We start from the raw sequence: 454,467 nt of genomic DNA, 5'->3' as shown, positions 1-454,467 counted from the left end.
CAGTACACACACCATCAGATTATTTGACTTGTCGCTCTAACGAAGTAGGCGAGTGGCAGCAATATGTCTCGTGGTCTTATCGTGGCGCGTTTATCTTCTGCCGTTAGGTCAGACGATAGAAATGCCACTTGCACGCTTAGAGTAGCAGATTGACGGTGACCAACTTTAAACAGAACTTGATTAATTTTCATACACCTTTATTAAAATAAGAAAAAGCATAAAAATAACTTAACTTGGTTCTTGATGCTATTTACAATTGACAATCTGAAGTTCCTTTGGTCTTGGTACGTTAATCTTATTCTCATATATCTCTGATACTTGACAAAGTGTCTATACATTTATCTTCATGGCTATGTACAGGAATATGATAATCTTATTAGGCGCAGACTGAAACTTGACTATAGTCTGGTACAGACTAATGCAGACTGACTAATCGGAGGTCTGTACACTCGTTATAATACTCCTCGTCCAAGTTCCAGTTATCCGCTTCAGCCAATTACATCCTGTCGATCTGCCGCACAGAGTTCCACTCGGAAATCTGTGAGCTCCTCGGAGAAACTCTCGGAAGCGGAAACTGCTCGTGTCGGGAGCACAATCGCGGCTCGTGACGGGTGGCGACAGCTTGAAGACTGTAAATATGGCTCTGTGTGAGAAGGCCTCTGGCGAACAGAATGAGTCCGAGAGGAACCATATTCTGTCCCACAAGAACATCCGAGGACAGCAGACAACCACCTTTTTCTGTTTCCAGGGTAAACACGACACCGTGACGAATACGGTGCGCTGGTAAACTGTGTGACACGGGTAGCCGGTGTCAGATTCGGACAGCCGTGTGCCGAGTGCTCACACAAAATACCGTGTCCGGCAGAAAGTGGCAGCTCACCCACTCCCGAAGTTATGCAGATCCCGTAAAGGAGGAGAACCCTTAGGGACTTGGGGAGAGGGGGGAAGAAAATACTATTGTCTCATCTGTTTTAACACAGCTTCTGTTTGCCTCTGTCAGTAGCTCAATTTCTAGCTTAATCTGTAAATAATGAATTGTATTTACAGTACATCATACTTGTCAGGTAGCTTTATAACAAACACTGCTACTTGCGGAGTGGCTAGCTTAACCTTTCAATACCTCAATATAAGGGCCCCCGGGCATAATTACATCTACAGTAGATATTATTACAGGTTTTGAAGTCACAATATATGAAATATCTTAAGCACTCAATGTCCGAGGTGCTCGTATTGCTAACTTTCAGCATTTACACATTCCTGTTGCGGGGTTTGTACACTCGAGCACATTTTCACACAGAGTTATTTACAATTAAGAACGTCTCTGTACATAGTAACCAAAACCAACTGCAGGAACGCCTTGGGCTGCGGATTGGAGCCGCCAGGCGGGGAAGCTGCCGGCGGTGGAGCACGCACCACCGGGTAAACACAAGGACGAGTCGGACGACAGACCAACGACAACTGACAACCACCGACCACGACCGACACAACAAGATAAACAACAGAGGCTTGTGGAAACCAAAACACCAAACACCAACAGTAAATCCATTCGGAACCAGAGCCAGAGAATTGTCAACAATGAGAAACGACCAGAATGCAGTACCGCCGAGATAGAAACGAAATCCAGAGCGAGTACCAGACTGACTGGACTAGGGCAGAGCAGGTCCCTATATACGAAACCAGAGGGAGCGGCTATTGGCCACTGTCTGCACGTGGCTTAGCGGTGGCGCCCTCGCTGCGCGAGAGCCGCTGCGCGGAATAGCCACCGTGGAGGCGGAGCCCTCTATGGGCTGATCACGTCCATTTGTTCTGACGCGTGTTCGACTTCTGTGGAGAAAGGTACTAGAGTCTCGACACAATTTTGTTACAAACTGACACTTGTCGTCAACAGTGTGCGGTTTCCTTGCGAAGACTTTACCTCCGATAACGCTCCAAAAGAAAAAGTCGATCAGAGTAAGATCTGGCGATCATGGTGGCCATTTGATTGGCCACCATTTGGCTATCCACCTATCAGGTAATCTGTTGTCGAGAAACCCACACACTGTTGAAGAATAGTGGTGAGACACTCCATCTCGCTGGAAGTAGAACTTCTCATTATCTCGATGTAGATGTCATTGTGGGATACCGGTATACTGCAGCATGTTAAGATAAGGTACCGTAGGTAACAGTTATACGGAAAAATAAACGCGAATGACGATCCCTCGATGTGAAAGGCACGCCTGGATTGTAACCCCAGGTCGACGCAGTTGCTTTTCAATTACAGCATGGGGATTTAGTACACACAGGTGTGCCTATTAGAAGCACCTGACAGCTTAAAATCCAGTTCATCGAACTGATAATTTTTTTTAAATTGTGCCATCAATTCACATTTGTACATTCGAAAGAATCTCGCGAAATTCTAAATGGTGACCTAGATCGTCCTCTAGTAACCCGTGAAGTAATCTTGGCTGATGCACTTGCAAACTTAAATACTGCATTAGAAGACTCGATCTACGGCAAATGGCCAACTCGCCACAGACTCTCCGTTCGAGTTTCTTTGGGCTTCGGCCTGTGCAACTAACATTTTATTTTCACTGCTAGTACTACTCACAGGTCGACCAATCTTCAGCACATTACAAGTAGACCCAGTGCTATCAAATTCGATGGCAACTGATAGCCTATTCCATGGAGGCGTACTAGATACTCCCATCTGTTTCTGTCGAGCCTTTTCGGCACATTCTGTCCTCCAGTACTGTTTTGTTATCCACTTCTGTTGGTCGTTGCTTAAATTACCAGCCACAATTATCAGAAAATCTGGAAAAAATAGAAAAAAATGGTCTTAGAACAGTTAAAAATACTGTATTATACCTACTGCACAGTTGCTTATGCATTCCCCTATATATATTCAGGTAACCTGAAGGTGGGTAATGAGATACATTTTCAATTTTTATTTTTATTTTTTTATAGGTGTTTTCAGTTCCTTGCTTTATGTTCAATGGCACCAGAGTAGATTACTCCATCTTGAACCATGCACAAGGAGACAAAGTCTATACGAAAATTATTTTAGTGTCTCGTATTGTGACTCCTTACATCACAGCTCAGCTGAAACTGATTTTTATCATAAGCAACTAAGACAATTAAGGAGAAAATGTGTTGGGAAGCGAGGGTAAAACTTCCAAGATATTAAAAAGGCTTCTCAACAAGTTACATTCATCTAGTTAGCACAATATTCTTACTGTTCATTTCTTCTTTATAAACATGTTACTTACTTTAGGTGCATGCCTAAGAAGGTGATTCCATATGAGAACAGGCAATAAAAATGAGTTAACACTCTTGTCTTCAGCTCACTATAATGAGAGTTGCTTCTGAGAGTGTAAAACACTGAACTGAGCTTCTCAATTAGTTTTTCAGCTCGAAAATTCCCGGCAGATTAAAACTGTGTGCAGTACTGAGAATCGAACTAAGGACCTTCAGTAACATCCCTGTGAGTGAGCCACATCTCGGCAATAACCTTTCTTCCAGGAGTGCCAGTATCACAATTTTTGTAGGAGAGCTTCTGTGAAAATTGGAAGGTAGGAGACGGGGTACTGACTGAAGTACAGCTGTGAGAATGAGTCTTGAGTTGAGCTAGGGTAACTCAGATGGTAGAGCACTCCCCCAGCTGATGGCAGAAGTCCCGAGTTTGTCCCAGTCCGGCCCACAGTTTTAATCTGTCTGCAAGTTTCGTGTTGGTGCACAATCTGCTGCAGAGGGAAAATTTCATCCCTTTCAACTTGTTATCTAATCAGGTGCACCATTCAGTATATGACCATTAACGTCTACTTCTGCTGCTAATATTTCATTATTGTTGACCTGAAATTGCAGAATACGAGTGTTTGTGACATTAAGACTTAACTTGATTGCTGTGAAACAACTGTAACCTCTTTGAGTATTCAGCACTGTGGGAATGATGTGAGACTCACACGTTTACCTTCTTTTACTCACACAATGCCACTGTGAAGAGTGTCTCGAGGGGCACAGAATGAGTCAGATTATAAGTTAACTGACAGATGCAGCAACTGGTGTGGCACTGGTGATTGTAATTTCACTGTTTATTCTAAATTTACTATTATTATTTTAAATGATCCAGATGTGGGTTCTTGGTAAAACACTGTACAGAGACAGAAAATAGCAACCATAAATTTAAAATTACTGACACATTCATCCAAGCTTCCTGTCAACATTCTATAGCCTACAAACATGCAGCATTCCATCACATGATCCACCAACTTCTTTGTATTCCCAAGTCCCAATAACACTATGACCAGGAACTCAATACAATAAAAACAATAGCCACACATAATAAATTTGATTCCAACATTATACACAAAATTCTCAATAAAAAATTCAAGAAGCAAGCCAGGTCCCGACTGCATCAATGAACAACATAGATAGACTGGAAAGGAAATGGTGCAGCTTACTGCAAATAGGACAAGGGGTTACTCTGTGCTTTCCGACATCCCACAGGCAGTTCGTAGAAGTCTCTTCACTCTAAAGATAAACCATCAGACATTATGAAAAGCTGGGCTTATGATCTCACCTGCCGAGAGTGTCAGTTTTACCATACTGGGCAGACTGGGAGGTCAATCCGCTCTAGACTCAGAAAATACTATAGAAATTGTAGATTACAGAAGCCACATTCATCCTTTGCTGAACAGTGTGTAAATGAAAATCACAGGTACATAATAGGTATATAAGTTCTACACGTAAAAGGAAAGGATGCACAGCCTACTCGGTTAGAAATTAAGAAACAGATGTGTGCATCCCTACATTTATTACTGAATGAACACATTCAGTTATTCAGCCCTTTTAGACAATATTGCAACCTCTACACAGAGAAAGAACCTTGGTCCCTTCATTCGCATAACAAAAAATTCCGTAATTTGACGCATTCCTGAGCACAACCCTATTCCAGTATACTTTAGTCACAGTTATTGTAAATGCTGTCCTAATGGATTTTGTAAATCCATATGTAATTTGTCAAAATTGTTAACAGAAATAATTTTTACAACTTAAGCCGAGAATTGAAAGGTTCAGAATTGGCATGTTTATATGTTCATTTTATTTATTTATTTATTTAGCAGCTTATGATGTACATCTATGAAGGAATTCGAGTGGAGCGACTCAACTCGAAGACTTGAATTGTTGTTCATATCGTCACAGAGCAACAATGGGGACCAGACTTTTATGTAAAACATTCGGATTTATTTGACAATGCTCTATACATTGAGGACGTCTGTGATGTAATTTTCATTGCACTTGCAGAGCTTCCAGCAGTCTTAAATACTTTGGATATTGTGGAAACACTTTTACATATTAAGAATGGCCCTGAAATCATTTGTTGGATAGTTGCAAATTCACCAGACTGCTTCAGAGAAGCTTGCGCAAGTCTCATAGCAAATGGTGAATGTCAAGAAGAAGACAATGTCGGCAGCAGAACAAGAATACAAGCACTTAGCATGCTTTGTCAGATGAATCCCTCCCAAGCCCTTGCCATCAGAGCTAAATGTGTGGAGCTGTGTCGACTTCCAGGCCTCACCATCACGCCAAGTCTAGAGTATGCTGGCCGTACGGTAGGAGCAGATGCTGAGGGAGACATGGTTGCCTTTGTATCAGGATTACAAACTCACAGCTGGTTTGCGCTGTTTGTTCGTAATGGACAAAAGCGTAAATGGGAATCGCATACAGCATTGCAGTTGCTTCGTAATGAATTGCTTCATCGTCTTCAGACCATTGTGCTGTTTCTTTAGACAGTCAGCTGCCAGACTCGTGTGTTGTACAGGCATCAGCTCTACTAAATTTATACTGTGCATTGCGTGGCATTGCTGCTATAAAGTTCCAGGAAGAGGAAGTGTCACTAATAGTAGAGCTTTTGACATCTCATCTCCCACCATCTCCTGCTGGAGTCTGATTTGTGTCACTGGGTCTTTGCATGCTCATTGCTTGTCCCTCTCTCATCAGTCAACAAGAACATGAAAAGCGAAGCATAGAGTGGGTTCAGTGGCTTGTTAGGGAAGAGGCATATTTTGAAAGCTCAAGTGGAGTGACAGCATCATTTGGAGAAATGCTGTTGCTTATGGCAATCCATTTCCACAGCAATCAGTTAAGTGGTATCTGTGAACTAGTATGTTCCACCCTTGGAATGAAAGTACAGATACGTTCAAACAACATGACACGAATGAAACAAATTTTCACACAGGAGATTTTTACAGAGCAGGTTGTGACATCACATGCTGTGAAAGTGCCAGTTACAGACAATCTCAATGCTGACATTCCAGGATTCCTGCCAATCCACTGCATTCACCAGCTGCTGAAGAGCAGAGCATTCACAATACACAGGGTGCCCGTCAAGGACTGGATTTACAAGCAGATATGCAGCAGTGTCTCGCCCCTTCATCCCCTATTACCAGCTTTAGTGGAGGTTTATGTCAATTCTATATTGGTACCAAGCTCTAAAGCACACAACTTGGAACATACAAACCAACCCCTTGATGAAGAAGAAATCCAGAGGGTCTTTCAGAATTCAGTTCCGAATACACAGTCTGTTGTTGGTAAGAGTGCTGGCAGCCAAAATGCCGAAGCAGCACCATCCCTAACATCACAGTTGTTGCTGCTGTATGAAGATGTCAGACTGGCCAACATTCATAACCACGCAGCTGCCGGTCGCAAAGTGAAGAGTTACTCGGCTGAATTTCTCGCTGAGCTGCCTATCAAATATTTCCTGGAGCAGGCACAGAAAGATCAACAAAGCTATGCAGGCCTATTTTCTCCCTTGTTGAGATTACTTGCAACACACTTTCCTCACTTGTCTCTTGTTGATGACTGGCTTGATGAAGAACCAAGGGGGCATGTTACTGAGAGCCATGACCAGGCACCAGTGACAGTAGCTGCCATAGAAGAAGGCAGCATTCAGCCATATTTCCACATGTCCATCAAGAACTGCTCAATCGTTAAGACAGCTGTTAAATATGCCAGCAACTAGTGTATGGCCTTTTGCTGAAACCATCATATGTTATTTAAAAAAAAAAAATTAAAATAAAATAAATAACATAAAACAAAATAAAAATAAAAAAAACCTCCGCCACACACAGTTAGGTGGCTTGCGGAGTATGGATGTAGTTGTAGAAGTCCAAGTACATATTTGCTTTGTCAGTTTTCCAATAAAATCCATTACTTTTACTGATTCTAACTATAATTTTGCTAAGATAACAAATAATTTTTTGCCACAAAACTTCTGAAAATTAACATCATTGTTACAACATTTTAGATACTGTAAACTAAACGGATTTTATGAGGCATACTTAATCTATGTACCTAAATTACAGAACATTTAATTGCAATAGTTCTATGGTACGGGTCGATCATTTTATATATACGATATAATACAGTCACATAGCACATACATATTCTAGATCCTGTTTTGTTTACATTTATAAAAAAAAAAAAAAAAAAATTAACAGCTATAATACTGTAGAAAAACAAATCATTAGATAAAATAATGCTGTTAAGAAGTTAACACATTTTACTTTTTCTTTTTCTCTATACCTGTGTACATTTTTCTTTTAGTGTACTATACCTGTTTGCTTCAGTTATTTTCATTTGAAAGAAATTCTCTGACTGAATATAAAGGGGTTTCTAATAGCAGTTGTTTGATTGACTGTTTAAAATTATCCATTTAGCATTAGTGATGTGTGGTGCTAAAGAGTTGTAACCCCTGCTTCTCTCATATAGAATTATGTTATGCTGTAGGATTCCTAATTTCTTGGTGTTTCTGGTGTAGTGGTGGTGTACATCTTCATTTTTGTTGAGAACAGAGAACACTAGGTCTTACACCACTGCTTTCTAATGTTTTGATGTGTCGCTATTAATGTATTGACTGAGGTATTTATTCCTCCTGCACTTAACTTTTTGTCCTTTTTATGGCACCCATCAGAAAAAAATCACTTAAGTGAGCTGGAGTTAATCACTTGCTCAGTTCTCATCTTTGCAATCATGTATGTACAAGAAAATTGGCTTCTAGCCTGAAACCTAGGCTGTACAGTAAAAATAAAGTTTACGAACTGAGCTAAAAAAGTGTTTCTTTTAGTTAATACAATCACTCTTATTATTAGCCACAAATGCTGTGAGAGAATAATGTACTGCCATGTAAGTGTCTCAATCCATATGTCCCTGAAAGTTTCTGCAAAATGTTCAGTTGTGAACTTTATCTTTTATTTTTAATGCATGCTCTAGAATAAAAAACATTTTTACTTAGCTGCAGTGGCCCAGAAGATTATACCACAGGGCACAGCTTTGTGAGAAGATGCTAAGTATACTAACAGTTCCATCCATGGATCAACACAGTAAAATAGAAATCTAAGCGCAAAGGAAGCAGAACTGGGATTTTTCTTGAAATTATCCACTTGGTGCTCATTATTTTGTTATTAAAAAATTTCACACACACGACTTAATTTTGCGCCTGTTCATTGATTGCCGATTTCAGTAACAATGCAAGGCATACAATAATAAACTGAACTGCTGTTGGAAATTAATTAATTTGGCTGGCTATGTTAGTAATTACTCATCATTAGCCTGATGTTTTATTAGTGTTCATACATGCTATAAACAAACATTATAAATCAGTTTCTTCGGTGTGGGCACCACAGTCTCCACAAATTTGAAGAGAGATATTCATTTCCAACAGGCTGTACTTTAAAATTATAGTTTATCAAGCACTGCTAGCTTTGAGCACAGCCCATTCTGCTCACCAAACAAAACTCGTGTGCTGTGCATTTGACCGATGTGCTATACACATGGCACACAATTTGTGTTTTACAAGCATGATGTGTCCATGTCTGTTATAGATCAGTGACATTCAAAATTAGTTGTGTTTAATAAAGTACAATTTTAAAATACACGTTGGTGAACTGTCGTCTCTCTACAAACATTAACAATTACCACGAAAATGTCTGCTTTAAAAGAAAGCTGCTTTTTTATGCTAAACAGCATTTCTTCTTTGATTGTCTTCTCAATGCTCTCCATAATTTGCTCTCCCTTTCTACTTATCCCTCCACACAGTTCTAGTATAACGCATTTTATTTCACACTAATAACATACCCAGCACTTTCTTGTTCTCTTCAATCTGGATCCAGAAGCTCAGAATTCTTCTTTCTATCTGTTCAACTTCTCAACATATTTTCAGTAAGATATAGGAATAATCATTACTGTGAAGAAACAATAACCTGATTACGCCATGTTATCATTAAAAATTCAAGCATTCATTCCAAGGAATTTTGATTGTGAGCCAACTACTCTAATTCTTCAGATATGTAGCAATCACATGATTTATTTAGTTTTTAATTTTTACAACTCAAAAAATTAACCTTAATTGTTCAGGCCAAGTGATGCTTTAAATTTGTATCCTACCAATGTTTTCATGCAGTGAGAGCCCAAGTATTAACAGGCAGACTGTGTGAAATAAACTGCAGATCCTATTACGGAATGTCCCTATAGAGCATACTGGAATACATACAGACCTGCTGAAATATGTGAATGTGCTGTTTAATTAAAATAATATTGGCAGTTTACAGTCAATATGGCTGCATGACAATCGTCACTTGATGTATAAACTATGGTCATGATATTTGGGAGCAGTTTGCAAATTATGTGGCAACGATTTAACAATCTTCCACCATGAACATATTTCATAAAAAAAATTCCAAGTAATGTAAGGATTGCAAAGCAGGAAGAGTGAATTTAATTCCATGTGGATGTGGTCCACACACTGATATGGACACACTGATCAAGTTTTCATACAGTTATGACAATTAAATACTACAATGGTTCTTTCAGAAAGACAAGGCCAACCATTCCACTGTTCCTCTCAGAGCTGACATTGCATTGACCTCAAGTAATCTGCTAGGGCTAAAATGCACGAGAGTTTTTGAAACAAGTTGGCCCTGTCTTCCATGTTTAAGAGACAGTGGAAATGTCGGGCCAAACGAAAAAAAATCCTTTATGAAGAAAGATGGAAACAAGAATAAAGCAAGTCTCACTCTGATCCAGAAGCATTGTCAACAGCTTCTCATAAAATTACCATTGTTTTCTCAGAAAGCAACATAAAACTGAAATAAAAGCTATGTTAAACAGAAACTAAATTTTTGAGCTTCTGAAGCATTTTAAACGCTGACTCCAATATACAGAAAAGATATATACAAATCTCTTATATCAATGTTTTTCTAAAAGCTTTCTGTTACTTTCAGCTGGATAACAAGATATCAGCGTGTTTACTTACTAGCAAAAAGTTACAAATAGTTCCAGACCTACACCGTCACTAATCATTTACATGCTGTAACGACGGCGGCAAATTACAGTATTCACAAAACGTATGGACCGACGATTGTCATACAGAGTGAAGAGTCTGCCTCAAACATTTGTAAGTTAAATGCGAATAGTTTTAGGTTGCAGAACTTGATTCTAAACGTTAGGGTTTAAACTAGGTTCCTACGAAGCACTAAATTTTGGCTTTTATAATTTGGCCTACTGCACATATTACTCAGGTGCAAAATATCACTTACACTGTTACGTCGTTACACAATTTGATATAGACGCGGTATTTATTACTAATGAACCCTTCGGTATTAAAAAAGTACGACCCAATACGGTCGCATCCAAATTGAAAAATATTAAATTTAAATAAATATGCAAGTGACTTGATGCATTTATAACTGTCTAAAACGGGATCTTCAGATTTTTACAATTCTTGTGTAATGCACTTCCTTTGGAATTCGCAATATTCGATATAAATATGTAGTTTACCCACGGCAACATGTTGGAAATACTATACCATGTTCAGGAAAATATATAAGGCAGGTGATCTGTTACCGAGCACTAAATGGAAAATTTATAACAGACTGCGCTGATGATCCACAACTTATATCCTCCCTGGTAATATGTCCGCTGCAGAAAGTGGGAGATGGTATTTTCATGCGAAAGTAAGAGCTGTATGTACTATGTGGATGTGGAGCGAACGAGCGTTTGGCGGAGTTCAGGGACACACATCATTACGTCAAATGTTTATTTTGTAAGAGGCTTTTAATTGCTGCGAACGGCCGATAAATACTGTTTTAGGCTACGAATATTTCAGACAGGAGTTAAGTTCCAGATACCTCGTTTCTCCGCGTCCTCGTCATTTTGCTATTAGATTTCGGGACTTGTGTTATACTACATGCGCAGTGTTGCTTTTGGCATCAGTCATTTGTGCCTGCGAACTTGATCTAATTCTGTTCAGTGGAGGTCTTCTGATTGATTCAGGACAAGTGCAGAAGAGTTAACTTTTACGTACAGTGGTACGACATCAAATGCTTTACTAAGATAAGTTATATCAATTTAATATGCAACCTTAATTATGTTTTAATATCTTATATAGTATACGCAAATTTGTCCATATGGCAATACTTTACAAAATGCAAATGGACAAGTTATTACGACTATCGACTGGTATAAAATCGATTTCATTGCAATTTGATGTTAATCGACCTTGCCGTTGGTTTTCGACTATCCTTGGCAACAGTTCTATAAAGACCAAATTCCAAGGTTTAAGGAAGCACGATACGCTGCCGTATCGGCGGAGGCAGTCTGTTATAGGTACGCAGAGCGGTCAGCACATACGTTCACATTTAGAAATGCCGAAGCAAAAGAAAGTTTGTATCATTGGCTCCGGTAACTGGTGAGTCGCGTTTCTGCATGATCTGTGTTTTCTTTGTGCTTCACAACACACCGTGTCACCATCTAAAAATTCAGCATGTTACGAACGATGCAGCTGTGTTTGCGCGACGATCGTTCACGTACTATAATGTAGTAGAACAGGAGAAAGGCTTGCTGTTTTTCTGTTGCGTGTCACCGTCTTAGAATGAGATAGTATGTTCACTTTTGTTTTGTTTTTAGTTGCGATATACGCATGTCTAACCAACTGTGTAGATAATTGTGGAAACTTTCATTACGCACTACACGTATGTGTTAGAACAGTGCATGTTGAATACACCTTACGAATTCCCACTAGTAATTAAAACCTCTAGTTGCACTATCGTTTTTAAACAAGTCTTGAATTTATTCAATTTGAAATTAGATCCCAGTCCTGACGCGGAGTTAGAAAAACTGGAAAATGCGTCCGTAAAAAGTACTGACCTTCAGCCTCGTGAGAATATCAGAACAATGACACTTCACTCAAACAACAAACACTTCGTCACCGGCATAATTACAAGGGGAGACGTCTGTGTAATAGTTTAACATGACGCGTCTGTTAGTCGCCCTTGAGACTCGGATGTTTGCGAAAATTCTTACCTCGTGATCCGCGATAAGAGGTACTCTCAGCGTATTAACATTATGAATACATAAAACGTGCAAAACACTCGGAAGTACCCGACGCAGTACACGGTATTGTGCTGCAGCTGTGCTAATTATTACTGAGAGTTGGAAAGCTTGTGTACTGGATTTCTGGGATTGCTTATGCGTGTTACAAATGTGAAAGCAGATGCTGAAGAGCGTATAAAAGATAAAACATAAGCGTTCCCTTCCCCTCTCTCAACTCCTCCCCAATACACGCACTCAGAAAGACATAAAATATCGTTGGCATTATTGGATATTGCCCTCTCTGGAAGCCACATAAAAAACGAATTGTAAATGGTATAAAATTGGAAAAAAATGTTTAAATTTTTATTCGTACTCTTGTCTAACATTGTCACAGTAGGAAGTAATTATTGCTTTGCAATGCAATAAATTTCATCTTAAAGAGTTATTAAATAATTTGTTAGTAGTTAACATGATGAGGTAACAGCCAGTAACACAAAATTAAACCATCTATTCAAAGTGACAATTCTGAACCGTTCCACCAACTGATAGACTAGAAATACCTGTGTGCTTACTTTAAAAAAAAATATTTGCTCTGTTGTTCATAAAGATAAGAAGAAAATATAGAGAAGGTAAACTGTATGTTCACATAAAGGATTGAAACTCCATACGAAAAGGACTGTAGAAGGGGCAGCTGCAGATAAAGAAGTGGAAGTAGCCATGTCAGTTGAAGTTGTGTAGAGAAAGACAAAGCCTGTTTGGAACTATAGACCCGTACAGAATGTGGACAACAAACAATTCAGAAAAGATGACGATAAAAGCTTTTCAAATGTGTCGCTACAGAAAATTCTGTAGACTAAATGGGTAGATCGAGTAACTAGTGAGGAAGTACTCGATCGAAATGGAATGAAAAGAAATTTATGGCACAGCTTGACTAAAAGGACCCAGCTGACAGGACACTTCCTGAAGTATCAAGGAATTGTGTGTGTGGTAATGGAAAGAAAGAAGTAGAGGGATGTTTAAAGTTGAGGGAGATCAAGGCTTCTCTGCAGTAAGTAGTTGCAGACAGGTGTAGCTTACAGTAGTACAGAGACAAAGAGCTTAGCATAAGGTCACAACATATGGGGTGCCCAAAATGAGTGGTGACTTATACGTAGAGGCAGAGGCCGTGGCAGTGGAAGACTGGGTGCAGCCAGTGTCCTCGTGCAGTCGACCGTACTTAGTGCGTCGGTACTAGCTGCTGCTGCTCTACCTTTGCAAGGGTTAGCTGGGGCGAAGGCTGGCTCGAGTGTGGCAGGTACATTGTGACGGAAGAGCCATTGATAACACTGAATGTTTTGTCACGGCATGACAGTACTGGGTCCGGATCACTGTATGGCGCGTTTTGAGTGGCCTCGTGTCAGGTGAATACCTGTCTGACTAAAAGTTGCAGAAAACGAATGGCCACTGGGTAGAATGTGCATTTGAATCACAGGACAGAGCTTAAGAGCCAGCCGCTATAGGGTTGACACTTTCTTGGAAAGCTGTCCGGAGGCTTAGTAGGACAGTAGGGAGCCCGTCACTCTGATGCTCTGTGGCACAGCATCTGAGTGAGGTCTCTGTCGGCGGAGCTGTTCTGCGAGGTCATTGACGGTGGGATGGCAGGCACAGTTTTGAATACAGTTCGTGCCGAGCAATGGCGAGAGTGCTTTAAGGGGATAAGACTCGAATTGTTTGTCAGTGGTGACGTGGAGAGGAACACCGTAGCACAGGATCCACTCGTGAAGGGAGATGACAGTCGTAGTAGCTGCCGTTGTGTCCTTTGTAGGATAGATTTCGGGCCAACAAAAGAAACAGTCAGTCACTGTCGGTAGCTATTGGTAATCTTCGGATGGTGGTAAAAGTCCACTGGCATCAATGTGGATGTGCTCAAAATGTTGATTTTGTGGGATGAAAGTACCAATTGGAGCTGTAATTGCAAAGTTATTTTGTGATCCTGTCACCAAATCTTGTGCATAAATACCATTTATGTGTCTGACACAACGTAAGCAGTTAATTACAATGGGTAATCATAAGATGCAAAGCATCCATATTTATAATTTTATTGTACTTCAGAGGCATCACGAAGAATCGGAGAGTTTACAGTGAACGCATGAAATGTAGCAAACAATTCACTGCCTGTAGACTAATATGAAGAGTTGCACCAAACCTGTCTTCAGACTGAAAACAAAAATGCATCGTAGCTGATGATGCGAAGCTGTCAAAGATGTCAATCGAGCCTAATGGAGCAATTTCACCACCTGAAAATGTAAACAATATTTTCTCAGAAATTAATAAATTGGTCTTCGCAAATGGATTGCCACTAAATGTAGGTAAAGCACAATGCCCGGCCATGCCATTAGAAATAATTCTTGAGTGTAAATTGACAAAGGAAAAAACATACTGTAAACACATAGGCATTTATATTGATAAGAAGTTGAACTGAGTCACATCTCGCACTTCTTCTCAAATGTCTAAGCTCGGCAACTTTTGCATTACAGATATTATCAGGTTTTGCAGATTAAAATGCCAAAAGATAGAGTTAAACAGTGGAAAATTCGGGATGGAATAGTAACAATATTATGAAAAGGAAATTTGCTACCCACTGTATAGCAGAGATGCTGAGTTGCATACTGGCACAACAACAACAAAAAAAAAGGCAAACAAAAGTTTTCAGCTGAACAGGCCATCATCAGAACAGACAAAATAAATTTATACTCACAGGCACAAATGCCATTTGCACAAACGACATCAATGAAGAAAAAATTATGCGAATTCTGTGTTGCACAGTGGGTGTCTTGTTGTCAGTTATTTAAACAGTGTCCTGACAACAGGTTCTCAGAAAATGTATTCCCTTATAAAGTCTGCTGTCAACAGTCACAGTTGTAAAACAACACTAAGATCCGTAACTGTAATACAAGAAGGGGAAGTGATTACTCGACCACAGTGTGGCACAGAAAGGAGTAAGTATTCATCGGCAAAATTTTGACTGCCTAAACTATGATATAAACAATTTAATGTGTAGTAAAATTAATAATAATAGTTATAAGAAATCTTAGTTCGCGTGTTGCCTTTTTTTTCCCCCGCTGAGATGATATACTATAATTGTAAAACTAACACATTCCTTGTTAAAGCAAGATTTCTCAGATATGATCCACAGAACATGCAAATAACTAACCAGCTTTGGCTATGACTTGCTTAGACCTCCTTATTCTGTCTTCTTAAAGCCATTTTCTCTGCCCCTTCATATACATACATCTGCCCCCTCCCAGGCACATCACCCCTCCCTGGCCTGGAACCTTCACACCCCTTCCTGTCGCGGCACAAAATCTTGTCCCCCCCCCAAAATAGGAAGCTAAATTCCTCTCTCACAGACACACAATTCACTTTCCCACATACAAATTTCCCCTATACACCACATTCCTTCACCCCTGCAGATGCAGTCCCCCCCCTCTCCCACATATGCACGTACACGTGCTTCTTTTTTTTTTTTTTTTTTTTCTCCCTTCCGCCATATTCTCCCTTTCCACACATACTGTCCCACACTAGTACAATTTTGCTCCCCATCACCACCATTTTGCCACCACCATAAGTTTGCCCTTTCGCTAATGCCACCACTGCCTTTCTGCCCTCCCCCTCCTCCCACAAGGATCCATCTTAGGGCCATTGATTTTTCCTGTGTACATTAATGATCTCTCATCCGTTACACTGTCAGAAGCAGAGTTCATTTTGTTTGCATATGACACAAGTATTGCAATAAATAGTATGTCGAGTGTAGTTCTAGAAAGATCTGCTAATGGTATTTTCATGGATATTAATAAATGGTTTAAAGCCAACTCACTGGCATTAAACTTCGAAAAGACTCACTATATGCAATTCAGAACCTGTAAGAGGTTTCCACCCAGCATGTGCATAAAGTATGAAGAAGAGCAGATAGAAGAGGTTGACAGTCTTAAAAGTCCTGGGATTACAACTTGATAATAAATTCAGTTTGGAGGAGCACACCACAGAACTGCAGAAATGCCTTAACAAATCTGTATTTGCAATTGGAGTGTTAGCAGACATAGGCGACATAAAAATGAAAAAGCTTGTATACTTTGCCTACTTTCATTGCATAATGTCATATGGTATAATATTTTGGGGTAACTCTTAAAGTCAAACAAAAGTTTTCAGAGTCCAAAAGTGTGTAATACGTATTATTTGTGGAGTAAATTCACGGACTTCCTGTAGAAACCTCTTCAAAGAACTGGGTGTACCAACTACTGCCTCTCAGTATATTTACTCCTTAATGAAATTTGTCCTAAATAACATATCTCTTTTTCCAACAAACAGCTCATTTCATACATACAATACCAGGAACAAATATAATCTGCACAAGAACTTAAAAGCATTTACTTTAGTTCAAAATGGGGTGCACTACTCATGAGCACTCGTCTTCAATAATTTGCCAGCAAACATAAAAAATTTAGTTACAAATAAAGATCAGTTTAAAAGGAGCCTGAAAGACTTACTAGTGGCCAACTCCTCCTACTCCATTGACGAATTTTTTAATAGAAACAAATGATGTATTGTATATATTCATACTATTAGTATTGTTATTTCAGCTTAAAAAAAAATTGACGTGTTCCACATCCACGAGGATCCCCTCAGCATGGATCTATGGAACGAAAAACTAATCTAATCTAATCCACAATCACCATTTTGCTCACCACCATTCCTTCTCCCCTCCCTGGCTGCTGCCACCACCACCACCATTTTGTCTCCTTCACTCCTCCCACCCCCATTCTCTCCACACACCATTCTCACATAATTTCCTGCTTCTGTTTGCTCACAGCCCCTCCACTTTTTGCCTCTGACATGTGTCTAATCCTCTTCATGGGCAACACACTGTTACTCCGCCCCTCACATTGCTGCAACTCCTGCCATCTTCCATCCACTGTTTACTCTTCTAACAGTTTACAATATATTTTTGTAACTAAAGTTCTCATGCATTTCAGTTTGTGATTTAGTAATACTTGTAATTTTGGTATGTGTGCTTATTAAACTCAAAAGAAAATTGTATTAGCATTAGAACCAGAATGTGTAGTGCTTAACACAGCAGTTGTAGGTGATGTAAACATAGATACTGCTTTTATTTGTATAAAAAAATGTTGGTTATAAATATATGTAACTTAATAATCCTCATATGTTGGCACGCTAATAAATAAACAGCTGCACATATTTATAAATGTTTATTTGTTGTTTTTAAAGTTCTTCATGTATTTTTGGAAGCACTCTCATATTATGTCTCAGTGGTCCTTTCTCTTCCTTTCTTTGCCACAACACTTTAATAACAAAGCGATGAAATCGTATGTCTGCCGCAGGAACAGTTTGCTACTAAGTACGTGCTGTAAAATTGTGCCCTCATTTCTCTCGGAGGCTGAGAACAGGTGTACGGGCTGAAGAGTATTAAAATTGATGCACAACTACTCTTTGAGAACAGAAATGAATTCATAAAGTGGTCTTACTGAACGAATTACAAGAATTTTAGTTTGTAATAAGCTTATTTGGTCAAACAGCAAGTATTTGTCAAGCGTTCTGCAAACTATAGAACCGCCAGAGCAAGTTTAAGTGGGCTTCAAAAGTGGTTTTGAACAAGAGTATCTTACTTGCGGTACTTTGCAAATTATAAAAATAAAAGCAGTCAAAGCAATAATGTGTCACCTTGCTTATGTGGATGACACCTTCCCGGTAAGAGGCAACAGACAAAATCTTAAAGCCACACTTAGTGTAGGCAGAACTGTTGCACTAAGAACGCAAATACCAAATGGTGAATGAAGATCAGAATACGACACCGTACGGTGCGATAGCTGTGGAAACAGAATAAACGCGAGACAGGCAGCCTATTTCACTAACTCTGCCAGAACACGAAAAAAATATCAGTTTTAATCACATTTTATGTAAGTCATAGTTATTTAACTGAAATAAGGAAAGTTGCTCTTCAGTTCAAAGTCAGTATTAAATTGTAGGGCCTCATGCATCTGGATGGATCAGTCAGTTCAGTTGTTGAAAAGCAAGGGCGTACTTCCTGCGATAGAACTGTGCCCGATGAAGCACAGCAGTCCTGAAACGACCCCCAGGTTGACCACGGCCTCTCCTTACCTTACAAGTCGTGTACAGCATGTGCCCACAATTGTTGAAAAGCAAGGGCGTACTTCCTGCGATAGAACTGTGCCCGATGAAGCACAGCAGTCCTGAAACGACCCCCAGGTTGACCACGGCCTCTCCTTACCTTACAAGTCGTGTACAGCATGTGCCCATAATTGCAGGGCCCAACTTCTGGTCAGGTTGCTGTGGACAGCAATTTCGGTATTTCGTGTCTCTGGCTTCGGCGCTATCCCGTACGGTACATCGGTGAGTTGCGCTCGTGGTGAGTGGCCTTTCCCTACAGGATGCTATGACTGCAGTGTATTTTTGCCATCAGTCCACAGCACAGCACTTTGGATAACTGCTTTCAGTTATCCAGTCAGTGCAGCAAACGAATACAGTATATACAGTTGTGTAGACTTCCATGGCCTGAGTCTGTACACACACAAGTTTTCAGAGTATCGTACCACATCATGTTGTTGTTGTTGTCTTCAGTCCTGAGACTGGTTTGATGCAGCTCTCCATGCTACTCTATCCTGTGCAAGTTTGTTCATCTCCCAGTACCTACTGCTGCCTACATCCTGAATCTGTTTAGTGTATTCATCTCTTGGTCTCCCTCTACGATTTTTACCCTCCACGCTGCCCTCCAACGCTAAATTTGTGATCCCTCGATGTCTCAGAACATGTCCTACCAACCGATCCATTCTTCTAGTCACGTTGTGCCACAAACTTCTCCCCAATCCTATTCAGTACCTCCTCATTAGTTATGCGATCTACCCATTTAATCTTCAGCATTCTTCTGTAGCACCACATTTCGAAAGCTTCTATACTCTTCTTGTTCAAACTATTTATCGTCCATGTTTCGCTTCCATACATGGCTACACTCCATACAAATACTTTCAGAAACGACTTCCTGACACTTGAATCTATACTCGATGTTAACAAATTTCTCTTCTTCAGAAACGCTTTCCTTGCCATTGCCAGTCTACATTTTATATCCTCTCTATTTCGACCATCATCAGTTTTTTGCTCCCCAAATAGCAAAACTCCTTTACTACTTTAAGTGTCTCATTTCCTAATCTAATTCCCTCAGCATCACCCGACTTAATTCCACTACATTCCCTTATCCTCGTTTTGCTTTTGTTGGTGTTCATCTTATATCCTCCCTTCAAGACACTGTCCATTCTGTTCAACTGCGCTTCCAAGTCCTTTGCTGTCTCTGACAGAATTACAATGTCATCGGCGAACCTCAAAGTTTTTATTTCTTCTCCATCATAAAAAATAATAACAAAAAAAAAAAAAAAAAAAAAAAAATACTGGAGAAATTAGCTTCTGAGCAGTCTCACAGTTGCGTTCCTCTGGGTCTACTGATGTGCTTTATCTGTGCGGAGTCAGTTGTATTTTGTCGTTCCTGCTCACTGAGAACAGTGTTACATCACAGTTTTAAAGTTGTCGCTATGATTGTCACTTGAGGTGGAAGAAGAGGTTGCTGCAGTGGAGGCAGTGGAAGGAATCTGCTGTTACCTATCACTTCTCGCATCGCTAGCTGCAGCCGGTGTTAATCGGTGAACGAGGCACCGGCTGTCGTTTTCCTCCTGCCGGACGCAGGCCCTATGGTGGCTGTTACCGGGCAGTAGTACTCACGTCACGTGTCAATCGGTGTGATCTGTCGGAGTCTGTGGGCTGGTGGCTGGGACAGGCCAAACCTGTATGTGTCCTCTCTGTTCACGTCATAAGGGCGTTTTATTATTTCTGTCGCTTCTCTGGTCTCGCGTTTTTTCAAAAGCCGGCTGCTTAGCCAGTACACAGGTTTTGTTATATTACATTTCCTCGCCACAGTCTCATTGTGCTGCCCCGGACGAATATAACTCTTTATATTATACTAAGATGGTATCTGTTCTTTCGGACATGTCCGAAAGAACAGATACCATCTTGGTATATATATATATATATAGGTAACGCTCACCAGCCACTTGACCATCTTCTTCTTCTGTGCAAATGCACAAACAGCGCCCAAACTCTTATGGAAATCGGCAACGTGCCTCGAGTAATGAGTATAATGGGCAATACGTTGAGAATGTCGGTTTTGCGGGAGGCGTGCCAGAGATAAATCCTTGCAGTTGCGCTATCCTCTGTGTCCTCGGTGGCTCAGATGGATAGAGCGTCTGCCATGTAAGCAGGCGATCCCGGGTTCGAGTCCCGGTCCGGGCACACATTTTCATCAGTCCCCACTGACATATGTCAACGCCTGTAAGCAGCTAAGGATGTTCATTTCATTGAATATAACTCTCACATTCTCGTACGCACGTCGCTATCGGCCCGACGGTTTCACTGACGTATACGTCTCCACAATGATATAGAGCTCTGTACGCACCTGCAGTGTGTAAAACACCTGTCTCGTCCTTCGCGGAGCCTCAAACTTCTGGGATCTTGTGGCTGCTGCGGTAGACACGCCGGACACTGACCCGTCAAAGGAGTTCGCCGATCCGATCGGTGACCTTTTTTACGTAACATAAGCTCACTGCCAGCCACAGTTTCTCAATTTCTCGCCCGTCTCGCATTCTCTGTCTGTTGCCCTTTTTGAACTCGTGTGTTATGTTTTGAGCATCACTTGGGTGCTGTGCACGGGTGGTCAAGAAACCGCTAACAGAGTCATTCTGCAATAGGAGGTGGTCAGATTGGATGTGCAAATACCTGTCCGTAGGTGTAGGCACCTGGTATACTCTGTGTCCTAGTGTCTATCGTCCAGTACACTCCGATGTTCGAGAGTGGAATTGTGCCGTTCTTCTCTACCCTGAGCACAAACTGTATCTTCTTGTGCATTTTATTCAAATATTTGTGAAACCTGTGCAGCCCTGTTTCACAGTGACACCATATAGCAGTGTCAAAATACGAGCAACTCCACACAGCTAAAGTGCACTGGTAGACCCAGAATAAGGTCGTGGTACCCGTGGCTGTAACTTTTGTTTCTCCGCTGTTCATTGTTACTTTATGATGCAGTGCAATACTCGGAAAACTTTTCTTGTGAAATTCAGAACAGTATTGTAAGAGGAAAACTCTATTGAGAAAACTGTAAAAGGAGACAGGATTGGTGTACAGTACTGCCGATGTATGCATAGAAGACTACACACCATCCTCACTTTCTGAAATCACAGTTTGGTACTTGGTGAGGGGTGAGCGATAGGTTGCAGAGGACTAAAAAGGAACGGCACATCAGTCGGATCCCTTGTCGAGGGGAAACGGATGGCTTTCGAAGTGTCGAAATAATTAGTAGAGGACTGAAATTTAAATACCTAGGGAATGGACAGCACCAACAGAGGTAGTAGTTGCTACATTACAGAAAAGAACAAGAAGCTGAAAATGGGGTACTACTGATGCTGAAATGTCCACAAACAAAAAAAAAAAAAATCAATTTCAGATTTAGGTACTACAAATTGGCTATCTCAGGAGAGAGTCTATATACAGTCGAATGTGTCCTGTAGAACAGAAAACATCTGCTATAGAACTTTAAGTAGAGGAGATGATAAATTCTATGGAAAATCTAAGGGCTCCAGGAAGATGGTCATGAATACAAATTGTGACAAAATAAGGAATATACGAAAGAAGCTGGAACATCATTCGTGAAGGAAGGCTGAATCTCTGTCTTCTTGTCAAAAGAATGACCGAGAGGTTACCAGAATACTTGGAATGCGGGAAGATACAGCATAACTGGTTGAAAGAATCAGAGGTGGATAAAGCGGAAATCAGTCATTCCAGAGGTAGTGAGAAATTAAATACTGTGTTGACAGCCAGAAAACCTTGGTTTTCAATGCTCTCCTTAGTGGAAATACAAGAAGGGGTGTGGGGTATTTGAGAAATTTCATTATTGGAGGGAGGGAAACACAAATGCTCATAAAGATATTTGAGCAAACAGTGGATAGTGCCAGAAGGCGAGATAGGCTGCAAATGGAAGAACAATACTGACTGGCATACTGAAGATATAGGAGACTGTCAAGTAGTGAGCAAGAAATGGCAGGTAAATGCTGGAAAGTGTGGAGAAGTGCAGAACGAGCCTGTGCTCAGCTGGGCAATGCGAGGAGCGAGTATATTTAACAAAAATAAAAAAAACACAAGAGATCATAATCCTTCGGGGGACTCGAACTGTTTTTCTCTCACATTTTAGCTACTTTTCATACGATTGTTTTAAGTAAAGCTGTTGTCAACCTGAAACTCAGCTTGAACATTATAGTGCTGTGCCAGGGAGAGTCATATTGGAGATAGTTGACTTTTGACTGCCTGTACTTACTTAGTTATAACGGGGGTTTAAAAGGTCACTGTATGACTCTGAATCTTCCTATGTGAAAATCTTTGTCAGAGGTGAAATGAGTGAATGGACAGAAAAATAGCTGCTAGGACAAGGTGAAATTGAAACATAAACTTTTGGGTTTTTGGTGCAACACTTATACTGTTAGCGATTGAAATGTATTCGAAATAGAATACAATAAAAATTGAAATTGAAAGATCTGTTCTGGTCTGCTACACGTACTAGTAAATGAGGCGTAATTGTCAAGTGGTACGTTCCTTCAGGAGGTGACGTGTCTAGTACCGCCGATATACGTGGGTAAGTCGTCACTTTGCCTCCTGAATGTAGAACTAAGTACTGGCCAGCATATATTAATTTTGACCGAGTTCTGTGCTGATCAAAAGAAAGGCACCACGAAAAATGTTGCCGTTTTACTTCCTGCTACTTATCTAATTTACCGTTGCAGAACCCACTTGTCCCGATTCCTTCTAAACTTTCAGTACCTGTCAATACATTAGCTTTTGCTTAAAGTGTTTAGAGTAATTTTCTACTGCATCACCTGCACGCCGGAATGGGCATAACTGACAACAGTTCATTTTTAGGGGCTCCGCAATTGCCAAAATCGTAGGAGCCAATGCGGAACGGCTGGACTATGTGGACAGCAGGGTCACGATGTACGTGTACGAAGAGATGGTGGAGGGACGCAAGCTGACGGAGATCATAAACGAGACCCACGAAAATGTGAAGTATCTGCCCGGGCACAAGCTGCCCCCTAACGTGGTGAGTGCCGGCTGCTATTTACTTACGTCCGATCGAGATTAGTCGTCAGTCGACACCCAGCATCCGATCGGAGGGCCCGACGTCACGTCACGGTTGACGGGCCGAGATGGACCGCGGGTTTGCTCGCGGCATTCCGATTCCATCCTGCGCCCGACGTAGTCTGTCGGCTGCTTGCTCTCCGTTCGACCGGGCTGTAATTTGTGTGCCGGCGACAGCTTTCGTGACACCGTTCGTGTGACCTATCGCAAATGGTGACTGACGAGTAATTTTGATCGGACTACAAATGAGGACAAATGATCCACATATTCTGTAGCAGAGTGAACAGCTCAGTCTTTTATTTTTGTGCAGTTGTTTTCTATGATTCAAGAGTTTCTCCCGGCATATTTGATAATCAAAATATCCACAGGTGTACTGCCGGTCTACAGTGTCCAACGGGCACAATATTTCGGCGATCATACGTGTCGCCGTCATCAGGTAAACTGACGGACTGAGCTCCTGTGAACATCATTTGTCGGAAAATCACACTACGGAGTATGAACGCACGAGGATTCTGGTACAGATGTCGAGATACTGGGACAGCGTCGTTAGAGAGGCCGTCACAATTCGCACCGATGATGACCTCATAAACCGTAACTGCGGATAAAATCTTAGCAAGGCTCGGGAACTGGCGATCGGGTTAATCCAGAGTAAATCGAGCAAACATACAGTTGTGACGACACCGGGGACAGAGCCGTCACACCGACGTCATCTCGGACGCTGTCGCAATCTGTTCCACCGGGCTCGGACGGCGGAAGGAACGCACTGCGGGCGGAGGGTATTTAAATCGGCCGCCACCGCGACCGAACGCAGTTCACCCTGAGCGGCCGTACCGTACGGATCTCCGTGTTGGCACATTCACAGTAGCTCAGTCCGTCAGTTCACCTGACGGTGGTGACACGTACGATCGCCGAAATACTGTACCCGTTGGACACTGTAGACTGGCAGTACACCTGTGGATATTTTGATTAGTTGTTTTCTAATTTGACTGTTGTACAAGTAAAAGCTGAGATCTTCTTCACTAATAATAATAGTGGTAGTAGTACGACCCACGGGCCCGGTGCGAGTATTTAAATTGGGCGCAGCTTCGGCAACTCGCGTGCCCTGGACTGATCCGGTGAGTAAGGCGTACCAGAATGGTCGTCTGGTCGAGTGCTCGCTGGGCCCGACATTGCTAAATTTAGGTGATTGGATGGCAATTCCTACACAGCAAGGCTGCTGGCAAGTCTTCAGAAAATGGACAACACTTTCTTCACACTCTCTAGCAAGGCCTTTATATTCCATTCTGTCTTATATTACTTAAACATGTTTGTTCTTAAATTATTAAATTATTAACCTGTAGTTTCTTTGGGGTTTAAACCATATGAATGTGCAATTTAGAATTGTCAAATATTTAATAAATATATCTAAAGACAAAGATGCTGTAACTTACCAAACGAAAGCGTCGGTATGTTGAAAGGAGACAGTGAAAAACCACAAACACACACACACAAATTTCGAGCTTCCGCAACCTAAGGTTACTTCATCAGGAAAGAGGGAAAGACGAAAGGACGTGGGTTTTAAGGGAGAGGGTAAGGAGTCATCCCAATCCCGGGAGTGTAAAGACTTACCTTGGGGGGGGGGGGGGGGGGGGGGGGGGGAGAAAGGACAGGTATACACTTGCCATCCAATCACCTAAGTTTAGCAATGTCGGGCCCAGCGAGTACTCGACCGGGACGACCATTCTGGTACGCCTTACTCACCAGATCAGTCCAAGGCACGCGAGTTGCCGAAGCTGTACCCAACTTAAAAACACACACACACACACACACACACACACACACACACACACACACACACACACACACACACACACACACACACACCCATCTGCACATATACAGACACAGGCAGACGTATTTGTCTCCTATCAACATACCAACGCTTTTGTTTGGTAAGATACAGCATCTTTCTTTTAGATATATTTTTCCCACGTGGAATGTTTCCCTCTATTATATTCAAATATTTAATAATAATGACACCATCAGGTGTAATAGTCTTAATTACCATGATGGAAACTGGTGTGTAGAATATTCACAATGATTGGGAAAACTGTTCACCTAATATTTTAAAGAGAGAGAGAGAGAGAGAGAGAGAAGAAGGTGGCAGCACAAAGTTTCTGTCCTACTAAACAGTTTTTTTCTCACACATGCTCTAACACTCCTGTCTGTTCCAGAATTTTGTCTCTGTCTGTGTCTGTTGCTGTGCCCTTTCTGTATCGGGACAGTGATTAAATATGCCGATAACTGCATCATTGTTACATTTTTATTAATGAAGTACACTAATATTTGTGTGTTCTGAATCACTCCAAAATTGGAGGATGTGTAGATCGGTGGAACCACGATAAGTGATAGAGACTGCAGTGAGAGGACACGCACATAGGCCCAGCAGAGCATTCCTCTGTGCGACTGGACGACTCGTAGATACACCGTGCTCGATCGTCGCAGAGTCTGTCGGACGGAGAGGAAACGTGTAAGCGAGTGTGAGTATGCCGCGTCTGCTGTAAAGTGCACAATAAATGCCTCTGTGCCTCTTACACCGAGACTGGTTCGTGTCTGGAACTGACGAATAGAAGAGGACTGTGCACTGTGACGAACAGTTACCGTACCGCCACGAGTCCCGGTAGCCGTGACTGACAGAACAAATTTGTCCACAGTCTCGGCCCTTACACTGTAGCAGTGCAACTGGTGTAGACATGTGCACTTTGACAGTCGGCACCGTCTGCTCGGGGCGATCGTCAGCTTCCGTCGACCGGTAATTGCCGAGACTTCGGTCGTGCGGTGAGCTCTCGGACGCAGTCCTCGGTGTGCCTGCCCGCGAAAGGTGGAGGTCCCGAGTTCGAATCTCGGTCTGGCACACAGTTTTAATGTGCCGGGAAGTTTCGTATCGGCGCACATTCTGCTGCAGAGTGAAAATCTAATTCGGGTATACACTGTGTCGCTGAAGCTCGAGCCGAGACAGTGGCAGCTCCACACACCCCGTTTCGTCGAGACAGTGCCGAGCCACACGCGGTGACAACCGTTCGAACCTTCTTCGGAATGTGGCAATTACCGCGACTTTCCCGATCTGCCCGTTCACCCTGCATTTCAATTGTCAGACACTTCGGGGACGTAACTGGTCTGCGACTTGTTAATCACCGTCCTCCCGCTCTACTGTAGACGCTTTGCCGGGTCGCCTACAAACTTGCGCGACCGCGTGTTCCCGAACGGCGTATTCGGATCTCTCCAATTCTGTGCCACGACATCTAGAGTGTTACATTGCAACACGTGGCAGCTTCACGCTGTGCCGAATTCTCTCGGCCAGAGCGCGAGTTCAGTTTTGTAACTCGTATACTGTCGTGTCTGTAATCTGTGGAATAAATTTCACTGCAATCTCACATCTCCTTTGCATTGCTGTTTTTACAAATGGTAATGAAGGTAGTACAACGATTTTGTGCCTATTTAAAAGTAAGAGCCTCTTCGAAATTCGAACCTGGATGCTTACCGTTTACAGATGAGCAATCTGGACACACTCTGTAACCCACACCGAAGCTGGAATCTGCGAGCACAGCTTCTACTATCCCAGCCTGCGAGAAGCTTTCCTCCGTACCTCTCTGCTCCGCAGGTCTAGCGGGCAATGGCGTGTGAGAATCTGACAGGCACCTGAGGGAGGTAACCTGGCAATGTATACGGGACAGTTACGTAAATGGGGGAGACTGAATCTGTGCGAGAGCTCCAGCTGGCCAGATCGTCTGTTAAGGAAGGAATTGTCCGAGCTGGAGGTCTGTCCCATTCTGGCTCACAGTTCTGGTCTGTCGAGGAATTTTGTTGAGGTCTGCACTTTGCTGTGGCGTGGGTGCATTCTGCAGTTTTAAACACACCTAACTACTTTTATTGTTATCTCTCTTTTGACTGATACATTTTATTTATACAATTCCAAAAAAATTCTTGAAGTTTTGGACTGAATTACACTGTTAAAGAAAGGAAAAAAAAGACCCAGACTTTATCTTCAACCTGTCAGAAAACTTAACCTAGTGTGAAATAGTAAACAAATGTTTTCATCGGTGATGTTTTACGGACTTCTGTCAGCAGATAAGAAGTGTGCTTTGGAGTCAGTGTATTAAAAGAAGTCGTGACGTGTGAGGAATTCCTATGTGTGTGGAAGTGTTGGCGGGTAGCTGCCTGCTCTGCTGAGTGGAGCTTACGTAATGGTGATAATGAACTGAGTAAACAACACAGAGGTCACTTGTGAGCATACTGACATTGATTAGTGATTACAGACACTAATCAGCAGTGTTCTGCAGCTGGCCACATTCCCTTGCTAATTTCCACACGTACCTCTACAGTGCACGTATTGAAGCAAATGTTTGAAGACTTTTCTCAACAGCAGTGCGTTAACAGAATTCGTAACACGTCCCGATTTACAAATAGTGTTGTGCGCCTCTGTACTGAATGCATCGTTTGCCCTGCTGATTATTGTACTGTAGATAAGAAAGCCAGTGATGACAGCCTCATTACTCGGCTTTCACTCGTAGAGCTGAACACAGATGAAAACAGTCCTATTTATTCAGCCTAGGCGTGATCTCTACATTTTTGTTCCTGTTGTTGACAGTCTTTCTTTCCCATAGTGTTTGTACATGTTTGTTGTAACTAATGTACATAAAATCCCACAATGTAATGGCATTGGATGTCGGTATAAATTATACTGTGATATTTTCACCAGTTTCAGTGGAACACTTGATGAAAGATCTGTACCCAGAGACTGGAAAGTTGCACAGGTCACACCAATTCAAGTAAAGTAGTAGGAGTAATCCACTAAATTACATGCCCTTATCATTAACGTCAATATCCAGCAGGATTTTGGAATATATACTGCATTCGAACATTATGAATTACCTCAAAAAAAAACGGTCTGTTGACCCACAGTCGACACGGATTTAGAAAACATTGTTCTTTCCTCGCACAAATTGTCGAGTGCTATTGACAAGGGATCTCAAATTAATTCTGTATTTCTGGGTGTCCGGAAGGCTTTTGACAGTGTGCCACATGAGTGGTTTGTAATGAAATTGCGCGCTTAAGGAATATCACCTCAGTTACGTGACTGTAGTTGTGATTTCATGTGAGAGAGGTCACAGTTCGTATTACTTGATGGAAAGTCATCGAGTAAAACAGAAGTGATTTTTTGGCATTCCCCAAAGTAGTGTTGTAGGACCTTCACTGTACCTTATCTATGTAAACTATTTGGGAGACAGTCTGAGCAGCCCTCTTAGGTTGTTTGCAGATAACACTGTCATTATATCGATTCCTAAAGTCATGAGAAGATCAACAGGAATTGCAAAATGTATTAGAAAAGATATCTGTATGGTGCAAAAATTGACAATTGACTCTAAATAATGAAAAGTGGGACGTCATCCACACGAGTGCTAAAGGAATCCGTTAAACTTGGGTTACACGACAAATCAATCACATCTGAAGGCTGTAAATTTAACTAAATGCCTAGGAATTACAATTATGAACAACTTAACATTGGAAGGAACACACAGAAAATGTTGTGGGGGAAGGTTAACCAAAGACTGCATTCTTTTGGCAAGGCACTGAGAAAATGTAATAGATCTACTGAAGAGACTGGCTACACTACACCTGTCTGACCTCTTTTAGAATACTGCTGTGTGATGTGGGACGTTTAAGATATAATATTGACGGAGTACATCAAAAAAGCTCAAAGAAGGGCAGCACGTTTTGTATTATCACGAAATAGGGAAGAGTGTGGAGTGGAAATCACTATAACAAAGACGTTTTTCATTGTGGCGGAGTCTTCTCACGAAATTTGAATTGGCAACTTTCTCCTCTGAATGCAAAAATATTTGGTCAACGCAGACCTACATAGGGGGAAATGATCGCTGTGATAAAATAAGGGAAATCAGAGCTTGCACAGAAAGATATAGGTGGTTGTTCTTCACACGCACTATACCAGACTGGAATGATGAGCATTGTGAAGGTGGTTTGATGAACACCCTGCCAGATACTTAAATGTGATTTGCAGAGTATCAGTGTAGGTAAGATGCGATCTAGTTCTCTGCTAGACAGTCGGCTTTCCTTTCTGCTCGTGACCGCTTAGGATACATCAGAGTGAGCATTGCTTCTCGTCAGTCCTTAAATATGACCCAGGGCATTATTTTCCACAGGGACTTCCTTCTTCAATCTAGATCGACATCTGCTATAACGTCTACATCTGTACTCTGCAAACAACTGTGAGGTGCATGGCAGTGGTACGTCCCACTGTACAAATTATTAGGATTTCTTCCTGTTCCATTCATGTATGGAGTGCAGGAAGAATGATTGTTTGAATGCGTGCAATAATTGTTCTAATCTTATCCTCAAGATTCCTGTGTGAGCAATATGTAGGGAGTTGTAGCACATTGCTAGAGTCATCATTTAAAGCTGGTTCTTGAAAGTCTGTTAACTGACTTTTTTGGAATACAAGTAGTTAATGTCTATCTGCAAGACATTTACAGATCAGTTCTAAAGTATCTCCGTGACACTCTGCCACGGATCACAAAACCTGTGACTGTCGTGCCCTTCTCTGTGCACATTAAATACCCCTGTTAGGTATGGGTCCCACACACTTGATCAGTATTTCAGAATGTGTCACACAAGTGATTTGTAAGGAATCTCCTTTGTAGATTGATGGCACTTCCACAGTATTTTACCAATAAACCGAAGTCTACCACCTGCTTTACTGTGTAATATTCCTACCAAGTGTTACGTCCAGATGTTTGTGTGAATTGGCAGATTCCAAATGTGAGTCATTGATATTATAGTCGTATGATACTACAGTTTCTCACCCTGTGACACGCACTATTTTAAATTTCTGAGCATTTAAAGCAAGTTGCCAGTCTTAGCACCAATTTGCAATCTAATCAAGATCTGATTAAATATTTATGCAAGTCCTTTCAGATAGTACTTTACTGTAGATAATTGCATCATTTGCTGGAAGTCTGAGAATACTATTAATATTTTCTGCAAAGTCATTAATATACATCATGAACAACAAGGCTCCTAACACACGTCCCTGGGAAACACCTGAAGTTACTTCTTCAACAGACAATGGCTCTCAAAGATAACATGCTGTGTCCTCCCTACCAAAAAGCCCTCAGTCCAGTCACAAATTTCACTTGACATGCTGTGTGATCATACTTTTGAAAATAATCAATGCTTTTTGGAAAACAAGAAATACTGCATCTACATGACTGTCTTGATCTGAAGCTATCTTTACGTCACTTGGGAAAAGAATGGGAACGGTTTCATGTGATCGACGGTTTCAGTATCCGTGCCGGTCGGCACGGACGTTAGGGATACCTCAGAATACGACAAATCGGTGCCGAGGATATTGGTCAGTAGTTTTGTAGGTCTCTTCTACAACCCTTCTTGTAGACGGATACGACCTAGTGCCAGATTCACTAACTATTGTGTGGAATGTAATCGACTCTGCTCCTCATCGGACAGCTGCAGTGTTCTCACATTGGATTCGGTAGCCGTCTCGAGCATATCTGTTCCCGTGCCAGTGAGTTCTCACTTACCTGTAGTGACTCTGAGTAGTTTACAAGTTCACGACCGGTATTGCCCTCACAGTCACTCTGTCTCGACTATCTGGGATTCCCTCCGTGCCCTTGAACAGTGCGGATGCTCGACGGTCTTTTCTAAATGCAGAGTCACATTAGTATCCCGGGGCTACTGGCGAGCCACGTCTCGAGATCTGTATTTGAAATCGGACTTCCGATTGGTATTATGCCATTGAGTTCTAAGGATTTGGAGTACGGAATGGCATACTACAGGCAATAGAGGAGACCACAAATTTGTAGAGGCCCTCGCGACCGTTCCGTCGTCCTTCACCGGCTCCGCATCGGCCGGTCGTCTCCTCCGTTTGGGGATCTGTCTCGCTGTCGTCGTGGTGCCCGTTTGACGGCGGTCCAGATTTTGCGGACTGTCGTAGCCCTGCCACTGTGCGGCAGACTCTTAATCTTCCCGACTCGCTATTCCCAGTGTCAGTGGACGGTGCCTTGGTGGCTGACCCGGTTTTACCGTTTATTCGTGAGGGGGGTTTTTGCCTCTCTAAAGGAGTGCATCTCAGCTCTGTTGTCCCACTGAGGGGTTAGCGGGATGCCCCGTCGCGGCCTCTGCCCCGAATTGGCGGTGGCCGTCCGAGCTCGGCGGTCTGCCCCGGCCCTCGCCCTACTCGTTGTTTAGCGTTTCTTCCCCCTTCTCACGTGTTCCGCTTTACTCGGTGTTCTTCGTCTGTTTTCTTGTGCTTCTCCCACCCTGTGCTTGTCACTAACCCTTTTTTTGGTAGTGTCAGGTGGAGTGCCTCTGGTAAGTGGGGAGGGGAGGGTGTACCACATCGCCTTTCTGCCTTTGGGGGCCTTAGGGTGCTGCCCGGATGGGGCGCCTCGCTTCCCCCCTGTTCTTCTTCCTCGTTTATTTCTCTAGGCTTTGTCGACTCATAGTAGTCGTGAGGGGTTCCCCCCCCCCCCCCCCCCCCCCCCTCCCCCTCGGGTTTCGTGCACTGGGACCTCGTTCGGGTTCACTGAATTGTCCGTACCGGGTAAGGCAGACTGACGACCTTGTAATTTGGTCCCTTTAATTGTTAAGCTGGCCGACTGCCATTTTGCCATTGCAGCTGGCACTCTTTGGCAGACTAATAAGGATGGTGGCTAAACTACATCCTGCAACATTTTTTTCACCAACATATGCTTGTACAGAAGGATGAATTTAGGGAAATAAGAGAACTGGCAAGGTGAGACTTGCAGTTTTCCAGTATGACATTCTGGAATAGCTGTAACAATATTTCTGCATCCTTACATAAGAACAGAATAAATTGTATTGCAGTACAAAATACTGCAGCCACTGGGAAATTCTGTCCAGACAGGAAAAATTAGATTTCACTATCAACACATTTTGCTATCTGGAGGCCAATATAGAAGCTGAGAGATGTGGTGGAATGTGTGAGGTTTGTGTTACGTACACATTGCCAGCTGAAATGACTTGTTATTTTATGTGTTACCTTGAATGTGTTTGTCCCGGCTAAGGCCATTGCTCACTGTTCACACGAGGTGAAAGGCGCTGTGACCTTCCGCACAGTCCCTTCCTGGTGCCACATCTGCAGGTTGCACTGTAATAGCTGTGCATCCGCATCTGTTGTAACACCAAATGACGGTGGTGTGTAGAGGTGCGACATTTGAGCCGACGGGAACTATTTCTTTAATTTAGCTGAAAGACACTGATGCAGGAGACACACATTTTCCAGTACCCATTTACGCACCGATTCAGATTTTTTGCGTGATAAGCAATTTCTTTTATTCTGACCATTTGTGCGAAATGGTTACAAAATATTTATTCTTTAATATTATTACCTCTTCTGCAGTACCCTTTCACTTACATTTGTTCCTTCCTCATTTCCTGTAATTACTGATAGCTCTGACATAATGGAATGAGTAAACACCAACACAGGAAGTATTGAACTATTGATAGGCACATAAATGAGGAACTGAATGTTGTAGCTCACTTTTACCATTTGCTTGCGCGCGCGTGCCCACACACACACACACACACACACACACACACACACACACACACACACACACACACACACCCCTTCTGGCACACAAAATTGTTCTCCTTTTAAGAATACCACAGAAACAGACCGTTCCAAATCATGATGTAATAATTTTTCGGAACTTTATAGTGAGTTGGATGTCCTGCAGCCTCTGTCCACTAATTGTGTTTCTGCCTTTCGTCTGGGGTGTTTTGCGTGGGCTTCTCTTTCACTATTTCTTCCGCCATCTCACTCCCTTCTCTATATATTCTAATGGACAGTTGCAAAAATCAGATGACGTACAAAAGAAATTGAAATAAAATTAGATCACAAATACTTTTATTTTCGCATAAATGTATGCTTCAGCTGTAATAAATAAATACGGTTTTACAAATTTCCAAGTGTAACATCAACAGTGGACCAAATGAAGATAGTCGGCCACAGTAGTTGTCGGCATCGAGCATATAAACGAGAAATGAAGTGCGTCGGCCGTGCTTATCGGCTCGGCTCCTCAGTCTTAGCACACTACTGTACGGTGCTGTGACCATTCAGCGCAGGCAGTGTAGTAAAGTGCGAGCTAGGCTATCGTCTTACATTATTTTCTTTTGTTGGTGTGCAGGGTGAGTTATCTTTACTCATTTAATTGTTTATGTTGTTAACAAAAGTGTCCAGTTGATCATTACTCTTAAAAATGTGTGTTTGTTTTCTGTAGTCTGGTGACTATTACTTATGTTTATTTCAGTGTCTATGCAACATTCTTCAGCTTACATGGTGTTATGAATAATCTTCATATTAAGGCTTATATTTTTTTATATGTTTATTTTGTGATCTCGATTCTGTTCATTTCTTGAGGTACTGTTTCAGTACCGTAAAGCTGGCCATTAAAGAGGATGTGTACGAAGTGCAGTTGGTTATCTGGAAACACCTTTGTGTACTGAGAGATAATCCTTATCTGTGGCTACTGACCCACTGCTTTGTAGGTCAGAATTTCTGAGTGGAATGCTTAAAGGGAGAGGGAAGGCAATCTTTATCCCTATTCTGCCAATGCTATTTCACCCTTTGATTAGGTACACTTTTCAAAAGAAAAAGTGTAAAAATATTGAAACTTTTACTGAATGTATATAATGTATATATGCCTGCATTTACAAGTAAAAAGAACAAAATACCTCATATGGATTTGAAGAATTTTTTAAAATTCTTTCAGTAGTAAAATTGCACTTCTTTCTTTCTTTCTTTCTTCTTCTTCTTTTTTTTATAAAAGTTTCTGTCGAGTTGGTGGTCTTCAATTTCTTTGTAATAACTTATCAGAATACTGAGTACAAATTGACCAAATTTCATATTTATAACCCAATTAGTTCAGAAAATAATGGTACCTAAAGTCAAAAGACATAATTTTGAGAAAAATAGATTTAAATTTAAGTATTGGAATTTTAGTATAATTATTAATGAGATTTACTTACCACTAATATTTTCCTGCACCGTACTGAGCATCATTGGAGTCTTCGCTTGGTCCATCTTCTTTTCTGTCTAGCTCCTTTGTGCAGTTTAAATTAGCAATTTATGCTTTGTGGATTCTCTTTTTTTATATATATTTGTACCAACGATTTTTTCAGTATTTCCACTAGATTTTATGCCCAATACTTCCATAACATCCAGTTTTCTTGTTAACTATCATTGAAGCATAAAATAGCATCATAAACACCAAATTTGAAGGCTGTAATCTGAACAAATACAGTTTTCGCTAAGTGGGTCCAGATGACAGAATTCACATACATTTAAATTTTGCATTTTCTGATGAAGACATTTCTTTAGCAAAGTACATATTTGAAGATCTCTAAATATAGATTTAATTTCATTCCTTACTGCTGTAAGTAAATGTTTTGTAAATTCCCAATATTTCTTCTTATGGCCAAGCCATAATAATTCTGTAGTCTATCTGTTTCAACATTTGTTAGGCAATCTTTACCAAATATCTTCTTAGCATCTTCCAGTACTTTTTTTAACTTTTTCTTTTAATAGTCTTCTCAACCTGGACCCTATTGTCTTCTGGACATGCCCATCATATTCTAATTTAGAAATAGAGGCAGGAAATAATGTACAAAGAATAAAAGAAACCTTTGCATTATTTCTGTGTGGTGGAAAACAGAAAGCGTGGGATTTAAATGGCAGGCTGCACAGTGTGTCAGGAAAACCATCGTAACTCGTGAAAAAATTGCTGTATTTATATGGAACAGAAACTGTTTTATATGTGAAATAGTAAGCATTTCAGGTACACAAAAATCTAGAAAAAGATTTTTTGAGCCTGTCTACCTTCTGTCTCCCCCTATTTCCCATTTTCTGCAGCCCACATTGTTATTTGCTCCTACCAGTGGCTCGGTACACTTGCGGTAAGTGGGTGTATTAATAGGTGCTGTATGTAGGTCGCCAAGTACTGCCAGATGTCGTCTGTAGAATGTTGGGCCAGTTCTCACCTTTAATGCTGGCCTTGATCCCCACCAGAATAACTTGGCACACAGCACAGGGCAGCCCGGCACACTTTGAGAATGGCAGCCATCATCTTTCTTATTTAAGTCATGGCTACTGGGTCAGGAGACATTGTTCTGCCTGTGGTACTGTTGCAAAACAGGTTAACGCCTGAACAAGCAGTTGGAATGATTTAACTCCCTCCCTCCCTCCCTCCCTCCCTCCCTCCCTTTAGTTTAGTTATAACCACCAGGTATATATGCGGTGTCTGTTCTTTTAGACGTGCTGAAAGAACAGACACCACGTATATATACAAGTTTTATTGCTGTTTTCTGAAACAACAATATTCTTTTTAAGCGGACATAAACTGCACAACCCCATAATTCAATCCCATAGGTAATAAAGGGATAAATTGCTCATAATATATTATTTTTAATGTTTGGCTAGGAGCTGGCTAAGCAGATAAAAGCTGCTACTAGCTTTTCCACATACAAAATTAATGTGGTTCGCCCACCAAAAGTTTTCTTTGGCGTACACACACAGAAATCTAGGGTTGCCACTTTCTGTTGCTGAGATGTCACGTGTATTGATTACATTGGTGTGGCAAGAACTGCCCATTTTAAATTCCGGTAATTGTGAGTTGTAGTGGTTAATAAAAAAGAAAAAGAGAAGAAAAGAAAAGGTTGAAAATGTGGGAAGAAACAGTGAATAAAAAGCAGGTTTTAAAATTGTTAATGACTGTGGAAAATGGAAAGAATGAAATGCAAATCGGACTTTGTATTACAGAAAAGCTATCGGACTTCGTGATTCGGAAAAGCTATTGTTGGGGTGGTCCTTGTGGCATTTTTGAGCAAAAGTCAAACCAATTTCCACTACAAAAATTATTTGAAAGAGAACAGAGAATAACAAAATGTGATTAACAGGGGAAATGGCGTAGATAAGAGTACATCTATTACCATGTTAATATGTCTTCTCTCGTGCGGCGTTCAGGTCTTGTTCTCCAACAGTCTCCTGCTTCATTTTTGCCTGAAAAAGTCGTAGCTGCTCCAAAGTCTTGCAGTAAATTTCATCGTCCAGGAATTACTAATGTCTACAAATTAAAACCACCTTGGTATTGAATGCATATGTATTTTATGGCTGCCTTCTACAATACAGTAATGTCTGCACATCAATAAGTTTCTACGTCTGAATCGTACCAAGACTAGCAAATAAGTGAAGTTAAGCTTTCGCTCTCAAGAGTCAATAGTGGGTAGATAAATATTTTCTCTGCCATTGAGCACTGATACAGCTGCGACAGTATAATTTATGTCTGAGGGAACGAGTGTAGCGAGGCGAAATTCAAAGTCCCGCTACAGAGTGGGTGACATTCGTGTCGACTCCTGAGGGGCCTCACCAGTCTTTGACGAGTACGTGCTCGGCCACCACGGGGCCCGAGCCTTTGCAGCACTACTTCCCTCGCTGCGCTGCGTGTCTACACTCCTGCTATTCTTTTCTCCTCTCTCGGGAATCGAGTCGTACACCTTCTTCGGGAAACTGAATTCTCGGTAAAACTGTACATGGATTCGTCCTGTCCACCTGTCTTTCATTCCCTGCCCTTCCTTTTCTTATGCTTCATCTGCTTCGGTATTTGAAGTCTCTCCTCCTTTTCTTCTTCTTCCCGGTGCATTCCCGAAGGCTGGCCCACATGTTCGACATGCCAGAGGCGATCGGGTAATGCGTAATTCCCGGCCCCAGGTCGACACAAGTAGGGCTCGTATGAACAACCCCCCCCCCCCCCCTTTTGTTACGGGCCCAAGCCAGAAGCTGGTGATTGCCTGAGCTGGTACCTTCGTCTGTGCCGATCTGTCCCTTTTTGTCAGAAGTCCGGGAGGTGTGACCCGATACGCAGACAGTTGACCGAGGCAAGGAAGGAGATCGCCGTCGGAGATGCCAGCAATCGCGGGGGATTTCTCTGAGACGATTTCCTCGTCTCGAAAATGTGAGTGATTCGATGTGAAAGAATAGATGCCTCTCCCGGCTGCACTCAGACACCTCTTGGTGTTGCACACGGGAGGTGGTTAAAATTTTAAGACAGTTAATCCGTTTCTTATTCGGAACGGTGTAGATGCCATTGTCAGCCCTGTGAAGTCATGTTGTCAGTCGCGTAGTGGAACCTGGCTTTTAGTGACGGATAGTGCTTTTCAAACACAGAAACTCTTAATGCGGCACTTCTCCACAGCTATTCCGTTAAAGTAGAGGCTCGCGGCACTCCGAACTCTTCCCGTGCTGCCGCGTACACTCGGCCGCTCGACAGCCCAATAGAGCCCAAAATAACGGCCCGTCTCACTGACCAGGGAGTGACTGCAGTTGGACACACCGTAAAAAGGGTCGATAAAGGATTAGCACCGACTCGCACCGTATTCCTCCCATTTGATCGTGTGGTGCTTCCACCAAAAATTGGGGCTGGCTACGAAGCTATTACTGTCAGACCGTACGTCCCAAATCCCAGGTGTCTCTATAAATGTCAGCACTACGGCCGCATCCGTGAACCTCGTGAAGGTGCAGCCAAAAGCGTAACCTGCGGCAGGGTCACTCGTGAGGGTGTGTGTCAACCTCCTTCCCCTCACTGTATCGACTGTGCTACTTCCTCTCGTGACTGTCCAATCTACCTCAGTTAGGGAGCTGTTCAGGAGATCTGGCTGAAGGAGAAAATTCCTACTCACGTTGCTCAAAAAATGTCGGGTGGCCACAAATTTTGTACATCACCCTCCCGCAGTCGTAGTACAGCTCTCGCTGCACCTGGAGGTACGGAGGACACGGCTGTGCGGACTTGTGATTTCCAGTTTAGTGTCATCTATAGCTGCACACGATACCAACAGAACTTCCACCTGCACTAGTGAAACTGCGTGCCCAGCAAACACGAGCACCGAAATCTAAAAGGAGTACTCTAGCGATGAATTTCTGTGCCCATCTAGACAGCCTACCTGTGGATTTGCACCTGACAGACACAGAGGTTCTGAGCAGTCGAACAGAGGCGGAAGATCTTTCCCTTCTCCACCTTGGCGTTCTTCGGCAGTGTCGCCACCTGGTATCCTCGCTCAGCTGACCTCCGTTTCGCCGGGCCGGGCCGCGCCGCCGCCGACCGGTTCGCCGGCCGACCGGAGACGAATACAGTCACATCTGTGAAATGGTGGACCGGTATTTTCTGGCCTCTGAACCTGATCGTTGTGTGTGTTCAAATTCTGACATTTGGCTGGCACTGTAGTGACTGGCCTCTTATATGACTCTTCTCCCATCTGTCGTCGGATATGATTATTCTCCGACGAAACGTTTGCGGTATCGGATCCGGTAGGGTCGAATTACAGCTCCTCTTGTGACTGTACCATCCAGTTGTTTACTGCCTCCGGCAAACAAAATTACACCCTCACGGTCGTTTTCACATCTTGTACTTCACTTCAGTCCGTTTTGATCTTCCCCCTGAGGTTGGGACTCCGGCTTGTGGAGAAGTCGTGTCGCTCATTTGAGAAGACACTTATAGTCGCACAGTTTCCTCACGTACCCAGCTTCGTGCTGTTGCCGTCCGATTTTATCTACCTGGTTACACCTTCTCTCTTTGCGACATCTACTTACCTTCGTCTTCTGCCATCACCTGGGGCAAACATTTTGCAGCCTATTGCTCGACTTCATCCTCCCTTCTCGCTGTCCGGCGAAATCGATGCCCGCCGTCCCCTTTGGGACTCTCCGCACCACTGTCGGAGAGGCTCTCTCCTAGTAGATATCTTCGACCGGTTCATTCTAATCTGTCGGGACACGAGTAGAAGCACATTTCTTTTCAATTCCACGCACTACGGACCTTTCGATCTGTACTGCTCGACTTGCTTTTCGTCTCAGGTGGTCTGTTCTTTCTGACACACACTAGAGTGTGTGTCATTCGTTTGCTAATGCCTATCCCAATTGTGCGTTCGACCGACTGGTAGCTCTACTGTTCGCTGGCCACTTTCGACGAACACAGTTTCCCCTGCATTGAGGATGAGACAGGACACCTCACTGACGCTATCCTTACTGCTGTACCTCACCGTGACGTGCCCCGATCTCCTGGTGGACCGAAGCGTGCCGTGACACTATTTGCACGTGGAGACGAGCTCTCCACATTGTTAAATGCCATCCCACGATGGTGGACTGTATCCGTTATAAAAGAACTGTGTGTGCAGTCTCGTTGTGTTTTTACAGATAACGGGAAAGCTAGTTGGCTTTCTTTTCAAAGCTCTTATCAGATTTACTCCCTCTTCTGTCGTTTGGGGGTGATCTCTGCTGCTCCTCCGAGGTTACTCGATTGGGTTTTTGCGTGTTCACCTCAGGTTTTTATTTAGTACTTATTTTTTCTTGTATTGTGATATGGGCACTTTGACCTTACCAGTTGTAATGGTACTTTGACTACCTCGCCTCCGCCAATACAAAGATATAATTTATGATCACGCATGCAGAAGAGCGCTGTGCCAGCGACCGATTTTTTTTTTATAAATAACTTCGATCTTTTTTTTTTTCCCCATAGGTGTTTGTTTTTAACAACTAATTAATGACTCTCTCTCTCTTGTCTTCATACGAAAGATGTGTATTTTTCGGCACTGTGTTGAATGTGCTTTTGGGTGGAAATTAAAATTATATTACAAAGCGAGGTTGTTTCAATAGTGATTCGAGGTGGTTATCGCCAAATTTGTAAATTGATCATGACGGTGACAACTTGAAGAAGTTTTCAACAGATGGAGAAAAGTGAAAGACGGGTCGTCCTACAAGAGAAATTAGGAGAACAGCCATGAAGACTATATTGTAATTAGTACTGTGTTTCTAACAAGATTATAAGGTAAATTTCAATTAGTTTCTGATGCTATTTCCAAACAGTCGCTTTTTGTAGTGTTGCTGACCCAGTCTGCCATGCACGGTCAAATTACAGCACGATCTCAATCAGTAATAGGAAGTCCGCCTTATCCGCAACTTATTCCATCAAAATTCAAAACCCAATCAGATTTTCTATTTTATATTTTTTCACGGCAGAACCCCGAGGAAAGGAAACACTACAGTTTTGCATCCTAAAGCACTGACCGACCACTATTTGCCTCCAGGTCCAGACCATTGAAGTATTTCATTAATTCTGTTAGACCATTGGTGGCAAAAGATTCTAGCTCATTACATTCTCTACCCCAAAGTAAGATTGAAATGACATCTGCAAAGCTCACTATATGGAAATTAATTGGCTATGCAATGTCATTAGTGTAGATGAGGGGGAGAAAGGAGTAAATGATTGAGACCTGACATAAACCGTGTATTACTTGTTGCTAATTGACTGAAACTTTACAATTTTTTCATCTAATTTGTATGTTAATTTAGCTGGTTGTCTGTCGATTTGGGGGAGGAACGAAACAGTGAGGTCGTCGGACCCGTCGGATTTGGGGAGGAAGAGGAAGAAATCGACCCTGTCCTTTCAGAGGAACCATCCCGGCATTTGCCTGAAGCGATTTAGGGAAATCGCGGAAAACCTAAATCGGGACGGCCGGACGTGGAATTGAGTCCTCCCGAATGTGAGTCTGGCGTGCCAACCATTGCCCCACCGCACTTGGTGTATGTCAATTTAGTGCAGTGTTTAGAAGTAACAGGTGTGTGGCTAGGAGATGCACAGATGCATCCCTGATACATTGTAACTTGAGTTTTTAGAAGTATTGTACAGTTTACTGTGCTGAAATATTTTGTCTGGTCTGAAAATACACCTGCTGTCTGCTTTCTCTGGTCCAGCTTACACCACACTTTGCAGAAGTAGTGTGTGATTGCTGTTGTTGTGCCTAGCTCTTGTCTAAAGCCACTCGTGTTTGGGGCACTGAGCAGGGACAGTATAATACTTTCAAATATCTTACAAAAGGCGGGAATTAACGATACTGGTGTATAGTTGGAAATATCTTAGTTACTTACCTTTTTATATACATTGGTTTCACAACAATCACTCTTAGAACAGTTGGGTACATGTCTTCCCTAATTCTGCATTTAATCAGGTAGGCAAGAGGTTTTGAGATTCCTTTTAAGTGCACCTTATTAATTGCACTAGATACACCATCCCATTTAGCTGAAATTCTATTGTTAGGCAGGGATACTGCTCCGTACTTGTCGTTCATTGAGTTATGCAGATTCAAACTCAGTTCATAGAGTGAAGTGACGTGAGGTCTCGACCTGTGCGTCTGTAATGTGGATTGGTCAATATGATAGTGAAACATTCTTTCTCCATTTTAGACTGTTGAGAAAATTACCATTTTTGCATACGTGGGTGGAAAAAATGCACAGTTCCGGGGAAAATATTCTCGGGGCAAATGGATGACGAACGTTAAAGGTTTAGTTTTCGAGTTGCTCCACCGTCTGAGCTACCAAACTGTCACTCGTTACAGTTGTGGACTCCAGAATGACCCACGATGTGGAACGTAACCATTTTTCTGTAAAATTACTGAGCCCTCCTTATTTGCTTCGTCAAACAGGTGGCGATACCTGACGTGGTGCAGGCGGCGGATGGAGCGGACGTGCTCATCTTCGTGGTGCCTCACCAGTTCATCCGCAACATCTGCGCGTCGCTCCTCGGTCGCATCAAGCCGGATGCTGTCGGTCTCTCCCTTATAAAGGTAAGTGTCTGCTCTGTAAGTGCACTGTTTGGAGTCGGGCCTTTAATTCCTCAATTTTGTTTTACTGCACTTTATTTGTGGCTTTAATGCACTTCGTAGTGGATTGCCGAGTGTATGTGTAGATGCAGATTCTGGGAGTCTGTGACCACTGCCAGGTTCTCGTAGGTATAATAATGAGTATTGCTGAGGGTGCCTAGAGTTTACCAGATCTGTGGGTCTTTTTTATTTAATTTGTCACCTTGAATTTAGTGTAAATTTTTATATCCAGTAAGTTTTACATTCCAGAATGAAATTTTCACTCTGCAGCAGTGTGTGTGTGCTGATATGAAACTTCGTGGCAGATAAAAACTGAGGCAGATGGATGTGTACACAGAGGAGCTCAGAAATAAGAGGTACTAGATGGAGATATTACCTGGAGTGATCAGAATAGAAGCGGCTTCTCTGGATTCAAAATGTTAGTTTATGAACATTGAGGAGTCAGATTTTAATAAGGGATGTTTCTTATTGTCAAAGAGAATAAACAGTATAGAACTGTCTATAAATCTAATGCCTGTCCGTTTAAAGAAAAAAATATAAGTCAGCTTGAGCAAAAATTTGAAAACCACAATCTGTAAGATAGGGCATCAGATAACCTCAACTCATTGTTGCCACAGGTGAGGGTAGATTCAGTGAGCTCAGAAATTGTACACACTCGAGGAAATGCACGGTGATTGTATGACGTGCCGGTCCCCACTTTTGTATTTCTCGAGCTTTCTTTTTCTCAATTGATGCTAAATGCCCTGTAAACATTTTCAATTCAACTGTTAACAACTGGGTGAACTCTGTGAAGTGTACGTGTGTAATGACAGCTGCACTTTTAACTCTTCCTTCAGTCTGACCACTTCTCTGTGTCTTGTTTACATTCTGTCATAAAACAGAATGTGTAATTTGATCTTTAATCACCACCTCGTTTATAATGGAAATAAGGTGAGAAGAGAGAAGCAAATAGTGACGAAAAAGTAACTTGTCCAATGTAGCTCAGAGCTCAGTAGTTTGACAGTTGTGAAAATCAAATAGTGTATCGGGGTACAAGTAATTATAAGAATACTGGTGTAAGATCTGAGAGTCCAACTTCACCCAAACACTTTGGATGTGGGAGACGAGATAGTGTAGGTGAGAATTTGCTACTGTATGAGAACTTTTGTGCCGAAAACACAGGGAATGCGTGAAACTTGCTACCAAATTAAAGCTGTGTGCCACACTGAGAACCTCACCTTTTGTGGTCAGTGCTCTGAGTCGTGATTTACTCTAGACACTTCGGTCCTGCCAGAATTGTGTAGCAAATTTGGTGGCATCTTTGGTTTCAGTATCCACTTAATTTCATAATTTACTGTATCTGTTAATTAGCCATCTTCGGAATCATTACTTTGCTTCGCTACACCCGTACTGTCACAACTCCTGTCCGGGCGTTTGTGGCAATGTAATTTGTACGTGGTTTGGCACTTTGTGCCAACTGTCTACAACAGGATTTTGTTGATTACTACTCTGCATCCATCTCATCCAAACTGAATCAAAAACAATTTTTTTTTGTCGTACGTGTTTTGCCTTTGTTATTTTTGAAGCACCTTCAGTGGTCAAAAATATATACATATTTATGTGTATACTATTTTGTTTTTCATATTCAGCATTATACATTGAGGTTGTGAAAAGTTGTGGTACTTTCTGGTTTCCTGTCATGTAAATTTGTAAGTGGAAATTTAAATTATTGTTACTCCATAGAAAAGCAGGAAATATTATGTTAAATATGTAAAAATAAAATTGTAATACACTTCAGGCTACTGAAGATACTTCTCAAATAATAAATGTGTGTGGCACAAAAAATTTGTTTGCTTCAGTTGTAGTACATGGACCCATAGAATAGGTATTAACAACATAGTATTACACCACACAACTAAAGAAAGTAGAAAGCTCCACTCTTTTTGCAAAATTTATTGTTCCTAGTCTTGTAACTGAGAAAAGTTGTCATCTTAGGGTGGTATCATCTAAAAGAGAAGAAATTCCACTCAAGTCATATGATACTTTGAGGGGGCAGGCTAGCAATTTTTTCTGTCAATATCATTGGGGTTTGCCTTAAAAGAATTGTTCATTAGATCTATTGAATTGAATAGGGTAGGGTTCCTATAATTTGTGTCTTACGATTACTAACTTCATTCTGAATTATCTTATTGGGAATGACTGGTGGGGAAATGCGATGCAGTATGTAGAGAATGAAACATGAGATGTGTTGTTAAGAAAATTGCTCTATTAACCACTTGAGCAAATGACCCTTAATTCTGTCAGTATTTGTAGTCTTATCGCTTCCCCTCCCCCCCTCCAGCTCTGTTCATCTGCGTGTCTGTGTGCACGTGTGGAAGAAGGCAATTTCCGTACACCTGTGGCCGTGCAAGTAATTACTGTAATGAAGTTTGTTGTTTACTCCTACAGCAGTTGTGTGATAACACGGTTTCTCAGTACTCTAGAGGCGAGGAGTATTTTCTCACCTATCTGTTTTCTAACCCACCTCTGACCAATAACACACAGAGATATTGAGCAAGGTTCGTATCACTGTGATAAGGGCTATCTTTTAGAGAGTTATTTCAGGTCAGAAGATGCACTGCTGTTATCTCTGTGACCGGAGGTCAAGGACTCGATATACGCGCCCTCTGCTCTCACACCCGGCTGTCACTAAACTGAGTTCGGTAGTGAAAAGTACACAGTAATAAATCACATTCGTAGGAAAATAAATGGAGGTGGGCTGGCAGTTTCCTGCACAGCACAAACGAATGCACAAAACGAGAGTTATCTTGTGGGTAATGCGACAGACTTATAGCTCAGTTCTGCGGATTAACGCTTTCTGCACACTTGCTGATGCCCCTTTGAATATCTTGGAATTCTTACTCGTTTCCCAGCCCACTTCATCCCAGAACAGTATTTGTATTTAATAATAATCAGTTTCAAATATGGTGGAAAGTCTTATTGATAATCTGTCGGATTTGTATTCGGTCTATGCAATCACAATAACTGGAAGACACACACAGTTGTTAATCCTTTCAGGGGCAAAATAAATAAAAAATTAATTTTTAATTTTTCCCTGTTTGTATTGTATTAATTTTCATACAGTGAGACAGAAAAATGTAAAAATTAAATGAATATCTAAAAACAAAGATGATGTGACTTACCAAATGAAAGTGCTGGCAGGTCAACAGACACACAAACATACACACAAAATTCAAGCTTTCGCAACAAACTGTTGCCTCATCAGGAAAGAGGGAAGGAGAGGGAAAGACGAAAGGATGTGTGGATGGATATGTGTGTGTGTGTGTGTGTGTGTGTGTGTGTGTGTGTGTGTGTGTGTGTGTATACCCGTCCTTTTTTTCCCCCTAAGGTAAGTCTTTCCGCTCCCGGGATTGGAATGACTCCTTACCCTCTCCCTTAAAACCCACATCCTTTCGTTTTTCCCTCTCCTTCCCTCTTTCCTGATGAGGCAACAGTTTGTTGCAAAAGCTTGAATTTTGTGTGTTTGTTTGTGTGTCTGTCGACCTGCCAGCACTTTCATTTGGTAAGTCACATCATCTTTGTTTTTAGATATATATTTCCTACGTGGAATGTTTCCCTCTATTATAACCATAAAAATTAAATGAAATATACATAAACTGACACACACATTGTGGTTTCAAATGGAGCCACTGCCCGCTAAATATCATCACTTTTGATGATACAGTAAAAAGCAATTCCTTTCTGGAGATAAGCTTAAGGCTACCTGGCAATGACTACATGTCCAGCTGCTTTTGTGGGGTTCTTCCTTTGTGCTGCAATGCAATGTTTTGCTTCCGATATACGTTTCTCATGGGGAACAACAGTTTTGAATTTTTTGCAGATGGTTCTGACGGTGTACTGGGATGGCCAGGACCATCTTTCAAGACATTACTGCCTACCAGGCCTGTGGCAACACGTCTTCGAAGATTCTTTAGCACTTGCTTCGCTGTTGGATTACATAATCGAAACAGAATAAATGCATTTCCAATAGAAATATCAACTATATACCAAAATAATCTTAGCCACCACCTTCATGATTTCCTGTCTATTGCATAAAAACTGTTCATCATATCTGCTTTATCGACACAACCCATATTTGTATTATGATTTCACTATTTTTGGGCAAGGTACCTTTGTGATTTTTCCATACTTTTCTTTACGGCTTACTTCTTCAGCATATACAGGCGAATCAATTGTAGACAGCAACATGATTACACGTTTGTCTTTCCATTTGATGCAGGCAATGCCATCAGAACGAACTAACCAGTCAAGCTCTCCTCTTTGCAACTCTTTTCTGTTTTTAGTGTAGGAAGTCCTTTTCTGTGTGATCTAATTGTTACACAGGTAAAAAGTCCATCATCTTTTAGCTTCTGTAAAAGTGAGACACTGGTAAAAAAAAAATTTTCAATGTATATGTGGTATCCCTTTCCTTCCAAGCCTTTACACACATCTCTCACAATTCTCTCTCCTAAGGATTTTTCCACTATGCCTTCAACGTTTCCAGTATATATCTGAAAATCACAAATATATCCAAGCTTATCAGCTCTGACCCAGATTTTGTATCCCCTCTTGATTGGCTTTTGGGGCGTATATTGTTTGAATGCGATTTGTCCTTTGAACTTCACCACGCATTCATCTATAGCTTGCTCCTTAGTAGGTGCATAGAATTCTTTGAAGTTTATCGGTATCTGATTGATTAGTGGACAGATTTTATATAATTTGTCATAATTTCTACTCTCCCTTGAAGGCATAACAGTGTTGTCATTGATGTGAATATGTGTCAAAATCCAGTTGAACCTTTTTACCGACATTAGTGAGTAAATGTACTCATCTCGAAATTCCTTATGGGGTGATGAGCAATTGCGATAATAACAAGGTTTCTCGGTTCCCATTAGAATGTTCATAGCCAAAAATACTTTTAGTTCTGCTTTAGAGAGAGGCCTGAAATTGCCACCTTTCTGTGTTGCGTACAGGTTAGACTGGAAGACTATGTGTTCTAACATAGTGTTACAAAACAGACAAAACAAATCTACTGGTTGCATACCTTCACTGTAATTCGTTAAGTTTTCCTCGTACACCAGCTTCCTTTGAAAAATTGCACTGACGTCCTTTCTCCATGAAAAATTTGCAATGGAACACAGTGGCAAATCGTCATTAGTGCTGAAACTATCATCACTGTCATTGTCAAAGTAGTCTTCACTCTCACTTTCCGAAATAATTTGAGATAAAACAGGTGTTTTCATTTGCAAATCCAGATCACTGCCTTCAGCTACCTCATCACTTCCACTGTCACTGCTAGTGTCAATGTGTGAGTCGGGATCTGAAAGAATATCTGCGAAAAGGCACTCCAGAATTTCCTCATCCTTTAGTCTGTGAGAATACATCATGTGAAACTGGGAAAAAAAAAAAAAAATTGTCACACCTACTAATACTGCCGTTACAGGAGCAGTGGTTTCAAATGGAACCACCACAACATTCGCGGAAACAAATGCATTATTTATTTATTATTGCAGTACATATAGTATTAATGTAAACAGAACAGTATTCTGCATTTAGTACATGCATAAAAGTTACCTAATCCAGAAGAATAGAGTCACAATTTGAGAACAAAGACATTCGCGCACAGTGTACAAAAATGGCTATCCAACTCGCCTCACTACATGCTAATATTTACAGATTTTTTTGCGGTTCCAGTGACAGCCGCTAGCGGGCAGCACCAACTAGGCTGCTGAATGATGTCCCCAAATGTAGCCACTGCCCTTTTGCCACAGAATGAGGAAATTGTAGGTGGTTTCAAACGGAACCACTTCCCCGGAAAGGGTTAATGCCTTAAAGTCTGCATCCTTCTCTGAGGTTCAGATTGTAGTTGAATGTTGTGGCGCAAAAGACTTCAATAATTTTCCACCGGACATAAAATGTGAAACTGGGAATCTGAGAAACTCTGGAAATTGAAACTTCCTCACTTTGCTTACGTGCCATTGTGTTAATAGTTTGGAAGGCAAATTCAATTCGGAAGGGTATAGAGTCTGGGAAGATACAGGAGGGCCGGCAAGTACCTACCTCCAGGGTGGAAGCTTGGAGTACTGTGACACAATCTTTCTAAAACACGTACGGTATACACAGTAACTTAACACGGCTGTGTCATTTCTGCACCAGAGCTCGAAATCGGAAAGATGGTGCAGAAATTAATAAAATAAGAAATCAACAGATGTACCAGGTGATCAAAAAGTCAGTATAAATTTGAAAACTGAATAAATCACGGAATAATATAGATAGAGAGGTACAAATTGACACACATGCTTGGAATGACATGGGGTTTTATTAGAACCAAAAAAATACAAAAGTTCAAAAAATGCCTGACAGATAGCATTTCATCTGATCAGAATAGCAATAATTAGCATAACAAAGTAAGACAAAGCAAAGATAATGTTATTTACAGGAAATGCTCAATATGTCCACCATCATTCCTCAACAATAGCTGTAGTCGAGGAATAGTGTTGTGAACAGCACTGTAAAGCATGTTCGGAGTTATGGTGAGGCATTGGCTTCGGATGTTGTCTTTCAGCATCCCTAGAGATGTCGGTCGATCACGATACACTTGCGACTTCAGGTAACCCCAAAGCCAATAATCGCACAGACTGTGGTCTGGGGACCTGGGAGGCCAAGCACGACAAAAGTGGTGACTGAGCACACGATCATCACCAAACGATGCGCGCAAGAGATCTGTCGGACATTTTGTGAATTTTTTCCCTAATCAAACCCCATGTCATTCCAAGCATGTGTGTCAATTTTTACTTCTCTATCTACGTTGTTCCGTGGTTTATTAAGTTTTCAAATTTATACTGACTTTTTGATCACCCAGTAGATGAAGTTAACGTGTGTTCTGAAGATGTGCGTAGGCATAGTATGAGCCCCTTCAACAAATGTAATAAAGGAGTCCTTTAGTTCGGGTATTTTCCAAAGTACTGAGCTGTGCCAATGCTAAAGACAGTTAATGTGGAGAGTGTTGAAAACTATAGGCCAACTTCACTAATGTCTGCAATCACAGCAATAATTGAATCAGTTGTGTAAGACAGACTAAAGAGTTACACAAATAAGCACAACCTTTTTAACAAAGCGCAGTTTGGTTTATGACGTAGGGGATCTACACTGTCAGCCATTACAGAGTTAAAAAAAGTGGTACTTGAAGCTCTTGACAAGGATGACTCTGTTACAGACCCATTCTGAGACTTGTCCAAGGTTTTTGACACTAAAATTAGAAGTAAAAGCTTCAAAACAGACAAGGTCGCTACGGTGCAACATTCATTTCGATTACCTGTTTCGGCAAGCTATTTACCGTCTTCAGATCTGTAAAGCATTGGATGAAAATTGTTAACACAGTGGTTTCAGAAATAGTGGGATGTCACACATTTTTACATAATATGTAATAACTACATGCCTTATGCACTACCTTTCAATGAGCATAGACTATATACACAATGTAATGTGTCACATTATAAAAAGACATCTCAGGAACACGTGAAGTGTAGTGTATCCTTGTTACCTACAATTGAGTGAACTTCTGCGAGTTAGTTGTTGATATATTTTCTACAGGAACTGTAACTTCCTTGACCACGTGTGTATTAAGTGATATAATGAACACACAACACTTTGTTATACTGTTACAAGATTTTATAAACAATATTTTTAAAAGTTTAATTTTTCAACAAAATCAGCTTACAATGTGCCGATTTGGTCTACTTCTCATTATATGTACAGACAAATTGTATAATTGTGTTTTATGATTCTAGGATGTTACTGTGCTCCTACGCTTCATATTACCTGAGGTATTTCTGTCTGTTACTAGTACAGTGCCACCTGGTGGTTGATCGTGACATCTCTATTGTTTACTTTAGAATCTGTCTTCATTCAGCTATTGTATGGACATGAGCATGTATATTTGGTGCAGTAAGCAGGGCATTTCATGTAATGATTACTTTATACTTGACATGCCAAAATACTAAAATTTCCATGTTCTTAAAATGTTATTTTGATGTGACACTGTATAGCATGTGTCTAGTCAAAGTTCGTTGAAATGTATTGCATAATATATATGTGGAATGTATGTTGTTGTTGTTGTTGTTGTTGTTGTTGTTTTGGTGGTGGTGGTGGTGGTGGTGGTGGTGGTGGTGGTGGTCTTCAGTCCAGAGACTGGTTTGATGCAGCTCTCCATGCTACTCTATCCTGTGCAAGCTCCTTCATCTCCCAGTACCTACTGCAACCTACATCCTTCTGAATCTGCTTAGTGTGTTCATGTCTTGGTCTCCCTCTACGATTTTTACCCTCCACACTGCCGTCCAATGCTAAATTTGTGATCCCTTGATACCTCAGAATATGCCCTACCAACCGATCCCTTCTTCTAGTCAAGTTGTGCTACAAATTTCTCATCTCTCCTATTCAATACCTCCTCATTAGTTATGTGATCTACCCATCTAATCTTCAGCATTCTTCTGTAGCACCACATTTTGAAAGCTTCTATTATCTTCTTGTCTTAACTATTTATTGTCCATGTTTCACTTCCATACGTGGCTACACTCCATACAAATAATTTCAGAAACAACTGCCTGGCACTTAAATCTATACTCGATGTTAACAAATTTCTCTTCTTCAGAAACGCTTTCCTTGCCATTGCCAGTCTACATTTTATATCCTCTGTACTTCAGCCATCATCAGTTATTTTGCTCTCCAAGTAGCAAAACTCCTTTACTACTTTAAGCGTCTCATTTCCTAATCTCATTCCCTCAGCATCGCCCGACTTAATACGACTACATTCCATTATCCTCGTTTTACTTTTGTTGATGTTGATCTTATATCCTGCTTTCAAGACACTGTCCATTCCATTCAACTGCTCTTCCATGTCCTTTGCTGTCTCTGACAGAATTACAGTGTCATCGACGAACCTCAAAGTTTTTATTTCTACTCCGAATTTTTTAAGTCAGTTACTCTCAATAAATATTCAGAGCTATTTTATCTAAATAACTAGACACTTCTTCTCCTAAGAAATTTTCTACATTTGTCAGAGTATGTGAACGTATATCTGCATAAAACATATTACACGTGATAATTTGATCAACCCCACCAGAACTGTAGCCCACACAGGTACAACATGAACGATCCGACAAACGAACCACTTTGCCACCATGATGAAGCTGCTGTGGCCTCGAGATCTGTCGCTGCCAGCTACCTACGGATCAGCAGCTGATCCTTTCTTCCCAGTGTTGTAGTCTTTTGTGTACTGAATGTAAGTTCTGCACTGATGTTAGTCTCACTGTTTCTGTGTTTCTGTTTTAGTCGTCTGTCCTAAATACAGTGTTTCTAATTAGTAGTAGTTTCGAGAGATTGAGAACTGCTGCTTGCACTTTTAAAGGTTCTGCCATGCAATATTTATCAGCAAAAAACTGACTTTTACGCTTTACAAATGACATAAACCCAACTCGTATCCACACCCTCCTGTGCTTTATATTCGGTGAGGGCTTTTTATAAAAATAGTCTCGGACATCAGTGCTTTCCATTTTTCAGGGTTTTGACCACGTCGAAGGTGGAGCCATCGACTTGATCTCGAATACGATCAGCCGCTTACTGAAGATCCAAGTTTGCGTCCTCATGGGAGCCAACCTGGCCAGCGAGGTGGCTGCCGGCATGTTCTGTGAAACCACCATCGGTGAGTTGACGGGAGGTGTGGAGCGGTGAGTATGACTCGATCGGCCGGCAGAATGCAGAGTACAGGCGTGCCCGGTGACCGAACTTCTCCTGTCCCTCAAACGGGAGAGACAGATAAGCTGAAGAAGAAAATCGGAACATGTAATGGGTACTAACTAGTAGCGAGTTTTTTCAAGAAATGTGCTGTGAAATCTCAAAATATGTTTGTCATTCACCACTGCAGGCCATTAACAGAGGTTGGAGTGCACAGATTGAGCTATCAAGTATGTGAGTGGCTCAAATACTTGACCTAACAGAACTGACCCTTTCGTCTCCGAAGGTGAGGGTTTGGGAGACAGAAAGGTACTGTCGGCACTCCCCCCCCCTGTGTGTGTGTGTGTGTGTGTGTGTGTGTGTGTGTGTGTGTGTGTGTTACTCTTAAGCATATAAAAATATAAGTTAATGCATACGAGTAGGATAAAGATTCCAGAATGAGATTTTCACTCTGCAGCAGAGTGTGCGCCGATAAGAAACTTCCTGTCAGATTAAAACTGTGTTCCGGACCGAGGCTCGAGCTCGGGACCTTTGCCTTCCGCGGGCAAGTGCTCTACCATCTGAGCTACCCAAGCACGACTCACACTCCTTCCTCACAGCTTTACTTCCGCCAGTACCTCGTCTCCTACCTTCCAATCTTTACAGAAGCTCTCCTGCCAGGAAGTTTCATATCAGCACACACTCCGCTGCAGAGTGAGAATCTCATTCTGGAAACATCCCCCAGGCTGTGGCTAAGCCATGTCTCTGCAATATTCTTTCAGGAGTGCTAGTTCTGCATGGTTCGCAGGAGAGCTTCTGTAAAGTTTGGATGGTAGGAGACGAGGTACTGGCAGAAGTAAAGCTGAGGACAGGGCACGAGTCGTCCTTGGATAGCTCAGATGGTAGAGCACTTGCTCGCGAAAGGCAAAGGTCCCGGGTTAGAGTCTCGGTCTGGCACACAGTTTTAATCTGCCAGGAAGTTTCAGGATAAAGATTACTGTAATGTCCAAATACAGTGACAGTCATGTTTTTTTAGACTCGGTTGTTTAGACTAAATATCTGGACACAGTATTGCAGAGTGATAAGAGAGGGAACGAGCACGTAAGGTCAGTTGTAGGAAGAGGGATCGGTCGACTTTGTTTGTCAGGAGAATTCTAGGAAAGTGTAGTTCGTCCATAAAGGAGGCCTCGTGTTCGAGATCCCGGCCGGATCGGACCGAAGGGAGACGTCGACAGTGTGCTGCTAGATCTGTTAGTGGTAGCTTTGGTCGTCACGTGACTGTTATGGAAACCCTCTCGTGAAACTGAATGGGGATCAGGAGGAGGAAGGTATTCTTTTTCTGAAACACTAAAGAGAAAGTTTAGAGAACTGACCTTTGCGACACACTGCAGAACAGTCACACTGCCACGGACAGCATCTTGTGTGAGAACCGCGGAGTCGAGACGAGTGTAGCAGGGGATCGTGTGGAGGCGTGTAGGCGGTCTGTTGCCCTCACTCCATTTGTGAGTGGAACGGGAAAGGAAACTGCAGGTAGCGGTATGACGTATTCTCCGGTGTGCACCGTACGGTGGGTTGTGGAGTACGGGTGCAGATGTAGATAGGAGTGAACCCCATATATGTTCTTTGTGTAAAGGGGAGAAAAACGTCGCAGGTTTTCGGTGTTTGCAGAATGTTAGCTTCTATTTGTTTTCCGCTGTACTTCTTATGGGTCAAAGATTACACTCACAAGGGAACCTCCCCATCGCAGTCCCCTCAGATTTAGTTATAAGTTGGCACAGAGGATAGGCCTTGAAAAACTGAACACAGGTCAATCGAGAAAAGAGGAAGAAGTTGTGTGAAACTATGAAAAAATAAGCAAAATATACAAACTGAGTAGTCCATGTGGAAGATAAGCCACATTAAGGATAGTGTGAGCTCAGAAGCGTTGTGGTCCCGTGGTTAGCGTGAGCAGCTGCAGAATGAGAGGTCCTTGGTTCAAGTCTTCCCTTGAGTGAAAAGTTTCGTTTCTTTATTTTTGCAAAGTTATGATCTGTCCATTTGTTCATTGACGTCTCTGTTCACTGTAATAAGTTTAGTGTCTGTGTTTTGCGACCGCACCGCAAAACGGTGCGATTAGTAGACGAAAGGACGTGCCTCTCCAATGGGAACCGAAAACATTTTATTGCAAGGTCATAGGCCAACCGATTCCTCCACAGGAAAATATTCATTGACCTTGTTATTGAAGTCGTGAGCTATATTTGCTGGATTCATATTGCCCACGGAATACATCTCACGTATTTAATGCACTCTCGTCCAAAGTAGCGAACAGTCAACTGCCAGCCATGGAGCCTCGTTAGCAGGAATACTCTTTCCGTGCGCTGTAGTCGACTGACGGCGTGTGTTTCAATGTTTGTTTAGGTGTAGCGTCCCCATACTACAGCGCAGTTACCTTGCATCGGGTGGACGGACAGATAATAATTGCTGAAAATAAAAAATTAAACTATTCACTCGAGGGAATACTTGAACCAAGGGCCTCTCGGTCCACAGCTGCTCGCACTAACCACGGGACCACAGCGCTTCTGAGGTCATAGTATAGTATCCTTTATCTTGCATATCTTGTGCATGGACTACTCAATTTGTATATTTTGCTTATTTTTTTCATAGTTCCACACAAATTCTTCTTGTTTTCTCGATCGATCTGTGTTCAGTTTTTCAAGGCCTATCCACTGTGCCAACTTATAACTAAATCTGAGGGGGGTGCGATGGGGAGGTTCCCTTGTCAGTACAATACCTTGGAGCTGTTGCTTTTAAAACAAATTGCATGGCGAAAATGTTGTCACAGAAATTTTGCCTTTTCTATTCATAAACATATTTTAGAGTATACTCGAAGAGATCAATGTGTAACTCGCAAGTTCAATATTCTTGTCAATTATGTGAACTGAAATATAGCCCAGTATGTATTGACTCACTATCTCCTTATATTAGACACTATATAATTGATATGGTTATAATAGAGGGAAACATTCCACGTAGGAAATATATATCTAAAAACAAAGATGATGTGACTTACCAAATGAAAGTGCTGGCAGGTCGACAGACACACAAACAAACACAAACATACACACAAAATTCAAGCTTTCGCAACAAACTGTTGCCTCATCAGGAAAGAGGGAAGGAGAGGGGAAGACGAAAGGAAGTGGGTTTTAAAGGAGAGGGTAAGGAGTCATTCCAATCCCGGGAGCGGAAAGACTTACCTTAGGGGGAAAAAGGACAGGTATACACTCGCACACACGCACATATCCATCCACACATACAGACACAAGCAGACATATTTAAATATGTCTGCTTGTGTCTGTATGTGTGGATGGATATGTGCGTGTGTGCGAGTGTATACCTGTCCTTTTTCCCCCTAAGGTAAGTCTTTCCGCTCCCGGGATTGGAATGACTCCTTACCCTCTCCTTTAAAACCCACTTCCTTTCGTCTTCCCCTCTCCTTCCCTCTTTCCTGATGAGGCAACAGTTTGTTGCGAAAGCTTGAATTTTGTGTGTATGTTTGTGTTTGTTTGTGTGTCTGTCGACCTGCCAGCACTTTCATTTGGTAAGTCACATCATCTTTGTTTTTAGATATACACTATATAATTGTCTTCATAGTCTCTATTGGAAATTAATTTGGCTCATCCTGTCAGGTAAGTGGCGTGTGATTTGCCCAGAATGTGGTGTAATGACTGTGCGCAGTGGTAAGAATTTCTGCATTGTGAAAGCATCTCGTACAGAAAATTAAATTGTTACTGTATTGTGGAAAATGTGAGGCCATAAAATAAGCACATAATTTCCTATTATCCTGCCGAGCAAAAGCAGAGAAAACAGATGGAAGTGAAGTTACAATATTCAATATCTAGGAAAATGTGGGGTGTGGTGTGACATTTTAAAAGTAGTCATCAACTCAGGGTTCCAGGCATTTACACACGATTACAGTTGTAGTTACAAGGGCCATTTTCAGAACACTGTGTCGAACATTAGTGTTGCACAAAACCTAGAAAAATTACCTCGTGCTACTAGGCACGGGGTATTTGCGAGGGTAGAAAGTTCTGCTGTAGATTTCCAACTGGTTCTCAATTTTTAGAGACTGTATTCTGTTATCTTAGCTCGGTGAAACGAACACATGTTCGAACCGTCTGCCTTCCACCTCCTGCAGGTACCTCGTGAAACTGGCCTCGCCGTGCAGTGGGAGGCGGTGAGAAGTCGATAGGGGTGCCCTCCTGGTGCACGGAGTTCTGCCACTTCTCATTTCGTGCCGTAGGTACACTCGGGTCTCCTGCACACACTTCAGGTTCTACCGGATCTTCCTGTGTCATTGGCATTGTCGTTGGTGCCGTGATGCACCGTTATACCAAGTGGAAGGCGCGTCGATCTTAGAGCATGAGATATGGTAACCTTAAGTCATTGACAACACACAGCGGTTATGGTAGCACCTGATTCCAGAATAGCTGCAGTAGTTAGGATCTACGAACTACCCCCTCTTGACCAGGTCCCCAAAACTTAACTCGTAACGAGATCCCTTCGAAGCAAATTGTCATAACGAACGTCTATAAAGGCTTCGTACAACGATTAGAAATGTTACAGTTTATGGAATAATAACAGATACGACCAAACTGTCTTGTTTCTTCTGTTTTATTTAACATAACCTTGTTCACAGTTTTATTTCTCATTCACACTCTACTGTGGAGTATATGCGAGTGCCTGAACCATAACTCCCGAGTTCCATCGAAACCCTTTGATGAACAGTTTTGGTTGCTCGACAGCAACGTTTCATATATTGGAGCCCGCTCTCCGCAATATAATTAAAAAAACGGTCTCAATACTGCGTCCCTCGTGGGATGCGTATAGATTTATCCCGGAATTGACCGCCCTGTAGGTGTACTCAATTTAATGACCACACTTCGCTATCCGCGATTTCGTGTAACTAAATGTCCTTTTGTTACTCAGATTGTATACCGTAATTATTTAAAACTCGCCCCGATATTTTTTCACTACGCACAATTATCACTTCTTTACTTTTTTATTTCTAAGAGTAAATGGAAAAAAATGAATCCGTATCATCGGCTTCGTCGATATAAAGCAAAACACCTCAGTATGCCCAATTTTACCTCTTCTTATAGGATCGACTACCTTACTCATTAATTTACTACATATTATTTCCAATAACACTAAACAGGTATCGCTGTTATATTTTAATTGTATTGAAAAGCATGTTATTATTTCCGACCAAATCGTAACAAATCGCGCAACATGCGTTTTTAACGATAGCTTTACACTCACCCAGCCTTTATTCAGGCAATATTATATATAAATATACAGACAGGACCGAAAGACCGATCTCTCTCCTGTAACCAATAGAGGCAAATATGCTATTCAAGTTCCGTTACATCTATCTTGACTCGTATTGTTAAAAGGTGTAACAACCAATCAGCGCACGTGCCGGGTCCTTTCTGGCTGCCGTGTCGTAACTGTCATTCCAACACTCTCTCGAACGTGTGTTAATAATTTCCGCATGTCGAGTGGCACACTTTGTGAAAATTAATTGTCAATTTACTGTCGCCAATTTACTCCCTTTAGTGTTTCTAATTCTACTTACGGAATTCATAATTTGCCTTCTGCAAGAGATAATTTAACTTACGCACCTGCAGATAAAGGCGGCGAGTGTTCTATTCGGAGAAATTGCATACTGTCACAAACGGCGTGACGTACTGCCCGTCCTGAGAGATGCCGGAAAGAGATTTGAGACTCGACCCGGGATGCCGAACGGCCGGTTACCGTAGACGGCCACTACTTTCGCGTCGTTGGCCAAACACCGTCTGTGTAGTGTCAACAAATTTTTGCTTATTGGTGGCCTCAGCTTCAGATTAACCAAGCAGTATAATAATGCTTCGTGTACTGAGGGGTGTGTCGAGTTGGTGGAATACACTACATCTACATCTACATCTACACCTACATCTACATCCGTACTCCGTAAGCCACCTGATGGTGTGTGGCGGAGGGTAACTTGAGTACCTCTATCGGTTCTCCCTTCTATTCCAATCTCGTATTGTTCGTGGAAAGGAAGATTGTCGGTATGCATCTGTGTGGGCTCTAATCTCTCTGATTTTATCCTCACAGTCTCTTCGCGATATATACGTAGGAGGGAGCAATATACTGCTTGACTCCTCAATGAAGGTATGTTCTTGAAACTTCAACAAAAGCCTGTACCGAGCTACTGAGCGTCTCTCCTGCGGAGTCTTCCACTGGAGTTTGTCTATCATCTCCGTAACGCTTTCGCGATTACTAAATGATCCTGTAACGAAGCGCGTAGCTCTCCGTTGGATCTTCTCTATCTCTTCTATCGACCCTATCTGGTACGGATCCCACACTGCTGAGCAGTATTCAAGCAGTGGGCGAACAAGTGTACTGTAACCTACTTCCTTTGTTTTCAGATTGCATTTCCTTAGGATTCTTCCAATGAATCTGTCTGGCATATGCTTTACAGACGATCAACTTTATATGATCATTCCATTTTAAATCACTCCTAATGTGTACTCCCAGATAATTTATGGAATTAACTGCTTCCAGTTGCTGACCTGCTGTATGGTAGCTAAATGATAAGGGATCTTTCTTTCTATGTATTCGCAGCACATTACACTTGTCTACATTGAGATTCAATTGTGATTCCCTGCACCATGTGTCAATTCACTGCAGATCCTCCTGCATTTCAGTACATTACACTGCCTCACAAAATAGCGAAGCATTCAGAAGTCAAGGTTGCGTGTCGACGTAATTTGGTACACGCACACTGCATTGACACTTTTCTTCACGTGGAGAAAGAGGAGGATTGCTATCGTCCACCTAATGTTTGCCATCAGCGGAGTAACTCTGTCGTCTTTTTCTTGCAGGTTGCAGAGACAAGCGCGTGGCTCCACTCTTGAGAGACCTGATTCAGACAGAGAATTTCAGAGTTGTCGTCGTGGACGACGTGAACGCTGTCGAGGCCTGCGGAGCCCTCAAGGTAAGCTCAAATCGTGGTGAGAAATCGTAACTGCCTCACGAACACTACGTGCACAAGATTCTGACGACTACACTGCAGTGTTCCTGCTGTCAATGTTTGTGAAGGTGTGGAGAATTTAACTATAATTGAATTTTACTCAAAATTGACGAATTTATTGCAATGGATTTAAAATTATCTTCAAGCAGAAAATGAAACTTTAGCTGTATTTACCTTTAATCATTGCTCTCTATTGTAGGCACTCCATTATTTTCAGAAAAGTACAGGATTTTTTTGTAACAATTTTGTGTAACAATTTTTTTTTTTTTTAAGTTAAATATTCTGTCAGTTATTCTTTTGTTTATTTACATCCTTTTGAACATGTAACGTTTTAACTGACTTTTCCATTCTGCTCATGTAGCCACAACTCCACACACTGGTAGTTACAGTATGTCTACCCAGTGAAATACAACTCAGTGCCAGCCGTGCTCGAACTGCATTTCGTCAACATATCCCAGCAAAACTCTCAGCACGTAGTAAAAATTGAAATATGTTACGTACAAAAAAATACAAACATTTAATGTGGTGTGTAAATTTGTGGCAGGAAATGAATTTTGAGTAGAAGGTGGGTGTGTGTGTGGGGTGGGGGGGGGGGGGGGCAAGAGAGGGGTCACTGATGTGAGGAGGGGGATAGATTTAACTTCTGGGACGGACCTACGGACTTCGTCAGTGCTCGGAAGCTACGCTGGGCTTCTGGGATGGTATCAGTGTGACAGGGCTTTTTTTGTGTTGTGACGACCCGTCCCAGATGGCTCCCTGTTCGTCGAATCGATTCGGAAAAGTATCCCTCTCCGTAACTAAAACCTAGTCCTGCATCCTTTTCCCTAAGTGTTCCTAAACCACAGAACACCCCGAGCATCCTAACTGTAAAAATACCCTTTTCTGCATCCCACCCTCCTTTCACTGTGACCTTCGACAACCTGAAACTGGAAAAACAAATCTCCATTGCCAAGTATCCCTGAACCATCATACCTCCCGAGGAGATCACGAAAGTAAAATTAGAGAGATTTGAGCGTGCACGGACGCTTTCCGGTAGTCATTCTTCCCGGGAACCATTCGCGAGTGGAACAGGAAAGAGAGGTAATGACAGTGGCACGTAAAGTGCCCTCCGCCACACACCGTTGGGTGGCTTGTGGAGTATAAATGTAGATGTAGATGTCTCTGCACATGAAACTGCTACTGTGCTGTCGTCCCAACTGCCTAGACTGTCTCTCCCAAATTGAAAACATTGCCTTCAAACACCTGGAAGAGCACTCCAGACACAGGCACCACCTCCATAAATTATCCACAGTGTCGAGATCCTGCTGTCACCTACGACTGCCACCTGTCGAAACCTGTCTTTTCCCCACCCTGCCCCCTCCCGAGTTGATCATTCGTAGCACCCGAACCCTGCCTAGCTGAACTTCATCTGTCACATACCCCTAAATTCTCTCCCAGCATACCATTAAACCCAGAATGTAAACAAACCCAGAATGCTGTTGTCAATCTATCCACCAAAAATCTTAAGTCTACAGAAATCAAACAATGGAAAATCCGGGATGGAATGTTAACAATATTATGAAAAGGAAAGTTGCCACTCACCATATAGCGGAGATGCTGAGTCACAGATTGACACAACAAAAAGACTGTCACAAATAAAGCTTTCAGCCTGTAAGGCCTTTGTCAAAAAAGACAACACAGAGAGAGAGAGAGAGAGAGAGAGAGAGAGAGAGAGAGAGAGAGAGAGAGTGTGTGTGTGTGTGTGTGTGTGTGTGTGTGTGTGTGTGTGTGTGTGTGTGTGTGTGTGTGTGTGTGTGTGTGTGTGTGTGTGTTTTTTGTCATTTTTTTTTGACAAATGCCATACGGGCTGAAAGCTTTATTTGTGACAGTCTTTTTGTTGTGTCTATCTGCGACTCAGCATCTCCGTATAAGGTGAGTGGCAGCTTTCCTTTCCATAATATTGTTAATTCTACAGAAATTTCAGTCTGTCCAAAGGCCTCACCTCCAGTCCCACACTTGTGTTCTTCCAGCTGGACTCGTCAAAGACCTATTCTCCTTCTCCTGATCTCTACAGTGAAAAAAACTTCATGCTGTCAATCCCTCCACCCAAAGCCAACCTAATCCCGACACTGAACCTTGCCTCTCCCAGTTCATATCATCATCCAACCATCATCCTCCCCTGCTCCCACGTATGACCCTTGTGGTCGCCTTCCAACTTCACCCCACCATCCTTCCCCAGATCTGTTTCCAAGAAAACAAACCTCCCAACAATCGAAAGCACAGCCATTCCCGACATCAAAACAAAAACAAACATTGACCTAATCAGCCTCCCTGCAGAGAATAGCTCCACCGGTGATTTGATGAATCACAGTGACTGCCTCACAGAAAATTTGAGTGTGCTCCACCTATGACCTTTGTCGTAGTGACGGCATCCCGGAAGTCCAGTGTAACCTCCAATTTCTACTGAAATTTTTACGCCCATCCCAGAATGTTCTCCCCCCCCCCCCTCCCCCCCTCATGAGTCAATCTCCTTCCGCATCCCAATGACCTCTCCACATGCATCTTCTATGTGCTTCCCAAAATATACAAACCTGTGAAGCCTGGACTCTCTGTTGTAGCTAGTTACTGTGTTCCCACACATCAAAAAGAGTATTGCATTGCCCCAGTTCCCAGAACTCCTGAAGATAGACGTTGACTGTGGATATTAATCACAGACACAGTCCCTTTGACTGTTCAGAGATGTCACTAAACCCACCCAAAGATGTAAACAACCGTGCATGAGCAGCGCCTATTATACGGAGGGGGTCCGACAGTCGATCAGTTCCAGTCATTCCACCAGGAAGGAGGTACACGACTCGTATTGTCTGTAGTTCAGTCGTGCCTAGACGGTCAACACCGCGATTCGATCGCGTCCGTAGTGTTGCTTTGTGCCAGGAAGGGCACCCGACAAGGGAAGTGTCCAGGCATCTCGGGGTGAACCAAAGTGATGTTGTTCGGACCCGGAGGAGATACAGAGAGACACGAACTGATGATGACGTGCCTCACTCCGGCCGCCCGAGGGGTACTACTGCAGTGGGTGACCTCTACCTATGGGTTATGGCTTGGAGAAACCCTGACAGCAACGCCACCATGTTCAATAATGCTTTTCTTGCAGCAATATGACGTCATGGCAAGACTAAACTGTGCGCGATAGGCTGCATGATGCACAATTCCACTCCCAATGTCCCTGGCGAGATCCATTTTTGTAACCCTGACACCATGCAGCGCAGTACAGATGTGCCCAACAACTTGCCGAATGGACCGCTCAGGATTAGCATCGCATTCTCTTCACCGACGAGTGTCGCATATGCCTGCAACCAGACAGTCATTGGAGAGGTGTTAGGAGGCAACCCGGTCAGGCTGAATGCCTTAGACACACTGTCCAGTGTGTGCAGCAAGGTGGAGGATCCCTGCTGTTTTGGGTTCTAACAGTTATGCAGAAATTTTTGAAACACTACAGGGATGGCATTATGCGAGGCCGACATAGCCGGCCGGGGTGGCCGAGCAGTTCTAGGCGCTACAGTCTGGAACCGCGCGACCGCTACGGTTGCAGGTTCGAATCCTGCCTCAGGCATGGATGTGTGTGATGTCCTCTGATGACCTCAGAAGTTAAGTCCCATAGTGCTCAGAACCATTTTTGAGGCCAACGTACACTGCTGGTGATCACGGAAGGCTCCGTAACGGCTGTATGATATGTGATACTGGAACTGTATCGGCAGCATGTTGGTGAGGCATTTGTCTTTACTGATGACAGTTCGCACCCGCATCGTGCACATCTTGTGAATGACTTCCTTCAGGATAACGACATCGCTTGACTAGAGTGGCCAGCATGTTCTCCAGACATGAACCCTGTCAAACGTGCCTGGGACAGATTGGAAAGCACTGTTTATGGATGATGTGACCCACCAACCACTCTGAGGGATCTATGCCGAATCGCCGTTGAGGAGTGGGACAAGCTGGACCAACAGTGCCTTGATGAACTTGTGGACAGTATGCCATAATGAATACAGGCATGCATCAATGCAAGAGGACGTGCTACTGGGTATTGAGGTACCGGTGTGTACAGCGCTCTGGATTGTCACCTCTGAAGGTCTCACGGTATGGTGGTACAACATGCAATGTGTGGTTTTCATGAGCAATGAAAAGGATGGAAATGTTTATGTTGATCTCTATTCCAGTTTTCTGTACAGGTTCCGGAAGTCTCGGAATGGAGGTGATGCAAAACTTTTTTTTTTATGTGTGTAGAAAATTTGCTAATAGTTGATACTTATTTATTTTTACATGGCCAGGTGATACACTTAACTGTTGGTTACATAATGTCCATTCCATAAGTAAATCTATAATGATTTTGTCTGAATTTTGCATATAAAAATGATAAATTTAATATGTTGATACCACAACATGATGTAAAATGGAGAGACCAATACGCAATAAAACAAACTCACATACTTTAAACAAATTTCAACACACAGTTTTACATAATGTTGCTGTTGCTTCCTAATTATGATTTATCTGTATATTGTCTTACGGCATCATATCAAATTTTAGTTTCTGGCAATTTTTACACCTCTCGTATGTTTAAATCATTTTTGTACGTATCTTTCAGTGTCATTACTGTAGGAAATTATTGCTACACTGAGTTTGGTTGCGTGTGTTTACACTTTCCTTGTCCTTCCTCACTCGAGAGTATCTGTCTTTATTTGTGGCCAAAATGAGAGTGCTAGAGTGTTTTCCCCTGATCTGTACTGCTTCTGAAATGCGACGTTTCTTTTCCCTACAGAACATCATTGCAGTTGGCGTGGGGTTTGTGGATGGGCTGGGTTACGGCGACAACACCAAAGCGGCCGTCATCAGGCTGGGACTCATGGAGATGATAAAGTTTGTCGACGTTTTCTTCCCCGGTTCCCGGCTGTCCACCTTCTTCGAAAGCTGCGGTGTGGCTGACCTCATCACGACCTGTTTCGGCGGCAGGAACAGGCGCGTCGGTGAAGCATTTATCAAGACTGGAAAGGTAAGCGGCATGCTGTGGCTGTGTTTGTTTAATCCTTTGGAGTGCTTAGCATCAGACCAGTAAGATCAATAAACAGGGCACTGCAGTAGTGGGGTATAAGAATTTTGAAAATTATGTAACTGTTGTTGGTTAATATTTAGAATGTAAACATATCAAAGCAATTTGCTGGTTGGGAGTGGGGCTGAGTAACTGATATACGCCAATACTTTCTAGACTGCATACGAGGAATTGCGGTCGTTCTGGTGTTGCACTCGTGTGAGTTACTAATGTGGCGGATAAGAGTGTCTTGCTCGAATAGTTGATCTCCAGTTGTGTTCTGGACTCATACTACTACAAGTATTGGTGACGCAAATGTTTTGGCGATGCGACTGTTTGGAAAGTGTACCACAGTGTAATGCAGTGAATGTGGTTGGTATTCTGGCAAGGCACTTTGGAACTGTGAACTTCTATCGTATCTTCCTTCGTCGTCGGCGTTGTCGTTGTTGCTGTGAGGCACCATTATACAAAGAGGAAAGGCGCGTCGATCTTAGAGCATGAGATATGGTAACCTTAAGCCATTGACAACACACAACGGTCACGGTAGCACCTGATTCCAGAATAGCTGCAGTAGTTAGGATCTACGAACTACCCCCTCTTGTCCAGGTCCCCAAAACTTAACTCGTAACGAGATACCTTCGAAGCAAATTGTCATAACAATCGTCTATAAAGGCTTTGTACAACGATAAGAAATGTTACAGTTTCTGGAATAATAACAGGTACGACCAAACTGTCTTGTTTCTTCTGTTTTATTTAACATAACTTTGTTCACAGTTTTATTTCGCAGTCACCACTCATTCAACTAAACCCTTTGATGAACAGTTTTGGTTGCTTGACACCAACAGTCAATGGTAATGATACAGTTTTTCTCCTTTTCATAAATTGAAGACCGCTCTCCACGATATTAAAAAAAAAAAAAAAAAAAAAAAAAACACACACACACACACACACACACACACACACACACACACAGTCTCAATACTGCGTCCCTCATGAGATGCGTATAGATTTATCCCGGAATTGACTGCCCTGTAGGTGTACTCAATTTAATGACCACACTTCGCTATCCACGATTTTGTGTAACTAAATGTCCATTTGTTAGTCTGATTGTATACTGTAGTTATTTAAATCTCGCCCCTATATTTTTTCACTACGCGCAATTAGCACTTCTTTACTTGTTCATTTCTAAGAGTAAATGGAAAAAAAGTGACGCCGTATCATCGGCTTCGTCGATATAAAGCAAAACACCTTAATATGCCCAATTTTACCTCTTCTTATAGGATCGGCTACCTCACTCATTAATTTACTACATATTATTTCCAATAACACTAAACAGGTATTGCCGTTATATTTTAATTGTATTCAAAAGCATGTTGTTATTATTATTATTATTATTATTATTATTATTATTATTATTATGACTGACCAAATCGTAACAAATCGCATGGCGTGCATTTTTAACAATAGCCTTACACTCGCCCAGCCTTTATTCAGGCAATATTATATATAAATATACAGACAGGAGTGGAATGACGATCTCTCTACCGTAAACAATAGAGGCAAATACGCTATTAAAGTTCCGTTACATCTATCTTGACTTGTAATGTTACAAACTAGTGTGTGGGGTCCCCACTGTTCGCCATTTTTCTTTATCAAAATATATTTAATTTCGATCTTTTTTTCGTACTGATATTGGTGTAAGAGTTTTGAGTGCCAAACTTAGGTGTAAGCCATTGTTTGTCCTTGTACTTGTCAGTTTGTCACATCGTCTTTTCAGTTTTTGGAAACTGACATCAGGAATTGTATATGACTATCATTAATATTTATTCTTTGGTAAGATTTATCTAACTGGTTTACTGACACATACATACAGACTGCACAATCTTGTGCAGTCATTAACAACTGCTAACTTTTATTAAATGAACACAAGAGATTCAGTATTGTTAACAGATAGTGAGATCACGCGAATATTCTTTAAAACTCAATCAGTCACTTGCACTTGGGTTCAGTCAGGCAAATTTTGTTGCCGTGTTGCACCACTGAAAATGAAAACTTGACTACTGTCAACTTCTGACGGTAAAGACTTGTGGGGTCCAGGAGAGCAGCTGGGCTGACTGCTTTATAAAGTCAGTGCTGGGGCTTTGTACACTTGCCTTCAAATAATATCAGCTTGTTCGTTCGAGAACTATCGAGCAGCTGGTGAGAATAGACTAGTCACATATACCCTGTAGGTTGCTTGACAATGACTAAAAAGTTGAGATTGGCTAATAACAAATAAATATGAAAATTGTATAGCCCATAACAGACAATGTTATCATTTGACAAATGGATTTTTTTGAAGGGGGGGGGGAGAGAGAGAGAGAGAGAGAGAGAGAGAGAGAGAGAGAGAGAGAGAGAGAGAGAGAGAATGTATGTGTGTGTATTTTACACTCTTTGACAATGTTGTTGTGTGTGTCAAATAATTGCAGCTGTATCGATGAATGTTTCAGTCGATTGAAGAGCTGGAGAAAGAGCTACTGAATGGACAGAAACTACAGGGACCCATCACAGCGGCAGAGGTGAACTTCATGCTCAAGAGCAAAGGCATGGAGGCGAGGTAGGTTCCAGTCTGGAACAGTCAATAGATTAACAGTCCAAATGAATACCTTCAGTTACAATGTGACTTTTTTTAAACGTTACCTCTTCACTATTATGGATCCTACAGATGTATTTTCAGGTGTTCCTTTTCTTACAGTTTCAATACGCATTTTTGAATGCTTTCTTGGCTTTGGTGTTAATAAAATTGATGCAGTTGTATGTGTAAAGAACGTTTAGAGAGCAATAGATTATTGTTACGGGTAGAACCATTTCCTTACAGTAAAGCAGCCCAAACTTGGGTGAGAAATACGTAAAATTGTGCATTATAGTATGGTGACATTCTCGAAGGGAAAAAAATTCTCGAACGGCTATCTGCAGGATAGTTTTTGAGCTTTTATCTCGATATGTGCTGTTTGGATTACCTAAACATTTTGTCGTCATTTCTGAAACGCAAAAGACATTGTCGACAGGAATGTACAAAATGACTGTCGTTAAAGGTACACTTTCTGACACTCGGCTGTCAGTGCGTAAAAATGGACTCGACAGTTCTGTCTGACGTGAGAAAGTGTACCTTCGGTGTCACACTGACGACACCTTAAAAGATCAGATCTTGAGCAGTGCTAAAACATAATTTCTTTTAATGGTGCGACACTATAAGCCTTTACATTTGGCACTAGATTGTCAATATGACAGCTTCTCCCTCAGCTAACTGCTCAGTTGTCTTCACAGGTGGAACAGGTACTATTAGTCATCTCTCCGAGCAGAAATCTCCATTTCTCGGAATCGGACCTGCCGCTCGTGCTGCGAAAAAAGCTCCTTTTTAGTGACAAAATATACAGGGATCAAAATGAATGTTGTTTATTGTTTTATTGTCATTACTGGATGTAACAGGAAAGAAAACGGATTTTGTTCTGCCAGGTACGGTCATAAGAAAGCAAAAATAAAGAAGGTGAATAAATTTCCACTCGATAAACACAAACAAAAAAACCAAATTGAAACCTTGCAAAAGATTCCACTGCGAACACTTTAGTGGCTTCTCACTGTCACCTTGCGTAACCCATTCTTTATAAACCAATAGGCCCTCCTCATAATTCGGATTGTTGTCAGGCATACTCCTCGTAAAGTTGTTCAGATAAGCCCGTGATAAGCCTCCACAGTGGCTCCTTTGAGCCCTGTGAGGTCTCTGCCGGAACAGGAGGATCACGAGCTGCTCCTTTTGGCACGGCATGCGCGCTTCGTATGTATTCGCCACTGGCTGCCCGTCACGATACTTCCCGACCTCAGCTCTCTCCCAAAGGAGGTTACCCCAGCTTCAGTATACCGCTCGCGGTTTGTCGAACTTCATTCGAAGTTCATTAATACGATCTTCATTTATACAGATGGCTCTATGACCAATGACGGGGTCTGGTGTTCTTTTATTGTCAGGGCACACAGTTTCAAATACCGGCTCCGTGGCCATTGTTCGGTCTTCACAGCCGAGCTATTTGCCCTCTACCAGGCTGTTCTTTACATCCGCCGCCACTGACATTCTGCTTATGTCATCTGCTCCGATTCCCTGAGCGCCATCCAGAGCCTCAGTGATCCGTATGCAGTTCACCCTTTCGTGAACCTGATCCGACGCTCTCTTCACCAGCTGGTGGACGACGGTTCTCCGGTTACCTTTATGTGGGTTCCTGGCCGTGTTGGTATCCCTGGGAACGAAGCTGCAGATGCCGCGGCCAAGGCTGCGGTCCTCCAGCTTCGGACAGCTTCTCGTTTTGTGCCTTCATCTGATTTTAGCAGGGTCATTTGTCAGTGCATTTTATAGCTGTGGTGTGCCGATCGGTCTACACTTACTGAAAACGAGCTTCGGGCCTCGAAACCTCTCCCCGCGGCTCGGACGACCTCTTCGCGCCCTTCTCGGTGGGAGGAGGTAGTCTTGGCCCGGTTACGGATCAGACACTGCCGGTTCAGCCACCGCCACCTGCTGATGGCTGCACTGGCGCCGTTCTGCCCGTGTGGGCAATTGCTGACGGTACGCCACATGTCCGAATTTTAATACACTGTGCATTGATCTTGGCCTGCCGTGTACTCTGGATACCATTTTAGCGGATGACCCAGGAGCAGCTGCCCGCATTCTTCGTTTCATCCACTTGACAAACCTGTCTGACATTTGATTATGCTGTCTTCTTTTAATCCCTGTTAATGTGCCTTTTATAGTGTTGTCCTTTTTAGTTGCTGTTTTAACATTTTACCTTGCAGTGCATTCGTAATTTAGTCTGGGCGCTAAAGAACACTGTAGTTGTGTGCCCTAAAACCACAAAAAAAAAAAAGATCTGAACTGGTACTTCCTTACCCAATTACCAAATCATTTATGCGTGAAATATGCAAGGTAGCACCCAATTTTAAGCGTGTGTTATTCCAGTTGTTATCTGGAGAGGTGAGCTTCACGGCAGTTATCAGAGAAGTACTCGTACTACAGTCGGGTAATGCGTGGTGATATTGCTCCGGTTATGTAGTTGTAACTTTGAAGCTGTAAATTTCGGTGAGAGGTCTTGTCACAAAAGTGAATGTTCCTTCTCTCATTTTCAGATTCCCTCTGATGACAGCCGTGCATAAAATCTGCACCGGCCAGATGAAGGCTGCGGACCTGCTAGAGAATGTCCGGAATCACCCGGAACACATGTAAGTTCCTCGCTCACTCGCTTCCCTCGCTGGTGGTGGGCGACGGGCGGGCTCTTTCTCTGCCACTGGTCACCACCCTCTTCCTTTATTTTCCCACACGGGTGACAGTTAACCCCTCGCACTGTGTACGCTTGATGGCAGGTGTCAATAATTTGCAAAATTTGTACCTTTGCTGGCCCTCGCACATTTGTGATGTGTAAATGTAATCACTCTCTGTACTTCTTGTTTGTGAGTGTCACACGTGGTAGTGGAAGACATTTGAGGCAGGGAAAGATAGGTTTCTGCTTACCCTAAAGATGACATTTTAAGTTGCAGAGAGACACAGTTGAGACAATTATTCTTAATTTTGCTTGTCTGCAACTTAACGTGTCATCTGTATGGTAAGCAGAAATCTATCTTTTCCTACACCGTTGGCTTTCCGAGCTGGAGTTTCCGTCGCTCGAGATACTGTAGTGAGAGTTATCGGTGACAGAAGTTTTGAAAGGTGGCACGAAGATCCGCACGTAGTACTGAAAGTGTGAAGGTTAATATGTAACGGGAGGATTGGAAAATGGAACGGACACAATCCTCTCATTATTGACCTCTGATCTGAGTCTTACGAAGTGCAACAACTCGACCTGAAGATGTTAACGTGGAAGAGAAATTTGTGCACCGCATAAAAGAAACGAGAAAGCCCGATGAAAGCAGCTGAAGGGTGACTTTGTTGCCAAATTGTAATCTTCTGTTTCATAGCTGCATACATTTTGCTCTCCAGACTTGTTTTCATTACAAGCGTACATCGAATGCACAGTGAGTCCGTCATTACGAATGACAGCAATGTGTACCATTATAATGCAGGTGGCTGTGGCGACGGCTGCAGATATTGCTACATCTGTACACATTGCAGAAGAGCCTTGATAAATTTGTAAGACTTGGAGATATGCCTTCCATTGACATTTGAGGCATGGCTGGGCAGAATTGTCAGAGAGAGCAAGAAAAAAGCATGTGTGTCATAAGTTAACACAAACATTTGGCCCCTGACATATATTCATTGTTGTTGTTATGGTCTTCAGTCCAGAGACTGGTTTGAGGCAGCTCTCAAATTCATTACACGTGTCAAATTCAACACTATTTGTGTCAATACCTGTGATCATTTTTGGTAAGACATTATGAAAGATAAACACTTGTGAAACTGAAGTAACTGCAAGAGGGAAAGACACACAATCGTAAATCCGCCTGAGAAAAAGGACGTTACAAATTTACTGTTGCAGATATGTGTTTGAAACAACTGTTCTAGAGAAGAGTACATTTTGAAATATTGGTACATTACTGAGAATCGTGTCAAACCTGTCAGAATTTTACTAGGCTGACACGAGTGTTATGCAAAGCTGAGACGTAAGCTAAAGAAAAGGATTCGGAGCCAATGGAAATGGCAGATACTGTGTGTGTTTGGGGCCATTGTTAATTCTGAGAAGGCTTTTGAGATGGAGATGTAGTACGAGTTTAGTCATCTGGTTTTGCTAGAAATGTAATAGAAACAGAACAGTAATAACGCTATCTTTAGTAAAATATTACATTGGTGATAAATGAATGTATCTGCCACTTACACGTGGTGTGTAATGCCTGTTTGTCATTATTTGTATATTTTCACTTTTTCAACAGTGAGAAATCCAGGGCAGAAGAATAAGAACACAGATAGGATAGACTGCTACTGACCACATAGAGGAGGCACTGCACCACAGACAGGCACAGTGAAAAAGAATGCTGTAAACACTCAGCTTTTGGACAAAGCCCCTTGCCAGACGTGCAAAACTTACATTCGTTCACATGAACACAACTCTCCCACACATGTGGCCAGGCACTGTGACTGTGGGAGTTTTTTCTACGTCCGATGAAGAGCTTAGTTTGAAAGCTGAATGTTTCTGTTATTATTTTTATTGCACCTGCCTGAACTCCTCTTGTCTATTGATATATTCTAATAAACAGTCATCTTTGCAATTGTAGCACATTCCAAGCAGGTCCCGCACCAAGCAGGTCCCGCACCAAGCAAATGATCTGGCAAAGTGAAAAGTAATAAGCAGAGTATTTCATAAAACGAAGATAGCTGTTACTCTATTCTTTTTATTTTTGATCATCTGTGAAGCCCATTACTATAAATTGGATTGTTCCTGTCTTTATACTTTTTCTTCGTTGGAATCTTTGCTCACGGTGTTTGTGTCTTGGAGCCCTTTGGGAGTTTCAAAGTTCCTCCATTATAAATTCTTATTCCTTGTGCTCTAATATTTCTACCATACCCTGGACATCTTGTGTACTCGTAATGTGTTAATTTCTCCTCACGTATTCTATCAGTGTGTTCAAAGACGATAGCTGTTCTTTTCAACAGTTTGGCATCCTCCCCATTTGAGTCTACAGCAGTTGGTTCTCATTCCTTTTATGTGAACTGTTGTCTCCTCCCCCTCCCCTCCCCCATCTTCCCCCTCCCCCATCTTCCCCCTCCCCCATCTTCCCCCTCCCCCATCTTCCCCCTCCCCCATCTTCCCCCTCCCCCATCTTCCCCCTCCCCCATCTTCCCCCTCCCCCATCTTCCCCCTCCCCCATCGTCACTCCAGTTTTTTATCACCTAAGGATTCGTCAAATGTTGCAGCATAGAGATTTGTCACTCACTTCTACTGATATCTATGGGGCTCTGTATTCTGCAGTATTCATTCTGAAGGCGACTCCAGTGTACTGTCAAAACTGAAGACTAAAAGTTGTGATCTGGATAAATTAAAGAAATAAGAATGATTTCTCTACTTACAGCAGTCTCTGAAACAACAATCGTGTCACATTTTACAATTTATTAGACGTCCACACAAAGGAGAGAGAATAGTTTATATTGCAATTTAGGGAAGCTGCACCCCCCCTCACACAATTATCCTTTTTGAATCGTTTAGTTGAAGTTGCAATATACATTACTTAATACTTGTTTTGGGAGTTATTGACTGCCATCATCGTCTCAGTTCCATTCACACTGTGTGTGAGGGGAAATAAAGATTGCGTTTGCATTGTAACAGTGGAAAAAATGTGGACGGTACCAGACTTCTGCCACACCACAGCGAGGGAAGAGAGACTAAATGCTACGACTATTAGACAGTGCTCTCGTAGAGGCAGCAACTTAATCTCTGCCAAGTAGTGTAGTGTATCGTAGTGTAGATGACAGAACTGTATTGTAGTTCTTTGTACTGTGTAGCATTGTGCCAAGAATCTGTGTTCTTACAAAACTGCAGTTAAAAAAACCAAAGAGAATGACTGTTATGCATCTTGTGAACTGATACTTGCTTATTTTTCTTTTTTTGAATTGTTACCATTTTAATGTAGTTTTTAGTTGTGCACGAGTGCCCGTAGAACAGAAATACTGACAACGAGTTGATGCTCGGAAAATGTTTGTAATTCCTACTATTGTAATTTTGTGTTTTATATGTATTTGGGAATATGACTGTAATTTGTACCTGAATTATTTTTGTACAAAGTTATTGTATACTTTTACATGTTGGAAATTGACCCGGTATTTCGGGAACCGGTTCTAAAAGAAATTGCAGAGCCCGTAAGTATTTGTACGACAATAAGGCAGGGTTAAATGTCGAGTGTGTCTCTTGAAAGACGGTAATTGGGGTTTTCTTCTTCTGTTTCATTTTCTGGCAACAAGGGTACCCCCGCAAGTTTGTCGCTGTGTGAAAAATAAAAAAAGAGCAGTTGAAGAAACTTTGTAAAACTGGGTAATTTTCTTTTCTGCACGGGGCGATTCTAGACTGGCATTCGTAAAAGCTCTGTTTGTAAAGGTGCAGGCTGCCTCCAAAAAATTGTCAGTAGTCTTACCTACCACAAAAATACAAATCTGTCTGAATGATGTTGTAGATTCTGTGAACTTGTGTTACCCTTAACATTGGTGTCACCCTTGCAAAGTTGTATCCTCTCTCTTTTCAGGCAAGAACTTTGCAATACAGGACTGTAACCATCTTTTAAATGGTGTAAGAAATTATTTTTTGAAAGTTGTTGTGAATTGGCAGCTAAATTTACTTTGTACAGTGATTCTTCTTGTGTACTGAAAGGAATAAAAATAAAATAATTTTAGTTAAATAACTTTTTTATATGTTTTAATACAAACTGTTCACTCGAGACTAATGATGTGGTGGTGTGCTCTTTATCTTATTTCTTCTGCATCTTTGTGCTTTGCTTGAAGTAAACCAATTGTGGTGAAGGTTTCTTTAAACTGTAGCTGGTTTATAACTGTAATTTACGAGGTGTACAGTATTTTGACCTTAGAGAATACACAAATATAACATTCTAGGAAAGTTCCTGTTAGAATAGAAATACTTGTGAAGTGAAGATCACTCGCCGAAAGGCAGAGGCGTCGATTCGTTAAGGAGCACCGGTGAAAGAAAGAAAACTTGCTAGCTTCGGAGTGATCATTTTTTTTTGAGCTAAGGTAAAAGACAGGCAAGTACGTGTACACTTTGTGTGTGGGGGGGGGGGGGGGGTATTCCGTCTCATAGCTTCCCCTTCTTCTGTCCTGTCACCCCCTCCCAGTTCCCGTTCCCGAGTCACCTACAGTGTGGCTCTGAAACCCGTACTTCGTGCACCTACTACTGCTCCCTCCCACATCCCCAGCTGGTGAGCCAGCTGCTTCCTGGCACCTGCTCTCCCTGCCCCCCCCCCCCCCCCCCCACCGGCCCCCCACCCTGCTCTGCCTTCCTCACTCGACACTATGCTTATGATGATGATCTAGTCCACCTTTCGAAATGCTGTGCCGGCACGCTTCGCACGGCAAGCGGCAGGGTTTGAGGGCACAGTTTGTGTGTGTTTGTTTCGCTCTAGCTCAAAAAAAGGATCACTCCGAAAGCTAGCAAGTTTTGTTTCTTTTTGTGTTCCTTTTGCTGACTCGGTGCCCCTGCCTTTCGGTGAGTGGTCTCCTGTACTCCTAAAGGATTCGTGAAAAGTCGTGTTATTTAGTTGAGCAGTGTGTGAAGATCAAAATGTTGGAAACGTACTCTAGTGCAGCACAAAATTTAGAACCCAGAAGGAGAGAACGGATTCTCGAGACGAATATGTCTTGTAGATTTCTGTCACAGATTGGAAAATATTGTTTCTGGTAAGAGTAAATCTTGTTCGGACCATTTATATTATTGAATAAATAGCCTACGAGCTTAGATCTGATAAGTCATTGACGCTTCAAGTTTTCTGCTGGAGAAATGATTTGTAAAATTTGTGTTATTGCATTAAGATTTGAGTGGTCAGTGTGAGGTTAGTAATCTCCTACAAACAGTTGTATAGTGCCTCGAGTGAAGCCGCAGGAAGTTGCCGAGTTGATGTCCCTCGTAATTGTGGCAAAGAAACACTAGAGGTAGGTCTTTCCAGAACTGTATTTGGAAAATTTGAAGCGTATTTCGAGAGAAATCTCGCACTATTAAGAGACTGTGCACACTACTACAGCCTAAAGCTAAAACGATATGTTTGGTTCTTTCTTTAATTTGTTTTTTTATTTTTTTCTCTCCATTGTTACTGGAAGTTGAAGTACAAGCAACAAAGATTAGTACAGACACAATTCTTCTGCACCACGATAATGCACCTACTCCCACGTCGGGGGGAAAAGTGGCAAACTTGCACGGTATAGAATTCAGAATAGTACTCTGCCTTCACCATTCCCCATATCCGGCTCGTGTGACTTCTTCTCCCCCTTCTTCTTCCTAATATCAAAAAATTGCACAGAATAAAATTTTTTATCAAATGAAGAGGTTGTATTTGCTGTAAACAAGTGTTATACGCACTTAGAATTATTACAAAAAAACTCTCTGAGAGACAAGATTTGAACAGCTCAGGATGTGCTGGAAGACTAGATACCTTGTAAAAAAAATTGACCAGTTCTTTAGTACTGTTGTATATTCTGTGCCAGTCATATGTTTATACATAAACGATATGCTGGATAATGTCGGAACCTGCATGAGGCTGTCTCTGCAGATCGAGCTCTTCTGTATAGAAAACTTGCAATACCGGGAAACTGTAATGAAATGCATGATTGTCAGTCAGCGCGCGGACTGTCAGTTGTCCTTCGACGTGAACGGATGTCGTGTTCGGACACAGATAGGAGGCAGATCCAGTAATGGTCGGATTACGCTATCGGCAATAAGTCAGTAGCGACAGTCGTCTTTTTCTTCTTGTACAGTTCCCACCCTCGAAAGGCTCTGTGCAGGACACACCTGTGGTCCAGTTGTCTCTTCCCTTGTGTATACTTTCGTTCTCTCCTCTTAGTCTTCCAGCTTCATCTCGTGCGACCGCATCTCGTCCTTTCCCTTCTCGTGCCCCTACCGTATTAATTCTTTTTCCTCTGCCTTCTCTTGTTGTCTGCCTAACACTTTCAATTCTCATCTTTTTCGGTTTTGTAACACTTGTCCAGCTCTTCAGAAACACCGTATCACTTGCTTTCGTACTTTACAGTTTCCCCCTTGCCTTTGTAACCCAGGTTTCTGCAGCATATGACGGGGATTGGTAAATCGTATATCTGAGATATTGACTTCTTAGTTTTCTGGGGTCTTGTTGTTCCATATTGCTCCTCTCGTAAAGCTGTCAGCTTGCCTCATCTGTTCACTTGCCGGATGGCAATTTCTTCCCTCCTTGGATATTTGAAACATTTCAGTTTTCAGCAGTTGCCCGCCTCATTGTCACATGTACTGTACTATAAGTCTAACCAAACAGTGGAAGGTCCAGGATGGAATAAAAACAATGTTACAAAAAGGATAAATTGCTACTCACCGTAGAGAGGATACGTCAAATCGCGGAAGTACACGACGAAAGTGTAGTTCGTCCATAAAGGAGGCCTCGTGTTCGAGATCCCGGCCGGATCAGACCGAAGGGAGACGTCGACAGTGTCCTGCTAGATCTGTTAGTGGTAGCTTCGGTCATCACGTGACTGTTACGGAAACCCTCTCATGAAATTGAATGGGTATCAGGAGGAGGAAGGTATTCTTTTTCTGAAACACTAAAGAGAAAGTTTGGAGAACTGACCTTGGTGACACACTGCAGAACAGTCACTCTGCCACGGACAGCATCTCGTGTGAGAACCGCGGAGTCGAGACGAGTGTAGCTGGGGATCGTGTGGAGGCGTGTAGGCGGTCTGTTGCCCTCACTCCATTTGTGAGTGGAACGGGAAAGGAAACTGCAGGTAGCGGTATGACGTATTCTCCGGTGTGCACCGTACGGTGGGTTGTGGAGTACGGGTGCAGATGTAGATAGGAGTGAACCCCATATATGTTCTTTGTGTAAAGGGGAGAAAAACATCGCAGGTTTTCGGTGTTTGCAGAATGTTAGCTTCTATTTGTTTTCCGGTGTACTTCTTACGGGTGAAAGATTACACTCAGTACAATACCTTGGAGCTGTTGCGTGTAAAACAAATTGCATTGCGAAAATGTTGTCACAGAAATTTTTGCCTTTTCTATTCGTAAACATATTTTAGAGTATACTCGAAGAGATTAATGTGTAACTCGCAATTTCAATATTCTTGTCAAATTTGTGAGTTTACTGAAAAAATTCTGAAAGTGTACATTCTACTGTGACTCTGGCAGTGTATTCTTTGTTCTGTGAGTGTTTCTCACGTGACAGCCTTAAATGTAAGCTCGTACAAGTCTTACCCGCGAGATCGTAGTGGCGTAGGGTGCGATACTTCTGCAAACGCGGATAGAACGGAACACTTACGATATTTGTTTTGCTTCTGCATTACTTTCTGGAATGTAGTCTGTGATGACTGTAGCCCAACATTTTGATTCGGTTAGAAGATAAGTTTGGTTGCAAATTGGCAAAGCCGACAAATGTAATGTCGTGAGAATAACAATACTTCTTGTTACCTACATAAGTAATCTGCTGAGCACTTTATGGGGTATAGTGGAGGTTATCTTATACCACTACTACTTATTCCCTTTCCTCTTCCACCCACAAATAGAGTGAAGGGGAGACTACTGTCTGTAAGCCTCGGTATGACCCCCGATTTCTCTGACTGTATCTCTGTGGTCCTCGTGCGATATGTACATCGGCAACAGTAGTATTCGTTCTACAGTCGGCCTCTAATGCCGGTTCCCTAAATTTCCGCAATAGTGCCTTGGGGAAGGAGGGTAGTCTTCCCTCTGGGGATTCCCTTCCGAATTCACGAAGTATCACAGTAACACTCGTGTGCCGATCAGAATTGTCAGTAGCAAATCTAGCAGCACGCCAGTGAATTTGCTTCTATGTCTTCCTTTACTTCAACTTGATGGGGAGCCCAAATACTAGAGCAGTATTCGGGACTGGGTGCACTAGTGTTTTGTGCGCTGTCTCCTTTACAGATGAGCTAACTTTCCCAAAACTCTCCCAATAGAACAGTCGAGCATTTGCCTTCCCTACTACCGACACGACGTACTTGTACCGATTCACGTCGCTTTGCGATATTACACCTAGATATTTAATTGATGTGGCTATTGAGCAGCGCACTACTAATGCTGTATTCAGATATTATAGGTTTGTTTTCCCTACTGTTCTGCATCAACTTAAATTTTTCTACATTTAGGGCAAGCTGCCATTTGTCACACCAATTACAAATTTTATCCAAGACCTCTCGTATCTTCCTACAGTAACTGGACAATAGCATCTTCCCTAGCACCATTATCAAACGGTTGTAAATTGCTGCTCACCTCATCCGTCAGATCGTGTACGTATGCAGAGAAGAGGAGCTGTCAGATTGCACCCCCCCATCCTCCCCCCTTCCGAGCTTTCATGACAATATGCTCATCATCTCTGACGAACACTCGCCACCGAGGATGACGTACCGGGTTCTCAAATGAAATTTTTTTTTTTTTTTTTTTTTTCCCCCCTCTAGTGTTTGATCTCAACATAAAATCCTTCAATGATGATCAGTTTCAGTCAGTAACCACCATCTTCACATGGTGTAGAACAGATCTGAAAATGGTCATTACTGACTGAAACCGGTCATCGTCAAAGGACTTTGTATTGTGGTCAAAAACTGGAATTAAAAAAATTACAGCACCAGGATCACTGTTTCTATTCGCGATTATGTCGTAGCTGGCTTCTCTTACCCGAGAAGTCTTAGAGCGACTCGTATATCTAGGTACCTAATGTGTGCACTCAGACCTTAGTCTGCAGTGGGGCACTGTGTCAAATTTACAGCATGATCAAAAAGTCAGTATAAATTTGAAAACTTAATAAGCCATGGAATAATGTAGATAGAGAGGTAAAAATTGACACACATCCTTGGAATGACCTGGGGTTTTATTAGAACCGAAAACAAAACAAAGTTCACAAAATGTCAGGCAGATGGTGCTGGACAGCAAAACGTCAGTGACTGTGCATGACAGTCGTGTATAAAAGGAGCTGTAATGAGAGAGAGAATCAGATGCGCCAGCAGTTGCAGCATGTTGATGTTACCTAAAAAGGCGCTTTTAGTGAAGCTGTATTATCAGAATGGGGAATGTGCTAGTTCAGCGTTACGATCCTATCGCCATAGGATGGGGATTCAAACGGGTAAAGGTCCGTTGACAAATGCAGCTGTGGCGAGAATGATTTCGAAGTTCGAAGCACCGGCATTCCAAACACTACTGTTTGGTTGGCACTGAGGCGTACCGTTCGATGCTATCCGTACAAAATCCATTGGCATCATGAGCTGTTACCTGGCGATTTAGTGAAGCTGAGGGCATTTGTGGTGTGGGCGTTTAAAAAGATGGCACAAGATGACGATTGGTTGAGTAACGTGTTGTGGACCGACGAAGCTCATTTCACACTCCAAGGTCTGTCAACACCCACAACTGCAGAATTTGGGCTACCGAAAATCCTAGAACTGTCGTGGAAACTCCACTGCACGATGATAAAGTCACGGTATGGGTTGGATTTACCACATCTACCGTTATCGGGCCTGTTTTCTTCGAGGAAATGCGTGATTCTGGTTTTGTAACTGCTACTGTGACGGGTCAGAGGTACGCCGATGTGTTACAGAATCGCATCATCCCCAGCCTGGCTGATAAACACCTTCTGGAACGTACGATGTTTATGCAGGATGACGCTCCACCCCATATTGCTAGATGCGTGAGAGATCTCTTGCACGCGTCGTTTGGTGACGATCGTGTGCTCAGCCGCCACTTTTGTCACGCTCGGCTTCCCGGGTCCCCAGACCTCAGTCCGTGCGATTATTGGCTTTGGGGTTAGCTGAAGCCACAAGTGTATCGTGATCGACCGACATCTCTAGGGATGCTGAAAGACAACATCCGACGCCAATGCCTCACCATAACTCCGGACATGCTTTATAGTGCTGTTCACAACATTATTCCTCGACTACAGCTATTATTCAGGAATGATGGTGGACACATTGAGCATTTCTGGTAAAGAACATCATCTTTGCTTTGTCTTACACTGTTATGCTAATTATTGCTATTCTGATCAGATGAAGCGCCATCTGTCTGACATTATTTGAACTTTTGTATTTTTTTGGTTCTAATGAAACCCCATGTCATTCGAAGCATGTGTGCCAATTTGTACCTCTCTATCTACATTATTCCATGTTTATTCAGTTTTCAAATTTATACTGACCTTTTGATCACCTGGTATATTTTATGTATCTTGTGGATTTCAGAGAGTGATTTGTGTCTGCCACTGTTTTGTATCAAAGCAGATGGACAGCATAGTAGGGTCAATAGTTCTGATACAACAAGGAGAAGTGCAAAACATAGTACCAGAACGAGCAGCGCGGCTGTGTAGTGGGCTGTGGATACAGCTGGCAGCGATAGGTGTGTTCCGTGGCCCTGGTGCTCGCAATAGCAGACGTGGTAATCGTTGCCAATGCTGAATACTGTTGTAATGGAATGGCGTGCAGGGCAGACACAGACTGGGCAGTGGGTACAGTTACTCACGTACCTACTGGTTTGAGAGGAGTTTGGTTCTACCTGTGGGCAATACGGGTGATCTCGTTATTTAAGGAAATCGTAATAAAATACAGTGTAGCTGAGACTGTGATCCTTTAGGACGGGCTGACTGACTGACTTCTGACACAAAGTGACTTCTTCTGACACTTGTCATTTTGTCTCCAAGTACACCTCTGGATGAAATGAGGCTTACTGACAATACCCTTTCGAGACGCACCTCGTGTTGGTGAGGGAGTGTGAGTGGTTATTTCGGTGCTCTCGTGTCCTGGAGGGTCATTGGCAGTAAGCCGCGTCTAGGTTCTCTGTGATTTTTCCCTAAATTATTTAATACAACTCTTAGGACAGTTGCCTCAAACAGGCCCTAACTGATTTCTCCATTCAGTATGAGCTCGTACTCGGTCTTCTATGAGCTCGGCATTGTGACAATGATAAACGTTTCTTTTTTTTTTTTTCCTTTTTCCCTTCTTTCCTTCCTCCTATCGATGCTATTAAAACTGAATAGGTCTCGTAATCTGATACAGGTAATCGTGCCTTGGGGGATAAATATAATGGCATAAAATAGTAAGTAAAAGCATTCGCATTCACTTTCAGCCACATGAAGGGTTTTATTAAAGCTAGACACGTTTCGAGCCCTGAAGCGTGATCTTCAGATGAAATGCTATCCTGTCTTAGGTCTGTTTCTGTCATCGGCTGTACACAATTAGTCAAATGTTAATATGTGGAAGAAGAAAGCTGTGCAATCTGTGCAGTCTGTTATTTTACTGTGTCAGTTATCTTTGCTTCTCAGCTGTACAACTGGTAACAGAAACGGACCACTGGGAGCTGCCGTGTACAAATTATGACAGATTGATACATTAACCAGCCGAAGTTCAGTCCTCGGGTTCAAAATACGCTGTAATTTTTGTTGAAACACACAGTTGTGAGTGTAGGTTGACGTTCTTCTGTGTATGTATTGTGAATGTATATCAGTCTTAATTCTAATGATGACTGCATGAAATTAAAAAATATAACAGTTACTTGCATCCTGCTGTTGAAGGAAAATGCATGTGCTCTACTAAAGTCTCCTTTTCCACACGAGAGGCAGCACTGTCAGCTACATTTGTAGCACTATTTGCGTAATGTCAATCGTCTGTAGTAATAAAGATCTTTTGACAATTTTTGTCTCAGAGTGAACAGACGGGCATTTTGTAGATAAGCGTGATGTTCACTGTTTGTTGTGTGTGCATGTGTGTGTCTGCAGCATGAATACTCACTATGACTACCACATTTGCTTTTTCTTTTTTTTATCCCTTGGATGAGAATAAAGCATTTTAAACTGAATTTTGTTTGTTTTCTTTCTCTTTTGGTTTTAGGCAAACTACATTTGGACGGTGTTCGCTTTAGTCAAAAAAACATCGACACAAACACTACTCGATACTTTTACTACAGAAACTGACCCTCTGTAACCCTTATTTAGCAATTTAAGTATCGGGAGGAGTGCAATTGCAAAATGCACTGTAGCATTTGCATCTGTGAAACGCCCGGCATCAGCGAGGCTGTTGGATTTTTTTTTTTTTTCCATAGTCCCACCACAGAACGTGGGCTTGTCCCACCACTAATAAGTGTGTTATGTGAGTGAATTTTTATGATGAATGTCTTGTATGACAGTGGAAGTTCTTCACTGAGACTGAGCAGGAATTTATCTTTTAATCGTAGGCATTTTACTGTGGCATTTCTTCGTGCATTTAATAACAAAGCAAATGAGGTTCTGTTGATGCCCTCAATTTCTTGCCAAACAGAAGTCAATAGGATAGAAAAATCTTCAAAGATATTATGTGGTACCATGATTATATGTGTAATGTTTTTAAAAGAAAATTTTATATATGAAATTATCAAATTATAAATATTTAGAAATGCATTTATTTTATCTTCTTTTTTTAATATGATATAGTTTCTAATTTACTATTTCTGTGAAGCAGGAATTATATTTTTCACATTGACTGATTGTGTATGTTATAAATTTTGGTTTGACTGGTTATTATAGATGCATTTGTGGGTTGTAAATGGTTGAGATAGATGGGAGTGATTTTACTCCATATTATTATTTGATAGTGCCAAAAACAAAAGGAATTTCTGCATTCAGTCATCAGAAACTTTGTTGAAATTATCAGGTGCAACCATATAAATAAAGATTCATCGGAGACAAGAATATTATTGGTGTCGTTTGTGGAGCTAAATGCACAGGCCATTGTATAAAGCATCAGGAAGTGCAAGCAGCAATTTCTATGTACATATGAAGTACAATCTCATATTTGCCTCCAGAGTACATTGAAATTAAAATTGTGCAATGAAAATATTCAAATTTTAGTACAATAAAATTAAAGATCTTGGGTGGTGTGGTGTTATAGAGCTAAATTTTACATTATCCATTGTTAAATAATTTTTAGATAAAAAGTTTTGAAGGACTGGGACAGCTTCATTTTAAATGATGTAGGAAAGGTTGCACAAACAACCAAATTTGTGTATAGGATGGTTAGAGTCCTGTATTTTAATTTAGTCATTATTTTTAATGACTGAGGCTTTTACTGCAATTTATAATACATCATTGGTAAATATAATGTTATTAATGCTATTGAGACTTTATAATAATAAAAATGCCAATATTGATAATAATAAACTTGTTACTTCTAGATACCGAGACCCGTGGCCTTATCCATTATTATTTTGTCCTTTCCAACTGTGTGTTATAGTTCCTACCTTCTAGTTGTTTTATCATCCACATGTGTTATTACATGTTATTTTCCATCCACTGTAAGACAGCATGTTCAATAGTGTTATTAAGTGCAGAGAAACCTCTGAAAGTCGAATCACACCTCAGCTTTGTCGAGCAATTTCTGCTAGCTGCCTCAATAATATCGTGTGTTAAACTCTGTAGCAGCTACAGGTGAATGTTAAATTTTTTTGTTTGCTGTATTTATTTTTGAGTGTTCCACTCTTCCCCTCACAGCAGAATCACCATCTTCCATAGTGACGCAAGAGTTGTGACCTCGGCTGTTTTTTTACCTTTTTATATTTAGGTATTAGCGTATGTCCAATCAACTGTATTTATTGCCACATTAATTGCAGTCAATTTTAAAGCAAAAGCACAACTATCTGATTTATACTGTGGCAACGGACGTGTAAACACTCGACATACCTGATATGTGGAAGGTGGCCATTATCGCCATCAGGTAGCCACACGGCAACTGTATGTGGTGATGGATAGATGCTCCCTCACTGTTAAGAGATATATTTTCACATGTGTAATACATCACTTACCACAGTGTGTCCCTGGAGATGAAACCTTTTGGCTCTGAAATTGATTGCAATTAGTGAAATATGAAAAGTACAGGTAATTACGTAACTAATAATAAAAAGGGAGTGAATAATGAAAGAAAAAAGCATTACAGTTTGTAAGTTAGGATCCTTAGCTCTTCAAGGTATTAATTGTACTTCCTCTACTAAAACAAATAGGTAGTTTGGCAATGTGTCATCTTAGCGTATGCATCACACGTAAAGTAGATTTCGCATGTACATTCTAAATATTGTCAAAATTATATCACGACGGAGTGACACCGTTAGAAAAAAGAGAGCCTGTAGCGTACGTTGATGTAGTGTCCACTGTATATATAGTGGACTACACGTGTGCCCCTGTGTAGCTGACACGTGTTAAGAAATGCAGACGATCGGTGCAAGTCGCAAATATTGACATCTGCTGCTTTGGTAAATGTGGTGCAGTGCACCCATGTAAATGTACGGACCGGATATCGCTCGACTGCGCGATCGGCAGTCGATTACTGGAATCCCTCTCGACCTAGGAGTATCTGGGAGTTGACGTAAGGAGTGAGGTAAGGCAGAACGACCGGGTAAGTCGAGCCACGGGGAAGTCTGGTGGCAGACTCGGACTTACTGGAAAGATCCTGAGGAAGTGTGCACGGTGCTCAAAATCACTCACGTTTAATTATTGGAACAAACACAAGATTAAAATAACAGATGGACAGTTTGTCACGGCCTTCTTTTATTCGGTGTGGAAATGTGCCAGAAGTGGTGTACAAAGTGCAGTGGTAGACATTTGAAGAAACACACCGTGCACCGTGGACAGTATTACTGACAGAAGTCGGAGAGCTCGTGTTCCGAAATAAGCCGAGGAACACAGTTTTTCTTCTCGTAGCGACGACGGTGCCGACCTTGGAGAATTCGGACCCGGTACGGTGGGGTAATGAAATCTTGGTACCTGCGTACTGTCTGGAATGGGATAGGAGTGTGGGGAGATGGGAGTGGGAGACATGCCAGTGGTACTCCGTGTGTCCTCTGCTACACAGGCTGCTTCAGCTTACCTTGTCTCTTTGTTGGTGAACTTAAGCTTAGATAAGTTGGAGGGAGAGTGGGGAAGCGGACTATCCTAAGGGTAACTTCACAAACTTAAATAAGGAGTGCCAAAGCATTTAAAAAACTAGTTACTTTGAAAAGTGTACACATCTGTCCCGAGGCCGAGGTGAATCGACAGTTTGGTAATAAATGAGATCACGTACTGTTTGGTGGAGCTTCCTTTCAGAAAGACGCAGTAAGTCCACATTTCTGCACTGGCTAGATTTTGGGCCCCGGAGCAGCCTGCGAGACACCTGTATGCAGTTGCCCTAAGCTCTCGATCGAACTCTACTTCCCGATCTAATTTACGTGTGGAACTCGCAAGCGCTGTAGTGTTTCCTTTCCTCGGGGCTCTGCCGTAAAAATACAAAATTGAAAATCTGACTGGGTTTTGAATTTTGATGGAATAAGTTACGGATAAGGCGGACTTTGTATTACTGATTGAGATAGTGCTGTAATTTGACCGTGAATGGCAGACCGAGTCGGCAACACTACAAAAAGCGACTGTAAGGAAATAGCATCAGAAATAAGTTGAAATTTACCTTATAATTCTGTCAGAAACGTAGTATCTATTATAATATAGTATTTGTGGCTGCATCTGGAATACTTCTTAATTTTATTGTAGGATGTCCTTTTTTTCATTGTTTGCTGGTCCTCCTGTTCTCCGTCTGATGAAAATTTCTTGAAGTTGTCACAGTCAGGATTAATTTATAAATTTGGTGATAACCATTGCGAATCACTACTGAAATAACTTCATTTCGTAATATAGTTTTAATTTCTACTTTAAATCATTGTTTAACACAGCGCCGAAAAATACACGTCTTGAACGTATGAAGACAAGAGAGTAATGAATTAGTTGTTAAACAAGCACCTACGCAAAAGAGAGGGGGGGGGGGGGGGGGATACTTACAAAGAAATCTGTCGCTGGCACAGTGCTCTTCTGCATTCGCGATCATAAATCATATCTTTGCACTGGGGGAGGCGCAGTAGTCAAAGTACCGTTACAGCACCTAATATGCTCGAGAGGAAGTGTGTTCTGACAAATTGTACTTTGCACCTTTCAGCTTTTCCGTTGCCAAAGCAACTTTGTGGTCCGATGCCATTCAAAGACCCACCCCCCCAAAAAAAAAAAAAAAAAAAAAAAAAAGAGCAGCATCCTTCTAACGTATCTCCACAAGTCCACAAGAGTATCGTGGTATTTTCCAGCTACTGTAACTTTACCAACGGGATTCCTGGAACTGTCAGATGGCTCCACCTCCTATGGTGCACCTACCCACTGTGATGACCCATATTTTGCTTCTGATGATCTTTACGAAACAGTCCACACATTCCTGAGAACTTCGTGTTCGTGATTGCTTTCATTTAGAGTTCAGTAAATGAGTTACCTTTCTCTTATTTAATTCTGCGTGTAAAACTAGTGACTCACCCCAGCCTAGAAGAGTGGCACTAAGTGGCAGAGATCGGAGGACTCGTCTGTCGTAGTGGTAATTAATTATGTACGAAAACTTTCTCCACAGATTGATCTGTCTAATAATGGAAACTGTATTGAAATCCCTGTGTGGCTCCTGAGGTCAGCCTTTGCGTACAGCCAGAAAAATGTGGCAGAGAACATTAACATATGTGCTGTAATCTTTGTCCTAGTACACACATATCGACAGTTCCACACATTTGTATTTCACTACTGACAGATAGCAGTGTTTTGCACTTTCTCAGTGGTCTCATCTGTGGCCACAGTTCTGGGCCAGCACTCGCACGAATCCACATTTACAACTGCAGCTACAGTGACACACTGTGTGAGCTACTTAGCAGTGCACGGTGGAGGATACATTTGCTGTCCACTCGTATTGAACTTTGGGTGGATGGCTTCCTACGTGTCTCTGTGCATGTCCTCGTCTCTCACGATCCTTACAAGATATAAAGTGTACACGCTGGTGAAAGCAGAATGCTCACACAGCCTTCCACAAATATGCGATATCTAAACTGACGAGACAGGGTTTAGAGACAAGTACACTGTCTCTCTTTCAGAGATCCCCATTTTTATATGTACGGTACCGACCTGTTAAAATGGTAGCAACGTCTTTCTCCATTTGTCACATGTCCGATATCTTGCCAACTTGAATGAGGACTCCTAAATGTGTGTATCCTCTAGTGAGTAAATTCTACAATTAACTTTTTTTGAACACTTGCTGAGCTGTTCGCATTAGAATGAAAACTGGTCCGAGTTCACGTCTGTGAGTGTCTCGGGCAAGTTGCTTTCGGGAACTCGCGAGTACTCGCAGAAGAGTAGCACTGTCAGATATGCGAGTGGAAGGTTACGGTGCCATGCTTAAAAATCGGAGCACAGTGACAGAAACTGGGTGTGCTGTGAACACTACCTCTCGCTTATCGAGTGCCCCGTAGGCGTGCAGATTTGACTGGTACTAAATCAGTCACCCCAAAAAATGGTAGATTACTTCAACGAAGCTAATAGGTTATTTGAGAATTCGGCTGCCCCGCACAACGGGAAATGTTATTTGAAAAGTTCCTGAACTTGTCGGGGGGCCCCACCTCATTGCTTATGGTTGGAGGACCTGGACATTTCAATTGAATAATTTACTTTAGTGGTTGCTGAATGATAGAGTTTGATCTGGTGAAGTATTATTTATCCAAACAGAATGTAAAAATTACTCATGACACCCAAACATCGAGGTTTTAAAATAATTTAACAATGAGGTTACATTAAAATAGAACAGTTGTAGCGGGACTTTGAATTTCGCCGCACTACACTCGTTCCCTCAGATATAAATTATACCGTCGCAGCGGTATGAGCACTCGACGGCAGAGAAAATATATAAGAAAATGAAGGTACAAAAATTGTAACTCTTTTTGTTATCTATCCGCTTTTGGCTCTGGAGAGCGGAAACTTAACTTACTTATTAGTTAGTCTTGGTCGGATGAAGATGAAAAAACTTATTGATGTGCAGACGTATTGTGGAAGTTTGTATGAAATTTCGCAGGATGGAAGCAGCAATGTAAAATACACTGCATTCAATATCAAAACGGATTTAATTTGTGTACCATAGTAATTCCTGGACAATGAAATTTATTGCAAAATTTCGGAGCAGATAAGAATTTTCACGCGGAAATGAAGCAGGAGTTTTTTGGAGAACAAAACCTGGACGCCACACGAGAGAAGACATGTTAACATGGTAAAAAATTAACTCTTATCTAACGCCATTTCCCCCTGTTAATCGCGTTTTGTTATTCTCTGTTCCAAATAATTTTTGTAGTGGAAATTGGTTTGACTTTTGCTCAGAAACGCCACAAGGACCACCCCAACAATAGCTTTTCCGAATCACAAAGTCCGATAACTTTTCTGTAATATGAAGTCCGATTTGCATTTCATTCTTTCCCTTTTTCACGGTCATTAACGATTTTAAAATCCCCTTTTTATTCACCATTTCTTCCCACATTTTCAACCTTTCCTTTTCTTTTCTTTTCTTCTCCTTTTCTTTTTTATTAACCACTACACAGTGTTAGGAAAATGAATGGTTAAGGTAGCTACCAGCATGATGCTGGACAGTTACAGTTGAGATGGTACCCTGATACGTTGTTTTTGTTGTTGTTGTTGTTGTTGTTGTTGTTGTTGTTGTTGTGGTCTTCAGCTCTCCGTGCTACTCTATCCTGTGCAACCCTCTTCATCTCCCAGTACCTACTGTAGCCTACATCCTTCTGAATCTGCTTAGTGTATTCATCTCTTGGTCTCCCTCTACAATTTTTACCCTCCACGCTGCCCTCCAATACTAAATTGGTGATCCTTTGATGCCTCAGAACATGTCCTACCAACCGATCCCTTCTTCTGGTCAAGTTCTGCCACAAGCTCCTCTTCTCCCCAATCCTATTCAATACCTCCTAATTAGTTATATGATCTACCCATCTAATCTTCAGCATTCTTCTGTAGCACCACATTTCGAAAGCTTCTATCCTCTTCTTGTCCAAACTGTTTATCGTCCATGTTTCACTTCCATACATGGCTACACTCCATACAAATACTTTCAGAAACGACTTCCTGACACTTAAATCTATACGCGATGTTAACAAATTTCTCTTCTTCAGAAACGCTTTCCTTGCCATTGCCAGTCTACATTTTATATCCTCTCTACTTCGACCATCATCAGTTATTTTGCTCCCCAAATAGCAAAACTCCTTTACTACTTTAAGTGTCTCATTTCCTAATCCAATTCGCTCAGCATCACCCGATTTAATTTGACTACATTCCATTATCCTCCTTTTGCTTTTGTTGATGTTCATCTTATACCCTCCTTTCAAGACACTGTCCATTCCGTTCAACTGCTCTTCCAAGTCCTTTGCTGTCTCTGACAGAACTACAATGTCATTGGCGAACCTCAAAGTTTTTATTTCTTCTCCATGGATTTTAATACCTACTTCGAATTTTTCTTTTGTTTCCTTTACTGCTTGCTCAATATACAGATTGAATAACATCGGGGAGAGGCTACAACCCTGTCTCACTCCCTTCCCAACCACTGCTTCCCTTTCATGCCCCTCGACTCTTATAACTGCCATCTGGTTTCTGTACAAATTGTAAATACCCTTCGCTCCCTGTATTTTATCCCTGCCACCTTTAGAATTTGAAAGAGAGTATTCCAGTCAATGGAATACTGATACGAATCGAAAATGAAATGCGAGAAGCCTCTCTTAATTTTGGTAGCCTTCCTTCGGACCCTGGAAAGGCACCATGCACAATCTGTTATAGCCCATCCCAGAGAGGGCCTAAATGCTCTCCCAGTCAGGGATTTGGACATTCATTCCCTATCTCCCACAGTAAAGATAAAATCCGTCCACCAATGAGATACACGTGTAAGAAAACGGGAGACGAGTGTTGCCCCATTCACACGTCCGGACTCGTTTGTCGCACACTTTCTCGGGCTTCGGACATCGGTCCGATGGGAAGAGCAAAGTTTAGAAATTTGCAGACACGAGAGCGGCTGTATATTCTGCTTGAGGAAATGTATCTGGAGACCACACGTAACACCGTAATGGAAAGTGGGTAACTGAGGATTCCGCCACAAACGAAGAGGCTGTAGTGGTTACTAAAAAAAAAAGAAAAGGAGAAAGAGAAGAAAAGAAAAGAAAGGGTTGACCATGGTGGGAAAAAATGGTGAATAAAAAAGGGGGTTTTGAAATCGTAAATGACCGTGGAAAAAGGAAAGAATGAAAAGCAAATCGGACTTCATGTTACAGAAAAGATATCGGACTTCGTTATTCGAAAAAGCTATTGTCGGGGTGGTCCTTGTGGCGTTTTTGAGCAAAAGTTAAACCAATTTCCACTACAAAAAATTTTGAAAAATAACAGAGAATAACAAAATGTAACTGACAGGGGGAAATGGCGTAGCTTAGAGTTCATTCTTTACCAGGTTAACATGTCTTCTTTCGGGCGGCGTCCAGGTCTTCAAAAATCTCCTTCATTTCTGTGTGAAAAATCTGCTCCGAAATCTTGCAATAGTCCAGGAATCACTAATTTATACCAATTAAAATCATCTTGATACTGTATGCAATTTAATTCACTTTGCTACTTCTGTCCTCCGAATTTCTTAACAACTTCCACAATGTCTACACATTACAATCAGATCAAGATTAGCCATTAAGTTTTTTACGTCAGCATCAGATCACATCTGCCTTAAGCTTCGGCTATCAAGAGACAGTTGAAAAGGGATAGAAAACAAAAAAAGGTACAATTTTGGTATTTTCTCTGCCGTCGAGCACTCATACCGCTGCGATGGGATATTTTTACCTGAGGGAACGAGTGTAGCGCGGCGAAATTCAAAGTCCCGCTACAAGGCAGAGCATGCATTTCACCAGTGGTTTCCTATTCTGCTATTGAACGCACCAGTTTTCTGTTCTGCCACTCATCGTTCGCAGAAGCTTAACTAGTAGTATAGTCCCGAGAATGGGTCTCGCGAATGTACGTGTGGACCACTAGTGTGAGACCTTGGACTCTAAATGTCCAGCAGCTGTTTCAGAACTTGCAAAAGTTCCTCCTGTTTTCAACTTGGGGGAAAGGAGTCCCCTCGGTCGAAACCGGATGTATGTAATGGAAAAAGCTACTACAAGAATGAGAAGTTAGAGGGGTGGGTTACCTACTGTAGTGGCTAATAAAGAAGAAAAGAAAAGGTTGAAAATGTGGGAAGAAATGGTGAATAAAAAGGGGTTTTAAAATCGTTAATGACCGTGAAAAAGGAAAAGAATGAAATGCAAATTGGACTTTGTGTTACAGAAAAGCTATCGGACTTCGTGATTCGGAAAAGCTATTGTTGGGGTGGTCCTTGTGGCCTTTCTGAGCAAAAGTCAAACCAATTTCCACTACAAAAATTATTTGAAAGAGAACAGAGAATAACAAAATGTGATTAACAGTGGGAAATGGCATAGATAAGATTTCATTCTTTACCATGTTAACATGTCTTCTTTCGTGCAGCGTTCAGGTCTTGTTCTCCAATGATCTCCTGCTTCATTTCTGCATGAAAAAGTCATAGCTGTTCCAAAATCTTGCAGTAAACTTCACCGTCCAGGAATTACTAATGCCTACAAATTAAAGCCATCTTGATCTTGAATGCAATGTATTTTACGGCTGCTTCCATCCTCCAAATTTCTTACAAGCTTCCACAATACTATATGTCTGCATATCTATAAGTTTTTACATCTTAATCAGACCAAGACTAACGGATAAGTTTTTACGTCTGAATCATACCAAGACTAGTGAATAAGTTAAATTAAGCTTTTGCTCACAAGAGACAATAGTGGGTAGAAAACAAAGAGTTACAATTTTCGTACCTTCATTTTCTTATAAATATTTTCTCTGCCGTCGAGCGCTCATACAGCTGCGACGGTGTAATTTATATCCGAGGGAACGAGTGTAGCGTGGCGAAATTCAAAGTCCCGATACACTACATTGTTACACACTACTGCCTAGCCACTCGTGCAAACAACACGCAATTCTGGTAGAAAGTCGACAAATAAAATTGTATCAGGTAGTAAATGAAGTTAAATCTCATATGCAAATTCAGTCTGCAAATAGGAGGAAGGAAGGACTGAAATAGGTTGCCGCCTCACAACTTGAGACAGTTTTTGCATTATTACTATTGTTATAAAGAAAATCCTGATGAACAAAAAGTTAAGAAGAAAAAAAATGTTTGGGTGAAGAAATGAATACAGAGCTTAGGTATCTATCTTTTCGAGAAACACTTTTTTAATCTCTCGTTTGTACTGAATACTCAATTTGGAAATTATGTAGCATATTTAGGAATTTGTCTCAAGTCTGCTTTAATATTACCGTGAAAGTCCTGCTTCACAACCCTATTCTTAAAATTCACGTGTTTTGTGTGTCATAAGACAGGAAAGCACCTTACTTTCCAAATTAACAGTGACTCTTTCACTTGTCTTCACACACTATTCACATTGTGACAGACATTTTCATACTGTTACTGAATGCACAAGAATTCGGTAAGTCTGAGACAAACTTCTGATAACTAGCAAATTTGCCCAGTAATTGCTGCAAAATGTAAGACTGACCTGCAGAAACTACTTATGGAAGTCAAATTGCCAGGGATGTTTTGACATCAGAGTCATATACAGAACTTTGCTCTCTAGTCGGTACGTGCCACAACGTAGGAGCGATGCTGTGGAATTGGTCGCACTAGTGCCTCGAATCCAGTTTTGGTTCTGTGTGCACTTCACTTTCCCCGAACCCTTCCTACAAATCTAAGTCTTACGTTTGCATTCCTTAATATTGACTTCACACATTCATCTCGTTTCATATCGCTTCTCAGTATTATTGCTAAATATTTTAATCAAGTGTCATGCTCGAAATGTTTGGACTTATCTTTCTTGTAACTGGAGACAGTTGTCCCCATTCTGTTTGTTGTAGCAATTAACTTGCATTTGTCCCTTAGATCATTCGAATTGGATGTACCGTCACATTTGAACTCTGCTGCACATTTCTTAATTGTTTAGATGAATAAGGAAACTTCTCATAAAGGATCACCAACTTGGGATGAAGTTCACAGACAGTAAGCACTTTCAAACAGGGTATGTTACGATTTGGCAGTATACCAGATCATCCGTGAGCGTGACACACTCACAGTACTACTACTACTAAAGGAAACTGTATAAGCAAAATTGCTTTGCAGATGAAGTCTACTTTCGAGTTGTACCTTTGTGGAATATGTATCGACATAATGGAAATAAAATTTCGTTAATATAAATCCCACCTTCAGACTTGTTGAAGAGCTTGCACCTTGACCTCTTAATCTGTGAATCCAAAAAAATTATATCTGGAGAGAACATGTGATGCAAATTTCATAAAACTGCCGATGAAAATCTATTTGGTTTCCAGCTGGGTGGCAGTGTTCGGAAACCGTGGCATTTTAAGAAGTGTTTTAGAGCTGATGTCTGGCAGAGTGCTGAGGTTTATGTAAAACTCGTCGAAGGATTCTCCCAACTAAAGGAATGTTTCTGCCAATAGGTCTGAGTTAGAGTTTCGTCTTTGATGTTTATTAGTGAAAGAGACTGGATATGTCTTAATTTTATCCAAAATGTCAAAAATCGGGCAAAAGTCTGGATGGAAAAGTTACAGTCTGTAGTATCATCTTAGTAATTATAAAAATATACATAGATGCACATTTAAAAATATAATAATTTCGATATTTTAAAATTTTTCCGAAAATTTCATGGGGGTAGGTGTGTAGAATAGATAAGAAAAGTGTATACTCTGATGACAAAGGTGAGGAATACTTGAACCAAACTCAAGATCAAGAAGAGCATAGGAGTGAATGAATAAGAAGAAATGATTAATTGATTGATTTCATCCATCTTTCATTGTGTTCTGTAGTTCTGTCAAGGGGGAGAATGTGTGGTGATGAAATAGTTCATGTACATTAACAAAAGACACTTAACCTGTGTAGTATATTGACAATGAACTGTCACTGCACTGCTTCATCATCAGCTTCAGTTGAAATCACAAGTTGCTCTTAATAATGTACTCTAGGTAGTGAGAAATGGAGCAGCTGAAATAGAAAAAATATTAAAAAGTGCCAGAAGTAGTAGTAACTAGAAACATCACCGAATGAAGCTATAGCAGCACGACCTGCACGGCACAGCTGTCACCGATTACTACACTGCATCTACGGCTTCCGCATAGTAGACGTGTGGCCGATACTGATGTCTAATAAATGTTTTCTAGGCCGGTCTTCCTGCCGTGGTGCCGACATCGGCACATTCTACCAGAGCTGAAGCTCAAGAGACTGAAGAGTGTTGCGTTGCTAGGAAGAAGAAACCGATTCAACATTCCCAGTTGAGATTTTTCTCTCTCACAAAAATGTGTAGCAATAATGATTATTATTCCAGAGCATTGCTAATTTTATTTCTGTTGAGAGTGTTGTAGCTGTGTGTGATAAATATTGTCCCTAAACCATTTAATATTATTTCCTTTACATTTGAAATGGCATGACAAGTGTTTAAGTGATAAAGATCAGTTAGCAAAAAGGTGACTGAAATTTTGTGGGGATAGTTTTCGGGTTGTATTGTATTGTATGGAACTGGGGACCTAGAAATGACGGAGAGGCTTCATCCCCACTGTAGCCCTCAGTGGTACACAACCCCACAACAGACTACAGCAGTCCACTCACCCCTCCGCCGCGCCACACCGAAGCCAGGGCTAATGTGCGATTCGGCCCCCGGTGGACCTCCCGGGAACATCTCACATCAGACGAGTGTAACCCCAATGTTTGCGTGGGGAAGAGTAATTATGGTGTACGCGTACGTGGAGAAAGTGTTTGCACAGCAATCGCCGACACAGTGTAATTGAAGCAGAATGAGGGAAACCGGCCCGCATTCGACGAGGCAGATGGGAAACTGCCTCAAAAACCATCCACAGGCTGGTCGGCACACCGGACCTCGACACTAATCCTCTGGGCGGATTCGTGCTGGGGACCGGCATGCCTTCCCGCCCAGAAAGCAGTGCGTTAGACTGCGCAGATAACCGGGTGGGCTGGTTTTCAGGTTACTCTCACAGAGAACTGAAGAGTGTAAGGATAGAGTGCAGTACAGATGCTCTCAGTCTTGGCTCTTGTGTGTATTGCTGACACTTCACCACACTTCTGTAGAGTAATATATTTTCACTAGCCATATTGTGTAGGCTGATTACTGGAGTGGAAAAATAGTCACTAAGTTAAGTAAACAAAAATGGGAATTGCGTTAAAAAACAGTGACTAAGCCCACACAGAAATGTGCACATCTAGAAGATATAAAGAATGTTGTTGTTGTTGTGGTCTTCAGTCCTGAGACTGGTTTGATGCAGCTCTCCATTCTACTCTATCCTGTGCAACCCTCTTCATCTCCCAGTACCTACTGCAGCCTACATCCTTCTGAATCTGCTTAGTGTATTCATCTCTTGGTCTCCCTCAACAATTTTTACCCTCCACGCTGCCCTCCAATACTAAACTGGTGATCCCTCGATGTCTCAGAACATGTCCTACCAACCGATCCCTTCTTCTAGTCAAGTTCTGCCACAAGCTCCTCTTCTCCCCAATCCTGTTCAATACCTCCTCATTAGTTATATGATCTACCCATCTAATCTTCAGCATTCTTCTGTAGCACCACATTTCGAAAGCTTCTATCCCCTTCTTGTCCAAACTGTTTATCGTCCATGTTTCACTTCCATACATGGCTACACTCCATACAAATACTTTCAGAAACGACTTCCTGACACTCGAATCTATACTCGATGTTAACAAATTTCTCTTCTTCAGAAACACTTTCCTTTCCATTGGCAGTCTACGTTTTGTATCCTTTCTACTTCGACCATCATCAGTTATTTTGCTCCCCAAATAGCAAAACTCCTTCACTACTTTAAGTGTCTCATTTCCTAATCTAATTCCCTCAGCATCATCCGACTTAATTCGACTGCATTCCATTATCCTCGTTTTGCTTTTGTTGATGTTCATCTTATATTCTCCTTTCAAGACACTGTCCATTCCGTTCAACTGCTCTTCCAAGTCCTTCGCTGTCTCTGACACAATTACAATGTCATCGGCGAACCTCAAAGTTTTTATTTCTTCTCCATGGATTTTAATACCTACTCCGAACTTTTTTTTTTTTGTTTCCTTTATTGCTTGCTCAATATACAGATTGAATAACATTGGGGATAAGCTACAACCCTGTCTCACTCCCTATATAGAGAATAATAGGTAGCAAAGCCTCCGAGCTTAAACTTTGTGGAATAAGGAATTCCACCACCATCAGACAGCTGCAGTTTCCCGGGTACTGTTAACAAGAATCTTTCACTTCCTTCTGTCCACCTGCAACCTGCCACAGACAACACCGTCCGTCATCCTTCCTCTGGCAGCGAGGTCACCCTCGATCGTGTCTATCCTGTGGGTTCTGGGTCTTCCTGCAGGATGTTTCCTTTCACCTCTTTTTCCAAATTTATTTGACCTCTCCTTCTCGGTGCCACCCTCATTACGTACCTGTACGGTCACAGTCCGAATGTGACAGTTCAATCTGAAAGGGACATCTCGATTTCAGCTTCCTTTCTCATTCTTTTGCTACTCCATCTTGCTCTTCTGGACTGGGATGTAAGGAATTTCATTTCCGAAGCCCAGAGTCTCGACGGCTGTCTGTGCTCGAACACTGGAGTTCTGTACCGGTATATGAACATCTCCGATTTTATTCTTTCTTTAATTGTGTTGTCCTGTAAAAGGTTCTTACTTTTTGGTTGAATTCAGAACCAGTTTGCACTTTACCAATAATCAAATAATCCCTGGAGATTATACTTTAGACATGTGGGATACTGAAACTTCCTGGCAGATTAAAATTGTGTGCCCGACCGAGACTCGAACTCGGGACCTTTGCCTTTCGCGGGCAAGTGCTCTACCGTCTGAGCTACCGAAGCACAACTCACGCCCGGTACTCACAGCTTTACTTCTGCCAGTACCTCGTCTCCTACCTTCCAAAGTTTACAGAAGCTCTCCTGCAAACCTTGCAGAACTAGCACTCCTGAAAGAAAGGATATTGCGTAGACATGGCTTAGCCACAGCCTGGGGCATGTTTCCAGAATGAGATTTTCACTCTGCAGCGGAGTGTGCGCTGATATGAAACTTCCTCGCAGATTAAAACTGTGTGTACTCTCAAAAAAACGTTAACCGTAATTTTGCCAGTGGACGAGTCGGTCTTTGTCTCATTCGACACACTGTTACGAGCCTCAGTCTCTCGTTTCATCTCTGGTGTGTAATGGTGGATCCAATTTCATCCACAGTCACAGACTGTCACCAAAAGTCCCACAGGCTGCTAGTACACAGGGTCGAACACTACAGTCTTCTAGACACATTTTTCTTGTCGATAGATTATAGTTTCATTATTTTAATTCGCAGGCGTTTTGTATTCGATTAAGTTTCAGTCCCAACAGTCCCAGCATCCACTCAGACTTCCACTCGGTAGTCTCGCACTATGGTGTCACTGGTTTTTTTCTGGCAAAACCTCAACTGTGTGCCCAGAGAACTGATCGCTTTCAGTGCCCTCGTGACCAAATTTAGACTTGTTAATTCAAATGCTGGTGGTGGTTTGCCTGTACTTCATCCAGTTTACGTTCTACAGTTCAGTAACCCAATCTTTCAAATGAGACAGGTTCAGGAACATCACAAAAGACATTTCCCTCTTTGGTTTTTTTTCTTCTCATTCTCTCCCCCTCCTGCTGCCTGCCTGTGTAACTTCAAATGGCTGCTTTAGATGACTGTTGCATCTCTCTCTCTCTCTCTCTCTCTCTCTCTCTCTTTCTCTTTGTCTGTGTGTGTGTGTGTGTGTGTGTGTGTGTGTGTGTGTGTGTGTGTGTGTGTGTGTTTGTTTTTCTCCAGTCATTATAAGAATCCTGCTTGCATACAATAATTATGTTTGACAAAATTCTTGCTATTTCATGGAAATTTGGCCGATTTATCAAATAACTGTTATATTTCAAAATGAACAAACCAATATTCACTGTTAATGTTGTTGGTATCCAGATGAATTCTGTAGTTTTTCTTATCTGTAGGTGGTAATTATGTATTAACTACTACAATTTAATCATAAAATTGCAAAATTCTCAATTTTCTGTATTTGTGCCAAAGAACAACTACATTTATATTATTTTACCCAAGGGTTCCACATCTTTCTCGAGGCTTTTTTTTAAGGAAGGAGGAAACAGGTTCTCTATAACTGGAAGACCATTGGCAGTGTGGAACTAGACCAGTAGATAAAGAGAGAGATTAAAGATTAGATTATATTCACACCGAGGGAACTGCGTTGTAGATTCCTGGAAGTGAGTTAGTGAATATGTGTGATGTGGCCAATTCACAGCAATTTCTTTAAGGTGAGTAGTACTTCTTGGTAAAACTTATGGATTTAAAAAGTAGACTATAAAACTGTGAATGTACAATGAGAGCTATTTAATTTAAACAAGCTGCAATCATCGGCCATGCCAGTTTACAGTGGCTTTGTTTGGTACGAAGGGCAACTTGTAACGTATAATGGACCGTTGTACAGTTTTGTGGATAAGAATGGTTACTTATGTTCCTGTAATTGTTTCATCTGGTTCGTGGCTTTTATTTGATGTCATTGTATGTAATGTGGAAGAAGATGCTTGGAAGATGATGTGAATTCATTTATTCATGTAGTTCATAAACGCCATTGTAGTGGTTAATAAAAAAGAAAAAGAGAAGAAAAGAAAAGAAAAAAGGTTGAAAATGTGGGAAGAAATGGTGAATAAAAAGGGGGTTTTAAAATCGTTAATGACCGTGAAAAAGGGAAAGAATGAAATGCAAATCGGACTTCGTATTACAGAAAAGTTATCGGACTTTGTGATTTGGAAAAGCTATTGTTGGGGTGGTCCTTGTGGTGTTTCTGAGCAAAAGTCAAACCAATTTCCACTATAAAAATTATTTGAAGGAGAACAGAGAATAACAAAATGTGATTAATAGGGAGAAAGAGCGTAGATAAGAGTTCATCCTTTACCATGTTAACATGTCTTCTTTCGTGCGGTGTCCAGGTCTTCAAAAATCTCCTACTTCATTTCTGCGTGAAAAGTAGTAGCTGCTCCGAAATCTTGCAATCGTCCAGGAATCACTAATTTATACAAATCAAAATCGTCTTGATATTAAATGCAATGTATTTTATGTTGCTGCTTCCATCCTCTGAATTTCATACAAATTTCCACAATACGTCTGCACTTCAATAAGTTGTTTTCGTCTTAATCAGACCAAGTCTAGCTAATAAGTTTTTACGTCTGCATTAAGCTTCCGCTCTCGAGAGACAAAAGACGGATAGAAAACAAAAAGAGTTACATTTTTAGTACTTTCCTTTTCTTATATATTTTCTCTGCCGTCGAGCGCTCATACAGCTGCGACGGTATAATTTATATCTGAAGGAATGAGTGTAGCGCGGCGAAATTCAAAGTCCCGCTACACCAAAATGAAGGAGAAAGTTACGACTTACTTATTTGTAGCTCTGATAGTGGAGATACAACTGATGAGACAAAAAGAACTAAAGCACACAGAGAATCAATAGGCAAGAAAACATGTGCTAAGGTAGTCTACACTGGGAAGGTCAGTGATTCGAGTTGCAGAATTGTGTCAAAGTACTGAAGAACACACACAATATAGGGGGTGATCAAAAAGTTTCAGTCCGAGGGCATCACAGCAGCGTATATGCGACATAGCACGACTCTGATGCAGGTATATAAGCGACTGTCTGTAGGCAGCGGATTTGCGTGGCATTTGTGTCTTTCTGACAAGTGTGTGGTAAATGTGGTACTGTGGCACTGTTATTACCAAATGCGTCCAAACAGGCCAATGCCCTGTTATATTCTTGGCTGCCAAAGGACAGAGACAAGTCGACAATCCATTAGATTGTGCCGTCTCCGCATCACAAATGTTGTATGACTGAAGTAACTCTGACTTGAGTGGAACACAGTTGAGCAACTGCCCTGTACTCCTCATCTCTATCCGTGTGATTATGACACTTTCAGTCCCTTGAAGGGTCAACGATTCCTGTCAGACAAGGACATGCGGTGAGTGGTTACAGCCTCCTTCACGCAGCAGGACACGCTGTTTTACCGAACGGTTATCTCCGACCCGTCGCATCGGTGGCATGATTTCCTCGATGCTTACAGCAATTTTGTCCAATTGGTATACCGACTCTGGACTGTACGGCCTTTGAATGGAAACTTTTTGATTGCCCTTTATATTATTTGACAATGTTTGCACAAGTAGTGTCACTGTTTGCTCCAAATAGAGTAAACATTAGTATCATTGTGTCACTCTCTTTGTCTGATTCATTAATAAATAGGTTTACTTCAATTTGCTCTGTTTCACAATGACTGAACACACAAATCAGTAAGTGGAAAATGGAGAACATACATCACAATGTCTGTGACTCTTCGAGCTTTCCCGGTGGACTTCGAAGAAAAAGCACTACAGTCAGCTACTCTCAAACCCTCTTATTTTCTGGGGTATGTGGACGCTACGTTCTTAGTGTGGCCACATGAACTTGACACTCTACCTATGTTTCTTCAGTACTGAAATTCACTCCATCTGAATATAAACTTCACAGTGGAAGTGGAAAAAGATGGTACTTTACCTTTTCTTGATGTTTTGGTAGGAAGGAAAGCAGATGGAATCTTGGGACACAGGGTCTACTGCAAGCCAATGCGTACAGATCTATATCTGCAGCCGACAAGCTACCATCATCCTGTGTTCGTAGAGCACATGTGGTATCTGAGCGTGAAAGCCTGTCGAGTGCAATACAACATTTGAAGACACTGTTCCGACAAAATGGTTAGTCTGAGAGACAGATACGTAATGAATTCAGGCCTGAGCAAGTTCAGTCTACGGAGCAGAATGAAGATACCACCACTTTGCCCTTCTTGCCGTATTATGGTGCCGTGTCACCAGGAATCGAAAGAGTCCCCAGAAGCTATGACATTAAGTGTGTTTTTCGACCCTCTGCAAAACTGAGAAACGTGTCGGGTTCCGTTAAGGATGATCTTGGCCTGAGGAAATGTGATGTGTACAAGATTCCTTGACAATGTGGGGCAGCATATATAGGCCAGGTACGTTGCACAGTACAAGAACGCTATGATGAACATCAGCATCGTATACACTTACGTCAACCGGAAAAGTCAGCAGTTGCAGAACACTGTCTGAATACTGGACATCATGTGATTTGTGAAAAGATGGAAGTTTTATCCCTGGCATCATCTTTCTGGGATTGTGTCATTAAGGGGGGTAGGACGTCAGAGAGACCGACTTGGAGCAGGAGAGGCATCTCATGACATTTTCATTTCCAAGGTCTATACTTTTACAAATAAATTCATAGAACTATGTCAGCATCACCAGGAAGGATTCAGGATCCACACTCATTGCAGTGGAAGTTCGAAAACATAACAAAATATTTTTTTTTTTTTTTTACGTGTGAAATTTATTCATTTTTTCACTTACTAATGGCTGCATTGTTGGTATAGGTACACTTTTCTTCATAAGTTAGAGAGATTCTTCAATGAATTTTGCACAGCATACATACCGTACATACAGGTGTATGAAACTCTAGAATTTATTTAATTTATGAAAACACGGATGATCTGTTGTATTTTAAACTTTATGTTTAGAAAAAAACACAAATTTTGTAGTTAATTACCTCAATTTTTACCACAGTTTGTAATAGATTTGGAAAATTGTAAAGTTTCATACACCTTTCAGTATGGTTTGTATGCTGTGCAAAATTCATCGAACCATCTCTCTTACTTATGAAGAAAAGTGTACCTATAGCAACAAATGCTGCCATTAGTAAGTGAAAAAAATGATGAAATTTCAAATGTAAAAAAAATTACTTCGTTATGTTTTCAAACTTCCACTGCTGTGAGTGTTCATTCAGAATCCTTCCTGGTCATGCTGACAAAGTTTTATGAATTTATTTGTAAAAGTGTAGATAGTGGAAATTTAATGTCCTGTGGTGCCTCTCCTGCTCCAAGTCAGCCCGTTTCACATCCTACCACCCCTTAAGGAAGCAATACATATCTGTACAGCCGATAATCCCATCGACAGGAATGTGGGATTTCAACTGAGCACAGCCTGGAACCCTGCATTGGCTGCTATTAAATCATGATTCTTCGATAACAGACCTATCATAACATCGTTTTAGTTCAGCCGTTGGTGAGTAATGTCTGGCTGCACTGCTGGCAAATCCATGCGCAGGAGAACCACTCTCCGATTTTCCAACTATCTGCAAATCCTTGCACATGCTCAATTTCAACGCCTGCACATTCTTTGCATGCGGGCCTCGAGGTGCAGATACCGTCAGTCGTACCTAGCCACCAGCAAGGTTGAACTACCTGAAGATGTCGGACAGTTGCTCCGAGGAAATACTGTGGAATTTGCACAACGTCAACCAGCGTCAAACCCGTGAAGACTATTTACAGTCACAATGTCTGTTCATTAAATGTATGTATTGCCACTGAGAACGAGCTCAGAGAGCTCAAAACTGGCATAGTTTTATAAGCAACCTAAATGGAGGGTGGAAAAGTGATTGGCTGCAGTCTCATTCCTTTCTTGTAATTCCACAGTCAGAATGTTTTCCACGTCAAGTACGGGAAAAAATAATCGGGCTACGAACTGCGAAACGAGTGAGAGGTGTGCATTGGAACTGGATGTGAGGCAGTACACAAGTCAGGGGGAAAGGTAAGGAGAAAAGTACTGACAGATTGTGAGCTGTGGGGAATTGATTCGTGGGTGGCAGCTGACCTGGTGGAACACTGCACGTAAAAGGTGACGAGTTGTCAAAAGGTGACAAGTTGTATTGTAAAAAGATACAGGTAACATATGTTGGCTACTGTCATTAAAGGCCTGGCGGCAGGTAGACTGTTCCCGTTTCCAGGCCTGTTTAGGCTGTACTCTGTTATCTCAATTTGTGCAAGCTGGTAACCGGGGAGGGAGTACATGGATGGAGCCTCCACAAATGATTGTGAGTGAACATGATCGGGTGTACCCTGGAAATTTTGAACTAATGCCAATGACAGATCCTCCTGTCACAGGGAAATGTCAGAGAAAAATGGCAAACACACCACGCTGGACCTCTCGAAAACCAAAACTTGCGATGACTTCTTTTAAAAGGGTTGTCAAGAGAGAAAGAAGTCTTACTATCAGACAAGTGCAAACATCATTTGTGGGAAATTGCAAGAAACACACAGAGAGGTAAATGACTGCAGACCAAAAATTGAAGACATGAAGACGGTATTACAACTCCCTCATAAACAATACGGTAGTGCTTTCTTTGTAAGTCCGATATAGAGATTAAGTCGACAAGTATCTCAGACATAAACAACACTGAAATTATGACAACCGCACTACAGTTGTGTACTGTTTCATCTGTGTACAAACCACCTAATACTGATTTTACCTTTCAGAAGCCAGATAACTTTCAGAATGAAAACATCAAGGGAGATTTTAACTGTCAACTGGGGACATAACTCAGCATATAAAAATGGGGAAGAACTAGAAAGTTGGGCAGAAAAAGAGGAACTGAAACTTATTTTTGATTCTAATCTAAGATGTGGCAGATGGCAGAGAGGGTTTAACCCTGACAATATCTTCCTCACTCACAACAATCTTCATCATGTAACAAAAACAGCAGAAGAAAATTTCCACAGGACACAACATTGTCCTTCATCTTGTACAGCTTCTGGAGTTGTTTGAGTGGAAAGCATACTCTTCAAATGCCGTTTCAACTTTGAGAAAGCCAAATGGAATGCTTTCAGAGAAGAACTGGATCTCAAAGTGGAAAAAATAGAAGCAGACCAAAAAAACTAAAAAAAAACTGGGAACTTGTAAAGAAAACGTCACGGAGGCATATTCCCCTCGTATGTAAGACCTTATTTTTATGCGGCCTCGACTCGAGCTCACGAGACCTCTCGTGGGACTATTGTACCGAGTACAGTGCAGATGCTTTCTCAGCAGATATGACTGATGTGGGAGAAGAATTACTCTGAAACATAGCTGAACAAAGAAGGGAGAGATGGACTAAATTGCTGTCTGATGTGGACATGAAACAGAACAGTTGAAGAGTGTGAAAGCTGATAAAAAATCTTACCAATGATCCTGCTAGCGAGCCATTGACAACAAATGTCACTCCGGACTAGATTGCTCACCAACTGTTACTGTATGGTGTGACAAGACGGAAAGTTGAATCTCAAGCCAAACATAGGAAGAGAGAGCGAATCTCTAGAAACACTATTTTCACTTGAAGCAGAGTAGTCTGAAAACTGAAAGAAAATAAAGCAGCAGACACAGATGACATATAAGCTGAAAAATAAAGCAATCTGGGCCAAAAACTAATGAATGTCTAGTGGAGATGATGAACAAATGTGGAGGAATGCACAAGAAGTAGCATTACTAAAGCCTGGCAAAGAGCCGACCAAATCAAAAAATTTCCGTTCTATTTCCTTAACCCGCCACTATATATGTTATTTGAAAGAATTGTTCTGTCAAGAATAGCAACCGACCTGAGAAAGCTGGATTCAGACCAGGGAAAGTCAATACGACTCAACACATTGAAGACAGTTTCGAAAGGAAGTTGATAACTGCTGCTGTCTTTGTTGACCTTTCTGCTGTACTGATTTACATATAGAGAGGTGCGTTGCAGAATTGAAGATTCAACATAACCCTCCAGAGGAAGAAAAGTAGACCAAGAAGACAAAAGAATGGATTATAACAAGGGTGAATTATATCTCCTATTTTGTACAATATGTACACAAATTACCAGCCACACCAGCTGGAAATGAAGAGAGATGACACTGCCATTACTGCTCACAGAAGGACGCCTGAAGAAGTTAAATGAAAACTTACAGAGGCTTTACATACCTCGGGGAACTACTATGAAGAAAATCGCATGTGACCTAAGCCAGAAAAAATACAATTGCACTCTACCTGCGTAATGGACGAGCCTCGAGACAGTTAGAAATAGAATAGAGAGGGATTAGACTACAACACTGCACCCAACCAAAATACTTGTCAGTCACCCTGGACTGTACACTGTCATTTAGAAAAACTGCAGTGTCCTAAAAGCAAAAATATGTGTAAGAAACAATATTATATTTAAACTGACTGGCTACTGGTTTGACACAGGCAGCATAACCTCAAGTTCTTCGATCGTCAGCAGTGGGACCCAGTTTTGCAGCCGGAGAGTACGTGGCACCAGTACGGGAGGTGTCTAGCTGTTACAGATGAGTAGATATCACTTCAGATGAGACTGTCAGAATTGTCACCGGATACCCGAGGCCTACACCTGTCCACAAAGTTTACCCACTTGCGGATGTAGCACTGGTGACTACGAGATGCAAAGTAGTGAAATAGGGTGAGGGAGGACTAGGGTCCTACACTCAGTATACGCCATGGTCATCAGAGGAAGAGTGCGAGTAGAAATCAGTTTTAGCATTCTGGCATTTGTATGAAATAATGTACTGAAACCCAGTCAACCAGATGTCACATTCAGCTAGACAAATCTGAAATTTTGTGTTAAGTGGCCAAGTGAAACTTTTAATGTATTTCAAAGTTTTACGTATTATATGTTTGGATGCCATCAGCCTTTCTTAAAAAAGGCAGAACTTGAACTTCTGTTTCCAAGTAGAAACTAGAGTCACTAACCTATAGTAACTGAAGTTACTGAGCTATAAAACCCTCCCCCGTATAGAGGATATCGAAAATTGTATTTTGAGAAATCTCTTTCCTTGATAAACTGCAGAGTGGTTCTATTCTGTCCAGGACACTATTACTTTGTGAGAAATTTTCTAAGATACCTGTCGCTGTAACACCCCACGGGAATGTGAGCGCGGTGCACGGTTTAATACACCGTTAGGACTCGACACTGCAAGTGGATTGGGAATTGTGCAACATTTCGGATACATTTTGTACATCACATACATCCAGGTCCCTTGTACAACGAAGTTGACACAGGAGTATTTGCCTTTACTTTTGAGGAGGGACTTATTTCCTGAGACAGTCAAAATCAAAACCTACAGTTGTGATGTGAAACCTCATTTCTCAACCCCCAGTGCTTTACATTAAATGCCAAATCTTCAGCTTACGTCTTTCCGCCGTACAAACGACCCGATTTGTGGAGACTGGTCGGCTGCTTCACGAAAACTCACAATGTGAACTATTGTCCTTTCTCTTTCAGTTGTAGAGATGACCCCTCTCTGAACCCCTGAAATGTACTGTAGTTAAGGATTACAAAATCTGAGAACTCAGGGTCTCCAGTTGTCTCTCGTTATTTTGAAACTGTGGAAAAGCACACTCGCTCGTGTCTCTTTCTGATCGTATCCCGAAGCATCTACCAGTGAAAGCACTCACTTTGCAGAACTCTCTTCTCAAAAATCTACAGACGGGTGAATGATGCCAACTGGTAGCTGAGGGAGCCACGGTCTGCAGATCCTGAGGCAGCCACTTCTTTCGAGTTCCGAACCCCCACAGCGGAGGGTTAAGGAGTTAAGGAGAAGAAGAAATAATCGTGTAAGAAGTACACTGTAGTAATCCCGGATGCAGCAGATCTCCCCACGTCATCAAATTCGGAACTGACGTTTGTCGACGATATTCCACCCTTGTCGGTGGCAGACGGTGGTCGTGGTGCATGATCTGTGCTCTCGGTCCCTTCACATCTGACCGGGATGCCCGTAATGTGGTAGTTCGATGGGACTACAACTTACATTTCTGTCAGGTGTGGGAACTGTGACAATAAGCGTCCTCCTGTTCCACAATCTCGTAGCTCTCTGAGAAATACAATTTACTGATTGTTCGATATTATTCTCTCTTCTGTCAGAACATTATTGGTCTGAGAGAACATTAGGAGCGGTCTCTGTGTTAGTTTCCACAGACATCTTCAGTGTGTGCATTCATCCTTCGTACAACAATACAAGTGTTTCAGCTGTTTCAAATCCTCAGAGGGCCCGGCAGTGTCTCGAGTGACGTCCTCTACGAACTGCTCTCGTCACATTTTGACGGCTCCATGTGGGGTTCATTGCCTAATTAAATGCAGTAAGAAGGAATATTGGAAGCAGTATGTCTCCTTCTCAGCAACATATGCCTCTTTCTGCTAGGTAGTCTACTGGGCTCCCAGAGATTGAAGACTGTGCCAGATATCTTCCTTCGTGACAGCATTTCTACCGACACGTCAGTTCTCACCAGACACCTCACAACCCATTTTGCGACAGTGTTACTGTACTCTCTGTACTCGGACAACTTTTGAACTCGTAAAAGACAGGTCGAAGGCATCCCGTGTCGTTTACAACCTGTAACCCTGAATTGTACAGTGAACCTCTTGCCGACCAGAAACTGTTCCGGGATGTGGAAGTGTCACGACACGGCCCCGGGCCCGGATTCTGCTCGCAATTGGATGATCTGACATCAGAATGTGGCTCACAGACTCTGTAGGTACTGCTACTCTCCTTTGTGTGTGTGCTCTTTTTTTCATCTCAATTGGGGTACGGTTGCCATGTTTATGGCTCACTGGTATCTACATCTACATCCATACTCAGCAAGCCACCTGACGGTGTGTGGCGGAGGGTACCTTGAGTACCTCTATCGGTTCTCCCTTCAATTCCAGTCTCGTATTGTTCGTAGAAAGAAGGATTGTCGGTATGCTTCTGTGTGGGATCTAATCTCTCTGATTTTATCCTCACGGTCTCTTCGCGAGATATACGTAGGAGGGAGCAATATACTGGTCGACCCTTCAGTGAAGGTATGTTCTCCAAGCTTCAACAAAAGTCCGTAGCGAGCTACTGAGCATCTCTCCTGCAGAGTCTTCCACTGGAGTTTATCTATCATCTCTGTAATGCTTTCGTGGTTACTAAATGATCCTGTAGCGAAGTGCGCTGCTCTCCGTCGGATCTTCTCTATCTCTTCTATCGACCCTATCTGGTACGGATCCCACACTGCTGAGCAGTATTCAAGCAGTGGGTGAACAAGGGTACTGTAACCTACTTCCTTTGTTTTCGGATTGCATTTGCTTAGGATTCTTCCAATGAATCTCAGTCTGGCATCTGCTTTACCGACGATCAACTTTATATGATCATTCCATATTAAATCACTCCTAATGTGTACTCCCAGATAATTTATGGAATTAACTGCTTCCAGTTGCTGACCTGCTATTTTGTAGCTAAATGATAAGGGATCTATCTTTCTATGTATTCACAGCACATTACACTTGTCTATATTGAGATTCAATTGCCATTCCCTGCACCGTGCGTCAATTCGCTGCTGATCCTCCTGCATTTCAGTACACTTTTCCATTGTTACAACCTCTCAATACACCACAGCATCATCTGCAAAAAGCCTCAGTGAACTTCCGATGTCATCCACAAGGTCATTTATGTATATTGTGAATAGCAGCAGTCCTACGACACTCCCCTGCGGCACATCTGAAATCACTCTTACTTCGGAAGACTTCTCTCCATTGAGAATGACGTGCTGCGTTCTGTTATCTGGGAACTCTTCAATCCAATCACACAATTGGTCTGATAGTCCATATGCTCTTACTTTGTTCATTAAACGACTGTGGGAAACTGTATCGAACGCCCTGCGGAAGTCAAGAAACAGGGCATCTACCTGGGAACCCGTGTCTATGGCCCTCTGAGTCTTGTGGACGAATAGCGCGAGCTGGGTTTCACATGTACAGGGCTATTACAAATGATTGAAGCGATTTCATAAATTCACTGTAGCTCCATTCATTGACATATGATCACGACACACTACAGATCCGTAGAAAAACTCATAAAGTTTTGTTCGGCTGAAGCCGCACTTCAGGTTTCTGCCGCCAGAGCGCTCGAGAGCGCAGTGAGACAAAATGGCGACGGGAGCCGAGAAAGCGTATGTTGTGCTTGAAATGCACTCACATCAGTCAGTCATAACAGTGCAACGACACTTCAGGACGAAGTTCAACAAAGATCCACCAACTGCTAACTCCATTCGGTGATGGTATGCGCAGTTTAAAGATTCTGGATGCCTCACGGTTTAAAGTTTACGGCCCCTTTTTCTTCTGCGAAAAAAATGTTACAGGACACGTGTATCTGGACATGCTGGAAAATTGGCTCATGCCACAACTGGAGACTGACAGCAACTTCATCTTTGAACAGGATGGTGCTCCACCGCACTTCCATCACGATGTTCGGCATTTCTTAAACAGGAGATTGGAAAACCGATGGATCGGTCGTGGTGGAGATCATGATCAGCAATTCATGTCATGGCCTCCACTCTCTCCCGACTGAACTCCATGCGATTTCTTTCTGTGGGGTTATGTGAAAGATTCAGTGTTTAAACCTCCTCTACCAAGGAACGTGCCAGAACTGCGAGCTCGAACCAACGATGCTTTCGAACTCATTGATGGGGACATGCTGCGTCGAGTGTGGGAGGAACTTGATTATCGGCTTGATGTCTGCCAGATCACTAAACGGGCACATATCGAACATTTGTGAATGCCTAAAAATACTTTTGAGTTTTTGTATGTGTGTGCAAAGCATTGTGAAAATATCTCAAATAATAAAGTTATTGTAGAGCTGTGAAATCACTTCAATCATTTGTAATAACCCTGTATTTTTTGAAACCCATGCTGATTGCTACAGAGTAGATTTCTACATTCTAATTTGACAGTAATGGACCCAGTCCGTCATTGTGGAGCAGGACTGGCCATTGGCACTTTCTGGACTATTCCTGCAGGCAGTCTTCTTGCCGAAGTCGAGTTGTACCTCTTCAATTCTGACAGCACCTACTCTCGCTCACTTACGAAACCACCATGTGACAACTTCCTAATCGCCCTACTCCTCAAATTCTTCTCTCATACGAGGGACAGTGACCAGTGGGAGCTGTACTCGGACAGAATGTGCCCCGGGGCCCTCAGTGCCCTCCCCGTGTATTGCCGTGCAATCCTTGCCGGCTACCACTCGGATCCACGTATTTCACGGACCTAAAGTTCCTGTCTTCCTCGTGACCTTTCTGCATCTTTCCCTCTCAGTTCTTTGGCGATATCAGAGTGCTGACATCTTAACAGTGATAGTTTAAAACTGTGGACAGGACAGGATAGGATATATTTCTACATTTACCGCCGATCAGGTACGACATTAATGGAACCCTTTATTGTGGTCGGAGTGGCGGTCATCGATCTTCTGTCCAGTTTAATGTCACCGCAACAAATTCCTTTCCTGCGCTGGCCTCTACATCTCAGAGTAGCATTCACACTCTGCATTCTCAATTATTTGTCAGATGTATTACAGGTTTTGTTTTCCCCTGCAGGTTTTACCCTCTACAGCCGCCTCAAGTGTCCTGGCGCCTTAACGTGTGTCCCATCATCCTGTCCCGTCTTAGTGTCACTTGCAGTGTTATGTGGCTTTATGCTTAATTACGGACTTGCTATTTTATCAGTTGATTTGTTTTCACCACGTAACGCCCGCTGCTTACGTCCTTCTTCGTTGCTGAGCGATGTATCACTTTTCGTTCTGACGCCGCAACTCTTTCTTTCCTATATCTTTACTACTTTTTATCTATATAAATGATGAACTATTGGTTTTGCTGTTAACAACTTTTTTATAACTGTGGAAGTATTACTGGCATCGGGTCCCACCTAATGTGTCACCCACCTATACATTTTACATGAACCTATTTAAGACTCGATCAATCTGTTTTACAAAGAGAAAGCACAATATCTCTTCCTTTGACGTCGTCCGACAATGACCTAGGAAGCTCGACACCCTCGCAGCCCGGGCTCTTCCATGGCTCGCGGTGGTTTGCAGCATTCGTTTTATTCCTCGCCCACTTGTCGCTACGTCGAACTTTCATGGTGATCGTCGGGCAACGTCTTCCACGTTATCTGCAACGTAAATAAACTTTCTTCCCACAGTATTTCTGAAAACCCAAAAACAAACTTAAAGAACGTAATAATAATAACTGTTCTTACAATTATTCGTATAAGTCTTGGTCAATTTAATGAGGGGTGGGACAGGCCTAAGCCTTGTGACACCACACACTCTACCTCTCCTCGCCTCATTTCATCCCTCACCTTACTGGTCCGCCTAACTTTCGACACCCTACTATAATACCACATCTCAAACGATTTGATTCTCTTCATTTTGATTTTTCCACAGTCCGTGATTCACTTCCGTAAGGTGCTGTACTCCCAACACACATTCTCAGAAATTTGTTCCTCAAATTAAGGCTGATATTTGAAACTAGTAGAGTTCACTCGGTCAGGAATGCCCTTTCCGTCAGTGCTAGTCTGCTTTTTTCATCCTCCTTTCTCCATCTGTCGTGGGTTATTTCGTGTCTAAGTTGCAGAATTCCTTACCTTCGTCTACTTCTTGCATCCCATTTTTTATGTTATGTTTATTACTAATCTCACTTCTACTACTAATCATCATTTTCATCTTTCTGTGATTTACTCACAATTTATAGTTTGCTCATTAGTGTGTCCATTCCATTCAACAAGTCTTGAGTTCACCCTTACCTTCACTGATGACAGCAATGTCATCAGCAAATCTTATTATTGGCGTCTTTCAACCTGAATTTTAATCTCACTTCTGAACCTTTCTTTCATTTGCACCTTCAGTGTGTTCATTGATCACTACATCCCTGTCTTATAAAGCTTTCCAAACTGAGGAATTCCTTCTCGGCCTTCCATTCTTCATTTTCCCCCTCAGATGGGACATATTCTGTATTACCTGCCTTACACCTATTTTTGCAAGAATTTTAGTCATCTTCCACCATTTTACATTGTCGAACACTTACTTTCGGTCAACAAGTCTGCCACAAAAATTTTTTATGTGGCATTCCAAATATCGAGTGTGACATTAGAAATGCCTTCCCTGCGGCCAAACTCGTTGTCATCCGACGGATCCTCAGTTTTTCTATTTACTATTCTTGTCAGCACCTCGGATTCAGAAGCTGTTAAGCTGGCTGTGCAGTACTTGTCTTCCTGATCATGTAGATGGTATTTCCCTGAAAGTTTGATGGTATGTGTCTAGACTCACATAATCTACAAACAGATGTAAATGATTGTTTGGTTACCAGTTCCTCCCAGCGACTTCAGAAATTCCACAGGAAAGTTAATTATGCTTCACATTCCTTAATTGCAGCTCTTCCAAAGCTCTGTTAAATTATGACAATGCTCTGTCTCTTCTAATTTCTTCTTCAATCATGTCATCAAATCGTAGAGGCTTCAGTGTACTCTTTCCACCTATCTGCTCTCTCATTTGAACTTTTAATGTCAACGCCTTTGCTTTTAATATCACTGTACGTTGTTCTGAATGGTCCATCCGATGACCACTTCTTTGCATTTTTCCTGTAGCCTTTTCACCTCGGGTTCTCTGCATTTCTTATTTCATCCCTCAGTCACTCACATTGGCATATTCCTGTTTCTCCTCAACATTTTTTGTACTTATTTTTTTGTCAATCAATTGAAATATTTTTTTTCTGGTATTTGTAATCCTACTTTTGCTGCTTAACATTGAAGTTCTGTGATTTGTTCTTGTGCATTTAAAAAAAGTATGTAATAAGTCCCACCTTATCTGCAAATGCTAGACAATCTACAGTGATCTTTTTTGGCTTTATATCTAGCTGTAAACTCTTGCGATTTATGGCCTTCTTCCATACTCTAGCCGCTTCATCTACATCTACATACATACTCTGCAATCCATCATACGGTGCGTGGCGGAGGGTACCTCATAATACAACTAGCATCTTCTCTCCCTGTTCCACTCCCAAACAGAATGAGGGAAAAATGACTGCCTATATGCCTCTGTACGAGCAATGATCTCTCTTATCTTATCTTTGTGGTCTTTCCGCGAAATCTAAGTTGGCGGCAGTAAAATTGAACTGCAGTCAGCCTCAAATGCTGGTTCTCTAAATTTCCTCAGTAGCGATTCACGAAAAGGACGCCTCCTTTCCTCTAGAGACTCCCATCCGAGTTCCTGAAGCATTTCCATTATGCTCGCCTGATGATCAAACCTTCCAGTAACAAATCTAGCTGCCAGCCTCTGAATTGCTTCTATGTCCTCCCTCAATCCGATCTGATACGGATCCCAAACGCTCAAGCAGTACTCAAGAATAGGTCATATTAGTGTTTTATAAGCGGTCTCCTTTACAGATGAACCACATCTTCCCAAAATTCTACCAATGAACCGAAAATGACTATCCGCCTTCCCCACAACTGCCATTACATGCTTGTCCCACTTCATATCGCTCTGCAGTGTTATGCCCTAATATTTAATCGACGTGACTGTGTCGAGCGCTACACTACTAATGGAGTATTCAAACATTATGGGATTCTTTTTCCTATTCATCTGCATTAATTTGCATTTATCTATATTTAGAGTTAGCTGCCATTCTTTACGCCAATCACAAATCCTGTCCAAGCCATCTTGTATCCTCCTACAGTCACTCAACGACGACACCTTCCCGTACACCACAGCATCATCAGCAAACAGCCGCACATTGCTATCCACCCTATCCAAAAGATCATTTATGTAGATAGAAAATAACAGTGGACCTACCACACTTCCCTGGGCCACTCCAGATGATACCCTCAACTCCGATGAACACTCACAATCGAGGACAACATACTGGGTTCTATTACTTAAGAAGTCTTTGAGCCACTCACATACTTGGGAACCAATCCCATATGCTCGTACCTTAGTTAGGAGTCTGCAGTGGGGGACTGAGTCAAACGCTTTCCGGAAGTCGAGGAATATGGCATCCGTCTGATACCCTTCATCCACTGTTCGCAAGATATGTTGTGAAAAAAGGGCGAGTTGCGTTTCGCAGGAGCGATGCTATCTAAAGCCGTGCTGATGCATCGACAGCAACTTCTCTGTCTCAAGGAAATTCATTATATTCGAACTGAGAATATGTTTGAGAATCCTGCAACAAACCGATGTTAAGGATATTGGTCTGTAATTTTGAGGATCTGTCCTTCTACCCTTCTTATATACAGCCGTCACCTGCGCTTTTTTCCAGTCGCTCGGGACTTTACGTTGGGCAAGAGATTCCTGTAATTCACACCTAAGAAGAAGGGGCAACAAGCCGTTTCCTTCTCTTACTGCTGATTTTATTTCAGAATTTTATGACAATTCTTCCATAATTTTTAGTTTTGATATTGTATCGGTTAAAGTCGATTTAATTATTTTTGTTATCTAGCCTAACACTTTTTAAAATATCGAGTGACTTATTTCCACCAACAGACTCGTACGCTTTTTTAAAAATTGACAAATGTTACCACATATTTCAAACTTATGATCTTCCTAATTTCTAAGATGTGCCTTCAGTTTACGACTCTCAGTACACGTGATCTGATTTTCCTGAAGCCTTCTCAATACTCCTCTAACTGTGGATTGAGTCTTTTTTCAGCTCTGCTTAAAAGTGCCTTCGACAGGATCTTACAGGTCACTGGCAAGTGGGAGATTCCTGTAGAATTGTCAGTATCTGTTTTATCTCCCTTTTTTATGTAGAACATCATTACTTGTTGCACAGCTCCTCAACGCACTACTACTACTTGCCATGTAGCTAACACAACTTTTCAGTCCTCGAATGTACATATCCAGTTGATTTATAGAAAGAATGACTGACAAACTATTTCGTTTCAATTTTTTCCTTTTAATTTCCTTTCGAGTTGCTAAAGACACTCAGTTTCTCGATTTGTGGTGGATGGGAGTTTGTTGAATATCTTCGAACTGGTGTACTTAACTCTATTCTGGATCCTGGATGAGAAGGTGAAGTCTACACAAAAATTGTGTTCATGCTTTGAAGTGTGACTTGGGTTTATCACATTTTAGTTGAAACTGATTTTTATCATCAGCAATGAAAACCATTCAGGAGTTAATGTTTTTGGAAGTAAGTGCCAGAACTCCAAGGCTTCCACAAGGAGTGTGGTTACCTACCTCCTCGGTGCTAAACAAACATTTTATTTACTTTAGGTGCTCTGCTGTAGAAGATATTTCATAAGACAATAGGGACCAAAAATATGCAAAATAAGCTGCCTTTTCTTCTGAGGTCAACAAAATGAAAAATGTTCCCGAGGGCATAACATACTGAACTGAGCTTCTCAGTTAGCGTATCTGTGTGTTAACTCCATTTAAACTTGCTGTTAAACTGACCCTTTGGAATTTCACTCTCTTTGCTTCATTCAGTGAATGACCACAAATATCTACTTATATTGCTAATAGGTCTTATTTCCAGTTTGAAACTGCATAATAGGAGCTTCACTCAGTTTACAACCATCAACAAACATTATAGTTTTGGAACTGCTCTTTAAAATCGTCAGAAGACAATCCACGTAAGATAGAAACGAGAGTTGTGGCATTCTGTATGTTACCCCTCCCAAATTCTGAGGTGATTTTCATACCTGTTAATGAAATCCTTTGCTGCTTTCTGTTACATACGTAAGACTCCATCTGTGTGAGAGAGATATATCATTAATGCCGTAACACTTCGCTTTTAGAATTTTGTGAGCCACACAATAAAAGGCCACGGCAAGCTCACAGAATACGTCAATGGGATAATTATTCTCGTTAAGCTTTGTTAGCAATTAATTTGTGAGCTCTCGTATTGCTTTCTGTGTGAATAATCCTTTACAAAAGCAAAATTGAGGGGTTGTTAATGGGTTCTGATCCATCATTCTACTGTAGGCTGCTAACTCAGACAAAATGGTAGAGTGATGTACACCTGCAACTTCCTTGTCTCCAGGTTTTAAATGGCTGTTACATCTTTCAGGAAATACGCTTAGAGTCATTGACCGATTTGCTAAGATAGCTTAAGGATAGTACTATCAGGTCGGCACAAGATTTTAGGAATCTGCTGGAAACACCGTCGTAGCCAGCAGAATTACATTTTAGTGGCCTGGTGACTTCTGTAAGCTTCTTAGGGGTTATATGTCTGAAGCCAAAGTATGTCGGTGATGCATGCAGTGTCTGCATCTGTAATGCATCTGTATTTGGTAATTCATTCTGGGTGTGTCTGCAGCCACTGCGAGGAAGTAATCGTTAAATTTCATGGCCGGTGACCGGAAAGTGTCACAATTTCTTCGACAATTATTTTTTGGGGGTCAATTTCATTTGGAGGACTACTTTTGTTTGCCCTCATTTCTTTCTTCTTTCGTTTTACCCTCTTTGGGGTACACTGGATCAATCATTTCTTTGTTCGTTGTTCTTTTCTTAGGGCCCAGTATTTCTTCATTCTTTCTGATCTTCTTCTCCTCTCTTCTTCTGAGATGAAGTGTTTGGACTTTTGTATGGATTTGTCTTGGAACCTTATGTTTTCATCTTTAGTAATTAATTTAGCAGTTCGATCAATAAGTGAATTTTCTGAAATCTTTAATTCCACTAGGTCTTTCTCAGTTTCTTTAAACCAGTTGGGCTTCGTTTTTCGGTTACGGAAGAAGTCAAAGATTTGTTTAGTTAATCTGTTGGAACTGATTCTGAGAAGATGACCATAAAAAGTTATTCTCCTTTTTCGCATAGAATCTGAAAGTTTTTCAATTTTCTTGTAGAGCGTTTCATTTTTGATGTATATAATCTTATTGCCTTGAAATTTTGGCCCAATGATTTTTCTTAAAATTTTTCTTTCCTTTAGCTCAAGTTTCTCCATTTCGCCTTTGAAATTCATGTTAAGTGTTTCTGCTGCATACAGTGCTTCTGGCTTAATCACTGTCTTGTAATGTGTAATTTTGGACCCCCATGAAAGGGATTTTTTGTTGTATGTATTTTTTGTTAGTTGGTGGGCCAATTCAAGTTTATTTTTTCTGGATTCCATTGCTTTGCTTTCCCCAGCATTCCAACTAATCCATTCTCCGAGATATTCGAATTCTTTTACTATTTCAATCTTCTGTTCCTGAACTTTGAGGTGTTTACATGAGTGCTTGATGTTTGTCAATATCTTAGTTTTTTCAAAGGAGATGTGAAGACCAATTTTAGCTGCTTGTTTCTTTAGTTCAAGGATTTGCTCCCATGCTTCTTCCATTGTTTCAGCAAACAGGGCCATATCATCTGCAAAAGCAATGCAATTTACTTTAAGGTTCTTCTTTTTGCAACCCAGTCTTATACCACTCTTAATATTTGTGTTCCATTCTCTGACTACTTTCTCAAGTGCACAATTGAACAGCAACAGTGAGAGCCCATCGCCCTGTCACACTCCCGTTTTTATTTCAAAGGGTTCCGATAGTACGCCCATAAATTTAACTTTCAAAAAAGTATTTGTAAGGGTCGCTTTTATAATATTAGTTGTTTTCTTATCCAAACCCATTTCTTCCAGGACTGATAACAGAGATTCTCTATCAGTCGAATCATATGCTTTTTTGAAATCAATGAAGGAGATTACGTATGTCTTTGCCCTTGAATTTTGGTATGCCATAATGTTTTTGAGGTTTAGTATTTGTTCCGAACATGATCTTCCCTGGTATTCCCCGATTTGTGGATCCAATTGCGGCTCTGCCCTGTTCAAAAGGACTTTAGAAAGAATCTCGTACGTTATATCCAGCAGTGATATTCCTCTGTAATTGTTGGGGTCTGTCATCAAACCTTTCTTGTGGATAGGGTGGATGAGAGCTGTTCTCCATTCTGCAGGGATCTCTTCTTCTTTCCAGATTTGATCGAAAACACACTTTAGGGATGTAACTGCATTTTTGTCAGCCTTTTTCCATAGTTTGGCCACTATTTGATTTTCACCGGACGCCTTGTTGTTTTTGTTCTGAAATGACTTTTTGTAGTTCTTCAGTCGTCGGTCGTTCTGAATCCAGCTTCTCACGGTTGTTTGGGATGGATTCAAATTTTTCAAGGATGGGTTCACAATTCAAGAGTTTCTCAAAGTAGCCTGCTAGTATTTTGCAGTTTTCCGTGTTGTTGGAGCAATGGTTCCATTTACATCACGAAATTGGAGGGTGGGTGCTTTGTATCTTGATAACCTTTGTTTGAAAGTTCTGTAAAAGCTTCTTGTGTTGTTTTTAGCAAATTCTTCATCAATTTGGAGGAGAGTTTTGTTTTCATGTGTTTTCTTAATCCTTTTTATATTTTTATCTACCAGTTTTCTAACTGTAATGAAATTCAGTCTGCTTTCTTCTGTTTTCTGTGACTGCCAATTTTGCCATGCCTGTTTTCTCGTTTCAATGAGGGCATCACATTCCAGCGACCACCAGGCATGTTTTTTACTTTTTTTGTTAGGTGCTATCCGTTCAGCTGTAGTAATGAGGTTTTCCTTGATATCCCCCCAGCTTTGTGTCTGAATGGTTTCTGTTGCTTTTGTGAATTCATCTGATTTTAATATCTTTTCTGTGCTATACTTCCGATGCTTAATTTGTTTCATGCTGCGTTTCCTGTTTGGGATGACTTTGAACTTAATTTTAGAAGGGTAGTGGTCTGAATCCAAGTTTGCACCCCTGAGTACCCTAACATTCATGATTTCTTTGTTAGAAATCTTCTTGATTGCCGCATGATCAAGTTGAAATTCCCCAAGGCTAGGATTTGGGGATACCCATGTCTTTTGTCTTCATGGTAGTTTCTTGAAAGCTGTGGATTTAAGAATTAAATTGTGTGCTTGGCAAAGTTCTATTAGTCTCACACCATTTCTGTTTGTTCTCTTGTGTGCTGGATACTTTCCAACTATTTTCTTATATCTTTTTTCTTTACCAATCTGTGCATTAAAATCTCCAAGAAGAATGATGAAGTTTTTATCTGGAATTTTCTGAATAATGTCATCTAGATGATTCCAAAAGGCCTCCACTTTTTCTTTGTTTTTCCTGTTATCTTCATTTATAGGGGCATGTGCATTGATAATTGTGTAGATTTTGTTTGTGCTTGTGAATGTAAGACTTGAGATTCTTTCTGATTGGGAATCAAAGCCAACTATTGAGTTCAAGATTTGTTTGTTGATTACAAAGGCTGTCCCAAGATGTGGTACATTTTTCATTACTCTCGGTCCCATTTTCCCTTTGTATATCCTAAAACCTTCGGAATCGAAGGTATCTGTATCCACGTATCGTGTTTCTCGAATGGCTGTTATGAGTACATTGTGGTTCTTTAGCGTATCTGTTAGATGTTTTAATTTTCTGGTTTTCAACAATGAGTTTGCATTGAAAGTTGCTAGGTACGTTGATTGCCTATGTTGAAATTTGCATGAGATTCCAAGACACTCCAACTTGTCTTTGTGCAATGTTGCAGACTCCCCAGAATCCGAATGTCTGCTGACGTACTGGCGTACGGTGGATCGTCCACCTGGGGTAAAATAGTTTACATCACACACTTCCGTGATTGATGAAAGTTATTTTGGGTGTGGCCCAAAGGTCACAAAATATACAACCAAGATTGTGAGTCCTGGAGGTAGTTCTTCCGCTCTCTCCGCCTTTTGGAATCTGAACTTCCTCTTCCGCCTTTGAGACCATTGACTAGGTTTCACCTAGTGACCCTAGGCAGGGGCCCTTACAGGGTGCTGCCATCCGGAGCCAGATGGACCCAGGCTTTTGTACGAGGTGTTACTCCTCCCCCTCCTCCTTCCTCATCACTTGCGAAATGTGGCCCAGGACTTGGGACCGGCAGTGGTGGAGTTTTGCCTCATTTAATAATTTTGCAAATAGTTTTTGCCTTATTCGTCGAGTTTATGGTCTTTTGAGAAATGTACACGATCTTTGCCTTTTTAAGACGAGAGTAGAGGATTCGACAATATCGGTGGTAATTTACTTTCGGATGTCGACTACTGCCTGTTCTCCGAATTACGTAGAGCCCTCTCTTCCTGACATTTGACTCTTTAATCCCGAGAGTTATCTACCCTCGTCCTCACTTCTGTTCGATTTTGCCCTCGTGCGTGTTTGGTGAAACGAGAATCGCTGTAGGAATATGTTTGGTAACTACGAGTCAACTTTAATGTAAGCTCTGCCTGCTCTATAAATCTCTCCCCAGCATCATTTCACTGAGTCATTCTGTACGAGTCTGTCACACAATACTTTTCTTCTGTGATCTGCACATATCAGGTCAGTAAATTTTATCGCTCACATTTGACCGTCATGGTGAGATTAACTGTCGACTGTTTGTTATGCAGCTAAATCACTACAGGGTGTTGGGTCTACAAAGAAATTGTCCGTAACTGTTGTGCTATGTCCTTCAGTCCTTGCAGGGAATTTTACTGTGGGAAAATAATCTGGATCTGGATATCCACAAACAGTGCCTTCCAGGAAAGTCTGCGTAACCTTTCAAATCCTATTTCGGCGTGGGATCGGGGTGTCTTCTGCTTACTACCTCTGCCAGTTGCCTCGGTCATCCCTCTTTTAGTCTGTCTGTTAATTACTTTTACATATGGTTAATCCTTTTCTGCTACACACTGCTCTACATTTTTAGGAGTGCCTCTTCATTTAGCACTCTGACAAATGCGTGCCCTCGACAGTTCCTTATCCTCGATGCTAGCGATAAACAGACGGACGATTCTTGACTGTACCCTCCCTCCTTCGCGAGTCGTTATTTCTCTAAGCTCGTTTTATTGTTGTCAGTCCTCCCGGTTTTCATTACACTTCCAGTCTTTACACAGATAGTATTGCGGTCCTCCTCCTCGCAAAGCTACGACGAACTGTCTGTTCACAAAAACTGTTACAGAAAAGAAGGATTTAAATTAGAGAAGGCCTTAGTGCCTAATAGAGGACTACGAGGTTTACAAAATACGCCCACACGACTGTCCACTCTCGATGGCGGTCTGACGGAGTCACGACCCGACGGTAGCATCGAGGCCCGCCGAGCTCGTTTAAGTTCGACGGGGCTAAGTAGAGTCTTTGCAGCATCTTATAATGTCTCCGGCAGTATGAGACATCAGATATGGCAGTACGCCCAGGACTGTGTCCTAAGGCCGATAAAACAAAACACGTTGAGGATCATTTATTTAGTCGCCACCTCGCCCCAGCCGTCGCCTGTCACCACAGACGAGCCCCGTGGGAGGAGGTGGGGTGGGCTTCGTCTACACTCTTCTGTAGCCGGTGCAGTTACTTCTCATTTCTGGCAGCAATATTCCTCTCGATGCACCAATTTTGCCACTACTATGTCCTACCACAATTTGATTAGATTTCTGACCGATGTCACCAACTCCAGATGGACTAGCTCTCAAAGCTCGGAATGACATTATCTCTCTCCTTAGTCCCCTAACTCCTGACTGACCGACCGAGCTACTACTGTTTAGAGAACAAAATAATTGTGATGTCATTGTTCGTACTTTGTATTATCCAACATATGCTAACAGATATCAGAAAAATTATAACTTTTCACTAACCCGTCTGCTGCTAGGGGTCACCTTAAGCACGGATGGTATTCTGGCATCTCTCACACTTCATGTTCACACACGTGTGATACATTATTGGAGAACTATCTGTGTCAGAGTGTCAGTAGGGTAAGTCTATGAACCAGGTTATGAAATCTGTCACTCTCTGGAGTGACATTATTCTATTCCCCCCCACCTCTGCAACTGACTATTTGTGACTGTACAACACATCAACTTTACTGGCTCATTTTAATAGATCCTACCAACTCTGCCTTGTTAGAACAATTTCATATTTATGAATGAAAACATTTATTCGAACTGGTCTAATGTTATTGACTTTTTGTAAATATATTATGTACAATTATGTTTTGTGCATTTGTGAATCCTTGATGTTGTTTTGTGTGCTTATGATTGCATTGTGTATATGTATTTATATGCAGATTCCTCTGGAATATATCCATTCCAACAAAATAATGTTTTATGTTTGTACTGTATGTTTGTAAGACACATCAAAAGAATGTTCTGTGTTTGTTAATTTGTATTCTGAAGCTGTCCTGCGATATTTAGATTAAACATTTGGATGTGGCACACAGTGTAGATTGACCGACAGCATGGTGTTTTATTGGCTGTTGTGTTTTGAAAGCATGTTAGATGCTTGTGTAATGTAATTAAAGTAGTTAATTGGCTATGTATTAGGAATGTGTATTTCTACTCTAGTTTCTCAACTAACAAAGGAACAAATATTAATTTTTGCTTTGTACTTATTTATTTGTATCTCACTAATAGACTACCAAAGCTAGCATTGTATTATAATGCTCATAAGATTAAGACATTTTTATAAGTAATAGATCATGCATGGTAAGATAATGTAATGTTTACCGATTTAAATAGCTGTAAATTGGAACTTTGCGTGTAACCTATGTTGTTCAGGAATTTAAAAAAAAAATCACAGCTGTTGCATATCACCATTTCATTGTTGTCACATTATAAGGGTCACCTTTGAATACGGAGTGGCATCGCACACAGATCAATTTGTGAGAATGAAGCGCAGTGCGTCATGTAGTCAGTGGTAGACTTTTTGCTTCCAGCAGCTACATGAGTCGTATAAAAGCTTTATTATGTTTATACGAATCTCTGTAAAGGGATATGAAATATTAAAATTTTCTGTGCTCTTTCAAAGTGCATATAAACACAAGCTGTGAGTGTTCTAAACCATTGTACGTATCTCTGGCTTTAAGCTGAGACCTCTTTGGAAAAGAATGTAATAAGAAAACAACAAAAGCCAAATTTGACTTAATAGCATGCTTATGAAAGACTGTAATATTAAAATTCTGTTTATTGAAAGTTAATTGGATTATTTCAGTTTAATGATTGTAGAGTAGGGTATTCTTCATAACTCAGTTGGCTGCTGCAGTGGACAGCTTCACTTCTGTGCAATTTTGAAAGTAGGGGATGAGTACTGACAGAAATAAAGCTGTGAGGGCAGGCCAAGTGTGCCCCCATGGCCCAGCTGGTGAGGTTCTGTGTTCAAATCCCAGACTGGCAAAAAGTCTTAATTTGCTGGGAAGTTTTGACTTAAACAATACCTTACTTGCCCTTCTACATATTCTGTACGATTGCCAACTGCGAAACTAAAGAAATTCTAATGTACTCGGAGGCATTCACGAAGTTGTTATTCCCAACCATTCTGCGAACGGTGTAGCGAGGAGAAAAAATGATAAAAGTCTGTTGCGTACCCTTCACAGTGTACACATATATAGTAGGCGCAGGTATACAGCGTGTCCGAAAAGTCTTTGCATGACTACGTCAAACCTATTTTGGAGAACTTACAGTTCGGCTAGATACATAGTTTATATATGTAAGTGCATTTCCATGTCCTCCACAAGTTGTCAAAACTATGTATCTGCCAGAACTGCAAGGCTTTGAAAGGCTTCCCAAATATTTTTGGACAACTCTGCATCTGTCTTGTGCTGACACTGAGCCACGACAACCTCGACTGGTCCCTACGAGTTGTCTCGGGTGGTGGCCATTTCAATATTGGTGAACTATACCCGAAACAGTGACAAAAGAAATGTTTACCGAGAATTCTTAATACTGAAGTATGCTGGAGCTCCATCCTGCTATAACATCAAACAATCCACCATTTCCTTGTCTTCGAGCTGAGGTATTAACCACATTTGCAATGTGCCCTTATAAGAATTTCCATTCACATACCTTTCAAAAAATATTGTCCAGGCAGTATCATTATGACACCCTTGCCCATATAACTGGAGGTGGATTCCTTTCCAATTCTTGCACATGATCTGAACATTCAGAAAGCACGGCAGACTGCAACTCGCTGCTCTGTTTAGTTGTCAGATAATTTATTCACAAATACCGATCTAAATTGTTTTCATTTTCAATTTTATTTAATTTTTTTAAAATACAGTCACACCTTGTGGACTGTAGTACTTAAAGTTCAGTAACTTTTGTGAGAACAGATTTCACTTGAGGCTGTTCAATTCATTGAACCACATTCTCTCACACTCACTATGCAATACTTTGACGCTTCTCAAAACAAACCATGTTTCTCGCAATCTAGAGGTCACTTTTTGAGGTGGAGGCCTCACCAAAATGATCTCTAAATATACTAAGTATCTCTCAAATTTTTTGCTCTGTTTATGTACACTTGTGCACCCACAGAGACAACTGTATCCACTCACATCAGACATTGATTCACAACTGAAACCAAACAATATAATACTGATAACAAAGTATGAGTACTAACAAGGCAATTGTACAAAGGCGAAAGGTCACGGGGACTTCTTGGACACCTGTACACAAATAATGTGACACGACAGTCTGTAAAGCAAAATAGGGAAGAGGAATGTCGACAAGAAAGAGCAAAGTGTGCAGAATGTGATTTCTCGTATGTTTATTACAGCACAGATGGAAGTAATCTGTGAAGAGTCAATGAAATTATACTAGTCTGTAGACAATTCACAGTCACAGTGACTCGTTATCTGCAGCATCCGCACAGAGCCGCCGACTCCGGACAGTGAAGCGGGCAGCGTGTAGGGGTGAGGCAGAAGGCATACAAACTTCGGCGCTCTCCACTCTCCTCCAACCACAGCCCCCCAACCTGCCCTGCCCCTCCTCACCGGCAGAAGAGAACCCCCTCGAGGCATCGAGGTGCTGAGACGCTTCCTCGGAGCCACAAATGGACCGGCTGAGCGTCCAGCAGTGTCGTCCTCTGTTCGGCGTCACCGGTTTGCTTCCTTGTAGCGACTGGAAGTAAATATTTTGTAATCCCGATTGCGAACTAAATGTTGTTGCAAAAAGGTGTGCAAAATTGTCTCGGAAGTAGCACATACTTTTGCTGGGATCTAGAAAGGTAAAAGGGATGCTCTGTTATGATGATGAAGCATATAGTTTTTAAGAGGTAAATATGTTTAGTCGCCAAAAGTCCGGAAACGGAGTGAGGCACATTTACTGCCCTCACTTTTTTGGATTATTGGCTAGTTTCTCCACATGTACCTGACTGTTTAAATATTTTTATTCCGCATGAGAGTTCCTCAAAGAAATTTGTTAAAATTGTTCCGAGTTGCCTTTTGTCGTAAGTTAAATAGCTATATGTCATTACAGTTTGGAGCAAGTCTGAGGCTTATTTATTGCGACAGTGGTGCAAAATGTGATATACTAACTTGCTGTATGTTTTACAATACATACTTTTCTGTGCTGGTCTAGCAAGGAAAAATGAGCATAGCAGAAATATTTTTACTGGTAAAGCTTGTATTCCAATCTCAAGTCTTTGTAAATTAATTTATATTTGTGTTTGTCTACATACAATTTTATAAAGCTATGCTCACTAGCGAGTTTTAAATGAGATACATTGGAAACTGTATATGATAACAGCTGATCATTAAGTATCTGGCGTGAGTCTAAGGAGGAGACAGTTTATATGTCATTATAAAAAGTCATAAACACTGCTCTGCATATACAATATCACGAAGTAATATCTGTAAATGATTGCATGTCATTGCACCTGTCAAGTGTCTATAAAGATATGGTAACCATATTTTTTATAGTTTCCACTATAAAGGGAAAAGATGGAAGTTCAAAGTTTTAAAGTGTTCTGAAATTTGTCTTCCATAAGTCACATGTGATACTACAGTGGCAATACATGTATGATGTATGTTATAATATGTAGGCAGCAATTATTTAGTCATTTGTAAACAGGAACATAAGAAAATAGCATTTTCTGAACTTATATTTAATGATGAATGTGTTACTTTTGGAATATATGATACATCATCACATGTGATTACTTCTTTCCCGGTTGCTGTTAATTGCATAAAAAAGATTTTTATGCATAACTGTATCTCTCCTTAGTGCATTATTGAGATTTTGGCTGGATGAAGAAACAAAATATGAATCCGTATGGATAAGAAAGGAATGGTGCTGCAATAAATCACAGTGAGTTTTCTCAACAGTCTCTTCTTCCCCAACCCCTCCCCCTTCTTTACCAGTAACAAATTACTTAAGGCATCGGATTGTTGTGTTTCAGGAACTGTAAAGTAAGTGTCTCCGTATTAATTCTTCCTGTAATTTTTTTGCTAAGTAATGTAATAATACTCTCCAGTTGACAATATTTTTGGTCTGTGAATAGCTACAAACTGTTTTGGATTGACTTGAACTGAAAACTGTATGACATAGTTCCATTTACCATGTCTGTACACCATACAGTGCAAAAGGAATAATTTGATGAGGATGGTGAACTCTAAATAGAGAATCTTACAAACTACTAACATGACACATACTATATACTCTTGTTCCTAAATCGTATATCAGTTAACCAACAGTCACAAAAACTGATTTTATATAATCATAATATAAAATAAAATAAAATCCTCCCTCATTATCGATGTTAGTGTAAGAATGTGAATTTTTATTATAATGGCTGAAAATGCTGTATGGAGTACAGATCAATGGTGCAAGGAAAAAAAAGTGTTACACCTTGCAGATAAGTGTTGGGAAACAGAAGCTTTTAGTACTGTAGCCCAGTTTCCAAATTTGTGTTCTTGTAAATGAGCCACACTCTCTGAAGAAGGTGTACAATGTGTAAACATCCTCTGGGCTAAACAAACACTAATCTGCCAACATCCCAACTTCTTCCGAGTGGGCAGTAAGCTCCCATTTCTGAGCAGTTCTTGCAAGTAGTGACCAAACTGCTTTGCCACTCATTCTAACACAAACTGCCCCGATATAACTGTTGCAACGTGGCACACTCGTCAAATGACGGATTGTGTTCAAATTGCCACCTAGGATTTCTACAATTACCTTAAATTGCTTAAGACAAGTGCCAGGGTACTTACTTTTAAGATACACTCAATTTCTTGCTTCATCCTTCTACATTTTGAACTCCTGCACTATCGTCACAGGCCTCTTCCTTGCCTCTTCGAAATGAAACAGTGCATTGAGCGGTGGCTACTGCAAATGACATTGTTGGCAGTGGGTGCAGGCAAAATACTAGATGCTTAAATTCTTCCAGCTTCTACTGCTTTGCAACAAGGGAGCCAAACATGCGAGGAAAGTATACAAACTGTAGATACACAGGACAAAACGTGTGTTTGTCACCCTGTTTTATCTATATATCTACCACACAATGCTTCCTCTCTGTTGTAAATGTAAATAGTTATGATGATATCCAATATGTAATATTATTAAACTGTGTGTGTGTGTGAGTGTGTGTTTTGACACGTATAAGAACCAGTAGGGTAGGAGCAATGGCCCCAATGTAACATTGGGGTTAAGATTAGTTTTTTTTCTGCTTAGAGAGAGGAGAAAAGGGGGTTTATCTTCTTTAATCTCACTAACTGTACTTTCCACTTGCCTCTATAAATGGACTAACAATTTTCTACTTTAAAATTACTAGTAAAAGTTAAGAGTGTGTCACACTACTCCCGATTCCTACAAAGAATAGCGGTACTTTGCTCAGGTCTTCTGCCATGTTTTCTTCAATAAAAGAGAGAATTGAATAAACACAAAATCTGATTATTTAATCAATGTGACTTGAATTACATACGGCAAGTCGCATCAGCAGTTTACTGTCAATTCCTTTTTTTTCTCTCGAAGAAACACTCGCACAGCTCAATTGAGTGAAGGATACGTCTGGGAAGGTAACGGTGCATCGAGACACTACTGCAACTCCAGTACTCTCGGGGCATCATTTTTTTTCCCCTTCATTTGCCTTACACAGACGAGTATCTCCGAGCGGGACGGTACTTTGCTGTCCTCACTTAATGGGGCTGCACCACCTTCCAAGTGTGAACCTCTGTAACAGTCGAGCATCTCGGAATATGTCGTACCTGTCCTCGCTCGAAATACTCTAAATAACTGTTTGAAATCTAACAGTAGAAAATAAAAGACTGGATGATAAAATGAATTAAGACAGATTACTACTTACAACATCGAGGCAGTGTTAAGCAGTGCAAGGGCTCTTTTAAAAGTAGACTGTGTGCGATCGAGTCTAATAATATCTGACAAACACACGGTGCTGTGTCCTCGACGGGGTGAGCAGCAGCGATCTCGGCTGCTGCAGACAGTACGGTTGCAGAAGAGGTGTGGGGTAGGGGTGGGGGAGTGTTGCAGGTTGTGGTGGGGAGGTTATTTAACATTTCAGGGCACACTAGGAGGTGGAGGTAGTCGAAACTCTGGTGGGCAGTGTGATTCGGTTATTCCAGATCTGGACAGTACTGGGGTACTCTTTTGCAACCAGAAAGTGGTTGTGGAATGGTAGGTTACTGCATAGAGAGCGTGTGGGAAATCTGTTTTTTGAACAGAGTGAGGTGGCACATTTGGAGAGGGACTGTTTCCCGCTGCAGATGTGACGGTGACAGGTGCCTAGGCTGTACAGAAGGGACTATTCGGCGAGGAACGTCTGTCGGCTATCGCAATGGAGGTACTGTCTGTGGTCGGTAGGTAGGTTTGCCGTGGACAGGTATATTGACAGAGCCACCTCTGAGGTATAGGTCCACATTGAGGAAGGTGGATTTTGCAGCTGAAGAGGGCGGTGTGAAGTGAATGGCGGAGAAGGTGTCGAGGTCCCGGAGGAATGTGGATAGGAGGTCTTCGGCCTCAGACCAAATTGTGACGATGTTATCGACGAATTTGACTGGGTTGTGGGATTTAGGATTCTGCGTGGTTAGGAGGGTTTTCTATACACAATCCACAAGTAGGTTACTGTAACACTGTAACAATACGAGTCAAGATAGATGTAACGGAACTTGAATAGCCTATTTGCCTCTATTGGTTATGGTAGAGAGATCGATCTTTCGGTCTTGTCTGTATATTTATATATAATATTGCACAAGTAAAGGCTGGGTGAGTGTAACGCTATTGTTAAAAATGCACGCCGCGCGATTTGTTACGATGTGGTCGGTCATAATAATAACAACATGCTTTTGAATACAATTAAAATATAACGGCGATACCTGTTTAGTGTTATTGGAAATAACATGTAGTAAATTAATGAGTAAGGTAGCTGATCCTATAAGAAGAGGTAAAATTGGGCACATTGAGGTGTTTTGCTTTATATCGATGAAGCCGATGATACAGCGTCATTTTTTTCCGTTTACTCTTAGAAATAAACAAGTAAAGAAGTGCTAATTGTGTCTCGTGAAAAAATATAGGGGCGAGTTTTAAATAACTACGGTATACAATCAGACTAACAAATGGACATTTAGTTACACGAAATCGTGGATAGCGAAGTGTGGTCATTAATTGAGTACACCTACAGGGCGGTCAATTCTGGGATAAATCTATACGCATCTCACGAGGGACACAGTATTGAGACCGTCTTCTTTTTTTTTTATATATCGTGGAGAGCGGGCTTCAATTTATGAAAAGGAGAAAAACTGTATCATTATCTTTGACTGTTGGTGTCAAGCAACCAAAACTGTTCATCAAAAGGTTTCGGTGAACCAGTGGTGAATGCGAAATAAATCTGTGAACAAAGTTATGTTAAATAAAACAGAAGAAACAAGACAGTTTGGTCATATCTGTTATTATTCCATAAACTGTAACATTTTTTATCGTTGTACGAAGCCTTTATAGACGATCTTTATGACAATTTGCTTCGAAGGGATCTTGTGACGCGTTAAGTTTTGGGGACCTGGTCAAGAGCAGGTAGCTCGTAGATCCTAACTACCGCAGCTATTCTGGAAGCAGGTGCTACCGTGACTGTTGTGTGTTGTCAATGACTTAAGGTTACCATATCTCATGCTCTAAGATCGATTCGCCTTTCCACTCGGTATAACGGTGCCTCACGGCAATGCCGACGACGAAGGAAGATACGGTAGAACACGGTGTTACGTAGGTGCCACGGTGAAGTAATTGTGGGTGAGGATACAGTTGGTCACAGCGACCGGCGAGAAGGTTTCAGCTTCAGAGTCAGTTATGCATCGAACACTATCATATCCGACTGGAAATGCCACAGGCATTTGGTATGTTGGTGTAAAATGAACTGGTGTCTGTAGAGGAAACGATCAGTGCATCACGTAAGTGGATACATTACAGGTAATAGAATGTAGGTGTCGGTGCAGCAGGGCAGAGATTCGATCTGTGGGTGCACAGTATCCACCACGACGGGCACCCGTGTGGTCAGGTTTGTGTATTTTGGGAAGCACTCAGAGGTGAAGTGAGAAATAGAACCGAGGGAGATTGTGCCGGACTCCGGGACGGGGACACTGCGGCAGAGGTCCTAGGTGAACACATCCGATAGCTGGTGCAGTCCACACTGTCGGAGCTTTTAGATCGGGATCACATTTAAAGTCATGGATTGCAGTTCTCTCTGCAGACGTGTGGTCAGTTTCCAAGTTGAGGGATTCGGAGACAGAGGAAGGTGAGGTTTCGAAAATACGTAGAGTTATCGAGACACAGTTAGACAGAAGAGAAAATTGACTTATGTGGGATTCTTCATTAGTTTTTGGTAGAGTTTGATACGTTTGATGAAGAAAAGGTGTTTCCACTGCAAGGATCAGGAGAAGGAGAGATCTTTTGCCAGACAATCACAATTGTATTTCGGATTGCTGCAGAAGGTAAGACCTAATACCAGGTGATCAAAAAGTCAGTATAAATTTGAAAACTTAATAAACCATGGAATAATGTAGATAGAGAGCTAAAAATTGACACACATGCTTGGAATGACATGGGGTTTTATTAGAACCAAAAACAAAACAAAGTTCACAAAATGTCAGACAGATGGTGCTGGACAGCAAAACGTCAGTGACTGTGCATGAGAATCGTGTATAAAAGGAGCTGTAATGAGAGAGAGAATCAGATGCGGCAGCAGTCGCAGCATGCTGATGTTACCTGAAAAGGCGCTTTTAGTGAAGCTGTATTATCAGAATGGGAACGTGCTAGTTCAGCGTTACGATCCTATCGCCATAGGAAGGGGATTCGAACGGGTAAAGGTCTGTTGACAAAGGCAGCTGTGGAGAGAATGATTTCGAAGTTCGAAGCCACGGGTTGTTTACACGATAGACCCCATAGTGGTCGACCGAGCACAAGGCGTAATGCTGCTGAGACAGTTCAGGAAGAAATGGAGACTGCAGCGGATTCGTCTATGCACGGGGAAGTCAGCGCTCGTGCAGTCGCACGTCGCACGTCGCACCGGCATTCCATACACTACTGTTTGGTTGGCACTTAGGCGTACCCTCTGACACTATCAGTACAAAATCCGTCGGTATCATGAACTGTTACCTGGCGACTTAGTGAAGCGGAAGGCATTTGCGTTGTGGGCGTATCAAAAGATGGAGGAAGATGACGATTGGTTGAGTAACGTGTTGTTGACCGATGAAGCTCATTTCACACTCCGAGGGTCTGTCAACGCCCACAACTGCAGAATTTGGGCTACCGAAAATCCTAGAACTGTTGTGGAAACTCCATTGAACGACAAGAATGTATTGGTTGGATTTACCACATCTACGGTTACCGGGCCTTTTTTCTTCGAGGAAATGCGTGATTCTGGTTTTGTAACAGCTACCGTGACGGGTGAGAGGTACGCCGATATGTTACAGAATCGCATCATCCCCAGCCTGGCCGATAAACACCTGCTGGAACGTACGATGTTTATGCAGGATGGCGCTCCACCCCATATTGCTAGACATGTGAAAGATCTCTTGCGCGTGGCGTTTGGTGAGGATCGTGTGCTCAGCCGCCACTTTCGTCATGCTTGGCCTCCCAAGTCCCCACACCTCGGTCCGTGCAATTATTGGCTCTGGGGTTACCTGAAGTCGCAAGTGTATCGTGATCGACCGACATCTCTAGGGATGCCGAAAGACAACATCTGACGGCAATGCCTCACCATAACTCCGAACATGCTTTACAGTGCTGTTCACTACATTATACCTCGACTACAGCTATTGTTGAGGAATGATGGTGGACATATTGAGCATTTCCTGTAAAGAACATCATCTTTGCTTTGTCTTACTTTGTTATGCTAATTATTGCTGTTCTGATCAGATGAAGCGCCATCTGTCGGACATTTTTTGAACTTTTGTATTGTTTGGTTCTAATAAAATCCCATGTCATTGCAAGCATGTGTGTCAATTTGTACCTCTCTATCTACGTTATTCCGTGATTTATTCAGTTTTCAAATTTATACTGACTTTTTTGATCACCCGGTACTTCTGTATGTCAAGAGTTTTGGAGGACTGCTTCACAATGGAACTGTTTAGACTTGAGCTTCTGAAGGGGGACAGAAGTGAATTTCTGAGAGAGTGGCAGATTTAGTACGTCTGTGCGGCAAGGTTCGGAGGCTACGAGGTGACGTGTGGGAGGTGTCACAGGGGCCCTCGTAGTGGTGGCCCATAGTGGTAGCCTGAGGCGGGTTTATAAGGTGAATACATTGCACAGCTTTTTCAGGCGGAACCGTGTGTGCCAGTCTCTTTCTCGGATGGCAAGGGTTTCAGTTGGGGAGACAACTCTTGCCCACACTTCCTTCCAGTACCTAATGCTCCATTTATTAAAACATACTCAGCAATCCCAAATTTCAAATGTAGAAATTTGGGATTTAATAAATGGAGCATTAGGTACTGGAAGGAAGTGTGGGCAAGAGTTATACGGTTTTGTAGGATTAGCTCGATGAGTGCTCCGACAGGTAGAGGTCATTGTGGAAGGATGGGCTGCAGCTGAAGATCGGTAAGTTGTCCACTGTCTGTTAAATCTTTGAACCACAAATGTATTTTAAAAAAGTGAAAACAATCAAGTATATCAGTTCCAGTGTTAGAATAAAAACAAAAAAGGAATCATGAATGCAGTGTTAGTGTTCTTCCTGTGCACAATAAAAGATTATTGGCATACTTCATGTTAACACTGCCGAGATATGTAGAAAACAAATAATAAATATTTGTTGTAAACATTATCTTCTGTGTTTTTAATGTGCCATATTTAAATCACAAGCAACAGAAAAATTCAAGCCACAATAATTGGTGGGTATTCAAATAATTCGACAACAATTGCACAGTTGACATGTTTTCAATTTTTATTTAAAAATATAGTTACACTGTTTAATGTTTGGATCAATCCTCTTCGATTTGCATTTTGCAGCAGGATTACTGAATATAGTGTCAGACAACTCGGAACCTGACACAGTACAGGTACTTTTACTAACTGTCAGTAAGTCGGAAAAACACTGAAAAGGAACACCATAGTGTAATGTCATCTCTTCACTGTAGCACCGACTACTAGAGCCTACAAGATGTACGGCGACGGTCCCTCTCGGACGGAGGTGCATATTCTCGAACGGGGCAGGTAAGTAGTATTTTGCGAGTGAGACAGCTATTTGTATGTTGAAAGTGGTAATTGTGTAGCAGTGTATATCTGAAAATATTATCCGGATAAGAGTCTCCGAAATGCTGTCGGCAGACTATCGACCCGCAGACTGGGGGAGATGAGTCCGACTGTATATACCATTTAAATATGCGAACCAGTGCTCGTATTGATCTGCTTACTGCTGTGAGTTAGATAAGTCCTCTAAAGTAAACTGTGTGCACATCTGCCAGCTACACGCGTCTCCACGCAGCTAGCACCCCAGCTTTTAATACGAGACATCACCGGTCGGAACCCCGTGGGGAGAGTACGAGTACGGAGACAGTCTTACTGGTTTCCAAAATAGAACCAGTGTCGAAATGTGATTTGGTTTGCAGAGAAATTCACCACGAGAAAATGTGCGGCGTGTGCTTGAGGAGAAGGAGATATGGCGAGGGTCGAGACTTGACAACTTGTGTCTCGTGCCCAAAATATTTGGTACGAAGATAAATTTTGAAAGTGTGTAATAAACAAAAATTTGTCTTTGCCTACTGCCTTACTTTACAGATTGCTCTCTCTTATCTCAGTTAGCTGCCCTCCCTGTAAACCTTTCCAAACCTATCCCTCTCCTCCACCGTGAAACAGCTGTCTGTTCCAAAAGCTAGGCTGTCGTCAATACGTGTCCCATTGCAGTAATAAATATTTCAGCTCTCAAAGATAGGTACAGGCTGGCAGTCTGAATTTATTCGATTACTCAATTCCATTTTCCTGCAATACAAACAAACACTCCCTTTGAACTACTACAAATATACAATGTAGTTGATGCCGATACCGTTTGACGTGCAAAAGCAAAAAAGTTTAGTGGGTATGTGTGTGTTTGCAAACACACACATTTTTTTGCAGACAGTGCTTCAAATTTTAAAGGAACCTACAAATTGATGTAACTCGAAAACTACGTACATTGGTATAATAGAGTAATCGATAAGTGGAAGTTGTTTCATTGCTGTGTCGTATGACAGAAATTGGCAAAATTAACAGATACACATTTGTCGACATCACAATGGAGGATCTTCAATAGCCAAATGCAGTCCTAATGGTCAAGCACGCTTCAAAATGTATTGCCAAAGTACGTACACTATTATACAGTCATTAGGCAGACATTACTCAGTTCACAGGAATGTCCTACACTGGCGGACAATCGAAGGCAGATGTCGACAATCCCGGAAAAGCTTGCCGACAAATTTTGAACCTTTTTCAGGTATTAGGTCGACTAGCCCGAAATGGAGCGTGCGACGTCTCGACGAGCCGGCTCGTCACTCTCCTCGGGCAGTTCGCAAAGCCGACTTTTTCCTGCCGGGTGCCTTCCTTATATCGCCATCTCCCGCTGTCGATCCCAGACCCTTAGGGCCTGGCGTGGGTGGAGGGGAAAGCTTCTCACTACATCTCAGCTCCAGGTGTCACTGCAATGGGGAGGTGCTACTCAGTTCGTGTGATGCGGGTGGATCTTTCCACATGCCACCACTGCACTACAAGTACAGCTCAGGCTGCATCACGAACCTTACTTAATCGGAAACTACTTTTTATTTATAAGTAAATAGTGTAGCTGGATCATTATTAAAACGAAATGGCAGTACATGTCAGCCCCACGATCAAGCGAGAGGCCGGAAACTGAAAGATTGCAGGGTCGAATCTCGGTGTGGCTGTGGTATATTTTGGTCTCCCTTTAACCTAACCTTCACTTCTCAACGATGTGAAAATTTGCCAGGAGAGAGACACGGTACGGATTCCACATTAAACGGTAACTCACTTTACACGCATCCGACTGAGGGAACCGCACTCTGCTGTTGAGCCGGAACTGACGTTGTCGTACTTCGCAGTCTCTTCTTTGCAGACACAGTGCTCTGCGAACAAATCTGCTCTCAGTCTGCAGAGTGCTAACAGCCTGTGCACCTTTCCCGTAGCATGTCGACAGTCTGGCCTAGTGGCTCTTTCCTGTACTTGCACAGGATGCAGTAAACTTGTAGTTTCCAGAGTCTCAGACTGTTCTTAAATGACCCCGACACGGCTTTTAACTCGGGTGCAGGCAGGATACAGACTTATATTTCCGACGTATTTTCGTGAAATAAGAGATACGTCCCATTATGCCAGCTTTCTCTTCTGTTGTAAACTGCTCCACAGGCTTGTCTAACTTTACAGCACACCGGATTTGGCAGTCAACGAAACCATTTTCTCGGAATCAGTCTGTAGGCCATACTACTCCACTTCACGAGCCGCGTGCGACAGTGTGCTCAAAATAATTCCTGGTTGCAAGGCAGCACTACAATACAGGCAGGAAAGTATAGACGGTGTATGTCAGTCTCGGCAGATGACACACACACACACACACACACACACACACACACACACACACACACACTTCTTTGAGATAGGGGACACTTAAATAAAATGAACACGTTTTGCATATAAATAACTGAATATTATAATTAACAAAAACAGCGACAGTGGTGACAGTAGTCTGCCGCTGCCCCGTCACCCGTCAATAGCCGGCCCTCTGCAGCTCCCTCAGCTGGCTCTGCAGCTTCTCCTCCTTCGTCTTCCTCTCATGGCTCAGCTGAAACACGAGGCACCACCACACCCCCTGTCACCTTAGTGCTACTAGTACACTGCTCACACAGATTAAAATACTGCACACATTTATGAAGACAGCATAGGACCACATAGCAAAAATCCTCGGATAACACGGGGGATATTTAATTTAACTTACAAAAGGGGAAAATATAAAAAAAAAAAAATGCATGAAATGGAAGAAGAAAAACTGAATACAGAGGTCTAAAAAGTGAGACTGATAGAAAATGCACAGTGGCCGAGCAGAACTGGCTACACGACAAATGTGAGGTCGTAGAAGCGTGCACGACTAGGGGAAAGGTAGATGTGTGTAGGAAAATTAAAGAGAGCTTTGCAGAAAGGAGAACTAGCCATACGACATCGTGAACTCGGACGGCGACGCGGAGTCGAAAGGAGAAGGGACAGGTGAAAGGTGGGAGAAATATATAGAGGGGCTACACCAGGGAAATGAACTTCAAGACAATGTTATATAAAGGGAAGAGTAAATGCCAGAAGAGAAAAAAACATTTCACCTAGTGTACAAGAATAGTGAAATACACTCCGATTTTGAGAAGAAAGTAATAATTCTAATCCTAGAAAAGGTAAGTGCCACCAGCTATGATATCGGCTCACTACAAATTTGAGAAGTCACAATTGGAAAATACTGACTCAAATTATTTACAGAACAATGGACAAAGTACTACAAGCTGACATCGGGGAAGGCCAGACTGAATTTCGGAAAAATGTAGGAACACAAAGCAGCCTACGAACTATTGTAGAAAATAGACAGACAAAAGGCAAACCTAGGTTTGTAGCATTTGTAGGTCTAGGTAAAGCTTTTGACAATATACACTAGAATACACTCCTTCAAACAATGGAATGTAACAATATTATGAGAAGGAAAGTTGCTACTCACCATATAGCGGAGGTGGTAAGTCACAGGCAGGCACAACAAAAAGACTGACGGAAAGTGAGTTATCGGCCAACAACGCCTTGCCTGAGATTGCAGTCGTGTGTGTGAGTTGCAGGTGTGTGTGTGTGTGTGTGTGTGTGTGTGTGTTTTTTTTTTTTTTTTGTTGTTGACAAAGGACTTAAGGGCCGAAAGCTCTATTTGTGACCGTCTTTTTGTTGTGCCTACCTGCGACTTGGCACCTTCACTATATGGTGAGTAACAACTTTCCTTTTCAGAATAGTCTTTGAAATTCTGAAGGCAGCAGGGGTAAGATACAGCCAGTGAACCTTTAGCTACAACTTGCATCAAAACAAGACTCCAGTTTTAAGAGTCAAAGGACATGAAAGGGAATCATAACAATTGTAATCTGTTGCCAACATTTAAACTATTGCCAACATTATTCAATCTATACTCTGACCGAGCACTGAAGTGAACCGAGGAGTAATTCGGATAGGGAAATAGAATTTGGGGAGAAGAAATAAGACGTCTGCAGTCTACACTGACACTGCAATTCTGTCAGAGACAGCCGTGAATTCCAAAGAGCAGTCTAACACAATGGATAGGATCTGAAAAAGAGGTTATAAGATGAACAATGACAAAAGTAAAGGAATGTAGTCAAATTGTATCAGTTGATGATGAGGGAATTAGACTAGAAAATGAGACAATTAAAGTAGTGGATGAGTTTTGTTATTTGGGCAGCAAAATAACTGATGATGACTGAAGTAGAGAGGATATAAAATGTAGACTGGCCATGGCAAGAAGAGCATTTCTGAAGAGGAGAAATTTCTTAACATTGAATACGACACTGAATTTAAGTGACAGGAAGAGTTTTTAGCAAACAGAACACAGCATGTTGTTATCAATGGAGAGACGTCTACAGACGTTAATGTAACCTCTGGCATGCCACAGGGGAGTGTTATGGGACCATTGCTTTTCGCAATATATATAAATGACCTAGTAGATAGTGTCGGAAGTTCCATGCGGCTTTTCGCGGATGATGCTGTAGTATACAGAGAAGTTGCAGCATTAGAAAATTGTAGCGAAATGCAGGAAGATCTGCAGCGAATAGGCACTTGGTGCAGGGAGTGGCAACTGACCCTTAACATAGACAAATGTAATGTATTGCGAATACATAGAAAGAAGGATCCTTTATTGTATGATTATATGATAGCGGAACAAACACTGGTAGCAGTTACTTCTGTAAAATATCTGGGAGTATGCGTGCGGAACGATTTGAAGTGGAATGATCATATAAAATTAATTGTTGGTAAGGCGGGTACCAGGTTGAGATTCATTGGGAGAGTCCTTAGAAAATGTAGTCCATCAACAAAGGAGATGGCTTACAAAACACTCGTTCGACCTATACTTGAGTATTGCTCATCAGTGTGGGATCCGTACCAGATCGGGTTGACGGAGGAGATAGAGAAGATCCAAAGAAGAGCGGCGCGTTTCGTCACAGGGTTATTTGGTATGCATGATAGCGTTACGGAGATGTTTAATAAACTCAAGTGGCAGACTCTGCAAGAGAGGCGCTCTGCATCGCGGTGTAGCTTGCTCGCCAGGTTTCGAGAGGGTGCGTTTCTGGATGAGGTATTGAATATATTGCTTCCCCCTACTTATACCTCCCGAGGAGATCACGAATGTAAAATTAGAGAGATTAGAGCGTGCACGGAGGCTTTCAGACAGTCGTTCTTCCCACGAACCATACGCGACTGGAACAGGAAAGGGAGGTAATGACAGTGGCATGTAAAGTGCCCTCCGCCACACACCGTTGGGTGGCTTGCAGAGTATAAATGTAGATGTAGATGTAGATGTAGAAGTCTTTTCTGAAAGTATTTGTCTGGAGTGTAGCCACATACGGAAGTGAAACTCAGATGATAGACAAGCAGAGAATAGAATTTTTGAAATGTGGTGCTACAGAAAAATGCTGAAGATTACACTGGTAGAGCACATACCTCATAAGGAAGTCACGAATAGAATAGGAAAAAAAGAAAGTTGTAGCACAACTCAACTAAAAGGTGGGATCGGCTGAGACGAGACGGCCAGAGGCTTCGAGAATCGTCAGTTTCGTAACGCTGGGAAGTGGAAGGGAGGTGGAAGCTGGACTACGGCAAGCAGTCGGCACTCACCGCGCGTATCCTGATGTACTGAGCCGCGAAGCGCTCGACGTCGACACGGCCGGAGAGGAAGGCCTCCGCCACGGCGTCGCTTTCCTCGTCGCTCTGCTGGGCCGCCAGGCAGAGTGTCTCCTGCAGAAGAGCACAGAGTGGTGGGTAGACAATGCCGAAGAATGTGTACTTAATACTCAACTATTTCACGACCACTGGGACTACTTTCGGGAGTCGATACAGATTTAGGCTCAGAACATCAAATAATAAACAGTCCGCAATTAAATAATAAACAGTCCGCATCTCGGATGGCAGCACAATTTTCGATGGAAAATGTAAGAAGCCTGCAACCGGGAGAAACTTTGGAACCGGTCCGTGGATCGCACTCGGCCGGCACAGTAGGTAGTTTGCCGTCTGCAAAAGGTACGGGTCCGAATTCGAGTCTCGGTCCGTCATCTCGTTCGGTGTGTTAACACCGACTGGTGTCTACAGGGGAGAAATATATGTGATTGCTGACAGCATTAGTCTTCAGAATAGATTTAGTAATTATTTGTGGAATAAAAAATAATTTCAGTTACGGTACAATAATATACCATTTAAATCTGAGATGAAAGAGGTGACTCTGCACAGGCTTCTCAGGGTGCCTGTCACTTGTAAACGATAGCAGTCTCTTCTCGATTTGTGATTCGGACTTCCTCTTCTAACATTATTGAATGGTTTTATAATGTTTAGGAATATGGAGGTGGTTTCTCTGTAGATCCTCTTCGTTGTTCAATTATTTGTTTTGACCTGAGTGCTACACCTGCTGTACAGCTTCCCTATCTAAAGCCCATTTGTTTTTTCACTTTAGACGCACTCAGATATACTACTAAAAATATCTTTGGATAACTAGCACGCAGTGACAGCAGGTCGATCCCTCACATTTATGCCGGTCTCCCTTTTCAGACAATGAGATTACTTTTTTCTGCTGCCGTGCTTTTGTTAGTAGTGGTTTGTTTTCTGACGTGTATTATACAGATGTAACACTTTGAGACATGAGGGCAAATTCCTATATCATTATCCGTGCTAGTTATGGCTGCTGCCCTCACTTTCACAACGTCTATCAATTATGCACACACTTTTGGCAAAAAAAAAAAAAAAAAAAAAAAAAAAAAAAAAAAAAAAAAAAAAAAAAAAAAAAAAAAAGATTATTTGCCAGGCAGAATATTCAAAGCATGTAACAAAAATATACAAACAGTAAAAAAAATAAATAAATATGTGGCTTATAAGGAAAAAGATTCCAAAGGATCAAGCACTGTCGTTGATAATTAAATAAAAAACTTAAATGTTTTAACTATCTAGGATCTGACATTACATATGAGTATGATAGAGATAAAAAGAAAAAACTAGCAAAATTCTCAAATAAAAATATATGCTGCTTGAAAATCAAAACACTGGAAGCAAAGTAATTACAGTTTTATAAAACTGTGGCCCTTCCCGTTTTATTGTATTGAACTGAATCGTGGGTCACATAGAAATACGAGTGCAGAATTCAGACAGCAGAAATGAGATTTCTCAGAGCAGTAAAAAGGCACTGCAGATCAGACATAACTGAGAAAGGAATGAATTGAATTTATAGATCAGAAAACAAAATCCTTGAAAACAGAACCATATGGAACTAATATGTTATCAGAATGAATCCCTGAAGATTACGTCTCAAAACTGCAACATACAAATCAAAAGGGAGTAGTCGAGGTATCGCAACAGAAAAATGCGCAATGCTTGAAACCTGTAATAATAAGAATAAAAATTATGGCTACAGGGCCTACATGTACCCTGGACACTTAAATTAATAAATGTGTGGAGGGAATGAATTAACACTTATTGCTACATTTATTTTGAGCAATGCATTTTTACTTAATGTTTCATTACAGTAGCCAACTAAACTTTGTGCTGTCCCGGGGCTGCACCTCCAGGCACACACTAGCTGACCGGCCCATTCTACAGCAAGCTATATGTTGCTCCCTGCTTCAGCACCAGTGCTTGCTCATGTGGGAACACTTGCCAAACTACAACTGCCCGAGAACACTCCTACTCACAATAAAGCAGGGCACAGGCTGAGTATTTGGGACGTAGGTTTTCAATATACGGGGTGTCTGAAAAAGAATGCAACCTATAGCCTCCAGCCTCCTGATACCGGATTACAACCCTTTATATACCATACATACAGTGACACGTCAAAATATTTTTATCTACCTTACGAAGAGTCAATAAGACCACGCTTCACGACACATTTAGTTGACAGTCCATTTCCTCTCTCACAATGGTAGCAGAAGCTTCTGCAATCCACTCTCGCACCCCTGTCAGATCTCGAGGTGACGGTGAGAAAAAGACCACAAAAAGAACACACACGGTGTCACATCTGGAGACCTCGAGGTCCGTCTCGACAACACGTCTACGTCAGGGCTAGTGCGATCTTGACGCTGTGGACGATGTTCGTCCAGATACTTTCTCACGTCATTACAGAGGTGTGGTGGGGAACTGTCCTGCCAGAAAAATGAAATCTCGAGAATCCCCTCTGAGTCGTATCGACGGCATACGGATTGTATTGAGATACGAATGTCCCATTACAGTTTCTTCTGCAAAGAAAAATGGCCTGTATAGCTCCATTCGGCACTTGGAAATAGAGACATTCAACTCTGAACACACGACAGTTTCTCCAGCGATTCACCGAGTTTTTTTGAACCCCAGATTCAAACATTCTCTCTGACGGTTCTGCTCTCGATACCATTGAAGACTACCCTGTCCGTCAAATTTTCATTTGCCAACTATCCCAACTAAAGATGGTGCAAGGGTGAATGCCTCCACAAGGTGAAGCAAGTTCCTCCCGAATATCAAACACTTACAAACAACATTCCAGAGTGTTGAGTGATGCTAACAGGTTTCTGAACTGAATTTGTGGAGCTCAGTTGGAAGGTTTGCCAAACTCCAGGCAGTGAATGTGGACTGCTGCTACTTTGGCCTTTGCATAAGCATCTGTCTCTACAAGTTTTCTATGCTGATGCTCACTGGAGTTTTCATCAGGTGGACTGAACAGAAACTGTCACCAAAAGCTGTGACAAACTGTGATAACAGACACTGTCTTTCAGTGTTCCACAACACAAAATGCCTTCCGTTGTTGCGCAGCTAATTGTGGTCTTCGGAATGGTGGATATTTCAATCAAAACTTGAGCGTATCCAGTAGCAATCCTTGCCACCGACACCTCTCTCCACAAACTGGGCACAGGGAGAACAAAAAAGTTCAATCTATTTTGAACACCTTTCAAGTACAATCCTCTTTGGACACCAGTCACGCATTTGTGGCAGTGTCATATGTCCAGCAATGTCACATTTTTCAGAATTTTTGGCCATAAAATGCCACAGCTCACAGTAAACTACTTGTTGCTCACACGACTCACTGGAAATCGGTAGCTAGCATCGAACCGGTGACGATCTCAAGCTGTGTCGTCCCACTGTCAACTCAGGAGAAACAACAAGTGGATGTGCACCGTCCGTTTTTACTACAGAATGCAATGGCTGCTGCCATGCAATCACACGTGGCTTGTACTCGCACTGCCACGGGATGGGAGGTAAAGGGAAGGCTCCATCAGAGACAGAGACAGAGAGAGAGAGAGAGAGAGCGCATATGGCAGCCTCAGCTGTACTCCAACTGGGGGTGACGTATTAAGGCAGAAGGGGCATCACTTCTCTTAGGTTGGTGCACACGTTCATTGCATTTTTTATTTGCATGTTGGTATACTGATTGCTATGGGTTTATTTATCGATTGTCATTTTTTTTCTAGAGCACTGCTGCTATTTGAGTTTAAATGTAGTCATTTTGAGATAGTGAGTGGAGCTGGGAATTTAAGGAGATGGGACCTCGGTAAACTGAAAGAACTAGAGGTTGTAGAGAGCGTCAGGGAGAGCATAAGGGAACAATTGACAGGAATGGGGGAAAGAAATACAGTAGAAGAAGAATGGGTAACTTTGAGGGACGAAATAGTGAAGGCAGCAGAGGATCAAATAGGTAAAAAGAAGAGGGCTAGTAGAAATCCTTGGGTAACAGAAGAAATTTTGAATTTAATTGATGAAAGGAGAAAATATAAAAATGCAGTAAATGAAGCAGGCAAAAAAGAATACAAACGTCTCAAAAATGAGATCGACAGGAAGTGCAAAATGGCTAAGCAGGGACGGCTAGAGGATAAATGTAAGGATGTAGAGGTTTATCTCACTAGGGGTCGGATAGATACTGCCTACAGGAAAATTAAAGATACCTTTGGAGAAAGGAGAACCATTTGCATGAATATCAAGAGCTTTGATGGAAACCCAGTTCTAAGCAAAGAAGGGAAAGCAGAAAGGTGGAAGGAGTATATAGAGGGTCTATACAAGGGCGATGTACTTGAGGACAATATTATGGAAATGGAAGAGGATGTAGATGAAGATGAAATGGGAGATACGATACTGCGTGAAGAGTTTGACAGAGCTCTGAGAGACCTGAGTCGAAACAAGGCCCCCGGAGTAGACAATATTCCATTAGATCTACTGACAGCCTTGGGAGAGCCAGTCCTGACAAAACTCTACCATCTGGTGAGCAAGATGTATGAGACGGCGAAATTCCCTCAGACTTCAAGAAGAATATAATAATTCCAATCCCAAAGAAAGCAGGTGTCAACACATGTGAAAATTACCGAACTATCAGTTTAATAAGTCACAGCTGCAAAATACTAACGCGAATTCTTTACAGACAAATGGAAAAACTGATAGAAGCCAACCTCAGGGAAGATCAGTTTGGATTCCATAGAAATGTTTGAACACGTGACGCAATACTGACCCTACAACTTAGCTTAGAAGAAAGATTAAGGAAAGGACACAATATGTTTCTAGCAATTGTAGACTTAGAGAAAGCTTTTGACAATGTAGACTGGAATACTCTCTTTCAAATTCTGAAGGTGGCACGGGTAAAACACAGGGAGCGAAAGGCTATTTACAATTTGTACAGAAACCAGATGGCAGTTATAAGAGTCGAGGGGCATGAAAGGGAAGCAGTTGTTGGAAAGGGAGTGAGACAGGGCTGTAGCCTCTCCCCGTTGGTATTCAATCTTTATATTGAGCAAGCAGTGAAGGAAACAAAAGAAAAATTCAGAGTAGGTATTAAAATCCATGGAGAAGAAATAAAAACTTTGATGTTCGCCGATGACATTGTAATTGTGTCAGAGACAGCACAGGACTTGGAAGAGCAGTTGAACGGAATGGACAGTGTCTTGAAAGGAGGGTATAAGATGAACATCAACAAAAGCAAAACGAGGATAATGGAATGTAGTCGAATTAAGTCGGGTGATGCTGAGGGTATTAGATTAGGAAATGAGACGCTTAAAGTAGTAAAGGAGTTTTGCTATTTGGGGAGCAAAATAACTGATGACGGTCGATGTAGAGAGGATATAAAATGTAGACTGGCAATGGCAAGAAAAGCGTTTCTGAAGAAGAAAAATTTGTTAACATCTAGCATAGATTTAAATGTCAGGAAGTCGTTTCTGAAAGTATTTGTATGGAGTGTAGCCATGTATGGAAGTGAAACGTGGACGATAAATAGTTTAGACAAGAAGAGAATAGAAGCTTTCCAAATGTGGTGCTACAGAAGAATGCTGAAGATTAGATGGGTAGATCACATAACTAATGAGGAAATATTGAATAGGATTGTGGAGAAGAGAGGTTTGTGGCACAAGTTGACAAGAAGAAGGGACCGGTTGGTAGGACATGTTCTGAGACATCGAGGGATCACCAATTTGGTATTGGAGGCAGCGTGGAGGGTAAAAATCATAGAGGGAGACCAAGAGATGAATACACGAAGCAGATTCAGAAGGATGTAGGTTGCAGTAGGTACTGGGAGATGATGAAGCTTGCACAGGATAGAGTAGCATGGAGAGCTGCATCAAACCAGTCTCAGGACTGAAGACCACAACAACAACAACGAGTGGAGCTGTGGACACTAGAAAATTGGGTCCCAAGTGGAGAAATCAGAACTTGTCTCACATATCCTTCTGTTTGTGTTTAATAGAGGGGTAGCTGCAGCGGAGGCAGCCAGAAGCATTTGTGCCGTGTACAATGCCACTCGACAGAGCTCAGGAAGAAAGAGGTTTTCTCATTTTAAAGAGACTCGTTTTGACATTAGTGATGCTCCACAATCGGGAAGACCTTTGGGCTACCACGAAGATCATTCAAACACATTCATCCACAATTATCAATCACAGTGTACTCAAAAACTGTCAAATGTGATGAACCCCACCACTGTGTGACATTGCACACAACGGGGAAGGTTCACAAATCGAGTGTACGGGTACTGCACGCTTTGAGCCAAAATCACAAAGATTAGTGGATGATCGTATGTGCATCTCTGCCTGGCTAGCGAATAACACCGACCATCCCTATCTGGTACCATTACTGGTGACAAGAAATAGTGTCTTTATGCTAACGTATGTTGTGGAACAGTGACTGTACGGTACAGTGCACTACGACTTGCTTCCTCCAGGTGTAACCACCATTGCTGACATTTATTATCAACAATTGAGACATCTTGCAAACACAGTCCAAGAAAAATGACCAGGAAGAATATGCGAACTGACGGTACTCCACGGTAACGCCCGCCCACGTTCTGCTAGACTAACAAAAAGCAGTATACAGGATTCGGGTCGGGGGGTATTTCCGCACCCATCTTATTCACCTGCTTTCGCACCCTCAGATTTTTACTTTTCACCCTCTATCGAGCAACCTTTGAGGAACTTCATTTCTGGACAAAAATTCTCTCCAAACGTGGCTCAATGAGGTCTTCACCTCAAAAGCACACGGCTTCTACAATCGTGGAACAGAAAAGTTACCCCAGCATTAGCGGTCTGTTGTGAATAGTGAAGGAGCATATATTATTGACGATTCGAGTCTCTGTTACAAGTATCTGTTGTGTTCTTTAAACTTAAAGAAAAATGCTACGAACTTACGCACTGACCCAATACTTTTGTCAGTTTGCTAGCTGACTGTTGCCACACTGGGTTCTGACTTACTGCAGCATCAGAGCCGTCTGCGAGACAGCGAAATCTCTCTCCCGCTTCAGCTTCGAGGCACTCACTTCGAGTTTGAGCTGACGGACCCACCTACAACAGCTATAACTTCCACTGACCGAGTGGAGTACTGTGTGGTAATTGTTTCTGGCAGCAGCAGAAACGTCGCAGCTACATCGGGCCGGGCAAATGGTCGGAGAAGTGCACCTGCGATATTTCCACGACTCACCTTACACACCTCCATTGTGTCAGTGCACTGCCTCCTGTAGCATTGTGTGACAAAAATGCAATGTGGGCTTTCTGAAGGAAAGACAGACGCCAACTGCAACTGGGCATCAAAATAATCTGACGGTGAAAGTTCAAAATTTGTGCCGTCAGATACATCTGTTCACTCCGTATTCTGTATCATTTATTGCCTAGTTTAATATTTTGATGAGAAGGCTAATTTAGAAGAGTCAAATAGTAAGGTAGGATCATTTCCCATTGCTCCCACCTTCTCCTAGCACGCAAATCGACACAACATTTGTCACAATACCCTCGTGGTGAACACGGGTACCAGCCGGCCGTATACCTCTTACACTTGGCAGCCAATTTTAAACACCGTCGTCATTCCGTAGCGACTGCCCCATCCGGTCGTGCGATCGGCACTCCTCTCGCTGCAGGACAGGTACGGCCGACTTTGGCAAACTCTGTATGTTCCCGGGCAGTCCTTGGGTCAAAGTTCTGACACGACACCCTCCTGCGTTGATGCATCTGGTAAACTTAAGTATACACATCATTACACATTATCTGTGGATTGAACTTTGATCCCTTGTAGACAATAGTTGCTTTCCATTTCCACCACAGCAGTCTCTCTCGTGTTACGAGCAGCAGATGTACGACCCGTGATGTGTGACGTTGTTTTTCTTCGGAGAGTTTCCTTTGACAATTTTATAGACACTCATTTTATCTTTCTGCATATTTACTGTCAGTATAAAAAGACAGTTTAGTCAGCACCAGTTTCTTCAGACAAACGGTTCACAATCTTCAATCCTGCTAAACTTCCACTATCCATTCTTTTCTTCTAAATTAATGCACTCACCCTTATATTGTCTGGCGCATACCGCTCCGCGAGTCGTCTGTGTTCGACACCGAGTTCCTCGAAGCGTGCCCGCAATGCGGAGACCTTCTCTGCCTTGGCCCGGACGGCCTCTCTGGCTGCCTGTAGTTCAGGTTGCCTTGACAGGTTCGATTCTAGAAACAAAGACACATTTGGGTTATATAGCTGCAGTTTCACCATACAATGTACGTAAGTAAAACACCTGTCAGCCAACATTTGCACCTGACAAATTCCTATGGAGTTTCTAACATAACTGCTTACATTCCTAGAGGGAAGGGCAAAAATAGACTCCCAGACAGACTCATTTGTAGAAAAAATTGTAATTATTCGCAGTACCATTTGCATTAATACATTTGTAAAGATTCCCCCAAATAAATTTTCATAAAATTTATGAACTTCAATAACCACAACTCTCTAAGAATCAGACTAAAATTCACAAAACAATTGGAGTATTCCTATCAAAGTTTTGGCTGAAATCACACACAGGTTAGCAAAGCACTAAATTAATTCAAAACACGACCACAAATAAAACTATACTGTCGGCAAACTGTAACAACTGAACTGTCTTCCACTGTACAAAAACAATACGCGTCACAAGATACAGTTGCGAGCAAAAACAAGCAATTTGACTGTGCAAAAAGGTTAAAAAAGGGGTTTTGTTACTTGAAGCAAAATAATCTCACACATATTGACACAGAATGAGCCTACACATAATTATCAACAGTTTAAACAGAGAAATTTTACATCTTAGAAATAAAAGTCACGAGTTGTGTTCGAAACTAAATTCATATTCAATCCTGCGACAAAGACAAAGTTCTCGTACATTTCTGCAAGATTCTGCTGGAAATATGCAAGAAAGCCAGTCGATGACAAAACCAGAACATTATGGACAAAAAGGGAGCCAAAAAGCTATAAATTGGAGGATTACAACAAATTTGATATTTTTCACACAGGCACCAAAACCAGTTATGCAATAACAAACATTGTAAACAACAAGTACAATGCAAAATGAAATTGCAGGTTAAGAGCCACAGCAATGTGAACAATATAACTTTGTCGGTAGGCGAAAACTAAAGTACCATCTGTGACGGGTAGCCACGGCCGAGAATTATCGAGTATTTTAGAGGATGTTAATAATGACATTTGAGCAACTGGAATCGTAAAGCCGAGAGCGATAAAAAATGGTACCTTAAAAGACATCATCAGCCAACGTGAAACAACGTTAGAAGGAAATGATTATATTGTGCGTGTAACTGGCTCAAATGTCACCGCCAGCATCAAAGCGTATGCCCGTTTGACAAGTTCGAGGACTATCTTAGAACATAACAAATTAAAAAATTCCACTGTGGCCTCAATACCTCAGAGGCACAATTTAATAAATTGTTCATGTGTAAATAGATAAATACATAAAACAGGCAGCTCTATTCAATGTGTGATAAATGTGACATTTTAGATATGGGTAATCTTGACAAATCTCAGTGTAGTGGTTAATAAAAAAGAAAAAGAGAAGAAAAGAAAAGGTTGAAAATGTGGGAAGAAATGGTGAATGAAAAGGGGGTTTTAAAATCGTTAATGACCATGAAAAAGGGAAAGAATGAAATGCAAATCAGACTTCGTATTACAGAAAAGCTATCGGACTTCGTGATTCGGAAAAGCTATTGTTGAGGTGGTCCTTGTGGCGTTTGTGAGCAAAAGTTAAACCAATTTCCACTACAAAAATTATTGAAAAAGAACAGAGAATAACAAAATGTAACTGACAGGGGGAAATGGCGTAGTTAAAGAGTTCATCCTTTACCATGTGAACATGTCTTCTTTCGTGCGGCGTCCAGGTCTTCAAAAATCTCCTACTTCATTTCTGCGTGAAAAGTCTGCTCCAAAATCTTGCAATGGTCCAGGAATCACTAATTTATACAAATTAAAATCATCTTGATACTGAATGCAATTTAATTTACTTTGCTACTTCCAGCCTTCGAATTTCATAGCAACTTCCACAATTAGTCTACACAGTAAAATCAGATCAAGACTAGCTAATAAGTTTTTTACGTCTGAATTAAGCTTTGGCTCTCAAGAGACAATAGACAAATAGAAAAAAAAAAAAGGGTTACAATTTTAGTATTTTCTCTGCCGTTGAGCACTCATACCGCTGCGACAGTATAATTTATATCTGAGGGAACGAGTGTAGTGCGGCGAAATTCAAAGTCCCGCTACATCAGCATACCAAACATAAAACACATTTAAATGATTAAGGTAACGGTTTTCTTAGTGAGGAGGTTAAAAGAATAATTGTGGATGGAGTGGAAATAAATAACTGAATATGTTCCACTAATTACACAATCAGGAAGGATTCAGCTATTTTATATATAATGTTTTAACTCTTTAGTTATACAATTATCATTGTAGGGTGGAAATAGTACAAGTAAAACGCAGAATACAAACAGCTTATTCTAGCATAACAGAGGTACAACACTTATGCTCTTCCTAGTTAACACTCACGATATTATGAATAAACTAATTGAGCCTGAACACTTTCGTAAGATGACGGGATGTGATATATCATGTGTCAGAATATTGGCTTACAGAAAATCTAGTTGAGATTTTTGTTTCTAGTGAATCCATTCTTCAAGATATAATAATAATAATAATAATAATAATAATCAGTGTGAGAATATAGACAAAGACTAACAAAAATACTGAAAACAGAATTGACAGCAAGGAACAAGACAAAAGCTATAAATACTTATGCTATACCAATATTGACCTACTCATTTGGAGTAGTGAAATGGAGTACCACAGACCTAGAAGTACTCAATACACTTACACGATCACAATGCCACAAATATAGAATACATCACATACATTCAGCAACAGAAAGATTCACATTAAGCAGAAAGGAAGGAGGAAGGGGATTTATCAACATAAAAAACCTACATTACGGACAGGTAGACAATTTAAGAAAATTCTTTATAGAATGAGCAGAAACTAGCAAAATACACAAAGCAATCACTCATATAAATACATCGGCTACATCACTGCAATTTCATAACCACTTCTACAACCCTTTCGATCACATAACATCAACAGATACGAAGAAAGTAAATTGGAAAAAGAAAACACTACATGGCAAGCACCCGTATCATCTAACACAGCCACACATCGATCAAGACGCATCCAACACATGGCTAAGAAAAGGCAATATATACAGTGAGACGGAAGGATTCATGATTGCAATACAGGATCAAACAATAAACACCAGATATTACAGCAAGCATATTATTAAAGATCCCAATACCACAACAGATAAATGCAGACTTTGCAAACAGCAAATAGAAACAGTAGATCACATCACAAGTGGGTGTACAATACTAGCAAATACAGAATACCCCAGAAGACATGACAATGTAGCAAAAATAATACATCAACAGCTTGCCATACAACAGAAACTAATAAAACAACACGTTCCCACATACAAGTATGCACCACAAAATGTACTGGAGAATGATGAATACAAATTATACTGGAACAGAACCATTATAACAGGTAAAACAACATCACATAACAAACCTGACATCATACTCACCAATAAAAAGAAGAAATTAACACAACTAATCGAAATATCCATACCCAATACAACAAATATACAGAAGAAAACAGGAGAAAAAATTGAAAAATACACCCAACCGGCTGAGGAAGTCAAGGACATGTGACATCAGGATAAAGTTGACATTATACCGATTATACTATCAACTACAGGAGTCATACCATACAATATCCACCAGTACATCAACGCAATACAGCTACATCCAAACATATATATACAACTACAGAAATCTGTAATTATTGATACATGTTCAATTACCCGGAAGTTCCTAAATGCAATGTAACATATACCGTACAGTTAAAAGGAAGTCACTCTTGATCAAGGTCCGCGTCACTTTCCGTTTTTAACCAGACATAACATCTGAGAAAGGAAAGAAATAATAATAATAATTCTAGAAATCACACAAATGACTATTAATTTTGAAATTCTCCAACAACGCACTAGAAGAAAGTCAGGTACACCACATAACAACATCCATGAAAAATGCCAGAGAAATTACGAATGTACGAACAAGGAAAGGATTTATCAAATCCGATCACCATCCACTCCAAATCAAAATGGAGTTATACCCAACACACAAGCTAAGAGAATCGACAGCACTTTCAGACCAGACCTAGACTACCTACAATTAAACAAGAAAGAAATAACACGAAAAAGAAGAAAATCTGCAGTAATGACTGGACAAAGCTGTCAGAAAACACTAAAAAAGTAATACAATTGGAGCAACCACAAAGAAAGAAGAGCCACGGATGGTGTAACATGACATACACAGAACCATGGAATACAAGCCTACAAAAATTCAAAAATCTCACCCAAAAACTGGCAAGATTTCAACATGGTACATTAGACTTCTCTGAAAATAATCCGCAGAGAAAAAAGAGCTTATGAAAACAAGAGGCTGAAGCAGATAGAAGAGGACTTGAATAAAAACAACACACGAAATTTTTACAGAACACTCAGAAAATACAAAAGGGGGGAACCAAACACAGAGCTTATGCATCAAAAGACAGAACGCAGCAGACAAACCAAAAAACTAACTGAGAAATATTAATGCGACACTTTGACACACTACTCGTGCTGGATTAAAGCGACACAGAGACCACAGTTTGAAATGCCGGAACGTAACCTGGATTCCGAACTCCGGGATATGATAAAATCATGAAAATAATAAAATCATTGAAAAATAACACTGCACCTGGAGAAGATGGATTGGATTTGGAAATCTGGAAACTAGGCCACAACAATATTACACCCAAAATAAACAGATATCATTGAAAACTTCTGGGAAACAGGAAAGGTTCCAGCAGAGTGGAAGAGAGCCCTAATACACTCCATCCACAAGGAAGGAGAAGGAGAGTACAGAAAGGTATGACCATGCAGTGAACTGATCTGGTGCCTGACAACAATATTAACAACTAGAAAGTCCAGGAACACCACAATAACATTTGTTGACTTCAAGAAGACCTACACCACACACAAAGAAACACTCTTCAACACACCAAAAGGTATCTAGGTAGACAAGAATCCCAGAGAGCTAATCCAGACAACATTAACCAATACAACATCCACAGTGAAATTCGTGGCAGAGATCTCGGAACTGTTCGAAATCGACACCGAAGTAAGACAGGGAGGTGGACCCATTCTCTTTAACTCAGTTTTGGTGAAAATAATCAGGATATACGACAAAGGAGACACAAGGACAGAACATAAAATGCCCGGCTTTTCTGACGATATAGCCATCACGATGACAGAAAAGAAGCTCTAGAGACACTATACAAAATCCCACAGAGGAGCACAAATCTCCAACGAAAAAACGCAGTACACGGACACAAATCCACAGATGGACACTCACTGGAAACTGAGTACATACAGGTAAAACAAGTAGACAGTTTCAAATATCTGGAAGAGATTATACAGAAAACAGGAGGGGGAGGGGGGGGGGGGAGGGGGGAAGGATTGTGAAACTACAGAAACCAGCATGGTACCACTAAAACAAAAGTATCTTTACCAATCACAAATTAAGACACCATATTACCGCAGTTTTACCAGAGGCCTTGCACACCTCAGAAACAATAATAATCGAGGGAAGAATGAAAATCGAGGAGTTGGAAGAACAAGAGAAAGATCTTTTCTCAACTGGCTCATAGAGCCAGTTGAGAAAAGAACTGTGTACAGACAGACATAGATTATTACAATCAACATCAGGAAAAGAAAGGTACTTCTGTTCAGACACATACATATGACGAACAAAAACAGACTGACCGAGAAGATTTTTAACGTAGTGATGATTGATACAGTGAAAACTGGCTGGAAGACCTCAAGAAACTAAACATTTCCACAGATGTGACAGACAGGAAGAAATACAGAGAAAAAGTCAGAAAATAGAAATTTCAGGAAATAGCCAAATAGAAGAAAACAGGATAGAAGTGGACAGAAGAGTTGAAGAAGAAACAAAGTCAAGAGGTCAAAAAGTCAAGAGGCTTTTGCGGAAGGGGGGGGGGAAAGGAAAGAGACAGCAAGACAGCAAAAATGCTGTTGTGTTTTAGTGCTCTTCTTAAGGGGGAATTAATGTCATTGTTGATGATAATAGTAGTAGTAACAACAATAATAACAACAATAATAACAACAATAATAACTTTATGCAACATTAAATGACACAAAGTCAAATTTTCTAAATTCATCAGTTCACGATAAGTGGATTTTTCTACAATATTATATTTTACAGCACACTGTTGTTTGACAGGACAAGTTTATACAGTAAATGATTATGTGAGAGGCTCGATTTGATGACGGAAACATTTCAGCTTACAAACTAAGACATATTCCAGTTTATTTATTTTAGAAGTGAATGAAACAAAATTGAATGATAACTGATTATATCAAATAAAACTAATACCTGTGTTCGAAGTGTATACAAAGGAGGCCTTTTGGCAGAAAGCTTACTTGTTTAGCAGCCTTCTTTTTGTGCCTGTATGCGACTGAACATCTCCGCTACACGGTGGGTGGCAATCCATCCCTCATAATATTGCCAGTGCGCAAATTTTCACTATTCTGAGCTAAGCTGCGAATAGCGAGGGTAGACAATAAATATTTGATTTAGGCTGGCTTTAAATTTTGCAGTGGAGAGATGTGACAGAACCTGGCAATGCACTGGCAAGCCCAGTACTGCTTACAGTGGTTTCTTTGACACAGTGCAGTACTGTGGCTTACGAGTGAAACTTTTTGTTCTTATATTGTTTTTGTGCTGGTCAGAGTTCATATTTTGCTTAAGTGTTTGGGCAGCATGACTGATTTAAAAATATACATACTTATTATGGTTACTTGAGAGAACACATTATGACACGACTCTCTCAGTTTTGTTGCATAAATTGCAGCAACAGACTTTCTCTGCAACTTTAAAAGCTTGTAAAGCGTGTTGTGGCACCCCACATTTTTCTGTTCCACAGTCTATGCCGGACGAGAGCAAAGCACGATATGCAGTCCGTATTACACAGCTATCATTGCATTACTTGTTAAGTGTAGGTTTTGCAAATATACAGAGTGGTCAGAAACAGTCTGAGGGAGCTCGTAAGGGTGTTGCAGAGGTGGTAGTGCTCAGAAATAATTGTTAAGAAAAATATTCGACACACTGCACAGTTTCTGAGTTATTTGGCACCTAAGTCGGCCAGTCGCGTCGACACGTGCGCACAGTCGAGCAGCCTCCCGGGTACAGTGCCGCCAGACTTTTTCTATGTTCTTTTCCTCAGACTGAACAAAATTTAGTTTCTCCCCACCTAGCTTAAATTTATCACTTCCAAAAAAAAAAAAGAAAAAAAAGTCACATATTAACTGGTAATGAGCATTTCAAGATGTGGTAAGCCACAGACCCACATATCATGTCTGTGCATTACAGCATTTCAGTGGACACAAGTGCTCAAATCTGGACGCACAATGTATTTTCTTTCCCCTCGATAATTATTTCTCACCACAAACTCCCCTGCAACTTCCCTACAACACCCTTCAAGCTTTTCAGGCTGTTTCTGACCACCTTGTTATTTGTAGCTAGTTTGCTTGCCAGAGGGCGAACATGCAAATCCCACTGAAGTGTAACTTTTTAGTGGCAATGTCAGTTCCAATGCACAACTGAATTTTAAAATATGTTTTCACTTCTGGGAGTTAAAACCCATTACTAATATGTTCTTGCTGCTGACAATGAGGTGACTTTCACTGAAGTACTGAAATATTTTATTTATAATACAGCTGCACAATATTTTTAATTGCTTTATGCTTGCACAAAATAGATGTGTCATTAGCATAAAGATTTCCTTTGAATATAAGGAGCAGTATTTTCTGTCATTTGAATAGATCAAGAAAAGAAGTGTGGTACCACTTGCTGTTTTCAATAGTACAAATTGATTTCACTCAGATAAGATTTTATCAGGTCACAAAAACAATTCTGATGTGTATGTTCCACAGTTTCTCTATGAGTGGGTCATCATACTGACACAGTCTTGACACTTTTTCAGAGATAAAGTGAAAACCACTAAAGACTGTGCAGTATACAAAAATTTAGTGACTGACAGTTGTTTTCAAATACTTTCATGTATGGACCGTGTGAAAAGAGTGGAACTGAGTGGCAGTATTGAACACTGTACAAAGACGAAGAGACAGGAAAGTATTTCACTGCAGAAAAATAACCGACATAACGTCAATGTGAACAGCATTTATTTACTGATTATTAGATATCGTCGTCTCTTGACGACAAAAAGAACAAAGTAGAAAATTTGAATGGAGATGCCACAGATACCAGTAGTGATTATAGTCGAAATAAGAGTAATCTTCCCACTACGAGTATGTGTAAAACTGACATTTCTGCCGATGGCCGAGGACGAGGAGTAGCCCCCGAATTCCGAAGTATACGTAGACGTGGGATCGACAGTATGGTAAAATCCGTCACATATTTTGAGGCAGTAACAGCAGTCAGCCACAAAAAAATTTCAGAACTCAACAGTATAGATTTTTCTGTCTTTCTGGGAGGGGGGAGTGGAAAGGAGGGGGGGTCAACATAGAAAAAACTGTGCAAAAGATTTTGTGCTTTCCCTCAAATGGAGACTCCACAAATTCAGAAATATGAATGGGATTGCATTTTCTGTACTACATCCTCATGACCTGCAGAACTGGTCCTGAGCGAGCAAGGAAGTACAAAAGACCAATAAGGCCGATGTGTGTGAGGAATTTCAAAATGTAACGTACATCCATGTAAGCACACTAGAGAAATGATTTCATACATAGTGTGCTCTCCACACACTGGGAAGGGCATTTTTTAATCATAAGACTTCAGATATAGTTTGTACAAAATCAAACATGAAGCGATGTATTGGGCGAGTTGTAACCTTGAAGGCCAAAAGTTGTGTGTTTTCAGAACTGCATGTGGAATGTGATGGAACAGCGATTCCTACCCAAACCAATAGCAATGATGAAAATGCTTTTTTAGGGGACAGAAACCTTACAGCAGTTCGAATTTAGAAAATTACAGTGTGTATAATTCGGATCTGCCACACGCGGACAGGTGCTCGATTCAGAATGAAAACTGTGATCAAATCACGCTGCTGCAAGTCGATATCTGTTGTATAACAAATAAATTGTTAGTACCGGAGCATTTTTGTAGCATTAAAGATGCAGACGTGACATGTGTATCAAAACACGAGCAAACAGAAAATCGAGTAGATAGTTTCATTTCTCGAGGATATGTTGTAGCCGAAATAATGTGTAGGAAATGTAGAAAAAAAGGTGTTGCTGAAATTTATGTCAAGTACAGTCTAAAATCTTCAACATCAGACATGACACCATACTGTTCAGAAATAGATGCTGAGTTCAGTTGTATAAACTGACTGAAGGAAATATACATTGGTGTCCAAAACTAAAGCAACAAACAGAAATTTTGCAAGGTTTTGTTTATTTTGTCACAAAGCATAAACAGGTGGCAGTAAAGTAGAAACAATGTAAAGAATACAGAATGTCAACACAGCAACAAGCATAAAGGTAGACAAAAATGATCTTCATTATTTCCCGACGTAACGGATTTGCACACACATTGTTACAATTGGTTAAAGTACTCAGTATGGCGTGTGACCACCTCTGGCACCAAACAGGTCTGACAACGACGAAGTACACTGTGAATGATATCATCAATTTGAAGCACAGAAGTATGCAGAACAGATGAGTCAATCCTGTAATGTTACCAAAACAGCGTGGAATATAGTAAAGAAGGAAAGTGGGGGGAATGACAAGGCATTGTGCAACAACATAATAATAAGGGGCAATGAAAAATTGGTTAGTGAGCCAAAAGAAGTATGCGAGAGATTCATAGATCAATTTAGTAAGATGAGTAAAGAGGATGTGATCAACCCATCGCAGGTGCTAAATCCCACTAATGTTAGTAATTCGTTCCTCCTGAGGTGTGTTACAGAACAGGAAATCCTGAGAACCATTTCCAACTTAAAAGCAAGTACATCCAGTGGCTGGGAGGACATCTCAGCCAAATTTCTGAAAGAATGCAGTAATGAGTTAATAAAGCCACTGCAACACTTACTAAACAGCTCTTTCAGACAGGGGTCATTTCCTGACTTGTTAAAAGTCACTGAAATAAGACCAGTGCATAAAAAGGGAAAAACTATAGACATACAAAATTATAGGCCTATTTCATTGACATCAGAACTTAGTAAGTTGTTGGAAAGGCTATTTCTTGATCTAATGGAATCATTTTTCTCTAAGTACAATATATTAAAAAGTTCTCAACACGGTTTCAGGAAGGGCAAGTCTACAATAACAGCCGTAGCCACATTTATTCAAGCAGTATTGAATAAACTTGATGATGGAAACAAAGTTACTGGCACCTTTCTAGACCTATCTAAGGCTTTTGATACTGTAAATCACTCCATTCTTCTACATAAGTTAGAAACTTATGGGGTCAGAGGAGTGGCATTAGATTTGTTAAGATCGTACCTTGCTGACAGGAGACAATGTGTTAAGTTGTATCATACAACGGGGGGACTTACACAAACAGTAAAATCATCTTATAAAATTCTTAATTGTGGAGTCCCTCAGGGAAGTATTATTGGGCCTTTTCTGTTCATTGTGTACATCAATGATATGTTGTTGTTGTGGTCTTCAGTCCTGAGACTGGTTTGATGCAGCTCTCCATGCTACTCTATCCTGTGCAAGCTTCTTCATCTCCCAGTACCTACTGCAACCTACATCCTTCTGAATCTGCTTGGTGTATTCATCTCTTGGTCTCCCTCTACGATTTTTACCATCCACGCTGCCCTCCAATACTAAATCGGTGATCCCTTGATGCCTCAGAACATGTCCTACCAACCGATCCCTTCTTCTAGTCAAGTTGTCCCACAAACTTCTCTTCTCCCCAATCCTATTCAACACTTCCTCATCTAATCTTCAGCATTCTTCTGTAGCACCACATTTCGAAAGCTTCTATTCTCTTCTTGTCTAAACTATTTATTGTCCACGTTTCACTTCCATACATGGCTACACTCCATACAAATACTTTCAGAAACGACTTCCTGACACTTAAATCTATACTCGATGTTAACAAATTTCTCTTCTTCAGAAACGCTTTCCTTCCCATTGCCAGTCTACATTTTATATCCTCTCTAATTCGACCATCATCAGTTATTTTGCTCCCCAAATAGCAAAATTCCTAATCTAATACCCTCAGCATCACCCGACTTAATTCGACTACATTCCATTATCCTCGTTTTGCTTTTGTTGATGTTCATCTTATATCCTCCTTTCAAGACACTATCCATTCCGTTCAACTGCTCTTCCAAGTCCTTTGCTGTCTCTGACAGAATTACAATGTCATAGGCGAACGTCAAAGTTTTTATTTCTTCTCCATGGATTTTAATACCTACTCCGAATTTTTCTTTTGTTTCCTTTACTGCTTGCTCAATATACAGATTGAATAACATCGGGGAGAGGCTACAACCCTGTCTCACTCCTTTCCCAACCACTGCTTCCCTTTCATGCCCCTCGACTCTTATAACTGCCATCTGGTTTCTGTACAAATTGTAAATAGCCTTTCGCTCCCTGTATTTTACCCCTGCCACCTTTAGAATTTGAAAGAGAGTATTCCAGTCAACATTGTCAAAAGCTTTCTCTAAGTCTACAAATGCTAGAAACGTAGGTTTGCCTTTCCTTAATCTAGCTTCTAAGATAAGTCATAGGGTCAGTATTGCCTCACGTGTTCCAATATTTCTACGGAATCCAAACTGATCTTCCCCTAGGTCGGCTTCTACTAGTTTTTCCATTCATCTGTAAAGAATTCGCGTTAGTATTTTGCAGCCGTGACTTATTAAACTGATAGTTCGGTAATTTTCACATCTGTCAACACCTGTTTTCTTTGGGATAGGAATTATTATATTCTTCTTGAAGTCTGAGGATATTTCGCCTGTCTCATACATCTTGCTTACCAGATGGTAGAGTTTTGTCAGGACTGGCTCTCCCAAGGCCGTCAGTAGTTCTAATGGAATGTTGTCTACTCCCGGGGCCTTGTTTCGACTTAGGTCTTTCAGTGCTCTGTCTAACTCTTCACGCAGTATGATATCTCCCATTTCATCTTCATCTATATTCTCTCCCCTTTCCATAATATTGTCCTGAAGTACATCGCCCTTGTATAGACCCTCTACATCAGGCTGTTCCAACCGAGCTCCAGGGAGCCGGAGCGCTCCGGAGCGCTCACTGTGGCAGCTCGGAGCCCACGTGGAGGGGGAAAGCGAACTCACTGCCCCCTGGCCGCATGCAGCCGCAACTGACACAATAATCCGTGTTCAATGACAGCTATGACAAGCCGCGGGAGCCCTGTACCTCTATTGGACGATACCTTTCTATTCATTGAGAAGGACTGCCGTCCGCAGTGTCTTGTATGTCATAAAGTATTTAATTCTGCTAAGAGGTACAATATACAACGACATTATACACGTCTTCACGCAGCGCACTACAATCAGGTAGAAGGCGTTGCACGCAGAGAACTGGTAGCCAGGCTTAAGAACGGCATACCAAGAGACATAAGTTTAAAAACGGTTTCTTAATACGGAGGGTATCAAAAATGCAACATAGTTTGTGTACTGAAATGCGTGTATAATTTTTAGGTGAATGTGAGCGGAGAAAACACTACTGAATTTGCAATTCGAGCAAGCTACAGGGTCGCTCACATCATTGCGATGAGTGGCAAGCCGTTTTGGGTGGGACCACTCGTAAAATCGTGCATGGTAGCAGTTGCAGAATGTTTGTTCCCAAGAGAGGTGCAGGTAATTGAAGGGGTTTGCCTGTCGAAGCAAACAATGTCTCGCCGAATCCTGGACATGGCAGCGGATTTAGAGACATAGATCAGGAAAAAGGTGAAGAGCTTTGTTGCATTTTCGCTAGCAATTGACGAAAGCACCAACATATCGGACTGTGCTCAGCTTGCAGTCTTTGTGCGTGGTGTCAACATGGAGCTGCAAGTAACTGAAAAACTCTCGGATATGGCTCCACTCGATTACACCGCAACAGAACGTGATTTTTTGAAGCTGTTTGTGAATCAGTGGAGAATATGAATTTGCCGTGGGATAAGCTCCATTCTGTAGCTAGAGACGGTGCACCACAAATGATCAGGCATCACCAAGGTTTTGCTTCTCGCTCGAAAAATAAACTCGGCGACGAATTCGGGAAAGACATTTGAACTCTTCATCATTTTATTCACCAGGAGGCACTGTGTACTGAAACAGTAGAGCTAGGTGGCGTAATGAAAGATGTCGTGAAGTGTGTGAATTTTGTGCGGCGTCAAAGGATTCCTGAAAGATATGGAAGCGGAGTGTGGGGATATACCTTATCACAGTACAGTTCGTTGGGGAAAAGTTATTGATGTTTTCTTTGCCATTAGTGAGGAAATACCCCTTTTCTCGACATGAAAGGGGCAGAAATGTGTTGTCTGAAAGATATAAAATGGATATCAGACCTGGCGTTCCTAGCTGACATAACTATACATCTGAATAATTTAAAGCTGTCATTGCACGGCAAATGGTAGCTAATCGTTGACATGCACGACCAGATCAAAGCGTTCATGGCAAAGTTACGTTTATTTGAGGGGCAGATGAGTAATGGACATTTAACGTTCTTCAATCGTCTTGCTTCTTTAAAACTACCTGAAGGTACTAGTTTCGGCGATTACCAAGCGAAGTTAAAGCAGCTCATCGCGTCGTTTGAAACACGATTCCGAGACCTCACTAGTTTGGAAATGGAACTTAAGGTGTTCAGAACTCCTTTTTCAGTTTCCCCCGATTACTTGTCATCGTCACTTCAATTGGAGATTATTGATTTGCAAAAATTCAACTTTGTTGAAAGAGAGGTACTACAACACGTTGGATTTGTCATGATGGTATCGTTCATTACAGCAAAAAACATTTCCCAAGCTTCACAATAATGCTGCTCAGATCATGTGCATGTTTGGATCTACGTAGTGTTGTGAGCAGCTTTTCTCAGCAATGAAAAGAGTAAAAAATAAGGAACGATCGTTTCTTCAGGACGCAACAATGAAGGCCATCCTCCGCATTTACACTGCGAACACTTTGACGCCTGATATTTCCGACCTTGTAATGAAAAGAACACGTTAAGCTACAGAGGCCCAATAAATTTAGTATGCAACTTCTTGTAAAACAGTTATTTATTTCCTAGTGTAGCATATCACCACGCCTTAGCAGCTAAGAGTATGAGGTTGTCGATCTTGTAAGACGCAGCTGGCACATCAAAACGCTTATCTTGCCGCCTGCCTCAGCCAGCCGTGCCACGTGCCGGCGTGTCGGCCCACTTGAATGGTCACAGTGAGCGACACGGCTCCCTGGAGCAGGGAGCGCTCCGCAGCTCACAACGGAGCCGACGAGCTGGAACAGCCTGCTCTACATACTCCTTCCACCTTTCTGCTTTCTCTTCTTTGCTTAGAACTGGGTTTCCATCTGAGCTCTTAATATTCATACAAGTCGTTCTCTTTTCTCCAAAAGTCTCCTTAATTTTCCTGTAGGTAGTTCTTATCTTACCCCTAGCAAGATAAGCCTCTACATCCTTACATTTGTCCTCTAGCCATTCCTGCTTAGCCATTTTGCACTTCCTGTTGATCTCATTTTTGAGACGTTTGTATTCCTTTTTGCCTGCTTCATTTACTGCATCTTTATATTTTCCCCTTTCATCAATTAAATTCAATATTTCTTCTGTTATCCAAGGATTTCTACTAGCCGTCGTCTTTTTACCTACATGATCCTCTGCTGCCTTCACTACTTCATCCCTCAAAGCTACCCATTCTTCTTCTACTGTATTTCTTTCCCCCATTCCTGCCATTTGTTCCCCTACGCCTTATATCAATGATATAATAATTCCAAAAAATACAGACCTTGTGAATTATGCCGACAACACCTCCTTCATAAGCTGTGGCCCTACAAAACAGCTAGCAGTGCAAAATAATATGAAGAACACTAGCCTCCTCATCACAGAACATATGACTAAAAATAAATTGGCAGTAAATAAGGAAAAGACAATTCTAATGGAGTTTATGCTAAATTACTAATCAAGACAAATGGATACTGAGCCAGAGTTATCAACTGAAACAACTGATAAACATAAATTCCTGGGTATTATAGTTGATGGACATCTTACATGGAAGGAGCACATCAGCTACATGTGAAAAAAAAATCTCGTGTAATACCTACCTGCTAAATTCCTTTCTAGCATAATAGCGTCACCAGTCTTAAGACAAATCTATTTCGGTATTATACACTCCCACCTACAATACGGTATTGCGATTTGGGGCGGGGCACCAACGGTATACACCGATAGGGCTTTTAGAGCCCAGAAGAGAGCAATTAGGATAATAGCGAATATTAGTAAACGTCAATCCTGTAGAGAATACTTTGTTAAGTATAATATACTAACAGTGTATTCATTATATGTTCTAAGGACTATATTGTTTGTAAAAGAAAATATGGAGCACAGTATAATAAATAGTGATACCCATAGTTATAATACAAGGAAGAAAGAGGATTACCACATAAAATTCAGAAATAAAAAAGCAACCGATCATAATCCATTTTCTGCTGGAAGATTTTTTTGACAACAGACTCTCAAATACCATAAAAATGTTAAAAGGAAACATATTTAAAATAAAATTAAAGCAGCTGTTAATTGCTAAATGTTTGCACTCCATCAAGGGTTTTTTTGTATGTACTTTATTTCTGCTACTAAACTATTATTACTGTTCATGTATGTACTGACTGACTATGTCTACGACTGTAAAAGTTATTATGGACAAATAAACCATTATTATTATTATTATCTCATGTCAAGGCAATAACCGTTCTTTCTGGAGAGCTGCTTGCAAGTCTTGGTGGATGCTGACACAGTGCAACCTGTCTCCCTAGTGCAGCCCAGATGTGCTCTACGGGATTCAAATGGGAGGGCGAGCAGGCCACACTGTGCGTGCAATATCTTCCATTGCCAAGAAAACATCAACCGCTATTGCTCTACGAGGTCGATCATTATCGTGCGTCGATACGGAGTCTGGGCCCGCACCACCCTATAACGACCGCACGTGAGATCCCGAGATCTCGTCACGACACCTGACAGTAGTTAAACCTTGCCGATTCACCCACACAGCTTCCCAAGGAGATGTCCGTGTGGTCAATATAATCCTTTCCCACGACATTAGGGGTCCTCCTCGATATCGATCTCTTTCCACAATGTTTGGGTTCCGAAATCCTGTTCCACGTCGGTTCCAGATGTGAATGCATCGAGAATCGATCTCCGTTTCAAATCGGGACTTGTCTGTGAAACGAACATTGGCCCCCTGTTTGACCACGCAGGTGGCACCTTGACAACTCCACTCTAGATGTCGCCTTTCGTGAAGACGCATCAGACGTTCGTATACGGCAGGTCTCTGACAAAAAAGGTCACTTGTACCGTTTGTCTCGATAAAACACGTCCAGTGGATGCTACGAGCTCAGATGCCAGTTGCAGTGCAGTACTGAGGCGGTACAGTCGTGCCCTTATAGCCAAATAACGGTCCTCTCTTTCTGACATCACACGTGGTCAGCCCTGCACTGGTCTTTAGGGCACTGTTTCTGTATCTATAAATTGTTGCCGTATCCGAGAAACAACACGACAATTCACATTAAGTCAGTTTGAGACTGTCCTGCTCCCACTGTCCTCCACCACAGAGAGTCTGGTGGGCGTCTTCTTTGGGTCGTACTGCAACATCGGTGACTGTATACACAGTGATTGTGGATATGTGATTACCCGGCAAACACTAACCCATTCGATAGGTGCCCTGGCACATAGTTCGCACGGTTGTCTGTTGATTGGAGTGCCATTTTCCATGCAGAATATGATTGTACAGACATCTGTCAACTGTTTGTATTATTATATGCTGAATTAGACACAGGACAGGGAAATAGCAGTTTTTTGCTTTAATTTTGTACATTGGTGTAATAATAATTAGCCTGCATTGGTCTCCAAACATATTTTTTGATCACTTATAATAAGTGGTTAAGAGACTTTTTAAGTTTAAAATAAAGGTTGTTATCTGTGTATCAGAGCAACAAGATTCCAGAATTTTTATTTATTTATTTACTTATTTATTTTTTATATTTTAACATCCTTAATCTTTCATAGCATGAACAAGTGCCCTGCTCATAATTATGCATTTGTAGATAATATTTTTGTTAATTTACATTATTTTTACAGATCTTGATCCACAGCTTTTAACACTTTATCACGAGCAACCAACTTAGTGTGGTACAGGTAAGAGGTCGGAGAGAGAAGCACATTATATTATTTATTGACTAGTTAAAAAACACAAATTGGGACTTTGTATGTACGAGTATCAGGGAAAGCTGGAGTTGAAAATCATTTTGATCACTTTAAGAAAGACTTATGGTTTTCCTGCCTACCATTAATATAAATTAGCTCCTCAGGTAACATTAAAATACAAAAATTAACTGGTATACCAAAGAATTTAAAAATATATAGAAGTAAAAAGTATTACAAAGCTCATATAAGTCAAAAAAGCAGCCTGTGAAAGATACACTGAAAGTGCTCCAAATAAGTGTAAGACAGCACAGTGAATTATTAGATGACATAATTCTTCCAGTCAAACATGTAACACTCTACTAAATACAGGATAACGGGGTGACTACTTTGTCACTTCAGCCAGAGAACTCCGAGACAAAATTGAGGCGACACATGCACCTACGAGGGATCCGATCGGTCCACGCAGCCTTCGTTTACTGGTATAAAATCAGCCTAATGTGGTCTGAGAAACTGTTTTTAAATTATCTAATACCAAATGTATGGACTGGTACTGGATGTTTAATTATGTTGTTAATAGAACAGTTCAATTGATAAGTAAGCCAGTAACTTTTATTTTCAATAAATGTTTAGTATATGGAGTTTTTCTGGATTCATGCAATATCTCAAAAGTTATCCCCATATTAAAAAATGGTGATAAGCAACTCCGCCAGAACAACCAGTTTCTGTTGTGCCAGTGCTCAATCACCCGTGTACATATAATTATGCAATTACATCTAAAAACAAAGATGATGTTACTTACCAAACGAAAGGGCTGGCAGGTCGATAGACACACAAACAAACACAAACATACAGACAAAATTCAAGCTTTCGCAACCAATGGTTGCTTCATCAGGAAAGAGGGAAGGAGAGGGAAAGACCTTCTCCCTTAAAACCCACATCCTTTCGTCTTTCCCTCTCCTTCCCTCTTTCCTGATGAAGCAACCGTTGGTTGCGAAAGCTTGAATTTTGTGTGTATGTTTGTGTTTGTTTGTGTGTCTATCGACCTGCCAGCGCTTTCGTTTGGTAAGTCACATCAACTTTGTTTTTAGATATATTTTTCCCACGTGGAATGTTTCCCTTCATTATATCCATATCATTAATTATGCAATTATCTGGAAATGCAAGACCACCTGTACAACAGTCATCCCTGATTTTGGCCAGATAAAAAATACCACTGCAGCTTATCTGGAAATTATCAATCAGATTAACAGCTTTAGAAAACGAGAAGATGGTTTCACTCGTATTATATGATTTACGTAAAGCATTTGAATGCATTCCTCTTAAAATATTAATAACAAAATTTGAGTATTACGGTGTACACAAACACACATTAGCAGTAATTTCTTCCAATCTGAACAAAAGAAAACAACTCTCCTCAGTTAGAAATACACATTACTCCTTAGTAAAAATTGGTACAGGCTTTTCACCGGGCTCTGTCCTTGGCTCCTTCTTTTTCATTGTGGCTGTCAAAGACATGCCCCATTGTGTATCACTGTCCAACCTTGTATTAAATTGGTATGTAGCCAATAAACTTGTTTTTAATCCACAAAAAACGCATCTCTAAGAATATAGAAAATAAATGTGACAACTCTCAGGAATACATGCCGACGCCAAACTCAATCGGGACAAGCTTATAGACCACGTTTGTAAAAAGATCTCATGAGTGTTCTACCTCGTGTGGAAACTGAGAAATAAGGTCAGTAATAACTATGTCCGTACAACATGGCTCTTACAGTCACATAACCTCTCAGGGCCTTCCCATATGGCGACATCTTCCTTGTACCACTAACATTTTAAAATAAAAAATTGTCCATATAATATGCAAGGCTGGTCCTGCAGAGAACTTTTGCCCTCTTTTTAGCAGGCTTAGGATATTAACAGTTGTAAATCTGTACACACTTTCTTAGAAACAGCATTAAAGATGGTATTATCAGGGAATGATTCAAAAACTTGACACTACAAATAAAGGAAACACTGACATTCTAAGGCACAGGCTAGCAATCAAAGGAAACTCCCATAAAGTGAAACAACTTCTCTCTCGCTGCTCCATTCTTGTCTTCAAAAATTTAACAGCCCTCACATGTGACAACCTTGCAATTCCTGTACAGCTGCACATCTAGCGGGTTTTGTAGTCATATCACACGCTACAATAACAGTCAAAATCAACCTCGTACATATTGAGTACAGCTATAATCTTCAATATTAATGTCAATGTGTTTTTTTCTTGTTAGCCAGTCATAATAGTCACATATGAGGGATGTTCAAAAAGTAAGGTGAGTTTTCAAATTGCGCGGGCAATGTACATTCGATTATCAAGCTTTTTTTTGTGTGTGTCTTGAACATATGTTCAGTTTCAAGTATACAGCATGCTTCATTTGTTTTTGACATTTTGACAGATAGGTTAGACATGTTTTAGTGTGCTCGGTGAGTTTCGATTATTATAAAAATGGGACAAAGAATTTGCATCAAATTTTATGTGAAAAATGGAATCAAGTGCTCTAAAACACATGAAATGTTGACAGTTTCATAGAGTGAATCTGCTGTCAGTAAAAAAAAAAATTGTTTACAAGTGGTACAGGGTCTTCCAAGATGGCCAAGAAGAACCCAATGACGAACCTCGGTCTGGACGCCCCAGCACATCAACAACAGATGAAGCTGTGAAGAAAATTGTTTTGGAAAATCATCTAATTACCGTAAGAGAAGTTGCTGAGGATGTTGGCATATCGGTTGGCTCATGTCATGCAATTTTTTCAGATGTTTTGGGCATGAGATGTGTGTCAATGAACTTTGTTCCGAAACCTCAATTTTGATCTGAAGAAACGTCGCCTGAACATTAATCAGGAGTTCTTGAATAACATCAATGATCATCCCAATTTGCTCAAAATGGTCATAACTGGGGACGAAACATAGGTTTACCGTTATGATGTTGAAACCAAAGCCCAATCATCCCAATGCAAGCATCTCAGAGAGCCAAGACGGAAAAAAGCACGCCAAGTTCGATCAAATGTCAAAGTTTTGCTCACAGTTTCTTTTTTTTTTTCAATTATCATGGCGTAGTATATCATGAATGTTTGCTCAAGGTTGTACAGTCAGCAAGGAGTATAACCTTCATATTATGTGCCATTTGTGAGAAACAATATGCAAAAAAAGTCCAGAATTGTGGAAAAACAATTCACGGCTTTTTCATCATGACAATGCACCTGCTCATTCATCGTTGCTTGTGACAAATTTACTGACCGACAACAACACGACAATCGTGTCTCGGCCACTATACCCTCCGGATTTGGCCCCCCTTGTGACTTCTTCCTGTTCCCAAAACTGAAGAGATTTATGAAAGTACGAAGATTTTCAACGACCGATGAAATAAAAACTGCATCACTGGAAGTACTCGAGGCTGTACCAAAAAGTGCTTATGAGAAGTACTTCGAGGATTGGAAGAAGCGTTAGCACAAGTGTATTGTATCTGAGGGGGATTACTTTGAAGGGGACAACATGAATATTGATGGATAAATAAACATATTTTCATAAAAATAAAAAAGTCACCTTACTTTTTGGACACACCTCATAGGACACTGTCATCACCAACTTCATTTATCAGTGAGTCACATTCATTAATTCAATAAAATGTGACCTCTACTGATAATACTGATGATAATGATAAATTTTACTGTTATGAGGACACTGTATATCGCTCTCAGTTTTACACTGCACTACTACTCCTTTAGATACAAATTTGCTTAATCTATTTAGGACAATGTAAGTTTTCCAATGTTTTTCAATCAAGCAGATTTCCATCCTATATGAAAACTATCACCTATCAAGCAAACATAGATCTTAGTCTACGCTATATATTGGTTGCTTACCACAAACTTCATTCAAAGAAGGAGACCACACAATACCGACAGGGCTCCACGACTCCCTCCATCGGTGGCATCAGTGGATGCAAAAGACAAGGCGAACCGAACTCCCAGTCACTATCGGCTTTCCGAACCTTCTCAATATGCTTAGGAGACCAGGGGCAGCATGTATCACTTTTCCTACTGAGGAAAAAAATCCCTAACTGTACTGGGCATCGAACCCAGGACTTCTGCACAGGAATTAAGACGTACTAACTGCTCGGCTATAGAGGTCGACTGGGAATACTCCGCAAAGACGGGTAACTATTTCAAATTTGGTGATCGAGTTACACGACCATTTTTGTGGCCTCTCATCAATTATCTAAAGCTGTCCTATCCCCGCTACTCGAAGGATACTCTCTGTCGACCCGTGTACCGTAAAGAAAAGTACATCGACCGGCTCTGTCCCAATTCTACAGTCGAGCCGAGAATGTCTTCAGGAGTACACTGAATATTAAATAAAATAATTTACAATGTATCAGTTTAGAGTAGAGAGTGCAGAAAACTGGAGAGGCACAGTGATTTTCCAACCTGCGAGAGCGACAATCCCAGCGACGAGTTGGTTGCGCTGCTGCTCCATCCTGCGAAGCGGCGGCAGGTCGGAAACCAGCTCTGCGAGGCGGTCGTCAGCGACTGGCCCGTCCCGGCGGAGCTCCTCCAGCTCCGCCACGGACATGCCTGCTAGCAGGTCTCGCAGCTCCGACGGCTCCGGCGGCAGCTGCAGCTGCGGCTGCGGAGCAGTGGACAGTGCGGGTGGAATCGCGGGGGCACCTGTGTGACAAATTCCGTCCGACTCACTCGCTACCTTCCCAAACGTTAAGACAGAGTAACTGTGTCAATGTATAGTGCTTCCTTTTCTCGGGGTTCTGCCGTGAAAATACAAAATAGAAAATCTGATTGGGTTTTGAAATTTGATGGAATAAGTTACGGATAAGGCCGATGAAAATTTCTTGAAGTTGTCACTGTCAGGATTAATTTATAAATTTGGCGATAACCATTGCAAATCACTACTGAAATAACTTCGTTTCGTAATATAATTTTAATTTCCTCATTGTTTAACACAGCACCAAAAAATACACATCTTGAACGTATGAAGACAAGAGAGTAATTAATTAGTTGTTAAAAACAAACACCTACGCAAAAAAAAGAGAGAGAGAGAGAGAGAGATCACAATTATTTATAAAAATCGGTCGCTGGCGTAGCGCTCTTCTGCATGCGCAATTGTAAATCATATCTTTGTATTCGCGGAGGCACGTTAGTCAAAGTACCATTACAAACAGCAGCAGACCGCCGAACCAGTGTGGGAAAAGTTCTCAGCTCCTACGAGGGCTGCTATTCGAGAAAATGTGAACTCGAAAACTGACGTCGTAGTCTCTTTCTGGGACCTCGTCTAGGTTTTTGGTTGTGTACATAGTAAAGTTATACTCGGGAAATTAAAAAATTTGATCATCCAAGGGAAGTTCCACAATACAAAAGAACTCACAAGCTGAAAACTTACAAACACACTTAACAAACACACACAATGACAACACCACACAGAAAAGAACCAGATGGTACACCATGACCTACACACACAAACTAACACACAGAGTTGCAAACATCCTAAAGAGACAGGGCTTCAAAATAGCATATAAGCCTGGGCAAACCCTTCAATCACACCTAAGCCAGCCATTTACCAAGAGAGACAAATTCCAACAATCAGGAATATATAAACTTGAATGTCAAAGTTGTGATGCAGTATGCATAGGCATGACATGCAGGAATTTTCAAACAAGATACAAAGAACATATCAGATGTTGGAAGTATGAAACAAACCATTCCACATTTGCAGAGCATTTAAAACACTACAACCATCATCCTACAAACATGGAACAAGAAATGAAAATAATGAGAATAAGCAACCATGACAAACATCTTATACAAATGCAAGAAAACTTCCACATCCAGAAAGCAATAGCAGAAAGCAAACATGTGATAAATGAACAAACAACCATCAGCACAGGCTCCCTACTACACTTAACAAAGGAAATGATAACATAAAACAAATAATAATAATAATAATAATAATAAAGAAAACTCTTCCCCACATCATCTGGACACACACACACACACACACACACATATACACGAACAGACCACAGATACTTCAACAGTTACACTCATAAGTCTGGCAATAACATTCGATCTTTGGCAAAAACATTTGACAGTCGGCAACAGAAACCAAAACATTGCTTTAAAACAAGCGTTCAGTGCATAGTGTTGTGGAATGGGGAAAAAAACCACAAATTGGCGTTCATAAGAAGAAGAAGAACAACACCAAAAATGCAACAGGAGCGTAATATGTAGGAAATTGTCCACGCAACCTGTAAGTACAGTTCAAAACATTACTACTTAATAGGAAATACCAACCACCAGAACTGTTTATAACCTATAGGCACAATGACAAAAATGTAAATAAAATAGCTAACATATGTACATATTCCAGGCCACTGATGATGCCTTGCAGAAAATAAAGGCGAAACGCGTATGGCACTAAAATTGTGTTTTATTCAGTTGCTGTCAGACAGTCCATAAGTAAAAATTATTAAAATACCGTAATATTACACGCAACTGAGGAAGACAGGACTATAAAAGTTGAAGATGGCGTACCATCATGTTTGCGGCTTTGATAAAGGTTGGATCGTAGCCTATCGCGATTGCAGTTTATCATATCGCGACACTGCTGCTCACGTTGGTCGAGATCCAATGAATGTTAGCAGAATATTGAATCGGTGGGTTCAGGAGGGTAATACGAAATGCCATGCTGGATCCCAACGGCCTCATATCACTAGCAGTCGAGATGATAGGCATCTTATCTGTATGGCTGTAACGGATCGTGCAGCCACTTCTCGATCCCTGAGTCAACAGATGGGGACGTTTGCAAGACAACAACCATCTGCACGAACAATTCGACGACGTTTGCAGCAGCACGGACTATCAGCTCGGAGACCGTGGCTGCGGTTACCCTTGATGCTGCATCACAGACAGGAGCGCCTGCGATGGTGTACTCAGCGACAAACCTGGGTGCACGAATGGCAAAACGTCATTTTTTCGGATGTATCCAGGTTCTGTTTACAGCATCATGACGGTCGCATCCGCGTTTGGCAACATCGCGGTGAACGCACATTGGAAGCGTGTATTCGTCATCGCCATACTGGCGTATCACCCGGTGTAATGGTATGGGGTGCCATTGGTTACACGTCTCGGTCTCCACTTGTTTGCATTGACGGCACTTTGAACAGTGGACGTTACATTTCAGATGTGTTACGATCCGTGGCTCGACCCTTCATTCGATCCCTGCGAAACCCTACATTTCAGCAGAATAATGCACGACCGCATATTGCACGTCCTGTACGGGCCTTTCTGGATACACAAAATGTTTGATTGCTGCCCTGGCCAGCACATTCTCTAGATCTGTCACCAATTGAAAACGTCTGGTCAATGGTGGCCGAACAACTGGCTCATCACAAAACGCCAGTCACTACCCTTGATGAACTGTGGTATCGTGTTGAAGCTGTATGGGCAGCTGTACCTATACACACCATCCAAGCTCTGTTTGCCTCAATGCCCAGGCGTATCAAGGCTGTTATTACGGTCAGAGGTGGTTGTTCTGGGTACTGATTTCTCAGGATCTATGCACCCAAATTGCGTGAAAATGTAATCACATGTCAGTTCTAGTATAATATATTTGTCGAATGAATACCCGCTTATGATCTGCATTTCTTCTTGGTGTAGCAATTTTAATGGCCAGTAGTGTATTTACTGAAGAGACTGAATGAACCTTCAAAAACTTACGTTTGTTGGCGATGCAGGTATAGTGACAGAGGTCCCAATCTCATCTGTACCAGTCACAGATGGGAGAATAATAGAACAGGCTAACAACCGGTTCACAGCAAACAGCTTAACTCGCAGTCTAACAGACAACTTTTGTTATGCAGCGCCACACAAATATATATAAATATGACTTACAGGTACTAGAAGTAGAGATGAATTGGCACGCACTAAACTAATCTGTATGATTGAAATTGCTAGGCATTTATGGGGATAACAAACTGAGGTGGTACTAGCATGTGGATCATTTACTGAAATACGTCACTGCTGCCAGCTCTGCACCGAAAAATCTCTTACTGTGTTCATGTGCGGGCACGACTGCTGGCGGACTAGCAATTTTTTTCACTCGCTACTGCACTAAGGCAGCATCTGTAACAATGGAGCTGAAGCCAATAAGAGTATTTATTCTACAGAAGCTCGCAGTTAAGGATATTATGAATAACTGATAACCAAACATCTCACAGCAGCTTCTTCATGATCTCGGGATTTCTTAAACTTATGTGCCAAAGAATTTATTCCCCAATGGTACCTGAAGTTAAAAGGAAGATTAAATATAGAATGAATTGTAAAATTAACATCTACAATATGAATCTCTGTCTAAGGTTCAGGATGGATATTTACATTCTGGTGCAAAACCCCTATAAAAGCCTGCATTCAGACACCAGCAGCAAATACCAAAGCCCACAATGTTCAACATCAACTACTAACAAAGAGATAGAGGGGCTGGCCAGTACTTACCTCAGCTCAGTACAGCCGATAGATACACATAAAACAGAACAGAAAAATTACATTCTTAGCTTTCAGAACTTTGTTTCTTCGTCAGGGAGGAGAGAGGGGAAAGAAAGGGAAGAAGGGAAAGTGGATTCAGTCACTCACAACCCAGGTTATGAAGCAACAGGGAAAGGTAAACAGGGAGGGTAGCAAGGATGCAAGGATGGAGGCATGGTTGTCACATGGAAGCCAAAGAGAAGCCAAAGATATTCTACTGTAGGTACTGTGCCAGCTTCAAATCAAAGAGGTTGCATATAGAAGTAAAGAGGTACATAGTATAAAGATAAATACAACTATGTAGGTTGAAAAGATGCGTGAATTGCTAAAGAGGAAAGGGAAAGAGAAGAAGACTGAAGAGTAAATGGGAGTGAGGTCGGTTAACGTAGGTTCAGTCCAGGGGGATGGCGGGATGAAAGGATGTGTCGGAGTGCAAGTTCCCATCTCCGCAGATCCGAGGGACTGGTGTTGGGTGGGAGAGGCCAAATGGCACGTACGTTGTAGCAGGTTCCTAGGTCCCTAGAATTATACTGTAGGGCATGCTCTACTACTGGGTATTAGACATCTCCTAGCCAGACAGTTCGTCTGTGTCCGTTCATGCGCTCCGCCAGTTTAGTTGTCAAACCCTACAATATTCCCAGACTACCTTCTCTACCCAGCGGTTCCTACCCCTGTAACCCTACTGCAAAACCTGCCCCATGCATCCCCCCCACAACCACCTACTCCAGCCCCGCTTTTGGTAAAACGTACACAACAGGTGGCACAGTCGTGCGGTCCACAGTGCTGTGCTAAAAACGCCATATCGGCAACCATTTGCACTAAGTACAGTCTGCACAGCTCCAAAGAGTCATCTTTAAGAGAGAAGTACAGCAAATAATGTAACTGATCAATGTAAGATAATTGTATGATAAAAACTACAGAAGTTACAATGTATCTGATCAATTTCACGGTACAGGGTATCGATCTATCCTTTTTGTAATATTTTCATTATTCTAACCTGGATTTTCCATTGTTTAATGCATCTAATCAGACAGACAACTACTAATCTACATCTACAGTTATACTCCACAAGCCACCCAATGGTGTGTGGCGGAAGGCACTTTACGTGCCACTGTCATTACCTCTCCTGTTCCAGTCGCGTACGGTTCGTGGGGAGAACGACTGCTGGAAAGCCTCCGTGCGCACTCGAATCTCTCTAATTTTACATTCATGATCTCCTCGGGAGGTATAAGAAGGGGGAAGCAATATATTCGATACCTCATCCAGAAACGCACCCTCTCGAAACCTGGCGAGCAAGCTACACCGCGATGCAGAGCGCCTCTCTTGCAGAGTCTGCCACTCGAGTTTGCTAAACATCTCCATTTCCGTAACGCTATCACGCTTACCAAATAACCCTGTGACAAAATGCGCCGATCTTCTTTGGATCTTCTCTATTACCTCTGTCAACCCGACCTGATACGGATCCCGCACTGATGAGCAATACTCAAGTATAGGTCAAATGAGTGTTTTGTAAGCCACCTCCTTTGTTGATGGACTACATTTTCTAAGGACTCTCCCAATGAATCTCAACCTAGCACCCGCCTTACCAACAATTAATTTTATATGATCATTCCACTTCAAATCGTTCCACATGCATACTCCCAGATATTTTACAGAAGTAACTGCTACCAGTGTTTGTTCTGCTATCATATAATCATACTATACAGGATCCTTATTTCTATGTATTCGCAATACATTACATTTGGCTATGTTAAGGGTCAGTTGCCACTCCCTGCACCAAGTGCCTATTCGCTGCAGATCTTCCTGCATTTCGCTACAATTTTCTAATGCTGCAACTTCTCTGTATACTACAGCATAATCCACAAAAAGCCGCATGGAACTTCCGACACTATCTACTAGGTCATTTATATATATTGCGAAAAGCAATGGTCCCATAACACTCCCCTGTGCCATGCCAGAGGTTACTTTAACGTCTGTAGACGTCTCTGCATTGAGAACAACATGCTGTGTTCTGTTTGCTAAAAACTCTTCAAGCCAACCACACAGCTGGTCTGACATTCCGTAGGATCTTACTTTGTTTAGGCGACAGCGCAGAACTGTATCGAACGCCTTCCGGAAGTTGAGGAAAATGGCATCTACCTGGGAGCCTGTATCTAATATTTTCTGGGTGTCAGGAACAAATAAAGCGAGTTGGGTCTCACACGATCACTGTAGGAATCAACACGGATTCCAGAAACAGAGTAGATTCTACGTTTCCAGAAACTACATGATATGCGAGCAAAAAACATGTTCTAAAATTCTACAACAGATCGATGTCAGAGATGTAGGTCTATAGTTTTGCGCATCTGCTCGATGACCCTTCTTGAAGACTGGGACTACCTGTGCTCTTTTCCAATACTTTGGAACCTTCCGTTCCTCTAGAGACTTGCAGTACATGGCTGTTAGAAGGGGGGGAAAGTTCTAATAAGATGTTAAGACCGACAGCTGTTCAACTCGAGAAACTACGGAGCCGCGAAATGTCTCACACCGAAGACCTCGATGGGAGCTAGTAGGTATTAAAGCGCCAAACGAATCGGTCACACTGTTTGGCTGTGTGACCCAAAATAATGTGATAAGAAAAAGCCTCAAATGAGCCAGTGACACGACATACACAATAACGACACATTTAAGTCGACCGTTACAACCGGCCCCGTCCCTCGCCCCTGTGGTATCGTTAAACTGTTTAGTTGGGCACAACTGCAATTTTATTATGTACACTTGCAATTAATTGATAATTGATACAAAACAAAGTAATCAAATAAATAGTACAGCCAGATACCTTGTTTGAAGACAGTGCTAGAATATACCCTGCTCGCATCTATAAAATAATTTAAATGCAGGTTTTCATTGTGTAATTTAGATCACTGTTACTAAAATTTACATTTATTTGCATTTTATTCAAACATATTAGTATTACTGTCTTCACAAACACTCTCATTTGAAACAGTCTATCAATACGAGTAAACTGGTACGTATACTGCAAATGTACAACTAATATAATTTGAACGGTGGGGATAATTAGAAAGCTTCCACTGGCACGCCGCACTGCTGCACGGAGAGAGAGAGAGAGAGAGAGAGAGAGAGAGAGAGAGTGTGGCAATTGGCTAAAGCACGCTTCCAACAGAGCAATTTGTACTTTAACTTAGTTATGTACCGATTTGTTACTGAATTTTTATAATTTGTACCAAATTGTAGCACGGCTCATACAGTGCACATCAAGATATAGGTGGTAGTAGGATATACCGCTACAGAGGAGCTCGAAGGTGGTGAAAGCCTGACATTTGTCAATGTTAATATTTGGTGAAATAAACTGGAGACTGAATATTACCAGTACTTCATTTAAATACGCTTAACTCGCATTCGGACACTGCGGCACAGCACCGCAGGTGGTCGCGACAGTCGAACAGTAATTTGACGAATCTCCCCGCTCGGGTCACAAAACCGAGAGACTGGATAACACTTCTGTCACAGCGGTAAGCTCACAGATCCTGAACGACTGAATTTTCCTTAAAAGGTGTCAGTGTGGTGAAGTGAAACGCTTTTCGGAAATCGGAAAATACTGCACGTACCGGACCCCTCGATCGACAGCTTTGAGGATATAATTTGACAAAAGCTCGAGCCCGATTTCCCACGACTGACATTTTCAGAACTCGTGGCGGCCGGCATTGGGGAGGTCGTTCTCTATGAGATTCCTCATTACATTTGAATTCAGGTTTTAGTTTCGTGGATCATTTCACCTACCATTCTTGTGGACGGGTGTCACCTGCACTTTCTTCCGACTGCTGTGCACAGTTTCTGGTCAGGGGGATCTAGAGTACACACAGTTAAAAACAGGGGTCGACCCGGAGACAAACTCGATACAGACTCCGATAGGGATTGCTTCAGGTACTTGGGCCTCGTTCCAGTTTTAGTAATTTCCTGGTATATCATTCTCTTAATATCTACATCACTCATTACTCCAGTGGAGTGAGATTTAAACTAGTCTAGCACTCCCGGATCATTTTCTGTAACAGAACATTTGAAAATAGAGTTCAGCCTATCTGTTTTTGCTTTACTACACATAGTTTCAATTCTCACATCACTAGTTTCTTGACACTAACTCCGGTTCAAATTTACGTCAGACCAGACATACTCTGGATTACAAGACATGTATTTCGATAAGATTTTGATGCAGTTGTCGTCGGAGGCTTTTGAAGGCTGAGCACATTTTGTCTGGCATTTCTCTATTGCCATACACTTTGTTTTACACCTATTGTGCAGTAGTTCCTGTTTATTTATTGCGACTGTACACCACTCGTGAACTGTCCTACTCGGTACATATTTATGCAGTGCTCGGCCATCCGCACCGATCGGTAAGGATTGTAAAAGAAAATCAAACCCCTGTCTTACAACACATAAAGGAGGTCTTTTCGTAAAGTAACTGTAATGTATAGAGCATATAGCAAAACTAAGTGATAATAAGAACATTGCTACATTTTAGGATGCAAATGTAAGAACTTTTGTAAACTACGCATCACAAAAACTTTATTATATTTTAAGAAACAAATGTAAAGTTCACAAAGAAGTCGATGCTATCACGTGACGGCAGGCTCGGGCCCGAAACTAGTAACGGTACAATAAAATCATCTGAAGAAAACTTTTGGCTGGTCACAGAATTTCCTACGGCGTAATTTACAAAAACAGACGCAGTGTTCTCAAACCGAAACGGATTAAATTAAATCTACAGTCAGTTGTTGGCAAGCTACACGGAGTGGTCAGTGCTGCACAGTAGAGAATAATTTATTCTGTGCAGTGACTAAAGATTTCCATTTGGAGGGTTCGGTCGTCGTGCAGACGCACTTCAAAGTGGACGAAGTTAACACAGATTCTACACGTGTAGTAAAGATTACTTTCAGGTCAATCATTTCAAACCCTATCACAAAATTCGTTAAGTGAACTGTACTCTGGCAATTCAATGGAAGTTGCCCTACACGTAACCACTGAAAAAGACCATTTACAATCTTAGAAGATAACAGAATGAAATACCACAATACAATCACTTTGGCAGTTATCTTGACAAAATATTAACAATTACCACAAAAAACAGGCACGGTAAAAACTCTGTGACCACCCTCACATTTAATTACTTTTAAAGGAAGAACAATCGAAGTTCTGTGCGACAGCCACCAGTGCCAATAGCACCTTTTATTATCAATCTTAAATTTTTCCTACTCGACATTTTCACTTCCGGCACCCCTCCTCTAATTCTCGTGCCCTGCGTGCTGGGTACAACCGTCACCTCGACACAGAAGTTGTCTGTAGCAGTGAAAGGTAAAGTTTTTACACACCACATTTGGGTGACCAAAGAAGTGGTTGGCAGACGGGCACCCTGTCTGGTCCACTTTTGGCAAATATTGGGGTCTTTTCCTCCTCTCTCTATCCTACATTTCATTACCGAATGACACCTGTCACGATTGTCCTGACTGGCTATCGGCCAGTGTGCACCCAATTGTAATGTGTACACCAAAAGGCAGACTCGTCAGCCGCGTTGAAATGAGCCTAGATGACGGCTGCCGTGCTCCGATCGCTTTCCCGTTACACAGGCAGATACGTGTTTCGCTGCAATCCGGCTGTTCCAGACTCGAGGTACGCGATGCGGCCGCACAATCCCGTGTGCTGCAGAGTGCGAGCGCACCCCCCCCCCCCTCCCCCCGCCTCGTCACATCCCTATTCGCACGGTCACGGGATCCCGATCCACAGGAGCAGCGATATTGGAGAACAGTAAGCAGCAGTCTCGACCGGCCAACAATCTGCCGCTGCCTGTGACACGATGTTAGATCTTAATCAGTCTTTTTTGAGGTGTAATTCAATCTTATCACACACAAATGACACCCAAATGTAATTTACAAATGAGAAAATGACTGTGTAAACTTTCATTATGTACTGAATGCAGATACTATTTGTTCTACCTACTCTGTAGGATTATGCCGAAACACTAATTGTTTGAATATCCAAACACCCAATGTGCTTCACGCAAATTCATCATTTGTGGCAGTCGATCTTTGTAATGCCGCACTTTTAATAGCAGGGAGAGTGAGAGGGGGAGGTGAGGGGAGGGGGAGAGCAGGGAGAGAAGGACGTGAGGGGAGGGGGAGGGCAGGGAGAGGGGGAAGTGGGGAGGGAGAGGGGGAAGTGGAGGGGGGAGAGGGGGAAGTGGGGGGGAGGGGGGGAGTGGGGGAGTGGGGGGAGAGGGGGAGAGTGGGAGACGGGGGAGAGTGGGAGGCGGGGGAGAGTGGGAGGCGGGGAGATGGGTAGAGGGGGAGTGGGGGGAGAGGGGGAGTGGGGGAGAGGGGGAGTGGGGGGAGAGGGGGGAAGGAGAGGGGATGGGGAAGTGGAGGGGAAGGAGAGACGGGGAGGGGAAGTGGAGAGGGGGAGGGGAAGAGGGGGGAGGGCGGAAGGGGGAGGGGAAGGTGTGGGGGGAGAGGAGGGCGGAAGGGGGAGGGGAAGGTGTGGGGGGAGAGGAGGAGAGGGGAGGGGGAGAGGAGGAGAGGGGAGGGGGAGAGGAGGAGAGGGGAGGGGGAGAGCACGGGGTAGCTTGTGTGCGGAGAGAGGAGAGTCGGGTGTGTAGCGACCCCTTTTTTCTATTCCGACTTCTGTATCTTGCATGAAAGTAGGAATGTTAATTTATCTATACATTGACTGGTATTGAGGGGTTTTGTTTTATCCCACCTAGTTCTTAAATTAATCCCCAGTGAGTCACTACACGTATTGTCTTCCCAGGTTAAAGGAAAAAACCATAAGTAAATTAATACTAGTGTTTTCAATAGATTCTCGTTCACTTGTTTCAGTTACTAGTCTGCAGTTAAGTCTTCGTGAAAATCACGTAACCTAATTATTTATAAACCTAAATCGAAGTAAAGTTCAAGAGGAATAGTCAGTTTCAAATTAACACGTTATTTTATCAAACAATAATTATTAATAAATCAGTTCATTCACATGATCGCATTCAAACTGTCACAAACTATGACTACTAGTCGCATGAAGTAAAGCTTTTCCACTATCACAATACAAAGTCCAAATCTGTCCAAAAATAGTTAATTCCGTAAAATATTTAAATCTTCACACGATGTGACGTTAAAGTCATAGAGATTATTGATCACCTCCCCGTTCCTCTAATATGACAAAAGTTCTAATTCTGATCTGAAATTAATGCTTCCCAAAAAACAATCTCGTCGCGATTTATTCTTGTGCCCCGGTTTAATAAAGCTCCTATTGTTGCTTCCTAAAGCTGTACGTCCTAATTGACTTCGAACAGACTAGAGGATAGACACTGGAGTATCATAATTGCATTGTATGTCTATTTATACTTTAGTAAACGCTATCTTTGGTGTTCAAGACCTACGTTCTGTGACTATAATATTGATTTTCTCATATATAAGAATAACTAATAATTTAACCATTTCTATCGTTTTTCCCCCTCCCATGCTTCCAAAATTTATGATTAAATTCTTTTCTTTTTCTATTATTTTTCTACTATAGATTTCCCTTTATTTGTCTTCTTATTTCTATTTCGTAAATTACTACTTGTGGATGGGCTTGGGACATTTTCCGAATTTATATTCGAGGGCACGGGAGCTAATTTGGGAACTATTTTGGTTTATTAACACCGAGAGGCGTTGTAGGTGTTACAGGTGTCAGGTTTCGGAACAAATCTAAAGCCCCGACAAGTTGCTGGAGGTCATGTCAGACTTCTGGATGAGATCGTGGTTGTGAAACTTGTGTGCAGAGGTGTAGGAAAGTTGGGGGAGACCCTCAGCCACACAGTCTTTACAATTCATCACCACTGTGGTGGAGTCTCTGTACGGGGGAAGGACGATAAGGTTTGATTTGTTTTTCTGGCTGTAGATAGAAGTGTGTTAAGATTCACTGCAGATGTACTTAGGAAAGGATGGTGAGGCTATCTTTACAAGGGAGGGATTTCTGTATCGTTACAGGGAATGACTGGGTGGATGGGCAGGAGGATTACGGTTTGAGAAAGGTTGGAATTTTTTTAGACAAACACACGAGATGTACTCACAGTTACAAATTAGGACAACCATCAACTGTATAATGGTATGACGATAACGAAAATTTGAGCCGAACCGGGACTCAGACCCATTTTTCCCACTTATCGTCCGTGGTCGCCCGATCATTAGGCTATCCGAGCACGACTGACAGCCAGATTCAAACTCCCGTACGTCGTCAACCGCGTGTCCGGCCATCAGCTGTGCTCGGGTGGCCTAAAGGTAAGGCGACCACTAGTGATAAGTGGGCAATCTGGGTTTGAGTCCAGTCTGGTGCAAATTTTCACTGTCATTCCAATATACAGCTGACATTGTCCACATTCGTAATTGCAAATATGTCTCTGGTATTTCATAAGGGGCTGTAGTTGCCACAGTGCCCGTACCTTCGGACACACGCACACACCCAAAGGAATGTCGCACCGTAATTCCGATTAATAAAGGAACTGCAATGTCGTGGTTTTGAAGAGGTCCTATATTTGCATTTTGGTTTGCTGTTTTCAGAGAGATGAGAGGTAGAAATGTTTCCACTTCAGAAAACAAGTAAGGGAAAGAATTTCCTTTACGAATTAAGCACGACTGAAAAATCGGATTTGAGGTTAAAGGTGAGGCCGTTAGAAAGTGCCGAGACTTCTGGAGCGGTCAAAGTTTTGCAGAAACGTTGACAACAGTGTTTCAGGATTGGTGTTCAGAAGCAATGTGTTTGATAGAGGGTGGAGCAATTTCTTTGGGATGTGAAAGGTAGAGTAAGTCAGCAAGGCACAGTCACGGAGTTGTGGGGGGTCGACGGGGGTCGGGGTTGTGGGGCGGATCAGAACAGTAGACTTTTTATCGGCTACAGGTAGTCCCGAGTGAGTGTACGACAGAGTAGGTACGACAGCTTCCACAGACGGTGCTGTCGAAGGGTGAAAGTTGCCGTTACGGTGATGGGGTTCAGTAAGTTGTGGTCACAGAGTGAACGGAGTAGAGGCTGCCGAGTGCAGTTTGCCTCTTTCCCGCTGCCACCTCCTCGTGTTCTTCCCTACCGATTCCCCCATCCCCTACATTAGCTCGGGCAAATGCCTTCCATAATCAATTATCAACAATCAGTCTCACCGTGGCCACAGTAGTTTTTGTTCAGTCCACCGTATCTTCCTTTGTCGTCGGCATAGTCGTTGTTGCCGTGAGGCACCGTTATACCGAGTGGAAAGGTGCGTCGATCTTAGAGCGTGAGATATGGTAACCTTAAGTCACTGACAACACACAATGGTCACGGTGGCACCTGATTCCAGAATAGCTGCAGTAGTTAGGATCTACGAGCTACCCCCTCTTGACCAGGTCCCCAAAACTTAACTCTTAACGAGATCCCTTCGAAGCAAATTGTCGTAACGATCATTTATAAAGGCTTCGTACAACGGTAAGAAATGTTACAGTTTATGAAATAATAACAGATACGGCCAAACTGTCTTGCTTCTTCTGTTTTATTTAACATAACTTTGTTCACAGTTTTATTTCGCATTCACCATTCATTCACACTCTGATGTGGAGTATACGCGAGTGCCTGAACACTAACTCCCAAGTTCCATTGAAACCCATTGATGAACAGTTTTGGTTGCTTGACACCAACAGTCAATGACAATGATACAGTCTCTTGCCTTTTCATAAATTGAAGCCCGCTCTCCGCAGAAAAAAAAAAAACGGTCTCAATACCGCGTCGCGTCCCTTGTGAGATGCGTATAGATTTATCCCAGAATTGACCACCCTGTAGGTGTACTCAATTTAATGACCACACTTCGCTATCCGCGGTTTCGTGTAACTAAATGTCCTTTTTTTACTCTGATTGTATACCATAGTTATTTAAAACTCGCACTTCTTTACTTGTTTATTTCTAAGAGTAAACGAAAAAAATTACACCGTATCATCGGCTTCGTCGATATAAAGCAAAACACCTCAATACACCCAATTTTACTTCTTTTAATACGATCGGCTACCTTACTCATTAATTTACTACATATTATTTCCAATAACACTAAACAAGTATCGCCATTACATTTTAATTGTATTCAAAAGCATGTTATTGTTATTATCATTATGACCGACCAAATCGTAACAAATCGCGCGGAGTGCGTTTTTGACGATAGCTTTACACTCGCTCAGTCTTTATTCATGCAATATTATATATAGATATACAGACAGGACCGAAAGATCGATCTCTCTACCATAACCAATAGAGGCAAATACGCTATTCAAGTTGTGTTACATCTATCTTGACTCGTATTGTTACATCGGATGCTTGTGCGGCCGCACGTGTCGTCATGTGTATTTATGCTACAAAAATGGAAAGAGTTCAAAAGCTAGTACAAATACTGTTTCATGTTAGGCATTTCTGTGCTCGACACAGATGTCCACTGTAGGTGAGTAGCTGCTTTTCCCTCTTTTCCATTAATTTAGGTATAAAAGTACATTTACTATCATTGTAAGAGTTTTTTTACAGACAAGAAATACACTGAAGTATTTTCTTCGCTTAATTCTAGTAGCTGAGATTTACCAAGGTTCAATGCAACATACCTCCAGTGAGCATCGAATTTGGAATGTTGATATTAGCTGCAAGGGGTGGAGGGTTTTTCTCGAACTCTCGAATAATGGCCTGTACCACACGACCGAGGTCAGAATGTACTGTGAACTGTAAAAACAGGAAAGACAATACCAGAATGCTGGTAAGGACAGAGCAACTTCACGTTTCATTCAGTTAGGAATAAAAAGAACAAAAAGTTAAACTTGTGAAAGAAAAAAAGCAACTAAGTAAAAACACGAGTTACTGTTTGACGTGATAAATCTTGAGGATGAAGTCCATTGGAGAAGAGCTGTCATGCCTTAACTGAAAAAGCCCCCCCCCCCCCCCCCCCCACACACACACACAAAAGATTTCTATTGTCCGCATGCTAGCAGCAATGTACTGTAAATAGGACTCAATATTAACATATGTAAATGCATTTCCTTTGCAAAACATCACTGTAATCAAGTAAACATTCTCAGGTTTGCCGCCGGATTGTACTATGCGAATCCTACGATATTTCGTCAATACAGCTGTACGACATCTTCAGGTGGCAGCAGCTGCTATTGTCACTGCTGCAGGACGAGCCTCACGAAAATTGTGCAGCAGCCTCAAAATTTATCAGCCCAAGAGCAGGCAATACGTGTACACACGAAGACATTCCCAGTAGGACAAAAGTAATGCTCGTAATGCCCCCTAGCGGGAGTCGCACAAATGCCTTCTGTGCGAGCACTGTGGGCCACGACTGTGCTGCCGGATGCTCCTCCGGTTAATGCCGATTTAAATCTCGGTAGCACACTACATCGCCACGGCCGTCTGTGACTGCCGTCGTGCCTCGTAACATCTTAAGCGGCACCCGTTCTCCGTCGGTCTTATTACCTTTAAACGTCATTGCACCGGAGCCGGTTACTTAATCGAACAGAGCCGGCGAGTGTGTCGGAAATGCACTGTCTCCTTCTTGAGTTCTTCTGTCCCTTCGTCACGAGTGTGGGGTACACTCCGCAGTTGTCAGCAGCAGTCTTCCGTTCTGGGACTCGCCCTTCCGGGTGGCATTCGGACAGACTGGTCCGTTATCGTGCAAACACCTCACGACCCGTGACGGCATTGGTTCAGCCTCCTATCCTGCCACCTTCCTCCGCAAACAGGGAGATGAAGCTTCCCACTTACATTTTGCCCGTTGTCAGACAGAATCCTACAGTGCACCTTTCACTGAGTGGAAGCTTCTTCTGGCCCTCTCTTCTACCCACAATTCGGTCCCCCGATCCCGATTCCACCCGTAACCGGTCGCTTCGTCACCTCGATCCTCCACGACCACAGTATCTCCTCCACGTGTTTAATCGTGTTTGGCTCCGAGGCGTTTCACCGTCCCAGTTGAGAGACAGTTTGTGGTCCCCGTCCTCGAGCCCGGCGAGGCTCCGTCGCTCCTCGACAGTTACCAGTCGGTCTGGTCAGTCTGACCGGTGTACCCCACTGGTTATTCGAATGTACGGTGGCTCGTCAGCTCGAATCTCGGGACCCGTTACCTCCTTACCCGTGTGGCTTTCGGAGGGGACAGTCTCCGATCGATCGTCCGCTTCGGTCGGAAACTGCAGTTCGGCCGTCTCGTCGCAGTCTTCTTTGATCTTCACTAGGCGTACAATATGACTCGGTGCCGTCACGTCCTCCTCATCCTCCACGAGTGGGATATTCGGGGCCCACTCACGATTTTTATTTCCCAGTTGCTGTCTCCCTGGTAGTCCAGAGTTCGAGTTGCCACCATTCTCAGCTCTCTGCAAATCTAGGAGAATGGCATTCCACGGGACTGGTCTCTGCCAGACCGTCAGTCAGTCTCGCTCTGTATGTGTACTACCTCTATACGTGGGCTAACTCCCACTCGGTGGCCTCTGTGGACCGAGAGTTTCGAGGTGCCGTCTGGCACACTTCCGTGTGGACACGCTAACTGTCACCTCCCTCTTGTAGCCCGAAGTTGATTTATTAATTTTGAAGTACGGTTGTGGCGGTGCTGGTGGCCCGGTTCCCCTTCTGTTTCTGGGGCACCTGTGCTCTCGCTGCTTCCAGTCGGGTACAGAATGACTGCTTCACGTGAGCTAGCATTGCAGCAGAGACACATCCGAGCAGGCTGCAGTAATATGTCTTTGCATATCAACAGATGTAGATGGTGTCTTTTAGATTTTCCCAAAGTAAATTTTCTACAGGCATCAAACCCTCGGGAGGGGGAAAGGGGCTGGCGAAAGTACAGGTCCTCTGCATCTGATTTGACGATTTGGAAACAATTTGTGAAGACGTGCCATAGTACTTCGTGCACCGAGGGCCGCACAGCCACCGTGTCGGTACGAGTTCCTCCTAGTCGGCAGACGTATGTCTTCGATCGTCCGTCGAAGACGGTCCTTTGAGAGGCTGAGATACTTATGCGAGTTCAATGTTCTGTCTATGAAAAACAGACCTCTCATTTTATGTCCGCTATCCCACAGCACACGTTTACACTCGATGGACGCTGACATTCCACCTGACAATACTAACGGGGATTATCGACAGTTCAATTGTGCACATTTTGGTAGTTTACTTGACCGTGATTGGTAAATGTGCCATCACTAAATGAGATACGCGATGCATCTGGAGCATCTCGTCTTAATGCCCACGTACACAAGTTAACACGATTCTCGTAACTGTTTCCGTACAGCTCTCGACGGAGAGAGATGTGATAGGGACAGAACCTATGATGTCAGAGAATGCGTAGGACATTTACCTGACTCGTGCCACTTCCACACAGGATTGCACAAGAGCTAAAGTGTGGATCAACTGCTGCAGCAGCACAAATATTAATTTCCCCCTCTTCTGTCGTAATTTGTTTCCTTCTATTACACTGTCTCCGTGTTACACTGACACTTTCGTGTAACCGGTCGAAGAGGTCGATAAATAACTGCCGAGACAGTTGACTTCTATCGGAGTGTCTTGTCGCGCACACAGTACGAGAAGGAACTGAATTCTTCCTGCACTCTCCATACATCACGAGCATGTCAGCTTTTCCCGCACTGCAAGTCCCACCGTCCACTCGTGAGCTACCGCTCGGGCTGTCGCACACTGGCCGACTGGCAAGTGGCAGTGTACTCCGGGAACACACGAGCACACTGTACCTAGCAACTCTGTAGTCTGAATGGCACAGACAAATGTCGGTGAGGAAACTTTTCAAAATATGATATCTCATAAATGACTGGCACTAGAATTGTGCAAAAAACACTACTGTCACTCTGACTTACCTTACTTTTACTCTGTTAATGTCACTAGGCAATGTTCCAGTTAAATGAGTGTATGTTTGCACCAAAAATACTCTTTCGTTTTACGTACTTCACCCCATACAAGATCCCCTACCAATGTGGGAAATCTTATATCGGGCAGACGTGCCGAACCGTGCAAGAATGTTGCACTGAACACCATTGTCACACGCAAGTGGGGCAACCAGATAAACTGGCGGTGTTCCACAACTGCCCGGACACGGGGCACACACGTTTTACGAGAGGACCGAAGCATTATTTCCGGCGTCGTCTTCCTGGAGGCCATACGTATCTGTACAGCAGACAATCTTGTCGACACTTGTGGAGGTTTTCAATTAAGTGCCACCTGTAATCCAGCACAGGTTGTCATTAAATCGAAACGGGAGAAACGAGAACTTCCGATTCGTGACTCGATGCAGTGCAGTGCCGAGATTTAATTCGGCAATAACCGGAGGAGCATTCGGTAGAACAGCCATTGCCCACAGAGCACGCACAGAAGGCATTTGTGCAACTCCCGTTAGTGAGCATTACGAGCACTGTTTTTCTCCTACTGTGAACATCTTCACGCACACACTTATCGCCTGCTCCTGGGCCGATAAATTTTGAGGCTGCCACGCGATTATTGTGAGGCTCGTCCTGCTGCAGTGCCAATAGCAACTACCACCACCTGAAGATGTCAAACAGTTGTATTGACGAAATACTGTGGGATTTGCACTATACTATCCAGTGGGATCCCCGAGAAGTGTATTTGCAACAGATCTGTCGGTAAAGCCTGAAAAGTCACACATTAAGCTACTAACAACAGATACTCAGCAGATATATAGCAAAACTGCACAATCAGCAGCTTTTTCAAAGTGGAAGCCTTCTAGGTAATTTACTCGAGTAAATTCAGATGGCACAAGTGCGAGCGGCATCGAAGAGTATATTATAGTGATGACGCACAGCATAAGTCTCCGGAATGTCTCCGTGTCACATTAATTTAATAGCTCGACTCCCCCTCTCCTCATCCCTGCAGATTCTTCTTCTCTACAAGAAATCCATGAATGAATGAATTGATAAGTGAATATTTAATGTTACACATTTCCGACATGTCTGAAATTTACTCTCTTTAGTGCCAAAATTTATGGAGCTCAAAAGCTGCTCCAGTTGTGTACATGAAAGGTGTTTTCTTTACGAGATTCAGGCTATTGTCTTGACACAGGCATCTCTCATATTCAGACACATTTTGAGACACCACAGGGACTGTTGTGAATTTTTACTCTCAATTTTAATTATGTTTGATCATTACCCTGTCCTAAGATTTTTTAGTTAGTGTGCTCTTACTGAAAAAAGTGCTCAGAGCAAAATTAGATATCTCGAATCTGGTCACACGGGACACCGAGAACCAAAACCTCTTCCAACTCGTGTACCAACCCCAAAAGAGCTCCTTAACGGTAATTGTGCCTCGAGTGTCGTCCACCAGCTGAGTTGACAAAGCACATACTTTTTAATGGCTCAGACTGCTGAAATGGAACACAAAGAAAAGAGAAAGCACACATTTCTAATATGTATTTGAACTGCATGTACATCCTAATCTTCTCTCCCTCAGTGTTCATCACCTCCTCCCCCCCCCCCCCCCCTCTGTCTACACACACACACACACACACACACACACACACACACACACGCACACACGGTGGTACACAATAGTCACCTGATATGTTGTTTCGTGAATAACACATTTGTTGTTAACAAGACTTGTAATTTATTGATGTAGAAGTAAATAATACAGTTTGGAAATACAACGTAATGAATCACATGTTCAATATGACTGCTGTTTTGGTTTACAATTTCTTCACGTTGCACAAGTGCATTTGTGACAAATCTCCGACACAAATCTTCCGGAATGGCGCGGCATAACTCCACAATGGTGGCCAAAAGTTGCACTGCATTTTCTGGTTTTCTGTGATACACCTTCTCTTTAAGGAACCCCCAAATGAAGAAGTCACATGTGTCAGTGTCCGGGCTGTGGGGCGACCACATTGCCCCTCCTGCATAATGTTCTGGAAATCTGTTTGACAATACCCTACGGTCGAGTCTTTCGTGTAGGAAATCGAGCACGGCGTCGATAGTGTGGGGGTATGCTCCGTCCAGCGTGAACCGTTGTGTCTGCAATGGAAGACGTGAGGCCACGAGTTGAGGAAAGAACTTGTTTCGCAGCACACGTAAACAGCATTTGCCGGTTACAGTAATGTCGAAGGAGAACGAACCGACGATTCCACGGCTCGACATCGTGACCCACACGCACACTTTATCCCTGTAGGTGTCTTTCGTGTGGATTATTCGTGTAGTTTCACATGCCCAGAATCGAACGTTCTCTTTGTTCGTGACACCGTTCGAGTAAAAATAAGCTTTGTCAGAAAACCGTGTGTTATGTAGCACTCTCTCTTGGTCTACATTGCCCACCTTGCAAACTGCACCCTCTGCTGCAGTAAGCTTATGCATCACAGCCGTCTTGTACGGATACCAGTGAAGGTCGGCTTAAATAATTCTTTGTACAGATCGTTGTGAAATTTGCAACTCGGCACTGGCTCTTCTTGTCGATTTACTCGGACTACGAGTCAAAGCCAGTTGAACTGCTTCAATGTTTTGCGGTGAATGTACGGTACGTGCATGAGGCTGCTGACACCCCAAAACAGATCCAGTACCTTCAAATTTTTCATATAATCTGCGTACTGTCTGTGGGTTGGAAGCCCATCGTGTGCCAAAATGAGCACGAAATGTTCTCTGTGTCAATGTAATGCTGTTCATCACCGTGAACAGTAACACAATCTTTGTCTTTTGTATAATGGTCAATCGTCCTTTGTCCGCCACTGCGGCAAACTGAAATGGCGGACCCACAACGGAAACGATGAACTTGCAACGACATCTGGCGTAATTTCCATGAACTGCATGAAGTTGACTGCACAATTTGAAAGTGGTGAAAAATAGATGGGAAAGACAATGAAACAAGTAGAAAATTAAAACGGAGTGAAGCAAAGAGTAGTTACAGTGAAGAAATGCTGAGATGGAAGAAATTAACGTAAATTAAGGCGAGATGGGTGGCGAGTTTTCTACATCTTTCATTGTCTTTCCCGTCTACCCCCCCCCCCTCCCCCCTTACCCCTGGTACATACAATGCACTTCGCTTTTCACTCTTATTAATTCGTGCATGAAGTTTAAGCAGTAAGCTCTGTCTCCACATTATCCTATCTTCCATCTTCAACCTCTCAGGTTTTCAAATCTCATCTGATGCAGTCCCCAACAATTAGTCTTTCCTTCTCATCCCATCTGGTAAGTCTTCCCTGACCCATGGTTCTGGGTGACTTTCCCAAAATCTACCCCTTTCCCTAGACCTTACCAGTCCTTTTCCTTCACCCCTCTTCATTCCCCTTCAATCCTTCTGCCTGAAGAAGGAGCCATTGGCTCTGAAAGCTTGCCAGTTGCAACTGCCTTTTATTTGTTTGTTCTGCCTCAACTTGGGAGTAGATTTTTTATCTATACAATTACACTTATATCTACCACACATTAAAGAATTAGGTACCTAAAAACATGCTCGTATTAAAACTCAACTCTGTGTCAAAATTCCAAAGCAATCAGTCAAGAACTTTAATGATTCTGAACAAATTAACATTTACATTTCTATAACTTTTCCAGTAGGTATATAAAAACATGTGAATATTCAAATGCAATGTTGTGCCAAAATTTCAAAGTAACTCATGAACATCATTCAGAAATTTGTGATTTTGAAGAAAAACAAACATCTTTGTATTTACATAGAAACTGCAAATGTTTCTGATCACAAATCTCTGGAAGTTTTTGAGCAAATGCTTTGAAATTTTGACACAATGTTGCACTGGAACACGTGTGCTTTCATATACACATTTCTTTAATATGTAATATGTAATTTTTATAAATTTAATAATAGTGAAACTTGTTACAAAAAATCTTAAAAAGTTAGAAAAAGGTACCTGTATTAGCATGCAACACTGCAATATTGTGTCAAAATTTCAAAGCAATCAGTGGAGAACTTTCAGAGATACAAAATTTCGAACAAACGAACATTTACATTTTTATTTATATAGATTTCTATTGCACCTACAGTTGCAAAACAGAGTTATGACAAATAATTGAATCACTGCTCAAGACCTATGTTTCCGACATAAAACTGCAGAATTTTACAATCACATTGCGAAATTCAAAATTATGGAATTTTACAGAAAGTTGTTACCCCATTGTTCCAGTAGAGTGCAGCAGTTACGAAAGATGGCAACAGTCACCAGGAAAGCTTATGGTGCATTCAAATTTTATACACATTACTATTACAGCAGCACAACTACGCTTCGAAACGAGGTTTCGACAACACACACTGGCAACGAACGGCAGTGTTAGCTGATAGTGCACAGTTTATTGCAATGAGATGCCTCGGAGGGCCGCCTGATAGTGAGGGCAAAATGTTAACAAACTGATAACTGGTATGAAACTTCCTGGCAGATTAAAACTGTGTGCCAGGCCGAGACTCGAACTCGGGACCTTTGCCTTTTGTGGGCAAGTGCTCTACCAACTGAGCTACCCAAGCACGACTCACGCCCCGTCCTCACAGCTTTACTTCTGCCAGTACCTCATCTCCTACCTTCCAAACTTTACAGAAGCTCTCCTGCAAAACTTGCAGAACTAGCACTCCTGAAAGAAAGGATATTGCGGAGACACGGATTAGCCACGGCCTGGGGGATGTTTCCAGAATGAGATTTTCACTCTGCAGAGGAGTGTGCTCTGATATGAAACTTCCTGGCAGACTAAAACTGTGTGCCAGGCCGAGACTCGAACTTGGGACCTTGGCCTTCCGCGGGCAAGTGCTCTACCAACTGAGCTACCCAAGCACGACTCACTCCGCTTCTGTAAAGTTTGGACGGTAGGAGACGAGGTACTGGCAGAAGTAAAGCTGTGAGGACAGGGCAAAGGTCCCGAGTTCAAGTCTCGGATTGGATTGTGTGGGGGAAGAGACCAAACAGCGAGGTCATCGGTCTCATCGGATTAGGGAAGGACGGGGAAGGAAGTCGGCCGTGCCCTTTCAAAGGAACCATCCCGGCATTTGCCTGGAGTGATTTAGGGAAATCACGGAAAACCTAAATCAGGATGGCCGGACGCGGGATTGAACCGTCGTCCTCCCGAATGCGAGTCCAGTGTGTCAAGTCTCGGCCTGGCACACAGTTTCAATCTGCCAGGAAGTTTCATATCAGCGCACACTCCGCTGCAGAGTGAAAATCTCATTCTGATAAATGGTAGTTCTTCCAGAAACATTTCAAGCAGGTACTCTACCATTTGCAACTGCTACAGGTCCGATATCTGGGAACAAAGTAAATTGCTTTTAAATGTGAACAGCACCTTGAAGATTATGGTTCTTGTGAGATGTGTGTCTTTCATAATGAAACAACATTTCTGTGAATGGTACACTGAACAGAAACAATGTGCATGTCTCCCAAAGTAACATGCAATATACATATGACCTTCAAAAAGTTAGTGTTGTGTAATCTCAGAGTTTAAAGTTCACTGCATCTGTAAAACCTTAAAAAATATGATACTAAGGTTATACTGGGAACAATAAATATAAATTTCTTTTACAAACACTACAGTAACTCAACTCAGCCCCAGTCTGCTTTCTCATGAGGTGTTTTGTAAAAGATCAGGTTTGTACTAACTTTACTGTACTGACTGCAACAAGAGCTTTTCTTCAAACACCTAACTTCGACAGTGGCACAAATTTTGTTACACATTTGTATCTGACGAATCGACGAGCAGGGAGGGTAGTGGGGGTCGTAGCATACTGATTGTCTAGAGTTTCTCAATGACGTCACGTACAGTGATACGGAGGCTGAGAAAGAATGGATAGTCAAGGCACCAGGAGAAGTGGGCATTAGTAAACTGTTTAAATACGAGCAGAAGTTCAGAAAATATATGGCAATCTGTCACTGATAATTTGTTTATTGTAGATCCACATTTCAACCACTGTGTGGCTATTATGGATGTAGTAAGAAACAATGGTTGAAATCTAGATCTGCAATGAACAGATTAATAGTATTCTGATATTCTTCACGGGTTTGCAGCCAGATCATGTCGTTGTCCAGGCACAATATTTCGGCGGACCAGCTGGCCACCATCTTGAGATGAGTTAATGCTAGTGCACTGCCTCGCCGGAACTGAATTCCGGCCACAACGACGGAAGCCTTTATACACCACAAACAAGAGCATCGTGGGTGCGTGAGATGACGGGCAGTGCCTCCTGGCGGCAAGTAGACACGCAGTGCGCCGGTGGGAGAAGACGGCAGAAACGATAAATTGCAACAGCACTAGTTGGAAGAATCCAATGATCGAAAAGAAGACCGTTGTTGTTTAAAGTCAGACAAAATCAGATTCCATATCTTACTTAGAGGAAAACCTTTATCCCTGTTAATAATATAATCTAATTTCAATGGATTCTTTAAGAACACATTCCCAATAGCGAGAAGCAGGAGAGATCAATTGTGTCTTGTCATGCATCACCCTCTGTCCTTCGTTACGGCAATTTTCCGCCACTGCCGACTTCTCAGGCTGGAACAACCGAGTGTGCCGATGATGTTTCACGCACTGGTCCTGAATAGTTCAAATAGTTTGATCAATATACTTCTTTCCACAGTGACACAGAATTTCATAAACGCCGGGCCTCCTCAAGCCAAAATTATCTTTAACTGAGCCAAGAAGGGCTCTAGTCTTGGCCACCGGCGTAAAAACACTTTTACTATTATATTTTCTTAAAATTCTTGAAATTTTGAATGATGTACTTCCCGCGCAAATGGTAAATAAACAACAGCTTCAAAAGTATCCTCTATTGGCTCGTGTGATGGACCAAACTGAAGAGCACGGCATATTTGTTGTTCCGTATATCCATTCTGTTCAAAAACAATCTTCAAATGATCAAGTTGTTCTTTCAAATGTTCACTGTCAGAAATGGCAAAAGCTCTTTCGACCACAGTGCGCAAAACTCCACTATGTTGGTGTGGCGGATGACAGCTGGTTGCAAGAAGATAGCGGTCAGTATGTCCAAAAGTCCCATCATCCTTTCTTTGCACTAAAACATCAAGAAATGGAAGTTTACCATCACTTTCAATTTCCATAGTAAATTTAATACTTGGATGTAGACAATTAAAATGATCTAAGAAGCAATTCAAAGCATCAATTCCACGTGGCAAAACCATAAAAATGTCGTCAACGTATCTCAAAAAAAACTTTGGTTTAAGAAACAAATTTTTGAGTGCCATGTCTTCAAAGTCTTCCATAAAAAGGTTGGCAACTATGGGGGAGAGTGGATTCCCCATAGCCACCCCATCAGTTTGCTCAAAATATACATCATCAAAAAGAAAATATGTTGAAGTCAACACATGACGACATAATTTGGTTTCCGTCGTTGTGGCTGGAATTCAGTTCCGGCGAGGCAGTGCACTAGCATTAACTCACCTGAGCCGAAATATTGTGTCTGGATGACGACATGATCCGGCTGCAAACAAATGAAGGGTTGGGTTGGGTTGTTTGGGGAAGGAGACCAGACAGTGAGGTCATCGGTCTCATCAGATTAGGGATGGACGGGGGAGGAAGTCGGCCGTGCCCTTTGAAAGGAACCATCCCGGCATTTGCCTGGAGCGATTTAGGGAAATCAGAAAACCTAAATCAGGATGGCTGGATGCGGGATTGAACCGTCGTCCTGCCGAATGCGAGTCCAGTGTCTAACCACTGCGCCACCTCGGTCAGTTTTAAAACCCGTGAAGAATATCAGAAGTTATTACGCCGGGAAAATCTACAAAATCAGATTAATAGTAACTGATAGCCGAACATTTTCTCAGCTTTAAAGAAATGCAGTAGCCACACACACACACACACACACACACACACACACACACACACACACACACACACACATTCCATACTGAATTGAACCAGAGATTTCACATGTAAAAAGCTCAATATATTCAACAGGTGGGATACAGGTGGCATGCTCTAATGACAGCGTATTTGACACTGGCTGGTGGAGGAGTGACAATGGGTAAGTTGAGGTAGGCTGGGAAAGACAAATGCATGCTGTCAGTCCATAGGCTGGGGAAAGAGAGAGAGAGAGAGAGAGAGAGAGAGAGAGAGAGACACTCACAATCTGCCCACATCCTCTGGCATCATCCTTGACATCTCTCCCAAGTCCCCTATCTGTTGCTGATGGCACCATTCGCAAACCGTGGGCCGTCAGCAATCCTAACAGCTGCCAATCACTTCTAGCGTGAAATACAGGTTGGCCCTGATGACATGTAGGCCCTATGAAGTGTACAGAGTATGGATATTTCTATTGAACATGAAAGAAAATGTTCAGTTGTCAATAACTTCCCAATAATTTCTCCAGTTGGTCACGCTGAAGGGATGGTGGCCTGTACAATTGCAAAACTTCAGAATATAACACAAATGTAAAAGTGCAGTATATTAGTAAAAACTAAATTACCACTAATCTGTATTGCAGATGTCAGAAGAATACTCGCACGGTTCCTGCAAATTAGAAATCTGATTATCTGACATTAAGCAAAGGCAATATGAATGAGGGCATATTAGAACAAGAGTGTAATAATGTGATCAATAACAATAGTAAAACTGGAAGTAGTAAACAACACAGTACTACCATCAGTTTTGCCATCTCCACGGCAACTATTCATTCACATCATATGACCATTATGGCGACTACAATATTGTATACTCACACACACGTTATCAAAGTATCGGGACCCATGCAGCTGTGTGTTGTTTTGCACAGTGATGTTATTGTAATGAAACTGTTGAAAGATATTAAAATCTTCAAAATATCAGACCACAGTGGGAAAAATACGGATTTCCAGAAAGTTCGTAAATATAATTACATACTACACTATATATACTAAAGAGACAGATTACTGTTACAACACATTCATTGACTTTGTCAGTGACCTAAGCCTATACCTTGATCCACGCTACACATCAGTCTGTGCCAACAACCCATATTCCATAAAACTAGTGTCAACAGTGAACTCATCAGTCAAAGCATGGCAGCTCTATCCCAAACTGCACTACAACCTTGAAATCGGTTAAGGAGACTGGCACATTAAGGTAGCAGCAAAATACATAACATTTCTCCAATGAAATCTGTTTATAAATTGGTGATATAGCGACACAGTCACTTAGCAGCCTTCCAATGGCAATAGGCTGCGTTGTTCGATCATCAAGTGTACAGAGAGGTCATCAGTTACGGTGAACTCGTCATTTATTAATTACTTAAATTCATTTCAGTCAGGAGATTAACTTACACTTATAAGACCCGGGGCACCGACAACTTCTCCAGTCTCGTTGACCCAAAGGTGACTGACAGCAGGCACGACACGGAGAATGGGTTTCTCCAAGGGAAACTCTGGTCCTAATATCACGTGCAGAGCCATCTGGTGGTCTCCTGAGACAAAGTCCACACGATATTCCACATCGGCGTGCACTTCTGTTACACTGAAACACAGAAGGTCAAATATAAACTAGATGTCTCTCCACATGGGACTTTTTGTTCCAACCACCAGTTTTTCAATCTTCTCCACTGTGACTAACATCGACAATCTCACAATTTGCTTTCTTTATTTGCTGAACTTTCCCCACTTTTTGTAATATGAAACGCATACAGAATTATTAGGCCTCAACCGTGACACAAGTAGTTACACTCAGAGTTGTGCTGAGTACATGTCACCACAAATGTCATTCAAATTTCATTTGTAGCCTAAATTTGGCCTCCAAAAAGGGAGCACACGTAGAGCTGGACCAATTGGCGGGTCGACAGAAGCGTCCGATCCCATGCGTCGGCTTTGACCCGCGATGTAAGGGTGTTGTCGTGTGTGACGTCATGATGGCGCGGAGTTTGGTTTGTGAGTGTGGCGTGTTTGTAGATGTCGTCGTGTTGTGGTTTGTTGTGCTCTCTGGTGGTATGTTCAGGGTTTTCATTTGTGTGGTGTAATGGGCTCAGTTTGCTTTTGCTCCTTATCCAGCATTGTTAGAGTGTCGGCTGTGTTTGTAGTGGTATTCGTTTCAGTGAGTTAACGATTCTGTGTGAAGGTTAATTTAGTGTTGTTCGCTGTACGCCACGTGGTAATTTTAGTAAAATTAATTGGTTGTTGTTTTTGTTCAGGAATGGATATGATGGATAAAATTAACAGTGTGCAGTTCAAGGGAAGTGTCGATCCCAACGTGTGGCTGTGTATGTTGGTATTGGTATCGGGAGATGTTTTTGAGCTATATAGGCCAAGGGAAGTGTTTGATCCTAATTTATGGGATCGGGAGATGCTGTTAAGCTATATAGGTCAAGGGAAGTGTCCGATTCCAGATGATATTGTGTTTAGTGGTATTTGGGAAGTTTTGTGATGTCGGTTTTTTTCGTCTTTTTGTGTGGTTTTGTATGGGGGTGGGTGTCAAAATTTGTTTATATTTGGTTTGCTCCCCACCCAAAAACACCACATGACATTAGTGTCATTAGGCTTTCTGTGGAAAGTGTGTGTGTTTGTTTTTAGATGTATTTTCATCCTCATAATGTGTACGTAACGACTTTATATGCACCATATTGGAATCGTGGTTTATGGTCATTTCCGCCATATTTGTGACGTCATGGGTCAAAGCAGATGGGCGGGATTGGATGCTTCCGTATTTCCCAATTGGCTGTGAAGGCAACTTAATTGAAAGTAACAACTGTTCATTCCCCATGATACTGACTGTACATATACATCAGTTGACTCAAATGTGGCAAAAAGTATTGCACCTGTGGAACAACATTGTGTGACAATACATCTTGTGGAGGGGAACATGTAACATGATTATATCTGGAAGAGAGTGGTAGTACATTGTGGGAACAAAATTCTGTTTACAAGAGGTGTTATCAGTTTGCAGCTAGAGAACAGTGAGGGTAAACTCTTGCGGCTGCTATCAATACGAATGATCATCAAGTATGTTCAACAGGTTGTCCATATGAACTATCACGTAACATAACCGGTAAGTGAGATATGACACTGTACGTGAAAATCAATGACAGCAATGTGGAGAGAACTATGTGCATGCTGCTACTCTTCCACAAATTGTGTGCAATTTGATGCCATGCCTATCATATTAAATTACAGGTTCGCACACAATATAATATGCAAACACATATGTTGTGTCAAGTGTTAAACTTTTAAGTGATTGACTGTTACATATGATAAGACACATTTTGCATCTGGGAATAGAGGAATGACATGGGGTGTAACTGAAGGTTTCCTGGGGGAAAAAAAAAAAAAAGTATTTTACCTAACACCTGACTTCAACAGAAACAGAAATGAGTGTGAATATCAGAAATGATTTATGAACAGAGAACACACATTTAGTATATTGCCTATTTTTCAATATACGAGGTGCTATCCAAAATTTTCGGGACTGGTGCTGCCATCTGTTGAAAACCTTAACCATCACCCTCGAGGTAGTTCCCATCCACATGTATGCACCTGACCCAGTGCTTCTGCCATTGGTGAAACGTTTTCTGCAAATCCTGAGGGTGTTTATCACCACCAGTGATGCTATTACGGACACACAACACCGTGATTCCAATAAAACATTAATTTTATTTCTCTCCAAGGCACGTACATCATGGAATATAAAACATTAATTCAAGGATAATCAATATTTCCAGAGTGTCTATAATTACAAATATCAACCCGCAACACCCTCCCCACCCTGGTCAACTTCTAGAGGAATGACCAGTTGAATGGGACGTGAGATTATGGATCCTTCTGAAGTGCGTAAGGTTATAGTTCATATTTTCCCATCTCTTCCTTCATGAAGATCTTCTATCTGCGCCTTCCTCCACATGTGTCGTGGACGAACACCCTCTTGTAGAAGAATGACATCACCCAGCTGGAGTCTTCCTAAACCTGGCCTTAGTTGATGAGTTTCATGGAAGTTTTTGAGCAGGATCAGATATTCTTTCTCCCACCTGTTCCAGAAGTGTTCTACCATCTTCTGCAGCCTTTGAAATTCCTTGGACAAGTCCTTTCTAACTGGTGATTCTGGGCCAGTAGGTAGTGTTGTGAGTCGATCACCTACAAAGAGATGTGCGGGCATCAGTGGCTCAGATTCCTCTCCCCCTTGCGTAAATGGTCTAGAGTTTAGTGCTGCTTCTATGCTGACCAGGATTGTGTTGAGACCTTCTTCGTCCAACTGTGACTGTCCTAAATCATTTCTCAGGCAGCGTTTGACAGATCCCACCATCTGTTCCCAGAATCCTCCCCACCAAGGCGCGTGTGGGGCAATGAATTTCTAAGTGATGGCTTGCCGGGCGAGGTACTTGTGCGTCTTGCTTGCCATGACAGCCTGCCAGAGCTCCTTCAGCTCTAAGTGCGAGGCACGGAAGGTAGTAGCATTATCAGTGTAAATTGTGCTGGGCACTTCTCGTCTTCCGACAAACCGTTGTAGGACTTGAAGAAATCTGTCAGTTGACATATCTGAGCTTAGTTCCAGGTGTACGCCTCGTGTTGTTGTGCATGTGAATAGAGCAAAATACGCTTTCTTCGTAATACCTCGTGTTGTTGCACATGTGAATAGAGCAAAATACGCTTTCTTCGTAATATGTCCTTGTCTGACATATAATGGACCAGCAGAGTCAATACCTGTTACTGTAAATGGTTTCAGTAGTGAAACTCGTTCAGCTGGTAACGGAGCCTCAGTTTGTTGAACAACGTGAGCTTTCACCATCTTACACGGTACGCAACGGTGTAGAACACGTTTAATTGCCTGTCGAGCTCTAAGGATCCAAAATTCTGTTCTCAGTTCAGATAACACTATGTTTACTCCAAGGTGATGCCAACGAGTGTGAGTCTGGTGGATCAGTAAACGTGTGAAATGATGATGTCCATCAAGAAGAATCGAGTGATGTTGATCTCTGGTTAATTCTGCAAACTGCAGCCGTCCACCGAGACGAATAAGACCATTATCCAAGAATGGGTTGTAGTGAGCTATCTGAGAATTACGTGGTAGAGGCATGTTGTTGTATAGTGCATGCAGTTCGAGCGCAAAATGTTGCTGTTGAACAACTTGAATCCAGTAATTGCGTGCTTCGCCCAAATCTGATGCTGTTAGTTCTCCAGATGTTCTGTTTTCTTTCAATGAGTGCCGTTTAAAGCAAAGTACCCATCCTGTAACTCTTAACAGCTTGAAGTAGCTACTGTACCGTGTAGCTGTTAAAATAGGAATCGTCGTTTGTACCATGAGGACTTGGTCTGTTAATTTCTTCTTTTCTGGCAAGGAGTGCTCTTCCAACTGTAAAATACAACAATCTATTTGAATCCTCACTAGAGTGTCGAACCGACAGCCTTTCAACTTGAGATTCAGTTTTGGGAATAGTGGGAAGTCGCAATGTGCCAAAGCTGGCGAGTACGGTGGGTGGGGTACAACTGCCAACTTGTTTTTTTGCCAAAAAGGTCCTGGTGAGCAAGGACGTGTGACAGGGCACGTTGTCGTGATGCAGCAGCCAGTTCCCTTGACGCCAAAGTTCCAGCCATCGTCACTGCACGTTTTCACGGAGCCATCGCAAAATGTCACAGTAGTAAGTGGAATTCACTGTTTGGTTGAGTGGGTCAAATTCTTTGTGCACAATTCCCTTGGCATCAAAGAAAACGATGATCATGTTCCTCACTTTGCTCTTCATCTGTCTCGCTTTTTTGGGTCTTGGAGAGCACGGGTTCTTCCACTGGGAGGATTGTTGCTTTTTCTCTGGGTCATAACCATAAATCCAGCTCTTGTCACTGGTGATAACCCGTGACAAGAAGGTTGGATCATCAGATGCAGTCTGACGAAGGTCCGTGCACACTGCAACATGCTGTGCCTTCTGTTCAGCATTCAAGATCCTTGGCATAAGTTTTCTAGCGACACGATGCCTGCCCAGTTCATCAGTCAACATTTGTTGACATGTCCCATAACCAATACCCACTTCATCCGCAAGGTCTCGAATGGTTCGACGCCGATCCGCACGAACCAATTGTTGATGTTTGGCAACAATGTCTGGCATTGTGCGGCTCACAGGACTTCCAGCGTGAGCATCATCTTCGACATCTGTACAGCCGGCCATGAACCGAGCATGCCACTCAAATGCATGCATACTGCTCAAGCTCTGTCCCCAAAACACTTCTTGAATCACTGAAAGGGTCTCCGTAGCACTTTTCCCGAGATTCGCACAAAATTTGATACACACGCGCAGTTCTGCTTGCGGATGCATCGTAAAATCACAACACACCAAATACATAGTAGTATGGAAATAGAAATTCTTCCAATCCATACGTGGCATACAGCAAACCAGTGCTTAAGGTACTGGTTAAAAACAGTATCGGTTGCAAGTTTAGTTTTTTATTTTTCAACAAGAAGTTTCGCCTTATTTAGGCATCTTCAGGTTATCTTTTCCAAATGGACGCGAGAGGCAGTAAGATCTGCATAACGCGTTCCCGTTCACAGGAGTGAGTAACAGAGTAAGATGGGGGCTCAGGTAGTTATGCTGATCTTGCTGCCTCTCACGTCGATCAAGGAAAGATAACCTGAAGATGCCTAAATAAGGCAAAAGGCATTGTTGAAAAATAAAAAAATAAAATTGCAACCAAGATTATTTTTAACCAATACTAGTATGAAAATAACTGTGGACACGCAAAACGTCTTCCCAACTCAATGCCACTCCGCACACTGACTCTTCTGATATGCAGCTCTCGCCACCTGGCGGTGCAAAGATCTACTACTCCTACTTTCCAGATGGCAGCACCAGCCCTGAAAATTTTGGATTCCAACTCGTAATTCCAATGATTAAAACATGTTTGTGAAGGTCTACCATTATTTTCATACATTCTCCAGAAATATGTAGCACTTAGTTCTAGAGACAAGTAATGAAGGTTCCACACAGTTCTCCCTTTTCATATTAAATGCCATTTGCCCAAATACTTACTATTGTGCAGCAGCACGATTCTCAAGCACATGTCTTTAAGCTTGATTTGAAAGGATCTATGTAGCCTTCGCCACAATATGCAATGGCCTAGATGGTAGTACTCTGTCTTGTGGTTTCTTACAGATGTTTACACTGTAGCTTACATCTAGGGATTTCTGTTGTAAATCCACTCAGTTCTGCTTTCCTTGCAAACAAATACGAGGTGTCATGTATGGGTGAATTACAAAGAGCACTTAATATTAAACGTCATCCTACATTGTCTGGAATCTTTCATCAATACTTGGGCTGTCAGTACTAACTGAACAAGTAACTCCTAAGTTCTCTCTGTAACTTTAAGGAAATGCCGAAAATTAGTGTGCATCATTGGATCTAAATGCAAGCTTTATTATTGCGGGACGAGAAATTGCATCAACGAGTAAATCACATGTTACTAAAAATGTCCAATTCTTTTAGATCCTTCGAACAGTTACATATTATGAAGATGTCAAGAGCATGGTAAAGCTCGTGTCCTCTGCTGTCACCGAATTCGCAAGGCAATGTCAAGAGCATGGTACGGTTCGTGTCCTCTGCTGTCACCGAATTCGCAAGGCAAGCAAAATGATGGATGAATGCTGAAGTCTTTACTTAATTAGGTCAATATTAAAAAATATAACAAATGTGTATACACTGACAAGTGAGAGAGAATATGTACTATTAGCTACGAAACAAATCACAAATCGAGCCACAGTGACTGACAGAGATGATGGTGTTACAACAGATTCAGATTAAAGTATTTCATTAGTAACTACCGTAAATCGTTCTCTCTTCATTGGATGACGTTTCGCAAGGCTGAAATGTCAGACACCCAGAAAGAAACTAACACTATAGTACGTGCAATCAGCTGAATACGTTGCAGTTTTCTCTGTAATGAACTTAATGTTTGTTGTGAATTCTTTAAAATAAAGTGAGAACTTACTTAGCGTTGAAGATTTTCAGTGTGTCAATTTGCCTCTTTCGCTTTAAAGAGGCATTATCTGAATCTGCGCCGTATAACCTGGATATCATTTAAATGCCTTCGTAAATAAACATGCACAGTTTGCTACTCGGCACTCGCCTTGCAGCGCTAAGGCAAAGGTACAAACAACTAAACGTCAACAGCTGCTGCAGCGCAATAGCATCTATGACTTAGAAACAAATAACATTTCTTACAATATCTGAAGAAAATATTTTATTTACTTTCTATAAGTATACAGGAGAAGTAATTGATCACCAATATCTAGGGTGGTAGAGTACAAAGCAAATATATTGTGTACCTCCGGCCTAAGATTAAGCAAATCTATGTAGGTGCGCACTCTTTGGCTCACCGTGTTAGTGTGTTGTTTTGTGTAGACTGGATGCGACGTGTGTATGAAAAAGTGAAGTAGTTATAGTTAAATCTGAAAAATGCCGTCGATAGACGTGTTAGCCCCCCCTCCGCCACCTCCACCGCCGCCACCGGCCCCGGAGGTGCAACAAGAAACTGATACAACTCCATCAACACAACCAATCGTTGGGATTATTTATCCACCTCCAGAGGTGAGAAGTATCCTTTCATGGCGGAAATTGATCGTTTTGTTACAGATTTTTGGAATAATGATTCATGTTCGAGTTTTCCTTAATATTATTTTCCAGATATTGTTGACAAAACTGCTAGCTTTGTTGCCAGAAACGGACCAGAATTCGAAGCTAGGATTAGGCAAAATGAGATTGGAAACCCCAAGTTTAATTTTCTAAACTTTGGAGATCCATATCATGCATACTACCAGCATAAGGTCAAAGATTTCAGAGAAGGTAGAGGTAAGTCACTATGGAAACATTAATTTGTAAATTAATGTTGCTTAAGTATTGAAGTCAGTCCATGTGAAATTTAACTGCTAGTCTGTTACATGGCAACGCAGATTGATAAAATTTCTGCACTCACAGTAGTTTTCTACATGGAAAAACCCTAAACTAACTTTTTTCGTAAAATTGTGAGATTTTTGACACGTTTTGAAACCCTAAAACATACGCATCACTCCTTTAAGTATTTGACTTTCAGGCTTAAAATTTGTATTGTTTTATTCAGTTTCTTTTGAAGCTGCTAAAATGCTACATGACTCTTCATAAAATGCAGAATTTTCTCGAACATTTTTTTTTTTATTTTTTTATTTTCAGAAATCGGAATTATTCATTGTTCTATAAGACGCTGTGTTAGTATTTGGTATTCCAGTGGGAACACATCAAAATGAATTTCATTTTGTTGGTTATTCAGCGTCCAGTGTGTAGTTTCTTTGAATGTGTTCCTAGGTTGTTATGAAAAGCAAATAACATTGTCAAATCATTGTTATATTTGATTTAGGAAGCAGGTATTTATTAGATTGTGGTATGGTAGGCTATAATTTAAATTTTATATTCATATCTGGTTTTCCCAGCAAAACTGTGAAAATATTTTAATACAGGTTTCAAAAACAATGTATAGTGTATCGTATCAGAATATTTTAATGTACATCATAGTTTAACGGAATGGACAGTGTCTTGAAAGGATGATATAAGATGAACATCAATAAAAGCAAAACGAGGATAATAGAATGTAGTCAAATTAAATCATGTGATGCTGCCAGAATTAGATTAGGAAATGAGACACTTAAAGTAGTAATGGAGTTTTGCTATTTTTGGAGCAAAATAACTGATGATGGTCGAAGTAGAGACGATATAAAATGTAGATTGGCAATGGCAAGGAAAGTGTTTCTGAAGAAGAGAAATTTGTTAACATCGAGTATAGATTTAAGTGTCAGGAAGTCGTTTTTGAAAGTATGGACGATAAATAGTTTGGACAAAAAGAGAATAGAAGCTTTCGAAATGTGGTGCTACAGAAGAATGCTGAAGATTAGATGGGTAGATCACATAACTAATGAGGAGGTATTAAATAAAAGTGGGGAGAAGTGGAGTTTGTGGCACAACTTGGCAAGAAGAAGTGACCGGTTGGTAGGACATGTTCTGAGGCATCAAGGGATCACAAATTTAGTATTGGAGTGCAGCGTGGAGGGTAAAAATCGTAGAGGGAGACCAAGAGATGAATACACTAAGCAGATTCAGAAGGATGTAGGCTGCAGTAGGTACTGGGAGATGAAGCAGCCTGCACAGTGTAGAGTAGCATGGAGAGCTGCATCAAACCACGCTCTGGACTGAAGACCACAACAACTACAACAACATCATAGTAACACGCAGTTAATAATAAAGTCTACATATAATTTACTTAACTGAACTTTTATTTTACATGCACTCCGTCTTCAGGCCACAAGTGGCCCATCCGGACCATCCGACTGCCGTGTCATCCTCAGATGAGGATGCGGATGGGAGGGGCGTGTGGTCAGCACACCGCTCTCCCGGTCGTTATGATGGCTTTCTTTGACCGGAGCCACTTCTATTCGGTCGAGTAGCTCCTTAATTGGCATCACGAGGCTAAGTGCACCCCGAAAAATGGCAACAGCGCATGGCGGCTGAATGGTTACCTATCCAAGTGCCTGCCACGCCCGACAGCGCTTAACTTCGGTGTTCTCACGGGAACCGGTGTAGCCACTGCGGCAAGGCCATTGCCTTTATTTTACAGATACACCAATATTAATTTATGTTACTTAAATATTGGTGAAGCTGCTTCTATTTAAGATTTGTGTTATTTGACCGCCTTGTAATGAGAAACTTTCTACTTATCTACTACTAGAGAAACTTTATGGTGATCCATTTTTAGTTTTATTAGTGTCTAAAGTTATATATCGCAATACATATTGAATGAAACAGTGGAACCTCCAGGTACCAACAGCCACAAATCAGGAAAAGATAGATTGCTACTTCTGTAAAGACAGCATGCCTAAGTTGCAGATAGGCACAATTAAGACACGTATCCATAACCTTTTGGTCACAGCCTTCTAAAAAACAGAGAGAAAAACACACAAACTTCATTCACACGAGGAAGCACATCTCACGCACACGTGACTGCCAACTCCGGCAGCTCAGGCCAGATTTGATGGTCACGTGTGCATGAGGTGTTCTTGCATGTGGGAATGAATGGTGTGTATTCCTCTATTTCTGACAAAGGCTGTGGCCAAAAGCATATGTTGAAGTTTTTTTTTTTTTTTCTCCAATTGTACGTATCTGCAGCATAATGTGTCGTCTTTACAATGAGTTGTAATGTATCTTTTTCTACGTTGTTAATATATTAATTCACACGACTTATTCTTCTTTGTATTACAACACATTCATTTCCAACATAATATTTGAGGTTTTACACATCTTCAGCTGACAGTCCCGGTGTTCTTGCAGTGGCACTTGTGGTGGTGTTGTGTACAAGTTGTGAATGTTTCACAAACTTCAGGTTTATGTGCTACCAGGAGCTGAAAAGGGAGAAGAAAAAAAACACACACACACACACACACACACACACACACACACACACACAAACAAACAAACACACACACACACACACACATATATATATAAAAAATAGAGGGAAACATTCCACGTAGGAAAAATATATCTAAAAACAAAGATGATGTGACTTACCAAATGAAAGTGCTGGCAGGTCGACAGATGGATGGATATGTGTGTGTGTGTGCGCGAGTGTATACCCGTCCTTTTTCCCCCCTAAGGTAAGTCTTTCCACTCCCGGGATTGGAATGACTCCTTACCCTCTCCCTTAAAACCCACATCCTTTCGTCTTTCCCTCTCCTTCCCTCTTTCCTGATGAGGCAACAGTTTGTTGCGAAAGCTTGAATTTTGTGTGTATGTTTGTGTTTGTGTGTGTGTCGACCTGCCAGTTCTTTCATTTGGTAAGTCACATCATCTTTGTGTGTGTGTGTGTGTGTGTGTGTGTGTGTGTGTGTGTGTGTATATATATATATGAGATAGAGGGAAAGAATCCACATGGGAAAAATTTATCAAAAAACAAAGATGATGTGACTTACCAAACGAAAGCGCTGGCAGGTCGAAAGACACACAAACATGCACACAAAATTCAGGCTTTTGCAACAAACTGTTGCCTCATCAGGAAAGAGGGAAGGAGAGGGAAAGACGAAAGGAAGTGGGTTTAAGGAAGAGGGTAAGGAGTCATTCCAATCCCGGGAGCGGAAAGACTTACCTTAGGGGGAAAAAAGGACGGGTATACACTCGCGCGCACACACACACATATCCATCCACACATATACAGACACAAGCAGACATATTTAAAGACAAAGAGTTTGGGCAGAGATGTCAGTCGAGGCGGAAGTGCAGAGGCAAAGATGTTGTTGAATGACAGGTGAGGTATGAGTGGTGGCAACTTGAAATTAGCGGAGATTGAGACCTGGTGGGTAACGGGAAGAGAGGATATATTGAAGAGCAGGTTCCCATCTCCGGAGTTCGGATAGGTTGGTGTTGGTGGGAAGTATCCAGATAACCCGGACGGTGTAACACTGTGCCAAGATGTGCTGGCCGTGCACAAAGGCATGTTTAGCCACAGGGTGATCCTCATTACCAACAAACACTGTCTGCCTGTGTCCATTCATGCGAATGGACAGTTTGTTGCTGGTCATTCCCACATAGAATGCATCACAGTGTAGGCAGGTCAGTTGGTAAATCACGTGGGTGCTTTCACACGTGGCTCTGCCTTTGATCGTGTACACCTTCCAGGTTACAGAACTGGAGTAGGTGGTGGTGGGAGGGTGCATGGGACAGGTTTTACACCGGGGGCGGTTACAAGGATAGGAGCCAGAGGGTAGGGAAGGTGGTTTGGGGATTTCATAGGGATGAACTAACAGGTTACGAAGGTTAGGTGGACGGCGGAAAGACACTCTTGGAGGAGTGGGGAGGATTTCATGAAGGATGGATCTCATTTCAGGGCAGGATTTGAGGAAGTCGTATCCCTGCTGGAGTGCCACATTCAGAGTCTGGTCCAGTCCCAGAAAGTATCCTGTCACAAGTGGGGCACTTTTGTGGTGGTTCTGTGGGAGGTTCTGGGTTTGAGGGGATGAGGAAGTGGCTCTGGTTATTTGCTTCTGTACCGGGTCGGGAGGGTTTGAACACACCCGTCAACTCCTATCCTTAATAAAAGTCCATAATCTTTCCTCTCCCACATCCACACCGGCTGTTCAGAGCATCCTCCTACAGGCCAACTGCAAATTAGAACAGCATGCCACCCTCCACCTCAAGAAACTATCCAATCTCCTGGTTTCCCACCTCCGGAAAGGCAACTCACTCACCCTTCACAACCTTTCCAGCAAACCTCAACCTCCTCTCATTGCACACAAACCCAGTCTCTCCCATCTACTCAATCTCCCACTTCCAGCTCCACTCCCTCCAAAACCTCAAAATTCCAATCAACACAATCTGGTACCACAACACCCTAATTCAGTAGTTAACCTTTCCTCCAAACCTCTCTCCCAATCCGAAACCTCTGTCCTATCCAAAGGCCTCACCTTCAGCCCCACTCCCAGATTCAACCAAACAGCCCTCGTCAAAGATTTACTGTCCTACTCTCGTACTCTCTGCTGGAAATATCACTTTACCACGAAGAAAAATGATCCTAATCCTACTCCCAATGATCCAACTCCCCAGGACACCATCCAAATTGAACCCTGCCTGGAACAGCTCCGTCCTCCGTCGCAGCGGGACCGACCTCCTCTTCCTCAAAATCACCCTCTCCAAATCTTCCAGAAATTTCTGACTTCCAGCCTTGCATCTCAATCCTTCTTAAAAAACCTTAATCCTACTCCCAACATCACCACTGCTGAAGCGCAGGCTATCCGTGATCTGAGGGCTGACCGATCCATCGTCATTCTTCCGGCAGACAAGGGTTCGACGACCGTGGTACTTGATCGTCGGGAGTATGTGGCTGAGGGACTGCGTCAGCTTTCAGACAACACCACATACAAAGTTTGCCAAGGTAATCCCATTCCCGATGTCCAAACGGAACTTCAAGGAATCCTCAGAACCTTAGGCCCCCTGCAAAACCTTTCACCTGACTCCATCAACCTCCTGACACCCCGCATCCCTATCTTCTACCTTCTTCCTGAAATTCACAAACCCAATCATCCTGGCCGCCCCATTGTAGCTGGTTACCAAGCCCCCACAGAACGTATCTCTGCCTACGTAGATCAACACCTTCAACCCATTACATGCAGTCTCCCATCCTTCATCAAAGACACCAACCACTTTCTCGAACGCCTGGAATCGTTACCCAATCTGTTACCCCCGGAAACCATCCTTGTAACCATCGATGCCACTTCCTTATACACAAATATTCCGCACGTCCAGGGCCTCGCTGCGCTGGAGCATTTCCTTTCACGCCGATCACCTGCCACCTAAAACCTCTTTCCTCATCCTGACCCACAACTTCTTCACTTTTGAAGGCCAGACATACCAACAATTAAAGGGAACAGCCATGGGTACCAGGATGGCCCCCTCGTACGCCAACCTATTCATGGGTCGCCTAGAGGAAGCCTTCTTGGTTACCGAGGCCTGCCAACCCAAAGTTTGGTACAGATTTATTGATGACATCTTCATGATCTGGACTCACAGTGAAGAAGAACTCCAGAATTTCCTCTCCAACCTCAACTCCTTTGGTTCCATCAGATTCACCTGGTCCTACTCCAAATCCCACACCACTTTCCTTGACGTTGACCTCCATCTGTCCAATGGCCAGCTTCACACGTCCGTCCACATCAAACCCACAAACAAGCAACAGTACCTGCATTATGACAGCTGCCACCCATTCCACATCAAACGGTCCCTTCCCTACAGCCTAGGTCTTCGTGGCAAACGAATCTGCTCCAGTCTGGAATCCCTGAACCATTACACCAACAACCTGACAACAGCTTTCGCATCCCGTAACTACCCTCCCGACCTGGTACAGAAGCAAATAACCAGATCCACTTCCTCATCCCCTCAAACCCAGAACCTCCCACAGAACCACCACAAAAGTGCCCCACTTGTGACAGGATACTTTCCGGGACTGGACCAGACTCTGAATGTGGCTCTCCAGCAGGGATACGACTTCCTCAAATCCTGCCCTGAAATGAGATCCATCCTTCATGAAATCCTCCCCACTCCTCCAAGAGTGTCTTTCCGCCGTCCACCTAACCTTCGTAACCTGTTAGTTCATCCCTATGAAATCTCCAAACCACCTTCCCTACCCTCTGGCTCCTATCCTTGTAACCGCCCCCGGTGTAAAACCTGTCCCATGCACCCTCCCACCACCACCACCTACTCCAGTCCTGTAACCTGGAAGGTGTACACGATCAAAGGCAGAGCCACGTGTGAAAGCACCCATGTGATTTACCAACTGACCTGCCTACACTGTGATGTATTCTATGTGGGAATGACCAGCAACAAACTGTCCATTCGCATGAATGGACACAGGCAGACAGTGTTTGTTGGTAATGAGGATCACCCTGTGGCTAAACATGCCTTGGTGCACGGCCAGCACATCTTGGCACAGTGTTACACCGTCCGGGTTATCTGGATACTTCCCACCAACACCAACCTATCCAAACTCTGGAGATGGGAACTTGCTCTTCAATATATCCTCTCTTCCCGTTACCCACCAGGTCTCAATCTCCGCTAATTTCAAGTTGCCGCCACTCATACCTCACCTGTCATTCAACAACATCTTTGCCTCTGCACTTCCGCCTCGACTGACATCTCTGCCCAAACTCTTTGTCTTTAAATATGTCTGCTTGTGTCTGTATATGTGTGGATGGATATGTGTGCGTGTGCGCGAGTGTATACCCGTCCTTTTTTTCCCCCTAAGGTAAGTCTTCCCGCTCCCAGGATTGGAATGACTCCTTACCCTCTCCCTTAAAACCCACTTCCTTTCGTCTTTCCCTCTCCTTCCCTCTTTCCTGACGAAGCAACCGTTTGTTGCGAAAGCTAGAATTTTGTGTGTATGTTTGTGTTTGTTTGTGTGTCTATCGACCTGCCAGTGCTTTCGTTCGGTAAGTCACATCATCTTTGTTTTTAGATATATTTTTCCCACGTGGAATGTTTCCCTCTATTATATATATTCACAAAATTGTGGTTTGGAAACAAAACTGAATCTGTCATTTAATTAATACAGTATACAGGAAGTCGTTTCTGAAAGTAATTGTATGGAGTGTAGCCATGTATGGAAGTGAAACAGGGATGATAAATAGTTTGGACAAGAAGAGAATAGAAGCTTTCGAAATGTGGTGCTACAGAAGAATGCTGAAGATTAGATGGGTAGATCACACAACTAGTGAGGAGGTACTGAATAGAATTGGGGAGAAAAGGAGTTTGTGGCACAACTTGACAAGAAGAAGGGACCGGTTGGTAGGACATGTCCTGAGGCATCAAGGGATCACAAATTTAGCATTGAAGGGCAGCGTGAAGGGTAAAAATCGTAGAGGGAGACCAAGAGATTAATACACTAAGCAGGTTCATAAGGAAGTAGGCTGCAGTATGTGCTGGGAGATGAAGCAGCTTGCACAGGATAGCAGCATGGAGAGCTGCATCAAACCAGTCTCAGGACTGAAGACAACAACAACAACAACAACAATACAATATTTAACCAGAGGGAACAGTTGAATCAATTAAAATGAAAGTATGAAATATTTTTGGACAGTCAATTTGTATGCATTTGAAAAAGGAGGAGCTCGTCCACAAAGATGTATAAATAAAATATTTTCTTCTTTTTCTGTTCTTGGTAGCACACAAGAGGTCCATCATCTACTGCCATAAGCACAAGCAACAAATCCTACAATCTGTTCAAAAGGCAAACCAGTTAAATGTGAATTTTGAACCATGGTGCAACTCATCATTTTTTCACATCAACGAACATTATAAGAGGTGGGAGTAGTGATGCGTGACAGGGATCCTAGAATTGACTAGGGATCAAACCCAAGACCTTTGGGTCATTCCATGTCAAGTGGCCTAAATTTAGACAAGCTCACCACTCAGCCATCTCCTATTTTGATGGCTCTCCAATTTGCAGGCTTGTCATTAATAGGTTTTAAGACAACTACATGCTTGGTTTGTTTAGGTGACGATATTGTATTCTCCAGAACAATTCAGGAATATGCCAGATGGTGAAGAAGTGTGTTGTTGCAATTACAAAGAGCGCATTTGAATTCAAAGTTGGACAAATGTTATTTTGCAGTACTTAAGTCATATTATCAGTTCAGCTGGGACGAAACCAGATCAGTGATTAACAGAAGCTGTCGCAATTTCCGTGGAATTACAGTGTTTCCAGGGCCTTGCAAAATATCAGTATTTTCATCAAGGATTATGCTATAATAACTAAACAATTCACAGAATTGTTTAAAAAAGGAGTAACTTTCCAATGGGCTACAGTGCCTGCAATGTAACGGGTCAAAGGTGTTTCAGAAGTTCTCCCTAATTTTTTAAAAACCTTTTATAATGTGTGATGCAATCAAAGTCACTGTAGGATGCAGTTTAAGTCAGGAACATGCAGGCAAAGAGAAACCAATCAGTGACATCTGTTGTCAATTAAAGAAGGCTGAAATTAATTACAGTACAATGGAGAAGGAATTATTAGTCTTGGTGTTGTGAGTTAATTATTTTAGTTGCATTTATTACTAAGACCAAGGCCAAAGTTTACAAAAAATGTCATTTCTGACTTTAAGGATTTAGATGTTCATAAAATGTCTGGAGGCTCAGTGATAAAGTGCTAGACTACAAATCCGAAGGGGTCATTCCAAGTCAAGTGGCCTAAGGGTCCCCACTCGACCATCTCCAATTTCGATGAAATTTTTGCAGGATGTACGTACAGACCTCACATGAAGCACTGCCAAATTACAGCTTCATAAGTAGTACGGTGCGGCCACTAGTCACCTTTTCGTAAAGGCTTGTTTTTGGACATTGCGACTGAAATGAATAAATGGTCAATTTTGTTTTACCATTGTTCAGCATCGGCGACCTCTGGTGGCCTCCCAGAGCACGCTACTGAAAATGCGCGATGTGTGTCGTCGTAGTGACGGCAGCAGTGTAGCGATGTACAAGTTGTTACGTATGCAATTTGTTGGAATTGTGGAGAATGGCTCCCTTCCCTGGCATTTCTCGCTTCTGTTTGGTGCGAGTGCTACCAAAACGATTGACGTCTTCACCTGTTTGGACAATTTGTGATCGATAGTCCATTAGACCTTGGTGCAGAGTCCCTGCGACTGCTATGGCTTCATAAATTTGTTTGTCACGTTCCTTTCTTCTGCCAAATGCTCATTATTTGTCACATAGAAAAAAAAAATGGCTGTTGGGATATTTGCTGTACCCAAGGTAACCTATTGGAAGTGTGTTAGTACTTGGTTATTTGTAGGATCTTGCAAACTAGCTATGATTTTGAACTTTTTTACTGTGCCTCGACACACACTCTTTGCCTGTGTAAGCAGCACAAAAATTCTATTCTGCCTCAGTTCCTTCTAAATCTTATGCACTGTGGTACATGCTAGAAAGTTTTTTTCTGATTTTTATGTTGTTCTGCTGGGCCGTTGCTGAAGTAATAAATTGTTTTCCAATTGGGAAGTAGTTTATTACTTTGGTTAGTTAGTGTACAGTAATTTCATATCCTGGTTAGGGTTTAACATCTTATCGGTTAGAGATCATTAGAGGCAGAGCATAAGCTAATGTTAAGATTTGGATGGGGCAGGAAAGTGGCCGTGTCGGTCGTAGGAACCATCTCGGATTTAGGGAAATCACGGAAAACCTAAATTGAGATGGTTGGACGCAGATTTGAACAGTCTTCCTCCCAAATGCGAGTCTAGTGTGCGGACGACTTCTTTTATGAACCAGTCTGTAAACCATATGTAGTTGTACACAGTGGACAAAGCAGATTGTAGTAAAATAAAATTATTTCCATAGGAGTACCATTAAGAAATTTGGCTGCATTGTGATATTAAAACCCCCGCCCCTGAAATTACGGTTGTGGTGAATGGCTGATCCATAAAGAGGACTGGGATGTAGGTTAGGCCAAAAGATGATAATTTGGTTATGAGTGATTGAGAGATTTACCTGCAATTTGTAATGTGTTTACATTTATGCCATGCTTAAATGCCATTTAACGCATTTCTCATAACAAAAACAAAAATGGCAAAGTAAATTCAGAAAACGTGTATTAGGGAATGGACAGGTCTCCAACAAGTATTGTGATGAATATTAGGTACATTGTATATAATGTACGAAAACTGCAAGAGGGGTTCACTACATAACTTCTTCCAGTTTGGCTAGAAATATGGTAGACACTCATTAACGGATAGTGTGTGACTGACATTTTGAAATATTACTTATTTAGAATTATTTTGGTTGGGTGATATTTAGCATTTTATTAATATGGTAAAATAGCACAAATTGTTAAAAAACTGAATAAAATGGTGCAAATTTCAGGTGTGTAAGTCAAATAGTTCTTGAAATGTGTCCATTTTACAAATTCAAAATGTGGCAAAAATCACAAGAGTTTTGGAAACTTTAATGTATTATGTTTTGGTTAAAGTGCACTTGCGACATCAGTGGTTTTCTTGCGATGTGTAGGTGTTGGTAATGGGTGAAATGAAGGTGGCCAATTGTGATTCAGATGATGATAGCCAATCAGTACATTGTGTATAATTTCTTTCAGTTTGTTAATAAAGTTAGCTTATATTTTGTTTATGTTGTGATGATAAGAGATGCTGATATTCAGTGATATCGTTTTTGATTTATTTCATTTTGTACATAAAGTTTGCTGATGTTTTCTTTGTCTCATAGGAATGTAAAATTTATATTGCGTGTAGTTTGTGGTGTGCTATTAGGGTTCAGATTAGCAAAAACTTTTTAGATAATGTATTCCGTGATTTATTCGGATATCCTGTTAGTGTGGAGTAGCTAATGGTAATCTCTGTATACAATTTCGCTCTGCACAGAAGATGCTGGTTATTAGATTTTCGAGGATGTGGTTATACAGGAAACTAACAGCACAGCTTAAATTGCAATGATTTATTTATAAACTGGAACAAAGCACCATGTCATTGGGTATCTGCAGCTGACTCGTTATTAGCCTTTAAATTGAGAATCTGCTCAGCACATGATATTCTTAATTTGTATCCTGCTTGATATTCTCCTGTCTGTGTTGTTGTTATTATTATTATTATTATTATTATTATTGTTATTATTATTATTATTATTATTATTATTTTGAAAGCAATTGTAACAACAGATTTGCAGCTTTTGAAAGAACAAACTTTGTTGTTCAGCACATCATTCATGATAATTTGAAATTAGTTTTATAACTCACATGTACAGTGTGGTTGTCACTTCACATTGGGGCTGCTGGGTCAAAAAGTCAAACTGTCCCACAAATGTGTGGTTGGTTATTGTGAATAACCTGTGGCAATACAAGTTCATTAAATATTTTATGGTAATATTTTTGTCAAAATTGTCATCATTTTTAGAACTTCAAATTTAGCTATCATTAAAACTAACATCCAATGTGTGAATATAATATTCCTCGGCAAAACGAGGCAGGAAGATATGCAGAAGTCGAGGCGAAACGATTATAGGAAGGAGAAATCGAAACAGAGATGACTTAGAAGGTACAGCCAATAACAAAGTCAAAACAATTTTGAGCGAAATTAAAAGTGAGGATGTCAACATTAAGAGTGCGATTGGGATTTCCAATGTTAAGTGCTGAGATGAGAGTGGGTAAATGGAAGGAGCACATAGAAAGCATCGACAAGGGGAGAACCTGTCTGACGACGTGACTGAGGGAGAAATGTGAGTGGATAAGTGAGACGTAGTGGAGGCAGTATTAGATTAGGGAGGCGAGATAAATAATTGAAGTGTTGCACTTTCAGATGAATAACTTTGGCATCATAGGTACTGACATGGGTAACATGCAGAGAATGGAAAATAAAATTGAAGGTTTGTTAGACAAAGATCAGTCTGGTGTCTGGAAAGGTAAAGGCACCAGAGAGGCAGTTCTGACAATTCGCTTATAACAAAAGGAAGACTCTAGAACAATCGAGATACATTCCTAGGATGTTTCGACCTATAAATAGGATTCGACAGTGTAAAATGGTGCGAGATGTTTGAAATTCTGAGAAACATACGAATAAGCTATAGAGGAAGATGGGAAATATACAGTGTGTATAAAAATGGAGAGGGAACAATAAGAATGGAAGACCGAGACCAAAGTGCTCCGATTAATGAGGTCGTAAGACCGGGATGCAGTTTTCTGTCACCACTGCTCAATCTATACTTCGAAGAAGCGACGGTGAAAATAAAGGTTAGGTTTGAGAGTGGGATTAAAATCAGAGTTGAAAGGATATCGGCAATAAAATTTACTGATGATGATGCTATTCTCAATAAAACTGAAGTAGAATAACTGGACCTTTCGATCGAACATTCTGACGAGTACAGAATATGGATCGGAGGTAACTCGAAGAAAGACAAAAGTATTGACGAGTAGCAGAAGTGAAATTAGCAATAAACTTAACTTCAGAATTGTTGACTGCAAAGAAAATGAAGCGAAGGAATTCTACTACTTGGGAAGCAAAATAATACAATGTTGATGAAGTAAGAAGACTTACAAAGCAGACTAGCACAGTGACAGACTAGTATCAAACATAGGCCTTAATTAGAGGATGAAATTTCTGTAACTTCGTTTGGAGCACAGCATTGCGTGGAAGCAAATTATGGATTCTGCAAAAACTGGAAAAGAAGAGAATCGAATCTTTTGAGATGTTTGTGCCCTATAAGGATCTTAAAAATAATTTAACTGGAAAGATAAAAAAAATGAGGTGGTTCTGTTGGGAATTGGAAAAGTAAGAAGCGTGTGGGAAACACTGACGCAGAGGAGAACAGAATGATAAGACACGTTAAACCGTCAGGTAATAGCTTCCACAGTACTGGAAGGAATACATTTGACAAATAATCAAAGATGTGTATGGAAGTGCCACTCTAGGATGAAGACTTCGGCACGGGAGACAAACTTACAGCAGGCCGCTTCGAACCGGTAGAAAGCCGGACTCGAGATGTTCAGCCGAGAAAAAGTAATTGGCATCCTAGCCACTGTAGTGGTTATTACAGGTACTGTAAAACGGACCCAATGAGTAGCACATTGAGAAATGACTGTGATTGTTTTCTGAGCGTATAAATTTACCTAGCGGGAAACAGAAGTTGTCAGTTACTGGGCTAGGCGACAGCTGGAGAGTGTGGCGTGGGACATGCGGAGAGCACGCTGGCGTCACCACTAAATACACCCCGTCCTTCTGCCGTCTTCTTTCTCGCACACCACCGTACCGTTATGTGGAGGTGGGAAATGCGTAACTATTTGAAGTTTTATATACAAGTTCTTATTTTACTTGGCCTGTTGCCCCAACAGACAGCATCGAAACATTCACTGAAATCTTTGGTGTTTTATTTTTCCTCGCCTATTTGCTAACATTTTTATTTTTTACTGAAGCTGAAATACATTTTTTTCTTCTTTGAACATGATTTAGTACTGCACTCAAAATATTAGACATTGGAGTGACAAATCAATTGTTATTTACCATATTTGATGTTGCATTTAATTCATTTTTCAAAAAAATTCTACATTTCTTCACGTCTTAAGTTCGGTACTGTGGGATCACAAGTGAGCAAGGTATTTAACCGTCTGTGTGTGATGTGAGCAGGTCAAGAGCCGAGCGGCCCCCCTACTGCTCCGAAGGCATCCGCCCTAGCTCCGTCGCAGCAGCAGAAACAGCAGGAAATCCTGAAGCAAATTTCTGAGCAGCCCTTTATTCCTAAGGATCCACCACCAGAATTTGAATTCATTGCAGACCCACCATCAATTTCAGCCCTGGACCTGTGAGTATTATAATGTGTTTTCATTCCTGTAGGACCACAATTTGGATGTATTTACTTAAGTGTTTCCCAAAAATTTTCTTGAATATAGCATAAATCATGTACACGAAGTTGACAGATTGTGCAGTCAGAGATATTAAATTGTCAGCTATTTATATGTCCTGTTTGAGCAGTAAAGATCTCACTTTTATACTCTCTTGGTGAATCTCTTCAATTTTTGCCAATGTTTGCAGTGACATCGTCAAGCTGACGGCCCAATTTGTAGCCCGTAATGGTCGGCAGTTCCTCACAAACCTGATGAACCGTGAACAGCGTAACTACCAGTTCGACTTTTTGCGGCCACAACACTCACTCTTTCAGTATTTCACAAAGCTGCTGGAACAGTACACAAAGGTAATTATTCTGAATCACTAATGTGAGTTACTTACAGTTTGCATGAACATTGAAAAATTATCTTATGGTAAATAGAAAGTTAGTTGTGGAAGTGAGTATGTATCATGATGAGCTACTAGCAAATTATAAGAATGTTTCAACTGTCTTGCACTGGCCATTTTCGCAACAATTGTATACAAATTACAGTGGTTTAAAAGAAAACGCCGTATAGATGCTGTCATTTAGGGTTTTTCATTGCTTATTTTTTAAATTTTTTATTTTATTTATTAACTTTTTATCTTGTGCACCCAGATGCTTTTCACCGTAATTACGAGGCACCTTCAGTGGGTGTCAGATAAGCATCCAATTCATTATTTCTAGGCCAAACAGTTTTCTCTATGGTGGCAAACTGGTTGAAATTCCGTGACTTTCTCCTCAGTAGATACACATGCCATTTGTCTACTGTGCCTGGCCACCCATCCCATGCCTCCAACCATCCTATGCCTCCACCTCTGATCGCCAGTATGGGGCTTGCCCCTCTTCTCTGTTACCTCCTGAAGTTTGCTTTCGGCTCTTGGTCCGGCAGCTTAACACACGAGTTAAGTGACCTCCAGGAGGTCACAGAGAAGAGGGGCAAACCCCATACTGGCGATCAGAGGTGGAGGCATAGGATGGATGGAGGCATGGGGTGGGTGGCCAGGCATGGCAGGCAAATGGTATGCGTGTCTACTGAGGAGAAAGTCACGGTGTTATGACAGCAGTAGTTCGGCACCTTCTGCTTACAGACTCTCAACCGGGCTAGTGTACAGTTTCTTGACGGGTGTGAACCCATCACCACCTTAGCTTCGTGTGGCGGCCTGTGTGTGTGCCTTGGTCTTCGTTCGCTTCCTAAGGACACCATTCCAGCCTCACTCTATCACCGTAAGTTTCTTGACGTTCTCACGGAACTTCACGATAGGATCTATGTGTACACTGATGACTCTAGGACTGACAGTGGTGTCGTACCTTTTTCATTGACACCGACGATTTTTGTCATCAGCTTCTGGAGCACTGCTGAGTATTTACAGCAGAGCTCTTCGTCCTCTATCAGGCTTTTTAATTGTGTCATCTGCTCCGACTCCGTCAGTGCCCTTCAGAGCCTCTCTGGGCTGTACACCATCCATCCCTAAGTGCAGTGGGTCCAGGAAAGCTGTTCTTTGCTCACTGGAGCCAGTGTGGTGTTTATGTGGGTTCACAGTCATGTCGATCTGATGGATGGGAAACGAGCCCACTGACTTTGCTTCCAAGGCTCCAGTCTCGTACCTCGGCCCACTAGTTCTTCCGTTCCCTCCGACGGTCTCTGTGTTGCCGCCTCTCAGCAGGTGGTGTCACTTTGGCATCATTTCTGGTCCTCCCTTCGTGGGAACAAGCTCTGAGTTGTTAAGCCTCTCCCAGCAGCTTGGACGACCTCCTCTCAACACTCTGGCTGTGAGGAGATCATTTTAGCTAGGGTGCGTGTTGGGCACTGTCTTTTTAGCCATCACCATTTGTCATGTGGTGCTCTCCCACCATGTTGTGCTCAGTGCCCTCAACCTGACAGAATGCTCTTTTTGTAATCACTTACTTTCTCATTTGTGTTTGTCTTCTCAGTTAATTGGCCGTTTTAGCGAATGACGCGCAGGCTGTCGACTGGTTTTACTTTTTATCCGTCGTAACAGTATGTCGAAGGACATTTAATCTTTAGTTCGGGACCTCCATTTGTGTATGGCGTATTTTATTGACCTATCTCCAAGCCCCTGTTTTTAGCTGTTTTTCCTTCCAATGATTGGGCTCAGTGTGTAGTCGTTTTGAACTCCTTTTTTGTCTTCGTGTTCTACAGTTCTGACTTGGTCACATATGACCCTAGTTGTTTTTGGGCCCTAAAACAAAACAGATGCTCCTGATCATTATGAAAGAATATTATAAAACTGTAAGTTGTGGTGCACGAATGTTAGTTTAGTGAAGCTGAGGCTCCGTGAAAATAATTACAAATTCTCCAAGACAGTAATTAGAAATTGATTGGTGTCTTTCTGTATGGAAGATGTTTTGCTTTTGTATATAGCTCAACTGAAATCCACAATACCAATACAGAATGCAAAAACCACAGCAACTAATGATACTTGGTATCATACACTTCGGTTACATTAAATAAATAAATCTGACAGTAATATTAAAAAATTAAAAAAAAATTAAGTATTGCACACAATTCCAACTAAAGGCAACACTATTTGTATGATAAGTCATCCTAACAAAACAAAATATTGAGATTTACAGATACACGCCATGTATGAAATAGAGGTAAAGACTCAAAAATAGAGAAAACATAAGGATAAAAAATACAACAAAATAAAACATAATGGAATAAGACAATTTAACAATGACAATGTTATGAGAAGGATAGATTGCTACTTGCCATACAGTGGAGATGTCAAGTCGCAGGCGGGCGCTGGCAGTACGTCCACTTCGAAAGCTGCCACTTATTCCACACAGCCCAGCTATCTGTGGCCATCACATTTGTAGTGACGAGTAGTCCATCTCAAAATACACCGAGGCTCTCACGGACCGTAATTACACTCCCAACCTCATACAGAAATAGACTCTCGTGCCTTCTTTCTCTCGTCACCCACCACCTCCCAAAGTCCCACTATCTGGCCACATAGCAATGTCCCTCACGTGACTCAGTACCACCCAGGACTGGAGCAACTGAATCTCACTTTCCTCCAAGGTTTAGACTACCTCTTGCTGTACCCTAAAACGAGGACTGCCCTATCCACAATCCTTCCCACCCCTCATGACTCATCAATTTCAGCCACTACTTGATGTCCACCTAAAGAACTCCTGTGTACACTAATTATAAGAATGCAAAACTGTTGTGTCTGTCTGTTTTTGTGTTTAAACATGTTTCTCCAAAAGTGCTAGATGAATTTTCATGGAGTTTTCACAGGTAACATGAGCACAGCTTGGGGCACAGTATAGGCTTGATTTCATCAAAATCAGGAGACTAAAAAAAATTATACATATTATAAAAATGTATGCTTGTGTGCATACATGCCACACACTTCCTCCAAAACCACTCTATCAAACTTGGTACACACATCACGTACGGTATTGTAAGAACCTTAGGGTAGGAACCATATGCCTATCAAAGGGGTGGCAGTGGAGCTGCAGAAGAAGTGGATGCCACGACGCACAAATACCGAGATTTTACTCGTCCAGTATTTTAGAATGAGAGCACTTAGTGACTTGTAATAAACTTCACACACAATTTCAAACGTTCACAAAACTTTTTCTTTCTGATAACCACAACAAAATGGTGAAAGAAAATAAAAAAGTTTGTCTCTTACTACATTTTTGCTATTCGTGCAGTAAAACCGCTACATCTGATGTAACGGTTTAATTTGTTACATCTTTACTACTAACTGTACTCTAGACACATTTTGCAGACAGTGCTCGTATATTCCACTGTGTGTACATCCAAAATTGTATCATTGTGTAGCACGTTGTTCACGATATGTGATGTCATCAACATTGAGCTAGGTGAAAACGAAACTGCAGGACGAAATTTGCTAGAGATACGGGTGAAATATCTGTTTTGCTGAAATTTGGTACGGATATAGCTCGAACCTGGAGAAAGAACGTAGACTACTTTAGAAAGTGTGTAGTAGCAGATATTTATCGATTCGAAGAATATTATACGAATTAGGGAAAAATATTTACTCTCTGAAGAAGTTATTCACTCTTGGTCTTTTGAGCTGCTTCATATTTATGAAAATGCTTTTACTGGTTGTTATGTGCTGGTTGTTATGAAGAGCAGGATTGAATGCGATGCTTGTACAGTCTTCATTGTGTTTAGTCCATACTTCCACTCTATTAGTTACATAATGTACACATCTTAAACACATAGTTACTCAATAGTACAGCATAGGTATGCATACTCCTGTGCTCTCTGTATGCAGTGCCAGGCAGCGATACGGTATGTGCTGACGCATTGTGCGCTGTGACAGCTCGGGAGGGGGCAGAGCAGTGAGTACGTCACGAGTGGTGCTTACCCGAAAAAGCCGACACTTGAGGCCAGCTGGTGTTATTGCACGTACGCTAGTGTACTTACCACCACTTGTCGTAACAAAACTACCGATATGTGAGTGCCGCCGTTTGTATAATAAATTCCCCACACACATCACGAAACCCGGCGAGTGACAGGTATTCGCTGATATCCATTTTGGGCACAGCTTATCTCTGACAGAAGCTTCGTAGCAGAAATAGGATGTCGACATCTCGAATCGAATACTCCGGCGGATTGAGCACTGCGAATTATCATCGTGACACCTGCTCGTGTGGCGGTCGCGAGATCGACTGTGAGGGAGATCCGGGATTCGGTACTCTGTATTATTAATTGTGAACTGACACTGATCGCGAATGCGTACGAGTATAGATTACTGAGTTTGAAGTGCTGAGTGCATTGTGTTATTGTTGTTGCCCAGCTGTTGAAATTCACAGGGGAGAAGTCAGTGGTAATGGTCACAGTAGAGGTCGAGCGTGTCACCCTTGTAGCAGCAGAGAGAAGGCCGAAATACTGAATTTGATCTTCCAAAGCTGTTTCACCGCAGAAGACCGTAACACTGTCTCTCCTTTCAATTGTCATATGAATGTCGAAATGGCAGATATTGAGATAATCAATCACATAATTGAAAAGCAGCTACAATCACTTAGTGGAAAAGTTTTAGGACCAGATGAGATACCCATAAGATTATGTGAAAGAACTTGATCCCCTTCTAGCAGTAATTTATCGTAGATTGCTTGAGTGATGAAAGGTAGCTAATGGCTGAAAAAGCATAGGCCATTCCAGTTTTTAAGAAAGGCTGTAAGACAGATCCACGCAATTATTGACCTATATCATTGAGGTAAGTCTGTAGTAGAATTATGGAATATGTTTTATGATCAAGAATTACGACTTTTTTAAAAAATGAACATCTCCTCTATAAAAATCGACATGGATTTCCAGACAGAGATCCTGCGAAACTTAGCTAGCTCTGTTCCTCCGTAGGATCCACAACACAGTGGGCTATGGCATGCAGGTTGATGCCGTGTTCCCCGATTTCAGTATGGCATTTGACGCCGTCCCACATTGCCGTTAAAAAAAATTCTAACTTACAGAGTATCTGAGCAGACTTGCAACTGGATTGAAGAATTTCTTGCAGATAGAACTCGATATGTCACTCTTAACAGGACAAAATCGACAGGTGTAAAGGTAATATCCAGAGTACCACAGGGAAGTGTGATAGGACCGTCGCTGTTTCCAGTAGATATAAACGATCTATTAGAAAGTGTCGGATGCTCTTTAAGGCTATTTGCAGATGATGCAGTTGTCTATACCAGAGTAGCAATGCCAGGATATCGTAAGAATTTGCAGAAAGACCTGTAGAGAATTGATGATTGGTGCAGGCTCTGGCAGTTGATCCTGAATGTAGATAAATGTAACATATTCCGCATATGTAGGGTGTTGTGACTTGGCAAGACAGCCAAGCCACTAGGAGAGGAAGCCGAAAGGCACGCGTTTAAGCTCACGCAGGCTGGCGTGAGGTCTGGAACAGGTAAGGGAATTTATAGTAGCAAAGAACGTAACTAACTACTGAAATACTTAACTTTAATTCATAATTGGTGAACATCGGTCTGACGGTACATGTATCACAAGATAAATAGCAAAGGATAATGGCGCCTTGCTAGGTCGTAGCAATAATTTATCAGTGAACCATCGCTAGCAAAGTCGGCTGTACAACTGGGGCGAGTGCTAGGGAGTCTCTCTAGACTAGACCTGCCGTGTGGTGGCGCTCGGTCTGCAATCACTGACAGTGGCGACACGCGGGTCCGACGTATACTAACGGACCGCGGCCGATTTAAAGGCTACCACCTAGCAAGTGTGGTGTCTGGCGGTGACACCACATAGGGAAAGAAATTAATTACTGTACAGTTACGCTGTTGATGACAAACACCTGGAGACAGTGTCTGCTGTAAAATATCTAGGCATAATTATCAAGAGTGACCTTAAGTGGAATGACCACATAAAACAAATAGTGGGAAAAGCAGATACCAGACTCAGATTCATCGGAAGACTCTTTAAGGAAATGTAACTCGTCCACGAAAGAATTGGCTTATGAGGTGCTCGTTCACCCCGATTCTTGAGTATTGTTCATCTGTCTGAGATCAGGTAGGAGAAAGAGAAGATCCGACGAAGAGTGGCACATTTCATCACGGGATCATTCAGCTAGCGAGAAAGTGTTACGGAGGTGCCGAACAAACTCCACTGGCAGACGTTACAAGAGAGGCGTTGTGCATCACAGAGAGATTTACTGTTGAAATTTCGGGACGGCGCTTTTCAGGAGGAGTTGGACAACATATTACTACCCCCACCCCCTGCCACATACGTCTTGTGCATTGACCAGATTATTTGATAAATTATAGCCAATACAGAGGCTTACTGACAATCATTCTTCCTACACTCTGTTCACGAGTGGAACAGGGTTAGCGGGAACAGATAATGGTACCGAAAGTACCCTCCGTCACATGCCATTAGGTGCTTTGCAGAGTATGATGTAGATGTAAAGATAGAGTTATTGGTTAGGAAGTGCATTTTCTATTCCGAGTGATTATAGAAAAGAATTGCACGAGTGGAATGTCGATGAAAAATAAGTCAGTGTTCGCGCGGTGCTGACTGCACACTATCAGAATGCAGTTCAAATGGATCACGTTATTAGGCACGTATTATCGGAATGGTGTGTGACAGTTAATATTTCATTTGTTTAGACTCTGTTGGGTGTAACTGTGGGTAATCTGAAAGACGAAGGGGTGTCTGTCTCGTACTGTGTGTCTGAGAAGAATGCATTTGTGAACTTAACAATGGCTTTAGTTACAATTAATCTTATATCTTAATCCAGTATTAGTATGCTGCTGTTGTATCATTATAACATATCCCGTGCCAATCCGATCGTCCTTAACTGTTGATACGTAATTTAGGTTTCTTCCTTATTCTGAGGAACAGTTTTGCCAACCAGGGACAACGGCTGGTAGGGGCTTTGATCACTTGGAACTGACAATTTATCGCCACACACGTGACACAGCCGACGTTTGTGAGTGGCACCTGACTTCTGGAGAAATTTAACAGAAGAGTTCAAATTTTCTGTCTGTCACCACAATGCACGAATATCGAATCTTGCTGGTGGCTCCATTTGGAGTCTGGCACTGAATGATCACAAATATTAAGAGAATCGGTCCGGAGGACAAAGCGACTATTAACAACACATGTGTATACAGTACAGCATGTGCCCTCACTGGCACAAATCACATTGCCCTCGACAAACGTGGCATGAACTGACACTACCAGTGCCACAACTCCTCCTTCTCCCCTCCCCTCGCCTCCCCCCCCCCCCCCCTCGCCCCCCTCCCCCAATCACCTCCTAACAAAAGGGCACATTTTTGAAAGCTCCACACACGTACAATGTCATCCACCATGACACCATTGTGTTACATCACGGCTCGAAGCTGACGGTCGGTATTATAGGTTACAGCTCAGAAGTTGGTGTGATGCTTACTGTGTTGAACACAGACTTGTAGTGTCGTGTATGTTTGGACTGCCAAAGATGGTGGTGTCGACATCATCCTCTTTGCCACAGTTGCAAAATTAAGATGCCACAGAGTCATTACAAGGTAGGTGGTTCCCATAAAAACTGTGGTTGAATGTGTGTGTGTGTTTCCAAACCTTCTGGAGCATCGACATTTCTCATACCGGAATATAGTCGGCAGTGCTGGGCTGTCTCCATTCCTCTAAGTGTCAGAGTAGCTGAGTCTCGAGTTTCTGCGGTTGGAGAGATACTCGTTCCGAACACAGTTGTTCGAACATCGGTATCTAAATTCTAGGTCCAACACAAAATTTTTTACTCATTTATTGGTCTAGTAATGGCTCGTGGTACAGAAGTATTTGTGCAAAAAAGCTTCTTTTGATAAATGGATTGGTTTCCGTGTGTCATTTTTACACCACCACACTTTTAAAACATATTTCTTTCCTTGATTGTACTCGCATTTATTTTTTGAGCGTTTGTGATTTTCACATAGTGTCCTATAACAGCCTGTGTGTTTGGCAGGTGCTGATCCCACCGAAGGAGCTGATGTTTAAGCTCAAGGAGGAGAGCAGCTCGATGAACGTGATACTGGACATGGTGAAGTATCGAGCCGAGTGGATCAAGTATCAAGAAGCTCAGAGGCGCAAAGAGGAGGAGGAACTGGAGAAAGAGAGAGGTGAGTTTCGAGTGGAAGAAACTGGGTGCGCAGCTGCTATAGAATCACGTCGCCTGTGTGACTCGTAACAGGTACTGGTACCGGTCAATGTGTATCTCGTACTGTAGCGCTCCAGAGAACTGAAATAAGTCGCGGAGTAAACTGATGGAAGGAAGTTTCTATCAGAAATTTCTGTTGATGGCTAACTGATCTGCTTCAAAACGCCAGCCGCTGTGGCCGAGCGGTTCTAGCCGCTTCAGTCCGGAACCACGCTGCTGCTACAGTCGCAGGTTCAAATCCTGCCTCGGGCACCGATCTGTGTGATGTCCTTAAGTTAGTTAGGTTTAAGTTGTTCTAAGTCCAGGGCACTGACGACCTCTGATGTTAAGTCCCTTAGTGCTTAGAGCCATTTTTGCTTCAAAACAACTGAACACGTGAGAATTACTGTTACCTGAAAAGTCTTTACTTTGAAGGAAAAAATGCTTCTGTTTGTCTTAGACTACTGTGAGAATTACAATTTTTGGGCAAACATTTTAGTGTAAAAAACTTTAAATTTGGCAGCATTCAAACCTCAGTAGTATTTCTGAGGGAATATTTTATAATAATTTTAGGAATTTGTCTATGTTCTTTGGAGATTGGAATGCGGGCATTACTTCCTTAACATACAGGGTGAGCGAAAAGTCAGTATAAATTTGAAAACTGAATAAATCACAGAATAATGTAGATAGAGAGGTACAAATTGACACAAATGCTCGGAATGACATGGGGTTTTATTAGAACCAAAAACATACGAAAGTTCAAAAAATGTCCAACAGACGGCACTTCATCTGATCAGAATAGCAATAATTAGCATAACAAAGTAAGACAAAGCAAAGATGAAGTTCTTTACAGGAAATGCTCAATATGTCCACCATCATTCCTCAACAATAGCTGTAGTCGAGGAATAATGTTGTGAACAGCACTGTAAAGCATGTCCGGAGCTATGGTGAGGCATTGGTGTCGGATGTTGTCTTTCAGCATCCCTAGAGATGTCGGTCGATCACAATACACTTGTGACTTCAGGTAACCCCAAAGCCAATAATCGCACGGACTGAGGTCTGGGGACCTGGGAGACCGAGCACGACGAAAGTGGCGGCTGAGCACTCGATCATCACCAAACGACGCTCGCAAGAGATCTTTCACACGTCTAGCAATATGAGGTGGTTCTAATAAAACCCCATGTCATTCCAAGTGTGTGTGTCAATTTTTACCTCTCTATCTACATTATTTCGTGGTTTATTAAGTTTTCAAATTTATACTGACTTTTTGATCACCTGGTACAATCCAGGACAATAGCGGTCTCGAAATGGCCCAATTGTTGGTCATGTGGGGAGGATGGATTATTCTCACTTCTGTACAGATTGAGAGCTGGAAAAACAGACAGGGAGACAGGTGCTAACCGTCACACTGCCAACTTTGTGCTAACAGAGTGCAGCCCCAGCACACTGTGGCACACCTCGTGCCACTCCCGGCCTCGCCACAACGTGTGGCACTCCTGTCTCGGTTGCTACTGTGCTAAATAATCATTGCTGCTGTGTGTTTATTTTTATAATGGAGGAAACATTAAATTTTACAAATTCTTTTGTATGTGGTTTGTTTCAAATCATGGGAGCAGCTCAGTCCATTTACAAAAGATGCATTTTCTCACAGCACGACTTTCCGAGCAGTGTCGAATCGTATCATAAAGAGAATGCATTCCTCGTTGTCCCGAGGTGGTTTCCCCTGTTGATCGGCGTACTCCTGATTTTGATCTGTCACGGTGATGCTCCTCTAAAATTTCAGTTTCTCTTGTGTGAACTTTGTAAATAATTTGCAGAATTAAGACGTGTAGCAAATAATCATGTTGTTGTTGTTGTTACTAATGCTTTTATGTACTAGCTGCTGTAGCCTTCTGTTAGTCAGCTATTTCTTTCTTTTCTTCCAGATTTATATTACCATTTCTCCATGTTTATATCTTCTTCCTTTATTATTATTATTATTATTATTATTATTAATTACAATTATTTTTAATACAATTTCACAGCCCTTACCAACACTAATTTGCACTCTGTACTGTGTCAGACATGTCTACTGCTCCCACTGACTATAGTCCAACGCACATTTCTCTTTGTTTTTTTTTTTTTTTTGAGAGTGCTTTTGTAGTCTTTTCTTGCTGTGAGTGCTTTTGCAGTCTTTTTCTTGCTCTGGTTGCAACTTCAGAAGTATGCCTATGGATAGTGTACACACCTCTCTTCTTTTGCAATGACATTAGTATACTTGGCAAGCTAATTACCTGTTCTTCTCCCTTCAAATTGAAATACAAATTTGACAGTACAGTATTGGAGCGGATTATCAACATACAGTGTGTTTCCTCTTTCGAAAAAAGATTTTGGAAGTGTTCTTACTACTACTATATTGACAAATTTTCACTATTTACGGTATCACTTGTTAAACCCGCATAAATGAAGGAAATGAGTATATATCCAGTTGTACTCGCAGAAAATAAAAGTTTTTATTCTGTAACAATTTGTTTCCTGTGTAGTATAGTGTTGTGCTTGAAAGCCTGGTGTCCTTTGAAGAGGACAATGTTTCATTCGTACCTTTTAAAATTGAGAGGGAGCACATCCAAACTTTTCTTACATCCCCAGCAACAGACCTTGTTGGTACAGCTGCTTTAACAGAAATGTTACTGTTTCAAGATTGTACCATTCAGAGTAACGATAAATATCTGTCCTGAGACATTTGCCCCAAAAATAGGAGTATATCATGACAGACAAGTCTCTGGAGACTGCTATGTTTTTTCTTAGAACAGGCATTTTCCTTAAAAGCGGATTTTGGTGGAGCACATGGACGAATGATCCAGATTCATAATTCGATCATGTTTAAGTGACGTAAGTACTGTTTAATTACTAAATCTATATATACGGGGGAAATAACCTAAAACTTGCACAATAGATATTTTGGAAATGGAAAGTGTGACTAAACAGTGGAAAAGCTATTTTTGACAAAGGCCTCATTGGCAGAAAGCTAATTTTCTGACGGGTCTTTTTGTTGTGCCTTTCTGTGATTCAGCTTCACCGCTATATGGTGCATAACAACTATCCATTTTATATATTGTTGAAAGTATTATTAATGTTTTCACAGAATGAATTAGTAGTCAGAGGCTTGTATTGTTAACAAATAAACATTTTAATATACGAAAATCAACTTGATTTAATATTTTGGCGATCCATCTGTTCGCCATCTTCAGGAGAACTTTGCTTCTGTGGCCGAGTCCTGCTGAGTGAGTCTCATTTTTTGGGTGCATCTTAGATTCGAGTGCAGCTTAGATTCAGGTAAACACGGTACTACTATGTCGAGCCCCCCCCCATGAACCATGGACCTTGCCGTTGGTGGGGAGGCTTGCGTGCCTCAGCGATACAGATAGCCGTACCGTAGGTGTAACCACAACGGAGGGGTATCTGTTGAGAGGCCAGACAAAAGTGTGGTTCCTGAAGAGGGGCAGCAGCCTTTTCAGTAGTTGCAAGGGCAACAGTCTGGATGATTGACTGATCTGGCCTTGTAACAATAACCAAAACGGCCTTGCTGTGCTGGTACTGCGAACGGCTGAAAGCAAGGGGAAACTACAGCCGTAATTTTTCCCGAGGGCATGCAGCTTTACTGTATGATTACATGATGATGGCGTCCTCTTGGGTAAAATATTCCGGAGGTAAAATAGTCCCCCATTCGGATCTCCGGGCGGGGACTACTCAAGAGGATGTTGTTATCAGGAGAAAGAAAACTGGCGTTCTACGGATCGGAGCGTGGAATGTCAGATCCCTTAATCGGGCAGGTAGGTTAGAAAATTTAAAAAGGGAAATGGATAGGTTGAAGTTAGATATAGTGGGAATTAGTGAAGTTCGGTGGCAGGAGGAACAAGACTTCTGGTCAGGTGACTACAGGGTTATAAACACAAAATCAAATAGGTGTAATGCAGGAGTAGGTTTAATAATGAATAGGAAAATAGGAATGCGGGTAAGCTACTACAAACAGCATAGTGAACGCATTATTGTGGCCAAGATAGATACGAAGCCCACACCTACTACAGTAGTACAAGTTTATATGCCAACTATCTCTGCAGATGATGAAGAAATTGAAGAAATGTATGATGAAATAAAAGAAATTATTCAGATTGTGAAGGGAGACGAAAATTTAATAGTCATGGGTGACTGGAATTCGTCAGTAGGAAAAGGGAGAGAAGGAAACATAGTCGGTGAATATGGATTGGGGGACAGAAATGAAAGAGGAAGCCGCCTGGTAGAATTTTGCACAGAGCACAACATAATCATAACTAACACTTGGCTTAAGAATCATGAAAGAAGGTTGTATACATGGAAGAACCCTGGAGATACTAAAAGGTATCAGATAGATTATATAATGGTAAGACAGAGATTTAGGAACCAGGTTTTAAATTGTAAGACATTTCCAGGGGCAGATGTGGACTCTGACCACAATCTATTGGTTATGACCTGTAGATTAAAACTGAAGAAACTGCAAAAAGGTGGGAATTTAAGGAGATGGGACCTGGATAAACTAAAAGAACCAGAGATTGTACAGAGATTCAGGGAGAGCATAAGGGAGCAATTGACAGGAATGGGGGAAATAAATATAGTAGAAGAAGAATGGGTAGCTTTGAGGGATGAAGTAGTGAAGGCAGCAGAGGATCAAGTAGGTAAAAAGACGAGGGCTAGTAGAAATCCTTGGGTAACAGAAGAAATATTGAATTTAATTGATGAAAGGAGAAAATATAAAAATGCAGTAAGTGAAACAGGCAAAAAGGAATACAAACGTCTCAAAAATGAGATCGACAGGAAGTGCAAAATGGCTAAGCAGGGATGGCTAGAGGACAAATGTAAGGATGTAGAGGCCTATCTCACTAGGGGTAAGATAGATACCGCCTACAGGAAAATTAAAGAGACCTTTGGAGATAAGAGAACGACTTGTATGAATATCAAGAGCTCAGATGGAAACCCAGTTCTAAGCAAAGAAGGGAAAGCAGAAAGGTGAAAGGAGTATATAGAGGGTCTATACAAGGGCAATGTACTTGAGGACAATATTATGGAAATGGAAGAGGATGTAGATGAAGATGAAATGGGAGATACGATACTGCCTGAAGAGTTTGACAGAGCACTGAAAGACCTGAGTCGAAACAAGGCACCCGGAGTAGACAATATTCCATTGGAACTACTGACGGCCGTGGGAGAGCCAGTCCTGACAAAACTCTACCATCTGGTGAGCAAGAGTATGAAACAGGCGAAATACCCTCAGACTTCAAGAAGAATATAATAATTCCAATCCCAAAGAAAGCAGGTGTTGACAGATGTGAAAATTACCGAACTATCAGCTTAATAAGTCACAGCTGCAAAATACTAACACGAATTCTTTACAGACGAATGGAAAAACTAGTAGAAGCCAACCTCGGGGAAGATCAGTTTGGATTCCGTAGAAACACTGGAACACGTGAGGCAATACTGACCTTACGACTTATCTTAGAAGAAAGATTAAGGAAAGGCAAACCTACGTTTCTAGCATTTGTAGACTTAGAGAAAGCTTTTGACAACGTTGACTGGAATACTCTCTTTCAAATTCTAAAGGTGGCAGGGGTAAAATACAGGGAGCGACAGGCTATTTACAATTTGTACAGAAACCAGATGGCAGTTATAAGAGTCGAGGGACATGAAAGGGAAGCAGTGGTTGGGAAGGGAGTAAGACAGGGTTGTAGCCTGTCCCCGATGTTGTTCAATCTGTATATTGAGCAAGCAGTAAAGGAAACAAAAGAAAAATTCGAAGTAGGTATTAAAATTCATGGAGAAGAAATAAAAACTTTGAGGTTCGCCGATGACATTGTAATTCTGTCAGAGACAGCAAAGGACTTGGAAGAGCAGTTGAACGGAATGGACAGTGTCTTGAAAGGAGGATATAAGATGAACATCAACAAAAGCAAAACGAGGATAATGGAATGTAGTCTAATTAAGTCGGGTGATGCAGAGGGAATTAGATTAGGAAATGAGGCACTTAAAGTAGTAAAGGAGTTTTGCTATTTGGGGAGCAAAATAACTGATGATGGTCGAAGTAGAGAGGATATAAAATGTAGGCTGGCAATGGCAAGGAAAGCGTTTCTGAAGAAGAGAAATTTGTTAACATCCAGTATTGATTTAAGTGTCAGGAAGTCATTTCTAAAAGTATTCGTATGGAGTGTAGCCATGTATGGAAGTGAAACATGGACGATAAATAGTTTGGACAAGAAGAGAATAGAAGCTTTCGAAATGTGGTGCTACAGAAGAATGCTGAAGATTAGATGGGTAGATCACATAACTAATGAGGAAGTATTGAATAGGATTGGGGAGAAGAGAAGTTTGTGGCACAACTTGACCAGAAGAAGGGATCGGTTGGTAGGACATGTTCTGAGGCATCAAGGGATCACCAATTTAGTATTGGAGGGCAGCGTGGAGGGTAAAAATCGTAGGGGGAGACCAAGAGATGAATACACTAAGCAGATTCAGAATGATGTAGGTTGCAGTAGGTACTGGGAGATGAAAAAGCTTGCACAGGATAGAGTAGCATGGAGAGCTGCATCAAACCAGTCTCAGGACTGAAGACCACAACAACAACAACAACTATGTCGAGGTCATTGTCATTTCCTGCCGAGTGGCCTAGAGCTTCTCACATGACTATCACAGATTTTGGTGAAATTTTGTACGAACAATAATCGCTCACGTTCCTAATTAATGTCGGTAGAGTTTCACAATCATTAATTCGATGCTTACGAGTGATACAGTTGTTTGTTTAACCCCCTCGGGCAGCTATCGACAGTACACCCGTGGGTTTTCAGCAACTTTGAGATGTAATATCTCTGGCACTATTTTCTTGAAAGAAACAAAACTAGATCATCTTGTACAGTTTTTTGTTCTGTCTTAAGCGAAATGATAAAAAAAGATTTTACAGTGATTTGCATGTGGATAATTTGAAGCAAAGACAGCCGAAAAAACAGACGTTCAAAAGAATGTGAAGTTTAGCTTTTTATATCTCCGGAAGTAATTGCGGGACACACCTGAAACTTTGCACGCATAGTAACTTAGGTACTTTGAAAATGGACCAGTAGTCTACTGGTACTCAAATTAATTCTGCCAACTTTTATTATGTTCTACTCTCAAAAGTTTCGATGACCAGGAAGAGAGATAAAGTCCGAATAAATACAAGGGCTTTTTTTTTTTTAAAAAAAAAAAGGATGTCTTTTGTCACAACTCAACAACTCAGTGACATATTTCAATGTGTTTCTGCGATGACTGCAGGCTCAAACTGGTTATAAACTTCACAATTTAACTGTGCATAACCAAGGCAGTGGAGATAACAGCTGTGGCACACGAAAATGCTGCCACAACCATTTTTTGTGAGTTTCCCATTCTTCGACAGACTTGTCGTAAGCCGGAAATGGCGGAGGATAAACGACCGAGGTAGTGACAGGCGAAACGGGAGGTGCGAGTGGCTTAGAGACGTACCCGAACTGCCAAAACAGAGGCGAGTGTTTGCAATGCCCGGGCTCGATTGTGCTGTGCTGTGCTGTTTCGAACACCTCCTACTGTCGACTGAGATGCTGCAACACCGCAATAAGAAGCGGCTGATGAATCGGCCGACATAGAATCTCACCGGCACCACTGTCGGATGTCGTAGATGCAAATGGAGGACCAACTAGAGACTGAAAACCACACGGAGAACAATCCCACACCTGTCGTCACTTCTGTTATAACTCGGACATACAACACAACTGAGAATGTTAGTAAAACTTCATCAGACTGTGTCAGGTACGCCTATCACCGTAACATACACCGAACACAATAAGATAAGCAGTAATAACGTGATAGCTGAGTGCGAGCATAGAGCCGCAGCGTTTCAGTAAGCACTTGCCCGTGGAGGGCTCTGAAGGTCACAGTATTATTCTTTGACAGCACACGCTTGCAGATGACAACACACTGCTAATGAGTGTGACTTTCAAGTGCATTACTTCACTGCCCTACTGCTTTACCATGTAGATGAAATTGTGTAGAGTTGTTGTTGTTGTTGTGGTCTTCATTCTGAAGACTGGCTTGATGCAGCTCTCCTTGCTACTCTATCCTGTCAAGCCTCTTCATCTCTGAGTAATTACTGCAACCTACATCCCTCTGAATCTGCTTACTGTATTCATCTCTTGGTCTCCCTCTAAGATTTTTGCTCCACAAGCTTCCCTCCACTACTAAATTGGTGATCTCTCGACATCTCAGAATGTGTTCTACCAACCGTTCCCAATTACCTCCTCATTAGTTATGTGATCTACCCATCTAATCTTCAGCATTCTTCTGTAGCACCACATTTCAAAAGCTTCTATTCTCTTCTTGTCTAAAGTATTTATCATCCATGTTTCACTTCCTTATATGGCTACACTCGAAACAAATACTTTCAGAAAGGACTTCCTGACACTTAAATCTATACTCAATGTTGGGCGGGGGGATGCTTTCCTTGCCATCGCCAGTCTGCATTTTATATCCTCCCTACTTCGACTGTTGTCAGTTATTTTGCTTCCCAAATAGCAAAACTCATTTACTACTTTTAAGTGTCTAACTTCCTAATCTAATTCCCTCAGGATCACCTGATTTATTTCACCTACATTCCAAGTAGAGTTATGTATCTTTAATTGAACTGATATACATGTGATTGGTTTCACAGATCCATCTAATGGTGGGAGTAGTATTCCATAACTGACAATGTACATTCTATGAATAATGGCTATGAATTGAAGTGCAGCCTTAAGAAGTCTGTAATGTTTCAGATAATAAAAAGCATCTTGTATGCTTCATACAAAGGAGGATATTTTTCTAATTTTTGAAGCTGAGATAAAAATACCTGGAGAACATTGCTGTGCTTATTTTGGTGCTACTTTATTGGCCATTCACTTTTTTGTGTGTTTTCTGAGTTTAACATCTCTGTGTATTCTATCAAATTCAATGAAAACTGATACTGAGTAAATAGTGGGTGGACCTCACTCAGTTAATTAATTTTGTACACGTAGATTCACCATAGCTGCCAAGCGACATATTTTGTCATTTTGGTGTATACCTTTCGCATAAACAGCTCCCGTCCCTTAAGAACAGATACGTGCACGTGTGGACCTAGACCAGTTTTGTGCATAACACGACTCCCGTATCGGCATTTTGTGTCTGTCGCTGAGAGCATGATACAGTATAACTGACAGATATGTCCCGTTTGGACTCGAACAGTAGTCATATCTTCTTGTTACTCGAATTTTCCTGTTCTGAACACAGCTTTAAAAATACATTGCCAAAATTTGCTACGGAAAGGAGGTAAAGCTCAGACAGTGTGCCCGTGTGTTCTGTTTCAGTCGCATACGCCCAGATAGATTGGCACGACTTTGTGGTTGTCGAGACAGTGGACTATCAGCCCTTCGAGGTCGGTAACTTCCCTCCACCTACGACGCCGGACGAGGTGGGGGCACGTGTTTTGATGCAGGTGAGAATATTGAGCTTTATGAAGTCCTCAAAACATTTGATGTTTGTGTGCTGCTCTATTATATGTGGTTTGTGGATGACGTATTTGTCTTTTAGTTGTGAGTCTGCTGTATTGTACTTTTAAAATGAAAGGGTAATTCTGGAGGTTTGGCATAATAAATTTGAGAAATATATTTTATTAAAAAATTGTCACTATATTGAAACTTACTATAATTATGTACATAACCTTCTTTGTGTGCAAGCATTTTATCATAAATATCCACGAGCATTAGAATTCCCACACTGTAGTTGACAGCAGGCTGTCTGTGAAGTTATCTCTTCACAGCATTCTTTGCCTTCATACTGCTTTTTTTTTTAAAAAATAAAAACTCATTGTGCTCTGTGAAAAAGTGTCCCGCATTATTTGTTCTTCTCTCAATTCCTCAAATTGTCTGTGACGACCAACAGATGTCCAGGTGGACGAATCGGGCATCTGGGGATAGGACCCCGTGGAAACGGGTTGGAAGTGGGGGGGGGGGGGGGGGGGGGGGGGGGGGGGGTTGCACAGTGATGTCGTGTAAGTCGGGTCGGCGACAGAAAAGCACTTCGGTATAGGTCGGGAGGATCTCAGATAGGATGTCCACAATTTTATGTCGTGACGACAGATAATCTGAGCTCTGGCAAAGGACTCCGAGTGGCTGCTCCAGTCTGTGGTGATATCGGTGACAGCGGGCGCACTCATCTGCAGCCGGTTATTGGGGTCGGTGGCAGGATTAGCATCGTGTGAGCATATGGTGAGGGAAATCTGTTTTCAGACCAGCTTTAGGGGATAGTGCCTGACAGTGAGGGCCTCGGTGGCAACTTCGTCATATCAGGAGGGGGGGGGGGGGGGGGCCTTTTCGTAACTGCACACGAGTTGTCCACAGGTGACAGCTGTATGGGAGGGATTTTTGTTGTTGAAGTGGTGGCACCTGTCAAAATACAGGTTGTTGGTAATTAGTGGGTTTAATATGGACAGACGTGTGGGTGGAGCCATCAGACGGGTGGGGGTCAACGTCCAGGAAGGTGGCGCATTGGTTAGAGGAGGACTGTGTGGAGCAGATGGGAGAGATGGTAATGAAGTTGTGGAGGGACGGGGATAGGGTGTCTCGCTCAGTGTCCAGAGCTCAAAGATATCGTCAGTGAATGTGAACCGGATGAGGAATTCGGAGTTGGGAGGCTAGGAAGGTTTCCTCCGGACAGCTCGTAAACGAGTTTGCGTATGAGGGCGCCTTGTAGGTACCGGTGGGTGTGCCGCAGATTAGTTCGTATACCTTCCTGTCGAAATAAAAGTAGTTTGGTGTGAGAATATAGTTGGTAAAATGCACGAAGAATGAGGTGACGAGTTTGGGGTCAGAAGGACGTCAGGAGAGGTAGTGTTCGATAACGGCAATGCCGCGTGCACGAAGGGTGTCAGTGTACGGGGAGGTGACATCGACAGTGACAAGTAGGAAATTTTTTCGGTGGGAGTGCAGAATTGGCTACAATAGTGCATTCGGGGTAGTTGAGTTTTAGGGTTTTGGGAAGCACATAGAAGATGTGTGTGCAGGAGTTGCGGGGACGAGGAGGATAGAGAGTCTGGGATGGGTGTAAGAATTTCAGTAGGAATTGGAGGTTATGTAGGGCTTCTGGTGTGGTTCGGTACAGCACAGGTGTCGGGTGGAGCACAGACAGTTGGCGGAAGCATTCTGTCAGGTCGTCACTGTTATAAGTCGCTACAGTGGTGGAGCCTCTGTTTGCAGAGAGGGTGAGCAGCTCGGCATCTGTTTTGATGTTGTGGATGCTGTCCTCTCATCTGCCGTGAGCTGTGTGTTCTCGGAAGGGACGTGGGGATGTTGAGGATGGGAGGTCAGATTGGACGTTAGGAATTCCTGAAAGATGACTAGGGGGCCGGTTTGGTTGGATGCAATGAGAGGGGAGTGTGATACAAACTGAGAGAGGCGGGGTTCGCTGTCGGAATTAGTTTAGCTTGGGTCGGAGGGTTCGGTAGCAAAGAAGTGTTTTCGCAGTGGGAGGAGGAGAATAGGTCTTTGACAAGTTCAGCACGGGAAATTTCTAGGTTTCAACTTCTTAGCATTCCAACAGCACCCCCAATAGCTGTTTTTAATCACACATTTTTTAAAAAAATAACAACAGAATATGCAAAACACATTCCCACTGCCATTTGCACAATACTGAGACGAAACGTCGAGGACAGCATTTGATCTCTAATAGAAACCTGACATTAATCTAAAGGGAAGGACATCATAATTTGTTAATTACTCCACAGATTATCCTCACTTCTTATGCTGCGCTGTGACAGCTGTGCTTTGTCTTGTATGTTCAGAATGAGAAATATGATGAGCATGAAAACTGACCATGTATATTGTGAAACAGTGGAGCAATTGGATGTAATTTACACCCACATTACTATGTAGAGAAAGTATCGAGCATCAGATAGGCGTAGCTTAACTCTTACTGTAACCTTACAGTGGGTGAGTATCTCGCTGTACACTGTGCGTATACCACTCTGGATTTCCCTGTTCATCATTAAACGTCTTCTGAGCACAGTGTTTTCCAGCCAACAAATGTTTCACGATTGGCGTCATTTTCTCAGATACCGTATGGCTGCACCGATATTTTATTCTTCAGAAACTGGATATGTTATGGCATAAACACATTATCAAAAGTTAAAGGTGAAAAATGTTCCTGGCAAAAACATTATTCCTGTCAGTTCATTGTAAAGTGCACTGATGACTGGATGGTTTCTTGTGGAAATTGGGTACATTTCATTTTAGTTTGTCCCCCCCCCCCCCCCTCCCCCCGGATGAACTATTTAACTTTTTCAGCGTACTTCATTGAAGAAGTAAGAGTGACGTCCACTGGTTGTTGTTGTTGTTGTTGTGGCAGCAACAGTGTTCAGTCTGGAGACTGGTTTGGTGCAGCTCTCTGTGCCACTCTGTCCTGTGCGAGCCCCTTCACCCTCGAATAACTACTGCAACCTACTTCTTTTCGAACCTGTGTACAGTATTCATTTCTTGGTCTCTCTCTAAAATTTTTATCCTCTACACTTTTCCAGATAACCAAACTGACAATTCCTTCACGTCTCAGGATGTGTCCTATCAACCGATCCTTTTTTTGGTCAAGTTGTGCCGTAAATCTATTTTCTCCCCAGTTCGAATCAGTATCACCTAGTTAGTTACTCGACCTACCCGTCGAATGTCGGGCATTTCTTCTGTAGCGACACACCTTAAATCGTATATTGTCTTCTCGTCTCAACTGCTTACTGTCAGCGATTCACTTCTGTACAGAACTATATACTGGACAAATACCTTCAAAAAAGACTTCCTAACACTTAATTTTATATTATATCTCAGCAACTCCACTCCTTCAGCAATGTTTTTTGTGCTATAGCCTGACTGCTTTCTATATTGTGTCTGCCTGTGCCGTTATTTTTCTGCACAAATAGCAAAACAGGACTACTATTTCTAGTGTATCATGCCCTGATTTAATTGTCTCAGCATTGCCCAACTTTGATTACATTCCATTACCTTTGTTCTGCTTTTGTTGATGTTCACCTTATAACCTTAAAGACACTATCAATTCCATTTAACTGTTTTGCCAGTTCCTTTGCTGTCTCTGAAGAGTTACAGTGCCATTGGCAAACCTCAAAAGTTTATGTTTCTCGTTGCTAAACTTTAATTCCCTCTCGGAACTTTCTTTACTGCTCAGTCGTACAGATTGAATAAATGTTGGTGGTAGACAAAAACCTGGTCTCACTCACTTCTCAACTGCTGCTTCCCTTTCATATCCTGTGACTCTTATAATTGCAGTTTGCTTTCTCAGCAGGTTGTAGACATCTTTATGCACACTGTATTTTATCCCTGCTACCTTCAGAATTTTAGTAGACATTGTCAAAAACTTTATCTGTGCCCCTAAACTCAGGTTTCCCTTTCTTTAACCTATCTTCTAAAGTAAGTCAGAGGGGTGGATATTGCCTCAAGTGTTGTTTATTTTGTCTGGGACCCAGGCTGTTCTTCCCTGTGATTGGGATCTGTCAGTTTCCCCATTTTATTGTACATAATTCGTGTCTGCATTTTGCAAGCATACTAATGGAACCGACAGTTAGTAGTAATATTGAGACCTGTCGGCACCTACCTTCTTTGTAATTGAAATTATTTCACTGTCCTTGAAGTCTGAGGGTATTTTGCCTGTCTTATATATCTTTCCCACCAGATGGCATAGTTATAAAACTCGATCTACTGACGTGAGGAAACCACTGTGAATTCCACACATTTTCGTGCATGACTCTTAACAGTGAATTTTTAGGCTTTCATGGCCACTTGTTGAAAAACTGTCTATTGGCTTCTGTCTCGGGTTCTTCAGCTGATGTTCATCTGATGATTTTACTGATGTTTCGCCAGCACGAGTGGCTGGCACTGTCAAAGCCTCACCCTCCATTGCTGGTGGTGAACTGGAGCCGAGCTTGCGGCCACAGTCTATATCTACCTGGTGCGCCAACGGCCGAGGGCTTTTCCGCAGTCATTTGTGGTGCGGTTCTACTCTTGCTACCTGTGACAGTTGTTTGCTGCAGTACGGGAAGCCAGGAACTGTTTACCTTAAGGCTTTCCTATTTCTTGTTGAAGCTGCTCACATGTTTGTGTATTTCTACAGCTTCCCTGAACAAGCGGGTGTGATAGTGCTTCTCTACGGCCAGAACTTCCGTGTCGACGAATTTTATTATGTGGTCAGTCTCACTCAGTGCATACTTTGCCACGGCCGATTTCTCCACCTGCCCAAACCTGCAATGTCGCTTATGCTCTTTGATCCTGGTGTTAATTGATCGTCCAGTCATTCTGACATAAACTTTTCCGCATGTGCATGGTATACAGTATATTCCCAACATTGCAAGTGGGTCCCTTTTCTCCTTTACAAAATAAGACACTCTTTGATCTTCCTTGTCGGTTTGAAAATCGTCTTTACGCCATGTTTGCGCAATATACGGCCGATTCTGCCCGTCACTCTTGGAATGCACGGCAGAAAGGCCGTACCCGACATTTCTTTTTCTGATTACTTACTTTGCTTTTTCTGATTACTTACTTTGCTGAGTGTTTGGCTCTGTTACACTTCTAATATAATTTGTGGAGTACCCATTGCTTCTCAGAACACTTTCCAGGTGTTGCATTGAGCGTTTGAGGGGCTGTGGCTCACATATTCTTCCTGCTCGCGTTACAAGCGTATTAATCGTGCCTCTTTTCTGGCTCGGGTGGTGGTTTGATAGTTTGTGCAGGTATCAGTCCGTGTGTGTCGCTTTTCAAAACACACTGTGTCCCAGGTTTTCGCCATTGCTTGTGACCAGCACATCTAGAAATGGCAGTTTTTTGTCCTTTTCTTCTTCCATGGTAAATTTTATGTTGGCATGGAGGCTGTTCAAGTGTCTCAGGACGTCACTGATTTGTTCTTCACCATGGCTCCACACAACGAAAGTATCATCGACGTACCTGTACCACACCTTAGGTTTGCAAGTTGCCAGGTCCAGTGCCTGTGCTTCGAAATGTTCCATGAAGAAGTTGGCCACCACTGGACTAAGAGGACTAGCCAAGGCAACGCCTTCCAGCTGTTTGTAGGCATTGCCTTTCCACCGAAGATTATGAGCAAAAGATCAGAGACCTATTAGGTCTGACGACTTACCGAAAACTAAGCGCAGATCCAACGCAGAATATCACACGGAGTACGAATCGGTTAATCAAGGCGTCTTCTCTGCCGGCCGACATACAGAGAAACCTGCACAACACAGAAGCCCTACCACCTCGGCTGTATGGATTACCTAAGATCCATAACAACAACATTCCACTAAGACCAATTGATAGCGCACCTGGCTCACCGACGTATAAACTGGCAGAACACTTGGCCCCTCTGCTCCAACTGCACATGGGGAAGACTGACACATACATTAAGGACTCAGGACATTTCATTGAGAAGCTGAAGAAACTGAAACTTGCACCAAACGACATCCCGGTCAGCTTTGATGTTGTTTCGTTATTTACGAAAGTGCCTCTCAGTGACGCTCTGGAGCACATCGGCTCCATGTTCCCGCAAGACATCAAAAAGCTTTTCCATGCGTGCCTCACCACGAGCTGTTTCATGTGGAATGGCATTTTCTACGAACAGCTGGAAGGTGTCGCCATGGGTAGTCCTCTCAGTCCAGTGGTGGCCAACTTCTTCATGGAACAATTCGAAGCACAGGCACTGGACTCGACGACTTGCAAACCTAAGGTGTGGTACAGGCACGTCGATGATACTTTCGTGGTGCGGAGCCACGGTGAAGAACAGCTCGGTGACTTCCTAAGACACCTGAACAGCCTCCATGCCAACATAACATTTACCATGGAAGTAGAAAAGGACAAGAAACTGCCATTTCTAGATGTGCTGGTCACAAGGGACGGCGAAAACCTGGGACACAGTGTGTTTTGACACACACGGACTGATACCTGCACAAACTATCAAACCACCACCCGAGCCAGAAAAGAGGCACGATTAATACGCTTGTAACTCGAGCAGGAAGAATATGTGAGCCACAGCACCTCAAATGCGAAATGCAACACCTGGAAAGTGGTCCGAGGAGCAATGGGTACTCCGCAAATTATATTAGAAGTGTAACAGAGCCAAACACTTGGCGAAGTAAGGAATCAGAAAAAGAAATGTCGGGTACGGCCTTTCTGCGATACATTCCCATAGTGATGGGCAGAATCGGCCGTATATTGCGCAAACACAAACACAGTGTAAAGATGATTTTCAAACCGACAAGGAAGATCAAAGAGTGTCTTCGATCGGCAAAGGTAAAAAGGGATCCACTTGCAATGTCAGGAATATACCGTATACCATGCACGTGCAGAAAATCTTATGTCGGAATGACTGGACGATCAATCGACACCAGGATCAAAGAACATACGCGACATTGCGGGTTGGGAGAGGTGGAGAAATCGGCCGTGGCAGAGTACGCACTGAGTGAGACCGACCACGTAATAAAATTCGCCGACACGGAAGTTCTGACTGTAGAGAAGCACTATCGCGTCCGCTTTTTCAGAGAAGCTGTAGAAATACAAAAACATGCGAACAGCTTCAACAAGAAATAGGAAAACCTTAAGGTAAACGGATCCTGGCTTCCCGTACTGCAGTGAGCGACCGTCGCAGGTAGCAAGAATGGGACTGCACCGGAATTTACTGCAGAGAAGCCCTCGGACGTTGGCGCGCCAGGTACATATAGTCTGCGGACGCGAGCTCGGCTCCAGTTCACCACCGGCAATGGAGGGTGAAGCTTTGACAATGCCAGCCACTCGTGCTGGCGAAACATCAGTAAAATCATTAGATGAACGTCGGCTGAAGAACCCGAGACAGAAGCCAATAGGCAGTTTGTCTTAAAAGTGAGTTCGTTCTGAAACCTGTTAAGATTTAGATAAGTAAACTATTGGTGCAGGTACATAATTCGAGACAATCACAGCTGTTTTGTAGTAAAAGACTTGGAGAAAAGTATGTGTCCCATTTTTATTCTTTTCAAAAATCAGTGAGCACCTAGTGTCAGTTTTAGAAGCATATCTTTTGAAGCCATTTATTGCAGTTTCCTCAGTATCGATCATAGTGGAAAGTCAGAAGCTGAGTGAAATTACTTAGTGAGACAAACAGTAGTGTCACAAGACCAGAAGGAAACAGATACCACCATTTATGCGAACAATTCATTATCTATGAGATAACACTTTTGCAGATTTGAAACTGAAATATGTACTCTTCTAGCATTGGACACTGCTGCTACAGTACATGTCTAATATTATGAGAAAGATCTACATTAAATAAATTCAAAAGGAAATCGTTACTGGAGTACAATTTTGCACTCACTCGTGTACAAGCTCCAGATTCGAGACACTCTTTGTTGTCAAGGGATGAAATTAAGGTTCTGGGTTTTCTAATTCATAGGAAGTAGGCTCTTTACTTATTTTCTTTCTTTCATTCATCCTGTTTAGCTATTTTAAGTCACGTTATATCACGGTTTACTCCATTTTTGTTTTTTGTTAGAACACTTCACAAAGATAGTTATTTTTGTACTAAAGAGAACTCTTATGTATGTACAACTTTTTTTATTACAACCACAGTCTACACGTACAAATACGGGACACAATAACCACACATACTGCACACATTGATGTCTGTCGCACACAGTTACCTTCACGGCATCTGCCCGGGAACTGGTAGAGACGGACCTCCGTTCCTGTTTAGCTCGAAACTGGTTTTCGTCAAAAAGACGAATTTTTCTCAGGTCCCGGTATTTGCTTACTCCATCCTACTTAGCTGCTAGTGGTACTCTGTTCCTCGTATATGTGCCGGGACAGTCTGTGCCGACAGATCGGGTCACTCCATTTGTTGTACGGTCGCGGGTGTGTCCGGAACTGGTAGTTCCTTTCTGTCGGGACTCTTAGTCGACCGGTCTTACTGTTTAGCTTGTGTATAACTGGCAGTCACGTCCACGCTGCTTCCCCACTACAACTCGTCTCTGAAGTGGAGGGTCGTGTGGCTAGCCGGCATTGGTCCTGCACTGGTGGCAGCAGCCAGTGTGCTCGCTTAAGGCATGACTAATATTTTGTATCTCTCTCTCTTACACACACACACACACACACACACACACACACACACACACACACAAATACAAACGAAAAATGCTTAGACATTTCCCTACATCCTAGATCGTAACTCACTCACAGTTGATTTGAAGTGGTGCATGTCCCTTTCTTCCTTGCCATTAGTCTGGGTTTCGGATTTAAGAACCCAAAGTTAGAATGTGGAAGTTGCATTGTGACACTTTCTTTTATAAGCAATAGTGCTGTAAATATGTTCATGTAAAATTTACCTTGTTCTGTGCATTTTTTTTTTGCAGCCCAGGTTTATTTCCCTCAAAGTATTTGTCAATTTCTAACTGTAGAAACTGTGTACAGATTCTAAAAGAAAAGGAAAAAAAAAAACACGCACAACTCACTTACCTCTGTTTCAGGAACGTATCGAGGAAGGTGAAGATATGGAGATGCAGATCGAAAGTGAGGGAGAGGGTGAAGGAGAGGACGGCAAGCGAGACGATGACGACGATGACGAGGACGATGACGAGCGGGAGTCTGAAGAGGAGGAGCAGACGGAGCGCGAGCGTGACCGTGAGCGAGGCCGCGAGCGGCAGCGCGAGGACGACGACTCGGAAGCGAAGGAGGCCAAGGATGACACCCAGGTGCTGTGCGGGGTAGTACAGGGTGCTCGAAAAGTGTCTCTGTAGTGCCGTATGATTATTCTCCTGCCTGGGTTACTTCCCTTCACGTGGACTCTCCCAACATTCCACTGTTTCATTTAAGTGTAAGCAGTATCGTTGGTGTGTGTCGTTAAGTGTTGACATGAACATGTAAGTTAAGTTCCTTTGTTCATTTGTTTCGTTTTTGTCACTGTTAAAATGCTAACCATTGAAGAATGTGTGTTTTTAGTCGAACAAGTGTTCAAAGCTGGCAGTAAATACACAATTTCAGGTCGTCAAACATTTAATTCAGTTTTTCCCGGAGACAACACTCCCACATCGTGATACTGCGCGAGATTTGATTAACAAATTTCAAAGTACGAGTTCAGTGACAGATGCACCGAAAAGTGGTCGTCCTAGTATTTTATCTGAGGATAAACTACTCTGTGTTTCCGATAAAATTTCTAAGAGTCCGAACAAGTCAGTAAGAAAACTTGCGCATACAGATCGCTTTTCAGTGTCACTGCTTGCTGATGTTTTTGGTGATCGCATAATTTCACAGGGACTTTGTTCTCCACAATCGTCTGACTTAACGCCACCTGACTTTTTCTTCTGGGGTGCAACGTCCAAAACCCATCGATAAATTGAAAACTCCGTTATCAACTTTCGCTGCTTCTGTTACAGAAGAAATGTTACAGCTTGTGTTTGGAAACATGATTAGATGAATTGAATCATGTATTCAACAACAGGGGGGGCACTTTCAACATTTAATGTGAAAATTTGTAAGTAAAAATGAATATTCGATAAATTAATATTTTGTATTTCACCGAGTTTCATTTCGGTACGTTCTCTGTGGCATATGGCACGTGTGGCTAACAATCGTACGGCACTGCCGAGAGACTTTTTGAACACCCCATATATGAAATAATTGTACATGCTTCATTTTTCAGGTTTTTCATAAAATGTGCATATTTGTGGTCCGTGTCAGACTGTACTGGTAAGCAGCATTATCATGTTCAATTTCCTTTAAGTATTTATACTAGTTACTTTTACATCCTACGGACCCGTGGCATTTCAGCTTCAGATTTTGATAACTGCTCGTGTTCCGATGCAGAAATGTTCCCCGGTAGCGGAACTGTCGTTAATGTCGATAACGATTCGTGGTTGTACCCCACGTTTTGTCCTCCTTGTCGGGAGTCGTGACAGTGTGGCTGTGGTCGTGTGTGCTCCAGTTGTGTTAAATGCAGATTTGAATTACGGTGTAAATTGTCAAGCAGTGTTTCTGAAGATTAAATTTGAGAAATAGTATTACTGGTTATTCGGAAGGTCTCATTCGATAACATTTCGCGTCTGGAATTGCAGGTGCGAGACATGGAGGAGGACTCGAGCGACGAGGAGGAGAGTGCGACTCCGGCGCCGCAGAAGAAGCCTCCGCCGCCGCCCCCTTCGATGCCGCCTCCTGCTCCCGGCAAGGAGCCCGTGCAGCAGCCACCCCCGCTGCCACCCATTCCGGACAAGGTCATCGTCAAGAAGGGCTACGATCCCAAGCAAGGTAGTATTGTGCCGTGTTTGCTACGTCTGTCGGGTCCTCTGTCTCTGTCGGAAGACTCAGAGTTTGTTTACGGCTTTGTGCTGTTCTGTGATACGATCCTTTACTGATATTGACAATATTTAAAAGTTTTTGTTACAAATTCTCGCTGTTCTGTGATACGATCCTTTACTGATATTGACAATATTTAAAAGTTTTTGTTACAAACTCTCGCTTCAGTTATTTTATGTGATTCAATTGCCACAAGTTTTAACGAGGTGTTTCATGTGGAACTTGTCTTATGTGATGTATTTTCTGTAAAATATTTCCGTATCGCTTCACCTAAATGAACGAAAAGAAAATCAAATGTAATTCCGTATTTGGTGTTCATCCTGTTTTGAGTGCCAATGTCCCTTCATTTATAGCTAATGTCCAGCTCAGGTTTCCCTTTTTCCTAAATGCTCGTGTGTGAGCGGGACAAAGGAAAAACTATTTTGAAATATGTTTATCTCGGTTAATTTGCGAGAAATAAAGCACATCAGTGTAAAAGAAAATTTTACATGAAAAATGGGAACTGTTGCTAAGGTCTTCAGATGAGACATCCCAATCGTTAAGGTCAAACAGTGGAAACTTGGTGTCGGAGTGTAACGATATAAGGAACAGATAGTTTGCTACTCACCATAAAGATGACCCATTGAGTTGCAAACAGGCACAATGAAAAGACTGTTACACATTTAGCTTTCAGCCAAATTCTACTTCAAAAAACACACACACGTTCATTCACAGAAGCAAGCACACGTCGTGCATACGTGACAGCCATCTCCAGCAGTCTTTTTCTTTGTGCCTACCTGCAGCTCGAAGTGTGACATTTACGCATTACATTCGAGTCTGTCATTCACCTGCACTGTCATTGAAATGTAGGTATTGTTCCTTACATCACAGTGCACTGTTGTAATTCTCACTGTCATTACATTGTTTTTGGTGTATTACTGCACAGTGTGTTCGCTTCAGGTGTTCACTAAATGGAAGGATGGTGCTACTTTAGAGTGTAAAGCAATTCTTTACGCTGAAAAATTTAACAGGAAGCAGGATGAAGGCTCAGAGTAGCTGACAGTAACATTCGATTGTGGAAGAAACAGAAATTGGCATCAGTTGCATTTACTGCTACGAGAAAGAAATTCACTGGCCCCCGTAAAGGAAGACGTCGTGATCTCTAAGTAAAAGTTTTGGAATTTGTCCGTGAAAGGATGAAGAATGGGCAGCCTGTGTATAGTGACACCATAAGAAATGAAGCAAAACAAGTGGCTGCAGTTTTTGATGCAGCGAGGCAGCAGTTTGAGACTTAACGGTGGGTAGGGGGATCGCTTTATGAAATGGGTGGGCTTATCCCTGACCCGTCTGAGGAGACTATTAATGACGACATTAGTGAATAATGTTGTGTAAGGCCTGTAATGTACAGTGCTTTTGTTCACACGTATTGTAGGTTGATTGATTGATTGGTTTTTATTGTTGTAGAGACCTCAGAGATCATCTGAGGCATTACAAAAGTCAATATTACATAGTATAAATGTTACACAAATTATTACAAAAACAAGAAAAATGTTACACAACATAAATATTACACAAATAATTATGGTACCTTCACACAAAAACAAAATTTGTAATTTTTTAAAGCTTGGCCTACAGTGAGTTCTGGATGCCAAGCTACATATCAGTCTTATTTCCTTGTTTCGTGGTTTGAAGACATTAGCTGCCTTGCTTTGATGTCCCCACAGTATTGTACCATAGGAAATGTGACTGTGTCTTAAAGCAAAATAAACCACTTCAAGTACTGGCACGTTTAGACAAAGACGCAGCTTCCTTAGAGCAAATATTCCTTTGCCAATGCTGCTTCCCACTTTTTCTATATGGCTAGGGTACTCGAGCTAGACATTATTTTTTAAAAAGGACTGTGTCATTAACAGTGGGTCACTTAAAAAATGTTGTTGTTATGGTAGTTCATATATATATATATATATATATATATATATATAAAAAATAGAGGGAAACATTCCACGTGGGATTGCGAAAGCTAGAATTTTGTGTGTATGTTTGTGTTTGTTTGTGTGTCTATCGACCTGCCAGCGCTTTTGTTTGGTAAGTCTCATCATCTTTCTTTTTATATATATATATATATATATATATATATATATATATATATATATATATATATATATATATATATATATATATAAAAAAATAGAGGGAAACATTCCACGTGGGAAAAATATATCTAAAAAGAAAGATGATGAAACTTACCAAACAAAAGCGCTGGCAGGTCGATAGACACACAAACATACACACAAAATTCTAGCTTTCGCAACCAATGGTTGCCTCGTCAGGAAAGAGGGAAGGAGAAGGAAAGACAAAAGGATATGGGTTTTAAGGGAGAGGGTAAGGAGTCATTCCAATCCCGGGAGCGGAAAGACTTGCCTTAGGGGGAAAAAAGGACAGGTATACACTCGCGCACACACACACACACACACATCCATCCACACATACACAGACACAAGCAGACATTTGTAAAGGCAAAGAGTTTGGGCAGAGATGTCAGTCGGGGCGGATGTACAGAGGCAAAGATGAAGTTGAAAGACAGGTGAGGTATGAGCGGCGGCAAATTGAAATTAGAAATTAGCGGAGATTGAGGCCTGGCGGATAGCGAGAAGAAAGGATATGCTGAAGGGCAAGTTCCCATCTCCGGAGTTCTGACAGGTTGGTGTTAGTGGGAAGTATCCAGATAACCCGGACGGTGTAACACTGTGCCAAGATGTGCTGGCCATGCACCAAGGCATGTTTAGCCACAGGGTGATCCTCATTACCAACAAACACTGTCTGCCTGTGTCCATTCATGCGAATGGACAGTTTGTTGCTGGTCATTCCCACATAGAACGCTTCACAGTGTAGGCAGGTCAGTTGGTAAATCACGTGGGTGCTTTCACACGTGGCTCTGCCTTTGATCGTGTCCCCCGGTGTAAAACCTGTCCCATGCACCCTCCCACCACCACCTATTCCAGTCCTGTAACCCGGAAGGTGTACACGATCAAAGGCAGAGCCACGTGTGAAAGCACCCACGTGATTTACCAACTGACCTGCCTACACTGTGAAGCGTTCTATGTGGGAATGACCAGCAACAAACTGTCCATTCGCATGAATGGACACAGGCAGACAGTGTTTGTTGGTAATGAGGATCACCCTGTGGCTAAACATGCCTTGGTGCATGGCCAGCACATCTTGGCACAGTGTTACACCGTCCGGGTTATCTGGATACTTCCCACTAACACCAACCTGTCAGAACTCCGGAGATGGGAACTTGCCCTTCAGCATATCCTTTCTTCTCGCTATCCGCCAGGCCTCAATCTCCGCTAATTTCTAATTTCAATTTGCCGCCGCTCATACCTCACCTGTCTTTCAACTTCATCTTTGCCTCTGTACATCCGCCCCGACTGACATCTCTGCCCAAACTCTTTGCCTTTACAAATGTCTGCTTGTGTCTGTGTATGTGTGGATGGATATGTGTGTGTGTGTGAGTGTATACCTGTCCTTTTTTCCCCCTAAGGTAAGTCTTTCCGCTCCCGGGATTGGAATGACTCCTTACCCTCTCCCTTAAAACCCATATCCTTTTGTCTTTCCTTCTCCTTCCCTCTTTCCTGACGAGGCAACCATTGGTTACCTGCCAGCGCTTTTGTTTGGTAAGTTTCATCATCTTTCTTTTTATATATATATATATATATATATATATATATATATATATATATATATATATATATATATCCATTGTACTGTAAAATAAATTTAGTGTACCAGTGATGAACCAACAAACTCTACTTTTATGATTTTAATTTTTAAAATTGAGGTGCACATTACATTTGATGGTTCGAGAATGAAACTCGGACTGTACGTAGTATCTTCCCTTCTAAAGGAGCATTTGAAGATGGAGGGCATTTGGAACTTCTGATTTTGCTTCACTACTGTCAGTTTCAATTCCTGTGACGTCTATGTGTGGCCGGACACTAACTTTGGTGTTGCTACTAGCTTTTCTTCTTCTATTCCTACTCCTACTTCATGCGTTACACACTCTGTAGGACCACGGGTAGCCCCTTCGTCGACTGCATTTTCCTCTTCTTCTCCCAGAACCACTTCATTCTCTCGCTTTTTCCCTCTTAATCTTTTTCTGAGATTTCGGTGTCCTTTTCTCCTGTCGCTTCCACTGGTGCCACTCTAATCTTTTCCTGTGTTCTTCACTGTCGTCCATCTCTGGCATATCGGTTGGTGTATATTTGTTCCTCCGATTTTCCTTTCCTTCGACCTCGATCCCCAATTCTGACCTGTCCGTCCGAAGTTCGACAACCCACTCGGTTCCTGTCTTTCCCCTTGTCCTCCCTGTTGTTTCACACACACTCTTTGTCATTCTATCCTGATTATGTGCCCAGCAAACTTTGCCGTTTTGAGTCTAATTTGCCCGGATATTGTTTTTCTGTTCCGGTACAGTTCTTTCGAATGTTCTAGCTTTTACGTATGACTAGAACGTGTTTGGGTTTTTTGAGAGCTTTTTCAGTAATATTCTACTTCACGCATCATAGGCTTTGTGTGTTGCCCTCTCGCGCTGTGGGCTGTCCTCTGCCCAAACCCCACTTTCACTCGCCACTACGCCATCGGCGCCATCTACACTGGTGGTGAACAGTCCCCAGCAGAATATTCTGTGTCGTACAAAATCGCTGGCTTTCGAAATGTACACAATGATTACCTCGTACGGACGAAGTGCTGTATGGCGCGAACTGCGTACAGTACAGATTCGACTGACATCTGCAGAGCTGCCATTTGCTGCCACGCAGGTTTGAAATGTGTCAACGTGCTGCAGAGTCGTGGCCTCTGTACTGCTTGGCATCGAGGCAGCGTACTACTCCGTGTCATACGACGTCCGAGAGTCGTCCGGAGGAAGGCAGTCGGTGATTCACTATGTCAAACTGTATTAAATGCTCCTCTGCAACCGTGCAGCTCTGTACAATCTGTGGCAGTAGGACTGCCAAAATAGTGAGGCACGGGACTTGGAAGTTGTTCCTCCGTTTCCACTATACTATCTGTTCAAGAAATAAGCAATTCCTCTTGCCATCCCGTATTGTCGACCGAACCTTATTATCCATTAGTAAGAGAACTGGTAAAATTGTCAGTCAAAGTTAATGTATATTGAGAATTTTAATTAGAAGTGTAAAGGGCTGACAAAAAAAGTAACACAGGTCGTGTAACGCATTTTATTCGTCTGATGATGTAGAGAATTTCGGAAATGATGTACAGGAGACCTGTCAGGGTTACAATTTACTTGTTTAAAATCTGTCACACACACAATATTACTTTTTGGAGAATTTATACAGGTTTCTATCTAACTCTATTTCAGGATTTGCATCCACTATAACTAGCATAAGTTTTTATTTCACTTTAAGGATCCATCTCAAACTATCACTTTGTCCTTTATCAAATCTTCCACTGAGTGGTAGCATCTTTCCATTAGAAAATCGCATAACTTGCTTTTTAAAATATGTAGCTTCCTATTCATTATGTCATTTTGTTGTGAATTTTCATGGTTATATATTGAAAAGTCTGAGCGTACAATTTTAAGTGGTGTGCAGTAAGAGTAAAGTTTTTTTGTCTTGCCATGATATGTGTGTTCAGAATGGTTTTTTTAATCAGCTCTGTTGCACAGGTGAAAAATCACCTCAAAGAAGTATAATGAGGGGATAGTCTGGAGTTGCGCAAAAAATTGTGCCATATCTAATGATGGCTTCAAAATAGCTGCAGTATGCTGCTTTCCTGGTGTCCATTTGAGTATCACTGCATAAAATTTCCATTGCAAGTGCAAGGCTGTTTAATTTGTTTGCTAGATACTCTGTGTGTGTTCCAGTTCAATTTTCTATCTAAGTTTATTCCTAGGAATTTGAGTTAAGTTCTTCCATATTCTGCCTATTGTAAGTAATACAAATTTCTGCAGTTTGTGACAGTTTGGTTTTAAAACTCATCTTATAGGTTTTTGAAATGTTCATCATCCAGGTCAGCCCCCCCCCCCCCACTCTCCTCCTCTCCCCCCCCCCCTCTCTCTCTCTCTCTCTCTCTCTCTCTCTCTCTCTCTCTCTCTTTGTCTACACACAAGGTCAGATACCTCCCCTCCCTACCTCCACCCCCCCCCCCCCACACACACACACTCCCCCTCCTCCTTCTGCCTCCCTCTCCTCCATTTAGACTGAAGTTGTTACCAAGTTGCTTAATGTATTCATGACACTCTGCAGTATATTGTCAGTATTTTCATTTTCAATTAGGGCAGATGTAACCCCTACAAATGAGGTTAGGAAGAGTATTTCTATCGAAAGGGAAGTCATTTATATAGTATAGGAACAAAATTGGCCCAAGGATTGAACCTCGAGGAACACCTTGTGACAGTTTTCCGCTGTAACAAGTAATCTACTACATTTGATGTGATTATTACCCTTTGTTTCCTCTCCACGAGATATGATTCAAACCATTTCAAGGCAATATCCCTTATTCCATACCTGTTGAGCTTGAAAAGCAGCAGAGCATGGTTTGCAGTCTAATGCTTTTGCAAGACTGCAGAATATCCCTGCAACTTGATTTTCCTATCTAATGGTGAAGTAATTTTTTTGATAAACTCATTTGTGGCTTCGTATTGCAAGTGGAACATCATTTATGTCCAAGCTTCTTTCCTATAATTATTACCATTTTTGTCACAAAACTTGAATTCCTTCAATTTATTTACTTCAGTGTGTGCTATACAATTGATATATTCTAGAAGTTACTCAGAAGTTTCGTGTGTCCCATCTCTCATTACCGAGACCGGTGACTGGTTTGTATATTGCCACCGAATGTGTAATGGAGTGTATTAGGTAATTAGGTATCAGAAAAATGGCATTCCTCCCATCTGTGCTACTCTGTCTCCATTATTTTTAGTATTACAAGAACAGCTTCACATTATCGATACCTGGGAGTGCAGTATTTAGTAATGTATGTATGTTTTCTGTTTCAGCTGTGAAGGCCACGCGCCCACCTGCTCCGGACGAAGTCCTTATTTCTCCCATCACCGGTGAGAAGATCCCGGCCAGCAAAGTGCAGGAGCACATGCGCATCGGGCTCCTGGACCCCCGCTGGGTGGAGCAGCGTGACCGCCAGATACAGGACAAGCTCAACCAGGAGACTGTCTATGCACCAGGTCAGCCCTGCCCCCCCCCCCCCCCCCACCTGTGTGTGTGTGTGTGTGTTTTCCTCCCCACCCAACCAATCTCCCTCCCCTACCTCTCTGATTCCCAGTCTGTATTACTGACACTCACCTGGTTCCAACTCCTTGTTGCCTGTCTAGTGACTGCCGGGGGTAACAAAATTTTAATTTTCAGTATTTCATAAAATTATTGACCACATTAAAAAAATTAAAATGCTGTCAGAATTTCCTTTCTTATTGGCATAATCTTATGTTAAAAGTTTAACTCTGTAAGACCAATATTACCATTAGACTCTGTCTATTTATCTCGCAGCACCATAAGTCTACACACCACATCTGTTATTCGGGATGCGCAGTGAACTTTACCCATAATTTGTAATTCTGATGATACTTATTCTCACTAGTACACACTGACAGAAGGATGAAAGGAAAAAACTTTTATCTTGTACTGCATTTTCGTTGTTCGTAGAATCAAACTGTGACGTTTTAATAGATTACTTCTTTACTATTAACTCCATTCGCAACAGATTTTACAGACAATATCCACATATTCCTCTAAGTGTGTCTGCAAAATCGTACCATTGCTGTACACACAGTTGGGGAGGTAACGTATAAACATCGAGAGGCGTGAAAAACTAGATTTTGCTTAAAATGGAGTGCATATTACCTAACTACATTCATTTGGTGATTAGTAACGAGAGCACTTAATGATTTCTGACAAACTTTAAACTTATTTTCAAATCTTTCCTAAACTTTATCTCATATGTGTGCTCAACATCAAATATTTAACCTGTTAACTCATCTGTAAATGAGTCAGAATTGTGAAGCTGTTTTATAAGCAAGAGTTCAGTTCTTTAAAGAATTGTGGTTGCCCATTTTTTCTCTAACGTTATTTAAAACACTCTGCCGTCCGACAGGTTCTGCAATTGAGGCGAGCTTGAAGCAGCTAGCCGAGCGGCGAACTGATATATTTGGTGTGGGTGATGAAGAAACTGCCATAGGAAAGAAGATTGGTGAAGAAGACAAGAAGAAGGAAGAAAAGGTACGTACTTTATCAGTGGTGAAAAGCCGAGGTTTGTTGTTTTGTTTTTATCTGGTGATCATCTTTTAGTTTCCAATTCAAAAACAACCTCCAAACAAGTTGAATGTGCTGCAACATTCAAATTAATTCCTCTTGAAACTTGTCATTTCATTCAGTGAACATTATGGTTTCAGTTTTCATTTAGTCTTCAGAAAGATATTTATTTAACGAGAATGGTCGTGTAAAAGAGAGCTCTCTTATATCTACATGTACATGCTCATGTTTGTTCACGTTTAAATTGCGTACAGATTGCAGGAAGAATGACTCAGTAAATGCTTCTAAGAAGCAATTAATCTAATTTTCTCTACCCAGTTCTGACTGAAGCAGTACAATTGGTCAAAAGTTGAAAGCTCCATTCTGTTTTTGTTTACAATGTTATTTACACCTGGATTGGTGTGTTTTGTTTTAGGTCCTTCATAGTCTCACCACCTCCTCGGTTTGAGGCGATTGTTTGTGTATTGCTGTCATTTCAGAATACCTCAGTCTCTCCATCTCTGCAACTCTTCCCAGGTCACGAGGACACACGAATAAGTAATAATTTATCATCAAACAGTAACTTCGTCATTTGTGTCAATAATGACTGTATTTCCTCACTAGATTAATGTACAGATTTTGGATTCAAGTTCTTTAACCGAGCATTAACTCGCATTTTGTTTGTTCAAAGTGGTCTGTGTCTGTAAACGTATTACACTACAGAGAAATCAGATTTGAGGAAGGGAACAGAAGTTACTAGGCAGATGTAAACCGACAAATAAATGCAGACCAAATGTAACAAAAGACCAGCATTCAGAATGCTTCCTCCATCCCAAAACTGAGTAAATAATTGACGGAAATAGACTGGTCGAGTATCGAAAGAAGTATGTGACAGAGGATCGTGTGTCGAGGGAAATAGGATGCGGTAGACAAGTGTGAGAGGGAGTTATACCCTGAAACCTGAGAGGCTAAGATGGACACAGAGAGCAGTTCACAAGTTTAAGGAATGAGGGGGGAGGACACTCGAGCTACAATAAAAAATTGGGCAGAAATGAGCTGTGATGAAAGCAGCTCAGATATTTGAGAGCACAAGGTAAGGAAAGAAAGATAAAATACAGGGTGGTTATAATTAAACTTCCGTTACTCGAACCAGTGTAGGCGCAAATTGTTTGTCTTACGGGTACACAACTTTATATGAATGATGTTCAGACTGTGCATTGCAAGTCTGTATTGTTAAAAGTGTTAGTGTAACTATGTGAGCATAGGGTTGAATCACGAGTGTCAGTGTGCGTCACAGTTGCAGGCAGTCGACGCGGGTCTCGACATGGTGCTGCTATTCGTGAGTATTGGCACATTCTCTTTCTGCAAGATCACAATTTGGAAGTTCGAATTGACTGGCAGTTTGGGAGCTGCTCCTGGGAGAGGTTGACTGCCAATTGTGCCACGAATTGTTGAGGAAGTTACGGTTGCCACGACTGAGAAAACTGGATGCAATGTGCGATCTTTGACCAGTGCACGAGCTGTGCCGTGACTGCTGAATACTCACTCTGTGACTGACTGTTCAAAATGTGCTGCAAACAATAGTGAAATGGTATCTGTGCAAACTTCTTTTCTGTCGTGGATGCAGATGGTAATTTAGTACTTTAACACTATTAACAAATGTTACCTACTTCTGTGGACATCAAAATTGTTTCTTTCGATGGCTTATTCATTATTTTTCTTCCGCACGCCCTTACAGACATTTGCACAAAGTTACATTATCGTAAGACGACTCGTTTGCCGCGGGTCCCTCTTGAGCAGTGATAGCTTAATAATAACAACTGTGCATATAGGAGTATACCGTCGAAAATAATACACAACTGTATGCACAAATCTATTTTCCTGGACTTACAGGAATATGGACTCGAAAATACCTACAGCTCTTTTTGTATATTGTATATCGTCAATTTGGGAGTTACATACAGTAATGAAGCGTCAGTAAGAGCTGCAAATAAAAAATTTTTTGGGGTAGGATATATCCCCCATTCGGATCTCCGGGCGGGGACTACTCAAGAGGATGTCGTTATCAGGAGAAAGAAAACTGGCATTCTACAGATCGGAGCGTGGAATGTCAGATCCCTTAATCGGGCAGGTCGGTTAGAAAATTTAAAAAGGGAAATGGATAGGTTAAAGTTAGATATAGTGGGAATTAGTGAAGTTCGGTGGTAGGAGGAACAAGACTTTTGGTCAGGTGATTACAGGGTTATAAATACAAAATCAAATAGGGGTAATGCAGGAGTAGGTTTAATAATGAATAAAAAAATAGGAGTGCGGGTTAGTTACTACAAACAGCATAGTGAACGCATTATTGTGGCCAAGATAGACACAAAGCCCATGCGTACTACAGTAGTACAAGTTTATATGCCAACTAGCTCTGCAGATGATGAAGAAATTGATGAAATATATGACGAGATAAAAGAAATTATTCAGGTAGTGAAGGGAGACGAAAATTTAATAGTCATGGGTGACTGGAATTCGTCAGTAGGAAAAGGGAGAGAAGGAAACATAGTAGGTGAATATGGATTGGGGGGAAGAAATGAAAGAGGAAGCCGCCTTGTAGAATTTTGCACAGAGCATAACTTAATCATAGCTAACACTTGGTTCAAGAATCATAAAAGAAGGTTGTATACCTGGAAGAATCCTGGAGATACTAATAGGTATCAGATAGATTATATAATGGTAAGACAGAGATTTAGGAACCAGGTTTTAAATTGTAACACATTTCCAGGGGCAGATGTGGATTCTGACCACAATGTATTGGTTATGAACTGCAGATTGAAACTGAAGAAACTGCAAAAAGGTGGGAATTTAAGGAGATGGGACCTGGATAAACTGAAAGAACCAGAGGTTGTAGAGAGTTTCAGGGAGAGCATAAGGGAACAATTGACAGGAATGGGGGAAAGAAATACAGTAGAAGAAGAATGGGTAGCTCTGAGGGATGAAGTAGTGAAGGCAGCAGAGGATCAAGTAGGTAAAAAGACGAGGGCTAATAGAAATCCTTGGGTAACAGAAGAAATATTGAATTTAATTGATGAAAGGAGAAAATATAAAAATGCAGTAAATGAAGCAGGCAAAATGGAATACAAACGTCTCAAAAATGAGATCGACAGAAAGTGCAAAATGGCTAATCAGGGATGGCTAGAGGACAAATGTAAGGATGTAGAGGCTTATCTCACTAGGGGTAAGATAGATACTGCCTACAGGAAAATTAGAGAGACCTTAGGGGAGAAGAGAACCACTTGTATGAATATCAAGAGCTCAGATGGCAACCCAGTTCTAAGCAAAGAAGGGAAGGCAGAAAGATGGAAGGAGTATATAGAGGGTTTATACAAGGGCGATGTACTTGAGGACAATATTATGGAAACGGAAGAGGATGTAGATGAAGATGAAATGGGAGATAAGATACTGCGTGAAGAGTTTGACAGAGCACTGAAAGACCTGAGTCGAAACAAGGCACCCGGAGTAGACAATATTCCATTGGAACTACTGACGGCCGTGGGAGAGCCAGTCCTGACAAAACTGTACCATCTGGTGAGCAAGATGTATGAGACAGGCGAAATACCCACAGACTTCAAGAAGAATATAATAATTCCAATACCAAAGAAAGCAGGTGTTGACAGATGTGAAAATTACCGAACTATCAGTTTAATAAGTCACAGCTGCAAAATACTAACGCGAATTCTTTATAGACGAATGGAAAAACTGGTAGAAGCGGACCTTGGGGAAGATCAGTTTGGATTCCGTAGAAATGTTGGAACACGTGAGGCAATACTAACCTTACGACTTATCTTAGAAGAAAGATTAAGAAAAGGCAAACCTACGTTTCTAGCATTTGTAGACTTAGAGAAAGCTTTTGACAACTTTAACTGGAATACTCTCTTTCAAATTCTGAAGGTGGCAGGGGTAAAATACAGGGAGCGAAAGTCTATTTACAATTTGTACAGAAACCAGATGGCAGTTATAAGAGTCGAGGGGCATGAAAGGGAAGCAGTGGTTGGGAAAGGAATGAGACAGGGTTGCAGCCTCTCCCCGATGTTATTCAATCTGTATATTGAGCAAGCAGTAAAGGAAACAAAAGAAAAATTCGGAGTAGGTATTAAAATTCATGGAGAAGAAGTAAAAACTTTGAGGTTCGCCGATGACATTGTAATTCTGTCAGAGACAGCAAAGGACTTGGAAGAGCAGTTGAACGGAATGGACAGTGTCTTGAAAGGAGGATATAAGATGAACATCAACAAAAGCAAAACGAGGATAATGGAATGTAGTCAAATTAAATCGGGTGATGCTGAGAGGATTAGATTAGGAAATGAGGCACTTAAAGTAGTAAAGGAGTTTTGCTATTTGGGGAGCAAAATAACTGATGATGGTCGAAGCAGAGAGGATATGAAATGTAGACTGGCAATGGCAAGGAAATCGTTTCTGAAGAAGAGAAATTTGCTAACATCAAGTATAGATTTAAGTGTCAGGAAGTCGTTTCTGAAAGTATTTGTATGGAGTGTAGCCATGTATGGAAGTGAAACATGGACGATAAATAGTTTGGACAAGAAGAGAATAGAAGCTTTCGAAATGTGGTGCTACAGAAGAATGCTGAAGATAAGGTGGGTAGATCACGTAACTAATGAGGAAGTATTGAATAGGATTGGGGAGAAGAGAAGTTTGTGGCACAACTTGACTAGAAGAAGGGATCGGTTGGTAGGACATGTTTTGAGGCATCAAGGGATCACAAATTTAGCATTGGAGGGCAGTGTGGAGGGTAAAAATCGTAGAGGGAGACCAAGAGATGAATACACTAAGCAGATTCAGAAGGATGTAGGTTGCAGTAGGTACTGGGAGATGAAGAAGCTTGCACAGGATAGAGTAGCATGGAGAGCTGCATCAAACCAGTCTCAGGACTGAAGACCACAACAACAAGAACAACAACAGGATATATTCTCGGCTTCAGAACTAAAATGCCGGCAGCGGGGCGTGAGCACTCACAAATAAAATGCGTAGGTGACACTGTAGAATAATGGTGTCTCAGATGTTACCAAAATTAATTTTATAATTTTTTTAACAACTTTCTCACTGGAAGTTCCTACAACGTCCAACAGAACGCAAGTCCATCAGTGGCAACATTTTCCCTTGCACAGGCAAAACAGTTTCACGCCCCTTAAAGTATTTTATTTTTTATCTCAGCATAGCTTTGTGTTTTCACGGTAAAGTACGTATCACGTGCATCTATTAATCGTCAGAGTGTTCACAATTTTGTTCAGTCCAAATATGTCAGTGGTTCTGTTTTTTCAATGAGCTGAAGTAAAAAGTTACTTTTCTTCAAAATTTCTTGTAAAATTAGTTTTTCTTTGTTGTAGTAGCAGCAAGAATTTTCTTTTGGAAGCTACTCTGTCATGTTCGAAACTATAAATAGAGATATCTAATATATTTTTTGGAAATTTTGCTGACATTTGAAATTATCACTAACCGTGAGACGACACCTGACTGTGAAGTGAGACACCCGGAGGATCCGAGATGCGAGCATTCGGAGACGTGCCCCGCGCGGTCCGAGAGTCGGGCACGCCGCACAGACCGCGATCTGTCGCCGAATTTCTAGCGGCGTAAACGTACCGGCTAATCGGACGTCGACCGTTTCTCCGACAGGTCACCTGGGACGGTCACACGTCCAGTGTGGAGGCCGCGACGAGAGCCGCTCGAGCTAATATCACGCTGGAGGAGCAGATCCACCAGATTCACAAAGTGAAGGGCCTGCTGCCGGACGAGGAGAAGGAGAAGATAGGACCGAAGCCCGTGGCGGCCGGCCGCGGCGGCAGTACGCAGCAGCAGGTGCAGCAGCAACAACAGCAACAGCAGCAGCAGCAACAGCCGCCTGCTCCCCCGGGTCCGCCTCCGGGGATGCGCTCCGGTCCGCAGAATCCCCCCATCCCCGGTGTGCCGATGGGCAAACAACCTCCGGTCACGACGTCCGCACCTCCGCCGCCGAAGCCGCCGCCTCCGGTTCCCCCCGTGCAGCCTCCGCCTCCACCTCCGAGGCCGGCTGTGCCGCCCGTCCCGCCGATGGCACCGGTCCCCCCGCCGCCCGGACTGCTGGCGCCGCAGCCGGGCATGATGATGGTGCCCATGAGCCGGCCGCCGATCATGGGTGAGTAGTGGCCTGTGGCAATTTAGACTACCGTATTTACTCGAATCTGAGCCACACTTTTTTTTCCGGTTTTTGTAATCCAAAATACCGCCTGCGGCTTAGAATCGAGTGCAAAGGAAGCGGAATTTCTGAAAAATGTTGGTAGGTGCCGCAACAGCTAACTTCTGCTGTCGAATATATGTAGCGCTACACAGGCATGCTTTGCAGGCACAAAGATAAATACTGACACCAAAACCTCTTGAGTCAGTAAATAAAAAGGTGGAAGACAGGCTTTTTTCTCCGACCCGAGTTTCGACCACTGCATTTTCGTACATTATCCGTCGAAGTAAATACAAATTCCGGATTGTTCATCTTCGAATGTAGCAGCATTTCAGTGTACTACGAAAATCTGACTGGCAAGACTGTTTGGGATGTTTGTCAATATGACCAACTCTACGTTCTGAATTTTTTCCTACCTGTGAGAAGAGATGGTTGCTAATAGGAACTTTTATGAATTGTGAATCACATGCAGTATTCTCTTCACTATAAGAATAATACAAATATAAACATTTTGCAATGCATTGTTTCGTGTTTGCTGCTATCTCATTTAAATCCTGTCTGCCTCTTAACCTACGAAACTAGTGTGAGACAACAGCAAATGCTGAAAAATATACATATCGTGTCATGTTTATGTTCGTATTATTCTTATGCCTAAAGCGATACAATCAGAAATGAAGCACGGCAATCGACTAGATTTTTAAATCTAAGATGTCTCTTAATTTCTGTACAGAATGTAATGTACAAAAGAGGCATCTGCAAAGATTTTCAAACTGAGAAAAATTTTAGCTAAACTCTCGTTCAGAACATCTATTGTACGCAGTCTATTATTTGGTTCTTGTTGATTATTATCAAAGAAAGCAGCAGTGTAAGTAACAACAAATAGCAGTCTCTTGCCATTGTTTCGCTAATGAGAGAATTCCTCTCTTTTTTTATTGTAAGCTGTGGTAGCACGCATAAAAAGCAAGCCATGCCGCGAGCGGCGATAGGTCGTAAACACTCATTATCAGAATGCGACAAACAATGCATGACACAGTACAATAATGAATTTTCAGCTTAGAGTGACATAAACACCTATAACAAAGAGAACGGCACCTATCAGATCAAAGAAAAATAAGCAACCGATTCAAACCAGACGAAGCACATGAAAAAGGAAGGGTATCTGTATAAATACGAATGGAGTGCCTGACGCATAGCAATGGCTACCTGGTAAAGCTTAACTGCTAAGCTGACGACTTGAACCAAACTACTGTAGCTGTATCGTCATTCATTCGACATAAATTGTGTCTCATATTACAATGGACCAATTTTGTTTCGATTTGGAGGTGCGGCCTAAAACTTCTCTCTCCCCTCGAATTTTGAGTCTCAAATTTCAGGTGTGGCTTAGATTCTGGAAAATTTTTTTCCCTTGATTTCGAGTTTCATTTTTTAGGTGTGGCTTAGATTCGAGTGCTGCTTAGATTCGAGTAAATATGGTATTCCTATGTTATTATTATTATTATTGAATATTTGAACGATGAGCAACTGTGCTGTCATTCCACAGCTTCTGTCAGATGCCAAGCAGTTATGTGACAATAAAAAAAGTTATAATTGTCTGAGATGTACTTTTGACCAAAAGCGTTCAGGAAAGGTGCAGAACGTATGCAGTTCTTCGTTAGGCAGTACATCTTGGGGATTCATTTGTAAAACCGCTCGATGTCATCATCGTAGTTTCTTTTGAAATGAGTCAGCTGTGGGAATAATGTGTTATTTTGAGGAGGTGATAGTTAACAGTTGTAATGAGTCGTTGAGAAATTATCATGAAGGTATATATTATAGTATGTGAATATTTCCTTCCGTATCGCAAAAGAAAGATGAAACTGTCTTCTCTCATGACCTACAATATCCTTTACTGAAACAGTGCTCTGCTATCGCAGTTCTATCTTGCTAGCCCAGATGCGGACCTCACACTGTGTCCGTCTGGGCGGTATATCTCATTCCACACTCTTAAGGAACCTTGTTTACACCTCATTTCGTGAGGCAGAGAATGTCTTTGACAGGCCCTAACAAATTACCGTTTTGCTGGGGGACGAAAGACACGTCTGCTGTGATGTATGTGGCGGACTCCTCTGACCGTCCGAGTGATACCACCAAAGTACAGCAAGAAAGCTGCCGTAATTTGCTGCTTCAGTATCTTTATTGTGTCCTTCGACTGGAGTAGTCGTCTTCAGAATGTACGACGAATTTGGCTTTCGGAATGGCCGTTCTTTTGGAAAACTGTCCTAAAGTACTGTAGTTCACCTGATGAGCTGTCAGTATTGTACATGGCGTGTGATCTGTGGATGCACAGTACAACTCCTGTCGTGCAGGAAGGTGACAACTTTTAGCCTACAAATATAACTCGTTGTGAGAAGACTTGTGATGCACGCGTTCAGAATCGAAATGCCTGGGAAGGCTAGTGCGCCACCTGACTCTACCTCTTTCGTAAATTGAATATTTGAATGAAGTGAATTTAGGTTTTGAAGAAAGTAATTTGTTAAATGTATCAGCAGCAAAAGCTGAAGAGAGTAATATCTTACTTTAAAAACAAAGTCTTGTAGTACAGTTTGCCTAGCGTAGTTTGAGAATTATAACTATGCTGAACTTGTAACATTTTAGCACAGTGTGTTTGGCACTCGAAGTATATCACCTTCATCATCATTGTAAATTCATGTGTGAAACCCTATCTGTAATTGAGAAGATAAAACATCTGCTATACTTTCTGAATGAAAGTAATATTGTGATAGTCAAATGAAACCGTAATGTGAAGGTTGTTAAGGGCATAATTAGAGGTCTTCAGTAGCACAAATGTTAATTGCATACAATATAGATCAGCTAAGCGAGAGGCTGAATACGTGAAGTCCTTCACTCAGATCTAAAAATCTGTACCAAATCGATGTAGTCAGTGCTGAAATGTTTCCAGAAATTGCGGCAACCGGTGACTTGTTGCACTAATTTCTGATAATCTTTATTCGTCACAGTTGCAGTGTTCCCTATCCGTAATGGATAAAAGTTTTACAATGCATGTGTTTTTGGTGAGGGACCGCCTTTAGTAAAACACAATTTTGTTTTTTAACCCAAACATGTTTCACTGCAGTTGCAGCATCTTCAGTGGGCTGTTATTTTATGGCTGTTAAAGGTAAAGAATGTTCTTTACTGCTTGTATACATGTAACTATTAGTTTTTAAATCGTAATTACAGATATTTGAAAAAAAACACACAAAATTATGAATTCATACCTTTTTACCACATGGTGTGGTTTTTCTGATGTATTGTGTTCTACAGTGACTGTTTTGTTCCACAGTTTGTCATCTGCAACCGCTTTAACCTTACAGTAGATTAATTGCTTAAGCCAAATTTATGATTTGAAAATTGTTATTTCTATGCCTGAAATTAATTAATTCTCTCTCTCTCTCTCTCTCTCTCTCTCTCTCTCTCTCTCTCTCTGTGTGTGTGTGTGTGTGTGTGTGTGTGTGTGTGTGTGTGTGTGTGTGTGTGTGTGAGAGAGAGAGAGAGAGAGAGAGAGAGAGAGAGAGAGAGAGAGAGAGAGAAGGTTTGAGGATTTTTCTTCTTTCGATTTCGGCCATCTTTGGACCACGTTCAACAATTCACTTGCCCGGCTTTTTGATCTTTTTTTCTCTCTTCCCAATATTTCCTCATCATTTTCGAGTGGTTCCTCCTCCGCTCTTCCGACCATTTCCTGTTATTATTCTTTAGTTTCGTTTCTTCTGGAAAACACTTAATTTCGTTCACTATTTGTCTAAACTTTTCCCTGTCCCTGATTGACTCACGGGTGACATTAAAATAGGCCAAATCCTTTTTCACCATCTGTATCCATTTATTGTTGGTTTTTTCGTTCCTGTTACTATGTTCAAACACTTTTCTTGTTAGTCTGTTTCCATCCATCCTCGACAGGTGACCATAAAACGTTAGTCTGCGTTTACGCATTGCCTCACTCACTTTCTCAATAGTTTTGTATATTTCCTTATTACTCTTTAGCTTGTACTCTTCTCCAATCTTTCTCGGTCCTAATATTTTTCTCAAAATTTTCCTTTCTTTCTTTTCCATGTTTTCTATTTCCCCCTTTTTGTTAAGAGTTAGGCACTCCGATGCATACAGGCATTCTGGTCTAATGACAGTTTTATAATGTCTTAATTTAGCTTGAATCGAAATGTTTTTTTTGTTATATATGTCTTTGGTTTTTTGAAAAGCAAATTCCATTTTCCTTGCTCTCGCCTGGTTTGCACTCTTGTCTAAACCATTCACTTGAATTATTTCACCTAAATACTTAAATTTTTCTGCTCTCTTAATATTGCCGTATTTGGTAATAAGATTTTTCTTGTTATTTCTATGATTAGACATATACACGGTTTTTTCAAATGAAATCTGCAGTCCAGCTCTGGCCGAAACTTCTTGTAGTTTCTCCAGGTAGTTCTGAGCTATTTCTTCGTTTTCTGTAATTATTGCCAGATCGTCTGCAAAAGCTAAACAGTCCACTTCTATTTTTTCTTTTTTTGTTCCAATTCTGATGTCATTCTTGGTGCCTTTGAGTTCTTCTTTCCATATTCTCAATATCTTTTCCAGTACGCAGTTGAAGAGGATTGGGGATAAACCATCACCTTGTCTAACACCTGTTTTAATTTCGAACTTCCTTGAAATTTCACCCATAAATTTAACTTTGGCCTTACTGTTTGTTAGCGTCTGTTTGATAATTTGAATTGTTTTCGTATCGACCCCAAATTCTTCCAATACTTTCAGTAATGTTTCTCTATCTACCGAGTCGTATGCTTTTTTGAAATCTACAAATACTATTGCAAATCTCTGGCCTCTTGAGATTCTGTAACGAATTAGTGTTTTCAGGTTAAATATTTGTTCAACACAGGATCTACCTTGTCTAAAACCTGCTTGATATTCACCTATTTTTTTATCCAGAACTGGCTCCACGATTTGAAGTAATTTCCTTGACAAAATTTTGTATCCTACTGGTAGTAGCGAGATCCCTCTATAATTATTAACATTCATCTTATCCCCCTTTTTGTGTAGTGGGTGTATCAGGGCACACTGCCAGTCTTCAGGAATTCTTTCTTCGTCCCAGATCTTCTTAAACATATGTTCCAAAACTTGTGGGAGGTTGGTATCCATTATTTTTAGGATTTCTGGTACTATGGAGTCTTCACCTGGGGCTTTATTGTTTTTTAGACTGTGTATTATGTGTTTTATTTCTTCAGCGTCTGGAGGTTTTGACTCGGTATTAGTATTTCGGTGGTTTTCAAAACTCATTTTATCTTTGGGTGGTTCACAATTTAGTAGATTCTCGAAATATTTTGCTAATATTTCACAATTAGTCTTGTTTGTCAAACCTAGCTTGTTCTCTTCATCTTTAAAACATAAATTTGGGGATTGGTATTTGGTTAGCTGTTTTCTAAAAGTTTTGTAGAAATCTCTAGAATTATTTCTTTTAAAGTCTTCCTCAATCTGTTCTAGGTTATCCTGAAATTGTCTTCTTTTTTTATTACTGAAAAGCTTAGCTGTTTCTCTTCTCTGGATTTTAAAATTGTCAAGATCTTGAGGATCTTTTGTGGAGTTCCATTTCTGCCACAATTTCTGTCTCTTCTCCAGGTTCTCATCACATTCATTGTCCCACCATGGATGTCTTCTTACTCTTTTCACGAGACAATTTTCTTTTGCTATTTCAACTATTTCGTTTTTGATCTCCTCCCATCCCGCTTCCTTATTTATTGTGGATATGCCATCGCTATCTTTGTGCAATGCTCTTTGAAACCGTTGTTTAATTTCTTCATTTTTTAACGTTTCTGTGTTATATTTTGGAATTTTGTAAAAGGTTTTCTTCTCTTTTCGAAATGGGAGTGGTCTGAATTTAATCGTAGTCAAATAGTGGTCTGAATCAACATCAAGGCTTTTCAGCACTTTAGTGTTTTGAATTTCTTCTTGACAATGAAGTGAGATAGCCACATGGTCAATTTGGAATTCTCCGAGAAGTGGATTTGGTGATCTCCATGTTTTAGTTTTTCGGCTCAGCTTTTTGAAATGTGTTGTCATTATTTTCAAGTTGAAATGCCTACATACCTCTATAAGCCTTTCTCCATTTTTTGAAGTTCTTTTGTGACCTGGGAAGAGGCCTACTGTTCCATGGTATTTTTTCTCCCTTCCTATTTGTGCGTTAAAATCGCCTTTTTCATTATTATTATTACAACAAGTACATTTTTGTTTGTGTGTGTGTGTGTGGGGGGGGGGGGGGGGGTGGGAGTTCTATAGGTTGGTCTTGTCTAATAATTCTTTGAGGGCAGAGAACAGAGTTGCAGAGAGCTGTGTATTCATTTATCACTTGTTTTCCTTCCACTATGGCTTTTTGTATCTGATAATTTTCTTCAATTATTAGTTTTTGTTGAGGGTTGTTGCTGCATTTGAGAATTTTCAAATCAGTATTGATGTTTGCTTGGTTATGTTTCTTGTGTGTAAGGTGTTCAGCAAATGTGGAATGACAACTGTTACATTTTAATGCTCTTCTGTGTTCTGTGTGTCTGCTTTCTGCTTGTCTGCTCTACATAATTTGGTTGTCCTTATTTTTCTCTGGGTTGAGTTGTCTGTCCTGAAGCTCGTCATACCAAACACAAAAGTTGAAATTGAGTGGCTGAAGCAAGAAATTAGGTACCTGTGTTAAACTATTCAAAATTCACCTGGAACTAGGAAATCACATTAAAATCTCTGAAATGAAATCATGGATACAGTCCAACAAAACACAAAAACACAAATAAAATCAAAATGGAATAAACAACGAAAAACTAAACACTCTTTTAAAACAAAACAAAGTTTTTGGACATAAAAATAGAAAGCAAGCAAACCACAGTGTCTACAAACGCCTGGTCAAACTTACTGACATACAACTAACCAAGAAATAAAGTTTCTAGAAAAAGGCCCAAAATACAGTGTCAACACACACATCACACACAAGACAGTGGAGAATCTCATCACAGAAAGTGAGTACATCATAAAGCAACAAGAAAGAAACAATAACCCAAACTTCAAAGCAGGTCTGACAATAGAATTAGTCGCAGAAGAAATAAGATGCATAATAAAGGAAAACAAAAACAACATATTGACAGGAACAAAAACTGAAGAAGAAAAAACCTTCAGAAAAATAAAGGACAAACTTAAAAATAATGAGGCCCTCATTACGAGATCAGACAAGGGCAGCACTGTGATAATAATAAAAGAGGAAGAATACAAGGTTAAAGCCTTAAAATTTCTGGAAGACAACGAAATAACAAAGCTAACCAGTGATCCAACCCAAAGATACCAGAAAAAAACACAAACACTTCTAAAAAAATATCTCTCACATATTCACAAATCAGAAAGCAGAATGGCTGAAACAAAAGAACCCTCAAGTACCCACACTGCACAGCCTACTAAAGCTCCACAAGGTGGGCACACCGATATGCCCTGTTGTTAACTTCAGAAGTGCACCCATGTGCCACTTAGCCACAGAAAAGCACACTTACTTTCAGAAACATTACATATACACAAATAACAAGCATACACAACACACACAAGCCGGCCGCGGTGGTCTCGCGATTCTAGGCGCGCAGTCCGGAACCGTGAGACTGCTACGGTCACAGGTTCGAATCCTGCCTCGGGCATGGATGTGTGTGATGTCCTTAGGTTAGTTAGGTTTAAGTAGTTCTCAGTTCTAGGGGACTGATGACCACAGCAGTTGAGTCCCATAGTGCTCAGAGCCATACACAACACAGAAGAGCTGATACAACAAATCAAAGACATCAACAAACCCACAACAGCCACACTCACATCATTTGACACCACATCCATGTACACCAATATCCCCGCCACAGAAACCATCAACAAGCCAAAATTGCCAAACCCCTCCTAAAAGAAACAGCTAACATTCTAAAACTAATCACAGAGCAAAACTATTTCTCATTTGATAATCAGTTCTACTCACAAGAAGACGGGCTTCCAATGGGGTCACCAATCAGTGGACACCTAGCCAACATTTTTCTCAATCACATTGAAAATAAAATATTTGAAATTATCGTAAGACCCAAACAATACCGGATGTTATATTGGTACCATTATGTAGATGACATCATATGCCTTCTAGATGAAACACCAAGTCGCATCCAACAACTCCACAGTGATATAAACAGAGTACGCTCAAAAATAAAGTTCACCATAGAAACAGAACATGGCAAAAGGTTAAACTTCTTGGACCTCACAATATACAGACACAACAACCAATACCAATTCTCTGTATTCAGGAAAGTGACCACCACCAGCACAGCCGTTCACAAAGAGTCTAATCATCCGATTACACACAAAGTTGCCAGCTTACAATATATTCTACACGGACTGAACAAAACGCCAGTCACTGAAAAAAACTAAAAGAATGAATTACAGGTAATCAGACAAATAGAAGTAAAGAATGGGTATGACACAAACACTATAGATAAACTGAACCACAAAATTAATGACACCCAACACACAAAAACAAAAGTCCCTTATCAACTCACAAACACACAGAACACACACATGATCACACATGACACCCTAAATGACAAACAAGTGGTTCACTCTCACCTACAGTAACAAAGCAGTCCACAGAATAGGCAGCATACTCATAAAAACAAGGGGTAAAAATAGCCTGCAGGATAGACAAGTCAACACAGAGGGAACTAAAGAGAACCAACACAAGCACAGACAAACACAACACACCTGGTATTTACCAACTAACATGTCAGGACTGCAAATTAGTTTATGTAGGGCAGACAAGCAGAAATTTTAATACCAGATACACAGGACGCAGAAGAGCATTAAAAAGTAACAGCTGTCATTCCACAGTTGCTGAACACCTTATAGACAAGAAACATCACCCAACAAACATCAATACTGATTTGAAAATTCTAAAATGCAGCAACAGCCGCCCGCCTCCCCCCCCCCCCCCCCCCCCCCAAAAGGAAAAAAAAAAAAAAAAAACTAAAAATTGAAGAAAATTATCAGATAGTGGAAGGAAAACGAGTGATAAATGCATACACAGCTCTCTGCAATGGAACTCTTCTCTGCCCTCAAAGTATTAGACAAGACCAATCTATAGAACTCTGAGACCCCCCCCCCTCTCCCCCCCCCCCCACACACACACACACACACACACACACACACACACACACACACACACACACACACACACAGACAGACAGAGAATTAATTAATTTCAGGCATAGAAATAAAAATTTTCAAATCATAATTTTGGCTTAAACAATTTATCTACTTTAAGGTGTAAGTGGTTGCAGATGACAAACTGTGGAACAAAACATTCACTGTAGAAACACAATACATCAGAAAAACCAGAGCATGCGGTAAAAAAGCATGAATTCATAATTTTATTTTTTTTTCCCAAATAGTTGTAATTATGATTTAAAAACTAATAGTTACATGTATACAAACAGTAAAGAACATTCTGTACCTTAAACAGCCTTAAAATAAAAGCCCACTGATGATGCTGCAACTGCAGGGAAACATGTTTGGGTTAAAAAACAAAACTGTTTTGCTGAAGGCGGACCCTATCCAAAAACATATGTATTGTTAAAGCAAACTGGGAAAATTGAGATTCAACCCCAAGATTATTAAAAGTTTTACAGTTAATGCTAGTTTTCACAAAAAGACGCATCTACCACATTATAACAACTGTAGTCTCAAAATAAAACAGATAGCATGGACTTATTCATCAGTGTTTAATGTTGAGGAGAACTACAGACTTCAGTACACACCAAGATAACATATTTCCTAACGTTGGGATTATTTCTGTGTGTGTAAAATCACCTGTACGTTCAGATTGCGAGGTCTGTTCTTCGTAAACTGTGAACTGTTACATCTTGGCACAGTGTTCTGACAAACTGTGTAGTTATTCTTGATGTAGCCCTCTTCTCAGATGCAACTACTCCTTTGCTGGGTTCTGAGAATTGTCAACACACTCTACATAAATAACAGAAAGACTCTCCATTCAGTACAGTTACAGTGCACCTTCTGTTGCAAATATTGTTCGTGATGTATCACTTCACATGCAATTTGTGATCGTATATCAATCGAACATTAATCCCGTACAATATCCACAAACGATAGTTTCGTGCTGTCTCTGTGACAGAAAGAAGCGACTCTCGACAAATCTGCCGTCATCTTTTTGCTTCCAAAATGTGCGAAGCCCATCGAGGTCAGTATAAGTGTACAAATGGTACGTGTTACCGACAGTTTACAATTCCAAATAAATTAATTAATAAATAATGGACATCTTCAACTTTCGTAGTCCTGTCTTCCTCAGTTGCGTGTAATATTACGGTATATTGATAATTTTTACTTATGGACTATATAAACTTGAATGTCAAAGTTGTGATGCAGTATACATAGGCATGACATGCAGGAATTTTGAAACAAGATACAAAGAACATATCAGATGTTGGAAGTATGAAACAAACCATTCCACATTTGCAGAGCATTTAAAACACCATAACCATCATCCTACAAACATGGAACAAGAAATGAAAATAATGAGAATAAGCAACCATGACAAACATCTTATACAAACGCAAGAAAACTTCTACATCCAGAAAGCCATAGCAGAAAACAAACATGTGATAAATGAACAAACACATATCAGCACAGGCTCCCTACTACAATTAATAAAGGAAATGATAACATAAAACAAAAAGCTCTTCCCCACACCATCTGGACACACACACACACACACACACACACACACACACACACACATAAAAGCAGAGCATATAGATGATGTGACTTACCAAATGAAAGCGCTGGCAGGTCGATAGACACACAAACATACACACAAAATTCTACGTCAGGAAAGAGGGAAGGAGAGGGAGAGACGAAAGGATGTGGGTTTTAAGGGAGAGGGTAAGGAGTCATTCCTATCCCGGGAGCGGAAAGACTTACCTTAGGGGGGGAAAAGGACAGGTATACACTCGCTCGCTGTGCGCGCACACACACACACACACACACACACACGCACGACTCCTTACCCTCTCCCTTAAAACCCACATCTTTTCGTCTTTCCCTCTCCTTCCCTCTTTCCTGATGAAGCGACCATTGGTTGCGAAAGCTTGAACTTCGTGTGTTTGTTTGTGTGTCTATCAACATGCCCACGCTTTCGTTTGGTAAGTCACATCATCTTTGTTTTTATATATTATAACACACGCACACACAAATGCCTATACGAACATATCACAGATACTTCAATAATTACACTCGATAGTTTGGCAATAACATTCGATCTTTGGCAAAAACATTTGACAGTCAGCAACAGAAACCAAAACATTGCATTCAAACAAGCGTTCACTTCATAGTGCTGTGGAATGTGGGAAAAAAACTGCAAATTGGCATTCATAAGAAGAAGAACAACACCAAAAATGCAACAGGAGCATAATATGTAAGAAATTGTCCACGCAACCTGTGAGTACAGTTCAAAACGTTACTACTTACTAGGAAATACCAACCACCAGAACTGTTTATAACCTATAGGCACAATGACAAAAATGTAAATAAAATAGCTAACATAAGTACATATTCCAGGCCACTGATGATGCCTTGCAGAAAATAAAGGCGAAACGCGTATGGCACTAAAATTGTGTTTTATTCAGTTGCTGTCAAACGGTCCATAAGCAAAAATTATCAATATACCGTAATAATAACGAATAGCTTTACTGAGGTGACGGTCATTTGTCGACCGAGTAGACACGGGGTAACGTGTCGCATTAGCAAAAGTGACGTGTTACTGTAAAACTTGAAGAATTGTTTGAGTATTGTTAGGTAGAGAACACCAAAGGTCTCAAAAGAGGCGAAGGACCTTGAATTCTTTTCTTTAATTTAGTGGAAGAAAAGAGGTTTTGTTCTACATTGTATCACTACATGTAGTAAATACCACAATAGAAAAATGTAGGGGAGCACAGTGTCAGGTTCTGGAGATAACTGTGGCCAGACAGTGCGAGGCAGGGTTGGCCGTGCCATGTGAAATGTGACGTGCGCGCAGTGAACGGCACTCCCGTGGCCTGGGGCTCGGCCTGTCTTCACAGTACTCGGTCCGTCTCAGCTTTGCTCTGTCCTTTTCAAAACTGTTCAGTACAGTTATGACATTTCATTTAGCAGTGCAATTGTGATACCATTTCTTCTGGCATTCTGTGTGGCATTTTTCGGTCGGCACAAATTTCGTCCACTCGACAGAATCGTAGTACTGACACTGTTTGTCTTTTGGATTTGTTCGTGGTTTAATGGGAGGTCAGATATCGGGCAGCTGTCACAGTGCGATGTACATTCGAAAAGGAACTGTCTTGCGATCTGTAAAGAGAAGTAAGAGAATTCTCAGTGTCTACTGTGGAGTTACATAATTGTAAGGCACCACAAATTTACTATTAACAGCATTACAATACACTGCACAAAGAATTTTAAGATTTAGTCAGTGATGAAAAAGCAAAAAATTACAACAATCTACAGTTGATTTGTACGGGATTCGTCGTTTTGTGCACGAGAAGCACTTTGTGTGTAATTGAGAGGCGTGAACCGAGTAATGGTGACATTTGTGGTACAAATAGTAAATTTTTGTAAGTTGCACGGATTATTGTCGGCAATCTTTTATGGAATTGAATGAATAGTATGGATATGTTCTATATTTACAGTGACATACATCTGTTGAGAGGCATTCCCAGAATGATTTTTTGATTTTGCCCTACTATTGTTGAATTCACAAATGGAAAAGGAAAGTGGCAGTCAAAATTAGAAGATCTGGAATGGACTGCAGACTAGGCATTTTTAATAGACTCGACAGCACACTTCTGAACACCTTAGTTAGACGAAAGGTGAGATTTGACGGAGAAAATCAGTGGATTTAAAGAGAAAATTGCATTCTGGAAAGGACAACTTCTGACAAATAACAACGTCCATCCCTAAAGAAGTGTTGTAGAGACTACTGGTTTTTCTCTCTCTTTCTGTCTGCAAGGTTAAATGTTATAAGAATTTTACAGGGAGCAATTTGGTATGCAGGATATTGTTGGTGTAATGCAGTTGCAAACCCAACTTCAGTTTTTAATTCTGTTTGTGTCAGTATATTCTCTTGCACTAAACAGTGTAATACAAAACAGATCTATACGCGAGCTGTTCAATCTTCGTCATGTGAATGCATTTCCGTTGTAATGGTACTTGAATTACGTAACCATTACGGCACCTCATCTGAACCTCTCGATACCAGTAATATTCTACTGTGTTTCTGTAAAGTAGTTTACATATTTCTGAGATAACATTCAGACTTGATTTCATTTGTGATACATCAATATGTTTATATTGCAATGATATTATTCTTGTGTGTATTCTTTTGTTTGTCTCTATGATCTTTGACGTACTTGTAACTCTGATTTTTGGGCGCGTAAGCGATTATTAGATAGTTGTTGCCACATAATATGACTGTTGTTGCCCGAAAATGCAGTATTTAGCAGTGTGAGCAATACCACAATCGTTATTAAATGCTGACCTTTGTTGTGGTAGGGTTGTTAGACCGTCTAATGGGGTACATTTGCAGTTTCTCCTGTCTCCCCGCTCAGATAGTGCGGTGCGGTAGTGGGGGAATTGTGTAGTCGGATGAGGGGGACCCACACTCGTACACAGTTCTCGGCCATATTTGACATAACGGAGTGGGCAGGGATCCGACATATTCCACCTGTTACACAATCGGTGAACCTTTACCGCAGTTATGTGGGCAGACCGACACAGGTAAGAGTGTTCTATAGGAAGTTGTACTTTGTGTCTGGATCTGCGTGTACTCTGTTGTCAAAATAATTTACTTGTAGTAGACGTTGGCAAATATTTTAATTAACATTTCTGCCAAATATTTTGTGTAAGTTTTTCTACACTTAACTGTTTTCTGTTTCCAGTACCAGCTCGGCCGCCATTCCCGGTCGCCGCTCCAGCGCCACCGATGCCGGGATTTATGCCGCCAGCACCTCAGATGCCCCCACCTCCACAGGGCCCCCAGGTACGTGTACCGATCGCACCAGATAATAATTACAATTGGGTGCAGTATGAGGTCTGACAAAAAACAAGTGACTGTTTGTACTAACAGTGAGCATTCTGCAGCTCAGGTAGCAAGTAGTCGGAGGACTGTACTGTGTGGTGCTGCAGCCTCCGGCAATATTTTGTACATTGGTCAGTATGTGTCGATTTTTGCGTTACTGGGATATTGGGTTGTACGAATAAAAAATTTGAAACATATTCTCTAACGAGGGAGTTCCTTCTCGGAACCCCCTCCTTCTCGACACGGTTGTCATCTGCTGTGTCCTGCACAGAATGCACACGTAATGTTACATTCTGTTCGACTCACTCGAATGGGCAAACTATTCAGTGTACAAATAGGAAACTGGCATTAGTGTGTTCTGGAAGAGTTGCGCTACATTCTGAGTTTACTTTTATGTGTGACAACAAATTATTAAGATGATTATGGATAGTGTATGAAAATGCGTTTTTTTACAATGATACCAAATTTTGACATTTGTTGTTGAAGTTCAATGAGCACATTATGCAAATGAAACCTTAAGATTACCTGACATTTTCATTTACTCCAAACCAGAACTCTGTCCAAGTTTTCTAACACGAGATAATTTTGGTTTGAAAGGCTGGCCACACCCTCTCCTTTCATGGTTTTCAGGAAGGTAGTTTGCCAGACAAATAAGGTTTTATTGTTAAACCAGTATAAACTTCTACAGTTTCTTTCTTCAGTATGTCTTCAGAATATGTATAACTTGTTTTGCCTTCCAAGAAAAATAAATTCTGCCATTACTCCTAAAAGGTCAGTCAAACTTAACCTCGACAGAACTTCGCAGCTTTTACTCGCACTGAGAATATTCTCAGGTGAAGTATTTTCTTGCAACTCGCTTCATTCGTACGACCCGTTATCTGCTGTTTCGGCACTGCAAGTGTTCGTGACGGGTGACGTGCATGAAAAACAAAGAAGGTAGATGCTGACAGCTGTGTTGTTGCTGAACCATCAGTTTATTAATTCATAGTTGCAAAATACTGACACAGATTACGGACAGAAGAATCGATAAACACACATGCTCAAATGTGCGTTTAGAGTCGAGTTGTAAAGACTTTGTAAAAGTAGTGTACAAAAATGTGTGGTGACGAGTCAGTGCCACCTGGGATAAGGTCACGTCATTTGCTGCCGTGGCATTGGCATGGGCGGTCAAGTTGCAGTGTACAGCTAGTCGGAGCTCGCACTAAAATGTAGAATTGTGTCCATTACTTTGTAATTAATGGATGTATGTGACTGAGTATCCGAAATGTAAACACAGTTTACACGCGACAGAAAAGTCACATAAATATAAAGTAGCACTATGATTATGTAGTAAGTCAGAATATAGTCTACACACAAAAAATGTGTTCTGTAGTTTTGAAACTGTTTGAAATAACAGTGTTACCAAAATTCTCAAGAATTTTCTTCAATCACGCTACACATTAGCACATTGCATATACAGACTGCAAAACATCAAGAAATTTTATCAGTAAAAGTCTTATTACATAAGAAAGTTACTAACAAAGCAGAAAATTATACTGATAACAGGAATCAGATGTAAATTTCAGTTTTCATATGAATTTCTAATACCAACGAAAATTAGATTGTGAATCTAATACAGTCTTTGAAGTTTTACTTCTTCAAAGCATTATTTATTTCATTTGTACAACTGTTCAGTGATACATTGAGGGAGTAGTATACAATGAGTAGAAACTTTATGCTATGGCTCTTTATATAATGATGGTCACAAATAATTTGGCGTTTTCCATATGCACTGCTGCTGCAAAATATTTCTTCAATTATTTTGTGGCAGGAATAATACTTTTTTTTTATACGAGTATGTAACTTATGACAACATAAATGTAAGCAACATGTCCAACACCGACAACAGATTAAAAACTTAAGTCACACCTGCCAGTTGCGTGTATAAAACCGTTACTCTTTGTGAAATTACTTTCTTGTCATCAGGAATACTTAACACTACTCAAATTTATTTCTAAGTATAATTACATGCACAGCAACCACTAATGTAATGAAGCAGAGTCTGCATATGTTTATCCAGAATCTCAACAGCATCACTCCAATTCTATGTTTAAATATTGAGGGTAGTTAAAAATTTGCTCATCCACTCAAGTTGGTTTATAGGAAACAATATTAATTTTGTATCAGGAGGGTTGAAATTTTAGGTGCAAATTTCAGATGAAAAAAGAAAGGAAAAGATGTTCAAATAAGGTAAAAAAGGGACAAAAGATGCTGGTTTATTCAATTAATTTAACAATTTCTCTTTCCTCTTTTCTAATTTATTGAATTTTAGACAAGTACATCAAATTATCTCTCATCAAAAGAAGGAAAAACATGAAGCCGTTTTACATCAAGACATTAAGCATCTCTATGTTTTTAAAAAAGTCAGTCAGTTTATGTAGGTAGAAGGAACATCTTTGTAGATGCTAAAGCTTCTTTCAACATCCACAGAAACCTGTGAGGCAAACCTTCCCTTCACTCGGAATTCCTCAATGTCTGGATTCTTCTGAAGACTAGACTCGAGTTTGTCTTTGGCAAACTGCTCCCTTGTGGAAGTAAAAATATCCGTCCCCCACCCACCGTTTTTCCAGACATTGTTCTTCCAATCATTTAATAGCTACAGTCGGCTATATGGGTGTAATATAGTTCTCTTTGCAAATTGTCTATTTTCTCCGGTAACAGAAGTTTCGTGCCTCGGACATTGCATCTGTGTCGGTTGGAACCAAAAAAGCACAAACTCTAATTTTGTGAAAATTCTCACACAACATAGCAGCACACCCAACGAGTAATGACCATAAAATTTGGAGGGGGCAAGCCAGTGGTTTCCATGTAGGCAACAACACAACTCGGAGCTTTCAGTAGAGTCATCTTCAGGGCAGAGATGAACTGGTTTGCAATGTCGTGTTACCTCCTTGTGGATTCAAAAACCCTGTGTAGGGCACAAACTGAGCATGTCACATGCTTCAGCATAGGAAACAAAGGTTTCAATTGGGTAATAGCTGAAACAGTGTATGGAGTCTGGTCCGTGACCACAAGTAGTAGTTTTTCAAACTCGATGGCAGTTGGCCAGAGCTTTTGGCAGAAGTCCATAATTGATACATTTTTAACAACATGGGCTTAACTTTCTCCCCTGCTAAGGGAAAAACCTAAAATGTTCAAAACGGTTTCATCCACAATGATTCCCACACTAATCGGTGTCTAATTCCTTCAAATTTTGGCTTTTTGAAGAGTTCTGTCAAAAAGCATTTGCTGATAGAGGTTGTCGCAATTTGCTTGTTCGAAGAGTCTTATGGAAATGTGTCGTCTGATGCATCACACTGGCTTTTTCATCTAACAACATTCCTGAATTGCAAATAGTGCACCACATAACAGTACCGTCTAGTACACTGTTAGTAATGTAAGAAAGAACTAACACCAGTTCAGTCGCTAACTTGGTGCGTTTGTTGCACGACACTTGTGTGCCCACTCACTCGATTGCTGTCCAAATTCTCTCTTGCAACACTGCAACAGTTACCAGAATGTTCTCATTCATCCTGGATCTGCAGTATCAGCGATTTTTAGTAGCTAGAACCCAGTCTCGCAACTATGCGGGTGCGGTTACTGCCGGCTCTGTACGACCAGCCTCCGCCTCCACGTGAGCAGATTATGTCTCTCACATATCTAACTTACATTTGTTAACAGTAGGCTACTGGTTCTGGATAGAATCACTCATTGTCAATTGGATTATTGTGGGCCACTGTATATTGGTAAAGTGAGAGAAAGACGTTTTGTCGAAAACACAATTAATTTCCATTGTTGCAGGTTTACTATGACTGCTGACATCACAGTAGCTACAGACGTTCATTATTCTGGCCTTATCCTCGAGTGATATCGCTACAGTTATTGGGAAATGTAATTTTATGTACAGTCCGAAAACAGAGGCAATATGTGTCATTTTCTTCAATGCTGGTGCCATCATTATGTCAGAATGGGTTGAAAATGATTAAAATGTTAGCAAAAAAAATAAAGAAGTTTCATACAAACTGTGTAAGCAGCACACTGTTTTGTTGAGAAATGGATAGATCATATAATTTTGTGCGTGTCCCAAATGCCTTATCAGTGAAGCAGTTGTGAAATTTTGAATATTGGCAATGTATTTTTAGATGCTCAACATATTGAAATGAACTTCATCTGTATAAGAACATTCTAGAAATTCTATGAAAGTTTTCAGATAATCTGTAATTGAAAATGTGATAATGTCTTGCATTGACCTCAGATATTGGTGAATGACCTCCAGTACCTAGAACTTTGTATCGGTCTCTCAGAAAATGCATCAAAGTTCTTAATAAGTGAAAACTCAAAGCGAATATTTAAGTGAGCACTACAAAACTTACATTTAGAGAGTTGGTGGTTTTCAGCATTCGGTGCCTAAATGTAATAGAACAGTTAGGTTATCTCGAGTGGAGACTGAGGTATGAGGCTGCACAAACAAATGAAATTGAAGAACTAAGAGTACTATTTGCTTCTCGGTCGGAAACATTACTAACGAAAGAGACAGAGATCGGTCTGGCTCCAGCTGCCAGAGACCGTGGTCACGTGTATTTGTGTGCGTGTGTACGTACGTCGTCTAATTTTGACAATGGCGTCGTCGGCCGAAAGCTAAGCCCGTTTGTCGTGTCTTTCTGCAACTCGGCATCTTCACTGTACGGTGAGTGGCAACTATCCTTTTCATTATATTGAGACAGAGTCGTGGTGAAATAAAGTACGAAGCAATAGAAAGTCCAGACCGGACTATCGACAGTAACGGAAAGGATAGATTGCTGCTCAGTAAAGATGACATGTCGAGTTGCGGACTGGCACAACAGAAAGACTGTTACACATTAACAGTCTTCTGCCAAATCCTTCTTCGGCAAAGAAAAACGCGCACATTCGTACGTGCGAGCACACCTCGTGCACACACACCTGCTGTCTCTGTCTGCTCGGGCCAGAGTGAAACTGAATTGAAACATGTCGAATGGGAAGAACGATCTGTAGTGGAGCGGGAAAGGGAGAGGGACAGCAGGGTACGGGTAGGTGGAGAGGAAACAGTGCTGGCTGCAGAGTGTGCAGGGACTAGAGGTGGCAGAGAGGCTGCCTGGTGCAATGTCGTAAGACTGTGGGGGATGGGAAGAAAGGAGAGAAGTGAAAAGATCGGTGGGTGCCTCGAGAGGGAGCAGTGCACAATGAGGGTGATGGGACGTGAGTTGGGAGCAGGTGATGGAAACTATTAGGTGGAGGTTGTGGGGACTTGGGGTTGCCGTAGTTAGTGGCCGGGATGGTTCTGGGAACGGAGAGTGTGTTCTAGGGATAACTCCCATCTGCACAGTTCAGAGAAGTGGGGAGGATCCGGGCGGCCCAGGTTGTGAAGCGGCCATCGAAATGGAGCCTGTCGTGTTTGGCTGCACGTTGTGGTCCACTTTGCTCTCGGCCACAGATTGGCGGTGGCCGTCTGTCCCGGTGGACAGCCGGTCGGTAGTCGTACCGATATAGAAAGCTGCGGAATGATTGCGGCAGAGCTGGTGCGCAGTGTGGCCGATTTCACTGGTGGTCCACCCTCTGTTGGAGTAAGATAAGCACGTGACAGGACTGGAAATGGGAAGTGGTGGGTGGGTCGATTGGCCAGGTCTTGCTCCTGTTTCTCCCAGAGGGATATAACCCCTGTGGCGAGAGATTGGCGTATAGTAGGGATGGACAGGGATGTTCTGGAGATAGGGCGGGTGACTGAACGTCACTTTAGGAGGGATGGCAAGGATCTCGGGTAGCGTGTCTCCCGTATCGGGGCACAATGATAGAGAATCAAAGCCCTGATGAAGAATGCAGTTCGGCTGTTCCAGTCGGGGATGGTAATTTCTTACGAGGGGGGCCACTCCTTTTTAGCCGGTTCTCGGGGGTGCCGGGAGGATTCGGCATACGTGTGAATGTTGTTGTTGTGGTCTTCAGTCCTGTGACGGGTTTGATGCAGCTCTCCATGCTACTTCCAAGCTTCTTCATCTCCCAGTACCTATTGCAACCCTACATCCTTCTGAATCTGTTTAGTGTATTCATCTCTTGTTCTCCCTCTGCAATTTTTACCCTCCACACTGCCCTCCAATACTAAATAGGTGATCCCTTGATGATGCCTCAGAACATGTCCTACCAACCGATCCCTTCTTCTAGTCAAGTTGTGCCACAAACTCCTCTTCTCCCCAATTCGATTCAATACCTCCTCATTAGTTATGTGAGCCACCCATCTAATCTTTAGCATTCTTCTGTAGCACCGTATTTAGAAAGCTTCTATTCTCTTCTTATCTAAACTATTTATCGTCCACGTTTCACTTCCACACATGGCTACACTCCACACAAATACTTTCAGAAATGACTTCCTGACGCTTAAATCAATATTCGATGTTAACAAATTTCCCTTCATCAGAAACGCTTTCTTTGCCATTGACAGCCTACATTTTATATCCTCTCTACCTCGACCATCATCAGTTATTTTGCTCCCCAAATAGCAAAACTCCTTCACTACTTTAAGTGTCTCATTTCCTAATCTAATTTTCTCTGCATCACCCGACTTAATTCGACTACATTCCATTATCCTTGTTTTGCTTTTGTTGATTTTCATCTTATATCCTTCTTTCAAGACACTGTCCATTCCGTTCAACTGCTCTTACAAGTCCTTTGCTGTCTCCGACAGAATTACAATGTCATCGCCGAACCTCAAATTTATTATTTCTTCTCCATGGATTTTAATACCTACTCCGAATTTTTCTTTTGTTTCCTTTACTGCTTGCTCAATATACAGATTGAATAGCATCGGGGATAGACTACATCTCTGTCTCACTCGCTTCCCAACCACTGCTTCCCTTTCATGTCCCTCAACTCTTATAACTACCATCTGGTTTCTGTACAAATTGTAAATAGCCTTTCGCTCCCTGTATTTTACCCCTGCCATCTTCAGAATTTGAAAGAGAGTGTGGATATGGCACGGGAAACCTGTTTGCGGACTAGGCCGGAGGAATAGTACCTGTCTGTGAAGGCCTTCGTGAGACCTTAAGCGTACTCAGAAAGGGAGTTCTCTTCACCGCAGAGATGCTGTCCCTGGCTGTATGGGAAGGAGTTTTTGGTGTGGAATGGATGACAGCTGTCAGAGTGCAGGTGCTGTTCGTTGATGGTGGGTTTAATGTGAACAGAGGTGTGGATGGAGTCATCAGAGTGGAGGTGGCCAGGTCCAGGAATGTGGGACACTGGGTTCGGAAGGACCGAGTGCAGTGGATGGCGGAGGAGGTGTTGCAGTTGTGCAGGAATGAGTAATAGGGTGTCCAGATCGTGAAGGTACCGTCAGTGAACCTGAATCAGATCGAGGGTTGGGGTTTTTGGGAGATTAGGAAGATTTCCTTTAGATGGCCCATAAACAGATTGGAATAGGAGGGTTCCACACAGGTGCCTGTGGCTGTGCGCAGATTTGTTTGTATAGCTTTCCTTCAAAGGAGGAGTAGTTGTGTGGTGGGATATGGCCAGTAAGATGTATGAGGAATGAAGTTGTAGTGACTGTAGAGTCTGAAGGATGTCGGAAAAGGTGGTATGCAATAGCAGCAAGACCAGTGGGCGTGAGGGATGTAGGTATATAGGGAAGCGACGTCAACACTGATGAGTAGGGACCCAAAAGGTAAAGGATAGTGGTAAAGGAAGTGGGTGGGGGCAGGCTAGATTTTGGGCAATAGGGTGGAGCTACAATAGGTCATCCAGGATTGTTGGGTTTGTGGATTTTGGGGGACACGTGGAAGGTGAGTGTGCGGGGTCTCGTAGGGGTGAGTAGGAAAATGGATTCATTATGAGAAGGGCCCAAGGCTTTAAGCAGGGGTTGGAGGTTATGTCGGAGTGGCGGAACCTTTGTCTGCAAATAGAATCATTAGGTCAGTATCTGTTTTCAGGCTGTGTGTGACTGTCCTCTTTTCTGCTGAAAGGTTGATGTTTCTAGGGAGAGACGTGGAGAAGGATGGTGAGGCCAAATTGAATGTAAGGAATTCCTGGAAGGTGGCCAGTGAGTGTTAGGTGGGAGGGGAAGGATCACAATCAGATGGTGGTGTAATTTGTGAGAGGCAGGGTTCAAACCTGCAATTAGGTTGGCTTTGGATGGAGGGATTGGTGGCAAAGAAGTGTTTTCATTGCAGGAATATGAAGGAAAAAGAGTGTAAATCCTGTGGGATCAAAAATTTTGGTGGTAATGTTAGCAACAGTGTTCTGGAATTGTTTCGGCTCTGGATTTACTGGAATGTTGGTAGGGAGTTTTGGATGCTGTGGCAAGTGGGATACGTCAGCTAGGCAGAGGCTGGGTGCTCTGATGATACGGAACGCTGTGAGTTGGGTACTGGCCTCCTGATGAAGGCTTTGGCTGATAATTTAAGTGTGTAACAGTTTGTTCATTATGCCTGTTTGCAATGCAACACGTCACCTTTTTCACAATTGTTTGAATAAAGTATGAAAATATGTAAAAAAATTAAAAAAAGTATTCTCTCCATTGAGATTGATGTACTCTCAGGAGAAAATCCACTATAGTGTGTTGTAAAAGGTCTTGTTGTCTAGATTATAGGAATGTTTCTAAAGTGACTGGTTTAATTTCCCCATAAACCGTCCTCAGATCTGCAGTTAAAAATAAAATAATCACCATATGCTGTATAATGTACAACAATCCTGTTATGCAAAATGCAAAATCGAATTTACCAGAATATACCTATCAGGTACAAGATTAAGCTGTGCAACTTATATGCAAAATTTACATCCTTCATCACAGGATAAAAGTGAATGGGTTGCTGTTGTAACCGATAGATACATTCTGTTACCTTTGATTTTACATTTGATACAGTAATCGTGTTGTACATTGGATAGTACATGTTGGTTAGTTATTTTATCTACAGACCTTATTTTAAAAATACTAAAGCAATCTAGACAGACAACAAAATCTGTTTTCTACCTGCACAGGAAAAAGATATAGTTCAGCGAAAAACTCGTGTCGCTTGTTTCCTGTATGACAAAAAGTGAGGAGTTATTGCAGAAAACTGACTGAGTGAAGTGGGCCAACACCAGTCCATTGCAAACATTTAGAATGCACATTAGTCATTCATATTGCCACATTAGTCATATTGTGCGCTGTCGGGCCTTGTCTGTCTATCTTCAACAGTGTGTGCTGGCGTGGTGGTAGAAGTTGAAAGTAAAACACATGTACAAATTAGAAATTTCACATTAAAATAGTTTTTAATTCTCAAACAATTAATTTATTTTCTTGCCACAAACTTTGGACCCAGACACAAGACACATCAAATACAAAAACTCTGTTCAAAAAATTGTTTCCGTTTGCAGTGTTTTAACTCATTATAACAACAGTTAAAAAATAGTATAGAAATTTTGTATAATACAAACTTTGATAACCACACCCAACCTACCAGTTAACTGGAATGCTGTTTCAGAATGAGTACCAGTAGTAAATATGTGCATAGTAAGCAAAAATGAGGAAGGGAACTTAAGTAATGTTTGAACTATCAGTTCTTCTTCCCCCTCTAGTTTATGTTCATATTCCCCCACACACAGGACAGTCAACTGCACACACAACAATACTAAATGTCAGTCTTGAATTGTTGTATTTGGTTTTGTGTGTGTGCATGTAAAGTAGAAAGAAAAGAGTAGCAGCCCAAAAATTTGTAAATGATTTGTGCTGATATGCTTCTGCATGTTTTGTGTATGTATGTATGTATCTTATCTATCTATGTATGTGTCTGTCTGTCTGTCTGTCCACAGCAATAACTTACAAACAATTGTGTTTACTCATTTATGTTCACTGTTACCATCTTGTAATTCCTATTTACCTGTTACATGCGTAGTATTCACAGATAAAATAAAAATCCCGTCTCTTTTTTAGGACACTGGAATCAAGTGCATGTGATCTGTCTATAAACCTAAGAATGGGAATAATTTCACCAATTGTTGCCTCCAGTAGCTTAACACTGTCGTTATTTTTAATAAAAAAAAACCGCTCCATTTGCTGTTGAGAACTTCATTCAGTTCACTACTGGTTTCAGCCTTTATATTAGGCCATTAAGTGATGCTGCCATGAGTATGATAGACATGTCAACAGCTAGTGTATAAAACTTACATTATGCTGTAGAGAAACATCCTATAAATGACAAAAATACAAGTCAGATGGATTTAAAATGTTACATACCCAATGATATTGTGAGAAACAGTGATGTGTCAAGATTATAAAGACATTATAATCTGTTACATTGTAAGTATATTTTGGGTTTAAAATGAATTGTGTCTTGACATATTCGAGAATTCCAAAGTGCACCTTTTTCAAATACAGCTAAAAATAGCTTTTTTGATCTAATAAAAGTGTAAAATAGTTATACTGCACTGGGATGCCCTGAACACTGCAACTATTGTATGCTCGTATGAGATGAAAAAAGTAATTTTTAGTCTTCTATTTGTAAGATGGGCAGTTTGCAAAATATTGAGACATAAATCCTCTTAAGCCCAAATTAATACTTATAACATTATAGATTATATAATCTTTATAATCTTGACACACATCTACATCTACATCAATACTCCACAAGCCACTTGACGGTGTGTGGCGGAGGGTACCTTGAGTACCTCTATCGGTTTTCCCTTCTATTCCAGTCTCGTATTGCTCGTGGAAAGAAGGATTGTTGGTATGCTTCTGTGTGGGCTCTAATCTCTCTGATTTCATCCTCATGGTCTCTTCGCGAGATATACGTAGGAGGGAGCAATATACTGCTTGACTCTTCGATGAAGGTATGTTCTCGAAACTTTAACAAAAGCCCGTACAGAGCTACTGAGCGTCTCTCCTTCAGAGTCTTCCACTGGAGTTTATCTATCATCTCCGTAACGCTTTCGCGATTACTAAATGATCCTGTAACGAAGCGCGCTGCTCTCCGTTGGATCTTCTCTATCTCTTCTATCAACCCTATCTGGTACGAATCTCACACTGCTGAACAGTATTCAAGCAGTAACTGTACTGTAACCTACTTCCTTTGTTTTCGGACTGCATTTCCTTAGGATTCTTCCAATGAATCTCAGTCTGGCATCTGCTTTACCGACGATCAACTTTATATGAGAATTCCATTTTAAATCACTCCTAATGTGTACTCCCAGATAATTTATGGCATTAACTGCTTCCAGTTTCTGACCTGCTATATTGTAGCTAAATGATAAAGGATCTTTCTTTCTATGTATTCGCAGCACATTACACTTGTCTACATTGAGATTCAATTGGCATTCCCTGCACTGTGCGTCAATTCGCTGCAGATCCTCCTGCATTTCAGTACAATTTTCCATTGTTACAACCTCTGGATATACCACAGCATCATCCGCAAAAAGCCTCAGTGAACTTCCGATGTCATCCACATGTTTCTCATGATATCATTAGACACGTAACATTGAAATCAGTGTGGCTCGTATTTTAGTAAAGTTCTCAACAGTAACTGGAGTGGTGATTAATTCAACACACATTTGCAGGTAGTACATGGAGATAGCAATAGCTTGAGAAAAGTATAATTGACAAGACAGAATGTTCGGCAAGTACTTCCTTTTGCAAGCAAAATTTCGGTACTCAGTAGAAAAAGTAATATAGCCTTCCTTACTCAGGGAGGAAAAATGGACAGTTAGGGGACAGCCAGTCACTCGGACCTCAGTGTGCCTCTTAATAGGTTTCATTCTCATGCAAATCTGACACTGAGAAACGTACTGTACTGAGTGCTACTCTTTATTGGGCTACCTGTAAAGGGTGTGGGATGTTGTCTTTGTGCTCCAAATATTATTATGTACATCACTCAGATATGTATGCAGCACAGCCTATCGAAACAATTCTTTGAACTGTTGTTACCTTTATTACAGTAGAGCTTTACTGTCCTGCAACAATATTTCGATGCACAGTCCCTCTAAAATAACTGAATCCACACATACGCATACACAGACTCATTTACTTTTTTAAACATGTAAATTGTTATCTTGCAAATGTGACTGTTTATCCGAGAAAATGACTGAGCTTGATTGAATGAGACAGCCAGTCTCGTACCCACAGGTCGGCACGAAGCACCCTTCGGACGGCCCTTCGGAAGATGAGCCGGCGGCGAAGAAGTCGAACCTGAGGACCGAGGAGTCGCTCCTCCCAGAGGATTTGTTCCTGGCTCAGCACAAGAGCAAGGGACCGGTCACCTTCAAGGTGAGTCAACATTCCCACTCTGTTCTTCCAGGTGGTAGGTAGTCTGGGAAATTAACATTCGTGTAATCTTATGGTGAAATGTTTATATTCGTATTATTCTTATGCCTAATAGTGATACAGTCAGAAATCAAGCACAGCAATTGACTAGATTTTTAAATCTAAGATGACTCTAGTACATTACATTCTGCACAGAATTTAAAGAGGCATCTGCAAAGATTTTCGAATGAAGAAAAATTTTCACTAAACTCTCGTTCAGAACATCTTCTATCATACGCAGTCTGTTATTTGGTTCTTGTTGATCATTATCAAAGAAAACAGCAGTGTAAGTAACAACAAATAGCAGTCTCTTGTCATTGTTTCGCTAATGAGTCAATTCCTCTCTCTCTCTCTCTCTCTCTCTTTTTTTTTTTTTTTTTTTTAATTGTAAGCGGCGGTATCACGCACAAAAGCAAGCCATTATCGGAATGCGACAAACAATGCATGACACAGTACAGTAATGCATTTTCAGCTTACAGTGATAACACCTATAACAAAGAGAACGGCGCTTATCAGATCAAAGAAAAATACGCAATCAATTCAAACCAGACGAAGCACGTGAAAAAGGATGGGCACCCGTATAAATACGAACGGAGTGTCTGACGCATAGCAATGGCTACCTGGTAAATCTTAACTGCTAAGCTTACGACTCGAACCCAACTACTATAGGTGTATCGTCATTCATTCTACCTAAATTGTGTCTCATATTAAAATGGACCAACTTTGTTTCGATTTGGAGGTGCGGCCTAAAAATTTTCTCTTCCCTTGACTTTCGAGTCTCAAATTTCAGGTGCGGCTTAGATTAGGGAAAATTTTTTTTCCCTAGATTTCGAGTCTCATTTTTCATGTGTGGCTTAGATTCAAGTGCGGCTTAGATTCGAGTAAATACGGTACCCCTCTGTTGTGGTCGCACCTACGTTATGGCAATATGTATCGCTGAGGCGCCGTGAGCCTCCCCACTGATGGTGAGATCCACGGTTCATGGGGGTGCCCTGATTTTGAGATACTTATCTGTTCGATACGTCGACAAGTCACATATTATGAAATGTGGTGTACCCGAATTTCCACAGATGGACTCCATCGGGTAACGGGCAAATAGTTGGTGTGTTTCGATGCCCGAAAGAAGTATGCATCTACTCCTATCTACTTTACTCACATTTGATAAATCTCGTTACAGGTAGCAGTTCCGAATCTGACAGACAAACCCGAGTGGCGACTGCGCGGCCAAGTCCTGAACCTGACACTGCCGCTGACAGACACGGTGGCCGTGGTCAAGGCCAAGGTGCACGAGGAGACAGGCATGCCGCCTGGCAAGCAGAAACTGCATTGGGAGGTGAGTTCAGTATACACAGAAGTGTTCATCGGGCATGTTTCGGGATTCACCCGTGGAACGTGTCACAGATAGGGTCGCTCAGCAGTTTGTTCATTGTAGCACTTTGGTGCACACTGCATGAAAATAAATTTCAGAGTGTATTTGGTATGTCCTTTATTTTATACCATAACATTTAGAGACCTTAGTTGCAACACATGGAAGCATCTCACTGCACCAAATTCTCAAATTTAAAGATTGTGGATGACTATAATAATCATCATTTTTATATTGTCATGTACCCGATTTTGTTTTGTCATACTTTCTCAGCACGTATTATCTGCCACGACTATTTCACAGTTTTTGTAGCTGCTTCGACGAGGATTGTTGCTACGTTGTGAATTGTTTGCTCTTTTTCTTTTGTTTCAGGGTCTGTTCTTCAAGGACTCAAACTCCTTGGCATATTACAATATTATGCCTGGCACAATAATTGGATTGCAACTCAAAGAACGTGGTGGTAGGCGCAAATAGATGGCTGAAGTTTCATTAAGATTGGACAGTGTGGATTAAGAATGCAGAAATTCTTTTACACTCCATGTAGTTGAATCTGTAGGATTCAATGTATAAGATTGTAGTTTTTTCATAAGATTAATTTTTCATCATTTAAAGATATTTGTTGCTAATGAGTTTTTATAAGACATAGAAATCACTAAGAAAACTGTACAGATATTAGTTTGTACTGTATGTAGTTCAGGCACTGGTAAGTAAGTAAATTACTGTGATGTATTCTCAGCTTGTAGGACTCCACAGTTCATAAAGTTCTTATATTAGGATTGAGAAAAATTGAACGTGCATGTCTTGTGTATAGGTCCAGAATTTCTGGGTACTGTCAATAATTAAGTTTTGATTGTAAAAAAATATTTGCATTTCCTTTGCTTGTTTCAATATGTGGTTAACTGGTATGGTATGAGCTAAATAATTCTATGCTAAAAATATGTATAACTTTCAATACCAAATAAAGGACTATAGTTTCTGCCAATATGAACATTTTTCATTGTCATTTGATATATCATTGTTTCATGTGTATGCTATAAAATGAAAAATTCAGTGCATAAAGTTGTTAAAATCAAGAGAGAGAAAAAGTCCAGTACATACTTTCAGGAGGTGCAGTGTCCAGCACTATTGACAGAAAGTTGTAAAAACATAGTTCACAGCACTCCTATGTTTAGTAAAAGTATGTTTCACTTTGAGGGAGGAAAGAAGAGTCGATCAGAAAATGTGGAGTCGCAGGGTATTCAGACCTCGGACTAAGAGCGACAGAAAGTGGGTAGGTAGAGGTGTCAGAGAGAACAGATAGCACTGTGTGAGCTTCAGATCTGAGGTAGTGGTAGGAATTAGAGATGGTCTAGGAGAGGAAGAGCAGAGGAAAATAAATAATAAAATAATGAAAACAGAGAAACCAGTGCTGACGCAGAAAGGAGTGTATTTGGGATAATGGTGACAGTATGAGCGGATACAAGTTCCCACCTCCAGAGTTCAGGGAACTAGTGCTGCTTGGGAAGATACAAATGGGTTGCATTGTACAACAGGTTACAGAGAATGCTCAGCAACTGGATACCAGGCATTCCCAAGGTGGACAGAGGTTCTGCACCTCTGATGTTGGTAGCCTTTATGTAGAAGCCCGTGTAGTGCACGAGTCGGCTCGAACACTGAGAGTTGCCTCACATATTGCCTGCCTGTAATGTTGTAAGATTTGCCAGTGGTCTGGGAGTGATACACCGTCTGACGAATGTCGGGAAGGTTACGCGAGCTGTTGGGGAAAAGAATGTTCTGTGTTGAATGTTCCTTTTTTTTTCATGGCCGTCCCCCTGATTTGTTTTGCAGGTCTAGTTCTCAAAGGTGAAGAAGTTGTGTGTAAGAAGAAAGTGTGACAGCGAGGTCCCCAAAAACATTTTTCACTTTTTCAGAATCTGCACAGATCATCAATTTGCAGCTGTAACTCCACCCCTCGGCTCGGTACTTATTTGTTGTCATCTCCATGATACGGATTCACACTGAAGAGCCTACAAACTGTTTTTAATTCCTTTCCGCTACAGCAATTTACCATCCCTCCGACGTCACCTTCTGCCGTCCACCTACCGGGGGCCATACTGTGTGACGTTCTCGGACAGCTGTTCATTCCACTGCAGTGAGCCTGCCGTGTGCACACGCTCACTGCCACTTACGGCACCCCGACTCCGGTTAATCGTACGACACAAAGGCCCGGTACCGTACGAAACAGCTTGCGTCATTTACCGGATGACATATTTGCCTTTCGGTGTAATGGAGGTCCCTGACAAATTGTCAGAACATTCGAATAGACTAAGAAGAATTTTCAGCCGGTTGTGACTCGACAGACCCGAATGCTGATTGTGCGGTACGGACTGGTCGGAGTCCGGCACTCTCGAATTTTTTCCTGCCATGTTGAACCGTCTCTGCTCCTCCTCTCATATTGACGGTTGTCAGAATTTCATCATTGGGTCATTTCATGTCAGTTCAACCAGGGGCTTTTAACAAACAAAAATAAAATAATAATAAAAATAATAATAATTGTTTCGATAAGTAATTGAGAGATTAAAGTTTGTTTCGCCTTTAAGATTGCAATTGAATTTCTTAATGTTTCATAAAATCTTGCGTAGCATGGTTCATTGAGGTCACACAATAAAGTAAATGCAATTTACGCCGTGAATTTATTGAGCTTCGCACGTCTGAAGATGTATGGAACGCAGCCAGGGCTGATTGTCTACAAAATATATATAAAGTCTGATAACTGACCTCAGCTTCAATCATGACAATGGGGTAACAAACTACTAGAACAGAGAAAAGCTGATGATTAAATAAAACATGTATTCATTTCAACATATACATTACGATATGAATGACACTTACGTAAAAGTCTAGGTAAATAATTGCAGATAATTCACAAAGGCGAGCGACTTATCAATTCTGCGCCTCTTTTTTGCAAATAAGTATCAATATGGCTAACTGTTGAGCCACACGAAGTATTACGTCCTTCTAGGACAACGGATGAAATAAAGGTGCTGATGCCTACTGGCTACGACAAGAGAGCTTTGTTAATTCCTTTGTTTTGATTTCTCTTGTCTTAAGATATCGATACATAAAATCTACGTTCAATAAATTAAATATCATGTGTGCTCGAGTGCGAATGGTTCCTTAAACTGCCCCCCAAATTGCGAAGGCATAGGTGTACCACCTGCAGCTGAGCAGTTTGTTGACGTACTTCCTTTATTTGTCATGTCATGAATCATAAGTTATTAAATATCAAGTTTCACATATTCAACATACATAAAATATCATAAATCTATACAAATACATAAATAATAGTTACATATAAGTTAAATGAAATTGAAAAGAAAAAATAAATATATTTGTTTCCATGCAGAATTGAACCCGCGAACTTAGGGTACAGAGTATAGTGTGCTACCACGTAGCTATTGATGCTTGTCTCAAAGGGTGTCTCGATAACACATAACACGTATACATAGACTGTAACATTCATTTCACAGTTCGTATTCACTTGTGCTTAGTCACTTTGTAAAAAATTGTTGGCTATATAGTCCATTGTCTCTTACACTTCAAAATGTTGTTACACATGTTCATTCAATAAATAAAATTAATCAATGCTATTGTCCCCCCCATTAACCATGGACCTTGCTGTCGGTGGGGAGGCTTGCATGCCTCAGCGATACAGATGGCCGTACCGTAGGTGCAACCACAACGGAGGGGTATCTGTTGAGAGGCCAGACAAACATGTGGTTCCTGAAGAGGGGCAGCAGCCTTTTCAGTAGTTGCAGGGGCAACAGTCTGGATGATTGACTGATCTGGCCTTGTAACATTAACCAAAACGGCCTTGCTGTGCTGGTACTGTGAACGGCTGAAAGCAAGGGGAAACTACAGCCGTAATTTTTCCCGAGGACATGCAGCTTTACTGTATGATTAAATGATGATGGCGTCCTCTTGGGTAAAATATTCCGGAGGTAAAATAGTCCCCCATTCGGATCTCCGGGCGGGGACTACTCAAGAGGACGTCGTTATCAGGAGAAAGAAAACTGGCATTCTACGGATCGGAGCGTGGAATGTCAGATCCCTTAATCGGGCAGGTAGGTTAGAAAATTTAAAAAGGGAAATGGATAGGTTGAAGTTAGATATAGTGGGAATTAGTGAAGTTCGGTGGCAGGAGGAACAAGACTTTTGGTCAGGTGATTACAGGGTTGTAAATACAAAATCAAATAGAGGTAATGCAAGAGTAGGTTTAATAATGAATAAAAAAAATAGGAGTGCGGGTAAGCTACTACAAACAGCATAGTCATGGTGAACGCATTATTGTGGCCAAGATAGACACGAAGCCCACGCCTACTCCAGTAGTACAAGGTTATATGCCATTAACTCCGCAGATGACGAAGAAATTGATGAAATGTATGATGAGATAAAAGAAATTATTCAGATAGTGAAGGGAGACGAAAATTTAATAGTCATGGGTGACTGGAATTCGTCAGTCGGAAAAGGGAGAGAAGGAAACATAGTAGGTGAATATGGATTGGGGGGAAGGAATGAAAGAGGAAGCCGCCTTGTAGAATTTTGCACAGAGCATAACTTAATCATAGCTAACACTTGGTTCAAGAATGATGAAAGAAGGTTCTATACCTGGAAGAATCCTGGAGATACTAAAAGGTATCAGATAGATTACATAATGGTAAGACAGAGATTTAGGAACCAGGTTTTAAATTGTAAGACATTTCCAGGGGCAGATGTGGATTCTGACCACAATCTATTGGTTATGAACTGCAGATTGAAACTGAAGAAACTGAAAAAATGTGGGAATTTAAGGAGATGGGACCTGGATAAACTGAAAGAACCAGAGGTTGTACAGAGTTTCAGGGAGAGCATAAGGGAACAATTGACAGGAGTGGGGGAAAGAAATACAGTGGAAGAAGAATGGGTAGCTCTGAGGGATGAAGTAGTGAAGACAGCAGAGGATCAAGTAGGTAAAAAGACGAGGGCTAGTAGAAATCCTTGGGTAACAGAAGAAGTATTGAATTTAACTGATGAAAGGAGAAAATATAAAAATGCAGTAAATGAAGCAGGCAAAAAGAATACAAACGTCTCAAAAATGAGATCAACAGGAAGTGCAAAATGGCTAAGCAGGGATGGCTAGAGAACAAATGTAAGGATGTAGAGGCTTGTCTCACTAGGGGTAAGATAGATACTGCCTACAGGAAAATTAAACAGACCTTTGGAGATAAGAGAACCACATGTATGAACATCAAGAGCTCAGATGGAAACCCAGTTCTAAGCAAAGAAGGGAAGGCAGAAAGGTGGAAGGAGTATATAGAGGGTTTATACAAGGGCGATGTACTTGAGGACAATATTATGGAAATGGAAGAGGATGTAGATGAAGATGAAATGGGAGATAAGATACTGTGTGAAGAGTTTGACAGAGCACTGAAAGACCTGAGTCTAAACAAGGCCCCGGGAGTAGACAACATTCCATTATAACTACTGATGGCCTTGGGAGAGCCAGTCATGACAAAACTCTACCATCTGGTGAGCAAGATGTATGAAACAGGCGAAATACCCACAGACTTCAAGAAGAATATAATAATTCCAATACCAAAGAAAGCAGGTGTTGACAGATGTGAAAATTACCGAACTATCAGTTTAATAAGTCACAGCTGCAAAATACTAACGCGAATTCTTTACAGATGAATGGAAAAACTGGTAGAAGCGGACCTCGGGGAAGATCAGTTTGGATTCCGTAGAAATGTTGGAACACGTGAGGCAATACTAACCTTACGACTTATCTTAGAAGAAAGATTAAGAAAAGGCAAACCTACATTTCTAGCATTTATAGACTTAGAGAAAGCTTTTGACAACGTTAACTGGAATACTCTCTTTCAAATTCTGAAGATGGCAGGGGTAAAATACAGGGAGCGAAAGGCTATTTACAATTTGTACAGAAACCAGATGACAGTTATAAGAGTCGAGGGGCATGAAAGGGAAGCAGTGGTTGGGAAAGGAGTGAGACAGGGTTGTAGCCTCTCCCTGATGTTATTCAATCTGTATATTGAGCAAGCAGTAAAGGAAACAAAAGAAAAATTCGGAGTAGGTATTAAAATCCATGGAGAAGAAATAAAAACTTTGAGGTTCACCGATGACATTGTAATTCTGTCAGAGACAGCAAAGGACTTGGAAGAGCAGTTGAACGGAATGGACAGTGTCTTGAAAGGAGGATATAAGATGAACATCAACAAAAGCAAAACGAGGATAATGGAATGTAGTCAAATTAAATCGGGTGATGCTGAGGGGATTAGATTAGGAAATGAGACACTTAAAGTAGTAAAGGAGTTTTGCTATTTAGGGAGTAAAATAACTGATGATGGTCGAAGTAGAGAGGATATAAAATGTAGACTGGCAATGGCAAGGAAATCGTTTCTGAAGAAGAGAAATTTGTTAACATCGAGTATAGATTTAAGTGTCAGGAAGTCGTTTCTGAAAGTATTTGTATGGAGTGTAGCCATGTACGGAAGTGAAACGTGGACGATAACCAGTTTGGACAAGAAGAGAATAGAAGCTTTCGAAATGTGCTACAGAAGAATGCTGAAGATAAGGTGGGTAGATCACGTAACTAATGAGGAGGCACCGAATAGGATTGGGGAGAAGAGAAGTTTGTGGCACAGCTTGACTAGAAGAAGGGATCGGTTGGTAGGACATGTTTTGAGGCATCAAGGGATCACAAATTTAGCATTGGAGGGCAGTGTGGAGGGTAAAAATCGTAGAGGGAGACCAAGAGATGAATACACTAAGCAGATTCAGAAGGATGTAGGCTGCAGTAGATACTGGGAGATGAAGAAGCTTGCACAGGATAGAGTAGCATGGAGAGCTGCATCAAACCAGTCTCAGGACTGAAGACCACAACAACAACAATGCAATTGTGCATATTCAGAGATATGTGAATGTATTCTCTGTAGAATGTCACTTGTAGAAATGGTATATACTGTGCTAAAGGTTTTGCACTTTAAAATAAATATCACCTGTCACACGTTTAGTTTACGTTGAGACGAAAGTAGTTGTTGAAATAAGTTGAAGATCCAAAGCACGCTTCATTGAGGGATTGTCGAAGACGTAGTTAAAATGTGGTTCCATACTGACCAGTCCATGTTACATGTACTCAATAACCTCCATATTTTGTCTTCCGAAAGGCGTATGTCGTCTCCTGGATATTGTGTCGTCGTTTCGTCGAAAAGTGTGCCGTGGTTTTGCGACTCACGTCACCTATAGTGTCCCATCATGAGCACAGTGAACTGTTTTTTAACAATTTGCACACAACTTGTTCATTTATTGTTCGTTGCAAAACAAAATGTTCGTTCACAACAGACACCACAAAACATAACAAATATCACTTCACATTGATTACAGTTGTCTATTACATACTTACATAGATATAAAAAATTTCTGTGAAACATGTACCTATACATTTACATTACACTGTATGGTTATACATATACATGTTTTACATTTTTCAATTGCATTAAACTAGATATTTACAAATACATATGCGTTATACAAAGAAAAGATTACACTGAACCTATAAGATATTGTGATACATTCAGAAATTCCATATCCTTTTATAGGTCTTCCTTTTTTAAAATAACGTTTTCCTTTTAAGTATATTTTCTTACACAATAAGTGTTCTTCATTAAATGTTTCCTGCAACATAAACTTTCATAGTAGGTTAGAAAACATCTTGGACATGATCTGTCCCGAAAAGTCATGATTATAATAAGGCACGACACGTCACATCCACAATGAATTCCAAATTAGCACATGCACAAAGTATCATTTACAAATAAAATAAAGTATATAGCCTTGCTTAATTAATTAATCCTATTTGTCATAACCTGTAGAGTGTTTTCTTTGTGCATGTTGTGTTCAAGTGGATTGTGATGTGAGTCTATGATGCCAATTAATGGGTCGACCGAAGCGTCCGATCCCACCCGTCGGTTTTGAGCTGTGACGTAAGGCTGTTGTGTGTGACGTTACGACGGCGCGGAATTTAGTTTATGAGAGTGGTGTGTTTGTAGGTGTCGTTTTGATACGATCGGTGGTGCTCTCTGGTGGTGTGTTGGATGATGTTTTTGGTTTAGTTTGCGGGTGTGGCGTCGTGTGTCTTTGGTAGTATGGATATGACCGACAGCGCACAACAGTGTTTGGTTGTCGGCTATGTTGGGGGACAGTCCGTTGTCTCTAGTAAAATTTCTTCAACTATTCGGATTTTTGGATGAGGTCGTGAAGTGTTCAGTATGTCATGAAGAAATGAGGCTTATTTAAAGTTCCGGCACCTCGGACCAGGGACGGCTGTATGTGGAGATGTAAGGATAACAGGTCAAGGGAAGTGTTCGATCCCAATGTGTGGCTGTGTATGTTGGTATTGGTATCGGGAGATGTTTTTGAGCTATATAGGTCAAGGGAAGTGTTGGGTCCTAATTTATGGGATCGGGAGCTGTTGTTGAGCTATATAGGTCAAGGGAACTGTCCGATTCCAGATGATATTGTGTTTAGTGGTATTTGGGGAGTTTTGTGATGTGTGGTTTTTTTCGTCATTTTGCATGGTTTTGTAAGGGGGTGGGTGTCTAACTTTGTTTATATTTAGTTTGCCCCCACCCAACAACCCCCTATTTCCTGCGGTTGTCCCATTAATGTCATTAGGCTTTTTGTGGAATGTGTGTGTGTGTTTGTTTATCGATGTATTTTCGTCCTCATAATGTGTACGTAACGACTTTATATGCGCCTAATTGGAATTGTGGTTTATGGTCGTTTCCGCCATATTTGTGACGTCATGGCTCAAACCAGACGGGCGGGATAACCCCCTGTGGGTCCGGGGGTAAGAATAGGCCCGCGGTATTCCTGCCTGTCGTAAGAGGCGACTAAAAGGAGTCTCAAACGTTTCGGCCTTAATGTGATGGTCCTCTCTTGGGTTTGACCTCCATTTTTCCAAATTTCCGTTGTTAGTGCGTGCCATTTGGGGAAGGATGCCTTACGTGGTGTTTTTCTATTGGTCCATCATGCACCACCATCTTGCATGCTACCTATTGTCGTGTGGCGGGATTTACACCCAATGTCTTCTGGGTTGCCTCCTTCTCGTCTTGTGCACAATCCCTATCACAGCGCCCCCGACAACTGTGGACCCTTTCGACACCTAAAATCCAGCACGGTAGCCAGTCCGTTGTGGTGGGGTCGTCATGTACCCTCTTGGTGGTAGCCCCCTGACCACGCAGGGATCGCACTACAGATGCCAGAGCTGTTTCCTCCCCACGCATGCCAAGGAGTATACGCCCATCTTGCCTGGGGCACGGGGACTCCGGGCAACGGGATATCGGCCAGGTACGCGTTGCTTTGGCTGGGTGGCGCCCTTGGGGAGAGCCCTCATTCGGAGTAGGTGGCATCTGGACGGATGTGGCGCAATGAAGCGCAATAAATCACACCAAGCTGGTGGTCGCACGGCCACCAGCGTCTCTAAGTGAGGCAGAGTTGACTTTGATGCTGTGTAATATGACCCTCAGTCGTTCCCCTCGTTGGCTGCGCCGTGGGAGGGACACAGATCTAGTGCCAAGCAGGAGCCTTACGTACCACAATACCTTGTCTGCAGCAGGACTGCTGGTGACTCCTTTCTTACGACGAAGCCTCTGTTTTTTGTGGAACACCTGGAGGATAAGTTTGGAGAAGTGGCGGGGTTGTCTAAAATGAGGAATGGGTCCATCCTCCTCAAGACGTCCTCCCCAGCCCAGTCACGAGCGTTGCTCTTGTGTGATAAGCTGGGTGACGTCCCTGTTACCGTCACTCCCCACAGTCCAGGGGATTATTTACCATCGTGACCTATTGTTACAATCCGACGACGAACTGAGAGCTGACTTGGAACGACGTGGTGTACATTTTGTCCGTTGTGTACATAGAGGACCCAAGACTAACAAGGTGGTCACCGGTGCATTTATCTTGGCCTTCGAGGGTGCTGTATTGCCCGAGAAGGTCAAGGTAATAGTTTACCGTTGTGACGTCAAGCCATATGTCCCTCCCCCGATGCGGTGCTTCCAGTGCTGGACGTTTGGGCATATGTCCTCCCGTTGCCCACTGTGAAGGATCTGGGAGATATTTTTTTACCGTATTTATCAATACCGAATTGTAAATGTTTTCTTATATTTTTGTCAGAATTTATTATAATTTGTCTTATTATATGTTAATTTACTTCTGTCTTTGAGAGTAAAAGCATATTGATTACTATTAGAAAATGTATCGAAAAATAGCAAAGAGTCTGATTACAAGTGGAAACTTGTGAATTGTGTAAAATATCTTTGACGTTGGAGTCGTCTTTGACTATAGTCAGTACTCAGTCGGCATTCGGCAACTATCTCTTGGTGTGTGTTGACGGAAGAACAATGTGAAGGTCGCAGTCATAAATAATTTTGAATTATGTTACTATTATTTTTGTGTTAACTAAAAAGAAGAAACTATATTTGAAGAAACTGTATTTGAAACACCAAAATGAGAGAAACACGGACCACGTCTTTTCTGCAGCCGACAACGATGCATTGTGGAATCATACTTAGACAACTGAAGCCAAGACTATATCGCCTTGCAAACGTCTAACTGAAAAGGTACTGTCACGAAACATGGCAAATTTAAGTAAATAAAAAATAGTGATCGTATTTTCGACTTGTGTCTTAACCGGGATGCCATATTTCAACTGGGGACTGTAGCCGTGATATTGTGTTCATGAGATCTTCAACAGTGCTACGAGGAACAAAAATTTGTGTGTGTTAATACCAGTTTCTTCAGAATTTGTGTTACAGTGTTTGTGTTCATCGGGAAGTAAAAGTTTTGGAGAAGAAATGTTTCGGCAAAAAATATAATTTTCGACAGAAGAAAATACTTCAAGAATTTTGGTCAACAATCACATGGATGGAAAACGTGGTTTTGCAACAGTAGAAGAGTGTTCCAGATAAGTCACGAAACCCTCGTATTTTGTTAAAACAATATTTTTATCTTGTTTTGTATTGTTGTGTATAAATTTTTGTTCTTCACAATGACTTATGAGATTTTCGAGAGTATTGTGCCTAAAGTCGAAAGTAGTAATTTAATAGACTTCGAACATCAGGACAGGTCAAATGAAACAGAAAGAACCGATCAATTTGATTTAAAAAGTTTTCTTGTAAATTTCACGAAAGAAATTAAATGATCAGTTGACAACAATAAGACTTACTGGGATGAAAAAATTGATAACATTTTGTTGCAAGTCCAAGTCCAAGCAGTCAATACCCAAGTGGGTGAGCTTTCAAACAGAGTTGGCAGTGTTGAGGAAAAAATTGAATCTGTGGAAGCAAAAGTAAATGAAATTGATGCTAAATTGAGAGGTGAAATTAATACTGTAAAAAATGAGTTACTGGTAGATAGGGAAAGAAATTTAATTGATTTTAATGAGATAAAAGGGGAAATTAAAAATTTGGATTATAGGCCTAATACAAAAGTTTTAGTAAAAAATGTAGAACAAAAAACTGACAATCGTTTGGTTACTCTAGAAGAAAAAGTAGAATGCAATGATTTAGAAAACAAAAAATCTGTCAAAGAACTTATCGAAAAAATTGAAAGTTTTAACATTGAATTTCAAAGCAAAAATTACAATGTCAACACATGTAATCTTGTATCTAATATTCCAGTGAAGCACTTTTCGGTAGATGGACCCTTACATCCCGTTGATTTTATACAGTATTGTAAGGATTGTTTTTTACCTCACTCACCTGATGAAATAAAAATTAAATTTGTGAAAAAATTCTTGGAAGGGGAAGCTTTGACTTGGGCAAACCAGATTGTAACTTTGGGGATGACCTTTTCAGAATTTGAATCAAAATTTCTGGAAAAATTTTGGGATGATCTTAAACAAACTAGAATCAAAAGTGAATTTTTGAATGGGCGAAACTATAGAGAATCAGATGGGAACATGAAACAATTTTGCAAAAGTGAACTTCAAAAACTTATTCATTTAACAAAACCTTTGGATGACTTGATCAAAATTGATACCTTAAAGAGAAGATTGCCATCAGCAATGCAGTTGAGTTTAGTTCATTGTCCTGATAGTAATGTAAAGCAGTTTCTCAATTATATTGAATAGTTGGATAGGGTAACAACAAGAATACACAGTGGGTTTACTCAGAAAGGTAATGGTCGAAATTGGGGAAATGACAACTTTCAAAAATGGGAACAAAACAATTATCATGGGGTCAGTCAAAATTCAGGGGGATATAACAATTTTCAAAAGAAGGACCATAATTTTTATCCAAAACAAGAACATGATTTTCGCGTTAATAATCAACAAAATAGAGAACACTTTAGGGATCAAAATCACAGAAATTTTGATAGAGGTCAGTACAATAGAAACTACCAACAATCAGGTAATGTTTGGCATAGGAATGGGATCAGAAAGGTTGATCAGAGACATTGGCAGAACCACAATCAGCAGTTCAAACAGGAACCGGAAATAAAAAACGAGTAGACGCCCCCTTGAAGGTCCGCAAGGTTGAGGCAGAAGGTGAGCATGATGGAAGGACCAATGGGTGTGACTATCATAAACCCAAACAGGACAGTTCCAAACCTAAGCTATCACATGAGGTCATTAGTTGTTACTTATTGAAGAAATTTCAAGAGGAAAATAATGATGATAAAGATAACATTTTCAGTACACAAGAACATACAGTAGATAAAAGTAATTGTGATTCATTTAATTTAACAGAGTTTTACACTTGGGTAGAAAAGAACAACACTTTGTCAGATGATGTAATTTGTAGTAGTTCAGAGATGTGTGTGTATGAAAGAGAGAATGCATGCTGTGAGAATGAAAATATTGGTGAAAGGGATCTGGTAACTTTAGAAAGGGGAAATAATATTTTGGGGGATAATTTGAATGTGTATGACCTGAATATGTGTAATGATAATGATGTTGATGATAAAGTTGATAATGATGGTAATGGTATTGATGATGATGATGTTGAGGAAAGGTGTTTCATTAGTTTAAATAGGGAGTTGGTATACACATGGTTGAAAATGGATTAAATAGTGAGAATATTATAGAAATTCCCAGGGATGTTACCAGGATGAATAAGGCTCACAAGCTGGGTGTAGGTGAAAGTGTGAATTTTGATGTTGGTAAAGAACGTGACTACACAAATAATGACACATGTATAACTTCTAACCTAAGTGAAACTTTTACAGATACTAATGATACACACACATTTCTTATTAATTTGTGGCTGAACAGTGAAACTATTTCTTTTGACAAGAACTTTAGAAAGATGCTTATTAATGTAAGTGAAACTGTATGTCCTGAGTGGTGGAAAAAGATGAGATATTTTATTTTCGAAAAGCTGAAGGATAAGTACTTCAATAGTATACAATGTGATTTGGATGAAAATTCTTGGCTATTTGAGATAATAGAGAGTACTAATGACAATTTTGTATCTTGTGCAAATTTTATAACTGTGACAAATAATACATGTAATGATATACCATATGATTCTGATAAGTATAGGTTTGGGGAAATTGAAAGTGATTTATTACATGAGGATACAGGTTCTGAGAAAAGTGATCAATTTTGCACTCCTTATATAAAAGTTCAAATTGGGTCATGGATTGGTAAATGTTTAATTGATACAGGAAGTGAGATCTCAGGAATACCTGAAAGGTTAAGCAAGAAATTGAAAGTGGGGAAAGATTATGTTGAAATGCCAGTTGTTGGGGTAAAGATAAAAGGTGCTACTGGGAAGAGCAGTAAATTGGTAAAAAGCCAGGCTTTAGTGACATTTTTAATTGAAGGCAAGTTGTTCACACATGGATGTTTTGTAATTCAGGAATTTAATGAGGATTTTCTTTTGGGTATGAATTGGATAGTAAAAGTAAATACAGCATTTGATTGGGTTGGAAGAAAACTTTTGATAGAAACTAGTGAAAGGGAATACATTCAGACAAATTTTGTGAACACACTTGGTGATCAGAGCAATGGAAATTTTGACAGTATCAATTTACTAAAAGAAAATAGATCGGAGAATATTGAAACTCATAGATTTGATACTGATGAAGTTGAATTTGGGAATTTAGTAAATTTGAAAATTTCGGAAACACAATATTTAACTGGGGAGCAAAAACAACAGTTAGAAAATCTGCTGTGGGAATACAGTGATGTTTTCAGTGACATATCTGGTAGGGTAAAGGGTTATCAGTGTGAGCTTCAGGTAAAACCTCATGAACCATTTTTCATAAAACCATACAGTATTGCAATATCAAAAAGACCTGCTGTTGAGAAAGAGCTGAAAAAGATGGAAGGATGTAATATAATAGAAAGGAGTATCAGTGCATATAATAATCCTCTAGTAGTAGTTTCGAAAAAAGATGGTGGAGTAAGATTGGTTTTGGACTCTAGACACCTAAACAAAATTTTGTTCAGACAGACAGACCATCCTGAAAATATTGATGAGTTACTCTATAAATTTACAGATATAAAATATATGTCAAGTTTGGATCTAACTTCGGGTTTTCATCAGGTACCACTTTCGGTTAATTCTAGAAAATATACTGCTTTCTTGTACAATGGTAAGAGTTACCAATATTGTGTTGTGCCATTTGGGTTAAATTCTTCTGTTTCCGAATTTATAAGAGCTTTGGATCATGTACTGGGGCAAGAACTTGCGTCTAAACTGATAATTTATGTAGATGACATTTTGGTTACAGGGCAAAATTGGGAGGAACATTTTTCAATTTTGAAGTCGGTTTGTGAAAAACTTAGAAAAGGGGGGATGACATTGAAATTAGAGAAATGTAAATTTGCAGTTTCTGAATTAAAATTTTTGGGTCATGTTGTCACAGACAAGGGAATTTTGGCAGATCCAGAAAAAATTAAAGCAATTTCAGAAATTCCTATTCCTAAGACTAAAAAACAATTAAAGTCGTTCTTTGGGTTATGCGGTTATTACTGAAAACATATAAGTGATCAGAGTCTGAATGCACCATGTTTAAGTCAGTTACTTAAGAAAAACACTTTTGGGTTTGGGATAAAAGTTGTCAGGAAGAGTTTGATAAAATTAAGCAAGAGTTGAGGAAGCAACACTTATTACACAGACCTGATTTTAGTTTACCATTTTGTTTGAACACTGATAGCAGTAATTATGGGCTTGGAGCAAAGTTATTTCAAGAAAGAGTAGAGAATGGAGTTAAGATACATTGTACCATAGCATTTGCAAGCAGAATGTTGCTCAAGCATGAGACAAATTATACAGTCACAGAGAAGGAACTTTTGGCAATTCATTGGGCTTTTACAAAATTTAGAATTTACCTTATTGGACATAAAACCACAGTATTTTCGGATCACAAAGCTTTGAGTTACTTACAAGAGTGCAAATTATACCACAGTAGATTGACCAGGTGGGCAATTTTTCTGCAACAGTTTGACTTTGAAATCAAACATATAAAAGGTTCTGAGAATGTAGTAGCTGATTCACTTTCAAGGTTACCAATTGGGGGAGAAAAGGAGATTTTTGAACAAGAGGAGGAAAAGCAATTTAAAATTAGATACTTGAAAGGGGTGGAAAATGAAAAAAACTATTAGAGCTATGTGTAACAAAATTAGAAAAAATCAAAATTTAGATCAGAGTTGGAAATTAATCAAAGAATGTTTAGGCAAGAAGGGGTATGAGAAACTTGATAAATTTTACAAATTGCATAAGGGGATTTTATTTCGGAGAACAGATATAGATTCTGATAATTGGAAACTGTGTTGGCCAGAGGCAGATGCTGATAAGCTGATCATTTACATACATGAAAGTTTTGGTAATTGTGGGATACAGAAGTGCATTCAAAAGATACAAGAAAACGTTTATTTTTACAATATTGGAAAGAAGGTAAGAAAAGAATTGGCAACCTGTGACAAATGTCAGAGAGTTAAAGTGAGCAATCAAAGATGTGGTGGAGAGATGCAAAACATTATTCCGGAAAAACCTTTAGATCTTATCGCAGTGGACTTATATGGAATGTTACCAAAGAGTAAAGGTGGTCACTGTTACATATTTGTTATGGTAGATGTATTTTCAAAATTAATTAAACTATATCCAGTGCAAAAAGCTACTAGCCATGAAATTATAATAAAAATTGAAAGAGATTATTTCGCACAGGTGGGTAAACCAAAAGCTATATTATCAGATAATGGTTCACAGTTCACCTCTAAAATTTGGAAAAAGTTTATTGAAAGATCAAAATTGAAGCATATACTTATATCTGTTTATTCTCCGTCCACCAATCCTGCAGAAAGATATATGAGGGAAATTGGGAGACTTTATAGAACCTATTGTAGCCATAAACATCCAACCTGGTTTGAGCACATTCGAAATTTTGAAGATATTATGAATAGCCTACAACATAGTTCCACAGGATTTTCACCGTATGAAATTATGTTTAATATTAGACCTCCAAATCTTATATCAGAACTTACTGAATTTCCTAAATGTACACCTTTAACTATGCAAGAGAGAGAAAATATTGTCAGGGAAACTATGAGGAAACAAGGGGAAAAGAGGAATAAAAGACATAACAATAGGGTAAAATTAACCACTTTTAAAATTGGGGATCTTGTTCTGGTTAAATCTCATGAAAAATCAAAAATATTAACTTAAGAAATTAAAAAATTCTTTGATATCTATATTGGGCCTTTTGAAGTCGTAGAAAATCCACACCCTAATGTTTATCGTTTGGTGTATCCTAAGTCAAAGAAATAATTTGGTCTCAGGCATGTTGTCTCTTTAAAACTGTATAAACAGAAATCATAATTTCAAAATTTAAATAACCTATTATCATCTAAAACAAAAGTCCTCCACTGGAATACACTTGTTAGAACAAAACTGCCTGTACAACCAAGTGTGTATATTTGCATGTATAAATTAATAATTTGAAGTCACATGTTAATTGAAACTGATGAAAAAACAGTGTTGTAACAAAGAATGAGAGAAAGATTTATTTTTACTTTTTTACAATAAAAAAGTCTCCATAGTGAGCATTTCTGAATTTTTCTAATTTTTGGAAGCTAAGTCTTCCCTGTGGGTGAAGGCATGCATGTGAGGACATGCATGCAAAGGTATAAGTTTCAAAACCAATTTTAGATAAAGCCTCATGATATATGAGCAGTCTATTGTTGTTTATACTGATGTTGTGGGGAGCAAGAATGTGAGTTGTTGTAATATTGTAGTAGAGAGGAAAGTGTACATAAATAATTGCAAAAAAATTAGATAATACTGATGTATCTTTAGCTGTACTAAAAGGAGAAAATCATAAGAAAAAAAATACAAAAAAAAATTTAAAAAGAAAATCATAAGAAAAAAAATATACAAAAGGAAAAAAACACTACACTATATATGTCCAGTATCATTTTTACTGTTACAAGATGTAAGCATAATGAAATTAACATTAATATTTAAAAAAAAAATTAAATCTTATTCTAGGAAATGAGTTTTACCTTTCTATTATTTTCAATCTGTATGCTGTATGTTAGAATATTTTTCATGTATGTTTTATACCATGTATATTTGTCATGTCAAATAATTTCTTTACTTGAATTTTTTTTTGTGTATGAGATCGATGGGAAAGTATCATTGCAACAACAGCCAGTAACAAGTCCACAGATTCAAAGAGTCCAAATTTGGAAGAGGTTATCAGACTGCATCATTAGTGTACTAATTGTGTAGTACAGATCCATCACCGAGTGTCGTCGGGATTTTGTTGTATATGTCCATAACAACAAAAGCCCTGGGGAGCAGTTGTAATGGATCTGGGAGATGTTATTTTTTTACCGTATTTGTCGATACCGAATTGTAAATGTTTTCTTATATTTTTGTCAGAATTTATTATAATTTGTCTTAATATATGTTAATTTACTTCTGTTTTTAAGAGTAAAAGCATATTGATTACTATTAGAAAATGTATCGAAAAATAGCAAAGAGTCTGATTACAAGTGGAAACTTGTGAATTGTGTAAAATATCTTTGACGTTGGAGTCGTCTTTGACTATAGTCAGTCGGCAACTATCTCTTGGTGTGTGTTGACGGAAGAACAATGTGAAGGTCGCAGTCATAAATAATTTTGAATTATGTTACTATTATTTTTGTATTAACTAAAAAGAAGAAACTACATTTGAAGAAACTGTATTTGAAACACCAAAATGAGAGAAACATGTTGAACCTCGTCTTTTCTGCAGCCGACAACAATGCATTGTGGAATCATACTTAGACAACTGAAGCCAAGACTATATCGCCTTGCAAACGTCTAACTGAAAAGGTACTGTCACGAAATATGGCAAATTTAAATAAATAAAAACTAGTGATCATATTTTCAACTTGTGTCTTAACCGGGATGCCATATTTCACCATCCAGCACCACATGTCGAGATTGCGCACGCCCCTCTCATCCCGATTCTCCATGTGCGCCTCCGCCCGTATGTGTCAACTGTGGGGAGCACCACTCTCCATGCTCGCCGGATTGCCCCGTTCTTCATAAGGAGCGGAAGATAATGGAATTTAAGACTCTGGACCGGCTTACTTATCGAGAGGCTAAACAGAAATATGAAAGGTTGTATCCTGCTTCCCTTCGAACATCTTGTGCTGCAGCCATGTTATCGTCACCCTCGCAAGCGGCAGTTGTCGCCTCATCTGTGCCGCCTTCAGTGGGCCCTCAGGGCCGTGCATCTCTGTCTGCCCCCCCTCATGTCTGGGGGCAAGCCTTCCTCTGTTGCCCCCCTAGCAGTTGGGGGCAAACCCTCTTCTGTTGCTCCCCCCACGCTTACTTCGATAGTGACATCTGCTCCAAAACCGGGGGGCTCGATCCCTCCCCCTACTTCTCCGCTGGCGTTGCCTCTGCCGGTTCCTCTCTCTCTCCATTTCTTCTCCTACCCCGCCGGATGTCAGCCAGTGGCTGAAGGTTCCGCCACCTGCTGGTCGTAGGGCTTCTGCGTCGTCGTTGGCCTCCGACGCTCCTTCAGAGAAGCTCTCACAGCCCTCTAACCCTAAGGACAGACGCGAGAAGAAGAAACGGAACGTGTTCAAGAAGAAGGACGTTCCGGCAGTTTCAGTACTGCCTGCTGTCAATAGTTCTGGCTCCGGGGATGAGGTGGAGATCCTCGCCTGTGCCGCAGATCTCGCCCTCACGGAACCCTCGGGGGGCTTTCCTATGGACACAGCTGACTCTCCCCCGGTGGCAGCAGTTGGCTCTGAGGTGCCGTCTGCCTCTTAGTCGCTTTCACGCTCTTCCAGTCCCTTCCTGCTTCCATTCTCCAGTGGAACTGCGGCGGTTATTTCCGCCACCTGCCTGAGCTCCGGATGCTTCTGAGTGTTTCCCCTGTTCTCTGCATTGCTCTGCAGGAAACTTGGTTTCCAGCAATGCGGACCCCCGCCCTTCGCAGTTATCGGGGATACTATAAGAACCATGCTGCCTGTCAACGAGCGTCAGGTGGGGTTTGCCTCTTTGTTCACCACTCTGTCTGTAGCTCGCCAGTCCCCCTTCTGACGACTTTAGAGGCAGGCGCTGCCAGGGTTGAGCTCTCGTCGGCTATTACTGTTTGATCTGTTTACATTCCTCTGGATGGGGAGCTCCCCCGACATGTCTTGGCTGCGCTGCTGGCTCAACTTCCGCCACCATTGCTGCTTCTGGGCGGTTTCAATGCCCGCAACCCTCTATGGGGTGGGACTGTCTCCGATGACTGCGGTCGTGCCGTGCAGCATGTGTTGGCTCAGCTCGACCTTAGGCTCTTGAACACCGGTGCTCTCACGCATTTCAGTGTGGCCCATGGCTCGTTCTCGGCCATCGATCACTCTCTTTGCAGCCCCGGACTTGTCCCCCATCCCTCCACTGGAGAGTGCATCCTGACCTGTGTGGTAGTGACCATTTTCCCATCTATTTGTCTCTGCCTCAGTGTCATTCTTCTGGGCGCCTGCCCCGCTGGGCTCTCAACAGGGCTGACTGGCCGGCTTTTACTTCCGCTGCCACCATTACGTCTCCCCCACAGGGTGCCATTGACGAGGTGGTCCGTGTTTTGACCACGTCAATCATTTCTGCGGCCGAGGCTGCCATCCCCCGCTCTTCTGGTCTCCCTCAGAGGTAGGCTGTACCCTGGTGGTCGCCGGAGATTGCTGAGGCTATTCGCGACCGTAGGCGGGCTCTCCAGTGTCATAGGCGGCACCCGTCTCTGGAGACCCTCATCGCCTTTAAGAGGCTCCGTGCCTTGGCCCGTCGTCTCATTGCACGGTGTAAGCAGGAGTGCTGGGAGATGCATGTCTCATCCTTGGGCTCCTGTGTCTCTCCCTCGCTCGTGTGGTCCCGGATCTGGCGGATTTATGGAAACCGGACCCCTATGGGTGTCCCTGGGATCTCCCTGGACGGCGCTGTCCGCACGGACGCTGCCACCATTGCTGAACACCTTGCCGCACCCTTTGCTACGAGCTCTGCGACTGCAACTTACACCCCCCCCGCCTTTCTCTCTCTAAAGGAGCGAGCCGAGCAGACGCCGTTCTCATTCCACACGCGTCATTCTGAAAAATATAATGCTCCTTTCAGCGAGAGGTAATTCCTCACTGCCCTCGCCGATTGCCTGATACTGCACCAGGACCAGACTGCATCCACGCGCAGATGCTGAAGCATCTCTCCAGGGACTGCCAGAGACACATCCTCACTATGTTTAACCGCATTTGGAACGAGGGCGTGTTCCTGTCGCAATGGCGAGAGGGTCTTATTGTCCCCATCTTGAAGCCCGGAGCGAACCCACTGGCGGTGGACAGCTATTGTCCCATTACCCTCACCAACGTTTTGTGCAAATTGCTCGAACATATAGTGGGGCGGCGTTTGTTTTGGGTCCTTGAGTCGCGCGGTCTCCTCGCTCCATCCCAGGATTGCTTCCGTCAGAGCCAGTCTGCTGCGGACAATTTGGTGTCGCTGGAATCTTCCATCCGTATGGCCTTTGCCTGACGTCAGCATCTCGTTGTTGTATTTTTTGATCTGCGGAAGGCGTATGACACCACATGGAGGCATCACATCCTTGCTACGTTGCATGAGTGGGGTCTTCGTTGTCAGCTTCCGGTTTTTCTTCGAACCTTTTTATTGCGCCACTCTTTCCAGGTGCAAGTCGGTGCAGCCTCTAGTTCATCTTATATACAGGAAAATGGGGTCCCGCAGGGCTCGGTGTTGAGTGTCTCCTTATTTCTAGTGGCCATTAATGGTCTGGCTGCAGCCGTGGGGTCGTCGGTGTCTCCTTCTTTGTATGCCAACGACTTCTGCATCTCATTTAGCTCAACGACTATGGGAGTCGCTGAACGCAGGCTGCAAGTAGCCTTTCGCAAGGCAGCATCATGGGCTCTGACTCATGGTTTTCAGTTCTCTGCAGCCAAGACTCGCGTTACGCACTTCTGCAGGCGTCGGACGGTCCACCCTCATCCTGAACTTTACCTTGACGGCCACCTGCTTGAAGTGGTGGACACTTGCCGCTTCTTAGGACTCGGCTCACATGGGTTCCTCATATTACTCATCTGAGGCAAAAGTGCTGGCGGCACCTCAACGCCCTCCGCTGCCTGAGCCACACGTCTTGGGGTGCAGATCGCTCACGCTGTTGAGATTGTACAGAGCCCTTGTGCAGTCCAGGCTTGATTATGGGAGCCTGGCCTATGGGTCTGCATCCCCCTCAGTGTTGACGTTGTTGGACCCTATACACCACTGTGGGGTTCGGCTTGCAACTGGCGCTTTTCGTATGAGCCCCGTGGATAGTCTACTGGTGGAGGCCGGGGTTCCCCCACTGCGGAATCGCCGCCATCGACTGCTCGCCGACTATGCTGTCCACGTGCATTGCTCGCCGGGCCATCCCAATCGTCGCCTGCTTTTCCCTGCCATGGTCCTCCATCTGCCCGACCCCCCTGCGGGTTCGGGTGTTAGAATAGGCCTGCGGTATTCCTGCCTGTCGTATGAGGCGACTAAAAGGAGTCTCACACGTTTCGGCGTAATGTGATGGTCCCCTGTTGGGTTTGACCTCCATCTCTCAAAATTTTCCGAAGAGCGAGCCGATTGGGGAAGGGCGCCTTACTTGGTGCATTGTGTCCATCTTGCGATCAGACCTTTCGCCAGCTTATTCACCGTTGAATTGCAGTCCTGCCCGCTCTCCATCTCTTGGGCATGACTATGTTCCTTTGTGCTGATTACACCTTGCACTGTGCAGTGCCTCTTTCTGCACTGACGGCGACCATGGACCACATGTCACCTAACATCCAGCATGGTAGCCAGTCTGTTGTGGTGGGGCCGCCATGTACCCTGTTGGTTGTAGCCCCCTGACAACACAGGGATCGCTCTACTGATGCCTGCGCCGTTAACTCCCCACGTATGCCAAGGAGTAGATGCCCATCTCCCTGGGGCATCGGGACTCCCGGCAATGGCCATTCTGCCAGGTGGCCTTTGCTGTGGCTAGGTGGCGCCTGTGGGGAGGGCCCTTGGTCGGAGTAGGTGGCATCAGGGCGGATGACCCGCAACGAAGCGTGGTACATCGTCTCTCGCTGGTGGCCAGCCGCCAGCAGTCTAAGCGTTCTCGGGCTCAATTGAATGCTCAGGAGTACGATCTTAAAACGTTCCCCTCCCTGGCCACACCGTGGGAGGAACGTAAGTCTCAGGATGGCAGTAGCAGTTATTCGCCCCGATTCTTAGTTTTTACGAGAGCTGATGGGGAGTCTTTTCTCTCCACAAAACCTCAGTACTTCGTCGAGCATTTAGAGGACAAGTTTGGGGAGGTGGAGGACTTGTCCAAATTGCACTCCGGATCAGTCCTGATACAAACGACATCCTCTGCCCAGTCACAACAGTTACTTGCTTGTGACAAGTTGGGGGATGTTGCTGTTACGATCACACCCCATAAGAGTTTAAATATGGTCCAGGGAGTTATTTACTATAAGGACCTTCTTTTGCAGTCTGATGATGAGCTGCGCGCCAACTTAGAGCACCGAGGTGTACATTTCGTCCGGCGCGTTCATCGGGGTCCGAAGGAAAATCAGATTGCTACCGATGCCTTCATCTTGGCCTTCGAGGGTGATACATTACCGGAAAAGGTCAAGGTGATGGTGATGGTGTACCGATGTGTTGTCAAGCCCTACATCCCTCCCCCGATGCGGTGCTTCAAGTGCTGGAAGTTCGGCCATATGTCTTCCCGTTGCACTTCCAGCCTCACATGTCGAGATTGCGGACGCCCATCTTATCTCAATACTCCATGTGCCACGCCTCCCATCTGTGTCAACTGCGGGGACCACCATTCACCTTGCTCACCAGCCTGCAGAATCTTCCAGAAAGAGCGCAAAATCATGGAATATAAGACCCTGGACCGACTGACCTATACTGAGGCCAAAAGGAAATACGACCGATTACATCCTGTGAAAATGACATCTTCCTACAGAGCTGCTCCAACACCTGTGCTAGCCCCATCAGCTTCTCGACATCCGGCCGGATCGACGAGTAGTACAACTCCTCCTGCCCCCTTGCCAGTGGGGGGGACTATCCACCGGGTTGCTCCTGCGCCACCTACCTCAGGAGCAACACCATCCCACCCATCGGGGACGTCCGTCCCCGCTTCTAAGCCGGAGAAATGTCCAACTTCTTTGGCTTCTCACGCTCGCAAGGGGTCCCTTGGGTCCCTCCCTTCCCAGGTTTCCACCAGCGGGAAGGGTGAAGACCAACAGTTGCGTAAGTGCCCACAATCCGCTGGTCGTATGGCTTCACAATCCTCCTCAGTCCCGGAGACTGAATCGGTGAAGCCCTCCCAGCCAGTTAAACCCAAGGAGCAGCATGAGAAATCCAAGAAGAAGAGCTCTAAGCCCAAGGAACTCGCGGTGGCAGCCACACCACCGCAACCTTCCAGCTCTGTGTCTGAGGACGAGGTGGAGATTCTGGCATCTGCTGAGGACCTCGATCTCGCCGGTCCCACAGATGCCACGGATAGCACTATCACCTGCTGCCTCCAATTGAGCACCGGTGACCCAGCGGCGTAATCTGCCTTCCAAGTCCCGTCACGTCTCTCTCAGACATGGACAATACCATCCTCCAGTGGAACTGCAGCGGTTTCTTCCACCATCTAGCTGAGCTCTGACAACTTATCAGCCTTCACCCTTTCTTCTGCATTGCTATTCAGGAAACTTGGTTTCCAGGAATGCGAACCCCCGCCCTCCATGGCTATCGGGGTTATTGTAAGAACCGGGCAGCTTATGAAAGGGTGTCTGGTGGCGTCTGCATATATGTCCTTAACTCTCTTCACAGCGAGTTTGTACCTCTACAAACAGCTTTAGAGGCTGTCGCTGTTCGGGTGTGGACGCCACAGGCTGTTATCGTCTGCAGTCTTTACCTTCCACCGGACGGTGCTGTCATGCAGCATGTCCTGGATGCTCTGATAGCCCAATTGCCGCCACCTTTCTTGTTACTGGGCGACTTCAACGTCCATAACCCTCTGTGGGGTGGGTCAGTGGCGACAGGTCGAGGCGCCACCATTGAGCATTTATTAGCACAGCTCGATCTTTTGCTTTTAAATGATGGTTCCTCCACACACTTTAGTGTGACGCATGGCACTTACTCCGCCATCGACCTTTCGATTTGCAGCCCTAGCCTCTTACCGTCTGTCCAATGGAGAGTGCATGACGACCTGTGTGGTAGTGACTACTTTCCGATCTTCCTGTCAATGCCACAGCGTCTGTCTTCTCTGCATCCTTGCAGGTGGGCTATGAATAAGGCTGAGTGGGACTTGTTTTCCTCCACTGCTGCTATTGAGCCTCACTCTAGTGATGACATTGATGCAGTGGTTCAATCGGTCACCACCGGCGTTGTTACTGCCGCCGAATCTGCCATTCCCCGTCTTCTGGGTCCCCTCGGCTGCGTACTGTGCCTTGGTGGTCGCCTCAGATCGCTGCAGCGATTAAAGATCGCCGGCGGGCGTTCCAGCGTCACAAGCGACATCCCTGCATTGAACACTTCATCGCCTTCAAACGGCTGCATGCGCAGGACCCGCCGCCTTATCCGCCAAAGGAAGCAAGCAAGCACGAGTGCTGGGAACGGTGTGTGTCCACCATTGGCCTTCATGTCTCTCCATCACATGTCTGGGCCAAGATCCGACGCCTCTACGGCTATCGGACCCCTGTCAGCATCCCTGCACTCTCACTGAATGGAGCAGTTTGTACAGACTCCGACGAAATTGCCAACAGGTTGGCAGAGTATTTTTCTCTTAGTTCTGCTTCTTCCAATTACCCACTGGCCTTCCGCACCATTAATGAGCGGATGGAACGTCGGAGCCTTTCTTTTCGCACCCACCATTCTGAATCCTACAATGCTCCATTCAGTGACTGGGAATTTCGCAGTGCCCTAGCCGCTTGCCCTGATACCGCTCCTGGGCCAGATGGCATCCACTGTCAGATGCTGAAACACCTTTCAGTGGACTGCAAGCGACGCCTTCTCGACCTTTACAACCGTATCTGGGTAAAGGGTGAGTTTCCGTCGCAATGGTGGGAAAGCATTGTCATCCCCATTTTGAAACCAGCCAAGAGTCCTTTGGAGGTGGACAGCTACCGCCCCATTAGCCTCACCAACGTTCTTTGCAAGTTGCTCGAACGGATGGTGAGCAGGCGCTTGAATTGGGTACTGGAGTTTCGGGGCCTTATGGCTCCGCCTCAGGGTGAGTTCCGTAAAGGCCGCTCCGCCACCGACAATCTGGTGAGTCTGGAGTCGGCCATCCGTACTGCTTTGCCCGCCGTCAGCACCTGGTCGCTGTCTTTTTCGACATGCGGAAGGCGTACGATACGACATGCGACATGGCATCATCACATTCTTTCTACGCTTCATGGATGGCGTCTTCGGGGCCCTCTGACGACCTTCATCTGAAATTTTCTGTCGTATCGTACCTTCTGCACGAAAATCGTGGCCTCTCATAGTTCCTCCCGAGTCCAGGAGAACGGGATACCACAGGGATCTGTCCTCAGTGTCTGTCTGTTTTTAATCGCAATAAACAGGCTCGCTGCAGTGGTGGGAAATTGTGTCTCCACTTCCCTGTATGCTGACGACTTCTGCCTTTACTACAGCTCTACTGGCATTGCAGCTGTTGAACGTCAGCTACAGGGCGCTATCCGCAAGGCGCAGTCTTGGGCTGTAGTGCATGCTTTTCAGTTTTCGGCTGCCAAGACCCGCGTTATTTATTTCTGCTGGCGCCGAACAGTCCATCGTGAGCCGCGGCTTTATCTTGCCGACGAACTCCTTGCTGTGGTGGAGACCCACAGGTTTTTGGGTGTAGTTTTTGATGCCCGGCTGACTTGGCTGTCTCATATTCGGCAGCTTAAACAGGCGTGTTGGGGGCTTCTAAATGCTCTGAGATGCTTGAGCCACACCCGCTGGGGCACCGACCAATCTACCCTGATACGGCTATACCAGGCGTTAATCCAGTCCCGTCTGGATTATGGGAGCCTGGCTTATGGCTGAGCATCCCCATCTGGGCTGCGGGTACTGGACCCAATCCTACACAGTGGCATATGCCTTGCTACTGGTGCTTTTCGGACCAGCCCAGTGGACAGCATACTTGCGGAGGCAGGCGCCAAACTTTATTGGCCGCTTATGCTGTCCATGTTTTTAGCTTGCCTGGGCATCCAAAGTGTCATCTCCTGTTCCCGCAATCGGTCGTCCATCTGTCAGAACGTCGGCCCCGGTCAGGTTGTGCAATCGTGGTCCGCATCAAAGAGCTTCTCTCCGGGCTTGGGGCTTTACCTCTTCCGCCTCCTTTCCGGGCACCTCTGCGTACACCCCCTTGGTGTGTGCCTCGCCCTCGCCTTTGGCTGGAATTGGCACAGGGCCCGAAGGACTCAGTCCCTCGAGAGGCCTTCCGCCGCCGCTTTCTTTCCCTCCTTGGAATGAATCAGGTCTCTGGCATTGCGTACACTGACGGCTCGATGGTTGCTGGTCGTGTCGGTTATGCGCTTACTCTACGGGACCATTCCAAACACTGTTCATTGCCGGCTGGCTGCAGCGTTTGAAACCAGCTCAGCAGTGTAATCTTTCGTGCCCTAGAGTATATCCGCTCCTGCTCAGGTGAGTCCTTCGTGATCTGTAGCGATTCCCTGAGCGGTTTACGAGCTCTCGACCAGTGTTTTCCTCGTTCTCGTCTGGTGATGGCTATTCAGGAGTCCCTGCATACTCTTCGCATTGCGGCCGCTCTGTGGTCTTTGTTTTGACCCCGGGCCATGTTGAGATACCCGGAAATGAAAATGTTGACCGCCTGGCGAAAGAGGTCACCAGTACACCATCTCTGGACATTGGCCTACCGGTCGGCTCCACATTGCCCATACCTACCTGACGCACGGTCATCTTTTGCGTCAGGAGGATCCCCCCCCCCACTGTGTCGGTGTGGGTCCCGGCTGACGGTCACCCACATTTTGTTGGAGTGTCCCCGACTGCGCACCCTCCGGCAGTCTTTTAATCTCCTGGACACTTTGCCTTTGATTTTATGTGGCGATGCCTCCATAGCTGATGACGATTTAAATTTTATCCGTGGTAGTCCTTTTTATAGTTCTATTTAGGGAGATTCTGCACCTTTCCCTTTCTGTGTCTCTTGTCCTCGAGTCTCTCATAATTGGTTGCTGTTTTGGTGTGTAGTCGGATGGTTGACTCTTTCCTTTTTTTTTTTGTTCTCGTGGTCAGTCAACCAGTCTCCGGCCATCTTCTTTTCTTCTGTTGCTTTCTGTCTGGTGTTCATCTGTACTCTTCTTGTCTGTAGTGTTCGTTGCCGCATTTGTGTTCTTTCAGTGCCTGGGGGGGGGGGGGAGGTGTCTCCTTCCCCCTGGGGTTTTACCTGCTCCGCAAATTATCGTCTCACCTGTTTTTGGAATGGGGGACTGATGACCTTAGCTGTTTAGGCCCCCTTAAACATCCCAACAACCACCACCACCACGGGGCGGGATCGGACGCTTCCGTATATCACGTTCAGGGCAGAAATTGTCTCCAGTCATTTAGTCTGTCAGCTTGTCTGCAGGGTACTAATAAATATAATCAGTAGCTGTGCTTTGCATGAAAATTGTTAGTTCTTCCTGTCTCTTATTTTCTTGCTGCTGCTGGTGTTGCTGGTGCTGTAAAATGTAGATACTTAAGATCATAGCTTATATCTTGTTCTTCGAGCTTGAAGTACCAGATGTGACTTATCTTGTTGTATCAGTATACTCTGCTAAGGGCTAAAAGTTTTCAAATCTTTGTCAGAGTACAAACCTAAAATTCTCTTATTCTTGGGGTTTTGTAAAACATATGCTCCAGGGTGTGGTATATCAATGATTGTGTAAGGACCTTCATATAATGGACGCCACTTAACATTATGTTTTAGAGGTGACAACGATTTGTAGTGGGTCTTAAGTAAAACTTGCATGCCTTCACACATTTCAGTGTGGCGCATGGCACGTACTTCGCTACTGACCTTTCGATCTGCAGCCCTAGCCTCTTACCTTCTGTCCAATGGAGTGTGCATGACTATCTGTGTGGTAGTGACCACTTACCAATCTCTCTGTCACTGCCACAGCGTCATTCTTTGGGGCACCCTTGCAGATGGGCTATGAATAAGGCTGACTGGGACTTGTTTTCCTCCACTGCCGCTATTGACCCTGTTTCTCATGAAACGGCTGCATGTGCGGGCCCGCCGCCTTACCTGCCAACACAAGCAGGAGTGCTGGGAGCGGTATGTGTCCACCATTTGCCTCCATGTCACTCCATCGCAGGTCTGGGGCAAGGTTCGACGCCTCTATGGCTATCGGACCCCTGTCAGCGTCCCTGTGGTCTCACTGAATAGAGCAGTTTGTACTGACTCTGACGTAATTGCCAACCGTTTGGCAGAACATTTTGCTCTGAGTTCCGCTTCTGCGGAGTACCCACTAACCCTCTGCTCCATTAAACAGTGGATGGAACGTCAGAGACTTTCATTTCGCACCCACCATCCTGAATCCTACAATGTTCCATTCAGTGAGTGGGAATTTCACAGTGCACTCGCCGCTTGTCCTGATACCGCTCCTGGGCCAGATTGCATCCACTGTCAGATGCTGAAACACCTTTCAGTGGACTGCCAGCGACGCCTCCTCGACCTTTACAATCTTATTTGGGTCGAGGGTGAGTTTCTGTCGCAATGGCGGGAAAGCATTGTTATCCCTGTTTTGAAACCTGGTGGACTGCCAGCGACGCCTCCTCGACCTTTACAATCTTATTTGGGTCGAGGGTGAGTTTCTGTCACAATGGAAGGAAAGCATTGTTATCCCTGTTTTGAAACCTGGCAAGAACCCATTGGAGGTGGACAGCTACCATCCCATTAGCCTCACCAACGTTCTTTGCAAGTTGCTTCAGCCGATGGTGAGCCAGCAGTTGAATTGGGTACCGGAGTCTCGGGGCCTTCCGGCTTCGTCTCAGGGTGGGTTCCATAAAGGCTGCTCCGCCGCTGACAATCTCGTGAGCCTGGAGTCAGCCATCCGTACTGCCTTTGCCCGCTGTCAGCACTTGGTTGCTGCCTTTTATGACCTGCGGAAGGCATACGATACGACATGGTGTCATCACATCCTTTCTACGCTTCATGGATGGGGTCTTCAGGGTCCGCTGCCGATTTTTATCTGAAACTTTCTGTCGCATCGAACCTTCCGCGTGCAGGTCGCGGCGTCCCATAGTTCCTTCAGAGTCCAGGAGAACGGGGTGCCACAGGGATCTGTCTTAAGTGTCTGCCTGTTTTTAATAGCAATTAACGGGCTCACTGCGGCGGTGGGAACATCTGTCTCAGCATCCTTGTATGCTGACGACTTCTGCCTTTACTATAGCTCTATTGGCATTGCAGCCGCTGAACTTCAGCTGCAGGGCGCTATCCGCAAGGCGCAGTCTTGGGCTGTAGCACATGGTTTCCAGTTTTCGGTAGCCAAGACCTGTGTTATGCATTTCTGCTGGCGACGCACTGTTCACCCGGAGCCGCGGCTTTATCTTGACGGCGAACGCCTTGCTGTGGTGGAGACCCGTAAGTGTTTGGGAGTTGTTCGTGATACCCGGTTGACTTGGCTGCCACATATTCGGCAGCTTAAACAGATGTGTTGGCGGCATCTAAATGCTATGCGATGCTTGAGCCACACCAGCTGTGGCGCCGACCAATTTACCCACTTATGGCTCTACCAGGCTTTGATCCAGTCGTGTCTGGATTATGGGAGCCTGGCTTATGGCTCAGCATCCCCTTCGGCGTTCCAGGTGCTGGATTCAATACTTCACAGTGGGATATGCCTTGTCACTGGTGCTTTCCAGACTAGCCCTGTGAACAGCTTACTTGTGGAGGCAGGTGTCCCTTCACTGCAGTTACGGTGCCAACGTTTACTGGCCGCTTATGCTGCCCATGTTTGTTGCTTCGCCGGGCAGACAAATTATCACAATTGCAATTGGTCGTCCATCTGCCAGAACGTCCGCCCTGGTCCGGTTGTACAATCGTGGTCCGCGTCAAAGAGCTTCTCTCTGGGCTTGGGTTTTTCCCGGTTCCACCTGCTTTCCGGGCCCCTTTACGAACATCCCCATGGTGGGTTCCTCGCCCTTGCCTTCGGCTCGAATTGGCACAGGGCCAGAAGGACTCAGTCCCTCCAGAGGCCTTCCGCTGCCAATTTTATTCCATCCTTGCCACGTATCAGGGCTCTGGCCTTGTATACACTGACGGTTTGATGGTTGCTGGTCAGGTTGGTTATGCTCTAACTCAAGGGGACCATTACGAGCAACGATCTTTGCTGGCTGGCTGCAGCGTTTTCACTGCTGAGCTGCTCGCCATCTTTCGTGCCCTAGAGTATATCCGCTCCTGCTCAGGTGAGTCCTTCGTTATCTGTAGCGACTCCCTGAGCAGTTTACGAGCTATTGACCAGTGTTTCCCTTGCTCTCGCCTGCTGATGGCTGTCCAGGAGTCCCTGAATACTCTTGCCCATTGCGGCCGCTCTGTGGTCCTAGTGTGGACCCCAGGCCACGTTGGGATACCCGGCAATGAACATGTGGACCGCCTGGCCAAACAGGTCACCAGTGAACCAACTCTGGAAGTAGGCCTCCCGGAGACTGATTTTTGGGCAGTCTTATGCCACGCGATTCTCTCGCTTTTTGACACCGAATGGAGCAAGCTGCTTACGCCGAAAAAACTCCGTCCTATCAAGGCGACAACGGGTGTGTGGCGGTCATCCATGCGAGCCAATCGCAGAGAGTCAGTTGTCCTTTGTCGGCTTGGCATTGGCCACACCCGGCTGATGCTCAGTTATTTACTACTTTGGGAGGACCCTCCTGTGTGTCGTTGCGGGGGGGTTTGACAGTGTAGGCTCCCTGCCCTTTTAACAGATGACTCTGTCATGGCAGGCTTAGTTTTGCATTTTATTTGGGCAGGGGTTTTTTATCATTTAATTTGAGTGTTTGTTATGTTTTTTTGTGTTGATTCTGGCCTTTGGCCTACGATTTTAAACTGAATTTTTAATGTGTCTCTCAGTGGTTGGCTTCTCCTTTTTTTTGTTCCTATGGTCGGCCAACCACCGTCACACTCTGTGTGATTTTAATTCGTTTTGTCTGGTCTTTGTCTAAGTTTCTCATGTTCTGTGTCTTCTGTCATTTATTCCGTTGAACGTTTTTTATTCTGTGTGTGTGTTTTTAGTATTTGGAAAAACGAACTAATGACCGTAGCAGTCTGGTCCCTTTAATCCCACAAACCAACCAACCTTAATACGTTCTGAAGTTTCTCTTTTAACAAATTGAAATATACAAGATCCGAAACCAATGTTTGATGCTTCACAAGCAATACAAAAGTTCAAATTGAAGACTGGATGTTCCAGCATGTTAGAATTTACCAAGGCTTCTTTGATTTTAGTAAAGTCATTTTCACAGTCTTGGTTCCAAATCCATATCTGGTTCTTCTTTAATAAGTTTAATAAGTATCTTGTATTGAGTAACTGTTTAGGTATGAATCGTCTGAAAAATGAGCATAGACCGATATTTGATTTTGACTGTTTCTTTGTAGTGGGACTGGGTAAATGTCTGATAGCATCTAATTTTAAGGGCCGGGTTTAATGCCTTGAGTGTTGATGATGTTTCCTTGCTATTTGATCTCAGAACAAGCAAATTTAGATTTTCAAAGATTGGCAGTGATACCAGCTTATGTGAATCTGCATAGTAGTGTTCAGGGTATCAGTGTGTTCCTTCCGTGTTTTTGAGGCAATCAGTATGTCATCTACGTAGTGTGTAACAGTTTCTAGTAAATCATCACCGAGTACAGAATTTAGTGCAGTAATGAATACTCCTGAGCTTACATTTATGCCAAATGGTAATACACAAAATTGATAAGTTCTACCACCAAACATAAAGGTTGTATATTTTCTAGATTCTTTGCTTATTGGCACCTGGCAAAACGAATTTTTAAGGTCTATTGTAGAGAAATACTTTGGATTCAAGAATTTCTTAAGTTGTTCATCACGATTCTCTCGTTGTGTCCTCACAGGTACGATAATTTGGTTGATAGCTATTGCATCTAATACTAACCTGATACTTCCATTGTGTCTTTTCACTACAGGCAAAGGGCTACAATATGGAGATGTTGATGGTTCTATAATATTCCATGTAATGATTTTCTTTAGTTCTTCCCAAACCACAGATCGCAGAGCTAGAGGTACATTGTATGACTCATGGTAATAGATTTGGTGAGGCTTGACTTCAATTGTATACATATATGTGTTGATCCTACCTGGCTTACTAGTGAAAACATCTCTGCTTAAACATATTTTACTTAAGAATAAGGATATCTCCTCTTCATTTATAGCATCACAATTAGATTCCACACAACAACCTGTATCACGCAGTGAGGTAGTGAATGATGTACTTACACAAATTATGTCAGTCTCATGTATAATCTCTATCTTGTAGCCAGAACAGTGCTTGTTATGGTTTACTAGTAGCGTGTAAAAGTTCAAAACCATGTCTTTGCCTTCATACGTAAAATAACAAACGCCTTTGGAGAAGTCTATTGTGCAGTACTTCTTGCAAAGAAAATCAATGCCCAATATACAATTGGCAGCAAGGTTTTGGACAACTAGGAAAGGCCATTGTACGATTCCATTTCCCATATTAACAGTCACAAATACCTGCTTATTAACCCTACTTGACTTCTTATGTAATGCAGTTAATATTAAAAAGTTTTGAACTGGGAACTCTGGTATCTTAGAAGTTTCCTTCATCATAGTATAAAAATTGTGAGAAATCACACTGACAGCAGCTCCTGTATCAATAATTATGTTATTAGCTATACCTCCTACAATGCCTGAGGTGGAAGACAGAACAAATGTTTTCTTTGCATTGTGACATTGTGTGTTGTCATTTATCAGATCATCAGCTAAGTTTCCACTTTCATTATATCTTTTGAATAGTGTAGGCAACTCTTGTTGTGTAAATGCTAATTTTTCATGTTTCACAGTTTCACTAGCAAGTGTATATTCAAACATAGTTTCTAAATTGAAGTTGCCCCCCAAATGTTCCTCAGTCACAACCTGGGGCTCAGTAATGACTGATTCTAGTTTACCTGGTTTGTCTGGTCATTGGCAAGTGTAGTTGTAGTTTCATAAGCTACACCAATAATATTTACATTAGGATATTGTCTTTGCCAATCGTCTGTCTGTTTTCGGTTGGCTGATGTCATTTGTTGGTTTGTGTTGCTTATTTGTGCAAAATTCCCTTGTGGCATCTGAATATGATTTTGTTGCGGCAGTTGCTGTGTTTGCCACTGTCTCGCATAATACTGGTTGTTGTTCTGGTTACAGTGCGGTGTAGGTGTTCCATTTCTTGTGTAATCGATGTTGTTGTTTCTTTGCCAGTGTTTCTGTTTGTCTTTGTGTCCGTTGTTGTTTCCGTTATTCCTTCTCGAATTAAAATTGTCGTTTCTTCGTTTTTTGTACGGGTTATCTCCCTGTGTATAGTAACAGTTGTTGTTTGTGTGCAGCTGTGAGTTTTGGTGATTGTTTTGCATGTTTACTGTGTGTTGTGAATTTTGCTGCGTGTTTGGTAATGTGGCAATGTAGACATGTTGATTCCTACTGCGTGAGTTGTGTGTTGGTTCTTGTTCTTCATACAGTAAATCAACAGCATCTAACTTTTCCAAAAAATATTCAGTATCGTCGTCCGGTAAGTACAGTAATTACTCTTTAATATTAAAAGGAAGTCTTGCTTTCAGTGATCGGATCACCTCTTTTGGTTTCACTGGTTCATTAAGGAAGTGTAGCATGTTTAGGTAGTTCTCAAAATATCGGCGCAGATTGCCGTTTTTAGGATTGTAGTGTTGGGGTTCAGTGCCTTGGTTGCGGATACGTTCCTGCACAGTGGGTGACCAAAACTTATTCAAGAAGCGGGTTCAAACTGCTCGTATGTTACACATCTGTCGCTTTCATGGTAAGCCTAGACAGCAGCGTCTCCTTGAATGTAATCCACAACGTGTGCAATGCGTTTGTGGTCGCTCCACAAACGTGGCAATGCATTCTTAAAAGCTTTTAAGATGATGACAGGGTGTACAGTGTTTCTGCCTGGTATAAAAGTTTGGAATTTACTGTGCTTGAATAGACTTTCTTCTTCTTTGTTACGTGTTCGTCTGTCTCTTTCCGCGTAATCATTGAACTCTTCCCTGTGTGTACATGGTTCTTCATCAAAATGATAATTGTATTGTATTTCAGGTGATGAGTATCTGTTGCTATGTGTGTCAGTGTATTGTGCATTTGAGTGTTGAAATTCGCGTGTGTACATGTGTTCATTTCCGAATCGAGATTTTCCTCTGTATGTGTTAAAATGTGTAATGGGTGTACTATTATGTTGTGCTTGGCATTGAGTTGTCTTTGTTTGCATATCGTCATCGATTACGTGTCTATTGTTGTTCATGTATTCCACTACAGAATCGTGCACAATATGTGGCAATTTGTTTTGTATACATTCTTCAAAAAATTGGTCTTTGTGTGCTGTCCATTCTTTAAATTGTGAATTAATGCGATAGAAATGGGGTTCAGCCTCTCTCTGTATTGCTGTGTGAATCTGTTTGTGAATGTCAGCTACGTTTGTTTCTATTATATTTACCTTTAAATTAATTTCGTCACAGGCGTGTGTGTTTGATTCTAATTTGTAATTAATAATTTCACAGGGTTTTGTCAATTCATGGATGTGATTGAAAATTTAGAGTTAAGACAAAGCGACAATGCCAAATTTTTCCGTAAGATCGTCGACCTGTTTGGAAAGACGTGAGTTTTTACCATATCGTGAATAAATTTTGTGCAAAACAAAAATTGTTTAAACGCGTAGTGTGAAAATGTACTGCCTATGTGTGTGTTTAAATGACTGAGAATGATTGAGAGATGACTTTAAAGATCGAAAGTAGCATACGTGTTAATGGTGACCAGCCATGTTGCTTGAATCTTGTACAATGTCGGCCATATTGTGCAATGTAACTTGCGTATTGTTGGATCAGAATGTAATCGTCTGAATAATGAGATTTCGCGGAATTTGGAAAAAATTACTGAATGGAAACTGAATATTGAATTTGATGCTGAGAAAAATAATTTTGAATGAAAAATGTGCTTGGAATCAACTGTGGATGCGCGAGTGCTGCGTCTTACCGTACATGTCGTCTTGATGCGAAGATTGCATTTCCAGTCCAAAATGTCTCCAGATTTTATTCGCTTTCTTCCATATTCTCGTCACATGGGTTGTCACCGGTCAGGATGTACATGAAAAAGAACAATTAGTTGTAATACAGATACAATAATGAGTCCTGGCACATAGTCGCCAGTGTAACAAATAAAAAATATAAAATCCAATAATAATAAAACATAATAATTTGTAACAATAATAAATGTTAGTTTGGATAAGTAAGTAATTGAGAGATTAAAGTTTTACGCCGTGAATTTATCGAGCTTCGCATGTCCGAAGATGTACGGAATGTATTTTTTTTTTTTTTTTTTTTTTTTTTAGTCAGAGTCTGATATCTGACCTCAGCATCAATCATGAAAATGGAGTGACTAAAACTACTAAAACAAAGAAAAGCATACGATTAAATAAAACATATATTCATTTTAACATATACATTTAAAAGCAAAGATGATGTGACTTACCAAATGAAAGTGCTGGCAGGTCGACAGACGCACAAACACAAACATACACACAAAATTCAAGCTTTCACAACAAACTGTTGCCTCATCAGGAAAGAGGGAAGGTTCAACAACATCTTTGCCTCTGCACTTCTGCCTCGACTGACATCTTGCCCAAACTCTTTGTCTTTAAATATGTCTGCTTGTGTCTGTATGTGTGTGGATGGATGGATATGTGTGTGTGCGCGAGTGTATACCCGTCCTTTTTTCCCCCTAAGGTAAGTCTTTCCGCTCCCAGGATTGGAACGACTCCTTACCCTCTCCCTTAAAACCCATATCCTTTCGTCTTTCCCTCTCCTTCCCTCTTTCCTGATGAGGCAACAGTTTGTTGCGAAAGCCTGAATTTTGTGTGTATGTTTGTGTTTGTTTGTGTGTCTGTTGACCTGCCAGCACTTTCATTTGGTAAGTCACATCATCTTTGTTTTTAGATATATTTTTCCAACGTGGAATGTTTCCCTCTATTATAACCTTAACATATACATTACGATATAATTGACACTTACGTAAAATTCTATCTAAATAATTGCAGATAATTCACAAATGAGAGCGACTTATTAATTCTGTGCCTCTATTCTGCAAATAAATATCAATATGGCTAACTGTGGAGCCGCACAAAATATTAAGCCCTTCTAGGACAATGAGTGACATAAGAGAGTGTTGATGCCTACTGGCTGTGACAAGAGAGCGGTGTTAATTGCTTTATTTTGCATTCTCTTGTCTTAAAAAATCGATATATATAATCTAAGTTAACTAAATTAAATATTGTCTGTGCTTGAGTGCAAATGGTTCCTTAAAAGACCCATTTTTTCAAGCATTTTAAATTGTTCCAAAATGTACGTGAAATGTCAAGAGTTAAGGGTTTCCATTTGTACAACTTCTGTTTTGTACTGAAGTTAGCCAGTCAACGTACTAAAACTATGTTCTACTACTTCAGTATCCTTTAATATAGGGTGATGACTTTGTTAAACCAATAGGGACTGGAACACTTAGTGTGGGACTGGAACACTTAGTGTTCAAGACATTGTAAACAGGAAGTGAGCTCTGATGGCATTGTTGCTGTCCTTCAGCTAGAAACCTATACCCAGCAGTTGGTCCATGTGGTAGCATAAGGTTTGCTACAATTTCATTTAACTCATAACTGGTGCCTATAATCTCTGCAATCGACTTGTCACAGTCATACTCGCATGTGGGTGTGTAAGATTTCACGACTCTCGTAAAATCCTCAGCAATCTGAATCGCATCTTTATTTGGTCTGCAAAGATTGTTTTGGAGCACGGTGCTTCAGTGGGCCGCCTACATCACAAGGCCCATTCCCATGATCAGTAGCATTGTATACCCAGTCAGTTGGCACAAGCAACTTACTCAATTCAAACAGTTGGTAACGATTTTTAAAATGACTAAGAGCACCATCAGAAATAATAATGACCTCCTCTGCCTCTGTTTTCAGTTGAAGAATTTTATGCATTGATAACAGAGCGTGTGCTGAGTCATGTCCTGTGTCATCACTTATAACTGTACCAATTGCAGTTTTGTTTTGAAAATATTTCATTCCTGCAAAAATTGAAAGCTGGTCATTACTCCAATGATACCCTTGTACTTGTTGTGGGAGAATTACAGACCAGTTCTCAGCAAGATTACCTAAACATTATTCTTCAGCCTGTACACACTATTTCACTTGTGTAATGTGTTGTTGCAATTTCTTCAGATGCTGGTATGTTACTGCTTTCATGACCAGTTACGAAGTTCATCAATGAAACTGTCAAAGCCAACAGTTTTCTTAATTAGTTTATTTTCCTCCCATGCTGCATATGTAATTTCTGCAGAGATATCTGCTACGTATTCCAGGCCAAGTGTCTTTACAGACAGTGTTCCTTTTCCAGGGCAGTCACCACACCATATATTGAAACAAAAAAGTATCTCGCTTTGTCACCACACAAATTTCAAAATTTGTGCAGTACATACATAAACAGACATCTCTAGGTGGGTGTGGAACTACCCACGTAGGTCGTAGTGCATAAAATTTTGATTTTTCCAATATGTGAAGTTGTATAGTTGCTATTATAAATTGCAAAAGTTTCTTTAATACTGCAAGTCATGTACGTCTTAACTTACACAACTTTTTGACCTTCAACTGTTATAGTGTCTCTTTTTGTTGGCTCTCTGGCAAAAACAGTCCTATTTATCTTCCAGATAAATTGACTGCACTATTTGAACTTGAGCTGCTTCTACATGACCTTAATAGGGATCTGGTCTTCCAAAGACTCCCCTTACAGACCTCACATTTCTAAATTTATCTACCATGTACTTCAATACTCGGGTAATGTGGTTCAAAATGGTTTTATTTGAAAAGTCTCTGGAATAATAATTAAAACTTGCATCTTTTTACTGTATGATGCACAATATTAAACAGATGAATTGATATTTGTAAAACATTCCTAGCTAGAGGTGCAAGAGTGCTTTGGTTCATTTTCTTCTGAAGATGGAATTTCTACTTTGAAAAGTGTTGTCAGTTTTCATGCGTGTGCATCCATAGCTTTAGTAATTTCTCTGCGCCTTCTTGATGCATAGAGCTTATGACTCGACTTCACTGACCACGGTTTCTTAACAGGCCTAACACTTAGCTTTGTAGTTGACTGATTCAGGGTATTTAATTCACCCTTTATTGATGCAAAATCTGCTTCATCTGCACCATGGGTGGCTTCACATTGTTCAGATACTATCATTGTTGTTATTCTGTCAAAACTTTTAGAACACAAAAAATCTTAACTGGAAACATCTTCAGTTCGACAAAGTCTTCAAATGAGAACACTTATTCCCAACCTGAACAAAGGGGTTTTTTCCTTATATATCATTTTTTATGGGTAAGGAAATACTCAGCACACTTAACTCTCCTGTGGCTCCAGTCAGAAGACTTTTCAGTCCTTTTCACAAAACACACTGCAATTGTCAGCTTGCAAATCCTCACGAAAACACAGAACTCACTGGATTGTCTGATTTCTTAGAAGCCTCTCCAGTAAACAAATTAGCACTAAACAATAATACAGAAACCTGTAGTGAACAATCACAACAAAGAAACTGACAAGAAACTACAGCAAAGTGTGTCCACAGCTTGCAGTTGCTTTTTCTCTTCTCAAGCACAGTTAGAAACAACTACAGTGAAGACATACAGTACCCTTGAAAGTTACAAATTTGGGGCATCCTGTTGCTAATGTTCATTTTAGATCAAAAGTGTCCTCAAACTATTAAGTCTGGATCTAGTTTTCATCACAGAAAATGCATATGAGTTTGGCACTCAAATGACAGTTGCAGATTTTTAAAAATATTTATACCATGTGAAACACTGTAATATATTAAAAGAGCATGTGACTAAATGTTATGTGACTTGTGTTACTTGCTACTTATTGTCAGAAAAACTTCATGCAAGCAGAGAAATAAAAATGTTATTTGCCAAATAAGATAAACTTAACATTTCACTTTTTAACCATTATGAAAAATTATAAGAGCATGACATCTGGGAAAATAGTGTTAATTCAATGAGGGCTGAAAATCACTTGCATTGACATCAGGTGGATCAATTTCCTTTATAATTTTGTCCTGTGTGAACAGATTTTCACCACATTTTGCACACCATTTTCAATAGTGACCAGCATGCTCCATTTCACTGATTAGTAAGAATTTCAAAAAATTGCATGTACTTCTCCAGCATAGGTAAAAAGTAGAACATGATGGTAAATTCTGTCTCCAATTTTCACCCTTTCTCTAGTTCCTTCAGTATCATGATCTGCAGCAGGGAAATTCTTTGAAGACAGCAGATATGTTTGTAGTACTCCTTTCTTGTAGCAAAAGCAGTGAATGATTTTTATGTTTCGTGCTGATGATGCTAAAGAAAATATTTGTGCCAGATTAAGTTTCAGTGATTTCTTGAATTTCATTAGTGGACATACGACAAACCTGCATAGTTATGGTACTTGCAGCTGCCTGAGCAAAAGTTAATGCATCATCAACTATAAATTTTCTCTTCGACGAGAAACTGAATGCCACAGTAACACAGTGAAATTACTAACTTGTGCTTGTGCTCAATATGCACTTTGCACCTTGATAAACAGAAATGTAATTTGCATTGCTGCATATTGACTGCTGAAAACTCATTATAATCTTGGCTGAGAACCATTTCCTTTTGCTGATAATTAGATGCAGGCTGAGCTCTTTTGTATAGCGATGAACAAGAAACTGTGGAATTATGCAACTTTTGTATTTCACTATATGAGCTGTAGAGTCTTCTTCTTTGACTTCAATAATGTTAGAATTGTTTTGTTCCATCTTCCAGATATACCATGATAAATTCACAATTTCCAGCTCATCAGTTTTATAGGCTTCTTTGAAATCTCTACCATTTTGACAAATTACTTTCATTCAGTCAACAAAGCTCACTGGATAGGTTGCTTATGATGGCTGATAACAATATGTTGCCGTAAGCTGGAATATTATCATGTTTTCTATGAAGGCTGCTGATAGTATTTATGAAATTTTTGTGATACTTACACAAACATACATTATAAGATAGTTTGCTGCTTACTTGAACATGTCGTGGCTGTACCTCTGCAATCTAATTTCCCAATTTGAACTTCAGGGTGTTCCTGTTTGAATACCTCATATGTTTCCTTCATGGACATAACTAAGTGATGAATGTGAACTGTCTTTTTTTTCATTATTTTCTCTAATCACTATTGTGTCCTTCCTGCTTGGTGATTGGCAACTGACATCACGACTGTAGAAACTAGTTACCAAGTATCTACTTTCAGAACTGAGGTCTCAATTTTGTGTACTACTGCCATGACTGGGTCTTTCAGACTTTCCATCTGATGAATTTCCACACAAGTCCTGAACAGATCAAGAACAACTACAATTTTACATCATGACGATGGCAAGCAACGATCAGCTCGAGCCGTGGCTTTACCTAGAGCACTATGTGAAAAACGATCTTTACTATGTTGCTGATTTTGCATCTTACATTACGCTATGTTTTCTAACTCTCCCCCCAGTTTCAGCTCTTCTTTCTTCTAATATGTCATAGTTTTAAGTTGACTCAATTGCAGAAACTTTTTTAATGCTTCTTTTGACTTTTTTTCTTAATGTTAGAAGAACAGAAAGTTGGAGCATCTGCAAGCAGCTAGAAAGAGTCCAATTACGTGGCTGATGTTACATGTTTAATTTTCTATTTTCACAATATTGGTTCAAATTGGAAAATTTTTGGAAGTGATATTAGTTATACTTACACACAAACAAGTAAAATACTGAACAAGATGAAGTTAGCTCTAACATTCCTCTTAATTTAATGAAAGTTCATGCTGTTGTATTATGTCATTTATCCTGACCTGTATTTAACTACTTCAATTTTATACTATTTATGCAATACATTAGGGTATGTAACAGTAATAATGATATGCTAATTCTTACTTCCCAATTAGTTGAAATCAGGGTTCAAAAGCTCCAATAATTCCACTGCCATCACATGAAAAATGTATGGCCATATATAAATGGCTACAAATTATGGAGGGAACGCAATAATGAGCAACAAACATTGTTGCCATACAGGAAAAGGTCCAGCCTTTTCAAGCGACGTATGAGAAGTACTAAATTTTAAACTTTTTAAATCGTGTGTCCTACTTTACATGGCATATCCCTTAACATCAGAGACTATGACGGTGACCCACCCTGCCTGAAGTGATACGGATTATTCCAGGTACAGCCTCTTCAATCACTTCTGTAAATAATGGTTTGGTGCACAAGTTCATAGCATTTTTCCATAGGTTAAATACACACAACAGATACATGTGACAAACTTTGGTCATCGATAGTGTATTCTCCTTCACTATTTACAGCAGTCTACCAATGCTGGGGTAATGTGTCGATTCAGTGACTAGAAATCACGTAGTTTTGTGGCAGCTTGTCAAACTGTCCGGAGCATTTTCATTTGGAAAGGAACTTCCTTGAATGTTGTTTGATAGTGTGGAGAGGGTGAAATTTTCATTTGGAAAGGAACTTCCGTGATTGTTGGTTGATAGTGTGGACAGGGTGAAAATCTGAAGGCACAAGATCAGGTTAACGAGGTGCATGCAGAATGAATTCAGACTCTTCTCCTGTACAGTGTTTTTTGACAGCCTGGCAGGAAGCAGGTAGGCATTGTCATGGAATAGCGTAACTTCACACAGTCTTCCTGGCTGTTACTTTTGGATTGTGTGTGAAAGAAGTCTCAGTGGTAAATAATACATGTCAGCAACAATGGTTCCACCTCAGGGAAGAAATTCTTAGTAAACAAAACTGTCACTGTTCCACCAGGAACCCATTTCTCATCACCAGTAACAGTACAGGGTAGGAATCATAGGTGTTAACAAGCCGATTGATGACAAGCAAGCAGTGATGCCACTTACTGTATTTTGGGATTTCGGCTTAGATTATGAGAAACGCATACACCCAATTTTTGAATGCATTGCATGCAACTGTTACATGCCCCTGTGGGCCTGTGGGTTAGAATAGGGTCAGTCTCCCCTTCTTTGTATGCGGAGGACTTCTGCATTTCGTATTGCTCCTCCAGTACTAGTGTTCCTGAGCGGCACCTACAAGGAACCATTCACAAGACACAGCCGTGGGCTCCAGCCCATGGCTTCCAGTTTCCAGCTGCGAAGTTGTGTGTCACAGACGTCTGTTGGCGTTGTACCGTTCGTCTGGAACCGGAACTTTATCTTAATGACGATCCAGTCACTGTAGTGGAGACATATTGATTCTTTGGACTGCTTTTCGACACCCGATTGACGTACCTCACCTTCGTCAGCTTAAGTGGAAGTGCTGGCAGTACCTCAGTGCCCACCACTGCCTGAGCAACACCAACTGGGGTGCAGATTGCTCTACGCAGCTGCAGCTCTACAGAGCCCTTGTTCAATCCCGCATTGACTATGGGAGTCTGTTTACAGTTCGGCGGTGCCCTCCGCATTGCGTTTACACTACCCAATGCACCACTGTGAAGGTAGCCTAGTGACGGGAGCTTTTAGAAAGAGTCCGGTGACAAGAGTCCAGTGACCAGTGTCCTGGTGGATACTGGAGTCCCTCCACTGCAGATACGACCTGCACAACTGCTTGCCAGTTAAGTTGAAAACATTTGTAGTTCTGAGCATCCAAATTACTCTCTTTCTTTCCCCACCCGCTGCAGTTCATCTCCCGCATCAGCGGCTCAGGTCACGGCTCACGATTGCAGTTCGCGTGCTACCCCTTTTCTCTGAACTGGGGTCCTTCCCTTTACCACCTGTACTTGAGGTCCATTCACGTACACCTCGATGGTGTACACCTTGGCCAAAGCTTCATCTGGACCTTTCGCGTGACCCTAAGGACTCTGTTAATCCCGCCGCTCCCGGCTGTCACTTCCTCTCGATTATTGATGTGTTCCGGGGCTCTGAAGTTGCTTACACAGACGGCTCGATGGCTGATGGTAATGTTGGCTTCACCTATGTCCACAGAAGCCATATTGAACAGCATTCCTTGCACGCTGGCTGCAGTCTATTCACGGCTGAGCTTGTGCACTTCAGTGCATATGTCCCTGTTCTGATGAGTTGTTTCTTCTCTGTTCTGACTCCCTGAGCGGCTTACAAGCTATCGACCAGTGCTACCCTTGCTGTCAGTTTGGTAGTAAACATACAGGAGTTTATTGGAATGGTCCTGTCATTCAGTAGTGTTTGTGTTGCCCCCAGGACACGTTGGAATCCCAGGCAATGAACTGCTGATAGGCAGGCCGAAACAGGCTATGCGGAAACTGCTCCTGGAGATAGGAATCTCTGAAACTGACCTGCCTTCTGTCTTACGCTGCAAGGTTTTAGACTTTGGGAGATGGAGTGGCATAATAGTATGCACAACAAACTTCGTGTCATTAAGGAGACTGCGAATGTGTGGCAGTCTTCCCTGCGGGCTTCTTGCAGGGAATCAGTTGTCCTTTGTCGACTCCACATTAGCCATACGTGGCTCGTACACGGCTACCTCCTCCATCGTGAGGACCCACCTTTGTGTCGCTGTGGCTCCCAAATAACAGTTGTCCACCTCTTGCTGGACTGCCCACTTTTAGCCACTCTGCAGCGGCCTTTTAACTTTCCCAGCACCCTATCTTCGGTGTTGGGCGGCAGTGCATCAACAGCAACTTTAGTTTTATGTTTTATTCGTGAGGGTGAGTTTTATCATTGGATCTGAGTTTTAGTGCATGTCCTTTGTCCGTGTGTGTCCTCCACGCTAGGATTTTTAGAGTAAAGGTTTTAATGTGTTGCAGAGTGGCGGGCTGCTCCTTTTTTTATTCTCATGGTCAGCCAGCCGTGGTAATCTGCTTTCTTGTTTTTAATCTCTTCTTCCTGTTTCTGTGGTTTTCTTGTTCTGTTTTGTTCATTGTAGTGTTTGTTGTCTTTCTGTCGTTATAGTTTTTCCTTTCTCCTGTTATTGTGCCATACCTTTTCGTTTTCTTCTTTCCCTTGGTAATGGTTCTGCTGGGAACAAGGGACCAATGACCTCGCAGTTTGGTCCCCGCCTCCCCTTTTAAATCAACCAATCAACTATTGCATGGAGGTGGAATGATCAGTTTTTTGCATATGCCAGTTATCAGGTGCACTGATGTGGATCATTGTGGATTAATGCATTTAAATTATCTACATCAAACCTTGAAGGTCTTCCTGAATTTGGAAGTTACTGATGTCAAAATGGTTCTCCTCAGAATAAGAAAATTGTTTCCTTGCTGTGCTGTCCAGCGGCATCCCCGTATACAGCACAAATGTTTCTGCCTGTCTCCACTGCTGTCATCGTTAGAAAGATGTCAAACAGATGAACGTCACTACACACACCACCACATGTGGATCAACAATACATTCATTCACAGAAGCTGCTTATTGTTATGGTGCACAATGCTTATGTAGCTACTTCTAGTAAGGTTAGTTGTGAGTAAATGTTCCGGAGCAGCACAAAGTCGGCTGATGCAGACAATCATAGGGGCCAAGTAAAAATGCACTGTCAGTACTTTTTTGCATAATGACTTTGGTTTTGTTGTTGCATAAGTTTAAATTCATTATTATACATTGTGGTTTGTAAATCCCATTATGAAGAAAATTGATGTCAAAACTGTTGCACAGGAATGGGTCTTTGAAGTTAATTACCCTCTGATTAGTTAATATGTGAATTTAATATTTTACCATCTGCATGTGAGTTTCTTTGCGTCTTCACTGTTTCTGTGTAGTTGCATTTTTTAGTCTTGTTATGTGCATAAATGCCAACTTAAGATTGTGTAACAACTTCTTTCACTGACTCCTCCATCCCCATCCCTTTACATCAGAGATCCATATTAATCACAGTTGATGCCACTTCTCTATACACAAACATCCCTCATGCCCTTAGCTTTGCTAGCAGCAATCATTCTCTTCCTACAACCTTCGGACCCTAAACCCACAATCTCATTCCTCACACTTCTTCCCAACTACATTGTTTGAGAGGGAGGTTTATAAACAAAACTGTGGCACAGCCATTGGCATCTGCATGGCAACTTTGGGCCTCTGGAAGAAACCTCGCTAGCCTCCCCAAACCTCTTGTCTGATTCAGACTACTGGATATCTTCATGATCTGGACTTAGAGCTGAGACAGTCTATCCTTATCTCTCCACAGGCTCAGGACCTCCCTTGTTTGATTGTGCCACTTTCCTGCTCATATCAAAGAACATGAAAATTAGTCTTTATGTAAAGAGTGTTTTTCTTGTGAACCTCCGGAGGTGGCCACACGTGACTGCAGTTTCTGGCTGCTGAGGCCACATGTAAATAGATTTGATATAGATTGATCCTATCCTAAAAATCCACTGAAAGTGGTGTTAAACAACCAGTGGCACAAGCTGCCCCTTGTACAAGCAAGCCAAGAAGTCATCACATGTGATACTAAAAAGTAACCTTCATTTCAATTTTTAGTAACTTTTCAGCATTGTGGAAATCGAGCAGTGCGAATTTTTGGGACAATGAAACGTGTTAAAGCAAGAATACCAATTTTTACAGTTATCTGTATCTTTTTACTACTTTGCAAGTGTGGCTTTGATTTGATGGCTTGCTTCAACATATCAACCACCAGTAGATGAGTGGTGATGAAAAAATCATCATTTCAAGATACTGTGTAAAGTCATGTCCTTTTATATACACATTTATACTAATCACTTGGTGATATTAAGGGCCTTACACTATCAGTAATTGCGACCTTTTTAACCCTCCTACTTGCAGGATTTTTTTTTCTTGCTCGGTACCACTGGGTTACATTAAACAACTACAATGTATATATTATGTTCATTCATTAAAATGCAGCTAGTATATCTGATGTAAATTATTTGATGTCTGTAGGCAGATATACTAGCTGCATTGTAATGAACGAACATAAGACAGGCAGACACCAAGTAATTCACACCAGATATACGAATTGCATTTTAATGAAGAAACATAAAACCTACATTGTAGTTCAATGTAACAATGATTTTATTTCCATAAGTATTACTTTCAAGAAACAAATGAATGTAAGTTGGGGTCATATTGGCCCCAGTGGTACATAGTACAAAATATCATGAATACATTTTAATGTGTTGTAAATATAAAATTGTAATAAACAACATTGGATACATATTTTGAAGAAAAATTGCCTTTCATAACAAGGTAGGCACTCTTTCATTGTACTTACAGGGTCACATTGACCCCAGTTGTAATGAGGGTTAAGAACTGTGCTTAAGAACAAGACACATAGTTGATGTACTTTCTACTTGTAGCTTATTGTGAACCTTTTTGTGTAGAAATACCTTTTGCCTTACACTGAGGTGGTTTGTTTTGCACTGATGTAGATGTATTAATTGGCATTTGATATAGTCATATCTATTGTTGGTAAATGTTTCAGGTTTCTGATACAGTTGTGGAACCATACAATGCCACGTTGTCGGTACATCAGTTACTGGAAAATACTGATGCAACATGCTGTATTGACAACGAAGCCCTGTATGACATCTGCTTTCGAACACTGAAGCTGGCAGAACCAACTTACGGTGATCTGAATCACCTTGTCTCCTTAACGATGTGTGGTGTTACGATGTGCCTCAGGTTTCCAGGACAGTTGAATGCGGACTTGCACAAATTGGCAGTTAATATGGTTCTTTTCCCACGCCTGCATTTTTTCACGCCTGGGTTTGCCACACTGACGGCTCGTGGCAGTCAGCGGTATAGAGCCCTCACTGTTCCAGAGCTTACGCAACAGATGTTTGATGCTAAGAACATGATGGCAGCTTGTGATCCCCGCCATGGTCGATACTTGACTGTTGCAGCTATCTTCAGAGTTAGAATGTCCATGAAAGAAGTGGATGAGCAAATACTAAACATCCAAAACAAAAACAGCAGCTACTTTGCAGACTGGATCCCAAATAATGTTAAAACTGCAGTGTGTGACATTCCACCCTGTGGGCTCAAAATGTCTGCTACGTTCATTGGAAATTCTACTGCTATTCAGGAGCTCTTCAAGCGCATATCTGAGCAGTTTACTGCTATGTTCCGCTGTAAAGCTTTCCTTCATTGGTATACTGGAGAGGGGATGGATGAATGGAGTTTACTGAAGCAGAGTCGAATATTAATGACCTGGTGTCGGAGTACCACCAATATCAGGAAACTGCTGCAGATGAAGATGTTGAATTTGATGATGAACAAGAGGAAGAAATGGAAGATGAAAAGTAGTGGGACATTGTTCTATTTTTGGCTGCTGGTGAATTTGACATTCCAGCTTTTTGTAAAGATCTCTACAGAACCTTTTTATAATCTGCAGTTATTTTATGACTTTTGTATCAATTTGTACATTCAGCTTCTTACAGAAATATTTATATTACAAGATATCTTTCTCGTGGGCCTTGTGGTTTAATAAAGGTTATTTCAATCTACCTGTGAAATGTTTAATACAGTTTAATTAAACATTCTCTATTAACAGATGAAAGTGTTTTAAGGCCATTAGTGGAAATAAAACAATTATGCAGTAGGTTGAAAGAATAGAAAGTAAGTTCCTGTTACAATGTGCTGTCTGATAGAGGAGGAGACGAAGAACATGCAATTTTAGCATGTGACCTACAGGTGTATATATTCCAGTGAATTGTTGGAGTGATACAGCTTATGTTTTGTATAGATACTCCTTAACTTCAGGAAATAGTTTAACATATGTTCTCCAAAGGTCAGGCAAAACATATAATTATTTGAGAAAGATGGACCTAGGGAGATGGAGATATGTATAGCAGTTTGTTGTTTGGACCTCGATTTGTGTGTCTGTCTGTTTCCTGAATTTATGCAAAAGATTAAGAGATTCATTATTCTTTCTGCTACCGCAGTTATGGTTCTTAGGTTTGAATTCACAGAACTTGATTAGAAACTGACTGAACATGTAACTACTAAAAGAGTGCCACTGTGGTAAGATTCTCATGGTACTTAAATTTCTTTTGGTTGCAGAAGCTGTAGCACTTCCAATAATCAAACTTCACCTTGTTGTATGCTGATTACATAATCATACTTACAGGTTTTGGACCCTGAGCTTCCCATAAAAATGTGCAAATAATCACAACATTGGAACAGCTGGAAGAATAGAGCCTAGTAAGACAATGCCACACTTGCGTTCACTATTAGAAATTTTGCCTCTTATTCATATAATTATGCTGTATATTAGTTACTATTGTTCTTTCTTAAGAAAGTGTGAAAGTTCGGCGTTTACTCTCTTTAAATTTTCTGGAAAAGCTTCATACATAACATTTATTTTTATGGGTAAAAGTAATGAACATTGTTAAGGAACTGTTCCCATAAGTTTGAGATTTGGGAATGAAATTATAGTTGTCAGACAGAAAGATTTGGAAGATGAATAGAGTTTAAGAAGTCTTGAAAAGCAGGTCTAAGTGAACATAAAAAAAGCATGAGTGAGTGTATACTTAGACTAAATTACTCTGTGATAGATTGCAGTGGCAGCAGCAGGGCGATGGGGTGAACATTGTTGCCATTGTGCAGACAGCCATGTATCACAAGAAGTGCATCTAATAAACAAAACATAGCAATCACCTCCAGAGGCGTAAAAGTAAATATCTGTGAGTGGGGAGGGGAGAGAGAACAGAAAGGGTTCATTCAGGATTGTCATGAAAGCAAATTGTTTTAAAAAGTAAACTTCCTTACACTAATAATTTTTGGGAAGGTTACTTAATAATTCTAAAATTGTCAACTATGGGCTTTCATGTATGAAGTGAAGTGGCAGAGACACAGTGTGCTAACATTATTATATGAAATGTGCCTGCAGTCAGCAATGACAACTAGCTGCAGCGAGGCACTTGTTTTGTGGGGTGCGTCATTGACTCGGCTACTCTTCGTTCTTCCTTTGGTAGCCAGCAGTTACTTTGCCAACCAAGTCGACAGACATAGGAAGTGAATACATTGTTGCTGCCTAAGATTTCAATGCCTTGTCAACTTACTCAGGATTGAGAGACAAGAAACATAGCAGGTGAGTGAAATTTTGGTGTTGTAGTGCCATCTATTGGGTAATATGTCACTAATTTACAGCCCAGCCTTTCATTTAGTATTGCACATAAGAAGTGGAATTGATAAGGTCTAAGTGGGTAAGATTATTTTTTCCACTGAGCAGTAATCATAAAAGAGTCATCTAACACAGTCACACAGTAAAGATAGAACTGTGTTTAGCATGTGCTTTATCTGGCTTTTTCACTGCAGAATAAAAGTTGGACACAAAGGTCTAAGTTTTCAAATAGGGCCATAACCATAGTTGTAGTCTTGAGAGGTAGTGGTGGTACAATGAAGAAAAGCCTGTAAAATTCTGAACTTTTGTACAGTATGGTCATTAACATAAAAAGAAAGATATTGAGAATCATCACAGTGCAGTGAGTGTCTTTGCTTGCAATTGAATGTACAACAAATATAAATCTTGTAATGCTTCAAAAGGTGGTGCACATTTTGTGCCAAATAGCACTGCCATCTCCTTTATCATGGTAGGTGGTCTTGTCAAGTTACCTCCTGGACACACCTGATCTAGATGTATAGCTTGTGACAGCACATCTCTTGTAAAGCTTAACATGCCCTACTCATTATTCATATTTATTGCCACAATTCTTTGTAGTAAACATTTTTGCCCTGCCATGCAAAGAATGCATGCATCGAGAGTTGATTCTAGGAAAGGAGAAAACTGGAAGTTTAATTATCTGCTTTGCTATTTAAGAGGTTCTTTGTGAATGAAATGATTCCACATCATTTGCTGAAGTAGTTTGTTGGAAAAAGTTTAACTTGCTCCATAAATAATTAAGACTCATATTTTGTATTCTCACAACTTTTTGCTAAGCAGTGCTCTTCAATAATTGCTGGGAAACCGTTTGGTGAAAAATATTAATGCTTTTCCGTTCTATAGTCTCACATCTCAGCTTGTCAATGAATTGGCATTCTTTTTGTCCTTTTTAATTACGATATTTAAAAATTCAGTAACACTGCCTGTTTGAGGAATTTGCTGTGAATTATGAATGCAAAGTGTGATTGCTACTCTTAGAGATGCATAAATTGTGTGTGTGTGTGTGTGTGTGTGTGTGTGTGTGTGTGTGTGTGTGTGTGTGTGTGTGTTTTTTCCCCAAAAATGCATATATCATCCAGCTCTTAAAAGTACTTCCAAAGCTTCTGTAGTAATTCTCACGGAATTCCTGACTCCTTTTCCACCGTCAGTTTTTAAAGACGTAAAGATAATGACAATTGTGTCTCTTTAAGCACCTCATGAATTGATCAATGTATATTAGGAATGCTGCTACTTTTCAGTTGGTGCACTTTACATTATATGTCGCTGTGTACGAAATATAACTAACATATCGAAATTACTTTGTATGATCATGTAGGAACTATATTTCTCTCACACCAGAGGTGGTAAATTTGCCAGCCTTACATATAATTTCAAAGGATGCAAACAAATAACAAAATATGTTAAGGTGCTTCCATGCTACGCCACGCACATTACTCCCATTATTGGAGCTTCAGAAGTAGTGGGGTGTGTTTGTGCTCCCAGTTTTGTCACTGCTGCACCACTGAGAGGTGCGAAGGTCCGTGAATCATGTCAAGATTGCAAGTGCCGCATTTATTATGCTTTAGTCATTTAAAAGAGAAGAAGCTGTTGTCAGTGGGTAACACCACTGTTAAAAATAGAATGTACAGCAGAAATATTTTCATAGGACTGTTTGGTGGCAAGAATGGACATTTTGAAAATATGTATTGAATGTTGTTTGAAGACTATAAAACTGTTGAATCTTAGCTATGCACAATGGACACAAAGTGCACAGCTGCAATAACATTGCACTTCGTGACACTGGAGATTGCTTTGATTTTGCAGTACCTATCCAGGATATCCAAAATACAGCACAGATTGTCATCAGTTTACTAAGCCAAAATCAAGCAGGTCCCTTTGTCAATAATTATTTCGTTTTTGTGATAATTATTGGCCTTAGGGTCTCTCACCTGCTTTTATCTGTAGAGGTCTAAAAGTTCAGTTTCCTTGCAGTTCCACTTCGGACTGTCACACTAGCAATGGCGGCAATAGTCACCAGGATCTTTGAAGAGATGGCTGTTTATGGGATGTTGTGATTTATCATGCTGCATTCTGCATAGCAGCTTAGTGCGATAGTCACTTGTCACTGGCTCGCATCACACTAGCAATACTCCACAACATCCAGACGGAGACTCCCGCTCGATGTAAATGCAACACTGATATCCTTTCCTTTGCCATGTAGTACTTAGTGAAATTTCAACATCTATGCTAAACTTATGATGAACATGATGGTGGTGGTGGTTGTTGGGATGTTTAAGGGGGACTAAACAGCTAAGGTCATCAGTCCCCCATTCCAAAAACAGGCGAGACATAAGGTCGCGGAGCAGATAAAACCCCAAGGGGAAGGAGACCCCCCCAGGCACTAAAGAACACAAATTAGGCAATGAACACTACAGAAAAGAAGAGTACAGATGAACACCAGACAGAAAGAAACAGAAGAAAAGAAGATGGCCGGAGACTGGTTGACTGACCACTAGAACAAAAAAAAAAAGGGGAAGAGTCAACCATCCGATGACACACCAAAACAGCAACAAATATTGAGAGACGTATGGACAAAAGACACAGAAAGGGAAAGGTGCAGGACCCCCCTAAATGGAACCATAAAAAGGACTACCACGAATAAAATGTAAAACATTGTCAGCCATGGAGGCATCGTTGCATAAAATCAAAGGCAAAGTGCCCGGGAGATTAAAAGACTGCCGGAGGGTGTGCAGTCGGGGACACTCCAATAAAATGTGGGCGACCGTCAGCCGGGACCCACACCGACACGGGGGGATCCTCCTGATGCAAAAGATGGCCGTGCGTCAGGTAGGTATGGCCGATGCACAGCCGACACAGGACTACAGAGTCCCTGCAAGAAGCCCGCAGGGAGGTGCGCCACACATCGGTCGTCTCCTTAACAGCCCACAGTTTATTCGGGGATGTCATGCCACGCCACTCAGCAGCCCACATCCCAAGCACCTTACAGCGCAACACCAGCTGCTGATCTCGAGCTGGGAGGCCGATCTCCAAAGCTGGGGCGTCGATCGCCCCTTTGGCCAACCTGTCGACACGTTCATTCCTCGTGATGCCAACGTGACCTGGCGTCCAAACAAAGACCACCGAACGACCAGAGTGGGTAATGGTGGAAACAGTCTGGAGAAATGCTTCAGCATCTGCACGTGGATGCAGTCTGGTCCTGGTGCTGTATCAGGGCAATCAGCGAGGGCAGCGAGGAATTACCTCTCGCTGAAAGGAGCATTATATTTTTCAAAACGACGCGTGTGGAATGAGAACGGCGTCTGCTCGGCTCGCTCCTTTAGAGAGAGAAAGGCGGGGGGGGGGGGGGGGGGGGGGGTAAGTTGCAGTCGCAGAGCTTGTAGCAAAGTCTGCGGCAAGGTGTTCAGCAATGGCGGCAGCATCCGTGCAGACAGCGCCATCCAGGGAGATCCCAGGGACACCCATAGGGGTCCGGTATCCATAAATCCGCCGGATCCGGGACCACACGAGCGAGGGAGAGACACGGGAGCCCAAGGATGGGACATACCTCTCCCAGCACTCCTGCTTACGCCGTGCAATAAGACGACGGGCCAAGGCACGGAGCCTCTTAAAGGCGATGAGGGTCTCCAGAGACAAGTGCAGCCTATGACGCTGGAGAGCCCACCTACGGTCGCAAATAGCCTCAGCAATCTCCGGCGACCACCAGGGTACAGCCTTCCTCCGAGGGAGACCAGAAGAGCGGGGGATGGCAGCCTTGGCCACAGAAATGATTGACGTGGTCCAAACACGGACCACCTCGTCAATGTCACCCTGTGGGGGAGACGCAATGGTGGCAGCGGAAGTAAAAGCCAGCCAGTCAGCCCTGTTGAGAGCCCAGCGGGGCAGGCGCCCAGAAGAATGACACTGGGGCAGTGACAAATAGATGGGAAAATGGTCACTACCACACATGTCAGGATGCGCTCTCCAGTGGAGGGATGGGACAAGTCCGGGGCTGCAAAGAGAGAGATCGATGGCCGAGAACGAGCCATGGGCCACACTGAAATGCGTGAGAGCACCAGTGTTCAAGAGCCTAAGGTCGAGCTGAGCCAACAAATGCTCCATGGCCCAACCGCGGTCATCGGAGACAGTCCCACCCCACAGAGGGTTGTGGGCATTGAAATCGCCCAGAAGCAGCAATGGTGGCGGGAGTTGTGCCAGCAGCGCAGCCAAGACATGGCGAGGGAGCTCCCCATCTGGAGGAATGTAAACAGAGCAAACAGTAATAGCCGGCGAGAGCTCAACCCCGGCAGCGACTGCCTCTAAAGGCGTCTGAAGGGGTACTGGCGAGCTACAGACAGAGTGGTGAACGAAGAGGCAAACCCCACCTGACGCTTGGTGACAGGCAGCACGGTTCTTATAGTATCCCCGATAACCGCGAAGGGCCGAGATCTGCATTGCAGGAAACCAAGTTTCCTGCAGAGCAATGCAGAGAACAGGGGAAACACTCAGAAGCATCCGGAGCTCAGGCAGGTGGCGGAAATAACCGCCGCAGTTCCACTGGAGAATGGAAGTAGGAAGGGACTGGGAGGGTGTGAATGCGACTAAGAGGCAGACGGCGCCTCAGAGCCAACTGCCGCCACCGGGGGAGAGTCAGCTGTGTCCATAGGAAAGGCCCACAAGGTTCCGTGAGGGAGAGATCCGCGGCAGAGGTGAGGATCTCCACCTCATCCCCGGAGCCAGGAATATGTACAGCAGGCGGTACTGAAACCGCCGGAACGTCCTTCTTCTTGGACACATTCCGTTCCTTCTTCTCGCGTCAGCCCTTAGGGTGAGAGGGCTGGGAGAGCTTGTCTGAAGGAGCATCGGAGGCTGACGACAACACAGAAGCCCTACGACCAGCAGGTGGCGGAACCTTCAGCCACTAGCTGACATCCGGCTGGGTAGGAGAAGAAACGGAGGAAGGGAGAGCCCCGAGGGACCCCTTCCACGAGAGAGGAACCGGCAGAGGCAATGCTGGTGGAGAAGGAGGGGGAGGGATCGAGCCCCCCGGTGTTGGAGGAGATGTCACTCCCGAAGTAAGCGTAGGGGGAGCGACAGAAGAGGGTTTACCCCAACGGCTAAGGGGGCAACAGAGGAAGGCTTGCCCCCAGACATGAGGGGGGGCAGACAGAGATGCACGGCCCTGAGGGCCCACTGAAGGCGGCACAGATGAGGCGACAACCGTCGCTCGCATGGGCGACGATAACGTGGCTGCAGCATAAGATGTTCGAATGGAAGCAGGATACAACCTTTCAAATTTCAGTTTAGCCTCTCGATAAGTAAGCCGGTCCAGGGTCTTAAATTCCATTATCTTCCGCTCCTTATGAAGAACGGGCCAATCCGGCGAGCATGGAGAGTGGTGCTCCCCACAGTTGACACATACAGGCGGGGGCGCACATGGAGAATCGGGATGAGAGGGGCGTCCGCAATCTTGACATGTAGCACTGGATGGGCAACGGGAGGACATATGCCCAAACTTCCAGTGCGGGAAGCACCGCATCGGGGGAGGGACGTATGGCTTGACGTCGCAACAGTAAACCATCACCTTGACCTTCTCAGGCAAGACATCACACTCGAAGGCCAAGATAAAGGCACCAGTGGCCACCCTGTTAGTCTCGGGTCCTCTATGTGCACGACGGACAAAATGTACACCACGTCGTTCCAAGTCGGCTCTCAGCTCGTCATCGGATTGTAACAAGAGGTCACGATGGTAAATAATCCCCTGGACCATAATTAAGCTACCGTGGGGAGTGACTGTAACAGGGACGTCACCCAGCTTATCACACAAGAGCAACGCTCGTGACTGGGCTGGGGAAGACGTCTTGAGGAGGATGGACTCATTCCTCATTTTAGACAACCCCGCCACTTCTCCAAACTTATCCTCCAGGTGTTCCACAAAAAGAGAGGCTTCGTCGTAAGAAAGGAGTCACCAGCAGTCCTGCTGCAGACAAGGTATTGCGGTACGTAAGGCTCCCGCTTGGCACTAGATCGGCGCCCCTCCCATGGCGCAGCCAACGAGGGGAACGACTGAGGGTCATATTGCGCAGCATCGAACTCAACTCTGTCTCGCTTAGAGGCGCTGGTGGCCGTGCGACCACCAGCTTGGTGCGATTTATTGCGCTTCATTGCGCCACATCCGTCCAGATGCCACCTACTCCGAACGAGGGCTCTCCCCAAGGGCGCCACCCAGCCAAAGCAACGGGTACCTGGCTGATAACCCGTTGCCCGGAGTCCCCGTGCCCCAGACAAGATGGGCACATACTCCTTGGCATGCATGGGAGGAAACAGCTCTGGCATCTGTAGTGCGATCCCTGCGTGGTCAGGGGGCTACCACCAAGAGGGTACATGACGACCCCACCACAACGGACTGGCTACCGTGCTGGATTTTAGGTGTCGAAAGGGTCCATAGTTGTCGTGGGCGCTAAGAAGACGATTGCACACAGGACGAGAAGGAGACAACCCAGAAGATGTTGGGTGTAATCGCCCCCACATGACAATAGGTAACATGCAAGATGGTGGTGCATGATGGACCAATAGAAAAACACCACGTAAGGCGTCCTTCCCCAAATGGCACGCACTAACAACGGAAATTTGGAAAAAAAAGGTCAAACCCAATAGGGGACCATCAATCACAGAAGGCCGAAACGTTTGAGACTCCTTTTAGTCGCCTCTTACGACAGGCAGGAATACCGCGGGCCTATTCGAACCCCCGAACCCGCTGGGGGAGATGAACATGACTTTCAGATTATAGCCGTGTGCAATTAAGACAGCAGCACGTAAATCTATGTAACAGTATAGTGATGCTTGACACCAACAGTGATAATGCACATTCACACATGAAATAAAACGGCATTTAATTGTACTTCTATCAGTAAACTTTATTCTTGAACCTGAGAAATGAGAAGTAAATGCCATAGTTTTAAGAACATTTTCAGGCAATGAAATTCAACCCAAAGGAGAAATTTTTGGACTGTGTGATGGAAACACTCAGAAAATAAATTTCTCTAACACAGAACTAGTAAATTTTAGAGAAAGGCTGGTGATAAGTACCTCCTATTATCAGAAAAAGGCATAAGAACAAAGATTCCCTTTCTCAAAACTTCAGGTGTGTAAGTGGATTCGGAACTATGATGGAAATGAAAACAAAAGCAGGGAACTGACTGAATTTGGAACCCGATGTCCGATGTGCATTTGCTGATACCAAACCCAATATAATTAAGATTGTTAGAAATAAGCAGTACCAACCATCTCATTGGCCTTCATAATTTCTTATTTGAGTATAACACCTGCAGAAATCAGAGTCCTATTAAATGTTAATGGTATATTGTGTATTGTCTTGCAATTGCCCGGCTTACTTGGCTTCCACATATTCGTCAGCTCAAGCATCAGTGCTGGAAGCATCTGAATGCCCTCCACTGCCTGAGCAACACAACTTGGGGTGCAGACCGTCACACGCTGCTGCAGCTCTACAAAGCCCTTGTGCTGTCCCGACTGGATTATGGGAGTGTGGCATATGGCTCAGCGTTGCAACTGCTGGATCCCGTTCACCACTGTGGGATTCGACAGGCGACAGGATCATTCCGCACCAGCCCTGTTAATAGCCTCCTTGCTGAGGCTGGGGTTCCTCCACTTTGTATTCGGCGACAACAGCTGTTAGCCAACTATGCTGCCCACGTCCGTTGTTCGCCCCGTCACTAACTATCGTCTCCTTTTCGAAAATGCGGCAGTCCATCTCCCACACCGGCGGCCGCGATCAGGCCATACAATTGGGATCCGTGTTTGGTCGCTCCTTAATGAACTCGAGTGTTTGCCTCTTCCATCTGCTTTCCAGGTCCGCCCACATACACCGCCTTGGTGTATTCGTCGGCCGCAGCTTCGGCTGGAACTTTCCCGATGGCCAAAAGATTCAGTTCCTCCTGCAGTCTTGCGCCGCCAATTCCTTGCTCTCCTAAGCACATACCATGCCTCGGAGGTTATCTATACCGATGGCTCGATGGTTGATGGCCGTGTGGGGTACGCTTATGCTCATGCGGACTATGTCGATCAGCGCTCCTTGCCGGAAGCCTGCAGTGTGTATACCGCAGAACTGACAGCCATTTTTTGTGCCCTTGAGCATATTCGTACCAGCACTGGAGAGTCCTTCATCATTTGCAGTGACTCGCTCAGTAGTCTGCAGGCTCTTGACCAGTGCTACCCACGCCATCCCATTGTTGGTGCCATCCTGGGGTCCATTCACGCTCTTTAACAGCGTGGTCGTTCGGTGGTGTTCATATGGACCCCGGGACACGTTGGGATAGTGGGAAACGAACTCGCCGACAAGTTAGCCAAAGAAGCTACCCGCAAACTGCCGTTGGAGATCGGCCTCCCGGCAACTGATCTCCGAACGGTTTTGCACCGTCGGGTCTTTGGGATGTGGGGAGACGAATGGCGCACTCTGTCTGCACCCAACAAACTGCGGCAGGTAAAGGCGCCCACGACTGTGTGGGGTTCCTCCCTGCGGGCCTCTCGCAGGGATTCTGCTGTTCTGTGTAGGCTCCGCATTGGTCACTCTTGGCTGACGCATCGTCATCTGCTGCGTCGAGATGACCCCCTCATTGTAGCTGTGGTGCGAACATGACGGTGGCCCATATATTGTTGGAATGTCCTCTTTTAACCGCTCTCAGGCGTGATTTTAATCTCCTGGATGACTTATCCTCTCTTTTAGGTGACAATGTCTCTATGGCAGATCGGGTTTTTCGTTTTATTCGCGCAAGCGGCTTTTATGGGTCCATTAAAATTTTTTTTTTAACATCACCCTGTTTTGAGCTGTATCTTTTAATTAGTTTTGTGTTGTAATTCGGCTCCACTCTAAACTTTTAGGCTGGAGGTTTTAACGTATTGCAGAGTGGCTGGCTCATCCTATTATTTTCGTGATCAGCCAGCCACGATCCTCTGCTGAACTGTTTTAATTCTTTCTGCCTTTCTCCTCTTTGTTGTTTTTGTTGCTGTGCTCCGTTTTCCATGTTTCTTTATAATTGACCTTGGGGATTTCCTTCCTCTGGAATTTTTATCATGTGTTTTGCATGACTAATGGATGGTTTCACTGTGCTCTGTGTGTTCATGAAACAAGGGACCAATGACCTATGCAGTTTGGTCCCTTTAATGCTCAAACAAACCAACCAACCAACCATCCATCCACAACCTGACGCTCCTAGAGGCAGCTATTCAGCAGGCTTTCCTCCGTCAGCATCACTGTATCGGTATCTTCTTTTATATCAGTAAGGCATATGATACTACTTGGAGACACTGTATTCTTGCACAACTGCATCAATGGGGCTTTCGTGGCCGCCTCCCATTTTCATTCGGTCTTTCCTGTCCCAGAGGTTTTTTCGGACCCGCGTTGGTAACACACTGTCTGATCGCTTTGAGGAAGAGAACGGTGTCCCCCAGGGCAGTGTTTTAAGCGTTACCCTCTTTGCCATAGCCATCAACAGTATAACATCTACAGTGAGGAGTCCAGTACAGTGCTCCTTTTATGTGGACGACTTTGCTGTTTTCTGTTCCTCCTCTAGTGTTGCAACCGCGAGCCGTCAGTTGCAGCTAACAGTGCGGCCATTAGAGGAGTGGGCTGCAAAGACGGGTTTGCAGTTTTCTGCCGATAAGTGTGTTTGTGTTCATTTTAATCGTTCTCGTCGTCTTTTTACGTTGCCTGACTTGCATATGGGGGATACTGTCCTACATTTTAGAGACACAGTGCGGTTTCTGGGCCTAATTTTTGACTCCAGGTTGTCATGGTTGCCACACCTACGTGACATGAAAGCCAGAACCCTTAAGGCACTGAACATCCTCAAGTGCCTCAGCCACAGGTCTTGGGGCGCGGACAGGGTGCGTCTCTTTCAGTTTTATCGGGCTTTTGTGCATTCACGGCTGGACTATGGGTGCACAGTATATGGGTCAGCGAGAACGTCGTATTTGCAGATCCTTGACGCTGTCCACCATGCTGGGATTCGACTGGCCACAGATGCTTATCGGACCAGTCCCGTACCCAGCCTCTGCGCTGAGGCTGGCGAACCGCCACTTACATGCCTGGCGCACCAGCAGGAGCTGCCGCCGAATGGTAAGTTTGTTGCAGCTCCCAGCTCGCCTGCTCACCGTCTTGTTGCCCATCCACCTCTGGACCGCCTTTTTTCCCGCCACCCCCGGGCTACGTTGCCGTTTGGGATCCGTGTGCAACGTGTGCTTGAGTCCCTCGGTGTGGAGTCTGTGCAACCCCAAATCCTGGGTTTTAACCACCTGCCATCCTGGTTACTGAAGAGGCCTGGTGTGATTTTAGATTTACTGCAGTGCAAGAGAGATTGCACTCCTGCCACCGTTTTTAATGCAGCATTTTCTGCCATTTTTTCTGAGCACCACGACTATGTAGCTGTTTTTACAGATGGATCGAAACAAGGGGATTCCATTGGTTGCTCAGTTGCTTTTCCGGATCGTGTCCTCAAGGTCCGACTGCCTCCGACTTTTACTGTCTTTGATGCAGAATTGTCTGCGATCTTGCGGGCACTGGAGCAGATGAGACTTTCTTCCTCTCCTAAATTTCTAGTCTGTGCCGATTCACTCAGTGCCCTTCACTCATTGCAACGTTTGTATCCGGCAGACAAAATAGTCCAGACCATCCAGGATGCCCTCCTCCGACTACAGTGACTGGGGAAGGTTGTAGCTTTCTGCTGGGTTCCGGGGCATGTCGGCATTGCTGGGAAAGAAATGGCAGATCTCGCAGCCAAGGAGGTGCGTCTCGATCCACAAGTATCTCAGTGTGCTCTCCCCTTGCACGCACTCACCTCGCTGTTGAGCTCATGAGTCATGCGTCGGTGGGAGGATGAGTGGCTGGAAGTGACTGACAATAAGCTCCATATAGTCAAGCCCACAACGCGTGTGTGGTGTACTTCCTTTCAGCCCCATCGATGGGACGAGGTTCTCCTCACGCGGATTCGAATAGGACACAGCCGTATAACGCATGGCTTCCTGCTCCGGCGAGAGGACCCTCCAATGTGTGGCGCTTGCGGCGTCCAGGTCACTGTGCGCCACGTTTTATTGGATTGTGTTTTATTTTCTGACCAGCGGGCCGCGGCTGACTTGCCGGCGGACCTGCCATCTCTTTTAGGCAACACTCGGACCAATGTGGTTAAAGTTTTAAAGTTCTGTGCCATGTCAAATGTTTTTACTAAGATTTTAGGGAGAGGATTTAAACTTGTTCACTGTGTGCCAAGCTCGCCCATATTTAATGTAAGTGGCCAGCCAATGACAATTTCCTGTGGCGTTCTTGTTGCTATGTTTTCCCTTTCCTTCGGTTTTACTTTCTTATGTAGTCTTCTCCTTCTTTTCCTGAGGTTTTCAGTTTTATTAGGTCTGTCCACATTCGTTCATTTTAAAGTGTGTCAGGGCGCACACACACACACACACACACACACACACACACACACACACACACACACACACACACACACACACACACACACACACACACGAATCAGAACACCTACAGTGGTGCATCGTAATCTAATACTGGTCTCCCAGGAGAAGCTCAAAGCACAGACTATTAGAAGACTCAGTCTTCTTGTACTTAAGTCGACATTGTGCCTTTTGTATTCAATCCCGATGCAATTTCTGTGTTTCATCGTCAATGTGTAGGTAAAACAGATACAGAACACACGCAGTGGTGCATCGGAATCTAATCCTGCCTGTCGTAAGAGGCGACTAAAAGGAGTTTCCAATGTTTCGGCCTTATGTGATGGTCCCCTCTCAGGTTTGACCTCCATCTTTCTCAATTATTCCGCAGAGCGAACCAATTGGGGAAGGGCGCCTTACATGGTGCACTGTATCCGTCGTGCATTGAGACCTTTAGCCGACTTTTTCGTCGTTGCAATGGTGTCTCGCTCGTTTTCCATCTCTTGGGCGAGGATACGTCACTGGGTGCGATTACCACGCTGCACTCTGCAGTGTTGCTTTTAACTGCGACGACGACCTTGGACATTTTTGCACCTAAGATCCAGCACGGTAGCCAGTCCGTTGTGGTGGGGCCGCCATGTACCCTGTTGGTTGTAGCCCCCTGACAACACAGGGATCGCTCTACTGATGCCTGTGCCGTTAACTCCCCACGTATGCCAAGGAGTGGATGCCAATCTCCCTGGGGCATCGGGACTCCCGGCAATGGCCATCCTGCCAGGTGGCCTTTGCTGTGGCTGGGTGGCGCCCGTGGGGAGGGCCCTTGGTCGGAGTAGGTGGCATCAGGGCGGATGACCCGCAATGAAGCGTGGTACATTATCTCTCGCTGGCGGCCAGCCGCCAGCAGTCTCTTAGCGTTCTTGGGCTCAATTTAATGCTCAAAAGTACGATCCGAAAACGTTCCCTTCTCTAGCCACGCTGTGGGAGTAGCGTAAGTCTCAGGATGGAGGTAATAGTTATTCGCCCCGATTCTTAGTTTGCACGAGAGCTGATAGGGAGTCTTTTCTCTCCACAAAGCCTCAGTTCTTCGTCGAGTTTGGGGAGGTGGAGGGCTTGTCCAAAATGCGCTCTGGGTCAGTACTGATACAAACGGCATCCTCCACCCAGTCACACAGATCACTTGCTTGTGACAAGTTGGGGGATGTTAACGTTACCATCACACCACATAAGAGTTTAAATATGGTCCAGCGTGTTATTTTCCATAGGGACCTCCTTTTGCAGTCTGATGACGAGCTGCGCGCCAACTTAGAGCTTAGAGGTGTTCATTTCGTCCGGCGTGTTCATCAGTGTCCGAGGGACAATCAGGTAGCTACCGGTGCCTTCATCTTGGCCTTCGAAGGTGATACCTTACCAGAGAAGATCAAGCTGATGGTCTACTGGTGTGACGTCAAACCCTATATCCCTCCCCCGATGCGGTGCTTTAAGTGCTGGAAGTTCAGTCACATGTCCTCTCGCTGTACTTCTAGCCTCACACGTCGAGATTGTGGACGCCCATCTCATCCCGATACTCCGTGTGCTCCGCCTCCCGTCTGTGTCAACTGTGGAGAGCCTCATTCCCCTTGCTCGCCGGACAGCAGTATCTTACAGAAAGAACGCAAAATCATGGAATATAAGACCCTGGACCGACTGACTTACACTGAGGCTAAGCGGAAATTTGAACGGCTACATCCCGTGCGCACGATGTCAGCTTATGCCTCCACTGTCACTCCTGCTCCAGCTGCAAGATACACCGTCAGCTCTCAGAGTCAGAGGACCTCACCTGCCCCCTAGACGATGGGGGCCCCTTCTCTCGCTGTTGCTCCCACACCATCTACCTCGGGAGCAGCACCCACTAAACCAACGGGGACACCAGTCCCCACTTCTAAGCCGGAGAAGCGTAAGTCTTCTTTGGCTTCTCTCGCTCGGAAGGGATCCCTCGGGTCACTCCCTTCCCAGGTTCCTACCAGCGGCACAGCAGACACCGACCAGTGGCTGAAGAAGCCACAGGTCGCAGGTTGCTGGTCGACGGGCTTTGCGATCCTCTTCGGTCCCAGTGACTGACTCTGATAAGCCCTCTCAACAACGGCAACCAAAGGAACAGCGAGAGAAAACGACTTTGAAGACCCGTAAGTCCAAGACACCTGCGGTGGCACCTACTCCACCGCTACCTTAAAGCTCTGCGTCTGAGGATGAGGTGGAGATCCTTGCGTCCGCTGAAGACCTCGATCTCACCGATCCCACAGACGCAATGGATGGCACTTGCACGGGTGCTCCATCGGAGGCAGCTGGTGACCCAGCGGCGTAATCTGCCTTCCCAGTCCCGTCACGCCTTTCTCCGCAATGGACAATACCATCGTCCAGTGGAACTGCAGCGGTTTCTTCCACTATCTAGCTGAGCTCCGACAACTTATCAGCCTTCACCCTTTCTTCTGCATTGCTCTTCAGGAAACTTGGTTTCCAGCAATGTGAACCCCCACCCTCAGTGGCTATCGGTGTTATTATAAGAACCGGGCAGCATATGAAAGGGTGTCTGGTGGCGTCTACCTCTGTCCTTCACACTCTGCACAGCGAGTCTGTCCCTCTCCAGACACCTTTAGAGGCTGTCGTTGTTCGGGTGTGGACGCCACAGGCTGTTACCGTCTGCAGTCTTTACCTTCCACCGGATGGTGATGTCTCGCAGCATATCCTGGCTGCGCTGATAGCCCAATTGTCGCCACCTTTCTTGCTATTGGGCGACTTCAACGCCCATAACCCTCTGTGGGGTGGGTCAGTGGCAACAGGTCGAGGCGCCACCTTCGAGCATTTATTGGCGCAGCTTGATCTTTCCATTTTAAATGATGGTGCCTTCACACACTTCAGTGTGGCGCATGGCACATACTCCGCCATTGACCTTTCGATCTGCAGCCCTAGCCTCTTACCGTCTGTCCAATGGAGAGTGCATGACGACCTGTGTGGTAGTGACCACTTTCCGATCTTTCTGTCACTGCCACAGCGTCACTCTTCTGGGCGCCCTAGCAGATGGGCTATAAATAAGGCTGACTGGGACTTGTTTTCCTCCACTGCCACTATTGAGCCTCTCTCTAATGATGACATTGATGCGGTGGTTCAATTGGTCACCATCGTCATCATTACTGCCGCAGAATCTTCAATTCCCCATTCTTCTGGGTCCCCTTAGAAGAGTACTGTGCCTTGGTGGTCGCCTGAGATCACTGAGGCAATTAAAGATCGCCGGCGGGCGCTCCAGCGTCACAAGCGACATCCCTGCATTGAACACCTCATCACCTTCAAACGGCTGCGTGCGTGGGCCCGCCGCCTTATCCGCCAAAGCAAGCAGGAGTGCTGGGAGCGGTATGTGTCTACCATTTGCCTCCATGTCACTCCATCGCAGGTCTGGGCCAAGATTCGTCGCGTCTACGGCTATCGGACCCCTGTCAGCGTCCCTGCGCTCTCACTGAATGGAGCAGTTCGTACTGCCTCCGACGTCATTGCAAACCACTTAGCAGAGCATTTTGCTATGAGTTCCGCTTCTGCGAATTACCCTAAGGCCTTCCGCTCCATTAAAGAGCGGATGGAACGTCGGAGCCTTTCGTTTCGCACCCACCATCCAGAATCTTACAATGTTCCATTCAGTGAGTGGGAATTTCGCAGTGCCCTAGCCGCTTGCCCTGATACCGCTCCTGGGCCAGATGGCATCCACTGTCAGCTGCTGAAACACCTTTCAGTGGACTGCCAGCGACGGCTCCTTGACCTTTACAACCGCATTTGGGTCGAGGGTGAGTTTCCGTCGCAATGGTGGGAAAGTATTGTTATCCCCATTCTGAAACCTGGGAAGAAACATTTGGAGGTGGACAGCTACCGTCCCATTAGCGTCACCAACGTTCTTTGCAAGTTGCTTGAACGGATGGTGAGCCGGCGGTTGACCTGGGTACTGGAGTCACGGGGCCTTCTGGCTCCATCTCAGGGTGGGTTCCGTAAAGGCCGCTCCGCCGCCGACAATCTGGTGAGCCTGGAGTCAGCCATCCGTACTGCCTTTGCCCGCCGTCAGCACCTGGTCGCTGTCTTTTTCGACATGCGGAAGGCGTACGATACGACATGGCGTCATCACATCCTTTCTACGCTTCATGGATGGGGTCTTCGGGGCCCTCTGCCGATTTTTATCTGCAATTTCCTGTCGTATCGTACCTTCCACGTGCAAGTCGCAGCTTCATATAGTTCCTCCAACGTCCAGGAGAACGGCGTGCCACAGGGTTCTGTTTTAAGTGTCTGCCTGTTTTTAATAGCAATTAACGGGCTCACTGCGGCGGTGGGAACATCTGTCTCAGCATCCTTGTATGCTGACGACTTCTGCCTTTACTATAGCTCTATTGGCATTGCAGCCACTGAACGTCAGCTGCAGGGCGCTATCCGCAAGGCGCAGTCTTGGGCTGTAGCGCATGGTTTCCAGTTTTCGGCTGCCAAGACCCGTGTTATGCATTTCTGCCGGCGCCGAACGGTAATCCTGAGCCGCAGCTTTATCTTGTCGACGAACTCCTCGCTGTGGTGGAGACCCACAGGTTTTTGGGGGTCGTTTTTGATGCTCGGTTGACTTGGCTGCCTCATATTCGGCATCTTAAACAGGCGTGTTGGCGGCATCTAAATGCTCTGAGATGCTTGAGCCACACCTGCTGGGGCGCCGACAGATCTACCCTGTTCCGGCTCTACCAGGCATTAATCCAGTCCCGTCTGGATTATGGGAGCTTGGCTTATGGCTCTGCATCCCCATCTGTGTTATGGGTGTTGGACCCAATCCTCCACAGCGGGATACGCTTTGCCACTGGTGCCTTCTGTACCAGCCCTGTGGACAGCATCCTAGTGGAGGCGGGTGTCCCTCCACTGCGGTTCTGACGCCAACAATTACTGGCTGCTTATGCTGCCCATGTTTTTAGCTCGCCCGGGCATCCAAATTACCGTGTCCTGTTCCCGCAGTCAGTCGTCCATCTGCCAGAACGTCGGCCACGGTCGGGTTGTCCGATCGTCGTATGTGTCAAGGAGCTTCTCTCCGGGCGTAGGGTTTTTCCCTGTTCCACCTCCTTTCCGGGCACCTCTGCGTACACCCCCGTGGTGTGTTCCTTGCCCTTGCCTTCAGCTCGACTTGGCACAGGGCTCGAAGGACTCAGTCCCTCCAGAGGCCTTCCGCCGCCGCTTTTATTTCATCCTGGCCACGTATCAGGGCTCTGGCATTGTTTACACTGACGGCTCGATGGTTGCTGGTCGAGTCGGTTATGCGCTCACTCTTGGGGACCATTCCAAACAACGTTCCTTGCCGGTTGGCTGCAGCGTTTACACTGCTGAGCTGGTCGCTATCTTTCGTGCCCTAGAGTATATCCGCTCCTGCTCAGGTGAGTCCTTCGTTATCTGTAGCGATTCCCTGAGCAGTTTACGAGCTCTCGACCATTGTTTTCCTCGTTCCCGTCTGGTGATGGCTATCCATGAGTACCTGCATACTCTTGCGCGTTGCGGCCGCTCTGCGGTCTTCGTGTGGACCCCAGGCCATGTTGGGATCCCCAGCAATGAGAATGTTCACCGGCTGGCGAAAGAGGCGACCAGTAAACCATCTCTGGACATTGGCCTCCCGGAGACAGATTTGCGAGCATTCCTACGCCGCAAAATTCTGTACCTTTGGGACACTGTTGCGTGAAGGCAGGGCGCGCCATTCAAACTTTGGGCCATCAAGGGGGCTACCGGTGTGTGGCGCTCCTCCTTGCGGGTCTCTCGCAAGGAGTCTGTTGTCCTCTGCCGGCTGCGCATTGGGCACACATGGATGACGCACGGCCACCTATTGCGACGTGAGAGCCCACCTTTATGTCGCTGCAGCTCCGTTTTGACAGCGGTCCACATTTTATTGGAGTGTCCACTTTTAGCTGTGCTCAGGCAGTCGTTCGCACTGCCCGACACGCTCCCTGCCCTTTTAACAGATGACTCTGCTATGGCTGACTTAGTTTTACGTTTTATTCGGGCAGGGGGTTTTTATCATTTAATATGAGTGTTTATGTTGTATTTCATTGTTTTGTGCTGATTATGGCATTCGCCTTCGGTTTTCAACTGAGGTTTTAATGTGTTCTCGGTTGTTGGCTTTTCCTTTTTTTGTTCCTGTGGTCGGCCTACCACCATCACACACTGTGTGATTTCATTTCGATTTGTCTGATCTCTGTCGGAGTCTCTCTTGTCCCGTGTCGTCTGACGTCTTCCCTGTTGGTCGTTTTTATTCACTTTTTTTGGAAAAAGGGACCAATGACCATCGCAGTCTGATCCCTTTAATCCCCCAAACCAACCAACCAACCTTCATCTGTACTCTTCTCGTTTGTAGTGTTTGTTGCTGCATTCGTGTTCTTTTAGTGCCTGGGGGGGGAGTCTCCTCCCCCCTTTGGTTTTTACCTGCTCCGCAAATTTTCGGCTCGCCTGTTTTTGGAATGGGGGACTGATGACCTTCGCTGTTTAGTCCCCCTTAAACATCCCAACAACCACCACCACCACCTCACGTTGTTGAATGTGCCGTCCCCCTCCATGCTGTTACCTCCCTCCTGCGTTTTCGTGTTATGTGTCAATGGGAAGAGGAGTGGCTGGCAGTCGGTGACAATAAGCTGCGTCTGGTCAAGGCCACCATGCGGCCATGGCGTATGTCCTACCAGTCATGCAGGCGGGATGAGGTTCTCACTCGCCTCCGCATCGGGCACAGTCCCTTCACACATGGTTTTTTACTCCGGCGGGAGGATCCCCCAATCTGCAGTGCTTGTGGCGTCCAGATTACTGTCCGCCACATTTTACTTGACTGTCTTTTATTTTCTGACCAGAGGGCGGTGGTTCCTTTGCCACCGGGTTTGCCCTCTATTTTGCAAGACGACGCATCGTCTGTGGTTAAGGTTTTACGGTTTTGTGTCCTGTCCAATTTGTTGCCTCGGATTATAGGGAGAGGGTTTTAATGTGCTGCTGGATGACTGGCGGACTGCTTACCTAAAATCTGGGTGAGACACTCAGGAATACCTCCTTGTTTCCCTTCGGTTTCTGTCCTCCCTTCCTTGTGTTTCCTTTCCTTTTTTAGTGCATTCCTTCTCCTCTTGTTTTGCCTCTGTATGTGAGGATTTGGGACTGCGTTAGGTCTGTGTCTTTTAGCTGTTCCCCTTGTTCGCTGTCCATCTTAGTCCCTTCACTGCATATGTTCCTGTTTTTGTGTGTTTGGGCGCTGATGACCCCGCTGTTTAGCGCCTGTAAACCTCAAACACACACAAAAACACACACACACACACACACACACAAAAACACACACACACACACACACACACAAAAACACACACACACACACACACACACAAAAACACACACACACACACACACACACACAAAAACACACACAAAAACACACACACACACAAAAACACACACACACACAAAAACACACACACACACAAAAACACACACACACACAAAAACACACACACACACAAAAACACACACACACACAAAAACACACACACACACAAAAACACACACACACACAAAAACACACACACACACAAAAACACACACACACACAAAAACACACACACACACAAAAACACACACACACACAAAAACACACACACACACAAAAACACACACACACACAAAAACACACACACACACAAAAACACACACACACACAAAAACACACACACACAAAAACACACACACACACAAAAACACACACACACACACAAAAACACACACACACAAAAACACACACACACACACACACAAAAACACACACACACACAAAAACACACACACACACACACACAAAAACACACACACACAAAAACACACACACACACACACACACACACAAAAACACACACACACACACACACACACACAAAAACACACACACACACACACACACACACACAAAAACACACACACACACACACAAAAACACACACACACACACACACACACAAAAACACACACACAAAAACACACACACAAAAACACACACACAAAAACACACACACACACACACACACACACAAAAACACATTCTGTCTTTTGTATTCAATCCCGATGCAATTTCTGTGTTTCATCGTCAATGTGAAGATAAAACGGATACGGAACACATGCAGTGGTGCATCGGAATCTAATACTGGTCACCCAGTCCCCCTGCGGGTTTGGGGGTTTCGGCCTTTAATGTGATGGTCCCCATTGGGGTTTGACCTCCATTTTTCCAAATTCAACAGAAGTATGAGCCTTTTGGGGAAGGACACCTTACGTGGTGCACCATGAGTCCCCTGTGCCCTAAGACCTTGCACCCTCCATCCCTCATTTTCGGCATACACACCTGATGGATTGTGTCAGTTACGCCCTTAGTGCGTCACCATCTGCTCCCACGATCACTATGGACTACCAATGGCACCCAAAATCCAGCACGGTAGCCAGCCTGTTGTGGTGGGGTCGTCATGTACCCTCTGGTTTGTAGCCCCCTGACAACACAGGGATCCTACTGCCGATGCCTGCACTGACACTTCCCCACGTAAGCCAAGGAGTAGATGCCCGTCTGTCTGGGGCATCAGGACTCCTGGCAATGGCCATCCTGCCAGGTGGCCTTTGCTGTGGCTGGGTGGCGCCTGTGGGGAGAGCCCCTGGTCGGAATGGGTGGCATCGGGGCGGATACCCCGCAATGAAGCGGGTAAAGTCTCAATCCAGTGGTCGCACGACCACCAACGTCTCTAAGCGCGGTAAAGTCGACTTTAACGCTGTGGCATATGACCCCAAATCGTTCCCTTCCCTAGCCACGCCCTGGGAGGGACGCAGGGCTGCGGACAGACAGGAGCCATATTCACCGTGATACCTTGTGTGCAGCAGAACTGATGGGTATTCATTTTTGGGGACGAAGCCTCTGTTCTTTGTGACCCATCTTGAAGATAAGTTCGGGGAAGTGGCATCTCTTTCCAAAATGCGGAGTGGGGCCATTTTGATACAAGCAGCTTCCTCTGCACAGTCAAGGGCGTAACTCACCTGTGAGAAGCTTGGTGACATACCCGTTCCCGTCACTCCCCATAAGTCACTAAATTTGGTCCAGGGGATTATCTTTCATAAAGATCTTCTGCTACAGTCTGATGACGAGCTACGGGAGAACTTGGCACGACGAGGTGTACACTTCGTTCGTCATGTCTTTAGGGGACCCAAGGGTAATAGGATTGCTACTGGTGCTTTCATCCTGGCCTTTGAGGGCGACTGCTTGCCTGACAACGTCAAGGTCATGATCTACCGGTGCGATGTCAAGCCCTATGTCCCACCCCCATGCAATGCTTCCAGTGCTGCAAATTCGGACATGTCCTGCAGATGCACTGCCAGCCCCATGTGTCGAGATTGTGGACGACCTTCTCATCCCAATGCTCCGTGTGCTCCGCCTCCCACCTGCATTAACTGTGGGGAGCATCATTCTCCCTGCTCGCCAGACTGTGCAGTCTACCAACGAGAGCGGAAGATACAAGAAATTAAGACCCTGGACCGTTTAAGTTACCAAGAGGCGAGGAAGAAATTAGAACGGCTCAACCCCACACCTATGTTGAGGAGTTATGCTGCTGTAACACTGCCACCACCAGTTCCTGCAAAGATTCCTCTCACAGTTGGCCCACCGAACAGTCACGTTACGCCTGCCCCACCACAGGTGGGGGCCACTCTCTCTTCCACTGCTCCTAAAACACCCAGTTTGGGAGCAGTGTGCCCCGAACAACTGGGGGCGACAGCCCTCCCCGGCTTCTCGGCCCGGGAGGGGGCGACAGCCCTCCCCGGCTTCTCGGCCCGGGAGGGGGCGACAGCCCTCCCCGGCTTCTCGGCCCGGGAGGGGGCGACAGCCCTCCCCGGCTTCTCGGCCCGGGAGGGGGCGACAGCCCTCCCCGGCTTCTCGGCCCGGGAGGGGGCGACAGCCCTCCCCGGCTTCTCGGCCCGGGAGGGGGCGACAGCCCTCCCCGGCTTCTCGGCCCGGGAGGGGGCGACAGCCCTCCCCGGCTTCTCGGCCCGGGAGGGGGCGACAGCCCTCCCCGGCTTCTCGGCCCGGGAGGGGGCGACAGCCCTCCCCGGCTTCTCGGCCCGGGAGGGGGCGACAGCCCTCCCCGGCTTCTCGGCCCGGGAGGGGGCGACAGCCCTCCCCGGCTTCTCGGCCCGGGAGGGGGCGACAGCCCTCCCCGGCTTCTCGGCCCGGGAGGGGGCGACAGCCCTCCCCGGCTTCTCGGCCCGGGAGGGGGCGACAGCCCTCCCCGGCTTCTCGGCCCGGGAGGGGGCGACAGCCCTCCCCGGCTTCTCGGCCCGGGAGGGGGCGACAGCCCTCCCCGGCTTCTCGGCCCGGGAGGGGGCGACAGCCCTCCCCGGCTTCTCGGCCCGGGGGGGGCGACAGCCCTCCCCGGCTTCTCGGCCCGGGGGGGGCGACAGCCCTCCCCGGCTTCTCGGCCCGGGGGGGGCGACAGCCCTCCCCGGCTTCTCGGCCCGGGGGGGGCGACAGCCCTCCCCGGCTTCTCGGCCCGGGGGGGGGGCGACAGCCCTCCCCAGCTGATCAGCTGGGGATGCACGTGCCTCCTCCGGCCTCACTTGTTCGGAAGGGATCCCTTGGGGGAGTCCCTTCCAAGGACTTCCCCAATGTCTCACAAGACACTAGCCAGTGGCTGAAGAAGCCACCAGCTGCTGGTTGAAGGGCTTCATGCTCTTCGTCTGTTCCTGACAATGCGTCAGGAAAGCCCTCCCAGCATGTAAACCCTCCTCCAGAAGACAAGAGAGAGGAGAGGAAGCTCTCTAAGAAGCCTAAGGACCCAGTGGTTCACGCGCCACTGCTCCCTGTCAGCTCAGCCTCTGAGGATGAGGTCGAGCTCTTTGCATCCCCTGATGACCTAGATCTCGCCGTCTCCTCAAACAATGGACGTAGCGACGTCCGTCTCTCAGTCGATGGCAACTTGTGACCCTGCGAAGTAATTTGATTTTTCAGTGCCTGCATGCCCCTACAGGACACGCTTTGTACAATCCTCCAGTGGAATTGTGGCGGTTATTTTAGCCATCTACCTGAGTTACGTCAGCTTCTAAGCATGACACCTGCTTTCTGCATTGCCCTCCAGGAAACCTGGTTTCCGGCAATGCAGACCCCTGTCCTTCGTGGATACAGGGGTTATTACTGCAACCGTAGCACTTACAATTGTCTGTCAGGTGGAGCCTGCGTGTATGTCCTTACCTCTGTATATAGTGCTCCTGTGCCCCTTCAAACATCATTGGAAGCTGTGGCTGTCCGCGTCAGGACTACCCAGGACATAACCGTCTGCAGTTTCTATCTCCCTCCAGGTGGTACAGTCTCCCTGACCGAATTGGCTGCACTTGTCACCCAACTTCCCACGCCTTTTCTTCTCCTGGGGGATTTTAATGCCCACAATCCCCTGTGGGGTGGAACGAAGATTACTGGCCGAGGCAGAGATGTCGAGAATCTCATCTCCCAACTCGACCTCTGCCTCTTAAACACTGGCGCCGCCACACATTTCAGTGTGGCGCATGGCACGTTCTCGGCCATAGATCTGTCATTGTGCAGCCCAGGGCTTGTACCATCGGTCCACTGGAGAGTCCATGACGACTTGTGTGGTAGTGACCATTTTCCAATCTTCCTTTCACTACCCCAGCGTCGCTCCCATGAACGCTTGCCTAGATGGGCATTTAGCAAGGCAAACTGGGAAACGTTCTCCTCTGCTGCCACTGTTGACTCTCTCCGCCACGGTACCGTCCATGTGGCGGTTGAGACACTGACTGCAGCGACTGCTTCCGCTGCGGAACGTACCATTCCTCGTTCATTAGGGTGCCCCCGGCGACAGTCAGTGCCTTGGTGGTCTCCAGAGGTCGCTGAAGCCATTAAAGAACGTCGGCGGGCTCTTCAGTGGCATCAGCGCCACCCGTCTTTGGAGAACCTCATTTTCTTCAAACGTCTCCGTGCTCAGGCCCGGCGGCTCATCAAGAGGCGGAAGCAGGAGTGCTGGGAGAGGTACGTTTCCACCATTGGCTCCCGTACTTCACCCTCCCAGGTGTGGATGAAGATTCGGCGCATCTTTGGATTGCAGCACTCTACAGGTGTCGCAGGGCTTACCCTCAACGGGACGGTATCCACCGATGCCGATGCAATCGCCGAGCATTTCGCACAGCACTATGTTCGGGCCTCTGCGTCGGGGAATTACCCGCCTGCGTTTCGCGCGCTCAAACGCCGGGAGGAAGGCAAACTGCTTTCTTACGCTTCTCGCCACCCTGAGGCGCATAACGCCCCATTTAGTTTGTGGGAACTCCAGAGTGCCCTGGCACAGTGCCCCAATACAGCCTCTGGGCCAGATGGCATCCAAAATCAGATGCTCAAACACCTGTCCCCGGACTGTCAGTGGTGTGTTCTTGCCATCTTCAACCGCATATGGGGCGATGGTACTCTCTCGCCACTGCGACGGAGACACACCATCGTTCTGGTGCTGAAGCCTGGTAAGGACCCGCTTAATGTGGATAGCTATCGGCCCATTAGCTTGACAAATACTCTGTGCAAGCTATTGGAACGCATGGTGAGTCGCTGGCTGTGTTGGCTGCTCGAGTCTCAGGGTCTTCTGGCTCTGTGCCAGAGCGGCTTCCGTCAGGGCCGTTCCACCGCCGATACTTTGGTCTTTCTTGAGTCTGCAATCCGAACTGCTTTTTCCAGGCGCCAACACCTCGTCTCCGTGTTTTTCGATCTCTCCAGAGCGTATGACACGACGTGGCGGCACCATATTCTCACCACGTTGCACGGGTGGGGTCTCCGGGGCTCTCCCCCCATTTTTATTCAGAATATTTTATCTGTTCGGACATTCCGCGTTTTATTTGGCACATCCCATAGTTCACTTCATATCCAGGAGAACGGCGTTCCACAGGGCTCTATTGAGCATGCCCCTTTTCCTTGTGGCCATTAATGGCCTTGCAGCAGCAGTAGGGTCGTCTGTCTCACCCACGTTATATGCTGACGATTTCTGCATCTTTTTCAGCTCCTCCATTGGTGTTGCAGAATGTCGGTTGCAGGGAGCCATACGCAAGGCGCAGGCGTGGGGCCCTAGCCCATGGCTTTCAATTTTCTCCTGCGAAGACTAGTGTTATGCACTTTTGTCGGCGTTGTACTGTCCATCCACACCCTGAGCTCTATCTTCAGGATGCCATGCTCAGGGTTCTTGACACTTACCGTTTTCTGGGATTGCTGTTCGATGCCCGGCTTACTTGGCTTCCACATATTCGTCAGCTCAAGCGTCAGTGCTGGCAGCATCTGAATGCCCTCCGCTGCCTGAGCAACACAACGTGGAGTGCAGATCGTCACACGCTGCTGCAGCTCTACAAAGCCCTTGTGCTGTCCCGACTGGATTATGGGAGTGTGGCGTATGGCTCAGCGTCGCCCTCAGCGTTGCAACTGCTGGATCCCGTTCACCACTGTGGGGTTCGACAGGCGACAGGAGCATTCCGCACCAGTCCTGTTCATAGCCTCCTAGCTGAGGCTGGGGTTCCTCCACTTCGTATTCGGCGTCAACAACTGTTAGCCAACTATGCTGCCCACGTCTGTTGTTCGCCCTGTCACCCTAACTATCGTCTCCTTTTCGAAAATGCGGCAGTCCCCATCCCACACTGGCGGCCGCGATCAGGCCATACAATTGGGATCTGTGTTTGGTCGCTCCTTAATGAACTCGAGTGTTTGCCTCTTCCATCTGCTTTCCAGGTCCGCCCACATACACCACCTTGGTGTATTCGTCGGCCGCAGCTTCGGCTGGAACTTTCCCGATGGCCAAAAGATTCAGTTCCTCCTGCAGTCTTGCGCCGCCAATTCCTTGCTCTCCTAAGCGCATACCATGCCTCGGAGGTTATCTATACCGATGGCTCGATGGTTGATGGCCGTGTGGGGTACGCTTATGCTCATGCGGACTATGTCGACCAGCGCTCCTTGCCGGAAGGCTGCAGTGTTTATACCGCAGAACTGGCAGCCATTTTTTGTGCCCTTGAGCATATTCGTACCAGCACTGGAGAGTCCATTATTTGCAGTGACTCGCTCAGTAGTCTGCAGGCTCTTGACCAGTGCTACCCACGCCATCCCATTGTTAGTGCCATCCAGGGGTCCGTTCATGCTCTTGAACGGCGTGGTCGTTCGGTGGTGTTCATATGGACCCCAGGAAACGTTGGGATAGCGGAAAACGAACTCGCCGACAAGTTAGCCAAAGAAGCTACCCGCAAACTGCCGTTGGAGATCGGCCTCCCGGCAACTGATCTCCAAATGGTTTTGCACCGTCGGGTCTTTGGGATGTGGGGAGACGAATGGCGCACTCTGTCTGCACCCAACAAGCTGTGGCAGGTAAAGGCGACCACGACTGTGTGGGGATCCTCCATGCGGGCCTCTCGCAGGGATTCTGTTGTTCTCTGTAGGCTCCACATTGGTCACTCTTGGCTGACGCATCGTCATCTGCTGCGTCGAGAGGACCCTCCTCATTGTCGCTGTGGTGCGAACATGGTGGTGGCCCATATATTGTTGGACGGACCTCTTTTAACCGCGCTCAGGCGAACTTTTAATCTCCTGGGTGATTTATCATCTCTTTTAGGTGACAATGTCTCTATGGCAGATCGTGTTTTAAGTTTTATTCGAGCAAGTGGGTTTTATAGGTTCATCTAAGTAAAATATACAGCACAAACGAGGGTGACGCAATAAAATTAGTTTTGTGTTGTCATCCGACTCCACCCTAAACTTTCAGGCTGGAGGTTTTAACGTGTTGCAGGGTGGCTGGCTCATCCTATTATTTTCGTGATCAGCCAGCCACGATCCTCAGCTGAACTGTTTTAATTCTTTCTGCCTTTTTTCTCTATGTTGTTTTTGTTGCTGTGCTCCGTTTTCCATGTTTCTTTATTATTGATCTTGGGGATTTTCTTCCCCTGGAATTTTTATCTTGTGCTTTGAATGACTAACGGATGGTTTCCCTGTGCTCTGTGTCTTTATGAAACAAGGGACCGATGACCTATGCAGTTTGGTCCCTTTAATCCTCAAACCTACCAACCAACCTTACTGGTCTCCCAGGAGAAGCTCAAAGCACAGACCATTAGAAGCCCCTTAGGGGCTCAGCATTCAGTTGCTGAGTACGGGCTTGGCGACCCCGGGGTCCTGAGCTGGGGACTGGTCTGCGCCGCCAGTCTCCTGTCACCGTAACCCCCGGACATGCTTCAGCGACTACCGTATGGCGCGGCGGTTGAATGTTATGATCTGCGGGGGAATGGTAATCTTCGCTTGACCGCCTGGATTGCGAGGAAGGCCAACCTCTATAAAAACCCCTCAATCTTACGGTGTGCTCCGCGCCTATGAGATGCATGGCTGTTGAGGTGGAACAGTCGCAAGAGGGCAACCTCTGTGGCACCTGCCGCACCCCAGTTGTATAAGGCTTACCTAGGCACGCGGGGCTCTGTCTAGGTGGACTTTTAGTTCGCTTGCTGCTCGTGGGACTGTGGACCCTTTGACCTCTACATTTCCCCCTACCAATGGATTGGGTGGGCCACTGGTAGGAAAACACACCCCACCGACAAAGCGACTTCGTGCTGCGAGTCCTCCAGCTCCTGGTGTTGCTAGAGATTTATCAGACTGTCGTAACAGAGCACATGCTGATAACCAGAATGTGTTTTTGATTATTAAACGGAAGGAGGGTAGCTTTGAGAGGGTTTCTCCCTTTTACATCCACAAAGGTCTTGAGGGAATTGCAGGTAAACTGAAATCTGTTAAGCGACTGCGCAATGGTACTCTGTTAGTTGAGACTTCTAGTTCCCATCAAAATCTGAGTGGGCTGACGACGGTATTGTTGACGTGCAGCATATTATGAAACGAGTCGATGGGGACCTAGTCAAATCCGACTCGTTTATTCTCACGTTCAGTTGCCCGATACTCCCAGAGCATGTTAAAGCAGGGTTCTTACGTTTGCCAGTATGACCATATTTCCCCAACCCAATGCGCTGTTTTAAATGTCAGCGCTTTGTGCATACTACGTTGGGGTGCAATTGGATAGCCACTTGTGGTAAATGTGGTCAGCCTGCCCATGAAGGAGCCGATTGTTCATCGCCTGTGAAGTGCGTGAATTGCTCTGGGAGTCATCCTATCTGAAGCCGGGTCTGCCCCATCTATCTCGACGAACGGAAGATCCAGGAGATAAAAACATCTAAGCGCATCCCCTATGGTGAGGCCAAGAAGCTCTAAGGCCATGCAACCTCCTGTATTTACGACATCTTTCGCTTCCGCTCTGAAAAAACCGTTACAAATGGCCACTGTTGCTACGCAAACTGAGGTTGCTAGTGTTAGCACTAATACCTGCGTTTGCCAGTGCACTTGTGCTGCTGCGGTTGTTTTGAAACCTGCGGCTCTCCCCGCAACGTCGGACTAGGCCGTGGTTGCTGTCATTGGGGTACTTCCTGCCTCTTCCCATATGGCGCCTTCTGCCCAGGCGAGTAAAGCTCTACCTGCTGACAAGGCTCTGCATTCTAAGCCCCCCAAGACAAAGACGCCGAAGGTGAAGGTTTTGCCACCTGAGGAGACTGGTCAGAGTCGGTCTGATGATGAGGCCATTGTACTGTCTGACATCTCCCGTGGGTCGTCATCGGAGCTGATGGACATTGATGTCGACCGGGGGCGATCTTCTCGCCCCAGGAATAAATCTCCGGCCAGTACGGGCTCTCCTCCAAAACACAGAGGCAGGGTGAAAGTTCAGCCACCCTGATCACTGGCTCCTATATTACAGTGGAACCTGAATGGGTTCAGGACGCATGTGGCCAAATTACAACTCCTTGTACGAGAGTGCCCTTGCATGGCTGTGTTGACTTATAGCTACGTCACGACGTCGGGGAGGTACACGAGGCGCTGGAGGGGAAGTTGGTGGGGGACCGTGCTATAGTTCTAACTAAGCACGGTCCACTGGAAAAATGCTGCTTCCGGCCGCCATTGCGGTTTATCGTCGCGCTACTTCCTGCCGCGCCCAGTTCTTATCAGTAACAGCATCCGCTACTGAGGCAGCTGCAGGCTCATTCGACTCGAGGCAGCCGCACGATACACACAGCCATGCCGTACAGGAGGAGAATGTATAGGAGGAGGAGCAGAATGCCAGTGTACAAGACAGTTGACACATTTTCAATTACACCAAATGAAACTGGACAACAGGAGGTACTTCAAGGACCTATTACCTTTGTTGGTTGCAAGATTCAGTTTTCTTGTACTACCACAGACACACATTTTCAGGCCACTGATGCTCCTCCTTTACGGGGCTATACCGTATATCGGAAAGATGATCTGACAGGGGAAAGGGCAAAGGATGGTGTTGCGGTTTTTGTCAGTGACATGCACCCCTCATCTGAGCTCCCTCTCGTTACAGACTTGCAAGCAGTTGCAGTTGACCTTCTTGTGGGTCGGAGGCTCACAGTCTGTTCAATTTACTTACCACCTCAGGATGCGATAGATGCTCTCGCAGACCTTATTAGCCAACTCCCCCGCACATTTCTTCTTCTGGGGGACTTCAATTCTCATAATGTCTTATGGGGCTCTTCCACTACTTGCCCCAGGGGTCGCATTCTGGACAGCCTCATGGTGTCTGGGAGCACCAGAGTTGAGGATGCTCAGTTCTTCACTCATTTCTGTACTGCTTCTGGGTCGTCATCAGCTATTGACCTTTCCTTTTGTTCTCCAGCACTCGTGGATTCTGCTCTGTGGGAGGTTGCTGCTGACCTCCATTCTAGTGACCACTCCCCCCTTTGGATTCGCCTCCTGGATGGGGCTGTGGCATTACCAGTGCCGCCCCGGTGGCACCTCTGCCGAGCTGACTGGACACTTTTCAGCCAACTGGCTGTTTTGGAACACCATGCCAGCGTCCACGAATGGGTAGACCATGTTACAGCCGTGATCTCCCATGCTGCTGAATTGTCAATCCCACGGTCATCCGGTCATCCCAAGAGGCGTCCTGTCCCTTGGTGGACCACTGAGTGCCGCTCAGCCATCCGAGCCCGCCGTGCAGCTCTGCGCCACTTCAGGTGCCGTCCCTCAGCTGACAATCTTGTGGCCTTTCGGGTGGCAAGGGCCAAAGCGCGGCGAGTGATTAAAGAGAGCAAACGACGGTCATGGCAGTCGTTCTTGAACTCCATCTCCCGCTCCACTAGTTCTACGAAAGTATGGGAAGCCATCAGGAGGATTTCCGGGAAAATCGGCCAGCTACCTGTCACGGTATTGCTGCATCAGGGAAGTCTTCTCACGGCGCCGAGAGACATTGCCCAGACACTGGCCATGAATTTTGCGGCATCTACCGCCACTATTAACTGTGATCCAGATTTCTGCCGCTACCGCACTGCCATCGAGAGGGGTCACTTGGACTTCCGGTCTCCAAATTCTGAGCGCTACAACTGCCCCTTCACAATGTGGGAACTGGATTCGGCGCTGTCTGTGGCTCATGATACTGCGCCTGGTCATGATCAAATCCGGTACAGCATGCTGCAGCACTTGTTACTGCCTTCCAAGGAAGTTCTCCTGAATTGTTTTAATATGATATGGTTATCCGGCACGTACCCTGACTCGTGGCGGGAGGCGATTTTGATTCCCCTCCTCAAACCAGGGAAGGACCAAACGCATCCCACTAGTTATCGGAGTATTGCTTTGACGAGCTGTGTCGGGAAGACGTTGGAACGTATGGTCAACCGTCGCCTGGTTTGGCTGCTCGAGACCAGGCAGCTCCTTAGCCCCTCTCAGCGTAGCTCTCGGAGATTTCGTTCAACTTGACCCTGCTTGAGGCGGCCATCCAGCAGGCCTTCCTGCGTAACCAGCATTGTCTCTGTGTCTTCTTTGACATTCATAAGGCGTATGACACTACTTGGCGCCGCCATATCCTCAACTCCATGAGTGGGGCTTTCGTGGCCGTCTCCCCATCTTCATTCGGACCTTTCTTTCCCACCGCCTCTTTCGATATAGGGTTGGTAATGTGCTATCTGATTTGTATGTGCAGGAGAATGGTGTTCCTCAGGGAAGCGTTTGAAGTGTCACCCTCTTTGCCATCGCCATTAAAAGTATCACGTCCACTATCTGGAGTCCTGCCCAATGCTCCTTGTTTGTGGACGATTTTGCTGTTTTCTGTTCTTCCTCCAGTCTTGTCACTGCTAGTCGGCAGTTGCAGCTTACGATACAGTGATTAGAGGCATGGACTGCAAAGACGGCTTTTACCTTTTCTGCAGACAAAGGTGTGTGTGTTCATTTTAATCGTTCTCGACGTCTTTTTACCTCCCCTGAATTGCGTCTGAGGGACACCATTCTTCCTTTTAGCGACACTGTGCGGTTCCTGGGCCTCACTTTTGATTCCAAGTTGTCGTGGTTGCCTCACCTTAAAGACCTCAAGGTGCGGGTCCTGAAGGCGCTGAATATTTTGAAGTGTTTGAGCCATCGGTCCTGGGGAGCAGATCGGGCGCGTCTGCTGCAGTTTTATAGGGCTTTCGTCCGATCGCGTCTTGACTATGGTTGCACCTTGTATGGGTCAGCAAGGCCTTCGTATCTGAAGATTCTTGACGCAGTACACCATGAGGGTATCAGGCTGGCCACTGGTGCCTTCCGTACCAGTCCCATCCCCAGCCTGTGTGCTGAGGCAGGGGAACCGCCGCTCGCCATCCGGCGGAAACTCCTCATGGTGCGACGGGTGTGTCAATTCCTTGCCTGTCCTACCTCCCCTGCGTACCCTTGGTGTAGAGCGTGTGGCCCCCCAACGACAACGTTTTACTCGACTGCCTCCCTGGTTGCTCCAGAGGCCCAGCGTCCTTTTAGACTTGTCGGAGTACCGGAGGAGCTGCACTCCTGCATTTGTTTTTACCTCCTTATTTTATCACATTTTAAACCAGCATCCCGACCATGTACCAGTATTTACGGATGGCTCTAAACAAGGGGACTCTGTTGGTTGTGCTGTTGTTTTCCCTGATCGAGTCATCAAGTTATGGCTTCCTGCGGCGTTTACCATCTTTGATGCCGAATTGTTTGCGATCTTGCGGGCATTGGAGCAGATGAGATGTGTTCCCAGTCGTAAGTTCCTCATCTGTTCTGACTCCCTGAATGCCCTTCAGACCATGCAACACTTGTACCCAGCGGATACGGTCGTCCAGAACATCCATGATGCCCTACTCCACCTGCAACGACAGGGGAAGGTGGTTTCCTTCTGCTGGGTGCTGGGGCACGTGGGTATTAGGGGAAACCAACTGGCGGATGTGGCTGCCAAAGATGCGTGTTCCCTCTCTCACGTTGTTGCATGTGCCGTCCCCCTCCATGCTGTTACCTCCCTCCTGCGTTTTCGCGTTCTGCGTCAGTGGGAAGAGGAGTGGCTGGCAGTCGGTGAAAATAAGCTGCCACCACGCGGCCATGGCGTACGTCCTACCAGTCATGCAGGCGGAATACCCCCTGCGGGTTCAGGGGTAAGAATAGGCCCGCGGTATTCCCGCCTGTCGTAAGAGGCGACTAAAAGGAGTCTCAAATGTTTCAGCCTTATGTGATGGTCCCCTCTCGGGTTTGACCTCTATCTTTCTAAATTATTCCGAAGAGCGAGTCAATTGGGGAAGGGTGCCTTACATGGTGCACTGTATCCGTCGTGCATTGAGACCTTTAGCCGGCTTTTTCGTCGTTGCAATGGTGTCTCGCTCGTTTTCCATCTCTTGGGCGAGGATACGTCACTGGGTGCGATTACCACGCTGCACTCTGCAGTGTTGCTTTTAACTGCGACGACGACCTTGGACTTTCTTGCACCTAAGATCCAGCACGGTAGCCAGTCCGTTGTGGTGGGGCCGCCATGTACCCTGTTGGTTGTAGCCCCCTGACAATACAGGGATCGCTCTACTGATGCCTGTGCCGTTAACTCCCCACGTATGCCAAGGAGTGGATGCCCATCTCCCTGGGGCATCGGGACTCCCGGCAATGGCCATCCTGCCAGGTGGCCTTTGCTGTGGCTGGGTGGCGCCCGTGGGGAGGGCCCTTGGTCGGAGTAGGTGGCATCAGGGTGGATGACACGCAGTGAAGCGTGGCACATCATCTCTTGCTGGTGACCAACCACCAGCAGTCTCTAAGCGTTCAAGGGCCCATTTTAAAGGTAACGTTTATGACCCCAAATCGTTCCCCTCCCTCGCCACACCACCGGAGGAACGAAAGGCTATGAATGAGAGTGACAGGTATTCGCCCCGGTATCTCGTCTGTACCAGAGCTGACGGGGAATCGTTTGTGTCTGTGAAGCCTCAGTTCTTTGTCGAACATTTAGAGGACAAGTTTGGGGAGGTGGAGGGCTTGTCCAAGATGCGGTCAGGGTCAGTCTTAATAAAAAGGGCATCCTCTGCCCAGTCACGAGCCTTGCTCGCTTGTACAAAGTTGGGGGATGTTTCTGTTACTATCATCCCCCATAAAAGCTTAAATATGGTCCAGGGAATTATTTTTCACCGCGATCTCCTTTTACAGCGACGAGGGGTCCATTTCGTCCGGTGCGTCCACCGGGGTCCAATGGATCACCAAGTTGCAACCAGTGCCTTCATCTTCGCCTTAGAGGGTGACACGTTACCCGAGAAGGTCAAGGTGATGGTATACCGTTGTGATGTTAAGCCCTATATCCCTCCCCCGATGCGGTGCTTCAAGTGTTGGAAGTTCGGCCATATGTCTTCTCGCTGTGCTTCCAGCCTCATTTGTCATGATTGTGGTCGACAGTCCCATCCTGATACTCCATGTGCCCCGCCTCCCATTTGTGTCAACCGCAGGGAGCACCATCCCCCTGCTCGCTGGACTGTAAGATTCTCCCGAAGGAGCAGAAAATAATGGAATACAAGACCCTGGATAGGCTGACCTACACCGAGGCTAAGCGTAAGTTTGAACCACTGCATCCAGTACGAATGACGTCCACTTATGCCGCCACTGTCGCTCCTGTTACAGTTCCTGTAGCTGCGCCACACACCGTTAGCTCTCAGAGCCAGAGACCCACACCTGCCCCCTTGATGGTGGGGGGCACTCCACTCCCTGCTGCTCGTGCTCCATCTACCTCAGGAGCAACGCCCCCCCCCCCCCCCAACCATCGGGGACATCAGTTCCCCCTTCCCAGCTGGAGAAGCGTAAGACTTCCTCGGCTCCTCTCGCCAGAAAGGGGTCCCTTGGGGACCTCCCTTCGCAAGTTCCGACCAGTACCAAAGCCGACAGCCGCAAGTGGCTCAAACAACCGCTGGTCCCTGGTCGTCAGGACACACGGTCGTCGTGTGACGCCCTCCCAGCCTGAACCACCGAAGGCACAGCGAGAGAAGCAGAAGAAGAAGAAAGTCCCCAAGGCTAACGACAGTGCGGTGGTACCCATCCCACCACTTCCTACAAGCTCTGCGTCTGAGGATGAGGTGGAGATTCTGGCGTCCACTGAGGACCTGGATCTCGCCAGTCCCTCAGACACAATGGATGGCTGTTGTACAGGTGGTGACTCAGTAGCAGCAGGAGCCCCGGAGGCGTAATCTGCCTCTTCAGTCCCTTCACGCGTTTCCCATCCATGGCCAATACCATCCTCCAGTGGAACTGCAGCGGTTTCTTCCACCATCTAGCTGAGCTCCGCCAACTTATCAGCCTTCATCCTTTCCTTTGCATTGCTCTGCAGGAAACTTGGTTTCCAGCAATGCGAACCCCCGCCCTCCGTGGCTATCGGGGTTATTATAAGAACCGAGCAGCTTATGAAAGGGTGTCTGGTGGCGTCTGCATATATGTCCTTAACTGTCTTCACAGCGAGTCTGTCCCTCTACAAACAGCTTTAGAGGCTGTCGCTGTTAGGGTGTGGATGTCGCGCTGCCTGCCTGCCGCCACCTTTCTTGTTGCTGGGCGACTTCAATGTCCACAACCGTCTATGGGGTGGGACTGTCGTCGATGACCGCGGTCGTGCCGTGGAGCAGTTGTTGGCTCAGCTCGACCTTAGCCTGTTGAACACCGGTGCTCCCACGCATTTCAGTGTGGCCCATGGCTCGTTCTCGGCCATCGATCTCTCTCTTTGCAGCCCTGAACTTGTCCCATCCTCCACTGGAGAGTGCATCCTGACCTGTGTGGTAGTGACCATGTTCCCATCTATTTGTCACTGCTCCAGTGTCATTCTTCTGAGCGCCTGCCCCGCTGGGCTCTCAACAGGGCTGACTGGCCGGCTTTTACCTCCGCTGCCGCCATTGCGTCTCCCCTACAGGGTGACATTAACGTGGTCAAAACACGGACCACCTCGTCAATCATTTCTGCGGCCGAGGCTGCCATCCCCCGCTCTTCTGGTCTCCCTCGGAGGAAGGCTGTACCCTGGTGGTCGCCGGAGATTGCCGAGGCTATTCGCGACCGTGGGCGGGCTCTCCAGCATCATAGGCGGCACTCGTCTCTGGAGACCCTCATTGCCTTTAAGAGGCTCCGTGCCTTGGCCCATCGTCTTATTGCACGGCGTAAGCAGGAATGCTGGGAGAGGTATGTCTCCTCCTTGGGCTCCCCTGTCTCCCCCTCGCTCGTGTGGTCCCGGATCCGGCGGATTTACGGATACCAGACCCCTATGGGTGTCCCTGGGATCTCCTTGGACGGCACTGTCTGCACGGACGCTGCCGCCATTGCTGAACACCTTGCTGCGCACTTTGCTCGGCTCACTCCTTTAGAGAGCGAAAGGTGCGTGGATAAGTTGCAGTCGCAGAGCTCTTAGCAGACGCCGTTATCATGGCACACGCGTCGTTCTGAAAAATACAATGCTCCTTTCAGCAAGAGGGAATTCCTCGCTGCCCTCGCCGATTGCCCTGATACAGCAACAGGACCAGACTGCATCCACGCGCAGATGCTGAAGCATCTCTCCAGGGACTGCCAGACACATCCTCACCATCTTTAACCGCATTTGGAGCAAGGGCGTGTTCCCGTCGCAATGGCGAGAGGGTCTTATTGTCCACATCTTGAAGCCCCGTGCGGACCCACTGACTGTGGACAGCTATCGTCCCATCACCCTCACCAACGTTTTGTGCAAATTGCTGAAACGTATGGTGGGGCGGCGTTTGTGTTGGGTCCTTGAGTCGCGCGGTCTCCTCGCTCCATCCCAGGGTGGCTTCCGTTGGGGCCGGTCTGCCACGGACAATTTGGTGCGGCTGGAATCTGCTATCCGTACGGCCTTTGCCCGACGTCAGCATCTCGTTGCTGTATTTTTCGATCTGCGGATGGCGTATGACACCACATGGAGGCATCACATCCTTGCTACGTTGCATGAGTGGGGTCTTCATGGTCAGCTCCCGGCTTTTCTTCAAACCTTTTTATTGCGCCGCTCTTTCCTGGTGCAAGTGGGTGCCGCCCCTAGTTCATCTTATATACAGGAAAATGGGGTCCCGCAGGGCTCGGTGTTGAGCGTCTCCTTATTTCTAGTGGCCATTAATGGTCTGGCTGCAGCCGTGGGGTCGTTGGTGTCTCCTCCTTTGTATGCCAACGACTTCTGCATCTCATTTGGCTCCAGGACTATGGGAGTCGCCGAATGCAGGCTGCAAGTAGCCGTTCGCAAGGCAGATTCATGGGCTGTGACTCATGGCTTTCAGTTCTCTGCAGCCAAGACTCGCGTTATGCACTTCTGCAGGCGTCGGACGGTCCACCCTCATCCTGAACTTTACCTCGATGGGCACCTGCTTGAAGTGGTGGACACTTGCCGCTTCTTAGGACTCGTGTTTGATGCCCAGCTCACATGGGTCCCTCATATTACTCAGCTGAAGCAAAAGTGCTGGCGGCACCTCAACGCCCTCTGCTGCCTCAGCTACACATCTTGGGGTGTGGATCGCTGCACGCTGTTGCGATTGTACAGAGCCCTTCTGCAGTCCAGGCTGGATTATGAGAGCCTGGCCTATAGGTCTGCATCAGCCTCAGTGTTGAAGTTGTTAGACCCTAACACCACTGTGGGGTTCGGCTTGCAACTGGCGCTTTTTGTATGAGCCCCGTGGATAGTCTACTGGTGGAGGCCGGGGTTCCCACGCTGCGGATTCGCCGCCATAGACTGCTCGCCGATTATGCTGTCCACGTGCACTGCTCGCCGGGGCATCCCAATCGTCACCTGCTTTTCCCTGTCACGGTCCTCCATCTACCCGAACGGCGACCTCGGTCTGGGCTTTCCATAGCTTTCTGCGTCCAGTTCCTGCTGTCGGAACTGGGCTCATTCCCCCTTCTGCCTCCATTCCGGGTCTGTGCACCTACGCCTCCCTGGTGTTTGCCCCGTCTGGACTTGGCACAGGGACCCAAGGACTCGGTTCCGCCTGTGGCCCTCCGTCGCCGTTTTCTTGCGCTCCTCGCCTCATTTCCGGGCTGTGAGACTATCTACACTGATGGTTCCCTGGTTGATGGTCGCACTGCCTACGCTTTTGCTCACGCTGCCCATGTTGAACAGCGCTCCTTGCCGGCTGGCTGCAGTATTTTTACTGCAGAGCTGGTGGCCATATTGCGCGCTCTTGAGCATATGCGTTCCTGCTCAGGTACGTCCATCGTCATCTGCAGTGACTCCCTGAGCGGCCTCCAGGCCATCGACCGCTGCTATCCCTCTTCTCCTCTGGTGTCCTCTATTCGGGAGTGTTTCCAGCGTTACCCGCTCTGGAAGTTCGGTGGTCTTTGTTTGGACGCCAGGTAACGTTGGCATCACGGGGAACGAACGTGTCGACAGGTTGGCCGAAGGGGCGATCGACGCCCCAGCTTTGGAGATCGGCCTCCCAGCTCGAGATCAGCAGCTGGTGTTGCGCTGTAAGGTGCTTGGGATGTGGGCTGCTGAGTGGCGTGGCATGACATGACATCCCCGAATAAACTGCGGGCTGTTAAGGAGACGACCGATGTGTGGCGGTCCTCCCTGCGGGCTTCTCGCATGGACTCTGTCATCCTGTGTCGGTTGCGCATCGGCCATACCTACCTGAAGCACAGCCATCTTTTGCGTCAGGAGGACACTTTGCCGGGCACTTTGCCTTTGGTTTTATGCGACGATGCCTCCGTGGCTGGTGACGTTTTAAATTTTGTAAGTGGTAGTCCTTTTTATGGTTCTATTTAGGGATATCCTGCACCTTTCCCTTTCTGTGTCTCTTGTCCTCGTGTCTCTCGCATTTGGTTGCAGCTTATAGTGTGTAGTCGGATGGTTGACTCTTTCCCTTTTTTTTTTGTTCTCGTGGTCAATCAACCGGTCTCCAGCCGTCTTCATTTCTTCCGTTTTCTTTCTGTCTGGCGTTCATCTGTACTCTTCTTGTCTGTATTGTTCGTTGCTGCATTTGTATTCTTTCAGTGCCTGGGGGGGGAGTCTCCTTCCACTTTGGGTTTTACCTGCTTCATGACTATGTCTCGCCTGTTTTTTTTTTTGTTTTTTTTTTTTTTTTTTTTTTTTGGAATGGGGGACTGATGACCTTAGCTGTTTAGTCCCCCTTAAACATCCCAACAACCACCACCACCACCACCACCACCACCACCACTGGTCTCCCAGGAGAATCTCAAAGCACACACTATTAAAAGACTCACTCTTCTTGTAGTAAGTTGGCATTCTGGCTTTTGTATTCAATCCCGATGCAATTTCTGTGTTTCGTCGTCAATGTGAAGGTCCAACGGATACAGAAAGCCTGCAGTGGTGCATCGGAATCTAATACTGATCTCCCAGGAGAAGCTCAGCTCACACACAATTAGAAGACTCAGTCTTCTTTTACTTTATTCGCCATTGTGCCTTTTGTATTCAATCCCGATGCAATTTCTGTGTTTCGTCGTGAATGTGAAGGTCCAACGGATACAGAAAGCCTGCAGTGTTGCACAGGGCTTATGGGCGCTCAACATCGAGGTCATCAGCGCCCTGACACACTTTAAAATGAACGAATGTGGACAGACCTAATAAAACTGAAAAACACACTCAAAGAAATCAGGAAAAGATGGATAAGACTACATAAGAAAGTAAAACCGAAGGAAAGGGAAAACATAGCAACAAGAATGCCACAGGAATTTGTCATTGGCTGGCCACTTACATTAAATATGGGCGAGCTTGGCACACAGTGAACAAGTTTAAATCCTCTCCCTAAAATCTTTGTAAAAACATTTGACATGGCACACAACTTTAAAACTTTAACCATATTGGTCCGAGTGTTGCCTAAAAGAGATGGCAGGTCCGCCGGCAAGTCAGCCGCGGCCCGCTGGTCAGAAATTAAAACACAATCCAATAAAACGTGGCGCACAGTGACCTGGACGCCGCAAGCGCCACACATTGGAGGGTCCTCTCGCCGGAGCAGGAAGCCATGCGTTATACGGCTGTGGCCTATTCGAATCCGCGTGAGGAGAACCTCGTCCCGTCGATGGGGCTGAAAGGAAGTACACCACACACGCGCTGTGGGCTTGACTATACGGAGCTTATTGTCAGTCACTTCCAGCCACTCAACCTCCCACCGACGCATGACTCATGAGCTCAACAGCGAGGTTAGTGCGTGCAAAGGGATAGCACAGAGATACTTGTGGATTGAGACACACCTCCTTGGCTGCAAGATCTGCCATTTCTTTCCCAGCAATGCCGACATGCCCCCGGAACCCAGCAGAAAGCTACAACCTTCCCCAGTCGCTGTAGTCGGAGGAGGCCATCGTGGATGGTCTGGATTATTTTGTCTGCCGGATACAAACGTTGCAATGAGTGAAGGGCACTGAGTGAATCGGCACAGACTAGAAATTTAGAAGAGGAAGAAAGTCTCATCTGCTCCAGTGACCGCAAGATCGCAGACAATTCTGTATCAAAGACAGTAAAAGCCAGAGGCAGTGGGACCTTTAGGACACGATCCGGAAAAGCAACTGAGCAACCAACGGAATCCCCTTGTTTCGATCCATCCGTAAAAACAGCTACATAGTCGTGGTGCTCAGAAAAAATGGCAGAAAATGCTGCATTAAAAACGGTGGCAGGAGTGCAATCTCTCTTGCACTGCAATAAATCTAAAATCACACCAGGCCTCTTCAGTAACCAGGATGGCAGGTGGTTAAAACCCAGGATTTGGGGTTGTACAGACTCCACACCGAGGGACTTAAGCACACGTTGCACACGGATCCCAAACGGCAATGTAGCCCGGGGGTGGCGGGAAAAAAGGTGGTCCAGAGGTGGATGGGTTGGTTGGTTGGTGGTTTGAGGTTAAAGGGACCAAACAGCAAGGTCATCAGTCCCTTGTTTCAAATAGACTCCATTCTGCCAACGGGACATCTCAGGAAAGTCAGAACAATAAAACGGAAAAAGGGAAAAACGTAAAAGGGCAGTCACGTTGTCATTAGTAAAAACAAACGAGGGAAGTCGGCAAGAGAACGAACCCACCACTATGTTGAAGCAGCATAGGCAAGACCACCTGTGACTTAAAAGGTACAACTGCTATAATGCAGAAAGTACGTATGGGAATAGAAAGACTAACCAAGCCTTAAAAAGAAGGGGTAAAAACAGAGTAAAAGGGGAAGAAAAGAGGATTCCGGTCAGGGAGGTGAATCGGGAATCTCTGAACACTGCCTACAGTGGGAGACACCCAAACACTCACCGCCCTGCCAACACCAGAGAGAGATTAAAAACCTTAAAACTGAGAATAAAAACCACTCTCCCGGAGGAAACCGAGAGCCAGAGAGACCATCCAGGAATCGTCAGCTAATATCAAAGGTAAAGTGTGGGGGAGTCTGTACTTAGCACGCAGAGCCAAAAGAAGGGGGCATTCAACCAAAATGTGGGCCACTGACTGGAAGGCTCCACAACCACATAGCGGGGGTGGCTCATCACGCAAAAGAAAACCATGGGTCAGCCTGGTATGGCCAATGCGGAGACGACACAGTGTAGTCGAGTCCTTGCAGGAGAGGCGAAAGGAAGAACGCCATGGGCCTGGTGTCACCTTAATTGCACGAAGTTTATTAGACAGTGGAGTAGCCTCCCAAGAATTGGCCCATGACTGTGCGAAGGGGGATTTGATGTGAAGCTGTAAATCCGCTGCGGGAGGGGTTACAGAAAACGGGGGGTAAGTAACTGCTCCCCCAGCCAAATGATCAGCGAGCTCATTACCCGGGATACCCACATGGCCAGGGACCCATAGGAAGTCAATGGAACAAGCAGCACAGTGAATATCAGCGAGATGGTCATGGATGGCAGAGACCAAGGGATGGCGCGAAAAACACCGGTCAATAGCAAGAAGGCCACTCATCGAGTCCGTACATAACAAAACGCGGTTGTGTTGGGATTGTTTAATAAAGGTAAGGGTCCGGGAAATTGCCATCAATTCCGCAGTAAACACCCCACATGTAGGTGGCAGCGGATGATTTTCCGTTCCAACAAAGGACGTGAAGGCATACCCAACATGATGAGCAGATTTAGAGCCATCAGTGTAAAAAACAACAGCATCCCGAACCTCCCATAAAATTTGGCGGAAAAAGGAACGGAACACCACCGGGGGGATGGAATCTTTCGGACCGCGGCGGAGATCCATCCGAATTCGAGGCCGAGGAACTAACCAAGGAGGGGTGGAGGGGAGGGAGCGAGGAAGACAGGACGAAGAAGGAAGCTGAAAATCACGGTAAAGAGACGCAAGGCGCAGCCCAACCGGTAAACCCGACCGAGGGCGGGAGTCGGGTGGGCGACGTCCATGATCTGGGAACAGGATAGAATAAGAAGGATGAGTGGGAGAAGAACGGATAGTGAGGGCATAAGACACCAGAAGCTGGGACTGCCGAACAGAAAGGGGGGGATCCCAGCTTCAACCAGGAGACTATCAACAGGGCTAGTAGGGAAGGCACCGGTGGCCAAATGGATACCACGATGGTGGACTGGATCCAGCACGTGCAGCGTGGAAGGAGCAGCTGAACCATAAACTTGACAACCATAGTCCAAGCGAGACAGAACTAGAGCACGATAAAGACAGAGGAGGAGGGAACGGTCCGCACCCCAAGAGGAGTGGGCAAGGAAGCGAAGGACATTGAGTTTACGGAAACATCCTACCTTCAGGAGTCTGATATGGGGCAGCCAAGTGAGCTTGTTGTCGAAAAGAAGACCTAGGAAACGAAACTGTGGAACCACAGGCAATCTTTGTGCAGCGGGATAGAGCTCTGGATCAGGGTGGACCGTAGTACGGCGATAGAAGTGGACCACCCGCGATTTTAAAGGAGAGAATTGAAACCCGTGTGAGAGGGTCCATGCAGAGGCACGCCGTATAGCCACCTGGAGCTGCCATTCTGCAGATGGCATCGAGGAGGAACTAACCCAAATGCAGAAATCATCCACATACAGGGCAGGGGCGGCCAAGGGACCGACAGAGGCCACAAGTCCATCGATAGCAATGAGGAAAAGAAGGACACTCAAGACAGAACCCTGTGGGATACCCGTCTCCTGGGTCCGTGGAGAACTAAAAGCAGTACCAACTCGGACTCTGAATGACCGATGGATCAGGAACTGGCGGATAAAAATCGGGAGTGGGCCCCGAAGACCCCACTGATGAAGGGTTAGTAAGATGTGATGGCGCCAGACCGTGTCATAGGCCTTGCGAAGGTCAAAAAAACACTGCAACCAAATGGCGGTGCTGGGAAAAAGCCTGTCGAACTGCGGATTCCAAGCGAAGTAAATGATCGATTGGAGATCGTCCCTCTCGAAAGCCACACTGGTAAAGGGACAATAGATCCCGAGATTCGAGGACCCAAGTGAGCCGACGGGCTACCATCCGTTCAAGTAACTTACAAACAACATCTGTCAAACTAATTGGCCGATAGCTGTCAACAGATAGGGGGTTCTTATCAGGCTTAAGGACAGGAACCACAATACTATCCCTCCACTGAGAAGGGAAGTCACCCTGGAGCCAGATACGGTTAAACACCCGAAGAAGATGTTGCCGTTGTGGAGCACTGAGATGTTGGAGCAGTTGGTTATGAATGGAATCTGGGCCAGGGGCCGTATCATGAGAAGAAGATAAAGCAGAAAGAAATTCCCATTCAGTAAAAGGTTCGTTGTAAGATTCTGACTCACAAGTGGTGAAACATAAGGTGGAAGCTTCAGCCCGCTGTTTTTGATGAAGGAAAGCAGCTGGATAGGAGGCTGACGCTGATGCCACTGCAAAATGGGTCGCTAGATGTTCTGCAAGAACTAATGGGTCCGTACAAATGCCATCTGGGAGGTGAAGGCCTGCGAGGGTGGACTGCCGATGACAACCTTGGAGAGAGCAAAATGTAGCCCATACCCGTGACAGAGGGACAGTAGAACCAAGGGAAGAAACAAATCGTTCCCAACATATCCGCTTGCTCTGTTTGATTAAATAACGGGCTTTAGCACGAAGGCGTTTAAAGGTAGTAAGGCTGGCTACGGATGGATGCCTCTTAAAGTGTTGCAAAGCTCGACGGCGATCACGGATGGCAATGGCAATGGCCGTACTCCACCACGGGACTTGCCAGCGACGAAATGGTCCAGATGAGCGTGGGACAGCAAGGTTAGCAGCGCGAACAATCGCGTCAGACACGTCACGTAGGACGTCATCAATACAACCCGACAAAGAGGGAGAAAACTCGACCTGTGCAGTGTATAGAGGCCAATCGGCGCGGTGGAAAGACCATCGAGGTAACCTGTCCATCGGGGAGCGGGAAGGGAGCGTGATAATCAACGGGAAATGGTCACTATCACAAAGGTCGTCGTGTGGCGACCAGTGTAATGAAGGGAGGAGAGAGGGAGAAGAAAGAGAAAGATCAATGGCAGAAAAGGGACCATGACCAGCACTGAAATGAGTAGGGGAGCCATCATTAAGAAGGCACAGGTCGTGGTCTGCAATAAATTGGTCTATAAGAAGACCTCGTCTAGATGGAAAGGCACTGCCCCACAAAGGATGATGAGCATTAAAATCCCCAAGGAGGAGGAAGGGAGGAGGAAGTTGCTGAAGAAGGGTGGTTAAGGCAGCAGGTGTAAGAGTCCTGTCAGGAGGGAGATAAAGATTGCAAACTGTGACTGGAGAGTGTAAGTGGACCCTAACAGCAACCGCTTCCAGTGTAGTTTGGAGAGGAATCCACGTGCTAGCAATGTCTGTACGGACCAACGTACAAACGCCACCAGAAGCTCGCAAGGGTCCGACCCGATTTCGACAGAAAACACGGAACCCACGGAGGGTCGGTGAGTGAGCATCAGTAAAATGAGATTCCTGGAGAACCACACAAGCTGCAGAGTAGGACGAAAGAAGGGATTTCAATTCCGGAAGGTGACGATAGTAGCCATTACAATTCCATTGGAGAACCACAGAACGATGGTTTAAATGAGGGCTGAACACGCTAAATCCAGTCATACCGCCGGGTCCCCGACAAGGAGGGGGCGACATCCATAAACGACAGGTCAGAATCCGGCTGTGAAGTCGGGGAAGGGACCTCCGGTGACACCAGAGGCTCTTTGTCCCGGGGCTTATGTTTCTTCTTCTTTTCAGGCTGAGATCGAGGAGGGCTGTGTGGCATAATGGAGCCAGCTGCAGCAAGATCAGGAACAGAAAGAGACCGGGCGACCTGGGGGCCGATAGACCGCGGCTCTCGCGGTCGCCGTGCTGCAGCAGACCTTTGACCTGGAAGGTGCCGGGAAGGGGCATCCCGGGAGAGGCGCCCTTGACCGGCAGACGCCGAAGGAGTGGGACACTTCTCCGGCTGGGGAGGGGGAGCGGCGCCCAGAGGAGAAGGTGTGGGAGCCGCAGGGGAGGGGGGAAGGAGAGGGGTCCGGGCTGGGGGTAAGGAAGGGGGAGGAAGGGATGAAGATGTAACCAAGGCGTAACTAGATGTCATGGACACAGGGTGCAATCGTGCATATTTCTTACGGGCCTCTGTGTAGCTTAAACGATCAAGAGACTTATACTCCTGTATCTTTTTTTCTTTCTTATAGACTGGGCAATCTGCTGAACGTGGAGAATGACTACCATGACAATTTACACATACAGGAGGGGGAACACAGGGACTCCCCTCATGGAGTGGACGTCCACAGTCACCACAGAGAGGGCCCTGGGAACAGCGAGAAGACATGTGGCCAAAACGCAAGCACTTAAAACACCGCATAGGAGGTGGGATGTACGGCTTCACATCACAGCGATAGACCATAATCTTAACTTTCTCAGGGAGGGTATCCCCTTCAAAGGCCAGGATAAAGGCACCAGTATCAATGCGATTGTCTTTAGGACCCTTCTGAACACGCCGAACAAAGTGAACACCCCACCGTCCGAGATTGTCCCGAAGTTCCTCATCAGTTTGAAGGATGAGGTCCCTGTGAAAAATCACACCTTGTACCATATTTAGAGACTGGTGAGGGGTAATGGACACAGGAATTGTGCCAAGATGGGTACAAGCACGAAGGGCCGCAGATTGGGCAGCCGAAGCAGTTTTTATCAGCAACGAACCCGACCGCATCTTGCTCAGGGAGTCCACTTCGCCGAACTTGTCTTCAATGTGTTCCACAAAGAATAAAGGTTTGACACTGGTGAAAGTATCTCCATCAGTCCTGGTGCAAACTAGATAACGGGGGAAAGGTTTTGCCCCTAGACGACGGGCCTGACCCTCCTCCCAGGGGGTAGCCACGGAAGGGAAGGCCGAAGGGGGCGAGAGAAGCAGCACTTGAGGAATCAGTACCACGCAGAGAGACGGCCGCAGAAGAACGGCCAGAGTTTTGGACCCGTATGCGTTTCATCTGCATAGCGTCTGCCCTGATACCACCCACTCCGATCAGGGGCTCTCCTCACTGGCGCCACCCAGCCACAGCAAGGGCCGTCTGGCACGGCGGTCATTGCCGGGAGTTCCGATGCTCCAGGATAACGAGCAACCACTTAGAGGCATGCATGGGGAGGTCACAGCTCAGGTATCAGAAGTGTGATCCCTGTGTGTTCAGGGGGCTCAACCAAAAGGGTACATAGCAACCCCACCACACGGGCTGGCTACCGTGCTGGCTATGCACCCTAGCATCAGACAACGACGTAAAAGAAAAGGTGGAATGTACTAGGAGGGTGCACATCGGAGACACTAGGTAAGGTGCTCTTCCCCAAATGGCTCACACTACGGAAGAGAAATTTTGGAATGGAGGAGGTCAAACCCCAGAGGGGGACCAAGGAATGCCAAAAGGAGGAGATGATTACGCAACAAAGCCGGAGTGTAAAACCAACAGAACCAATAGGATAGTGGGGGCCAACATAAGCAAGGACACCAATAGAGTGAGAGGAGAGGGCGAGGGGAAAGGAGCATGGAGGAGAAAGGAGGGGAAGGGAAAGGAAAGGAAAGGAAATGCAGCCCGGGCAAGAAAGAAGGCTGCATTGGCTCGGGGCCCCGTGCTCGCCACGCACGTATCCACAAAAGAGTTGTGGACCCCCTGGGGGGGGAGGTGGATGGGCAACATGACGGTGAGCAGGCGAGCTGGGAGCTGCAAGAAACTTAACATCCGGCGGCAGCTCCTGCTGGTGCGCCAGGCATGTAAGTGGCGGTTCGCCAGCCTCAGCACAGAGGCTGGGTACGGGACTGGTCCGATAAGCATCCATGGCCAGTCGAATCCCAGCATGGTGAACAGCGTCAAGGATCTGCAAATAAGACGTTCTCGCTGACCCATATACTGTGCACCCGTAGTCCAGCCGTGAACGCACAAAAGCTCCATAAAACTGTAGGAGATGCGCCCTGTCCGCGCCCCAAGACCTGTGGCTGAGGCACTTGAGGATGTTCAGTGCCTTCAGCGTTCTGGCTTTTATGTCACGTAGGTGTGGCAACCGTGACAACCTGGAGTCAAAAATTAGGCCCAGAAACCGCACTGTGTCTCTAAAATGTAGGACAGTATCCCCCATATGCAAGGCAGGCAACGTAAAAAGACGACGAGAACGATTAAAATGAACACAAACACACTTATCGGCAGAAAACTGCAAACCCGTCTTTGCAGCCCACTCCTCTAATGGCCGCACTGTTAGCTGCAACTGACGGCTCGCGGTTGCAACACTAGAGGAGGAACAGAAAACAGCAAAGTCGTCCACATAAAAGGAGCACTGTACTGGACTCCTCACTGTAGACGTTATACTGTTGATGGCTATGGCAAAGAGGGTAACGCTTAAAACACTGCCCTGGGGGACACCATTCTCTTCCTCAAAGTGATCAGACAGAGTGTTACCAACGCGGGTCCGAAAAAACCTCTGGGACAGGAAAGACCGAATGAAAATGGGAGGCGGCCACGAAAGCCCCATTGATGCAGTTGTGCAAGAATACAGTGTCTCCAAGTAGTATCATATGCCTTACTGATATAAAAGAAGATACCGATACAGTGATGCTGACGGAGGAAAGCCTGCTGAATAGCCGCCTCTAGGAGCGTCAGGTTGTGGATGGATGGTTGGTTGGTTGGTTTGTTTGAGCATTAAAGCGACCAAACTGCATAGGTCATTGGTCCCTTGTTTCATGAACACACAGAGCACAGTGAAACCATCCATTAGTCATGCAAAACACATGATAAAAATTCCAGAGGAAGGAAATCCCCAAGGTCAATAATAAAGAAACATGGAAAACGGAGCACAGCAACAAAAACAACAAAGAGAAGAAAGGCAGAAAGAATTAAAACAGTTCAGCAGAGGATCGTGGCTGCTTGATCACGACAATGATAGGATGAGCCAGCCACTCTGCAATACGTTAAAACCTCCAGCCTAAAAGTTTAGAGTGGAGCTGAATTACAACACAAAACTAATTAAAAGATACAGCTCAAAACAGCATGATGTTAAAAAAAATTAAATGGACCCATAAAAGCTGCTTGCGCGAATAAAACGTAAAACCCGATCTGCCATAGAGACATTGTCACCTAAAAGAGAGGATAAGTCACCCAGGAGATTAAAATCACGCCTGAGAGCGGTTAAAAGAGGACATTCCAACAATATATGGGCCACCGTCATGTTCGCACCACAGCTACAATGAGGGGGTCCTCTCGACGCAGCAGATGACGATGCGTCAGCCAAGAGTGACCAATGCGGAGCCTACAGAGAACAACAGAATCCCTGCGAGAGGCCCGCAGGGAGGAACCCCACACAGTCGTGGTCGCCTTTACCTGCTGCAGCTTGTTGGGTGCAGACAGGGTGTGCCATTCGTCTCCCCACATCCCAAAGACCCGACGGTGCAAAACCGTTTGGAGATCAGTTGCCGGGAGGCCGATCTCCAATGGCAGTTTGCGGGTAGCCTCTTTGGCTAACTTGTCAGCGAGTTTGTTTTCCGCTATCCCAACGTGTCCCGGGATCCATATGATCACCACCGAACGACCACGCTGTTCAAGAGCGTGAATGGACCCCTGGATGGCACCAAAAATGGGATGGCGTCGGTAGCACTGGTCAAGAGCCTGCAGACTACTGAGCGAGTCACTGCAAATGATTAAGGACTCTCCAGTGCTGGTACGAATATGCTCAAGGGCACAAAAAATGGCTGTCAGTTCTGCGGTATACACACTGCAGGCTTCCGGCAAGGAGCGCTGATCGACATAGTCCGCATGAGCATAAGCGTACCCCACACGGCCATCAACCATCGAGCCATCGGTATAGATAACCTCCGAGGCATGGTATGTGCTTAGGAGAGCAAGGAATTGGCGGCGCAAGACTGCAGGAGGAACTGAATCTTTTGGCCATCGGGAAAGTTCCAGCCGAAGCTGCGGCCGACGAATACACCAAGGTGGTGTATGTGGGCGGACCTGGAAAGCAGATGGAAGAGGCAAACACTCGAGTTCATTAAGGAGCGACCAAACACGGATCCCAATTGTATGGCCTGATCGCGGCCGCCGGTGTGGGAGATGGACTGCCGCATTTTCGAAAAGGAGACGATAGTTAGAGTGACGGGGCGAACAACGGACGTGGGCAGCATAGTTGGCTAACAGCTGTTGTCACCGAATACGAAGTGGAGGAACCCCAGCCTCAGCAAGGAGGCTATTAACAGGACTGGTGCGGAATGCTCCTGTTGCCTGTCGAACCCCACAGTGGTGAACGGGATCCAGCAGTTGCAACGCTGAGGGCGACACTGAGCCATACGCCACACTCCCATAATCCAGTCGGGACAGCACTAGGGCTTTGTAGAGCTGCAGCAGCGTGTGACAATCTGCACCCCAAGTTGTGTTGCTCAGGCAGTGGAGGGCATTCAGATGTTGCCAGCACTGACGCTTGAGCTGACAAATATGTGGAAGCCAAGTAAGCCGGGCAATTGCAACACAATACACAATATACCATTAACGTTTAATAGAACACATTTCTGCAGGTGTTATACTCAAATAAGAAATTATGAAGGCCAATGAGATGGTTGGTACTGCTTATTTCTAACAATATTAATTATATTGGGTTTGGTATCAGCAAATGCACATCGGACATTGGGTTCCAAATTCAGTCAGTTCCCTGCTTTTGTTTTCATTTCCATCATAGTTCCAAATCCACTTAAACACCTGAAGTTTTGAGACAGGGAATCTTTATTCTTATGCCTTTTCCTGATAATAGGAGGTACTTATCACCAGCCTTTCTCTAAAATTTACTAGTTCTGTGTTAGAAAATAAATTTGAGTGTTTCCATCACACAGTCCAAAAATTTCTCCTTTGGGTTGAATTTCACTGCCTGAAAATGTTCTTAAAACTATGGCATTTACTTCTCATTTCTCAGGTTCAAGAATAAAGTTTACTGATAGAAGTACAATTAAATGCCATTTTATTTCATGCGTGAATGTGCATTATCACTGTTGGTGTCAAGCATCACTATACTGTTATATAGATTTATGTGCTGCTGTCTTAATTGCACACGGCTATAATCTGAGTCATGTTCATCATAAGTTTAGCACAGATGTTGAAATTTGATATCCTTTCCTTTGCCATGTAGTACTTAGTGAGTGTTGCATTTACATCCAGCGGGATTCTCCGACTGGATGTTGTGAAGTATTGCTAGTGTGATGTGAGCCCGTGACAAGTGACTACCGCACTAAGCTGCTATGCAGAATGCAGCATGATAAATCACAACATCCCATAAACAGCCATCTCTTCAAAGATCCTGGTGACTATTGCCGCCATTGCTAGTGTGACAGTCCGAAGTAGAACTGCAAGGAAACTGAACTTTTAGACCTCTACAGATAAAAGCAGGTGAGAGACCCTAAGGCCAATAATTATCACAAAAACGAAATAATTATTGACAAAGGGACCTGCTTGATTTTGGCTTAGTAAACTGATGACAATCTGTGCTGTATTTTGGATATCCTGGATAGGTACTGCAAAATCAAAGCAATCTCCAGTGTCACGAAGTGCAATGTTATTGCAGCTGTGCACTTTGTGTCCATTGTGCATAGCTAAGATTCAACAGTTTTATAGTCTTCAAACAACATTCAATACATATTTTCAAAATGTCCATTCTTGCCACCAAACAGTCCTATGAAAATATTTCTGCTGTACATTCTATTTTTAACAGTGGTGTTACCCACTGACAACAGCTTCTTCTCTTTTAAATGACTAAAGCATAATAAATGCGGCACTTGCAATCTTGACATGATTCACAGACCTTCGCACCTCTCAGTGGTGCAGCAGTGACAAAACTGGGAGCACAAACACACCCCACTACTTCTGAAGCTCCAATAATGGGAGTAATGTGCGTGGCGTAGCATGGAAGCACATTAATATATTTTGTTATTTGTTTGCATCCTTTGAAATTATATGTAAGGCTGGCAAATTTACCACCTCTGGTGTGAGAGAAATATAGTTCCTACATGATCATACAAAGTAATTTCGATATGTTAGTTACATTTCGTACACAGCAACGTATAATGTAAAGTGCACCAACTGAAAAGTAGCAGCATTCCTAATATACATTGATCAATTCATGAGGTGCTTAAAGAGACACAAATGTCATTATCTTTACGTCTTTAAAAACTGACGGTGGAAAAGGAGTCAGGAATTCCGTGAGAATTACTACAGAAGCTTTGGAAGTACTTTTAAGAGCTGGATGATATATGCATTTTTGGGGAAAAAACACACACACACACACACACACACACACACACACACACACACACACACACACACACACACACACACACACACACAATTTATGCATCTCTAAGAGTAGCAATCACACTTTGCATTCATAATTCACAGCAAATTCCTCAAACAGGCAGTGTTACTGAATTTTTAAATATCGTAATTAAAAAGGACAAAAAGAATGCCAATTCATTGACAAGCTGAGATGTGAGACTATAGAACGGAAAAGCATTAATATTTTTCACCAAACGGTTTCCCAGCAATTATTGAAGAGCACTGCTTAGCAAAAAGTTGTGAGAATACAAAATATGAGTCCTAATTATTTATGGAGCAAGTTAAACTTTTTCCAACAAACTACTTCAGCAAATGATGTGGAATCATTTCATTCACAAAGAACCTCTTAAATAGCAAAGCAGATAATTAAACTTCCAGTTTTCTCCTTTCCTAGAATCAACTCTCGATGCATGCATTCTTTGCATGGCAGGGCAAAAATGTTTACTACAAAGAATTGTGGCAATAAATATGAATAATGAGTAGGGCATGTTAAGCTTTACAAGAGATGTGCTGTCACAAGCTATACATCTAGATCAGGTGTGTCCAGGAGGTAACTTGACAAGACCACCTACCATGATAAAGGAGATGGCAGTGCTATTTGGCACAAAATGTGCACCACCTTTTGAAGCATGACAAGATTTATATTTGTTGTACATTCAATTGCAAGCAAAGACACTCACTGCACTGTGATGATTCTCAATATCTTTCTTTTTATGTTAATGACCATACTGTACAAAAGTTCAGATTTTTACAGGCTTTTCTTCATTGTACCACCACTACCTCTCAAGACTACAACTATGGTTATGGCCCTATTTGAAAACTTAGACCTTTGTGTCCAACTTTTATTCTGCAGTAAAAAAGCCAGATAAAGCACATGCAAAACACAGTTCTATCTTTACTGTGTGACTGTGTTAGATGACTCTTTTATGATTACTGCTCAGTGGAAAAAATAATCTTACCCACTTAGACCTTATCAATTCCACTTCTTATGTGCAATACTAAATGAAAGGCTGGGCTGTAAATTAGTGACATCTTACCCAATAGATGGCACTACAACACCAAAATTTCACTCACCTGCTATGTTTCTTGTCTCTCAATCCTGAGTAAGTTGACAAGGCATTGAAATCATAGGCAGCAACAATGTATTCACTTCCTATGTCTGTCAACTTGGTTGGCAAAGTAACTGCTGGCTACCAAAGGAAGAACGAAGAGTAGCCGAGTCAATGACGCACCCCACAAAACAAGTGCCTCGCTGCAGCTAGTTGTCATTGCTGACTGCAGGCACATTTCATATAATAATGTTAGCACACTGTGTCTCTGCCACTTCACTTCATACATGAAAGCCCATAGTTGACAATTTTAGAATTATTAAGTAACCTTCCCAAAAATTATTAGTGTAAGGAAGTTTACTTTTTAAAACAATTTGCTTTCATGACAATCCTGAATGAACCCTTTCTGTTCTCTCTCCCCTCCCCACTCACAGATATTTCCTTTTACGCCTCTGGAGGTAATTGCTATGTTTTGTTTATTAGATGCACTTCTTGTGATACATGGCTGTCTGCACAATGGCAACAATGTTCACCCCATCCCCCTGCTGCTGCCACTGCAATCTATCACAGAGTAATTTAGTCCAAGTATACACTCACTCATGCTTTTTTTATGTTCACTTAGACCTGCTTTTCAAGACTTCTTAAACTCTATTCATCTTCCAAATCTTTCTGTCTGACAACTATAATTTCATTCGCAAATCTCAAACTTACGGGAACAGTTCCTTAACAACGTTCATTACTTTTACCCATAAAAATAAATGTTACGTATGAAGCTTTTCCAGAAAATTTAAAGAGAGTAAATGCCGAACTTTCACACTTCCTTAAGAAAGAACAATAGTAACTAATACACAGCATAATTATATGAATAAAAGGCAAAATTTCTAATAGTGAACACAAGTGTGGCATTGTCTTACTAGGCCCTATTCTTCCAGCTGTTCCAATGTTGTGATTATTTGCACATTTTTATGGGAAGCTCAGGGTCCAAAACCTGTAAGTATGATTATGTAATCAGCATACAACAAGGTGAAGTTTGATTATTGGAAGTGCTACAGCTTCTGCAACCAAAAGAAATTTAAGTACCATGAGAATCTTACCACAGTGGCACTCTTCATAGAAGTTACATGTTCAGTCAGTTTCTGAATCAAGTTCTGTGAATTCAAACCTAAGAACCATAACTGCGGTAGCAGAAAGAATAATGAATCTCTTAATCTTTTGCATAAAGTCAGGAAACAGACAGACACATAAATCGAGGTGCAAACAACAAACTGCTATACATATCTCCATTTCCCTAGGTCCATCTTTCTCAATTATATGTTTTGCCTGGCCCTTGGAGAACATCTGTTAAACTATTTCCTGAAGTTAAAGAGTATCTATACAAAACATAAGCTGTATCACTCCAACAATTCACTGGACTATATACACCTGTAGGTCACATGCTAAAATTGCGTGTTCTTCGTCTCCTCCTCTATCAGACAGCACATTGTAACAGGAACTTACTTTCTATTCTTTCAACCTACTGCATGATTGTTTTATTTCCACTAATGGCCTTAAAACACTTCCATCTGTTAATAGAGAATGTTTAATTAAACTGTATTAAACATTTCACAGGTAGATTGAAATAACCTTTATTAAACCACAAGGCCCACGAGAAAGATATCTTGTAATATAAATATTTCTGTAAGAAGCTGAATGTACAAATTGATACAAAAGTCATAAAATAACTGCAGATTATAAAAAGGTTCTGTAGAGATCTTTACAAAAAGCTGGAATGTCAAATTCACCAGCAGCCAAAAATAGAACAATGTCCCACTACTTTTCATCTTCCATTTCTTCCTCTTGTTCATCATCAAATTCAACATCTTCATCTGCAGTAGCTTCCTGATATTGTTGGTACTCCGACACGAAGTCATTAATATTCGACTGCTTCAGTAAACTCCATTCATCCATCCCCTCTCCAGTATACCAATGAAGGAAAGCTTTACAGCCGAACATAGCAGTAAACTGCTCAGATATGCGCTTGAAGAGCTCCTGAATAGCAGTAGAATTTCCAATGAACGTAGCAGACATTTTGAGCCCACAGGGTGGAATGTCACACACTGCAGTTTTAACATTATTTGGGATCCATTCTGCAAAGGAGCTGCTGTTTTTGTTTTGGATGTTTAGAATCTGCTCATCTACTTCTTTCATGGACATTCTAACTCTGAAGATAGCTGCAACAGTCAAGTATTGACCATGGCAAGGATCACAAGCTGCCATCATGTTCTTGGCATCGAACATCTGTTGCGTAAGCTCTGGAACAGTGAGGGCTCTATACCGCTGACTGCCACGAGCCGTCAGTGGGGCAAACCCAGGCATGAAAAAATGCAGGCGTGGGAAAGGAACCATATTAACTGCTAATTTGCGCAAGTCCGCATTCAACTGTCCTGGAAACCTGAGGCTCGTCGTAACACCAGACATCGTTAAGGAGACAAGGTGATTCAGATCACCATAAGTTGGTTCTGCCAGCTTCAGTGTTCGAAAGCAGATGTCATACTGATGCAACATACTGTATTGACAACGAAGCCCTGTATTTTCCAGTAACTGATGTACCGACAACGTGGCATTGTATGGTTCCATAACTGTATCAGAAACCTGAAACATTTACCAACAATAGATATAACTATATTAATGCCAATTAATACATCTACATCTATGCAAAACAAACCACCTCAGTGTAAGGCAAAAGGTATTTCTACACAAAAAGGTTCACAATAAGCTACAAGTAGAAAGTACATCAACTATGTGTCTTGTCACCCAATGAAGCACAGTTCTTAACCCTCTTTACAACTGGGATCAATGTGACCCTGTAAGTACAATGAAAGAGTGCCTACCTTGTTATCAAAGGCAATTTTTCTTCAAAATATGTATCCAATGTTGTTTATTACAATTTTATATTTACAACACATTAAAATTTATTCATGATATTTTGTACTATGTACCACTGGGGCCAATATGACTCCAACTTACATTCATTTGTTTCTTGAAAGTAATACTTATGGAAATAAAATCATTGTTACATTGAACTACAATGTATGTTTTGTTTCATGTTTCTTCATTAAAATGCAATTCGTATATCTGGTGTAAATTACTTGGTGTCTGCCTGTCTTATGTTCGTTCATTACAATGCAGCTAGTATATCTGCCTACAGACATCAAATAATTTACACCATATATACTAGCTGCATTTTAATGAACGAACATAATATATACATTGTAGTTGTTTAATTTAACCCAGTGGTACTCAGCGAGAGAAAAAAATCCTGCAAGTAGGAGGGTTAAAAGGTCACAATTACTGATAGTTTAAGGCCCTTAATATCACCAAGTGATTAGTATAAATGTGTATATAAAAGGACAAGACTTTACACAGTATCTTGAAATGATGATTTTTTTCATCATCACTCATCTACTGGTGGTCGATATGTTGAAGCAAGCCATCAAATCAAAGCCACACTTGCAAAGTAGTAAAAAGATACAGATAACTGAAAAGTGTTAAAGCAAGAATACCAATTTTTACATTGTCCCAAAAATTCGCACTGCATGATTTCCACAATGCTGAAAAGTTACTAAAAATTGAAATGAAGGTTACTTTTTAGAATCACAGGTGATGACTTCTTGGCTTGCTTGTACAAGGGGCAGCTTGTGCCACTGGTTGTTTAACACCACTTTCAGTGGATTTTTAGGATAGGATCAATCTATATCAGATCTATTTACATGCGGCCTCAGCAGCCAGAAACTGCAGTCACGTGTGGCCACCTCCAGAGGTTCACAAGAAAAACTCTCTTTACATAAAGACCAATTTTCATGTTCTTTGATATGAGAGAAAAAACTTAGGTGGAAAGTCAGAAACACACTGTCTAGTACATTAATATAAAAAGTTAAAAATGAGTGGTTGCTGGCAAGCAAAATTTTGCTGTGGACCTCCATACTGGACAATTTATTAATCATTTATTGAAAATTGTGAGAGATCTCAGTGTTGAATGAATGTTCAAGTTTGTTTGTCTTATTACTCACTGTATTGTGTGATTTTTCTTCCAGGAAATAGACGAGTACACAGTATACAAACTGACAGTGACTGCCACAATTTCCTTCTTATCGTCTATACTTGGTAGTACATAAACTACTTTTGAAGTGCAGAAAAATCTTAGAATACATAAAATGCCACACTGTACAACATACTTGTGATGAGACAGTTACAATTCCTTAAATTCATCACCCGTGGCCTCTGGCCTGCTCAGAAGCACCGCAGTCCTGGGCCCATGGATAAACCATGAAAATCTGACAAATTACACCACACAGACAGACCCAGCCTGCAGGCAGATCACCGACACCAGATCCGACAGAATGGGCCTGCACATTAGTGGGGAACTACGGCCTTCAGACAGGCAGGCCCGATCCATTACACACACCCACAGAAATGGCCTGCAGTTTTGGCCTGTCATGGAAGTCCACTCATGTCACAGACACCATGTTGAAATGAGACTGCAGTGATCACCCATGCAACAGATAACTTGTGCAAATACTCTAAGAATCAATGAGGATAGGTAGCAACTCACCATAAAGATGATCGCTGAGCCACAGACAATCACTCAACTAAATCCTTGGCCGTGGCTTTTGTAAGAAAATGAGAGCACGCACACATTCACGCAATTACTCAATCATGCACACTTTACCATTGTCTCTGGCAGCTGCCTCGACAAGCTCCGAGAATCAGATCGAAACGAACCACTCCTCACACCTCCCTGCCTCTCATTGGCAGCTGCTAGGTTAACAGTAAGTACTGGTGGCAGCACTGCCTGCATGCTGAAGGGAGGGGTGGAAAGGGGGAAGTGAGGGGTGGAAAGGGGAGAAGCAGTAAGAATGAGTGAGTAGGGAAGTGGTGCACTTACTCTGCTGCACCCAGCCAGCAACAAAGCTGGACATCTCAATAAAACAATTTCATGCTTTTGAGACAAAAAACGAGATTTTTCCAGTATTTTTTCTTCAAATTACCCCAATACATTTAAGGGGAGTTTGAAAGCCCTATCCCAACAATGTTAAATTTATTGACTTGGCTTCCCAGTAATTCAGGAACCACTGTAGCCATCGACATGAAACTTTTACAGGACATTAAACTGTATGTTCTGAGTCCACTGAACTACAATAATTGCACTTTAGCCACTGCTTTTGGAAATACAATTTTTTAACTACACAGTTAATATTTTGTGTACTTTTTTGTACATTATCCTAAATAATTTTAATTATACATAACATTGTTCTTTTAGTTCAGTAGACTCAGGATATGTATGTTATTACTCCCTGAAAATGTGAATACTCTACTCAAAGTGATTTCTGAGATTTTGGGAAAAATGCAACAGAAAATATAAATTCTTAGGAATGGCTTCTAAAGTTTCAAAAGACTTAACTCACTCAATATATGCTTAATTTTTTTATTTTTGGTCACCCTGCACCATACTGTATGTCATCCTCTTTACCTTTTTACAAGTTTCTTCTTTATGGATTTCTTAGTGGCCAACTGTGATGCATACTCAGCTTTATCAATGCAAAGCTTGTCCATCTGTTCTGAAGTTTGCTGCAGCATATGGGAATTAATCCTGGATCACTTTCACCCTACCAGTGTTGCCATCAATGAAAGCAATAACAGCATCACTGACCCCCACTTTAGTGTCTTCTTTCAAACAAAAAGATTTTTTAGTAATCGAGTCCACTAAAGATTATTGAACAATTCATTGGAATTTTTAGTCTGACCATGCACACACTTCAGTAATTCAGGATTTGCCAGCTCTCTGTAAATAGCTTTGTGATATCCATGACTGCTGCTGGGATGGAATATTTATGGCTGCATGAACGTTGAGTACTGGGCATTGTGGTAATTGCACCACGAAACAGGTCCAGGAGGTGATGTACTGGTTTTTCATCAGTTGACAGCATGTGGAAGAAGGTAGCCCATACTGCCTGCTTTATTTTCAACAAATGCTCAGTATTATTTCTAATGGCCATCCCATAAAACTGCTGTAGTTCATCAATCATTTTGTCTGTCAGCCTGCCTCTTATGGTTACACCACAAGAAAATTTCTTGTCTCTCAAACTGTTTCAACTTCAACATGGTGGCCATCCTATTATGGACATGACCTTGATAACACAGCTATGCACAGCCTTTGTATAAAAAATTACCGATTTTATTAAATCCTGCAGTAATGGATACAAAACATTTTATTCAGAAAATTGCAAATTATATAATGAGATAATCTCAAAATGTGAAAAAAAATCTGTTCTAACTCCCTTTAATATTTCCTGATTTCCAAAACTTGTAGCAACCGTGCAACTGGACCAGGAAAAGAGGTATAAATGTTGTAGGAAAGTTGTGGTAGAATGTAAACAATTCAGGAGTAAAGAAAATTGTATTACATGATACAGCTGATGAGCTAGGTTGGGGAGGGATAAGGGGAGGGAGGGGGTGGAGAGAGAGAGAGAGAGAGAGAGAGAGAGAGAGAGAGAGAGAGAGAGAGAGAGAGAGAGAGAGAGAGAGTTGCTAGCTAAGAGTGTGGGGACAGAAGGCTGGAGGGTGCACAGGCTAGGCATGTGACAGGTACTAGAGCCATTGGTGTAAGGAGCACAGTGGTGACATGAATGTGGACCAAGAGGCTCTGACAGGGCAGAAGAAAGGAAAATAATTGTGTGAAGGGTATGGGAGAACAGTGGCTTAAGCAAGATTGAGACCAGGAGGGTAACTCCCCTCTGTTTAGTTCACAGGCGTTGGTGGTGGAGGTTTTTTTTTTGGTGGGGTTTAAGGGCGCTCAACTACTGAGGTCATTAGCGCCCAGTCACAGTTGTGGAAGCTAGTAAAACTCAAGGAGAGGGGGGGGGGGGGGGGGCACCAGAAAGTCCTAACAAAGATGCAGATAAAATAAGTAAAAATGTTAGATGTCTTTGGACAAGCCAGTCAAAGTTATAAAACGCAGAACACGAGCAGCTGCTCGAGTGTCATCAGCTAAAATATCCGGTGAAGTAGATGGCAGGGACAGGATAACACGAGATTGACTAAAGCGGGGACACGACAATAAAACATGGCGCACTGTTAATGCTTGACCACAAGGGCACTGCGGGGCTGGGTCACCGGAGAGCAGGTAGCGGTGGCTAAACCGGCAATGCCCAATCCGCAACCTGGTCAGAAGGACCTCTTCTCACCGAGATGGTCGGGAGGAGGTTGTCTAAGCAGTTGGGAGCGGTTTTACTGCCCGGAGCTTGTTTCCTTGGAGGGATGACCAAGCATCCCACCACGACGACACAAGCCTCTTACAAACAACCCCACGAACGTCAGATGACGGGGGACAATGGGAGGCTGGCCGAGGCAGGAGGACTGCAGCATCTGCAGCCTCATTCCCAGGCACTCCTACATCTGCGGGAACCCACAGAAAGCTGACAGGAGAACCATTATCAGCGAAAGAATGGAGGGACTGCTGGATCTGTTGCACCAAGGGATGGACCGGATAGGGAGCTCCAAGGCTCAGAAGAGCACTGAGTGAGTCAGAGCAGAGTACATACGATGAATGGCGGTGGCGGCGGGCATACTGAACGGCCTGATGGAGAGCAAAAAGCTCGGCCGTAAAGCTGGAACATTGGTCGAGGAGCCGGTATTTAAAGGTGGCGGCCCCAACGACAAAGGCACAGCCGACACCATCGTCAGTTTTGGAGCCATCGGTGTAAATAAAGGTGTGACCGGCAAGTCGAGCACGATGTTCGTCAAACCGTGAGCAATACCCTGCAGCCGGAGTACCCTCCTTCGGGAGTGAGCTGAGGTCGAGACAAATAGGAACCGGAGCCTGGAGCCAAGGTGGTGTCGGGCTCTCACCCTCTCTGAAGGTGGTAGGGAGGGCAAAATCCAATTGTCGAAGCAGGCGACGGAAGCGGACTCCAGGGGACAGCAGGGCAGACACATACAACCCGTACTGACGGTTGAGAGAATCGGCAAAGAAGGACTGATAAGAGGGGTGGTCGGGCATAGACAACTGCCGGCAGGCGTACCGACACAGCAGTACGTTGCGCCGGTAGGTCATTGGTAATTCGGCAGCTTCAGCATAAAGACTCTCGACAGGACTAGTGTAGAACGCTCCGGTCGCAAGACGTACCCCCCGATGGTGGATTGAGTTGAGACGGCGTAAGAGGGATGGCCGAGCAGACGAGTAGACAAAGCTCCCATAATCCAGCTTTGATTGGACTATGGACAGATACAAGCGAAGCAGGACAGTGCGATCCGTTCCCCAAGATGAACCACTAAGAATTCTGAGGACATTAAGGGAACGTGTACAACGGGCCGCCAAGTAAGAGACATGCGGAGACCAACAAAGTTTCCTGTCCAATGTGAGCCCTAGAAACTTAGTTGTTTCCACGAATGGGAGAACAACAGGACCGAGATGTAGGGATGGCGGAAGGAACGCTTTATATCGCCAAAAGTTGATACAAACCATCTTCTCTTCAGAGAACCGGAAGCCATTTTCCACGCTCCATGAGTATAGGCTGTCTAGACAACGCTGAAGGCAGCGCTCCAGGAGGCATGTTCTCTGGGCACTGCAGTAGATCGCGAAGTCATCGACACAGAGAGAGCCTGAGACATTAGGTGCAATGCAATCCATAATTGGATTGATCGCGACGGCAAAAAGGGCTACGCTCAAGACGGAGCCCTGAGGCACTCCGTTCTCCTGGAGGAAGACGTTGGACAATTCGTAACCCACACGTACCTAAAACTTTCGATCTGTTAAAAAGGAATCAATAGAAAGGGGCAGGCGAACGCGTAGACCCCACCTGTGTATAGTGCGGAGGATACCTCCTCTCCAACAGGTATCATAAGCCTTCTCCAAATCTAAGAACATGGCTACCGTTTGGCGCTTTCGCAAAAAGTTGTTCATGATGAATGTCGACAAGGTCACAAGGTGGTCAACAGCAGAGCGGCGGCGACGAAAGCGGCATTGGACATTAGTAAGTAGTCGTCGAGATTCAAGAATCCAGACTAACCGAGCATTAACCATGCACTCCATCACCTTACAGACACAGCTGTATGAAGAAGAAAGCTTTTGCCCGCTGGAGAAAGGTGTGCCAGCATCTGAACGTGAATGGCATCTGGCCCCGGAGCAGAGGACCGGGACAGTGCAAGCGCACGTTCGAGTTCCCGCATAGTAAAGGGGGCATTATAAGTTTCCAGATTCAGCGAGTGGAAGGAAGGTCGCCGAGCCTCTTCTGCCTCTTTCCTGGGAAGGAAGGCAGGGTGGTAATGGGCGGAGCTTGAAACCTCCGCGAAAAAGCGGCCGAAGGCGTTGGAGACAGCCACAGGATCAACAAGTACCTCATTACCTGAGGTCAGGCCAGGTACCGAGGAGTGGGCCTTAATGCCCGACAGCCGGCGCAGGCCACCCCAAACGACAGAAGAGGGAGTAAAACTGTTAAAGGAGCTGGTGAAAGAGGCCCAACAAGCTTTTTTGCTGTCTTTGATGATTCTACGGCATTGCGCTCTGAGTCGTTTGTATCCAATACAATTCTCCAACATAGGATGGCGGCGAAAGGTGCGTAAAGCACGTCGTCGAGCACGGATAGCGTCTCGACAAACCTCGTTCCACCAGGGGACGGAAACGCGACGTGAAGAAGAGGTAGTACGAGGAATGGAACGTTCGGCAGCATTGATGATAACAGCTGTGAGGTATTTGACCTGACTGTCACAACTGAGAAAATCGTGGTCCAGAAAGGTCGCCAGGGAGGAGTAAAGTCCCCAGTCAGCTTTCGCTATGTTCCAGCTCGAAGGACGTGGGGATGGGGTGTGGTGCGGGAGACGAACGACACAGGGGAAGTGGTCGCTCGAATAGGTGTCAGAAAGGACATACCACTCGAACCAACGGGCAAGAGTGGCGGAACAGATCGAGAGGTCCAAGTGGGAGTAGGTATGAGTAGAGTCCGAGAGGAAAGTCGGGGCGCCGGTATTGAGGCAGACAAGATTGAGATGGTTGAAGACATCCGCCAAGAGTGGGCCTCTTGGACAGGATGCAGGAGAGCCCCAAAGGGGATGATGGGCATTGAAGTCGCCAAACAATAAAAACGGAGGGGGAAGCTGAACAATCAGGTCCATCATGTCAGCCCAACTAACTGCTGATGACGATGGAGTGTAGGTGGTACAAACTGAAAAAGTAAATGCAGAAAGAGTAATGCGGACAGCTATTGCTTGGAGTGGGGTGGTCAATGGGATGGGATGGTAATAGACATCGTCCCGAACGAGCAACATGACCCCACCATGAGCTGGGATACCGTCCACAGGGGTGAGGTCATACCACTCCGAGGTATAGTGGGTAAAGGCAATACGGTCAGTCGGGCGCAACTTGGTTTCCTGGAGACCAAGGATGAGCGGACAGTGCTGGTGGAGGAGCAGTTCTAATTCCTCCCGATTAGATCGAATACCTCTTATGTTCCAATGTAAGAAGGCCATCGCTAGTCAAAAAAGAGGGGGAACGAGACGGGGGAAGAGCTGGTCACCTCGACAGCCGTGGAGGGCCAGGTTTCGAGGGAACAACGCTACAACCGGTAGGAGGTGGATCCTGTTCCATCGAGTCATCGCCAGCTGCGGCCGCTGTCCCTGGTTGTGTAGGAGGGGCAGCATCATTTGCTGACGAGAGGCCAGCTGAGCGCCTGGCGAAACTGGCGAAACTGAGGACGGCCGGGAGCAGCGACTCACGGATGGAGCGTCAGACGAAACGCGCCGGGGTGGAGAGGGGGATAGAGACTTCTTCTTGGAGGCCTTCTCGGAAGTCCGAGGAGGCACACGGATGGTGGGCTGGACCCGAAGAAGGTCCTCATGCGCGGGGTCCGTTTTGGAATGCCGGACCTCTGAAGCTGGGGTCCGGAACGTTTCCCCGATGGACGCCTGAGAAGAGGATCGCTTCTCAGGCGGCGGGGGGGGGGGGGGGGGAGTAGGAGGAGGAGGAGGAGGAGGAGGAGGAAGGGTGGCCCCTGGGGCAGAGGGGACGGGGGCCGCAGGGGGGGGGGGGGGGAGGATTTGGAAGGGAGGAATTTGGGAGGTGGAGGCATAGACCCCGGATGGGGGGGAGGAGGTGGAGGGGGGACAGGATAGGGGTGAGGATACTGTGGAAGGAGTGGACACAACTGAGGCAAATGAAGTTGTCAATGTCACAGGATGGAGGCGGTCATATTTTTTCCTAGCCTCTGAATAAGAGAGACGATCCAAAGTTTTGAGTTCTTGTATCTTCTTCTCCTTCTGATACGCAGGGCAGTCTAAAGACCTAGGCGAGTGGATGCCAGGACAATTAACGTACCGAGGTGGTGGGGTGCATGTATGTTCCTCACGAAGAGGACGTCCACAATCGCCACTAAGGGGCTCAGCCTCACACTGTGACGACATGTGCCCAAAGCACAAACACCGAAAGCAGCACATAGGAGGCGGGACGTAAGTTCGCACGTCGCACCGGTAGCACATCACCTTTACCTTCTCTGGGAGAACGTCCCCCTCGAAGGCGAGGATAAAGGCCCCGGTGTCGATGCAATGGTCTTTGGGGCCGCGCTTGACTCGCTGGATAAAATGCACGCCTCGGCACTAAAGGTTGGCCCTGAGCTCCTCATCAGATTGCAGCAGGAGGTCCCGATGAAGAATAACCCCCTGCGTCCTATTCAGTGCCAGATGTGGGACAATGAACACTGGAATGTCCCCTAGTCGGTCGCACGCCTGGAGCGCTGCCGACTGTGTGGCGGAGGTTATAAGAACGGACCCTGAATGCATTTTACTGAGAGCCTCGATTTCCCCAAATATGTACTCAATGTGCTGAACAAAGAACATGGGCTTGGAGGTGGCGAACGTCCCCCATCGGTCCGAGAACAGACCAAATAGCGGTGGAAGTACTTTGCCCCGAGCAGCAGGCCTGTCCCTCCTCCCATGGAGTGGCCAAGGGGGAAAGGGCAGGACAACCAGAACCAGAGACAGTACCTTTCCTTTTAGAAGACTTGGCCGCAGAGCGACCTGATGCATGTTTACGGTTCATCTGCGAAATATCCGCCCCGATACCACCCACTCCGACCAGGGGCTCTCCCCACGGGCGCCACCCAGCCTCAGCAAGGGCCACCTGGCAGGATGACCGTTGCCAGGAGTCCTGATGCCCCAAGGAGACTGGCATCTACTCCTTAGCCGACGTGGGGAGGGTGCAGCTCAGGTATCGGCAATACGATCCCTGTGTTGTCAGGTGACTACAACCTAGAGGGTACATGACGACCCCACCACAACGGGCTGGCTACTGTGCTGGATTTCAGGTGCCATGGGAAGTCCATCATGATCGTAGGTGCAGATGGGGATGCACAATGGGCGTAACTTGTGCAACCCATCAGGTGTTGAGGCCCAAATTGATGAACAGTGAGTGCAGTTACGACGCCGTTATGATGATGAGTGCCGAGGTCTTAGTGCACCGAGGACTGGTGATACACCACGTAAAGTGTCCTTCCCCAAAAGGCTTGTATTTCTGTAGAATTTCAGCCTTCGATGTGATGGTCCCCATTGGGGTTTGACCTCCATTTTTTGAAAGGGTTGAAACTTTTTGGTCATGTCTTACAACAGCCAGGTATACCTAGGGCTTAGTCTGACCCCGGACCTACAGGGGGAGGCAAGAAGAGTTATAGGCTCTGTGTTGATATGAGAGCGGTGAATAAAGTAACAACACCTGATACTTATCCTTTGCCTCGTATTGACGAAACCCTAGATCAATTAGGAAACTGCAAGTATTCCACCACTTTAGATAAGCCATCAGGGTATCATCAGATTCCTATAGCTCCCAAGGACAGACCTAACCACCTTTATTGTGGCTTCGGGTTTGTATGAGTTTTTACACATGCCATTTGGTCTCAGGAATGCTCCTGCAACCTTTCAAAGATATTCTGATTTATTGTTATGTGGTTTAAAGCCCACCGCATGTTTAGTTTATTTAGACGATATTATTGTATTTTCTAGAACTATTGAAGAACATGGAGAAAGGTTGAGTGTTTTGTCACATTTGCGGAGTGCCAGTTTAAGTCTGAAGATAGAAAAATGTACATTCACACACTCAAGTCCAGTACTTGGGACATGTCATTAGTGCTGAAGGTGTAAAACCAGATCCTCGGTTGACTGAGGCTGTGAGATTTTCCCACCCCAACCAATGTAAAAGAGTTACAGTCACTGCTTGGCCTATAGAATTACTGTCGTCCGTTTGTGAAAGATTATGCCACCATAGCTAAGCCATTAACCAAGTTGTTGAAAAAGGGTGCAGTTTTCGCGTGGTCAGAAGAATGTGAAGTAGCTGTAAAGAAGATAAAAGGTTTTTCAAAATCTGGATGGACTAACAGAGGTGAGCTTGTTAGTACTTCTTTAATTCTTGCAACCAATGCCTCAGATTTTGCTCTGGCTACAGTCCTTAGCCAAGAATATAACGGAGGGGAAAGACCTGTTGGGCATGCCTCCAGCCAGATGAATCAGGATGAAATAAATTATAGTACTACTGAAGAGGAATTGCTTCCGCTTATGTTCAGAGTAAACTATTTTAAATGTTATTTGTATGGTAGAAAGTTCACCGTAATAACCGATCACATGGCATTAACTTGGATTTTGAATCTGAAAGATTCTAGCAGTCGTTTAACTAGATGGGCTTTAAAACTTGACGAATATGACTACGAGGTTAAGCACAAACCTGGTAGACTGCATTCTAATGCTGACTCCCTGAGTCGTAAAGTAAGGGTAGTTCAAACAAATGATGTTTTGATTGAGGAGCTGAAAGAGGCGCAAAGCCGAGATGTTGAATGTCATAGGTATGTTATCAGTGTAGATTTCATTACTGAAGATGGTATTTTATACCGAAAGACTCCGGGTGGTAATAGAGTTTTAATTCCTAAGGAATTGCAGTCCAGAATAATAGCTCAATGCCATCATAGTTTGCAAGCATGCCATAACGGGCGAAGAGCAAGAAATGCAAGGATAGCTGCACGGTATTGGTGGAAAAACAGAAAGAAAGATGTTCAAAAGTATATTCAAAATTGTTTACCTTGCGCTCAAAGAGCACCGCCTCCTAGGACCAAAATACCTTTATAAAGCCTTCCAGAGGCGACGAGAACATTTCAGAATATTGCCCTGGATGTCGGTCCTTTTCCACAAAGCAATCAAAACAATAAATACATCCTGTCCATTATGCACCACTTTTCTTGATACCTTGTTTTGGTACCTCTCGCTGATATGTCGGCAGAGACAGTTGCTAGAGAATTTGTCAGTCACTTAGTTTTGCCTTTCGACAGCCCTGACGCTGTTCTAACAGACCAGGGGATGAACTTTATATCGGCCTTATTCATTCAAGGGTGCAAGCTTCTAGGAGTCCAAATGTGGAGAACCACCCCCTTCCATCCAAAAGCAAATGGCCTCCTGGAACGTGTCCACATGACAATTAAGAAAATGTTATGTTACTATGTAAACAGAACGCATTCAGATTGGGACCGTTATATCAATATAATCTCTTCAGCCTATAATAGCCGTGTCCATGAGTCAACAGGCTATAGTCCCTATGAGATAGTTTTTGGCAAACCTATGAACTCACCATTTGAATTGAACAAATTGCCCCCAGGTGTGGACATAACTGAAGTCAAGAGGTTAGCTCGCCGTTTGAAGTCAATTTGGAAACAAGTTCAAACCAATAATTCCAAAGCCACCAAAAAACAATTACATCAGAGTAATAAGAATGCAGTAATGCCCCTTTACAAGCCTGAAGATTTAATCTTGTTGCATAACCCAACAGTAAGACGAGGAAGAACAAAGGAGTTTGCACCTCAATATGAGGGACCGTACCCTATCATTCGGTTAACCTCTCCAGTAAATGCTGAAATCCAGTTGCCAGATCGGTTAGTGATAGTACATTTTGGTCGTCTGAAACCCTTTTATGGAAAAGCACCTTCCTTCCATCGCCTAGTAGTGTGTCAACTATGCCAGGACCTACAGTGACTAAAGTGAAGAAAAAGGTAAAACCTTTACCTGTCAGACCTAGATATTCCTTAAGGAACAAGCATCCTTATGCATTGAGGTCAAGAGACTAAATTTGTATCTTGTTCTGTAGTACAAGCGTAGCTGTTAACTCATATTCATTTGAAGTTTCATGTAATACTTGTTCAGTTACATGCGCTGCTGCAGCCTTAAGTGTAGCTTACTAACATGTGCAAAGTGTAGAGTAAGTAGCGAGCAAGCAAAGTGCTGGAAGTATGATGATGATGATGATGATGATGATAATGATGATAATAATAATAATAATAATAATAATAATAATAATAATTTTATTGTCTTTAAGCCATTACAGCAATAGACAAAGTCATACATATAATACAATACAGTACATGCTATAGAAGGACAGAATTATTAAGAACTTTACAGTTTAATATCACAGGTCATGAAATCCTTTACATTGTAGAATGGGTTTACAACTAACCAGTCAAAGTGTTTGTATTGTTGCTCTGGTAAATTTTGTATACCTTGTGGAAGTTTGTTAAATAATTTGTGGCCCATAAGTTATTAACTGTTAACTGATTTTGACAGTCTGTGGTAGGGCGTATAGATAGAGCTGTTTGTCCTAGTGCTGTAACAATGTATATTTGCCCTGCGTTTTACTTCAGGTAAGTTCTTTTGTGTGTAGATTAAAACATAATAAATATATAGGTTTATTACTGTCATGATTTTTTGTTGAGTAAACAAAGGTTTACAAAGAGCCTCGTATGGTGAGCCTGTAATTATCCTAACAGCTTTCTTTTGCAGCAATAGTATATCATGCACACAAGTGGAGTTTCCCCATAAAATAATGTCATAGGATATGATGCTTTGGAAAAATGAGTAGTAAGATACTCAAACATAATTTTTAGGTACACAGTGCATTAATCGCCTTAACAAATAGATTACCCTAGACAATTTACCGCTAATATACTTAATATGTGGATTCCAAGAAAGTTTATCATCCAAATATACCCCCAAAAATTTAACACAACTAGGATCATCTGATGGAAACTTGTCTTTTAAACTAAATACCATCTGCTGGGTTTTGCTTTCATTAACACTTTCGCTGCGGCATCGGTGCAGGCGTGCAACTCTCCAGTGCGACCCGGCAACGTGCGAGTGCGGGCCGGTAACACTCCGAAACGGCAAGTACCGCTCGTAACCGACGCTCCTAAGCACACCTGAGCTACAAGCTCACGTCAAGACCTTGTAAGATCTGTAGGATCATGTTCTATACCGGCTCAATGATGACACCTTAGATGCATTACTTCAAATAAGCTTCGACTGTATTGCGGTCATGTTTTAAAGTCTGTTTGCTGTCTGACACCTATAGGGGTCTCACAGGCGTCATTCAAATGTTCATTAGCCTCCATTGCAAACAATATACGTTCGATAACTGACCACACAAAATAAAAGTTTACACGCTGTGATGCTAGCTTAGACACTGCAACTAGACTGAGTAATCCGACAGTGAGCGCGGACGCTTATAAGCGTCAGCCGCACTGGCTCATGGCTTGTTGTGACGCTTATAAGCGTCAGCCGCAGCGAAAGTGTTAAGCAAGAACCCATTTGCTTTAAACCAGAGTGAAGCTTGCTCAATTGTCTCTGTAACACATGTTTTAAGGCTATTAAGATCATTACTGCTGTTCAGAAATGTTGTATCATCAGCATAGAGTACTGTTCTGGATTTGATAAATGATGGCAGGTCATTTATCATTATTAGGAAAAGGAAAGGGCCCAGCATGGATCCCTGCGGAACACCTACCTCAACTTGTTCTATACTGGACATTTCTTTCCCAACACAGACGGCTTGCTTATGGTTTTGTAAATATGATCTTAATAGCTTAAGGCTGTTACCTTTAACACCGTAAAAGTCCATTTTTTCGAGTAGCAGTGTATGTTCTACACAGTCAAAGGCTTTGCTTAGGTCACAAAAAGTCACTTGGGCAAAGCATTTATCTTCAAATACTTGATGGATTTGTTTAACAACATTGTCTACGGCATAAATGATTGACAGGTTTTTCCTAAAGCCACTCTGTGATCCACTTATTAATCCTATGTTATCAAAGTAAACAGATAATTGTTGGTAAATTATGCATTCTAGAACTTTTGAGAAAACTGGGACTATGGATATTGGCCTGTAACTTTAGACAGAATTTTTATCTTTTTTTATATACTGGAACTACCCTAGACAGTTTAAGCTCATCAGGGAAAAAACCCTCCAGTATACACTTGTTTATACAATATGTTAGGGGGTACACTATACAGTCTATTACTTCCTTAAGCATGTTACAAGACAGGTCATATATGTCTACACTGTCTGATGATTTTAACTGCTTCACTATTCTTAACACAAAACCAGGTAAGACCTCAGAAAAATTGAAGGTACTTGTGTTTGTTGATGACCTAGCAATATTTTTTGACAGTAACTGTGATGAGCTGATTTCAATTATAGCACTTCCTACTTCCTCAACTGATTTAATAAAAAAGTCATTAAATTCCTGGGGAGAGATACTAATTTTGTCACTCCTTTTATCTTTGGCGACACTATTTATTAGAGTCCATGCTGCTTTGCACTTATTGGTGGATTTCTCAATACTTCTGAGATTGTGTGCTTGTTTGGCTTCCACAATTGCTTTTTTGTACTCATTCCTAGATCTAACATAGGCTAGTTTAGCATGGTTGGTTTTCAGATTTTTGTAAATATTGTACAACAACATAACTTGATTTTTCATAGTAGACAGCTGTTTTGTGTACCATTTATTTTGTCTATTTGGAACTTTTTCTTTTAGGACTGTCAGTTACTTTGCATTTCTTTATTGGTATGCAGTCATTAAAGTGCCCCAAAAATTCTTTGAGAAACATATCAAATAGTACCTTTGCTGGCAGATAATTGCTTAGAGTATAATGTGTCTCATCATAACACAGGCCAAACCAATCTCTGTTAGAAAGGAGGGTTGGAACGGCAGTATAATTATATTCGATGAGGAGATATCTGCTCAAATAGTACGATAAGTTGTTCCAAGGGCTCCTAACCACTTCCTGAATGGAAAAAGTAATTGACAAATAATGTGAGACTATCATGATCCTACACTAACACGAGTTTAAAACTCAATCCTGCGATATTAGATCAGTTATAGCCACTGTTTGTACCTTCCATGTAATCATTCCGCTATCTTAAGCTCTGGAGAATTTAGTTACAACTGCCCACGTTTTCTGCAGTTCCTGTGTATCACACTAGAGGATATCAGACCCAATGCTTGTAATCGCCGCGTCACACTCATACTAGCTTCATCTGCCTCTCTCTGTTTCCCACCCTGAGAGTACAAATCCATGCAGGAACTTTGGAGATTACCCCAGAGTTTAATCAATGTATCAATAAGGTAACAGGACCAGAATAGTGAGGTTTTGGAATCATTTATTATCGAAAGAAATAATTACACAGTACATACAAGCCTAACATTCAGCCGGGAAGGACACAGCAATTTTAATGATATTTCTTTTCACACGTTACACTGTCCATCTACACCTATGCGAAGTACGTATGACTATCAGTAACAAAATACGCCTACTAGTGCCACTGTAATGAAAGAGATCTGGTAGCTGCACCGAAGTTTTAGCGCGTCGTATGCCTATACTGAAATGCTGGGGAGTATGACAAAGAATGTTGAAAGGTAAGTGTTCTGTGAAGAGAAGTGATCTTTGTTATGGTACCTGATAAAGGGAACTACACTTTTAGTGTTTATGCCGTTCATCCTCCATATGACAGTACTGGTAACTACCCTTTTGAACATCGCTGCAATAGCTATTAAGCACAATTCATTTTGTCTAATGCTCAAATAAGGTACACCTTTTCATAATGATGTCTGCTGATGTACACAACACAAATTGCTATCTTTTAAGAGGAACTTTTATTGATTGCCTAGCAGAAGCTAGTGAAAACTTTTCCCAGGTTACATACCAAGTGAATTTCAATGTAAATTCTTCAATACTATGTGATGAAAAAGTAACTTATTTAGTCAAAGTTCACATAGAAAGATCGTTGTCTATGCGCTGACATACTGGCACTACTACGTGATTGGTAGAGGACACGATCATTTCTAATGTAATGCATCTCAGTTCGTACAGCAGCCAATATTATTTTTCCGCTATCTTGGAAAACAGGGATTAAAAATGTGTGTGTTCCACCATTAAAGAGACTATTGGTATTCGGGGTTGCAAGTTAAAGGAAGTAGTGCCGCTCTTGGGCGTCTTCGGGTGTACTCCTTCGCCATACACATCCAGGAATTGGCGGATATACGTCACTTAGTGTAGCCGGCCACTACGATGGGCATTTCTGTATCCAACCTGGCTATGTACGGAAGGGAGCTGGGCTCGGAATCGTCCAATAGAGAGCGCTACTTTAAGAAGAATAGAATCAGAATCGTAGTTAGATTTGAAGTATTGAGTATCGCAACTTCACTGGTTTAGTACACTAGTGTGACTATGCCAAAGTCATTCACCTACATAGTGACAAATAACAGTCCACGCCATCGCAGGCGAAAACGAAACATAACTAAGCGTACGAGGAAGTGCTCAGTTGACTGACAGAGCGTCCTTGCTGGAGGCGCCAGAGCACCGCATTCCGTTTGATACGCAGCCGCACGCACACCCACGCACCAGTACACACTACGTCGAATGAATCACTGCGACACATTTTGTCATTTGTTACGTCGTCTAATAAACCACACACGTCCTATTTGGTGAATTACACTACTACACGAAGCATCTTATACCTAACCAAACGCAGATTACATAAAACACACTAGTAAACGAAATTATTCAAACCTTATCTACAGCCTTGCAACTAATTCACACTCTTATGCTGTCTTAAGTGCGATCTAGGGCGTTCAACAACCACATATGAGATTTACAGGATACACAATGCCGTAATACGCCATGAAACCGGTTCTGCACTACTAGTGTAAATACGCCTCATATATACACGTTTGCGGTCTTCTACAATGCAGATCGTACCCGTGGTCTAGGGGTAGCGTCTTTGATTCATAGTCAAAACGTCTTCGGTCCCGAGTTCGATCCCCGCCACTGCCTAAATTTTGATAAATAATCAGCATTGGCGGCCGAAAACTTCCGGCATAAGAAGTCAGCCTCATTTTGCCAACGGCCTTGTCAAAAGAGGACGGAGGAGCAGATAGAGGTTCAGGGCACTCTTGTCCTAGGGGTGGGAAATTGCCCCTAAAGGCAGAAGAATCAGCAATGATCAACGACATGAGGATGCAGAAGGCAATGGAAACCACTGCATTAAAGTCATGTAACGTGTATCCACAGGACATGTGGCCGGTAATTGAAGAAGTGTCATGATGATCTCTCCATTGGCAATAGATTCCGGAATAGTCCCCCATTCGGATCTCTTGGAGGGGACTGCCAAGGGGGAGGTTACCATGAGAAAAAGATTGAATAATCAACGAAAGGATAATGTTCTACGAGTCGGGGTGTGGAATTTCAGAAGCTTGAACGTGGTAGGGAAACTAGAAAATCTGAAAAGGGAAATGCAAAGGCTCAATCTAGATATAGTAGGGGTCAGTGAAGTGAAGTGGAAGGAAGACAAGGATTTCTGGTCAGATGAGTATTGGGTAATATCAACAGCAGCAGAAAATGGTATAACAGGCGTAGGATTCGTTATGAATAGGAAGGTAGAGCAGAGGGTGTGTTACTGTGAACAGTTCAGTGACCAGGTTGTTCTAATCAGAATCGACAGCAGACCAACACAGACAACGATAGTTCAGGTATACATGCCGACGTGGCAAGCTCAAGATGAACAGATAGAGAAAGTGTATGAGGATATTGAAAGGGTAATGCAGTATGTAAAGGGGGACGAAAATCTAATAGTCATGGGCGACTGGAATGCAGTCGTAGGGGAAGGAGTAGAAGAAAAGGTTACAGGAGAATATGGGCTTGGGACAAGGAATGAAAGAGGAGAAACACTGAATTCTGTAACAAGTTTCAGCTAGTAATAGCGAATAGCCTGTTCAAGACTCACAAGAGGAGGAGGTATACTTGGAAAATGCCGGGAGATACGGGAAGATTTCAATTACATTACATCATGGTCAGACAGAGATTCCGAAATCAGATACTGGACTGTAAGGCGTACCTAAGAGCAGATATAGACTCAGATCAAAATATAGTAGTGATGAAGAGTAGGCTGAAGTTCAAGACATTAGTCAGGAAGAATCAATACGCAAAGAAGTAGGACACGGATGTACTAAGGAATGACGAGATACGTTTGAAGTTCTCTAACGCTATAGATACAGCAATAAGGAATAGCGCAGTAGGCAGTACAGTTGAAGAGGAATGGACATCTCTAAAAAGGGCCATCACAGAAGTTGGGAAGGAAAACATAGGTAAATAGAAGGTAGCTGCGAAGAAACCATGGGTAACAGAAGAAATACTTCAGTTGATTGATGAGAGGAGGAAGTACAAACATGTTCCGGGAAAATCAGGAATACAGAAATACAAGTCACTGAGGAATGAAATAAATAGGAAGTGCAGGGAAGCTAAAACGAAATGGCTGCAGGAAAAATGTGAAGACATCGAAAAAGATATGATTGTCGGAAGGACAGACTCAGCATACAGGAATGTCAAAACAACCTTTGGTGACATTAAAAGCAACGGTGGTAACATTAAGAGTGCAGCAAGAATTCCACTGTTAAATGCAGAGGAGAGAGCAGATAGGTGGAAAGAATACATTGAAAGCCTCTATGAGGGTGAAGATTTGTCTGATGTGATGGAAGAAGAAACAGGAGCCGATTTAGAAGAGATAAGGGATCCAGTATTAGAATCGGAATTTAAAAGAGCTTTGGAGGACTTACGGTCAAATAAGGCAGAAGGGATAGATAACATTCCATCAGAATTTCTAAAATCATTGGGGGAAGTGGCAACAAAACGACTATTCACGTTGGTGTGTAGAATGTATGAGTCTGGCGATATACCATCTGACTTTCGGAAAAGCATCATCCACACAATTCCGAAGACGGCAAGAGCTGACAAGTGCGAGAATTATCGCACAATCAGCTTAACAGCTCATGCATCGAAGCTGCTTACAAGAATAATATACAGATGAATGGAAAAGAAAATTGAGAATGCGCTAGGTGACGATCAGTTTGGCTTTAGGAAAAGTAAAGGGACGAGAGAGGCAATTCTGACGTTACGGCTAATAATGGAAGCAAGGCTAAAGAAAAATCAAGACACTTTCGTAGGATTTGTCGACCTGGAAAAAGCGTTCGACAATATAAAATGGTGCAAGCTGTTTGAGATTCTGAAAAAAGTAGGGGTAAGCTATAGGGAGAGACGGGTCATATACAATACGTACAACAACCAAGAGGGAATAATAAGAGTGGATGATCAAGAACGAAGTGCTCATATTAAGAAGGGTGTAAGACAAGGCTGTAGCCTTTCGCCCCTACTCTTCAATCTGTACATCGAGGAAGCAATGATGGAAATAAAAGAAAGGTTCAGGAGTGGAATTAAAATACAATGTGAAAGGATATCAATGATACGATTCGCTGATGACATTGCTGAGTAAAAGTGAAGAAGAATTAAATGATCTGCTGAACGGAATGAACAGTCTAATGAGTATACAGTATGGTTTGAGAGTAAATCGGAGAAAGACGAATGTAATGAGAAGTAGTAGAAATGAAAACTGCGAGAAGCTTAACATCAGGATTGATGGTCATGAAGTCAATGAAGTTAAGGAATTCTGCTACCTAGGCAGTAAAATAACCGATGACGGACGGAGCAAGGAGGACATCAAAAGCAGACTCGCTATGGCAAAGAAGGCATTTCTGGCCAAGAGAAGTCTACGAATATCAAATACCGGCCTTAATTTGAGGAAGAAATTTCTGAGGATGTACGGCTGGAGTACAGCATTGTATAGTAGTGAAACAGACTGTGGGAAAACCGGAACAGAAGAGAATCGAAGCATTTGAGATGTGGTGCTATAGACGAATGTTGAAAATTAGGTGGACTGATAAGTTAAGGAATGAGGAGGTTCTACGCAGAATCAGGGAGGAAAGGAATATGTGGAAAACACTGATAAGGAGAAGGGACAGGCTGATAGGACATCTGCTAAGACATGAGGGAATGACTTCCATGGTATTAGAGGGAGCTGTAGAGGGCAAAAACTGTAGAGGAAGACAGAGATTGGAATACGTCAAGCAAATAATTGGGGACGTAGGTTGCAAGTGCTACTCTGAGATGAAGAGGTTAGCACAGGAAAGGAATTCGTGGCGGGCCGCATCAAACCAGTCAGTAGACTGATGACAAAAAAAATATGCAGATTATCATTTTTCTTAGCTAATGAAGACTGGAACACTATTAGCTTTCATACAAGTGATCATTATAAAAGGCTAACTCAGAGATTTATTCACTGTTTACATACGAGACACCTACAAAATAATGTCTTACTGATCGCAACAGCGGCTCACCGAGCAGACGCCACAGGTGAGTCACGGATCGTCGAGATGTCGCCGTGGTGCTACAGTACGTGCTCAGCTAAGTGTCCAGGATTAGCGAGACACATGATAGAAAGAGGACAGGGCATGACACACACCTACTGACAAACAGGGGCAGAGTTAATGACAGCTGGTCTGCATAATTACTCAAGCAAGTCTATACTTCGAGTCAAGCTCAATAGGGAATTCTTTCTTCACTAACGTTTTCCAGTCTGTTCCTTCGGCAGTGGTCCCGCTAGATAGTGTATAGGAAACGAGGATCTCGTCATTCCATTCATGCTGTCACTAATTGAAAGACGAGACCCTCACGTATCCTCACAGCCGTCGTTATTCAGCATGGAATAGCATAACTACAGATAAAATATGCATACCTTACCATTACAGAGTATGAGGATTTAAAGAAAGAACCATTTATTAGAGAGTGTGGCAGGGGTTATAGGTGGTACAAAACAAGTGAGAGAATCTCATCATTTCACTGCCAAGATTATATTACAATTTAACACCTCAATGAATTACATTTGACTCAAATCACCACAGTCCCGTTCGCTCCTATTTGCTGTTACCGTCATTTATGCACTTTGTACTGATCACACCACCTTGCACTACAAGTAATGTTTTCACACATCCAGTAATGGATGTCCTTAGTATTCATAGCCATGGACCATGACAGTCTCCTTTCAAGTGACATAATTCGTCCGGAATTAAATGTCTTAATGCCAACTCGTAGCAGATCGCACATCTATTAGTCCTGAGGCGACTATACTGCCTTCCAGTCGCTTTGCAATGCTTGCTCACTGATCTAAGTCATAAGCTAATTTTTTATACCATCAGCTTGTATACGCAGGGAACACGGCGCCATGTCTCAACCTTCCCCCTCCCCTCACTGTATTATGGGAATCAAATAGCACCTAAGCCATGCCGGTCACCCTGCCACTTTGCATAACAAGGGGCAAGGGGCAGTAAAGACTAATACACCTGTTTGTCTGTGGGAATGTTTCGCTGCCTCCGCAGTGATGGAAGCCACTGACGTGTCAGATTGACAGGTTTGACTCAGTAAATTATGGGAACTACTCAGGAATGGGCTCAAGCGCTACGTAATAATTGGCGAAGGGTAAAGGAACGCCTGCTGAGTTGGCCTAAATCACAACTGGCTAGTTCAGCGAGAGAGAGATTCGCACCCACAGTGGACAACGAGTAACAGGGACGACTATTTCGTTGGCTCGGTTTTTTCACGCTACTGACAACACACAACATGCTGGTATCCGTGCTGCCGAATCGGTGGATATCTGCAGTCGCCTGTGATTGCAGTTAATTTCTGAAGCCCTCCCCTTTTATTACTTGCTCTGCTGCCGAGCCCTCGGATCTATCCTGTCTTTCTTCTTTTGTTAATGAGTATGCAGTGGTACCGTAAATTACTCCAACAATACCGGTCCTATCCGTCTTTCCAGCCATTTTCCTCATCGAGGTATCACTGCTGCCTTGTTGCAGTGTCCATGTTTAAGCTATTCTCCGACGATCTATTGTGAAGTGAAAGTCGTGTTTCTGCTATCTAGCCAAGCGAAGAATCAGTGTCCTTCAACAGTAGGCGAAAATCAGCGTTGGAAATTTAAGACGTAACCATTGGCATTACTTGGTTGTTCCTAAGCAGAGCTTTGCCCCTCACTTTAAACACGATGATTGTATTCATGTACTTTGTGTCATGGAAAGTCATGAGCAGCAAGGAAGATTGAAAATGCTAACACAAGTGCGACGTGTAATTTGCGTCGTAGCAACGATAAGAAACGTACTTGGAAGAGCCACCACACAGTTCTTAGTGCCAACATAAATTATCTCTCAGCGTAACTCGCTAAACTAAGTATGCCAATGCTCGGGCGTGTAAGAGGGAAGTTTTGTTCCCTGCGCGTACTGCTGTGAAGCAGTGCAGTGCGCTTACGGGCACGAGCTGCCTGATCAGCAGAGACGCTTATCACATAACGTCGTAGTAACAACGGGTTGTGTGTGCAAAGGGCGGGGACGTAATCAACGCGAGCTTATGACTCGCACTTACTGGGAATTGCTCGTTCGTGGGGAACAATTGCAAGCCCCAATCCCTAGCACGAACGAGGTTCAGCAGGTTACCCCGACCTTTCGGCCTAGGTAGCGCGCGTGCGGCCCAGAAAATCTGTGGACATCACAGACCTGTTATTGCTCAATCTCGTGCAGCTAGACGCCGCCTGTCCCTCTAAGAAGAAAAGTACAGCACGAAGGATGTCACGCGACTAGTCAGCAGGCTAAGAACGGCCATGCACCACCACCCACCGAATCAAGAAAGAGCTATCAATCTGTCAATCCTTCCGGTGTCCGGGCCTGGTGCGGTTTCCCGCAGCCATTGTAACCAGTTAACTTTACTATTCGGCTACGCTTCACCTCTCAGAATCTTTATCCACAGAATGGGCAGTAAGTCACTCTGAGCTTTAGAATGCCATACATTATTACAATGTTGATCCGCCTCTTCTTCTATTACAGTCATTACATACTGCATTATTTCGCTGCTTTCTTAGGACCCGAGTATTATGCCAGGTGTTGGCACATTTCTTCTCCAACAGTCACGTCAGCGAATCTCGAGTTTTCATAGGAGTAAAGAGCCGAAGTATCTGTCTTGTTAAGTTGCTGTTCCCAATTTGCCTGAAGCAATCGGGGTGTATTTCTTTTTTGTTTTGGTTTTAGGGCGCAAAACTGCTATGGTCATTGGCGCCCGGTCTGTGACTCAGGAAAAGATAAAAAACGAAAAGGGAAACCAACAGAAATGGAAACGAAACTCAAAAAATTGGAGAAACTAAAAATAGAAGGAAAGCTTGAAAACCACTAAAGAAGGGGGTTGTTGCCCCCAAAAAGAGCTTCAAATGACAGACGTCATCTCACTGGCACTAATAAACTCGAGAACGCGATCGGCTGATTGCGTGTCATCTGCTAAAATGGACGATGTATGAGGCGACAGCTGTAGACGGGCGCGTAACGGAGTAAAATAGGGGCACTCAAGTAAAAGATGTCTCACCGTCCACAGCTGAGAGCAGTGGGGACAGAGTGGGGGAGGATCATCGTTAGAAGATGTCGATGGCTAAAAAGACAGTGCCCTATCCGGAGTCTAGTCAAAATTACCTCCTCCCGACGATGAGTTCGGGAGGAAGAGGTCCAAGCACAGGGAAGAGCTTTCACGTCCCGCAATTTATTATGGGGAAGTGTCGACCAATGTGCGTGCCATAAAATAACAACACAACGACATAAAACGCAACGTAGATCGGCGAAGGGAATCGATCGAATAGCTGGCCGAAGAAGAGAGACTGCAGCCTTGACCGCTATTACGGCCGCCTCATTTCCACAGATACCAGCGTGTCCCGGGAGCCAGAGGAACGCCACTGAGACGCCCCCCAGGTGGAGCAAGCGCAGACAGTCCTGAATCCGGTGGACCAGAGGGTGGACAGGGTAGAGAGCTTCGAGACTGAGGAGTGAGCTGAGAGAATCTGAACAGATAACTTACTGTATCCGCTGATGGCGACGGATGTATTGGACAGCTTGGAGAACAGCGTAAAGCTCCGTAAGTATAAACCAAGCACTGGTCGCAAAGCCGAAATCGATTTGGGGTGTCGCCAACAATATAGGCACTCCCTACACCAAACGATGTTTTTGAGCCATCAGTGTAAATAAACGTGGCTTCCTTCATTTGTGCACCGAGCAGAAAATGCCCGACAATAAACAAGTGTAGGGGTACCATCCTTGGGAAATTGACAAAGGTCACGGAGCAGGCAGGTCTGGGGACGGAGCCAAGGCGGTGCTGTACCCCAAGTTGTCAAGAAGGTTTTAGGAAAGCGGAAGGAAAGAGAATGGAGCAGTTGACGGAAGCGGACTCCCGGTGGAGGAAGGAAGGGCGGCTTGCATACCATAAATCCAAGGAGGTGTCGAAAAAAACTGTCATGGGCCGGATTAGCAGGCATGGAAGACAGATGGCTAGCATAACGACTCAGAAGGACTGCTCGCCGATTGGACAGCGGAGGGTCAGCAGTCTCAGCATAAAGGCTTTCCACAGGGCTGGTGTAAAGAGCTCGAGACACTAAACGTAATCCATGGTGCTGGATAGAGTCGAGACGCCGAAGAATAGACGGCCGAGCAGAGGAGTAGACTATGCTTCCATAGTCCAATTTCGAGTGCACCAAGGTGCGATAGAGGCGGAGAAGGACCATTCGGTCCGCTCCCCAGGAGGTACCGTTCAGGACACGGAAGGTGTTGAGCGATCGCAGACAGCGAGCCGAAAGTTAGGAAACGTGGGAGGACCAGCACAGTTTTCTGTCAAACATAAGACCCAAGAATTTAGCGACGTCCGAAAACGGAAGGATGACAGGTCCTAGATGTAAGGAGGGTGGAAGAAACTCCTTACATCGCCAAAAATTAACACAAACGGTCTTACTGGGAGAAAAACGGAAGCCGGTTTCGATGCTCGAAGAGTAGAGGCGATCGAGACATCCTTGAAGACGTCATTCAAGAATGCTGGTCCGTTGAGAGCTGTAGTAGATCGCTAAATCGTCCACAAAGAGGGAGCCCGAGACATCAGGAAGGAGACAATCCATAATTGGATTTATGGCAATGGCAAACAGTACAACACTTAGCATGGAGCCCTGGGGTACCCCGTTTTCTTTGGAGAAAGTACGGGAGAGAGTAGTGTTCACCTGCACCCTAAATGTGCGCTCTGCCATAAATTCGCGAAGAAAAAGGGGCAGCCGACTCGAAGGCCCCAAGAGAACAGTGTGCGGAGGGTGCCTGTCCTCTAACAGGTATCGTATGCTCTCTCCAGATCAGAAAATATTGCTACTGTTTGGCGTTTCCAGAGAAAATTGTTCATGATATAAGTGGAGAGAGCAACAAGATGGTCAACTGCAGAACGATGCTTTCGGAAACCGCATTGGGCAGGTGTTAGAAGACTGTGGGACTCCAGCCACCAAGCTAAACGGCAATTCACCATACGCTCCAAATCCATACATACACTACTCTTGAGAGAAATGGGGCGATAGCTAGAGGGGAGATGTTTGTCCTTTCCAGGTTTCGGAACAGGAACGACGATAGCTTCCCGCCATCGTATGGGAAAAGTACTGTCGGTCCAAATTCGATTATAAAGGCGAAGGAGGTAACGCATACTATGGTATTATAAATGCAGCAACATTTGGATGTGGATAACATTCGGTCCTGGGACGGAGGAGCGAGAAGAGAGTGCATGTTGGAGTTCCCGCATGGAGGAAACAGTATTGTAGCTTTCGCGATTTTGAGAGGAGAAAGCAAGAGGTCGCGCTTGCGCTGCACGTTTCTTCGGGAGAAACGCTGGCGGGTAATTTGAAGAGCTCGAAATCTCAGCAAAGTGTTGACCCAATGAGTTAGAAATTGCGACGGGGTCCACTAAGGTATCACGCGCGACAGTGAGCCCAGAGACCGGGGAGAAACTAGGCGCGCCTGATAACCGTCGAATCCGACTCCAAACTTCCGAGGAGGGAGTGAAGGTGTTAAATGAGCTAATAAAGAATTTCCAGCTTGCCTTCTTGCTATCGCGGATGACGCGACGGCATCGCGCACGGAACTGCTTATAGCGGATACAGTTGGCCAAAGTAGGATGGTGTCTGAAAACGCAAAGAGCACGTCACCGCTCACGTATTGTGTCACGGCATGCCTCGTTCCACCAAGGAACTGGGGGGCGCCGGGGCAATTCGGAAGTGCGAGGTATTGAACGTTCCGCAGCTGTAAGAATAACGTCTGTAATATGAGTGACCTCATCGTCGACGCTAGGAAAATGATGGTCATAGAATGTCAAGAGAGACGAAAAACTTCCAGCGTCTCGGGCACATATATGGCAGTTGTGGCTGCAATCGAAGGACACATGGAAAGTGGTCACTTGAGTGTGTATCAGCGAGGGCGAACCATTCGAAGCGCCGAGCTAGCGGAACAATACCGACCGAAAGGTCCAAATGAGATAAATTTGACGTGGAGGCAGACAAAAATGTAGGGTCCCCAGTGTTGAGGCAAACAAGATCCGCTTGGTGGAAGATGTCTAGCAATAGTGAACCACGCGGACAAGGATGTGGAGATGCCCAAAGTGGGTGGTGGGCATTGAAGTCCCCAACCAGCAAATAGGGGGGGGGGGGGGAGGGGTGGAAGCTGACCAAGAAGATGGAGATCAGCTCGTGCCATTGGTGTGGACGATGGAATGTATACAGTACAAAGAGAAAAGGTATATCCAGAAAGGGAAAGACTGACAGCGACAGCTTGGAAGGAAGTGTTTAAGGGAATTGGGTGATAATGGAGAGTATCATGGAGAAGAATCATGAGTCCTCCATGGGCTGGAGTGCCTTCAACAGAGGGGAGATCAAATCGGACGGACTGAAAATGGGGGAGAACAAAGCGGTCATGGGGACGCAGCTTTGTTTCCTGAAGACAGAAGATGACCGGCGAGCAGGATGGTAAGAGGATCGACAATTCATCCCGATTGGCTCGAAGGCCGCGGATATTCCAGTGGATAATGGACATAGGGTGGACAGAAAATGGGAGAATGTGACCAAGGTTGCCGTCAACTCAACGACTGCTCAGAGCTTGCGACCGGCAGCATGGAACGGCATTCAGCCGAAGGCAGAAGATCCTGATCCATAGGCTGCTCAGGAGCAGCTCCTGCCACCAGCGATCGGCCGGTTGATCGGCCCCCAGCAGTGCGCCTCGGCGACACAGAAGATAGCCGAGGCCGGTTACCACCAGGTGGTGCTGTAGATAAGACACGCCTTGGCGGAGAAGGAGAGGAACTGGGTTTCTTAGTAGCCTTCTTGGAAACATGATTTTTAGATAAAGGAGGAAGTTGGGGTACTTAAAAAAATCTTCACGAGTATGCTCTTTTTCGAAGTCTTGGTGTCTGACTTTTGGGCTCGAGATTTAGCAGAACCCGATGAAGGGTGAGCCATAGAGTTAGCAGGCAAAAGTGGGGAGGTTGAACGGGCGATCTTTGCGTTGGCCGATCTGACGACCGTGGCACTAAAGGTAAGGTCACAAGTCTGCGTGGTCGTCTCCCTTGCTGGCCAAGGAGAGGCAAGGACATTGCTGTATTTTCCTGTCTGAGGCACGGTGGGCTGTCGACTGGCGAATAATTTTCCTTCACTCTGATTTCCTGGATGAGCTTTTCGTCCTTAAAAACGGGGCAATCTCGAGAGGAAGCAGCGTGGTCACCCATACAGTTGATGCAGCGAGGGGATGGAGGTGGACAAGCACCCTCATGGGCATCCTTGCCACACGTAACGCATTTGGCCGGATTGGAACAGGACTGGCTGGTGTGATTGAACCGCTGACACCGATGGCAACGCGTAGGGTTTGGGATGTAAGGGCGAACGAAAATTATCTCATAGCCCACTTTGATTTTCTGTCAAATGTCAAGAAGACAGTACGGGTTGGAATGATGTTCGTGTCAACCCTTTTCATGAGTCTATGAACAGCCATTACGACCTGGTCAGACAGGTAGTGTTGAATTTCCTCGTCGGACAATCCATCGAGGGAGTGTGTATAAACGACCCCACGTGATGAATTTAAAGTACGGTGTGCTTCTACCCGGACAGGTAGTGTGTGTAGCAGTGAAGTACGCAGCAGTTTTTGTGCCTGGAGGGCACTGACTGTTTCTAACAACAAGGTGCCATTTCGTAATCTGGAACGAGACTTTACAGGACCTGCAATTGCGTCTACACCTTTCTGAATAATGAAAGGGTTGACCGTCGAGAAGTTGTGACCTTCGTCAGACCGAGAAACAACAAGGAACTGTGGCAATGATGGAAGGACTGTCTGTGGCTGAGACTCATTGAACTTACACTTGTGAGCAGACATAGAAGAAGATGAGGAAACCATTGCAAAAGTATCCCCTATGATTACCGGCATCTCAGATGATGTGCTGCTCCTTTGTGGGGGCCCTCTCTGAGGGCACTTCCGCCTTAGGTGATTGTTCACACCTCAGGTCACACCTCCCAAGAAACAGACGGAGGGACCAATCGGCACTTTCGGAAGGTATCAGCTCGGGTAATCACCCTTCCCTGGGCCTGTCCTATCTGTCTACCCAGGGCGGGGAATTACGCGTTACCCCGTCACCAGCTACGCACGAAAATGCGTGGGTCAGCCTTCAGACACGCACAGGGAGGAAAAAAGAGAAAGGGGAAAAACCACGAAAGGGAAAGGAAAGAAGAGAGGTCTCAAACGCCGCAGCGGAGAAAAAGTAGAGAGAAGAGGTTAGGAAAAGAAGGACAAAGGAAGGATGAAGACGTGCAAGCAGAGAAAGCGAAGAACGTGTTACATTTTCGAGCGTCCGTCTCCGGACGTAGGCACAAAACATACTCCCAGAGGGGGAGAAAGGGAAGGAAAGAGGCGGCGGTGAGGGTATGGGTGGGGGGGGGGGGGCGAAGATGGGGGATGGGGAAGGATGCGGAAAAGGAAGGTATGCAGCCCGGAATGGAAGGAGTGCCACATTAGCTCGGGGTCCCGTGCTTGCTACGCACATATCCACAAAAGAGTTGTGGACACCCTGGGGGGAATATCACCTACTGTCAAACTGTCAGCACACCTAACAAGTCAAAAATTTGAGCCTCGGACCCCTTTTACTTTATTTACCTGAGGTACCCGTGGTACTACCATCACCCGATAGTGTACCCAGGCTACGCAATGAGTCCGATGCTCAATTAATTCAGTCAATTAACGAATTACTAGCTGACAAAAAGGGCCAAATCGCCCTGGATCGAGCTGTTGCTCACATAGCTATCTGGCGGACACAGAAACAATTTTATACGGATACTCTGCCTAGTGCCCTGACTGTTCCAACCCTGATTGTCGCAGGAGCCGTTCTCTGGTGCCTGTATAAGAAAGGATATTGTAAACACATTAAGTCAACACAACCAACTGTCCCGGAGGCACAGCCCGAGGGTGAATTTCGACAAGAGTAATGTCAGGCATGGTCCACCGTAGTGAAATACACTCTTTAATTGATATAAAGTTTGTATTGTCTAATGTTCATTTACTATTATTGTTATGTATCAATGTATCTAATCATGTAAACTATTGGGAAAGATAGCTACTGTTCTAGCATTGTTATCTGGGATTAGTGTAATTATCTTTTGTGGTCTAATATTTTGGGTAAAGAGACTAGAGATTACCACTGAAGGTAGGAAACCTTAGTTTATTTGCTACTGAAGCCCACCTCCGCAAACTTTACTGACACAATCCCTGGGGTAGTGTTTCAGAACCTGCCTGCAGATTCAGCAGCCGCCACCATGTCCCTCCTTCCTGCCGTCCCACCTGAGGGAACGGCAGAGTATCCAACGCAGCGCGGCGACCTGGGCTGCCTCGCTCTCCGTCAGTGGCACATCGGCTACCCCATCCCAGCGCCGCACCTGACCCACAGATTATTACTCTGTTTATTTTTCACAGATTGTCTATATTATATGTGGAAGATATACCGTCAACAGTTAGAACTTTGTGTTTAACCAACTGCAATCAGCGTCCCTACACAGAAGCAAATGCCTTTTATGTTACATTATGAACATGTTTTAACTTTCTATTATCTGTATATGAAGCAATTGTTTAGGTTGTTAGTGTTCCAATAAGTCATTAACTATTATTTTGAAGCTATTGACCATAGAAAAAAAATGGTAAATAATTAGAAACTACCTCTCAGTTTGAGAATTTCCATCTTCATATTCTGTTTATGTTAACTATATTTGTAACAAATTAGTTAATTCTACAAAATAAAAGTATTCAATTGACAATTACTACCTTCATATTTTAGTTTATATTCTGGAAACTGGTTCCACTATGTAGCAACGAGTTTAACGTTTGCCAAACACAAACAATTACACATTTCTAGAGGCACATGTTACCTTCAAAGGATCTGTGGGGATTCAGTTCGGCCAGCATCTACACTTCTGCTACACAGTGTTTAGCGTTGCAAGTATATATGATTGGAATGAAGTATTACAGATTCTGTTGATGTTATGAAACTTTGGACATACTTTTAACTTTTTGTGCTAAGATTTACATTCTGACACAGTAATGATGGGAAATTATTGTATTGAATTGTGTGAAAAGATCAATGTCTCTAAATGTTTTACGATTTTGATCACCAAACTCACCACAATCTTCCTGTATAATATTTTTTTTTGAAAAGGGACTTTATGTAGTTGTAAAACCACTCTAGTATACATCTGTGTTTTTGTAAAACCTAAAGTCACCCCCTCCCCCCATTTTTTGCAAATATTAGCACACCCGACCAAGGTAGCAAATTTTTTCCTTTTATCAACGAGCAACAACTAATTTTCACCATAAAAGCTCGCTCCCACAGAAGGGGAAGGAGATGTATAGGTGCTGACAGATTGCGTACGGGAGCCCTTTTCTTTTATTGAAAATAAAGGGATTTTTTTTTTTGAAATGTCTGAGTTATGGATGGCAATGGATCTTCACAAAGCCACGCACGGACCCTGGGTTGGTGACATCAGATTTTTCCAGTATGTGCCGCTATCCCACGACTTTTTCACGTAATCGACGAACAAACAGCCTTTCTGCTGATGGGGTGACGCTTAGGGAAGCGTCGCTTGCCTAGCCAGAGCTCCTACAGCAGCCAATCAGAAAGGTCCAGGAGATCACGTGTGAGCGCCCACCGCGCTGAGCTGCACGGTCGAGGCGGGTCGATCGCCCTCTTTTACTGACAGGCCCCCGACGAGATCAGATGCATCAGCCAGTTGCCTCTGTGAACTTTTTTTTGTGGTTTTAGGGCGCACAACTTCAACGGTCATTAGCGCCCAGACTACGTTAGGAATGCACCGCGAGTCACAAGTTTAAAACAGCAACGAAACGGAAAACACGATAAAAGACAGACTGACAGGCACAGGATTAAAAAAACAGCATAATCAAATGTCCTTAGAGAGGGTTGTCAAGTTGATAAAACGAACGCGAGCAGCTGCTCGTGGGTCATCCGCTAAAATGGCATCTAGAGTACATGGCAGGCCAAGATCAAGACGCAGTGTGTTAAAATCCGGACAGGACGTTAAAATGTGGCGGACCGTCAGCAATTGCCCACAGGGGCAGAACGGCGCCGGCGCAGCCGTCAGCAGATGGCGATGGCTGAACCGGCAGTGTCCAATTCGTAACCGGGCCAAAACGCCCTCCTCCCGCCGAGAAGGGCGTGAGGAGGACGTCCAAGCCGCGGGAAGAAGTTTAAAGGCCCGAAGCTTGTTGTCTGTAAGTGCAGCCCAATCGGCATGCCACAGCGATAAAATGCGCCGACAAATTACCCTGCTACAATCTGACGAAGGGACACAACAAGAAGCTGTCCGAGGCTGGAGGACCGCAGCCTTGGCCGCGGCATCTGCAGCTTCGTTCCCAGGGATACCGACATGGCCAGGAACCCAGATAAAGCTAACCGGAGAACCGACGTCCACCAGCTGCTGAAGAGAGCGTTGGATTCGGTGTACGAAAGGGTGAACCGGATACGGATCACTGAGGCTCTGGATGGCGCTCAGGGAATCGGAGCAGATGACATAAGCAGAATGTCGGCGGCGGCAGATGTAAAGAACAGCCTGGTAGAGGGCAAACAGCTCAGCTGTGAAGACCGAACAATGGCCGTGGAGCCGGTATTTGGAACTTTGTGCCCCAACAATAAAAGAACACCCGTCCCCGTCATTGGTCTTAGAGCCATCTGTATAAATGTAGGTCATATTAATGAAATTCGAACGAAGTTCGACAAAACGGGAGCGGTATACCGAACCGGGGGTAACCTCCTTTGGGAGCGAGCTGAGGTCAAGGTGAACGCGGACCTGAGCCTGGAGCCAAGGTGGCGTGTGGCACTCGCCCACTCGAAAGGTTGCAGGGAGTGAAAAATTAAGGTGTTGAAGGAGGCGACGAAAGCGAACTACAGGGGGTAGCAGGGCAGAGACATACAACCCGTATTGACGGTCGAGAGAGTAGTCAAAAAAGGAACGAAAAGACGGGTGGTCGGGCATTGCCAGTAGCCGACAGGCATACCGACATAGCAGTATATCGCGCCGGTAGGTGAGTGGCAATTCACCAGCGTCAGCATGAAGACTCTCGACGGGACTAGTATAAAACGCTCCGATCGCAAGTCGTAAACCCCGATGTTGTATGGAGTTGGGGCGGCGTAAGATTGATGGCCGTGCAGAGGAGTATACGAAGCTTTCATAATCCAGCTTGGAGCGGACGATCGACCGATATAGGCGAAGTAGGACGGTTCGATCCGCTCCCCACGACATACCACTGAGAACACGGAGGACATTTGGAGAAGGGGTACAACGGGCAGCCAAATATGACATGTGGAGACCAGCTAAGTTTCCTGTCAAATGTAAGACCTAAAAATTTTGTTGTCTCCACGATTGGGAGAGCAACGGGACCGAGTCGTAAGGACGGTGGGAGAAACTCTTTGTAGCGCCAGAAGTTAATACAGACCGTCTTCTCGGCAGAAAAACTGAAGCCATTGGCGACACTCCAGGAGTAAAGACGGTCAAGAGAACGCTGAAGAAAGCGCTCCAGGAAACATGTACGCTGCGGGCTGCATTAGATGGTAAAATCGTCCACGAAAAGGGAGCCTGATACATCAGCTGGGAGGCAATCCATTATTGGATTGATCACGATGGCGAAGAGAGCGACGCTCAAAACTGAGCCCTGTGGCACCCCATTCTCCTGGCGAAAGGTGTCTGACAGGACAGAACCCACACGTACCCTGAACTGTCGATCCATTACAAAGGCACGAATAAAAAGAGGGAGGCGACCGCGAAGGCCCCATGTAAGCATGGTGCAGAGAATGCCTGGCCTCCAACAGGTGTCGTAAGCCTTCTCCAAATCAAAGAACACAGCCGCGGTCGGGCGCTTCCGCAAGAAGTTATTCATAATGAAGGTCGACAAGGTAACCAGATGGTCAACAGCAGAGCGGCGCCTACGAAATCCACATTGTACATTGGTAAGTAGGCGTCGAGACTCGAGCAGCCAAACCAAACGAGAGTTAACCATTCGCTCCATCGCTTTACAGACACAGCTGGTAAGCGAGATGGGTCGATAACTGGAAGGCAAGTGCTTGTCCTTCCCCGGCTTAGGGATCGGGACAATAGACTCGCGCCAGCATGCGGGAACATGTCCCTCAATCCAGATGCGATTGTAAGTACAAAGAAGAAAACCTTTACCCACAGGAGAAAGGTTCTTCAGCATCTGAATATGAATAGAATCAGGCCCTGGAGCGGAGGACCGTGACCGGCCAAGTGCGGTTTCGAGTTCCCGCATGGTGAATGGGGCATTATAACTTTCACGATTCGAGGAGCGGAAGTTAGGTGGCCTAGCCGCCTCTGCCTGTTTGCGGGGGAGGAAGGCAGGGTGGTAATGAGCGGAGCTCGAAACCTCTGTGAAAAAGCGGCCGAAGGCATTGGAGACATCCTCAGGGGCCACAATGACGTCATTCGCGACCGTCAAGCCAGAAACTGGTGAGTGGACCTTAGTGCCAGATAGCCGGCGCAGGCTACCCCAGACAACAGAAGGAGGAGTAAAACTGTTGAAGGTGCTTGTGAAAGCAGCCCAGCTGGCTTTCTTGCTTTCTTTAATAATACGACGACACTGTGCACGTAATCGTTTATAATTGATACAATTCGCCACTGTAGGGTGGCGTTTAAAGGTGCGTAAAGCACGTCGACGAGCACGTAAAGCATCTCTACATGCTGCGGTCCACCAGGAGACCGGTACGCGACGTGGAGAAGAAGTAGGGTGAGGGATGGAATATTCAGCAGCAGTGAGAATGACTTCCGTGAGGTGTGCGACCTGACGATCGCAGCTTGTGAAGATTTGATCCTGAAAGGTCGCCCTGGGAGAGAAGAGCCCTCAGTCTGCTTTGGAGATGGCCCAACTAGATGAGCACGGAGAGGGTGTATGCTGCAGGAGATGGATAACACACGGGAAGTGGTCGCTCGAATATGTATCAGAAAGTGCATACCACTCAAACTGGCGTGCAAGTTGGGTAGTACACATAGAGAGGTCTAAATGGGAATAGGTGTGAGATGTGTCCGAAAGAAAAGTAGGCTCGCCAGTATTGAGGCAGACAAGATTGAGCTGGTTGAAGAAATCCGCTAACAGGGAGCCCCTCGGGCAGGATGCTGGAGAGCCCCAAAGGGGATGGTGGGCATTGAAGTCTCCAGTTAACAAAAAATGGTGCAGGTAGCTGAGCAATAATTTGCATCATGTCTGCCCTGGTAACAGCAGACGACGATGGAGTGTAAACGGTACAAATGGAAGATGTAAAAGTGGGGGGAGTAATTTGGATGGCAACTGCCTGTGGGCCGGTGTGCAACGCGATGGGATCGTAGTAAATATCATCCCGGACCAGCAACATAACCCCTCCATGAGCCGGGATACCTACCACAGGGGGTAGGTCAAAACACACAGAGGTGTAGTGTGCCGCGGCAATTTGATCGCATGGGCGTAGCTTCGTTTCCTGGAGGGCTACGACGAGCCGACGGTGCAAGCGGAGCAGCAACTTCAAGTCCTCTCGGTTGGAGCGAATGCTGCGAATATTCCAGTGAATAAGTGCCATCGTAAGAAGAAAAGGAAGATGAAAGAAGGGGTCACCTCGAGGGCCGCTGAGGGCCTGGCTTCGAGCGAGCAGTGCCGCCGCGATCAGTAGGCGGACAGTCATCGTCCATTGGGTCTATAGGTTCATCGGCCATCTTGTTAAGATGGCCGGGAGGGGGAGCTTCCTCCGCCGGTGAACGGCCAGATGTTCGGCTACCAGCGGTGCGGCCAAGCGAAACGGATGACGGCCTGGGGCGGCAACCGCTGGGTGGCGCAGGAGAACTGTGCTTCCTATGAGCCTTCTTGGAAGGTCGTTTGGTGGAAGTACCGGTCGATGGCTGGGAGGTCGAGGTACGTAGGAAGTCTGCACGGGACGGTTCCTTCTTGAAGGCCCGTGCATCTGACTTCTGGGTCTTCGTCTTAGCAGAAGCTGGTGAAGGGGCTGGTGTCTGTGGGGTGATGGGAGGAAGAGGAGACGTCGACCGCGCGATCTTAGCACTGGCCGAACGGACGACCGTGGTGCTGAAGGTCAGATCGCATGTCTGGGTTGCCACCTCCCTGGTAGTCCGAGGAGAGGCGAGAACAGTACTGTATTTCCCCGCTGGGAGCAGCGTGGGCTTCCTACTAGCCAATAGCTTGCGAGCAGCCGAGGTGGACACTTTCTCTTTGACCCGAATTTCTTGGATACAGCGTTCTTCCTTATAGACGGGACAGTCGCGGGAGGACGCTGCATGGTCACCCTGACAGTTCACACAACGAGGAGACGGAGGTGGACAGTCCCCCTCATGGGCATCCCTGCCACAAGTGACACATTTAGCCGCATTGGAACAAGACTGGCGAGTGTGATTGAAACGCTGACACTGGTAGCAGCGCGTATGTGTCGGGACATAGAGGCGAACAGAAATAACCTCGTACCCCGATTTGATGCACGATGGCAGCTGAACACTATCAAAGGTCAAGAAAAGTGTCCGGGTCAGTACAAGGTCATTGTTGATCTTTTTCATGACCCTATGGACATCCGTCACGCCCTGCTCAGCGAGGAAAGACAATCTCCTCGTCAGTCAATCCGTCGAGGGATCTAGTATAGACCACACCACGAGACGAATTCAAAGTTTGGTGAGCCTCCACCCAGACAGGGAACGTGTACAGGAGTGTGGCTCGAAGGAGTTTCTGTGCCTGAGAGGCGCTCTTAGTTTCTAGTAACAAGGTACCATTACGCAACCTGATACAAGACTTGACAGATCCGGCTGTGGCATCTACGCCCTTCTGGATAACGAAAGGGTTGACACAGGAAAAATCCTTTCCGTCCTCAGATCGAGAAATGACGAGGAACTGTGGGGTAGGCGGTAGTACTTTTGTCGCTGGGGGCTGGTCATGTTTCCGTTTGTGGGCAGAAGTCGAGAGAGGAGAGAAATCCATTGCGGAGGAATCCCCCATGATTGCCAGCGTCTCCGATGGCACGCTCCTTCCTTATGGGGACCCTCTCAGAGGGCACTCCCGCCTTAGGTGAATGTTTACACCTCAGGTCACACCTCCCGAGAAACAGACGGAGGGACCAATCGGCATGGTCAGAAGGTATCAGCTCAGGCAATCACCCCTCCCTGGGCCTGGCCTTTACCAGGGGGTACGTGCGTGCCTTACTTGTCTACCCAGGGCGAGGAATTACGTGTTACCCCGTCACCGGCTAAGCGTGCGAACGCGTGGGTCGGCCCTCAGGCGCGCACAGGGAGGAAGGAAGAAGAGGAAAAGGAAGAGAGAGAGGACAGGCTGTCTCAAACGCCGAAGCAGAGACCAGAGAAGGCAAGGTAAAGAAGGCAAGGTAAAGAAGGCAAGGTAAAGAAGGCAAGGTAAAGAAGGCAAGGTAAAGAAGGCAAGGTAAAGAAGGCAAGGTAAAGAAGGCAAGGTAAAGAAGGCAAGGTAAAGAAGGCAAGGTAAAGAAGGCAAGGTAAAGAAGGCAAGGTAAAGAAGGCAAGGTAAAGAAGGCAAGGTAAAGAAGGCAAGGTAAAGAAGGCAAGGTAAAGAAGGCAAGGTAAAGAAGGCAAGGTAAAGAAGGCAAGGTAAAGAAGGCAAGGTAAAGAAGGCAAGGTAAAGAAGGCAAGGTAAAGAAGGCAAGGTAAAGAAGGCAAGGTAAAGAAGGCAAGGTAAAGAAGGCAAGGTAAAGAAGGCAAGGTAAAGAAGGCAAGGTAAAGAAGGCAAGGTAAAGAAGGCAAGGTAAAGAAGGCAAGGTAAAGAAGGCAAGGTAAAGAAGGCAAGGTAAAGAAGGCAAGGTAAAGAAGGCAAGGTAAAGAAGGCAAGGTAAAGAAGGCAAGGTAAAGAAGGCAAGGTAAAGAAGGCAAGGTAAAGAAGGCAAGGTAAAGAAGGCAAGGTAAAGAAGGCAAGGTAAAGAAGGCAAGGTAAAGAAGGCAAGGTAAAGAAGGCAAGGTAAAGAAGGCAAGGTAAAGAAGGCAAGGTAAAGAAGGCAAGGTAAAGAAGGCAAGGTAAAGAAGGCAAGGTAAAGAAGGCAAGGTAAAGAAGGCAAGGTAAAGAAGGCAAGGTAAAGAAGGCAAGGTAAAGAAGGCAAGGTAAAGAAGGCAAGGTAAAGAAGGCAAGGTAAAGAAGGCAAGGTAAAGAAGGCAAGGTAAAGAAGGCAAGGTAAAGAAGGCAAGGTAAAGAAGGCAAGGTAAAGAAGGCAAGGTAAAGAAGGCAAGGTAAAGAAGGCAAGGTAAAGAAGGCAAGGTAAAGAAGGCAAGGTAAAGAAGGCAAGGTAAAGAAGGCAAGGTAAAGAAGGCAAGGTAAAGAAGGCAAGGTAAAGAAGGCAAGGTAAAGAAGGCAAGGTAAAGAAGGCAAGGTAAAGAAGGCAAGGTAAAGAAGGCAAGGTAAAGAAGGCAAGGTAAAGAAGGCAAGGTAAAGAAGGCAAGGTAAAGAAGGCAAGGTAAAGAAGGCAAGGTAAAGAAGGCAAGGTAAAGAAGGCAAGGTAAAGAAGGCAAGGTAAAGAAGGCAAGGTAAAGAAGGCAAGGTAAAGAAGGCAAGGTAAAGAAGGCAAGGTAAAGAAGGCAAGGTAAAGAAGGCAAGGTAAAGAAGGCAAGGTAAAGAAGGCAAGGTAAAGAAGGCAAGGTAAAGAAGGCAAGGTAAAGAAGGCAAGGTAAAGAAGGCAAGGTAAAGAAGGCAAGGTAAAGAAGGCAAGGTAAAGAAGGCAAGGTAAAGAAGGCAAGGTAAAGAAGGCAAGGTAAAGAAGGCAAGGTAAAGAAGGCAAGGTAAAGAAGGCAAGGGAAAGAAGGCAAGGGAAAGAAGGCAAGGGAAAGAAGGCAAGGGAAAGAAGGCAAGGGAAAGAAGGCAAGGGAAAGAAGGCAAGGGAAAGAAGGCAAGGGAAAGAAGGCAAGGGAAAGAAGGCAAGGGAAAGAAGGCAAGGGAAAGAAGGCAAGGGAAAGAAGGCAAGGGAAAGAAGGCAAGGGAAAGAAGGCAAGGGAAAGAAGGCAAGGGAAAGAAGGCAAGGGAAAGAAGGCAAGGGAAAGAAGGCAAGGGAAAGAAGGCAAGGGAAAGAAGGCAAGGGAAAGAAGGCAAGGGAAAGAAGGCAAGGGAAAGAAGGCAAGGGAAAGAAGGCAAGGGAAAGAAGGCAAGGGAAAGAAGGCAAGGGAAAGAAGGCAAGGGAAAGAAGGCAAGGGAAAGAAGGCAAGGGAAAGAAGGCAAGGGAAAGAAGGCAAGGGAAAGAAGGCAAGGGAAAGAAGGCAAGGGAAAGAAGGCAAGGGAAAGAAGGCAAGGGAAAGAAGGCAAGGGAAAGAAGGCAAGGGAAAGAAGGCAAGGGAAAGAAGGCAAGGGAAAGAAGGCAAGGGAAAGAAGGCAAGGGAAAGAAGGCAAGGGAAAGAAGGCAAGGGAAAGAAGGCAAGGGAAAGAAGGCAAGGGAAAGAAGGCAAGGGAAAGAAGGCAAGGGAAAGAAGGCAAGGGAAAGAAGGCAAGGGAAAGAAGGCAAGGGAAAGAAGGCAAGGGAAAGAAGGCAAGGGAAAGAAGGCAAGGGAAAGAAGGCAAGGGAAAGAAGGCAAGGGAAAGAAGGCAAGGGAAAGAAGGCAAGGGAAAGAAGGCAAGGGAAAGAAGGCAAGGGAAAGAAGGCAAGGGAAAGAAGGCAAGGGAAAGAAGGCAAGGGAAAGAAGGCAAGGGAAAGAAGGCAAGGGAAAGAAGGCAAGGGAAAGAAGGCAAGGGAAAGAAGGCAAGGGAAAGAAGGCAAGGGAAAGAAGGCAAGGGAAAGAAGGCAAGGGAAAGAAGGCAAGGGAAAGAAGGCAAGGGAAAGAAGGCAAGGGAAAGAAGGCAAGGGAAAGAAGGCAAGGGAAAGAAGGCAAGGGAAAGAAGGCAAGGGAAAGAAGGCAAGGGAAAGAAGGCAAGGGAAAGAAGGCAAGGGAAAGAAGGCAAGGGAAAGAAGGCAAGGGAAAGAAGGCAAGGGAAAGAAGGCAAGGGAAAGAAGGCAAGGGAAAGAAGGCAAGGGAAAGAAGGCAAGGGAAAGAAGGCAAGGGAAAGAAGGCAAGGGAAAGAAGGCAAGGGAAAGAAGGCAAGGGAAAGAAGGCAAGGGAAAGAAGGCAAGGGAAAGAAGGCAAGGGAAAGAAGGCAAGGGAAAGAAGGCAAGGGAAAGAAGGCAAGGGAAAGAAGGCAAGGGAAAGAAGGCAAGGGAAAGAAGGCAAGGGAAAGAAGGCAAGGGAAAGAAGGCAAGGGAAAGAAGGCAAGGGAAAGAAGGCAAGGGAAAGAAGGCAAGGGAAAGAAGGCAAGGGAAAGAAGGCAAGGGAAAGAAGGCAAGGGAAAGAAGGCAAGGGAAAGAAGGCAAGGGAAAGAAGGCAAGGGAAAGAAGGCAAGGGAAAGAAGGCAAGGGAAAGAAGGCAAGGGAAAGAAGGCAAGGGAAAGAAGGCAAGGGAAAGAAGGCAAGGGAAAGAAGGCAAGGGAAAGAAGGCAAGGGAAAGAAGGCAAGGGAAAGAAGGCAAGGGAAAGAAGGCAAGGGAAAGAAGGCAAGGGAAAGAAGGCAAGGGAAAGAAGGCAAGGGAAAGAAGGCAAGGGAAAGAAGGCAAGGGAAAGAAGGCAAGGGAAAGAAGGCAAGGGAAAGAAGGCAAGGGAAAGAAGGCAAGGGAAAGAAGGCAAGGGAAAGAAGGCAAGGGAAAGAAGGCAAGGGAAAGAAGGCAAGGGAAAGAAGGCAAGGGAAAGAAGGCAAGGGAAAGAAGGCAAGGGAAAGAAGGCAAGGGAAAGAAGGCAAGGGAAAGAAGGCAAGGGAAAGAAGGCAAGGGAAAGAAGGCAAGGGAAAGAAGGCAAGGGAAAGAAGGCAAGGGAAAGAAGGCAAGGGAAAGAAGGCAAGGGAAAGAAGGCAAGGGAAAGAAGGCAAGGGAAAGAAGGCAAGGGAAAGAAGGCAAGGGAAAGAAGGCAAGGGAAAGAAGGCAAGGGAAAGAAGGCAAGGGAAAGAAGGCAAGGGAAAGAAGGCAAGGGAAAGAAGGCAAGGGAAAGAAGGCAAGGGAAAGAAGGCAAGGGAAAGAAGGCAAGGGAAAGAAGGCAAGGGAAAGAAGGCAAGGGAAAGAAGGCAAGGGAAAGAAGGCAAGGGAAAGAAGGCAAGGGAAAGAAGGCAAGGGAAAGAAGGCAAGGGAAAGAAGGCAAGGGAAAGAAGGCAAGGGAAAGAAGGCAAGGGAAAGAAGGCAAGGGAAAGAAGGCAAGGGAAAGAAGGCAAGGGAAAGAAGGCAAGGGAAAGAAGGCAAGGGAAAGAAGGCAAGGGAAAGAAGGCAAGGGAAAGAAGGCAAGGGAAAGAAGGCAAGGGAAAGAAGGCAAGGGAAAGAAGGCAAGGGAAAGAAGGCAAGGGAAAGAAGGCAAGGGAAAGAAGGCAAGGGAAAGAAGGCAAGGGAAAGAAGGCAAGGGAAAGAAGGCAAGGGAAAGAAGGCAAGGGAAAGAAGGCAAGGGAAAGAAGGCAAGGGAAAGAAGGCAAGGGAAAGAAGGCAAGGGAAAGAAGGCAAGGGAAAGAAGGCAAGGGAAAGAAGGCAAGGGAAAGAAGGCAAGGGAAAGAAGGCAAGGGAAAGAAGGCAAGGGAAAGAAGGCAAGGGAAAGAAGGCAAGGGAAAGAAGGCAAGGGAAAGAAGGCAAGGGAAAGAAGGCAAGGGAAAGAAGGCAAGGGAAAGAAGGCAAGGGAAAGAAGGCAAGGGAAAGAAGGCAAGGGAAAGAAGGCAAGGGAAAGAAGGCAAGGGAAAGAAGGCAAGGGAAAGAAGGCAAGGGAAAGAAGGCAAGGGAAAGAAGGCAAGGGAAAGAAGGCAAGGGAAAGAAGGCAAGGGAAAGAAGGCAAGGGAAAGAAGGCAAGGGAAAGAGTAAGGAAGACAGTGAGATGGAGAAGAACAAAGAAAGGAACCAACCAAAGAAGGAAGAAACGAGAAGTGAAAAACCAAAAAGACCACAAATGTAGGTCGTGGGACCGTCCGTCTCCGGACGCAGGTGCTAACTACCCCCTTGAGGGGGATGGACTCCTTTTAGTCGCCTCTTACGACAGGCAGGAAGACCTCGGGCCTATTCTAACCCCCAGACCCGCAGGGGGTCGTGCACTTTTTGAGCCCCAGCTCAATCTGTTTGCACCTTAGGGCCGCTAAACTAACATAATGTAACCTGGCTAGGTCAATAAAAGGGAGGCAGTATGCCGACCGGAGTGGAAAAAGTAACACTTGTTCTTTTTTAGACCCCACTTCCACCTCAGCCACATCCTGACATACACAATAAATGATCTAGTAGAATTGTATAAGAAACTGCATCATCTGCGAATAGCCTTAAAGGGCATCAGACACAAAGTAGCAACGCCAGAAGATAGTGAGAATTTTCGGAAGAATCTGCAGAGAATTGATGAACGGTGCAGACTCTGGCAATTGACCCTCAATGAAAATGAATGTAATATATAGGAAAAGAAATCCACTACTGTGCAGCTACACTACTGATGACAAACAGCTGGAGACTGATGTCACCACCAGACACCACACTTGCTAGGTGGTAGCCTTTAAATTGGCCGCGGTCCGGAAGTATACGTCGGACCCGCGTGTCGCCACTGTCAGTGATTGCAGACTGAGTGCCACCACACGGCAGGTCTAGAGAGACTTCCTAGCACTCGCCCCAGTTGTACAGCCGACTTTGCTAGCGATCGTTCACTGACAAATTACGCTCACATTTGCCAAGACGATAGTTAGCATAGCCTTCAGCTACATCATTTCCTACAACCTAGCAAGGCACCATTATCATTTGCTATTAATCTTGTGATGCATGTACTGTCAGACTGATGTTCACCAATCCTGGATTAAAGGTAAGTATTCCAGAAGCTACGTACCTTTTTTTGCTAGTCAATTCCTTGTCATTTTCCAGACCTCACGCCAGCCTGCATGAGCTTAAATGCGTGCCTTTCGGCTACCTGTCATAGTGGATTGGCTGTCTTGCCAGTCCACAACAGACAGTTCTGGATAGTTATACCCAGATATTTTACTGCAGATGCTATCTTAAATGGAATGACAATATAAAACAGATAGTGTGAAAAGCTGGCGCAAGATTCACATTTCCTTAGATTCGTTGGAAGAATTTTAAGTTATCCGTGACGAAATGTGCCACTCTTCTTTGGATCCTGTCTATCTGGTGAGTGAGCATTACAGTGATGCTAAACTCCACTGGCAGACATTACAAGAGATGTGTTGTGCATCAGAGACAGATTTACTATTGAAATTTTGGCACACCACTTTTGGAGGAGGAGTCAGACAACTTATTACTTCCACCCGAGGTCTCGTATATTGGCCACGAGGTGAAAATTCGAGAAATTAGAGCCAATACAGAGGTTTACTGACAGTCATTCTTCCCATGCACTATTCACAAATGGAACAGGGTTGGAGGGAACAGATAGTATTACTGAAAGTACCCTCTGCCACAGACCATTAGGTGGCTTGCAGAGTATAATGTAGATGGGTAAGGTCAGAGTTACTTCTTGTACCAGAATTCTTTGGCCACCAAATGTTTATTAATCGAAATTTAGGCAGTGGCAGGTTTCGAGCCCAGAACTGACGAAAATTTTTTACTGATCAAACACACTACCCCTAGACCACTGACTTTGATCTGAGCGACTGCCGTGGTATATATCACAGAAGCATGGTGAACTGCATGTCAGCCTCACCACTGGGAATGACAGGGCTCATAACAGCACCAGCAGAATCAGCCCCAGCCAGAGGCTGGCCGAAATTATATACATGTAGAATGTGGAAATTGAGAGAAAAGGATTACTCTGAAGCGTGCTGTTTACAAATTAATGAGGTAGATGAAAACGAAATGCAGGTAAAGCAGCTGAAGAAATTAATTGTACTCATGTACTCCCCAGGGACCCTGATTATGGTAAGCACAGCAGACACTCCACAAATGAGTCACATTATCTGATTTTTATTGTTTATGATAATTTTGTCCTTAAACAAATTATTGTGATTTCAGTATAACATGGGAAAAAAGGTGGAGGATGGTGTGATCACTTTCGTTGAGAGTGGTTTATGGCTGTTATGCAACACTGAGAACCCTGCTATTTTGGTGGCACACATTGCTTATTTTGAAGGTTGAATAAAACAAGATTCTCAGTCTTCTACATTTATTAGTGATTACTTCAATTTTAAATTATAACTAAAAACACAGATGAAAACAAAGCAAGAAATCCTTTTTTGGTTTTCCAAAAGTTTTATTATTCTGGTACCCCGGTTGGAGACAATAAGAGACCTATGGAACATATCCATGTTCTGAACAGCATTAATCACCTCTGATTTTCCTAATATTTACTCCTGTTCTCCTATATCCAGAAATTGAGGTGTAAAGAAAACCAAGTTCACAAGAGATGGCATGTAGTATGGCATCTGAACTACAGAATTCCTTATACTGTGCACCTAAATGTGTTAATCATTGGCCTAGTTCCTTGCAACCTTCACCAGAAACAGCATTATGACTCATGTCTTTGGCACACATTGCAACATACCTCCTTGTTATGCTATTGTTTATTACTTCCAGTATCTCTGAAGGAGCTGTGTCAGTGTAGGTTTTCTCACAAATGTATTGCTTTAAATAAGTGATTCCTGACTGAAAAAAACACTAATGCAAATCTGTATATGTGCAATATGTACCTACTAGACTTTATGTTTCCATCCACAACCAATCAAAATTTACTCTATAGTTCACTGATTAGATCCCCCTATTTACTTACACAATGTGTGTGCATTGATCCCAGTCTTACTCCTCACTGCATTGGCTGTTTCATGTTACAAGATTATTTACACATGAATGAGAACACATTGCTGGATGCAGCCAAGCACTATGGACATGTCTAATGTCTTTGGAGTGAAACATCATCAATGCCTGATGAAAGAAATTTATGACTTCTATTGGAATAGGGCATTGAAACAACTGAATATCGACAGATGGAAATTTCTTCTGCACTCCGGATATCAGAGTGTTTCCTTCCTAACCCAAATCTCCACAGTTGTGCACCCTGTATATTATTCTTCTTTGCTTTCAGGTCTACTGTACTCTTCTGGGATATCTGACATTGCAGTGCATTGGGACTGAAAAGCCAATATTCCATCATGCATGTATATTCATAAAAGTGTGGTGTCTGTTCATTTGAGTGTGTGACCAGAAGGACTTCTATGACAGGTGGTGAGGGCAGCCTATTAAGTTAGGCTGTGGTCACCTGATCTCACATTTTGTGCTCGCTCACTCACTCGTGCAGGACTGACACCTGTCCCACTCCTCTGTCAACACAGCTTCCGTTTCATGTCGTTTGTCTCCTAACACTGCAGTCAGGTGTCCTGTGGTGTAACTATTTAATACAATGCTGTATTATATTCTGTGCCTTATCTTATACACTTTTTCTCTAACTCTGCTACAATTACTTTAAAATTCAAAATTGATGTCTTTGATGATGAAGGGAATAAATAATGCATTAAGTCAAAAGTGGCATAGTAAGTTATTTATAAAAAGGTGATGAGGCACTCATGAACTACACTAAAAGACCACCTTCATTCAGTATAATTTGACAATAATTTTGAAGGTTCCTCTTCTGTGTGTCACAACGTACCTCAGTTGTTGAAGTAACTCTCCTTTGGCAGCCTACACCTTTGCAGGACAGTGTTGTGACCCACGGAATACTTATTTCCACAGCCGAGCACGTAGTTTCTCACCCAAAGCTGCTGCGATAGCTGTACAGTGCTGGAGGTGCAGTTGTCCGCAGATTTAAGTCACCACACACAAAATGGAAATAACACTAATGAAGAATGTCTGCACATTTATGTTTGACATGTTTTATTTTATTGTTTTCCTAATGCGCACATAACACTTCTTTAACCATGAATGTGGATTTCTTTTCATATCTATGGCTTCTGAGATTGGTTATAGCCTCAGTACAGCATTGTGCATGATAAAGTATCCCCATTTACCCCTAATTGCAGCCACAATTTAAGAGCATGCCACTGAAGTACATACATAAAGTACTTAAAAGATGTTTTCCTCTGTGTGTACAATAGCAGGCAGTGTGGAACCACAGCGGCTACTGAGACTGGAGGCTGGACCCAGTACTGGGGCTGGGGACATACCTGCAGTGAAGTCACCTTGTCAGTAAGAGTCCACTGTGGGAGGCTTACACTCCTGCTCTGTACACTAACGAATCAAATGTATCTGGACATTCACTTTGAGGACTTTAACTCTTCTGAGTACACTGCGCTGGCATCTACCCAAAGAGATTTCGAAATATCTTTCTTCCTTGATAGCTGATACCAGAGAAGGTAGAAATATTGGAGACCAGGTATGGAGTGAAGACGCCATTATAACTAATCCGTAAGATGAACCATTGCCTTCAGGTTGGAACATTGGCTGGCCTCCTTCCGGAATGCCACTGGTCACAAGCCTTAACCTAACAATGCCAATTCATGAGAGGCACCATTGTTGAGCTGATCAAATCAGTCACTGAACTGTTCCTCTGTTGTGTATAGCATGCAATACTGTCAAATATGTACTTACCCTTCTGCATTTATCATATCCTGAAGTGCAATAAGGGAAATACAAGTTAAGGAGGAGAAATTGCATATTGTTACACTGCCCCCTCTGCACTACATTTTTGGCACTAGAGATGATGGCAGGTAATGTTCATCCAAATCCTTCCATCAGATAGCCACAGAGTATAGCACAGTTTGTCACTCCAAATGATGTTTCCACTCATCCACTCTCCCGTAGTCAGATTTTTACACTACACTCAGAGTGGCTTTATGCTGAACAGGAGTATGTTTTTTCCAGAAGCTGCTCAGTCATTGTAAATAGTTTTTGTAACAACCTGTACACAACCATTTCCTTAAGGGGATCCTAGCAGCACTTTAGCTGCTGCAGTCACTCTTCAGTTTTAATCGCATGCCGGTTTTTACTATTTCCTACCACAATGCTAGAAGCACTTGTCCATCAGCATACTACATGTGCCTGGACTTCATTTAGCATTGGTTGTTCATGTTTCCAGTTAACTGTCACATCACTGACAGCTGAATTGGGCAAGTTTGGAAGGGCTGAAATGCATCCCTGTGTTAATTGTTCAGGTGGAATCCAAAGACAAGTCCATGTTCCATGTACTGAGCTCCCTGACTGATGAATTTTGCCATTACTGCTTCTCTGCTTACAAAACAGTATTATCTGCCATTTCCTATAGTGGCAGAGTCACCTTTCATTGAAGTCAAATGCTCAGTTCACCATTACATAAAGGTGCCCATGTACTTTGATTGGATAGTGTGTTGATAGTTCTTATCTATGTGATTTCTGTTACCCCTTAGTCACTCCACCATACACAATTGAATTAAAATCCAGAAATTACAATATATATTATTATAATTATATTTTAGTATGAGAGCTTTGTATTTATGTAAACCAGTAACTACCTGCCCCAAATCAATGTTTGCTTAGATAGCTGTGGAAACACGCATGCTGAGAATTACGGGGAAGGAAAAGGAAATAGGCAAATGGCCAGGAAACAGGTTGGAGTTGGAGATGTAGTGGGAAAGTGGTAGAAATGAGTGATACATGTAGTGAGGGACTGAGTGACTGACAGATGGGATGAGAAAATTATATGCTCCTATCCTATAGGGACGAGTGGGAGGAACACTGAGGTGACAGTCTGGTGAGAGGTGTTTAGTGGGTATGAGGCTAAATGCACTACACATGGTGATGCCTGTAGCTGGAGACCAGAATACCAGGAGAAGTCAGGAAAGGGGCTTAATCAAACAGTGGGACTCCAATGACAGATGATGTGAGTACAACAACCTGAGGAGGATTTGGATTTCAGAACTGAACGTTTATGTACAACCTATCAGGGTAGTAACTGAAATGAAATATTGGGGTGTGGATTTAGTTTATAAATGGTCATAGCTGATAGGTTCAGCACTACCATATGAATTACCTGATACTAACATCAATCAGACAAAAAGGTCCTGCCAAAATGTTTGTTTCAGAGTCTGCACAACCGTAGTAATGTTCCATTTCATTGTGCACAAACTGAACAACAGATCACAGTACGCAATTTGAACCCAGAAGCTGACAGGTGGTGCTAGACATGTATTTTTGCTTTGTTGGTACAGAAGTGAGGACAGTATGTTTCATAGAAGGAGCTTTCTATGTTTTGCTTTGTTGTGGGTGGCAAAGACAGTGAGGATATTATTTATCTTTGTTACATTATTTGCTAGGTATATACTGTTTGACGTATGTTTTCACTGATAACTTATTACTGAAGAAGACTGATGTCTGTGTCTTGTAGTTTTGAATGTAAAGAAATGATGAAAATGTTAATTTTTCTGAACACACTAGTTATGTTTCTACATTTATAATAACTACCACAGCTAACGCTAAGTATCTATAGATGTGCGACTTGACTGGTTTGTAGTAATAGGGTCTACAAACTGAATTTGCTAATTAAAAAAATGTTCAAATGTGTGTGAAATCTTATGAGACTTAACGTCATCAATCCCTAAGCTTACACACTACTTAACCTAAATTATCCTAAGGACTAACACACAGTCCGCAGCTCATGGTTGTGCGATAACATTCTTGCTTTCCATGCCCGGGTTTCCAGGTTTGATTCCCGGCAGGGTCATGGATTTTCTCTGCCTTGTGATGACTGGGTGTTGTGTGATGTCTTTAGGTTCGTTAGCTTGCTTTAAGTACTTCTAAGTTCTAGGGGACTAATGACCATAGATGTTAAGTCCCATAGTGCTCAGAGCCATTTGAATCATTTTTTTGGGCGCACGCACACACGCAAAGTTTTACTTCCATTACCAAATCTACTATTCACTGATGCATCAGGATGTGTCAACTGTCAAAGCACGCGTGCCCGAGGGAGGACTAACCTCCACTAGGACAGCCGCACAGTCCATGACTGCAGTTTGCTAATTAGTGCATCTCTCTATTAATAAAAACCGTATCGAAATCCTGACTAGTTGGAGATCTGCCACCATAAATGTACAGATACTGTTCTTTTGATGTACTGTTTTTATTCTCTCTCATGAGATAGTGTACTGGAGACAATTTTATTATTTTCCTTATTTTGTCTTTGATGTCTTGGTAGTTTCTTGGAATAAATTAAGTGTTTACAATTATTTGTGGAGCTGTGTTTGAATAATGGGTAGGGGGGTTATGAACCATCCAGTCAGCAGAAGTAAGATTTCTGTGATTTACTTTATAACATGTGAAAGCTGATCACCTCTGAAATGAAGATGCTGGGAGTAAATAGTAGAGTATAAACAACCAAAGCACATAGGATAAATGTGTCTATACATGTGGAGAGAATGGCTGTGGGTAAGTATCCGAAGATGATATATGTACAGTATCACTGCCTCTTTGCTCAAACTATTTCCCATAAAGACTTTAACTACAGTCTGTTCCCAGACCAACCTATTTGTCTTCCTGCCTCACCTCTCTACAGGGAGTCCAGCAGGGAACTCCCTGGCCCAATATGCCACCCACACTCGTGGTCATAAGCCACCTATTGTGGACGATCCATGCACAATGAGAGAAATGTGCCTAGCCATGAATGTTAGAACTGCCTTGCAACACAGAGGGCACATGGTGATGTTGGGCAAGTGAAACAGTTTCCTAGTGCAAAGAACATAAAAATAGTCCTGACATGGTGTAAGGTTGTCACTAGTATGAGCTAAACTCATATTAGGCACTGCAAGGTGCACTGGTGATGTCCTAGACTCCAATGTTATTGCTGTGCTCAGGAGAAAAGTTGTGACTAAAAGCAGCCAAAAATGTGAAAACTCATCCCCATGGAGGAGATAGCACTGCCATCCAGGAGGCACACACATGGAACAAAAATACAGAAATGAGGCCATGGCATCAGTAAGGAGGGATGATGTGGTGGAATGGTGCAGGCAGAAAGACACAAGAGTGAAGGAATGAAGTGGCACAAGACATTTGAACATGGAGTAAAACCATTCAAACACTGTTCAAGTGCTTCTGCACAGAGATGAAGGCTATGTAATGGAACACAAGACACTGGTAAAATGTTTCCAGAGACAAAAAAGAACTGAAAAAAGCATAAGAAGAGGAATGTTCCCGAGTAGACAAGAGGAATAGATTTTCATTGCGACACAGACTGTACATGCCAACATGCAGCAAATGGAACAGCTTTTTGGTGAAGGCAAGTTAGAGAATGCCCTGATCCACTAAAAGATTGCAGATAATATGAAAACTATTCTTGAAGCTTCCAGCTGAGCACTCTGTTGGCAATAAGAAACACTGCTGTAGTCACCTTCTGTGTAGGTTGGACTGGCAATGCCAATATTGTGGGTTGCATTCTTATTAATATAGTGACGACACTCTGGAGTAGGTAGTTGATGTCAAGTCTGTAACTTGGGTTGGCTGGTGAGCCTACCCTATGAAGGTTGTGCAATGGAGAAATACTGTTAAGTCATCCAGTGTCACATGGCTCCAGGGCGGAAACTGTGCAGTGGCCATCACTGGCAAGATGATCTCCACTGAGTGTGAGTTCCGGCCCTCTTAACATGCCAGCAACTGACATCACTCTGTTGTGTGGCAGAAGGCCAGACTGTAAGGCACCAGCCAGATGCAACACCACCCACTTCCACGTCATTCCTATTAGGTCTCTTACTCCATCCTGTTTCCATACCCATCAGCTTTTCTTTTTGCCTCACCTCTACAAAGAATCCACCTGAGAAATAATCTGCCTCATCTGCCACTCCTTCTCACTACTTGTACCCATCTGTAAGTACAGAAAGGAGTGTTACATTGTGTGTGTGTGTGTGTGTGTGTGTGTGTGTGTGTGTGTGTGTGTGTGTGTGTGTGTGTGTGTGTAGTAAAATTGCCACATCAAACAGCAAAAACGTTTACCACTTGCCACATTTTTGCTGTTACTCTCTGTGGGGTATCCACGAGAATAATTCCATGATAATTTGAAATTATTGGTGAAGTTTTTTGCAAGTCACTAAGTGCTCTCATATTCAAATACTTGATGAATATAATGTTTATATATGCCTGCAGTGGGTGAGGCTGTGCACAGTTTCCAACTGTTAAACTAGCCACAGTGTGCTAACCGTGTAACATAAGATTGCATGTTTTACTAAGCAGATTACAACAAGATTTTAAAATTTGATCAATAATTATGCGAGCTGTAGACAAACATTTATTTGTCCCTGACAGTCTTCAGATAGCCAGTCTGCAACTGGAATAAAGTTCTGGCTTTCTGGAATTCAGTAATATTGATTCTCGTACATAATTGAGTAGATTAGATGCTCAGTAATTCACTGAGCGGTAGGCTCTCTAAAAAACAGAACAAACTGATTCTGTTCTTTATCACGTCATGTTGAAACACTCCTAGTTTATCACTAGTTTGTGTGTTAACATAAAAAATACTTCCTCTGCAAGAGTAAAACAAATTCTTTTTTTGTCTATCAGGTCCTGTTGAGGGATGCACATGTCCTATCACTCAGGTGAGTTAAAGTAGAGGCACCACCCATGAGACTGGCAGAGCAAGGGTGATTTTCACCAGTAGCAAGAAGGTTTGGTTTTGTGGCATGTAACGAACCCCACACTGCTTCCTGGCCTCCTTCCAGGGCGAGCACAAATTTCATCAGCTCAGGGCTGAGCCTTTACAATACTTCCTGCTCTTCTGTGCTGCACTCCACACTACCCACTTACCTCATCAAACAAACTGAAATGCTACCTCAAATGTAAATGATCCAAAACATTTCTCAAAGACTACTCATATACTGGCTCTTAATTTAAAGCGAGAAACTCTCCTCTACTATTAATGCCATATAATGTGTCATTTTTGTAGTATACAGAATCTTAATGACAGCTCAACTTCTTCATTTTCCTGATGTAATGGCAGTTGTCATGGTGCTGACAGTTTTAGGGCGAAGGCACATTGCTGAACCAGAATGAGACAGCAAGGAATAAACCTGTGAAAGTGGCACAACTGGACCATGTAAAATTTGGGCATTTCTGTGGATGAATAATGAAAGTAACTATCGTTATCCCACCCTGCACAAATCTTCCATCAATCTGCACCAGATTTTATGCACAACAGAGAAGGCTCCTAAAGTGTATGAAAGCTTAAAGCCACCATTTGAACTAAAAAAAAAAAAATGACTGTGCTGGTGATCATTGTTCATCAGTACTATAGACATTTTGACATACAACTTTACCAAAGCAATGGGTTATACCAAATTGATACTCACTAAACATAACAATAAATATTCCTTAAAAATGACAATTACCACTTACTGTTGTCTAAACTACTTATTGCACTTGGGAACTGGGCTTAAATTACAGGTACTCTAAATTGCAAACACACATCCAAGTACCTTTCTAGAAGGATAGCAGACTCATTCTCCTCCATAAAATCGAGGCCTGATGAACTTCCTGAAGTCTTCTGAAAATACTTTCCTTTTTGTGCAGTAAGTACTAAGTGCATTACTTTGAGAGATCTACTTGTGTTAGTGGTTATATTTGACATGTTGATTAGTAATTCAATAAAACTACATTAGTGTACTTCAGCACGTGCATCACGAATTGTGCAGTGTGATGTAAAAGTAACTGTTTAGTTATTTTTATCCTTTGCTGAAAGCAAATCCCAATATTAATATAGGTCTGTGGTACATGAAACAGAATCGAATGTGATGATCTTTCAGATCTTGCATTGACTTATTTGCCAGCTGCCATGACCATGGCTAACAGTCCTTTATCCAGTAAGTGGTTTCTTTTTCATACATCTTGTTTTGTAGGACCAATATGTGGCACAAATCTTCAAGGTCATGGAATGTGTCACATGAAATAAAATGTTTAAGAAACCAAAGAAGAGGAGCCATAAGTTTATGTATCTGCAATCGAGATTGTAACAGGAAACACCTTAAATTTTCAAGGAAATCCTCAACAGAATGGGAAACACTTCAATTTTTATTTGAAACCACATGGATTAATGCTACAGTGTTTGAATTCCTGTGGTAACTTATTGGAAATGGATGCTGCAGTATACTGCATGCCTTTCTGCACGAGAGTCATGGAAGTGTGCCCCTAAGGCAGATTGGATTTCTGCCTAGTGTTATTCTTGGGAATGAGCTGATGATGTTGACAAGAAATGACAGCTAAGTGTTTATATTTAATGAGAGACCTGTGTCAGATTACTCAGACTAACAGGAGTTACGTGAACTTACACCACCTGCTGCCTGAACCGCTCATTTCTGAGCCAAAACAGCCATTGAGAAATGGTATATTTTGGGGTTTTTCTTCCAACGTATGTCATAAGGAAATGAAAGTAAGCTAAGTAGACTGATTTTTGTGTTTAACTATCATTTACTTCAGATACCATTCAAATAGTAAAAATACCAGCATGAAGTCTGAACAAGATCCTGAACATGATTTTTCCACAACAGTTCACTGTCTATCTGAACTTTTAGAACTCTGAACTGTTGCATTTCACTAATCGTATGGCCATTCTGTGAAATTAAAATGGCAGGTTTTGTTGAATTATTTGTTAGAAATTGCAAAAACTGATTCTTCCTGTGATTTAGCATTAGTTTATTATCTACAAGCCATGAACCTATGTCTCAAACTGCACTACTTTGAACAATGCCAACATTCCACGCAACGTTCTTTACTACCAAGCTAGTATCACAAGCAAACAGAGGGCATACCTTTAATATAAATATGGAACATGAGTGGACCTAACATTTTCAGGAACAGCTATATTACAGAAAACCCATATCACTGTCTAGGTACGTACGCCTCGATGAATGTGTTTCGCGACAGCTGAATTTGCTGCCAAAGATAACATGCAAATAAATGAACACGCAGCCATAAACTCTGTTTTCTGTACTAGTATAATGTTTACTGAACAGTTTTGCATTGATTGATCAGCAGGAGGATGGTCTGTGAGATTAGAGAAGCACCAGGAGTCTCATGTGGTTACATATTCCTTTCAGTGAATGGAAGCCCAATGGTGCACTCCATTTTCTCACAACCCATTGAGAGCACCTGAAACAGTCCAAAAATGGGTATTTTATTATAATTGCTGAAGTCTTTAATCATATGTGTTGAGAGGGAGAAGTTCTCTCCCAGAAGTTGAATGAGGTTAGGCTTGAAACCTATTAAGGGTCCTTATCCTCAGGACAATGGAATGTGCATACTATTCAAAGGAAAAGGGAGGGCGAAATGATACGTCTTAAATTCGAGGGATATTTATACCAGTACCAGTGTGGCTTTAGGCTGTCTATGGATGCAGACAAAGTAAGCTCTTGGAAACTATTTAAATGCCTCAAAGTTGGCAGCTGAAAAAGCTGATCCAGTTTGTCTTCATAAAAATGTGTATCATGACATTCTGTGGACTCTTAAATGAGTAATTATGCCTATTCTTGAGACAGTTTTTCCAAGTTCCTATTTTTATTCCAGGTGAAAGTTACTTAAATTCTAAGAAACCTTGAAGTAGCTTCCCTTTGACCTATTTTTTTCTCTCTCTATTATCATCTAATGGAACAAATACATGGAAGGCCAAAAGTCTTTAATTCCATAGTCTTTGTGATGTGTTAGATCACTATCAAATCAGCAGCTTCCCTGGACTTTTTATCTGATGAGCCTAAATATCAAGTCCCTCCAGCACATAGAAATAAACTTTCCAGAGCCATACAAAGTATGGTATATCAATTTGTTCTCTTCTGTAGTAAGTTCATATTTGTTACTTTTCACATATGCTGCAAATGCTCTCCTATTATTGTGCCCACAATGTTCCTCCTACATAATTCCAAAATCCATGGAGAAGAAATTAAACCTTTGAGGTTTACCGATTACATTGTAATTCTGTCAGAGATGGCAAAGGACCTGGAAGAGCAGCTGAACGGAATGGACAGTGTCTTGAAAGGAAAGTATAAGATGAACATCAACAAAAGCAAAATGAGGATAATGGAATGTAGTCTGATTAAACTGGGTGATGCTGAGGGTAGTAGATAAGGAAATGAGACGCTTAAAGTAGTAAAGGAGTTTTGCTATTTGGGGAACAAAATAACTAATGATGGTCTAAGTAGAGAGGATATATAATGTAAACTAGTAATGGCTTGGAAAGCGTTTCTGAAAAAGAGAAATTCTTTAACACTGAGTATAGATTCAAGTGTCAGGAAGTAGTTTCTGATAGTGTTTGTCTGGAGTGTAGCCCTGTATGGAGTGTAGCCATGAATGGAAGTGGAACATGGACAATAAACAGTTCAGACAAGAAGAGAATAGAAGTGTTCGAAATGTGGTGTTACATAAGGGTGCCAAAGATTATATGGTTGGATCACATAACTAATTTGGAGGTACTGAATGGAATTGGGGAGAAGAGAAATTTGTGGCACAACTTGACTAGACGATGGGATCAATTGGTATGACATTCTAAGGGATCGAGAGATCACCAATTTAGTATTGGAGGTCAGTGCAGAGGGTAAAAATCTTAGAGGGAGACCAAGAGATGAATACACTAAACAGGTTTAGAAGGATGTAGGTTGCAGTAGGTACTGGGATATGATGAAGCTTCCACAGGATAGAGTAGCATGGAGAGCTGCATCAAACAGGTCTCTGGAGTGAAGACCACAGCATCGGAGAATTGAGATTCATGACATAGCTCAGGAGCTGATTAAAATCATACACACATCATAATTTCCAGTATTATTTAAACCAATTTGGCCATTTTCATTTTAGAATCTGCAGTTTGATACCCCTTTAATTTGTTCTTCACAGTTTGTGAAAAAATAATTCCCTTGTTTTTTTATCAAAGTTTTTGTCTATTTGCAGACGTTTCTCCTTCTCAAAGGCTTATTTGATATTTCTGATTAATCTGATTTTTTCTTCCTTTGTTGTTTAGATTGAGCATGATCTATAATTTTCATCGATCATTTCCATCTTATTCACTTTAAGCCCTTTCTGCTATGGTTTCTTTGCATGTTTCATTCCACATTTTCCATTTAATTTTTATTGATCGAATTATTTTTTGGACTATGGATACCTTTTTTGCCAATTGTCATTATTAGTTACTAATTTCATGATTCTTTGGTTGGCGAGTCTGCCTGGATTATGTTTTAGTAACCTTTGTGACTTTTTGTTCTTTATTAGGTAGGAGTCTGACTTCAAATTCAACATTCCTAACTACTTTCAAACTCATAACTTCCATTGTACTTTGTGAAATAGGCACATTATCTAACTGACATTTTTCTAACATTGTGTTGCAAGATATCCATGTTTTAGCCTCCGTTGGAAGCTTCCTAAGGTGGGTTGACAATTTCAAGAGAGCTTTGACACAAAATGATTGGCCTCAATTGTGCTGGTTCTTCTGTTGGAAGAAAAATTTATAAATGAGGTAGGGCATTGCCCATCTTTTCTGTATTTTCAGTACTGTCATGATTTTGGATTGAAGCCCTTACCAAATAAACAGAAATATGTGGCAAATATGTTTGTTGCCTATTTTCATTGAGCCACAAGATAGACAATACATTCATTACACTGGCCTCGAACTGCACAATGATTTGTTTACAACATTGTAGTAATTACAAGAAAAGTATCTTCCTTCATCTTTTGGAAAATGCTCATTTGACTGCAGATGTCCATTAGCAGTTAGCCTTTTTAAATTACTTTCAGTTACATTTACTGGAAATTGGAAAAGGTCTTGAATTTGTTCGTGGTGGTTCATCATTTACAGACCTGCATCATTTATGGTTGGGACTCATTTATATACACAGACATACACAAAACAGAGCGAACACTCTCTGAATATGGAGGTGACTGAATGCATTCGAGTACAGTGCTATATTACATCCTCAGATCCTCCCACCACCACCACCACCACCACCACCACCACCACCACCACCGCATTTGGGTAAGTGCTGGCAGCTGTGCTAAATTTACAAGCAATTTTAGGACACAGAACTAGATGTTATGTCATGACCGCATGGGTAGATCTGACCTAAAATCGATAGAAACGCGAAAAATGAGGAGCTAATAGGTATAAATTGACCGAATATAGACCCAAATGCATTGAAATTAAGGATGTACTTTGCTATCTTCTGGTTCGTGTTAATTTAGAACATGAGACAAACATGGAACTTGTGGCAGAAAAACGAAATATTTGTTTTCTACGAAGCTTTTGTACAACGACAATATCTGAGACAACTAAACAGGCCCAGAGGGAGGGTGTCATACGATATTCACCTAGAGTGACTGAACTTTAAAGTGGCCTCGGTGGTGCCTGTATACTTAACAGAATCGTGTCACACATACAGCAGCAGCAGGAGCAGCAGGAGCAGCAGTCTGAGGAGACAGCCGGTCAGGGAGCGGCTATACGTCTAGGAATGCGTGGGTGGCTGCTCGCTACGCTATTGTGGGAAGTATTATGACATCTGTTTCCCCGCGCTGGAGGCCGACTGCAGGTATGTGTCATTGAGCCTAAATTGGTGCCTTTGTGACTAATTCGTATGAGCTTTTGTAGTTTCTAATTTTTATCTGATGAGCTGTCTGATTTGAATGGACTTGGATCTGTAGTAGCCTACTTGTATCTAGTTTGGGGACGTACGAAATTGCGTGCATTTCCAGCGAATGGTCAAAACACAGTCCTGTTACACTAATTCATGTCGTTCTGTTTCTACAGAGGCTGCTGAAGGTGGTGGATATGTCATTCTCCGACTTTTCCTCAGTTCAGACTTAAATTGGACCGATCACATGCGCGAAGCTGTAGAAATGGGATCAGTTGCACGACGTGTAGGGGGAATCACTAAAACCATGTTGGAATTTTACTGTAGAAGCTAGGTTCGGGAAAAATATGATCGACTTGTGGGTGTGAGCGTATGCAAGTATGTGTTTGAATGGACGTAATTTCTGACATGTAGCGTAACGATTGAGATCTTAGAAGTTAGTAGATGATGTCCTGATTGAGGTAATCAGAAGGAGAATACACACTACTGTCTGTCATCGCCTATAACTCAGCGGATGTATTGCGAAACCTCTGACATGGTCTAGAGACAGGATGTGTTGCCAAAACTAATGAATCATCGAGCTGGGTGCGGTTTGATGGAGTCGCAAATACCACGTTCCTCAGCCGAATCACTTTCAAACTTCAGTGATTTTATCGCGAGATTGCATCGTTGACTGTTAATACACACATATTTTTACTATCACCGTCATGGTATTTGTCCGGAAAACGCCACCTCATTCAAGGTAATGTCGTACCTCGATTCGTAAAGCAGTTATAGGGTTTTAACATGGATACTTGCGTGCACCTGTAGAACCAAGAGCGCTTGTGAGAGTAACATGCACTAGCTGTTGGGATTGGGATTTTTTTTCTTTAACATCTGGTCGGTTGGTTGGTTGTAGAAGGGACCAAACTACACGGTCATCAGTCCCTCCAATCTTAGATTAACTAAAACCGATAAAATTCCACATCAGGAGAGGCAATGACAATGTCCATAAAATGAGAAACAAAGGGAGGGAGGGAAGGAAGGAAGGAAGGAAGGAAGGAAGGAAGAAAAGAAAAGGGTGGAAGAAGATGTGAGGGAAAGAAAGTGACTAATGACAGGGGCGGGAAGGAAGAATCACGGGAGACAAGATAGGCGCTCAAGACGTAACAGACCCCTTAACAAAAGGAGTGGGAAGACAGAGGGCCAGGGTGAACCACCAAGCCTAGTTGAAGCCAATCCAGTCAGGGCGAAGGGGGGAGTAAGGGAGCCGGCCATACCCTCCACTCACTGAAAAGGTGGAGGGTCCCCCCCCCCCCTTAAATGAAGTGAAATCCCATCACGAATAAACTTTAAATGAGATCCGTCCCTGAGGCATTGTCAGCCAACACCAGCAGTAGCGAGTCTGGAAAGCTCCAAGTCTGTCATAGGGTGGCTAAGTCGGAGCAGTCTATTAAGATGAGATCCACAGTCAACATCGATCCACAACGACAGAGGGAGGGGGGGGGGGGGTTCCTCATGACGGACGAGGTAACCGTGATTCAAAGAAGTATGGCCAATGCAGAGCCAGCAGAGGATGACAGGACGACAGAGGCCTTAAGAGATGCCTGTAAGGAGGACCTCCATGGCGTTTTGGAATCCTTAATTGCCCTGAGCTTGTTCAGCGAAGCAAGAGTGCTCCATTCTGCATCCCAAAGGCCCAAAACCTAACGACGTAATGCCGAGCAAAGGTCTATGAATAGCAAAAGCAAGAGGTGGCCTGGTAGTTGCTAATTTACCCAGTCCATTGGCAAGTTCATTGCCAGGAATGCCATCATGGCCTGGGGTCTAAAAAACCACCGAGCATCCACGTAGAGTGAGGAGAGAAAGGGACTCCTGGATAGCAATAACCAATGGGTGGCGAGGGAAGCACTGGCCGATAGCGTGCAGACCGCTAAATGAGTCACTACAGATAGTGAAGGATAGTCCTGAGCAAGAGCGGATATGGTCCAGTGCGTGCAAGATGGCTACTGATTCCATAGTAGAAACACTACAGCCGTCTGGCAAGGAACGAAGTTCCGTGCATCGTGCATAGGTGCAAGCAAAACCAGTGCGACCAGCAACCACGAAGCCGTCAGTATAAATCACTTCTGAACCCTGAAAAACACTGAGGAGACAGGAGAACTGGTGGCGAAGAGCCAGTGGAGGGAGAGAATCCTTTGAATCGATTGAGGGATCAAGACAGAGCTGCATCATATAATACTGCACCAGCCATCCGAATGCAGAGGCCTGTTGGAGTTTATCAGAGTTAACTTTGCCCTCGTCTAGACGACCAAATAGCGAACTGACACTTAATACGTGTTGGGCGGCTTTCGTGATCAAGTGGAAATTTGGGAAGATTACGTACGGATGTGCGTTTGACTGTTATTCTCTCCCATGTAAATTGTTCGGTTGACTGCTTCTGCACATTTCGTGCCTTTATTTAGTTGAGAGAAGACCGATTGTGGTGTATGGGACACGTTTGCTTGTTCCCCAGACATGGGAAAGACCTTAGTTGACTTAACAGATTCCAAATCACTCCTATAATTTACATGATCGACATCGGTATTCGAGAGGGGACATATCCGTTTCCTCTATTTGGTTCTAGTTACTCCGTGGTTAACACCACGCTGCACCTCGCTAAAGTTCGGTGTTTCTATGCAAACAATTTATATTCTAAATCTTGGGAATTATGTTGTGCTGGGGATCGGTTGGATGCTGTCTAGTGCTCGATATTGAGAAGTACCGCCAAAGTGGTATAATATTATGGCGAAAATGTGTGTTCTTGTAATCCTGGCGTCTGGATGTCTGTAGAAAAGGAAGCAGGTTCGGATCAGAAAGACTAACACGTTTGTGGCAGGGGTGCAGCAATCACGAATTTTTAGTACAGTTCTGACGTGCTGTGCGCACCTGTCGGGCGTGGATGCCCTAGTGCTTAGAGGAGTATGTACGATACTGTCTGTTGATGTAAAAGGGTTGATTTTGTGCGGTAGAGAAACGGAATTCTGTGTTTACTACATGGATACAGTACCCGTTGGATGTCGGTTTAAGTCTTTAATATTCAAGCTCCTGCCCTTGGTTGGAGAGCTGTGTAGGTGAGTAAGACTCTCTGCATATTAGACGATATGTATGGCACTTTGCAGGTTTAACTGTCCATGCAATTTTAGCGATCTGTGTAAAATAATTTTAACTATGAAAGGCCCAGAAAAAAAGTTCGATGGTGCTTCGATACCGGGGGTAACAGTAATTCGGAGGATAAGTTCGGTAAGAGCTTATAATACTCTCTTCATGCTTTGTGTTGGGATGTAGGAGAGTCTAAACGGTTGCGTGAACGTTTGCGTATGTTGAAAGCATGAAACTTAACGCGTCATGGACCCAATGTCTTGCTAGCGGTATTCATTATGAAGGACAGCACGACACGCCCATCCATCATAAGATTTCTTTGGTTTATGCTGTAGCATGACTAGAGTGTATCCTATTGTGATGGACGTAAGCATTACGGACATCGATAACAGCGGGAGATTTTTTTACGTACGCGCTATAGATACCGAGATTCGACCCCAAACGACAAGAGTTAAGAGCAGAAATTACGTGTACATAGATCGCTGTCAGAGGGTTGCGGCAATTTTAGTAATATTTAACTGTAGTTGGAACTGGTAAATACAGTCCTGGCTTCTGATATTCTTGTGGGTCTCTTATGTAATTGATAATCTGTAGACAACTTTGTGCCTTTGACAGTCAATGCAATTTAGTGATCTGTGCAAAATAACCGCTGAAAGCCCCGGAAAGAAAAGGTGAATGGTGCTTCGATACAGGCGGCATCTGTAATTCGGTGGGTAAATTCGATAAGAGCCAACCAGAACGCTAGATTGATTCACATCGCTTGTGCTGGGATATAGGAGCCTCTACATAGAGGCATGAACATTTGCGTATGTAGAGAGCAGGAACGGTAACACGTTAGGTGTGCGAGGAAGACTATATTCCGCGCTATTTTCGTAAACAGGTTCTGTTAGGGCAAGAATTTCCGTGCATACAAGCCGAGACATTTAGAAAGCGAGCGTTAACTACTTCTGGGACACTATACAATTCCGAGAGATCGACTTGGCTCTTTTTTTTTTTACAAAGCAATGTGATTTAAGAACATGGAGAACGTTTTAGATGGCTAGTGACCACTCTGTGAGGTGTCAGTCACGCCAGGTAATTGAGTATGGTTGAACCCATGTGTCA

At 43.3% G+C, this 454,467-nt stretch overlaps 5 protein-coding genes, 1 non-coding gene and 2 pseudogenes across 8 annotated transcripts; 5 read left to right on the top strand and 3 right to left on the bottom strand.

Moving 5' to 3' along the window:
• The first annotated feature begins 4,105 nt into the window (after positions 1 to 4,105).
• Positions 4,106 to 6,997, top strand: LOC124719024 (annotated as a pseudogene).
• Positions 6,998 to 11,564: 4,567 nt separating this feature from the next.
• LOC124718907 (glycerol-3-phosphate dehydrogenase [NAD(+)], cytoplasmic) lies at positions 11,565 to 125,507 on the top strand. Of its 2 annotated transcripts, none has more exons than XM_047244555.1 (9): positions 11,565 to 11,722; positions 23,371 to 23,548; positions 42,151 to 42,291; positions 51,904 to 52,045; positions 58,962 to 59,074; positions 63,909 to 64,139; positions 66,665 to 66,771; positions 69,324 to 69,416; positions 124,047 to 125,507. In XM_047244555.1, the coding sequence occupies exons 1-9, from the start codon at positions 11,679 to 11,681 to the stop codon at positions 124,093 to 124,095; spliced, it is 1,098 nt and encodes a 365-aa protein (XP_047100511.1). In that variant the 5' UTR covers positions 11,565 to 11,678; the 3' UTR covers positions 124,096 to 125,507. The 2 variants fall into 2 exon arrangements, with proteins under 2 accessions (XP_047100511.1, XP_047100512.1); XM_047244556.1 differs by lacking the exon at positions 124,047 to 125,507 and adding an exon at positions 81,679 to 83,003 and having other exon boundaries at positions 11,566 to 11,722.
• A 7,029-nt stretch (positions 125,508 to 132,536) lies between these two features.
• Positions 132,537 to 202,687, bottom strand: LOC124719104 (vacuolar protein sorting-associated protein 37A). The gene is made up of 7 exons (XM_047244797.1): positions 202,535 to 202,687; positions 195,908 to 196,097; positions 183,285 to 183,399; positions 168,553 to 168,792; positions 146,641 to 146,792; positions 138,514 to 138,633; positions 132,537 to 135,439 (listed from the first exon to the last, which is right to left on the bottom strand). Exons 1-7 carry the CDS (start codon positions 202,621 to 202,623, stop codon positions 135,365 to 135,367), a joined length of 981 nt encoding a protein of 326 aa, XP_047100753.1. The 5' UTR covers positions 202,624 to 202,687; the 3' UTR covers positions 132,537 to 135,364.
• Trnal-caa lies at positions 191,066 to 191,140 on the bottom strand. The gene has a single exon. It is a non-coding gene; the product is annotated as a tRNA-Leu (tRNA).
• A 228-nt stretch (positions 202,688 to 202,915) lies between the features above and the next one.
• LOC124719103 (splicing factor 3A subunit 1) lies at positions 202,916 to 289,679 on the top strand. Of its 2 annotated transcripts, none has more exons than XM_047244796.1 (15): positions 202,916 to 203,140; positions 203,230 to 203,394; positions 217,224 to 217,398; positions 217,629 to 217,788; positions 225,921 to 226,074; positions 235,484 to 235,611; positions 244,648 to 244,872; positions 246,232 to 246,421; positions 253,467 to 253,649; positions 254,573 to 254,697; positions 260,383 to 260,881; positions 274,900 to 275,000; positions 287,155 to 287,295; positions 288,509 to 288,664; positions 289,070 to 289,679. In XM_047244796.1, the coding sequence occupies exons 1-15, from the start codon at positions 203,002 to 203,004 to the stop codon at positions 289,169 to 289,171; spliced, it is 2,643 nt and encodes an 880-aa protein (XP_047100752.1). In that variant the 5' UTR covers positions 202,916 to 203,001; the 3' UTR covers positions 289,172 to 289,679. The 2 variants fall into 2 exon arrangements, with proteins under 2 accessions (XP_047100752.1, XP_047100751.1); XM_047244795.1 differs by having other exon boundaries at positions 287,137 to 287,295.
• Positions 289,680 to 335,582: 45,903 nt separating this feature from the next.
• Positions 335,583 to 336,826, top strand: LOC124718848 (annotated as a pseudogene).
• Positions 336,827 to 391,929: 55,103 nt separating this feature from the next.
• LOC124719023 (tubulin beta-1 chain-like) lies at positions 391,930 to 422,369 on the bottom strand. The gene is made up of 2 exons (XM_047244694.1): positions 422,346 to 422,369; positions 391,930 to 392,751 (listed from the first exon to the last, which is right to left on the bottom strand). The coding sequence occupies exons 1-2, from the start codon at positions 422,367 to 422,369 to the stop codon at positions 391,930 to 391,932; spliced, it is 846 nt and encodes a 281-aa protein (XP_047100650.1).
• Positions 422,370 to 423,001: 632 nt separating this feature from the next.
• On the top strand, positions 423,002 to 434,584 carry LOC124719022. Its single transcript, XM_047244693.1, has 2 exons — positions 423,002 to 423,083; positions 431,517 to 434,584. The coding sequence occupies exons 1-2, from the start codon at positions 423,002 to 423,004 to the stop codon at positions 434,582 to 434,584; spliced, it is 3,150 nt and encodes a 1,049-aa protein (XP_047100649.1).
• The last annotated feature ends 19,883 nt before the right edge of the window (positions 434,585 to 454,467 follow it).

Source organism: Schistocerca piceifrons, chromosome 10, assembly GCF_021461385.2.
Source record: "Schistocerca piceifrons isolate TAMUIC-IGC-003096 chromosome 10, iqSchPice1.1, whole genome shotgun sequence".
NCBI lineage: Eukaryota > Metazoa > Arthropoda > Insecta > Orthoptera > Acrididae > Schistocerca > Schistocerca piceifrons.
The sequence above is the reverse complement of the archived record's forward strand: the minus strand, read 5'-3'. Positions and strand labels throughout refer to the sequence as shown.

Coding starts and splice junctions, on each gene's coding strand:
- LOC124719022 (XM_047244693.1), top strand. CDS start 423,002: ATGTCCCTCCTTCCTGCCGTCCCACCTGAGGGAACGGCAGAGTATCCA. Junction 423,084..431,516: donor CCTGGGCTGCCTCGCTCTCC/GTCAGTGGCACA, acceptor AAGGTAAAGAAG/GCAAGGTAAAGAAGGCAAGG.
- LOC124719104 (XM_047244797.1), bottom strand. CDS start 202,623: ATGATATCCAGGTTATACGGCGCAGATTCAGATAATGCCTCTTTAAAG. Junction 196,098..202,534: donor CTGAAAATCTTCAACGCTAA/GTAAGTTCTCAC, acceptor TCTGTGTTTCAG/TGTAACAGAAGTGCACGCCG. Junction 135,440..138,513: donor AGTACATCAGGATACGCGCG/GTGAGTGCCGAC, acceptor CTCGTGTTTCAG/CTGAGCCATGAGAGGAAGAC.
- LOC124718907 (XM_047244555.1), top strand. CDS start 11,679: ATGCCGAAGCAAAAGAAAGTTTGTATCATTGGCTCCGGTAACTG. Junction 23,549..42,150: donor ACAAGCTGCCCCCTAACGTG/GTGAGTGCCGGC, acceptor TTCGTCAAACAG/GTGGCGATACCTGACGTGGT. Junction 64,140..66,664: donor CATTTATCAAGACTGGAAAG/GTAAGCGGCATG, acceptor TGAATGTTTCAG/TCGATTGAAGAGCTGGAGAA.
- LOC124719023 (XM_047244694.1), bottom strand. CDS start 422,369: ATGGTAGTACCACGGGTACCTCAG. Junction 392,752..422,345: donor TAGTACCACGGGTACCTCAG/GTAAATAAAGTA, acceptor TAAATGTTTCAG/GTTTCTGATACAGTTATGGA.
- LOC124719103 (XM_047244795.1), top strand. CDS start 203,002: ATGCCGTCGATAGACGTGTTAGCCCCCCCTCCGCCACCTCCACCGCCG. Junction 275,001..287,136: donor CACCTCCACAGGGCCCCCAG/GTACGTGTACCG, acceptor TGAATGAGACAG/CCAGTCTCGTACCCACAGGT. Junction 288,665..289,069: donor AGCAGAAACTGCATTGGGAG/GTGAGTTCAGTA, acceptor CTTTTGTTTCAG/GGTCTGTTCTTCAAGGACTC.